This window comes from Mauremys mutica, chromosome 1, assembly GCF_020497125.1.
Source record: "Mauremys mutica isolate MM-2020 ecotype Southern chromosome 1, ASM2049712v1, whole genome shotgun sequence".
Classification (NCBI taxonomy): Eukaryota; Metazoa; Chordata; order Testudines; family Geoemydidae; genus Mauremys; species Mauremys mutica.
The window spans coordinates 56703781-57146129 of record NC_059072.1 but is presented as its reverse complement, the minus strand read 5'-3'; the positions used below and the strand labels follow the sequence as shown (position 1 = coordinate 57146129).

At 43.2% G+C, this 442349-nt stretch overlaps 2 protein-coding genes across 16 annotated transcripts; one reads left to right on the top strand and one right to left on the bottom strand.

Annotated features, from left to right (window-relative positions):
• Positions 1-25156: 25156 nt before the first annotated feature.
• TMEM117 (transmembrane protein 117) lies at positions 25157-386067 on the bottom strand. Of its 15 annotated transcripts, none has more exons than XM_045032405.1 (9): positions 323655-323698; positions 239649-239771; positions 238157-238226; positions 221145-221244; positions 181407-181469; positions 169255-169352; positions 102579-102738; positions 37926-38055; positions 25157-27274 (listed from the first exon to the last, which is right to left on the bottom strand). In XM_045032405.1, the coding sequence occupies exons 4-9, from the start codon at positions 221220-221222 to the stop codon at positions 26634-26636; spliced, it is 1170 nt and encodes a 389-aa protein (XP_044888340.1). In that variant the 5' UTR covers positions 221223-221244; positions 238157-238226; positions 239649-239771; positions 323655-323698; the 3' UTR covers positions 25157-26633. The 15 variants fall into 15 exon arrangements, with proteins under 15 accessions (XP_044888340.1, XP_044888322.1, XP_044888330.1 ...); XM_045032344.1 differs by lacking the exons at positions 238157-238226; positions 239649-239771; positions 323655-323698 and adding exons at positions 328716-328848; positions 348991-349112; positions 350074-350110 and having other exon boundaries at positions 25158-27274; XM_045032325.1 differs by lacking the exons at positions 238157-238226; positions 239649-239771; positions 323655-323698 and adding exons at positions 328716-328848; positions 382638-382942; positions 385834-386067 and having other exon boundaries at positions 25159-27274.
• Positions 386068-405356: 19289 nt separating this feature from the next.
• On the top strand, positions 405357-438528 carry TWF1 (twinfilin actin binding protein 1). Its single transcript, XM_044981413.1, has 9 exons — positions 405357-405675; positions 413056-413133; positions 419556-419734; positions 420973-421068; positions 428783-428887; positions 433366-433491; positions 433682-433832; positions 434282-434403; positions 436948-438528. The coding sequence occupies exons 1-9, from the start codon at positions 405651-405653 to the stop codon at positions 437116-437118; spliced, it is 1053 nt and encodes a 350-aa protein (XP_044837348.1). The 5' UTR covers positions 405357-405650; the 3' UTR covers positions 437119-438528.
• Positions 438529-442349: the final 3821 nt, after the last annotated feature.

Sequence of the window (442349 nt, the reverse complement as noted above, 5' to 3'; positions counted from 1 at the left end):
AAAGCCGTGAATACTCGCACACTCTAGCACACCCCATTTAAGAGATTTTTATTTCTTATAACCAGCTTTTAAATGGCTTTTTGCATGCTTCACACATTTGGATTGCCTCTTATAGGTAATGCGCACTTGCACATAAAGCTTCTCAGCTATTGCATTTCATTTTTCTGATCGAGTAGAATTTGGGATTCACATGGTAAATCTATCCCTCGTGTAGCTCCAATCAGCAGAGTCGCACCTCTTACATGTAGGCTGAATTTGGCCGATTGTGTATAATTTGAAAGCTGAACTTTTTTGTGTGATTTGGCATTTAAAACATTTTTGTGTGTTTTATAATAGCCTTCTGTAGTGCCCCAGGGTCTTCGCATTAATGCACTTTAGAAATACAAATGTGGATTGATCGAACAGTCAGTCAATATGGGGTAGAGTGAGGACATTTCCTCCCATCTGTGCAATTTGGTTTTTTTGAAACTGAGGCATTAAAATTTACAGTAATAAATACAGCCATACAATTCACCAAAGTCTGACAACTACATGGTTTTCCTTTAAAGGGAGAGCGAAGGAGATGTGCCAGATTAATGAAGCAACACATTAGCATCTAGTTTAGTGAAATAAAGATAAGAGGAAAAATGAGACAGTTACAGATATTGAATGGCTGTTCAGTATTGTACCTTTAACCACCTGCAAACCCCTGGGAAACAATAACCGACTAGCACAGATACTAGCCAGTTAATAACAAGATAAATTAGTCATGGTGAAGAATGTCATCTACCAAAACCTTCAACCACTGATTACTTTGAATATGTAGTATAGACAGGGTTTAAGCACCTTTAAACCAAGTTAGCTGATTGTCCATAAGGTCAGTCTTTGCCAGCTAACCCAGTTCTAAAATATGTTAAACCCTGTCTACAATGGGTGCTAACATAGTTTTTCCACATTCTGAGGGTGCAATCCAGATTAGTGCGGGGCTGTCATCACCTGCCCTGCAACCTGGGCTGCCTCACAATGCTTTGCTGCTGTAGCTCTCAACCTTGAACAAACAGCCTGCAGGTCACACCCTGAGTGTCTGTGTATAGCTGCAGCCTGCCAGCAACACTCCAGTCACACTCTGGCTTCCACCAGCCTTGGTTGCCATTTGCAGGGTGACCCCCTAACACATGCAATCCTGAATTTTCCCAGAAATGTGCGTTCTGCACTGTCCAGCCCTCTCCCAGCCAGTTCAGATATTAGAAATCTGTTGTGATTGGAAGGGAATCAATATTCAACGGTTTGCTTTTTAACTAAAGTTACCCAGCAGGTCAGTTAAAACACAGCACTGGATTAGTTTTGATTAAAGAATATTACAAATTTATTTAACTATGCAGAGGGAGCATTAAAGTCCAAAATGGCCACAAGAGAAATAAAGATAAAATGCGTCCTAATAATTAAAACTTAACAACCTAGACTTGATTCAAGGTAAAATCCTCACCACCAGTTCCCAGTAACAGGGCTGACCAAATGTTCAGGTCAGAACCCATCCCAAAGTCCAAAGGCTGGTTCCTTTATCTTAGGTAAAAGAGAGAGTGAGAGAGGGTGAGAAAGGAAGAGAGACTACCTGGGGTGTTTTTGCCCATCACTTTTCTAGTTCAGTCACCCTTTGAAATGCTTTTTCTTGAGGGTTACCCCTAGATACAGTTCCTTCCCACTGTGAGAATGGAGACCTAGAATCTTGTGGTGAAAGAGGTTCCATGTTGTTGTTAAAATGCAGGTTGATCTGTTCCAGCCCCACTATGTTGTCAAAGAACGGCCACTGGAGCAGTGATTGCCAATCCACTTGGATGACACCTGGCATCAGCTTGTCCTTTGTCTTTGACAAACAGGTTCTCCCCAGATTAGTCTGATAAATTATGACTGAAATGTGTTTATGTTCATAACTTGACATATAATGTTGCTACACACATTTCACCATGATATAATTGACCAGTGTGTTAATTTTCAAATGATACCTCACAAGACATATTTTGTACAAAGATTATTACAGTAGTGTGCAGGGTGTGAATACAGGGATGAGTTCCATCACAGTGTTTAAACAAGAGTTAATTAAACCATGTTAACTAACATGCTTAAGCCCCCCCCACGCGCACACACACCACACACACAAACAAGACCTATGTGCGTCTTTTGTCAGTTTCTCCCCAAACCACCAATATTACCAAAAAACCCCAACCAAACAAAAAACCCTCCAAAACCACAGAGAACCAGATACAGTCCCCGCACCCCTATATTACTCATGTTGAAAAGCGCCTGACTCCATGAGCAGTGTCACTAATTTCAATAAAGTTACTTGAAAATAAAACTCAATGTGAGTAAAGATGACTGAATCAGGCCAGCAAAGTTCTGTACTGTAAATCTGCTGAATTGTAATAGAAAATTATAACACCAATGGCCCACTATAGCTAGCCATCACAGCTGCCAATAGTTATTTGCTAGCAATTGTTTTAATAACTAAACTTATTCATTGTCATTGGAAAACATTGTGCCTGATCCTCAGCAAGTGTAAAGTGGCATAGATACGCTGAAGTCAATGGAACTACAGCAATGTACCCCAGCTGAGGCACAGGTGCATTTTAAAAAAATTTCTTCTAGTGAATCATTGTTTATAGTCTCTTTATACAGTTTAATTAATATAATAGATTGTATAGCTTATGTAAGCACATTTCACTCTAGGGGGTTGTTTGCAGGATTTTCAATACAGCTATTCCCAGCGTGTGATTAGTCACCTTGGAGCAGATCCTCCAGGCATCTCTGTGGAGCTATGACACTTGCCACTAGCTGGAGAATATGACCCCTAGTTTCTTCTTTGGGAGGGGATGACAAACCTTTTAAATAGGAATGTAGTGAAAAATAGTGCTGCACATGCAGGATGAATTTTTGGCTGTACTAAAATTCATGAAACTTGGATTCCTGATAATTTCATATATAAAAATTGTCTGCCCTTGTCTGTTTTCATAATGTACACTAGTGCTATAAAGAAGGGAAGTGAAGAAGAGAAACACAGCTTGTGCCCAGATTGTACCAACTCCTATGTTGTCATGGAAAATAGTGGTTCTTCACTATACCTGGAAGACAAGATAGGCTCTAAATAACAAGGTGCTGAGTTTGCCAGAAAACCTTACTTCAGATTTGTGTATTGTAATTATCCTTGTAGAGGCTCATTCATGACCTTGTTTCTCTGCTGCTGTGTATGCTCATAAAGCAGCAAGCACGTCAGCAAAAATTAAGTTACCTGCAAAATAACAGCCAAGATGTTCTGCCAGTCAGGCACCATTCTTCAGGCATGCACAACACTCAAATGCCGACTCCTTCAGATGTCTTCCAGCTTTACATTCACTGCTTCTTAATTTATAAGGAGGAGAAAAAGAAAGGAAAGCACAGAGGAAAAAAAAGCCCTGAAATTTCAATTTTTATGGTGAAACTGCTTAATAAAATCTAACCCTAATAGTTTGTCTCATCACTCCTGCATGAAACAAACAGTCATTAACCAATATTTCATATAGCATAACCAATATGTAAGTAGAATTTCTCAGTGTGTTTTCTTAATGTAACATTGCGCACTATTTAATAACTGATGAGCAAGTCTACTTTGTAACATGTCAAAACGTCCAGTTTTATGAAAGTGCAGTTTCACTTTCAACACACCAACAATACCCGATGAGCCAATGAGAAATAATCAAATATAACATGTTTAGGCCAATGTTAATGTTTTCAGAAGTGCCTATGTCACCTTTAAAAATTGAGCATTTGTACCGCAAACATTAGGGCATTGGGATAGTGCACAGACACTTGCCCATAGTTACCTGGTTACCACTTGTAGAATTGATTATGGCAATGAACTTTATTTGTCACTTGGAAGGCTTCTGCTTGTGCACAATAGGGTGACCAGATGTCCCAATTTTATATGGATAGTCCTGATTTTGGGGGTCTTTTTCTTATATAGGCTCCTATTTCCCCCCCCCCCATCCCGATTTGTCACATTTGCTGTCTGGTCACCCTAGTGCACAACAGGCTTCATCCGTAACCCTCTGAAGTTAAAGTTAAGTTCTTGTTGTTTTCTGTTGGCATTAGACTGGGCCCAGTGCACTTAGGTCCTGATCTTGCAAATATTTACACCAAGACGCTACTTTACTACTACGAGTATTCCCATTGACTTCCATTAAGTACATTTGTTTGCAGTGTCAGTGCCTTAATGAATGCATCATATCTGACTCAGCTCAAAATTTGTCAACTTTCATTTCACACTGCAAAGTCTGAGGGCTCTATGTGAGAAGGGGTCAGGGCTGGTGGGTGGGATTTCTGTGGGCTTTAAGGTTGGTACAGAAAAGTATTGTTTTTTGTTGTGAACTAAGATTGGCTAGATACATTTAATTAATAAATGATAAATGCATACAACTGAAAGTCAGGCTGGCTAGAAACAAAATCTTCAATTTTTCAGAGTCCAAAGTACTAGAAAAAACGCATTTTAAAGCTACTTCAGTGTTCGTTCTTTAAGATGGTGTTAACAACACAAGTAAGGAAATAGGTTATTGTACATGTATGGATTTTTAACCAGACCATGTCTCTTTAAGTGTTGAAAATGTAATGGCCCATATGCCAGAGGACAGGATTTTTCAAGTGTGCAATTAGGAGCAATGATGCAAAAAATCACACACACAAAAACCAGAATGACTTACACTAAATGTTTCAATCACACATCTGCATCTAAAAGAAGAATGTCCTGTCTAAGGCTCTGTTTTCACAGCGCAGCTATGCCACTGCAGCCTTGTCGTTGTAAGGGGTGCTGTCTGGCTGCTTTTTATTGCTGGGAGAAAGCTCTCCCGGGGACAAAATAAAACCACCCCCAATGAGGAGTGGTAGCTTCGGCTACAGGAGCATGGGTCCCACTGACAAAGCTCTGTCCACACCGGCGCTTTTTGTCGCAAAAACTTTTGTCGTTCAGGGGGGTATTTTTTCACACCCCTGAGCGACAAAAGTGTTCGTGACAAAAGTGCCAGCCTAATTGTGCACCTTAGCACTCTCGATTATGCATACAACTTATGTGCATATTTTCAATGGTTTCTTTGAGAAGCCTGGATTCACAGTGGCTCCCTGACAAATGCCTATATCCTTATTGAAAGTGATCCTTCCTAATTCTCTCTGATTTGCAGTATGGGCCAATCCAGATCCTATTAAACTCAATGGCAAAATTCCAAATTGACTTCATATAAGACTTCTTATAAGTCTTTTCATTCTTTTTGTTCAAATCATCAATAACGTCTATAGCCAAAAATACTACTGTAGCAAATGAAAGCTTACTTTTATTTATACTGGGACAAAACTGCTATTTAACTTTAGCTGGGATTTTTCCTCTTAATCACCTTTGATTCCTTACTGATGTAAAGATAAACTCTAGTTTATCAGTCCCATATGTCCACTCCTCCACTACAGATCTAAACCCAGCCTTTTGTCATACGGATAAAAACATTTTTCCAATGCATACAATGAAAACAAATGTAGAAGATCACTGGGATGTGCAGTGTACTGTCAGATTTGGCTCAGTTCTTCTATGGAAATAGAATAGAAATAAATCTTTCTTTTTAAGCATAAGTTATTTGTTATGACCTTGATTCAGCAAGGTGAGTTACAGAAGTGTCTGCCTATTTTTGTTATGACTTGTCCTATTGAAGTCAATGGGACTACTTGCACACTTAAACATAAGCACATATTTCATATTTGCTTTTTGTCCCTGTGGGTTGTGGAGTTTTGGAATTTGAGCTGCAGAATATAGAATACTTCCCTACAAAGTCAAATATGACTAAGGTAAATTCCAGGTGTGTTCACAGTGAAATACCTTCCAGTAATTTGAGCTTTAGGCAAAAGAAATCAGACTGCTACAAACTGGGGATCTAATCCTGAAAGGTGCTGAGCACTCACATCCCACATTAATTTAGTGTAAATCAAACTGTGGAGACACTTGATCATGCAGTTGCCACTTCATCTACAGAGGGATAAATCTTTTTGAAAATTCAACCTGGTAAGAAAGAGAATAATTTTTAATAAAATAGAAACCTCACAGGATATGAGCTCAAGGCCATTGCAATCTACTACATAACTTTTATTCACTAGACTGCACAGTCTTTTGTTATTATCCATGGGAATTTACAAATGTTAAATTAGTCACTGGAGAACTCCCATATTATTTCCTTAATGCATATTGAGAATTACAAAGGAAACACTAATACAAAATTGAATATAAGGGCTGCAAGATCTCATACAAAGTGCATTCCTATAGGGCATTAAGATCTGGCAATATATAAAATGTCATGCAATTCACACTTAATAAACTGTGTTTTGCTTCTTGTTTTGAGAACAACAAATTCTACATGAGAGCTTAAATTGTCTCTATAAATAATGCACCTTTTTGAAAGTATTAGGTCAATGCAGGAAAAACAAAAACAATGGTATCCAAATGGCTGGTATTCTTAGAGCAATGCTCAGACTCCCTCATTAAGTTGGATGCTGTAAAGGTAGGCTTGTCAGAAGATTATCTGTATTTTTGTACAACTTCAAAAGATAATATAGATGTTTGTTTTTAATTTTTTAATCTATTAAAATGTTCACATTGGTGCAAAATTATGGATTTTAAGCATTTTTTCTATTATGGATAGTATTGCATGAGTCAGATGCAATTTCAAAAAGCTAATATATTTCTCTACATAAAAACTGGTTTGTTTTCCATGTACTAGCACATTCGTGACCTTTTTTCTGGTCTCCCAATTAAATGCTGGGCAAGGGTAAAACCAGCAGGTCACAATCACTTTGTTTTTGCTCACTGTATAAATCAACCAAAACTACCACATTTTAGTGCATGTCAATTATTTATGACCAAGTCAAATTGAACAAATATGCTTCTGAGCCTGGATCGTAAAAAAAAAAAAAAAAAAAAAAGAGTCAGCGTCACAAATTGACAGAAGTGGGGAAGGTCCAAACTGAAACAAGCAATGAGTCAAAACATTGACCTCCTCAAATTAATAAGTGGAAACCCCAAATGATCAACTTAATTGGACCATGTGTCCTGGGTGTGGCCATTACATAAATCATTGAATCATAGAAGATTAGGGTTGGAAGGGACCTCAGGAGGTCATCTCGTCCAATCCCCTGCTCAAAGCAGGACCAACCCCAACTAAATCATCCCAGCCAGGGCTTTGTCAAGCCAGGCCTTAAAGACTTAAATTATTTAAAGTGTTCCTTTGCAATTGCACAATCCTGATTTGTTTTGCATATACAAAATGAATATTCACAAGAGCGCCCTTTAAAAACCTGCAGATCTAAGCAACCAGCCAGACCACTTTTAACTTGCGTAGGATTTCAGTGTGAAGCTACATCTTATCAAAAGTGAGGGCAATCATCCAGAAGATGTAAAATATAACTGGAACTGGATGAAAAATACACAGCACATAATGTTTGTCTTTAGTCAAATTCATGAAACTCTAGCAACACTGGTATAATGGGAGACCATGCAGAATTTGAGGACAGTGGCCTTCCCAAGACACTGGAAAGGAGGGACTCTTTCCACAAAATACCCTGGAAAGGTTCACAGGCCATTGGGTAACAACACAGAAGCCAGCACTAAGGCCTGGTCTACACTAGGAAATGAGGTCAATATAACTACATAGCTCAGAATTCTCCTGTTGTCCTAGCTATTGCCCCTCAGGAAGGTGGATTACCTATGCTGATGGGAGAACCCCTGTGCTGTAGTGGCACAGCAGCAGTGGTGCCACTGTGCCGCTGTAGTGGTTTATGTGTAGACAAGCCCTCAGTAGGGTTGGTGAAGGAGGGCTTGCTGCATAGTCTCCATAGGTTCAACAGCATTGTATCCTGGATAAATAGCCAACCTCGGAATCTTTAAAATCTGCTGCATTCACTAGATTTATATGTACTGTGGCTATGGAAAGGCTGGTTTCCTGGTGCTTTAATATGAAGTTTGGCTATGTCAGTTTCTGGGTTTGGATTTTATTTCCTTATTGTCATAGAGTTTAAACTCAGTCTGTGTTTCCATTGGCCTCTGTGGTGAAAATCAAGGCACATGACTCTTGAAGCGGAAGGTTCCTAGGCGGTTATAGTCTGGAAAAGTGTCAGGTTCACTCAGTGTTTTTTCAATTCCTTCAGTCCAGGTAATTGCTCCACTTAGGCAGACTTCTGTTTTCATGCGATTGAGTTTAAACATTAATACACACATAAACATAAGAGGGCCGGTCTTGGATTTACAATAGTCATTATCCTTTTCCATTAGAGGGGCCTTAATTCTCATTTTCAAATATTGGGGCAAAAACTCATCTCCTGTGGGACAAGTCAGATAGTTCCAACTTCTAAATAGTTGTGTGCATTTTGGTTTTCTTAAATAAGCCCCCTTTCATCTGTACTGATGACCAATGAATTCATTGCCTTTAGAATTTATAAGACCCAGAAACTCGCTCTGTAAGATGCTATGACCTCGAGGGGCACTCATTTGACAGGACTTCAGCTATTCATTGTGGCCATCGAGCTGGTACTGTTTTATCCATTTCACTGGTAATGAAATTTTAAAATCCAAATAGGTCTATTTATCTACATTCATGTTTAAATGCAGACAGAGTGACTATTATAATAATAGCTGTTAGCAAACAGATACTTATATTGAAAATGCTGTCCCATCATTAAAAGACCTCCTATAGACTGATATGGCCCTCTGGGACTGCTCAACCGATTAAGAAAGTTTTAAACTACTGTGTCTCTCTAACAGAAATATAATAAAGCCAACTTGCTAATGAGGCTAAATCCTGCATTCAGAAGCATCTCCCTCTCCTATTAGTGTCTCGGAAGCCTCAAACATCTCCATTTTGGCTGTTGCAGGTGAGTAACTTTGATTTTGAAAGATTACAAGATCTCATGACACTTTTATATTATGATTCTAAAGATAGGCACTTAGGCTGAGATTTTCAAAGGGGATTTAGATGCACATTAAAATGAATGTGTATATTGTGTCTAAATCTGTTGGATAACATTGAAAAAAATCTCAGCCATTGTATATAATTTTTAACAAAGCAATTCTTTCTAGTAAATGCATAATCTACAAACTGGCTAGCTGTTGTAAATGGGCCAGGTCCCAGCAACCTTAAAGTACGCCAGCTGAGACTATGGACCAATGGGTTTTATAATATCTTAAGATGCATTTGCTAAATAGAGATGTAGTTTAGCAAAAGTTTTCCAACAGCTCACTTAAAATGAAACAGACAGTGTTGTTTGTCAGTCTTGTGGCTCCTCTAGGCTTCTGACTGTACAGTTTGAGAAAAATCAGTCTCTTATTTCGCACTTCAGCCAGATGGATAGGCCACGCAAGGGCTTCAGCTGAGGACTTGTGTCATTCTGACAGGGAAAAAAAACATGTTTTCCCATTTCAAGCTCTACAGTTTACAAGCCGGTATTGACAGCTTTGCAGCACTTTTTTCCAGGAAAGATCCATCATGGTGGAGCTTCAAGGCACTATTGAGTCTGCTATAAGTGTATTTCTAAATACCCTCACTTGCCAAATACAATTATAAATTACCTAAGTGGTGCCTGTCTTTGAATGTGCTCAATAAATGTGAAGAGTGGCCAAGAAACCGTATAGAAGTCCTGAATCACCTACAAAGCCAGGGAACCCTAAGTGAACACTCATAGATCTGTACAGTAGCTCATACTTTTAGGTCCCCATTTTAACAACAAATTCTTCCAGAGTTAATCTAATTTACAGCCAGCCTGATTCTGCTGAGCCACACAGAAAGGTGTAAACAAGATTTGTTTAACAAAAAACCCTAGAAACTGCATTTTTGTGCATTATGAAGAAATTATTTTCCCTGCATATGGAACTGGCACAGCTCTTAAATGCTACTGCAGAGTATGCCGGTGGAAGATTACTTGGAAACAGTGACTATTCTTCAGCACCGTGGCTGTCATGGTACATGTCAAAACAAAAGATCATTTTTAATACCCACTTCTGAAGTGCCATTACTATTCACATCGACAATCTGTGTTAAATGTTGTATAGAAGAGCTATACCAAAATGTAAAGATTTCTAAAAGAATGTGTTACTTTCTGGACATATGTATATTAGTATAACTATACAAATTATTTCAGATACCATTGACCCCTTACATACAGAATATAACTACAGCCCAAAAATACCTGAAACAACTATTAAGGTAGCAAAGTCAAGCACTGAAAAGTCAGGCAATACCAGAATTAAGGTGGCCAGGCCACCTTAGGAATGGACTGTTGAAGGATCCAGATGTTGGGGAGTTGCAGGCTGGGGGAATTCTGGCAAATGAGTGGTTGGGCAGAGGAAGAGTGCCCATGTTCATTTGCATGGTTCACAACCATTTCTACAACATTCATGTGAACCTAGTCTAAAGTTTGTAAGAAAAACTGAATTAAGGATTCAGTGTAAATATTTCACACAGACAAGCTTTTACATGATTATGAACTAACAGTTATAGCCGTTACAGGGTCAAGCACATAACTGGGGTTTAACGAACCAACAAAAACATTATTTTTTGCAATAGTATATGTATATGGAGACATACCTATCTCATCGAACTGGAAGGGTCCCTGGAAGGTCATTGAGTCCAGCCTCCTGCCTTCACTAGCAGGACCAAGTACTGATTTTGCCCCAGATCCCTAAGTGGCCCCCTCAAAGACTGAGCTCACAACCCTGGGTTTAGCAAGCTAAGGCTGAAACCACTGAGCTATCCCTCCCCCTAGGTGTGCATACATGATTGGTGCCCCCGCCAAGAGGAGGACACATTACCTCCCTATGTGGCCTCCCCACATGACTCCTCCCTGCCCCACCCCTGCAATCTCCCCATCCCCTCCCCACCTCACCGCACATTAACTGTGGTGGGGCTCTGTCCTCCTGCTGCGCTGGCTCCCCCTGGCATGTTTGGCTGCTCTCCCTAGCAGCCAGGCCCCGGAGCCACTCCCAGATGCTGCCTGGTGCAGCACAGCAGCTGCCTGGGAGAGTGCCTGGCTCTGGTGGCAGTGGGCTGCCTCCTGCCTGGGCTTGGCTTCTGGGACAGCAGCTGAGCATGTTGGAGCCCCCACTGCTTGCCCTCCCCCCCTCCACTGGCATGATCAGAGTCAGCTCCTGTCCCCAGAAGCTGAGCCTGGGCAGGGAGCAGCAGCAGCCCTGCCCACTAGGCCGTGTATCATCTACATGCCTCAGAGGGCACCAGTATTGTCCATTTTTAACATTCTAGTATCTAACACATTGCTATCAAGAGTGCCTAATTATATATCAGTATGAAGCATTTAAAATTCAAATGCAGGTACTTTTCTACAGTTCACCTTCCAGAGAGCTACAGGAGCAGCTCAATTTTCTCAAGTCATAAGGGGAATTTTTGTGCAAATATTGGCCATTTATACTCCAGTGCAAAGGAGTGGACTACAAACTAGAACTGTGTGATACTTTCATTATAATTTCCCCAAACAAGCAAAATATCCCATGTTCCATTGCAAATTCAAATCTCAATCCCAGTGCTTCTAAAGATTTTCTACAGTTTGCAAAACATTCAAAAGCACCACATGTTATTGGCTGGATGCAGAAATCATTGGGTGAAAAGCTATGGACTATGTTATGCAGCAGGTCAGACTAGATCATCATAATTGTCCCTTTGGCCCTTAAAAATCTATGATTTTGGGGTCCAGTTTCACAGGAACTACAATCAATCTATGGTTTCCGTACTATAACAATTTAAACTCAATGGTTTTGACTGAGTTTTGTTTTGAGTTTTTGGGCCCAGTCAAATTTAAAACAGCAGTGATCCAAAAGCAAAGAAAAGTTTCATGTGAAACCATGACAACTGAAACAACTGAGATTCACAACGTTACACACACATAATAGCCACAAATGTCTAGGCATACCTCTGAGACTGTCATGACATAGTGCATAAAGCTGCTTAAATAAGCAAGACATGGGCCAGGGAAGAGAATTTTGCAAAACCAAAATTTTTGGAGGCTTGGGCCTGTAGTCCATCTATCTGAAACCTCTAAAGTGCAGTGGGGTCAGATGAAAGGTTCCTGTTTTGGATTATTTCTATTGAAAATGTCTAAAAGTCAATGCTGCTGTACATAGATATAAGCAAAGGCAGAATACAAACTCTACTGTCCCTTTTGAAGCTTGCTTTTGCTAAAGTATATTGTACTGAGCTTTGGAAAGGAAGTTTAAAGATCAGCGTGTCACAGAGGTATGGGAGTGTAGGGAAAAGTATTTGCACCATTCACTTTTAGCCAATCTAACCTTCAAGACAAAAATCAGCAGTGTATTGACCATGACTTTTGCAGTGCTTCCTCCCTCCTCTTCTGGCAGCTTGTGGACTCAAATTGCATTTATAATTCTCAAATTCTCTACACAAGTAGAGATGAACTTTTATTTCAGTGTAATGGTAGCCTGGACCATAACTACACATTAATTTTGTAAATCATAAATGAGAATCCATCCACCAATCCATGGGATTTTTGTCATTCAGTGTAAATATTATTAGGGATTATATATATTTTTATATATCTATGCATGCTCATCACTCAGGTGAGTGTCTGTGAAGCATTTGTTCTTTTCAGCCAACCCTATGCAATCTGAGTACAAAGGGCTGGCTCCCAAAAGCTGCCAAGTACCTATAACTCCTATAATAAAGGTTGTTATTTTTTATTACAGGTGCCTAGGGGCCCCATATTGCTAGGCACTAGACAAACACAGAGTAGCTGACAGTCCCTACCCCAGAGAGTTTACAATCTGAATAGACAGAACAGACACGGGGCTGGGGAGGGGATGTAACAGCCAAAGTGAGTGGTGATGCTTTGCAAGCAGTACATCATCGCCATGATTCTTTCATTTTTTGGGTAGGGTTTAATTACTCTGTGATTGGCTAGCTGGAAAGACAAAGGGTGAGAACCATAGAAGAGAGGGGAGAAGAGGAGTATGGGAGGGCAGGTGGAGAGTGAGGGTGGGGACAGAAAGAGATTGGCTGCTTGCACCAATCAGCACAAGGGAGAGAATGTCTGGAGTCCAATCTGCCGAAAACAGGGCAATGACATCACTGATGCTCATGGTCCCTGCTGAGGCTGCCTCTGTACCTGCCACTGTACCTGTACCTACCTGGCTTAAGAGTTTCTCTGTCCCCTGAGGCTGTCTCCTCCATGGAATGTCTTTCTTCTCCCAGCCCACAGAGCTCAGGGAATGAGTACCACTCCTAGTGCCCCTACAGGGGAAGGAGGTTACCTCTGCACAGTGCTGGGCTTGGAGTCCTCTGGGAGCAGGGGTGCTCCCAGCTGGGCCACACTTGTTGTCCCCCAGTACTGCAGTATCTGCTGTGGCTTCAGTTTGCACCTGCCAGCTAGCGTTTTTCTGGTGCCACATACAGGTAAGAGCGTGACCTTTATTGCCTCTCCCTGGTCACATGACATGGGTCAGGGTTACAAAAGGGTATAAACTGCCATGCTTCAGGGGTCAGTATCCACACATTGCAGGGGCTAGTGGTGTAACTTTCACTGAGTCTTGCGGAAGTTACACATCTACAGCAATTCTGATTTGGCCTGAGAACAGCATCTTGGATGGTGTCATTAGCCACACAGATTGTGTTTGGAATCCAAACTGGTAGAGAAACTTTTTAATTAAAGGCCAGCCCACCCATTAATGAGTTATAAATATGATTGTATTTAGCAACTTGAATTTATGGCAGCAGTAGGTCCACTAGCAGTGAGTTCCCATCTGCTTTCAGGAGTAAATTGGCACCCAGGCTAAGTAGAGGGTGGTCAGGTTTTTTTATATGTCACAGACTGTGTTCCGTGATTTGTCATGCACACTTGGCTTGGCCAAGCATACTGGCAGAGCCCAACATTTCTTACACGTCACAGACCACGTTTCATGAGTCATGATTGATTTTGATTGATGGCGCACAACATCTTGGGTGTGAGTATTCTGAGAGATAGGAAGGATCTCATCGTTGGTCTGCTGCGTGCAATGAGCCTCACTGGGCTAACATTTCCCCCTCATCTTGTCACTAAAAATATTATTTCTCATGCTGATGCTGGTTGTGCTTTTTCATATCTCGGCTGAGACAGTGCATCAGGATTCTTAGTGTAGAATCCCATTACAAATGTATTGTTGTTTTACAGGTCTCCGTGTCTCATTGTTCAAACAAGAATTAATGCACTTGCAATGTACATGACAGGAACATCTTAAGTGAATATTTTTCACTGCATGGCTTTTGAACTTCCAGCTTTGATCCTTGGTGACATTCAATATAACCAAAGAAAAAAAAACACAAATGGGCACAAATTCTAAAAGTGCAACTCCACAAACAGCAGCAAACCCTGCACCTACTTTCAAGAGTAGGTTAAATATAAGAAAAAATAGTTCAAAGAAGTCCTTGGAATAAAAGAAAATACAGCTGTGAAGTACCTTATTTTCTCGGCCAGTGTGCTTTACTGTGTAATTTGCATACAGGTTTGCACCAGCCTATGCTATATTTAGAGCTATGCAATGTCTGACTACAAAATGAGACCAGCAAATTTCAGGTGTATTTTCATTTCTCTTGGATATAACCCTGGTGGCATTTTTCCAACACTGGATGCATGTCATCTCATGTTAGCAAAAATAATTTTTGTGGTCAAAACCTGTATTCCCCAAACTGAATACAGTATATAGTATGGTCAGGGCTGTCCTTAGTGGGGTGAGGGACCTGGGACAAATCAGCCTCCCAACTAGTCTCGCCATCCACCTGGCATGCCCGTCTGCCAGGCTGCCACTTTCCTCTTTGCCGTCCGCCCGCCCACTTGCCACTCGCCTCCTAACCTGCCTGCCCGTCGCTCGCCTCCCCACTAGCCTCCTCGCTGTCCATCTCGCATGCCACTCCCTGTCCACCCACACGCCGCTCTCCTCTTCACCGTCTATCTGCCCGCCACTCGCCTCCTCGCCCGCCGCTCGCCTCCCCACTAGTCTCCTCACTGTATGGCTGATGCCCCACCCCCCAGTCCACCCGACCACCACTCTCCTCCTCATCCCGCCCATCCACCCACCCACCACTCTCCACCTCACCCCCCGTGCCTGCCCACTGCTCACCTCCCAACTAGTCTCCTCGCTGTCCATCTCGCATGCTCCGCCCCCTCCACCCGCCTGCCGCTCTCCTCCTCGCCGTTTGCTCACTGCTTTCCTCCTCACCCAGTCCATCCACCCACCCGCCGCTCTCCCCCTCGCTATCCGCCCACCCGCTTGCCACTTGCCTGCTCACCACAGTTGCCAACTTTGATGTGGTAAATAAGCATCCCAACTTTCACAATAAGCCAAAAATCAAGCTAATCTCATTTCAAAACAAGCCAGTCCTTAAGAACCCCAACACTCTATGTGACTAGAACCCACAGCATGCAGTCTGGGAGTGTGGTGAGCCCACTGTGCACCTCTGACTCTCTCCCCTCCTTGCCCCTCTTGTCAGGGCCAGTGCAAGGATATTTCGCGCCCTAGGCGAAACTTCCACCTCGCGCCCCCACCCTCTGGCCCAGGGAGCCAGGGCCGTCCCTAGGTATTTTGGTGCCCTACGCAGCCCCACCAGGCCTCCCCGTGGTTGCACCGGCCCAGTGGTTGCACCGGCCTTGCCTCTTTTCCCTCCTTGTCCCTGCTTTCCCGCCCTTGCCCCTGCTTGTTGGGAGCTGATCAAAAAAAGAAGCAACAAGCTACAGCAAGCAACAGGCTACAACAAGCTATAAGCCAAAAACTAGCCAACAAGCAACTCACAAGCCAATTAAGCCAAAAACAAGCCCAATTTCTGCGTTTTTTTTTCACAGGTTTAGCATGTCTGCTCCTCACCCAGCTGCCTGCCACTTGCCTCCCCACTAGTCTCCTCACTGTCCATATCGTGCCCCCCCATCCACCCATCCACCACTCTCATCCTCACCACTCCCCACCCACCGCTTTCCTCCTCGCCACCTGCCCGCCTGCCACTCGCCTCCTCACCCGTCTGCCCACTGCTTGCCTCGCCACTTGTGTCCTTGCTGTACGTCTGGTGTGCCCTGCCCCGTCCACCCACCTGCTGCTCTCCTCCTTGCCATCCACCCATCCGCCTGCCACTCACCTCCTCACCCCCCCTTCCGCCTGCCCACCTGCCACTCAGCTCTCTGTTCGCTTCCTCACCCTGCTCGCCTGCCCACTGCCCACCTCACCTCCCCATCTGCCTCCTCACCTGAATATTGTGACAAATGGTGTCCCAATCATATATTGGTTGGGACGCGAGACAAAGGGCTAAATATTGGGGCAGTTCTGATTTTATTGAAACATAGGGCCCCCCAAAGCACGAGCCTCAAGTCTGTCACCTATCAGAGGGGTAGCCGTGTTAGTCTGGTTCTGTAGAAGCAGCAAAGAATCCTGTGGCACCTTATAGACTAACAGATGTTTTGCAGCATGAGCTTTCGTGGGTGAATACCCACTTCTTCGGATGCAAGTCTGTCACCCTGATTCACCCTACCCAAGGGACGGCTCTATGTATGGTAAGAATACTCCCCAACCCCCTTGCTGTGCAAATTCAGAGCAATACCTGCTGTGCTAACCTACAGGCACAAAGAAAACACTCGCCTTTACATTGGGGAAATGCAGGATAAGTCCATCTCAAGCATGATGGGAGAATGTAGGGGCACTAGCTTACCACTCGGGACACCCGGCTTCAATTTCTAGCTCTGCCACTGTCCAGATCTGTGATCTGGGAAAGTGACGTCATCTCACTCTGCTGCGGTTTTCCCTCGCCCCACCCCATTGTATGTCTTCTGTATGGTAAGTTCTTTGGGACAGGGTCTGGCTCTTTCTAGCTGTGTACAGCACCTCACACGGTGGGCTCCTGCCAAGGCTGGGGGTTCTAGGTGCTATTATAATATAAATGATAACAACAATAATAAGATGGGAACTTGGCCCAGCTAAAGTACAATTTTCCACCACAGCACTTGGCAGATGGAAAAGAGGCCTTCGTGAAGCCTTACTTGTCCGGTTAAATTCTGAGATGAGATTATGTTTTGTCCAGCCAAAATGGAGCTATGAGAAACCAACAGGGTTGTCTGATTTCTTGATTTTTATTTTTTCCTCACACCTTTTTGCCAGAATATAATGGGTACCCCCGTGAGAACTGGTCATTTGTTATGGTGCAAGAATGTTGGCATCATTTCTCAGACATAAGCTAGGTTTTGGCATTGCTCACTGGCAGAGGGTGCTGCTACTAATAATTAATAAATAACACCAGGTCTATGCATAAAGGAAAAGTTAAAAATCCAGACCTCTTTTTGGTAGAACTTTGTACATGTCACTGGTGGATTTATCTGGATAACTCCGTCCTGGGAAGTCTATCTGTTAGAAAGACAGAACACCTAAGTAACCTTACTGAGGACTCAATGTGTACATTGAGAAGGACCATAGGGGGGTTAGCATCTGATCCAATTTGTCAATTCTTATGTCAATAATGTACTCACTAGCCCTAGGAATCAATGTATTGACTTTGCACCAATGAGCCCAGGAGTCCCTAAAGGACCTCCATTCTGATCTCAGTTTAGAAGAGGATTCCCAAGGATTTCTTTAAAAAATTTATTTTCTTTGGAGCTGGTGGGGCATATGTGGGTGATGGTGGAAGGAGGCAGGGGACAGATGGGGGAAGGTGGGTATTTTATGGGTTCAAAATTTCATTTTTACCTTACAAATATTGTGGAAAACATTATATTTTCATATCATTTCACAATGCAAAACTAGAACATTTTGCCCTTACAGTCACCATGGAAACAATGATTATTGGAAATGATCTGTACTTCTGAGAACAGGTTTGCGTTATCTCCAGATGACACAGAAGATAAAATGCACTTGCTTGTTAAGCAGTGCTAACTGGCAAAGCTTTCACAGTCAACAAGTAAGGAAACCCACAAAGGGCCTCTGGAATAGCTTTAACCCACATGTGTTCTGGAACACATTGGCCCTCCAGCTGTCATTTTCTCAGATGTGTCCGCTTTGAAGCAGTGATTTTACAAGTGACTAAATGGTAAAACGGTGCCCATGTTTGAATATTTGTTTTATCCAACTAGAAAAATTAGTAACATCCATTAATATGATTCATTTTAATTTTTTTGAAACCGTCTACAGAGGAGCCTGTACAGCCACCAATACTGTAGCATGACTAGATGATTGCCACAAGAAATCATTAATTCTGTATCTAATCTATCATTTCTATCAAATAAAAAAATATTGATATTAAATTTTTGAAAAATCTTGTTTTAATCTAACATTATCTCATTATCTGATCTGGTTTGTTTTGTCGTTCTGTCCTTCACGTTAGTCCCTGGACCTTTATGTAAGCAAGTTCTTAAAGAGACAAATGCTTAATAAATTGTTCTGAGCAAAGGCATGTGAGTTTAGTTCCTAAATAGATCTGCTTCCACCACTCCCCACCTGTCCCTAGTGCATCTGAACCATTTCTCTGGTATTTAATTCTTTTGAAATTTTGCAGAGTCACTGGCACACTCTGTTTAAGCTATCTGCAGCCTTCAAAACAAGACCCTGAGCAGATCTTTCTTCCTTCCAGTTACCCTGCACTAGACAGGTTATTTTTATTCTTAAAGGAACATTGTCGGGCAATTTAGGCCCAACATCTAGGTTTTAATTAAAAGCAAACAACGAAAGGCCAGCAACTCCAGCTTGTCCATTTTGCACATATGGAGTATTTGCTGTTCTGTTTTTCCTTTGTAAATGTAAACTCTAATACAGCATTTAGTATTGGTTTGTGCCATTTGAATGATAGGATGTGCAACATGAGTCAGAATGCTGGACCGAATTTCGTTTTTCATTTTATTTTAATACTTTTTTCATTTAATAGAGATTATAGATTAATGACTTCTGAGATCATGGCCTAGTCAAACTGTAAAATACTGAGTCCCTACTGTCTCCTCTAGCTGGTTTTTCCAAAAACTTTAAAAATTAATCAAACTATTGTCTCTTACTAGTTCTTCTACTTGAACAACAATAAAGTGTAACTCTTTCATGAATAATTCCAAACACTGACTCAAGATAATTGATTACATGAACCAAGGGTTGCAAATTGCAGAGCTAATTGACTTCATCAATATGCAAATACAATGCTAGGCAATAAACAGATACTACTGTAGTTATATCAGTACAAAGTATCATTGCAATTAATTTCAGCATCACAAAGAATTTTCACTGAATTTGTTTCAACTCTTAAAAGCCATTTCCGCTTGTCAATTATTCATGTGCAATTTCCAGTAGTAGCACTAGGAGTTAGTGTAGCATTTGTCCCTGTAGTGCAGTCCAAAGGGTATCTGAACACTGAGAACATGTTTCATGGGCCGTAGTCTGGGCTTGAGGTCTTTGCATTGATGGTGTGTGATAGTTTGCACGCTGCTGTTTTTTGCTACTCTTAATTCCTTCTTTCTATCAACATTAACCTTTATCCAAAACTGTTTAAATCAACTGCAAGCATCTGGATGAGATGGTTGTAAAAGAGCAACCCCTCTGCTCTCAGCAGCAACCCCTCCTTTCCAAAGGGTAAAGCGCTCAAACAGCAAAAAATGGCTCTTTTGCCCTCCCCTGTCCACCTGGCATTCCCAAATGGGATGGAGGAAGGAGAGTGAAATTAGGAGCCGGGAACAGGACTGAGACGAACATAAGCAGGGGGCGATGGAAGGGGACTGAGGGCTTGGAGAGGATGCAAAGAATGGAAAAGGGAATGATTTAAATAGAAGAAAAGGAAAAAGTCATATGGGAAAACTGAACAATTAAGAAAATGACAACTAGCCCGACTGAGGAAAGGAATCTGTGATTCTTCCCCCAAATGCCATTTTTGGAAAAAAGTAAGAAAATGGCCAGTCTTGATTTTTTAACAATGTAAGCTTGCATTTTAATTTTTGACTGATTGATTCCCTTGTCTTCATTGTCCTTCCTGATAGCCCTATGTATTTCATGAAACCTCCTGGTTATAAAGACCAGTCTTTGTTTGTGCAGTATTGTAATGAACTGCCCTTGAATCCACTGTGTCTTCAGATTGTTAACTCTTTGGGGAAGGAACCTGTTGCTTCTTAAGCATAGTTTCGTCAATTGTGCACAGCTTTGTGCACAGATGGCACTATATAAATAATTATAAACCACTATGGCCCTTCAATGGGTGCTTTGTATTCAAGGCTGTCAAATGGAAAAAGTGCATGGAAGGGAAAGCAGGAGCCAAACAGACCTAACCTCCCCTCCCCCCGCACCCCCACTCAAAACACTCTGATGAGAAAAGCAGTGGAGGGTGAATTCTATCTGCAGCGAAGCTATTCAGATGTTAAGTGCAGAGCCTACAACAACGAGCTAAAGTACTTTAAGTTCTGCAGCCCCCTCCTAGCCCCCTGTCTGATATCAAAGAAGGTGTTCTTCGCAGTGTCTAATAGCAAGGCCATAAGAGTATTGTATTTGCCAAGTAACTGGCCAAGACTATAACATGGTCAAAAAAAACTCAAAAACCCTAGATAATTTCATGGAGGATAGGTCCATCAATGGCTTTTAGCCAGGATGGACAGGGATGGTGTCCCTAGTCTCTGTTTGCCATAAGCTGGGAATGGGCGACATGGAATAGAGCACTTGATGATTACCTGTTTTGTTCATTCTCTCTGAAGCACCGGGCATTGGCCACTGTCAGAAGACAGGATACTGGGCTAGATGGACCTTTGGGTTGACCCAGTGTGGCCGTTCCTTTGTTCTTATGTTCTGTTCTTAGGTCTATGGCCTGCTACTGTAACTTATCATTTATGAAAGTGTTTGACATAAAGTAATTCTTTTGGCAAATAAGCCAATCACACAACGACGTTGTGACGGACGTGGGTTTTTCTAAGGATGGCCGGTATAGTTCAGATGCGATGCACACAAACCTAAACCGGACATTGATTTGAAAGGTTAGCCCAGGACATGTGCCTGCCACTGTCCCCCATCACTAGTCATTTGGGCTCCATCAGCTCTGTGCAACCACAACGCCATCTCACCACAAGTGAAGCCCATTGCAGAGGCCAGCTCATCCATGCAATGTCATCTCTTGCTGAATCCATCAGCCACCCGGTGGAGTGCTTTTAACTCTGGGACATATTGGTATAACTTGCCTCAGCTTCCCCAGCTGTAAAATGGGGCTAACAATGCCTATCCAGTGCTTTGAGCGCTGCAGATGAAAAGCACACTATAAATGCTATGTGTTTTATTATTAGCATTATGACTACTGCTGAGCTAATTTGAAGTGGGGGCCTAGCGGAGAGATTAGGCCCTGTTGGAACTTGGAAATAGGAGGAGGGCTTTGCTGAGGCCTGGTCTCCTTAATGTGGAGCAAGTAGGGTTGGTGAAGAGGAGGAAGAAGGATCTCTGTTGTCCTATGGAGAAGCTGGCAGAGAGAAGGGTCTTTGGTGGTTCCCCTACTGGGGGCATTAGCCTTATGCTTTTCCCCTCTCCAGTAAATGGTTTCCATGGGGTGAAAGGTAGAAGGTTAGACTCAAACTCTTCCTCCCAAAAGAAGGATCAATTTTCTTCTTCTGCACACCTCTCCCAAGAAAACAAGCAAAGAGGAGTTGCTCATCTCAAACTTCCTCTGCATAGAGGAACTATTAGTGGGTATCAGAAAGAATCCATAATTATGAATCCACTATAGGTAAGGCCTCAAACAATGCAGATTTTCATTTTTTATTGTTCCAAGGATATGCATGGCCTTTCAACACTAAATAAAGACAGCTTCCCTGCCCCAAACCACAGCAAACACCAGGTCATCAGGATGAGCTGACATCACATAAAGGAAAAGAACATAAAAATGTCTGATGCTTTACCTGATAGGCCCCCTCCAGAAATGCCCTACCTAGTTTTGGGTAAGAAAAAGAAAGTTTGGTTGTTTTCTGTACCTCACCCCTGAACTTTTTCAGTTGTGCTGGACAAACTTTCAGAGGTTTAAAGTTCAAGACAAGCATCCAAAAGTTCATATGGGTGTCTTACTTAGCCAGTGCTTTTCAGTCTCAATCCTTTCCAAGCCATGACAAGCTCTCTTTCACCTCACCTCGATCCCCTACCTCAACATACCCTAGCTCCCTCCTACTGTGATGGAAGATCTTCCTAAAGGCTGGAAAAAGAGGCTTCCTAATGCCTCTATTCAGGGTAGTGGAAATGCCCTACTGGGTACAGTTTCTTCTATGTTTATCTTTAACAGCTTGGGGGCTGGCACTTCAGAGTGTAGGGTTAATGTGTTCCACCTCTCCCTTTGAGAATTCAAATGAAACAGGACTGTCCCCCACGCCTATGCCCCCAACTCCATCGCAAGTTTGGGGTACAAATTCAAGGAGTTATTAATTTGGCCATCCTTACTTTTCTTCATTTTCCCATTTCTAATAGTTTGAAACCCATGTGTTACATTCTGAAAGCCCCAGCTCCCCAATGTGGATAGTTTAAGAGCCTAGTGAAATGATGATGGGTAGGATGAACAGCCCCTTAGTCAGTTTAGCCAAAGAGTGGCTGTACAGTAACTGTGCCAGAATTGTTTGTGTGTTTGTTGTGTTTTGCTGTAACTTGGGAAATCTCTATAGTGATAAAAGGTTTGCAATTGTTTGTTCATAACTGTAACTTGAATCAAAGCATCTGCAGTATGTCATTCTGAGTATTTCTGCCACTCAACTCCAAGAATAGTATCAGTTTAACATCTGATATAGTACATTCCTCATCTGTATACTATACCCATCAATTGCTAGAGGATCAGCTTTATGTGCTTATACAAGCTTGGAGCTGTCTCTGACTTTTATTATTCTTATAGTCTGTTCAAAACTTCAGACCTTTCCTTGTAAGTGCTACCGGTCAAAACCACATGCATCTTGACTACCTACAAGACTATGTCCTGAGATACAAAATTCTCTTGTACCTCTGTTAAATATTGTTGCGCAATAGCTCATTGGATTCATTAGTTAAAATCTAGACGTGTGTGTTGAGTGTCTGATCCATCATTTAGTAGTGGCCTATCCTCTGTACTTGACAATCTAGTGGGGTTTTAGATCTCCAACTTCTGTGGTCCTATTTCTGTCTCTCATGTGGCTAGTGCTATGGAGGCTATTCAAGGAAGGAAAGGTGAAAGCTAAACACATTAGGGGTGTGAGGTGCAAATGTAGTCAAGAAGTTATCTCACAATTACTGTGCCTAGACCGAGAGTAGAAAGTATATTTAAAACAGAACAAGTTAACTTTTCATGCAAATTAATTCAAAAGCATTCAGCGAGGCAGATAATAGAGCTAAAATTTAATTTAATTTAACATTTAATACAGCTAAATGTTAAAAAAATAGTAGCGGGGAAGAGAAATGTACTAGGGAGAAAAGAGACAGGTTTGGCTGGGATTTTATAGATGGGGAGCTGACAGGTGGGAAATTCGAGAAAAATTGTTCCAGGTAATGGCAACTGCAGAGGAGAATGTTCTAAAACTAATAATACCAAATTTTAGGAAGGACCAGAGGTGAAGGCCTGAAGGAATGGGGGAAGAAGTGAGGTAGAGTGAAGCAATTTCCTGGAGCATTATAAAATAAGGAGGGCAGTACTGAAGTGTCTCCTTGAGGATATGGGCCATTTCTTCCGAATAAATAATTAAAAAACCAAAAACCTAAAGCCAAATAAGCAGAGTCTGTTTTTAGGGCTGTTTCAAAAATCTACTTACCCTCCATTTGTTCCACATCATTTCTGTGAGACCAAATGTAATCACTACAGATACTCATAGAGAAGTTTGTAAGCACTTGTATACTCGTAAATCCTGTATGCTTATCCCTGGGATGATCTTTGCTATTATTTTTAGGGTACCTGTTATCATGGTATCTTGCAATATATGTGACTGAAAAAAGATTCTGTACCAAATACATTCTCTCACAAAGCAGATATAGTTCAGCCATAAAGGGACAGCAACTCCTGCATGGCTCAGGCTTGAGAACCACAAGTTTTCTCCCCCCCCACCCCGCCCTCCCAGCCTCTCCAACTCACTCATGAGGACGAGGGTTTGGAGTCCTTGGAGGTTATTTTCATTTTCTGTGGTAGATAGACCATTCATATCAAGGTCATGGGTATTGGTGCTCGATAAGGCCCTTAGATTAGAAAAGGTTTCCATTTTGATGTAACAAAGCATATTGTGAATGTTAAATAAGGACTGCCATGGAAAGAATGGACATATCTACCTCTGTGTTTACAATATATATGGCAACAGTTACTGTAAAACTAGTGCCTTTTCAAGTGCTTCCTTTAATTAAAGTGCAGAGTTGACCGCAAGAGTCATGCTGAATCCTGTGACTCCTTTTGAATCCATTTTGGGTACAGTTTCTCTGCTTGGCTATTAATTTGAGCACTCTTGGAAAAATCTCAGGATTACTTGATTTTCTCTCTCTTGTGGCGACCTTAAAAGCATTAACTTGTAAGGTCACCGAATTATTTTAGCTGTGGATCAGTTGCTTAATAATGGTTACTTCAGAGTCATGTAACCATGCAAGCAGCAAGACTCAAGTCAGTCTTTCATTTTCTGCTTATATATTAATGGACTTAGCCACCCTATGCACAGAAAAAACAAAGCAATCCACAGAAGAGTTTGACATTTTGGAGTAAGTCTTCCAAATCACATGGAGGAGCATGTGTTTGTACAAATAATTAGCCATTTTGTCTATCTCTTTGTCCATATCAAATCCTACTTGGACAAAAAGCATAAATATAATCACCTCCTACACAGTAAAGGCAAAATCTGACAGTATTTTACCATAAGTAGTTAATAGCTTGGCTTTGAATATATAAATTCTATCTTAAATAGACTGAACAAGTTTACAGGCTGCACTAACCAAATGCTAATAATAGATTTTTTTTATAGCTATAATTTCTGGTGGATAAAAATTCAGCCTCATTAAAAAGGAAACTTTCTCTTGATAAAATATTAACTGTTCCATAGGCAAAATGGTTCGTTTTGATATTATAATGATTTTGATGTCTGTATTTTTTAATGCCAGAAATATTTATGATTCTAAATAGGACAAAGTATGGGTGAAATGTTAAAACAAAACAAAACAAAACAAAACAAAAAAAACCTAACAGAGGATAGGTTCCTGCCACATGATAAACAATTGTTGAATGATGTTTATTAAACTGGCTCTCTAGTGATAGATAATAAATGCATAGTTCTATTATGCATGCTAAATTCACCATGCTGAAAACTTAAAAGCAGATAGATCAAAACAACTGAGATTAAAAAAAATCATGAAAACAAAATACAGCAACATCAGTAACTGACAGGGAAATAATTTAGACTTTAAAATGACTTCTTATTTAGTAACTTGTAACAACAATTTATGAAACTAAATTAGAGGCAAGTCAGAGTTTTTCTGGTATTTTAGATTTGCTATGTTTTTAGTGTATATTGTTTGAACAGACAGCTGAGGAATTCATATTCCAAGTAGCCTTTAAAAAGGCTGCAAAAACAATTCCTCCATGTTTTTGCTGCTGGGTTCTATTATTTATTAATGGACAGTGTTTAATTCTTGAAAGGGGCAAAAAAGATTCAGGACAAATCACATGCTAATCTATTCCATGCAGTCACTCCCCAGCCCCCACACCATTGCTTCAGTCTTTGAAGAAGTTAAAGATGTCAGTTGTGTTGTACATTTCCCAGCATAATGTATCCCAAACCATAGTTACACAAAGTTGTACAAACACGGAAGGCTCTGGGCTCTGGGTTCTTTCGTGTAATCACTACACTGGTTCTTTGGCATTGCACAGGTTTGTGTTCATGATGGGATATGTCACTGTTGCTCTAACTATGCATTTTAACCTTTGTTTCTGAAAGGTGAAGGGCAGGAGTTTTAATGAAGCAGCAGTTTATCTTTAATTATGAAAAACATAATTGGCATTATAATGTAATTGCAATTACTGATAGAGAAAGTCCTATTTTCACAAGTAGTGACCCATGCTCTACTGTTACTCTGTTATGAAGCTGTATTTGTATTTGGCAGCCAGCCAGCAAAAATTAAAAGGTAATCAAAATGCTTCTCTGCAGTCCAGTTATCAAAGTCACTGACTCTACAGCTGAGTAAATAACAAAGTCAACCGTTAGTGTGACATCTTATCAGGAATCATTCTTCAGAAATCTCTACATCTATTGGTAAGAAATCAAATGGCATTCTAAATAATTGCATGTAAAAAAACCCTTGCAAAATAAGTTAGAAGAATTGGTCTTTATATCTTTCTGTGTTGAGTTAAAAATCAGTTTAATGTTTCAAGGCACCACCACGGTTAGAATTTTCATCTAATTCACTATTATACAGTAACATCAATGAATTAATAAATAGTTTGTGCGATTCTGAGACGCAATCTATAAAGGAATGTTAGCTATAGAGTAGGCACATATATTATAATACAAATAGAAAACAAAATTCCTAAAAAAAGCATGTTGAGCACCTTTGTGGTACAGGTTATATTTCTTGTGCTAAACATGATGTAAACCTTAACTTACAAAAACGGAACTCTCACAATAATTGGTTATTTAAATCTTTCTTTTCTGGGTCATTTGCTCTAGGTCATGGGATCACTCTTAGGGGCAGAATCCGCTGTCATTGGTTGTAATGGGCTGTCTTTTTCATTCAACTGTAAGCTCAAGTTTTCAGAAGTTAGAAGGGAAGAATTAAAGACAATTTCACTTAAGTCTGATTTTATGGATACTAAATGTGGATCTTGAAAACTTAAAGTTTTCTCCACTAAAACCTGTGTATTTTCTCGTGTCATTCCCATGTCTGATGGCGACTTCCTTTTCATTCTTGTGTATGATTTGTCCAGATTCTCCGTGCCTTGCTCAGTTTTCTGAAATCGCCCAAAGAACCAGATGAAGAACCCAAACAAAGCAAAAGCCAGCAAACATGGAATAAAGGCCAGGCATTTGACATCAAGGCTAATCCCTGTATATCTGCTATGCAAGAACATGTCTCCCTCAGCGTAAGTCCTGTTAGTCAGAGGGTTTGTGTTATTTGATCTCCAGTCCCAGGATAACTTGGTTCTGTTAAGGTCCTTTAAGCTTTCTGAGTCCTCCACTGTGTAGATCTTCTGTCCAGGACCAATATACTGACCATATTCATGAGGTTTGTAAAATATTTGATTCTTCCACATATTCAGATCCAGGATTAAAACCAGAAAGATAATTCCATAGTTAAACCATTTACCTGTTTGAAAAAAGAAAACAGTGTCATCCGATGTCCTTTTTATAAGTATCACAACCATGCTGATAGAGTAAATGCCCCTCAGATAAATTTTTTCTTTCAATTAACCTGTAAAACTAAGTTATAATGAAATTCTCAGCAGACCCAGATTTATTCTTGAATCTCTCTTAGTATTGCATAATTATGTCTAGGCACATAATAAATCATTTTGTAAAGCAGTACAACAGTATATCAATTGAATTCACACTGCAGTTTGTAGATGACCTGTTGATTAAACCATTAGGTGATGTAGTTTACATCAATCAACCTAAAAAGAACTCATTTCAGGATTTTAAAAATAGTTGCATGAATATTCTCCTTGAAAAAGCTACATTTGATAGAACTCTTTGTATGCTAGTGGTGAGATGCTTTGAAAGGATGACAATTACATTGCTTTAATAGTATGTACTGTGATTGATTAGTACTCATGCAGTGAAGCCCAGACATATGTACGTGGGAGGTATGGCGGTTCTGAGACATGGTATCCAAAGTACATACAAGATACTACTTTACTAACTCTATTCTTTGTATAGATGCCATTGCAGTATTGTCAGAGTCTACTTATTAACTGGCACCATCTAAAGATCTTACCTTGACATTGTATTAACAGTGTCCAAGAACTCATCACATACACACACAGTTAAAGACATTTTAGGACCGTGGATGCACAAGTATATCTAACTGCTGCATTATGTGATTTTGCACATAAGACACTAAGGAGTAGTTTTGCTAGTCATCACCAATGTTGATATTAATTTTTAGTAAATAAATATATACACAGGAAAGAGAATCTCAAAGATGAGTTACTTTATTGGTTTGCTAATCAGTGGTATGGTTGAAATTACTGTCAGGCTGTGCACTCATGTTCTGCCATTAATTTGAATGTCTCAGTAAAGTAACCCCTTATAGTTTGGTATTTGTATTTATGTTTTTAAAGGGCTTTTTTAACCCAGATGGCCATTCTGGATGAGAATAAACATGAGCATTAATTTTCCTGTGGTATTGCCCTATCCAGAAACTAAATTACTGAAAGACGAGGGAGGAAATTCTGCCGTCAGTTTCAACATTATAAGTCCTCACAAACACCACTGAAGCTATTGGTATTATTCTGGATTTTCACCAGCATAGCTGAGAGCAGACGTTAGCCTCATATTTCCTATTACTTTAGTCCCTTAAATGGTCCCTGAGACAATAATACTCATAAAAATTTAAAATAAACACAACATACCAAGAAACACAAATACAAATTCTAAACCACTATGCCCCTAGATGCAAAACTAAGATTTTATTGCACCCAAAACATCTTTTGTGCCTGTCAGTAACCTTTGCAGTCCTGACTGCAACAGTAAACTGGTTTGTAATATTTTATGGCACCACACTCATTATCAAACCTCTGCTATATTTTTCACTCTGAATGTAAAGGTTCCTGCTGGGTTGCACATACAATTCAGTTTGCGTGCCAAGCTCAGAGTTGGAAATAGGTCACTAGTGGTTTTCACACCTCCTCCCACACAGGCTATGAGGCCATCGCCTGCATTCAGGAGGGTCCTCTAATGCCTCTTCAGCCTGCCTGGAGGAGCTACCTCCTCACATGCTTTCTTCTCTGATTGGCACCACTAGAAACAGGCTATGTAGCTGTGCTTTTTGTTTCTATGGAAACAAGGCAGGTGGCTCTGCAGAGAGCCTTGCTAGGTGTAGGGGATAGTAGGAAATGGGTGGACTGGTAAGGGCATTTGTAGGAAGAGTATAATACTTTGCTTTAGGCTGACACACCTGCAAGTGCAGAGGGATAGGAGGAGTAATGGAAGAGATTGAAGTTAGGAAAAAAATTAAGAATAATGCAACGTACGGTATACTGAGACTGCCACTCCTGTATAGAGCTGTAGATGTCCAGTCCAAAAGGGACCATTACGAGTCTAGACTCCTGCATAACACAGACCAAAGAACATCACCCAATAATTTCAGCATCAGGTCCATAACATCTAGTTGGGCTACAGCATATCTTTTAGAAAGACATCCAGTCTTGATTTAAAGACTTCAAGTGATGGAAAATCCACCACATCATTTGGTAAATTGTTATAATGGTTAATTACCCTCACTATTAAAAATATTTGCCTTTTATCTAGTTTGAATTTGTCTAGCTTCAGCTTCCAGTCATTGGGTTTTCTTATGCCTTTGTCTGCTAGATTAAAGAGTTCCTATCAGAAATATCCTTCCTGTGTAGGTGCTTATGCCCAGATCCTCAAATGTATTTAGGAGCCTAACACCTAACCCATGGGTGTTAGGCCCCAAAATACTTTAAGGATCTGTGCCTTCGGGACTGTGATCAAGTTACCTCTTAACCTTCTTTGTTATAAACTAAATAGATTGAGCTTCTTAAATCTCTCACTACAAAGCAAGTTTTACAGACTCTGAATCATTCTTCTGGCATATCTCTGAACCATATGCAGTCTTTCAACACATTTTTTAAAGTGTGGAGACCACAACTGAATACTGTATTCAGTAAGAGTACTACTAATGCCATATACTGAGTTCACACCACTTTTTTACTCACAATTCTTCTATTCATTGCATCCAAGGATTATATTAACTCTCTTAGACATAGAATTGCACTGTGAGCTTATGTTCATGTGCGTATCCACCTACATTCTTTTTAGAGTGGCTTCTTTCTAGTGTAGCCCCTCCCTTGAGGCATAGCCCAAGCCTCCTCCCTGATGCTGGCCACTTAGAGTGGCTTTTCCCCTCTCCTCATGTGAATAGGATCCTGTTATTTTTTTCTGATGCTGGGTGCCTTCATCCAAGGTGATACTTCACTGTGCCAGAGAAACATGGCCCTTGGGAAAAATGCATAATGCTACCAATGGGCAAGGAGTATAAAATCTAGTACATAAGAGATGGGGATAGGAGAATGGGGGGAAGTGAGAGCCTTCCCCTCCCCCCCCAAGCACTGGCAGCCCAACTCCAGTGCATGTCCCTGCTGCAGGTACCTCCTCCAGTGCCCTTCAAATGCCCCCTCCAATAATCCCTAAATATCCCTCCCAGTACACAGACACCCCCAGCATCCTCCCAAATACCCCCCAGTTCCTCCCCTCCACCCCCAGTAGTGTCCTCTATTTGGGTACTTGAAATATGGTAACCCTAGGGGTTGCTCCATTCTCACAGCCCTGGTTTCCAGAGCTGGCGGGAACAAGTCAGCTCTGAACAGCAGCCGCCTGCCCCCAGCACCAGGGCTGGGCACCAGGCTCGTGCAATGGCTGTGTGACCACAAGCCTGGAAGCCAAGGGGCTGGGGCAGGGCAGCCTAGGGGAGCAAGGGGAAGATCTGCTCTGCGCGCAGGGAGTGTGGGGAAAGTGACCTGGCAGCAATGGCAGGTCCCTGGGTGGGGACTGGGGTGTGACCGGGTTACTGAGGGGCAGGTACCCAAGGGGGATGAGAACTCCAGGGAGCTCCTCAGGGAGCATCTCATGGCAGCCAGGGTCCATGGGCAGAGGCTGGCTCCAGGGGGGATCACCGGCTGGCACCAGGCTCCTTCGGGACAGAGGCAAGAGTGTGTCAGGGGCGCAACTCAGAGCTGTGCTGCCCACCCTGCCTGGGGAGTGCCTGGCCATACAGAGGTGGCCCACCTCAGGAAGCAGGGCAGGGAGGGCTTCCAGGCAGCCAGCCAGCATCCCAACTCCCACAGCACAGAGAGCCTGGAGCCCGAGCAGGCCGGGCAGCTCCCACCAGCTTCTGATCTTCTGGCTCCTGGCAGGAGGTGATGGTTTTCAAACTGTGGGGTGCAACCACTAGCGAGGCATGCCCCACAGTTTGAAAATCTCTGGGATAAATGGGAGGCAGAAATCTGGGGGGAGCATGTGACCCTGTGTGCCCCCAACATGTCACCATCCCCTGTTGTCCAGTCCCAGGTTCTAGCACTCAGAGGTTTAGGGACACATAGGGGGTTGGACTAGATGACCTCCTGAGGTCCCTTCCAACCCTGAGATTCTATGATTCTATGGCTAATAGCCATTGATGGACCTATCCTCCATGGGCTTAGCTAATTTTTTAAACCCAGTTATATTTTGGCCCTTACAGCATCGCCTTCCACAAGTTGACTGTGCATTGTGTGAAGTATTTCATGTTAGTTTTAAACCTGATGCCTATTCATTTCATTGGGTGACCCCTGGTTTGTGCGTTAGGTGAATTCTTCCCTATTAACTTTTCCCATACCAGTCACAATTTTATAGACCTCTATCATCTCCCTCCCTCAGTCACTGCTTTTCCAAGCTGAACAGTCCCAGTCTTTTTACTCTGTCCTCATATGCAAGCTGTTTAATGTAGTAATTATACTGCGTGCTCACTCAAGGGTGAAAGCACATGCCATCAAGCAGTCAAAACAAAACGTTTAACATACATTTGGGAACTAGGCAAACATTTAGTTGCTGGTCCAGCAAAGGATGTAAACATACATCCTTGAAACATGCATGTCATTGAAATCTCTGGGCCTACCCATGTGTTTGAAGTTAAGCAAGTGAGTAAGGCCTTTGCTGGATGAGGACCTTATAAATGAAGAAATCTTTTAATTGAAAGGTGTTTTTTAAAGTAATCAGTCAATGAAAATGAGAAACTTTGTACTTTTACATTAGCTATTAGCTATATGCCCCTGTTATTTCACAGAGAAAGTGTAATGTATCTCTGCATGGAGCTGTGGTAGTAACCCATCTATTATTTCCATTAACCTTTCCAATAAAGTTATTTCACTATCTCTTCTAATGAAGTTGCATTCACTTCACAGTTTTTAGCGGATTAGTTCCTTTATATTTCAGTTGTGTAATGAAACATTGATTTTCAAACTGTTATTGTCAAGGTAATTTTGTTTTTGTAGCTGATGAAAAGTAATAAAACAACAGGCGAATTAATTTTAAAAGTTACGACATCAACCAACATGTCTTTAATCAGCTGAACAAATGACAGCGCAATTTAGATTAAGTTGATATTCCTTCCAGCTGGGACCAAAACACCACAAACACCTGTTTTGTGTTTCTTTTTCTTTCTTTTGCTTGTTTGTTTTAATGTCTTGATGTCATTAGGTATGGCTGTGTGGGTCAAACGATGAGCCAATTTGGTAAATTAAATGGAAACAATGTGTTGTCGACACAAGAACTGTGTGTGGCTCTAAACTACCTGGGGATTCCCACTAGAGTGACAAGGGGATTCCCACCTATCCAGATTTGCCAGGTATATGTCTCCTTTATACCAGAAAAGTAGCACAAAGGGACCCAAGTGGATCCAAAGGTTGAGTACTCAGTCTATCAGACATTCCTGGATATCTATGTTTAAAATGAGGGGACCTTTTATCTTAGAATTTGCTCTCACAGTTAAAGTAGGGCTTTTTCATTTTACCCTTTCCAGCATTGCATCTACTTTTGTCCATTAAATATTGAAATATGCCCACTTTTAAAAGGTCTCCAAAGGCATACGTGTACGTACACACAAGTGTCAGACACCTGAGTTGCAATCCCCATGACACTAACTTGCTATGTGATCTGGGCAAGGCCCTCAGCCCCAAATTTTCAAAACTGGCCTCTGATTTCAGGTGCCTTTGTTTTGGTGGGTCCAGCTTGCGAGAGTGCTCCTGAAAGCCTGTCCCAGGTGTAGCTGGGGACCCACTGTTCCCACTGAGGCCAATGGAATTGTGGCTGCACAGATTAAAATCAGGCTCAAGCAGCCTCAAGTTAGGCATCCAAAACCAGAGTCTACTTCAGAAAATATTGGCTGTAACCTCTTTTGTCTCAGTTTCCCCATGTGTAATGTGGATAAAAACACTCACACATCTCTGTAACGCACTTGGATAGCTGCGTGCTTTGCTGCTATGTTGATGTTATTCGATAGATGCATACACACATACTGTACACAGCTGAACCAAACAGGAAGCCCTTGGAGATTTCTCTCAGAACCTGTGTGCCTGGATTGCTTTGTTTTTGCCTCTAACTGTTCTATTTTTGCCTACAGGCTCCCTCAGGCATCTCTGTGCAGGCAGTGCTCATCCTGGACCTAGACATGCTACTTTTGGGTTACCTGCCCAAGCCATTCTTGCCATTCAGATGACAACCAGCACTGAGACCCTTTCACCTCTGGCTGGATTGCCTAGTCCTTTCTGAGATGGGCAGTAATGCCTCTCCAAAAACTGCCCAATAAGGAGTCTTAATGAATGGTGAGCCTAATCTCCTCCCACCCCTCTGTTTTGACACTTGACACACAGCATTTCCAACTTGAACCCTATCTAGAGTTTGGGTAGCTCAAGACTCTGGATCTCCTGTGTGGTACAGTAATATGTTGGTATTAAAAAATACCCGCCTGGCCTCTAGATGCATTTTTAACAACGAAAGAATATGAAGGTTCGGTAACAACATTTACTTTTAAGTAGTACAGATTTCCCTAGGTACTGCAGAAACTAGGCTACACTGTGTATTTTCGTAAACTGCAGCCCAGGAAGGAAAGCACATACACTGCAGTGAACCATCTGTCAAGGGAAATCCAGATGACTTAAGCAGATGCAAAAATTCATGCTCTTTCTGATATTCAGAGATAAAAGCAAGGCTGAAAACAGGATAAAAATATTTAACATGGACTAAACACACTAGGAATTCCTAGGTACAAAAGAATTAAAGCAGAAAGCAATACTGTCTTTCCAGGAAAAATGAGATTTTTTAAAAATAATAAATGACAATTACACTAAAGCATGAGAACTAGGAGCGGAAGATGTTAGTTCTGCCGTATTGCCAACTCCAAAAGGTTAAAAAATCATGAGATTGGCTTAAAAACAATACATTTAGGCTTCTTTTTGTCTTCTGGGCTTGTTTGGTGTTTTTGAGCCTTTGGGGTGCACTCAAGTAGTACTTTAAAGCTTTTCTTTGCAATCATGAGAATTGTAACCACAAAATCTTCAAGCCGCATTGAATGCAGCAAAAAATACACTGAGCATAGCAGAGAAAAAGTGGCTAAGCAACCCTTTGCACTTACCTGATCTTCGTGCTGCTCTAATTTAGGCTGACTTGCAACAGTCTCAAGTGGCAAAAAGAGCAGCCCAGTATCCGGGTAGCAAAGGAGCAGCCCAGCTATGCCCCCTTTTCTCCAGTCATGCTCCCTTTTCCCTGGTCTGCTAGTGCCAGCACAGAACTACCGCTACATGGGTATGCTTTTTCACTAGGCTGGTTTTACTAACCGATTACACTGGGGATGCTATGTAAACCAGCTGCACCCACATTAGACTTGACCAGGGATCAAAATATGAACCCAGCTCAAGACCTCAGGGGTGGACAATATTCAGAGACTGGATCCAGATCGCAATTTTGCAGCTTGAGCTCATCCCTATACTAAACTAAACATTGTTTCCATCCCCAGACTCCCCTACTTCACCAATATTATTATCAAGAAAGGGAATTTCTTTTCCAAAAAAGATCTGTTCGAATTAGGCATTCTTATTAGGCTACTGTCTTAAATATTTTAATTGGTTATTCCTGATTTTTTCATTAGCTCCTTGATTTTAATTGAGAATTGCTGTATCTGCGCACAGTAACTAGAGCTTGTAAATGCTGTAAATGGAGAGCTGACAGCAAGAACAGATGGTCCAGGTAAAACACCCACCCAAGGGAAGGGTCTCATGCCATCTATGGTAACAGCTGTTTTTAGATATCCTGAAGGGTGGTGTAGCACTGAGGCACTCAGTATCCAGGGTATGTGACATGCACTCAAATGGATTGATTTGTCTAGTAATCTAATAAATGGGTCTTATTAATTCTTAGCCAGGAGAGAAAATATTCCTCAGTCCCTATTCACAAGCTCATTCTCATTCAAGAATGCCTCCTCTCCAAAACATCAAAGAGGCCTCCATTTCTTTCTGCAGAGAACTCTATAATGCACAGGTATCCATTTCCCTTAGCTGGTCTGTTTTCAAACAGCAGCACAGACAGTAGTTAAAGGAAAGATTTCAGTTGTTGTTTTGTCACTACCTTATTTTCTTTAATGTTACTAATTCTCCCTTCTATTGAACAACCTTCAACCATCAATACCCCTGACTTCTCTGTATCCCTGAGTCACTCTTCTTTGCCCTTTATTCCCTCTTCTTCCATTCATTGTTTTGTCATCTACACTCTGTTCCACCCTTAATTCCTTTATCTCCTTCAGCCACTGCAGAGTGTCCCCCACCAACAATCACCATGGTTCACACTCCCATCCAGTTCCTTGTCTTCTGCTCAAACAATAGTTAACAGCTCTGGATGAAATCTAGGGACCTTGTGCGCTTGCTTCACAGCAAATTCATGTTCTCCATCTTCAGTATTGAATCCTCACAAAACACCACGACTTCTCCACTGTTCTTGAATCCCATACCCACAACCCATGTCATGTATCTGCTACTTTTGACACCTTCCTTGAGCTCTCGTTTCCTCTCCTCTCTCTCTCTCTCTACTGACTTCAAAGAGAAGATTTATGTACTCCCTTCTTGTATACATTTGCCCCTCCCATACTTTCTCCGCCTTTAGCCTGTATAGTGGCCATGAGGTCACACACATGCTCCTAATTTCCAATCCCTCCTGCAATCCCTTTGTCTCTATCCCTTCACTGTTACTGGCCTCTCTTGCCGTACTCTTACCTACTACCTCTTTTGTCTCTTTTCTCTCCATTTTAAGGCATACCCCATATAACACAACCTCCTAAAACACTCCTTTCCTCCATCTGTCTTTCCTACTACCAGCCCATCTCCCTTCTCCTTTTCAATGAGCAATTTACAATTCCTGCATTGATTTCCTTTCCTCTACATCAGGGGTTCTGAGGACAAATTATTTGGTGGTCTCAGAGTGTGGCCACCAACTCTTGCTGGTGGACATTCTCACACTTTTCCCTAAAATACTTAATTAGCTTTAGGGAAAACAACTAAATATGCACATAGATACGTCCAAATCATTGTAACATATTTATTGCTAGCTAGTAAGTCTGCTGTGAAAAGTGATATTAAACATACACGTATCCCTTTTCACAGCAAACTTAGCCCCAGCAAATCTGGGGATAAATTAAGCCCTAGATGGGGGATCAGGGGCCAGGGCTGATGGGGATGAGTGGGTGAGTGGGTAGCCAAGGGAGGCAGCGGGGGTCAGAGCTTGATGCCCCATGGCTAGGGACAGAGCCTGAAGCCCTGTGGCCAGAGCCTGCTGCCCCGCTACCCAAGGGGTGAAGCCCAAAGCCTGAACTCACCGGCAGCCTGCTCCTCCAGCATTATTCCCCAGCTGTCTCCAGAGGGGGGCAGGGCCCAATACCTTCTGGTGGCCCCCGCAAACAACACCAAGGCTGTGCCCCCAGGAGCACCAAGGAGGGAGAGGGGCTGCTGCTCCCACCCCATCAGAGATCAGGAGGCTGTGGCTGCAAGAAAAGCCCCTGGTGGCCACATGCGGCCATGGTGGTCGCATTTGAGAAACACTGCTCTAGCTCATGTCTACATCCACTCCAGTCAGATTTCTGTTTCACTGAAAATGCCATCTCCAAAGTCTCACAAAATGTCCTCCTGCCTTAGCCACAGGTGCTCAGTTCCATCTTCCTTGATCTTCAGTACTGTTCATCAATCCCTCCTTCTTGGCAACTTCTTTTCCCTTGCCTTTTGTGACCCTGTCCTCTCATGGTTCATCTACTTTCTCTCTGACCTCATCTTAGGCCTATTCTTTGATGTCTCTTTCTCCTTCCATATGGGAATCCAACATGGCTCTATCATTGGCCCCTTCACTTATACTTTACTTCTGGATAATATTGTCTGCTACCATGGTTTCTACTACTTGCCCATGGTACCAAGTTTACACTACCCATCCTCAGCTTCAAGGCCCTATTCAACTCCACCCTGGCCACCACATCACTGTTTCACTAATTTCTTCTTCCTTTGCTCTGTCAACACTGCCATTCTCAACAGTCTCCAACTCCTGTATTTGCTGTACTTGTCCCATGCTGCCCCCATGTATGGAATGGCTTCCCTTTCTTATGACACAGAAAGAAACCCCTTTCACATTACAATCTCCCTGAAACACACATACACTTATTCCATGAGTCATACTACTAACCTTCAGCCCACATCTTACAGCCCTCATGGCTCTAGCACTGAGCATGACTCAGCCGTACTTTAGGATTGGGTCCTTCATTTCTAAATTCGCCATGCTTTAGAACATCTACAACCCCTTTCGATTTGTGATCACTCTGCTGTCTGCTTCTGGTTAAAGGACTGATAAAGGTGTCGCTCTTTCCTGGATGAGAATGACTGGCGTTAAGAAAGAATATAATCAAATATATTGAAGCGATCTGAAAGCGGAACAGATCTGAAAATGTAATAAGCTGTTAATTGCCCCAGGAGAATCGTTTCAAATAAATATGATTTCTTCAGCAACAATAGGTAGTATTTAATGGCACGAGAAGTTGCAAACACCTTGGAAAATTGTAGGTCTGTTTGGTTCATGGAATATATATTCTTGTTCTCTTCACTAATGGGTTATTTTGAAGAAAAAACATAATCTGGGTAAAAATCATATGGTCAACAGACTCACCCCAGCAGAAAAGAGTACCATGTGAGATAGCTATCACCATGTATAAGATTACATACCTGTTATATGTATGTGATATTCTTCCTTGAAGATATTTTGGAAGTAAGGTAGTTTGAACTGCAGATGTGCATATGGCAAGCCAGGAAGATTTACGTCAACATCACCCATGAAATGTGGAAACTCCCAATCCTGTTAAAGAAACAACAGAAAAAATAACTTCGCACAATATATTACCCCCCTATAAAATGGTATAAATAAATAGTAGGAAAAGGATTCTGACAAGTAATATGGCAAAACATAAAAATATGGAAAGTTCTTGAATGTATTGGGGACAACATTTTGTTTCGGGGGACAGCCATTTTAGAGTTGGTTCTGACTAACTGGGAGGAATTGGTTGAGAATTTGACGGCAAGTTGGGTAAAAGTGATCATGAAATTATAGATTTCATGATTCGACGGAAAGGAGGGAGTGAGATCAGCTGAATAAGGAAAATGGACTTCAAAAAAGCAGACTTTAACAAACTTGGAGAACTGGGAGGTAAGGTCCCATAGGAAGAAAATTTAAGGGAAAAAGGAGTTGAACAAACTGCTAAGGAGGAGTACCAAAGAATAGCACAAGCATGTAGGGACAAAATCAGAAAAGTTAAGGCACAAAATGCATTATACCTAACAAAGGACATAAAAAGCAATTAAGAAGTAGTTCTATAAATATATTTGGAGCAAGAGAAAGATAAGGAAAGTGTAGGTTCTCTATTTATTGGGGAAGGAGAGCTAATAATGGATGACATAAACAAGGCCAATGCCTATTTTTGCTTCAGTCTTCACTAAAAAGGTAAATTGTGACCTGATACTTAACACAATTAATATTAACAACAAGGAGGAAGATGCAGAAAAGCAAAATAGTGAAAGAACAGATCAAATAGTATTTAGCTAAATTAGATGTATTCAAATCAACAGGGCCTGATGAAATTCATCATATGGTACTTAAGGAACTAGCTGAAACAATCTCAGAACCATCAGCAATTATCTCTGAGGACTCCTGGAGGATGAATGAGGTCCCAGAGGTATGGAGGGGGCAAACATAGTACCTATCTTTAAAAAGATGAACAAAGATGACCTGGGGGATTACAGAACAGTCAGCCTATCTTAGATACCTTGAAAGATACTGGAATTAATTATTAAACAATCACTTTGCTAGCACCTAAAGGACAAAATGGTTATGAGTACTAAGCAACATGGATTTGACAAGAACAAATCATGCCAAATGAAATTAATTTCCTTCTTTGATAGGGTTATTGGCCTAGTGGATGGGAGGAAGCTGTAGATGTAATATTTCTTAATTTTAGTAAGGCTTTTGACACAGTCCGACATGATGGTCTCATAAACAAACTATGGAAATGTGGTCTAGATTAAATTATTATAATGTGGGTGCAAAACGAGTTGACAGACTGTACTTAAAGAGTAGTTATCAATGGTTTGCTGTCCAGCTAGGGGGACATATCTAGGGGGGGTTACTTGGATAATGGTGTGGAGAATATGCTTATAAAATTTGTGGATGGGGTTGTAAGGGGTTGCTAGCACTTTGGAGAAGGAGGATAAGAATTAAAAATGATCTTGACAAATTGATGGATTGGTCTGAAATCAACAAAATGAAATTCACTATAGACAAGTGCAAAGTAGTAAACTTAGGAAGGAAAACAACAAAATGGGGAATAAGTGGCTAGGCAATAGTACAGACAGCAGTAGTACTTCTGATAATGATCTGGGGGTTATAATCATTAAAAATCTGAATGAGAGTCAACAGTGTGATGCACTTGCAAAAAAACACCAATATTCTGTGTCCAGTTCCGAGTGCCACACTTTAAGAAAGATGTAGACAAATTGGAGAAAGTCCAGAGAACAAGAAAAATTATGAAAGGCTTCAAAAATCTGACCCACGAGGAAAAGTTTAAAAAATTGGACACGTTTAGTCTTGAGAAAAGAAGATTATGGGCGGGGGACTGGATAACCATCTTCAAATACATTAAGAGAATAGTGATCGATTGTTGTCCATGCCCTCTGAAGGTAGGACAAGAGGTAATTGGTTTAATCTGCAGGAAGGGAGGTTTACATTAGATATTAGGAAAAACTTTCTAACTACACGGATAATTAAGCACTGGAATATGTTTCCAAGGGGGGTTGTGGAATCCCCATCATTGGAGGTTTTTAAGAACAGCTTAGATAAACAGGATGGTCTAGGTATACTTGGTCCTGTCTCAGCACAGAGGACAGGACTGGATGACCTCTCAAAGTCCCTTCCAGCCCTACATTTCTATGATTCTGTGCTTTTCTTTTATAGCCACCTGCTAGTGAATATGTCTATCTTAATCTTGAGTGAGCCACCTGAATTGGAATATTGTTTACATTAGAATATGTGATTTGATTATGACTTTAAATGCATATAATTAGGCACTTAAATATTCACTTCAAAATGGTAATGATGGACCTATAGTATCTACTAATAGTACAAAATTAATCTAAGCATATGTATGCCTATTCCTGTATTTTAAAAAAGGAAATTAAGTTCATGATACACTTAATTATAAAAACTTAATCAGAAATTGATTCTTTTCACCTACAGTAATAGTCTTAGCTCCTGTGATTAACTTGGCAAACAATTTATATATAACAAATCTGGCAAGAAGGGGCCTGATCCTGGAAGTGCTATGCATGCAAAACTCCAACAGAAGACAATTACTCCCAATTTTTGTGTTACTTCTCACAGACATAGCGCTGTGGAACACACTATAATAATGTCTATCCCATTTTTTTTCAAGTGCATCCATGACCTAAAGTGAGCCCCAGTATCAGGATAAAAAAAAATCCACCAGTTTTTAACATGCATATTGACCCACTAACCTTAAAGGTAAAAGTCACTCACATTATTCAAATTAGCAATAACATGCACAAGGCAAAAGAAGCCTTAAATGACCTGAGCAATAATGGGGATCTTAAAATACTAATTTCCCAAACTAGGATAGAAGTTGCATTTAAAGCTTTGTTTGTATTATAAGAAAATTAGTTTTAGTTGTGTTAATCATGTATTGCTGCTTAGGCAGTTTATTAAAGCATTATAAATCATATATAAATGTCCTCACCACTGTTTCATGCATTAATTTGGCAAAGATGTTGCCCTGATAATACAAGCGACAAATGTTGGACCTGTTGACCAATGTATGCTGGGCTAATTATATATCAATCACATTATTAATATATATCATTGACATCACATATATTAATATGCATGAAGCACATAATATCAATATAACATTATGTTGTATACATTTCCAGCAGTTACATGTACTAAATTGGCCTGTCGTTTTATAATCCTGTTTACTTATGCTAAGTATCTCTTTACAAAACTGACATCAGCTTTGGCATTAGAAACTTGTTAAAGACAAAATACATTAATGTTCTGCTCTGGTACAAGCTGGGGAGGTACCTTCACGGACCAGTTATGTTACCTGGAATGTTAGTACCCAAAACAAAAACAAGGAAAGGTCCAGAACAACACGTTAAAGAACTGGGACAAACTGGTGTTTTGGATTTTAATAACGTGTAAAGGGTTTTGTAACTTGTAAAATCATCCAATAAATACTAACAGCTGAAATGTATACATTTGGGAGCTCACCTTCTCAGTGAGATTAATTTAAATACGCTGCATGAGAAGCTTCCCAGAAACTGGTATTGTATTAAGCCTTTCTTCCTGTACTATAGTATCATTGACTTTTAGCAATAAACCTGATTGATATTGGTTATTTTGTCTCTTGAATACATTTCATAACAAACTAAAATGTGCTCAAGCAATTGATGTGCAATTTATCAACAGTCCTCAACAAAATCTGTCCTAGTGAGTTCAAATACTTCCTCCTATTTACTTGTTTGCAGTGTTGTTATAGTCATGTTGGTCCCAGGATATGAAAGAGACAAGATGGGTGAGGTAATATCTTTTACTGGACCAACCTCTGTTGATGGAAGGCACAAGCTTTCGAGCTACACAGAGCTCTTCTTCAGGTCTGGGGAAGGAAGCAGAGTGTCTGAGATAAATACAAATTGGGAGAGACTGTCAAGAGAAGGGGTAACACATATTCGAGGTAGCCATTTGAAATGAAGTGGGCAATTGGGTGTTAGATTATCATACATAAAGGTTTTGAAGTGGGCAATTAATAGATGGCAGGCACTATGTTGTGTGACAAATTGTTGAAATGAGCCAGTTTCCCTGAAGTCCATGGTTTTTGGTGGCTAGTAGAGTGAAGAATTTAAGTATCTAGGCTCAGCTTTTGAAGATGTGCAGGTTTCCCTTGAGGATAAGTATTGAAAGATCAGATTTGGAGTGATTGCTTTGTGAAAAGTGCTTACCCACAGGTGATATGGTGTTTTTTACTTTAACCATTTTTCTGTGCGAGTTCATTTGAGAGCACGGTGATTGTCTCATTTCACCTATATAGTTGTTATTGGGGCATTTGATGCACCAGATGAGGTATACCACGTGTTGTGATAAGCATGTGTAGGACCTATGAATCTTGGTATAAATATAAAGGTATATTGTGTCTAGCAGTGGAGATATGTCTGTAGATTTTGCATCTTTTGTTCTAGCGGGGTCTGGTATCACTCTCAGTTTAGGGTGTCCTGGTATATGATGAGCTTGCTTCTGATGATGAGCTTGGCAAGGCAGAGGGGTTGTTTGGCCAGAAGAGGAGGTTCAGAAAAGGTTTCTTTCTTTCAGGTTTTGGTTCCCATCAAATATGGGTTGTAATTGTTTGATGGACCTATTTACTTATTTCATGTGGCAGACAAAATAGTGTATGCAATGTGGAGGTTCTTATTAATTATTTGTATATTATGGTCGTGACTGCACGTCCCAATCCAACTGGTGTGAGATCCTCTGTGAGATACTGCTTAGTTTGGAGGAATTTTCCTGCTTAGTTACATATATCCATCTCTGGCAATTTGAACTAGGGTATAATGGCTTGGCCCTTTAAGGTTAGAACCTGAAAACTCTAGGACTGCTGGTAGACACAGTATAATTGCTGCCTGAGTGATTACATTGTGAGATGCAGACTGCTGAAGCTCTGCTGATAAAATAGGATTGGATCTGTTCCCATGTATGCACCTGGACATATGTCACACAAGATGGTAAAACAGGTATCTGAACAACTAAAAATAAAATAAAGGACTCTGAAATCTAATAGTGTACAGGATGTTTGCTTCACATAGACATTCTCCCTATGTATTCATCCAACTTGAATAATCATTTCAATTTTCTCCAGTCTTCTAAGACAGGAAATTTAATAACCAGATGAGGCAATGAAAAAGAAAAACATTATCAACAGCAAGTCATCTTTGAAAAATAAACCAGCTTTACTTCACTAATTTAATCATTAAGAATTATTGTGGGGTACTGTGTAGAATCATAGGGTTAGAAGGGACCACAATGGTCATGTACTCTAACCTCCTCCAAGATGCAGGATTTGTTGCATCTAAATCATCCAAGACAGATGGCTATCCAGCCTCCTTTTGAAAACCTCCAGTGAAGAAGCTTCCACAACCTCCCGTGGCAGTCTGTTCCATTGTCCTACAGTTCTCACAGTTAGGAAGTTTTTCCTGAGATTTAATCTAAACCTGCTATGCTGTAGTTTGAACTCATTGCCTCTTCTCCTGCTCTCTGTGGTAAAGGCGAACAACTTTTCACCATGTTCTTTATGGCAGCCTTTCAAGTATCTGAAGACTGCTGTCATATCCCCCCTTAATCTTCTCTTTTCCAAACTAAATATACCCAGTTCCTTCAGCCTTTCCTCGTATGGCTTGCATTCTATCCCTTTGATCATCTTTGCTGCTCATCTCTGGAACCTTTCCAGTTTCTCTACATGCTTTCTATACACTGGTGACCAAAATTGGACACAGTACTTCAGCTGAGGCCTAACCAACACTGAGTAGAGCAGTACTATCACCTCCTGGGACTTGTATGCTATGCCCCTGTTAATGCAACCTAAAACTGCATTTGCTTTTTTTGCAATTGTTGACTCATGTTGAGGCTGTGATCCACCACAACTCCCAGATCCTTTTCAGCAATGCTGCTACCAAGCCAGATTTCCCCCCAGTCTGTATTTGTGCACTTGTTTTTTCTTCCCTAAGCGTAGCACCTAACCTTTGTCTTTGTTGAATTTCATTTTGTTGTCTATAGCCCAGTTCTCTAACTTATCAAGATCCCTCTGAATTTTAGCGCTATTATCCAAAGTATTGGCAACCTCCCCTGCCTCCCCCAGCTTTGTGTCATCTGCAAACTTGAGCAGTATGTGCTCAGTACCTACACCCAGGTAATTAATAAAGATGTTAAACAACACCAGACCCAGAACAGATCCCTGTGGAACCCCACTTGAGACCTCCCTCCAATCTGGCATCATTCCATTAATAGTTACTCTTTGTTTGCAGTTGTTTAACCAATTATGTATTCTGTTGAGGCCACATTTCTCCAACTTACTTATCAGAATGTCATGTTGGACTGTGTCAAAAGCCTTGCTGAAGTCCAAGTATGTTATGTCCAATGCATTCCCCTTATCTACTAAATCAGTTACCCTGTCAAAGAAGGAAATCAAGCTGGTTTGGCATGATTTGTTCTTGGTAAATCCATACTGTCTATTGGTGATTACCCCTTCATCCATCAAATATTCACAAATTGAATGTTTTATATATTTCTCTAGTAGCTTCCCAGGTATCAAAGTCAGGCAGACTGGTCTATAGTTCTCCAGTTCTCCTTTTCCCCATTTTAAAGACGGGCATTGCGTTAGGCCTTCTCCTGTCTTCTAGGACCTCTCCTGTCATCCATGAGTTTGTAAATATTATTGCCAGTGGCTCCAAGATTTCTTCAGCTAATTCCTTCAGTATCCTCGAGTGAATAGCATCCCCGGCCCCCTGATTTGAATTCATTCAAATTGGTCAGAAGATCTCTTATGTGTTCTTTACTTATCCTGATCTGCAGGGAAAGGAGTCGAGGAAAGCTGGCTGTATTTTAAAGAATCCTTATTGAGGTTGCAGGAACAAACTATCCTGATGTGTAGGAAGAAAAGTAAATATGGCAGGCGACCAGCTTGACTTAACAGTGAAATCCTTGCTCGTCTTAAACACAAAAAAACAGCTTACAAGAAGTGGAAGATTGGACAAATAACCAGGGAGGAGTATAAAAGTATTGCTCAGGCATGTAGGAGTGAAATTAGGAAGGCCAAATCACACTTGGAGTTGCAGCTAGCCGGAGATGTTAGGAGTAACAAGAAGGGTTTCTTCAGGTATGTTAGCAACAAGAAGAAAGTCAAGGAAAGTGTGGGCCCCTTGCTGAATGAGGGAGGGAACCTAGTGACAGAGGATGTGGAGAAAGCTAGTGTACTCAATGCTTTTTTTGCCTCTGTCTTCACAGACAAGGTCAGCTCCCAGACAGCTGCACTCTGCAGCACGGTATGGGGAGGAGGTGACCAGCTCTCTGTGGAGAAAGAAGTAGTTCGGGACTATTTAGAAAAGCTGGACGAGCACAAGTCCATGGGGCCGGATGCGCTGCATCTGAGGGTGCTAAAGGAGTTGGCCGATGAGATTGCAGAGCCATTGGCCATTATCTTTGAAAAATCATGGCGATCGGGGGAGGTCCCGGATGACTGGAAAAAAGCTAATGTAGTGCCCATCTTTAAAAAAGGGAAGAAGGAAGATCCAGGGAACTACAGGCCAGTCAGTCTCACCTCAGTCCCTGGAAAAATCATGGAACAGGTACTCAAGGAATCAATTCTGAACCACTTAAAGGAGGGGAAAGTGATCAGGAACAGTCAGCATGGATTCACCAAGGGCAAGTCATGCCTGACTAACCTAATTGCCTTCTATGATGAGATAACTGGCTCTGTGGATGAGGGGAAAGCAGTGGATGTGCTATTTCTGGACTTTAGCAAAGCTTTTGGTACAGTCTCCCACAGTATTCTTGCCAGCAAGTTAAAGAAGTATGGGCTGGATGAATGGACGGTAAGGTGGATAGAAAACTGGCTAGATGGTCAGGCTCAATGGGTAGTGATCAATGGTTCCATGTCTAGTTGGCAGCCGGTATCAAGTGGAGTGCCCCAGGGGTCGGTGCTGGGCCAGGTTTTGTTCAATATCTTCATTAACGATCTGGAGGATGGTGTGGACTGCACCCTTAGCAAGTTTGCAGATGACACTAAACTGGGAGGAGTGGTTGATATGCTGGAGGGTAGGGATAGGATACAGAGGGACCTAGACAAATTAGAGGATTGGGCCAAAAGAAATATGATGAGTTTCAACAAGGACAAGTGCAGAGTCCTGCACTTAGAATGGAAGAATCCCATGCACTGCTACAGACTAGGGACCTGCAGTTTTGCAGAAAAGGACCTAGGGGTTACGGTGGACGAAAAGCTGAATATGAGTCAACAGTGTGCCCTTGTTGCCAAGAAGGCTAATGGCATTTTGGGTTGTATAAGTAGGGGCATTTCCAGCAGATCAAGGGATGTGATTATTCCCCTCTATTCAGCACTGGGGAGGCCTCATTTGGAGTATTGTGTCCAGTTTTGGGCCCCACACTACAAGAAGGATGTGGATAAATTGGAGAGAGTCCAGCGGAGGGCAACAAAAATGATTAGGGGGCTGGAGCACATGACTTATGAGGAGAGGCTGAGAGAACTGAGATTGTTTAGCCTGCAGAAGAGAAGAATGAGGGGGGATTTGATAGCTGCTTTCAATTACCTGAAAGGGGGTTCCAAAGAGGATGGTTCTAGACTGTTCTCAGTGGTAGAAGATAACAGAACAAGGAGTAATGGTCTCAAGTTGCAGAGGGGGAGGTTTAGGTTGGACATTAGGAAAAACTTTTTCACTAGTAGGGTGGTGAAGAACTGAAACGGGTTACCTAGGGAGGTGGTGGAATCTCCTTCCTTAGAGGTTTTTAAGGTCAGGCTTGACAAAGCCCTGGCTGGGATGATTTAGTTGGGTTTGGTCCTGCTTTGAGCAGGGGGTTGGACTAGATGACCTCCTGAGGTCCCTTCCAACCCTGAGATTCTATGATTCTATGATTCTATCCCTTCTCCTTTATTGTCTATGGTAACTTCACTAGTAGTCCTGTCACATTATTTTTTTGTGAGAAGACTGAAGCAAAATAGGCATTGAGCAGCTCTGCCTTTCTATCATCTTTTGTTATCAGCTCACCTTTTCCAATAAGCAGTGGATCCACACTGTCCTTGATCTTTCTTTTTTGTCTGACATATTTGAAGAACCCCTTCCTGTTGCTCTAATGTTTCCTGCTAGCTGTAACTCATGCTTTGCCTTGGCTTTCCTGATTTTATCCCTTAAGGCTCACAGGGTACGTCTACACTACGGGATTATTCCGAATTTACATAAACCGGTTTAGCAAAACAGATTGTATAAAATCGATTGCACGCGGCCACACTAAACACATTAAATCGGTGGTGTGCGTCCACGGTTCGAGGCTAGCGTCGATTTCTGGAGCGTTGCACTGTGGGTAGCTATCCCGTAGCTATCCCATAGTTCCTGCAGCCTTCCCCCCTCGTTGGAATTTCCGGGTTGAGATCCCAGTGCCTGATGGGGCAAAAATCATTGTCGCGTGTGGTTCTGGGTACAGCCTCACCCCTCCCTCCCTGAAAGCAGCAGACAACTGTTTCGCGCCTTTTTTGCTTGGTGAACTGTGCAGACGCCATAACACAGCAAGCATGGACCCTGCTCAGCTCAATACCGCAATCGTGGATGTTTTAAACACCTCACGCACTCTCGTGCAGTATATGGTGAACCAGGACCTTCAAACCGAGGCGAGGAGGAGGCGGATACGGCAGCGCGGCGATGACAGTGATGAGGACGTAGACACAGAATTCTCTCAAACCGCGGGCCCCTGCACTTTGGAGATCCTGATGGTAATGGGGCAGATTCTATCCATTGAACGCCGATTTTGGGCCCGGGAAACAAGCACTGACTGGTGGGACCGCATTGTGTTGCAGGTGTGGGACGATTCCCAGTGGCTGCGAAACTTTCGCATGCGTAAGGGCACTTTCATGGAACTTTGTGACTTGCTTGCCCCTGCCCTGAAACGCCAGAATACCAAGATGAGAGCAGCCCTCACAGTAGAGAAGCGAGTGGCGATAGCCCTGTGGAAACTTGCAACGCCAGACAGCTACCGGTCAGTCGGGAATCAATTTGGAGTTGGAAAATCTACTGTGGGGGCTGCTGTGATGCAAGTAGCCAAAGCAATCACTAAGCTGCTGCTACGAAAGGTTGTGACTCTGGGAAACGTGCAGGCCATAGTGGATGGCTTTGCTGCACTGGGATTCCCTAACTGTGGGGGGGCGATAGATGGAACCCATATCCCTATCTTGGCACCGGAGCGCCAGGGCACCCAGTACGTAAACCGGAAGGGGTACTTTTCAATGGTGCTGCAAGCACTGGTGGATCACAAGGGACGTCTCTCAAACATCCACGTGGGATGGCCAGGGAGGGTTCATGACACTCGCGTATTCAGAAGCACTACTCTGTTTAAACGGCTGCAGCAAGGGAATTACTTCCCAGACCAGAAAATAACAGTTGGGGATGTTGAAATGCCTGTCGTTATCCTGGGGGACCCAGCCTACCCCTTGATGCCATGGCTCATGAAGCCATACACAGGCAGCCTGGACAGTGGTCAGGATCTGTTCAATTACAGGCTGAGCAAGTGCAGAATGGTGGTGGAATGTGCATTTGGCCATTTAAAGGCGCGCTGGCGCACATTACTGACTCGCTCAGACCTCAGCCAAACCAATGTCCCCTATGTTATTGCTGCTTGCTGTATTCTCCACAATCTCTGTGAGAGTAAGGGGGAGACCTTTATGGTGGGGTGGGAGGCTGAGGCAAATCACCTGGCCGCTGATTACGTGCAGCCAGACACCAGGGAGATTAGAAGAGCACACCAGGAAGCGGTGCGCATCAGAGAAGCTTTGAAAACGAGCTTCATCAATGGCCAGGGTACAGTGTGACTGCTGTGTTTGTTGATGAACACCCACCCCCCCTTGACTGACTCATTCCCTGTTAGCAACTCACCCTCCCCCTTCGAGTACAGCTTACTTATGCAAATAAAGTCACTCTTGTTTAAAAATCATGAATTCTTTATTAATTCATTATAAAAAGAGGGAGAGAAGTAAGGGTGTGGTTTGGGAGGAGGATAGGAGGGATGGAGAAGGCCATTAAAAAAATTTCACAGTAATGACAGCCTTCTGGTTGGGCTGTCCACGGGGGTGTAGTGGGCGGGTGCATGGAGCCTCCCCCCACGCGTTCTTACACGTCTGGGTGAGGAGGATGTGGAACATGGTGAGGGTTGAGGGTGGTTATACAGGGGCTGCAGCGGCACTCTGTGATCCTGCTGCCGTTCCTGAAGCTCCACCAGACGCCGGAGCATGTCAGTTTGATCATGCAGCAGCCCCAGAGTTGCATCCCGCCACCGCTGATCTTCCTGCCGCCACCGCTGATTTTCCTGCCGGTCTTCCTGCCACCACCTCTCATCTCGGGTGTCCCTCCTGTCCTCACGTTCACTGGCATCTTTCCTGTAATTTGATACCACGTCCTTCCACTCATTCAGATGAGCTTTTCATTGCGTGTAACTTCCATAATATCCGAGAACATTTCATCTCGCGTCTTCTTTTTCCTCCGCCTTATCTGTGCTAGCCTTTGGGATGGAGGAGGGACGCTTGAAAAATTTCCAGCTGCATGAGGGAGAGAAATATTTAAAAAGATACATTTTACAGAACAATGGTTATACTCTTTCACAGTGAACAGCACTATTCACCTTACATAGCACATGTGATTTCCCTACAAGGTCGCATTTTTCATCTTAATACTGAGTGCCTGCAGCTCTGGAGTTACAGATCTCACAGACACAGGTCCGGGCATCAGAATTCAGCTTGCATGCGGCCATGGTAAGCCACTGTCTTTCGGCTTCTGCAGTGATTTACCCCTCCCCCCAATGCATGGCTAATACCACGCTAGCTCCCTGCTAATCAACACTCTTCCCACCCCCACCCCCCCACCCACTGCGTGGCTGATAGCTTGGGGAAGATCCCCGGTGACCAAACACAAAAAAGATCATTGGCATTTCACTCCTCCCCTCCCCCCGCTTCGCTACGTGCAGGAAAGGATTTTTTTTTAAGCTGCTGCAGTCCACGAACCCAGTAGGAAAATGGCCATTCCCCTTACGTAAATTCCTGATTTTTAACCAGGTTATCCTGAACGATATCACTTTGCTGAGGATAACACAGCGAGATAAAGAACGGATGCTTCTTGAATGCAAGCAATCACCGGGACCATACGCTGCTATGCTTTGCCATGCAATGATACCTGATTACTTGCTACATGCATGGCGTGGTAAAGTGTCCTACCATGGTGGGTGGAACAAGGCTGCCTTGCCCAGAAACCTTCTGCAAAGGCTTCTGGAGTACCTACAGGAGCGCTTCATCGAGATGTCCCTGGAGGATTTCCTCTCAATCCCCGGACATGTTAACAAACTTTTCTAAGTAACTATACTGTCTGCGAATGCATCCCAAGTCCTCAGGGCAAATCAATCATTAAAAAACGCTTGCTTAAAAATCAATGTTTGCTATTTGCAAAGGTACACTCACCAGAGGTCCCTTCCATGGCGTCATTGTCTGGGATAGTTGCTTGGGAGGGCTGGGAGGAGGGTAATTCCGTCAGGGTAAGAAAAAGCTCCTCTCTGCTGGGGCTCACGGAGTGCTGTGTGCTCTCTGCTAGGTCGTCCTCCTCTTCTTCATCTTCATCTTCCCCGTCCGCATAATCCTCAGACATGGCAGAGATTACAACCCCCACCTCAGAATCCACGTTCAGGGGTGGGGTACTTGTGGCGCAGCCCCCTAAAATTGCATGCAGCTCAGCATAGAAGCGGCATGTTTTTCGACCTGCCCCGGACCTTCCGTTTGCTTCTTTGGTTTTCTGGTAGGCTTGTCTGAGCTCCTTAACTTTCACTCTGCACTGCACTGAGTCCCTGCTGTGGCCTTTATCCGTCATAGCCTTAGAAATTCTTTCAAATACTTTTTCATTTTGTCTTTTGGAATGCAGTTCTGTTAGCACTGAATCTTCTCCCCATATAGCGATCAGATCCAGTACCTCCCGTGCAGTCCATGCTGGGGCTCTTTTTCGATTCTCAGGAGACTGCATTGTTACCTGTGCAGATGAGCTGTGCGTGGTCACCTGTGCTGATGAGCTCTCCACGCTGGGGAAGCAGGAAATGAATTTCAAAAGTTCGCGGGGCTTTTCCTGTCTACCTGGCCAGTGCATCAGAGTTCAGAATGCTGTCCAGAGCAGTCACAGTGGTGCACTGTGGGATACCGCCCAGAGGCCAATACCGTCGATTTGCGGCCACACTAACCCTATTCCGATATGTTAATCCCGATATTAGCGCTGCTCCTCTCGTCGGGGAGGAGTAGAGAAACCGATTTAAAGAGCCATTAAAATCGATATAAGGTGCATCCTAGTGTGGATGGGTGTGGCGTTAAATCGGTTTTACGCTCCTAAAACCGGTTTAATCGCCTAGTGTAGACCAGGCTACACTCTTCCCACGTATACTTCCTTGGTGTCATGTCCCTCCTTCCATTTCCTGTATGTATTCTTTCTGGTTTTTAGATAGGTACAAAGCTCCTTGTGCAGCCACAGTGGCCTCCTGTGGCTCTTCTTATCTTTCCTCTGCATCGAATAGCTTGATGTTGAGCATCTAGTATTATATCTTTTAAGAACTGAAGGCCCTCACTGATTCCTTTTCTTTCTAATTGGTCTTTCCGTCGGACCTTGCCTACTATTTCTGAGTTGGTTGAAATCCACCTTTCTGAAGTCCAGTGTCCTTCTTTTTCTGTTCTCATGTCCTCCTTTCCATAGGATCTTGAATTCTATCAGATCATGAACACTTCCTGCCAAGTTCCTGACCAGCTTCATGTTCTCAACTAATTGATCGCTGTTGGTCAACACCAGATCCAAAATGCATGACCCCCCCTAGTTGTTTCCTCAACTTTCTGAATCAGAAAGCTGTCCCCTACACATGCTAAGAATTTGCAGGACATATTATGTTTTGCTGCAACAGTCTTCTAACAGATTCCCACAGCTCCCATTGGCCGGGAGTGGCGAACCACGGTCACTGGGAACTGCAGGAGGCTGTGCCTGCAGACGGTCAATGTAAACAAAATGTCTCGTGGCCCGCCAGCAGATTACCCTGATGGGCCACATGCTGAAGGTTGCCGACCCCTGAAGTAGACTAATAGACTTGGGATTGTCTCTTGATAAACGGATGCTGGGAAGTGGCTAGAATTAGCAGAGTTGTGATGCAGGGTTTTTGAAAAAGGGCTCTTCTGGAAATAGTAACTTTGCCTTAATAAAAAGTTTTTTTTTAAATCCAATATTTTTAGCATGAATAATCATTGGGTTACTTTGCAATTATGGAAAGTACCAGAACGCTGTTCCAGCTCGCCAAACATGTGCCAGAGCAGCATTGTGGCATGACTTGAGCACTGCTGCTGTACCATGTTCAAAGCCACTCTGCACTTGTAATACAAAGCAAGGAGGCCCTAATGCAGAGAAACATCTGGGCCTTTGGATTTTAATAATACCTAGCTCTTACATGGCATTTTTCATCCACACATCACAAAGGCTTTGCAAAGGAGGTCAGTACCATTAGCATCATTTTACAGATAAGGAATCTGAGGTACAGGGAGGGAAAGCAACTTGCCTAAGGTCACCCAGCAGGCCAGCAGCAGAGCTGGGAATAGAATCCAGATCTCCCAAGTCATGGCCCAGTGGTCTATCCACTAACAGGCCAGTGAGAGAGCTGGGAGTAGTCCCCAAGCTCTCCTGAGTCATAGCCCACAGCTCTATCCACTAGCCCATTTTAAGCACATCTAATTAGCTGAGGCATGTGTTGTGATATTGACTTAAATGGGTTCAGTTGGATATGGCACTCAGTGCTTACTGTGATGCTAGATACCATATTGTGTATAAGTGTAAAACAAAATATAACTGTTTTGTTTGTGTGTAGGTGTTCTCAGCTCACAGTATCTCTTGCCTAGTTTATCTCTCTGGGCTAGTATTTCACATGACAAAGAAATATGTTACATACATTTGAATCCACATGAAGAAACACACATGGAACCTTCAAGACCTCACACATATTAAAACTGAGAAACCATGTGATCTCATTTCCATAATCCTTGTCCTTCCTCACCTCTTCCTCACCCCATTTCTCCTACTCCCTTTAACTCTCACTCACTGAGACAAATCTAAATTTACTTTGTCAAGCCGTCTGGTGAGGGATCACATCTTTTGATGTTGTTTTGTAAAGTGCCTGACACATTTTCTGCACTGTATAAATAACAATAGAGAAAAAATAAAAAACCAGCTCTGTGATGATGGGAACTAAAGTTATGTCTACACAGCACTTTGTCGGGGGGGGGGGGATGCTTTCCCACCGACAAAGCTGACACCCCACGTCATAGAATCATAGAATCATAGAATCTCAGGGTTGGAAGGGACCTCAGGAGGTCATCTAGTCCAACCCCCTGCTCAAAGCAGGACCAAACCCAACTAAATCATCCCAGCCAGGGCTTTGTCAAGCCTGACCTTAAAAACCTCTAAGGAAGGAGATTCCACTACCTCCCTAGGTAACCCATTCCAGTTCTTCACCACCCTACTAGTGAAAAAGTTTTTCCTAATATCCAACCTAAACCTCCCCCTCTGCAACTTGAGACCATTACTCCTTGTTCTGTCATCTTCTACCACTGAGAACAGTCTAGATCCATCCTCTTTGGAACCCCCTTTCAGGTAGTTGAAAGCAGCTATCAAATCCCCCCTCATTCTTCTCTTCTGCACACTAAACAATCCCAGTTCCCTCAGCCTCTCCTCATAAGTCATGTGCTCCAGCCCCCTAATCATTTTTGTTGCCCTCCGCTGGACTCTCTCCAATTTATCCACATCCTTCTTGTAGTGTGGGGCCCAAAACTGGACACAGTACTCCAAATGAGGCCTCACCAGTGCTGAGTAGAGGGGGATGATCACATCCCTTGATCTGCTGGAAATGCCCCTACTTATACAACCCAAAATGCCATTAGCCTTCTTGGCAACAAGGGCACACTGTTGACTCATATTCAGCTTTTCGTCCACCGTAACCCCTAGGTCCTTTTCTGCAGAACTGCTACCCAGCCATTCGGTCCCTAGTCTGTAGCAGTGCATGGGATTCTTCCGTCCTAAGTGCAGGACTCTGCACTTGTCCTTGTTGAACCTCATCATATTTCTTTTGGCCCAATCCTCTAATTTGTCTAGGTCCCTCTGTATCCTATCCCTACCCTCCAGCGTATCAACAACTCCTCCCAGTTTAGTGTCATCTGCAAACTTGCTAAGGGTGCAGTCCACACCATCCTCCAGATCGTTAATGAAGATATTGAACAAAACCGGCCCCAGCACCGACCCTTGGGGCACTCCACTTGATACCGGCTGCCAACTAGACATGGAACCATTGATCACTACCCGTTGAGCCCGACCATCTAGCCAGTTTTCTATCCACCTTACCGTCCATTCATCCAGCCCAGACTTCTTTAACTTGCTGGCAAGAATACTGTGGGAGACTGTATCAAAAGCTTTGCTAAAATCCAGAAATAGTACATCCACTGCTTTCCCCTCATCCACAGAGCCGGTTATCTCGTCATAGAAGGCAATTAGGTTAGTCAGGCATGACTTGCCCTTGGTGAATCCATGCTGACTGTTCCTGATCACTTTCCCCTCCTTTAAGTGGTTCAGGATTGATTCCTTGAGGACCTGTTCCATGATTTTTCCAGGGACTGAGGTGAGACTGACTGGCCTGTAGTTCCCTGGATCTTCCTTCTTCACAAAGGAAGATCCAGGGATCTTCACAAAAGACAAAAGACGTCATTGGAGGTAGTTTTATTTTGTTGGCAGGAGAGTTCTCTCCTGCTGCTTCTCCTGCTGACAAAGTTAAAAAAAACAGGAATAAATCTCCCTCTTAGCATAGGAAAAATTCACAAGCTAAAACAAAAGATACTCTAATGCATTTCCTTGCCTTTACTTACAATTTTTGTAATTTTAAATGTATCATTTCAGGTATCTTTTTAGGAGATGGTTTACCTGCTTGGTCTCTCTTTCTCTCCAAAGAGGGAACAAACAAAGAGAGCACAAACAAAACCTTCCCTGACCCAGATTTCAAAGTATCTTCTTTCCTTATTGGTCCTTTTGGTCAGGTGCCAACCAGGTTATTTGAGCTTCTTAACCCCTTACAGGTAAAGTGATTCTGTACCTCTGGCCAGGAGGGATTTTATGTTACTGCATACATAAAGGTTGTTACCCTTCCCTTTATATTTATGACAGGCTGCAACTGTTTACTATACACATCCCACATCCCATATTTTATTAAATATGTCTGAACTCTCCAATGACCTCTATGAGTCTGATCCTACAATGCTTACTTAAGAAACGCTTTCAGTGAAGCACACTAAGACTTTCACCTAACATTGTCATTTTTTTCTTCAAAAGCATGCATAGATCCCACTCATTTTTTCTCTTATACGGTTACTCGTTCCATGTATTTGAGCCTAGGCATTATATACATTTGGTCTACCAAAGGAGCACTTCTTAGAAGTTAGTTTGGCACCTATCAATACCCACCTTTGATAAATAATGATATCCCCATTTGGCAATCCTTGGACTGTTGCGAGCTGGTGTCAATTATGGCTGCACCCATGCAATACCAACCTTCTCCACTGCCAGGAGAGATATATACACTTGGATTATAAAGATTTGTAATTCTAAAATGTCCTGATGTAAAAGTTGTCAGGATTTTCTAATCCCGCATTTTACAAGATGGACTAGCACTAATGTAGAAACTCCCAACCAGCTTGGAGCTGATGCTACATATAGGAATTTTGTGATTCCTCCTGTAACTGATTTCCCCCAGAACAACCACAATATATTAATGCAGACTGTCCACACTAGAAAACTATTTCTAAATATCAACTACCCGATCATTGAGAAAAAAGAGAGAAAGTGATAGTGAGAGAGAGAGAGGCTACATTGGCATCCTTTTGTCTGTGAGAGACGATGGGAATTGCAGCCTATGATGTAGATGGTTTGCAATGTCTCATGTGACTGAATAGTTCAATCTGAGATTTGCATGATCTTTGGCCGTTATTGCAAATGTATGTATCTTGGTTGGGAGCTGCTTGCTTCCTATGGGCTCTTTTCTCCTCAAGCTATAGAAGCCAGCTTCTGTCATGGGTTTTGATCATTTGTCTTTATAGTGAAGCTTGGGATGTCTTGTTGTTCTTGTTCCCTCTGAAAGCTCCCTGTATAGCATGTCCTCAGGTACATCTCCATCTTCCAATCTACTCAGATGGCCCAGGCAACGCAGTCATCTTTGCTTGAGCAGGGCTGTCACCTTTGGTAAATTTGCCCTTTGAAGAACCTCTATGTTGGTGACTTTATCTTGCCATTTGGTGATAAGTATGTGGCGTAAACATTTCTCCTGAGGAGCATAAATTGTCCAGGTTTCCCCACCATACGTGAGAGTGCTAAGGATGCAAGCTTAGTACACTAGCATTTAGGTCTTGATGGTAAACTTTGAGTTGTTCCATGCTCTTTTAGTTAGTCTGCTAAAGGTGGTGGCAGCCTTTCCAATGTGAACATTTAGTTCTTCATCCAGTGAGAGGTTGGTGGTCACTGTAGAACCTAAATAGCGGAACTGTTGGACTACTTCTAGATGGTTTGCATTTAAAGTAATTGAAGGATCTTGTGGAACCCCCAGTCCTAATACAACCATTTTCTTGATACTGATGGTGAGAGCAAATGCCTGACAGGCACTTGAAAGGTGGGACATGAGTTCTTGTAATAGATCTTCATTGTGGGCTATGAGGGCAGCATCATCAGTGAATAGAAGTTCCCTGATTAGCACCTTTTTGACTTTGGTCTTTGACTTAAGTCAGGACAGGTTGAAGAGTTTCCCATCTGATCCTGTGTGGAGATAAACTTCATCTTTCATGTCCTAAAATGCACAGTTCAAGAGTACCGAGAATAGGATTCCAAAGAGTGTAGGGGCAAGAACGCATCCTTGCTTCACTCTGCTTTTCATCTCAAAGCTGTCTGAAGTAGACCTGCCAAACTGGACAGTTGATCTCATGTTGTTGTGGAATGAACTGTCCAGTTTTAACAGGGTTGGTAGGCACCCTATCTTTTCTAGCATTGCAAATAGACCTGCTCTGCTGACTGTGTCGAATGGTTTGGTTAGGTCCACAAAGGTGATGTACAATGGTCAGTTTTGCTCTCTGCACTCTTCTTAGAGTTGACGCATAGAAAATATCATGTCAATCTTCCAGTCCTGAACCGCACTGTGATTCAGGGTAGACACGATTCGCCAGCTGTTGTAGGCACACTAAGATGACTTTTGCAAAAGCTTTTCCTGCTAGACTTAGTAACGAGATGCCCCTGTAGTTCTTGTAGTCGCCCTTTTCATCTTTATTTTTATACAAAGTGAAGATATTTGCGTCGTGCATCTCTTGTGATACCTTACCCTCTTTCCAACATTTAAGTAGCAGCTGATGAAGATATGGTAAAAGGCTGTCTTTCCCGTACTTGATGATTTCTGCTGGGATGCCATCTTTTCCAGGAGCCTTGCCACTTGATAGCAAATCAATAGCCTTGCTTAGCACTTTTACAGTGGGCTCCACATCTGGCTCTGGCATGAAGTGTAGAGTTGGTATTTGGTCCAGTGATTCGCTGGTGATGTTTCTTTCTTGTGCGTATAGCTCCGAACAGTGTTCAGCCTACAAGACAACTGCTTGCTTTTATCTGTAATGATTTCACTGCTGTGTGATCTGAGAGGGGAAACTTTGTTGAGAGTGGGACCTAGAGCTTTCTTCAGGCCGTCATACATGACTTTGAGGTTTCCTGTGTCTGAGGCTGTCTGTATCTCTTCACAGAGCTTGATCCAGTAATGATTTGCACAATGTCTACTTCCTTGCTGTACCTTGGATTTTGCATGTTGAAGTCTCACTTTGGCGCTCCCTTGTTGTGTTCCTGATAGGCTGTGTCTTAATGTTGATGAGAGGTAATAGTTCCGCTTCATTTTCTTCAAACCAGTCCTTTTCTGATGGTCTCTTTCCCCCAAATGGGGACTGGGACCGATACTGCAACCATATGTGGTTTCTTTGGGGACTACTGCATTAATGTATCATTGTGGGCTAGGGATTATATTCTGCTTCATGGGGAAAGATTATTGCAGCCCCTCCAGGAATGAAAATAGTCCCTGTAAACAGCTCCAGAGAAGTGTCCCGCCCCGGGGTGGCTTGCATATAATGGTTCAGGGTTTCAGCAAATGCAGACAAAAAAAGAAAGAACTTGGGGTATAAAAGGCCATCTTGAAGTGACACAGGGGCCTTCCTTTTGATTCAGCAAATGGACATGTCCAACAAGGGACCCAGTCCTGCTGAAAGGTTGGGAAAGACTTTGATCTGCCAGACTCCCCCACGGGGAAGATGGGTGACTGTTGGTATGTTCAGTATGCATTTATACGTTTTTATTATTTTATGTGTTCTCTGTCTGCTTTTGTCCCTAAAAAAATGTGCTGCGCTTTAAGAGAACTCTTTGGTTACTGGTAACTGACACTGATCATAGCCCTTGGGGAGGAAAGTAAAGTGCAGGGGCTGGACTTTAGTCAGACCTGCTGTGATAAACACAGTGAAGTGAAAGGGAGTTGCAAGTCTAAATCCCTGGTGAAGAGGGAGAGCAATGTGGGTCCCTGCCCAGAGAGAGGTGAAGAGACCTAAGAGAGGATTCCTTGAGTAAGTAAGGAGAGGGTCAAAGGTGCAGGTACCCTGAAACCAGCAGGAACTATCCAGAGACAAGGTAGATGAGATAATATTAGACCAACCCACCTTGTTTCTCTAATATCCTGGGACCTAGGCAGATACAACAACACTGCATAAGAAACATCCTAAACAGTCACCAGTGCAGTCCCAGCCTGGGTATAATTGTTCTTCATTGGTAATCTAAACTCAGTTCAGCTTCTGTAATATTCAGACAACATTTTTTGCAGAAAGACCATGATATCCAACAGAAACTATCCCCACTAATGAGGGGAGGTGATTAGCAGCTCCAACTTACAATCTGCACAAATATAAATTCTTTACTGTTGTGTTAGAAATAGATTTCATATCTGACATCAAGCCTTCATGTACCTTGTATTTCCTCTCCACAGCTTCCAGTCTTCACTCTAGGATATCTGCTCCCACATCAAAGATGACATATGCTGCGTGCTTTAACTTCTCAACTGATAATAATGTAGATTTTACTTGATCAGTCTTAGTGTTTGCTATAGTGGTGCCCACGCTTTGAAATGTCTATGGTCTCATTCACAACTGGCCCCTGAATGCCATAACTAGATTGCAATCATATACATTTGTGTAATGTTAAAAATAAATGCACACAGCCATACTCATATTAGTGTCTCTCATAATGCATGACTAAAAATAGTTTCTTCTTTGAATTCAACAGCAACCAAGTCCTGCTGTTGATCCATTTTGGTTTCACCCTGCAGTTACAGGGAGAGGACAGCCACGGGTGCACTTAAGACCCTAGGGATTCACACTGGGCCCTCAGCCACCAAAGTGGGCACCTCTGATTTCCAGTTTCCAAAGGCTGCCTCATTAAACTGACATGCTTCAGTGCTGAGAGCACCAGGAAAGGAGTGCATGCTGCAAAAAGGAGATCAAGCTTGAGGACAAAACTATTTTGATTTCCTCTGACTGGCATCTAATTTCCCAAGCTAAATAAAGGTACATCCCCCGGTCCTCAGATCTTCAAAGGAAGATCTAGAATGGAATGGAACAATGGAAATACTGTAGTTAAGACTGATAAGGCATTTCTATCTTAAATTCCTATTTCAGTCAAAAAATTAATTTGTATTGTTTAGTTTCAGCCTAGAACAATTGTTACTTAATTTCAGGAAAATCTGTTTGGTGTAATGCAGTGTGCGGGGGGAAAGTATTGTTCAGATACTGAGAATTTTTCAGATTTTTCGTACTTGGATACCTCTTAAATAGCTTATTTTTTCAATCTCAGCATATGATGTAGACACACACACACACACACACACACACATATTACAATCCTGTTTATCTGAATGGCCTAGGGGACATCCAAAACTTAACTGGGCATTTGGGTAAACTGAAATGCTATTAACTAACATAGGACTACATGAGGGGGACACCATGGATTTGGATAAGTAGGATTTTTGGATAAAGGGAATTCAGATAACCGGAATTATACTGTATGTATATTCTTAATAAGAAGTAATGGCTTTGCCTTGCTTGAAGAAATCTGGTTCTGAAATAAGAAACTGAAAGTTGGAAGATAGTCAGCTGGGCATGCATGCTATGTTATTTATTTCTCCTAACCTCAGTGAGATGTTGCAGGATTCAATGCTCCTAATGGTGGCAGCTGTGAACAGCTGAAATACAAAAAAAGTGTTTTATTCTCAAACTCAAACATAAAGAGAAGTTACAGATGATGTTATACACTTTTCAGTGCACCATTAGGCATGGAGAACTGAGGCACAACTTAATCTCTTCCAGTTTGTTGCATCCTATCCTTTGCCAACAAGATATCTATTTAGATAATGAGCTCTTTGAGGAAGGGGCCTGGTTTTCTTAGGCCTTGACCCTGTGAACAATTATATACATGCTTTACTTTATGCATGTGAGGTACTTCCACTGGCTGCGGTGGAATTACATGCATGCTTAAAGTTAACTATACACATAAGTGTTTGTAGGATGGAACCTTCCTGTTTGTAAAGCACCTAGCATCATTTTGGCACTATTAAATACAAAACAGTGGATGCTGGTTCTCAGCAACCCCAATATAACAACTTTCAGTTAATAGCAACATTTTGCTGGGAACCAATCCTGTCCCATTGACTATGATGTTTATGGCATTCGGCTATATGCCACTTATTCAGAACTTTTTTTGAAAGAAAGACCCCACTGCAGGCAGGAAGAGCTGGGACATGCCTTCTCCGATTGCTGCCCCACAAACTGACCTACAGACAGGGACCCACTGCCAGCAAGGCAGTAATGGAGTGGGGCGCTCACATACCCTCCAATGGGAGAGGCTTTGCTGGAGTGGAGTGTGACCCAAGTACCTCTTGAGGCCAAATGCTAAGTGCAGTATGTTAAGCAGAGTGGGTCCGGAGGTGAATTTTGCAAGCTGGTGGGCACTGTTACTTTGGGAATAGCAGATTGAAGAGTTCTGTGGGCAGTCAGTGGCACAGGGGCTGAGCACTCCTGAGGGACACTCGGAGGACTCAGGGGTTGGTATGTGTCTATTGCTACCTACACAGAGAGACTGAGGCCCGGGAAGGCCGGGAAGGCAGTGCTTTTGTTGCCAGAGGATTCAGGGAGCTGACACAGCAGTCAGAGACAAAACTTCCTCATGCTAAGGGTAAGTGGTAGCAAGGTGCCTCACAACCCTGGGTATCCCTGGGGAGCGTCAGAGGGAGGTTGAGGGGGGAGGCTGTGGGCTGGGCAGCAGCAGGGAGTGGGGCTGCGGCCCAGATGCTGGGGCTTTCCATGGAGAGCAGGAGCATGCAGGCTGCACAGTACCTTTCCCTGCACTTTATGGCTGTGCCCTGCCCTGGCATGAGGGGCCCGGGCTAGACATACTCCAGCGCTTCCATCCCTGGCTGCAGCTCCACCAACCTGCCTTTACCTTATTGGCAACCTTTGGATAATAGGGAACCCAGACATTGCTAATAAATGAAATGTGATGATGGGATCTGCCTCCTTAAGGGTAGGGGTGTGTAGGGTTCAGCCCAACCATGTCACATGGCATGACCCTTTAAGACATGGAAAGGTCTGCCCTTCAGAAAGACCCCAAGGAGATTTGGTGGAGAAGATATGGGTAGAGAACGATAAATGGTGTTTGGGAGAAACTCTTGGCACTCATTCTGAAGGGCCCGGGATCAGGAGCCTTGCAGAGTGGGCAAGGTAAGGCTCCCCTCTCACCCAAGAAATTGAGGTTGAGCTCTGGGGGAGAGGGACCAGCATATATGCTGCCTCCTTCTCAAAGCAGGGCAGACAGCAGGAAGTGGAAGGACTGAATGGGAAAAGGGCTAGCTGGAGGAGAAGCTGCCTGAGGCTCTGCAACTGACCTAAAGTACAACTCCAGCTCCCAGGAGGAGAGGCAGGGGGCTCCTGTCTTAAGGAGAGAGACAGAACAATGTCTGCAATACACCCCAACTCTGAGAGGAGGACTGGGACCTCCTGACCAGAGGGAGGAAATCAACTGGGACTCTTACATGGACCCACAGAGGGCACAAACTTGAGCAGCTAAATAAGTGAGTTACCTTCTGTAGAATGGGTGAATAAACCAGGTCCTGCAGAGGAGGTATATGTTTGAACTGTGAACACACCAAACCCTGCAAAAGTGCAGTTGAACTAATCTAGTCTGGGTAATTGACCAAAAGGACCAAAGCAGTGTTGAGCACAATGAGCTGAGTTCCCAATAATGTGGAATCTGTGGTAATAACATTAATAGATTTTAAGGCCAAGAAGAGACTATTATGATAATCTAGTCTGACTTCCTGGATAACTCAGGCCATAGAACTTTCCTCAATAATTTCCGCATCTATCCTATAACTGCGGTGTGAGCTATAACATACCTCTTTTAAAAGACCCCCAGTCTTGATTTAAAGACTTCAAGAGACAGAGAATCCACCATGGCCCCAGCTAAATTGTTTCAGTGATTAATTAACCTCTTAAAATTGTGCTTTATTTCAAGTCTGAATTTGTCCAACTTCAGCTTCCAACCATTGGATCTCCTGCCTTCTACTGTCAGAAATCTCTTTCCTATTACTTGTAACCTGTGATTAAGTCACCTTTCTTCAATAGGCACAGCACCCAGGGTCCTTGCCTTCTCCCTAGCCCTTTCCATAAGGCTTTTCCCACAAGCCTGTTCAGATACCTTCCCGGGCTTGCTTTGACATCTATGGTGGAAGTCCAGCTGCTGATCTTGCCCAGTTACCTCCATACTTTAGTTGAAATTATGACAATGACCTCATAGCAACTCCTCTTTTGAAGGTAGCAGTGCTTATATGTCTTCCCCTTTCCCAGCATTCCTTGCTGGACGTGTGCTTGTCCTTAAAGGCACAGCACACCCCATTACAAAGCCCATAAAGACTCACTCTTAGAATCATAGAAGTTTAGGGTTGGAAGAGACCTCAGGAGGTCATCTAGTCCAACCCCCTGCTCAAAGCAGGACTAATCCCCAACTAAATCATCCCAGCCAGGGCTTTGTCAAGCCTGACCTTAAAAACCTCTAAGGAAGAAGATTCCACCACCTCCATAGGTAACCCATTCCAATGCTTCACCACCCTCCTAGTGAAATAGTTTTTCCAAATATCCAACCTAGACCTCCCCCACTGCAACTTGAGACCATTGCTCCTTGTTCTGTCATCTGTCACCACTGAGAAACAGCCTAGCTTCACCCTCTTTGGAACCCCGCCCTTAGGTAGTTGAAGGCTGCTATCAAATCCCCCCTCACTCTTCTCTTCTGCAGACTAAATAAACCCAGTTCCCTCAGCCTCTACTCGTAAGTCATGTGCCCCAGCCCCCTAATCATTTTCATTGCCCTCCGCTGGACTCTCTCCAATTTGTCCACATCCTTTCTGTAGTGGGAGGCCCAAAACTGGGCACAATACTCCAGATGTGGCCTCACCAGTGCCGAATAGAGGGGAATAATCACTTCCCTTGATCTGCAGGCAATGCTCCTACTACTGCAGCCCACTATACCGTTAGCCCTCTTGGCAACAAGGGCACACTGTTGACTCATATCCAGCTTCTCATCCACTGTAACCCCTAGGTCCTTTTCTGCAGAACTGCTGCCTAGCCACTCGGTTCCAAGTCTGTAGGAGTGCATGGGATTCTTCCGTCCTAAGTGCAGGACTCGGCATTTGTCCTTGTTGAACCTCACCGGATTTCTTTTTTTAGCCCAATCTGCCAATTTGTCTACGTCACTCTGGATCCTATCCCTACCCTCCAGTGTATCTACCTCTCCCCCCAGCTTAATGTCATCCGCGAACTTGCTGAGGGTGCAATCTATCCCATCATCCAGATCATTAATGAAGATGTTTAACAAAACCTGGCCCCAGGACAGAGCCCTGGAGCACGCTGCTTGATACCGACTGCCAAGTAGACATCAAACCACTGCTCACTACCCATTGAACTCGACGATGTAGCCAGCTTTCTATCCACCTTATAGTCCATTCAACCAACTCATACTTTTTTAACTTGCTGGCAACAATACTGCGGGAGACTGTATCAAAAGCTTTGCTAAAGTCAAGATATATCATCTCCACTGCTTTCCCCATATCCACAGAGCCAGTTATCTCATCATAAAAGGCAATCAAGTTGGTCAGGCATTACTTGCCCTTGGTGAATCCATGTTTACTGTTCCTGATCAACTTCCTCTACTCCAAGTGCTTCAAAATGGATTCCTTGAGGACCTGCTCCATGATTTTTCCAGGGACTGAGGTGAGATTGACCGGTCTGTAGTTCCCCGGATTCTTCTTCTTCCATTTTTAAAAGATGGGCACTATATTTGCCTTTTCCCAATCATCCAGGACCTCCCCCGATCACCACGAGTTTTCAAAAATAATGGCCAATGGCTCTGCAGTCATATCAGCCAACTCCCTCAGCACCCTCAGATGCATTAGATCTGGACCCATGGACTTGTGCATGTCCAGCTTTTCTAAATAGTCATTAAGTAGTTCTTTCACTACTGAGGACTGTTCACCTCCTCCCCATACTGTGCTGTCCAGTGCAGCAGTCTGGGAGATGACCCTGTCTGTGAAGACCGAGGCAAAAAAAGCACTAAGTACTTCAGCTTCCTCCATATAATCTGTCACTAGGTTGCCTCCCCGATTCAGGAAAGGGTCCAACACTTTCCCTGATCTTCTTGTTGCTAACATACCTGTAGAAACCCTTCTTGTTACCTTTCACATCCCTGGCTAGCTGCAACTCCAATTGTACTTTGGCCTTCCTGATTACACTCCTGCATGCTCGAGCAATATTTTTATACTCTTCCCTCATCATCTGTCTAAATTTCCACTTTTTTAAGCTTCCTTTTTGTATTTAAGCTCACCGAAGATTTCTCGGTTAAGACAAGCTGGTCACCTGCCATATTTGCTATGCTTTTTGCACCTCGGAATGGTTTGTTCCTGAGCCCTCAATAAGGCTTCTTTAAAATACAAACAGCTCTCCTGGATTCCTTTCCCCCTCATATTAGCCTCCCTGGGGACCAGGCCCATCAGTTCGCTGAGGGAATCAAAGTCTGCTTCTCTGAAGTCCAGGGTCTGTATTCTGCTGCTCTCCTTTCTTCCTTGTGTGAGGATCCTGAACTCATGGTCACTGCCTCATAGAATATCAGGGTTGGAAGGGACCTTAGGAGATCATCTAGTCCAACCCCCTGCTCAAAGCAGGACCAATCCCCAGACAGATTTTTGCCCCAGATCCCTAAATAGCCCCTCAGGAATTGAACTCACAACTCTGGGTTTAGCAGGCCAATGCTCAAACCACTGAGCTATCCCTCCTATCTCACTGAGCTATGCCTCCCAGGTTCCCATCCACTTTTGCTTCCCCTACTAATTCTTCCTGGTTTGTAAGCAGCAGGTCAAGAAGAGCTCTGCCCCTAGTTGGTTCTTCCAGCACTTGCACCAGGAAATTGTCCCCTACACTTTCCAAAAACTTCCTGGATTGTCTGTGCACTGCTGTATTGCTCTCCCAGCAGATATCAGGGTGATTGTAGCCTCCCATGAGAATCAGGGCCTGTGATCTAGTAACTTCTGTTAGTTGCCAGAACTTAAAGCTTTAAGGCTTATGAGTTTAATTTAAATGAGCTAGTGTCTGAAATAGATAACACTTTCATTTTGAAAAATTAATGGTGTGGCAAAAAAACTCTAAAAGATGCTTCTACCTATAAAAAAAATGATGCTCTCTAGAATTCTAATACGTCACCATATAATTACATTACTTAATCTGATTTATTTTACTGCATGAAACATAGTAAAAATGTTTCCTCGACACATTAACATAAATATAATTTTAGATTTTATACAAATGTTAGTGCAAAAAACTCAAGTAACTCTGGAATCATATTTATTTATTGGACATTTTGGATAATGACTACCATCATATTCATACAGGCCCAAACCAAACCATGGAACCCAATACCACTGAACTTTCCAGCCACATTTGAATTTTTGGCTGAGATCCGTGTATGCATGTATGCACAAATCCGTAAAACAGTGTTTGTGTGTCATGTTTAGGAGTGCAGAACTTTCACTGATGACATGCAATATGTGTATTTACAGGTTTCCTGAGATGGCAGCCTGTGAGGGGATGTAATGTATATGAACGTATTTTTAGAACTAACAGAAACATATCTTGTACCATTATGAATAACATGAAATCAATAAGTAACACTAGAAATAAAGAAAAAAAAAAGAGATAGAGCTTAATGGCGTTGGGAATTTTGTAACACCAAAAAAGACCCAAATATCTGACTCTAGTTACTAATGTGAAGGATAAAATAATTAATTAAATACATTGTTATGAACTAGTATGCCCCCTGTACAATGATAATATAAAAACTGGAGTGTTTCAGGGCTTTCAAAAAGTATTCATGCTCTCTGTCCCCATTTTAGAAGATTAGTCTCTATTATGAGCTGTATAGTTGTCATTTTGCCTCTTCTCCCTCTTAAAACCTTTCTGTGTCCAGTTTATTTCAAATGAGTTGAAAGATGTACCACCACCTCTCTCTTCCCAAATGTCCACATTTATAGATTTCCATTGTTGGCTAGTAGGAAAGAGTTATTGGTGTATTTTAGTGTTGCTCACAATAATATATTTTTGCAGTAAAATACATGAGTGGCTATTCTAATAATAACCATAGGCTTTTGCTGTGTCATCAGAATGGTAGTGTACGTTGAGAAGAGATGAGAACTATCTGAGGCAAGGAGAATGTATATCCTCATTGCTGGTGGAAGGCAAGGAATCAGCTTCAAATTTAGAGATGGGTGAATGAAGGAGTATTCAGTTCTGGACTGGGCATAGGCTAGGATTCAAATCAGAGACCAAATCTGGGCTAGAGGCCAGTTCTGATTTGACAGAGCTGAAATCTCCCATGCTTGTTTCACAAGACTTTAGCCCCATGAAGTAGAAATCCCACAAGATACTCTAAGTCAGTGGTTCTCAAAGCTGGTCTGCCACTTGTTCAGGGACAGCCCCTGGCGGGTTGGGCCGGTTTGTTTACCTGCCTCGGCCGCAGGTTCGGGCGATAGCGGCTCCCACTGGCCGTCGTTCGCCACTCCAGGCCAATGAGGGCTGTGGGAAGGGCGGCCAGCACATCCCTCCGCCCGCGCCACTTCCCGCAACCCCTATTGGCCTGGAGCTGGGAACCACAGCCAGTGGGAGACACGATCAGACGAACCTGCGGACGCGGCAGGTAAACAAACCACCCCGGCCTGCCAGGGGCTTTCCTTGAACAAGCGGTGGACCAGCTTTGAGAACAATTGCTCTAAGTGATCATAGGCTGGGGGAGGCTGTGCCTCCCCAAACAGCCAGGCGTGATCCCGCCCACGCTCTGCCCCCAGGTCCCCTCCTGCTTCCTGTTCTGTGGTTCCCCCTGAGCAGTGGCCTGGGCTCAGGCTGGGGGCCCGCTGTCCACTCTCCCAGCGCTCTGGGGCTGGGGAGGCTGGGACTGTGCTGCTCACCCTGCTGGGGCTGCGCCACCTGCCCTCCCGGTGCTGGGGATACTAGCCTCGGTTGGGGGCTGGCACCCACGGTGGTGGTAGGGCTTTGGGCTCCAGTGGGGGTGGTTACGGAAGGGGGGGGGTTCTCAGGCAGAAAGGGCGGTGTTGGGGGCTAGCCTCCCCCAGCCGGCGGTTCACGCGCTGCCCATGATATATAGGAACGTGCCTACTATTTCCAGCCAATCTGAAGTTTAGTAGATGATGTAAGGCAGCGGAGCTGACCACCTCTTCTCCTGAAGATGTTAGTGGGGGCTCCCTCAAAAGATATGAAAGGCAAACAGCAGAATGCCTGTTGTCCAGAGGGAGGGAAGATCACATTCTTCTCAGTGGCTTCTGACTTTTGGTCCAGAAACTGTTTAAAAAAAATCAATAATACCTTCTGTATCAACACAAGGAGAGGTACAGCTCCTGTGCCAAAGAATTTACAGCCTATGGCTTCACAGAGATCTGGCTGGGCACCCAGAGTTCCATTAACTTCAGTGAGGGTTTTACCTGCATGGAGCTCATTATAGGATCAGGGCCTAAAACAGAGGTGGTATATAAATTCAAAATCCTTTCACATACGACAAGACATTCTTTAGTTATAAAATAATCAACAAACCAGACATCAGCATGCTAAAATAAAATAAAAGTACAGCTTCTGACTAAGAACCCCTGCAAGGTCTGTGTCGTAAGACACACTTTTCATTTTACTGTGCTTCATTTACTCCAGGGTTTGCCATGAGATTTCGAGAATAAGAAGAAAACAATAGTCTCCCTACATCGGGGCGGGCAAACTTTTTGGCCTGAGGGCTGAATTCGGTTTCCAAAATTGTATGGAGGGACAGTTAGGGGAGGCTGTGCCTCCCCAAACAGCCAGGCGTGGCCCGGCCCCTGCCCCCTATCCGACCCCCTCACACTTTTTGCCCCCTGACGAGCCCCATCCCTCGGGACTCCTGTCCCATTCCCCGTCCCACTCCCTGTCCCATCCAACCCCCCTGTCCCCTGACAGCCCTCGGACCTCCTGCTGCCTCATCCAAACCCCCCTCCTTCCTAACTGCCCTCCCAGGACCCCTGCCCCATCCAACCACCCCTTCTCCCTGTTCCCTGACCGCCCCCAGAACCTCTGCCCCTGACTGCCCCCGCCACCCCATCCAACCCCCTCTCTCCTTCCTGACTGCCCCTCTGTGACCCCTTCTCCCATTCAACCCCCATTCCCCACCCTCTGACTGCCCTGACCCCCATCGACACCCGTGCCCAAACCACCACCTCGAACTCCCCTGCCCTCTATCCAACCCCTCTATCCCGCCCCTTACCGTGCTGCCTGGAGCACCAGTGGCTGGCAGCGCTACAGTCGCGCCGCCTAGAGCACCAGGACAGGCAGCTGCGCCGCCTAGCTGGAGCCAGCCACACCACTGCGCAGCACAGAGCACTGGGTCAGGCCAGGCTCTGCAGCTGTGCTGCCCAAGGAGCTCGCAGCCCTGGTGCCCAGAGCATTGCGCTGGCAGCAGGGCAAGCTGAGGTTGTGGGAGAGGGGGAACAGTAGAGGAGGGGCTAAGGGCTAGCCTCCTGGGCCAGGAGCTCAGGGGCTAGGCAGTAGGGTCCTGCGGGCCGGATGTGGCCCATGGGCCATAGTTTGCCCACCTCTGCCCTACATTAATGCAGGGTCTACTAGTTTTATTATTTTCAATATTACTAATAAGAGGAGATGTAAAACTAGCATGCTGCTTGGATTATTATACTGTGCCTTCCACCCAGACCATAGTATTCCATTGCTCACTCACAGCAATCCAATGACATGAAATAACCTCCTATTACTAAGAGTGTACGTGACTTAATAGTTGCAGAAATTATTTACAAAATAAAAACAAACAGATCACTCTCCCTTCTCTTTGGGGAAATGCTTCTAGCACAGTCTGTATGCAATGCATCCATAAATTACATACCTTAAAGTATGAACAAAATCATAAAACTAAAAATATGGCCTCAAATGTGAATAAAAACCCAGAGAAGATAAATCTCCTCTCCAGCCCTCTCTCTGACCCCAGTGCAAAAGCTCCCTTACCGCATGTGAGAGCAGAGAAATGCAATTTCAGCTTTTTATTCCAGAGCAATATATCTACCACTGCCAGCTCCATGCAGAAAACATGAACTTCATCCTAAAAGGCTTTCAGTGTTTAAAATCACTTGGGAAGAATTGTCAAAAACACAGTGAACCAAATTCTAATTGCACTGACTCACCCTGGCTTTGACAAACAAAACAATTTGGTTTGAATTTCATAACCATTCTCATCAAAATCCTTGGGAAAAGAGAGTGCATGTATTTAATGCTTCTTTTTGAATCTCAAAGACAGAGTCAGAGTTTGGTGGTGAGCCTGGAATGAATTAAAGAATTATTTCAGTCAGATGTGAATCTATATATAGCAACCATCTCTTTTCAAAAGCAAAAGCTGAATTATAATTTTAGGAAATGGCATACGAGGCGTGATGGGCAAACCTCAAAAGGTTCAGAAATTCAGTCTAGATAAAGATCCACATTTCAAATGCTTGGCTGTAGCTTATCCAAACTAACAGGGGTGCCCTCCTGCAACCTTCCTTCTCAGCCCTTACCTTTGATCTGGGAAGGAATCCCTTTCCCATCTGACTGCAATAGCACTTCAGGAAGGCAGCTTGCCAGCTATCCTAAGCAGAGAATTTATTTAGGGGGTAGGCTCTGCAACCTTTGCTGATAGCCTTATTCCTTTTGACACAGGGCAGGTTCTCTTACCCTCGCTGTCCTCTTAGAGGAGTGGTTCTGTACTTCATCTTCCCATATGACCTCTTCTCAGAAAAGAAGGAAAAGTTGGCACTCCCTCCATACTAGTGAGAGCATTTGTGTACATCTTTCCCACCAGCAGCATTTTTTCCTTAGGTGGGAGGCTCCACAGCCTTCCCCTTAGTTTCAGCAAGTGGAAGGACTGGATTTGATTCTGCTCATTTTTAATTTTGTATTTCTGCATAGAAATGCCCCAAAATGTACAATGTGCCATTTGGTGCATTGCTGTAAGGGCCAGATCCTCAACTACCAGAGCTCAATTTGAGTCAATGGAGCCACATTACACCAGCTGAGGATCTAGCCCAGAGCAATTAATAGAACAGGTAATGGTTTAAAGTTATACTGTGTGTCTGTCTGGTGGTGGTGGTGCTGGGGGAACAGTGTTTGATGAGGAGTCTTGTCTTAACCAGGCCAAGCCATCTGAAGTAGATAGCTAACTTTGGTCTTTCTGGGCAGGGAAGAGATAAGAATCAAGGTTTATTTTCAATTGTTTAAAGAAATGCTAAATCAATTTTCTCATCAGAGGAATCACTTTAGAGCAATTCACCAAGTCAAGATAATGAATGAGCCTTTCTTTCATGGCATTCCTAGAGGAGGCATTATCCCAAATGATGTGGTTACTGAATATGAACATTTATAAAGGGACAATCATTATGTGAATTATGCATTTTACATAATTTATTTTGACTTACAGTATATAGCACCACGTTTATCTTTTCACATTCAGTGATCAAAAAAGCATCAATTATAACCCTCCTATCACAGAACAAATGTCTGTTCCTGAAATTGCCATGCTCATTCAAATATATACTGTAATTATACATTGAAGGATATAGGGCAATCTTAACTTGGTATAATAAAGAAACACTCAAAAATACTTGCTTAAATGAAGCTTCTAAAGCATCAAAGGTGCAACACAAAACATAGCATGTAAGCAGATCTCCTCTGCCTTCTAGGGCTCGATGGCTGTTGTCTGAAACACCACTATTGCTAAGTATGTAAATCCACTCAGAACTGTGGGGATCAATACACTTGCTGCAATGTTTTAAAATGAATAAGTGAAAAATTGCTTTCACATTCCTGCAGACACAATTCATTTTTTGTAGAGGCTAATCCAGTTTTCATAGCTGAATACCTGTACATTAGCTGTGAAGCATAGAATGCATCAAAGGAATAAGAACCATACAAATTGTAACAAACAGAACTGCAGTTTTAAAGAATTAATACCGTGTAATAGGAGTCCAGAAGTATAATAGGTAAAGCAATTTAGAGCCATTTCTACAGGTTATTACTAGAGCAATGTGTTATTTAGGAATTAAAACATACAAGGCCAGGGGTCTGTGTCAGCATGACTGATGTGACAGACATTGGCCAATTGCTGTGACTTGGTCTGAAAATTATTGCACAAGTTTCTGCAAATTAAAGTTCAAACTCTGAGTTATTACAAATATAATTTGTCTGCATTGTGTGAAGGGAACTAATGTATTAGTTTGTTACTCGCATTCAAGTTCTGGATCCTGGTTCAGGATCTTTCTTTCTTTCTTTTCCATTTTTAGTATTGCCCTTTTAGTTTGTTTTGAGTATCCCTTAAATGACTCTGAATTAGAGGAAACAAAACAAAATTTAATAATAATTCATAGATAATGGGTCTGATCATCCCTTTGTGATTTGCACACGGGAATCATTCCACTGACTTCAATGGGCTTGGATCAGGCCCGGGACGGGAACATTCCGGGTATGTCTATGCTGCAGCCAAGGGTGTAATTTCCAGCTCTGGCAGATGTACCCACACTAGCATGCTAAAAAGAGCAGAGTAGCTGTGGCTACACAGACTAGCCACTCAAATACAATCTCACCCATCCCTCTGGTTATGTATTTGGGTGACTAGCCTGAGCCACTGCCCATGCTGCCATGGCCCTACTGCTATTTTTAGCTTGGGAAACACTGACACACCTATGTAAATCACACCTCCCAGCTGGAGTGTAGACACACCCTCAGAGTGTGGGCTTGGGGGGGGAGTGAGAGGTGTCAGTTGTCTCAAGCACACTTTCCACACTAGAGCATAGCCACAGCAGATGCCCATCGTCCCCAAAGGGAAGCCACTCAGAAGTTTATGCACCCTGAAGCTGTATTAGCTGTTGAGTGGCACCCCTTCAGTGCAATGCACCTCCCTTTAAATTGGGGCTGTTTCCCACAGCAGAAGCCTTTTCACTATGGCTCTACAGTGAACTGGGGGAGAGGTGCAAGAGGCCAGGCACACAGTGTGGATCCCTGGAGCTTGGTGGCTGACCCCCTTGCTTCTTCCAGGGTACAAATTTAGAAGAAATTCACCGAATTTTCCTTTCCCATTTGGCAATCTGGGCCAACAAACACAATTTAATTAGAAATATGACTTAAAAATAGCTTATTTATATGGACTTCAAATGGTCAGACAGAGAGACACACAGAACAAAGTTCTGTGCAGCAGGCAGAATCTTATTGTCTCCTCTTAAAATGTTCATTTTTTTTCTGCCAGTTTTTTCTCTGCATCTCCTCTCTAACTTCTCAAATTAGTTTTCTTGCAGTTAGTATCTGCTGCCAATAAGATTCACCTTGTGTGCTTAACCTCCTTGATTCACATGGTGAATCAAATTACGAAGATAATCTCACTCAGGTCTCTTTTTTATACGTTTTTTAGCTAACTATTTAGGAGGCCTGCAGGAATATTTCCTGTTCTGGGAACTTATACAATTTGAAGCTACACTGTCTTGCACCCATGTCAAAAGGCTTCACTGTTTATCATGAATTCTCACTCCAGCTAAACTTTTGGACAATTTGGATCCTCCTTCTGAGTTGAATTACCTGGATAGTAAAAATAGGTAGTGCTAGTTTTGCATGGGTGTAATTTTTCACAAGCAATTAATTGCACTTTTTTTTACCTTATTGGGACTTGATATACTAAAAGGACCACGTTCTAATCTTAAATTTAATTTTATATAGTATTTAACCAATTGCTTCTTCCCTAATGATTTTACAATCTGAATACATTTTTCTATCTCCCAAATTCAGAATCAGATTCTCAGTACTTTCCTGTGCTAGCGATAACAATCTTATTGAGAATACTAGAAATTTATCCAGTAAATAATTAGATTTGACAGATGCTAGTGTGCCACCAGCTAATCCCCCATGAAGACTCCCATACAGAATAAACACAATATATGCATATATTTGCTTTGGGACACTTTGTGCAAATTTACTGACCAGAAAAAGCTGAAAAACGTAAACTTATATTTAAGTTCAATGTTAATTACAACTGACCCATTTTATTTCAAAATGTGTTTGCAACTCCATCTCCTCCAATTTAAAGAAAATTGAAAACACCATTGAAATAATTATCAATTTTCTTCATTTAATTAAGGCCAGATTTTTGGTAAACAAACAAAAAAATCCAATAACCATGTTGATGATGTTTTCAATTATGTTTCTGATTAATAAATCGGGAAAAAAACAGAAAAAGTCTGAATTTTTTCCCCACACACCACCAACAAATTCCAACAAAGTTGATAACTTTTCACAAAGTAAAATTTTATTTTTAAAAAGGTTATTTTTGACCCCCCAAAACCCCAATAACAACAACAAAAAATGTCACTTGAAAAATTTCAGTCTGTCCTAATATGGATATGCTCTGTTATTCCTGCATTAAAGGTGGGTCTTAGCGGAATTAAGGAAACTAAAAAAGGAGGGTGTAAAGAAAAGCATTAAGCTATTGCTACAGGAATGACTATGCAAATGAAATTATGGAACATTTGTATGGATGTGACTATCCTAGTGCTTGGGTTAAGCCTCTGAGCATGTCCAGTGTTAAACACTTCAAAAGAATTGAACATACTCAACATTGTCAGCATGGCTCTATTAGGAGCCATTCTATCAGGGAGTGGGAGTGGAAAATGAAGCCAGAGGCTGTCCCAGAATAGCTCACAGTGAGGGGAGCCTCATACCTGAAGATCCCCTAAATTCAGCAAGTGATGAGGGCATATAGCTTTCAAAATGCACAGTCTCCCCACCCTAATGGCTCCCAACCAGATTTGGAAATGCCAGGAAAATTCTGTAAGGAGAACCACAGCGATTTCCTCCTTTCTTGCCCCCTGGGTAATATGGATTCAAGTACAATAAAAGAGAGATGCAACAGACTATTTACATGATATCAAAAATAGAATTTTGACATTATAATTTCTAATAGCTGTGGAGTGGCAAGAGGGGAGTAATTTATGTAACCTACGTCAGAAAGATACTGAGATACCATTGTGACAGGTGCCACATAAAATAGATAGATCTTCTAGTACACAGAGTTTCATTATAGTTATGTAAGTAGGGCTGGTACTGCTGCCTATTATTAAGGTTGCCTGACACATCCTTTATAAGACCCTGCTTTCAGTTGTTTATAACTTTGCCAGACTTTAACCATTTGGACTGAAATTTTCCATGTCAGCTGTCTGCCTCAGGTTGAATGTTGTTGGAAAATTTTAGCCTAAACAATTCAGCCATTTCTGAAAATGAGTCTAGGAATAAATACATTGTTTTGTCCATGTAAAAAAAATGAGAAGCTTTATTGCCCCCCTTGCTTTGGAGCAGGGATTTGAAATTTGGCAAGGGGGTGGCCTTTGCGTCAGGAATGTGCCTTTTGCCAGCCCTGCGAAAATCCACCCAAATGCAGCCAAGTTATAAGCCTTTGAAAAATTGCACTTCACACATGCTCGCTAGAGACTTGATAGAGTTAGTCAGCTACAAATCTTCAAAGATGTTCTCCTCACTGAGCATGCTTGAGCCTCTCGCAGCTCCTAATGTGGATAAGACAGTGCATGCCCCATCCCTAGAGAATGACTGAAAAAGCTCCAGCCAAGGACTACAGGGGTATAGAAGGAATTTTCCTGTAATTGCTGCTCATGGTGGGGTTGGGACCAGGCACCAGGAGTAAGAGCAAGGAGACTGTCTCTCCTGTGCTCGCAATGACAACACCCCCCACCCCCACCCCCAAATCCCTTACTGGTACCCAGGCAGCATGGAGGAGGAAGCCATTTGATTCAAATGAAGAGCAGACAAAAGCTGGAAGCTGGAGCAGGGAAAGGAGGAGAATGGGACAAGGAGACTGGTGAGATGGAGCCTGGAGGGGAGAAAAGAAGTGTGACTGGAGAACTGGAGGTGGGGGAAGGTAGGCAGGGACAGGCAGGCAGGGAGACTGAAACTTGATGGAAAAGGAGACTGGAATTATGAACCAATGGGGCGGATATGGGGGATGGAGGGAAGGAGAGCGATATCTGACAAGGAGCTGACATTTGGGGAGAAAACTGGAACAGGCTGAGCAAAGACAAGGAGCCAGAGCGGGAATGGGCAGGGAGGAAGCGACTTAGATTGGATGAGAAGACTGGGAACCAGTAGAAGGGGAGAGAGAGATCAGACAGAGCCAGGAGTGAGGAACTGCAACTGGCTGAGCAAGAACACTGGGTGTGCGGAACAGACTGGACAGCAACCTCAGAAGGGGTTACTAGGCCTGATTAGGCAAAAAGAATGGGACTGGGATGAGAAGTCTGAGGGAGTGGAGACCGGGACTGGGTAGGCAAGGAGAATGGGATGTGAAAGAGGGAGGCATGGGGAAGAGACAGGATTGGGACAGGGAGAGATTTGGGCATAAAGCTCAAGCTTGGGGGAAAAGGGCAGATGAGTCTGTGCCCACTAGAGCACACACCTCTCCAAAACTTGGAATGGAACCCAAGATTCCTGAGTCTCAGCATTCCTCTGCTGTCAGGAAATATCTGAATGTGTCTCATTCCCCTCTAGTGCTCATCCACCCAGAGGAGGACAACAAACTACTGCTATCAGTTACTCCATTAGCTCAAGTGTCAGAGATCTGTACAAGGATCTATAGGTTTCAACCCAGCTCATGACCCATGTGGGTGTCAATATAATGCCAAGTGATGAAATTTCTGTATTTTCAGTTTGCATTTTAAAAAGCCAGTGTAATTACATACACTGTTAGGAGAATATAATTAAGGTTAAAAGTCAAGCACTGAAAATAAAGGAAATGCCAGCATTAATGTTGCCTGTGACACCTTCATTTGGCCCCCTTGTGCATATGCATTATGATACAGTTTTTAATTACATAGTCACATACTATTTTTTCCACAGGACTCCTTCCTCATTCAGAGCACTTGGTGGACCAACTCTGGGAGTGAATCAAGTAAAGGAGACTGCTATCTATACGACCAATGCTTCCTACAGAAATTGGAAGGTATGTGGTGAATGAGTGAGGGAATTGCAGGAAAAGAAAAGAGGTTCTCATGGTTAAACAGTTGAATGCTACCTTGGAGAACTGGATTCTATCCTGGCCTCTACCACAGAGTTCCTATGCAATGCTGGGCAAGTCACTTAAACCAAAATATTCACAGGTGGTCAATAGCTCTGTGTTCCTCATTTTGTGGGTGCCCAACTTTAGATCCCGGGGACTGATTTGTAGAAGTGCTGAACACTCTCAGAAGTCAAAGGGAGTTGTGCTTGAATGTATTGTCATGCTACGGTGATAGGGAGGTTCAGTGAAACTCACTGAAGCTGGTGGGCATAACCACCACCCTTCATTTAGGATAAATGTAAGAAACATCAAGTTCCTTTATGGGACCAGGTAGCTGTAGCAATAGGAGCTACCATCCAAAACACAGGCTGCACATGGCAAGGCTTGAATAGAAGCTAAATCATGTGGCCCAAGGGATTTCCCTGGGGACTGATATAGCAAACACAGGGGTTAGGGCTTTGATTGGTGGAGCTCTGTGTGTTTGTGCATGAGAGAGAACCAGCAAAAACACACAGAAGGACACAGAACAGAAGCAAAGAAGCCCAGACACACCTAGAGAAACACCAGCATAACCCCTGAAGTGCTGGCTGAAAGAGATTTGGAACTGTGAGCAAGGAAATGGTCTCCTAGTGTTTGATTTCTGTTGCGTTCAGGGAAACAAGACTTAACATTCTTTGTAAACAAACAGGGTTGCATCAAAAAATACCTGACTCCATCACCAATTTCTCCCCCTAACAAAAGCAGCCCACTTGGCCCTGAAAACTGGCTAAAATTGGGTTAAAAAAAGATAACAATACAAAGTACTGTGTCCTCGGAAAAAATCATGTCCTACGTGTCTCAAATGGGGCATCCAAAATTAGTGGATACTTTTGACCTTAATTTCTCTGTGCCTCAGCTCCCTCTATGTAAAATAGGGGTAATGATAGCCCCTCCCATCACAGGGGTTCTGTGAAGATAAATTCAGGAATGTTTATGATGCTCTCAAATACTACAGTGATGGGGGCTATAGAAAATCCCATGAGGAAATTAATAATTCTGTATTCAGAGCAGGATTTGAATGGTGTGCAGTAAATAAGGCATGGGGCTGCACACTGAACAGTGACAATACTACAAAATCTTGAATAGCTGCTCATTAATTAAGCACTGTCCATCTGGTGCACTGAAAAAATATGTGATCCTGTAATTAAAGATTGTATCGTAATTAAGGCCCTATTTGAATCGCAGGATGATTGTCCAAAAATTGAGGCTGAGTTGTGGACAAGCCATGTAAAATTGTGGAAAAGTAATAACGGACCTTTTTACTTGCAGTAATAAGGTCCTTATTACTTGTTGGTGATTTTCCGCTGCCAGCCGCCCAGGGCTCCCATAGTTCACACTGTGCACAGCATGGCTCCTGCTGTCAAAATTGCAGTGGACGCCTAATATTGTGGGATCCACAATATAGTGAATTAAGTAGGGCCTTGATCATAATGTATATGCACAAGGGGGCTTTATTACGGTTGCATGGGTAATCTTATTTCTGTCTTTTCATAACTTCTGAGTGCTTGAGTTTGCAACCCCAATCCTGTTCTGTTAAAATAATTACACACAAAAAACCCTATGTTAAGTTTGCTTAAATGATCAAGTGTTCATTTCTGAGGTTAGTCTTGTTTGTGCAATGCTTTTCATTAGCTTATCCTCTGTATTTGGAACTCTTTGTCTAGCTATGCAAATCTTTGCAAACTGACCTTGATGAATAGTAGGAGTTTGTATAATTTAGATTAGTTCAGTAATTGTTTGGACCAGATACCAGAAACATCCCCAGGAGTATTTAACATTCACACAGAAGACATAGTTGTTTGTTCACAATTTAAGGTCAGGACAAAGTAACTTCTTGGAGCCAAGAGAACATTCTGCTGATCTTGCCTTGGAAGTAGCTAGCTAGAAATCAACAACAACTAACTGATACAGAAGGGAATGTGCTGATTCCAGAATTCCATTGGATGCTGAGTTTGGCACCTTAGAGAAACATGTATATATATATTAGAACCAAAGCCAAGTGGTAATAAAAATGTTTCTATGATTTCAGACATGACAAACAATCTTCCCTTTTACTTCCCTTAATATTGGCTGCGTGAGAAGATTGCTGTTGTTGTTGCTGCTGCTATCTTTTGTTTTGCAACCTATTCTAAAGTAAGTTGCATTCTGTGAATTGCATCATTTGCTGCTGTTCAGGATTGTTTGCTTTGGGTGCCTCAGTTCTGAAAATGGAAGTAAATTTAATTTCTAACCTTGATGTGTACTGCATATTGTAGCCAAGCAGGAGAGAATACCGGAGAGAATCTAAAAAAGAACCATCCAAGAAGGATTATAAGATTATATTCTTAAATCTATAACAAGATAGATGTAAGAAGAAATTTGCATTATTTTTTCATTTACATCTATAGTCACTAGAATAAATCATCTGGATACACATTTAATTCCTCAGACCACACCTGATGTAGGAAATAGTGTAATAAAAGAACTCTTTAAGAATTTGCATATGTGTGGTTGAACATATGCTCGGTGAACCTATAAATGTGTGAGTGCTAGGGAAACAAATATAGTTTTCTACCACCTTCCCTCCCCACCCTTCCCACAAGTCCTATGGCCATCCAGGAGCTGTCCTATGGCCATCCCTGACATTACTTAGAGCTGGCCTCCTAGCTTACCTAAGTTGCACTGGTATGTAATGGCCTTTTGAGGCTGTTGTACTGAGAAACTGCTGGATCATAGAATGTACCAGCCACTCTGCATCCTGCCTCTGTCATGCTCTCTCTGCTGGTGGAGTGAGCCAGCTATGCTACTTTTACACCAGCTAAGGATTCCCTACACTGGCTCCAATGGGAACAGAGTAAGGTCAGCATTGAGCCCTTTTGAAAATCTTACCCTAGAAATCCACATCTCTCTTGGTCAGCTGAAACCAGTTCTGCTGCTGCTGCTGCCAGCTATTGGAGATTCTCGTTTAGCAGGTGTCATAGAATTGCTGCTTTCGAATCCAAGAGTTCACCAGCTCTGCCAAGGATGGAATTCTCACAGACTAAATAGGCACTTACAGGATAAAATAAATTCATTGCTTCTACCTAATGGACTACAAGAAGACTTATACAGTACTTCCAGTGGCTGCTGGAGTTACGCTGAGGAAATGCCAATGAGATACTGCATAGAAACGACACAGTGCAACACCAGTAGAATCGGCGTTTTGGAGAGGGCTTTGAGATATGCCACTTCCTCAATATAAACTGTAGTCTGAATTTACTTAGCACTCTTCATATTATTTCAAAGACAGTACAGTGTGCTATTGCTCCCATAGCACACCACTCAATGTTGAACTCCTTCAGAGCTCTAAGGACACTAAAAACAATGTTGTAATTGTACTGACAGGGTAATCTATTTAGCTGAGAGAAGGTGGAGAATGGGTTAATTATTTGAGACCGGATGAGACATAAGAAGGTTCCAGACTGACTGCAGTCAGCAACAGAGGCTGTTTGGAAGATTGTGTACTTGTTATAGGCATCTTGTCTTAGCTACTTCACTGCTCCAGTGGGAAAAACAGATTCACACTGTGTCATGCAGTGCTCGTCCCCCGTCTAGCTGCTAAGTGTTATGCTGGGGAATCCATTCTCTGTAATAAGTATTACAAGACAGCCTGGCAAACACAGTTAGATACTAGGAAATACAGAAACTTTAAAATCTTTTTAGTTTCTGACCTGTGGGAGACTGGAAGTCTTGCTGAATGAAGACTCCAGCTGTCTTGTCCTTGTCCACAGAGACCTGACTCCAAATGCAACATAGTTGAGTAATTAAATACTAGTTTGAAGCAAGCAAATACTACAACTATCACTTCAAATTGCTTTGTAACACTGGGAAAAAATAATTTCCCTATCTCTGTACAGTGCGAGAATTATCTATTAATGGCCACAGTAAAGTCTAACTATAACAGATGCTAAAATACCTAATGCACTCATTATCCCAAGATATTCAGTGATTAACTATGCACATCCCTTTTGTTATGCAAAAGAATGCAGCAGCTTTATTGTAAATTACAGGAACTCAAAGGCAATAAAAATAAGCAAGTCTTTCAGTTAATGTACTATATCAAACTTTCTAAGGAAATATAAACTGCCATTTAATAAGCTTTGCAGAAATTATGCACTCAGACTGAGACCATAATGCATATGTTATTCTGCTGTTACTAGTCTACACAATCAGCCTAATAGGGAACAAGTTGTTTCGGACCCTCTTATTTACTGTGTTCAATATTGTTGCTAAGTGTATCTGCGTGCCCAAATATTATCCCTTCAGCCAGTGAGTCCTGTAAAACCCAGCACTCTATAAAGCTCTATTACAAATATGAATAGAAACAGAATAACCTTAAGGTAATATTAAGGGTCTGACTTCATCTGACAAAGGCAAATAGAACTTTCCTTCTGTTTTTCATCCACACAGTTGTTCTTAGCTATTTCAAGATTCTACAACTTAAAAATAGTTGAATCAATTAAAAACCCATGACACTAAGATGAGAAATTGTGTAACAAGTTTCAGTCTGGACTAGATTTTCTTGATCAAAAGATATATTTCTGAATGTTGCTACAGATAGTCAAAATGCTCATAGCCTCTTAACTACTGTCATGTTAACATGTGCCACAGCAATAAAAAACAAAACAACAAAGCAATCATCATACATACATCACATAACAATGAAGTCTATCAGACAGTGACTACAGCAGATGGATAATCACTACAAGGGCTTTGCTTTGTATTAGAGCTGCAATTAGAGCTGTGAGAAAACAACAACAAAAAATTGCAAAGAATTTAGGCCTTTTCTTGTTCCTGGAATTTTGCTTCTCTGTGAATTTTAGCAATAATGGTGGTTTGAACAGTGCATGAATAATGCTATGTCCACTTTTGCAGAGCCGCTCAATAATGTGATGCAAACACTAGGCCTGTAATAATGGCATCAGCACAACAGATACAAGGTAAAAGGGTAAGACTGTGGCCAATGGTAAGTCAACTGTGATTATTATTTCGTTGTTGTTGTTATTAGTTATTATTTTATTATTATTATTATTATTATTTATTATTTACTTGAATTGTGGAATGATTGTCAAATAATTGCAGCTGAGTTGTGGACAAGACATGGAAAATTGCAGAAAAGTAATAATGGACCTCTATTTATTGTGGTAATTTGGGAAAGCCAGGGAAGACCTGTTTAAGAAAAATTTGCTGGAACAATATACACATTCAAGTATTATGTTGTGCCTCCTAATTTTTTTAAACCATTTTGCTGCAACTATATTACAGTCATTAATGCATGGGGCTGACAGCACAAGCCCCAGACACTATCAGCTCAGATAAATGGAGTTCTTCTGTACTAATGGGGAAAAACGTGTGTGTTGCAAACCTCAAAATGTATGCAAAATAATGGACTGTACAAAGTAAGCTAATTAAAATCAAAACTGTGGTGGAAGCCTAATATTGCGGGATCCGCAATTTCCTCAATATCACACATTAAATGGGGCCTTACTTATATATACTTTTATATTACAGTATTACATAGAGGCCCCTAATAAGATTGGGACCCTATTATACTAGATGCTGTACCTAGTAAGAGACAGTCCCTTGTTGAAGAGCTTACAGGCTAAATAGACAAGACACAAAAAGAGTGGGAGAAAGAAAGTATTATTCACCTTTAACAGATGGGGAACTGTGACATGTAGATTAAGAGCTAAATCCTCAGCTGGTGTAAATTGAAGCTCAGTGGACATATACCTCTTTATCAAACTGAGGATATGGCCTTACATACTTTCCTCAAGGTTACAGAGGCAGTCTGGTGGTGCCATGAATTGAATCTGTGTCACCTGAGACTCAATTCAGTGTTTTAACCACAAGCCCAACCATCCTCTATTAATGCAGAAGGAGAACCAGACTTCAAATTCTGCAGCTCCTGTTTTACAAAGCACCAGGCATAAAATGAGAGTTTGCTCAACAAACTAGACAATCACAAAATGAAAATGTTGCACCCCCGCCCAGTGCCGCAACGAGGGCGAGGCGAGTGAGGCACCTGCCTCGGGTGCGCAAAGCTGAGAGGCACAGAAAAAGATGACATCAGTACGTTTGTTTGTTATCGAGTTCTAGTATTCACTGTGAGCACACGCTTATTATATATTAGGACTTCTCAGATCCGCTTAAGACCCACCAAACGGTGAGTGCCTTTGTTTATCATTCTTTATTTCTTATGGAGATCACAGATTGGGAATCCGTGATCTCTATAATATTTTGTTTAATGTTTAGATTAATTTAATACATTTATTTATGTATTTTTAATTTTTATTCCAGTCCCTGCATTATCAATAGTATGAATTCTAAACGTCTGAGTGGGGCAGAGTACCGTAAACGACGAAAACATGCTACAGTAGAAAATGAAAAAATGTCAATGACAATGGGGAAATGGCTAGTGAAAAATGCATCAAACGATGGGAATATGCCAATAGCTGACGTCTCTGATGTCATAAGTTTGGCACCGCTATCTAATAGTAACAATGAGAATTATACAACTTCAGAAATTATTGTTGCTATCGACCAGCAATTGGATCATGAGGTTACAACTTCACCTTCAGTATCAATTACTGACAATGATGAGTTTCAATGATGAGACACTCAACACCTTCAATATCATGACTAAAGCTAATGTGAACGGCCGTGATCCGCAACATAAATCCTCTGCAAAGCAAATAATTGAAATCAATTTTAACGATGCACCATCTTGGCCCTGTATAAATGATAAAATAAGATGCCACCTTATTGAACATGGACCTGACCAGGGAAAATCTGCAGATTTCCATGAATCAACATTGGAAGATGGAAGAAAATTTTCAGGAGACTGTTTTTTTAAAAAGTTTTTAATGGTGAAACCATAGAGTGTAATTGGATTATTTACTCGGAAACCAGTACGTCCATTTTTTGTTTTCCATGCATGTTATTCGATCAGCGCTTTACCAAACCTAATATTTCAAATCAGAAAGTAGGATTTAATGATTGGAAAAATTTAAATCGTATTGTGGAACATGAAAATTCAACTAATCATTGTGAAAATTTCTGTAAATGGAAATCCTTACAAAAGAGATTACTAAGCAGAGAATGTGTCGATGATGCACTACGAAAAGCTATTGAAATTGATAAACAAAAATGGAGACAAATTCTAAAAATAATTCTTGATGCCGTGATGTTTTGCACCAAAAACAATTTACCACATAAAGGATCATGTAGCAGTATAGAAAACCCTAATTTGGGAATATTTCTTAATCTATTGGAATTTATAGATCATTATGATGTTCAACTAAAACAGAACATCATAACTCACAAAAAAGGCTCAGTGAGTTATTTTTCACCGGTTATACAAAATGAATTTATTGGCTTACTAGCAAACCAAGCTCATAATGAAATTATATCCAAAATAAAAAAAGGTAAATATTATTCTATCCTTCTGGACTGCACATCAGACATATCTCATCGAGAGCAAATGTCCCAGATTGTGAGGTACGTGAGAGTCAATAATGGAAATGTATCTATAGAAGAAAGTTTCATAAACTTCATTGAAACCAAAGAAAAAATGGGAAGTGGATTAGCCGAAGAAATAATAAAGAAGCTCAAAAATGATGGGCTTGATCTTCAAAATGTGAGAGGCCAACGCTATGATAATGGCGCAAATATGTCAGGTGTGTACAAAGGCATCAAAGCTGTCATTTTGCAAAAAAATAGATTAGCAAATTTTGTACCATGTTCAGCCCACTGTCTAAATTTAGTTGGAGTACTTGCGGCTTCCATAAATTCTACTATGGTTTCATTCTTTGCCACTGTACAAAAGTTATACACATTTTTTTCTCATTCAACCAGTTGCTGGGATATTTTAATGAGTATGTTAAAAGTATCACTAAAAGGTCATGCTGATACTAGATGGTCATCAAGAGCTAATGCAATTGAAGCCTTAAATTTGCAGATTACAGAAGTGAGCAAGGCTCTAAAAAATGTCGCTGTTGCATTGAAATGTCCAGAAGCCATATCAATAGCTAATAGCCTTCTTAAAAAAATTATGATTTTTTGCACGTTATCCATATGGCGCAATATACTATTGACAAAGTGAATAAAGCCCTACAAGCAAAAGGCGTCACTGTTTCTCAGGCTTGTAAAATGAGCAACGGATTACGAAATATTTTACAAGAGATGCATGAAAGCGATAACGATATGGTCAATATTTTTACAGATTGTAAAAAAAAAGGCTGAAAATATAGAAATACCAGCAGAATTTATTGAATCCAGAAAGCGAAAAGTAAAAAGGCAGCAACTTAATGAGTGTGCAGACGTATCTTCTAATTTATCATCTGAACAATCTTTCAAAGTACAAATAAAAACCATATTTGACACCACAATAGTTGAGTTAAATTGGAGATATGAAATTTTAAATGAGATATCTTCTGATTTCAACTTTCTTTCGGGTGATTCACTTGCTAAAATGGACATTACTACTCTTCAAAAAGCAGCAGTGGATTTAAGTCTCAAATATGACGGCGATTTGAATGCCTCAGAAATTTCGTCAGAGATTCAGAGTTTTAAACATCAGGCGTTAGTGTTGTTTCCAAACGTTTCATGCGCAACTAGTTTGGACCTTCTCTAGTTAATTCATGAATATAATTTGGCCGAATCTTATCCAAATTTAGAAATTGCATTAAGAATATTTCTCTGCTTGACAGTAACCGTGGCTTCTTGCGAAAGAAGCTTCAGTAAGCTCAAATTAATTAAAAACTACCTTCAAGCAACCATGGGTCAGGAGAGATTAACAAATATGTCCATCTTGTCAATAGAACACGAAGTAGCGAATAATATTAATTTTGATGCAATTATTGATTAATTTGCCTCATTAAAAGCGCAAAAAGTACAATTTTGAAAAATAATCGTTAATCGTATCTGATATGGTTCTACAGCTAAAGTTTATTTGCAATTATTTAAATAGTATGTTACATGCACTATGATGCACACCTTATATGTATTAATTGATTTTGTATGCAGAACTTATGATTAAAATAAATAAATGTTCTATTATCATTATTATTCTTGTTATTTACATATTTTTCTTTTTTTTACAAAGTAACTACTATGAAATGATATGGAGGGGAGGAGGGCGCAATTTTATATTCTTGCCTCGGGTGCAAAAATAGCTAGTTACGGCTCTGCCCCCACCCAAATCACAGAGTAGTCATTAAAAAGGCAGAAGAAATAAAGTGTGATGTGGGAGAAAATATACACCCTTTTATCCCAGAGAATGATTGGTTTCTTATCACTCTTTTATCCCAAAAAACTGCAAGCATTGAGAAAACAAAGAGTAGTTTAGGTGGTAAAATCTGCTTTATTGGGCGACAAACAAGGTCCTACAGTCATATTCAAAAGGTGCCCTGGAATTTTCTACAGGCATCTAAGTGATGGCAAATATTCCACACTCAACTTTGATAAAATATTTCCTGGTATGGAAAATTCCACACAAAAATGCTAGGGTTTCTCCCCACCCTCATAGAGAGACCAAGAGTCCACCAGGGTCATTTTTTGTGTTTTGGATTTTGCTATGAATAGGGCTCTATCAAATTCACGATCCATTTTGATCAATTTCATGAACATCGGATTTTAAAAATCATAAATTTCATGGTTTCAGATATTTCAATCTGAAATTTCATGGTATTGTAGCCATGGGAGTCCCGATCCAAAACAGGGTCATGGGCGGGGGGTCTTATTTCTGTGCTGCTGCCTTCAGAGCTGGGCAGCTGGAGGGCAGCTGCTGGCTGGATGCCCAGCTCTGAGAGAACTGTCACCACCAGCAGTAGCATAGAAGTAAGGGTGGCAATACCATGCCACCCTCACTTCTGCGCTGATGCTGGTGGCAACACTGCCTTCAGAGCTGGACTCTCAACCAGAAGCTGTGGAGCTTTTTGCAGCCAAGGAAGGTTCCCGGAGATGGGTCTGACCCAGCCTCGGGAGCAGCTCATGCAGAGGAAGAGGAAGTCCTGTTCCTGTCCAGTCCATCTGGGACTAGTAGCAGGAGCCCAGTGCACAGTAGGAGCCCCCGGCTGGGGTGCCCTCAGCTCCGCCCCTCTTCAGCTTCAGATCCAGTGCTTGGTAGTTAAAGGGGCTTTGGGCTGGCTGTGTGTGGAGGAGTTGACCACAGCACCCCCTGACCATGGGGCCCTGGGCGGTTGCCGACCTGTAAGGCCAGCCCTGCTCCCGCACCAAAAAAAACTGATGACCCCCCACATACCATGCCACCCTCACTTCTGCGCTGCTACTGGAGACGATGCTGCTTTTGGAGCTGGGCTCCCAGCCAGCAGCCACTTCTCTCTGGCCCCCCAACTCTGTGAAATCTGGTCTCCCCTACAATATAGATTTCACAGGGGAGCTCAGATTTCACGGTCAGTGGCACATTTTTCACAGCGGTGAATTTGGTAGGTACCAATGACTATTTCACACCATTCCAGTTGCAATATTAAATTCATCCCCAAACAGGAGTTTCCATTCAGATTCCATGCATAATAAAAGTAATGGATTTTATTTTAATTCATTTCCAAATACAAAACTAATTCTTAATATGAAAAAGGAAACCCAGAAGACTAGGACTCTACTATACTATAGCTATACTATACTATACTATAGCTATACTATAGCTCTACTATATTTCCTGGCAAAACCTACAGAGCAAGGATTATGGATGGGAAGCTGGAGATAAAAGACAAAGTCGTGAGCTATATGCAGAAACAAGGGCATGGAAATCTCTTACTCTCATGCTTGCTGGCAAGGAACTGACCTGCCCTATTCTGACAATCAGACTAGGCACCAATGGGATTCAGAGGGGCTGCTCAAGGAGAAAAGCTAAAGAATCAGCCACTTCTTAGAGCAACCCTCTACAGATACATCACTTCTCTTTTCCCATTGCTCTGGTCACAGAATATGTCAGTGTTGGGGAGGTGGTGGCATGAGGACTATGCACTGGTTGTTCTGAGATCTCACACTTCTCTCTCCACTAGGCAAATGGTATATTCACTCTATGGGAACTTGAAATCCATTCCTGAACTGTCAGCTAGGGAATCATTGTTGGGGGCCACACTGGCCCATTTAGTCCATCTGGATGAGTGACAGACAGGAAAGAATCTGTTAATAAGAACATACGAATGGCCATACTGGATCAGACCAAAGGTCCATCTAGCCCAGCATCCTGTCTTCTGACAGTGGCCAATGCCAGGTGCCCCAGAGGGCATGAACAGAACAGGTAATCATCAAGTGATCCATTCCCTGTTACACTGACTTCAGCTGTAGGCAGATGTGACGTTATTGATATAAATTGGGACCATATAGAACATGGGTTGCAACCAAGGTCCTGTAGTGGCACCAAATCTTAAGTAAAGGGGGTCATATAAGGTGTCTAAGACCAGGTTCTGGGTTGCTGGTTATGATTATGCTGTCTGTATGTCTGTGTATCATTTTGTAGTTGAAGTTATAAGTATTGGCTCTGTACTGTCTGTATTTTGTATTATGCTCTGCTTCTGGGAAATATCCCAGACAAGCTGGTGTTAGCCCTGCCTAGCTGGCTTGATGGCCCATTAAGGGCCATCAGCTACACAATTGACCCATGGAGAGAAGGCAGACACGCCTTGTGACTCAGCAAAGTATGCAGAGACTTGTCCATGTGACTGCAGACTCCATTTTGCTGTAATTTTCCACAGTGAGGACAAAGAGATTCTTACACCTGGAAAAGTCTATATAAAGCTGATGCATCATCTCCATCTTGTCTTCAATCCTGCTTCTGACCTCTGGAGGGACTTTGCTACAAACTGAAGCTCTACACAAGGGACTGAATGACCCATCCCAGCGGGGAATGTATTCCAGAGACTTAATTTGAACCTGCAGTTTACTCCATCACTGCTGCAAGCCTGAACTAAGAACTTTGCCATTACTGTATGTAATTGATTCCATTTAACCAATTCTACCTCTCATCTCTACCTTTTTCCCTTTGTAAATAAACCTTTAGATTTTAGATTCTAAAGGATTGGCAACAGCGTGATTTGTGGGTAAGATCTGATGTGTATATTGACCTGGGTCTGGGGCTTGGTCCTTTGGGATCGAGAGAACCTTTTTCTTTTATTGGGGTGTTGATTTTCATAACCATTCATCCCCAGGACGAGGGCACTGGTGGTGATGCTGGGAGACTGGAGTGTCTAAGGAAATTGCTTGTGTGACTTGTGGTTAGCCAGTGGGGTGAGACCAAAGTCCTTTTTGTCTGGCTGGTTTGGTTTGCCTTAGAGGTGGAAAAACCCCAGCCTAGGGCTGTGACTGCCCAGTTTAAGCAATTGGTCCTGATTTGGCACTCTCAGTTGGGTCCCGCCAGAATCACTCCGTCACAGCAGATTTACAGGAAGGCTCACAGAAAACATCCATGGAAGCCTTATGGAAGTGCCTCTGAGGAGACATGAGAGAGGAGCTCAAGGAGCACTTCAGTCTACACAGCTCTCCCACTCCATAGAGTTCCATACCATGAAACCAGACAGGGCCAGGACTTGGCCCAGAGGGAGAGAAAACTGTAAGGGGAAAATGAACAAAATGCTTTAGCACTGAGAAATGTAATACAGATGCAAATGTAAATAAAAGCAGCAGAGATGGCAGATACAGAAAAGACAGCAATTGCAGGATAGGCCAGAAAGATCAGTGCCTGAGCCAACGGCAGGAACTGTAGTGATATCACTAAAGGCATGGGGAGCATTACTAATATGTTTCTGAAATTGTGTTTATGAATGAGCTTGAGTTGACCATTGTGACCAAGTTGTGTTATAAGGCAAGAGGATTTGATGCTTCCTAGGCATTTCAGTATTCAGAGATCCCATATGCCATGGAGAGAGAGACAGTGCTGTGGAATCATCCTTTATTATAAGGGATTACAGGCAAAAACTGTGACCCGTTAGCTGAATACAACCCATCTTCAAAAGACATGATAAAACTTTAAACAATGTTATGTTGCAGATGCTTTTAAAAACTGCCAGTGAAAGGCGATATACTTTGAGCTAGAGAGAGTCCTTCATTTAACCAGTGAAAGAAATAGCTTAGTGTTTACTGCTCCTAACCATAAAATATTGCCACATGACCGTGCCCAGGTACACAAGTGAGCAGGGGCGGCTCTAGCTTTTTTGCTGCCCCAAGCATGGCAGGCAGGCTGCCTTCGGGGGTGGGCCTGTGGGAGGTCTGCCGGTCCTGCAGCTTCCGTGTACCTGCCACCAAATTGCTGCCGAATCCATGGGACCGGTGGACCTCCCGCAGGCAAGCCGCCAAAGGCTGCCTGACTGCCTCCCTCGCAAGGACCGGCAGGGCGCCCCCACGGCTTGCCGCCCCAGGCACGCACTTGGAGCGCTGGTGCCTGGAGCCGCCACTGCAAGTGAGAGACTTGGACCTGCTGTCATATTTTTGTTAAACGTACAGTCCCATTTATCTTGACTCCTCTAGAATAGCACCCACTGAACACCTGCCCTTCTATCTAATCTCCCTCCTGAGAAACAGTAGCAAATAAAAAAAACTAAGTAACAGTGTCTCACATACAGAATGCCTGAATGTCAGAAAGGTTCCAAAATGGCTGCCAACTTCATTAGTATAGCTGCCTCTCCATGGGTTCGGCTAGTGTTTGCTCATTTTCCTGTGCTTTCAAATGTTACAAAACCCAATAAAAGCATGATGGAAACTACTGTGACATTCATACACTCACTTCTTTAGAAGTTTTCACAGTGAATCGGAGGTTTTTAAAAGCACATTTGCTGAAACCAAATCCAAACAAACAACATGCAAATTGGGAAAGGAACATATTAAAAACTAGACAACAAAAGGGACAGCTTTTTCTTGAGTTCTTCATTCAAACTTTGGAAACTGCCTCAGGAACAAACTGTGCATGGACATTTTCTTCTGTTGCTTGTCAGGAAATGGGGAAACATGTACACCGTTCCTGAACTAAATGTACAACTGTGAGGATACTGTTCTCAAAGGAATGCATAAATGAAGTTATTTTGTTCTGTACTTCCAGCTTTGTCTATTAACCACAAAATCATATCTTCAATATTTTTCAAAAAACTATACTTATGGGGCCTGATTCTCCTCTCCCGTACACAAATGTAAATCTGGATTCTCCTCTCATTTACATCAATTGTAAATTAATTTCACCAGTCGACACTGTTACAGCAGTGTAAAACAGAGTAAGTGAAGGGGAAAATCAGACTGGTAAGGATATGTAGATTTTTCTAAAGTATTGGGAAGAATGTAAATCTTGTACAGATAGAAGGGTTTTGTTTTTTTACTCTTTAAGATATCTAAGCAATTCAACAGCTTATTGCTAACAACTGAAATTTTTTTCATGTACTATACAAATGAACCATTCATTGGAGCAGATTCTAATCTAAGTAGCCAGTACATTGGTGTAAACCCATATTGACTCAAAGTAAATAGAGTTGCTTCTGCTTTATACAGATGTAAATGAGATCAGAATCTTGTTAATTTGTCTATATAATACATGGCTTACCAATGACATAATTAAAACATTCATAATGCCAGAGTTGGGAAATGTCTAAATTAACTGTTTTCTTTGGTAGGGAAACAGATGAAGAGGCTGGGGAAAATACTTATAGGAAAATGATAAGTATTAAAATCTTTTCTATCTACCAAAATTCTACTCTCCATATTAATATTTAAGTATGAGTTAGCATGAGAATTATTCCTCCTAAAATTTTATGTACAATGAAAGGGGTACAGTATAAGTGCTTTGAATAATAGAACAGATTGTTGAAAGGAAGAAATGTGATTATTATTCTCTGTAAAATGCATGCAAATGCATTACCTCATCTGTGGGGCACATGTATATTCATTAATAATATTGGGTTTACAGGTAATTGAGAAATGCCTACATTAACTACTTTCTTCAGCAGAGAGACAGATTAAGAGACTTGGGAAAGGATATACAGGAGAATGGAAAATATTAAAATCTTTGCTATTTACCTTTTAATCTCCATATTAACAGAGAGCCAGCACCTGTGATGAAGAAGACTGCAAACTATCTGAACCTATTTGATCATATTTCCTCTCAAGTGATACAGTGGGCCAAACTCTGCTTGATTTATTAATAAAAAGAGTCCCATTTGACTTCAGTGGGATTACTTGAGTAAGTGACCATAGATACATAGATTCCAAAACCAGAAAGAACCAGTCTGATCATCTAGTCTGACCTCCCATCTAACACAGACCACAGAACTTCCTAAAAAAGTGTCTAGAGCAGATCTTTCATAAAAACACTGAATCTTGATTTAAAAAATTGCCAGTGACGGAGAATCTACCAGGAGCTGTTGGTAAATTGTTTCAATGGTTAATCCCTCTTTGTCAAAAATTCATGCTTTATTTCCAGTCTGAATTTGTCTAGCTTCAACATCCAGCCATTGGATTATGCTATATCTTTCTCTGCTAGATTGAAGAGCCCATTATTAAATATTTGTTCCCCAGGCAGTTACTTATAGACTGTGATCAAGTAACCCCTTAGCCTTTTCTTTGTTAGACTAAAGAGATTGATCTCTTTGAGTCTACCGCCATAAGGCATATTTTATAATCCTTTTTCATTTTTGTGGCTTTTCTCTGAACCCTCTCCAATTTATCAACATCCTTCTTGACTTGTGGACACCAGAACTGGGGGACAAAGTATTCCAGCAGCAGTTGCACCAGTGCCAAACACAGAGGTCAAATAATTTCTCTATTCATACTTGAGATTTTTCTGTTTATGCATCCCAGGGTCTCATCAGCTCTTTTGGCCACAGTGTCACACCAGAAATTCATGTTCAGCTGATTATCCACCATGACCCCCAAATCTTTTTTCAGAATCACTGCTTCCCAGAACTGTGTCCTCCATCCTGTAAGTATGGCCCACATTCTTTGTTCTCAGATGTATATGTTTACATTTAGCCACCTTAAAATCCATATTATTTGCTTGAGCCCAGTTTACCAAGTATTCTAGATCGTTCTGAATCAGTGACCTGTCCTCTTCATAATTTACAATTCCCCCAATTTTTGTGACATCTGCAAACTTTATCGGTGATAATTGTAAGTTTTTTTCAAGAACATTGATAAAAATGTTAAATAGTATAGGGCTGATAACCGCTCCTGGAGAGATCCCACTAGAAATACATCTACTCAATGACAATTCTCTGTTTACAATTACGTTTTGAGACTTATCAGTTAGCCAGCTTTTAAACCATTTAATATGTGCCATGTTTTTTTATAATGCCATGTGGTACCATGTAAAAACCTTACAGAGCTCTAAGCATAGTATCTTTATCTACCAAACTTGTAATCTCATCAATTTGGGACAGTACCTCAGATTCGCAAAAAGAACAGGATTACTTGTGGCACCTTAGAGACTAACAAATTTATTTCAGCATAAGCTTTCGTGGGCTTTCGTGTAGGAGAGGGATTGTTGTAGGGTTTTCGTGTAGGCTGTGGGATTGTTTCCCTCTAATGCTCTCCTGACCCCAAACTTTCATCCTCCTTGTAGACGGGCAGACTCACCCCTGTGGCGCCTCCTGCTGTTGACTCCTGGGAATTAGCTCGTTCCAGCTCCAGAGCACCCTCTGCAGGCCAATGATCCGCCTGTCCTCTGGCCCGCATGTCCCTCCCTGGGCCCGGTGCCCTTTTACATGGGGCCACCCCCTGGCAGTACCCGCTCAGTCTTAGGGTCTCCCCTCCCTGGGGAACCCCCAGCCACTATCCCCACCTTGCCTCAGTGTATGGCTACTGCCAGTCATTGTCTAGCCCCACGCCCTGGGGCAGACTGCAGTATCAGCCTACTCATCACTGGCAAGGCTGGGTTTGGACCTGCTGCCTTGGCCTACCCCTGGGCTGCCCTCTGCAACCCCCAGTACCTTTTAGCCCAATTCTAGGCTGCAGCCTGGGGCTTTTCAGGCTGGAGCTCCCCAGCTCCTCAGACTGTCCCCAGCCCTGCTCCGCTCAAGTACTTTGTCTCTAGCTCCCTACAGCTCCCTTCTCACTCTACAGCTAGAGAGATACTCTCTGCTCCTGGCTTCCCTGGCCTTCTCATAAGGCCCTGTTGCTCAGTTTGGGGTGTGGCCCCAGCTGCAGCCACTTCCCCCAATCAGCCCAACCTAAAAGCTGCTTTCTCCAGCCACAGCCCCCTCCCAGGGCTGTTTTTACCCCTTCAGGGCAGGAGCGGGGGTCCACCCCGCTACACTCCTCAACAACACAAGGGCTGTTGAACAGGAGGTCTGACCTTTCCACTATGTCTCTAAATGTCTCCTCCATGTACCTTCTGTCTCCCTTTGCTCCTCCAACCTCTGTCTCTGAGATATGTGAGTTGCTTGCACTTCACACACACATATACCACCTGTCCACGAAGCAGATAATACATGTTGCACTCTGTGCAATAAACATGGTAGCCCCCATCTTGCTGCTGGTCTTCTGCCTGCATTTTTTTACTCTTGTGACTTTTTTACGAAGCCTAAATTATGGGTGTGTTGGGTAAATGTATTTTTTTCCTGTCGGTTATTTGTCTTGGGGACTTGGTGCCTTTCTAATTGTTATGATCCCTCAGCCTCCCCTGCTGCAGCTGAACTTGCTCTGGGCTTGGCTACACTTACAAGTTGCAGCGCTGGGAGTTACAGCGCTGGTCATGCAGCTGTGTAGGGCCAGCGCTGGAGTGTGGCCACACTGACAGCTACCAGCGCTGCAGTGTGGCCACACTTGCAGCACTTTCCAGCGCTGTATTGAGAGGTGCATTGTGGGCAGCTATCCCACAGAGCACCTCGTCCCGTTTTGGCGCCGTTTTGGCGCTGAGTATTGTGGGAAGGGGAAGGAAGTGTGTGGGTCATTCCGCTTCCTGTTCCAACGCCCCGTGGTGCATCGCTTCACATCCCAGCATTCTGTCTTTCTGGCAACGTTTGGCGCCATTGTGAGTGTATTTCTGCTCTGTGTGTGAATCGCGATTTCTGTGGGAAATGGAGCCCGAGCTGCTGAGGACTGTGCTGATGAGTGTCGCTAGCACAACACGTTTGGCAGTCGAGCTATTCCTTCAGCTCCAAAGTGACAGTGAGGAGTCTGACGATGATATCGATATCGATTCTCCTGCCGCGTGTGACACCAAAGTGCTTGTGGCATTCACAGAAATGCTCAGCACCGTTGAACGCCGCTTTTGGGCTCGGGAAACAAGCACTGAGTGGTGGGATCACATCGTCATGGAAGTCTGGGATGACGAGCAGTGGCTGCAGAACTTTCGTATGAGAAAAGCCACTTTCATGGGACTGTGTGCTGAGCTCGCCCCCACTCTGCGGCGCAAGGACACAAGATTGAGAGCTGCCCTGGAAAAGCGGGTGGCTATTGCAATCTGGAAGCTGGCAACTCCAGACAGCTACCGGTCGGTCGGGAACCAGTTTAGTGTGGGAAAGTCGACCGTGGGAATCGTTTTGATGCAAGTTTGCAAGGCAATTAATCGCATCCTGCTAAGAAAGACCGTGACTCTGGGGAGCGTGCAGGACATTGTGGATGGCTTTGCACAAATGGGTTTCCCTAACTGTGGAGGGGCGATAGATGGGACGCATATTCCTATTCTGCCCCCCCCCCCCACCTGGCATCAGAGTACGTTAATCGTAAGGGGTATTTCTCTATGGTTCTCCAGGCGCTTGTGGATCACCGCGGGCGTTTCATTGACATTTACACAGGCTGGCCTGGAAAGGTGCATGATGCACGCATCTTTCGGAACAGTGGCCTGTTCAGGAAGATGCAGGCAGGGACTTTTTTCCCAGACAGGAAGATCACAGTAGGGGATGTCGAAATGCCCACTGTGATCCTTGGAGACCCCGCGTACCCGTTACTGCCTTGGCTCATGAAACCCTATACAGGGAAGCTTGACAGGAGCAAGGACCGGTTCAACTACAGGCTGAGCCGGTGCAGAATGACTGTGGAGTGTGCTTTTGGGCGTTTAAAAGCCCGCTGGAGATGTCTGTATGGGAAGCTAGACTTGGGGGAAAGCAGCATCCCCGCGGTTATATGCGCTTGCTGTACCCTCCATAATATTTGTGAAGGGAAGGGTGAAATATTCAGTCAGGCATGGACCACCGAGGTTCAAGTCCTGGAGGCTGAATATGCACAGCCAGAGAGCAGGGCTAATAGAGAGGCCCAGCACAGGGCTACAAGGATTAGGGATGCCTTGAGGGAAGAATTTGAGGCTGAAAGCCAACAGTAATGTTTGCTGCCTTGCATGGGAGTGAATTGCACTGTTTACACTGTTATTCTATTATCCCTAATAATAATATGATTTGCAGTGCCTCTTTCTTTACTGGGCTAAGGTATCTTTAACTATCTGCTATAATAAAGACTGTTTTCAAAGCCAAGAATTGTTTTATTGAAAAGAAAAAAACTTCCTTGACAGACAGACAGACAGACAGACAGACAACATTTCATGAAAACAAGAGGGCAGGGGTGTGGGTTGGTGAACTGTACAGTCACAAGTTTGCATATGTCCTGTCTGGAGTGCTGTTTAACGAATCCTGCGCTTCAGGGTGCATATACTGCATGGTGATGGGGGTTGAGTGCAGAGGGTAAGGGTGGTGGTAGGTATCAGGGCTGGTTGGTGAACGTACAGGTGTTGGAGGCAGCTGGTGGTGGTAAGAACCTGAATGCTGGGGAAAGGCGGTTTGAGCTGACATTGGGGCACAAGGCAAAAAGCTTTGGGACGGGGGGGGGGCTGTGGGGCAGCACGGGACTGCTCTGCCTGCATGGCTACGATAGCCTGGAGAGAGTCCGCTTGGCGCGACAGGATGTCTAGCAGCTGGTTTGTGCTTTTCCTCTTTGCCACAGCGTTTCTACGCCAATGTCTCTGGCGGATCATGCTTTCCTTCTCTCTCCACTCCTTCAATTCCTTTCTCTCTGCAGCAGAGTGATGAAGAACAGTTTTCAGCATGTCCTCTTTGCTCTTTCGGGGATTTTTTCTCAAATTTTGAAGCCTCTGTGCAGTGGAACATCTGCTCAGTCCAGTAGTCAAGGTCACTGTAGAAACCCAGAAATGACAACATTTAACAGGGGCAGCATTGTATCCACTATCTCCAGACATGAATTGTTACACTGAGGGAGTTCTCACTTTAGCATTCTTTTACCACACGCATAACACGACAGAAGCCACGAAATGGTGAGTGAGGGGTGCTTATAGAGGGAGAAGTGGGGCTTGATTGATAGAGGGGAGCTGGTTGCTTCGGGTAATCTGGAGTGATAGAGGGGTTGAGTGAAGATGCAGCTGCAGGGGTGATCTTCACTATCTCCCTATCTCTTCACTAAAGAGTCTCCCAACATTTTTCACAGGAGTTAATCCTGCAAGATGTCTCCCTGCTGCGAGTCACTAGGGAACAGCGGGAGGCTCTTTTACAGCAATGTGGATTCCGCCCGGGACCCTACGCGGCTTGCCTGTGTTCAGAAATGGTCCCCCCCCACTCGCAGCACAGTGGCGTGGACGCGTCAGCGTGACTGGGACAAGGAACACAGTGGCTCTGCCTATAAACCTGCGCAGGCATATTGCCCACGCTCTGGCTGAAACTTTTGCTGAGATAACTGAAGCAGATTACCGCGACGTGATAGATCACATCAACGGGCTATTCTAGTCTGGCATGCATGCAGCCATAACCCCCCTTCCTCTCCAGAAACATTTCCACCCAGAAAATAAAAGCCGCTTACCGTTAACCCGCTCCTCTGCTTGTCCTTCTGCAACTGCTGGCTGCTGCGATTGGGTACTTTCCTCCTGGCTTGAGAAGAGCTCCTGGCTGCATGCCCACTCTGGGGTGTCTTCCCCCATCCCAGTAGCTTCACTCGCGGTTTCCTCCCCCCCCGCCGCCTCCACCTCCGCCTCCTCCTCCTGTCCCCCAGCCTGCTCAGAAGTGTCCATCGTTGTCCTGGGATTGGCAGTGGGGTCACCCCCAAGTATCTCGTCCATCTCCCTGTAAAAACGGCAGGTCGTGGGGGCAGCTCCGGATCGGCGATTCCCCTCGCGGGCTTTGTAATAGGCACTCCGCAGCTCTTTAACTTTCACCCTGCATTGTAGTGCGTCCCGATCATGGCCCCTATCCAGCATGGCCCTTGATATCTGCTCAAAGATATCGTAATTCCTACGGCCGGAGCGCAGCTGTGCCTGCACAGATTCCTCCCCCCAAACACTGATGAGGTCCATCAGCTCGCCATTGCTCCATGCTGGGGCTCGTTTGCCACGTGGAGGCATGGTCACCTGGAAAGATTAACTGATTGCACTCCACACCTGGCTGCAGCAAACAGGAAGGAGATTTTTAAAATTCCCGGGGCATTTAAAGGGCGGGTCACCTGAGGCAAGAGCAGTAGAGTGCAAACTGATGAGCAGAGTGGCTGAACAGGAATTCTGGGATACCTCCTTATTCCCTGGAGGACAATTAAAGCGCTGGTGAGTGTCCACACCTGCTGAGCAGCGCTGGATCACCAGCGCTGCTCTCCTTATACCCCTGCCGGGATGGGTTTTCAGCCAGCGCTGCAACCAGGGAGTTGCAGCGCTGGTTGTGCCCTGCAAGTGTGGACGGGGTGTAATTGCAGCGCTGGAAAGCCTCCACCAGCGCTGCAACTTGTAAGTGTAGCCAAGCCCTCTGTAGCCAAACTCTCCTTAACCTGGCAACTCACTCAGCCACCATGCTCTCTCCCTCTGTTGTGCGCTCTCTCTGCTCGAGAAGAGTGTTATCATATGATATGACTACATCATCCCCCCCGCCATAAAGAACAGAACTATTTATTGAACACTCTGCCTTTTCTGCATTATTGTTGATAATTCTACTATTTCTATTGAGAAATGGACCAATACCATTGTTAGTATTTTCCCCCTTAACATACTAAGCTCTCTTTATTGTTTTTTTATAACAAAAATGCAGATATAAAGCTGATATCCACGGACTTGCAGGGCTCTACACATGTTGATGGTGGCATCGCATGTAGCAGGAAAGATACAACCAAACAAATCACAAACATGGACAGCTTGATTAACTTCAGTGTCGGGAAAGGATGGCAAAATTGGGGCCAAATTCTGAGTTGGTTTAAGCAGACACATTAAAGTCAGTGGACTTGCACCTGCTTCCACCATGTCTGAAATTGGACTTTAGTTTTACCATGAAAAAATGTGCATGTGTAATACTGACAGACCCTGGTCATCATCAAGCAGGATTAAATCTGGAACCTCTGGAGCTAAATGCATGAGCCTCTACTGCATGAGCTGAAAGCCCCAGGGCTCTTAGCTAAGGCTGTAGCAGACTCATTCATCTGTAAGTAGTCTCGGTGCCATTAGAGGGGACAGAACACCACTCCCAGGAGGTGTGTGGGTTACACATTCTCTTTCTTTTAAAAAAATACAGCTACCAATCATCTCCCTCCTGCCTTCAACCTCCACATTCTCATGGCCTCAACTTCCCCTCCTTTCTCTTCTGGGTGCTGTGTAATCTCACATCTGCCTGCTCCACTCTACCAAGATTGCTTTCATTAAGCACACTCATGAGTTGCCTATTGCCAGATTCAAGGAGTTCTTCTCCAACCTTAACATTATTGATCTATCTGCTGCTTTCGACAATCAGCACCCCCTCCCAATCTTCCTTGGCTTTCTCCTCTCTGTGGGTTTAAAGTCTAACTCAGGATCTGCTTTCATGGCTTCATTTACTGTGTCTACATTCATGATTCTCAAATCTACATTTCAACAAATGGCATCTGAAATCTCTAGCTTCTTCTGGATGCCCAGCCACCAACTCAAACGGAAAGGGCCTTATTCTCAATGTACAGTAGAGAGAGTGGTGGTGGGATTGGCGGGGAGGGAAGACATGGCTATAGGTTTCTGACACTGCCTGGCCCCGAAAAGGAAGTAAAAAGAAGTGCACAAAACAATCAGCATAACTCAGTATCTTTCCCTGTGTAACACTTGGCCTCCAATATTCCCACCACCCCCTTTGTTTATGGCATCACTTGCTATATTATGTCTAATTTATAATGTTAGCCCTCCAGGGCAGGGTCCTGTCACTTCTTCATTTGTTTCTACAGTGCTTTGCTCTATGGGGGGCTTGTATAAATATTAAATTCTAATAATACTGAGCAGGCAAACTTGTCCTTTACATTAATGTAATTATTTTTCACAGCATCAAGAATGGCTTTCCAAACTCAGTTACTTTTCTCCTGTTGCTAAACTTTGTCACATTGATAGGAGTAATGCTACCATTCAAATGAAGAAAAAACATATTTCTATACACTACTCAGTTAGAACATTAAATGAGATTTCATCTGTGCCCTTAATTAATATCATCCTCACATGGAAATTAGAGGATTTAACCCAATACTGTTTTTTGTTTAGTCTGCTATTCTGCTGGAAAAGCTTGTTGAGATCTATAAAAACCAGCACTACCCTTAAAGAGAATGTGTGCATACATTTAATTCCAAAATATGCTTGCTTCCCTCTAGTATAATCACAGGGTCCTGATTCTAATATTGATTTTTGCTTGTAATTTAATACTGCGCTGAGTCAGCTTGCTTTTATTCCCATGCAAAGCACTGATACTACAACCACAATGTAAATAAAATGTTTCATCTTAGTTGTGCATTCTGAATAAATATCTTTAAATAAGTAAATAACTCCACTATACAAACACCATTCTTTCACATGGCTTGGGTAGGTAGCAATGACCACAAATTTATATCTAGATTTGATAGCCAGCATATTGCTGCAGCAGTGAGCTGGTGAATGTCTTTCAGACCCCCAACAAAACAACAAAGGGGACACTAAGATCTGATGTGCTCCATCTTTTGTGCATGGTGACCACAGCCACAGATAGAAGTTTGGAGCAAGATGACAACCTTCATGTGATGCTCCTGTTAAGTGTTGGTATTTTTTGTGCTTTGTGCAAATTCACTAACATACCAATGTCTTCAAGTGGCCTCTGGACATTGCATTACTAACCTCCAAGTGAAAGTAGAAATTATATATATATGTGCAATTAGAGCAAGTCTTACTTTATGTCATAAAAATATGGAATAGGGCATCCAACAGGTCTTTTCAAATAAAAATTCTCTAAACTCAAAACCCCTTCAAAATATGGTGACTTCATTTTTCAAACTCAAAAGGATGGTTTAATAATGATTTTGGGATTAAGACAGCCCCGTTTCTATATGTGGCATACAATAGTCAGTGGAGGATAGGAAGCTATCTGGTGCATTTCTATTCATTCTTTCATTACAGTTATACAAAGTAGATCCATTTATTATACACCCTCTTGCATCTTTTTAAAAGACCAAATTAAATGTAAAATGCAGAATGGGAGAAAAGAAAGCATCATAAAGGACTCACTCACCAACAGAAGTTGGTCCAATAAACGATATTACCTCACCCACCTTGTCTCTCTAATGGGCTCATTAGACATTTAATCTGAACTTCTTTTCTTAACCTTCTATTCAAACAACAAACAGCACATTGGTTTACTCCTGGACACTTAAAATGAAGCAAAACTGTAGAAGTTTATACCCCTCTGATGTCCCATTACAGTGCTGATAAAATCTAGCTGCCACGTCATTGTCACTTCTGTGGTAATTACTCTGGTGATGGATACTCGTCACTATTTACAGGAAAGTTGGTACCTCATCAAAGAGAACTGGACACCTCTCTGATTTGGTTACCTTTGTTAATAGATTTCAGTAATTGTGAACAAAGATGCGATAGCATGTCCAAAAAGGAGGAAACCCAACCAGTTATTATGGACCTCTTCATTAAACTTCAGCCGAACGATGCAATTCTGGGACAGAGATAACGTTGATCATTTTGAACACTAAATGGCCTCTTCCAAGTCAGCCAAAGTGACCTTTCTTGCTAGAGTATCAGAGTTGTCTTTAGACACCACTATGACAAAACTCAAGCAATAGACAGAGGTGATGGGTAAGGCATAATGGCACATGAAACAAGTTGTTTGGACTTATATCTACTGCATATACTCCTTTCTTAATTTCCAGATACCAAAGAGCAGCCATTGGAAGGAGTTACACTGACTGGTGAAAGACATTGCAATGCAGCAAACTGTCACTGAACAGAGTAAAAATATTGTTTACATGAAAGTGGAAATATTGAATATTGAGAGCAAGTGTTCATTTTCATCACAAAAATGCATTCCTATATCGTGTACATTTCAAATATTGTAAGCCTTTGAAATGATTGGCAGTTTTTCTTCCCTTGCTTTGCTGAGTTTCTCTCATCCTCATAATAGAGGCTTTACATTTACAAAATGACTAGCTTCCCATTTTTTCCCCCCAGTGTAGTTTTGGCAGAAAATACCTTCCCATTTGGAAAGTCACCAAGTTCTTACCTGGCACTCTTAGCAAAACAAATCAGCAATGTTTTCACAATACAAGGCCAACTGGCTTTTACAAAGTCCCTGAGAATGTTGATGTAAAATCTCTCAATAGCAATTGCAAATGAAACATTTATTTAACTTTATGAAGTCTCAGTTGAACAGTGTTTGCTCTAGTGGAAATACGGTGACTAGGCAGCTTCAGCAGCCTGAATGAAACATTAAGACAGTGTACCTGCATGATAATAAGAAGGTCAAACACTAAGATGAAAGAAGCCAGGAAGGCTCTTGAGACCTCATCACTTGGCAGAAATCCACGATTCAACTTGTCCCAGCTGATCCAGTCAGTAGTGATGACAAGCACAACCACAGAGGTCAAAGTAAATAGAACAGTCCTGCAAGGGAAAAAATACTTCAGGAACAATACTGTATAATACAATTCTACATTATTTTTTCTCTCCTCTAACAGTTAACTAATACTTTATCGTACTGTACTGCAGACCAAGTGAGCTTGAAGAAAATTATGTGTAAAAGTAGGTAATTTTACTCAAGATATAAAAGGTGCTGGACAGATCTTTAGTGCAAAGAAATGTGCTAGCCGTTTCCAAACAAGCTACATCATTGTATTTCAGTTTCATACTTTTCATATATATTGTAAAGACTAATAAAGACAAATGTAATATAATAAACCAATAATTATTTGTAAAAGTACCAAGACTACCATGGCGCCTTTGAAAAATGGAATGCAGACTCACTACCCCTGCATCGTGTTTACGATTACACTCATCAGCCTTCAGTCTGGAGCCAAGGTTCCTTTCGGGCGTATATTCTATGTCCAAACCAGAGCTAGCATCATTAAGGGAGTACCTCCAGAAAAACCTAGCTACAGTTACGAACACCAGAGTTACAAACACACCAGTCGACCACACATCTCATTTAGAACCAGAAATACACAATCAGTCAGCAGCAGAGACCAAAATCACACACACAAAAACAGCAAAAACAGTACAATACTTTGTTACATGTAAACTACTAAAAAAATAAAGGGAAAGTTTAAAAAAAAATTTGACAAGGTTAGGAAACTGTTTCTGTGCTTGTTTCATTTAAATTAATATGTTTAAAAGCAACATTTTTCTTCTGCATAGTAAAGTCTCAAAGCTGTATTAAGTCAATGTTCAGTTGTAAACCTTGGAAAGAACAACCATAACCTTTTGTTCAGAGTTACGAACAAGCATGATTCCCGAGGTGTTCGTAACTCTGAGGTTCCATTCTAATGCTTTATCCGCTGCTCTGCCTCCCCTGAAGGTATCCTGGTACCTTTACCAAAGAAGAAAGACAGCTCCCTGAGATTTTGTAGACTACAAGGCTCTGAACCAAATAACTATATGCAATGGTTACCCTTTACCATTAATCCCAAACTCTTGGATCAAGTATGGTCACTGCGGGTGTTTATTAAAGTGGACCTCAGAAGAACATATAATCTAGTTCAAATTGAGGCAGGGGACAAGTGGAAGATAGACTTTAGAACAAGGTATAGACACTTCAAGTATTTGGTAATGCCCTTTGGACTCACCAATGCTCCCATCACTTTTGAGCACCTGATCAACAAGATATTTTGAGATATCCTAGACCAGTTTGCTGGCATATCTAGATGATATTTTACTCTATTTCAGTAGTCAAGCAAGCCACAACTATCATGCCCGTGAAGTTCTCACATGATTGACCCAGCATGGGTTATATGAAAAACTGGAGAAGTGTGTATTTGAGCAATCATCCATCAAATTTGGGGGTTCATCGTGTCAGCAAACAGACTATGCATGGATTGCAGGTATCTGCAATGTAGGACTTGTTTGAACCCTGGAGCATCTGAGACATCGAGAGATTCATTGGGATTGCCAAAGGTCGCTGCCCCTATAACTGCAATCCTCCAAAAACCTGCAAGGTTTCACTGGCCCCTGGAGGCCTTTGAACTCCTGAAGACAGCTTTCATATCTTCCCCAGATCTGGTCCACCCTGATCCTCACCTACCCTTTGTCCTTGAGTATGACACTTCTGATGTAGCCATCAGGGCAGTATTGTCCCAAGAAACAGGGTCCCAGCATGGAATGCATCCATTTGCATATTTTTCATGACAACTCACCTCAACCGAACACATTTATGAAATAGCAGACAAGGAGTTACTCGCCATCAAGCCTGGATTGGAGATTTGGCGACAATACCATGGGGGAATCAAATACCTCATCCTAATCTTAACTAACCATAAGAATCTAGAATAGCTACAATCTGCCAAGGCTCTGAATCAGCAGCAGTTGATCTAGGAGTTTCACTTCCTAGATCTCTGGCTGCAGGCATCCACCACTGGCCAATTGGTATGGGTCAACCAGGTGCTCAAACACCTGTTTCCTGAACCACTCCCAAAACAACTGGGTTGTGGTACTCCTGATCACTGAATTTGCATATAATGTGGAATACTCCTCTACCCAATCCAGCCCCCTTTTCCTCCAGCCATGGTTTTCATTCTTGTTTCCACCCTTCTGTCCTCTTGTCCACAATGGTTTCTGCTGCCTCTGATCTGGTGCAGACCATTAATTGAACCCAAGACAACCTAAATGAGCATCTGGAAGTGGCCGAAACAGCCTACAAATGCCATGATAACAAACATAACCGGAAGCCACAACTATAAAGGCAGGCCAGAAAATATGGCTGTCCACAAAACACCTACAGACCATCTGACCTGCACACAAATTAGGTCATCAATAAAAAGGCCCTTTCACTATTACTCAGGAGATCATTTGAATTACAACTCCCTTGAAGCCTTTCCTTGACAATCCGTTCTCCAGGCAGCATATACCATCTCCATCCCTGGTTCAAGTTCAAGACCATGAGGAGTACCTTGTTCATCACATCCTGGACTTCCAAAGTCACAGAGGGACCCCATACTATGTGATTGATTGGGAGGGCTATGGGCCCAAAAATGCTCTTAGGAGCTAACTCATCATGTGCACACCCCTGAAAAAGTATGGACCTTCCACAGGAATCATCCTGAGAAGCATGGCCCCAAGGCATCCAGGGATCACCCTTGAAATGGGTGTTTGTGGGAATCAAATTTCAAATCCAGGCTTGTGGGGCTGCCAAGCCTTATCCTCTGTCCCATCAAGCTGCAAGGGCTGACATGGGAACTGCTGCTAATACCGCACCCAGATGCTATACCTGCTGACTCAGAAGGGTCAGATGACTTACAGCAGACCAGTGATTGGACATCATTGGATGTAAAGCTTCCTGTTCCTGTCCCATCCCTTGTCCGAGCAACTAGTTGCTAGGCCTGTTGTTGCCCAGACCTTAAAATCAAGTCCCTGTTTCCTTGCCTGGTTCTTGTTCCTCATCCCTGCTACCACACCTCATCCCTGTTCCTCATCCAGTTGCCAGCTCTGGCTTTGACCTTTGGCATTATTTCTGAGTCTGACTCTGGCTTGACCCCGATCCCGATGCTACTCCTGGCTCCAGTCACCAGACAATCCACATTACAGGCCCTGACACATACAAAAATAAATATTTGGTTTTGGCTTCAGTGGTGCTCTGGAATTTATTCCAAGGCATTTAAACTCTACGCATTTTCTTCAGCTAAGGCAAAGCAAACTTGAGAATACTTCCAGACATGACCAATACTCAGTAGAGTAAAAATAAAAGATAAAAAACCGGCAAACAGATAGGCACTGATAGATACATAAATTTACAGAGATAAATCTTGCCGATGTCTGTGCAGGAGGGAAAAGCCACAGACCTTCACACAAGCAGTAGTGTATTCATGTGGGCATCTAGATAGCATCCTGGCATGCAGGTGGGTCTGGGGCAAAATCTGAAAGTGAAGCCCCCCCAGAATGCCAACAGTACAAAAACACGGATGGAATGGGGCACTGAAGAGCTGGCATGCCCCATAGTAACCCCGCAGCAGTGGCTCCAGTCCCCGCAGGGGCTGAGTCAGGCTCTCTGCTGTGCCAGGGCCGCAGTGCCACTCAGGTTCAGCCAGGCTGCCTGATCGAGGGGAAACTGGGCCAAACCTGAGTAGCATTGTGGCCCATGCACCAGGTCACAATGCCACTAGTTTGGGGGATCTCTCAAATCGGGGGCCTGGGGTATAAGGCTCATTCCCTGCCTCCCAGGTGGCCCTGCTGCCACAGCACACACGAGTGGACTATCCGATACATCTTGATAATACGTTAGAACACATGTCATCACCACACAGAACATGGTTGGTCTGGCCTGTATGCTGCTATTTACAGCAAGCCATAAACTAGTGCTGCAGCAGCAGACTACCTCTGTAGGAACCCTCCAAGAGTGGTGAACCAGAAGTAAAACATCACACATTTATTTTTATTTGTATTGTATTCGCCTCACTACATATTTAGTTACATGCACTACCATGGGCAGTGCCATGTTGTCATTTGGGTGTATCATCAGGATGTGGGCCTTAACATGTATGCATGACAAAGCATTTAGAACCAGATTCCAGGGTTTGCACATGCAAAAGCTCGCACACACTTTTATGCCTGCCTCACCTGCAGGCACACAAATTCCAATGTGTGTGCCCAGTTCCTGATTTGCATATACTCATATCTTGATGCATGCACAAAACAGAGGTTGAACATGAGAACTAGAGTTTTCATGCATGAAATCTGGGTACATGTACTTTTGAAAATCTGGCTCTTTATATGTTTAAACCAGGGTAAACCAGAAGAACTTCAGCTAAGTTAAGCTCTGATAACAATAAAACAGTCATGCTAGAAAGGGAAAGCTATTTGAAATGATTAAATTCAACAGAACACAAGTAAGGTTCACTCGCCTCTTTTTAACATATGAAACTGGAGCAAAGCCAAATATTTAATACAAGTCTTTTTGTAGCTATTTTAAAAACAAAATTGTTATGGTTTTGAGTTCACTGAATTTTTGCAAAATTGGAGCCTTGTCCCGACACTGCAGAAGGAAAGAGAAGACACCAGGAATATCATTTAATTGGACCACAGCTTTATTAAGTAACATGAGCTATCCAGCAATAAATCATCCAGTGCAGGCCACTCTTCCTTTGTAACCCATACTACCTGGGGAAGGCTGCCCTTAGCTACTACACACCCAACATTAATCTGGTCTGAACAGCATAACTGGTACCCCACTGTCCTCCTCTTAGGCCTGGTCTACACTAGGACTTTAAATCGAATTTAGCAGCGTTAATTCGAATTAACCGCTCAACCGTCCACACCAGGAAGCCGTTTAATTCGACATAGAGGGCTCTTTAGTTCGAATTCGGTACTCCACCCCGACGAGGGGAGTAGCGCTAAATTCGACATGGCTATCTCGAATTACGCTATGTGTGGATGCAAATCGAACTTAGTAGCTCCAGGAGCTATCCCACAGTGCACCACTCTGTTGACGCTCTGGACAGCATTCCAAGCTTGGATTTTCTGACCAGCCACACAGGAAACGACCCGGGAAAATTTGAATTCCTTTTCCTGTCTGGGCACTTTGAATCTGATGTCCTGGTTGGACATCAGGGCGAGCTCAGCAGCACCTGCAACGATGCAGAGCTCTCCAGCAGAGGAGTCCATGCAATCCCAGAATAGAAAGAGGTCCCCAGCATGGACAGACCGGGAAGTCCTGGATCTGATTGCTGTGTGGGGCGATGAGTCTGTGCTTTCGGAGCTGCGCTCCAAAAAACGGAATGCAAAGACCTACGAGAAGGTCTCCAAAGCCATGGCACTCAGAGGATACAGCCGGGATACAATGCAGTGCCGCGTGAAAATCAAGGACCTGAGACAAGGCTACCAAAAAGTCAGAGCGGCAAACGGACGCTCCGGAGCCCAGCCCCAGACATGCCGCTTCTACGAGGCACTGCATGCCATTCTAGGTGGGTCTGCCACCACTGCCCCACCAGTGACCGTGGACTCTGAGGATAGGATAGTGTCGACGGGCAGTTCCTCGGCGATGTTCGCCGATGGGGAAGATGAGGAAGGGTTTGTGGAGGACGACGCAGGCGACAGCGCTTACAATACCGCTTTCCCCGACAGCCAGGATCTCTTCATCACCCTCACAGAGATCCCCTACCAACCCTCCCCGGCCGTTAACCCGGACTCAGAATCAGGGGAAGGATCAGTTGGTAAGTGCTATAAACATGGAAACATTTATTTTTAAAAAAACAGGAATAAAAATGATATAAAAACTATATAAAAACTTTTCCATATAAAACTATATAAAAAGAAGGTCCACACATATAGGGATGGAACAGAAATCCTCCTGGGACACTTCCACGAAGCTCTCGTACAGGAGCTCGAAAAGCCTCCGCAGGAGGTTCCTGGGGAGAGGTGCCTTATTTGGTGCTCCGTGGAAGCACACTTTTCCGCGCCAGGCCATCCTAACGTACAGCGGAATCATTGCCTCCACCAGCATGGCAGCATACGGTCCTGGTCTGTGCAGGGATTCTAGCAGCATCCTCTCTCTCTCTCTCCGAGTGACCCGCCTCAGGGTAATCTCGTTCGGCGACTGCTGCATCTAATTAGGGCAATTAGTGTACTGTTACTATTGTGAATGCTTGACTTTTACTTTGCATAGCAATGACCTTCGTTTAACAGCCACGTGTTGGAGGCCGCAGAGGAAAAGCATACAGTGATCTTTCCCGGGCACAGCCGCGAGGGGCTGGAACAGGGTCAGACTTTATGCTTTCCAGATTGCCTTCAGCGGGAGGGCACAGCTATCCATTAACTGTTAAGCAGCCTATAGTGTAGTGCTTACCAGGCCTGGCTGCTACACGGATTCAGCTGTACCGCCCCGCTTGTCCGATCTCCTGTGCAAGACCGCAGCCAATGAAAGCGTATTCCGAAATCTCGAATTTGTCCTGAGAGCTCGTGAGACTAGGTGCCCTGTATGGTCTTGTTCACAGAAACTGAGTAGACTGTGTTCAGTGTTTGCAAACATGTATCTTTTCAAGGAAATCACTTCCTTTTTCCCATCACACAGCTGCGGCTCTTTCACGAACTGCCCCGGCATCCCCCTCACAGAGGCTGGCACAGATTAGGCGGCGAAAGAAAAAGACTAGGGACGACATGTTCTCGGAACTGATGGCCTGCTCCAGAGCTGAGGCGGCCGAGCAGAGCCAGTGGAGGGAGACCCTATGTCAGCACCAGCGCTCACACAGCGAACGGGAGGACAGGTGGCGGCAGGAAGACCAGCAGGCGACTCAAACGCTGCTTGGGCTAATGAGGGAGCAAACGGACATGCTCCGGCGCCTTGTAGATGTTCTGCAGGACCGCAGGCAGGAGCAGAGAGCCCCCCTGAACTGTATCTGCAACCGCCTTCCCCCGCCACAAAGTCCTGTCCCCCCCTCACCCAAAATCACAAGAAGGAGGGGCGCTAGGGGCCGTGAAAACTGTCACTCCACCCCAGCAGAGCGCTCATGTACCAAACAGCTCTCATGCCATAAATTTTGAGAAGTGCTTCCCTTCCTGGATCACCCAGTCCCAAATCCAAGTTTCATCCCCCCACTGTGTAGTGGAGTATTAAGAGTAGTTTGTTGTTATTCACTGTTTCCGTCACGTTTTCCTTGTCAGAAGACTTTGTGTGAAGGAGGGGGGGAGGGGTTTTTTAATTGCATAGGACAGCCTCCATTACCAGGGTACAGACTTGGGGGCAGGATCAACAGCAGGACACACACAGACTGCAGTCACTAGGCACCAGGGTCAGTCTGGGAGGTGAATGCTGCCCCGGGTCAGTCTGTGAGGTGTATGCTGCCCCAGGGTCCTAGCGCCTGCCATCCACAAATGGCAAGGCAGGCTGCCCTTACCATGCCCTTCCACCCTAGCCACGAGCCTCTCCGATGCCCTGAGCCCCAGCAAGAGCCCTCATCCACGGACACATGCTCACCCTTCCCACACACCCCTCACCCCTTCCTACGCCCCAACCCCCAGCCCAGAGCCTGCATCCAAACTCCGTCCCAAAGACGGCACCCCTCACCCCTTCCTGCAAACCCACCCCTTCCTGCACACCCACCTGCAACCGTCCTCCTCCCAGAGACCACTGTAGGAGCAGGAGCCTGTCATTCCTCTAGTGTAGAAGCGGTCTGTACATCAGTGCACACCGTACCCACCACAGTCTGCGTCCATGTTTCAACCCTTGAACAGGAATTCATAATTAAAGAAAACTTTATTAATAATCAGTGTTCCATTAAATTTATTTTAAAACGTGTGTTGGAAGGGGGGAAACCTGGAGAACGGGGTATGTAACCACAGATCGAAGTCAACAGTCACTGAAACAGGCTCTGGTTCAGCTTCTCTGTAAATCAACTGGAGAGTCATAGGTTACCCTGCTCTCCGAGGAACCTAGCTTTCAAAGCCTCCCGGATGCACAGCGATTCCCACTGGGATCTTCTATCGGCATGGCTGTCTGGCTGAGCGTAATCAGCAGCCAGGCGATTTGCCTCAACCTCCCATCCCGCCACAAAGGTCTCCCCCTTGCTCTCACAGAGATTGTGGAGCACACAGCAAGCAGCAATAACAACGGGGATATTTTTTTCGCTGAGGTCCGAGCGAGTCAGTAAGCTCCGCCATCTCCCCTTGAGACGTCCGAAAGCACACTCCACCACCATTCTGCACTTGCTCAGCCGGTAGTTGAAGAGTTCCTTCTCACTGTCCAAGGCGCCTGTATAGGGCTTCATGAGCCAGGGCATTAGTGGGTAGGCTGGGTCCCCGAGGATCACTGTAGGCATCTGCACATCCCCAACCGTTATTTTGTGGTCCGGGAAGAAACTACCTGCCTGGAGGCGTTTAAACAGACCAGAGTTCCTGAACACACGCGCGTCATGAACCTTGCCCGGCCACCCGACGTAGATGTTGGTAAAACGTCCCCTATGGTCCACCAGTGCTTGCAGCACCATAGAAAAGTAGCCCTTTCGGTTAATGTACTCGCTGGCCTAGTGGGCCGGTCCCAGGATAGGGATGTGAGTCCCATCTATAGCCCCACCGCAGTTTGGGAATCCCATCGCGCCGAAGCCATCTATGACGACCTGGACGTTTCCCAGGGTCACTACCTTTGAAAGCAGTTGCTCAACGATTGCGTGGGCTACTTGAATCACAGCAAGCCCTACGGTAGATTTGCCCACACCAAAGTGGTTCGCTACTGACCGGTAGCTGTCTGGCGTTGCAAGTTTCCAGAGGGCTATGGCCACTCGCTTCTGCACAGTCAGGGCTGCTCGCATCCGGGTGTCCTGGCGATTCAGGGCAGGGGACAGCAAGTCACAGAGTTCAAGGAAAGTGCCCTTACGCATCCTGAAGTTTCGCAGCCACTGTGATTCATCCCAGACCTGCAGCACTATGCGGTCCCATGAGTCCGTGCTTGTTTCCCGGGCCCAGAATCGCCATTCCACACCATGAACTTGACCCATTGCCACCATGATCTCCACTGCGCGGCGTACCCTGCTTTGTGAGAGGTCTGCGCCATTCTGTGACTTCCTGTCCTCACCGCGCTGACGGAGCCTCCTCGCCCGATTTCTCAGCAGCTGACTGTGGAAGAGGTGGACGATAAGGTGCAAGGAGTTGACAACGGCCATAAGTGCAGCGATGATCGCAGCGGGCTCCATGCTCGCAGTGCTGTGGCGTCCGCGCTGTAACCGACCAGAGAAGGGCGCGAACAGATTTCCCGCCGGCGCTTTCAGGGAGGGAGGGCGTGATTGACGGTTCAATGATGACAGTTACCCAAAACCACCCTCGACACATTTTTTTCCCCCAGCAGGCATTGGGGGCTCTACCCAGCATTCCAATGGGCAGCGGGGACTGCGGGAACTGTGGGATAGCTTCCCACAGTGCACCACTTCCAAAGTCGACACTGGCCCCGTTACTGTGGACTCAGACAGTCAAATTAGTGTACTTAGTGTGGATGCACAAATTCGACTTCATAAGGTCGATTCCACAAATTCGAGTTAAGTAGATTCGAAATAGTCTTGTAGTGTAGACGTACCCTTAGACAAGATTAAGGGGATGGGGAAGAGAATGTTGTCTCTTTGCTGCACCAGACATTAGGAGCCCTAGTCCCATTCCCCAGTTTCTTTAGGAGATTCTTTTCCAAATTAGCTTCCAATTCCAGCTTATCAGGGAACTGGGCTCCCTATTGAATGATTACCTGCACTGGATACCTGCCAAGTAGTGACAACAGACAGTTTACAACCTATCCTTCCCACCAGGTCTCTTGGCTTCTGGGACGAAGATATATAAACTCTATATCGCCCAGGCCTCTCTAGCTTGCAGTAAGGGGGAAAAAATTCTTCCCAGCCCCTAAAAGACAGCTAACATCATGCCCACAGGAAAACCTAAAAATCTGTCCCTACTCTAATCACAAATCTTTTGCTGCCAGGTGCAGAATGCAGCCTGGGCAGGGGAACGGTTTATAAGCTCTCCCCTAAGGTGCATACGAGCCAACTGGCTTACATTGTGCCCTGCTGTCCAACCAGTCAGCCAAGCAGTATCTCCCTCCTCAAGCCCATGAGCAGGCTGAGTGCCCACAAGTAAGGGAGTTAATAAAAGAGGGGGTGGGGGGAAATCCTTAAAGGGGCTTGGAGTTTTCCTTCCCCTGATGGCTGAGACAAAGGCTCCCCATGTCTGAGGTTGGGAGTGAATGTTACAAAATATTGAAAAAAATCTAGTATTTGTCATTATGTAGATGTTTGCAAAAGCCTGAAAAAACCATTTCCACTCACAATTTATACTAGAAAATTAATAATTCTCCCTCACCCGAAAGGACTAGTAGAGGGAGGAAGTGGGGGGATCTTGGAAATCCTGAATTATATTCCCTCCTCTGCCTCTGACTGACTGACAATAATTTCCACTCACTGTACACAGAACTTTACAGACACAATTAAATAATCACTTTACATCCATCATTTAAGCAATGCCTCATATCACCCTGTGAAGTAACTAAATATTATTACCCCCAATTCACTGTTTGGGGACCAGATTCTCTCCCTGTAGGCCAGGTCTTACACACAAGTTGAAACTGGCTGTGTTTAGTCTGCTAAGTGTTCCCTCAATGGAACAGATGTCTCAGCTAGTGGAAAAATCAATTTACACCTAGGTCGTCCACCAACCGCCCTCTCCTCTCCATAGACAACATGTCAGAAGGAGTGGGATCAGAACGCAGCTGTGCCTGGCCAACTCTCAGATGGCACGTGATCCCTTGGGGAATCAGCCAGGAGGCACAAGTTAGAGTAACCTGTGGCTGTTTTAATTTATGCTGGGGACAGACCTGGTAAAGATCCGTTCACAGAAACAGGGAACCATAACAAGCTCACTGATGACCCCCTCTCCTCCATTTGCCTGTGCTGAGTAGATCCCTGAACAGCACAGAATTTGTCCCTGGAAAGCTAAGGATAAGTTAAGTAACCTGCCCAAGTCCACAAAAATCAGTGCCAGAATCCAGACTCTCAGGCCCATGACAATTCCACTAAGTCACAGTACACCCAAAGCAAGTCACAACCTGTAACTTAGTTTCCCAGTCAGTAACATGGCAAAAATGAAGTTTTCCACAGGCGAAATTTGAAAATGCAGAAGGTTTGCATACAAGATATGCCCAGCCACATGTAGGTGGTAGATATTATTACCTACAATTACCAGCAACTTTGAGCTACTTATTGCAATTCTTATTTAGAATTTTCTTCTAAACCTTTCATGACCCTCCCACCTCTGCAAAAGCCTTTATGATGTTTTAGCTTTGATGATCAGGAAGTAAGAGTTCTGCTAAGATCAAGTGATGAGATGAAAGTCATACTTTGACTATTTTCCTGCTCAGTTCTTGCCTTTTGTGACAGGCCAAAAAGTGCATTATTTTTCCCTTTTACAAATCTTCCTATGTTAAAAAAAATTCAGTGTACTTGGTGAAAAGTAAGTTTTGAAACATATGTGGCACACCATTTTAAGAGCCTTATATTGCAAGTATATCCAGGAATAATTCCCATTGAACTCAGTTGACTGAAAATTGGCAAAGACACTGAATGCACGTTGAAGAGCCTATAGCTCAATACTTGTTCTTATTTTGGGTAGGAAGTTACATTAGTTACCCAGAATTAATTTTCGGAATGAAATGTCCATAGAAGTCAGTGGGAGGTCTGTTTGAGCAAGGAGTGAAGAATCAGATGTTAACCTACCGATCATTATCATGGCATGAAGCATGTGCACTTAATAATTTATTTAATGTGTACTTATGTAATAGAACAAATAAACTGGCATCCTCTCCAGGCATATGGAAACTGAAAATAATATTAATAATTAATTAGCATTTGTCAAACACTTTCAGCTTCTTGGATGGACGTGTTACAGGGATATAAAATACTGTGCTATTCATTATTTTCAAAATCATTAGGTATGCATTGAATAGCAATGAGTTATAGTCGGATGCATTTCATAAACATGCCAGGATAGTTAAAAGTACACTGAAAATAGAGATAGAGCAGGCAAAAACCAATTTGATTTTGCAACTCTTGGCATTTAGAAATGCTTTACAAACCTCCAAAAAGAAAGATTGTCGGGCAAGTTAAATATTTTCCATCAATTTTAATTTCAGAACTGGCTCAAACGCTGTCCCACAGTGTACAGTAACTATAAAGCACAACAGAGCTGCAGCTGTTCGTTTGCAAATGCCAACATTTTTTATTTTTCTTGTTTTAATTACCAAGGTTTCCAGTACTAAATCTGTTTCAAAAATGAATTTCCTAAAACCATTTAAAAATGAAATGTAAGATTTTTAGTCAGCCCAATGACTTGATGTCAGCACCACTTGATGCTGTTTCCGACACCCGTTTCGGACAGATCCTCAGCTAGTGCAAAATGTCCCAGCTCCACTGAATTCAATGTAGTGATGATAATTTACACCAGCTGAGGATCTGCTTCCTGGTTTCCTGAATGGCCTGAGATCACAGTTGCCAACTTTCATGCAGTAAATAAGCACCCTGCCTTTCACAATAAGCCAAAAATCAAGCTAATCCCATTTCAAAACAAGGCCAAAACAAGCCAATCGCTAAGAACCCCAACACTCTGTGTGACTAGATTCCCCTGTCCTGCAGTCTGGGACTGTGGTGGGCCTGCTGTGCACCCCTGACTCTCTCCCCCTCTTGCCCCTGCTTGCTGGGAGCCGATCAAAAAAAAGAAGCAACACGATACAACAAGCAACAAGCTACAAGCCAAACAAGCAACAAACTACAAGCCAAAAACTAACCAACAAGCAATTCACAAGCCAGTTAAGACAAAACCAAGCCCAATTTCTGCATTTTTTTCACGGGTTTGGCACGTCTGCCTGAGATCTCTTGCTCTCACAATAGCAGAGCCTGGGAATGCCAAAAGGGATGCATTGGGAGACTTATCTGCACTGGGTTTCTTTGGTTTAACTATGATCACAGAGAATAATGCCAGTGTTTGTTCTTACAGTGGGGATGGATTATGGAGAAGGCAGGTAGTGATAATGCTGCCAAAAATATAATATTTCAATTAGTGTCTTAAATTCCAACATTGATTTATTTGATATGATCTCACTTTAGTTCTTGACATCACCTACTGCATGTAATGCTGTCACTGCAGAGCACAGTGGGCCTGATTCTGACTTCACTTGCCTGTTTTTACAGTCATGTAATTCCAATTACTTCAATGGAGGTATTCTTGATTTAACCTGATGTAAGTGAGCTCAGAATCAGATCCACAGGGGCTAATTCACCATTCACTCACTCACAGTTGGTTTGCTGTATGGTAAGAGTGTATAGTAGCGGCACCAGGTAATAAAACGTGGCCTATAGGTGTAGGTTAATAGGGATTAACCCCTAATGCTATCTTGCTCGAACAGCAGTGTTACACAATACACGTACCAGATAACACTTAGAAATGCACTAATGTTTATTGAACATTATTGGAAAAACATGACTTCTTGTCCTGTGGAATTGTGATAGAGTAAAATATGGATGGTCCCGTTAGTGGAAAATCTTTCACACCAAGTACTTACAGAAGAGAAGCGCCACTGCATTAGGTATTTAGAAATTTGGTCACCCTTTTTAGTGAACTCAGAGGAGGAGGGCTCCTCAGCCAGCAAGCCAGAATCTTTAGCCAGGTTTCTTGAATATTAACCTGATCCTGAATAAGTAATAAGTAATCTACGATGGAGTATGTTAACATTATTGTAACTTTGCCTTAATGAAAAGTTTTGAAAAATAAAACAAAAAAAGAAATGCACCAATGAATATTTTAGAGCTACTATACACTTACTATATTAAGTATCAGAGGGGTAGCCGTGTTAGTCTGGTTCTGTAGAAGCAGCAAAGAATCCTGTGGCACCTTATAGACTAACAGACGTTTTGCAGCATGAGCTTTCGTGGGTGAACTTGCATCCGAAGAAGTGGGTATTCACCCACGAAAGCTCATGCTGCAAAACGTCTGTTAGTCTATAAGGTGCCACAGGATTCTTTACTGCTTTTACTATATTAAAATACTTTACTTACAAAGATCACAATTTTAATTACCAAAGTTATATATCACTTAGCTGAAAATATAATTTTGTTTTAAACTTTCTATACCGTGATCCTTTTAGACAGAAACATTACCATTGCAAGATTTCACCCCAATCTCTCTCCGCTGGTTGAAATTAATTGGTAAATGATCTGCATTAAGAAATTGGTATTTGCCTATATAATTCTGAAATGCCACAGTTCCCTTGACTTAGAATAGGAAATAACAGGGGGACGTGTGTAGCGGGACCTGTTCACAAATGTTGATTTTTTAATAGTAACCATGGTACAAGACTTGGGCTCTAAAAAACAGAGATATTAAATATTTTGGGGGCTCGCATTCCCCAGGAGACATCCCTGGTCTGTGCATGCAGCTTTTCTGTTAGGTGAGATGAAGGGACCAGGCAAGAGTGAACAGACCAAAAGTTCTGAAGGTGGAGAAAACAGTTCTAAGTCAATTTACTCTGTGTAATGCATCAAATATATATGTCTTAAACCATGGTTTAACACGGTGTGTCTGTACAGTCGCTATATGTGGTAGAAATTGTCCTTTGGCCAGCCTCATGTATGCCAAAACATTTCATACTACTCATGCCCAGAACATCTGTACTACTGGTGCAGAGGGGTTGCAGCTGTTGCTCCAACCTCAAGTGTCTGACAGCCTTGTGCAGCTCACTGGCTCATAATTTGTGTGGTAGATGTCATCTCCTCCACCTCTTCATACTCGTCCACATAAACCCTGATTATTATTAAATATTATTATTATTTGTCTTACTCTGGTGCCTAGGAGCCCTAGTCATGGACCAGGACCCCATTATAGCTGGTGCTGTGAGAAAAGACAGTCCCTGCCCCAAAAAGCTTACAATCCAAGCTCTGGTCTACACTACGAGTTTAGGTTGAATTTAGCAGCATTAGGTCGATTCAACCCTACACCTGTCCACACGACCAAGCCTGTTTTGTCGACTTAAAGGGCTCTTAAAATCGATTTCTGTACTCCTTCCTGGCAAGGGGTTTAGCGCTGAAATTAACCTCATTGGGTCGAATTTGGGATAATGTGTACGCAATTCGATGGTATTGGCCTCTGGGAGCTATCCCAGAGTGCTCCATTGTAACCGTTCTCGACAGCATGCTCAACTCAGATGCACTGGCCATGTAGACAGGAAAAGCCCCGGGAACTTTTGAATTTCATTTCCTGTTTGCCAGCATGGCAAGCTGATCAGCACAGGTGACCATGCAGAGCTCATCAGCACAGGTGACCATGGAGTCCCAGAATCGCAAAAGAGCTCCAGCATGGACCGAATGGGAGGTACTGGATCGGATCACTGTTTGGGGAGAAGAATCCGTGCAGGCAGAACTCTGTTCCAAAAGACAAAATGCTAATATATATGCCAAAATCTCCAAGGGCATTATGGACAGAGGTTACAACAGGGACACACAGCAGTACCACATGAATATTAAGGAGCTCAGGCAAGTGTATCAAAAAACTAAGGAGGCAAACAGTCACTCTGGGTCAGAGCCTCATACATGCCGCTTCTATGATGAGCTGCATGCAAGGGGGGAGTCTCACGCAACAGGGATGAGGATTTTGTGGAGGAGGAGGAGGAGGAGGAGGTTGAGGATAGTGCACAGCAGGCAAGCGGAGAATCCCTTCTCCCCGGCAGCCAGGAACTGTTCAGCACCCTGGAGCCAATACCCTTCCAACCCTCCCAAGGCGGGCTCCTGGACTATGAAGCCAGAGAAGGCACCTCTGGTGAATGTACATTTGTAAATATAATACAGGGTTTAAAAGCAAGTGCGTTTAATGATTAATTTGCTCTGAAGACTTGAGATGCATTCGCAGCCAGTATAGCTACTGGAAAAGTCTGTTAACATGTCTGGGGATGGAGTGGAAATCCTCCAGGGACATCTCCATGAAGATCTTCTGGAGCTACTCTAAAAGCCTTTGCAGAAGGTTTCTGGGGAGGGCAGCCTTATTCCATCCTCCATGGTAGGACAAAGTAGTCTGGAATCATTGCAGAACAGAGCATTGCAATGAATGGGCCCGGGCTTTGGTGGTATTCAAGCTACATCCGTTCTTTATCTCTCTGTGTTAGCCTCAGGAGAGTGATATCATTCATGGTCACCTGGTTGAAATACAGGAAATTTGTTTAACAGGACATTCAGAGGTGCCCATTCCTGCTGGGCTGTTTGCCTATGGCTGAAAAGAAATCATCCCTGCTGTTAGCCATGCGGTGGAGAGAGGCCCGTTCATGCTGAGCTGTTTGCGTTTGGCTGACAGGGATCTTCCCTGATACTAGCCACCCAGTGCGCAGGGCACCCAGCTGTGCTCTTCTATTCGCCCTGGTGTCTGGTTGTGCGTAATCGGCTGCTAGGCAATTTGCCTCAACCTCCCAATCCACCATAAATGTCTCCCCCTTACTCTCACAGATATTGTGGAGCACACAGCAAGCAGCAATAACAATGGGAATAAGTTAACTGTGATGGCGAGTTTTTAAATGTCCAAATGCACATTCTACCACCATTCTCCGCTTGCTCAGCCTATAGTTGAACTGCTCCTTACTACTATCCAGGGTGCCTGTGTATGGATTCATGAGCCATGGCATTAAGGGGTAGGCTGGGGTCCCCAAGGATAACTGTAGGCATTTAAACATCCCCAACGGTAATTTTCTGGTCTGGGAAGTAAGTTCCTTCCTGCAGCTGTTCAAACAGACCAGAATTCTTGAAGATGCGAGCGTCATGCACCTTTCCCGGCCATCCCACTTTGATGTCAGTGAAATGTCCCTTGTGATCCACCAGTGCTTGCAGCATCATTGAAAAGTACCCCTTGTGGTTTACGTATTGGCTGCCAAGGTGGTCTGGTCCCAAGATTGGGATATGTGTTCCATCTATCGTCCCACCACAGTTAGGGAACCCCATTGCAGCAAAGCCATCCACTATGACCTGTACATTTCCCAGAATCACTACCTTTTGTAGCAGCAGCCACCATGATGTCCAAATTGCCAGGGCCTGCGCTTTGAGAGAAGTCTATGTCCATTCCTCATCACTATCATGATCGCGCTGTCGTCGCCTCCTCGCCTGCTTTTGCAAGTTCTGTGCATACTGCAGGATAATGTGTGAGGTGTTTACAATGCTCACAGCAGTAACAGTGAGCTGAGCGGGCTCCATGCTCCAGTGGTGGATGACGATGGATGCCATGAGAATAGATATTTATACAGAACAACGAAAGGACCTGCAAGGTGGATTCATGGCACCAGGAGAGCAGAGTTGCAGCTCACCAGCTCTAATCAAATCCTGTGTCCACATGTGGCTGCAGATGGATGTTCTGTGCAACCAAAGTAATGTAATCTGATATTTCATGCTATCAGCTAAGCTAACAAAATAAATCATAATACACTCTTCTCTGATACTAGTCATTATCCAAACTGTCCAGTAAATAAATATGATTCCAGAGTTACTTGAGTTTTTTGCACTAACATTTGTATAAAATCTAAAATTATATTTATGTTAATGTGTCGAGGAAACATTTTTACTATGTTTCATGCAGTAAAATAAATCAGATAAGGTAATGTAATTAAAGGTTAAGTATTAGAATTCTAGAGAGCATCATATTTTTTTATAGGTAGAAGCATCTTTTAGGGGTATTTTGCCACACCATTAATTTATCAAAATGAAAGTGTTATCTATTTCAAACACTAGCTCATTTAAATTAAACTCATTAGCCTTAAAGCTTTAAGTTCTGGCAACTAACAGAAGTTACTAGATCACAGGCCCTGGTTCTCATGGGAAGCTTCAATCACCCTGATATCTGCTGGGAGAGCAATACAGCAGTGCACAGACAATCCAGGAAGTTTTTGGAAAGTGTAGGGGACAATTTCCTGGTGCAAGTGCTGGAAGAACCAACTAGGGGCAGAGCTCTTCTTGACCTGCTGCTTACAAACCAGGAAGAATTAGTAGGGGAAGCAAAAGTGGATGGAAAACTGGGAGGCAAGAACCCTGAGATAGTCAAGTTCAGGATCCTGACACAAGGAAGAAAGGAGAGCAGCAAAATACGGACCCTGGACTTCAGAAAACCAAACTTTGAGTCCCTCAGGGAACTGATGGGCAGGATCCCCTGGGAAAATAACATGAGGGGGAAAGGAGTCCAGGAGAGCTGGCTGTATTTTAAAGAATCCTTATTGAGGTTGCAGGAACAAACCATCCCGATGTGTAGAAAGAATAGTAAATATGGCAGGCGACCATCTTGGCTTAACAGTGAAATCTTTGCTGATCTTAAACACAAAAAAGAAGCTCACAAGAAGTGGAAGATTGGACAAATGACCAGGGAGGAGTATAAAAATATTGCTCAGGCATGCAGGAGCAAAATCAAGAAGGCCAAATCACACTTGGAGTTGCAGCTAGCAAGGAATGTTAAGAGTAACAAGAAGGGTTTCTTCAGGTATGTTAGCAACAAGAAGAAAGTCAAGGAAAGTGTGGACCCCTTACTGAATGAGGGAGGCAACCTAGTGACAGAGGATGTGGAAAAAGCTAATGACCTCAATGATTTTTTTGCCTCTGTCTTCATGAACAAGGTCAGCTCCCAGACTGCTGCACTGGGCAGCACAGCATGGGGAGGAGGTGACCAGCCCTCTGTGGAGAAAGAATTAGTTCAGGACTATTTAGAAAAGCTGGACAGGCACAAGTCCATGAGGCTGGATGCGCTGCATCCAAGAGTGCTAAAGGAGTTGGCGGATGTGATTGCAGAGCCTTAGCCGTTATCTTTGAAAACTCATGTCTGATCCGGGGAGGTCCTGGCTGACTGGAAAAAGGATAATGTAGTGCCCATCTTTAAAAAAGGGAAGAAGGAGGATCCGGGCAGTTACAGGCCAGTCAGCCTCACCTCAATCCCTGGAAAAATCATGGAGCAGGTCCTCAAGGAATCAATTCTGAAGCACTTAGAGGAGAGGAAAGTGATAAGGAACAGTAAGCATGGATTCACCAAGGGCAAGTCATGCCTGACTAACCTAACTGCCTTCTATGTGAGATAACTGGCTCTGTGGATGAGGGGAAAGCAGAGGATGTGTTATTCCTTGTCTTTAGCAAAGCTTTTGATACGGTCTCCCACAGTATTCTTACCAGCAAGTTAAAGTATAGACTGGATGAATGGACTCTAAGGTGGATAGAAAGCTGGCTAGATCATCGGGCTCAATGGGTAGTGATCAATGGCTCCATGTCTAGTTGGCAGCCGGTATCAAGCGGAGTGCCCAAAGGGTCGGTCCTGGGGCTGGTTTTGTTCAATATCTTCATTAATGATCTGGAGGATGGCATGGACTGCACCTCAGCAAGTTTGCGGATGACACTAAACTGGGAGGAGTGGTAGATATGCTGGAGGTTAGGGATAGCATACAGAAGGACCTAGACAAATTAGAGGATTGGGCCAAAATAAATCTGATGAGGTTCAACAAGGACAAGTGCAGAGTCCTGCACACAGGATGGAAGAATCCCATACACTGCTACAGACTAGGGACCGAATGGCTAGGCAGCAGTTCTGCAGAAAAGGACCTAGGGGTTACAGTGGACAAAAAGCTGGATATGAGTCAACAGTGTGCCCTTGTTGCCAAGAAAGCTAAGGGCATTTTGGGCAGTATAGGATCAAGGGACGTGATCATTCCCCTCTATTTGACATTGGTGAGCCCTCATCTGGAGTACTGTGTCCAGTTTTGGGCCCCACACTACAAGAAGGATGTGGAAAATTTGGAAAGAGTCCAGCAGAGGGCAACAAAAATGATTAGGAGGCTGGAGCACATGACTTATGAGGAGAGGCTAAGGCCTGGTCTACACTACATGTTTAAACCGGTTTAAGGAGCGTAAAACCAATTTAACGCCACACCTGTCCACACTAAGAGGCCCTTTATATCGATATAAAGGGCTCTTTAAACCGGTTTCTGTACTCCTCCCTAACGAGAGGAGTAGCGCTAGTATCGGTATTACCATATCGGATTAGGGTTAGTGTGGCCGCAGATCGACGGTATTGGCCTCCGGGTGGTATCCCACAGTGCACCACTGACCGCTCTGGACAGCAATCTGAACTCGGATGCAGTGGCCAGGTAGACAGGAAAAGCCCCACGAACTTTTGAATATTTCCTGTTTGCCCAGCGTGGAGCTCCGATCAGCACGTGTGGCGAGGCAGTTAAAAATCAAAATAAAGAAAGAGCTCCAGCATGGACCATGCGGATGTGATTGCTGTAAGGGCAGACAAATCTGTTCTATCAGCGCTCCGTTACAGAAGACGAAATTCAAAATCATTTTTAAAAAATCTCCAGACAGACGCCATAGCAGGGACTCAGCGCACTGCTGCGTGACAAGCGTAACGGAAAGGCAAAGAATCAAATGGACGCTCATGGCCTGGAGGACTCAAGCTATCCCACAGTTCTTGCAGTCTCCGAAAAGTATTTGCATTCTTGGCTGAGCTCCAAATGCTTCTAGGGTCAAACACAGTGTCCGCAGTGGGTCAGGGCATAGCTCGGCAATTTACGCACCCCCCCACCCACCCCCAGAAGTGAAAGGGAAAACAATCCTCTCTTGACTCTTTTACATGTCACCCTATCTTTACTGAATGCTGCAGATAGACACGATGCTGCAGCACTCAACACAAACATCCTTGCTCCCCCCCTGCCATGGGTGGCTGATGGTGCAATAAGACTGATATCCATTGTCATCATCAGCCTATTGGCACATGGGGCAGTGCAAAAGGACTGGTAACCATGCCGACTAGCATCAGTTAGGTCAATCAAGGGTGCCTGCCCCTAATTTTTCCTGGTAGATGGTGCAATATGGCTGGTAACTGTCTTCATCATAGCAACAGGGGGCTGAGCTCCATCAGCCCCCACCCTTCATGTGTAAAGAAAAGATTCAGTTGTCCCTGGACTAGCAGTGGGATGCTGGGCTCCTCTCCTACACACTGCTTAATGTCCTGTCTGGACTATCATAGCAGCTGGAGGCTGCCTTCCACTCATTTCTCACTAACAAGTCACTGTGTCATCGTACAAGTGGGGGGACAATGCTATGGTAGCCCAGGAAGGCTGGGGGAAGAACAGAATGAACAGGTGGGGTTGTTGCAGGAGCATCCCCTGTGAATAGCATACAGCTCATAATTTCTGCAGGATCTGACACAGAGCAGCTGTGCTCTCTGGTTATGATATACAGTGGTTCTCTAGTACACTTGCCCATATTCTAGGCAGGACTGATTCTATTTTTAGATACCAAAAAGGAGGGATTGACTCAGGGAGTCATTCCCAATTTTGGCTTTTGCGCCCCTGGCTGATCTCAACCAGGGGCACTTATGACAGCAGCAAATGGTGCAGTGCAAAAGGACTGGTAGCCACGATCATCTTATTACCAATTTATGGTATGGTAGATGGTGCAATATGGCTGGTAACCATCTCTGCTGCCATGCAAAAGCAAAAGCATGCTGCTGTGTAGCGCTGCTGAATCGCCTCTGTGAGCAGCATCTAGTACACATATGGTGACAGTCACAAAAGGCAAAACAGGCTCCATGATTGCCATGCTATGGCATCTGCCAGGGCAATCCAGGGAAAAAAGGCACGAAATTCTTGTCTGCCATTGCTTTCCCAGCGGAAGGAGTGACTGACGACATTTACCCAGAACCACCCGCAACAATGATTTTTGCCCCATCAGGCACTGGGATCTCAACCCGGAAATTCCAAGGGGCGGGGGAGGCTGCGGGAACTATGGGATAGCTACGGAATAGCTACCCACAGTGCAATGCTCCAGAAATCGACGCTAGCCTCGGACCGTGGACGCACACCACCGATTTAATGTGTTTAGTGTGGCCGCGCACACTCGATTTTATACAATCTGTTTTGCTAAACCGGTTTATGTAAATTCGGAATAATCCCGTAGTGTAGACGTACCCTAAGGGAACTGGGATTATTTAGTCTGCAGAACAGAAGAATGAGGGGGGATTTGATAGCTGCTTTCAACTACCTGAAAGGGGGTTCCAAAGAGGATGGCTCTAGACTGTTCTCAGTGGTACCAGAGGACAGAACAAGGAGTAATGGTCTCAAGTTGCAGTGGGGGAGGTTTAGGTTGGATATTAGGAAAAACTTTTTCATTAGGAGGGTGGTGAAGCACTGGAATGCGTTACCTAGGGAGGTGGTGGAATCTCCTTCCTTAGAGGTTTTTAAGATCAGGCTTGACAAAGCCCTGGCTGGGATGATTTAGTTGGGGATTGATCCTGCTTTGAGCAGGGGGTTGGACTAGATGACCTCCTGAGGTCCCTTCTAACTCTGATATTCTATGATTCTAAGTTTCAAATGCCATTTCTTATCTGTAACATAGAAGAAGGAAAGCAGTCTAAGAAAGTTCATGGTCTTGCTTGTAAAAAGTTTCTTCAATCAGCACTTATCATACGCAAGGTAGTGCAGGATTCACATGACTTCTAGTCATAGAATTCCACCTCTTGGTCAACTTTCACAGTCAAAAGTTAATTGCCTAACTCTAGTAGAAAGCAATTTGAAAAACAACCCTTATATAAATGTATCCCACAAGCTGGGGGTTACATAAAGAAAAGGGAAATGATATTTCAGGCTTACTTTATATGGGATAGGTAACCTTCTTCCCCAGCCAAACTGGAGGGGGAATGGAGCGGGGAGGGTACAGCTGGTCCAGGAAATAGCAGAATCAAGATTTTCAAAATTAAGGGAAAATTTTCAAAGCACCTTAGTGATTCAGGAAACTGTCACATTTTGAAAACTGACTTGGGCATGTCCTGAAAATGTTACCCTAGGAGGCTAAAGATAGGCTTTTAATATATATTTCCTGATTCCTGATTTTCAAAAGTGTGAGCACCCAACTTCCATTGAACTTAATGGTAACTGTTGAAAATGTAGCCCTTTTGAAAACCAAGGTGGTGTCTATATATGGACTTAACACTGAGATTTTCAAAAGTTATTTAGGGTACTTCAGTTTTGCGGTTTCCAAACTCAGGCACATAAAAAGAGCCTGATATTCAAAATCTCTGAGCAACCACCCTCTGAAAACCAGGCCCCTGTAAACTGTCTCAAGCTGGCCACTCAAAAATTGAAGTATCCCCAATCTCTAGTTACTTTTGGAAATCTTGGCCTAGGATTCTAACTTTTGGCTCATAATTTTAAAAATCTTGACCCATCAGGTTGACCTAGTGGAAATTCCAAGCTATCTTACATGTACCAGTAGGAGAGAAGATTTGGGACATCACAGGGTGTGTAGATAGCTTGGTCTCTCAGCCTCCATCAGACACCAGGATCTGCAGGAAATGGAAGCCCTAGAGATGAAGGAGGTAGAAGACATTCTCATGGATTCCTCTGTGTGCTGTATTTCCTCATTCCCCTATAATAACACAGCTCCTTCAGGAGGTACTATACTCCCATTGTAATAGCAGCTGTCAGGAGGACCCAGAAGGAATTAGTAATGCTTCAGACGTGCCCACATGTTCTCCAGCCACTCTCAAGTGGCTCTACACCATTCAGTAACTCCTCTACACCAGGGGAATCCTCCCTGTGAACAAATACATTGGCTTTAAAGCAGCTTTGTGGTGGCAATGGGATAAAGATTTCACTGCATGGCCTAGTACCTGTTCAGGCTTCCTACTCCAGGCTCCCTCATCCTACCTTTGATATCTACAGGGAAGGCATGCCGGCACCACCTTGGGCACAATGCCCAGTCCTCTTGGTAGACTGATTTCCAAACAGGAAATGTGAGGGCCCAGCAATTAAAGATCACCTAACCCTAAAAAGATTTTGAGTAAGTGTGGAGGCAGGACCTACCCAGTAAGGCAGGAGTCAGAAAGGAAACATGCTTGCTCTCATTGCCGCTTCTGGCTATGAACTGGCTGTAGATGATGCAACACAATCCAAGGTTCAAATCTGAATTAGTTTAGGAACCACACGAGGTACTATGGGGCACCTGTGCTGTTGGCTCATTGGAGACAGCCAGTGGTTGTGGGAGATGAATTTTGTGAGTATCTTTGCTATGTGAGCACCCTGAATGAACTCTTGTGTTGCTTAAACTGAGAATGCAAAAACACTATAATAAGAGAATATGTTGGCTGCAGATGATAATATATTATGAAACAGCCTCAAATTAAGGAAGTGTTTTAATTAATTATATTTTATTAATTGTTTCAGTAATATAGGAATAAACACAATAATTGAGAAGTAGGCCTTGGGTTGCAAAGAGAGAAGGCTTAACAAATTGGAGTAGATGTGATACAAAGAGGAGTACTGTTCATCAACTCTAGAAGTTCCTGGAAAAGTTTTCAAAAGTTTTACAGCAGGTCCTAATGCAGTGCTTTTTGCAGTGAAATCGGAGGAATGGCAGCCTAAGTCAGATATCTGTCTGTGGTAGGAGGTGTACTGTTGGTACTCTATGTTCAGCAGCAGTCAAGCTTTTAAACAACCTTCTCACCAATGAGAAGCTAATAGTCTGTGAGACATTTCTAGACATAAGCTGTCCTGTTACTGCCTCTCTAGAAAAAGAGGTGTGAGTATGTTCAGCCAGTCGGTAAATCCAGCTGGTGGATGATCCTTCTGAGATACTTTATAATATTATAAATCCAAACACTGCATATTGAAAGGTTGTGGGTTTTATTTTAAGGTTCTGGTAACATATAAAAACTCTTTGAGTTTTGCTTTGTCTTCTGAAACCTTGACAAAAATGTACCTCAATAATGCATAGTTGGCTCTGTTTCATTTTATAGAGGAACAGAAGAAGGGAACTTCCATCCATTATGGACACGAATCATCTGTCACTTAAACCAACTGTAACTCCAGCAACAGCAGCAGAGTTATATCAGATTTGCCCAGCGATCAATGAAATGAGAATTGGGTCCTATGTATGCTGTTGGAGATTCAGATATGCAAAGGTATAAATTGGTTTATAGAGGAAGGGGTTATGGAAACATGTAGTTGAACCATTGTTTGAATTTACTCTACTATGGCTAAATTCCCTCAGGGTACAGAGGCTGCAGAAGGCCTCCAGCTGAACGCAGCTATGGAGGTTCGACTGTGAGTGAGGCAGGGTGCAAAGTGGACACTAGGGTGCTAGGTGCTTCCTGGACTTGGCAGAGTTGGACTCCATCCCAGTACTATATAAGCCATCCCTGAGGCAAGCTTTAGAGCCATTCTGAATAAGATGTGAGGATATGACCACTTAGTCGGCAATCGCATGAATCCAGCAGTATGGGCAGGGGCATTGGCAATAGCCAAGCAGGGACAGTAGCCATGAAAGTATTAAAGAATTGCCCAACATCATGCTCTGGTTTTGGAGTGGGGATTCCATTCCCCCTCAAGTTCCACACAATTTCCCACGCAAAGCAACTTCACTCAGACTGTGCGTGGAGGACAGAGAACTTTGCCCCAATGCATAAAGGCATCTCACTGTACTAATTCATGTTAAGTGCACATTGATATAAGATACTGGTGCTGTTTGCCCTCAACTATCACTGAAGTCAACTGAATTTGAGGATGGCTCTGCAATTCACAGGATTGGGTCTTTAATTAGTCTTTTAACACAAAGTATGCAATCTCTGACGTTCAGAATATGTTCTGGCAAATCTCCTCATTGGCTTCTTTCTGTTCAGTTCTCTGTCAAAACTAGTTTTATTTTTGAAAAGTCTAATTTAATATAAATTTTCAGATAAATGGAAAGCATGACATTCTGGACAATTTATGCGTATTCATAGTCTAAGATCAATAATATCTTCGGAGGTAGTAGTGGGCTGTGCTCAATTTTTAAAAAAAGACAAATGTTCATTTGTTACCTGTGACATTTATTGTATGGGGTGGGGGGGAGGTAGAGTGCCAACTATGGTTGAACCGAATAGTAAAAATAGTACTTACTACAGTGATGACAAATTTCAGATGACGTTCTGAGCATGTAAAATACTTTGGTAAAATATTAATGGGTGCAGATGTGACAACTGAAGCTCATAGGTCTTATGTACTAATTCAAACAGAAATGAATCCTTATTGCTGCATTTATTCTGTAACAATAATAGAAATTTCTATATTTTTTGGTTTGAAGCTACTCAGTTCAATTACTACCTTTTTTAACAAGTAAATAGGATTGTTCTCTGTTGAATGATTTGTTATATTTCTTTCATAAGTGTAATCGATTTATAACTTATGTGCCTGGTTATTAGGTGTCTTTCATTTGTGAAAAAAAAAATCTCCTTTGCTTAGGGTACGTCTACACTACGGGATTATTCCGAATTTATATAAACCGGTTTAGCAAAACAGATTGTATTAAATCGATTGCGCGCGGCCACACTAAACACATTAAATCGGTGGGTTGCGTCCACGGTCCAAGGCTAGCGTCGATTTCTGGAGCGTTGCACTGTGGGTAGCTATCCCGTAGCTATCCCATAGTTCCCGCAGCCTCCCCCGCCCCTTGGAATTTCCGGGTTGTGATCCCAGTGCCTGATGGGGCAAAAATCATTGTCGCGGGTGGTTCTGGGTACAGCCTCACCCCTCCCTCCCTGAAAGCAGCAGACAAGCGTTTCGCGCCTTTTTTGCTTGGTGAACTGTGCGGACGCCATAACACAGCAAGCATGGACCCTGCTCAGCTCAATACCGCAATCGTGAATGTTTTAAACAACTCGCGCACTCTCGTGCAGTCTATGGTGAACCAGGACCTTCAAACCGAGGCGAGGAGGAGGCGGATACGGCAGCGCGGCGATGACAGTGATGAGGAGGTAGACACAGAATTCTCTCAAACCGCGGGCCCCTGCGCTTTGGAGATCCTGATGGTAATGGGGCAGATTCTATCCATTGAACGCCGATTTTGGGCCCGGGAAACAAGCACTGACTGGTGGGACCGCATTGTGTTGCAGGTGTGGGACGATTCCCAGTGGCTGCGAAACTTTCGCATGCGTAAGGGCACTTTCATGGAACTTTGTGACTTGCTTGCCCCTGCCCTGAAACGCCAGAATACCAAGATGAGAGCAGCCCTCACAGTAGAGAAGCGAGTGGCGATAGCCCTGTGGAAGCTTGCAATGCCAGACAGCTACCGGTCAGTCGGGAATCAATTTGGAGTTGGAAAATCTACTGTGGGGGCTGCTGTGATGCAAGTAGCCAAAGCAATCACTAAGCTGCTGCTACGAAAGGTTGTGACTCTGGGAAACGTGCAGGCCATAGTGGATGGCTTAGCTGCACTGGGATTCCCTAACTGTGGGGGGGCGATAGATGGAACCCATATCCCTATCTTGGCACCGCAGCGCCAGGGCACCCAGTACGTAAACCGCAAGGGGTACTTTTCAATGGTGCTGCAAGCACTGGTAGATCACAAGGGACGTTTCACAAACATCCATGTGGGATGGCCAGGGAGGGTTTATGACGCTCGCGTCTTCAGAAGCACTACTCTGTTTAAACGGCTGCAGCAAGGGAATTACTTCCCAGACCAGAAAATAACAGTGGGGATGTTGAAATGCCTGTCGTTTCCTGGGGGACCCAGCCTACCCCTTGATGCCATGGCTCATGAAGCCATACACAGGCAGCCTGGACAGTGCTCAGGATCTGTTCAATTACAGGCTGAGCAAGTGCAGAATGGTGGTGGAATGTGCATTTGGCCGTTTAAAGGCGCGCTGGCAGACATTACTGACTCGCTCAGACCTCAGCCAAACCAATGTCCCCTATGTTATTGCTGCTTGCTGTATTCTCCACAATCTCTGTGAGAGTAAGGGGGAGACCTTTATGGTGGGGTGGGAGGCTGAGGCAAATCACCTGGCCGCTGATTACGCGCAGCCAGACACCAGGGAGATTAGAAGAGCACAACCGGAAGCGGTGCGCATCAGAGAAGCTTTGAAAATGAGCTTCATCAATGGCCAGGGTACAGTGTGACTGCTGTGTTTGTTGATGAACACCCAACCCCCTTGATTGACTCAGTCCCTGTAAGCAACTCCCCCTCCCCCTTCGAGTACAGCTTACTTATGCAAATAAAGTCACTCTCATTTAAAAAGCAAGAATTCTTTATTAATTTATTATAAAAAGAGGGAGAGAAGTAAGGGTGTGGTTTGGGAGGAGGATAGGAGGGATGGAGAAGGCCATTAAAAAAAATTCACAGTAACGACAGCCTTCTGGTTGGGCTGTCCACGGGGGTGGAGTGGGCGGGTGCATGGAGCCTCCCCCCACGCGTTCTTACACGTCTGGGTGAGGAGGATGTGGAACATGGTGAGGGTTGAGGGTGGTTATACAGGGGCTGCAGCGGCACTCTGTGATCCTGCTGCCGTTCCTGAAGCTCCACCAGACGCCGGAGCATGTCAGTTTGATCATGCAGCAGCCCCAGAGTTGCATCCCGCCACCGCTGATCTTCCTGCCGCCACCGCTGATTTTCCTGCCGGTCTTCCTGCCGCCACCTCTCATCTCGGTTGTCCCTCCTGTCCTCATGTTCATCCCTCCTGTCCTCACGTTCACTGGCCTCTTTCCTGTAATTTGATACCACGTCCTTCCACTCATTCAGATGAGCTCTTTCATTGCGTGTAACTTCCATAATATCCGAGAACATCTCATCTCGCGTCTTCTTTTTCCTCCGCCTTATCTGTGCTAGCCTTTGGGATGGAGGAGGGATGGTTGAAAAATTTGCAGCTGCATGAGGGAGATAAATATTTAGAAAGATACATTTTACAGAACAATGGTTATACTCTTTCACAGTGAACAGCACTATTCACCTAGCACATGTGATTTCCCTACAAGGTCGCATTTTTCATCTTAATAGTGAGTGCTTGCAGCTCTGGAGTTACAGATCTCACAGACACAGGTCCGGGCATCAGAATTCAGCTTGCATGCGGCCATGGTAAGCCACTGTCTTTCGGTTTCTGTAGTGATTTACCCCTCCCCGCCAACGCATGGCTAATACCACGCTAGCTCCCTGCTAATCAACAACCTTCCCACCCCCCCACCCACTGCGTGGCTGGTAGCTTGGGGAAGATCGCCGGTGACCAAACACAAAAAAGATCATCGGCATTTCACTCCTCCCCTCCCCCCGCTTCGCTACGTGCAGGAAAGGTTTTTTTTAAGCTGATGCAGTCCATGAACCCAGTAGAAAAATGGCCACCCCCCTTACTTAATTTCCTGATTTTTAACCAGGTTATCCTGAACGATATCACTTTGCTGAGGATAACACAACAAGATAAAGAGCGGATGCTTCTTGAATGCCAGCAGTCACCGGGACCATACGCTGCTATGCTTTGCCATGCAATGATACCTGATTACTTGCTACATGCATGGCGTGGTAAAGTGTCCTACCATGGTGGGTGGAACAAGGCTGCCTTGCCCAGAAACCTTCTGCAAAGGCTTCTGGAGTACCTACAGGAGCGCTTCATCGAGATGTCCCCAATCCCCGGACATGTTAACAAACTTTTCTAAGTAACTATACTGTCTGCGAATGCATCCCAAGTCCTCAGGGCAAATCAATCATTAAAAAAGGCTTGCTTAAAAAACAATGTTTGTTTGCTATTTCCAAAGGTACACTCACCAGAGCTCCCTTCCATGGCGTCATTGTCTGGGATAGTTGCTTGTGAGGGCTGGGAGGAGGGTAATTCCGTCAGGGTGATAAAAAGCTCCTGGCTGCTGGGGCTCACGGAGTGCTGTGTGCTCTCTGCTAGGTCTTCCTCCTCTTCTTCATCTTCATCTTCCCCGTCTGCATAATCCTCAGCCATGGCAGAGATTACAACCCTCACCTCGGAATCCACGATCAGGGGTGGGGTACTTGTGGCGCAGCCCCCTAAAATTGCATGCAGCTCAGCATAGAAGCGGCATGTTTTTCGACCTGCCCCGGACCTTCCGTTTGCTTCTTTGGTTTTCTGGTAGGCTTGTCTGAGCTCCTTAACTTTCACTCTGCACTGCACTGAGTCCCTGCTGTGGCCTTTATCCGTCATAGCCTTAGAAATTCTTTCAAATACTTTTTCATTTCGTCTTTTGGAACGCAGTTCTGTTAGCACTGAATCCTCTCCCCATATAGCGATCAGATCCAGTACCTCCCGTGCAGTCCATGCTGGGGCTCTTTTTCGATTCTCAGGAGACTGCATTGTTACCTGTGCTGATGAGCTGTGCGTGGTCACCTGTGCTGATGAGCTCTCCACGCTGGGGAAGCAGGAAATGAATTTCAAAAGTTCGCGGGGCTTTTCCTGTCTACCTGGCCAGTGCATCCGAGTTCAGAATGCTGTCCAGAGTGGTCACTGGTGCACTGTGGGATACCGCCCGGAGGCCAATACCATCGATTTGCGGCCACACTAACCCTATTCCGATATGTTAATCCCGATATTAGCGCTACTCCTCTCGTCGGGGAGGAGTACAGAAACTGATTTAAAGAGCCATTAAAATCGATATAAGGTGCCTCCATTGTGGACGGTTATGGCGTTAAATCGGTTTTACGCTCCTAAAACCGATTTAAATGCCTAGTGTAGACCAGGCTTTAGTGACATATGGGCTGTACTCTCTGGAAACATTTTAACATAAAAAATTTGCCAGAGAAAATAGTTATACCTTTTTGGATTTTTTTTTTGCTCGTAAATATATCTAGCACTAGAGTAATCATCCTTAGATGAAAGAGACATATTTATTCAAACAGTTTGAAAAAACATTAAAGAGTTGTTCAAAACACTTGTAATTATATTTTATCTTGGTAAGCTTTTTACAACTTTAATTGTAAAAAGTACTTACAAGATGTCTTGATGAATGAGAAATTACATCTTGCAAGATATCACAGTGTGTGAAGTCTAAAGTAACAGAAAATTTGCTATTGCATCAGTCTAACACAAAGCGAAAAATACAAAGCTAACATAATGGGGAACATACAAAACTATTAGCCTATTATAGTTGTTTCACTCTAAACTTGAAAGCTGCTAACACAGAAAAAAGTATCCTTATATTTTTCAATTCTGCCAGGTTTTGTGGAATTATAGATATAGATATATAGATGTATTTGTGGAACTATAATATATTGTACTAATGCAATTAAAATATAAGTGTAATATATTACACAGAGTTCCCGTCTGTACCACCACTGTGCTAGGGCATCCAGCTGAATCGTGATAGTGCAATGATATGCTCAAAATTGAGCTCTGCTCTACATAGATATGAGCAAATCATATTTTAACCATACTGTTTGGTAATTCAGTGCCCCACACAGTAGGTTTTGTAATGGAGTTGGAATCTAATTAAATGTGTTGTCATACTGTAAAGGAAGTACTTCTTCACACAATGCACAGTCAACCTGTGGAACTCTTTGCCAGGGGATGTTGTGAAGGCCAAAACTATAATGGGGTTCAAAAAATAATTAGACAAGATCATGGAGGATAGGTCCATCAATGGCTATTAGCCAAGATGGTTAGGGATGCAACCCCATGCTCTGTGTGTCCCTAAAACTCTGACTGCCAAAAGCTGGGACTAGACTATAGGGGATGGATCACTCAGTTAAATTGCCCTGCTCTGCTCACTCCCTCTGAAGCATCTGGCACTGGCCACTGTCAGAAGACAGGATACTGGGTTAGGTGGACCATTGGTCTAACCCAATATGGCTATTTTTATATTCTTATTTTCTGTCAGAGCACATTAATATTACAGTTCATAATCTCATATCATAAAGTGTAAGAATGTGACATCCTACAATTCATAAAGCTATATTATGTACTCCTATGCCATAAAAATAACAGCAGAGCAGGCTTCTGATACATCATAAATCATGAGAATGTTATTACTGTTCAAAACTGGAACATAAACCTTTAAGAAAAATAACTAGCCAAAAGGAAAACTCACTAAACGGAGGACGAGAAGGGATGAGGTAGAGGAAGCAATATGCACAAATACAAACACATACTCCAAGCAATGGTTGTATCATAGGAAAGATTTTTAATACAGACTCACACTGGTTTTAGTGGGAGTTTTGCATGTGGAATAATGACAAGATATGACTCAGCAGTGTGAAGGAACTATCATTGCGGTAACATCAGGAAGATGCTCTTGAAGCTGAAGAAGAAAGTGTTTGAGACTTAACTCATCAAACTAATCACCTGTCAGTAAAAGGCTCCAAAATCTAGTTGTATATACTGCATGGAGTTTGTTTACAACTGTGGAAGCTAACTGTTGAAGTTAAATATCTGTCAGAATTAGGGCCTGATCCTGCCCCATTGAAGTCAACTGGAATTTCAGCATCGATTTCAATAGGAAGAGGATCAGACCCTTATTCCCCTGAAATATATGTCTGGGATAATCAGTCACCTTAAGTGCTAATATAGACCTAAAAAGCCAATAACCACAGCTTCTCCTTAAACCTGGAGCACCTCTAAGATCATTGACCTCAAATTCAAACTGTAGATCCTGATGCAAACACAAACATGAGTCATATAAAAACCTGCCTCCATGCTGATATTTGGGCCCTTCCATATCCTATGAATATTCTCCTTTGTTCCTGACATCTCCAGCAAGAAAAGATGTCCTAAGGTTCATATTTTTGAGTCCAATATGCTCAAGGTAGAATTTTAAATGAAATAATCTGGGTTTCAAGTTCCTTCTAAATGACCTAATGTTTTGGACCATCAAAGTGTTCAGCATGTTAAAGTGCTAATAGAAAGGAAGGATGATCCTGTGTCTGCGACACTAGTCTGGGACTTTGGACATGTAAGTTTAATACCCTGCCCTGCTATAGGCTTCCTGTGTAAACTTGGGCACATCATTTAAGGTCACATTTTTAAAGGTATTTGGTGCCTACAGATGCAGAAAGGCACCCATGGGTTAGGCACCCAGACACTTTTGAAAATCCCATTGGGTGCCTACGTGCATCTTTAGATGCCTAAATACCTTTAAAAATCTGGTCCTTAGGGCTGAATCCTCAAAAAGAGAATTAGGCTCCTAACTTCTATTTAGGCTCCTAACCTCCAGCTTTTGAGCATTCAGCCCTTAGGCCTGGTCTACACTGGGTTGGGGGGGATCGATATAAGATACCCAACTTCAGCTACGAGAATAGCGTAGCTGAAGTTGATGTATCTTAGATTGACTTACTTCACGTCCTCGCGGCACGGGATCGACGGCTGCCGCTCCCCCATTGACTCCGCTTCGGCCTCTCGCCCTGGTGGAGTTCCAGAGTTGACGGGGAGCGCACTTGGCGATCGATGTATCACGTCTAGATGAGATGCAATACATCAATTCCCGATAGATCAATCACTACCCACTGATCCGGCGGGTAGTGTAGACGTACCCTTAGTCTCTCTGTACTTCAGTTCCCCATCTGTAAAATGGGAGAATTAGCACTTCCCTACCTCATCATGGTGGTGTGATGATAAATCCATTAAATACTCTGAAGCACTAAGGCCTGGTCTACACTAGGGTGGGGGGGTCGAACTAAGGTACGCGACTTCAGCTACGCGAATAGCGTAGCTGAAGTCGAATTACCTTAGTTCGAAGTACTCACCCGTCCAGACGCCGCGGGATCGAAGTCCGCGGCTCCCCCGTCGACTCCGCCACCGCCGTTCGCGGTGGTGGAGTTCCAGAGTCGACGGGAGCGCGTTCAGAGTTCAAACTATCGCGTCTAGATTAGACGCGATAGTTCGAACTCCGAGAAGTCGATCGCTACGCGTCGACCCGGCAGGTAAGTATAGACCTGTCCTTAGATACTACAGTAATGGGCCATATAAGTACTACAAATGTACTATAAACATTATTATTATTAACCACAAGAGATTCAAATATGGCCATGATTTGGTATTTTGTCCAGCAGTGGAAATAACCCACTGAGAGTTTTAGAAGGATCACAACCTGTTGCATTTAGTACAGTAGTTACAATGTCACTAGAATGCAGGTTTGTTCTAATAACAGCCTGAAAACTCATTCAAAAAACAAATGTTTCTGACTCTGCCTCAGTGCTGAGTGTACACAAATGCCTTTCCTTCACCGTGCCACTCTCTGTCACAAGCATATCTCATTACTGGAGTGCAAGCTCTCATTCTACTAATGTTCAGAGGTGGCCCATCCATATAGGCGAACTAGGCGGTCGCCTAGGGTGCCAAGTTAAATGGGGTGCCACATTCGAGGAAAAAATCAAATTAAAAAATCAAATAAAATGGGGAAAAAAATGAAAAAGATGAAAAAAAATACAAATACAATAACGAAAATATCATTATTTCACTTCCCAGGCACATACGGAGGGAATATGAATTATAATTCATTTCTCTACATTGCTGAGAATTTATTAATATGTCAAATCTTTTATTTACTGCAAAAATAAATAATATTTTAGCGAAAAAAAAATTCAATTTGTGACAGGGTCAAGATGACCCACCCTGCAATTTTGATAAGCAATAACTCAGCCACAATGAAACACATCTACCAGTGGCAAGAACTGCCATACTAGTGACATGTAACTCGAATATACATCAAGGTCACATAGCCGGACATTCATGTAGAGTGGACATATCGTGAGTTGATACATGTCAAACGGTCATTTTAACACACATCGCAAGTAGATGGTTAAGAATTGAGTGAATACTGTGGAAAATTGTGTTTCCTTTCAGCATTATAAATCCAAAATTTGAGTATCTTTAAGCGTTATTAAACTTTATCATTATTATCGGGCTGTATAATTATGCACTTTTCTTTGTTATAACTGGTTCACATGTAATAAATAAGGTCTATAAAAGAAAAGTAACAGCGTTAATGCTTAATAGACTATGAAAGTGATGACGTCACACTCCAAGTGGATAACTGTGAGGAAGGGGATTACTTTCCAAACAACCGGTGTCGGGTTATAACGTCAAAAAAGGTCATTTTGTTTCCATGTAAACGCTGTAACTAACTGTTTTAATAGGTAAGTGAGTGTATATTACTAATCACTGAACCCTAACCTCAACCTCATTTCTACCTTCAACCGCAGCAGAAATGAAAAATTATACACTCCAGGTAATGGAAACTTTTTAAAACTTCTTTCACCCTTTTAACTGGTTTCCCAAAATGCTTAGCAATTTGTATAATTTTATTTTTAATGCCTTTTAAGTGGCAGGTTTATTTTTGGCCTAGAGCCCCAATTTATCCCTTCACCAATCATTTTTTCCTTCTGTAAGTTCCCATAACTGGGCCACGGTCCACGGGAGCTGGGACAAGTGGTGCTGTGCCACGTTTGTTGGCCGGATTTGCTCCAGAACCGCTGCAATCAAACTCTGTTGATAAAAATAATTTAACCCGGTTTGCCCTGGGGCCTGATCTAGGTTAGATAGATACTTTTGGGTTTTTTTAGCGGAAAGAAGCATGTCCACCACGGCTCAAACAATGAGCAACCCTTCTTCTTGCAATTCGGCCACCGCAGTTTTTATGGTGGAGGCCAGCTCTGGGCTGGCAGAGGTGAGCACCTGCTCAATTTCTTGCTGAGACAAACTATTTACATGTATGATGTTTCAGAGGGAAAGGAGCCGGGTGGTGGCCTTTTCTGTTTTGAAGGGGCCAAGCTCGCAAGCCAGGACAGAGATTTCCTCCGGGCCCAACGGACTCTGAATTCTGGCTGTAACATGCTGAGTCTGGACCCAGGTCCCCTCCTGAAGTTGTTCAGTGGACCTCTCTTTGGTCTTAATGAGGGCCGCTATGGGGGTGCAACAAGAATCCACCCACCCTTAGGGATCCTTGCAAAGAGAGAAATCAAAGCCCTCACATGGGTCACCCGAATCATCCCCCATGAGGCTTGCTACTTGGACTGAACGCACGGTCAACTGACGTTTTAACTGCTCAATTTCCCTTTCATGGAGAGCACACTGCCATTGTGGCGTATGCTGAGCATGGATGGTTAAGTCTTTAGCGAGTCCCTGAAGGACTGGTACGTGGTTAGCCAGTGCGTTCCACCTTTTCCACCTGGAAGTCCTGTCTTAAGGCTTGCAACTTGTCCTGGGCATAGTCCTGGGTTGCTGCCTGGTTAGTGATTTGCGCTTTTAGTTGCTCAATTTCCACCAGCTGTTGGGTACACACTTCTTTCCTTCTCCCCAACTCATTTTTCTGTCCCGACACCATTTGAAACCACATGGCTGCTGCAGTCCAGATAAATTCCACAGCTGCCCCTAGGTTTTACCCTTCTGCTTTTTATACTTGGCATACAGGTCTAAGAAATCCTGCCAAATCTGCCCTTTTCTTTGCAGCTCCGCTACAGAACCCCAGGGATTATATCCCACCTTCGTGAGAGCCCTCTCCAACTGGGAGAGGTCCTCACCCCACTTTGAAAGAGGCAACAGGGTTCCATCCCTCTTTGCTGCCTCCCCTGTGGCTTGGGCATTAGGCCCACCAGCCTCCCATGACACCAGCGGGCTGGGCAGCCAGACTTCCATGTCCGCATTCCCTAATGCCCATGCATTTAGCCTTGAACCCATCGTTGATGCCATTGCCCACAACTGTGGGACTCCTGAGTCCGCAGCTGTACCCTGTTTCCTGAACATGTTGTCACAATTTGCTAGTACAACTCTGAAGATTTTTAATTGAGATTTCACATAGCCCATGCCGGCACCGGTGCTTACAATGTTCACCCCCCATTTGGGCTGGGGGGAGAGATGCTAAGCCTCCTTCCATATTATTTGGTCCAATATCACCTGAGGGTCCATATACCAAAACCCTTCCCGGGCAGAGCGAGACACCCTATGTCCTCCTCTTCAACTCAGGATACCCCCCTTAACCTTATCCTAAACCTAACTAATTAACTATGAAAAACTATCTACACTAAGTACTAAACGAACTATATACACGAGAAAGTAGCGAGAGCTAGGGTTGTGGAGGACAGATAGCACTCCACAGTTCCAACTGGCCGTCACGGGCGGTAAGAAGGAACTGAGGAGCGGACGGGCCGGCTGGGGTATATAACAGGCGCCATAGCGGTGCCACTCCAGGGGGCGCCAGCCGGCCCGCCGGAGTTGCTAGGGTAAAAAAGTTCCGAGATGCTGTGCATGCGCGGCGCGCACTCCTGACTGGAATGCATAGGAGCAATCACTCGAAGAAGAACCGGGAGTATACCCACCTGCACCCTACCCCCGCCAACCGAGGTGGAGAGAGGAATGCTAAACATCTCTCCAGTTCTCAGACCTTCTACGGCTGAGAGTGGGCACACCTTTAATTATAAAATCCTCAACATGTAAAACCAACAGTGCCAGACAGAGTCCCAACATGAAATACCAAGGGCAAAACAGTTGGTGCGCTCCGCAGGGCTCCCCACTCCGCAATTCTCCATCAAATCTGTGAAAGATTTCTGTTACCAATCTGCCTGAGGCATCAGGTGATCAGGCTGAGGCCACAGGATCATTTGGGGAGGAGATGATGAAACACACCAAGTGTCTACGTTTTAAAGCTTTATTAATAAAATAATAGCAGAGTGCTGGGTGGGGGAGGGTTCCCCATGTCACTCAGAGGAAGGAAGAAAGCATTAGTGCCCCAAGCCCTAACCCACTTTGATACTCACACCCACACTACCTGAGGCTGGCCAAGCTTGGATGTAACATAAGAAGAAGCGGGGGTGGGGTGGACAGGAGTTCTTGTCCTGGGCCCAGGTTGTCCGGGGTCCGCTGTGATCTCTGAGGTGCTCCGGCTCTCAGGAGGGTTTTAAGTCCTGGGTTCCTTTGGGGGTGTTCCGTTCAGGGACCTCTGCTCCTGATGCTCTTTGTACTAGTCAAAACCGACGTTCTGTGGTCTACTCAACTTTCCCAAAACACACCGGCTAGACTTTGTTGTCCTTTTTGTTTTCCTCCGTGCTGGCCTTCGCTTGTCTCGCTCATTATGGGCTGCCTCTGCAGGTCTGTTCATCTGCACCTTCCTTTCTCATGGCTGGTCGGTGGATTCCAGGCCCCCGTCTTTCTTGGCAGGCAGCCAAGCATCGGCTGTGAGCTGTGGCCTTGGACCTTATTTTCTGACTGTGTGAGCTGGTGTGTCAAGTTAACCCATTCTTTGCTTTCTTTCTCCTTCCCCCTCTGGCCTCTACAGCCTCCAAAGGAATCTTCCATTCCACACTCACACCTTTAACCCTTCCCCAAAATGCCTTGTGATGCTTGCAACAGTGTTAGAGATATACAATGCTGATCTGCCTTCCCATGGGATCCACGGGAGGAAGGGGGCTGTTGAGGTGTGACAGGGGCGACGATTGAATGGTTCACCTAGGGCGCCAGTTGCTGGCAGCTAGTCTAGGGCCGCCCCTGCTAATGTTACTGCTTAAATAACACATTAGGATGATACTGTTTTGTTATGGGGGATATCCATACATCTCCCACAAGTAATTACATTATTAGCAATCCTCTTAAAATATTGGTTTTGCTTAGATGCCTTGCCAGTAGCACGAAGCCTGGTTATTTGAAAATCCCACTTACTTGAAGCCCCTGAATTGATAACAAATGAACCAAGTGAAGTGGTGGTGCCATCTGATCAGTAACACACCACAATGCTAAGAGCAAGTCCAAAGAAAATCTAGCTCTGAAACAAAATCTCTTTGCAGTAGGCTGAGTTTCTTTATCATTTGAAATGGTAGAGAGCAAAGAATTACTGACCCTCAAAATAACAGGTGTTCTTTTATATGTTTGGCAAAGAAGTGTAATTATCTGGAAATATTATCACCAGCATTCTAAAGAGCTCCATTATTCACTGAGGGTATAAAGAGCTGCTTCTAGCTATAACACAAGCTTCTCTTTTGTGAAGGATAAAAGTAATGATCTGAAGATACAGGATTCAGGCCATATCATAGGGGATTCTTATCTGAAATCCTAATAATGCTGCAGCAACCGGAAAAGGAAGTTTAGTTAAACACCCATATCCTAAGATAAATGGTATGAATTAAAGCGGAAGATTGCTTCACACAGCTAGAATGATGCTGAATGGATTAAAGAATAGAACTCTGCTAACCTGAATACTAACATTGTATTCTCTTACTATAGAGTCTACTTCTGCTTCCTGAGATGGTGATCAAAAGTAGAAACTGTCACTGTATCTGTCAGTCAATGGCTACATACACGATGCAATAGGCACCGTGCTCAGAAATGTTTTTGGACCATCAAGCAGCAGCACACAGAAAGGCTGTGAATAAATTAAAGTAAAAATATAAGCCTTAGGCTGATGTGTTTGAACTTCACTGCAAACATTCTTCATACATATTTAATTGCTCCGTTGAGACAGTGACTGTTTTGGAGAAGTTCCAGGCATTATTTCCATTCCATTAGTAAGCTTGCAGTATATGTACTCCTTAACCCAAAATGATTGATTCCATAAATGTCTTTCCACTACTGACCTGAACACTAATTGAAGTTGCGTATAGATTAAAAGAAAGCGTATGTTTTCAGAAACCGGCCAAAATATACTGTTGTCATTGAAATATCTCATGATTTAAGAAGAAAGTGGCCCTTTTAACAGAAGACACCAAAATTCCCTTCTCAATAAGCCTTTCAAGAAATAGCTGGTGGAAACTGTACATGATGGGTTGCACAAATTCTGATAAACAAAAATTGAAATTGATTTTTAAGTACAACAACAGACTGCTTTTCTGAAACATAGAACAAACTTTCTTTGAAATATTAATATTGCATGCCAGCTGCTTTCATCTGTACTTGGGTCTTGTACTTTAATTTGCTTTGGGAGACAGTATAAATGTTTTACATTGCATAAAAATAAAACTAAAGAAACACCAATAATTTCATCAATTCAGCTACGCTTAGGGGGGAAAGCTAAATGTTTTGTAAGGTCTTGTTCAAACAGAAATAATGTTATGAAGTTTAAATTATTATATTACAAAACAAACTTTCTTCTTCATATAAAAGTTGTTAAATATAAGTACCTTACTTATGATGTGACTCAGCCTGACAAACTGATTTTTCAGGTCTCGCATTAGCTCACATTATGGTTAATCTGAAAGCAGTGGCTAGTTTAAAATTCACTGCTCACTAAACTAATTGAAAATAAAATTAATAACACAGTTTTAATGAAAAGGACTGCACATTCATTGATACAATTCCATAAGATACAGCTATGTTCATGCAACTTAGATGTGTCTACATCAGATATTTGGAGATTCCCTAGGAAAAGAAACCCTCTTACAATATTTTATTTATAAAGCAGAATAACATCAGTATGTTTGACGTTATATGGTTGGCTACTGCTAAGTAGTTTAGATATAAAACTTGGCCAGCTTATAGTGAGGATCTACTTTGAAAAGTAACTGTAGAAATGTGCATTCTATATTCAGCATTTCTCAAGGTTTTCCGTATCAAATTTACTCAGTTAAAAGAAGAGTGTTTTTTCCCCTTAATTTCCAGCTCTGTAACCTCAATTTATAACCTGAGTCAAACTATGTTTTCTTTTTGCTTATCATCACAAGAAATAAAGGGTCTAAAGACCAAATGCTGTCCTTAACCGCACCTGTGCAGTTCTGTTGTTTTCAATAGGACTGCACGGGTGAAACCAAGGGCAGAATTTTGTCCAGCAACTGGAATTTGAATGACAATTGTTGTGATGATGTGTGAACCAGAATACAGCCTAGCTCACTCCCCCATAGCTGTGTTGGCTCTGCACTATCAAGAGGAGTGAAAAGTAGTAAAATCATATTTCTATCAGTTAAAATAAATAGATATGATTCAGACACAGAAAGAATAAGAGCAAGTAGGTGCCATTTTACAAAAATCACTTTTCAGCGCAGAGCTGCGCTTTAATTTGATCACAGTAACATCCTCCAATTCATAGGCTATTACAGCTATGTTACTGAGAAATTAAAATCAAACACGATTTCGGAAACCTACAATGTTTTGTGCTCTGCTGCTGTAGATAGAACCAGCCAGCAGAAGAAGCATAACTTAACACTTCCCTTCCCATAGTTGTGATATGATCTTTGGTGAAGTCGATAGACAATCACATAAATAAAAACAATAACAACAATAATAAAAATATGAAAAGGCAGTTCCATGGAAAAACAGTCCAGAGGCTGAGAAGGAATCCATGTGTACCTAACAGAAAAGGGCAACTGAGGCAGAGAAAGTTATTTCAATGTTCATGATTTTACCAAAGTATTACAAATAAAAGAGATGAAAGAAATGTTGATGGTGTTATTCTTGAGATTTGCTTACTTTTTCATAAATTAACAAATTAATTTAATTAACTCTACTTACATGTCATCCTATCTATGTTCTGATACAAGGATCCTGTATATTATTTCTAGGTATATGGGGTTCTTCAAAAAATTTTGAATCACATGTTAAGTACAAACAATAACATAACACATTGGCTGTTTGCAACTTTACTGCATAAAATCCAATAAGCATCCTTTCTAAAAAGTCAAACCTATGCAAAAGCTGCAGCTGGGCCAGCTCACAGGTCAGGTTAAACAGCAGCCAATTAAGGCAGCGAAGAATTCAGTGAGGCATATTCAGCCCGGCATGGATAGGCATCACTAGGAACTTGGACATCCGTTCAAGAAGCTTGTTGGGAGACAAGGCAGTATTGTCTGTAACCTCCCTTCTTCTGTGGAATCCAAGAGACCAGTGGTGTGGATATGGCTAGGATTGATTCTGCTTCCTATAGAGCAGGGGCAGGCAAACGTTTTGGCCTGAGGACCACATCGGGTTTCCGAAATTGTATGGCGGGCTGGTGAAGGGAGGCTGTGCCTCCCCAAACAGCCAGACGTGGCCCAGCCCCTACCCTCTATCTGACCCCCTCTGCTTCTTGGCCCCTGACAGCCCCCCGCCGGAACCCCTGCCCCATCCAACCCACCCTGTTCCCTGTCAGCCCCCCCAGAACCCCTGACCCATCCACCCCTCCCTGTCCCTGACTGCCCCCGGACTCTCCTGACTGCCCCCCACCACCCCGTCCAACCTCTCCTCTCATTCCTGACTGTGCCCCCAGGACTCCTGCCCCCATTCAACACCCCTGTTCCCTGCCCTCTGACCGCCCCGACCCCTATCCACACCCCTGTGCCCTGACCACCATCCCGAGCTCGCCTGCCCTCTATCCAACCCCCCCTGCTCCATGCCCCCTTACCGTGCTGCCTAGAGCACTGGTGACTGGCGGTGCTACAGCCGCGCCGCTCAGAGCACCAGGACAGGCAACAGTGCCACCTGATTGGAGCCAGCCACGCCACGGCGCAGCACAGAGCACCGGGTCAGGCTTGGCTCTGCAGCTGCCCGTTAAGAGGTTGCAGCCCCGCCGCCCAGAGCATTGCGCTGGCGGTGCCATGAGCTGAGGCTGCGGGGGAGGGCGGAAGAGCGGGGGAGGGGCCAGTGCTAGCTTCCTGGGCCAGGAGCTATGGGGCCGGGCAGGAGGATCCCACGGGCCACCGTAGTTTGCCCGCCTCCGCTATAGAGCTACAGCAACAACTTCAAGCTGTTTCTGAGCCCTCACAAATATATTAGAAAGGCCCAAGGGATGGTGGCAGCAGTAATGCTATCTGCCCTCCTGTAGAATAAGTACCCTTTGGGACAAAGAGGCCATATTGGTGCAGGGAGAAGTAATTTAGTCCTACCTTTGCCAGCACTAGTGAGTCTGGCCCAGTGCTGTTTGTTTGCAGTGTGATTTCATTATGAGTCTTGTGATATTTGGTGTTTTTCTACAAGCCCCAGCTGCTGGCACCAGTAATTTCCTGAGTGTCTCAACTTTCATTAAAAAAAAAAGTTTCTAGCCCCTGTAGTTATGGAATAAAGCTTGAAAATGTGAACCTTAACAGCTCCAACACCAAAAGGCAAATAAATCCTAGTCACATTTATTATCTTAAAAATCTCGTTATTTTTAAGTGAATTCCATGATTTTTCGGGCCTGACTCCTGACTTTTGAATACTTGGGGTTGGCCTAATGTGTCTGTGAGGGTGACTCCAAACAGACAGGTGGCTTGCCTAGAAAAGTAGAGTCTTGAGAGCAGAGCTGGGCTGATTTTTTCCTTGAGTAGCAAATTCACTGGACAGGGTATTGAAACTATTTTTAAATTCAGGTCAAATTCAGTGAATAGATTCAGCTGGGGGAAAAAACTGATTTTTTTTTTCAAAATGTCAAAACATTTTGTTTGGAAAATGTCATTCAAATAAAATGTCTATTTCAAAATGTTATTTCAAAACAATGTGCAAAACATTTTGTTTGACCTGAACAAAAAAGTTTCAGCCTTTCATTTTAGGTAAGAGATAAAATGGAAAAAAAATCAGATTCAGTTTGAAAATATCTGAATATTTTTTTGATTATTCAGTTCAGCCACTAACCTGAAAAAATCAGTGATTTGCTTTGCTCTACCCCAGAGGTCGGCCTATGTGGCAATTTCCTTTTATGGGAAAGCCCTAGAGCTCAAAGGCTTAGGGGATTAGAACTTCTCTGCTCCCTCTGTAGCAGACAAGAGGAAAAGCCAGCTTTAACCAATGTGGCTTGCCCATAGTTCCACTTACTGTGATTTGTTGCTGTATTTGGAATTTGTCTGTGTGCTGATAGTATAAGTGCTAATAAATTGTTACTGTAACTGTACTCATCAAAGGGCACAGGAATTCTGCAAGAAGTGCCCTGGAGCACATGGGTCACTCTGACTTCACTAGTACTTGGCTCTGGTTTCAGAATTAAGGATTCAAATTCAACAAGGAGGAGGATAGGGTTGTGTCCTAGAGATGAGGGGCTCTCCCCAAGGGTCCTGTTTTGCTCTGGGTTCCTCACCTGGACATTCTGAACCCGATGTGGAAAGATTGTGGGGTTGTGCTGGGTTGTACTGCACTGCACTGGCCCACATCAACTCAGGCTGAACCAGCAGCAATGCAGACCTGGTTTAACAATAGGCAAGGCCAGACTGGCAGCACAAGACAGAGCTGACTTTGCAGAAAGGCCCAACCAGACCAGCAGCTGTAGCACAGAATTCACATCAAAGTGCCCCAGACAGGTGATGGTGCAGAGATGACTTAACTGCTCTGCCACAGGTGGTGCAGCTCACAGCTAACTGCACAGTGCCCTGAAAAGGGGTGTGTGTACACAAAGATAATTTCACAGTGATGCCCAAGTGGACCAAGAATGACAGAGCTGATGCCAGACCTGGACTATGTAGCTGCACATGAGACAGGGACCTGGTGGTATCTTCCAGCAGGAATCTTCCAGTGCAGGCATCTTCCAGCAGCTCTCATTGGCCCGGAGCAGCGATCCGCAGCCAGTGGGAGCTGCGATCGGCTGGACCTGAGGACGGGGCAGGTAAACACACCGGCCCGGCCCGCCAGGGGCTTTCCCTACACAAGCGGCAACCTCTGTTTGAGAAACCCTGGTCTAACTGGACCCAAGAGTGGGTTTTAGATGGTTGGGAACTGTGGTGAGACCAAAAGTCTTGGACCTGAGCAAGCAAGACAATTAATTCTTGGTATGTTGAGGCTGCCCATATTCCTGACACAGTGACTGGGGTTTGCTCATTTTATTGTATTTCTCTGGGCCAGCCCCAGGTGGGCTCAGGGGGTGATAACAATAGTGATACCTAGCACCTTTCATCAATGTGTCCCTGAGAAGCCTGGGCAGCCCCAGCCCTGCATCCAGGGGAGACGCTGCCTATTGAAATACTGTGCCAACAGCTGGTACTTACTAGTAACCTCACACTGCACTCTAAGCCGAGTGTGTATTTGCCCTCAACTGACAAAGCCTGAATAGGTTCATGTTCTGGTCATGCTGCAAGACCTATTTGTTCATTCAGCCAGGCTTTGTCTCAGGTGGGTAGAGATCAACCATTTGCACATAGTGGGATCCAGGGAGCCAAGGGATCAATGGATCCCTGATTGTTATTAAGCAAGAGACAAGGTGGGTGAGGCAATATTTTTATTGAATCAACTTCTGTTGGTGGAAGGGACAAGCGTTCAAGCTACATTGAGCTCTTCTTCAGGTCTGGGGAAGGCAGAGTGTCACAGTTAAGTACAAGGTGGGACAGATTGTTAAACATAAGAAAATAACACCAGGAGACTAGTTAAGATGAAGTGGGCAATTAACACCTCTGCAGCCATAGGACAAAGGAGGGTTAGTAGGTTACAAATTGTTGCAATGAGCCATAGAACCAGTGTCTCTGTTGAGACCATAGAATCATAGAATATCAGGGTTGGAAGGGACCTCAGAGGTCATCTAGTCCAACCCCCTGCTCAAAGAAGGACCAATTCCCAACTAAATCATCCCAGACAGGGCTTTGTCAAGCTTGACCTTAAAAACGTCTAAGGAAGGAGATTCCACCACCTCCCTAGGTAACCCATTCCAGTGCTTCACCACCCTAGGTCTGTAAGTCTATAAGGTGCCACAGGACTCTTTGCTGCTCCTAACGAAATGATTTTTAGTGTCTAGCAGAGTTATGAATTTAAGTTCCCAGGTTTGCCTTTTGAAGTGTTGTTTTCAGGTTTCCGTTAAGGATGAGAACTGAAAGATAAGATATGGAGTGATCGCTTTGCGAAACGTGTCTGCCCATGGGTGAAAGGATGTCTTTGTCTATCATCATTTTTCTGTGTGAGCTCATTCAAGAGCATAGTGATTGTCTGGTTTCATCCACATAGTTGTTGCTGGTGCATTTAATGCACTGGATGAGGTATAGCACATGTTGTGAGAGGCATGTTTAGAACCCATGACTCATGAAAGGTGTTCTGGGGGGATATTGATCATCCTAGCGATTGAAATATGTCTGCAGGTTTTGTTATGGCAGGGTCTGGTGCCACTTTGAGTTAGTATGTCCTGGTCTGTGGGGAGTTTGCTTCTGATAATGAACTTGTTATGGTGGGGGTTGTTTGAAGGCCAGAAGAGCAGGTTTCGGAAAGATTTCTTTCAAGTATCGACCCTATCTAGAATGGGTTGTAACTGTGTGATGATATCGTGTATAGGTTCCAGTATGGTGTGTGTGTGATCCTAGGCACCCCATGTTCACACCCTCCACACTACGCAATCATATTTGTACAAAATATGCCTTGTGAGATGCTATGAAAGCTAACACCACATTGGTTATTAGTATCATTGTAAAATATTATTTCAGCATCCATGTTATTGAGCACATACACAACTTCACATATGAAAATATGAAAAAAAACCTGACACTGAATGTAGCTGTTAGGCTCTCACACTGTCTTTGGTTCAACATCGTAATGCACCTCACAAAGACATTTGGCCTCCAGCCTGTGATTTCTCCTTTATGGTATTTTCTCAATCGTACTGACTTCTGTAAGATTACAGTAAACTGCATTGAGATCCAATTCACAGATCCAGTCCAGGTTACCCTGCATTGCTCTACATTCTCTCTGCAGGGCTGGGCTGGACCTGAGTAGTGCTCAGAATGGCTGCCAGTTTTGTACCCCTGACAGATCTCACTACTGATTGGCCAGCAGCTTCCAGTTTATAGCTAAGGGGGCATGTGTGTACATGCAGAAATGCCTGCCCTTAATGACAGCTTCCAAACAGCCACTGTGCATGGTGAACAACTTCCTGAACTCCTTGCCTGGGAATGTTTCCATATCAACTCAGAGCAAGTGGAAACAACAGCTGGAATTACAGCAATAAGGTGTGGGGTTTTCTTTCTTTCTTTCTTTCTTTCTTTCTTTCTTTCTGAACACCATGCAATAAGAAAAAGAAAAGGAGGTTACAAATGTATCTCAGGTATACCACTGGTATGATGAAATAGATGTTTGGCATCTATCATACAGATAGATGTTTGGGCTGGACCTGAGTAGTGCTCAGAATGGCTGCCAGTTTTGTACCCCTGACAGATCTCACTACTGATTGGCAATTGTCTTTGGAGTGGATATATAAGTGTTATCCATTGTCGGATAGATATCTGAGGCAGGCAGTGATGCTGTCATGGTGAGGAATGTTGGTGTCTAGGGATGTGATATTCATGGTGGCAAGGATGGTGTTCTGAAGGAGGTTGTTAATGCTGCAGAGTTTCTGGAAGAAGTTAGTTGTGTCCTGGAGGAAACTAGCCCTGTGTGTGTGTTGAGTGACTGGAGGATAGTTTCTGTGAGTCCTGATATTCTTTCAGTAAGAGTGCGGTACTCAGCTATGAGGGGTCTGGCTTGGTTTCCTTGTTTGTGTATCTTGGGAAGCATGCTGAAGGTCCTTGGGATGTGTTCGTGGGGGATGAGGTCATAGAATTTCTCTTGAAGTTGTTTGGGGAAGGATTTGATGATATCCTTAAATTCCTGTGTGAATTATGGTGTAAGGTCTTTGAGTTCTTTATAGCAGGTGACGTTAGAGAGTTGTCAGTTGGTCTTGTTGACATAATCATCACAGTTGATTACTACAATAGCTCCCCCCATTGTCTGCTAGCTTGTTCTCTAAATTAGATGTCTGGATTGTAAACTCTTTAGGGCTGGGACCATCGTTTTATTCTATTTGTACAGAGTTTAGCAAAATGAGGTGCTGGTACATGACTGGGGCTGCTGGGTATAACTGTAATACAAATACATAATACCTGTGCCAGAGTGCATGGACAAGCACATTTTAAAAATCATGTATTTAAATAGACTGTAGCTGACAGTTAAGAAATCTATTTCTGTAGTTCCCATTTACTAAACATTTGTTTAGTATCTTTCAGTTTTTAAACAAAAGTGCCCATTCAAAACCCCCAAAGTGCTTACATAATAATAAAAAAGATTTATAAACCCATAAAAAATTCCTACAAAAATTAAAATAAGAAACTCAATCAAACCCACCTTAATAAAAAAAAAGCAAGCAACCAAACAGAACCACCACAACAACAGAAGAAACATCGCCCAGATTCTGTAGACCCCACCATTCCGAAAAGCATTGCTGGCCTTGGAGTTTGCACTGATGGTCAACCGATTGAGACTATTACAAAGAGAAAAATGTATTCAGCAGTAGGAAAAAGCCACATATAATATACTTGACCTTGGCAACATTTTGTTCTTTTTTTTTTTTCAAGCATGTCTTTGAAGAGGCTAGTACTGCTGGAGCAACAAATGGAATGTAAATGTACGCCAACTCCATTTTAATGTAGACTTCTCTCTCAAATTGTATGATACTTGCTGCCTAATGAAATTAAGTTCAAGTTACTTTGTGGCAGAGCAAGTGGATACTGGTGGGCAATGGGTTAGCTGGAATATAAGACACAATGCTTCCAAAAAAATTAGCCCCTCTCAATTTTTTTTTCAAATAATCCCTGGTGCTGCCATCCCCCCTTCAGTGCTCACACACAAGATCTTGATCCTACTCCCATTGAAATCCATGGGGCTTTTCCCACTGTCTTAATTAGAAACAGGATGGGGCCCACAAACACACCATGGTAACCATTACATACAAAGCAAAGCACTCCAAATGAGAGCCAAGGTCTTTCTCAAGGAAAGATCACTCATTTCAGTAGGTAACATCTGAATAAATGGAAGATGAAGAATAATTACTGACTACTGTACTGACAGTGTCTTTGTTTTACAGGCTGTTTACCTATGCCTTTTACTGCAGTTAGCCCTGTAGATATTTTATGTTAATCAGAATAACCTCCTGCTTGAACAGAGTAACTAGAACATATACATTCTGAAAGTTAAATAATTGTTTTATTGTAAGAACTTGGAACATTAATTGCTAACATGATTTTTCTTAGGGATTTAAAAAAAAAGCAGAGATCCATAAAAAAGAAAGAAAGAAAGAAAGGATCAGCATGTGCATTAGAAACCAAATTGCCTGCAGGGCACCTTTTGTTAACACAATGTGATTTATTGACATTTTAGTCCATCCTTTGTTTTAGCTTCTGCTTTTCCTGCTGTCACAATTGTGAGTAGATAACATACAATTACATGAAATAAAAATATTGACACAATGTTCTCATTATTACATCTATGTTATAAGGGAGATTTTTAAAGTTGTATGCCTCAATATAGATAGCCATCAGTAGATTCTTTTAGTTTAAAAGCTTTATTAATATTTGCAAAGTACAAATGCAAGTAAAAAAAATGTAAGAAAGGATCCCTAACTCATAATTATGTTTTATATACAAGTTAACTGAGCACAACTGAACTCATATTTACAGTTGTGTTAAAGTACATATAGACAACATTTATTTTAATTGAAAGTGGTTCTACTCCAGTGATAGTTATGGAATAAGAACCTGAACAGAACAGAATGGAAAAGGCTCTCTAAAAAATTGCCATTATTCAATTCATTGTTTCCTGTTCTCAATGTTCTCTTCCACTTAAAGGCACTGATCCTGCTATAGAATCCAGGCAGGCAGACCCTCATGCACAGGTGAATATGATTGCAAATTCGGGGCCCAAATGTGCTCAGTTTACAAGTAAAAACCAGAAATGACAAAAAAAAATCCAACCTTAAATCCAACTGGGATCTGGCAGTCAAGCTGGGCTTTTTCTTTCTCGCATGTCACCACCGAATATAAAGGTTTATTGGGCCAAGGGGTGACTACAGTTATACATATACTGTTGCACTGTCTTCAGATTACACTCTGTAGCCTGGATTAATTTGGGCTGCTGTCATGAACATACAGCTAAGGGTAGCATAAAATCCCTCCTTTACCTGTAAAGGGCAAGAAGCTCAAATAACCAGTTTGCACCTGACCAAAAGGACCAATAAGGGGAGAAAATACTTTCACATCTGTGGGGGGAAGGTTTTTGCTTTGTGTCTATGTTGTTCTTCTCTCTGAGACAAAGAGAGAGACCAAGCAAGTAATCCAGCTCCTACTGAAATGATACATCTAATATAACAGAAATAGTAAGTAATAGCAAGGAAATGTGTTAGATCATCTTTTGTTTTAGCTTGTGAATTTTCCCTATGCTAAGAGGGAGGTTCATTCCTGTTTTTTTGTAACTTTAAAGTTTTGCCTAGAGGGGAATCCGCTGTGTTTTAAATCTTATTACCCTGTAAAATTACCTTCCATCCTGATTTTACAAAGGTGCTTCTTTTACTTTTTTCTTTATAATGAAGTTCTGTTTTTAAGAATCTGATTGGGTTTTTAGTGTCCTATTTGGTTGGTATATCATTCTCAAGCCTCCCCAAGAAAGAGGGTGAAGGGTCTTGGGGGATATTTTGAGGTAACAGGAACTCCAAGTGGTCCTTTTCCTGAATCTTTGTCTAACTCACTTGGTGGTGGCAGCGATACCATCCCAGGGCAAGGAATTTTTGCCTTGGGGAAGTTTTTAACCTAAGCTGGAGGAATATAAGCTTAGGGGGTCTTTCATGTGGATCCCCACATCTGTACCCCAGAGTTCAGAGTGGGGAGGGAACCCTGAGAGGTGCAATTTGCATTTATCACAAACAACAGGTCCTTTCCTCAGCAGCTAAATAAAAATCTCTTTAATAGAGGATACGGATGAGTAACATCCATAAGCACATGAAGATTTTACCACCGAAATTAGTGCAAAAATAAATAAAGTTGCACATATGATACACACAATTTAAAAGTCCCTAGGCTTGTCATACTCACACACTTCAAGATCATATTAAATACAGAGATTAGATGATAGCCAGTGGGGTATAGCGTAAGTGGGATGTGATGCTTCAGCTTACACCATCCTGTCAAGCCCAATATGCTCAATGAGGGTTGGATAAACACCTTCATCCCATTCTATCCACACATATCCAGGGCCATATTTGATGAGATTTCAGACCTGCTGCTCATGTGTGCTATTCCAGAGAACCTTGTTTGGTATTCTGGCTAATTAAACTTCTCAGGCTGGCATAAGTAGGGTTGCCAGGTGTCCAACTTTCGACCAGAACACCCAGTCGAAAAGGGACCCTGGTGGGTCTGGTCAACAGCACTGACTGGGCCATTAAAAGTCTGGTTGGTGGCACAGCGGGGCTAAGGCAGGCTCCCTGCCTGCCATGGCTCCACGCGGCTCCTAGAAGCAAAGGCATGTCTCCGCTCCATCTCCTAGGCATAGGGACAGCCAGGGGGCTGCATACACCAAGCGCCAAGCTCCGTAGCTCCAATTGGTCAGGAACTGCAGCAAATGGGACCTGTGGGGGCGGCACCTGTGGACAGGGCAGTGTGCAGAGCTGCCTGGCCACGCCTCCATGTAGGATCCGGAGTGGGGGACATGCTGCTGCTTCTAGGAGCTGCTTGAGGTAAGTGGCACCTGGAGCCTGCACCCCCTCCCCTGCCCCAGCCCTGATCCCCCTCCTACCCTCTGAACCCCTTAGTCCCAGCCAGGAGTACCCTCCTGCACCCCAAACTCCTCATCCCCAGCCTCACCCCAGAGCCCACACCCCCAGCCCACGTCCCAACCCCTTGCACCAGCCCTGATCCCCCTGTTACCCTAAGAACCCCTTGGTCACAACCTAGAGCCCCCTCCTGCACCCCAAACCTCTCATCCCCAGCCCTACCCGAGAGCCTGCACCTCCAGCTAGAGCCCTCACCCCCTCCCACATCCCAACACACTGCCTCAGCCCAGAGTCCCCTCCCGCACCCTGAACTCCTAATTTCTGGCCCCACCCAGGAGCCTGCACCCCCAGATGGAGCCCTCACCCCTCCAGCACCCCAACTCGCTGAGCCAGCCCATGAAAATGGGTAGGTGAGGGTGGGGAGAGTAAGCAACAGAGAGAGGGATAGCTCAGTGGTTTGAGCATTGGCCTACTAAACCCAGGGTTGTGAGTTCAATCCTTGAGGGGGCCACTTTGGGATCTGGGGCAAAAATTGGTCCTGCTAGTGAAGGCAGGGGGCTGGACTCAATGACCTTCCAAGGTCCTTTCCAGTTCTAGGAGATTGGTATATCTCCTTTTTAAAAAAAAAAAGGGGGGGGGGGGATGGAGTGAGCAGTGGGCAGTGCCTTGGAGAATGGGTGGGGCCTCGGAGGAGGGTCAGTTTTGTGTGAGTAGAAAGTTGGCAACCATAGGCATAAGTAATTTGTGTCAACCCCATTCCAAATGATTTTGATATGTCAATGCAGTTTACTTCATGAATACGTATACCCCAATATCCAAAAAAGATGCTATTTTAAGATTTTTTCTTCTTTGGGGTTTAATTGTTTGTCACAAGCTATATATTGCTAAATCTCCTGACCTCAGTCAAGCACTCTACTTATACTATCAGGCCTCATTAGGCCTCAGCCTTTTTCCAAGCCTACCTTAATAATACTCCTCACTTTACAGGTTTCTCTACTTGCATTTCAGTTGTATTAATATCATGTAAAAATAATAAAGTAATTTAGCAAGCAATATATGAATTAAGCTTGCCTCATAATTTCCATAGGATCTGGTCCTGGGACACTGGTCACCATCTCTTAGTGGCACCAGCGTAGCCCTGCTGTCTTTACAAAATTTGCCCAGGAATTGTAATTTAGCAAACAATTCTGTTGATGATGCCAAAGAAGGAATCAAATTCAGCTCACCAGAATGAACAAGAGCCAAAAGAGGTAAAATATTTTTAGCTGGTTTAAATGGTATAGCACCACTGAAGTAAATGGAGTTACACAGATTAACACCAGCTAAGAACCTGGCCCAGTATGTCAACAGGGACCCTATTCTGCAACCCTAACATTGTATTACACATACTGACATGAATAATCTCATTAACATCAATTGAACAACTTTTATGAGTTAGTGTTTCTTAGTACAAGTAAAATATGCAGAATCAGGCCCCAAAGTATGCCAACAGGAGTTAACAATTTTTCCATTGGCCTTATGTATGTTTTGGAATTACTTCCTTCTATTCAACTAGGAGCCATATAACCTTTCAAATGTTTATGCTGTTAAGAAAGAATATCTTCGGTGACCAATATGGCTTGCGATTATCTTTTGCCTTTTATATAATTTAGAGTTGCTTACGTGCTAATGTGCTTTCTAAAACAAAATGAGTAAACACACAATGGTGAAGAATAGGGGAACAGATACTCTGAGAATGAGTCAAGGTTTCAGTTAGATGCATGAAAGCTTGGCTGACTGGCCGTCAGAAAATTCTAACACACATCTTTAAATATACCATTACGGAACTGTACAGTTAAAAAAAAATGACTCCAACATGCCATAATTGCTTTAATCGTTACATTTATTTTACAGAATTGAATTGATTTTTGGAACGTAGCCATGACAAAGGCTGTGAACACTGGCTATAACCACTAGGAAGGTGAAATGCTTGTTTTTGACCTACATTGAAATGTGAAGCCCAACATGGGCTTTGAGAGTGCATATTTTGCATAGGTCATTGGCTGAGGCTGTGTTTTTCACATAGAGTTTTCTGTCATTGTTTGACAGATTTTTGAAAGCATGCTGAATAAAGCTTGAACTTGAAGCATCCATGTGAAGTTTTGGGGGCATGAGTTTACAAGGCCTCTGCACAATGAAGTCAGGGAGAAAGGAAAAAAATATTCTGCACCTGAAGGTCTTACAGCAGAGGTGGGCAAACTATGGCCTGTGGGCCACATCTGGTCTGTGAGACCCTCCTGCCCGGCCCCTGAGCTCCTGCCCCAGGAGGCTAGCCCAGGGCTTCTCCTCTGCAGTTCCCCCTCCTCTGCAGCCTCAGCTCGCTCCGCCGACAGCGCAATGTCTGGGGGGTGGGGCTGCGAGCTCCTGGGGAAGCGCAGCTGCAGAGCCCGGCCTGACCCAGTGCTCTGTGCTGCGCGGTGGCATGGCTGGCTCCAGCCAGGTGGCATGGCTGCCTGTCCTGGCGCTCTGGGTGGCGCGGCTGTAGTGCTGCCAGCCACTGGTGCTCCAGGCAGCGCGGTAAGGGGAGGATTTGGATAGAGGGCAGGGGAGTTTGGATGGTGATCAGAGGCGGGCTATGGATAGGAGTTGGGGTGGTCAGAGGGCAGGGAACAGGGGGAGTTGAATGGGGGCAGAGGTTCCAGGGGGGCAGTCGGGAATGAGAAGAGGGGTTGGAAGGAGCAGCAGGGGGCAGTCAGGGGCAGGGGTTCTGGAGGTGGTCACGGGACAGGGAACGGGGGGTTGGATGGGGCAGGAGTCCCGGGGGTGCCATCAGGGGTCGAGAAGCAGGAGGGGTCGGATATGGGGTGGGGCCGGACCACGCCTAGCTGTTTGGGGAGGCACAGCCTCCGCTAACTGGCCCTCCATACAGTTTTGGAAACCTGATGCAGCCCTCAGGCCAAAAAGTTTGCTTGCCTCTGTCTTACAGGATCAAACTCTTTCTCAGCTTTACAGTCTGAAATTTATTTTGCTTCAGTATGTACAATGGTATACTTATATTATGAAGCTTTGTACTGGGGACAGTGTCAGATATTTATTAGATATTGCATGCAGCCACACTTTATTTTTTTTCAGTCTGTGTGATCATGTTACTGCCTGCATTGATAAAATACTGTCACTTATGGAGTTGTGTTAATCTCTGTTTGCTGGCAGTCCTGAAACAAAAACATTGTTCTGGTCAAACTGAAAGTTATTTTTTTTCTGAATTTCTGAAGTTTTAAAAGTAAAAAAAAAAAAGATCCATTTTGGGTCAAATGAAGTGTTCCGTTTCCCTTCTGGGAAATTTTAACCATTGTTACTAAGAACAGAAATGATAAGCTGGAGAAGGTGGTGGTGCCCGCCTTGTACCCAAGAGCTAGAACATTCAGCTGGGCAGTGGGAGAGCCAGCTTCAAATCCCCACTCTGGAGCAGACTCAAACCCAGGTCTCCCCCTTCTCAGGTTTGAGTGCCCTAGTCCCCTGGCTATTGGCAGGTGAGGTGCTTTCAGTCTCTTCTATAGAAACTGTTCCATTTTGTATAAAATACTTGAATAGTCATTGGGGCAGATCGAGAGAGAGAGCGAGAGAGAGACTGACCCTGTAGCCCGGTAGTGAGGATACTCGGGACAGGTGGAACCTAGAGTCCAGTCCCTGCTCTAATGACTATTTTATTTAAATATCACAGTCTCTAGTATTGCATAGATGGACATTACCTTATGTTATGGAATTAACAGATCATAAATCCTACCCAGAAATAAATAACCAATGTTGTTGTGGAAGGACAGCTTGGACCAATCAAATTTAAACCTTTACCAAATATCTTCTCACCCCCACCTTAGCTCCTCTCTCCCCAGAGAGCTTCCACCACCTCCCTTACTTACATGCGGAGTAATCAGTCACCCACCTGTCTCAGTGAATTGGCAGACCCCATTTAACACGTTCTGAGCAAGACCAACAGATGCTAGCAAGATGGAGCGCTAGAGATGCTTAATGCTAGTCTGTTCAGGGAATTACTGCTGACTGACACATGGACTGCAGTGAGGAAGATAAGTGATTTAGAACAGTGGCTCTCAACCTTTCCAGACAACTGTACAGACACCCCCTGGGTTACGCAAACCCGATTTACGCAAATTTCTAGCTTACAGAAAAGATTCCGTAAGCAAGAAATAGGAGGGTTCTTTTGGGGGGGGAAGGGGGAAATGGTCGTGTATGTTTCCGACTTATGCAAAATTTGAGTTGGGGAGTGTCTGTACCCCTTTCAGGAGCCTGATTTGTCTTGTGTACCCCTAAGTTACACCTCACATAAAAACTACTTGCTTACAAAGTCAGACATAAAAAACACAAAAAAGTGTTACAGAACACTTTTACTGAAAATTTGCTTACTTTCTCATTTTTACTATATACAGTCGAACCCATTTATCTCGACCTCGGTTAACTTGCCAACCCTATTAAGTCGACGTTTTACAAGTGGAACCGCCAAACTCCCTCTTTGTCTTATGGGTTTCTCATCCCTTATGTCGATTCCCCGAACCCTAATATCTCGAGCCCGGCTCCCCGCGTCCCCGACCCACCGTGTCCCCAGCCGCCCGCTCCCCGGCTCTCCAGCCGCACGGTTCCCCAGCCGCCCGCTCCCTGCGTCCCCAGCCGCCCAGCTCCCCGCGTCCCCGACCCACCGTGTCCCCAGCCGCCCGGCCCCGCATACCCGGTCCCTGCCCGTCCCCGCAGACCTGGTCCCCGCTTCGCCTGCCGCCCGCCCGCCCGGCTCCGCTTCGCCGGTCCCCGCTTCGCCGCCCGCCCGTCCGCCCGGCTCCGCTTCGCCGCCCGCCCGGCCCCGCATACCCGGTCCCTGCCCGTCCCCGCCTGCCCGCCCGGCCCCGCATACCTGGTCCCCGCTTCGCCTGCCGCCCCCCCGCCCGGCTCCGCTTCGCCGGTCCCCGCTTCGCCGCCCGCCCGTCCGCCCGGCCCCGCTTCGCCGCCCGCCCGCCCGGCCCCGCATACCCGGTCCCTGCCCATCCCCGCCCCCCCGGCCCCGCATACCCGGTCCCTGCCCGTCCCCGCCCGCCCGCCCGGCCCCGCATACCTGGTCCCCGCTTCGCCTGCCGCCCGCCCGCCCGGCTCCGCTTCGCCGGTCCCCGCTTCGCCGCCCGCCCGTCCGCCCGGCTCCGCTTCGCCGCCCGCCCGTCCCCGCATACCCGGTCCCTGCCCGTCCCCGCCCGCCCGCCCGGCCCCGCATACCTGGTCCCCGCTTCGCCTGCCGCCCGCCGCCCCGCCCGCCGGCTCTGCTTCGCCGGTCACTGCTTCGCCGCCCGCCCGTCCGCCCGGCCCCGCTTCGCCGCCCGCCCGCCCGCCCGGCCCCGCATACCCGGTCCCTGCCCGTCCCCGCGCCCGGCCCCGCATACCCGGTCCCTGCCCGTCCCCGCCCGCCCGCCCGGCCCCGCATACCTGGTCCCCACTTCGCCTGCCGCCCGCCCGCCCGGCTCCGCTTCGCCGGTCCCGCTTCACCGCCCCGCCCATCCGCCCGGCTCCGCTTCGCCGCCCGCCCGGCCCCGCACCCGCATACCCGGTCCCTGCCCGGCCCCGCCCGCCCGCCCGGCCCCGCATACCTGGTCCCCGCTTCGCCTGCCGCCCGCCCGGCTCCGCTTCGCCGGTCCCCGCTTCGCCGCCCGCCCGGCCCCCCGGCCCCGCGTCGCCGCCTGCCCCCCCCGCCCCGCGGCCCCGGTCCCCGCGGCGCCCGCCGCCCGCCCCCCCGCCCCGCTCCCCCGGTCCCCGCTTCGCCCGCCGCCTGGCCCCGCTTACCCGGTCCCGCTTCGCCTGCCGCCCGGCCCGCTTACCGGGTCCCGCTTCTTTGGATGCCCGGCTCCGGGTCCCCATCCACGGCCGCCCGGCCCCGCTTCCCCGTCCCGCTTCGCCGGATCCAGCCACGTGCAGGCACCGCGGTAAGGGGGCAGGGAGGGGGTGTTGGAGAGAGGGCAGGGGAGTTCAGGGGTGGGGGGGTGGATAGGGGTTTATCTCGATCATCGGTTATCTGGACTATTTTTGGCAAACCCCTAGGCTGGCAACATAACAGGGTTCAACTGTAGTTATAAAATCAGTCGATTGGAATATAAATATTGTAATTACATTTCAGTGCATAGTATATAGAGCAGTATAAACAAGTCATTGTCTGTATGAAATTTTGGGTTCTACTGACTTCGCTAGTGCTTTTTATGTAGCCTGTTGTAAAACTAGACAAATATCTAGATGAGTTGTGGTACCTTCTACTGATTGAAAACAACTGATTTGGAATGAAAAAAAGAGTTAATGATTGAAGTAAATGTGGGGGAGGGGAGGTGAATAACATAGGGTTCCTTGCTTTGCATTGGTTTACACTTGTGTGATATGCAATCTAGAAATCTTAACTTTAATAAAAGGGTTGTTTTGTCTGGGGCAGCATTTAATTTAGGCTGACAAAGGTATGAAATCTACTTAGTTCTTTTAAATGCGGTTCACAATGAAAATAACTAATTTTAATAAGCTATTTTTTGAAACAAATACAAGAACTGCTTTCAAATCTGTAAAAGCAACGTAATGCTCCAGTAACGCATTTATTATTGTGACTACTGCAAAGCAAGAAATATTGAAATACAGCTGATCAGGTCAAAGCCTCAATTAGGTGCATCACAGAAAAACCATTTAAAAAGCCCATGTTTAATTTCCATTCTGGAGACAGGGCTATTAATCTCAGATAGTAACTCCTACATTTACATGAGGAACTTTGTCACACTCTCTACCTTGGTGGGCCCTTGTTGTGTATTTGGTTGTCATGGGTTTTGTTACTATGGCAACTGAGTTAGACTATTAAGGGATAGCTCAGCCGGTTTCAACCGGCTGAGTGAGCTCTCTGTTTCTGTAAATAAAATGGAGGTTTTGGTTAGCTGTCTGCTCTCTGGCCTCAAGTGATTCCTTACTACACCGGCTGCCCCTAGGACATAACACTGGCGACGAGGGTGGGATCCTGGTGCTGCTCCAGTAACAGAAGGAAGTAGAAGTCAAGGTAAAGACCAAACAAAGAAAAAAAGCTGCTTGTTTGCACTGACTGTGAAAGTGAAACTAAAAATCATGGCTACTCTGACCAGGCCCCTGGAGCCTTTTGATGAGAATACAGAGCAGTGGCATGTGTATACTGAGCGTTTTGAGCTTTTTGGTATTGCAAATGACATTACAGAAGCGAAGAAGGTGCCAATATTCTTAACTGTTGTAGGGGCTAAAACCTACTCTCTGCTACGCAGCTTACTACACCCTGTTAAGCCTGAGACTAAATCTTACAGTGACATTGTGGAAATCCTGGGGTCTCATTTCTCCCCAAAACCACTGGTAATTGTTGAAAGATATAGGTTCCACAAAAGAGACCAAAAGGAAGATGAAACAGTTGTACAATTTGTAGCCATTTAAAAAAAGCTAGCAGAACACTGTGAATTTAAAGAGATGTTAAATGATGCCCTGCGTGACAGGTTAGTGTGTGGCCTCTGCAGTGAAGCTATACGGAAGCGCCTACTGACAGAGGCTCAGCTTACATTACAGAAGGCTGTTGATATTGATGTCTCCATGGAACTGGCTACAAGGGAGGCACAATACATCGGTGCATCCCCTAGGGTGCAAAAAGTGTCACAAGAACTGACCCACAAAACGGTGCAGAGTCAAGAATGTTACCGCTGTGGTAAGCTGGGTCACCAGGCATCAGAATGCTGGTGTAAGGACCTGGTGTGTCGACACTGTGGCAAAAAGGGACACATTGAGTATGCCTGTAAACAAAAGAAAAAGAGGCCTGTGGTCTGGCCGACAAAAAGAGGAACCTTGCATACCCTAGAGCAGACCCAGGATGATCAAGGTGACACCTCCTCACAAGAGGAAGTGCCACTGCATGTTTTGTCTTTGGCAGCGGGCTCACATGAATACTGGGTAACCCCCTTATTGGAGGGCAAACCTATACGCATGGAACTAGACACCGGTGCAGCTGTCTCGCTGGTTCCTGAGACTGTGTATAAGGAAAAGCTACAGCATCTTCCGCTTAAGGCAACAAAAACTGTTCTGAAGACGTATACAGGTGAAGCTGTGCCCATGTTGGGCACTATTGATGTTAAGGTGGAGCTCAATGGACGGGCGGCTAAATTGCCACTGTTTGTGGTGAGAGGTGACTACCCAGCCTTAATGGGTAGGTCTTGGCTTGGGAAGATTCAGCTGAACTGGGCAGAAGTGCACCGGATGACTAAAGAAGAAACCAGTCTAACCCCTATACTAAGGAAACATGCTGCTGTTTTTGGAGATGATTTGGGAAGTATGAAGGGAATCACTGTGACATTGAACATTAAACCTGGCAGTCCACCAAAATATCTGAAAGCCCGAACTGTGCCATATGCCATCAGGCCAAAAGTTGAAGCAGACCTGGAGCGCCTGGTCACCAATGGAGTCCTAATACCAGTTACCCATAGCTCATGGGCCACTCCTATCGTTCCAATCGTGAAGAAAGATGGCTCTCTCCGGATTTGCGGTGATTTTAAAGTCACTGTCAACCCAGTGTTGTGTGCAGAGCAATACCCGCTTCCCCGCATCGATGACCTCTTCGCAGGCCTGGCTGGGGGACAAAAGTTCAGTAAGATTGATCTGAGTCAAGCATATTTACAGATGCACGTCGATGAAAAGTCCCAAGAGCTGTTGACTATTGTGACTCATAAGGGCCTTTATCGATACTGTCGCCTACCCTTTGGAATCACATCGGCTCCCGCCCTGTTCCAGAGGGCTATGGACCAGATCTTGTGTGGCTTGTCAGGAGTTCAGTGCTATCTGGATGATATCCTGGTCACTGGAAGAAATGAAGAGGATCACTTAAAGAATTTAGAGGCTACCCTACAAAGACTGGAAGAGTATGGCCTACGAGTTCGCAAAGACAAGTGTGAATTCTTCAAGCCCTCTGTTGAATATTTGGGACACATCATCGATTCTGCAGGTCTTCATAAGGCCCCTGCAAAAGTTAAAGCTATTGTGGAGGCTCCCCCACCTCGAAATGTAAGCCAGCTACGCTCATTTCTAGGACTACTGAACTATTATGGAAAGTTCATCTCACAGTTAGCCACACTGCTAAAACCACTTCATGAGCTCCTTGGGCAGAACAAGGCCTGGAAGTGGACTGAAGCCTGTGATGTTGCATTTAACAAAGCTAAGGATGCATTGTTAAATTCTGAAGTTCTAACGCACTTTGATCCATCCTTACCCCTGCAATTGGCCTGCGATGCTTCCCCTTATGGAGTGGGAGCGGACGTGTCACACATTATGCCTTCGGGAGAAGAAAGACCTATTGCTTTTGCTTCACGCACTCTAAGCAAAGCAGAAACTAACTACGCCCAAATCGAACGTGAGGCATTAGGAATTGTTTTTGGAATTAGGAAGTTTCATCAGTACCTGTTTGGGCGAAAGTTTACTCTTCTTACAGACCATCGACCTCTGACATCAATTTTTGGACCCTACACAGGCATTCCCCCATTAGTTGCTAGTCGTATGCAACGTTGGGCATTGATATTTTCTGCACACACATATGAAATCAAATATCGGAAATCCACTCTGCACGGCAATGCAGATGGCCTCTCAAGGTTGCCTTTACCGGTCAAACATCAAGATAGTGCCCAAAAGGAAATCTTCTACTTTGAACAGGTAGAGAATACACCCATCACTGCTACTCAGATAAAGAAGGCAACCCGCGTTGACCCAGTATTATCCCAAGTTATGGACCTGGTGATGCATGGAAAATCTCGACAAACCTCTCCGGTCTCACCCGACCTTGTTCCCTACATGTCCAGGCGGACGGAGTTATCGGTCCAATCTGGTTGTTTGTTGTGGGGGAGGCGTGTCATTATTCCACCACCTCTGAGATCACAGATGTTAGAACAGCTACATTCCGGTCACTGTGGAATAGTGCGCATGAAGGAAATTGCACGAAGCTATTTTTGGTGGCTTAGATTGGACAGTGCTATTGAAGAGAAGGCAAAAGCTTGTATGTCATGTCAGAGTGTAAGAAATGCACCCCAGTGGGCACCCCTACACCCATGGGACTGGCCTGAAAACCCGTGGCAACGTATTCACGTTGACTTTGCTGGCCCCCTTGAAGGAAGCATGTTCTTGGTGGCAGTAGATGCCCATTCTAAATGGCCAGAAGTCTCTATAATGCAGTCCACTACTGCAGAGAGTACTATCCAAAAACTATGAGGACTCTTTAGTCGTTTTGGTCTGCCAGAACAACTTGTGAGCGACAACGGACCGCAGTTCGTCTCTCAGGAGTTTCAAAATTTTATGAAGGCAAATGGGATACACCACATCATGTCAGCACCATATCATCCGTCCACCAACGGATTAGCTGAAAGATTTGTGCAGACAATGAAAAACGCTTTGAAATCAGCAAAGGGACAACACTCCATTCAAAAGCGTCTGGATACCTTCTTACTTTCCTATAGAAACACACCTCATGCTACGACCCAGGCTTCCCCAGCCTTTCTAATGATGGGACGACAGCTGCGCACTTGCTTTGATCTGCTGAAACCTTCTGAACCCAGACAAACTGTGCAACATCAGCAGCAATATCAAGTAATCAGACGGGCACCCAGAGCAAAAGACCGAACCTTTAGCCCAGGGCAGCCAGTTTTGGCTCGGAATTATACTTCCAGAGCTAAATGGGTCCCGGCCACAGTCATCACTCAAACAGGACCTGTTTCCTATACAGTCCGGACTGCAGAGAATCTTACCTGGCGGCGACATGTAGATCAGCTGCTGCCAGGTCATGCCAGTCTTCAGGACCCATCTGCAGTTGAGGGGTCTGACTTCACCCCTCCTGGTGAGACACCGAATCACGAGTCACCTGTTCCTGACTGTTCTCCTCCATTACTGCCGGCAGCTGAGATACCCCTTTGCCCAGCACGAGCTGATACCACCTCCTCACCTATTCGTGCTGCGGACCCTGAGCCCCTAGTACTTTCGGGTGCAACAACACCAGAAGTTCGCCGTAATCCACCTAGAGACAGAAGGCCTCCTCATCGGCTGGATCTTTAGTTAGGGCGAACCCACGGTTATGGGGCAAAATAATCCCCAGGGTTTAGCCGGGAATGGAGGCAGTCTACCCTCCTTCTCTAGTTTAGTGTGTGTTTTATTTAGGGGATGTTCTTATTAGGGGGGGAGGAATATGTTGTGTATTTGGTTGTCATGGGTTTTGTTACTATGGCAACTGAGTTAGACTATTAAGGGATAGCTCAGCCGGTTTCAACCGGCTGAGTGAGCTCTCTGTTTCTGTAAATAAAATGGAGGTTTTGGTTAGCTGTCTGCTCTCTGGCCTCAAGTGATTGCTTCCTACACCGGCTGCCCCTAGGACATAACAGCCCTGCGCTTATTGGCGAATTTGCTCACCTCAGTGATCTTCCCCTCTGGTGGAACCCACAGTCTGGGTCAACTCCTCCTGTGTCTGATCAGGAGTTGGGAGGTTTTGGGGGAACCCGGGCCTGCCCTCTACTCTGGGTTCCAGCCCAGGGCCCTGTGGATTGCAGCTGTCTATAGTGCCTCCTGTAACAGCTGCATGACAGCTACAACTCCCTGGGCTACTTCCCCATGGCCTCCTCCAAACACCTTCTTTATCCTCACCACAGGACCTTCCTCCTGGTGTCTGATAACGCTCGTACTCCTCAGTCCTCCAGCAGCACACCCTCTCACTCTCAGCTCCTTACATCTCTTGCTCCCAGCTCCTCACACACACAAACTGAAGTGAGCTCCTTTTTAAACCCAGGTGCCCTGATTAGCCTGCCTTGATTGGCTGCAGGTGTTCTAATCAGCCTGTCTGCCTTAACTGGTTCTAGCAGGTTCCTGCTTACTCTAGTGCAGCCCCTGCTCTGGTCACTCAGGGAACAGAAAACTACTCATCCAGTGATCAGTATATTTGCCCTCTACCAGACTCCTGTACCCCACTGGCCTGGGTCTGTCACAATAGTAGGAAATCCCACAATGAACCATGTTTAACATAGTCTTTTTTAAACATAAAATAGATAGTCTCCTGTAGTAACTGAGTAATTTTTGATCAATTCCTTTGAATAAGCCATATAATTTTTGACTCTTTTTGAACTATATTCCTAACTTGTTGAATCAAATAAAGATGACATCTAGTTTAAAAAAACAAAATGCTGAAATGTAAAGAAAATTAGATAGATATGACATGAAAAAAATATAAGGAAGGTAAATAGCTTCCAAAGTCAGGCACATGAATGTTAGGAAATGCCAGATTTACAATTGCCTGTGAGACCTTAATTTTTTTCCCCTTGTGCATCCATTCTATGCACTGAATAAGACAAGGGACCTGTGGAAAAAACAGTATGTGATTATGTTGCTATGGACTATATCATAGTGAATATGCACAAAGGATGCCCATGAAGGGGCACCTTCAAGGATTTGACCCTTATCAGCTATTTGCCTGTTCAAATATCCAGTTTGTTTGCACTATTTTTGTAATTGCACATGTACATCAGGTATTGAATAGCACACCTATTTTGTGTTCAGTCCTAGGTTTCTAACATATTTAAAATGTTGCCATCTTTGTGATTTATCCCTTATTTTGAGTAACTAAACTATAGCACACTGAACTGAAACTTATCCCAGTTACGCAGATGTGCCATTTAGAAGATACTAGTTAAGCAGATTCTAATACATCTATATTTCTGTGGCATTTTCTACTTAGGATGTTCCTTTCGGACAGCTTACCAAAATGAACCCATTTATGTCACAAGTCGCTAAACAGAGCAAAGAAAGAAAGACTAATACTTTATATTACCACCCATAATTTTAGTTAGCCTTCCCTTTCCCTTTCTCCTCCTCATAAGAAAAAACACATGTCTACTGTTACTGTATGTCTGACACACACTATATAAATAATGTCTCTATTTAATATGGAGTCTTGCCTAAGGTGATTTTATTTCATTGCCAATAGCTACAAATAAAAGAGTTTATGTCGCCCTTTGTGCTTCTGAGTCCTCATTAACAACACTCTTTATTTTAAACGTATTCATGAAAATAAACTTTTTACTTAATCCATTTCTATTTTCAGCTTTTTGTGGCAATTTTAGTGTGACTGTTATGCGAAAGCAAATATAGCTTTATACAATTTTGGCCTGTAAAAAATTCAGAACATCTTTTGTAAGAACAATAATTATTTTTTATAGTGTTTGATTGCTCTCTGTGTCTTGCAGTGTTCTCTCTCGAAAATAAAATATCTTTACCATGGCACTTCTTACTTGTCCCCTAACTAGTCTCGGTATTTTCAATCTTTTCTCAAATGAAAGTCTCTTCATGACTAACTAGTCACTTCACCAGAAGCTCTCTATTTTATGAGACAGATTGACCAGAATTTAATACCGTATTCTAGATGAAGGCATACCATTGATTTATGTCATGACTTGATCTTTTCTATCCTGCTAGAAGTGTATTTTAGCATTGTGTTTGCCTTTTTGACCACTCCCACCTCTGAAACAGAGGTTTTCATTATGCTGCCCACAATGATGCTCAGGGTTTACTGTTTTCCCCTGAACATAGTTGATTTCAGGCTCAGTGATAGATAGATAGATAGATAGATAGATAGATAGATAGATAGATAGATCATTATTGCTTCCAATATATATTACCTTGCATTTGTGAACAATCAATTTCATCTGCAATTCTGCTGCCCATTCACCTAGCATTCTTACACCCCACATAGTCTGCTCTAGTCTTGACAAGCCTAAATGATTTTATGTCATCTGCAATTTTTGCCACATTACTGTGCAATCCTTCCTCCAGGTCATGGTTAAATACTAATCCTAGTTCAGAATTTTGGGGCACTGCATTTTTAGTTTGCAACATGACAAAAAAAAGACTATTTTATTCTTTCTGTTATCTCTTTCTTAGCCAGTTTCTAATCTGCTTTATCTCTCCCTCCATGACTTATTAGTTTTCTTAATTGTCTCGTGTGAGGAACTTTGTCAAAGGCCTTTTGAAAATCCGAATACATTAGATCCACCAGTTCTCCTTCATTTACTATTTTCCTGACATGCTCAAAAGAGTTCTTATAGATCAGAGAGGGATTATTTTCCTTTAGAAAAGCTATGCTGGTTTCTTTTATCATATGTTAGTCTAAGGATTTTTTTATATATTTTATTCATAATTATCATTTCAATCAGATTACCAGTGGTTGGTCATTGCCAGAATCATTCCATCACTTAAAAAAAACAAACCAAAAAACAAAAAACAGGCACAACATTTATTAACCCTCAGTCCTCCAGTATACTTGATTTTAATGAGAGTTGCATATTTTTGTTAGCTTGGCCCCTTCATTCTTAAGTTACTCCAGAACTCCTGGGCGTCTCCTCTTTTTGACACCCCCATTTCTTACGGTATCACATCTTTATTACCTGAAAAAAAGTAAGTATCCCGGTATCCTCTCTGGTGAGGACTGATGCAAAGAAATCATATAGCATCTCTACAACATAACCTCCTGAATTTCTCCCTTTATCCTTCGCTAGAATAACACTCACTGATATTCTCACAGGCTTCCTATATCTGAAGAATGTCTTATCCTTTTTATGTCTTTGACAATATGCTCTTCAAATTCCTTCTTAGACCATCGAGTTTCCATTTTTCATTCTACCTGCCATAGTTTATATTCCTTGTTATTAGTGTGATTTGGGCTGGGATGGAATTACATTTTGTGAAGCATACCTTTTGGTTCATGTAACTCTTGTACCCTGTTATTTAGCCATACTGGTTTACTTCTTGTCTACTTTTTATATTCTTTCTCAAAAAAAAATCTATGGGCCCAATCTATTTTTGCATTCACATTCAATTGTGAATGCAAAATGTTACCACATTTCATTTAGATGTCTAGTTAACTTATATACAGGGACAAACAGGTAATTAGACATCTTAATGTTATCACATATGCCAGCAATTTTGATCCTACACTTTTGTGCCCACAACTGCCTGGACAAAAAATGGAAGCCAGGTTGAGGCAATTTTAAAATTTGGCTCATATGTCATATATTCTTATTAGAGGATGTGTATGCATATGCAGCATTGATTTAAATTGCCGTAAAGCTTTTTTATTCATATAAAAATTGTTTTAACAGGCTGACAAATATTGTATGACATTTTGTTAGAAAATATAGCTTAAATCCTTTGCCAGTTTTATTCTTATCATGTATTCACTTCAAAGTTCTTCACTGACATAGAGTGTTAGAGGGTACTTTGGCAGAGGTTTGGATGTCTATTCAAGGCTCACTTACAATAATTGGATTTTACTGTTTTCCTACCAGAATAAAATGATCCTAACATTTCCTTTCTTCCAGAAAGCTCTGGCAGACTTCCCCCAGTCAGGGTAGGTCTTGTCCTGAAGCATCATATCAGTGACCTATGGAGGAAGAAGGAAAACATTTAGCTTTAAATCAGTGTCACAAAGTTTTAAACACAAATTTTTAGATTACAAAAGATTTTTCATTTCAGATCATTCTAATCAACATTTGTAACAACAGCTACGCTGAAAATCTGAACAAAGATATTATCTGCAGCTCTCTTATTCAAAACCTACATGAACTCTGGTTTGCCTTCTAGAACTGGTATGTACACCTTCCTGAGAGATGTAAGAAGGCTCTGGCATTGCCAAAGATGCAGAGAGGATAGAAGCTAATCTAAATGAGCCAGTTACTTATGAAGATCTAGGAAAAAATGGATGTAAGTTACTTTCTTCATAGCCATATGAAGAAGGCAAACAGTATGGTTCCAGTCCAGCCGGGGAGGTAAGTCCAAGTTCTATGAGCATAGTGTCGGGAGAATTTTGGCTATGAAATCTGAATTGCAGTCCAAGGTGTTGAAGCCAGGGAAGCTTGTGCAGTAAGGGCCATATGCTACCCTCGATCTGCTCTCAATCCCAGATGCCAAAGAGAAATGTGCACACAGAGTAAAGGCCATATATGACCCTAAAACCTGTGCTGTTCTCTTACATGGTATTTAAAAATTGAAATGCTTATTCTAATTTTCAGTACTCATATTTAAATGGACCATCTGTCCAACTCTGCCCAGAGACCCATACACACGTACTACTTTTGGATGATTTACAAAAAAAACTAAACTGAACTAAAGCAATGGATTTGGATATCCATGATCTTTGGGCGTGTTAAAAAGCCATATCCTTTTCTTCAGATTAACACTCTTATAAAGTATTGAAAAATACAGTATAGTCATTTCATACACCATGCTATTTAGAAAACCCAGTGGTGGGGAAAACATACACAAGTTTTTTTTAAAAAAAGGTCAGTACACAGTACTTGCTGTGAAATGCAGTAAAACAAATGTTTGTCTGCCACTAGCATCACTACACTGTTTAAACTATTAGTTACTTTAATAAATATAAAAGTAACTCCTAAAGAGATTTCAACAGAAATCCCTCCTAGTTTTCTTCACTTCCAAATAGAACCCAGTTTTATGGAGAATTTTCTATTTTTATTTTCTTCCTGGTTTATTTTTGAAGCATGGAGTTGGTTTGGTTTGGGTTTTTTAATTTAATCAGCTAGCATGTGAATTAGTACTTTCATTCAAAGACATTTTATAGTATTTATCAAAGGGAACACAAACCCTATGTTTAAATCAGGGATCGGCAACCTTTGGCATGCATCACTTCCCGCAGCCCCCATTGGCCTGGACCGGCAAACCGCGGCCAGTGGGAGGTGCGATTGGCCGAACCTGCAGATGCTGCAGGTAAACAAACCATCCCAGCCCGCCAGCGGATTTCCCTGACGGGCCGCATGCCAAAGGTTGCCAATCCCTGGTTTAAATCAAAGCCACATATGAATCAAATTCATCTCCCAACTTTAGGATTCTCAGACCTCAGGGGGTGAAGGTGTTCAACACATTGCAGAACTGGGTCCTAAATGATGATGAAAACTTTAAGCGTATATGGTATATAAACAAATATGTACTCCAATGATTCTATTATTCTTAGCTTGAAGAATTGATTGTATCCTGAAATACTATTTCCTTTGGTAATTCCTTTCTCCGATCACCCATGTTAAAACCACCAAAGTTAACTAAATGAATATTTGGATATGTATTTAATGCTTAAAAGGCCCCTCTAAAGACTTAATTAATTTCATTCAGCAATACTTTTCCAGTTCCAGGAAGATCCTATACAGTAATAAATATTTGCAGGGAAACAGATGATTACCGGGTGGGTTTTATTCAATTTTCAAAATGTTTTCTCCAGAGTACTTTCTGGGAAGTACTTATTATATTTGCTAGAAGGAAGCAATCTGCAGCTGTGTGACCAGTTATTACAGCAGCGTGTTTTATAAGAATGGCATTCAAGTAAGTGACATTTGCTGAGGAAAATGGCATGAAGAGGCAGGAAATGTTCATTCTGATATCAGACAGCTGGTCTTTTTCATCTCTTAGCTCCAGCATTTATTTTAAGTCTTATCATCAGATCAATGTCAGGTCACTTGCAGCTAAATTGGCAGAAGCAAAGACAGTCATTAAAGGGATGCATTCAATAAAGAAAAATCCAATTACCTTTTGCATTAGAGAAATCAAATTCATTTTCTGGTGGTGGTCAAGGACAGTCATTGTGGAAAATGGTGCATGTACTCAGCTTTGTCACAATATAAATAATTTTGTTTGGATAGGATCAATATAATAGCAACGAGTTGTTTTAACTTCCACCAGCATTGGCAGAAAACAAAAATTCAACCTTTTTGTTTTCCACAAGTTAAAGAATTTATTTCTCTCTTCACATCTCAAAATCCAATGCACTGCCTGGCAAACATTCATCTCTATTAGCTCAGACTATCTGGAAAAATGCTGCATATACTGTGGAATAGATGTTCCACGATGTGCAATTCTTGCATTCTTCAAACATTCTATCTATGTATCTTGTATAATCAAGATAAAATGGGAAAAGCCACCTGAAAAATATCCATTACTTACTTAATTAATTTTGTATCTATTACTATGAAAGAACTAGGAATGTGATACTGTATTAAAATTGTTTGCTTATACTGACTCAATTTAAAAATGTATGGCTTTTTATGCATAACTGTGTTCCTATGTTCCTGTGTTTCCTAGACACCAGGGTGCAAATAAGTGATGGTCACATTAACACCACCCTATACCGAAAACCTACCGACCGCTATGCCTACCTTCATGCCTACAGCTTCCATCCCGGGCACACCACAAGATCCATTGTCTACAGCCAAGCACTGAGGTACAACCGCATCTGCTCCAACCCCTCAGACAGAGACCAACACCTACAAAATCTCCACCAAGCATTCTCAAAACTACAGTACCCGCACGAGGAAATAAGGAAAGAGATCAACAGAGCCAGACGTGTACCCAGAAGCCTCCTACTGCAAGACAAACCCAAGAAAGAAACCAACAGGACTCCACTGGCCATCACATACAGTCCCCAGCTAAAACCCCTCCAACGCATCATCAGGGATCTACAAGCCATCCTGGACAATGATCCCACACTTTCACAGGCCTTGGGTGGCAGGCCAGTCCTCGCCCATAGACAACCTGCCAACCTGAAGCATATTCTCACCAGTAACTGCACACCACACCATAGTAACTCTAGCTCAGGAACCAATCCATGCAACAAACCTCGATGCCAACTGTGCCCACATATCTACACCAGCGACACCATCATAGGACCTAACCAGATCAGCCACACCATCACCGGTTCATTCACCTGCACATCCACCAATGTAATATATGCCATCATATGCCAGCAATGCCCCTCTGCTATGTACATTGGCCAATCTGGACAGTCTCTACGGAAAAGGATAAATGGACACAAATCAGATATTAGGAATGGCAATATACAAAAACCTGTAGGAGAACACTTCAACCTCCCTGGCCACACAATAGCAGATCTTAAGGTGGCCATCCTGCAGCAAAAAAACTTCATGACCAGACTTCAAAGAGAAACTGCTGAGCTTCAGTTCATCTGCAAATTTGACACCATCAGCTCAGGATTAAACAAAGACTGTGAATGGCTTGCCAACTACAGAACCAGTTTCTCCTCCCTTGGTTTTCACACCTCAACTGCTAGAACAGGGCCTCATCCTCCCTGATTGAACTAACCTCGTTATCTCTAGCTTGCTTCTTGCTTGCATATATATACCTGCCCCTGGAAATTTCCACTACTTGCATCCGACGAAGTGGGTATTCACCCACGAAAGCTCATGCTCCAAAACGTCTGTTAGTCTATAAGGTGCCACAGGATTCTTTGCTGCTTTTACAGATCCAGACTAACACGGCTACCCCTCTGATACTTGTGTTCCTATGTTTCACTTAATGTTCCATTAGAAAAATGAGTATTGTCTATAAAGACTTACAAACTACAATTACGTGGTATGCACAGTCAGATGCTTGTTCAGTGAAAAATAAAATTGGCATTTCTTGTACTGCCTTATCGAACCACAAACTTCATTTTACAAGACACAAATATCAATATGACTGCACATTATCTAGGAGGGTAACCCAGCAATACTTTAGTGGCACATTTCTCTTTATCATTAGGTCAAATATGCAGAAATGCTTATGAGTCACAATGTTAGCTAAAGATTTAAAAAAATTGATGGTGCATTGTGACATGGTACACTGCAACCATGTAAAAGCAAAAAAATGTTGATTTTGAGATGAACAGTTATTATGAAATACCACTACCAGAGAATACAATTACCAGTATAGAACATGTATAAAATGGGTATAATGATACTTTGTAAAGTGCTTTGAGATGCTCATATGAAAAGTGTTATAGGAAAGCTAATTATTTATTTATTCTTATCATTGCATCAATTTTTCATAAAACTACCTTCGCCACTGGTCAAACCACTTCTTTCTTATTACATCACCTACAGCAGACAGAGAAAATTATTGTGCAATTCTGCTTCTTAGAAGATATCTTGCAGGATTCTCACTTCTGGCTTAGTGTGAGATTGGCAGAACTTCCCTAGTTCTTAAGGTTTTTTGACCTTTGAGGGCTATGATAGCAAGGCAGTATTGCAAACCACACCCCCTGCTGAGTATAAATGCTGCTTTCTGAATATTCCAGTCTGTCCCTTTGACTGAGAGGAAGGTGAAGCTCCCAGGAGGAAAAGTCTCAATTCAGAATGATCAACGTAAGATCAAAACATGTGCCTCAGAGAAAAAATGAAAAACTAAGGTGTGAACACAACTCAAAAGCTAACCTCCCAACTCTAACATAAGAACATAAGAACATAAGAAAGGCCGTACCGGGTCAGACCAAAGGTCCATCTAGCCCAGTATCTGTCTACCGACAGTGGCCAATGCCAGGTGCCCCTGAGGGAGTGAACCTAACAGGCAATGATCAAGTGATCTCTCTCCTGCCATCCATCTCCATCCTCTGACGAACAGAGGCTAGGGACACCATTCTTACCCATCCTGGCTAATAGCCATTTATGGACTTAGCCACCATGAATTTATCCAGTCCCCTTTTAAACATTGTTATAGTCCTAGCCTTCACAACCTCCTCAGGTAAGGAGTTCCACAAGTTGACTGTGCGCTGCGTGAAGAAGAACTTCCTTTTATTTGTTTTAAATCTGCTGCCTATTAATTTCATTTGGTGACCCCTAGTTCTTGTATTATGGGAATAAGTAAATAACTTTTCCTTATCCACTTTCTCAACATCACTCACGATTTTATATACCTCTATCATGTCCCCCCTTAGTCTTCTCTTTTCCAAACTGAAGAGTCCTAGCCTCTTTAATCTTTCCTCATATGGGACCCTCTCTAAACCCCTAATCATTTTAGTTGCTCTTTTCTGAACCTTTTCTAGTGCTAGAATATCTTTTTTGAGGTGAGGAGACCACATCTGTACACAGTATTCGAGATGTGGGCGTACCATGGATTTATATAATGGCAATAATATATTCTCAGTCTTATTCTCTATACCCTTTTTAATGATTCCTAACATCCTGTTTGCTTTTTTGACCGCCTCTGCACACTGCGTGGACATCTTCAGAGAAGAGGACATCTTCACGATAACTCCAAGATCTTTTTCCTGACTCGTTGTAGCTAAATTAGCCCCCATCATGAGGGGACAAAGGCAGGGGCAGAGAGAATCCTACAAGATGCTTTCAAAGAAACAGCATAACAAATAACTGCAAACAGGAACCTTTCCAAATCTATGCTATAAGCTCAGCTTACATTGTAAAGTACAAATTCATTCTTCTTCTGATGTTTGACTTTATTAACAAAGAAAGCAACAATAAGTTTAGCTTGCTCCTTCTATCAGGTTTAACTGCTCTTACAGTTCTTCCCCCAGGGCTGCTCTGACCACACCCTCCCAAGAAAGTCACTTCAAAGGTACAGTAATGAGATCCCTACCTCAGTGAGTCACCAGGCCCACATAATCCTTTCACAGTAAAATCATCTGCTGACAGGTGTTTCAGACTAACACTGACAGCCTGTTACAAACCAGATAGCTGCAAATAAAACTCTAAACAAGGAAAACCGGGGGACACTTTTGACCATTCCTTCAAAAATCTTCAAATCCCTTCCTGGATAGAAACTAAAGCAGACATTCCCACATTGTAGCCCTTGGAGCAATTGCTGGTAGTCTGTGGTGCTGGCTCATCATCTTTGTTTCCAGCTGCTAAACTGCATTTTAAAATAATTAAAATCTATTTAATGCTTTCATAACAGCCCTTTTTCCAAGCAAAGAATTGGAGTAGGTGTAAATTGGAAGGAAAATGGACTATGAGACAATCTCTCTTATTAGGAAGTGAACTACCCTATGAAAATGTTTGGAAATGCCTGAACTAGCGAACAATGAGCTAACTGGAGTTTCCTTCAGTATTTCATTCGTAGTAGTCATCACCGGGTCATCAAACTGGGTGAGGCGCACACCTCAGGAATTAAACAGTAAACAGAGGATGGAATAATTAGAAGCCATGGTCCATCGGAACACTCTAGAATTACAAGCATCTGATGGACTCTGAAATCTTTTCTACCTCCAATTAAGCACCAAGTAGCTTACATTCTAAAAGACAACACCACAGCAACATTTTATATCAACAAGTAAGGAGTGCTCATTCCCAACTATTTTGTCTGAAGGCTCTGGCTCTGCAGTAATAATGTCTGGGACACTGTGTGTATCCAGTGGCTCTCTACCTGAAAGGACAGATAACATATTAATGAACACATTAAATCACAGACTATAAGGTCAGCATGAGTGATCTCTGACACAGTAAGTAGTGGACTTACTGCTCAGAAAGAGGGTTCAATCAATACACCTCTTCATAACTAACAGCAATGAAAAATGCCCTCTATTCGCCTTCAGAGCAAGGAAGGACAAAGATTTTTGTTACAGATCCATTCCTATTAGATTGGAGCAGCAGATTTTGATGTTTTCCTTCTAATCCCATGGAAATCAGGGAGCTAGAACATTCTCCACCTTGGGACTCTGAGGGTTTCCTTTTGTCCTAATGGCACTTTTCCCTTTATCAGGCTTATGTACTCATATGCCCCCCAAAATGTAGTATCTGAACACCTCACAATCTTTAATGTAACACCCCTCTAATGAAGGCAAGTGGTATAATCCCCACTTTACAGATAGGAAACTGAGGCACAGAGAGGCTAAGTGACTTGCTCAAAGTCACACAGGACATCTCTGGTTGAAAAGAGAATTGAACCTAGGTCTTCTATAGCCCAGGACTACATAATACATATGGGCCTATCCACCCTTTTTTCCTCCCAGGAACCTATTCAGGCTTGCCAAGAAGAAGCCAAATTCTGCTTGGTTTCAGCAGACTAGGCTTATCGTTTCTTTGAGTCACTTGTTACTCATTCTGGGCTTTTTTGACTTTTTAAGTAGCTTGTTGCTTGTTTTGGCTTTCCTTTGGGGCTTTTCCGGGAGGTATGGCTGCTGCTTTTTTTTTTTTAATTGCCCGCCAGAGAGTGTGGTTGTCCCCTGGTTGCACAATCCCTCCCCCAACACCAAAAGAAAGGGGATGGGAAGAAATCAGGATCTGGAGACTGACAGCCCCAGAGCCAATGCTCCAGGTCAGCCCGATTGACAGGGCAATAGCAGGGCAAGGAGGGAACCAGGAGCTTGGGGCGGGTTCCTCTCCCTGTGAGTGTTGTTGTGAGATTGCTGCATGTGCTTGCTTCTTGTGTGACCTTCAGTGGCTACTCTCTCTCCATGGGCTACCTCCTGCGTGCACAGGGGAATTGATTGGTTGGTTTAGTATGGGGGGGGGGCTGTGGTTTGGGAGGGGGGACTGATAACAATAGGCTGGAAGGCTGCAGCAGCAGCAGCCTGCCATTTGCCTGCCCTTGCTGGCTGCTGGTTCTGCAATGCTTGTGCTTTTTGTTTTTTGTTTGTTTGTTCTGTTTTTTTTTAATTATTATTAAAAGCTCAGCTGTGCTCGGTGGTCTTTCTGTTGGTGCATCTCTGGTGGTGGTGTTGCACCTGCACTAGCAGGGGGAGGTGTATCAGGGGAGCTGCGAGGGGCAGGGGGGAGGCAAGCTGTGGGGGTGGGGGTGGGGGTGGGGGGGGAGGGGGCAGGGGGTGGCAAAGCTGAGTGGGGGAGCTCTATGATTGGAGAGGTGTTAACTGGCCACTTGACCTTGAATGGTTTCTTGAAATATGTGCTAACTACTTATGCTAAACTATCTGTTCTACCTTGTATTTAGCTGTGCCACTCTGAATACATTTCCCAAACCTGAGGAAGAATCCCGTGTAAACTCTGAAGCTTCTCTCTCTCACCAACAGAAGTTGATCCAATACAAGATATTACCTCACCCGCCCTGCCTCTCTAATATCCTGGGACCAGTTACCACAACACTGTATACAAGAGCTTAACAGAAATTTAGATAATATGCTGTGAATATTCTGCAAATAACTAGCTTCTAGCTAAAAAGAGTAACCAGCAAATGGAAGCTGTCAACAAAAAATAAACTGCAGCTACTTATGTAATAAAGTTTGCAACCTTTCCCAAGACTCTCTTCAGCATTGCCTTTATCACACAAGAGGGAATTAGACAACTAAATGAATTTCTGTTCAGATCAGAAGCCTTTGCCAAATATCCTTTAAATTACGTATGTGCAACATTAATATTGTTTTTAATTACCCATGTGTATAGAAACTACAACCACAGTCAAAAAACAAAAGCCTTAACAGTTTAGAAATCCCTATATTAAGCAATATCTTATTACACTTCCGAAGAAATACTGCCCTTGGAGCAAAGGCAAACCCTCCGCATAAATCAGTCAATCCCACTTTTTAAAAGCTACTCTAATGTCTGACTTCTGGGAACAAAGGTGCTGCATGGAAACCAAGCTTCCGCTGGTACTGTTCTTCATTCTTACTGAACATACACAATAATCTTGAGACTATTCCACTGCCACATGTACCCTAGTTGGTAAACTGACTCAGAATACTGGCATGTGAAAATGACAAACCACTTTCAATGTAAGACCCTTTATTTAAAAATAGTCCAGGCAAACAATTAAGGCCTGTAAAACTGGCACCAAAGAAAGACAATGATTTGAGGCTCATACTATAGATAGGGACCCTTGTGAGATAGCAAGAAACAGCAGCTCCTCTGAGACTGCACCTGGAAGATTGCGCTTAGTTACCGGCATCCTTAAGAAAAAGACACACAAATTGGAGGAATTCATTCTTTCTGTTACTTTTCTCTGATTAGGGAGCTGAGGAGATTGTTAAGCAAAGAGTGATTCCTCCATTAATGTCAACTTTTACCAATGGTTACCACACTACAGTGCCAAAATATTGGATGCATTTCCTGTTCTAAACATAGCAATAATTGCCAACCCACAAAATATCATAAGACTTCCTTAAAAATCATGATGTTTTACAAAACAATTTTTTTGAGGTTTTGTTTTATTTGCATTCTCTTTTTTGAGCCTTTAAGGTTCAGGTTTTCTAGCTTTTCTCTGCAACCATGAAGTCCAGAAAATTATTTTTTTCTTTTAAATGGAAGCTCAGATTTTCACATATACACGTGAGATCAGGACCTGGGGCTTCAAGAAAAATACTGAAGACTCATAATAAAACCACAAGAGTTGGTGCTTTAGTGTAGACACTAGCTATGCTGATGAGGGGTTCTCCCACTAGCATAGGTAATCCACCTCCCTTTGAGCCAGTAGCTAGGTAGATGGAAAAATTCTTCCCCGACTGACACAGTTAAACTAACCTAATTTTCTAATGTAGACCAGGCCTTACTCTTATATGTGTAGAGGAAATATTGCAAGACTCAGGGGATTGTGGTTTGATAAAAAAAAAATTAAATGTTAATAAAAAAATGTAAATGTTTCCGAACTATCAAGTTAGCATATTGCTAGCCCATGTAACTATATGGCATATGACAATTACTCTGATCTGCCCTGTCCTCTTCCTTCGGATTCTTTTGTGTGTGTGTGTGGGTGGGTGTCTGCACGCGTGCCCCCCTTTCTTAAATTTTATTGTAAGCTCTTCAAGGAAGGCAGCATGTATATATGTGTTTGGTAACACCTAGCACACAGCATCTCCAATCGTGCGTACAACCGCAATACCAATAATAGTAATATATTAAAAAAACTTTCTCATGAAGTATCTAATGTTGCTGCACAAACAACGCACTTGACATTAACCTTACAAAAATCAAGGAAATGAAAAGTTAAGCCACTTATCAGTCTGAATCCTGTGTTCTTCCAGCCGTAGGACTACAGTTTACCATTACAACTACCGTACACCACAAACCACACACTGCCATAGGCGCTAATTTCCCCTTTGCCCAGTGGGTGCTTGACCCCTGCCCGCCCCTGGTCCCGCCCCTGCACCGCCTCTTCCCGCCCCTGCACTGCCCTCGCCCCACCCCATTCCATGCCTTCCCCAATGTCCCTGCCCCACCCCTGCCTTTTCTCACTCCAGCCCCATCCCCTTCCTGCCCCCATTCCACCCTTCCCCCAAGTCCCTGCCCCTGCCCTGCCTCTTATCTGCCTCCTCCCCTGAGAGTGCCACATCCCTGCTCCTCCCCCTCCCTCATGGAAAGTCCTAAGCACTGCCAAACAGCTGTTAGGTAGCGGGGGGAGGAGGCGGGAAGCGCTGGGAGGGAGGAAGAGGAGCGGGGATGTGGCGCACTCGGGGTAGGGAGAAGAAGCGAGGAGTGGGGAGCTTGGCTGCCGGTGGATGCAGAGCACCCATTAATTTTTCCCCGGGTGTGCTCCAGCCCTGGAGCACCCACACAGTTGGCGCCTATGCACACTGCACTCTTAGGTCCCACCCCTCAGCTCACCCTGCTCCAAACATCCCTTTACCAAAGTATCCCCTCCAATACTATTAGTTGTGGATGTTTGCTCTACTAGTTCAGAAAAGAGGGTGAAGGAACGGTGGTAGCAGGGCCACAAAAAATTCAAAGAGAATCAAAATTACCCTGGTGTGAAATTTCACATTGAGAAGCCACCTGCGTGCCCCCTTTCTTAAATTTTATTGTAAGCTCTTCAAGGAAGGCAGCATGTATACATGTGTTTGGTAACACCTAGCACACAGCATCTCCAATCGTGCGTACAACCACAATACCAATAATAGTAATATATTAAAAAAACTTCCTCATGAAGTATCTAATGTCCATTTCCAGTTTGCAAACATTCATCCCATAGGGAATGGGAATAGTTGATACTCACTGATGACATTTGGAAAAGAGCAAGCAACACTAGCTCACTGCTACACAGCTACTGACAATTTGTTTGACATGTTCTTCTTCTATTGTCCATACACAAAGTCATATCAGCTCAACTAATGGTCACTCATTAAAATGCATCTTTGCCTTATGTAGATTCATAGAATATGCTGTAATGCCAAACAACGCGTGCTTTCAGAAAAGAAACAAAAAAGAGAATATCCCAGCATGAAGAGAGACCACCTTCCCACAAACAGAAAATGTGCCTCTCAAGACTTCAGATGCCACAATTTTTAAAATGTTGCACTACCAACATGGTGAAATGTCAATTTTTATCAGATTCTGTTTTGAACAATAATTTTCAACATTATGACTTCTCCAGTGTGAACAATTCCCAGGTCTAAGCCATCCTGTGTGCACAGCTGATATGGTACAATCTTTGCTCTACAGCTGGTCTTGTTTGTCATCTCAGCTTACTTGATTAAGCATTTTAATCAGTGTTTTGCATAGGATTGTGCACCTTCTGTTGAAAATCATGTTTGGCTGGTATTTAGTTGAAAACTTGTTGACGCCAACATTTTATCCAGGCATTCCCTTTTTCTCATTTCATCATTTTTAAGGGTTTAGGATCAATATTTTAAATGCTGCCTTTCCTTATATATAAAACAATAACAACATATTCCCCAATCATTTTAAAATCCTGTACTAATGATGTTGCTGAGCAGCTTCCGACGCTGCTGGTAAGCTGTTTACATTTAGTATAATACCTTGGAGAATAGCAAGACTTGACTGTCTTCCTTTGCCTGTCTAAAGTTTTGACCTTCTTGCCTCTGAAAGATACAAAAAAATATTTTTTTAGTACTGAATTCACTTATTCTCATCTGACTCAACTGTTATGTTATAACTTCTTGGAAATTCCATTTTTCAAAAAAACCCAAATGATTGCTAACCTTTTGTAACTGTTTTTCCAAATATGTTGCACATGTCCATTGCACTCTTAGTGTGCGTGCACCCCATGCACAGTTGCTGGAAGTTTTTCCCTCGGTACCCTTGGCATAGGCGCCAACTTCTGCTGGCACCAATGGGTGCTTGACCCCCCTCTAGCCCTGGCCCCACCCTGACTCCATCCTTGCCCTGCCCCTCCCACCCCCATTCCAACCCCTTCCCCAAAGTCCCAGCCCCACCTCTTCCCCGCCTCCTCCTCTGAGCACACTGTGCTCCTGCTCCTCCCCACTCCTTCCCAGAGCTTGTTACACCGCAAAACAGCTGTTTTGCATGGAGAACAGCAATGTTTTGTGGCATAACACTGTTTTGCGGTGGCAAGCGCTGGGAGGTAGGCGAAGAAGCGGGGATGCGGCGCGCTCAGGGGAGGAGGTGGAGGTGAGATGGGGCAGGGGGTGGGGAGGGGAGCCGGTGGGTGCAGAGAACCCACTAATTTTTCTCTATGGGTGCTCCAGGGCTGGAGCACCCACAGAGTTGGCGCCTATGCCCATTGGGGCAGCTTGAGAACCCTCTGCTGCTTTGTGTCACTGACGTCGGTACAAAGGGCCCAGCAGACTCCAAACTCTCTCAGTTCCTTCTTTCTGGAAGTGCCAATGTAGAGGGGTCAGAGGGTGGATCGTGCAATGGACACGTGCAACGCATCTCAAGGAACAACATTCATAAAATATTAGTAACCGTTTTTAATTCTTCAAGTGATTTCACCTGTTCATACCACTCTTGGTGATGCCCAGGCAATAATATAGGCAGAAGGATTGGAGTGCACGTATACACAGACAGTAGCATAGTTCAAGGAAATCATCATCATCTCTGGAGTATTGGGTGATGGCATAATGGGAGGATAATGTGTGCACCAATGACCAGGTTGCTGATTAAGGATCTGCACTAGGAATTCGGTTGAGGATGCTTGCAACCTTGTGGAGTGAGTAATCAGCTTGTCTGGTGGAGAAATGCCTGCCGCATCATAACAAGCATGGATACGGGAAGTTATTCAAGATGAAATTCTCTGTGAGGAAAGTGTAGGACCTTTCATTCTATCTGCTATAGCCACAAACAGTTGGATGTCTGGCAAAATGGTCCTGTCTAAGTAGAACACAAGTGCTCGTCTAACACCCAATATTTGTAGCCACTGCTCATCCCTATTTGCATGTGGTTTGGGGTAAAAACAGGTAAGTAAACTGATAAAAATTTGAAACTACTTTAGAAAGAAAATTTAAATAAGGCATAAGTACACCTTATCTTTAAAGAAGACTGTGTATGGTAGTTTGGATGCAATGGCATGCAATTCAGAGACCCTTCTGGCCAGAGATGACCTATGCCAGGTTCAGGTGGAGCAGCTGACCATGGTCTTGGGAAGTCAGCGATGCAATGGGAGTGAGATTGGAGTTGCAACTGGGATGTCCAATAGAATGGAGAACCAGTATTGGCAGGGTGAGGCTTATACCTGAGTATAGTCCTGCTTGATCTTTGGTAGCGCTCTGCATAGGAGGAGTGGGATTGTGGGAAAAGCTTTTCTGTCCAGAATAGCAGGGAGGTATCTGTGATTGAGCCTGGATTGTGGTCTTGTTGAGGGGAGAATTGGTGACATTTTCTGTTGGACTTGTTTGCAAATAGGTCTATCTGGGGAGTCCCCTTCTGCTGGAAAATGCGCCTGGCTACATCCGGATGAAGTGACCAACCATGATGACTTGAAAATGACCTGCTTAGGTGGTCTGCTAACTCGTTCTGCTCCCCTGAAGGTAAGAGTCCTTGAGGTTGATTGAATGAGCTATGCAAAATTCCCACAGGTGAATTGCTTCCTGATAAAGGAGGGATGAACAAGTTCCTCCCTGCAACCAGGAGCTCCTATCCTTGGCCATTGCTGAAGCCACGGACCTGGCAACTGAGTCAGTCCCATCCAGAGCAGCCTGCAGCCAGGCCCTTGCTACAGCTGTCTCCTCCTCCACTAGGGAGGACAACTCCTGCCTAGCAACTTCTGGGAGCATGTCTTTAAATTTAGTGTGGCATCCCAAAGGTTAAAGTCATACCTGCACAAAAGTGCACGCTGGTTTCCAATCCTGAGCTGCAACCCCTCCATAGAATAAACTTTCCTATCAAACAGGTCTAGACTCTTTGAGTCTTTTGATTTTGGGGTTGCGCCCGGATACCTCTGCCTGTCCCTCTCACTGGCAGCAGATATTACCAGTGACCCCGGGGAGGAGGGGGAATGGATGAGAGTAAGGGAACTCATTACCTTGGGCAGGTACATAATACTTGTGCTCATCCCTTTTTGAAGTTGGGCAGGGGAGAGGATGTAGGGGTCTGTCTCAGCCCCATAACTGGGTCCATAATGGCCTCACTAACTGGCAGAGCCACTCTGGAAGGACCTACAGTGGCTAAAATATCGACCAGGCAGTGAGAAGATTATTTTTCTTCCACCACCCGTACACCCAGACTTACAGCACCCTCTTTAAAAATTCTTGGTGTGCTTTACTGAACTCTGGGAGAGGCGACATGCCCCCTCCTGAGACTTTCTCATCCGGGGAGGAGGAGGAAGAGGAGGCCAGCTCTGGGTGTGAATGCTCTTCCTACATTTTTTGATCCGCAGGGTCCTGGTGAGCTGGCTCTTGATGTCCAGTACTGGGCTCGGTACCAGAGTCATGATTGGGTGCTGCCCAGTGGGTAGGTGCCACATGCCTTTCCAAAGTTAACAAATAGAAGTGCCCGGAATACACTTCAGAAACTGGGGAAAATCCCCATGGATTCCAAAAAGGTCACTGGACAGGCATAGGCCCCCAGTGACCTGCAGGCCAACCACCCAATGGTACTCTTGTGACAGGATCTATAGAAGGGTAGAAACATCAGGAGGAGGGGTAGCGAGAGTGGCTCCAAGGATGAGAAATGTAGAACCTGACCTCTGATTTGGAAGAAGATGACTTTCCTTCTGCTGACCATGGAGATGCAGTTCCAGATGGTTTCAGCAATCGGTGCCAAGGTGGAGAGGCCCACAGACAAGTGAGCATCGTGGGTTTTCTTTTTGATGCTACCAAAGGGCAAGTTGTCAGGGGTACATGGTATCAAGCACTCTAGCAATTCTGTTGATTGCCCTATGTCTGATAGTGTCAAGTCTTGTTGACAGTGATACCAGCACTGACAGGATTAGGAGGTCCTTGGTAGCCACAAACTCCTCCAGAGTGGTCAGTACCGAGACAGCGTTGGTACGGTGTGGTGTTGCAGATGTGTAAGGAGCTCCTTCTGACTCTGGACTCGATGAAACCTACCTAGGTGCTGGAGTCAATGGTGCCATCTTCTGTGGTACCAAAGCAGAGGAGTGTTTAGACTTAGACCACACTCTACTCTTAACCCCGTGCCAACCAGACATCAGTGCTAGGGATCTCTCCCTTTCATCAGTCTGCTTCTTAGGCACTGGGCATGGTGAATGGTGCTGGGACTCAGGCCTGGTAGGAGGTGCACTCCTTACTGAGGCAGAGGCTCTTGGTGCCAAGTCTGACTGACCTGTCTCAGATGGAGTTCTCAAGGTCACCTCCACGAGTAGAAATTTTGGCATTGCTTCATGATCTTTCTCCATGCGAGGCTTAAAGTTCCTGCAAATTTGGCAACACTCCCCAATATGAGCTTCCCTGAGGCACTTCAAGAAACTTGAGCGTGGGTTGCTCACAGGGGCGGCTCTAGCAATTTCGCCGCCCCAAGCACGGCGGCACGCCACGGGGGGCACTCTGCCGGTCGCCGGTCCCGCGGCTCCGGTGGAACTTCTGCAGACGTGCCTGCGGAGGGTCCGCTGGTCCCGCGGCTCCGGTGGACCTCCCGCAGGCACGCCTGTGGATGCTCCACCGAAGCCGCGGGACCAGCGGACCCTCTGCAGGCACGCCCTCCCGGCGACCGGCAGAGCGCCCCCCCGCGGCATGCCGCCCTAAGCACGTGCTGGGGGCCTGGAACCGCCCCTGGTTGCTCAAGGCAATAGCCTTATTGCCAGAAAACAGGGCTTGTAGCTTGGTGATTGAGACATCCCTTGGGATTGGAATCAACCAAAATCCTCAGACTGGTAAAAACCTGCTAACTAAACAAACACTAAATTATTTACAATAAAAGACAAGAGAACACAGTCCACTGATAGTACTTGCAAAAGCAAGAAGAGTAGTTCCAGAGACCACCTGTAAAAATAAACTGAGGGGGCTCAGGGGCAGTGGTGTCCTTTATACTGATGCTAGTGGTGCACAGCAGCCGAAGGTGCTCAAGCCACTGGGGGAAAAATTTCCAGTGACTGTGCATGGGGCGCACACACAGCAAGAGTGGAATGCACATGTGCAATCACTCAAAGAAGTATATACCATTTGACTGGATTCCAGCTCTTCAACCTTGTATTTCTAGCACAAGACAGCACTGAACTACCATAACTCTGGAAGATTTGAGGCACTAGGAAATGTCATCTACACCGGTCAACTGCCAGTGCTTTAGAGCCTTCTGGAATAGTCTCATTTTGTTCCTTGATAAATGGGAAGTAAAGACCTCCCCAGCCTAAATATAACCTGTCCTAGATAAAAAGCTATAGGTCAGATAACTAAAATGGAAATCTTCAGAAATCCACTCCTTCCCAATCTGAGCAGAAGGCAGACAAGTAGGAAGCCTGTCAAATTATTGCTGTGGTTTTCAAAGATGCTGAGCACCCATACCTCCCAAGGATGTCAATGGATTTGTAGGCACTCAGTACCTTTGAAAAATCAGGCCAAATGCCCACAGAGGCTGGGTTACAGGGATGTGATTTTGCTTTGCTATAAGTGTAATATTTACTGGATTTCTATTGGTGTAATAATAGTAAGGGAATGGCTGGCAAAATCAAATATATTAAGCCTGCCTGCCTGGAGTCCTCTCTCACACACACTGCAGGCTCAAGTTCAATAGCCATTGCAAGTCCCTGATGTTCAGTCAGCTCTAAGGACTTGCTCAGTAAAATATTGCAATGCTCTGCCCAGTCATTCTCTTCTCCCTGCACTCAGGATGGATACTTTGCGGAACCACTGAGCTGGTATCGATATTCTAGTATAGTAACAAGCAATCTATGAAGAGATACATTCTGTCTCTGAATTCTCAATATGTCCAAGGAGTCTCAGGCATGATGAGTATTCAGTCAGTTAACGTGTACGTCTGTTCAGACACCTCCCTAGACTACTGAAATGCAGTCTAAGCACTGGGAAGACATATGTAGTCAATCAAGGATACTCAGCAGGGGATACCCCTCCAGGACCCCCAAATCCGGAACTGTGTGGGAGCAACACCCATAAATCTAGGGTACCAAGACCCTTGCAACCTCCCTGCTGTCCCATGCATGTGAGCTTGAGAAAGAAAACCTCTGGGAGAGCCACCCAGAGCCTCGGCCAGCAAGAGTCTAGACAAGCAGCTGCAGCAGTTGGACACCACTGCTTTTCAGAAAATTTCAGTCCTTCTCTTTGAAAAGCCTTCCCTCTGTGCTGATTGGTTGACTGCTTGCTCCACTCCTCTTTCAATCCTTCCCACATAGTCTCTCCACTTTAACTTCTCACCACTTGCCCTTCATCTCCCTTCAATGTTGCTTCTCCCTTCCTTTGTCTCTGTTTAATCCCCTCCCAACAAAACAAGAGCCATGGAACTAACATAGATTTGCAGACCACCCTCCCAGCCTTTTGTCTGTCCTGTTTATTTAAATTGCAATGGGCTCTTTAGAAAGGGACAGTCTCTTATTACATGTCTGTACTGTGCCTAACCCAATGAGGCACCCATATGCATTTCAGCTGAGAACCCTAGAGGCTACAGTAACATAATTAATAGTAATAATAAATATGCAATGTGTATTTTATCTTTCAGGAGACCTGTTGTATAAAAATCCAATGTGAGGTCCATGGTGATCTTTTAATGCATAGATTCATAGGAAACCTACATTTGTTGCATTTACATTTGTTCAGAAACTATGATGCAAACTCAAGAATTCTTTGTATAGGAGGTGGAAGAGGTGGAACTCATAACAATTTTGTGACACTTACAAAATATCAAAATGTTTGAGTCAATTCATTGTATGGAATAGTTTGTAGGTGCAGACACTAAAGCTGACAATAACCCAGGAACTATATTATTTATTTTATATGCTCAGGGCCAGTGCTACCATTTAGGCCAACTAGGCGGTTGCCTAGGGCGCCAAGATTTGGGGGCGCCAAAAAGCGGCGCCCCCCAATTTTTTTTTAAAGCATTTCAGTGGCCGCTGCGCTGGGAGGGAGAGGGAGTCTGAGCCGCCGCCGGCAGCCCAGGAGTTCCCCTGGGTCAGCGCGCCGCCAGCAGCCCGGGGGTTCCAGCGCACAGTCGCTGCTCTGCTTCTCCTGCCTCCCAGGCTTGTGGCGCCAATCAGCTGTTTGGTGCAGCAAGCCTGGGAGGAGCATTAGGGCAGGGGCGGCGTGCTCGGGGAGGACGTGGAGCAGAGGTGAGCTGGGGTGGGGAGGTGCTGCACAGCTTCTGGGGGGCAGGGCGCCTCATGGGGGGGCAGGGAGTTGCTGCAGGGTGGGGGGGGCGCAAGATGGAAGTTTCGCCTAGGGCACGAAACTTCCTTGCACCGGCCCTGTATATGCTATCTACCAGAATTAAACTGAATAGGGAAATGAATGTGTAATTATAAATGACAAAATATAGCTTATATTAATATTTATTTTTTATTTTGATTTAAATAATAATAAAAGACACCTATAAGAAGTTCTAGGTTCCATAACATACAATTAGCATTGCATCAAAACCCTAGACACATTAAAATAATAATTCAAACAGAAATACATACTGTAATACATACATTAAACCATTCTAATCAACAGCCCTATTGAGTCTTCCTAAAGGGATCTCCAACTCAACACCCACCCCTCATCACCAACACTGCAGGGATTGAACCAAGAACCTCCAGAATTTACAGCATGAGCTGGTACAGTTTAATCTGAAAAGGCAACTAATATAGCTGGGGTTATAGCACCTCACAGACAGGGACTATAGTAACTCATAACCTCTGTGGATTGGCACAGCAAATGACCTGTAATACATATTCACCAGTAGGTTACATGTGAAGCTACAATACCTAGCTACACTGCCTCATCTTGTCACATCAATCTCAAGAAAACAACAAGTACTAGTAGGGCTGGTTGAAAAATGGAAATAACTTTTGCAAAATCTTTGTCCTTTGTTTTGTTAAAACAAATTCCATTGTACATTTTTGGCCAGCTCTATAGCTGGTTGAAAAACGGTATGAATGTTTTGGTGAAAATAACCACAAAAATGTGTCTGTTCATATAAAAAAATGAATTTTGATTTTTTTCAAACAGCTGTAATTACTGGTTAACTGAAGATAGATTGGTGTTATAGGCACATAAGCATAATACTGGTGAATGTAATAGAACTGGTGAAATGAAAGTTAAATCTGATTATATCTTATGATTATTGGCTGAAATTTGTGTGCCCCAGGGTTTTATGAAGCAGTTTTAATAAAGACAGACAATCTCATTTTTCAGAAAGATACAAGCTGTACACAGACCAGAATGTTCCTAGATTAAAACAAGGCCATTTTCACTTTTCCCACAAAACCAGAAAAGTCTTGTTAAAAGACCCTTATGGGCTCTGAATAACAATGTTTGTGGGAAAAATGAAAAAAAGAAAGGAGCCAGTATAGAGGGGACTGAGGAAGAAGGTTTCTGGAAAGAGACTGACTCCTACAAGGAGGGCATAGAGAGAGAAACAGAAGCAGGATATACTGAATGAGAATGTGAGGCAGAAATAAGTCCAGCAAATGGACTAGCCAGTATGAATCTGCAAAAGAATATTCAGAGTGAAGGCATAGGCTAGAAGTTAAAAATACTTCTCACACCTTGTTCAGTATAAACTAAGGGCTGACAACTCAGTACTTTAGGAGATGCAGAATTATCCATAGGTCAAAGAAAGTCATCTCTGTACCTTAAGAGTATTGGTTAGGACATCTAAGTGTGTCCACAAGTTTCTACAGAGTCCAGGACCAAATCCAGAGGAGGAAAATTGTGCACTTCATATCAGAGACCAGACTGTAGGCCAAGAACTAAGGCCTGGTCTACACTAGGGTGGGGGGTCGAACTAAGGTACGTGACTTCAGCTACGCGAATAGCGTAGCTGAAGTCGAACTACCTTAGTTCGAACTTCTTACCTGTCCAGACACCACGGGATCGAAGTCCACGGCTCCCCCGTCGACTCCGCCACCGCCATTCGCGGTGGTGGAGTTCCGGAGTCGACGGGAGCGCATTCGGAGTTCGAACTATCGCGTCTAGATTAGACGCGATAGTTCGAACTCCGAAAAGTCTAACGCTACCCGTCGACCCGGCGGTAAGTATGGATGTACCCTAAGTCAAGCCAGTCTTAAGAAGCAGAGAGGACCCTGTCTTTTGTCTCCATCCACCTGCCTCACCTTGTACCTGGACAGAGACTGGGTATTACCCCGTAGTATTTAAAAGCCTAGTTGGAGTTACATCTAAGACTTTCTACCTTAAGCTCTAGCTAAGAATTATTTAAAATACACAACATTTGAGAGTTTTCATCTGAAAGCCCCTGCTGTCTGCTGGAGGAGAGATAGCATATCTGCTAAGTAACTTTTAAGTTTTAATACCTTATTTGAGAAATGCTATAAGAAACTTTTGCCTAGGTTAAGCTTTTGTTTCCATAACTGACAAATGTATGCTTCTAATTGAATTATATGTGAAGTGCTTTAGAATCTGAATTTTGGTTGGTTTTGCAGAACAATGTATGGGCTACAGAGTTGCACTGTGTTGTGATATGGTCCTCCTTTTTTGCTTGTAACAAGTAGCAATAAAAGTAGAATTTAGTTTAGCACATGAATGGAGGCTTGAGTCCTCTGGCTTTGGCTATATCAAATGCTAATATACACGTCTTCTGTAGGAAAAGTCAGTCTTCTGATAAAACGTCTGAGTTATTGACTGTTTAACTTGAGTTTCAAGTTACTAATGCCCGCCCTCCTCCCCCTCCCCCCACCCGATATATAACATACAAGTAGAAATGGACACAAACTGGGCCATTCATATAACTCTCAAATGTTTGGATTCAAATAACATGACACACAGATTCAAACAACCCTTGTGTGCAAATCCACCCCTGGTTTTGCTTATGTCTATATGTAACAACAGAACACAAACTGGACCATTTGGGACCAATGCTGTAGTCTGTCTGTGCCCTGGGAATGCATGTAGTGACTTGCAGAATCAGGTTCCTCTTTCTCATGTTTGTGTCCACAGCAGGAAGCTCATAAAGTCACTATTTTAAAGTGACACTTTGGCCAGGCTCAGTAAAACTAGTCTCCCATCTCTGAATACACGTCAAACACACACATGTTGGGCATGGCAATGAGTCGTTCTTCGACTGGGGAGACAGACCAGAAGCTATAGCAACATAGTAAAATAGGTCCCAAAGCTTCCAATACTTATAACCATGCTTAACTTTGCACATTATGAATAGTCTCATTGAAGTCAATGTGCTAAAGACTTTATAGAATTAGTGCCCTTAGATATGTCTTCACTAGAAACACGGTTGCTGTAGAGCTTCAGTGTAAATGAGAGACCCTTCCTGTTGCTGTAGTTTATCCACCTCCCCATGAGGTAGTAGCTATGTCCATCAATCTAGCTCTGTCTACACCAAGGCTAGGTCAGCTTAATACGTCACTCAGGGATGTAGGATTTTTACACCTCTCAGTGATGTAGCAAGGGTGCTGTAACGTTTTAGTATAGCCTGGCCTTACATTGGACTAAAAATATGAGTGACCCTGGACAAAGGTCCCACAAAACAAACCTGTAGAATAATGAGTGGAACTGGAGAAAGAAGATTGGGTTTCAGAAGGGACATGATATGTCAGTGTGAGACTGTTGGCATGGCAAACTTGGTCCTTCCTATATTTAACAAAGCTCCTATATACACTCCCTCCTGGTTTCGCTGGTTGGCAGTTACACTAGTAGTGTTCATAAATGAAAGCAGGGATGATAATTCATGAAAAGTGAAACCATGAATCAATTATAATGTTCCTGAACTTGCCATCCAATTTAGAGTCAACAGGGCCTAGTATCCCAGTGCCCACTGTTACTTATTTAAGAATGTTCTATTCACATTTAGATCATCTATGAACAGAGGCAGCTCCAGGCACCAGCACGCGCCTGGGGCGGCAAGCCACAGGGGGCACTCTGCCGGTCGCCGCGAGGGCGGCAGGCAGGCTGCCTTTGGCGGCATGCCTGCGGAGGGTCCGCTGGTCCCACGGCTTTGGCAGACCTCCGGCAGGCTGCCGCCGAATTTGCAGGACCAGGGACCTCCTGCAGGCAAGCTGCCAAAGGCAACCTGCTTGCCGTGCTTGGGGCAGCAAAGTGCCTAGAGCCGCCCCTGTCTATGAATCCAGCACCTTTCTAGGTATTTACACCAGATGAATGAGAGTCAAAAATGAATATGAACAGTGAATAATTATAACTGGCCATGAGGCAGAAGTCTTCCTGAGTTATGCCACAACTTTTGCCCATCCAGGTCCCCTGTGCAGGGAAGCCACCATACTTGACCCTTGGTACATCCTACCACAGTGCTGGGTTGCCATCCATTTTGTGTTTGTCAGCTTCGTCCCATCCCTGACCACAAGACAGTATTGCCGTTCCTGTCCCATTCCTAACTGAGAATAATGTTGTCTAGTATGTGGGGGAGTTCTTAGCTTTGAAGGGGGTTTTATATACATTTAAGGCCCAATCCTGTGACCATTGACTTCATTGGGAGTCTCTCCATTGACATCCATGGTCACTGGATAGGGCCTAAAATGATTTATTTTTGGAGTAAATAAGAAAACAGAGTGCACGTCAGTTTGCATTGCTGTGTGTAAAGAGCTGCCCAGATGCTGAGCTTTTGTAAATTGGCCTAATGCCTCTGCAGGCAATACTAAAAATAAAAGACTTCAAAAAGTGTGGGAATTGTAAAAGCAGGCAGCGAGCAAGAGCTTCTAGAAGGAAAGGAAGCAGAAACTGAAGACATTACATTGCAAAGGAAGTGCTACAAATTCCACCACCTGAAATAGCTTATCTCCTGGTCTTGTATCTGGACTTGCAGTGAAGCAATTTATACATGCTCTTAGTTGCAATGATCTAAAAATTATCATTTTAATACTGAAGACAGCACTTATGATGGGAATTTACATGCAACTCTTAATATAACTATGCTAAGTTATGTAGTATACAAACCCGTAGACAGTAATGCACAATAAGCAGTGATATTGTATACGTAACTTCTGACGGAAACTTAAAGAAATATTCACTTTGATTGTGGGCAAGCACAAAAGTTCTGCTAACATACCATCTGCCATTTCTCATTCTATATTCTTTTGGCTACTGTTTTACCCTCTGATCATTTTATAAGTTTTAATCTCTATTTCTGCGATGAAAACCTTGTGTTCAGATGAATGTTTGTCTACACGGTCCATGTTTGTTTGTCTTCACTCATTTAAGTCTCTGTATTTTTCTCAGCAGTAACCTTCTAACTTTTTCAATTTTGCAGAACTTTCTTCTATACAATACTGTATCAAATGAGCCCATACAGATTTATGTTTTAACGACAAAGAGCAAAGCCATTACAAATATTAAAATAATATTAAAAGATGTAAAAAAATAATTTGCAAAACAGTCTTCGTTGTCAACTACATAACATCAACTAGGTTTCAGACTGAAACTAAATCTTGTGTCTTTGGCTGCATCATATTCCCACGAACAACAACTACCCAACAAATAAATATTGTGGCACAATGGCTAAAAATAAAAGCAAAAATGTCAATTGGGAAGTGAGCAGTAATGGATTCCTGCAGTTTCTCTAGCTTTATGACCTTATCTTTAAGGAGTAAAAGCAAGAGCATCAGTAAACCTGCAGATTAGCTTTGTTAAATTAAAAAGGCATAGTTGGAAATTGACAAGGCAACAAGTAGTACTGAGACCTGCTGCTGTGCCGATCCTACAGGATGTAAGAAGATCACTAGGCAAAGGCCATCAGTCCTGCAGAAAATGTTATAGAAAGTAAAGAACAAAAGGCAGCACAGCATCAGTCCTTTTTAAATATATTGAACACTTAGGGTGGCTTGAGTGAACTTGCCCATGCTGCAGTGACTGTGTCAGGGACAGTGCACTATAACGGAAATATCAACATCTTTTGTCACAGTAGATTTTGAAGAATGGGCACCATCTTGGATGTGCTTTTTCTGTGGACTGAGTCTTTGCAGCTGGTTTTAAAACATACAAAGCTCCTTTTTGCATAAGAAAACAGTTTAACGTGGTTTGAGTTCAACATATTTTTCTAAGAGGATAATAGTATTTGACTAGATCCCCAGTCTGGATGAGCTGTGCTAAATTGGAGATCAGGGCATGAGAGGAAAATGGTGGCATTAAACCACATGTAAGCTGCGCTGATCCTAAGGCTGTCCAGGATCTAGTCCAGTCCTCAGTGTTCAGGCTGCTTTAACTTGGGAATGTGGGCACACAAGCCTAAGGGGCGATTCGGACAGCTGGTGATCAGCCAGGCCCACAAGTGCCCTGCCACACACCCTTTTGCTCTGTCCAGCCCTCTCCACCCCCAATGCTGTTGTAGATGCTAGTATCACTAATTTTGGGAGCCAGTAAGGTAGCCCTATATCACCTGATTCACACCATGGTGAGATTTGATAAGGGCTTGCCAGACTCTTTGTTCTCCCTCTATTCTATTCATAGTTACTTTAATGGCGAGAGTGATGCAGCCATGGCTGTGACACTCTCAAAATCCCCTGGATATTGAACGCAGTCTCGATGGTGACTAACTCTGCAGGAGACTGAATCTCAAACCAAGAGCTTCTGCAGGCATGGCAGGCTCACCTTCCTATCATCCACAGCTGCCCTTTGCAACAGCAACTATGTGATCTTCCTCTGCTGTGCAAAAGAAACTTTAACTGCTTTGCAAGTGGCCAGACAAACTTGTTCGTCAGAAAGAGCAAAACAAAGATGCATGAGAAATATCCTCTGCTCAGTTCTGAGGGGCCACAGCAGTTCTGAAGTGGGAGCTTTTTCTTGTAAAGAATGACAAACAGAATACTATGAAAAAAGCGTAAGGGGCTAAATTCTGATCTCCTTTACATGGCTGCAAAGCAGGGGTGCTGGAACAATTTTTATAGCGGGGTTGCTGAGAGCCATTGAAACAAACTGTAAATCCTGGATATAATGGAAACAAGAGGGTGCAGTAGCCAGGGTGTGTGGCAGCACCCCCCAGAACCTCTAGTTCCAGCACCTATGCTGCAAACCCAGAGTTAAGCCCATTGATGTCAACTAATGCCAACGAGGAAGTTCAGATTTACACCCTGTAACAGAGAAGTGAATTTGGCCCCAAAGCTTTAACTCTATTTTGGAATTTTGGTGCATCACATATCAGTCACACTTTACTGTTGCAGTTTATTATACTCTCATCAGAACTCTTGGTTGTCTATCATTTATTTCTTATGAATAATATATAACTCATATAGCACAATTAGCTTTGATATGGCTTGCATGGACAAAATAAGCATAGGCTTTTGAAAATACTATTTCATAATCAATGGGAGGTACAGTTAAACCAGAAATCTCTTAAATAAAGTCCCATTCCTGCATGCATTCAACACTCAAAACTCATGTTCTTGACCCAATTAATTAACTTTGGCAAAAAGTCACACTATCTGAAATAAGTCCAATATTTAAGAACTGTTCACTCCAAATGTCAGAATGTGGTGAGCCATTTTAAACACCTTATTTAAGTAATTACTGATGGAAATAAAAGAAAACAAATAGTTCATTTCTCATTACAAATTTAGACTAACTGAAATAGTTTCCAAATATTAATTAACTTTTTATTGTAAAATATTTGTCATCTGATATCTTTACCATGTGCATTTATGAAGCTATGAAAGACGAAAAACCTAACAACACATGGTTACAATTCTTTGAAGGTACCAAGGCAGCACAGATTAAAATTTCAGTTCAAATAACAGACTGCAGCCACTCTTAAAAACATATATTCCCTTCATAGCTGAAAAGAATACTAATATATTCTTTGTGTAGACTTGTCAAATGCACACAAGAACTGTCAAACTATATTTTTAGCCATGGAGTCTGCTTAATCCCACAAGACTTTATTTTGCCTTTATGCTGACAAATGAACAAGGCTGAAATATCAGGGATCTGAGCTCCTGTCAAGATCTACTGTGCTTCAAAAGTCATTGTTCTTGCACAGCTGTTTCCTCTAAACTATTGACTTAAAAGCAGTCTTGTTATTCTATTGGATTTGCTACTGAACTCTTTAGTAGTTGTACCTTAATTGTTTCTGAGCTTCACTTCTATAGACAGGCCAATAAAATGTTGTGGAAACATAATATACCAGCAAGATGAGGTGCTTCTGATAAACTTCATTCACTATGGAGCTGTATTATACCGAGATTGTATTATTAACATTTTCACATTTCTTAAAATGTATTAAAAATACATCTTAACATTTTAAAAAAATGTTACTTATATTATCGATAATGCCTTAGATTACCAATATGTACAATAATTAGTAGCAATAATAATTCTATAAATCTAATTTGCTTTTATTGATGCTTTTAGGTTGAGGTTTGTTTATGTTTGTTTTATTTTTGGTTTCTTGTTTGTTTGGAGTTTTTTTTGCATTCCTCAAGGTTTTTTAAAGGTTACTTTCATTGTTTTTTATTCAATGGACTGTGACCATTTCATTTTAGATTTTATAAAAGCTTGTTTTGCAAACACCTATATTTTGGGTTAAATTAGCTCGGGGAGCCTTGAAGCCTCTCTCTCAAAATATGAATAGTTTCCCATACTTTAATACAAACAAAAATACTACCGATCTGTTTATTTTAGTGCTAGTGAGGTTGGCCACACATTTGCATTACATTATTTTCATGTTCCTGGGTGACCTTCTGCAGATGAGCTGCTAGCACCATGCTAGAAATAATTTTTTGATTATGATAATTTTTCATATCTTCATATGTAGTAAAAATTAATGTACTGTTACTGAACTCAATTGGGATTAGCCTGAGTAAGGACTAAAAATGAATAAGGGCCTGGATTGTCCTGTACCATGGTAAAGCCAGCAGGAGGGGACTTTTTATGTGGGAGGATCGCCTAGTGATCTGTCCCCTCTGAGTTCTCGATTGCCTGGCAGGGGGGTGGGCTTCCCTCCACCTCATGGAATAGGTGACAGAGCCTACCCCCAAACCTAACAGAGACCCGTGGGCCTGCAGGGAGCCAGGGCCATCTCCTCTGGCACTGGATTGCCTGTCCTGTTCCTGACTCCCTGGCAGCATGACTCCAGTGAAGCTATACTACCATGGACTCCCCTGATTGTGGCTGCCCCGGGAGCACAAATGGGGGCTTTCATGGAAAGCATAATCCATCGGCTGCTTTATATTGGTTTTATTGTACAACCCTTGGATGACCATCACTGATTATCTGGCATGAGTTTTACATCATAGAAATATATCAGTTCCATTCTGGGCTCTTCTTGGAAGGCTCATAGCCAGGGTATTAACCAGGCACAACCCTGCTGAGCATTAGGGTCAAGATCATTCAAGATAATTGCTTTAGGAGGGAGACAGCTTTGTTTCTACTCAACAGTAAACAGGAAAGAACCAATTACAGTAATAATTTACGGTTGTGCGTCCAAAATCACTACTGCTGGTTAACAGGGTATCTGTATGTGTGTGTGAACTAAGCTTTACTTGATTCTTCTACCGATTCATGATTGTAGTCTGTTCAATGACGATATTTGTACAGTCCCTAGAGGAATCAGGATTCTCAAACAAAGTGATTTCAAAACAAACAGTGTAAACTGAGGAAAGATATAAAGTGGGAAAGAAAAATGTTTCTGTTCAGTGTGAACTATAATCCTAATGTATTCTATCTTGTTTTGCTTTTCATAAAGCAAAGATTTTTCTGGAGACTAATTAAAAAGCAATTATTTTGATTAGTCTGTTCTTTAGTGTAAGAGATCACAAATGATACTGCCTATTCACTTTTTCCTATAATGTTCAACCTTAATCTCTAGTATATAATACACACCTCTAGGTATCTTAAAGAACTAGTTACTTGGCATACTTTATCATGTGCAGAAACAGATTGTCACCCCTTTGGGCCTGAGCAAACAGTTGGCTAATATTCAGGGTCTTGGGGTTGTTTCTATAGGAAGAGAAACTGATGATGGAGTTTCTGGCATTTCGTGGGTGTGATCCTGCTTATTCACAAAGAACATACACAAAGTCCTGTTTTCCAGAACACAGCAGGAACAAGCAACAGGAAGCAGTTTCCTTACTCACATTTCCCGGCCTTCTTCCAGCAAACACTATGACCAAAGGAAGCTCTCTCTTGTCTTCCTGGTAGAGCCCTGCTAAATGTGCTTTAGACCTTTATCCTGAATGAAGAGTGACTAGCACACTCACAAGCCTCAAAGAGGTCTGGGATTGCCTAAAGTTCAAAGCCCCCAGTATCCTCCAGCATAACATATTTTCAAAAAATAGTAGTGAATAATCCATAAAAATCTTCCTGGCTGATGCATGAATATATTTAAAAACATGGCATGAAAACTGAAAAGGACACAATAGTCAGCCCAGCTTAGGGTGACCAGATGTTCCAATTTTATAGGGACAGTCCCGATACTTGGGGCTTAATCTTATTTAGGCACCTATTACACCCCACCTCCTGTACCGATTTTTCACACTTGCTGCCTGGACACTCTAGCCTAACTGTCAGTCATGCTAATGAGCACTTAATCCTTTTTGCCATATGAGAGAGAGAGAGAGAGAGAGAGAGAGAGAGATGCAATTTTAAAAAAATTATAGCAATGGTTATTACACTATATTGAGCAAATGTCCAGTGGAGATAATTTTTTTCCCAAGTTAATTTAAATGTCAGATTAGAAGAAAGGACTCATCTGTTGTCTCCGCAGTAATACAGCCATTATCTAGAAAACATGTACAGCAACCACATTATATCATTATATCATTATTCTGTATGCTACAAATGTATAATAATAAGAGCTACATTGTGGCTTTAAGTCACCATCCTTAGTAGTAAATTCTTAATCTCTTATTCAAAGTGTCTTCCTTAGTAGGGGGTTTATAGGGAATCAATGGACCCACATAAACAGCTACACTAACCCTGGAGACTGGAGCCTTGGGCTGGATGTGGACATCAGAACTGCAAGAACTACTCCCTATCCTGTCAGACTATTTCCATCTGCAAGTGAAAATGACAACTTCCGTTATTTGCAAGGCAAGAAGAAACCATGACTATGGTCTGCCTCTGAAAACACTGGACCCTGCCACATTTCAAAGCTTTCTTATAAAAAGTCCTAGCTAACTGAGAAACCCACATCTATTGGCTTCCTATCAGACACAGACCTGGCCATGCCAATCCATGCATTTTTTACCTCCAGGCTTGATTTACTGCATCTCATTATATCTAGGAATGAAACCACACATTGTGAAAAAGCTCTCACTGATACAAAAAGAAATTGCCAGTCTGCTTAGCAACAGAAGTCACTGCGAACACATTCCTCTGCTCCCTTGTTCTCTGCACTGGTTTATCACTGAATACAGAGTCCATAATCTTTGCCATGAAATTTAAAGATCTCCATTGAACTGGCCCTAGCTACCTGATTGATTGCTTCACTCTCTGCAACTATGACCTCCTATGACAGCTACGGTCCTCTAGGACAATGAAACAGTCAACCAAGGGAAGACTCATGAGTGCAGGAGACCTAGCTTTCACAGAAGCTCATCCTAGATTATGGAACTACTGCTCACAAGAGAGGAGGATGACTGCAGACCTCACTTTCTGCAAAATACATACAAAACTCAGTTCTTGGACTTCCCTCCATTAATTTATTTTTCACACAAACACACTCCTCATAAACAAGGAAACAAAAGAAAAAGCAAAAAAAAATGTTTTCCCCTAAAGACTGGAAAAGAAGAGCGAGAGAAACAGAGAGAGGCCCTAATTCAGCAAAGCACCTGTGCACATGCTTAACTTGAAGTACTTTCTAACTTGAAGAACATTCTAAATCAATGGGACTTAAACATGTGCTTAAATTTTTGATGACTTGGAGCCAGACAGTAAAGAGTTTAAAACAGGTACCAAGCATAAATCCAAAATATAAATAAGTAAATTTGTGAGCTAAATTCCCAATACTGTTCCTATTCTCCTTTTGATAATCATAGAATATAGGGTTGGAAGAGACCTCAGGAGATCATCTAGTCCAACCCCCTGCTCAAAGCAGGACCAATCCCCACACAGATTTTTGCCCCAAATGGACCCTGCAAGGATTGAATTCACAACCTTGGCTTTAATATGTCAATGCTCAAACCACTGAGCTATCCCTCCCCCCCAAGTCCTTAGCTGGTGCTGGATTCAGAGGGTTTGGAGAGTGCCGATTAGAAACACCTCAAATTTACCTCTTACTTAACCCAGCAAATACTGAAAATCAAGTCATTCTTATCAGCTCTATGCTGGTGTTCTTAAAAGAATTGATAGTAACAACTTAAAGTCTTTCCCTGGGAAGTCAAGGATCCAAAAACTTACATATGATGAAGTAAGAAATCTGAGAAACGTGAGCATTCCAAAAAAGACACAGAGAAATATTTGCTTAATAATATTTCTAGTGATAGAGGCTGGGAAGGCCTGGTCTGGATAAACTAAATTAGGAGATAAGTCAAGAAAATAGAAAATGAAATGTTTTAAGTATCAGAACTCACATAAGTCACACTGATTGCATACAAAGCACTTCCCACATTGAACGCAGAGCCCGACAGCAATAAGACTAGATTACAAAGGTCCTATTAGACTTTTGAAAAGGAGCAGCACACACTGTCCCATTATTGAGCCAACACTGCTGACCACTGTGGAATCAGGGAGCAGGGCTGTTTCCCAGTCAAAGCCTAATGGTACAGCTACACTAGAATAAAATATCCATGGCACAGCTGTGTCTGGCCTGGGTCAGCCAAGTTGGGCTTTGGCTGCAGGGCCATCCAACTGCGGTGTAGATGTTTGAACTCGGGCTGAAGCTCTGGCTCTGAGACCCTGTGTTGGAGGGCCATGTAGTTTAGTACTAGGAATTTCAGAGGAAGGTGTAAGAAACCCTCTAATGACCAAGAGTAGAATAACCTACCCTACAACACAACAAATTTCATCAGAAACCCAATTAGTAGATGGCTCATGCCCTAAAACATGAGTTTACATAGCCCTTCAAAAAATATCCTATTTAAAAATCAAAAGACAACCACTGGAATGCCTCACTCTTCAGTTTTCAGTTATGTCCAATTCATTGCTGTTTGCCTACAAGTGCCATGCATTAAGCAGCATTATACTTGTTGCTTAAGAGCAAGGTCAATCTATGCTATTGGAGGTTTCAATTTAAGTGAAAATGGTTCAGTCTCAGACAATTATATCTGCATAAACAAGTACATTGGAAAAATCATAGTACAAAAGAGAAAAAGGATGTGGCCCACCATAAACATTTATTAGGATGCAATGGATTGAAACCTAAATGCTTCCCTCATCACGCTATCAAGCCATCAAAATTAAAAGCCTGGGCCACTCTCTTTTGCTATGATATAGAATCTACATCAGATAAGAGCTGCCCAGATGTTCCAAAACCAGAAACAATACAACTAACTATAAAATACAGGGTAACAGATGACCTAGAGCAGTGGCTCTCAAACTATTGTACCGGTGACCTCTTTCACACAGCAAACCTCCGAGTGTGACCCCCCCTTATAAATTAAAAAAACACTTTTTAATATATTTAACACCATTATAAATGCTGGAGGCAAAGTGGGGTTTGGGGTGGAGGCTTTCAGCTCACGACCCCCCATGTAATAACCTCGCAACCCCAAGGGGGTCCTGACCCCCAGTTTGAGAACCCCTGACCTAGAGTGAATACTAAATACATAATTTACTTGAAGGACTATACTACTGACATCAAACTATATGAACATTGTGGAATGGTTTATGAACAGAGACAGAACCCTGAGAGCCAAATGCCCCCCGCATTTTCTGTGAAGTCAGGCAGTGTTTTATATAGAATAGATTATAAACAAAGTTTTGGAAACATTTTAACACACAATGAATAATTTACATTCCCCACCAAGTAACCTCAGTGAAACGGTTGGGGCAGGGGAGGTTGTTCAGTGTTTAAAGTGGATTGAACCAGGACTGGGAGCTCTCACTGTACAAGCCAAGGAGCAGGAGGAGCTCTCCTTCTCTCTTTAGCTGAGTCCTTCCACATTCCCTCTTACTTTGGCCTTGTCTACATGTAAGGAAGTAAAACAGTGGTCACACTACACCAGTGTTTCTCAAACAGGGTCGCCACTTGTGCAGGGAAAGCCCCTGGCGGGCTGGGCCAGTTTGTTTACCTGCCCCGTCCGCAGGTCCGGGCCGATCGCGGCTCCCACTGGCCGCGGTTTGCTGCTGCAGGCCAATGGGGGCTGCTGGAAGCGGCGGCCAGTAAGTCCGTCGGCCTGCGCCACTTCCAGCAGCCCCCATTGGCCTGCAGTGGCAAATCGCAGCCAGTGGGAGCTGCAATCAGCTGGACCTGCGGACCGGGCAGGTAAACAAACCTGCCCGGCCCGCCAGGGGCGACCCCAGTTTGAGAAACACTGATCCAACCTGATTTTCTTTACAAAAAATACATCATACATTTGCTGCAACCAATATATTTCTGAACTGCATCATATTTTTAGCAATGATAGCATTTTCAGGAGCCTCTACACTTTTGAAACCAATCTGAATTTTCTCTGACGGTTATTTATGAATACTACAGGCAATGGATTTCAGCCAGCATCTGTACATTTCCATTCAAACATACAGGATGTGCTCTCCCACAACCTGCTACCTTTTTACCAAATGTAGGGGTGGGAATGTAGTTAGCATGCATATCGTGGACAAATTTCTCTCTGGTGTAACTCCATTAAAGTCAGTGGAGTTACACCTGGGATGAATTTGGCCCATTGTGTTTTTTGTAAATTGCTCTAAGAGCCTTGTGAAATTATAGCCCTCGGAACTGGTTAGTGCATGAGTGTGGTCATGCTCCCGCTGTCTTCCTGTCAATCTCCCAATCTCTATTAGGCTCCTGTACAGTCTTTTGGGATACTCTGATGAAAATCTCAATAAAATGTATTCAACTGTTTAAATGTTATTGACACTTTTGACACACTGTTCCCCACTGAGCTGCACAGAAGCCCAGTAGACAGCACAGGATCTGCATCAGCGCTGGGCTCTTGTACTCGGTGACTGAGAAAGCTGTAATTTCATGTGCTGCCTGCCCTAGAACATCTGAACGAAGTGCATAATTGCAGCAGAGATGGTACGGCATATTCACGTGCACTGTCTGCCCTGTGACTCTGGACAAAAATACTGAAGGCAGCCAACATAAGTGAGCTAAAGTGCAAAGAAATCAGCTAGAGCCAGTATTTACTATTATTACTTCAGCATTTACATAGTCTTGTACAGCATATGGTAAAGTAAACTATGCTGTAAACTAGGAAGTCCGTGCCAAAGAAACAATAGGTCTTTGTCCTCAAGTGTTTACAGACTATGGCTTATTTTCACTGGTGCCTATACAAGACAGAAAGAACAAATGCAAAGTGAGGTGCCAGCATCATGCCATGAATGTTTCAGGGATTAGATCAATGAGTTTTTCATTCCTTAAAGGGGTGGTTAGATAGAGCTTGGTGCAATTTATTCTAAACACACAAGGCGACACGGAAGAAACCTGAGTTGAACTAGGCAAATGTGCCAAAAGCAGCAGTGAAAAGGCAACTTTGGCGGAGTATGACTTGCAGGAGAGAGGGCACTGCACATGGCAATAATAACACGGATGTATGCAAAGATGGAGATGGAAAGAGCTTGAAAGACAAGGAGTTTGAATAATATATGGAAAAAGTGGGGGAGCCAATTGTGAGCACCAAGGACAGGGATAGTGAGAGTGAGGCATAGCAGTGGGAAAAGATAATGATCTTGGCAGCTGCATTTTGGACTGAATGAGAGGGGAAGGGATGAGAGTGGGACAAACCAAAGAGGAGAAGGACAAACCAAAGAGGGTTGCAGTAACTGAAGCAATAGACTATGAGAGCATGGACTAATGTTTTGTATAATATAGCTCAGTGTAGTCATCACTCAGGGCACTTCTGCATCAGGGCAGGCCTTAAGGAAAATGGCACCAGGGGCGAACTTGTATTTTGGTGCCCCTGGCCCCCGTGAACTCCCCCCTCCCATTGCCCCGGCCCCTGCGGGCTCCCCAACCCCCCCAGGGTCCCACTGCCTCCCCGCTCAGTGCTTAATTTGTATTGAAAGAAGTGCCAGGGCTCAGCCCCAGCACAAATTAAGCACTGGCCAGGTGGCCAGGGAGTGGTGGCTTCTGGCTAGGCACCCAGCTCTGCCAGCAGCAGTGGAGAAGTAAGGGTGGCATGGTATAGTGTATTGCCTACCTCACTTTGTGCTGCTGCTGGTGATGGCACTGCCTTCAGAGCTGGGCGCCCAGCCAGCAGCCACAGCTCTCTGGCCACCCAGCTCTGAAGGCGAAAACCCAGAAAACCGCTAAATGTCCAGAAATCTGTCACACTATATCACATGACATGATTTAGGCCAAAAAAATGTCAGCTTCAAAATGCTATACAGAACAACAGATCTTTCTGTACATCGTAAAAGACGCCACTTCCTAGAGCTTGTCTGTCTCTTATATCTGCTCTATCCGACTGGTTTAATACAATGCCATGAGAAAGGATCATTTATAGATCGGATTTCCTTCTTGCTGGTCTGCGATTGCAGAGTTAATATTTTAAAACAAACAGGATAAAGACTTATTTTACCCATTTTGTATTTGTATTTTAAAAAAAAAAAAGAGTAGGAGATAAGCAATCTAAAACAGAAGTACCCTCTTTCCCACATTCCAGTAAACAAGGATGGATACTGCATCATCTACCTCAGGAATTTCCACTATCCATAGCTGTGAAATTGGCATCTCAAGAGATTAAAGCTTAAAAAACATATTCATAATAACCAGTCAAACAGAATACAGAACACACAGAGTTTGCTTCTCCCGGGTTTTGCTGGTATAACTGCTAAGTTATACAACCACTTAACAACTATGCTAGCTAACCAAAAAAAAAAGCAATAATATATAAACAAGTGCCAAAAAAAACACATGGCATAATGGATATACATTTTGGGCTTGGACATACACTGCTATTAATCAGTCTTCACAAAAATAATAATTTGATTTGGCTAGTCAGCATTGCAAAATTTGATTCCAGTGCTTATTCTGAAGAAATTATCTTTATTAGGAATGTATTTGTAGGGAAGTTCCTCCTCTGCAAACCCATACATTCTAGCTTTAACAATATTACACATCTGTGATGTGTGTCTCAGAATCAGCAAGAAAACATGCTTTCTCTCTCACAATACGTGCTATATATATATATCGAACAAGAGTCTGCCGCATGTGATTTTATTTCGGGATACAAAGACTATATGGTAGAACAGGGGTCCCCAACGCGGTGCCCGCGGGCACCATGGCACCCGCGGAGGCATCTAAATGCGCCCGCGTCCTGGCCGGCGGTGGAGCACCCGCCGAAATGCCGCCGACAAGTGATGTCATCGAGAGGTGTAGCTGCCAAAACGCTGCAGAAATTCAGCGGCGACGCCTCTTGATGACGCCACTTGCCGCCGACAAGCGACATCATCAAGAGGCGTCGCCGCCAAAATGCCGCAGAAATTTGGTGGCATTTCGGCGGGTGCTCCACCGCCGCCACCGTCCTTCGTCTGGCACCCACCAGACGAAAAAGTTGGGGACCACTGTGGTAGAACATAGAATCATCCTTTATTCTTCATGGAAGCAGCAAAACATTAAAATGTTTGCAGACAAATCAACACAAAGTGCTGCTCCAAAACTCTGAACTGCTGAGCAACAGTAGGAGCTGGGGACAGATCTTGCAACCTTCATGAGTTCAGTTGGATGAAGTGTACAAGTAAGGACTCCTTGCAGAGTTAAGGTTTCCAGATCAAGTATTTGGCTTCTGCTGATAGGTTTCAGCATGCTCTCAAGAATAAAGTAAGGGACGGAGAGAGCCCAGGCAGACAAAGGTAGAGATGGACCCATCTTGTGCTAGTGCAGAGAGCTGAAAGATGGTAGTCACTGATAAAATTGAGAATGATTTCAGGCATCTAATCTGAGACGTATGTCTGAAATTATTTGTAAAATACGCAATAACAACAGTAATAATGGATAACCCCTTCTCCCCTAACGCCATGCTGTGCCCCATTCTCCCCAACCCCATCCTGCGACCCCACCTGCCCCTAACCGCTGCACTGTGTCCCCTTCTCCCCTACCTCCTGCACCTCCTTCTGTGCACCTAACCTCTGTACCCCCCTCCTGCACCCACCTTGGGAAGCTGACCTGGATGACAGAGCAGCTGGCATTGCTGCTTGCTCCCCCACTCGAATGCTACTCCTCTGTGTCCCCTTAGGGGGGCTGTGGGGGAGGGAGCGAGATCAACACCAGGGCTCCCTGCATCCAGGTCACTTTCCCCAGCTGGGCTGCAGAAGGGGAGGGCAGGAGAGAAGTTCTTGATGCTGGCCTCAGGGAACAGCCCATGTGGTGAAAGTGACTTGGATGCAGGTGGCCCTGGCATTGCTCCTTCCCCCCCCGCAAAGCCCCTTAGTAGGGCACAGAGCAACATTGGGGGGGCGGGGAGGAAGCAGTATCTGTGCGTCACTGCTCTCCACCCCATCCCTCAGGAGGAAGCAGGGAGAAATCTGCCTCTCCCCGCCCCCCACACATTGGCTCTGCAAGTTTGTGGCGCTCCCCGGCCAGGCACCTGTGCACTGCCGCACAGTGTCTCCTTGACCATGGCACCCTGGGCGGTTACCCATGTGGCCCACCCCTAAGGCTGGCCTTGTCTACACTGCACTTAGACACCTGCAGCTGAACTGTGCCAGCTCACTTGGGCTCATGGGGCTTGGGCTAAGGGGCTGTTTACCTGCGTGTAGACAAGTCTGAGCTCTGGCCCATCCCACCTCACAGGGTCCTAGAGACCATGCTCCATTCCGAGCTCGAATGTCTACACTGCAATTAAACAGCCTCTTAGCTTGAGCCCCACAAGCCCAAATAAGCTGGCATGGGCCAGCCGTAGGTTTTTAATTGCAGTGTAGACATACCCTCAGTGCAGGTAGCAGAGAGTCAGCTGTGATGGCTTTACTCCACCCAAGAATTCCTCCGTGCCAGGGCAATCCCCAGCTGCCCTGTTACATCAATTTTCCATCTTTGCAGATACTACAGTGAGCAGCCATCAGGGGCGGCTCTAGGCATTCTGCCGCCCCAAGCACGGCAGGCAGGCTGCCTTCGGCGGCTTGCCTGCAGAGGGGCCACTGGTCCCGCGGCTTCATGCCTGTGGGAGGTCCCCTGAAGTCACGGGACCAGCGGCCCCTCCGCAGGCAAGCTGCCCTCGTGGCGCCGGCAGAGCGCCCCCCGCGGCTTGCCGCCCCAAGCATGCGCTTGGCGTGCTGGGGCCTGGAGCCACCCCTGGCAGCAATGCAGAAAATCCACAAAAGAGATGACACAACAATGTGTTTCAGTTCATCCTATGTTAAGAAAATGGAGTTTTGTGACACTGGTTATTAATTCATATTATAGTTCAGCAAGGCCCTGAGGCCCTAATCTGGATCAGGCTCTGCCGTGCTAGATCCTGCACAAACTGATCTTTCCTATCCACTTAGAGTGGTGGTATCCAACCTGCAGCTTTAGCGGTGCATGCAACTCTCATTAGGCCAGATCTTCAGTTCCTGTTCTGTCCCATTCTTTGTGCCTCTTCCATGATGCAAACTGCAAAGATGGAAAACTGATGTAACAGGGCAGCTGGGGATTGCCCTGGCACAGAGGAATTCTTGGGTGGAGTAAAGCCATCACAGTTGACTCTCTGCTACCCGCTCCTGGCCCCCACTAGCACAGTGGACATTCTGCAGCATGCCAGAGACAAGAGGAAGTAAGTCCACAATGTGCTGCACGCTGGTGATCCTGGACCAGTGAGCAGGCCTAGAATCACAGCCCCATTTTGCAGCAGGGCAGTATCTCTGCATTAAGGATTTGTGCCAGCATAGCTACACTGATTTGTACTTACACTCATACAATTTCCCCTCATCTAGATAAGCCTATTGACCCAGTGATCAGGGGACCATACAGTTCCAAGCGCATATGGTCACTGGGCTGTTGGCTGTGTGTGGAGCAGCCCCAGTGCAGCAAATCCTGGGTGTCTGACAACCATATCCATGTGAGTTTTGTACTGTAGAACTTGTTTCTATGGTTATGAAATTGCTTTTTGTGAAATCCTAGGTGGGCTACAGGATGCTCATTAAGCAGACATTCTTTTGATTTGTAGGTGCACAGGACCTGAGTCTCCATTCTCTTAGCATAAATCCATTGATGATGGTGGGATTACTCAGGACAGGGGTAAACTCAGCCCAAGTCAGTGGAGAGTCAGGCCAAGAGTGATCTTCAGAGCCCTGAGCCTGGCATGGGTGGAGGCAGCTCAAGGTTGGGCCAGTGGAAAAGTGGGTGAGATCCCAGGAGACCTATCAGGGGACAGTTCCCATTCACCTCCACAGAGGAACCCTATAAGTTGATCCAGGCACTAGGCTGGAGTAGCCTCCATCGAGCAGCTTCAATTGCTTCCCTTACATCTCCTCAATTCTCTGCCCAGCTGAACTGGCATTTGGGTTTGGTTTTCCCTCAAAGAAGGTATTTGGCAACACATTTTAGATACACCAGGGTGCTGCCATCAATGGAGACAAAGAAAAATAATAGTAATTACAATTGGGAACAGGGATATCATTGTGGTTCAAACACAGGACTGGAGTCAAGAGATTTAGGTTCTATTCTCAATTCCACCAAAGACTTCCTGTGTGATCAAGGACAAGCCCCTTAACCGCCACATACCTCAGTTTGCAAAATGGGGACACCTAATGCATTCATCTCACAGGGTTGCTGTGAAGCTAAATTCCTTAGCTGTGAAATGCCAAAAAAATAATAATAATAAAAAAAATCTACCAAGTACAGGAGCAGCAATTACTTTTGTGGCATGCAGAGGTGTGCTGCTGTAAGAAATTGTAAAAATAGCTTTTTAATGGAGGTTTCAAAAGGTACTTTAAAAAGTTGAGTGAAACTCAGCAACCTTTCTATCCATTTAATTAAGTGCTTGAAGTTCCCATTTCAAGGCATGTAAAGCAATAATACAAAAAGAGCAAAGACAAGATGAGATTGATCTGTACCAAGCCCATTTTATTAAATACAATATTATAATGAGATTCAGTGCAAATCACTGAACTTTTTCATTTGAATGTCTTTATTTTCAGAAAAAAACAGTTGTGTATTTAAGGTCCTGGGACCAAATTCACATTTGCTGTTACTTACTATAGTCAGTAGAATTACACCAGGGTTCAGTTTAACTTTGAATTACAGTCAAACCTTGCAATAACGCGCCCCGCCATAACGCGAAATCACATATAACGCGATCATAAGTTGGCTCCCCTTTAAGGCCTAATACCAGTGGTCCCCAACGCCATGGCGATGCAGGGACATTGATGTGTCCCCGCCTAGTGCCCAGCAGGGGAGAGAAGCTGCGGCCCCGCGCCTGCCGGGGACAGGGAACTCCGAGGCTGTGGGCGCTGGAGCTCTCTGTCCCCGGCAGGTGCAGGGCCTTGGCTTCTCTCCGGCTTCAAGAGGAGCTGCGGCTCCCCGCCTGCCAGGGACAGAGAGCACCAGTGCCCGCAGCCCTGGAGTTCTCTGTCCCTGGCAGGTGCGGGGCCGCAGCTTCTCTCCAAGCCGGAGAGAAGCCGCGGCCCTGCACCTGCTGGGGAAACAGAGCACCGGCGCCCGCAGCCTCGGAGTTCTCTGTCCCTGGGAGGCGCGGGGCCGCAGTTTCTCTCCCCTGCTGGGCACTAGGCACTAAGCGGCGCACTTCAATGCACCACGTTGGGGACCACTAACTTAAACTGACCGGCTGGAAACCCCGCTATACCACGACCCCGCATTTATCGCGATGGAATTTTTTGGGCCCCAAACATCATGTTATAGTGGGGTGTCACTGTACCACAAGCCATCTGTCACAGTTTAAGGGCAACTGTCTCCCCCACACCATGGTCCATTCTAGGAGTGCCCAGTCAGATCTCAAGTCTCCAGCCAGCATCTGTCTCTGGGCAGCGACCCAGGCCCTCACTCCCTTCTGACTGGGAGATTTTAAGGCTGTACAGCCCCTTCTTACACTGTGATACCCCCAGCAAGCCAATGTGCCTACAGGCCAGCACCTGTGCATGGCTTTCTCTCTCCAAGGGCTATGAACAGTGTGTTGCCAGAAGTTACTAGCTACTACACAGCGCTTTCTAAGGGCAGGTCTACACTATGGGGCTAAGTCAACCTAATTATGCAACTCCAGCTACGTCAATAACATAGCTGGAGTCTACATACCTTAGGTCGACTTAGTGCGGTGCCTACACTGCACTGGGTCAATGGGAAAAACTCTCCATCGACTTACCTTATGCTTCTCGTTCCAGTGAAGTACCGGAGTTGACGGGAGAGCGATCGGTGATTGATTTATCGGGTCTTCACTAGACCCACTAAATCAACCCCCAGTGGATCAATAGCTGTGTGTCAATCCCCTGGTAAGTGGAGACAAGCCCTAAGCAAGCACATTCATTCTTCAGGCAAAAGTATTAGAGAGAACATAATAAAGACAAAAGACACATTTAAACACACACTAAATCTATCAGGAGTCACCCATTAGTTTTATGTGACCTGAGTAGGCCAAAGTGTTTCCAACCCTTCCTCAAAATTTGGGTCCTTCCTTGGACAGAAGCTCCTGTCTGGTCGCTGGATCAGAAAGATTGCCCTGAGTCAGTTTAAACCCAGCCTTTTTACATCAAAAACCCATTCTTTGCCTATTGGTCTCTGGAATACCCAGTTTGTACCAGTATATGCAAACCTCCCGAGAAATGGTACCTGTCTGGAGGTGTTTACTGCCTGACTCACCTTAATCACTCTCCATTATTTTTAATTCCTGGAGGAGCTGAGTAACACCACCACCACTTCTGCCCCCAGAGTTGCATGCAATCTCTGGTCCACAGTAATACATAAACCATTCATAAAACTTAATACACTGTTTCCCCAAAGCTACTGCATGGAGTTGCAGTATCTGTCATACTATCTAAAGTTTTTCTACATCAGCCATATGAACATAATGAATCTCTAGACTTTCTTCAGCAGAACACACAGACTTTGAGCTTGTGTCCAAAAATCTTACACTCTTCCTATGGTTTGACTTTAATGATGACTCAGACAACGAACATCAGCCTAAGCTTGGCTGTTCTTAAAACTTCTTTGCTGAGACCTCTCCATCCTAGCCCTGGGCTCTCTCATTCACCTCCCCTATAGTCTAGGGGGAGTTAATGAGTTGCACCTGCCACAGCAGAATGTCATCAGCTTGCTTCAGGTTTCCAACAGCTGCTAATTGGATGGGTTAACAGAAGAACTCTGCCACCCTATTACAGCCCAACCCTGTAGTATCTAAATACTGCACAGGAAAATTAGGTCTGCACTGGGATGGATGTAAGCATGTCCTTAAATGCTTTTCTGAATCAGGGCCTATGTCTGTACTGAATAGATTTATGGTAATGCCAGATACTTTGTTCTTAGGTCTTGGAGCTGGGAGTTGTTAACCACAGTTTCTGAGTCTGATTTTATTTTACAGTTTAAGCTAATTCTAGTGTAAATACTGTTGGGTAACAGGACAGCATGGTTTACAGTGTTACTCTGTAATATCCTGGGTACTTAAAAAGAGTTTCCTTCTCACCTCAGATACAGTCTAAACACATTGTCCCCACAATCACAGCACTGGGGTGAAATCCTGCCCCACTGAAATCAATGGGATTTTTGCCATTGATTTCCATGGGAGCAGGATTTCATGCTGATATGTAAGCTGAAGAGGTTAATGAGTGAAGACGTAAGCCTTCATACAAGTGGGAGGAGGTAAGGACAGCCTGGATCCAAAAGGTACTAAGGTGTTGCGATACTGAGCGCACCTAGAAAATCACTGGAACAATGTGGGATCCACAAAGCCTGAGTTAGGTGCCCAGGTTCCCTATACAATGCATGGAGAGAGACAGGCACCTTACAATGTGATCTACAGAAACTAGCATACTAGGGGTATGGCTACACTTCCAGCTGTACAGCGCTGGGAGTTAAACCTGTCTTCGTACAGCTGTGTAGGGGAAGCGCTGCAGTCTGTCCACACTGACAGCTACCCGCGCACTGTCGTGGCCACATTTGCAGCATCTGCAGCGGCATTGGGAGCAATGCATTATGGGCAGCTATCCCAGTGTTCAAGTGGCTGCAACGTGCTTTTCAAAAGAGGGGGGTGGGGTGGAGTGTGACAGGGAGCGTGGGGCAGAGAGAGAGTTGATTTTTGGAGCCGACACTGTGTCAGCAGCTGCCTTGCAAGTTCCAACCCCGTCCCCCACCCCTCTCTCACTCACTGAAAGCAAACAGCAGCTGTTTTTTTCTTTACAGACCAGATAAGCAGCCTTGCCGAAATGGACCAGCCCCCTCCCTCCCGCCTGCCGCGCTGCTTGTCTCCTCAAGCCTCCTCCCTCCCCCTCTCTTCAAGCAAACACTAGCTGTGGGCCTTCCAAAGGGAACCCCCTGCCTGCCTCTGCTCATTCACAGCAAACAGTAGCTGTGTTTGTTTTTTTGATAAGCAGCTCTGGAGCCCGGAGTTCACAACAAAACAAAGAGAGGCATCACAAAAAAACAAAGAGCGGGACCTTCACTTAAAAGGATTATGGGAAGCTTCCGGAGGTTAGTTACAACGTACTAAGATTATTCCCTGTTTACACTGGCACCCCAGCGCTGCAGCAGCAGCGCTATGCTCTTTATTCCTCTTGGGGAGGTGGAGTACAAGCAGCACTGTAGCCACTGAGATACAGTGCTGTATGTGCCTTGCCAGTGTGGACGGGGAGTGAGTTACAGCGCTATAAAGCCACCAACAGCGCTGTAACTCTCAAGTGTAGCCAAGGCCTAGATGGGAAGCCACCTAAGCTAGCCAATGGGAGATGCTAACCAGAAGGTTGTGCCCTCAGCCCCACCCTTCTCGCAGAGCTTGGCACTTAAATCCAGGCTGCAGGAAGGCACCTGTTTCTGCTTGTGATCCTCAGCCAGGAACCCCTATCCTGGAGTCAGGTGACTGAGGTGTCTAAGTTGAGAGTGAGTTAGGCACCTCCACACCTGGAGGATGACCTGGTGGGGGCAGCAGCAGCAGCACCCTTATCAGTTTTTTTTAGCCCAGTGGTTAGATCACTCACTGGGAAGGAATGAGACCTAGGTTGAATTCCGAGTCTGACAGATGGGGAGCAAGGATTTGAACAGGGGTTTTCTAACTCTCAGGAGAGTGCCCCAGCACTGGGCTATGGGCTAGTCTACTATGGTGCGCTCTCTCTCTCTTCCGGTGAAGTCATTCCACGGTGTGTGAATACATCAAGAGTGTTTGGGCCAGTGAAAGAGACAGCTTGAGGCTTGCTCTATAGCTTAGTGGTTAGGGAATGAACCTGGGGAGTGAGAAACTCAGCATCCAGCCCCCTCTACTCCAACAGCTATTTAATTATTTATAGAAAGCTTAATGGTTTCATTAGTAGCGATTGAGAGACTCCCTCCCCCCCCCCGACACACACACACGTGCTAGGAGCCCCCTATTTAAATCCCTTCTCTACCTCAGGCAAAGGAAGGATTGACCCTGGCTCTCCCACATCCCAGGGGAGGGCTCTAAGCACTGGGCTAAGGGTTATAAGGTGGACAGCAGCAGCACCACCTCTATCTGGATTTTGAATGGAGTCTGATCCCTTAAGTGTGCTCTGAGCTCACCTACTGGATCAGGGGCCACAGGTGAGAGAGATGCTCTTCTGCCAATCTTCTCCTGTTTCGTGGATCGCACTGGGGCTTAGGAGGGAGATAGGGGCCCAGACTCCTAGAGTGAGGCAGCAGTGTGCGTGCCCAGAGGCAGAAACATAGGTGCCTAGGGAAATTTTATCCTGAAAACTTAGGTGCCAAGTAAGGTTCAGCACCTACAGGGTTAGGGGGCAGAGGATCAGTTCTGTGGATTGCAGTAGAGCCTAAAGCTGGGATTTAGGCACCCAGGTACCTTTGTAGATTTGGGCTGAGGCACTTGCATCGACAAAGATGCTTCCAGCTGTTTCTTCGGACTTTACAATGAAGTCCCGGTTGTACATAGCCAGCCAGCTTCATTATAACACATTTAAAGACCAGATATGTTCTCTCTCTTTCTCTATCAGTTTCAAATGTGTAGTTTCCACTGTGCAAGAGCATCATCTTCTGAGTCAAGAGTGATGTGATGGTACATTATCAGTACACATAGCATCCTGATTTCCTCTTTCCCCTGCTCGGAGTTTCAGATATCTCATTTTACAAACCCTGAAGGAATTTAGGATTAAAGAAAAACTTTGCTGTGTGCCGCTGCCATCTGCTGTTAATCTCTCCCTTTGGAAGATGCAGGGGGTCTTATTTGATCATATATTTAGTCCATTGCAGTTCTTCAGCTCAATTTGCATGGTCGATTGAATCCTTCTCTTATGATAATATCAGCCTTGCTGCTCCAAGTTTGGTACAAGTCTGCTCATTATGCATCTTGGCAGGTTTTTTGAGGCTGTTGGCGAGGGCTTCAGTTCCAGCACTAGCAAGAAAATTATCTTTTATTTTTCTGTCAATGTAAAAGGTTTGTGCCTGCTTCAAGTCATGTAAAAGGTTACAGAGTCAGACAACTGTTCTCGATAGGATGTGTTCCATGTTAGAGAACAGAAGCTCGAACTTGTTCTGAAGAGATCTAAGTACAGATGGCTAATGGGCTATTTCCAGAGCCACCTCTGTATCCCCTCAGTTGCCCACGCCTTCACAGTGTACATGAAGAACACATCACATCTGAGTGTAGTATTGCTGGAAACAGCCATGCAAGGAATTCTGCGTGTAGAATTGCTGGATGGTTATTGTATTTTTGTTATTATATTTATTTTTGATGGTACATATTTTTAATTTCCAACATATTTAATTAAAATAAACCACCACAATGTATGTCAAAAGAGAACATTTAGTGCTATAGAGACAAATATTTGTTTAAATGAAGACCAGAAAGAACTTTATAATATATTTATGGACACATCCTTTTTAGTTTAAAGAAGCACACAGTGGTTTTCTTCTTTAATCATCAAAAGTGGGAGGAAGAAAGGGCTCAAAAGCACCAATGCAAAATCCATCGGGGAAGAAAAGGAATTCTGCTATAATGGAAAATTTACGATCTCAGGACACATCTTTTTTGTCATGTTTTCCCTTTTCTGTCTAGGCATTATTTCACAAAGAAAAGGCTGAAAGAGATTGTCCTCCTCATTAAGATATAGAAAAACAGCAGACCTGATCCTATAGCTACTGAAGATAGTAGGAAGCTTGACATTGACCTCAGTGGGTTCAGAATCTGGGCAAACATGCCTAAATATCTTATAGTCTAAGGGTAATCCTAGACTATAACGATTCTTAAAGTAACCTTATCTTAGACCTATCTACTTTAAGATTCTTAAAGTAGATAGGTCTAAGATAAGGGTAATCCAAATATTTGGCTTTAGGGTCATGACTGCAGGGTCCAGAAGGAAATCACCATAACCTCCAGGCACAGCATTGTACAACTGTCTAGGTACGCACCATGGGGAGGGAGGTGAGCCTTGTTCAGAAGCATCTAGTATGGACCATGGTAGGGTGGCAGGATACTAGACATAATGGACCAGTGGTCTGCTCCAGTATAGAGATTCCTGTGTTATTTTCAAACGTGTGCACGATTTTCTTACAGAGAAGCTTGCTGTGCTGAATAAATTCCATGGCAAATAACTACCTCCAGGAATCAGGGACAGCAACATACATGAGGACAACATGTCTAGGTAGTCTTTGATCACAAAGATAATTAGAAAACTAATGCTGAAAAAATATGTCTTAACAGCCTTTGATCCAACAATCAAGAAAAGTTGTTTTCATCTGCATCTGTCCTAGGTAAGTTTTATAACTATAGGGCCCCTCTCAACCCATTAGCATCTTCTGGCCCTGTACTTTTGGATGATTAAAGGGAGGTTAAGTCCCCTTCTGGCCCAAGAAAACTTTGCTGGATTAGGGTTTTGATCTTTTACTACATAAATGCTGCAGGGGAATGTATGAGTTAGCTGCAGGACGGCCTATTAACCTGTTCTTTAATCAGAAATCCCTCAGGAACTGGACTGAGCCCTGGAAAAGGGGAAGGAAGAAGTGAGAGAGAGAGAGAGAGCACTTGACACCATGTGTGCTTCTATGAATGGGCAGAATCTCGTTGCCTCTACTGAGGTCATTAGATACATCTGTGTGCAGTGTGGTTAAGTGAGTTTAGCAACATCTATCATCCATTCCGCTCCTTCCATTTCATGCTTCACAGTTTAATTTCATTTCCACCTCTGAAGTACAGCAGAGTTGTTAGCTATCCTGTTTTTCAGATGCCACTTCAAATTCAATTACAGCTTTATTCTGTCATTTGATATGTCAGTGAAAGGGAAACAATCAAAAAGATTGACACTGATCATAATCTGAATTGTCATGCCCAACCCTTGACAGAATAATGAGTTAGAGGTGATGTCAGTCACTCCAGGGTTCACGACACACCAAACTGCCATGGAAGGTGCAGCAAAAATGGTAGTTCTTTCACTGTTTGTGAATGAGACAATATGCAGTACTCTGCAGAACAAATTTATCTGCTTTTCTCACCATATGTGTGGACAGATGGATTACTCTTTCACTCACACACAATTTTAGAGTGAATATTTGTGGCTGTCCAAAACCTACTGCTAGAGAACAAAGACAGTATCTCAGGGATTTTACTATTTCTATAGAATATGTTGCACTTTATTTTTGCATACAAAAATGCATTCTGTTTAAATTCAGCCCTGCAGTAAAGGAGATTTCTCTTTCAACCATTTTATGATTTTATTTTTGTCCATTTGGGCTGTAGTATATTTTAGCACGGGCTATTTTCAGCAACTGAAAAGTTTTTGCAGCATCAAGTGGAATTCCTCCTCTGCTAATTTGTTTTAATAAACCATAACAAAACATATACATTAACAGATAAAAGAAAAACAAGGATGTGGCGCAAACTAATAAGTGCGTGGTAGCCGTACGTCCTTCTTTCCTCTAGCATGTCAAGATAGGCAAGCTTGTGTGAGAACAAATGAGGATGAAAATAATCTTCTGTTCTAATAGACACAAGAGCTGCTTTGTGAAAAAATATCATTTTAACAGTTTGTTCTCCCACTTTCTTCGGCGAAATGCAGTCTTTCGGAATCACAATGATAACAAAATGGACACAAGTAAGTGTGTTCCAACACTGTAAATAAAACACATTCTTGCCAATGAGATATGCAGAACTATTTAAAAATTGAATTCGGGGCAATAAGTAATAAGCTACTCTTACTACAAAGAAGAGCAACCGATAAAACAATCTGAACAAAGCTTACACCTACTATTGATATATCAGAAGGTTAAATTAAGCAACTGGTTTATTAAAATATAATATACATGCTGTATTACTTGAACCTACACCACATCATACATTCAAGTAGTGTGTGGGTGTGGGTGTGGGTGAGGAATATATTGCTAACAAGGTTGAAACACAGAGCTAAGCAACCTACTCAGCAGTTATTGATAGACAAATTCTTCCATCCAAAAATACAGAGGTTATATAGTGGCCTGAGTCTATATTGTAGGGAAGGGATGCAGAGAGTCTGCACTGCAACAGGATTATCTGGAGGTATTCTGACCTATTGAGCTTCTGTCTCTGGAGAGTTATGGGTTGGGCACATCAGAGCAGAAGCTCTGCCACCATTTCAAAAGTGAAGCATACATTCCGCTCATCTCACACCTGGACAAGTGCAGAAGGGTGGGGTAGTCAGTGTCTTGTCTGCAACCCTCCCTTCCCAGACCCAATTGGAGAATCTAACACTGCGGGCAGACCTCAGGAAATACAACTATAGCCAGCCACTACGCCAGGGCAGAAAGGGAGAGCAGCTCTTTGCCATGCTCCCTGCTTGCATGCCTAGGGCTCAGCCAGCTCTTTTAAACTTAATGAGAGATTCTCATTGACTTCAATTGGAGCTGAATCAGACCCTGACACAGAGTGATCCAATGTCCACAAGGAGTGGGTTTAGGAGGTAAATTCTGATTTCCATACATGAATCACGCAATGTTTCCAAAGTACACTCCTCCCTTTCAAATATTTTTCTGATATTAGGATCCTAAGACAACTTCTAAGAAATGTCTTGCCCCGTGCTAGAATAGCATTTTTTCTTATTCATTTTGCAAATGAAAGTCCACAACTCATTCTGACATTATCAGTGCTGACGTCTGCCGCCACCAGTTCAACGGAGCATGGGGATCTGAACTCCAACAGGATTCCAGTACAAAAAAATGAGAATACCATCTGCATTTTCTCATCTTATACTTAATAGTATAGACATGGCTGACTTTTAGTTATTGAAGAAGCCTCTTAAGCACATTAGAATATAATGGTTACAGTAAATTAGAACCTGCTACAAAACTGGATGTTTCTGTCCTTCTTTTCCTCTTTATTGCTCTGCCAGTATTGGAGGACTTCTCAGAACACAAAGTACCTACAAATCACTTGTGCCACGTCAATATATCTCAGTACTGTGATTAGCATTCACAAAGTTGTTAAGCAAGTCCAAATAGCTGGAAGAGCATGATACCACACCTGTTCATAGCTAAAATGATTTGCCATGGCTTCAAGAGGAGTGGACAGGAATGGTCACTGAGATTAATGGTAGAATAGGAGAGGTTCCTGAATTCTGCGATGGATTTTTCCATATAAATATTCAAGTTCTAGGGGAGACTTTCATGCAGCAGCATGTTCATGGCTTTTTCCTGCCACCATACCTCAGTCTGCCTCCTGCTGACACTGCTACTGGTGCTTTCTTGATGCTGTTAGGCCTAGTTGCTCTGAAGTGCTGCCATTGCTGTAGTCTGCTCTTTCCACATTGTGTGCAGCAAAGTGGAGTGATAGACTGACCCAGCAGCAGTGGTCTCACTATTCATTTTTGCTTTAAGGCTTTGCCCATGTGAATTCAGATTTTTGCAAGTGAGAATTTGCACATTTCAGAAGGTTGGAAAAACTATCATTTCCCCCAGGGAATGCTGTTATTTGTGAATAAAAAATAAGTTGAAATTCTATAGAGAAGTAAGTGTTCCCATATTAGCTCTGTGCAAGAGCACACCTCTTTTGGAATGAAACACTTTGTTGCCTCTAAAATCAAATAGCCCTTTTAGTGGAAATCAGTGAAAAACTGAAGGGAAGCCACAAACCATTTTGCTTTTCATGGTGATCCACCTTCAAATTCAACATATCACAGTGGAAGAAAGCAGAGAATGAGCTGACATGCATAACATTCCCAAGTGTTTTTAATATGCTTGGCAATGAGGGCTACAGGGAGAAAGACAGATTCCCATATGAAAAGAGAGTCAGGATGCTAGTGGCCTCTGAACTCAGACATTTGCATAGCAGCCTAACTTGTCAACTGTTTTATACAATGACTAAAGTGATAATACACAGTGCTGCATGTTTCTTTGTGACACATACTTTGGAGGAGGTGGGCAAAGAGCTGACAAATTGGAACACTGCCTAATGTACTGTGACCAACACATAATCCACCATTTGAACCATGAGCAACATATCTATAATAGACATGACCCCACTCCTTTGGTTTAGATCATGCCTCATCTTTCCTTGCATAGCTCCATAACTCTGTGGAAGTCCATAAAAGAAGGACCATGCTAATGAGGTTCAGACTCAGCCATGAGTTTTATTACTGGTTTGATAGAAAGACACATTAAATGTCAACATCAAGTCCACAGATCAGCTGTGCAATGTTCTTATTCTAAACCTGTTCAGATGGATGATTTGATGTGTACTTGGTTTTCATGGCCACCATTTCGTAGAGGGTAATTTGTCTTGGACAAGCCACTGACTCTTACTGTACAATATGCTGAAAAAAATCCTTGATGCTGCTCCAAATATGTGGAAGTTAGAAGATAAATGGGGAGAAACTCAGATGATTCCCCAAGGACTAAGAAATAGTACCAGCAGTGCTTGCTCCTAATTCTTACAGATACCCTAAGATTCTTTCTATTCTGGTACTTTGTTTTCAATGCTTTATGTCACAGGTAGCAGTGATTAATAACAAGACATGTCAAATGCTGACACCTTCTCCCCATGTGTCTGTACTCTCCTGAAATATGTTCAGAGCTGTATTTCCTGCATTAATGGAAAAGCAACTTGAACGCTGCTGACCCTTTTGGGGTCACAAACTGAGGCACCATTGACTGGTTAGAGAAAGTAACACTGCCTGAAAAAGAAAATGGCAATTGAATTTCAATGGATTCTGTAAAGTTAAAATCGTTGCTGCTACTTCTCTCTGCAGAGACACCATTGACATCAGTGGTGGCAGAATCAGATCTCTCTAAAAATAAATCTTGCCTATGTTCAAATTAAAACCTTCAATTATTTAAATCAACAGAATTTAAAAAAATCTTATTTACTTTAAACTATTCGTGCTGTTTTTAAAAAGTGTATTTCTTGCATCTCAGACAAAGAAATATATGAGTAAACTCACTTTGTGTAGTTAGTTGTCACTTTCCCGTCCTCATGCATTGCTAACACATTTGGTTTGCAAACATGGCAAAGGAACATGCTTTTTAAAAATGGTTCACTGGAATTTAAAGTAGCTTCATGAAAACATTTAGTCTTAGGTTTGTAAAAGCTTATTTTTACAAAAACCTAAATGTGGGGCAAATTTAAACTGGTAATATCCTTTTAGATGGCTTTTTCCAGACAACATCTGAGTGTATCTTAGACATATTATTGGTTCTCTTCCTTTTCCTGCTTCATTCTTAGAATCAGTTTGCTTAGTCAATTCTTCCTCTTCAGCTTTCTCCTTATCACTAGAGATGGAGACTGTGCTGTTACTTGCTTTTTCACTTTGCCACTATGTTATCTTGGTGCTATTTCAAAGCAAAGAAGGGGCCCAATTCTGCTTCCATAGAATTCAATGACAAAACTCCCACTGACATCAGAAGAATAAAATTAGGCCCCAATTCATTTTAACGGGCTCTCCTTTGGATTCCCAATTCATTACCAAACCCTGCTATTGTTACCTTTGTACTTGTCTGAGTTGAAACATTGTTCAGATTTCAAGGGGTTCAGGATTTTTTTGCTTTAATCAACAGTTATACAGTTTTTGTGTTTTGCATTTAAAGTGTGGTATTAATTTTCTTACCATCCAAGCTGTGACAAAGTCTCCCATCCAAGTCCCCACTGCAGCAACCTTCATAAAACTTTCATTCCTGATGCCCATAAAGTCTGTTATGATGTATGCCCTGTGGAAATAAGCACACAGACTGTAAGTTAGGCCTGGTCTACACTATGAGTTTATTTAGAATTTAGCAGCGTTAAACCGAATTAACGCTGCACCCGTCCACACAACGAAGCCCTTTATTTCGATATAAAGGGCTCTTAATATCGATATCTGTACTCCTCCCCGACGAGGGGAGTAGTGCTGAAATCAGTTTTGCCATTTCGGATTAGGGTTAGTGTGGCCGCAATTCGATGGTATTGGCCTCCGCAAGCTATCCCACAGTGCACCATAGTGACCACTCTGGACAGCAATCTGAACTCGGCTGCACTGGCCAGGTAGACAGGAAAAGCCCTGCGAACTTTTGAATTTCATTTCCTGTTTGCCCAGCGTGGAGTGCTGATCAGCACAGGTGACTATGCAGTCCCAGAATCAAAAAAGAGCTCCAGCATGAACCGCATGGGAGATACTGAATCTGATCTCTGTATGGGGAGATGAATCTGTTCTATCAGAACTCCGTTCCAATAGATGAAATGCCAAAACATTTGAAAAAATCTCCAAGGCTATGATCGACAGAGGCCATAACAGGGACTCAACACAGTGCTGCGTGAAACTTAAGGAGCTGAGACAAGTGCACCAGAAAGCCAAAAAATGAAATGGACGCTCACGAAGTGGGAGGCTACTGACAACTGTAGCTATCCCACAGTTCCCGCACTCTCTGAAAACCATTTGAATTCTTGGCTGAGCTCCCAAAGCCTGAAGGGTCCAAAACATTGTCACGTGTGGTTCAGGGTATATGTCACCGCCCCCCCTCCCCCGTGAAACCAAAGGGAAAAAAATCGTTTCTCGCCGTTTTTCAATGTCACCGTATGTCTACTGGATGCTGCTGGCAGACGCAGTGCTGCAGCGCTACACAGCAGCATCCCCTTCCCTTCCCTTGCGGATGGCAGATGGTGCAGTATGACTGATATCCATCATCGTCATCCCATGAGTGCTCCTGGCTGGCCTCGGTGAGGCTGGCCGGGGGCGCCTGGGCAAAAATGGGAATGACTCCTGGTCATTCTCTTTTTTAAGTTTTTTCTCCTGGAGATTCACTCTTGCCTGGAATATCATAGCAGCTGGAGGCTGCCCTCCCTTCCCCTCTTTGATCTCTGCTTGCAGACGCAATAAAGTCAGTGTTGTTTCTTATTTATGCATTCTTTATTACTTCATCACACAAATGGGGAGATAACTGCCACGGTAGCCCAGGAGGGGTGGGGGAGGAGGGAAGCAACGGGTGGCATTGTTGCAGGGGCACCCCCTAGAATGGCATGCAGCTCATCATTTCTGCGGGATGTCTGGGGCTCTGACCCAGAGCGGCCGTTTGCCTCTCTGGTTCTTTAGTAGGCTTCCCTGATATTCTAGGCAGGACTGACTCTCCCTTTAGACAAAACTTAAAGAAAAGAATGACCTGGGGAGTCATTCCCATTTTTGTCCATGCGTCCCCGGCCGACCTCACCGAGGCTGGCCAGGGGCACCCATAACAGCAGCAGATGGTACAGTATGACTGGTAATTGTCATTGTCAACTTGCAAAACAGCAGACGGTACAATAGAGCGGGTAACCATCTTTGCTAACTTGCAAAAGGCAAGGGGATGCTGCTGTGTAGCGCTGTAGTACCGCGTCTGTTAGCAATATCTAGTAGACATATGGTGATAGTGAAAAAAGGCTGAATGGGCTCCATGGTTGCCATGCTATGGCATCTGCCCAGGCAATCCAGGGAAAGGAGGGAGGATTGTCTGACGACATTTACCCAGAATCACCCACGACACTGTTTTTGCCCCATCATGCATTGGTATCTCAACCCAGCATTCCAATGGGCGGGGGAGACTGCGGGAACTATAGGATAGCTATGGGATAGCTACCCACAGTGCAACGCTCCAGAAATCGACGCTAGCCTTGGTACATGGACACACACCACCGAATTAATGTGCTTAGTGTGGCCGCGTGCACTCAACTTTATACAATCTGTTTCCAAAAATTGATTTCTGTAAAATCGGAATAATCCCGTAGTGTAGACATACCCTGACACACATTCATTTGTTTTACTGAGGGAAAATATTTTTAACATGAAAGATTTTCCAGCTTTTGTTTGACCACATATTCGGCCAGATCTCACATCTATCTACAGGGGTCAGTTCCAATTAGAGATAGAGAAGTGAATATGGTTGTACAACCGTGTCATTTTTTTAAGCCAAAAGATTGACAAAAGCTTCTGAAGACTGTAAGCAGAGTTCTAGACTTTTCACCTCTCCCTGAGCACAAACAGAACTGTAGCATTCTGTCAATTGGAGATCTCCCATAAAAAAAAAAGTCTTTTCATCACTCTTTCAAAATAATTGAGCCACCTGACCTTAAATTCTGTGAGTTGTAAAACCATGTGTCTTTTAACTCAAGAGTACAAATACCCTTCATTTAATTCTAGTGAGAAGCAATTGTCTCATGTTCTTGTTAAAGTATGTCCATGGAGATTTTGAAATTTATCTAAAAATGAACAGAAATATATTTTCACACACATTAAGCTACGTTCAGGGAAGGACTGTGAGTTAACAAAAAACAAAACAAAAAACCCCAAACATTCTACTCAAGCAATGGAGCAAATGGAATATGTAACATCACACAATGGTCTTCTATCCACTTCAAGCTCAGTACAAAGGGACAAGTTGGGAACAACCTATACCCATGCTAAATTTGAAGTATCTTTCTTACTCATAGCTTAGGGCATATTTATTTCCTTTGTTAGCAATCCTGGCTTATTTTTTAAAGAAAAGCTTGTTCTCACTCACTCATTTATGTAAGAGCTAATACGTTGAACAAAGATACTTGTATCTTTTCAAGTAAACATGTATTTACAGGCTTCTTAAAATAAAGGACTATATAAATGTTATGCATGTTCAAGGATGTGGATGATGAAGCCAACTGACTAACAACTTCTTGGAAATTAGTGTTATCTACTGTGCAAATCTATCTGCTTATTATGCGTCCATCACCATAGTATCTAGAAACTTGTGGGCCAGATCCGGCAATTGTATCTGTGCAGGTGGACCCCTGTACCTATGTGGAGCCCCATTAAAGTCAAATTTTGCCTGCATGGATCCAGTAGAAGGATCGGGCCTTGTATCTGTATTGGTACCTTGTATCTGTAACAGGAAGTTATAGTGTGTGGTAATAACCTACTTTTAGTGCACAGATGTATGGCCTGGCACACCATAATGGCTCTTGGATTAAACGCTAATTTAGAGATATCTTAGCTAGCGTGTCATTAACAAAGCAAACCATGATGATGTCTATTATGTTAATCAGCTGAACAGGATGTAAATGTAAGCTTAGATTTCCTGTTGGACTGCTCAGAAAAGAGAGATGTTATAAGCAATTTTTAAATATGTCCCATAAAGTTAAATTAAACATATGTTTAATTTTTTCCCTTCTCTGCTGTCTATTCTCAACATCTAAGACACTGTCACTTCTGAAAACCCCAAAATACTCAAGCCGGGGTGCCTAAAGTGAGGGTATTAACAAAATGGACAGTAATGATGCTAGGGTTGCCAATTTTGTTTGGATGTATTCCTGGAGATTTCATCACATAACAATCTTTAATTCAAGATTAATATTTTAATTCCTGGAGACTCCAAGCCAATCTTGGAGGGCTGGCAACCCTAGATGATGCCTGGTGTATAGATGACTGGACAAAAAAAGTTAATGGGCCTGATTCTCCACATCCTGTGTCATCTTGTGTAAAGCAATGTAATTCTGACTGGTAGCCTTTCAGAACCATTTTCAATAGGTGTAGCAAATGACTACACAAGGTACCGAGAAGCATAGGCTCTCACCCTCTCTGAAAATCAGGCCACTTATTTAGTTTCTGTAGCTTAAGGGCCTGGAATGGCCTTCTGGGGAATTTGCTTATGTGGTTCGGTCTCTTCATCTTGCAGCCCCCAGAGTAGGAGTGTGCAAGGGTTGAGAAGGCGAGCCACCCATAGGCAGTTGTGCAAGCCTGCTGTAAATTAGTGTAGCCCTGGGGCTGTGCCAGCCACTGAAAGAGGCAGAATTAGGAAGCCATTAAAGCTACTTTTACATCCCCATCTCCACAGCTGGGAATTCTGTGCTGCCCTTCCTAACAAGCACAGCACAGAGGCTGACCCAGTCTGAGCAAGGGTCACACTGGCCCAGATAAAATCCACACATCCTGTGAAAGGTCAAACTTGTTTTTTTCTGGGGTTTGGCTTTATTGAGAACTCAAATAATAATAAAAAACATAAACCTCATAAACCCAACCTTTCTTATAAACTGTTCCTATTAATAAGCCATACCTTCCACAATGAATTAGCAGAACTTGCTCAACCACTTTCAGTTGGTTCTAACGTCTACAGACAGAGTGGTACCCATATATAGACTCATTAACTCACAAATGCTGAAAGGTTCCTCTCTGTGAAGGGCTTTATTTAAAAAAAATCTGCATAAACATATTTATAATTAATGCAGAATTGACTGCTATGCTGTGCAATTGTGCCAGGACTGGAGCACACTGTGAAAACTCCAAGTACTCAAATAAATCCTGGTACCAAATGCAGACTGTTAATCAAATGACAAACCAAATACTACAAGACAAGCATTGTAATAATTAAGCAGCACAAAAAAGCAGGCATCAGAATCTTTGTCAGAAGGATGAAAGAAAATTCTGGCACCGTTTCTTAAGTGTCAAGAAGCAGATTTCACGACTGCAGTGACATGGACTTTGAAAGATCATCTGAATGAACCAACTTTAAGGGCATTCACTATAGCTGATGCAGTACATCAGACAGCTTCTCCTGAGGAAATGAAGTATACAATGATCATCACCTTGATACTGAGATCAGGGGAATTTACCACAATAATGTAAAGTAATTCAAGAAAGTATGTCCCACCACACCATCTCCCTGAGGTTTGAGTAGGGGAGTGAGAATTCTCTGAGAAGGTGAGAAATGCATCCTGAAACCTTGCACCAAGGTTGCAAACCCTTCTGATGCAGAAAAAGATGAATACAACCACAAGGAAGAGGAACAATGTTGAGTTTAAAGTAGGATCTTGGGGATTTAGTAAAGAGAAAGGACTTCATAATGGCTGGTTCTTGGTGTTCCAGTCAGCTCCCTCTGAGACCCAGGAGAATAAGGCATGCTGGGAAATAAGTTTATAAACAATACCCCTTTCTCAGTATTGCCAACCCCAAGCATTCAAAAATTATGTCACACTCTAAATCATCAGATTGGCTTAAAAATAATATTTTTTAAAATAATACATTTGGGGTTCTTCTTTTTCTCTTCTGTTTTTTGAGCCTTTAAACTTCATATTTTCAAACTTTCTTCCACAACCCTGATGGCTAGAAATTAACTTACTTTTTTTAACAAAAGCAGAAATTCTCAAGTAATCACCTGACACCATGAATCATAGAATCAGCAAAATGTGGGGCTGGAATGGACCTTCAGAAATCATAAGGTCCAGCCCCTTGCACTGAAGCAGAACCTAGCAAACCTAGATCATCCCTCTCAGATGTTTGGAAGCCTATTCCATTGTTTAACTACCTTGTTAGAGTTTTTCCTAATATCGGACCTAAATCTCCCTTGCTGCAGACCCCATTAGTTCTTGTCCTATCTTCACTGAGAACAATTAACCACAGTCTTCCTTATAACAGCCCTTAATATATTTGAAGAATGTTATCAGGTCCCCCTCAGTCTTCTTTTCCCAGGACTAAATATGCCCATTTTTTGAACCTTTCCCCATAGGTCAGGTTTTCTACACCCTTTATCATTTTTGTTGCTCTCCTCTGGACTCTCTCCAATTTGTCCACATCTTTTTTCAAGTGTGGTGCCAAGAATAGCACCCAGTACTGAAGCTGAGACCTCACCAGTGCCACGTGGAGTGGGACACTTACCTCCCATGTCTTACATATGACACTCCTGTTAATACACCCCAGAATATTAACCTTTTTTGCAGCTGCATCACGTTGTTGACTCATTCAGTTTGTGATCCACTGTAACCCCTCAATCCCTTTCAGCAGTACTATTAATGAGCCAATTATTCCCCATTTTGTAATTGTGCATTTGATTTTTCCTTTCTATGTGCAGTACTTTGCACTTGTCTTTATTGAATTTCATCTTGCTCATTTCAACCCAATTCTATAATTTGTTAAAGTTGTTTTGAATTCTAATCCTGTCCTCCAGAGTGCTGGCAATCCCTCACAACTTGGTGTCATCTCCAAATTTTACAGCATACTCTCCACTTCAGTACCCCAGTCATTAATGCAAATATTGCATAGTAGTGGACCTAGGACTGACCTCTTTGGGATGCCATTATATATGCCCTCCCAGTTTGACAGCAAAACACTGATAACTACTCTTTGAGTATGGTCTTTCAATAAGTTATGCAGCCACCTTATTGTAAATTTAATCTAGATCACATTTCCCTAGTTTGCTATTCAGAATGTCATGGGGGTCTGTGTCAAAAGTCTTACTAAAATCAAAATATATCACATCTACTGCTTCTCCCTTATCCATTGGGCCAGTAACCCTGTCAAAGAAGGAAATTAGGTTGCTTTTGCATGATTTGTTCTTCACAAATGCATGCTGGCTATTACTAATCCTATTATCCTCTAGGATAATTGATTTTTAATTATTTGTTCCAGTATCTTTCCAGTTATTGAAGTTAGGCTGAATGGTCTATAATTCTTGGGTCTTTTTTGTTCCCCTCTTTAAAGATGGGTACCACATTTGCCCTTCTCCAGTCCTCTGATACCTGACCTGTCCGCCAGGAGTTCTCCCGTATAATTGCGAGCAGTTCCAAGATGGCTTCAGCTAGTTCCTAAGTACCCTAGGGTGAATTTCATCAAGCTGTGCCAACTTGAATACATGTAATTTATCTAAATATTCTTTAACTTGTTCTTTCCCTATTTTGGCTAGCATTCCTTCCTCCTTATTGTTAATATTAACTGTGTTGAGTATTTGGTCATCATTTTTAGTGAAGACTGAAGCGCAACAGGCATTAAACATCTCAACCTTCTTGATGTCATCAGTTATTAGCTCTCCTTCCCTGCTAAGTAGAGGACCTACACTTTTACTTCATCTTTCTCTTGATCCTAACATAGTTCAAGAACCTCTTCTTATTTTCCTTTTATGTCCCTTGCCAGGTATAACCCATTTTGTGCCTTACCCTTTCTGGTTTTGTCCGTATATGCTTGTGTTATTTTTTTGTACTCCTCCTTAGCAATTCTTCCATGTTTCCACTTTATGTAGGATTCCTTTTGGATTTTCAGGTCATTAAAGAGCTTTTGATGGAGCCATATTGGCCTCTTACTACTCTTTCTAGCTTTCTTTCACAGAAAGATAATTTGCTGTTGTGCCTTTAATATTGTCTCCTTGAGAAACTGCCAGCTCTCCTGAACTCCTTTTTCACTTGGATTTTCTTCCCATGGGACCTTACCTACCATTTCTCTGAGTTTGTTAAAGTATGCTTTAGCTGGGGCTTTAAAAAGAACATAAACTATCTTGAGATTCATGGTGAAATTGTGAATGGTGACAATAATGCCCAAATATGGAGAAAGACCTGGAAGGCGTCAGGGTGTACTGATGGCCCCTTGGAAGCTGAAGTCAAGCAAACCCATTTGCTTTATTTTTGGTTTTGTCCTCATCCTTTGCCTTTGTATCAATTTTGGGCCAGGCACCTCAAAAACAGAGCTTTAGTCAGAATATTTTTTGTTGTTTCAGAGTAGGGGAAATATAAAGTCTTCAGTCACCTGGTTGCATAAAATAAAGTGTGGAGCACCCAGGAAGGAGAACTTTTCAGCTCACCAGTTTCAAAGTGCCATTTTCTATCCGACCTGCAACAGTAGCCCAAAGTATTTCCATTTTGTCACACAAACACACACACACACCCCTACATGCTGTTAATATATATAATAACCTGGTGTAAATGATGCACTTGATTTTAAAAATAATTAAGGCCTAATTTAGATATAATGTAGAGGAGTATCAAATTGTGAATTATAATTAAAGTAATAAATTATTATAAAGATGCTATTAAGCAATATAACCTGTGTATATTTTTAGCTCTATTCATTAACTACAAATGAAATAAAGAACAACTTCATCTGAAACATCAGGAAACAATATCTGGCTTTGCTATTGCTTCATTAGCAATGACAACAGAAATGCACTACTTTCTATTCCTTTTTTATGCTAGTGGCATAAAATTATTCTGTTTCTTTTATGTTCTACTTGAACACTTTTCATTTGAGAACACAACAAAATAGGGGACCGCAGAAATTTGGCCACTATTAGGAATACAAATGTTTATTTGGTTTCAATTACTGCGGTTGAGAGATATTCTCAATTTTCAAGTTTTAATTAAAATGCACATTTTCTTTAAAGAACACTGCACCATTATTTGACCTTGAAGGATACATTTGCACAGTGCTGCACAAGCGATTAACTTTAACATAGCAAAATCCTCATGTGGATGGAAAGAAGCAAGTTTGAGACAAAATTCTCCTTTGCAGGATTCAGACTGATCTCCACTGATGCTCACCACTAGTAATAGCAATGGTGGAAAGTATGTAATGTAGATGGGGATTTTTACCAACATGCCATCCAACTCTGCTTACAGCTCAGAGCAGGGTGAGATGAGACAGTGGTAAAAAAAACCTTACCCTATGTACATTACAGCTTCCATCAGCTGCCATTGATGGAGCTGCACCAGTGGTGAATCATGGGCCCCGCTTTTGGCAGTGCAGATAAGGCAGTAAAGGACAGAGGTACCTCTTCACCTATGACCAAATACTTAGACTGGACACTCAGATATCAATTTTTTGGGCAAATAAGAACCTGAAAATTCTAGATGGTGGGGAAAAATATCAAGAGAAAGTTTTTATAGTATGAGCAGTGGTCTTTTATAGTATCATCAGTGCTTTATGATTCCACATCCACAGAATTTGACACAGAAGCTACTCTCTGCTTCCGAATTGTACTTCACAATCCAAGCTTTTCTTTAAAAAAAGCTCCTAGCACTCCAAGTTGTGAAGAAACTCTTCCAAATGTGAAACAAATACAAAATGATGCAATCGTGTCTGGCAGCCTCAAGCAATAGTTCTGAGAGCCATGAATTTATCTCAATTGGGAGTTATATTTTCAACATTTGGTTTCAAAGTTAAGTGCCAATATTTTTAACTATTTAGGAGAAATTTCCCATTAATGTGTTTATCTTGCAGTTTCAAACTGCCTTCTGCTCCTTCCCAGGTGCCAGAAAATCAATTGTCTCCTCCTTAGTTGCCTGAACTTCCTGCTTCTCTGACCCCTCACAATGCTGTTCTGTATTTTCATGCAAAATATGAAGCACAATGAAAATCAAAAAAAGGGGGGACAATGTAATACCGATATTAAATCCAGTTTATGACACATGGGGGAATGCTGCATTGACCGTATTATTCATTTTCATATTTAATTCACTACAACCCTCATGTTTTAAATTTATCGGATGCTGCCATAGAATCTGCAGTTTGAACTGGAGCTTTGCAGGATGAAGACTCCATGCTACAGAATTTACATCTAGTTTGCTGCAGCGTACCGGGGCTTTCATTGTAAGCAGTCTGTGGAGGACAGAACTACATTGCCACAATAGGGTTGAAGTGAGGAACCCACAACTAAACCAGGTGATCTGAATATTCCATAAGATACCAGAGTGTTCTGATATTCACCCTCTAGTATGCACCCCAGCTGGAGCCAGGCCAGCCAAGCTAACAAAGATAATGTTACCACTGCCTCATATTCATGTTTCAGGGCAGTATTCATTGACATAGAATCCTCTTCAAAGCCCTCCAACATACATATTTCAAAAAACAATAGGAATTTCTCTCTAGTTCCCCAACTCTTGGAAGGTGGTGTAAGAACCAGAACAGAAGCTTAAGAGAAAGGTGTGATATAATTTCAGTGTAGATATAATATCTTGACATCACAAAACAGAGATAAAAAGAGCTACTTATCTCCCCTTCTCCAAAAACAAAAAACACCAGAAAAAAAGCAAAGTGAACTGGTCAAGAAAAAGTCTGACAGCAAGAGAACATGGAGTTGCTGCCCTATTGGCATAATAGGCAGTGAAATACATCCCACCATGGAAAGCCTGCAAAAGTCTATGCATCATTTCACCCCAATGTACTATTATTAATTTGTACTGCAGTAGCACCTAGAACCAATCAGTCTGGGACCAGGATACCATTGTGATAGCAACTGCACAAATGTCATCAATGACCAGGGGCTGCAGAGCACCACTTAAAGTGTGTGGGTGGGCATCGATTTCCTCCTCCACCTCTTACCCTCCTCTTCCCGTCTCAGGCCCACCACCACCACTAGCACATGGTGATCCATGACACCCCTGATCCATGAGCCTCTACTCCCACCTCTCCAAATTTGAGCAAGTGGCATTGTGGCTCATGGGGTTGCAGAGCCATTCAGCCTGACCACTTTTTGGTTGGGCCAAACCTATGACCTGCGTGGCCCTCCCGGCTCCATGACCTACAAAAATGACAGTCCCTGCTCCAGAGACCTTACAATCTACTGTATGATGAAAAACATTGTCTCAATAAAACCATCAATGGAGAAAGAGAAGATAACAGTAATACAATGAGGATTAGCAGCGATCAGCCATTATTAATTCTTTTGTATGTTTCATGGTAGAGCTGAGTTTTAAAAAGGAATTTGGAAGTTTTATTAATCCTAGATACTTACATGGCCTCTGCTGCTATAGTACCTGAGCACCTCACAACCTTTAATATGTTTGTCCTCACAACACACCTTCAAGGTAGGGAAGTGCTATTAAGCCCATTTTAGAGGCAGGAAACTGAGGCACATAGCAACTAAATGACATGACCAACATCACACAGAGAGTCAGTGGCAGACCAGGAAATTGAACCCAGGTCCATGTTTTCAAGGCTAATGGCCTAACTTCTGGGCTATCCTTTTTCTCTCCAAAATAGCCTACTGCTGTAATGGATATCAGTGGGAAGAAGAGGTGAGGGAATAACTGATTTTTCAGTATGGTGCCATTTCAAACCAAAGCTGATTTTTTGTTGTTATTTTTCTTGCCAAAACAAAAAAACTGAAAATATTTGGTTTCAATCAATCTGACTTTTCATTCTATTTTTTAAAAACTTACAGCTGACATTTCCAACATTCAGTTTTCCCACTGAAACTCTTCCCCAAATTCGACCTGGTTTGTGCATAGTTTCAGTGCGCCCCAAAAATGCATTTTTCAGAGAATTTACTATGTGCCAAAAAAGTTTTACCCAGCTCTAATAGGAAGCTCTTCCTATTCATAAGAGCCAGCATGGGAGAAAGTGAGAAGGTGTTTGACAGTATGACAAAGTTCCTCCTCTACCTTGGTGGGTCCTACGCTTATTGGCGGATTTGCTCCCCTCAGAGATCTTCCCCTCTGGTGGAACCCACAGTCCGGCTCAACTCCTCCTGTGTCTGATCAGGAGTTGGGAGATTTGGGGGGAACCTGGGCCCACCCTCTACTCTAGGTTCCAGCCCAGGGCCCCGTGGATTGCAGCTGTCTATAGTGCCTCCTGTAACAGCTGCATGACAGCTACAACTCCCTGGGCTACTTCCCCATGGCCTCCTCCCAACACCTTCTTTATCCTCACCACAGGATCTTACTCCTGGTGTCTGATAACGCTTGTACTCCTCAGTCCTCCAGCAGCACACCCTCTCACTCTCAGCTCCTTGGGCCTCTTGCTCCCAGCTCCTCACACGCGCACCACAACCTGAAGTGAGCTCCCTTTTTAAACCCAGGTGCCCTGATTAACCTGCCTTGGTTCCAGAAAGCTCCTGATTGTTCTGGAACCTTCCCTGTTACCTTACCTAGGGAAAGGGGACCTACTTAACCTGGGGCTAATATATCTGCCTTCTATCACTCTCCTATAGCCCTCTGGCCTGACCCTGTCACAACAGGAAACTTGATTAATGTCAGATGTAGGCTTGCAGTGGGTATGACTTGGGACATTTGACCCTTTGAATTCCAAAAGCAGAAGAACATCTACTACTTTCAAAATTCCTATCCTCCCCATTCATGCCAGTAACATTTTGAATGGCATCAACTGCTCTTGGTTTATTCTTGCAGTTTGGTACCACCTAATTTATACATTATTCAACATTTTTTGGTATTTTTACTACATTTGTATAATATACTTCATTTCATTTATGTTTTGTTTAGTCAGACAATAAAAATGTAGCTGCAGATTTCACTTGGTTGGTTACTGATGAGAACAAGGGATTCCACTGCCAGGTCAAGGACAGACTGCCAAATGCCCTCCGAATACTGCTGTGCTAATAGGTGAACTCTTCACATAAATATCCAAAGCCCATTCCTTTTTCAAATGAGTAAGTTCTTTCAACCCCAGCTGTTTTGAGCAGAAAGGACTCTTCAGCTAAAGTACAAGTTCTTCCAATGAAAAGATAAAATAAAGGGGTCAGAGGCTGGCCATTATTTACAAAGCCACTTAGCAGCGTGGGAGGGTGTTAAGAGGTTTTCTCACTGCTAAATACTGTAAATTGCTTAGTAAGTCATAAAACAATTGAAAAGAACTGTTTCTCTTTCTAATACCTCTTTTAATGGGCTAGTAAGCTTCTCTAGCTTATTTCATGCAACTCAGTCACTGGCAGGTCCATTGAAGTCACACATCTTGTTTAATTTGTTGCTTTTGGCATTCACTATATACAGTGATATCAAAAATGGACCAGAATCCTGTCAGAGCTGCCATATTAATCTAGTTTTTGGGAATAAAGAATTACATTTTGTTGTCACAGTAGGAATTACCGCCTGCTTGAATATAACCCTGGGCAAGGGTATGTGGAGCTTTGCACATGCTATTGGGTGTGCTGGGCTGTTTATTACTAGATGTATATAAGTTAAAACAAAAGGGGTTGCTTTATTGTACACCATCCTTCTTGGCACCTTTTGTCTATTTGTATATTCTGAGCTACAAACCTACATGAGCTCCCCCCGGTGGATACTTTCTAGGATGATGCACTGAACCCAAACCTTGAGTCCTATATAGGGTGACCAGATGTCCCGATTTTATAGGAACAGTCCCGATATTTGGGGCTTTTCTCTTTTATAGGCTCCTATTATCCCCCACACCCTGTCCTAATTTTTCACACTTCCTGTTTGGTCACCCTAGTCCCATGTGCTCTTGGCTTCCTGGGGCTGTGCAGAGTTTAGGCACTGTCTCTTTGGACTGTGTCCAGGCACTCACTCCAGGTACTGACCCCACATCTGACAGTCCAATTGGCTCGGCCCTGAAACAAGTGCCAGCTCTCCCAAGCCTTGCCAGTAGCTGTTGCATGTTCTCAGAGTTCCATGAAGGCTGTGGACCCTCAAGTATATTGTTTCCCTCTTTGAGGGCTATGTGACAGTGAAAACAAGTAATGCATTGTTCCTGCAAAGGAATTTCTAAACACACACTTTACTCTTAGACAGCACAAGACCTATATAGAACTAAACCTGCACCCAACAACAAAAAACAAAACAAAACCTGCACCCAAATCCTGCTTTAGTTTCCTCACTACTCCAAGAGCCCTTTCAATTTGGTCAGTGTCTGTCAGGGATCCACAATTCCTGCTTCTCCTGCTGCTCAGCCTTCTCTGCTTCCAGTCCTGGTTCGCTCCCCTGTCTCTCTCAGGACGACACATGACAGAACCTCCCTTTTATAAAGTTGCAGTCTGCTTTGTCAGGTGCAGGGGCGGCTCCAGGCACCAGCACGCCAAGTGTGTGCTTGGGGCAGCAAGCCGCGGGGGGCGCTCTGCCAGTTGCCATGAGGGCGGAAGGCAGATTGCCTTCGGCGGCACACCTGCGGAGGGTCCACTGGTCCCGCGACTTCGGCGGACCTCCCACAGGCTGCCGCCGAATTCGCGGGACCGGGGACCTCCCGCAGGCAAGCCGCCAAAGGCAGCCTGCCTGCCGTGCTTGGGGCAGCAAAATACCTAGAGCCGCCCCTGGTCAGGTGACCACTCTCAGTGACTTCAAACCCTCTTCAGATGATCCATTGGTTGGCTACTGGGTCACTTGGAAGAGTGGGTTTCCCTAGGGGTTAGTCAGCTCACTGTCCTGCTAGTGCAAGGTTATTCAATTGTTGACAGTCCTTATTGATGTACCACTCAGAGGCAGACACCCAGGTGCCAGACCCCCTCCTCTGAGCACAAGTGGTATGATGCAAGAATACAGCAAAAGACAATCCTAAGGGTATAAACACAGCGTTCATAAAATCAAACTGGAATTATTAAATACAGCTAGACCGATCCAAAACTGTCACTGACCCACCCTATTTGCAGGTATTTTCCTCTGCTACCCCTGAGTAAATAAGTAGAGTTAGACTCGTATGCACTTCAAACTGGTGCAATTTGCCCAGGGGTGCCCATTTTCTAATTAACTTAGACTCAACATGCAACTTGCATCATGTTTACACCATAATTGCACGTGCATGTATATGACAGAAAGAGAGAGTATTGCTTCCAAGTGCAACCAAAAGGCTTAGGGACAGATTGTTAAAGGTATTTAGATGCCTAGCAGAATTTTCAAAAGCATCTAGGCACCTAACTCGCACAGAAATCAGTGAGTGTTAAGCACCTAGGTACTTCTGAAAATCCCACTAAGTGCCTAAACACCTTTAAAAATCTGGCCTTGCTCATTGAGTTTGGTTATAGTGATATTCTTGAATATCTAAAAGTAGAAAAGAAGAAAGTCCTTTAGGTTTCTGCAGCACAAGGACCAAAAATCCATAGTTAACACGGCTTCAGGTCCATGCATGCTGTCTTTTACAAGTGGACTATAAAGGTGCCTTGTTGCTAAATGTACTTGTATTACCCATATTACAGTACATGAATATATGAAATACAGGGGTTTATAAGAGAGCAGGATGGGAATTTTTTGGCTAAACATTCCTTTTTCTCAAAGTGTTGAACTACCAAAACTATTTGTGGGAAAGCACCAGTTTCCCCAGTTTTCCCCAGTTTTGAAAAAATGCTGGGGAAAAAGTTTAAAACTATCAAAATGTCTTATTTTTTTTAAGTTGAAACAACTTTTCATTTCAAAATATAAGTTAGTGTATAGTAAAAAAAATTAAAAATCAAAACTAAAACAAAATATTTTGAAATCAAGCAACATGTTGCAATTGACCTGACCTTAATTTTTCAGGTTGTGAAAATATAAAGATTTCAACTTTTCAGCCCGATTTGAGACAAGAATATTTTTCAGAAAACCATTTCCCATTCAGCTCTAGTTAAATCCGTACAGTGTTAGATACATTTCTCTTTTGAAGTACGGTATACAATACAGTACAGCAATATTTCTGCATGAGGACTAATTCAGAGAGAAATTAACAATACAAAATTTCAAAGTCTACTTAAGGATATCATTTTTTAACCTCTAGAGGCAGGAGAGGTACATTGCTGTTCAGTTTGGTTTTGATACTTGACTGTAATTATTGTTAAAAATATATTTTACTTGCCAATAGATTCTTTAGCAACATACTTGCACTTCTGGTATGTATGTGTGGACAGAGGCCCCACAGAGAATGAGCAAGGCACTGAGAAAGTGAGCACAGGAGCATAGGGACTGTGTAGGACCGGGGTAGGCAACCTATGGCACGGGTGCCGAAAGCGGCACACGAGCTGATTTCCAGTGGCACTCACAGTGCCCGGGTCCTGGCCACCGGTCCGGGGGGCTCTGCATTTTAATTTAATTTTAAATGAAGCTTCTTAAACATTTTAAAAACCTTATTTACTTTACATACAACAATAGTTTAGACTTATGGAAAGAAACCTTCTAAAAACATTAAAATATATTACTGGCACGCGAAACCTTAAATTAGAGTGAATAAATCAAGACTCGGCACACCACTTCTGAAAGGTTGCCGACTCCTGGTGTAGGAGCTTCAGGGAGTATCTTGAGTTTGGCCAATATATAGTTTAAAACAACTTTTATGTCTAATTTGGGGAGTTAATTTGGGAATTTATACCATCATCTTTTATATTTACAAAGATATTATCTAATTTTTCAGGTTGTAACTGCTGTAAGAACAGACACCAAAGCTAAACTCCTGAAAATAACACTCTTTGAATAGAATAAAACATCTCTTCGAATAGTCTCAGTGGCAAAGTGGCATAAGTAAACACTCAATGCATGCTGCTGCTGACTCTCAGAGCTCAAGAACTGTGATCAGAATTACTGAAAGAGCAGAAAGAGATGCAGAATTATACAGAACGACAACAAAGAGGCATTATGGAGTAGGCACAGCTCAGAATTGACTACCCCAGTCCTCCACTTAAGGAGGCCAGTATCATGACAGAAAGAACTCTTCCTCCGCTGTTCCAGACATAGCACCAGTGCAGCTGAGGATCTGTCACAAAATCCACAAATTCAAATATTGGTCCTGGTCCACAGCTACGGCTCCTAGGCACTATGGTAATCATCATAACAATTGAACCTACCCTGGCTTTAGGATGGTCAAATACAATCAAGTATATTCTGCTAGACTTTGCACTGAAGTGTTTGGAGAAAGACTAAGTAGCCACAATTTAGGATTTTTTTCCTTGCTTCCCAAAATAAAATGAGACATGCATATATTTTATATTAAGGTGCATATAAATATACACACATGCAAATATAAATAGGTTTATACAGAACATGAATTTTATTCTTACATGATGAGATGGCATAATTCAAAGCTACAGTACAAAGTCAAATTAAAGTATTAACTCTGTCCTGCAGGGTTTGTGTGTTGTGTATAGGGGAATTGGAGATATAACACTTGGTAAAGCTTAATAGGAATGAATGGTTGTTGACTCTCGCATGAACACCACTGGCTTTCACATTTGTCACCTGGTTGCCTCATGGATTCCAGTAGCAGGTGTCAGGATCCATCCGCATGCCCAGTTCTCAAACACTGATGCTGGTAGATACCAGAGAGAGGCAATCAACATAAATAAGGAGAAAAGCAATTTGACAAAACCAGAGAAAATTAAAAAGTAAAAGGGGAAGAAGAAGAAACAATGTTTAAAAGAGAATGAATAGGGAAGGAGAACAGGAAAAACAGAATGACAAGCAAGCAGAGTGAGGTAGTGCTAAATCAGAGGGAAGGGAAATGACATAAGAGTGACATGTTATAAAGTGCAAACAACTTATAACATAAAGGGAAAATAAAACACCAGTGCAATAGCTCACAGGATGGGAAAGCACACTTGTGAACAACCCAGGATCTTCACAAAGTTTTAAGGAAAAGTGTGTATTCAGTTCTACTTTAAGCCCTTTTGCAAAATTGCTGCTCAACCAGCGAATGTCTCATCGAGAGAGATGCCATGAAGCAAATACTGCTATGAAAAGAACAAAAAGATTAGGGCCCCAATTCAGCAGAGCACTCAGTCATGGACTTGATTTTAATTACATGGGCAGTTCCATTGACTTCTATTGGACTACTGTGATGCTGTCTCACGGGTTGGCAGCAGGCTAATTCACTCACATGTTAATAGAAATCAAAGGAATGTTAAAAGGTCATGGTATGTTCAAACCAATTCACTTGTAAGATCTAACTGTATTGTTAAGCTTGACTATATCCTGTTATTTATTTGCCACTATGCATGCCCTATAGTAAATAACCCTAGATCAAAAGTTGTTAGTATAAAGATGAGCAGTTACTTAGTGTGCAGAACTTCCTGAATATTGTTCCCACATAGCCATCCCTATTGTAACAAATGGTCGGTAATTACATTATGTATATCACTGTGACTGGATTACTTGTGTATCCATAGGAAGTAGAATGTTAACTTCAAAGCAAGGTTCGTTTCATGTTCAACAATGGACGTTCACAGCTCCATCAGCAGCTGCTACTCATCAAAACCCACATGGGTGGAGACACCTGTCAGCTTGTTTGCTGTGAGCAAGATATATAAATACTAGTTTACATGAATAATCTTTCATCTCTGGACTGATGACTTCTGACAGGATGGAATTCTGAGCAATTGGACCGAGATCATTTGTAGTGTATTTACCTGCTTTAATCTCCCAATAATACATTTATTTTGCTTAGCTAATAAATCTTTAGTTTACTAAAAAATGTGGCTTCAGCATTGTCTTTATTGAGATCTGAAGTACACCTTGACCTGGGGTAAGTGACTGGCCCTTTGGAACTGGGAGTAATTGAATGTGTGATGATTTTTGCTTTTAATAACTTTTCATCATTAAGTCTAGTTTGTCTGGGTGGTAATATAGGCTGAAGTGTCTAAGGGGATTAGCTGTGGGTCTATTATAAGCTAGTATAGTGATCAAGGAGCAGACATTTGTTGCTGGTTTGGTTAAATCTAACTATAGAGTATACCACTGGTTTGTGTGTGTCCGTCCTGTTTTCTGACAGTCTGGCCTGAGATTGGCCCTCTCAGCTGTGACCTATTCCAGGCACTGCGACAACTACTCGTGCTTAAGTCCTTTGCTAGAGCAGGGCCTATATAGGTAAGAAGAGAGAATGAAGAGGTGAGTATAAGCAATTAGAAAATTGTATCTGACTGGGTTAGCACTGTGCAATGCCGAAGCATTTTTTTTGTGGGGGGGGGGAAGTTGTTGACATCCTTTCCTTATGAGAATCTTCAAAGAACTATTCCTGAAAAAAATGATAATTCAGTCCAAAACACCAGCTGTGCCCCCCTGAGATAAAAGATTCAGAACACAATACAATGGAGCTGACACTGAACCCCAAAGAACAGCAGCTTTCCAAGAAAAACATTTCAAAACTGTTCTGTGATAAAATGACATCCCAGTTCTGTAAAGCCTAAAAACGATGAACAACAAATATTCTGTGGCCAAACATCACAATGGGAATGCAACTAATTCCATAAAATATGGTTTATGGTAGCAAAAGCAGAGGAAATATCTAACTGTTTTTAAGTATGCACAGTCGGATGTCTATTGGAGACAATTAGTCACCTGTCCCAGTGCTTGTTCCATCCCACTGCAGCTCACAAAAATCAGACCGAGATATAAAAACTGTTGCTTTGAGGAGAAATAATTATCTTTGGCCTCCTCTAATACTTTTGAGATGAAAAAGAAGGAAGAAGTGGGATGACAATTGACAAGCTGATCTGAGGGTCAGGTTGGCTTCCTTTATAATATAACAACATAATATAATCTACAGATTGTAGAGCAGATGGAACAGAACCAGACACCAAGTATTGTAGAAATTAATGAATTATGGAGATTGCTTCGTCACTAATCAGTTTAAATCAGTCTATAAAAACCAACTGGGACCAGTACCAGCCATTCTGCAAGACCTGGGATATAATCAAGATAAGAATGTCATTTGGATTCTGCAATGAGGAAGAGAAAAGCCCACTCTTCAACCTATTATCTAACCAACCAAAACAGAATACCTTGGTGGCTATTCCTTGGTCACCTGCTGGTTGATATTACTTGAAGACACATTAAAATACTAGATCTGCCATCCACCCTACTCCTTGTTACTTTACTTACTGTTATATACCTTACTGTCCTTAATCTAACTGTCACCTAAATAATAATGGGCCAGATTCTCAGCTGGTGTAAATTAGTGAAGTTCCGTTTTATAGCTTCTACCCTAAAATCAACCCAAAGTCTTTTATAATGGCCTTTACAATAATGAATATCATATGTAGCAATGTCAGGGCCCCAGTCTGCAAGATAATCTGTTAAACCATCATTGTCTTCTTGAGACCAAGAAGGAGAAGGCATAGATGGACACAGACATTGTGATGTAAGTTTGCCCCCCAATGGAACATTCTCCCAATCTGTCCCACGTGAAGGACTAGCAGGTCTCCGGAAACAAATAACAACAACAACAAGCAGCATGAGTGACATGTATACAGATGTCCATATCTGTTACACAAGTGTTTGAACTTTCTAGTTGGGCTGTTTTTTAAAGCACTGGGTGTGAAGGAGTTTTCCTAAATGTTTACATTCAAATGGATTTATTATATATCTATTGGCGCCAATTATCCTCATCCATAACAAACACTCTGCTTGGGTAAGAGACACCACTTTCCCTTTCTGCTCTAAGTCCAACAATTATCATTCTTCAGCACAGCTGGGGACCTTGTCCACATTAGGCCTTGATTCAGCAAAGAATTTAAGCATCTGCTTAAATCCATGTCAATTCAGTAAAGCATGTAAACATGTACTTAACTTTAAGCACATGCTTAAGTCCTAATGACATCACTTAAGTTTAAAACTTAAGCACCTACGTAAATGCTTTTCTTTATTAGAGCCTTAGGCAGTTAAGACATAAGATGTGGATTATGGTTTAAGAATGGCACTGGTTTTTATTATTAGATTGAAGGTCGAGTAACACTGCTGCCCAAACATGTCCTTATATGCAGACCCTAAGGTGCAATTTATATGTGTTAATTGCTAAAGAAAAATATGCATCATGAGAACAAATAATTTTAAACGGAAAAAATAAAGTTTTAATTACATGTTAGGTTAAAAACTATAGTGCCTAGTAATTGTACATTTTCAAAGATAAAACTTTAAGGAAAAAATTTAGATGATTACTAAAATGAAATGACAAAAATCATAAACATAGATGAATTAATTTTTAAAGTTGAACTCAAAATTATCATGAAAGATACATCTTGAAGTCAAAAATCTAGTCTCTTTGCCTTAATTCATTATTAAGAATGCCCTTAGAGCTTTTATTTGGATGCACATATAAAGTAGGGGGACAATGGTAAAGGTTGAACTTATGATAAATATGTTCTTAAATTATTTATTGATTTTTACATGAAGAGGCTATCTAATTAAGCTGATATTCTTCCATCATGAAAGCTAGTAAGCAGTAAAAGTTCACGTGGATAGCCCTGCAGAGGAATTTTAAATCCTTCTCTGTTTAGAAAAAGCAGCTGTCAACATTCCCTTGGCAGTTTAAAACTAATTGAAGCTGAGAGGGTGGTTAGAAAGGTCTACACTGAAGCAAATGAGATAGAATGTTCTTCTCTGATTAGAGTCAAGTCTTTTAAACTTGAATCTCACAGGAAAATGCTTCTCCTATTTTTTTAATACTTTTATATCAGTTTCAGGCACTTCCAAGCAGTAATGGACACACAATACTCCATTCAAGCAGAGCTAGGGTGGAAGGAGATAAGATGTTAGGTGACCTGTCATTAATGACTGCTCAACAGAAAGACAGGATATGGTTTAATCAATTATATTCCAGGACTTTTTAAATCCCACTTTATAACAGAAATTTAAAACTCGTTATTTTTTATTTTTGCTCACTGACAAAACTGAGGTCTTTAAATAGCTATAGCATCAGATATAAACCCTAATTCCTGGCACTCGTTTAATTTAACAAAAGTTATTAAACTTGCACTGAAACAGATTTTTAAAGTTTTGTGGCAAGTCACACCTCCCAGTGCAGTTTTATAATTTCCTTTGACTTATATGCTATCATACTGTAGCAAACAGAGCTCATCACTGCTAAAAAGGCATTTCTAAGGCATCTTACTCTGATTTAAAGGTAATATTATTTAAATATTATGGCAACAATACTTCATATATGAATTCTAATTTGCCATGTAGTATAAAGCTGATGGCCTGCTCAGCACATATGAAAATTAGGCCACTTATTCTTCTGAATGTTACCTTTCACTCCACCTTTTTAAACCTTTACCATACATCCTTCAAATAGCATACTATTAGTTGTTTCAAATATGTAAGTGAGCTTCTTTGACTTAAGTCATTTATTTACAGGAACACCACCAAAGGTTCACACACTGTAAAATTCCATTTAACTTTTCCCCTAATTCGAGCCTGGTCTTTTTAAAAGTACTCTATTTTCTTTTATAAATTAATCTTTTCACAATTAATCTTTCCGCTTTCCATTAAACTATCCACTTTTATTCACTATCTACCGTTAGCCTTTTATTTAAACCTTTATGGAACAGTAACCTTCAAAATACCTTACTTACCTAACCAATGATAAAATTCAACATTAATAGGAAAGGCACTGAAGATCTGTGGAAATCGTAGAAAATAAATATTTCTAGTTAATAGTGCTTGAGGAGTTTAACTCTTTTATAACAAAAATTCTATAAAGATTTAAGAACCCTGTCATCCCTTGATGTTCAGTGCAGGAACCTGCAAATGTTGTAAGACAGAGTTTTCATTTCTTGTTACATACTGGGTATGAAAACAAAATAGTCTGCTACATGAGAGGAAAAATAATGCTCTGTGACCCTGTCCTTTTTGATTCACTGGTCATACAAGAACAGTGTGCATCACACTGAGTAATCACTTTGATTTCCTGAAAGGTTAGAAAGCTTAAAACTGGCAGAAGGTCTGCCCCTTGTAGGAATCTAGTTTCACTAGAAGATTGCCTTACTTTTTATTGTAGGGTGGCCATTTGTCATCACTTTTTTTTTTAAAGGAAAAGCTATGGTATTTCAGTCTGCTTGGTATTAAAACTTGACCTACGAAGTGACTTTTTGATCCAATTTTTAAAAAAGACAAGTTATGCAAGTGCAAAAGAAAAAAGTCCATGATTAAATTTGTTTTTTTCCCATACTTCACATAGTCTCATATTTCAAAAGTATCTGATTTTTGTATCGAGGACTTCAGTTCCCATGGATGCTCTTTTAAGTAATAAATTGCTGGTTTAAAAAGAAAGTTTTTAACAAAACAAATACCAAGATTTTCCAGCATTAAATTTAACAAGGAGTTTCTACATAGTACTATTTAATCATTTAATATGGTATTTTGGGGGAAACAGTTTTAAATGTCTTTAAAAATATTTAAACACTAAACTTGGAAAAGTAGTTGTTGTGAAAGATTCACAACATTTCCCTTACCGTTTATTGTTTTTTTTATTAGAGGCCTGATCCATCTCTCATTGAAGTCAATTTAAAGATTCAAGTTGACTTCAATGAGAGATGCATCAGACCTGGGTGCCTTAATATACATTCACACTATGAGACAGTCTGAAGCACAGCCATCATACTGGATTATTTAACATTCCTTTTGTGTAAGCTACTTTGATTGTGAATTGTATCCTTTCCAGCTATCTCTAGTTCTACCATCTCTGCCCTCAGAGGATAGCTTTTGGTATTTTTGGTGGTTTGTACAAACCAGGTTTGTTCAGATGCCATTCACTAGCAGAATTGCAGAGATTTGTTTTGAAGGTTTTGGAAATTGGGTTCCATTGGCCTTTGATGATGTTTTGAGTTCCAATATATGCTTAGGTTAGTCCCAGGAAAAGCCATTTACTTGACAGAAAGGGCTCCTCATTGAGGCATCCTAAACTGACATGTTGGTTTCTGACATTGTGGATGTTGCGAGGTTTGACTATTTTTTAAGAAGATTTCCTGATATTGCCTTTTTTTATTGACAGCCCCTACTTCAGACTCAGGAGTAAAGCACATTCCAGGGGGTGTTGCGAAAAGTTCCAAATCTCCAGGACTCCTGTAGAATTCTGAGGTGAGAAAATGTCCACTGTACAATCTCATAAGAGATCATATCTCCCAGAAGCTGAAGGCACTGCCATGGCTTGACTTTTGAGGATCACCAAAGGTGAGCAAGATACAATAATTTCTGTAATGTGCCCATGGACAAGATTGTAATGAACGTGAGAGACCTTGTCCCAAGATAGACAAAAAAATCCTTGAAGGAATCATTGAGCTGTTTTTAAGATTAATAATTAAACCATGATGCTGCAGAAGTGAACTTAGTGATTCTTGTATGGTTTCTGGAAATTGAGGAGTCTATTATTAATATATCGTGGCAAATATGCATGTCTTCTTTTGAAGCTGGTATACTGCATGCAACATCAGCTTTAAAAAAATGGGAAGTAAAAGAAAGTCCAAAGGGTAAGATCACAATTTTGATCTAATTTCAGTCTGAGGTTCAGTGTGTGGTTGCTGGGTGGTGTTGGTGGCCTATGGTTTACAGGAACTCAGACTAGAGGATCTGGTGGTCCCTTCTAGCCTTAAACTCCATGACTCACAATGTTGTGTTCAAACCTATATGTCATATAACTTTACATTTTAAAAAGATAAGATAAGATTGGTGAAAGGTGAAAAAGGCCATCTTTGAGCTGGTCAGAAACAGAAGTAAACTATGCAAAAAACTTTTTTTTGCCCAAATTTTTCTTATGTTTGTTTTGGTTTGGTTTTTGATCAACATTCCAAATCGATTAAAAGTTTCACTGAAATTTTGATGACCTTGACAATAAACATATTATTATCTAAAGGTGTTACTGAAAAGCCCAGAATAGAGTAAGAAAAGTTGTGCTAATTGACTTTGGACTGAAAATGATCATGAAGAATCATTGAGATCTCTGGCTATGTCAGTCATTACCCATCATAATGATAAAAAAATTATTGAAACAGAATGAGATACCTCCATTTAGATATACCCAGAACCATCTGTGCTTGGACATCTGATTTGGGTAATAATAGTTGACCATTCATTCCCCTTCTGAACACAAATAGGTTCCATAAGGCAACACAAATAGGTTAAGGCATTCATTCATCACACCACCATCTCTGGCCTTTGATTGTCAGCAGGCATTTATCTGCTGAGCACTTTTCTAGGTCACAAACAGACCACTAAAGAATGACAGAAACCAGACCACAGATCAGAGAGGTTTTCGGGTCTTCTCTACAAGACTGCTGGGTCCTAAGTAACTTCTAGGATACAATGTTTAAGATTCATACTACTCCTTTTCTTGTACATAGTTTTTTTAACCGATTCAGTTTAACCATCCTTATTGTCTTCTGTCTAATCATCTCCAACCTTAACCAGTTTTAGAACTGACTCAAATCCATTATGCCACCATAAATAATAAGCCCAGCTACAGCAACATGAACAGACCTCTCTTGTTGTGAAAAAGAACCTGTGAGAAGAGAGCACCAGCCACATGTTGTTTCCAGCTGGAGAAGTAAGCCAGGATACAGAGTATGAGTGAGTGAGCTGTCCTGATATCCTGCCTGCAGCATATCAATGAAGGAACCCCAGAAATAGGAGGACAGAAAAGATCAGAATGCTTTCTCTTAACTTCCTATGTTTGCTGTTATAGGCTTAATATTAACACAAATGACTGATGAGCCAAGATTCAGTGTTTAGCTGATGCTTCCATTCCCCCTAAAATGTACATGACTATCAGGGGACTAGGTAAAAACCCTGATTGAGATACTTTATTTGAACACAAAGAAAAAGGATTTCTTCCCAAAATGAATGTTCATTTAATTTTTGATTTTCAGCTATTTTAATTTTAGCTTTTTTATTGGATTTAATCAATTCTAACTTTACCTTTTTCCCCTTTTTAACATGTATATATTTTAAAGCATTCTTTTGTCTAGTTGCTTATCATTAGGCCCGGTCTCTTTTCAGAAACCAATTGTGGGTTGTTCCCACAGAGTCTTGGGATGTCCTCCAATGGAGGTGAGAAAAGAACAAATGGATTATAGTACTAGGGAAGTAAGAAACTGGCATGAATATTTGAAAGGCTGACTCCTAGAATCCTTGCTATCATATGCTAGAAAGCTTATCCAGCTACTAAGGATTCTTTAATACTTTATCCAGGGAGTTTCCAAATAATTCTGCACATCATAGGAAGCTTGAGTTCCACATAATGTAAGACGTCTACATCCAACATGCTGAATTACAAAATTTCTCCTGGACAGAGAAAGAGAAAAAACTTGTCATGTCACAGCAAGCATCATAAATGAGAGTGAAGTTGTAATGAAGGTGCCTGAAATATTTTTATCTTCGCTTGGAGAGTAGACAGGTTTGTACTGAGCCTTCTTATTGGAAAGGGATTTTAGCCACAACAGAGAGGCCCTGGAAATTATTATATAGGTCATCTCATGGTTACAGAAGAAAATTCTCTTATATGAATGTTTATTGAGGCGTTTAGGAAACCCAGTATCATCCATTGGAATAAGTGTCCTGTAGTGGCCAAGGTGGAGGAAATCAATCTTGGGAGAAGAGGAAATATTTGTACATTTGTCATTTCAGACCTTGCGGGCTTGTGAAAAACCTTGCAATCTTTTCTTATAGAGTAAAAACACTAGGAGTTCACAAGTTTACTATTGTGGAATAGTGAATACTGCTTAATTGTTGGGTTTGCTCAGCTGCAACAAGATTTTCAGATTTCAGCCTTCACTTTCATGAAGGTTTGTGCACACATAATTTAGCACTGGTCTGCATGCTGACTACAGCTGGTTGAAATTTTCCCAATTCCAACTTTTCAATGAGATTTTTTGTTAAAATTGATTTTCAATTGAAAAAAATCCCCAAAATCTTGATTAAAAAGGAGGGTTTATAACATTATTCATATTTTAACAAGGTCAGGAGAGACCTTTATGATTATATAGTATAGTATAACCTACATAACACAAGTCATAACATTTCTTCAGGTCCATAACTTGTGGAGGAGTTGGAGCGGATCCTTTAGAAAGCTATCCAAACCTTCATTTAAATACTTCAGGTGATGGAGAATCCAAAGTAAATTGTGCCAGTGGTTAATTATCTTCATTGTAAAACATTTGCACCTTTCTTGTCCAATTTTTCAAAATTCGTTTTAAAGCATGGATGACAGAACTGGATACAATATTCAAGTAATAATCTCAGTAATGCAATATACAGTGGCATTAACACCTCCCTACTTCAACCCCATATTCCCCTATTTATACATCCAAGGACCAAGTTAGCCCACCAAACCAGAGAATTGCACTGGGAGCTCATGTTAATGTAAGTTTTTAAAAAAAAAAACCCTGTGAAATTGCTTTTTCTACCATTTCTACTGCTAAAATTTGCCGGTGCCCTTTATCAAGTCTAACACCTGTGCACTTGCAGTTGTACATTCAGGACAATGGGTTTTGCGGGTACACGTTCTAATATTTGAATGCACCGAGTAGTTGAGACTATCTAGCAAGTGCACACAAGTGTTAGTATAGCCCACATGCTTTATATTGCAGTATTTGACTTTGTTTCTCCCAAAGACAGGGAGAAAGCAGTGGGGAGGGGACATGGATTTTAGTTGGAATATTCTATCTCTGCACATATTCAGAGGGCAGGACAGGGCAATTCAGTTAGAAAGGACCAAAACCACCCAGAACCAGGGAAGTTACTTGACATGCTCAGCAGCTGTTTGAGGGTGCACAGGAAGTTTTCATTTTGGGCAACCCAGGTGGTAGGTTATGCTCAGTCTCCCTCAGAGACGTGGGTGATCACAAATGCAAGTTAAAGACAGCCCTGAGGACTCAGTGGCTGACCTAGTCAGGACAAAGAGAGATGTCTGATGTGACTGCTGGGTCCCAATCCCTGTACTACTTGAGATACAGGCTGTAGATTTGTTCCACCAGCAACTGAAGACCAGTAAACTATTAACTGAAGGGCTGTCATGCTGCTAACTGTGGAGTTTCCCAGACTGTTTGCTGGCTGAGATGCTGCCATTCTTCGAGCTCTGATGAGTTCAGGTGACACACATTACATATTGTGACCAAGCTACAAAAGGCTGACAAATAATCTGAGGGAAGATCAGAGGGGAATGTGTTTGATGTGTGTGCTATAATGTAGAAAATGTTATGATGAAACCTTATATTTAAATATACTTAGTAGAAACAAAATGGGGAAGTCGGTATGAGGAACACCTGTAGATTAGTCTAATAGTTTTTGTTTAAAAGTTATTCAAAGTATTCAATACTATTTATGATGTTTTATACTATTTACAATGTTTTCTGTGTGCATTAAATGTTACTAAGAAAGTGTGTGGTACTCTCTATTTTAAATTGATTGGGAACTATTAACATCTATTTAGCAGGGGTTTATGACAATAGTTCTGGGGTTTAATTCTGTGTAATGCTTTCTGAAAAGTCCTGAAAAGACAGAATTCTGGCCAGCCTGTGCTTCAGCAAAGAGTTAATGTGCAGGAAGAAAAGAGTTATAATATATGGAGATATACCTATCTCATAGAGCTGGAAGGGACCCTGAAAGGTCATTGAGTCCAGCCCCCTGCTTTCACTAGCAGGATCAAGTATTGATTTTGCTGTAGATGGCCCCCTTAAGGATTGGGCTCACAACCCTAGGTTTAGCAGGCCAATGCTCAAACCACTGAACTATCCCTCCCGCCTCTAGTATTGCTTTAGCATTCTCTATGGTGCTACATTAGCATACATATAAGCATTTACAACTGCAAAGTGCAGGCTTACATTTGTTCATGCACACAAGTTGAGGTTGGGTAGAGTTGTAATTTAATGTATTTCCCTTTGGGCAGACCTGAGAGATTAGGATGTTTGGTACTTCTCATTGTCCACTGTCAGAACAATTAATCCTTAGTTAAACCATTTTTCTCATCTTTGTCTGTCCATATCTCAGACTGAGAAGGATCAGAGGGGAGTTCACCTTCCTCAGAAGGCGGCAACTTCACATGCTTTCTGGATTTGTTCTCAGACCTGGACATTCTTTTCTTGTATGATGGAGAGAAAGAAGAAGTTGCTTACTCCTTTAATGAAGCAGTGAAGAAAGGGAAAAGAGAAGATCTCTCTTCTTTTCATTTTGCTAGTCTTCTTTAATCTTTATGGATATTATGGACACGTACTCTGTTTCTGTTTGTTTCTTGAAGCTGAGAAAAGCCCTCCCTAATTATTTCAAGAGAGAGAATAGCAGTGAGCTAATTGCTAATATCTGGATGAAGAGTAGTAAAAAGCCCACATACTTGAAGGAAAGGCTCCTGAGTTTAGTGGTGCCATGGTCCTTGCAAACATGGTAGTAAAGTTGGGTCCCAAAGGAAAAAACACTAGAGCACTAAGGACACATTAGAGACATGGGGTAGAGAGTCATCTAGGCCTAACTTATCTAGCTGACTTGCTGACAAGATCACTATATACTGCAGTAGTGTGCTTAACAGACACTTTTCAAGCTGAACATTTTAGTTTGGTACTGATTTTTATTTATTTATTTTTTTAATTCATGGACCTACCACTCCTTCCAACAAGTTAAAGTGGGAGTGTTTTGATTTTCCTCTAGTAAGGCCTGCTCCAATCTTGACCTATAAGTTGAGGAATCTACCAATAACTGGTATGTCCATGCAAAAGAGATGCAAAGGTGGAAAAGCTTTCCTGAAGTAAAGGAGAGGAGAGGAAGCAGCTTAGGAATCAATGTTGGGGCAGCAGATAAAAAGCTAAGAAATTGCTGTAGAACTGCAGCAGGGCTGGCTCAGTGGGGAGCGTCACTGAAGCAGCACTTCTGAGACACAACTGTCATTTCAGTCAAGAGGAATACAGACTGCCAAGGAGAGAAAAAGGCTTTGGAGATTGGAGATTAGGCTTCCCAGCAGTGGGACTTTATCTGTCTACCTTATTGTTATCTATAACACTCATCACTGTATCTTTGAAGAGTAAAGATGCTAAAACCAGAAGTGTCTCACTGGGAAAAGGTGGAGCACAGCTGCCTGTGAGGATGGAGGCAGCTCAACCTAGGTCCCCTGTAGTGGTTCAGCTAGTTAGCAGAGATTCCTCTTGCCACAAGAGCCAGCTGATTCCATGGATGATTGGGTGGGACCTTCCCAGAACTGAGTCCTCTACATTGGTGGAGAAACTTACAGTTAAGGAAAAGAATTGAAATAAAGTTATATTTCAATAGTGTTACATGGATGGACCAAAGCCAAAACAGGCAAAACAAAGTCAGGCAGCACATAGCATTGTCTCTCGTTTTAGATCCTTAATTTTTCACTTTTTGACTGTTCGCCTGTGTCACACATACTGGTTACATACATGCTAAGGCTCTGCTGTTCATTATCTCTTCCCCTTACATCTAATTCTCTGTGCCTCTGATGTATTTTGTTAAAGTCTGAGCACTGCTCTTGGGGTACCAGGGACGCTGGAACAAGGGATACTGGGGGTGTGGCAGCACCCCCCGGCTTGAAGCAGTTTCCATCATATACAAGGTTGACAGGTTTGTTCATTGGCTCTCATCATCCCCACTATAAAAACTGTTCCAACACCACCGTGGGGTACATCTAAATATGTCATGGCATGTTGCTCACTTGTGCTCAACCCTTTGTGGTGAGGCCTCAGAGACTCCCAGTCCAGCTTCATTTCAATTCTGTGCAATAATGCTTTTGGAAACAAGACTTTAAGTCCCTCATGTTTAAAATATCAGAGGGATAGCCATGTTAGTCTGGATCTGTAAAAGCAGCAAAGAATCCTGTGGCACCTTATAGACTAACAGACGTTTTGCAGCATGAGCTTTCGTGGGTGAATACCCACTTCTTCAGATGCAAGACCCACTTGCATCTGAAGAAGTGGGTATTCACCCACGAAAGCTCATGCTGCAAAACGTCTGTTAGTCTATAAGGTGCCACAGGATTCTTTGCTGCTTTTACATGTTTAAAATGACTGGACTCAATTGCTCTTCCTGCTGCTGCAGCATGCGTCTTCTCCAACCAGGTTTGTTATATTCTTGTATTGCTTTTTCAATTTTAAAATGTAAAATTTGCATCAGTAGGTGGAGAAGGCATTTTGTTTAAAAGGATCCATTATGTCTCCTCTGCATGGAGGCAGTTAGATTCATTCATTCCTGCTACAATTTCAGGCAGGCTTTTATTATGATGTTCTTGGAATTCAAAATGAACATCTTTCGAAACCAGAAGTCTTGTTTTTGCAAGCCATCCATATGCAGAAACCAAGGGGAGGGCTCGTAGGACTGTTCCCTAAGTCATCTGCAATATATTATATCTGGAAATAATTACATGTTACTTTTTCCCTTTCAACAAATGAGTTACATGTCCATTAAAATGAAAGGTGGTATAACAAGATAATCAAATGTACTGTCATTTTAACATCGACAATTTTGAAAATGACTATGTTACTTGTGAATTGAGCTCAAAAATCATAAAAAGTCAGCATGTGATTCATTAATTTATTCTGACAGGACTTCATTAATGGCATCATGTTACTAATCTACTAGGCTTCCGTAAAATAACTTGCTTGATGAGATTAGGGATTTATGTGTACACGAACTCAGTCAGAGGGCTCATCTCTTGGACTCGCTCTATCCTCCAAAAAGGTCCCTGTGGGTGTCATTTGCTTTCAAAGTAATTATAATCAATAATTCTAGAAGCTCAGTTGTACAGCTTCAGAACAACTTAACCAAACAGATGAGTCTAAAGTTTAAGAAAAAGATTTTAATTAAAAAAACACTGTTACAGGATTCAGATAAATTTGTATTTTAAGAAGTTCTAGTTCCAAATTCCCTTCATAATAAAACTTTAAGCATAAATTACTAACAATTACGGTTTTACATAGTCCTAAACTAGTAAGAATAACCATGGAATTCTGTATACTCTATGATTGAGATGTTAAAAATCCCAACCATACTATATGCTTCTTTGAAAATCTCTGCCAGTCACCTTTATTTCTTTGATTTGTATTCTAATCTTTACATTTTTCAAATCTACAGTCATTGGCTTTACAAAGTCACCATGTATCGACAGATACCTCAAAATCAGATGTCAAAATAAATGACTTAATAAGTTCTTAGGGATAATTGCAATTCCCTTTGGAGATGTCACTTAAAGTAAAACTTGATTTCATTCAGCGTTAGGCACACGCACTTTGCATTTACTAATTACAACATATAGCTACAAGATAACGTAAAGAGTTTGATGTAAACCAAATAAAGCAAAGAATTGCTAAACTCTGGGCCAAATCCTTGAATGGTATAAATGGGCACAGGTTCATGGGAGTCAATAAGCTAAGATTATTGAAACCAGCTGTGGATCTGGCCCTATATTTTAAATTCATCCTGTTGTGACTAATATACCTTGTGGGAGCATTAACAATACTGATAATGATTGTCGAAGTGGGGAAAATAAATTTCTAAATTATTGAACTATCATGTATTTTGGAGTGCTAGAATTTATCAATGGTTTTCAACTTGGGCTTCTTATTTAAATTTATTCCACCACGTACTAGCATTACTACATAAATAATGCAAAGAATCCTGTGGCACCTTATAGACTAACCGACGTTTTGCAGCATGAGCTTTCGTGGGTGAATGCTCACTTCGTCGGATGCAAGAGTGGAAATTTCCAAGGGCAGGTTAATATAAGCAAGCAAGAAGCAAGCTAGAGATAACGAGGTTAGATCAATCAGGGAGGATGAGGCCCTGTAACCTCGTTATCTCTAGCTTGCTTCTTGCTTGCTCATATTTATCTGCCCCTGGAAATTTCCACTCTTGCATCCGACGAAGTGGGCATTCACCCACGAAAGCTCATGCTGCAAAATGTCTGTTAGTCTATAAGGTGCCACAGGATTCTTTGCTGCTTTTACAGAACCAGACTAACACGGCTACCTCTCTGATACATAAATAATAATGCTTACCTCAGATATAAAGAAAATATAATTGTTGTAGAGTATGTTAAATAGTGTCAAAGAGTCTCACACATCTCGATACTAAAGGCATCTTGTTTTGGAAAACTATTGACAAAATACTGTCCACATTATAACCTGGGTTTGCTGTACAATGAACAATCAATTCAATTAAGCACTTAAGTGTGTGCTTAACTTTTAGCATGAGAGTTGTCCCATGGAGAAATCAATGAGATTACTCACATGATTAAAGTTAAACACATGTTTTAGAGCTTTTCTGATTCAGGGCCTAAAAGAAGAAGAAGAAACATATTGTTGGCATTATTTTATTTTCTCTGTTTTACTGCATTTTGCATTATTTGGCATTGTATAGATGTTTGGTATTCTCCTTTTGATGGCTTCTTTTTTGGCTCTCTGTTTTTTCTCTCCTCTTTATGTTCACTTTTTTCTGTTTAGATTAGGGATTACAGTACCAGACAGTGAAGTACTAGCTCCTGACCTGACAAATCTGCCTAGTTGAGGAGGCAATTGTTTTCTTAAAAATGAGTATTCTGAATATAGACCAAGGAAACTACCTGGAACAGGCAGCAGAATAAATACAATTATACTGCTGAAATTGTCTGCCTCAGTTGAAAGTGTGTGCCAAAATCTGAAGAGCTGACATTCCTGCATACATCTCAAGGTCATAATCATAAGTACAACTAGCTTAAATTTTAGCTACTAGTAGACAGAAAAACCCCCATCACAAAAAACACTGCACATAATTTAGCCATTTAACAGATGGTATTTCAAATGAGCCCTAGGGCTACAAAAAAGTATGGGTCCCTTCAGATCAACATAAAGGTGCAGTGTACTAATGAAAATCGATACTGAAATGTGACACATTGGTTTCCTATCTAGTCACAATTAGAGAATGTTACACTGGTTGTTTACATTTCCATCTAAATTTACCTCTGATGACAAACAAAGGAATTTGTGTTTTTTGAATGCTAGTTTCATTTTGACTATTAAACAAAGAGTAATAGTCTCTCCTTTGCTTTCTCCTGCCCAAAGAAAAAAATCCAAAAACGAAGTGCAATAGGGCTTTTGGGAATGTTTCAGAGAAAGAACTCCAGAGGCCTTTGCAGCATTTTATGTGCATAAACATCTTGCTTCAACACTGCAGACAATAAAGAGACTCAATACAAGAAAACAATACAGATGTGGCTCATTGAAACAACTGTTTTCATGAACTGTTTGTACTGCTTTCAGCAGGTTAAGAATATTAAGTCTTTCTTTCTGCTGAGCATAGCTAGATATTTTCTATTTGTTATCTCCCTAGGAACTTGTCAGAATGTCTCTTGGTGAGGATAAGATGCTACTATGTTTTGCAGTTGCCAGCAGGTAGGAGGAAAACACCTGGGTGAGGTCCCTGATAGTTTACATATTTCATTTACACTGCAGACTTGACAGCCTTATAGAAGTCTGATTTGAGAACTGGCCTATATTTCAATAAAGTATAGTGCTTCAGATGAACAGTCTGAGGGGTTGAACATGACCCTCGCTATTCCAGTAGTGTGTGTAACTAATGTAGCTTCCCTCAAATAAACGAATGTATTCATTGCTCCATCTTACCACTGCTGCCTTGACTTTATTTCTCTCTCCATTGCTGTTTTCAAGTGGCTTTCACTTACTATACCACAAATGCAACTGTTAAGCAAAATCCTTATTTTCATGCTAATATAATCGATAATTAACATAGGGGAATGAACACTGATTATTCAGTAGGAGAAACTCAATGAATAATTGGTGTTATTAGCTAGTGTTGTACCTGTATTTAAATTCGTAGTATAAATATGAGCTCAGCATCAACAACCTCAGCATCACTTCATATTATTTACATCATGGAATGGACTTATTTGATGTAAAGATTGTGAAAAACTTTTCATTCCCCCTATCCCTGTTGTTGTTACTTCCATGTGATCTCATTATAAACTAGGTATTTCCTCACAAATCACTGTTTTAGCAAAGGGAAACAAAGAAAAGAAACAGTTCAGGACTATTGCTCCATGGCTTGACTTGGAACTATTCTAGACCATCAAAAAGGGACATGACAGAATATAGGCCAAATATATAAAGTTATCTGTTCAGTAATTCATTCAAAATGCCACACTGATAACAATGTTTGTCTTGTGTTTTAAAATGAAGAATGGCTAGGTGATTTTAAAAAGCCTGTACTAGTTGCGACTCATGAATAAGACACTGTTTTTACATATGTGCACTAAACCAGATTGAAAAATGAAATTTCCATCCCACAGGAAATTCCAATAGTTTCACATTTGTTTTCAACCTGAATTGGGATGAAAAGTTGATTTATAAAAACTTCGCCAAAAGAAAAGTCCTGAACATTCTCACTTTGGAAATGCTGTTTTGCTGGACTACATCTCCTATGCTGTTCTGCAATCACTCTTCCTGGCTGAGAAACTGCACAAGAGATGTAGTCTGGCTGGGGAGCTTGACCCAGGGGAGAATGGGGCATAAGGCACCCAAACTACAACTCCCATGAGGCACTGCTTTGGCTCAGGCTGGCAGAGAGGTTAGTCAAATTAACCTGAAATGAAATGTTTTGTTTCAATTTGCCTCAACAGAAAATTGAGAAACTTCAGAAAAAATGAACATTTTCCCATGAAAAATTCAAATTTTGTGGAAACCATATTTTCTGTCAAAAAACATTTGTACTTAAAATTCCTGACCAGCTCTAATGTGCACTCATATAATTAGAAGCTTTTCCTTCTGGACCAGTATGTAGTGCCAAACAGCACCTTATATGACCTAAAATTTGTTGCCTGTGCATAGATCCAATATAAGGAAAGACATAAAAGAAAGGCATGGTATAGTGGAGAAAAGCTTTTAGTGAATACATTGGTCCTCAAAGAGCTGGGAACCAAGAACTCCGGAGTATTCCCCAAGCAATGACTCTGACTACTTCTGTGAACATATGAGAGTCATTTAACTTATCTGTCTAATCTTCCCCGCTAACAAGATGGTGATAATAATACTTAGTTACCTACATCAAAGGGGGTGATCTGAGGTGGAATTAAATAAAAGTCTGAGTACACCTCTATCCCAATATAACGCTGTCCTCGGGAGCTAAAAAATCTTACCGTGTTATAGATGAAACCGCGTTATATCAAACTTGCTTTGATCTGCTGGAGCGCACAGCCCCTCCCGCCCCCGTAGCGCTGCTTTACCATGTTATATCCGAATTCGTGTTATATCAGGTCATGTTATATCGGGGTAGAGGTGCATTGCCTTGAAGATTAAAGGAACTGTACAGGTGCTAAGTAGCATTGCTATTTTATTATTACAACAAATGGTATTTTTTAATTATTTTAGGGCACTAAAAGGTTTCACTGGCAAAGAGTTGGCAAGTAGCCATAGGCATAAACTGGCATCATCCTTTATCTGGTGCAATAGTAAAGTCAAATGACATGGAAGCAATGTTATCCCATCATCTCTCAACCACGATAATTTCTCTAAACTCCTTCCCCATGATTTCTCTCTCTCTCCAGTCTTTTTTCTGCAGGCAAACAGGATAGTCTCTAAACCCAGACTATCCCATCTATATTTAGATTAGGTAATAGTAACCCTGTCTCTTCCCCCTCCCATACAAGGTCTCTTTCGCCTTCTCCCAGCCTCTGTTCATTTCTCTATGAAACACTTCCATAAGTTCACAGAGTTTAAGGCAAGAAGGTACCATTAGATCTAGTCTGACCTCATACATGTTACTGGTCAATAAATTTCATCCTGTTCCCCCCATATTGAGCCCAATTACTTGTTTGACTAAAGTATATCTCCCAGAAAGGAAACCAGCCTTGACTTGAAGACATCAAGAGATGGAGAATCCACCACTTTTCTTGGTAGTTTGTTCCAGTGGTCAATCACCCTCACTGTTAAAAATGTATACATTATTTCTAATTTGAATGTGTCTGGCATCAGCTCTCAGACACTGGTTCTACCTGTCTCTGCTTAATTTAACAGTCCTGTAGTACTTGGTATTTTTCCCATGAAGGTACTTACAGTAGTCAAGTCACCCCTCAGTCTTCTTTTTGATAAACTAAACAGATTAAGCTCTTTCAGTCTCTCACTATAAGGCACTTTCTCCAGCCCTCGAATCATTTTTCTGCACCCTCTCCAATTTTTCAAGTATTTTAAAAATGTGGATATTAGAACTGTATCCAGTATTCAAGTATCAGTCTAACCAATGCCATATACAGAGGTAAAACCACCTTCCTACTCCTACTCACTACACCCTATTTATACATCCAAGGATCACATTAGTACTTCCTGCCACAGCATTCCTTTTTCTGCTCCTCAAAGGTTCAACCATCTAATGCGCCTTCATACTACATTCAGGGGTACTCTTAAGCTCACAACCTACTGGAGAAGAGGAAACACTGCTTCTTGACTCAAAATCTTTTAACTACTTTAGTGCCATGCAAGGTTATAAAACCAGGAGCAGCACAATGACGGACATGGAAACACTGCTGAGTTTTCAGTGCCTTGTGTTGCTGCACAGGTCATTCACTCATCAAGGCAAACTCTGTCCCTCTCTAGCTGACTCTGCCTGCAGGTAGTAAGATAAAATTTTATAAGACAGCTCTCTGTGAATAGACAAGCAGAGTGAGAAAAAGCTTTTAGTACATGCATCCACAATGAAAAACACAAATAGGTCACATTTTGGCCTGCCAGACTTGATAGCATCCCATAATCTGACAGATGCAGATCGACAAAGGTTATTTTGTTTAGAAAAGCAAAGCAACGTAATATTTTTAGCTTGTTATCTATTTGGAATTATACATGCTATTAAAATAAATAAAAGGCAGTCAGCAATTCTTAAAAGGATGGTATTTTCAATCATACTGTCTCTTCCTGAGCCTGCAGAGAAGCATCATTGTGTAGCAGACAGAATGTCTTTTTAGTTACAATGTGCCAACTGCTGAATAGAGGAGATACTATGCAAAAAATAATTCACTCTATAATAAATAAATAATCCACTTTTATTTCACTACTTTGGGTGTTATAATGTGCTTCTTTCCTATCCTAGTAAATGGAAGTCACTTTTCCTCCCAAAGAGCCACTGGGCCTGATTCTGGCCTGTCCCTGGGCCATGTACACTGCTCCAATGGTGTGCACTGTTAGTAACAGCCCCAAAGGGAACAGTCCTGGTGCAAGACCAGCATAGGGCTGGCATATGCAGCCCTACACAAGACCTCTATGTAGGAGTATGCTATGGTAGAGCCAGGGACACAAGGGGGATCGACTGCAGGACAATCACTGGCTGTCCTGAGCTGAAGAACAGCCATAGGCAGCAGAGCAGAGGCTGCCATAAATTAAAGCAGACCCTAGGACTGTTATAGCTTATACTGTAGACCACTCCAACCTCTGGAGGACCCCAGTATCTCAGGACCCTAGAGCGATCTTTGATGCCCCTCTCCTGGGCTGAGCCTTTTGAGAGGTGCTGAAGAGTGATTTCAGATATATTGTAAGTGCCCAGATGTGGCTTGCCAAGTCCTAGAACACACAACGCTGTTCCAGTTTGCTATCTATTAAATATGGTGGTGCAGTCTATGCAGACAATTGATTCTAACACTTCAAGGTTCAAATCTGCTACTCCTCAATCATCTTTGCACTAAACTCCTCCTGTTCCCCTTTATCTTTCATCACTGTCAACAAATCTATCATCCTCTCTGTCCTACAGGCTCAATCATCTTTCCTCCTTTCTCTCCTACACATACTCCCTCAGCCCTATCATTTCATCTCCAAAACCCACCAGTTCCTGGCCTCTGACATCATGAAAATCCTGGTCCAGGGCTTGAACAGGCCTTGACTATTGCAAATTCCTCTCCAAGACTCAACTAACTTAAGCTATGCATAAGAACACCATAAAAGTAATGCACATTGCCCTATGCTACAACAATATTCAGGTCCTCTACAACATAGGCCCCACTTTCTACTTCTCCATTTGTCTAGTTTTGCTTCACCCTCATGTTTTCCTCACTCAGCTCAAGCTGCTCACCTTCAGGCCCTTTCACATCCTGTTCCCATGCCTACATCCATGCTTCCCTGCAGTTCTCTCTGTCTGGAACTCACTTCCTGATCCTGTTCACAACACCTACACCCTCTTCTTTTTCATATACCTTCTCAAAACTCAAATCTGCAAGGAAGCTTATAAACTATACCCATTTATATTAAGGCCAAACTGTGTAACCCTTAAGATAGGCACAAGCTACCATTAGAAAACTGTAGGTAAAGGGCTTACTGTAAAAAGGTATTTCATATTGGTTTTACACTGGATCAAAGACCAAGAGAGTCTTCTCATTTATAAACGGTGAGGGTCTCTGTTATTGCTAGTTGCCCTCTAAACCAAAACAAGAGCAAAATATTTGACCTATCAGGTATTTGGCACCAGCACAAAAGACTGAATAATAATTTTACTACCTATTCTTTATGTAGCCCTTCTGCCAGGTGGAGTCAGCAGCAACAAGGGCTGGGTTCCATATCTAGGGCAGTGTTTCTCAAAGGTGACCACCGTGGCTGCATGTGGACACCAAGGGCTTTTCTTGCAGCCACAGCAAAGTAGCGCCCCCTCTTCCACCTCCCCACTCTTGCTCCTGGATGCACCACCCTGGTGTTGGTTGCTGGCTCCAGCTCTGGGCTCTGGCTGACAGGCAGCAGGCTTCAGGCCCTGGCCACAGAGCTTCTGGCTCCAGCCCCCTACTGCCTCCCCCAAGCCATCTCCCCGACCCCCCACTGCCTCCCTTGACCCTCCATCCAGAGTTTAATTTGTCCCTAGACTTGCCAGGGCTGAGTAAGTCTGCTGTGAAAAGTGATACTTGTATGTTTGTTAATATCACTTTTTACAACAGACTTACTAGCTAGCAATAAATAAATTACAATGATTTGGGCATGTCTATGTGCATATTTATTTGGTTTTCCTAAAGCTAATTAGCAATTTTAGGAAAAAATGTGAGAGCAGCCACCAGCAAGAGTTGGTGGCTGCACTCTGAGGCCACCAAAAATTTGTCCTGAGACCCCCTAATCTAGGGGTTCCTCTTAACACCACAAAACAGAACTGGCTCAAGCCCCCACCCAGTAATCTGGTTAAATTTACCACCTCGGGTACCCCTAAGAGGCAATACTTCCTTTCTTGCAAGCATTGAGACTGTGTAACAAAATAAAACTTTTATTAAAAGGGAAAAGGAGGCCCAACATTAATTTGCGAAAACACCACAACTACAATTCAAAAGCATGTGACCATAGGCAAACACCCACCCCAGTGTGTTGAGCAGTATCCTGTGCCGCAGTTTGTATTGTGAAAGTCTGACAAACAACTGTCAGACTTTCACTCCCACTCCCACCGCTGCACCACACTCACAGTTGCTGATCCTGGTTTGGAAAGACCCAGAGTTCAGAGGTGAGTTCATCTCCCAACCCGGGAAGGGTGTTGAGCAATGCTGCCTGTGCAACTGGAATACATCTACCACTACCTCTCTACCACCACTGTCTGCTGCTGCTACTGCTGCTACTTCTCTGCTGCCGCTGGCCACCACTGCTTGTTGCTCCCACACTATCACCTTCTGAGGTTCTGCCACTTCACTAAGAGCTGGGTTAATTCAGCTTTCAGTGATTTCAGCTGATAGAAACTGCACTAGCAGGAGATTCCCCACTATGTTGTCTTTCACTGCAACGCTGTCCCCACACAAGGTCTAAGGCTTAGCCCCTAGACCTGCTCGGCAGTGATGTCAGCTATAAGAATCACCAACCGAAAACAAGGACTCTCCATTGAATCTAGTCAGCTCTATCTTTAAACACTGGAGAGTGGTAGGTCAAATGGTGTCCAGAATGCCACACCACCAGCTAGAACCTGTCCCTACCCATTTTCCCTCTTCAGTGAGAGGTGGGGAGGGATAGCTCAGTGGCTTGAGCATTAGCCTGCTAAATCCAGCATTGTGAGTTCAGCCCTTAGGGGGGGAAACCCAACCCCAACCTGTTAGGGACAGTATTTGGTCCTGCTAATGAAAGTAGAAGACCAGACTCAATGACCTTTAAGGTCCCTTCCAGTTCTATGAGATAGATTATATCACCATATATATACCCACCTCTAAGCAAGCAAGGTTCACTTTAGGGTGACTCCCTCAATCATAGCATGCTAAGCACAGTTCCACTGCCCTTTACTTGTACAAAAAGGATAACATTTCATTACTCCTGCATTCAATTACCAGAGTGATTTGCAAGCCAAAATTGATCATTTTGGCAAAGCACCTCCATCTGCTGTGCACCTAGGCAGAGTAGGTGTGTCTATGTCAGAGGTTCTTAACCTGTTTACCACTGTGGGCCACATCCAATACTACCTGTATGAGAATGTCACGTGGACTGCAGCTGTTTGCTGGCTGGGCTGTAAGCAGAGTACAGGCTGCAGGTTGAGAAGCACTGGTCTATGCAAACTGTGTGCTCCTGAAGTCTTTTACTGCAGTTTATCTCCAAATGGCTAGGGAGAGCTCATTCTGACCCTGCTTATACTTATGTCTCCTTCCAGTGCCGGGTGAAGTTCATTCAAAGGCACTACAGGAAACACTGAGTGACTAACTACAGCTTGCTTTGCCTGCAGACAAAACCAAAGCTTCATTAACAATTCTGTGTTGCCACTCTGCTAATTTAAACTGCCACCATCTCTTCCCAAAGCAGAAGAATAAAATGTCTATACCACCATACAGTGATGCAATACAATACCTCCAAAGCTACAATGTCCCATGACACAAAATATACATATTACTGAACCTGATGTATCTAAATCTAGTTAACATTTATATAACTTTAATCAAAATAACTAAGTGTAGAGGGATTTAAGCTCACATTAGATCAGTTAGTATGTACTTGCAATCTACAAGAAGTTTTACTCAGGGAGTCATTGTTTTCTTGACATCTCATTTAATTGATAACCAGAATCTCAGAGAAATCTCTTGGAAAGGAAATCATGTAGTCAGCCTAGTGGCCTGGCAGTAATTGCTTCCCTGTTTCCTTGGGCAGCCCGTAGAGGAACAGAAATGGAACTCTTTCCACCTGGTCAAACTCTACACTACATCCCTTTATTGAAAAAGCCTCTCCAAGACACAGGTGTCATTCTCCACCCTGCATTCTCTCACCCCTTGAGGGTGATTTACAGAACTGTTGACTGTGATCCTGGAGAAGAGCTGCCTTCTCCTCCCAGTGGAGATAGGTATATTCTAGTGATAAGAAAGGGACAAAAAATTGAAAAGAGAAGACAGCAGGGAAAAGGGACAGAGTGAAGAGACAAGAATTAAGATGACACAAGAAAGAACAGCAAGCCCAATTAAAACTCATTAATAATACCATTAGCTGTGGGAAGGTGAGAACTCTTGTGGCACACACTTCTGTGACCAGAAAGATGGAGAAGGATGTCCTTACTCTGATTCATGGAACTCTTCACCCCAGGATATCCAAAAGTTGCTGTTTTTATTAAAACAGTTATTTCACTGAGTCATATTTTAATGTGATTTTGAAACTCTTTACAATGAACAGTACCTGTGACAACTGGTGGTTCAGACCTGGAGTTTTTATTAGCCATCACCTGTTTCATAGGCATTTTGTCACATAAAAATAATATGTATAGGGCCAGAATTGGCATGAGAGTGGTGAGGAGAAATACGGGCTGAAAGCCAGAATTCCTGGAGCTGGTGCTGTGCTAAACCTACAAAGAGTACAGAATATACTTCTCTCTGTATTGGCTCAGTGTGGCTGGCTGCTGCACGCAAAGGGAAAATGACTCTGCCCTCACCTCATCCTCTTGGAGGCTAGCAGTGACATTAGCCTAACACAATGCCTATGCTTGTCATTTAGATTGTGTCTGGACCTCAGTAAGGGCTGTAAGAAGAATTCCCCTTGTGTCTACTCTGTGTAGACAAGACATCCCCTAACAAAATACACACATACATATACACTCAGAGACACTTTATTAGAGCAGATGCAGACTCCCAATACAAAGGCTAAGCTCCAGGTCCTCCCGCCGCACACAAATGTGCACCAAAATTCAAGGGTAAATGTTCAAAGCAATTGTCTGCCTTACCTGTGCTAAGTTTAGCCAACCTCCTAGCCAGAGTGTATGGTACAAGGGTCATGTAACAGGGCATAAGACTAACAGACATGCTGGGACATATAAAGTAGCCTAGATGCAGTCAGGAGAAAGACTCCAGGAAACAGACCTGGAAGTGAATACTCCATTGAAGAGTGAGAGGTAAGAACATACATAAGAATAGCCATACTGGATCAGACCAAAGGTCCATCTAGCCCAGTATCCGGTCTTCCAACAGTGGCCAATGCCAGATGTGAAGAAATACTTCCTTTTGTTTGTTTTAAATCTGCTGCCTATTAATTTTATGTGGTGACCCCTAGTTCTTGTGTTATGAGAAAGAGTAACTAGCACTTCCTTATTTACTTTATCCACACCAGTCATGATTTTATAGACCTCCATCATATCCCGCCTTAGTCGTCTCTTTTCCAAGCTGAAAAGTCCCAGTCTTCTTAATCTCTCCTCATATGGAGAGATGGCTGAATACATAGGAAGAAGCCCCAGGAAAGAGACAGCAAGGCAGTTTGTGATACAGAGGCTGATAGCCTAGTGATTTAGGGTACCAGAGCTGGAAACCCATAGTAGAAGGTGGGTCTGGGTTCCCTCTATGCTGCTACCCTACACGAGGAGTGCAGACGTCCAGTGTTTACTCAGGAAGTAAGATACTATTAGCTTTCAGGTTTAATAAGTATGAAGTGGTCTATTAGGTTTTGCCACTAGTGCATATAGCTTGTGTAACAACCTGACCCAGCCCCTGCTCTGGATGGTCATTAGATCCCATGTGCTCCTAAACCAATGGGAATTTAGGCAGGGATGGGTCACAGTTCTTTGCTCTGGGTCTCTTAGGCACGCACTCAGCTACAGCCCTTGTGTCTGCCACCCTTCTTTGGAATGTGGGGCTCTGCAGCCCAGTTGCCTTAAACCCCAAAACCAGTACCTCAGCCCTCTGGAGCTCCAAGTAGCTTAGACGTGTTCCCTCAGAGTTCCACTTCACTTTGGCACTCTGGGCTTCTTGATTAACCCCTACAGGGACCATGTAGCAGTCAAACAAGGAACACAGGATTTGCAAATAATGTCTTAACCACAGACATTTTTGCTCTTAAAGTACTAAAGAGTTATAGATTTTTGAAAATTAAAGCAGACCAGAGCTGCACCCACCACCAAACCCCACTTTAGTCTGATCTCACCCCTGCTGTGAGTCTGAGGTCAGGTCAGCAGTTCAGGCAAGGCATGTTCCCTGCTGCCTTCTCTCGCTCTTCAGCCCAGTCTTCTGGCATGTGGCACTGGAAGACCTCCCCTTCTCATAAAGTATCCCTCTTTAAATACAGTCTCTGTCCCTGGTTTACTATGTTCCAAACTAGAAATTCCAACCCCTTGCCATGTGAGTCCCAAATGAAAAACGAGTCTTCTGAGGTGGGCCAGTCATTGAGAGTCATTCAAAGCTGAGGGTCTCTAATGGCTTTTTCACTGATAGTTCTTTCTGAGCTGTCCCATAGACCTCCCTGGCAGGGCAGTGTCTGGAATACACTAGCCTTGTCATGGTCAGACTGGCTTTTCAACAGAGAACCTCAAAAGTCATTTAGCACACAAAATGGAAGTCAATACAAAATGGAGTTCAGAATTCAATATAGACATGTCACAGCTGGATCTCTAGAATAATGTTCAACACAAGTAACAGCTGAAAAAAATTCTGACCTCTAGAATTAAGCTATAATTGTTTCAGTCTCCCACAAACTTTGTTACTCTCCCTATCTATGTCCATCTGATTTACAATTCTGTCATTTTTACCTAATGAATTAATTGCGTTCAGTTAACTGACAGCAACACCAGAGTACATTACTAAAGGATAACAAATTAAATTCTAATTATGGTTCCTTGTGACGGGGAATTCGATATAAACATAATCAAACTCCATTATAAAATAAGTATGTTAGACATCTTCAGTAAAACATGTACACTGTTCAAATTATAGTCAACTATGATATGTTATGCACAAGGGTAATATTCATTTATAAAACTCAAAGAATAACACCTCCCACACAAATGGGGAGGATATTTATATTTTTATCACAAATGTTTCATCTTCAAACTACAAGTTTTCACAGATGGCACCAGGAAGAAAACATTGCCCTTATGGTGATATGAAAGCTATTTTGTCATAGACTTTAAGGTCAGAAGGGACCATTATGATCGTCTAATCCGACCTCCTGTACAATGAAGGCCACAGAATCTCACCCACCCACTCCTGTAATAAACCCCTAACCTATGTCTGAACTACTGAAGTCCTCAAATCATGGTTTAAAGACTTCAAGGTGCAGAGAATCCTCTAGCAAGTGACCCATGCCCTATGCTGCAGAGGAAAGTGAAAAACCCCCAGGGCCTCTACCAATCTGCCCTGGAGGAAAATTCCTTCCTGATCCCAAATATGGTGATCAGCTAAACCCTGAGCATGTGGGCAAGACAGTGTATCTGTCTTTATTATTTTATGTAAGAGAAAAGTGCACTTAGCTTCAGCAGCTCCTCTTAGAAGTTAATTGGCTTTCCCATGGCAAAATCTCAAATTTCTTGTTTGAGCTCAGAGGATGCAAGATTTTTTTTCCCCTTACTGATTGTAGCTCTGCCATTTCTGAATACTTCATTGGTCATTGTTGGCTTGCTCTCAGTGCTTCGTTTCAGGGGCAGAACATGAAAATCTTCATTGATTGATAAGGTTGAAATCTTTATTGACTACTTGCTGAAGCTAAATTATCCACCAAACATTTCTCAAACTCCTGGATGTCTGTGAAGGAGAAATACCCAGAACTTTAAGTAAAGCTTTGAGAGTACTTGTGCCTTTTGTCATGACTTAGCTCTGTGAATCAAGCATTTTTGCTTTGCCTTTTTTTTTTTTTTTTTTAAGAACTCATTGCTGTTAAAACACATCCTGCCCTCTCTCACCTCTCTGTTGAAGATGACCTCTGCTCTTGCCTGGCAAACACTGAGCCTCAGGTACAACATCTTTGCTTATTAAAGCAGGCACAGCACTTAATTAATTTTTTGAACTTTTTTGATCATTACACCTTATTAATCTAAACTTTATAAGTATCTTGTGTCAAACGTTTTTTACTAATTTTCAGATAGTTTTATTTGATTATTGGCTTTTATTAACTATTTGCTGATGGTTAAGTATTTAGAAGGCATACAGGAGATGTGAACTTGCAATCTGAATTTCACAATTTGTTGCATCTGCAAAGGATTGTGGGATATAGTAGGATGTGGTGAGTTGAGAGATGACTTTTTTTTTCTAATCATTTGGTGGGTTGCAGATAAAAAAATTGGAAACAAATGCTGTAAGTGAATTACATATCAATGATGTACATGTGTATATATACATGCATAGTCTCTCATCCCAAACAAGTAATGACACTTGAAGATTGTGAACAGAAGTCAAAGCTTCATGACAGCCCTTTCCTCCTTATATTGCTAAATGGCAGGTAGAGAGGTTCTGATATTGAAAAGGCTGATTAGAATAATGACTAAAACTGACCTTCCTTTTTTATCCTGCCGGTTTAGCTAGACAAAAGGTGGCTAGCTACATCTGAGGAATATATTGGTCTAGACTAGAGACTTTGGAAGGAAAAAGCCCTTTATGTCCAGGGCTAATAAACAATTATTGTCTTGCAAGAGAGCACCTCTAGTCAAGATCTGTTTCATACATGGAGTCAACTAATTCAACTTAATAGAAGCCAATATCCATCTCTTTTGAAATCATTTTAAGTCCATAAAAGATTGTGTTCTTCAGATGGTCAAAGGAATAGGTTTCTAGTGTGGCTTGCAGATCCTTAGAAATCTCATAGAAGAAGATTCTTGACATTATACTCTACATTCCCACCACCACCACACACACACACACCAAAATGTGCAAGTATACTACCAATCAAGATGTGAACAAGTTAATGCTACAATCCCTAGAATTGGCGTAAAATGAAAGAGACACAGATAATGAGTGACAGGAAGATTTTCATGATAACCCTGTACCCGAATCTATTTATTCCACACATTGGGTCAGGAGAATGGTGGTTGTCTAATTTTTATTTCCAGTAGGTTTATGCTGCAGTTTGTCACCTTGCAATTTCAGAACATAAGAATGACCATATGAGGTCAGACCAATGGTCCATCTAGCCCAGTATTCTGTCTTTTGACAGTGGCCATTGACAGATGCTTCAGAGGAAATGAACAGAACAGGGCAATTTTGGGTGATCGGGGGATAGCTCAGTGGTTTGAGCATCAGCCACCTAAACTCAGGGTTATGAGTTCAATTCTTGAGGGGGCCACTTAGGGGGATCTAAGACAAAATCAGTACTTGGTCCTGTTAGTGAAGGCAGGGGCTGGACTCAATGACCTTTCAGGGTCCCTTCCAGTTCTATGAGCTAGGTATAGCTCTGTATTATATTATAACTCAGATCCCCTCACAGGCCTTTGGGCATATTTACCGCTAATAGTCAAAGATCAATTAATTGCCAAAATTAGGCTATCCTATCATACCATCCCCTCCATAAATTTATCAAGCTTAGTCTTGAAGCCAGATATGTCTTTTGCCCCCACTGCTCCCCTTGGAAGACTGTTCCAGAACTTCACTCCTCTGATGGTTAGAAACTTTCATCTAATTTCAAGTCTAAACTTCCTGATGGCTAGTTTATATCCATTTGTTCTTGTGTCCACATTGGTATTGAGCTAAATAATTCCTCTCCCTCCCTGGTATTTATCCCTCTGATATATTTAGCTAGTGTTTATCCCTCTGACATATTTTAAAAGTGTTCTTAAACTGAACATGTGCTGAGTCATCATCCGAGACTACTATAACATGATATTTATGGCAGAATGTGGGGAAAATAGAGCTGGAGACATACAATTCTCCCCCAAGGAGGTCAGTCACAATTTAATGAACACATTATTTTTTTAATGAGCATCATCCACATGGAAGCATGTCCTCTGGAATGGTGGCTGAAGCATGAAGGGGCATACAATGTTTAGCATATCTATTTCATACCTGTAGTCTACAACAACCACCATCATTCCACAGAATGAAAGCGGGACTCCCAAAATAGTATTCTCCTACCATAATAGCAGCACATTCCCTTAACTGTCTGTTAGTCTGTCCTCATGTCCTGCAAAATTTGATCACTAACAAGGGATCATTGTGTGTCTACATCTCCAAGTAGTTGAAATACTTGTTTGAAAACAAGTGCAACAGCTGCTCATAATGGGAAATATTCTTTGTAGTGTGTTAGTGTCTCTGAATTTGAAAAGAAGAGAGAAAAGAAACAGATTCAGGGAGAAAGAGAAGTGCTACACAGAGGAGGATCTTAAACAAGCAGTGGATAGTGTTCAGATTCTGAAAAGAGGATATTTTAATTACTGCTGTCTAGAAAGACAGGACATTTTTTGTTTCATCTGCTGCCATGTAGTTTGGTAAAGTATCATCTTCATCAGAGAATACAGAGAATAGTATTGAAAAAATTAGCATATATTAGAAATGGATATCTCCAGCAGTCACAACTCTTTTCTCTAGATGATATATTCAAAACATCTGGTTGTCCAGCTGGTCAATGAACTCAAAACTACATAGATACGCTGGGGCAGATGTTCAGCTGGTGTAAATTAGTATAGCTCCATTGACTCCAATGGCCAGAAAGGACAGACTTCACATTTCTAAGGGTCTCAATCCAACATTTTTTATAACACTGGTCTCTCTTTATTTAGTCTGTGCCATTCTTAAGAGTATGCTGCACACAGGATTTATCTGCCTTAGAAAAAAGAAAACCAGCTCTTTAACGAGACAAGGGAGGAGTCCTGTTTGGAAATACTTAAGAAGAGCATGTGGATATAGAGTCCTTCACTGAGGGCTCAATACTTCAAAGTTCCAAGAAGTTTGGCCCCAATCCCTCAAGTCACTTGAACATATGCTTAACTTTAAATATGTGAGTAGTACCAACAGGAACTGGATTGAGATCTCCAACAATTGAAGTCCACCTTCCAAAAAGGTACCGCGAGGGTAGCAGCAGTGCAACACTATCCTTCAAAACAAAAAAGTGTGTAAATTAGGGCTATCATGATTTTAAAAACTAATCACGATTAATGATTAATTGCACTGTTAAACAATAATAGAATACCATTTGTTAAATATTTTTGGATGTTTTCCAGATTTTCAAATATATTGATTTCAATTACAACACAGAATATAAAGTGTACATTGCTCACTTTATATTTATTTTTTATTACAAATATTTGCACTATAAAAATGAGAAATAGTATTTTTCAATTCACCTCATACAAATACTGTTGTGCAAGTTCTTTACTATGAAAGTTGAACTTACAAATGTAGAATTATGTACAAAAAATAACTGCGTTCAAAAATAAAACAATGTAAAGCTTTAGAGCCTACAAGTCCATTCAGTCTTACTGCTTGGTCAGCCAATCGCTCAGACAAACAAGTTTACATTTGCAGGAAATAATGCTGCCCGCTTCTTGTTCACAATGTCACCTGAAAGTGAGAACAGGCATTCTCATGGCACTGTTGTAGCTAGCATTGCAAGATATTTACATGCCAGATGTGCTAAAGATTATATGTTCCTTCATGCTTCAACCACCATTCCAGAGGACATGTGTCCATGCTGATGACTGGTTCTGCTCGATGACAATCCAAAGCAGAGCAGCCTGACACATGTTCATGTTCATCATCTGAGTCAAATGCCACCAGCAGGTGGCTGATTTTCTTTTTTGGTGGTTCGGGTTCCGTAGTTTCCGCATTGGAGTGTTGCTCTTTTAAGACTTCTGAAAGCATGCGTCATACTTCATTCCTCTCAGATTTTGGAAAGCACTTCAGATTCTTAAACCTTGGGAAGAGTGATGTAGCTATCTTTAGAAATCTCATTGTTACTTTCATTGTGTTTTGTCAGATCTGCAGTGAAAGTGTTTTTAAACTGAACAACATGTGCTGAGTCATCATCCGAGACTACTATAACATGAAATATATCATAGAATCATAGAATATCAGGGTTGGAAGGGACCTCAGGAGGTCATCTAGTCCAACCTCCTGCTCAAAGCAGGACCAATTCCCAACTAAATCATCCCAACCAGGGCTTTGTCAAGCCTAACCTTAAAAACCTCTAAGGAAGGAGATTCCACCACCTCCATAGGTAACCCATTCCAGTGCTTCACCACTCTCCTAGTGAAAAAGTTTTTTCTAATATCCAACCTAATCCTCCCCCACTGCAACTTGAGACCATTACTCCTTGTTCTGTCATCAGGTACCACTGAGAACAGTCTAGATCCATCCTCTTTGGAACCCCCTTTCAGGTAGTTGAAAGCAGCTATCAAATCCCCCCTCATTCTTCTGTTCTGCAGACTAAATAATCCCAGTTCCCTCAGCCTCTCCTCATAAGTCATGTGCTCCAGACCCCTAATCATTTTTGTTGCCCTCTGCTGGACCCTTTCCAATTTTTCCACATCCTTCTTGTAGTGTGGGGCCCAAAACTGGACACAGAACTCCAGAGGAGGCCTCACCAATGTCAAATACAGGGGAATGATCACATCCCTCGATCTGCTGGCAATGCCCCTACTTATACAGCCCAAAATGCCATTAGCCTTCTTGGCAACAAGGGCACACTGTTGACTCATATCCAGCTTCTCGTCCACTGTAACCACTAGGTCCTTTTCTGCAGAACTGCTGCCTAGCCATTCGGTCCCTAGTCTGTAACAGTGAATGGGATTCTTCCATCCTAAGTGCAGGACTCTGCACTTTTCCTTGTTGAACCTCATCAGGTTTCTTTTGGCCCAATCCTCTAATTTGTCTAGGTCCCTCTGTATCCTATCCCTACCCTCCAGCGTATCTATCACTCCTCCCAGTTTAGTGTCATCTGCAAACTTGCTGAGAGTGCAGTCCATGCCATCCTCCAGATCATTAATGAAGATATTGAACAAAACCAGCCCCAGGATCGACCCTTGGGGCAATCCACTTGATACTGGCTGCCAACTAGACATGGAGCCATTGATCACTACCCGTTGAGCCCAATGATCTAGCCAGCTTTCTATCCACCTTAGAGTCCATTCATCCAGCCCATACTTCTTTAACTTGCTGGCAAGAAGACTGTGGGAGACCGTATCAAAAGCTTTGCTAAAGTCAAGGAATAAACATCCACTGCTTTCCCCTCATCCACAGAGCCAGTTATCTCCTCATAGAAGGCAATTAGGTTAGTCAGGCATGATTTGCCCTTGGTGAATACATGCTGACTGTTCCTGATCACTTTCCTCTCCTCTAAGTGCTTCAGAATTGATTCCTTGAGGACCTGCTCCATGATTTTTCCAGGGACTCCTGTAGTTCCCCGGATCCTCCTTCTTCCCTTTTTTAAAGATGGGCACTACATTATCCTTTCTTTCAGTCAGCCAGGACCTCCCCTGATCACCATGAGTTTTCAAAGATAATGGCCAATGGCTCTGCAATCACATCCGCCAACTTCTTTAGCACCCTCAGATGCAGCGCATCCGGCCTCATGGACTTGTGCTCATCCAGTTTTTCTAAATAGTCCTGAATCACTTCTTTCTCCATAGAGGGCTGGTCACCTTCTCCCCATACTGTGCTGCCCAGTGCAGCAGTCTGGGAGTTGACCTTGTTTGTGAACACAGAGGCAAAAAAAGCATTGAGTACATTAGCTTTTTCCACATCCTCTGTCACTAGGTTGCCTCCCTCATTCAGTAAGGGGCCCACACTTTCCTTGACTTTCTTCTTGTTGCTAACATACCTTAAGAAACCTTTCTTGCTACTCTTAACATCTCTTGCTAGCTGCAACTCCAAGTGTGATTTAGCCTTCCTGATTTCACTCCTGCATGCCTGAGCAATATTTTTATACTCCTCCCTGGTCATTTGTCCAATCTTCCACTTCTTGTAAGCTTCTTTTTTGCGTTTAAGATCAGCAAGGATTTCACTGTTAAGCCAAGCTGGTCGCCTGCCATATTTACTATTCTTTTTACACAGTGGGATTTTTTCCTGCAACCTCAATAATGATTCTTTTAAATGGCAGAAGGAGGGGAAAATAGAGCTGGAGACATACAATTCTCCCCCACGAAGGTCAGTCACAATTTAATTAACACATTATTTTTTTAATGAGCATCATCAGCATGGAAGCATGTCCTCTGGAATGATGGCTGAAGCATGAAGAGGCATACAATGTTTAGAATATCTGGCACATAGATACCTTGCAATGCCAGCTACGAAAGTCCCATGTGAATGCCTGTTCTCACTTTCTGGTGACATTGTAAATAAGAAGTGGACAGCATAATCTCCCATAAATGTAAACAAACTTGTTTGTCTTAGCGATTGGCTGAACGAGAAGTAGGACTAAACGGCTCTAAAATTTTGCCTTGTTTTGGTTTTGAGTGCAGTTATGTAACAAAACAAAAAAAAATCTACATTTGTAAGTTGCACTTTCACGATAAAGAGATTGCACTACAGTACTTGTATGAGCTGAATTGAAAAATACTGTTTCGTTTCTCATTTTTACAGCGCAAATATTTGTAATCAAAAGTAATAATATTAAGTGAGCAGTGTACAGTTAGTATTCTGTGTTGTAAATGAAATCAATATATTTGAAAAAATCCAAAAATATTTAATAAATTTCAATTGGTATTCTATTTTTAACAGTGTGATTAAAACCGTGATTAATTGTCATTAATTTTTTTAATTGCAATTATTTTTTTAGATTAATTGCAGTTAATTCATGTGATTTACAACAGCCCTAGTGTAAATCTGAGAGAATAACTACTTCAGCAACTAAGATTTAAATACTAATCAGTGAAAACTCCTTGTTATAAGATACAATCATAGTTAAATATTAAATGGATTAAGAACTGACTACCCGACAGATCTCAAAATAATTGTTAATGGGTAAATATCACTGAAGGGGGGTGTGTGGTTTGTAGTGGGGTCCTGAAGGGGTGTATTCTTGGTCCAGTGCTATTCAAATCTCTTAATCAATGATCTGGGGGAAAATATAAAATTATTGCTGGTAAAGTTTGCAGATGACACAGAAATAGATGGTGGTAGTGACAGATAGTTCAGCAACACAGAGTAATCTGGTAAATCAGACTCATTCAAACAACATTTGAATAGAGCCAAATACAAATTAATAATTTAGGAATAAAGAATGTAGGTCACACTTACAGGGTGGAGGACTTCTACCAGGAAAGCAGTGACTTGGGGATCCTTGTGGACATCCAGCTGAACATGAGCTCCCAGTGTGATGCTCTAGCTAAAAGGGCAACACAATCCCTGACTGTATAAACAGGGAAATATTAAGTAGGACTAGACAGTTGGTATTACCTCTGATGGTTGCTGGAATATTGTGCCCAGTTCTGGTGTTCAGACTTTATAAAAAAAAAAAGATGTTGAAAAATTGGAAAGTATTCAGAAAAGTGATACAAGAATGACAGGGGTCTGGAAAATTGCCTTACTCCAACAGAGTTAAGAATCTGCATCTATTTATCTTATGAAAGAGCAGGTTAAGAGATTACCGTCTTTAAGTACCTGCATAGGGAGATTTCTTATAGTGGAGGGCTCTTTAATCTAGCAGACAAAGGCATAACAAGATTCAGTGGCTGAAAGTTGAAGCTAGACAAATTCAAAGTGGAAATCAGCACAAATGTTTAACAGTGAAGATAATTAATCAGTGGAATGTGGTGAATTCTCCATGACCTAAAGGATATGCTATTGCTCCACCAGAAGTTATGCACCGGATGCAGAAATTACTAGGTAAAATTCTATGGCTGATGTGATGTAAGGGGTCAGACTAGATGACCCTAATGGTCCTTTCTGGCCTTAAAATTTATCATATAGAAGCATAAGACATTGGGAATTACCACAACAAATAGAAATCAGACCATAGCCCCAAAATTTCCAAACATTATACATTAAAAAAATATTAAACACAGATTTAAAATACCTACTTTCTGGAATAATTGAAACACAATCAGTAAAATATTCATTTTAACCTTGATCTGCATTGTTGTAATTATTTGTTTTTTAATTTAATACTTGTTTGAGTTGAATTTACATTTGCATTATTTGAGTATAATTAGAATGACACCCACTGCCCTATTTTTCCCCTTTGCATATCCCTGGAGACTCTCAGTACTGTAAGTGTCTCAAATTTGTCATATCACAGCCATATAACTACTCCTATGCTAGTCTCACTCGATCCCCTCTTATTTAGACTATGACCATGTAGCTAAGTAGGAAGCTGGACCACTAACGGAAGTCCATAATGATGTCACTGTGATCTTCATGGATAATTTACAGTGACATGTCTATTGACATGTCAAGAGAAAACACACATAAGTGCCATAGTCAAATGCTTGGTGGCAATTTATTCTGGCTATTCTGCTGCTGTAATTTTAATGAGTGCATTGCAAGTTCTCACATGGGACCTGCAGACCATAACAAGATGTTACTTTATACACATTGCAGGCACTTGGCTGTCATTTAGTTCTCTGCTGACAAAAATGAAAATTATACTATATATCTGCACAATGACATGCAATAAAAATGGTGTTATGTTTCATACATGATTTATAAAATAGAAACCACAGCATGTGTACATTTGGTCGCAAACAAGATGTAAATGAGATGTTTGGAGGCATATGTGTAACTAGTTAGGGTTTTTAAATGTTTATAGGATTTTGTTGTTTGTGTGTGTATATTTATATATTAGAGAGAAAACAAGATTTATGTTCTGTCAGGCTTTTGAGTGAACATTTAGTTTCTTTTTTATTTGTATGAATGACAGGTTACATCTTCAGGGGCAGGTTACTGATGGCTCATTGAGCCATTATTTTAGGACACTAGGAAAAAAATAATAAATATTTGATGGAAAACACCTAGTCAGAGCTGTCAAAAGTGCTATATAAGTCAACAAATGAATAATAAAAAAGTAGACTTTTGCTATAAATAGGTCTTTCCTCTTTTATACAAGCTTATTAAAAAAAGGAGGGATTTGGATAGGAGGGGTACCTCTGATATACAACAGTGAAAATACAAGAATTCCTTTGAATTCACAATGTTATCTAAATGCACTACAACAGACTTTTCAAAACCTCACTTTACATTCCCATCATCTCATGTCTGTACTGTACATTTGCTTTCTCTGATCCGCATTATCAGCTGAAGGAAACAAGGCAGGGGGAGAGAAGTGTTCATAACAACTTGGTGGTAAATGTTGTTGAGAGAGCCCAGATGAAAAGCTTGCTAGTACAAACTGTAAGAATATTTATGTGGCATTACCAGATCTTTCATTTATTCATTACTCATAATTCACTTTTCCAACTCAGTTACATATTTTATAATAATGTCACTCACTCCCATGTTCTTTGCTACATTCTGTTGTGTTTTGCATTACACACACCCTCATGTTTTAACAGCATCATGAGAACATAGAACATTCTCTATTCTAATGAATATTTTATTAGTAACTTTTGAAATGGAAGAAGTGAGCTTGATGGTGGCTCATTGGGGTGGTCTAGGCGCAGGGGAGCAGGGCTCATGGGGGGTTTCTGAGTGCAGCAGGGGGTGAGGCTTGGTGGGAGGGTCTGGGTATGAAGGAGTCTAGATGCATAGGGGTTGCAGATGGGGGAGCAGCTCCCTGTACAGGGATCCCTCCTCCTGCAGCTGAGGAGCGATGGGTGCAGGAATTGCAAGGGGAGAGTTTGCAGAGCTTCCTGCAGCTGGGGGAGACAGCTGGGGGTGGGTCTGACCCAGCTCTGGATGCCATGCAGGGGAAGAGGAAGTCCCGTTCTCCCCACCCCAGCCAGGACTAGCAGCTGAGCCGAGTGCAGGGTAGGAGCCACCAGCCAGGTCTTCCCCAGTCCTGCCCCCATCCTACAGTGATTTACCTCTCTACCGGCGGCCCTAAGCATCCAAAACATACTGCAGGGGAGGGTCACATGACCACTCTTGTGGCTTCCCTTCGCTTCTCTGTCAGAGAGTCATTTTTTGCAGGGAAGCAAATAAATCTGTGGGGAACACAAATTCTGTGCATGTCCAGTGGCGCATAATTCCCCCACAAGTAACTTGGCATTGGCCACTGTCAAAAAACAGCATACTGGGCTAGATGGACTACTGGGGTCTGACCCAGTATGGCCGTTCTTATGTTTGTTATGAATCCATAACCTAATATCTAGCAATACACATGGGGCCACATGCTACCATTTGCAGGCTTTTCCATGTTGGGATTTGGAAACTGTACAAACTTAAAGTCAGAGGGCCAGATCCTCAACTGCAGAGTTTCCAGCCAGTCTGCCCACTGAAGGATCTTGGTTTGCTTGTCTGAGGGGATGGTTGGTTGTGGTTGATGAGTCACTCTTTCCTGAAAATCCACAAGGATTCTCTCAAAAGCAGGAAGGGACTTGGCTAATGCAGGATGGGTTGGGGAGCATCATGCCCTTGATATGAGTTCACTGGCCTCCTGTGAATGCCCAAATGTACTAGATTTCTCTTCAGATATTAGGGTATTCTTAGATTTGGAAGGTCATCATGCTATCTGTAGTAGAAAGAGAGCCTGAAACATAAGCCCTTGTATCAGAGGCCTAAACTAAAGTAGTGGTCAAGCTTTGCTAATATAAAGCAAAGTTAGCAATACAGACTGTGAGCAGAAGTCAGGCTCTGCCTGCATGCAGGCTCACAGAACCTGGCAAGAACAGGGCTAGTATTGCATAAACACACTCATTCCTGAGAAAGGCTAGGCACAGGACACTCATGCAGACACATTCCAGAAGGATGAGACCAGAAAACCCCAATACCAAGTATGATAGAGACACTCCCCAAGAATGGTACAGGAATATAGTGACCCCCTCTTAGAGATAAGGTCAGGATGACAGTGTGATGGATAGAGATGTTTTGATCAAACCAACATGCACAAGGTAATGGGTGGTAACTAACCAAGTCAGAGGGTGGTGACTGACCATGTCAGCGGGGCAATAAGTAACTTGTTTGTATTGATGTATAAAATGAAGTCTGGCTGACCTAGGGGGCAGAAGAAAGTCCTTCCACGGACTGAGCTCATCCATTGTGACAGGCATACATGTGTTAGTGGTCTGTAGAGTCTACGGGATAATAGGACTGTGCCTCGTTAACAATGAACCTGGTCAAGTGCCTTTGCTACTGAACGGGTCTGTGGTTATTGTGCAGTTCGATCGGAACCTGCTGTACAGGTTATCTGGCCAGAGCCAGTGCAGCACATAGAGAGAACACACACACAGCCAACATCTGACTACACCATCTGCCCACTACATATGGAAGGAAACTTTTGATGGGATGATTTGCCAGAAACGTTGTGACCTCAAAGCTTTTTCTGCCCAACTTTTCCCTTTTGTTTGAGAGGTAGCAGAGGGAGAATGATTTAAAGTACATTCTGATATGTGTTCCATATGACTTTAAACATATGTGATGTTAATGTCAACTCTTAGATAGCAGCTTCCTTTATTATGTCATTATATTTGACAAGCCAACGCATGTCTAATACTCTGACCTGAAAGAACCCAAAAACAGTGTTCAGATTTTTAATGGACCTTTTGTTTATATTGATTTATAGACTGGGCACCAACGTAAGAGTTATCCTAGCCCAGCTCCATACTAAATCCTCAAACTAAAGCAATGCAGTCCATTCAAAACATCCTACACAAGCCAAAAATCAGACAGACACTGTTAATCACCAGAAGACTCTTTGAAAGGTTTTGAAACTTGTTAACATAATGTAGTGGTCTTTTAAAGTACACTCCATCCACAAACCTGCAGACCCACCTGCTGCTGACTTTGCTGGCAACAATGTTTCTTTTAAAGAAAAAACTTCTTCCAAAGTTGAATCTTTTATGTTATCCCTCATCTACAAAACAGTGACAGTTTTTTATTAAAACTATTATTTGCCAGTGTCTGCATACCTGATATTAGAGAGACAAGGTAGGTGAGGTAATATCTTTTATTGGACCAAATCCTGTTGGTGAAAGAGACAAGCTTTTGAGCTTAAAGAGCTTTTCTGGTCTAAAGAAGCTCACATCTCAGCAAGCAATGTTTTGAAAACCAATGAATGGTTCTTCAGCAATATGTTTGAATGCTCTCTGGAAAGTGAAAAATGCTGAACTCTCAACTTGTTTGGTAAATGCCACTTTTATTTATTGACTAAAGAACAAACAGGAGAGATCTATTGTGCACTAGCAAGCAAGAAAAAAAATCAAATATTGAACAATGAATGCCCTCAGCAAGAGCAGAACAAGGTAATTTCACTTATGACTGAACAGTTTCAAAGAACCTTAGGAAAAAAGTCCACAAGAGATGGAGGGAAATCCTGGGCACCAAATAAGTGCAGTTGTATGTGAACTCAAAGTATCATAACGACATTCTTTTAAAAAGTAACTAAGATCACATTCCATGCCAGCAGCTGTGCCCATTTACTAGTACAGAACTTCTGTGCATGCTCTCTGAGCTTCCCCTTTCTGCCATCAGGCTGGCTTGTGCTCCAGCCCACCCCCTGCACATGTAAACACATCCTACTGGATCTGCTCTGAAAGACATTTTGAATCGACAGATCACCACAACGCTGTCACTCTTAGGATTTAGACTGCAACTCATTTGTGTTATATGCTTGCTTGTTTTATCATGTAAATAAATCTCTTATTTCTTTTTCCTAGTTAATAAACCTTTAGATAGTTTATTACAGAATTGGCTATAGGCATTGGGTTTATTGCCAGATCTAAGATACTAACTGATCTGGAGCAAGTGACTGGTTTCTTGGAACTGGAATCAACCTGAATATTTTGTGATTTCTGGTGTAAGTGACCATTTATCACTACACCCAGGTTACCTAGGTGGCAAGATAGACTGGAGAGTTTAAGGGGACTACGTTTGACTCCATGGCAAGACTGTTATAAGTAAGTGTAATGGGGTGGCTCTCACCACCGTGGCGCCTCCTGCTGGTCTTTCTGGGAATTAGCTCAATCTTTTCACATGGTGCCCTCCTCCAGTGGTGTCTCACCGCCATCACTTCTGCTCCAAACCCACATCATCTCAAGGATCACGGTGTCCTCTTCAGGACACAGCCCTTCAGCTATACCCCATTCCATTCTCCCACCCCTTTCTGGGGGAACAGCAGTTCTCTGTCCAGCCACTCGCCTCCATGGCCAACTGCAGTCCAAGGTTCTAGCCACTTGCCTCGGTGGCAAACTGCAGTCCTTCACTGGCCACTCCCCTCCATGGCAAGTGGGGAGGAGAGACCTGAGTCCACCCATTATCCCAACCCAGGGACCCTCTATGCGGCAGCCACGCGCTATATCTCCTTCAACCCCCACCATCCATTTCCCTGGGCCACTTCCCCATAGCTCTAGCAGCTTCTCTGCCCCTGTATCAGGGCTTCAGTCTGTCAGCCAGTCAGGCTGGAGCTTTTGCTCACTCCCTTGACCCAGCCCAGCCCAGCCCTGCTCTGCTCTGTCCTGTCCTGTCCTGTCCTGTCCTGTCCTGTCCAGGGTGCTGGCATTTCCCTCAGCCCATCAGGGACCCAATCCCTTCTCCCAGGGATCCCAAGAGGGAACTACCCCCTCTGCCCTGCTGCTCTCTTTATATATGGGCCTGTTCTGCCCTGATTGGCTGCTCATTGCAGTCCCTCTCTGACTGGCTGTCTGCTGCGCAGCCTCCCTAGGGCTGCTTTTAACCTTTTCTTCACCAGTGTGGGGCAGATGGCCCATCACAGTAAATCAGAAGTTCACATTTGTTACTGGATTGGTGAAATTTAATTATAGAACATTACCACCCCCATTTAGGGTGTCTACCCCTGGTTTTGACAGTTTGTCCTGAAGTAGGCACTCACGGTCATGAGCCATTCCAGACACATGGCAACTGACCTAGTCTTGGCAGGATTCACATGCCACAGGTCAATTGAGTTTATAGATCATAACTCCAGCACTGTTAAAAGTTTAAATGTGAGAATTTCTAAGGGTTAAAGATTACAATGAGTGAACTGCAGTGATATGAAAGTCTTGATACTAAAAGAGGGGAATATCCCATAAAAAGAAATCCTCAGTTCAGGAACCGAGAGCTTTGCACATAGACTTTGACCAAAGAGCAGGGTCTGAATACCCCACTATCCCAGATACCGCAGAGACCGCTGGCAAATTCCCTCAGATAGTGATACCGAAGAAAAAATCCCCTTTTATAGTTGAATCTGTCTTATATGAATGTAAGGTTATGCCTTTTAGATTAATCAGTACAGGAGCTACCTTTCAGAGGCTTGTCAGTGAAATGTTGCAGGGATTATAGAGCTTTGCCAGGGCCTATTTAGATGACTTGATTATTTTCAGTAGCTCCTGGCAAGACCACTTGAATCATGTGGGAATCGTGTTACAAAGTCTTAAGTAAGCCAACCTCACTGTCAAGGTCTCCAAATGCAAAATGGGGCCTGCAGAAGTATCTTACCAAGGACACAGGGTGGGCAGTGGTTTTGTTCACCCTGGCCTTTTAAAAGTAGAATGTATTAAGAGTTGGCCTGCCCCTCAAACCAAGAAGCAGGTCCAATCCTTTATTGGGGTCTGACCAACTATTACCAGAGGTTTGTAACGGGGTTTAGTGACAATGTAGCCCCCATAATAGACCTTACAAAAAGGGGAAGTAAGAAAAGTATGGCCAGAGGCCTGTGAAAAAGGCTTTCAGAACATAAAAGAGGCTTTGTCTAAAAAGCCTGTTTTGGTCAGCCCTGATTTTAGCAAATTATTTGTGCTCTGTACTGATGCTTCTAACTTTGGGTTGGGTGCAGTGCTAATGCAGGATAGGGTGGGAAAGAAGAGGCATTCCATTGCCTTCTTGAGTAAAAAACTAACCACCCCTGAACAGAACTGCACTGACATTGAGCAGGAATACTATGCCATCCTTTGGGCTGTTAAGCAACTTAAACCTTATTTGTGTAATATAATATTTCAGGTTTTGACAGCTCATTCCTCTCTCATATAGCTACACCAAGCTAAGGGGACCAATTCTAGATCATTGCATTGGAGTCTGGCTCTACAGGAGTCATGGAAATAGTCCATATCAAGGGGAAAGAAAATGCAGTGGCTGATGCCTTATCCAGAATAGGGGAACCCTGCGGTGTATTCAGGAGCATCGGTGACACCCCTTCCTACACCAGTTTTGTGTTGGGGGGGTGATGCTGCTAAACCAAGTGCCAGCTCTGGTCAAGGCCATAGGCATTTAGCTAAAAACTGACAAACTCACAGCTGGAAACCAAACCAGCTTCCCTGTGTGTTAGTTTTGTTCAAAATAGGTATTAATCTATAAAATTGTATTTAGTGTTTAGAGTCTATGAAAAACTTGTAAATTAATCTCACTTGCAATGTCTGTATTCCATGTGATAGGGTAGTATGTAAATTTTGCTTTATAGCTTTGAAAATGTTTGCTCTAAACTTGTGAACCCAGGCACAGAAATCATCCCCCCACCCCTGAAAAAAGAGCACTATGAAAAATTAAACGGGCCATCATAAGACAAAAGCTTTGTTAATTGCCCCATCCACCCATGGAGAAATATGTGCAGAAGGCCTGGTCCTATCAATTTGAATGCTGAAGAGGGAAATCAAAATAGCAGACATGAAGATTTTTCATCTCTTTGCTGTCTGAGCTCTCACAGGGCCAGAGACACTAAACTAAAGCAGAGATCCCCAGGGTCAATCTGACTCTGCCCTGTAAACATTTTGAATTGACAGGATCACTACAACTCTGTCACTCTTAGGATGTAAACTGCAGTGCATTTGTGTTATATGCTTGCTTACTTTAACCTGTAAATATCTCTCGTTTCTTTTTCCTAGCTAATAAACGTTTTGATAGTTTATTACCGAATTGGCTACAGACATTGTCTTTGGTGTCAGATCTAAGATACCAATTGATCTGAAGCAAGTTACTAGTCTCTGGAGACTGGAAACAACTTGAATACTTTGTGATTTTTGGCGTAAGTGGTCATTGATTGCTAGGTCCAGGTTGCCTGGGTGGCAAGATAGACTGTTATAGTGATGTGGGAGTTCACATTTGTTACTGGGTTGGTGAAATCTAATCATAGCATACCACCAGTTTGGGTGTCTGCCCTGAGGTAGGCACTCATAATTATAAGCCATTCCAGACAGTATGACACCATACACAATTCCATGCACACATGTAATGAAACAAAGGTGGGAGAGGAGACTGCACCCTTTTGGATGGTTTGTTTGCTCTTTGCAATTTTGGCTGCATTCAGCTGCTATGGTACAAGCTGCATTTTAAGTGTCTAATCAAGCTATTTGGTATGTATATTTTCTGCATATATGTGCATAGTGTGTCTGTGTGTGTATGTGAGAGAGAGAGCGCATGCTGGCAGATCTGCTTAAATTTATTGTCCTAGAAAACAGAGCATTTGAGAGATTTTGGAAAACCTAAACTTAAATTTTCAAAAGCCAAAGGGGCATATCTTTAGTTGGTGTAAATTTCCAGAGCTCCATCCACTTCAATGGAGCTATGGCAACTTGCAAATGCTGAAGACCTGCCCTGAAATTTGCAAAGTAGTCTTAATTCTCAAAAAAGAATTGTTCAATATTAATGCAAGAACATCAGAAATATACTTAATTATACCTCATTATAATTAATTGATAGAGTCCCTAGATTGTATAATAATCCAAGTGTCTGATATAAAAATTCAGACAAGATTTAAGGATGGAAATGAAGATGCAATTGAAGCAGCATATGTATGTTTCTGTATCTGATTATATCTTTTACTAGAGATGAGACAATTTCCCTAGAATAACTCCTAAATCTATAAACATGTGACTCAGCATTCCCAACCATGGTCAATGAATCAACAGATTTCCACAAATTCATTTAAAAATGAAATTAAGATAAGATTTTAATACAGATGTCTGAAGACCAAACCTAGTTATACAGTATTTCTGCTGTAAATATGTTTTTAGGGAACAATACAATTTTGTAATGAAAGGAATTTATTTTATTTTAATTTATTTAAAGTCTCTATTGCTTCATATCTATTTCTGACCGGTTATGTAGGGTTACCATTAACCAAATGCCACATTCTGCCTTCGCACATGGCTGTGTTCAGCAGCTGGTAAAATTATTATTTTATAATCATTGTTTGAGGCTCCTCAGGATTTGTAGTGATAAATAGGAAAATCTCAATATTAACCAGTTGAACTCAAAGGCCAAACTCCCATTGATTCATTAGGAGTATGACTGGAACTAAGAAAAGGAGAGTATTGTCCCCTAGTCAGAGCATGCTGTTTATCCAAACTAAATCACATAAATGGAGGCCATACACTCACTATTAGGAGCATTATATAAACATGTACTACAGAAATAAGCTATTAGTCTCTGCAGTTATCTGAATTTCTAAGAACATTAGAAAATGGATTGCCAAAAATAAAAGAAGACTTAATATGTGCGAAGCAGTAGCAATCTGAATATTGCTGACAGTATCAACACTCTCACATCTAGCCTTCTCAGGTAACTTACTGTAGGAAACAGAAGCATTCTGAATATCCCTGATAATTTTAAAGAAGATTACATTGTTACTGTCTAGTGATATGCAATCCCTCTCCAACTGAATCTGAGACCTTTTTTTGAAAGTGGACTGACTAATATGCTTAGTAAAGCATTGTTCAGATCTAGTTTTACTAACAGATCTCTGATGTAAGAAATTGCCTTTAATACCATGAAATGTTGTCAACTTAGAAACACATTTATCAGCAGAAATCTTCTAGGGAGGCAGACTTCTATAATTCTATATGCCATAGCTCAGATCCTCAGTGAGTGTAAATTAGTATAGCTCCAATTTTAAAAGCAGACCCACTGTGATCTCACACTTTCATTGGCTCACTATTAATTATTATTTATTATTTATTTCTATTATTGTGTATTACCTAGGAGCCCCAGGCATGGATCAGAACCCTATTGTGCTAGGTGCTGTACAAAGACAGAATAAAAAGATGGCCCCTGACCCAAAGAACTCACTATCTAAGTGTAAGAGAAGAGTCAACAGATGAATACAGACAGAGGAGTACTGGGAGGAGACATCCCCCCTTCCCACTAGTAGAAAGGCAGCACCAATTAGGCACACCTGTGAACATGTTCCTCTTACAGACGTGGAGCTTAATCAGGTGAGACTGACCACAGGCCAGGGGGAGGAGTTTTCCCAGGAGCAAAGAGGTTGCCAGCAAGTGCTTGTGAGCTCCATTAGTAGAGGGTGCCCAGCCTGAGGTTGGCCTTTCCTTCCCCATCTCCCCCCATTTGGAGCAGACTGACAGTATAAGCTTCATACAGATGAGGGGCTGTGGTGGGATGCTTCCTGCCAGTGACCTGTGGCAGGACCCAGGGAGTGCCTCCAGGGACTAGAGACAAGTGAACTGTAGCTGGACAATGAATAGACCTCAGGAGTGAAGTGATCTCATGCTGAGAACTGTGAGATTGCCCAGGAGTGGGGGCTCCTGTAGGGGGGCCAGGGGCAAGAGACTCAAAGAGACTACAGCCGAATCCAGACTGAGGGCTGGCAAGCTACAAGTACATATATATGACCCAATGAGTTTTGCCTCTCAGTATGTTTTGAAATACTTTTGCTGAAGACAAAATCCTTCTGGAGTCATCATCTAATGGCCTCATCACCACCCTTGAACTTTTTAAAGGTTTTAATTCACAGTTTAAAATTAGACCCTAATGTTTTTGTAACAAAAGCTTTCCAGTATGTTATAGTCATGTAAATACTTAAGGCTGAGATAGACATTAAAAATAATGGAAAATTCAATAAAATCCCCTGGGGGAAAAAACAAATAAATATCATTGGGCTGGGTTTTTCCCAGCTGTGTCCGGCAACCTTATTTATTAGTGCTCAACTTTCTGGCTAAGCATTTCTTACATAGTTAGGAGCTGAAAAAAATTAAAGGAAGTGTATTTAGTGTCCAATCAAATGCTATCCAGCCCATTCTCACCAGGTGGGATGGTTGATTTAGCTGGCAGTGGAATATGCCAGCTCAATATAATATAGAAAGAAGGGATATGCCTGGGAAGGCTGGGCTAGGCTCCTCCTCCTCCTCCAGGGGCTCTCTGCTTCCCACTGGATAGCCAGAGAGAAGCAGGGAGCTGATTGGCCCCCCACTTTACCCCCATTAATTTAAGCCTCTGCCCAGGCTTTTGGGGGTCTCTTGTCCCCTTTAGGAGCTAAAGTATAGTTAAGCTGCTTTTGAAATTATTGATCCTAGACCTGAGGAAATCCCCTTTTGATATTGTGCCTAAAAAAAGCTAAAGAAAAGTACAGAATTATCCACCATCTATTTTATCCTTAAGGCTCCTGTGTAAATGACAATACTGACCCTCAGTTATGTTAAGTATTCCTTATTTGGTACAGTGGTAGCCACATTCTTTGAACATGGCTATCTCTATGGTCTCTTTGAAATAGGATTTGGGTCAGGTGAATGCACCCACCTATTGAGGGCTCTTCAGGAGATGGCAGAGCTACTGGTGGTCCCACTGGCCCTCTGGACTGAGTTCCATTTAAGACCCAACCCAAAAGTTAACATGTATGGGAATCAAACTGGCTACAATGCAGGGTGTATCATGGCTACCCATGGACAGGTTAGATAAACTATTGATGAAGGCAACCCAAAGTGTTAAGAAAATTACACTAAAACAGGTGCAAGTAGTTACTAGGTACTTAAACTTTGTGTGTAGGATAGAGGCACCAGGGAGAGCATTTTGTATTCATCTGTCAGCTGCCACCTTTGGAGTCCAGAAGCCTCATCAGTTGTCAAAGTGAAATGAAGAAAGGAAGACTTGAGGTCTCAGTATAATTTTTGGAACAATTTAATGGGATATCAATCTGGTGATCTGATTGCGTACTAGGAATGAAGCTTCAGATCAGTTGGATGCTTCTGGGGGAACAGGTGTTGGAATGTATTATAAAGGACAGTGGTGTGCTCAGAAGAGGCCATACAAGTGGGCAGCATAGGGTATAATAAAGAACATTATTTTTCTTGAGGTTTTGCCAGTATAGGTGATGGTCACTATCTGGGGATGAGGAATTCAGAAACAAATGGTTTCATTTTTGGTATGTCAGCCAATCAACAGGCCACTAAATCAGCTTGGGTAATGTAACAGGTGAGGACATTTGTATTGCATTACCTTCTGTTTAACATTCTTTTCTGTGCAGTATATGTTCCTGGTATAGATAACAGAATTGTCAATGCTCTGTCTCAGTTTTAGGAGGCCAGATTCCAGGAGCTCACAACATTTGCCAGCTGAGACTCACTGACTGTGGAACCATGGCTCCAGGATTAGCAGAAAATGCCATTGGGACATTCAGGATTTAGAAGGTCAGTTTTTTGGGGGTCAGAGAATTTAGAGGTAGGAAAGGACATTAGCACATTTGGCCCATTCCTGAACTTCAGGCAGTGAGATATGTGGTTTCTGGTGCACTGAGGACTGGCTACATCCACTATATCAGGTCATCTGGATGGCCAGTCATTTTGTTGCAGACTGGCAGAATATGTTGACCTATCTAAAGGATTCTTATTAAAGAAGCTCTTGGAAGGATGATCCAGAGGGAAGACAACAGACACTCCATAATCATACAGATTTTGTTAGGGTTATTGTATGCTCTGCCTAGGATATGCAATGGTGGAATCAGGGCGCCAACCTCTTCCTGGGGCAGGGGCTGAGGTGGGCTAGATCTCAAAAAATAATTGTCAATGGAGAATCATCATATGGGGGGCGTGTTTCTAGTAGGGTTCTGCAGGGGTCATTACTAGGCCTGACACTATTCAATATGATCATCAATTATCTGGAAGTAAGTATAAAACCACTACCGATAAAAATTGCAGATGACACACAGATTGACGGAGTGGTAAATAGTGATGGGGACAGGACAGTGATGTAAACAAGAAAAATGCATTTGTAATACAGGCTAATGCAAAGTTATACATTAAGGAACAAGGAATGTAGGCCATCCCTACAGAATGGGGAACTGTATCCTGGAAAGCAGTGACGCTGTAAAGAATTTAGAAATCTTAGTGGACAAGCAACTGAACATGAGCTTTCTGTGCAATGCTGGGGCCCCAAAGGCTAAGTGGCCCTTGGCTGTACAAACAGGGGAATAGTGAGTAGGAGATGATTTTACCTCTGTATAAAACATTGGTGAAACTCACACTGGAATGTGGCATACAGTGTTGGTGTCCACACTTTTGAAAGGATGTTGAAAAATTGGAGAGGGTGCAGAAAAGAACCACAAAACTGATCTATGGGCTGGAGAAAATACTTTAGAGGGAAAGACTTAAAAGGGCTCAATCGTTTTAGCTTATCAAAAAAGACTGAGAGGTGACTTGATTATAGAGTATAAGTACCATCATGGGGAGAAAATATTGGGTACTAAAGGGTTTTTTAATCTGGAAGTGAAAAGCATAACAAGAACTAATGGTTGGATGTTAAAGCCAGACAAATTCAAATTACAAGTAAAGCAAGAAAATTTAACAGTGAGGGTGATTAACCACTGGAACAAACCACTAAGGGAAGTGATGGATTCTCCACCTCTTGATCTCTTCAAATCAAGATTGGATGCCTTTGTGAAAGGTATGCTTTAGCCAAATACAAATTACTGGGTTTAAGATGGGGATAACTGTGTGAAATGTAATGGCCTGTAATATACAGGAGATTAGATAATCTGATGGCCTTTTCTGACCTTAAGATCTGTGGATCTATTAATAAGTGCTGGTGTTTCCAGTGGCCAGTGAAGATAAAAGCCAAAGGCCAGCTTCCATGGATAAAAGAGACCTTGAGATTCACTGGTGGACCTTGCACTTATGGGAGAAGGCGAGACCTGAAGTCTTCACAGAATGGGGTCCCCCTTTAGTACCCTTCTACTCCTATCTGAGAGGCAGAGAGGATTCAGAAATGAGCTGAGTCCTAGGGGCAGGCTGAGGAAGATCTGCCCCAAGTAACAGGTTATGATGTGGTAGGAACCCTATAACCCCTTGGGGGGATAGAGGGAGGGAGTGGAGTTTATAGCACCTACCCCAAGTATTAAGTTAATAAAATTGCAGCGAGACACTTAAATCCATCTCTGTGTATCTTTATTCTGTGTGTCCTGCTCAATCTCCAGTGAAGCCAATAGAAAGGCTCGTATTAACTTCGACAGGAGTTGGATCAGCCCCAGCCTGTCTACATCTGATCAGAATATAATGTATGAAGGAAGGGTGAACAGGTGCAAGCAGAGGTAATTCTGCTTGTTCAGTATAACAAATATCCAGATCTACAATTTAGTGTCAACAACAACAAAATCATTATGGGGACCAAGTTTGTACCTAAAGGATTATCAAATGATCAAATAAAAGTAGTTTTCAGGCTTCATTAGTCATGTACATGAGGTCTTAGTTTAAGCACTCACAAAAAAATTGGTGCAGAGCAAAACTGCCACCATTTACATTAGTTTTACTTGAATAAATAAAGGAAAAGCTATTCTCCATAGACTTCTGAGATTATACAAAATTGGATTTCCTTATTAAATACAGTGTTTCTATTTAAAATGTGTAATGTACTGTATACTGTGTTGAGTCCCTGATGTACTGCAAGTTTGACGTTTAACACCACAAAGGAGAAGGGACTCAAGCAAGTCTCCTTTGAGATGGAGGGAAGGAAAAGAGAGATAATAATCAGTTGCATGTCACACTGCTTCAAACATACCCTAGAACTGGTAGGGCATTAATGTGAAGGAGTTTACTCTCATATTGAGGCTCAGAGTCATTATGAGTGGAATCAATTATCCTGAGTGGTTTCTCTGTAAATTGAGGACTAAGCTAGGTCAGCATGGTTCTTTTCATGCCTTGCCCACTAAAATTTTATTTCCTTCCTGAGGTTTATTATAGTAGTATGTCTGTTTGAAAGCATCGGACAACTTAACTGATAAAATCAGTTGTCTTAATTAAAAGTCTTGAAGGTCGAGCTGGTAACAAATCTTAAAAAGTATTAACACATTTACAAACAATCATTTCTCTTAAACCGTCATGGCAGTTTCCAATTAACATTCTTTAAGGTACACTTTGCATAATATTCACAGAAAGAGGATAGCTAGGTGTTAGGCAACAAGAATTCATTATCTGTATTTATTGTTTGCTTTTCTATTGCAAATCCTGCAAATTCAGTTGTTCTGGAGGATACACTTAGAATTTCTGCAAAGGCGTGCACACACATTTCTCAGCGAGACTGGAAAATAACAAGACAATGTTGGAACAATTGGCTAGATTATGAGCAGCCTGTGAAGAAAAAATCTCACTCCCTAAAGACAAAGGATTTTATCTTTGCTTTGGGCATGAGCTCTAATCCACCACTAAACTCAAGACTGATAACCAGGGTCAGCAGTTACCAACACTGTTACCTTCCTGTCTAAAATACAGACAAAGGCAGAGAACAATTGAGTCATGGTGCAGCTGCAACACACAGCATGAAACTAATCCCAGCTGAGCTGCACAATCTCCACCAACAGCCGGCAGCACCAAAGTGGGTGTGATTAATGAATGATTCACCAAATAGATGGTCTAATTAAATAAATGGTTAATTACTAATTAGCATGCAATCTATGCAGCTAACAGCTTTTAGACATGTCAGATATAAACCTTGCATTAAAGACATATATAGCTATAGATATATATACACTTGCAAAACCATGATCAGTATGCAAATTTTTCTTTTATGGTACATCAAGCCAAAACATCTCTGGTATTGTAAAAAATAATGTAATCCTGTACTTAATGGGCATCGTTTCTATACAGGAGATGCAGAACATTGTTGTGCATTACATGCTTTGAAATGCTGCAAACCTCAGTCTTTCATTGTAGTATCCTGTATGCTTTGCTCAGATGGATTTTGAGCAGAACCAAACTATTATTTTATCAATCAGCTATGCACACATAGCATATCCACTGTAGATTAGCAGATGGATTTAGAGTGAGTTATATGCAACCTGTCCCTCTTAATTCATAACAATTTACTTAGGGCCAGTTTCAGCTTGCCTAACTCTCTCACTGAGTAATGGCTTACTTTGGAAGTAATCCCATTGATTTCAATGGCGTTACTCAAGGAGTAAGATACTACTCAGAGGAAATAAAGGTGGCAGAATCTGACCTTTAATCTTTTCTTGCATGTTCAAAAGCTGTCATTCTCAGTAAGTCAAATCATGAAGTCCTTCCTTAAGCAAAATTCATTCCATGGATACAAATATTACTTGTTATTGTGTGAAGGGACTGATCAGGTTATACAGAAGGAATTTCTATTTAACTCAGTTTTGCAATCACCCAGGTCAGACATCAAACACAAAATACATTTTATGGACTGCATGCGTTAGATAACTCCTTTAGGTTTGCTTCCCTAGCTGTTCTGAGAGCCAGAGATAGTTGACTTCAAATTTTGGCATATATAGAAATATCCCATCTGTCACCTACTTACACTCTGAAAGGTCCCGATATAACATATGGATACCATCCTTCCTTATCAATTATGTAATACATATATGGAAAAATAATTAGACACATAGATTAATGGATAGATGCTCTCAACATCTGAACAAGTGCAGATAGTGGTAAATATCCATGTGCTTTGTAATGACTGTATTCTTCTGTGGGGAATCATTACTCTACTATATGTGGTTTTCAATTCTTCATTCAGAAACAGGCAAACTAAATACCCTTCAGCTGCTTATTTTTTCCTGGTAATTTCGAGCCATCCGCTGCATTGTAACAAATGACAGAAGACATGAGGGGTTAGTTTAAAACTATTGTTGATTCTGAATTACAACTACATTCTGGTAAGTAAATTATGTCTTGTTAAATAATGGATTACAAATGTTTAACCACAGTGCCCTCTAGCTGGCTTAATTCTGATTTCATAATTTCAGTATAATTTGCAACATGCATAAGCGGTGAATTCTTGAATGAGCCACTAGCTTTATAACAGTGTGAAAAGAATTTGCACTAGAGAGAATATGAGAGATTGGTGTACAGACTGTATAAAAATAGGTCAGAATCCATCAACCTGTTTTACCTTATCATGACTTGAAAAGTAGAATGTCTTGTTAGCCAATACATATATGCTAGAAATATATTCACCACATTAATACGTATTATAAGCATGGTACTAATATACTTTATAGATAGATATAAATATAAAATTAGATATAGATATAGATATGTTGTTGGGAATTTATGTTAACTGACTATATTATGCACTTCCCACAATTCTGTTCACCCATGTCAGGTATCCAACAGCACTTTGCAAAGCTGAAGTCAGCTTTGGCATTAGAAAATAGGAAACCTGTCAAAGCAAAGATTAATGAAATCCCACCCACCTGTTGGAGCTGGTGGTGGAATGGAGACATTCCTGCGGAAAAGGAAGGAGACACTTGCCAAGGGACAATAGGTAGCTTCTCCCCTGGGAGTCTCTAGCACCCATTGGCCAGCTGGGGGACAGCGGTACTGATTGGCCAGCATTCCCCAGCTTTTAGGATTTAGCCCAGCGCAAGGGCCATATGGAGCCTCTTTTGGCAGCTTCCAGCATCACCAGTCATTGTCCTCCTCCTTAGTGTTGCCAACTTTTTAATGGCACAAAACTGTACACCCCTGCCCCGCAGCCTCGCCCCTTCTCCACCCCTTATCACTCCATCCCCCATCCTTCCATTACTTGCTCTCCCCCACCATCATTTACTTTCACCAAGCTGGGGCATGGGGTTGGAGTGCGGGGTGGGGGGGAGAGGACTCCGGCTGGGGGTGCAAGCTCTGGGGTGGGGCTGGGGATGAGAGGTTTGGGGGGGCAGGAGTAGGAGGGGACTCCAGGTTGGGGTTGGGGCATTGTGCAGGGTGTGGGCTCTGGGATGGAGTTTGAGTGCAGGTGGGGACTCCATGCTGGGGCAGGGGCTTGGGGTGTGGGAGCAGGTTCGGGGTGCGGGGTCACAGCGGCGCTTACCGTGGCTCCCAGGAAGCAGCCGCCAGGTCCCTGGAGCCCCCAGGCACATGGACAGCCAGGGAGGTTCCGCACGCTGCCCTCACGCCCGCAGACACCAACCCTAAAGCTCCCATTGGTCACGGTTCCCAGCCAATGGGAGCTGTGAAGCCGGCACTAGGAGCAGGGGCAGCGTGCGGAGCCTCCCTTGCTGCCCATGCACCTAGGGGCCACAAGGACCTGGTGGCCACTTCCAGGAGCCATGCACAGCTAGGGCAGGCAGGGAGCCTGCCTTAGCCCCGGACCCCCGCTGTACCGCTGACCGGACTTTTAACATTGCCGCCAGGGTCCCTTTTCGACTGGGCATTCCAGTCAAAAACTGGACGCCTGGAACCCTTCTCCTCCACCTCAGGATGAAGAGGAAGGCAGGTTAAGGATTCTGGGTCCCCTCTCCCCAGGGCATAGGGTCTGCCCCAGCCAGGGGTCCCTCCCCCACATCCATCTTGCATCAGGGCAGGAGCCCCCTTGGAGATGGATACCATGTGGGCTGCCTGGTGGCCCTCCCTGCTCAAGATGGGGAGAGCTGGGGCCGCATGGGGAAACCACTGGGATCCTGGTGCAGCCCAGGTTGGGCCTACAGCCCAGGGCCGCCTCCTCATGGAGGGGAAAGCCAGGGGCCACATGGTGCAGCTGCAAGTGGCCTGGCCAGAGTAGAATTTCTTGCCATGGCCCTCCCCACTCCCTTTGCTGAAGGGGGTCAGGGGTCACAGGGTACCACTATGGTGGTGGGAAGGCCTTGGCTCTGTGTGATCAGGTGGCCCTACCAGAGCCAGACCTATGACACCAGCTTCTACCACCACCCCACCACCCACCAAGGGTGCACCTCCAATGGGAGGAAGGATCCTAGCCCAAGCTGGGGCTGTTGCTTTGGCCCCTTCCTCTCCCACTACTCGCTGGGGAAGGCCAGTACTGTGGCTGGGTGGGGCCTTGGGTAGGGTGACCAGATGTCCTGATTTATAGGGACAGTCCCGATTTTGGGGTCTTTTTCTTATATAAGCTCCTATTACTCCACATACCGTCCCGATTTTTCACACTTGCTGTCTGGTCACCCTAGCCTTGGGTGACCCTGACGGAGTGGGGTCCACTGGTTCAGCCCCCACCCCTACCCCTGCATGTGGGAGGAGGAGGAGCCATGGGCACACACTGCTCCTTGTGTCCTGCTGTATGCCCCCCACATCTAGTTTCTGGATGGGGGAGAGGCTTGTGGGTTTGACCAAGGGTATGGCTTGCAGCTGCCCACTCCAGGAGCCCCCTGTGGGGAAGGACATGCTCAATCTTTTCAAGAATGGAGCTCAGGTGAGGACCAATGGCCTGCAACAGGCGCAGGAGAAGAATTAAAAGTTGAAGGGAGGAGCTGGGATCTCAGCATGGACGGTTCATTTTTCAGATGGTGGAGAGTCAAAAGTGTGTCCTTCCCAGTTTGGACCCAGAACCCCTCATACAGGAGGTCCACGTGATGGATTCGGGGTCTAAGTTTGAGGATAGTGATGAGCAGATGAGTATACCTGGGACTGCACCTCACTCCCATAACTTGACAAGAGTCCAGCAATCATCCTCAGGATGCGGCAGCGGGGTTCTCAGATACTGAGCCTCTGCGCTCAGGGGCTAGGGTAACAGCCCAAGTCCCTCCTCCTTCAGACACCCCTCCTTAAGGGAATGGGCTGATTTGGCAAAATCATTGGCATTGGTGTCCCATAGGTTTGGCAGCCTGCCTAGTAAGAGTAGGCCGCTCTCAGATGAGAGGGTAGCGCTGTCAAAGATTTGGAATGGGACTGATATCCCACAAAGGAATACAGAGCAATTAGGGAGGTCCCCCTGTCACCATGTGACATCATTCCTAACGAAACACAAGCTGGAGACACGACTGCTGATGTCCCAGAGCTTATGCGGGATTGGATCACACACTCAGGAATCATCTGTCTAAAGCAGTTAAAGAAAAGATTTGTAAAGGGGATTTGTGGATTCATTCACCTTACTCTTTAGGGAAGAGAAGACACAGGAAGGGTGCAAAAAGCACAAAAATGAGGCACCTAAGGTGCCTCTAACTTTTGAGAACTGGTCCACAGCCTTTCACATTTATGAGTATAATTTGTGCGAGGAGCCCTCAAAAGTGTATTTCCTTGTTTAAATATTAGCACTTAATAGCGGGGGTCTCATGCTACATATGGGGGTGGGAAGCATGGTTAAGATATGACAGAGAATTTAGGCAGAGGGAGGCAGCAGAGCTTGATTTACCTTGGGATAAAATAGACCAGGACCTTTGGCTGGAGTGTATGACTCCTTATTATCCTGCCCAGCTGGCATTGCCAGTGCTAAAACCTCAGCTTCAAAATGCAGATATAAAAGCCAATGTGTGCTTTGCATTTAACAATGGGAAATGTTTTCACTCACAAGGCAGGTACAAGGCTGTAAGAGGTGTGGGGGTCTGCAGAGCGCACTCTCCTGTTATGGGGGAAAAAGGCAGTTCCAGCAAGGAAGTAGGAAAGGGGGGGTCTGCAAACTCCCAGTGCTTCAGAAGATGCTACAGGAGAAGGCAATAACCATGGAAAAGGCTCCTTCTCCAGTTAAGAAATGGGTGTTACAGAACTTATTAATGGATATCCTGCTTATTTATTTAGCTGGTTTCCAGTGAAGTTAAGAGAATAAAATGAATGGTTCCCGGAGGTAAAAGATTAGGAATTTTGGTGATGGGCCTTGGGCTCATGTGATAGGGTGAGGCCTTGCAGCCTTTGCAGGCCGAAGTCAGACCTTGTTGTCCTCACGGGCCGAGGTCCCCACCCTGCTGCACCATCTGGCCTGCTCGTGAGAGCTAAGTCCTTAGGTGTAGGCTGAGTCCCTACCCCACATTATGGGTTATATGGTAAGAAGCCCTGTAACCCCCACACTGGAACCAAGTAAATGTCTGATATTGGAGAGTTTGGGTGATGGGCAGGTAGCGTCTTTCCCTTGTATTAAAGTTCAATAAAAGTTGCTGCCTGCATGTGTACGTCCCCATTTTGCTGCTGTGTCCACATCAATACTTTGCATCAAGTACAGTTAGGGAATACTTTCATGGCTCATCAACACTTGAAATGTAGTATATTCAAAACGAGATAAGAAAGTACAAAGGACAAAACTGGCACAAACTAGTGGGTTAAACTTTAAGTGTCATATAGGGGACTTCTAGCTTGTAAACAACCACAGTATAAATAGAAGAGTATTTGAGGGCGTATCTTGGAAGCACACCTTCTGTATAAGGTCAACACGCTGCAAGATAAGACTTGCTTCCAGGAAGGAGGGTTTGTATGTCTCCTTGTCATATTGTACTGTTTTGTCTACAGACAATAAATTGACTGAGATTGGTTATTTGGTCTCTTGAACATTTTTAATATTGCAGTACAAGTGTAGTCAAAATCCATTGGCTATACATTTTAATCAACAGTCTTCAAGATAAAATGCTCAAAAGATATTTTTTCAGACTGAACTTCCTGGTCTAGTAAGTAGAGATCAGTGAACTGGTTTTGACAAAATAGGTTTAGACTCAATACTTTGTCCTTCACTTGAACTCAGCCTTTATAGAGATTTGACAGAGTTACATTAACTTTTTATTTCATGACTTTTCATCTTTATGTGACAATTATGCTTCCTGTTTCGGGCCAGAACCAGAATTACCAAAACATCGCAAGAAAAACTTTTCTTGTGATAGTTCCAGCCTAACAGATATGGGATATGTCACAACCTGGCCCAGTCACCACTCTGGATAGACGACTGTTCATTGAGAGCAGACCGTGCTCCTGGATCCCACAGCTCTGCATTCTAAGACACAGTCCCAGGGGAAGACCTTTTGTCTGCCTGACTTGCTTGGGATGTAGGACTTCCAATCCAGCTGAAACCAGTGCCTAGTCCTCCCACACCCCCAGTGACATAGATACGTTCCCTCAGAGTTCCACCTCGCTGTGTGTGCTTTGAGCATTTTGATTAACCCCTTCAGGGACAATGTGGCAGGCAAGCAAGGAACACAGGCTTAGCAAAGGAATATCTTACCCAGTCACTGTACTCTTAAGAAGGCACTAGAATTACAGATCTTTACAAAATAACAAACCATCTTAAGATGCCGTCACCCCTTTAGCCTGATCTCAGCCCTTCTTGTGAGTCCAAGGTCTGGTCAACTTTTTGGGCATGACAAAGTCCCTCCTTCCTTCTCTATCTCTCCAGCCCAGTTGTCTGGCATGTGATGGTATAGCCTCCCCTTTGCAGAAAATATATCTGCTTCTATTCAGTCTCTCTGACAATCTTTTCCCTGTGTCCAGGCTAAGAAAACTCCAGCCCTTTCCCCAGACATGCTTCCACGCAGAGAGTCCATTGTCCACTGGGCTGGGCTGGCCAATGAGAGATAATCAGAGCTGATGTCACTATGCCACTCTGTGCCAACTTCTCAGAGGTTGTCATTCAAAAAGATATCAAGACCCTAATACAAAACGGATGCTCTATTCCATAACAGAGGTTGCAACACAACATGAAGGTCACACTCCAACATGAAGGCTACAATCCAGAATTGAGCCCTTGAAACCAAAATGGCATTCACAAGACAAGATGACATTCACAATTTGATGCAGACGTTCTCACTCTGTCACAGAAAGTACTGGAAATCCATTAGAATGCCCATTTGCATGAGTTTTCTAGGCCTGTTTTGCAGACCAAAGGGGCTCGGGTACTATAGAAAATGTTTGCAGAAATATCTGAATACTGAGTTGTTATCCAAATACAACCAGCACAGGTATGTGGTTCTTCCAACACTATTAAAATCTTAACCCCAAGAGTATAATTACTCATTATCGGTAATTATATTTTGTGCTTTTCTCCAGAATGCTTGTCACACATGTATAATTTACCTTAATATTAATTAAATATGAGCCCAATCCTGTATGGTGCAAAGTACTTGAAACTTTTCAGGATTAAGTCCCAGCAATACGTAATATTGCATTATTAATTATAGCATGTCATAAATATGTGTGGTACTTTAGACATATACAAGAGCACAAATTCTATGCTATAGGAGCTTCCAGTCTAATCTGTTCTCATTATGGTATTTGAATATTCACCGAGTGCAGTGATCATGTGATGGTGTGTGTGGTTTAGAAAGGAAATACTTTTAGAAAAAAGTAAAAAAGAAATTCATTCTGAACTGAAAATGAAGAGAAATGAAGGTTAAAATTAAATTTGACTTATTTGGGAAAATGTAATTTTATATGTCTGATTGTACACATATGTATTACATTAAAAATACAAAAGCCTACATAATGGTGACTTTCACCTTTGAGCATTCAAATTTGTGATGTTAATATTCACTGTGCTTAAGCATTACATGAGTCTTTAACTGCAAGACCACTAACTTAATCCTGCAAATCCTTGTAAGTGTGCAGGATGGAATGCAAGGTTCTTGCACTTCTGTGCAAGTGAGAAGAGAAACTATATGTCAGCTTGAGTAAGGTTAAGCAATAAGCAGAGCCCTACATACTAAGCAGAATTCTAAAGCAGGGCCGCCTGGGGGGGCAAGTGGGGCAATTTGCCCCAGGCCCCGGACCCCGCAGAGGCCCCCATGAGAATTCTCCGGCCCCATCCCCGCCTTCCCCCATCCCCCAGCACCTCAGTGTGCTGCATCCAGGAGTGGCCCTGGACAGAGCTAAAGCATTGTGGCTCCAGTGGGGCCTGAGCTCCTCCCCGCTCAGAGCCTCATGGTAAGGGGCGCCGGAGCCAGGCCGCTGCAGCGCTGTCCAGGGCTGCTCCTGGATGCAGTGCGCTGAGGCTCCGGGACAGGGGGGAGGCGGGGGTAAGCAGCATGGCAGGGGGCTGGGGATGGGGGGGTTGGATAAGGGGCAAGGAGTCCCGGGGACAGTCAGGGGACAGGGAGGGGCAGAGGTTCTGGGGAAGCGGTCAGGGAATGTGGAAGGGGGTGTTGGATCATGGGCATTCCGGGGGGTCTGTCAGCACTCGCTGGGGGGGGTGGATTGGGGTCAGGGCAGTCAGGGGACAGGGGGTTGGTGGGGGGTGGGGTCCTGGGGTGGTGGTTGGAGAGGGGGTCTCAGGGGGGCGGTGAGGGGACAAGAGCAGGATGGGTCGGGGATTCTGAGGAGGGCAGTCGGGGGGTCGGATAGGGGGCAGGGCCAGGCTGTTTGGGGAGGCACAGCCTTCCCTACCCTAAAGCTCATTCAGCAGTTTGAGGCTTGCAGACAGCTATTTAACAAAAAGAGCCAAGCTGTTAGCTTTTCCATGGGGGAGGGATCACATGAGAAGAGCAATATCCTACACCACCTACCTCCTTCCCAACCCTACCAAGGGAGACCCCCCTCCCCTGCATTCCCCGAGGTTCCAGAGAGGTTAATTCAGTGATTCTCACACTTTTGTACTCGTCACCCTTTCACATAGCAAACCTCTGAGTGCAACCTCCCCCCCTTATAAATTAAAAACACTTTTTAAATATATTTAACACTATTGTAAATGCTGGAGGCAAAGCGGGGTTTGAGGTGGAGGCTTACAGCTCGTGACCCCCAGTAATAACGTCATGACCCCCTGAGGGGTCCCGACCCCCAGTTTGAGAACCCCTGGATTAATTTAATTTTAGCACCCTGTATCCATTCACGTGCATGTGCTATTTGGAGCATTTCAGTTTTCACAGCATAGGCTCATCCCAGATTCTGGAACAAGCTCAAATGCTCAGTTCATGGAGTATGTACATAAGCTACACTAAAGACAAACTCACAGTAACCGCCTCTAGTTTGTGAGGGATACCATGGAGCCAGTCTCTAGGAAACAGATACATTCGTGGAGGTTAAGTTCACTAATGGCTATTAGCCAGGATGGGTAAGGACTGGTATCCCTAGCCTCTGTTTGTCAGAGGGTGAAGGTGATTGGCAGGAGAGAGATTACTTGATCATTACCTATTACATTCACTCCCTCTGGGGCACTTGGCATTGGTCATTGTTGCTGGACAGGATACTGGGCTGGATGGACCTTTGGTCTGACCCAGTATGGCCATTCTTATGTTCTTATGTTCTAAGCTAAATGAACTCAAAGTTATGGAGACAGATATGAGTCAAGGAAGCCAGCAGAGTATCAGAAACCTGGAAAAATCTCTGACTGGATGGGCTCAGGCATTTGGTCACAAGCTGAGGTGGTTCAAATATTTTGGATTTTTTTTAAGCAGAATTTTTTTATTGTTTCTTTAAACAAACACAGCAAGCAGCAAATATTTGGCCAAATACTTCTGAAACCCCAAACCATGTTCAGGTTTTGGCAGACTAATTTCAGCTTTTCAATTAAAAAAACCACAACAAATTTTGAAGGAAAGCTGACATTGTCCCTATTTTTTTCTGCTTTTTAAAAACCCCTAGTTTTCAATCCAAAAAAAGTTTTGACAGAAAATATTTGTCCAACCCTTTAAATGAGCTTTAGTGCCTTTTAGCACTAGCTGATGCTGAGAACCAGTGATACCTTTTAAAGGTGACTTGAAAAGAAGATTTCTCAAAACTGGGTTTGTGCCAAGATGTGGAAGGTTTTAAAATGTTTATTTTTCCCAGGGCTGCCCGGAAAGGGCCCCTGAAATTGCTTTGCCTCAGGCCCCCTGAATCCTCTGGGCGGCCCTGTTCTAAAGCGCCTTTTGTGTCCATTCCCTTACTCCTAAATGCACAGAGTAAAAAAGAGGTGTGGCGTGGATTAAGAATATGCATATCTAAAGAAGCATGGCCTTAAAAATGAGGTGTTTGGCTGTGCAGTCTCCTTTTGGCCTGACTGGACAGGAATAACCTGGTAATTGTAAAACAATTCTTGCCTTAAACCAGGCTGATAATTCTGGATCCAGAGACGCAATGGGGAAACCTTGGTTCCTTTGAAGTCAATGACCTCAATAGGGGCAGGGTTTCATCTCAAGATACCAGGAGAACAAGATATGGTGAGGATGCAAGTAATACCCAAAGTCTGAACAGTACTTTCTTATAAAGATGGCAGTGTGTTATTCTTACAATTTTGCACTCAAAGAATTTCCTTGTCAAGTAGTTGCAGGAGATATGATTTAAACATGTAAGCCATGTGGCCTGAAATTCCAGGGGGTCAGGAGCTCTCTGCCACCCTCTGTTAGAGAACAGAGGAAAGTACGGCTAGAGTGAGAGCTTCATCTGAATAAGTTTTCTATCTAGATTTTCTTCTATGACACTTTTGGAGCCATTATAACTAGGGCCGTAGCAAATTCACAGTCCACTTTGGTCAATTTCATGGTCATGGGATTTTTAAAATTGTAAATTTCACGATTTCAGCTTTTTAAATCTGAAATTTCACGGTGTTGTAATCGTAGGGATCCTGACCAAAAATGAGTTGTGGGGGGGTTTGCATGGTTATTGTAGGCGGGGGGTTTGATACTGCTACCCTTACTTCTGCGCTGCTGCTGGTGGCAATGCTGCCTTCAGAGCTGAACAGCTGGAGAGCAGCGGCTGCTCGCAGGGAGCCCAGCTCTGAAGGCAGAGCCACTGCCAGCAGCAGCGCAGAAGTAAGGATGGCATGGTATGGTATTGCCACTGTTACTCCTGTGCTGCTGCCTGCAGAGCTGGACCCTCAGTCAGCAGCCGCCACTCTCCAGCTGCCCAGCTCTGAAGGCAGCAGCACAGAAGTAAGGGTGGCATGGTATGGTACTGCCACTCTTACTTCTGTGCTACTGCTGGTGGGGCGCTGCCTTCAGAGTTGGGCATCTTGCCAACAGCTGCTGCTCTCTGGCTGCCCAGCTCTGAAGGCAGCGCAGAAGTAAGGGTGATAATACTGCAACTCCCCTTAAAATAACCTTGCAATCCCCCTGCAACTCCCGTTTGGGTCAGGACCCCCAATTTGAGAAACGCTGGTCTCCCCCGTGAAATCTATAGTACAGTATTAGGATGACATGTTTTTCATGGCCGTGAATTTGGTAGGGCCCTAATTATAACTATATAGATCAGCATTGATTAGGCAGTGGAACTGAACTGAGAAAGGGGTAAAGGGCTCCTAATTTATTGCAAGGACTCTGCTGAGGAGTCCTATAACCTACTGGTTTCCTTTCCCTGAGGAGCCTAAGCTGTCGAGAGAACTTTGCAGCAAGAGATAACTCCTCAACAGGGTACAATGCAGGAAGAGCCCTTCACTGAAGCCACAGAGGACAGCAGCAAAACTGAATGAACTCTCCTGAGGTCCCTTCTATTCAGCCACTAAATAAAGCTGAAATCACTATAGGTGATTAGGTGGTAGAGTTAGGCAGGAACTGGAAACAAGCGTATCTCAGGACCCTGGGACTACTCTACCCACTGACACCAGACTGAGAGAGCAGTTTAGTGGATGAGGAGGTAAGTAGGGTGCCAGGTGTCCAGTTTTTGAGCTGGTGCTGACTGGGCTGTTAAAAATCCAGTTGGCAGCACCGGGATGAGGAGGGGGGCTGCAGCAGCTCTTTCTGTGGAACTTGGGGGTAGTGCGAGTGCTGGCGGGCAGGGGATGGATCCCAGTGGAGGGGCTGGGAAAGGCAGCCAGCTGCAGGCTGGGGCCAGCATGGTTAATCCTGGGCAGCAGCCTCCACGGTGGCCAGGGGCTCCCTGTGGAGTGGGCATTGTGGCCTTTAGGAAGTGCCTTCAGCCCCCTCCCTACCCAGCCCACTGCTCCCCAGATGACAGGACTGGAGAGAGGAGCTGGACTGGCTCCCCAGAGGCTGCATGCAGCCAGCATCAGGGGAGGGGGCCAGGGCGAGCCGCCGCCACCTGCCTCGGGCCCCGTAGCCTGCTCCCGGGGGGCTGCTGTGCCAGACTCATCTCGGGACCATGCAGCCAGCAGTTAACAGGTTGTGGGCTGGTCAGTCTCCTCTGGGGGATGAATGGGCTGTGCAGAAGCATGGGCCTAAAGTTGGGCTGCTCCCCCCGGGAACAAGTCCGAGCAGAGTCAGGCAGCAGCTGGGCGCAGAGGCTCCAGCCAGCGGCCGGGCTGGTGGGGGATGAAGGAGAGGGGCTGGGGGTCACTACAAACAATGGGGGGATGAGGAGAGGGCCTGCAGCAGCTCTCTCCCTGGAGCTGCTGTGATTTGGGCTACGCTGTAGGCACAGCGAGCCAGGGGAAGCAGAGGGGTGTGTGTATGTCACATGCAGGGAATTCTTTCCCCCTCTCCCCCCCAGCCCTGCATTCCAGAGAACAGGAAAAACTTTTGTCCTCAGTGCGCTGCCCAAGCCACGTGTCCAGGATTCACGGCAGGTAGAGCAGCCTCTGAGGCCTGGGAAATATCAGGGCAGCGCTGGTGCGGCTTCTATTTAAGGGGCTGCCTAAGCCGCCCCAAATGAATTCAGCCAGAGCCTTCTGGAGTCCACACCCCAAACCCCCTCCCACGTCCCAACCCCCTGCACCAGGTCAGAACCCCCTCCTGGAATCCGCACTCTCTCCCACACTCCAACACCCTGCCCCAGCCTGGAGCCCTCTCCCCACACTCCGAACCCCTTGGCCCCAGCATGGAGCCCCCTCCTGCACCCCAAACCCCTTGTTCCCAGCCCCACCCCAGAGCCCGCACCCCCAGCCAGAGGCCTCACCCCCTCCTGCACTCCAACCCTCTGCCCCAGCCCGGTGAAAATGAGCAAGTGAGCGACAGTGGGGGAGAGCAAGCAACAGAGGGATGGGGGAATGGAGTGAGCTCGGGCGGGGCATTGGAGAAGGGGTGGGGCAAGGGTGTTCGGTTTTCTGCAATTAGAAAGTTGGCAATCCTAGGAGTAAGTGATATGGTAAAAGGATATTTGCCTATTGAACATTCACAGTGGCAGGTGGGCAACAGAAGTGACTATGGCCAAAGGTACTGTGGGGAAGTGTTTTCTTTATCATTCATGTAGATATACATGGTTATTGTGTTCTCTTTTCCCCTAAAAATGTTTTCCCTTTTTATTACTGTAATGGGATCAGCACCCGCTCTCACAAATGCTTCCTTTGACCAATTCCATGTCTGCAATCTCTTAATTTGGAATGGGATGGCACACACCTACTGTAAGACACCTCTACACACACACTGTAACAGTCAGAAAAACCAACAAAGAACAAACAGAAAGAAATAGAACCTTACATTTAAAGTCATGGAATATTCTAGAATCAGAAATAAAAGGGGAAATTATGTTTGTAATAAAGTGAGACTAGAGACAGTAATTTAAGGCTCAGGCCTATTGTGAAGTGGAATACAATTTGTGATATATTATCATGACTGCACAAGCCAGACCAAGAATTTTATGAAGTGTGTGATGTCAGCAGGCTACATTGTGTAGCTAGCAGTTCTGAGAGTCACATCCACAGACATCTAAGACTATAAGCAGAAAAGATGAAGCTTCCTCTATTACTGTTGAGCCCATCTCTTCCTGGGGTTTGCTGCAACACTATCCCCCAGAGATGAAATTAGGGGATTGGTATCATTTTAAAAAAATCTTTCCCCTATTTTGCCCTAACCCTTTTTCCATGTAAGCCCTGAAAGCTGAATTTTTTGCACAAGTTCATGATTTTTTACAAATGTATTTATTTACAGGCATTTCTATTTTGCTGTAATTCTCAGATACAAACACAGTTGGTAGCTTGTAATGTAATGAATAAAGCTCAAACATAGTCCTGTGATGCTCATCACCATAAAATCCAACCACTGTTTCTGATACTCCATGCACTATGCTTATTATTTGTGTACGCAGGGTCTGAATGAATGCTTCCCTGACAGCTAGCTGGGAGGAGGACAGACTTGGGTGTGTTTATGTAAATACAGTTTGCTCCTATTCTGCTTACATATTCAGCAGATACAGAGGTGTCAAAGTAATCAACATGGTCTGGTGTTGGGTACAAATCACCTTAGTACTGAATGCAGGGGTAGTGAAATATGGTTACCAATGTTGTAATTATTGTAGGAATACAAAGAAAACCAGGACTGTGCTTAATCTGTCCCAAATGTGGAGTTTACCTCAGTTGAAAGACCCTCATTAAGCCAGGGGCTCGAATGTTAGAGCCCTGTGAAAGTAAGAGGCATGGGGACAGATATCCCCATCCAAGAATGTCCTCCCTAGACTGGTTTAACCTGTTCCTCCCCACTGTTCAAAGACCAGAGCTAAATAGGCTTCATTAGGAACCTTCTTTGTTATGTTAAATGCCCAATGAGAGCTGAAATCAGTTGTGGTGGGACTGTGTTTCTGACCAGTCTGCAAAGAGCTAAAAATCACTGAGAGCTGAAATCACTTGAGATGGGGCAGTGTTTCTGCCCAGGCTGCAAAGAGCTCAAAATTACTACAGGCTTGGCTACACTTGAGAGTTACAGCACTGGTGGTGGCTTTACAGCACTGTAACTTACTCCTCGTCCACGCTGGCAAGGCACATACAGCGCTGTATCTCCCTGGCTACAGCGCTGGCTGTACCTCGGCCTGGGGAATAACGGCTATAGCACTGCTCTTGCAGCGCTGGGGTGCCAGTTTAAACAGTGATTAATCATACTATGCTGTAACTCCGGAACCTTCCCATAATGCTTTTTAAGTAAAGATAACACTCTTCATTTTGTTGTGATGCCTCTCTTTGTTTTGTTGTGAATTCGGGGCTCCCGGAGCTGCTTATCTAAAAGACAAACACAGCTACTGTTTGCTCCAGCAGAGGCAGGTAAGGGGATGAATGTCCACAGCTCGTGTTTGCTTGAGGAGAGAAGCAGCCTGGAGTGGGGGAGGGGTGTCCGTTTTGGAGCAGCTGCTTATGTGGTCTGAAGGCTTTTGCATTTAGTGAATGAGAGAGGAGTGGGGGAAGGGGTCGAAACTTTTTAAATGATTGAAGGTTGGTGCAGTGTATCTTCAAGTCCTTAGAACTTGCAAGGCAGGGAGCTGACACAGTGTCAGCTCCAAAAATCCACTCTCTCTGTCTCCCCCACGCTCCCTGTCACACTCCACCCCACCCCCCTCTTTTGAAAAGCACGTTGCAGCCACTTGAACACTGGGATAGCTGCCCATAATGCACCACTCCCAACACCGCTGCAAATGCTGCAAATGTGGTCACACTGCAGCGCTGGTAGCTGTCAGTGTGGCCACACTGCAGCGCTTTCCCTACACCGCTGTACGAAGACAGCTTTAACTACCAGCGCTGTACAGCTGCAAGTGTACCCAACCCTAAGAGACTGATGTGCAGAGGTCACAGCAGAGAGGCAGGTGGCAGCGGAAGGCGACTGACAGTCAGCTGGTGAACGAGTGGCTGGTGCGGCAGAGAGGTGTGATGAGCAGCCAGCAGAGTGGGTCATGGAGAGGCATGGCGAGAGTAGTGAGCAGGTGGCCAGCAGGAGCAGCTGGTGAACAGCCAGCAGGGTGGCCAGCAGTGAGAGGTGGCGAGTGTGTGCCCAAGCAACGGAGCAAGTAAGGTTTACCTCTTTACCCCACCCGCGGGAGGGGGGGGCATGAACTCTGCACCTCTGAACTCTGGGTCTGCACTGACCAAGGACAGCAACTGTGAGTTGGGTGCAGAGAAGGGATGGGCACGTAAAAGGGACTTTTAGGTTGCTGGACATCAGAACCTGAGGGGAAATGGACACGGCCCAACCTACTTGGGGGTGGGTCTTCTACTCATGATTAATGTTTATAAACCCTAGTTGCGATGTTTTCCCAAATTAACGCTGAGTTACTTCCCCTTTAATTAAAAGGTTTTTTCCTACACTCAGACTCTGCTTGCGAGTGGGAAAGTATTACCTCTTAGAGGCGACCAGGTGGTGTGTAAATTTCCCAGGTTACTGGGTGGGGGCTCGAGCTGGTTCTGTGTTGTATCAATGAAAAGGAACCCCTAAATATTGAACCCAGCCCTGGTTGCTACTGGCTCCACCTGGCAGAAGGATTACGTTTGTGAATCACTTTATCTGTGGAAGCACATTTTAAGGCAGGGTAGAATAGGGAGAGTCTGGATTTTAATGGCCATGCAGTTGAAATATTCCAGACTACTGCCTCTTGGACATTGGAATCTTTCTGCAGTCAACTCTGGGAGGTGAAAACGAGACTTTTCCTGTCTGATCCTGCTTAAACTGAGAATTGAGCATTTATTCTCCATTTCCTGGGAGAAACACAGACAATTATAACTAGAAAAAATCTGATATCCCTAAGAAGGTGGATATTTCTGAGTCAGAGGAATTGAACATAAACTGAATTTAGATTTATACTCTCACTTGATTGATTTTAGTTTAAATTTACTGAGAAGGGATTTTTTTTCTATGATAATTCCTTTATCCTAATTTATGCTTATCTTTTTTTGTATGTGCATGTAAATCCCATTCCTATAACTGCAGGGCACTGAATACTTTCAGAAGGTAACATTTGGATTATATCTGGACAAAGGATTTTTCATTATCACAGATTAGGCTTTTTCAAATCCTAAAGCCTTTTCTTTTTGGCTCACCATATTGACAGTGGGACAATAGAACCCAGGGAAGAAGAAAAGGATGAGTTCAGCCCCAGCAACACACTGGCTTCTGTGCCACAAGTTCGTTTAACCTTCATGAGAAGTTTTTTCAGTTACATCCATGTGTGGCACAGAAACCAGGATGTTGCTGGGTGTTTCAGACTCTTTCCAGTTATAAATGTCTGTGTTTCTACCAGGAAATGGTGACTAAAGGTTCAAGGCTCAAACAGGAAAAAGCTTGTTTTCACCTCCCACCGTTGATTGCAGAAAGCTTCCATTGTCCAAGAGGTGATAGGATGGAATATTCCAACTCCATGGCAAAATCCAGAAGCCCTGTGCAATCTCCTTAAATCTTGCTCTATCCATTGCACAGTGGCCCTCCTTCGGCAGCTACAGAGGCTTACGCACTGCAGAAATTGCTTCTCCCTGCTGTACAAGCATTTTTATTGCTAAAATGGTCTTTTGATTTTATTATTAATTAATAGCACTAATCCCAGGCGTCAAATTTTACTGTTAACCACTATCAATTATGTTCTCGGTTTTCATTATTTATTAAGTACAATGGAGATATTTCAATGGGTCATGTGAAATAAGGAGAACCTTTTGTGTATCTTTGCTCTTCACTTCAGAACGTGTTCCCAATTTAAAATAATTTTATCACAATTTTTTTCACAAGGTTCCTTTCATTTAAATAGGTTCTAAGCTTGTAATTGTCAATGTTTCATTTTAACTTTTACTAGAAGCTATGCTCTCCATCCCAGTCCTGCTGCTTCTCTTGCAGTAAAAAGGGCTTTAAAAATAACTTTCCAACCCACATTTTGCTAGGTGAGCATAGAAGATGACAGCTCAAAAATCTCTAATCAAGCCACAGAGCACTCAAGAATTTCAAGCAACTGTTAGAAATCTTTGCATGCAGAGATTTGTAGGAGTATGTGGGAATTTTCCCCTAAGTCATTTACCACCACATGAATTCCTAGATTAATAATATGCAATGAGTTTTACTTATTTTGAACAGATCTGGAGAAAAAATGTCAAAAAAGAGACTTCTAATAATGCCTTCATTCAATGATGTGTTTCAGATTAACAAAGATCCTTTCCAATCCTTTAGAAACAACAATGTATTAATATGACTCAGGGCAGGTCTACACTAAGGGCGGGGGTCGAATTAGGGTACGCAAATTCAGCTACGTGAATAGCGTAGCTGAATTCGAAGTACCCTAATTCGAACAACTCACCCGTCCAGACGCGGCGGGGTCGAACTCCGTGGCTCCCCCGTCGACTCCGCCAACTCCTTTTGCCGAGGTGGAGTACCGGAGTCGACCGCGGCGCTTCCGGAGTTCGAACTATCGCGTCTAGATCAGACGCGATAGTTCGAACTCCGAAAAGTCGAACTCTCCGCGTCGAACCGGCAGGTAAGTGTAGACGTACCCTCAGTGTCTTCATGCACCTCCCCACATCCACAGGCCACTTTTTCTTTCTCTTCCCTCCTCCTCCTCCTCCTCCTGTTCCTCCCTTTTATGGAATATTTCTATTTAGCAGAAGGGGGAAAGAATCCTCAATACATGTACATGTATTTAATCTGAATCACACTGAAAACTCCATGTTAATTTAAAAATGTTAACACTAGATGTAACAAAACAATAGTATATAGGTCATTTGATTAATTTTTCTATCACCCATAAGAAAATTAGTTACCACAGATATACACATTATTCATATTAGTCTATGAATTCTTGAGTAATTCTAAAATTCCAGCTGTGATGGTTGGTTATAACTAGTGTTTTAACTATCCGGAGATCTGAGCACATTCATCAAAGAGTTTTTTAAATTTAGGACCCAGAAATAAGAAAATCCAATTAGAGAAGAAGCTACTCCTCAGCAACAGACAATAGCTAATTAAGAACATAAGAATAAGAGAAAAACCTGGGTACTAATGATCACAAGATCATTGAATTCACCCTAGTTCAGAATACATACAGAACCAAGATTTCAGGAAAGTCAGTTTATTTAATTGTGAATTCTTTGGGACAGAGACCACGTCTACCTTTGTGTTGGCCAGGGCCGGTTCCAGGGTTTTTGCCGCCCCAAGCAGAGAAAAACAAACAAAAAAACAACTGTGATCGCGATCAGCTCTACCGCTGCCGCTTCAGTCTTTGGCAGTAATTTGGCGGCTGGTCCTTCGCTCCAAGAGAGAGTGAGGGACCCGCCGCTGAATTGCCTCCGAAGAGCCAGACATGCCCCCGCTCTCCGTTGGCCACCCCAAGCACCTGCTTGCTGGGCTGCTGCCTGGAGCCAGCCCTGATGTTGGCCCAAGTGCCAAGTAAAATGGGCCATCAATCCTGGAGGTTTTGGATGCTACTGCAGAACAACAAATAAAAATAATAATTTAAGAAGTCTAGAGACTAAGGAGCAGTGGTAGGAAATGTTACAATTTATGACCGCGGAAGAAGGATGAAGAAATCCTAAAAGATACAACAGACTACAGTTCCTCTGAAAAGAGGAACTTGCTCAGGCAAAGTTCCCACAGCAGTCAGGGCATTTGATTAGGAAATAGAGGATTTGACTTGAAGGCTCTCAGGAAGAATAAAGGATGCCATGGCTTCACAGGGAACTGGAAAAAGAATTGAGGTTAAAATAATAATAAAATAGTAACACAAAAAATTAAAAAGCAGCCTTAAGTTTCTTCAGCGAGTATCACCTGCAGGCTGTAATTTGCTGTTCCAAAGGCTGAGATTTTGTTTGTCTGTGGTGAGGTGGTGGTTTTTCACTCCCCATTTTAGGAATTGCTGAAGGAAGATTAAGGGCCTATCCAAAGTCCATAGCAAAACTCCCATTGACTTCACAGATGAAAGACTGACCCCAATAGGCATGATATAAAGTAATGTGTGTAGGAAGAGTGGCATGTACTATTATGTGGCCATCTTCATTTGTGCCCTCTACTACCCTGTAAAGTGAACTCTGAGCTCAAAGGAGGCACTTCCATCTCTGCATTACAGTGTCTACTGAAAATGGCTGGTTCAAGATTTTCTGTCAACAATGTTTTTGATGCAAAATTGGGTTTTTGACTAAATTAAATTTTTACTGGAAATTTTTGTGGAAATGTTTGAATTTTAACTGAATAGTTTTCAGCCAAAACCTAAAATCTTTCTGGTTTTGGCTGAAAAGCTTTGGGCTTTTTTGAGAAAAATAGAATTTTTTTGTAGTCATTTTTCAGTTTTCAACTCCTTCAATTTTTAACATTAGCAAGAACTGGGAGAGGATTTTTGAGAATTTAATTATTCAGTTAATACTAACTACAATAATCTCAAAACCCATGTTCAAACTCTGATGTGCAAGCACAACCCCTGATTTGCATATGTATACAGATATGTGTGCCTATAAATGATTGGCTGTGCACTTAGCAATCAGACATTCAGTGTTTAAAATCTAGACCTTGGAAAATAGGGTTAGTGTTGCAGGTTTATCACTTCAACCTTGAATAGTTAATATGCCTCTATTCTATGTTTCCACATTTTTCCCTTTTCAACAGGCCTGAAAGTTATACAGTTGTTGTATTTGTTTTTTTTTTCTCAACTAGAAAGGCTATTGAAATTTTTCTAATTAGATTTCTGTGGTTTCATTTTGACTGACGGGTATAAAAATGGATAAAGCAACAAGAGAGGCTGACACCATATATTAGCTTCTGCTAAACTCTGAGGGCATGGCTACACTTGCAGATGTAGAGCATTGTGAATTAAACTAGCCCTCAGAGAGTGCAGTAGAGCAAGCGCTGCAGTGTGCTATGCCACTGCGGAGGAGGATAGATGGGATGCATACTCCAGTTCTGGCACCAACCCACCTAGCCTCCGAGTACATAAATCAGAAGGGATATTTATTCTATGGTTCTCCAGGCAGTTGTGGATCACCGTGTGCGTTTCACTGACATTAATGCAGTCTGCTCCAGAAAGGTGCATGATGCATGCATCTTTCAGAACACAAGCCTGTTCAGGAAGCTGCAAGCTGGGACTTTCTTCCCAGACCAGAAGCTCACCGTAAGTGAAGTCAAAATGCTCATTGTGATCCTTGGAGACCCCGCTTGCCCTTTAATGCCGTAGCTCATGAAACCTTACACATGGAGCCTTGAAAGCAGCAAGGAGCAGTTCAACAGGCTGAGTCAATGCAGAATGACTGTGGAGTGTGCTTTTGGCCATTTAAAGGGCTGCTGGCACTGTCTGTTTGGGAAGCTGGACCTGGCCGATGACAACATCCCTGCGGTTATATCCGTGTGCTGTACCCTCCATAACATTTGTGAAGGGAAGGGTGAAAGATTCCCTCAGGCATGGACTTCGGAGGTTCAACACCTGGAGGCTGAATTTGAACAACCAGAGAGTAGGGCTATTAGAGGGCCCCAGCACAGGGCTGCAAGGATTAGGGATGCCTTGAGGGAGCAATTTGAGGCTGAAAGCCATGAGTAATGTTTGGTGCCCTGCATGGGAGTGAAGTGCAGTGGTTCCAATGTTAGTAGGAATCTGTGTTTGCTACATATGATACACTGACTTGCTGTTCCTGTTGCTTTCCTGAGCTAAGGTATCTTTTATTTAATGCAATAATAAAGAATGTTTTCAAAGCCAAAAAAATTGTTTATTGAAAAGAAAATTCATTTATTGAAAAGAAACACAACTGCTTGGGAAACAGAAAGGACAACGGGGTGAGGAATGGTACCACGTATGTCCTGTTCTCATACTCAGCCTTCCTGTCAGGAGTGCTGTGCAATGAGTGCTGCACTTCAGGCTGGCTAAAATGCATGGTGAGAGGGGACTGAATGCAGTGGGTAAGGATCATAGTTTGCAGGGCTGGGTGGTGAAGTTACAGATGTTGGAGGCAGCTGGTGGCGATAGGAACCCAGATGTTAGGGAAAGTGGGTTGGAGGTGACATGAGGGCACAAGAGAAAGAGTTTTGGGACAAGAGTTGCAGGGGGAGGTGGGTGTGGAAGTGCTCCACCTGCATTGCTACGAGTGCCTGTATCAAGTCTGCTTGGCGCTCCATGCTTAGCAGCCGCTCCATGCTTTGGTGCCAGCAATCCGCATTCTGTTGGCAGACCCTCCTTTCACTCTCCCGCCACTCCTGAACTTTTTGATTTTCATTAAGGGACTGCTGCATTACTTCATGCAGGATGTCCTCTTTGCTTCTACGTGACCTTTTTGATTCTTTGGAGTCTTTCAGCCGTTGATAACAAGGACTGCTGGGATCTCAAGGCTGTATCTGTAAAGCCAAAATGCAATACTTAACAGAGGCAGCATTGTTCACATCAGACAAAGCAATGATTTGGCTGTACTTAAAGACAAGCACAGTCTACACAATCACAGAAATTGCCTGTCACAAAGTGAGCGCACATAACCTACAGGAGCCCCAAAATGGTGAGTAAGCACAGGGGCAAGGGGGACTGATTGTTTCATGGCTGTACTGTCCTCTGGGGTTGTGTGCCTTGGGGAGAGCCAACAGCTGCAGTGGGGGCCCTATACTGAACACTGTCTCCACATTTTCCACAGGATGAGTTCATCCTGCAAGATATCTCTCTGCTGAGGGTGACCTGAGAAGCAAGGGTGGGTGTAGTGAGGTGGTCACCCACTCTGGCCATGAAGGGCTTAAAACAGCCCAGGAGGGGGCTGTGGCTGGAGGAAAGCAGCCCAGGCTGACTGGGGAATCAGCCTCAGCTGTGGCCACGCCCCAGTCAGGGCTCAGCTGGCTCTTATAAGAGGGCAGTGGGCTAGGAGCAGACAGTCTCTCTCTGCCTTCAGAGAGAAAGGGGCCTGGCTGCTGGGAAACTCAGGGTGCCTAGAGTGAGGCAGGGCTGAGGAAAGGCCAGAGGGGCTGGGGTGCTCCAGGCTAGCAACTCCCCAGGCTGCAGGGCCTTGTCCAAGACCTCATAGAGGCACTGGGTTCCAGAGAGAGGCAACAGGTCCAGACCCAACCTTGCCTATGATGAGTGGCTGACACTGCAGTCTGTCCCAGGGTGAGTTGGTGACTGGCAGTAGCCTATGACTGAGGCGAGGTGGGGATAGCGGGTGGGGGTTCTTTGGGGAGGGGAGACCCTGAGAGGCAGCACCCCAGATAAAGGGGTACCGGAGATCAGGGAAGCCAATTCCCGGAAGGACGCCAGCAGGAGGCGCCGCAGGGGTGAGTCCACTCGCTTACAGTGGGTTTTCAACTACAATGCAGCTTCTGCCCTGGCCCATATGCAGCTTGCCTGTGTGCAGCAATGTTCCCACCCGTCACGGCACAGCAACACGGATATGTTAGCCTTACTGGGACAAGAAGCACAGTAGCACTGCCAAGGAACCTGCGCAAGTGGATTGCCCAGCTTCTGCATGAGACCTTTGAAGAGATCACTGAGGCCAATTACCGCGATGTGAGAGAGAATATCAATGCCCTATTCCACATCTAGGCATGCATGCAGCCCTAACCCTCCTTGCCCCAAAAGCCTGCACTGAACAACTTCATCCCCAAAATAAAAGCCGCTTACCGGGCACCTCCTCTGGTGTTTGTTCTTCCCTAAGCACCATCCACTGCGACTTGCTACCTTCCACCTGGCTTGAAAAACGTTCCTGGCTGCATGTATCTAGGGATGCCGGGCTCTCTCTCTGCTCCTCAGCACCCTCGCTCCCGCTTTCCTCCTCCTCCTGCCTTGTTGAACTGGGCTCTAAAGTGTCCATGGTGGTCTTTGGAGTGGTGGTGGGGTTGCCCCCAAGTATTGCGTCCAGCTCTTTGTAGAAATGGCAGGTCGCAGGGGCAGCACTGGAGAGGCGGTTTGCCTCGCAAGCTTTGTGGTAGACATTCCGCAGCTACTTCACTTTAACCCTGCACTGCAGTATGTACTGGTCATGGCCCCTTTCCATCATGTCCCTTGATATCTGCCCGAAGGTATCGTAATTCCTACGGCTGGAGTGCACCTGGGACTGGCCACTTCCTCCCCCCAAACACTGATGAGGTCCAGCACCTCGCCATTGCTCCATACTGGGGATCGCCTGGCATGTGGAGGCATGGTCACCTGGAAAGATTTACAGAGAGCACACCACACCTTGCTAAGAAAATAGGAAGGGGCTTTTCAAAATTCCTAAAGAATCTAAAGGGCGGGTCTGACCAGGGCCGGCTTTAGGACGTGCAGAGCCCGATTCGAAAGAGCTGCCACTGAAATGCCACCGAAGACAGCGGCAGTGATTGAGTTGCTGCCGAAAATAGCAGCGGCAATTTGGCGGCACCTCAATCAGTTGTCGCTGTTTCCAGCGGCACTTTGGTGGAGGGTGTGGGGCCCCTCTTCCAGACGCTGCGGGGCCCTCTTAGCCGCAGGCCCCGATTCCCAGGAATCAGGGGAATTGTCCTAAGCCAGCCCTGGGTCTGATGGTTGGTCACCTGAGGGCAGGGCAATAGAGTTCAAAGTGATGACCAGAGTGGCTAGAGCAGGCATTGTGGGACACTTCTGGAGGCCAGTCAGAGCGCATTAATAGACCAGGGCGTCAACACTGGCGCTGTGGTGCTCCAGCTGGGGCACAGCAGGCATTATGCTTCTCGTCGAGGTTGATTACCAGGAGCGCTCTGTGACATTGCACTCTATATGATTTTATGAAAATATGCTAATGTAACTGGAATATGCTTCATGCAAAAGGTCTCTTGTAAGGTATCATTACAAAGCTTATAATCTACCGAGTGTGATCATCCTATTTGTATAAATGTACCACTCTTGTATCTGAAATATAACTTTGAGGGCTTATTGTAATTATGCAAAGTGTGGGTCATTAATGGTGGTTTAGAACCTTGATGCTCCCATTAACCAGGACAACTGACTGCAGATGGGTGTTTTACCTGTAAGTCTTCCTGTATATGTGTGTGCTGGCAAGTGGGCAATGAAGTCTTGCAGTGACATGTGATCATGTCACCTGAACTGGAATCCATCTTTAACCTGGTGCTTTTCCATTGAGAAGGGGTGGGGGGAACCTAGAGGGACAAAGGATTCCCGCCTAATGCAAAAGATACATAAGTGGGTGGAACAGAGAAAAGAGGAGCCATCATGAGAAATCCCCTAGCTACCACCTGAGCTGGAACAAGGGTTGTATCAGGGGAAAGGATTGTGCCCAGACTAGGAAGGTGTCCAGTCTGTGAAAGAGACTTATCGAAACATCTTTCAGGGTGAGATTTTATCTGTACTCAATTGTATTACTGTATTAGGTGTAGATTTGCGTGTTTTATTTTGATTGGTAATTCACTTTGTTCTGTCTGTCACTACTTGGAACCACTTAAATCCTACTTTCTGTATTTAATAAAATCACTTTTTATTTATTAATTAACCCAGAGTATGTGCAAACAGCTGTGCACATCTCTCAATCAGTGTTACAGAAGGTGAACAATTCATGAGTTTACCCTGTATACGTTTTATACAGGGAAAACAGATTTATTTGGGTTTAGACCCCATTGGGAGTTGAGCATCTGAGTGTTAAATACAAGAAAACTTCTGTGAGCTGCTTTCAGTTAAGCCTGCAGCTTCAGAGCAAGTAATTCAAACCCTGGGTCTTTGTTGGAGCAGATGGGCATGTCTGGCTCAGCAAGACAGGGTGCTGGGGTCCCAGGCTGGCAGGGAAAGCAGGGGTAGAAGTAGTCTGGGCACATCAGGTGGCAGCTCCCAAGGGGTATCTGTGATTTAACCCATCACACGCTCCTGCTGCGGAGTCCGGGCGCTGTACGTGCCTTGCCAGTGTGGACATGTCATGAGTTAGGGTACCTGGGGTTGCTTTAATGGGCTCTAACTCACAAGTGTAGCCAAGCCCTGATATTACTAGTATCAATTTCTATGGCCCGATTTTGTATGTTGACAACAAAGTAGCATTTCTTACAAGTGTGATCACATTCTTGGGGGTGATAACATATCACAAGTATTCCTCCAAGCTCATACAATATTAAAACGTTCTCTCAAAAACTAAACACCGTGAATCCTGAATCTTATGAAGAAAAGATACAAAATTGTTTTTAGATAATTTCAAAGAATTAGGTTACCCTCTCTAGCTAGTCTCTCATCTGTAAACATTAAGGCCCCAATCCTGCACAGACTTATTTATGTTCTTACCTTAATTCATGTAAGTAGTTACACAGAAGTCAATGGGGCTATTAAGATGTGAAGTTAAGTACATGTGCAAGTCTCTGCAGGATTGATGACTAATTTTGCAGATACAGTCCCCTTTTAAAATAATATATTTTTTGACAACCTAAATTATTTCATCTTGAAAAACTACTTTTCATGAAGTTTTTTGTGTCATATTAATTCTCCATCTATCAAAATTGCATTTGGATTTATCTGAATACCTGCATGACAGAGCCAAAGCAAGTTCAATTGGTTATCACCAAACAGTGGAAAGAAAGTGAAAATAATGTCCAGATCCTCAGCTGGTAAAAATTGGGATAGCTCCAGTAGTTGTAATATTGCTATGCTGATTACAACAGCAGAAGCTCTGGCTGAGTGCAAAAAGGACAAAGCTACTGCAGTCCAAGATTATAGCTGCAACATAACAGCGTGAGTAAATTAAAAACATTATCAGTGTCTATTACTGCAACGTTCTGAAATGTGAAAGATGAAACCAAGCAGTGTCACAGTCACAACACTGGTCTTCGCAAAGGCCACGTCTATACTTACCCGCCGGGTCGACGCGGCAAGTTCGACTTCTCGGAGTTCGAACTATCGCGTCTGATCTAGACGCGATAGTTCGAACTCTGGAAGCGCCGCGGTCGACTCCGGTACTCCACCGCGGCAGGAGGAGTTGCCGGAGTCGACCTTGGAGCCGCGGAGTTCGCTTCCGCGGCGTCTGGACGGTAAGTCATTCGAACTAGGGTAGTTCGAATTCAGCTACGTTATTCACGTAGCTGAATTCGCGTACCCTAGTTCGAACCAGGGGCTGTGTGTAGACCAGGGCAAAGTGTCAGTAGTGTCAGTGAATGCCCCTGGTGTGAGCAAAGGAAAAGTCAGTCTTTTGGCCAGTACACTAATGATGTGAACAAAAAATTTCAAAAATGACAAATTTATAATGTCAGCAAAAAGAAAATGGAAATATTTCCCTTGTGATAGCTAAATTTTTATATTTACTACAAATTAATAGATACATTAGTTGAAATTTTGAACATTTTAAATAGCTTGGTTTTGTTGAACAAATACACTATTTCAAAAGAAGAAGATGATATATCAAACACTTAACAGGGTTGTATGTGAACTTATGCCTGAAGTGTAAATATATATAGCTTTATGATCAATTTATTTGGCCTTGTGTTGTTGCTCACATTTAAAAGGACATTAATGTTAACAGGGAGGGGGGTGTGGAATCCTAGGGCTGTAAAGACCAACTACATCACAAACACATTCCAGTTGTCACCATGGCAACTCCACAGGACCCCATGTCATAGTTGCAAGGTCAGCTGCACCTCTATCCCCTTTGTGGTCTCTCTGAGTGTATCGCCTCAGATATCAGACATGCCTTCTCCTCTTAGCCTGGTCTACAGCACCCTCTGTATCAACCGTGTTTACCCAGCAGGTCCAGCGAGGTTCTGACAACTGTAGTTCTTCCCTTTAGGAGTGTGACCAGTGGTGTACAGTGATCAGATAGCCTTGTTAAACCTAAGTACTGTTTATTTTAAACAGTAGAAACAAAGCATTGTAGAATTTAAAAACAACAAAAGGTCTAATTAGACGTAACCATCCTTGGTTAGTAACCTAGGCAGGCCTAACTTCATACACCCCAGCAGGTGGCTGAGTCTCAGCCTAATTCCTCTGAAAAATATCCCTGTCTCTCAAAAGAGAGTCTGTTGTTTTTTTAATTGCGATAGTATTTTGATCTTGTATGTTCCCAGGCCTTTTCCTGCCTTGGCATTGTCTTAACACCCTTACGTGTTTGCAGAAAAGTGGCTTATCTTGATTCATTTTACCATCCTGTTTGTTTTTCCTTACAGACTCTACAACACTAAACCAATATGTTCGCACAGTAAACATCCCAATAACCAGGTCAACATACGGTATTCATAAACTGAGACAGCACAGTTCCAATTCTGTCACTGCTTTTTCAGCAACTGACCAAGAGATGTTATTGACATAGCTCTGTGCCCCAAGAGGAGTGGATTATAGCATTTCTCAAACTTCTTTGCACCATGACCCCCTTCTGATAATAAAAATGACTACACAACCCCGGGAAAGAGGACCGAAGCCTGAGCCCCGCTGCCCTGGGGGCGGGGTGAAGCCGAAGCTTGAGGGCTTCAGCCCTGGGCGGGGGAGCTGTAACCTGAGAGCCCTGCTGTCCAGGGCTGAAGCCCTCAGGTTTTTGCTTCAGCCCTGAGCAGTGGAGGTTCAGACTTTGGCTTCAGCCCTAGGCCCCAGCAAGTCTAACAGCAGCCCTGGCGACCCCATTAAAATGGGGTCATGACCCACTTTTAGGTCCTACCCCACAGTTTGAGAACCGCTGGTGAGCATTCTTCACTCTTTTCTAAGAGATCTCAGGGCACTGGTATTCTGTAGATGCTCCTCTATCCTAGTCTCTTTGTGACAGGATGGAGTAGGCCCTGAGGCTCCACTGCAGGAGGCTTTGTGGCCCTGCCACATCCTGTCCCAGAAAAGGATAGTGGAGAGAGTCCTCCAAGCTGCCTAGAGCGGCGGTGTGGGATGCAGTCAATCAGAGAGGGGCTGCAATGGAACAGCCAATCCGTGCCCAGCAGGCCCATATAAAAGGAGCTGCAGTGCAGTGCAGAATTCAGTTCCTTGCTGGAGATGAAGAAGTGTGAAGGGTGTGCCTGCCTGAGGAAGCTACAGGATCTTGGATAGAGCAGTGCTAGCAGAGAGCTGGGGGAATGAGGAGCTCTGGGCTGGTGGCTGGGACTCAACCAAGATGAGGCATTGAGGTAAGGGTGAAAAACATTCTGGGGCCATGGGGAAGTGACCCAGAGCATCATAGCAGCAACATAGCTTAGTTAAAAGGACATGGCAGATGGCAGCTATCTTTAGGGTCCCTGGGTTGGGACCTGGAGTAGAGGGTGGGCCTGGGACATACCTCCACCCTCAGCCATTGGGAAAATGGCCTGGACTTTGATGCACCTCAGAAGGGGAGCTGAACTCTTTTAGTGGCCCAGCAGGAGAGCTGGGGACTAAAAGGCCCAGAGAAGGTGAGAACACTACTCCCATGGAGGGAGACCTGGATTATGGCTCAATATCAGGGCCAACACAATTTTAAAGACTGCTGAATTAATTAAGGGCCAGAGCCAGGGAGGGCTATAGGGAAAGAAAGGCCACCTGAGAGGTACTGGGATAGGCCCCCCTGTTGAACTGTTTCCCCAGAAGGGGTTTTTATTTCACCTATGGACTTCATGTTACTTGACCGAAGGGCTGAGTCACCGAAGATCCTACAAGATTCTAGGTTTCAGAGTAGCAGCCGTGTTAGTCTGTATCCGCTAGTATGTCTCATCTTCGGGGGAGGGAGAAGGAAAAGCATGGGATTTTTAGAATGTAAAAGGTTTTGGACTTCAGAGCCACTAACATGTGTATGACACTCACCTCTAAATCTTACTTTTATGCCATCCAGATTGTGCATTTTTCTTGCCTGACCCTGGAGGAAGATAAACTTGCTGAAGTCTAATCCAGGAAAGATGGAGGTGATGTTTACAGAGTTAACATAAGGAACTCATTAGGGTTGTGACTGATCTATCAACTGATGGAGAATGTGTACCCCTAGCCAAAAAGGTTAAGATGCTTAGAGTATGTGACTCTCGTGTATCGAGGACTGTGTTGGAATTGCAAGTTATTACATAAAAGAAAAGGGAGAATTTCCTGGTCCTGCTTGCAGGCAAGGAAGTGTGCAATCAGAGTCATTCAGGAAAAAGTCAGCCTAGAATAAGATGGCTTGAATCCTGTCTCTCTGCTTATAGAGCAGCCTGCTTTGTTTCTCTCTGGTTTTAGTTCTTGAGTATTAGGTTTCTGGCTAAAACTACGTTTTTTCTTGGTATCACACAATTCCAGAAAGACTCTTATATTTGTATTTAACTTCTTTATGTCCTGTGAACATAACAGACTGAAGTTCCTTCCGCCCACCCCCCAGTATCCATGGTGGATCATGACATTTTTCTCTTCTGTGGTAAGCTAAGAGGATGTGGCCTCTCCTTGCTGATGTGATCTCATCAAAGGCCTCCCAGCTTTTGTCACCTCATGGTAGGATTATTATAGTATGCTGTAGTTTGGGCTACAATTGAGGACCGCTTAGCCTCAGACTTCTACATTTTTGGAGTGGGTTAGTGTGAGCATTTTACACCTGTGATCTATCAGGTGCATTGCCTTCTAGGTGAACTTCCAGGTGCTACTTTTAACTAAAGTCAGCATTATTAGGCACTTCCTTAGATATGCTGGTTCCAGTCTCCCTTTGCATCATCGCAACCACTGAGATCAGCTGAGGCTCTTTCGATTACAGTCACCAGAAGACCAGTATCTAAGGGTGGGATAGAGGGCTCATGGCTGTGGAATTCATTCCCTCTGGCAGGCCACAAGAGAATGAACTTATTGAACCTCAGAACAGCACAAACCCTCTTTTCCCCTTCCTACATCTGCTTGTGTAGGGGTTATCATAAAGTCCTTTTTTGTGTCTAGTTGGGGTGCTACAAGGACGGGGAAACTATTTATGCTGTCTATTATGGGATGTCAACTTGATAATAAGAGACCACAATAATGGCATATTATTTTTTTTTAATGATACATATGTTTTGGTGGGAAACTTTAGAATGGAGAGGTGGACTCCTCAGCTGGTGTAAATTGGCATAGCTCCATTGTGGTCTTTAGAGTTCAGATGGAGGTTAATTATAGCCAGGAAAAGAATTTTGCCTTTTCCTCAGAAACTTGCTTGAAAAAAACAATACTGATGACATGTCCATCATATACTTCATATAACTGAGTAACTGCTAGAAAGTACCTGTTTCTAGAGGCACAAGGGTCTACATTTGTCTGCACTGGAAAAGGTTCAGTAATTATTTAGCTAGGATTAGGATAAAGTTAATGTATTTTAAGGGATATTTACTATTGTAGTTCTTAAATATGTAACTTGTTTCCTGTTTTTGTTTTGGTGATAAATAAGAATGTCAGTATTTGTTTTCATCAACTGGAGATTTGTTTTAATTAGGCCCGAAGGCCCAGATCTACAAAAGGGACTTGGATGTTGTGGCACTGTGCTTCACAGTGCCTAAAATTTAGAAAAATTTAGAAAAATCACAGGAACGCATTGAGATCACACAGCCTGAGTTAGGAGTTGAGGCTTGTATACGATGTATGCAGGGGAGAGAGGTGCCTTGGAAAGAGATCCACAAACCCAGCATACTAGGTGGGGAGTCGCCTATGGTAGCTAATGGGAGATGCCAACAAGAGCGATGCATCCTAAGCCCTGGTCATCTGAGTTCAGTCCCTAAATCCTTGCTGCAAGAAGGTGTCTAGCTCTGCTTGTGATTCATGAACCAGGAAGACCGGCACTCAGCCACCTAAATCACCTGCAGGGCCTGATCAGAGGTGGTTGAACACCACACAACAGCTTGGGGAAGGGAAGCAGGAGTAAGAGCAGCACTATTGCCCTTATAATCTTTAGCCTAGTGGTTAGAATTCTCATCTGGGATATAGGAAACCCCTGGTTCAAGTCTCCCTCACTGACTGATGATAGAGGAGTTGAACAGGGTTCTACCACTTCTCAGGTGAATGCCCTAACCACTAGCCTATAGTGTAATTCCTACTCTTTTTGGCCAATTAATATTTAATTAAAGAGGGAAACCTTCCAGAGCCTAGTGGTTAGAGCATTCTCTTGTGAGATAGGAGACTGTTCAACTCCCTCTCCTTTTTAGGCAAATGGAGGACTTAATCTAGGATCCTGGGGGAGTGCCCTTAACCACTGGGCTAAAGGACACACACACACACACACACACACACACACACACACACACACACACACACACACACACACACACACACACACACACACACACACACACACACACACACACACACACACACACACACACACACACACACACACACGTTAGGTGGCCCCTAAGCACATACCAAACTGGCCCTCCACAGGTGACTTAGGCAGAGAAACACCTATCTTCCTCTGGTTCATGGATTGTTCTGGGGTTTAGGCAGGAGACAGACACCTACGTGTCTGAAGTGAGGCAGCAGCACACATACTTAGAGGCAGAAACGAAGGCACCTAGGCAACTTTTATGGCAAAAACTTAGGGGCCAATCAACTTTAGGCACTTGCAGGGTTAGACAGCAGCTGAGCAGGAGTTTGGTGGAATGCAGTGGTGCCTAAAAACAGGACTTAAAGGCTTCAGGGCCTTTGTGGATTTAGCACAGTCATTGGGTGAAATCTTGGCTCTGTTAAAGTCAATGGGAGTTTTGACATTGACTTCAGTGGGCCCAAGTTTCACCTCTTGACTTCAATAGGACTAAGCACATGCTTGAAACATGCTACATTAAAACAAAGACACAGGAGTACCAAGAAATGTTAATCTCAAACTATATAAAAACAACTGAATCACGGTGAAAGACTATATATAGAAAGCGCTTCAAAAACTGTTGAGAGATCCAGCACTCACATGAGACAATAGTGACAACCATATTATTCACTGCAGAAGGTCATAATCAACAACCAGAGAGAGTGTGTTGTGGCTACAGCTTTAAATTACTTTTTACTATTGAATAATGATATAGCTGACCACATCCATAGATTTTTTTTTTCTTTAAACAGGAGGCCAATGTTCCATTTTAAAGTGTCCCATTTGAAACAAACTTCAATTAATCTTATGAATTTATAGTATCTTTCCATACAATAGTATAATTGGGTGGTCTATAGTCCAGTGAGAGCAAGTAATATGAAAGATAGTTCAAGAATAAAAATGTCTTTGTTGAAATGAATCTAAACAGATTGAAAAGGAAAGAAATTCAGTTTGAGATTTTGACACCAAAAAATCCAGAATAAAAAATAGTTTTCAGTCAAAAAAAAATCCTGCTGCTCTTAACTCACACCCATCATATTTATTTTTAAAACATGACTTTTGCTGCCATCATGTGGCTCTTCCCAGAACACATTTACAAACATCAAATGCTGTGTGATTACAATACAGTGGTTTTATACCATTTTCTCTCACCCTCACAATTTGTTCTTTTCCACTTGGCTAAGAAGGACTTCCCCCCTCTTTCATATGTTTCAAATTAAGTTTTAAATTAACACAGCCTTTTTCTCATTTATCAGTTCCTTTCTTGCATCAGAATCAGTGATGAGGTTTGTAAAAATGTGAATAGTCTCAGCTAACCAATACTGCATAAGAGCAAAAGACCAACTATTGCTTTAAAAATAATAGCATCTTTACCTTTGTCCTGTCAGAGACATGCTGTCCACCCACCCTGGCAGCTGCTGGAAGTCCTGTCTGCATTATGACATCGTGGAGCCAATAATCTTCTAGAGATGCCTGAGTGACATCAAGAGCTAGGCAGGACTTTTGACAGAGGGCCAGCACTAGTAGACTTGAGTACAAGATAATAGAATTTAGACCACGGAAGGCCACAGTAGATTAAAACAGTATGAAGGTGGCTAAATATTTGGGCCTAAAACACAGGGCAGTGGCTTGGTAGTCAGGAGAGGTTCTACCTACCATGTGACCTTGAGCAAGTCACTCATCTCTGTGACTCAGCACCCCCACCTGTGAAATGAGGATACTGATATACACTGTGTTTTGGAAAGTGCTCTGAGACCTAAGGATGAAAAGTGCTATGTAAAAACTGAGAATTACTGCTCAAAAGCACCCTTTTCACTATTGCCTCACTCCTGGCAATACGGCAGAAGGAGCAGGGCAGACTCTCAAGCAGGCAGATCCTAGGCAAAGCTCTCTGGCCAAGATTTTCAAAGGGGCTTTATGCATACAAATCCCATTGAATTCTAGGGAAGTTTGGTGAAATAACTGCCTTAGGATCCTTTGAAAATCTCAGCCTTTATTACCACTCAGGCTAGCGCTCTTCAGTTTTTCTTTAATCAGTTTTAGACTCTAGTGTTAAAAAGGAAGAACTTCCTGAAATAAAACCTCTAGCATCATCTGTGCATAAGCCACTCTCAGCTGCCTTAACTTACATGCCAACTCAGTGTTATGAAGGTCACTGTCACAACCTGCCCCCGTCCCTCTCTCTGGACGGACACCAGTCTGTTGTGAGTGAACCCACCTGCTAGGAACCACATCTCATCAGGGTCTGAAGAGTGACAAGGGCTGGGTGGGAAATAGTTTTCTTGTCCTGTGAACATTTTCACAACTTCAAACATTTTTTCAGTTCCACGTTAGAACGGAAGTGTGACCTTTAGAAATGCTTCATAAAAAGCAGAGAGACCCACCCCAGGAGTTAGGGAATTCTCTTGGGATGTGGGTAGTCACAGGGACTTGACTATCCTACGTGAGTTCCTTAACCACGAGGCTAGTCAGTGTCTCTTACTGAAAGCATATTTATACAATGAGGAACAGCTCCAACAGAAAAGAGATGAAGAGCACTTATCTAGAACATGGCAGACCAAGGTTCACGTTCCTGTCCTTACTTTGAATCAGGCAGAGTAGGATCTTAAAGAGGGGTTTCCCACATTCCAGGCAAGTGCCCTAGCCACCTAGCTATTCCAGGGCCGCTCTATCTTACCCCTCTCCCTGCCTCTAGTTCTGAGAAGCCTTCCATCAAAAGTGAATAATTTCCACAACGTTTTTGTTTCAACTAATTGGCATTTTAAAAACATTGTTTTGTAGAAAATTCTCGACCTGCTCCAGTGGTGACTGGTCACAGTTTGTAGCTCTGGGTCTCTCAGGCATATTCCCAGATACCATGTGTCTAGCACCCTTCTTGGGCAGTAAGATCCTTCAGTCCAGCTGCCTTAGACCACCCAGAGGAGCATTCCAGCCCTTCAGAGACAAGATGGCAGGCAGGCAAGGAACTCAGGTTTAGAAAAGGAATTTCTTAACCACAGGCATTTTACTCTTCAACAGCATTAGAGAGTTACAGATATTTGGAAAATAACAAACAATCTTGAAATCACCCCCCTTTGTGTCCTGTTTTTGGTGAGCCTCTATAGGATAAGCAGCAAAGAGTCCTGTGGCACCTTGTAGACTAACAGACGTTTTGGAGCATGAGCTTTCGTGGGTGAATACCCACTTCGTCGGATGCATCTGACGAAGTGGGTATTCACCCACGAAAGCTCATGCTCCAAAACGTCTGTTAGTCTACAAGGTGCCACAGGACTCTTTGCTGCTTTTACAGATCCAGACTAACATGGCTACCCCTCTGATACTCTATAGGATAAGCAGCTCTTCTGATTTTCTACCTCCTTAGCCCAGACTTCCTGCATGGTAGCTATGATCTGCTACACACACTCCCTTCAGAGAGAGAATTCCCCTCTTAAATGTAGTCTCTGACCTCATTGGACCATATACCCAGGCTGAGAGAGTTCATTGTTCATGCAGTTGGGCTGATAACTGAGAGACAATCAGACCTGATAGCATTACATTGCTCTGTGCCAAGTCTCAGACAGACAGTCATTCAACTAGGTGTCAAGCCCCTACTGCCAAAAAATGGATGCCCTAATCTACAATGGAGGTTGCAATACAAAGTGGAGCCCCTAACAAGAAATTACATTCATGGGCAAGATGGTGTTCCCAATACAGTAGAGATCTAGCCCCACTCTGTCACAGTCCACATGGCTAATCACAAAGATTTTGATCTAGCTGCTCATACTCTCCAAGCAACCTTTGGCTGCACAATGTGTATTCAGCCACCAACAAACTGGCTACCTATTTTCAGTGCCCAGTAAAGCACAATTCCTAAACTTTTACTTTTAAAGGGACACTAATGAAACATTCTTGGGTTTGACAAACATAAAACACTCATTGAAAGAGCACTTAAAAAAACATGTGTCATCAATAAACACAAACCTATCACATACTCCAAGATGAGTCTTGAAATAATGTTAAAGCTCTATCTACTGTCTTGGGACTCACTCACTCACTCCAAACCTACCCACTCCAACCCCCAACAGGACATTGTTTTTGTTGTGTTCACCAGCGCAGACATGCATCTGGCAACATTCATCACTCTCCCAATATCTCCATTCTGTGAGCCACTAGGGACTTTTCATTGACAAGATCCAGTATTCAGAGATGAAGAAACTTGTCAGCTTCAGTCCCCTGCCATCACACAAAGCTAGCTGGTAGAGGGACAAAGTGATGTGCACACATGCACAAGAAGAGTTGATCTTTTCCCACTCAGTCTTGGGGGGTTGGAGTTTTAAGGCTCTCTCAGCCAGCTTTTGCCAGTAGGGTGGCAAACGTTCCAAGAAGTTGACACTCAAGGTGACCACACTGCTTGCCCACCCCTAAAAAAAGCCCTGTTCTCAGCCCTTGTTTTGGAAGGATGATTTTATTATTGTAAATGCTTTTATTTTGAAGTATTTAATGTTCAGGAATCCACATCACAATAAGTATGCATGTCAGCAATCTGTGCAGAGACTACAGACTGCGTGACCATGGATACTGACTTACCCCTTTATCGTCAATGCCAGTTCCTCCAGTGTAGGATTGGGCTGCACTAGTAAGGCAGTGTAGCAAAGTGTGTTGTCCATGCTTTAACTCCTTTGTATACAGCAAGCAGCTTTCATAAACATTACATTCACTAAAATTAGAGGAAATCCACTCTCTAAAATGTCACTGTAAGACAGAGTTAAACAGTAGGCTCTGGCATTCTCTCTTTTGTTGATGAGTCTCCCAAACCCAACTGGTGGTTTTTTTCTGAGAATCAATGCATACTGCACTCATTACCTGTACTCTGAGAGAACCAATTCAAGCTCTATTTTGTCTGAATACACTATCTACAGTTGAAACGTTTGCTTCTGAATGGAAGAATTTTGCAGGATAAGTATAGCAGACACATATATGATGTGGGAGGAAGTGATATTATTTTACATCAAAGTCACAGAGTTGAAGAGTGAGATTTTGACTGTTTGTTTACATTCTTGCCTACTGTCCCAATGCTAGAAATGCATCAAGCACATTCCAATAAACCTTCAGAGCACTTGTTGAGTCCAAATGATTCACCAGGCATAGCATAGTCAATTTCTCATAATAATTTTTTTCAGATATCAGACTGGCATAAATACCAAGGATGAAGAGACTTTATTTCATATTCCATAAGAAGATTTTATAAAATAGCATGTATCAATCAATCATAGATCGTGTCTGTCTGTGTGCACATGGGCTTTGACTATCACACGGACGTTTCAGCACAGATGGCAGTATGCAAACAAAACAAGGGAGAGTGTAATAAAGGCAAGGCACAGAAGTACTGGCAAGAGTGAATTAACTTCATTTCCGAATATGAGTCAAGGTTACAAAATCTTAATGCTGTCACCTGGCAGGGCCCAGTATTCACTGACTCCAAGAGCTAGTTATATCTTCTATTTTTTGGAAAATCAAATGCAAATAAAGCATAATAATAACAAAATGACAGTCAATAACAGACACAAATGCAGGATCGACATGTAAGACCTAAACCTCATGAGCTGGGAGGATTATCCTACCTTGCTTATATTGGGCATCTATCAGTAACTAGCATCTCAGAGCCTTGATGGTTTTCTGACCACATGGACACTTGCTCTCCTAGGATAGTAATTGCATTTGATGCCCTTATTCGTATCTATTGGAACAATACAACTTCATAATGTTTGGTGTTATTATAGTAACCACATTATTAGCCCAGTTGTTTTATCATCTAGTCAAGTACAGCTTTTATTTTATCTTATGTTGGTAATGGGACTTCACATGCTGCAAATATTTTTGGCAGCACATTGGGACCTATAATATATCACATTTATATTTCCTTAATGCATTTCAGTCCATTAAACAACACATCATCACATTCTTTAATAGTATCTTTTTCGGCTTGCTAAGTAGACAAGATATTCACCCATTTGATCATCTGAATTTCCTGGGTTGTAATGCTTTGTACTGGGATAATTACAATGTCCCTGTAATGTTTCTACCCTTAAATTACTGATACATGCTCACCTTAACTTCAGTTTAATGTAGTTTTTCCTGTGAACAAACTATAAGCAGTAGATACAAGAATCATTAGTAAGTTGGCTTAATTAATAGCTGAGGTCACATTTTTATAATTGTGAACTAATTAGCTTAATACTACTCATCACTGATCATCAAACCTCTTAGTCAGTCAAGCTGCTAAATTACCATCATGCCTAAATTCAGAAAAACAGAGGTGTGAAAAAGGTAGATTTCAAATGCTAATGAGTTTTCATTATAGTAAACTGGTAATTATACAGGAGCACGCTATAAAATAAATTCTAGAGAGAATATATACACCAATAGAAGACAGAGAAAATAAAACCCATGGCCTACCTCATATTCCCTGCCATAAGGAGGCACAGGTTGTAAATGTGAGAAAAAATGAAAAGGAAGAGAATGGTGCTGAAGAACATTGTCATCCAAGATCCATGATCCTCTCGAAACATCTTTAGCCGGAGTAACTGACCTGTGGTGTGAATATTATGAGAAATCAGTTCTATTTTATCCAGAATACAAATGTACCTCTACTTTATAGCAAGAGCAAAACAGTTTGCTAAACTGTACTTATGAAATACAATAACTTGATTTTCTATAATTTTCTGTAGGATCTCAGCCCCATGGGATCCTATGGGGTTCTATAATTTTTTTCAGGAATTTACAGTTTCTATACCATTTTCAGCCTTTTCTTGCACTCAGCATAGCTGGAGAATATTCCTGCAATATTATAAGGTATTTGGGTATGCGCTCCATAAACTGATGTCCACCCAACTTACAATCTGATACACTAGTGTGGACCCCTGTATCTATAAGGAACCCCATGGGCTGAGCAAGGGTCTGTACTAGTGGTTCAAACTGTAGGATCTCAGCCCTAGTTTGTTCAAGGAGAATACCACATTAATTCAATTAAGACTAATTACTATACAAGGGGGAAAATGTCTCTGGAATTAATCTAAAAGCCAACTTAAAACTCAGGGCAAGAGTCACTTTTTTTGTACTGTGCTATGCTGCAGGTTAACTGTTTTATAGGATATACTTTTGCAAAAGATGTGCCTTAGAGTTCTGTGTTCACACTTCTCAAATTCCCCATGAAAGGGCTTGCAGACGATATCCACACTCTGTGGCACTGATAGAACTCCTTAGTCTTATTATTTGATCTCACAGAGGTGCTAAAATTCATAAGAAACAATAACAAACCATTTTGCAAGCAGAGAGGAGAAATGGCAAACTGTGCTCAGGAAAAGCCAAAATGCAAAACAGAAAACATTAAAAAAAAATGAAAAAAATGATGTAAATACCATACTGAAGCAAAAGAAGGTTGGTTTGCTCTATAACAGGAATATAACCAAGCTTAAAATCTGTTTAGCGTATCTGGTTCATAAATGCAATGAAAACACACAAGTTTTCTTTTTGCAAGAAGTAAAATAAACAATAATCAAACACACACTACCAGTTAATATTTGATCCACATCTTTCTCAGCATCTATCACCTTTTTCTCCACTAAAATGTTTTAAATTGTCTAAGCATCTTTTACTTTAACTGTTCCCCAAAAATGTCTTACAAATAATATGTACACTGAAAAGCAGTGATTGGAAGTGGAAACACTGCTGTCCTTCTGAGTCAGGGGCAGCAGGACTCCAGTTCAAGGAGTATGAGGGTGTTTGTTTAGAAGGGGAATTATACAACTGAACGGGTATTTCCAAAGTTAGGGCTTGATCCTGCAAAGTCCTGAGTACTCTGGTCCTTATCTAGCAAAGGACTTAAGCACATGCTTAACTTTAAGCAGATGAGCAATCCCATTGATTTAAACCTAAGCATATGCTTAAGTGCTATACTGAATCAGGCCTACAATGCTCAGCACCTTAGACTGAACCCTTAGATTGGGAACTCCTAAATTAGAATGTGGCCTAGCCTACAGCTGGCCAAAAACAACAAATAACCAAAAATATTCACATAATCCTCCCCCCCACTCCCCAACTTCTTTTTGAAATTTCATTTAGATGTTGATTTTCTGACCAGTTGCAGCGAGGCCACACCTAGTCTTCAAAATGTACCATGGGATCCTTTATTACCACAGGTGTTTACCAAACATTACTGCCTGGGTCAGAGGGTTTGGTTTACTGCAGTTGTTCTGTAACCTTTTCTCAGAAAGATCCAAGACAATTGTGCTGGGCAATTTCCCCTTTCTTGTAGAGTTCGGCAGGTTGCCATGCATCCTGTTCAATATCCATGGAATGCCAATGTAGGAGATTTTCAGATGGTTTGAGCTACTCAAAACCACTACTGTGGCAAGACACTGGAGGGCTCACATTCCAGTACTGACCGGGCTCAACCCTGCTTAATGGCTGAGATGGGACAACCTCGCAGAAAGATCTGGTGGTTAAGGCTGTGCACTCGGTCTCAGGGCAGCTGGGTTCAGTTTCTTATTGTTCCACTGACTTCCTGTTTGACCTTGGTCAAACTGTTTACTTTCTCTGTGCCTCAGTTCCCCACCTGTAAAATGGGAATAACAATACTTCCTCTACACCTAGGAGCGAGCCTACCAGTCCAGATCCACAGACTTGTTTTATCAAGGCTCACGCTAGCCCTCTGAAGATAGCATCATAGATATTGCAGCTTGGGCTCTGAAGCCTGTGGGCGTGGGAAAACTTGAGAGTCTGAGCTCCAGCCACAGCTGCAATGTCAGAGTTACATCCACACAGCTAGTGTTAGAGCCCTGCTAACACGAGTCTATGGACCCCAGCTGAGAAGCTAGCTCCCAGATGCAGTGTAGACATGCCCGAAGTGCTAATGTAGTAGAAATAGTAAATAATCACATTGCAAAGCAGAGCATGCAGTGCTACTAACAAAATAATCATTTTTCATTTCCTAGCCAGAAGTTGTCACTGCATCTCAGAGGACTAAATGTTCTCTGGAGTATCTGAGCTGCGATTATTTTCATGTTAATGTTCTTATCATTTCATGAATATAATATTACAAGTTTATTTGGAGTAGGATTGGCTTTACTGTCATATGCACAACAGTCTTTCTGCAATATAATGACATACCCCAGTTCTATAGTTTACACTTAGCTGTAATGACTCCTAGCTTCTGCTAAATTTTTGTGATACCAAAGGCCATAACACACATCCTGTGCAATCCAATATTGATTTCACTGGGATAGCAAGGGTATAAGACTAGGCAGAATTTGGCACGAAGCATTTTATTCATCCACCTAATAGGTGATTTGCTGCCTTTTTAGTTCGCACAGAATCATCATCTTGTCTCAAAGCACATCAGTATATCCCCGGATTACCAGGGTCCCTTCAAATTTGCAGCGATTAAAGATCAAAGAAAGAGTGGGTGGGTGAAAGTGGGAAGGTTTAGAATTATTTTGCATTCAGGGTCTGAGGCCCAGCAAAAACAGAAAGAAAATATCACAGATTTGATTTTTAAGGGCTTAGATCAGCATATTACATTTAACATCCCACTAATAATCTGACTACCTGGAAGGAATTTTTACTGATGAAGCAACATATGAGAAACATAAGAGATTTGTTGCTAAATACCAGGCAAGGTGATTGTCTGATTAAATATGACAGGTGGTGATATACAGCCCATTGCTGTAGGCAGCAATGCTAAAGGGTCATCAGCTAAAATCTTAAACATTTTCTCACCATTTATTCACTGAAAATGCTTAGTACTTTACCCACACATTTCCAATATTGTATCTTCAAACTTGACAGGCTAAATATGAAACTCAGTGCAATAGATTACCGGTATTTTTGCGGGGGAGCTGGGAAGGTTTAGTGACCATTATGATTCATTTCAACCATTGGAGAAAGCCCATTGATTCATTCATCCTATTCTCTCTCATCTGTCTAATGGGAGCCTTTTCCCTTATCAAATATTTGAAGTCGAAAGAGTCAATTTTTGCTAAATTTTTGTGATACCAAAGGCCATAACACACATCCTGTGCAATCCAATATTGATTTCACTGGGATAGCAAGGGTATAAGACTAGGCAGAATTTGGCACGAAGCATTTTATTCATCCACCTAACAGGTGATTTGCTGCCTTTTTAGTTCGCACAGAATCATCATCTTGTCTCAAAGCACATCAGTATATCCCCGGATTACCAGGGTCCCTTCTGCAGAGGCAGCCCTCTGGAGGGTTCAGTATGTGAAATGTTTGCCATGATTTTTCACAACATATACAAATAGTCTCACAAGCAGTTTGTAATAAGGGTAAAGCCCAGAAGCAGAACTTGAGGATCGCTGGGAAATGATAAATGCAAGTAATCAATGTGAAACTCTGGCTCAATTTCACTTCTGCACAGCAATTTGATGGACCACAGCAGGATGAAGTTTAACAAAGACAAATGCAAAGTGCTCCATTTAGGAAGGAAAAATCAGTTTCACACATACAAAATGGGAAGAGACTGTCTAGGAAGGAGTACGGCAGAAAGGGATCTAAGGGTTATAGTGGACCACAAGCTAAATATGAGTCAACAGTGTGATGCTGTTGCAAAAAAAGCAAATGTGATTCTGGGATGCATTAACAGGTGTGTTGTGAGCAAGACACGAGAAGTCATTCTTCCGCTCTACTCTATGCTGGTTAGGCCTCAACTGGAGTATTGTGTCCAGTTCTGGGCACCGCATTTCAAGAAAGATGTGGAGAAATTGGAGAGGGTCCAGAGACGAGCAACAAGAATGATTAAAGGTCTAGAGAACATGACCTATGAAGGAAGGCTGAAAGAATTGGGTTTGTTTAGTTTGGAAAAGAGAAGACTGAGAGGGGACATGACAGCAGTTTTCAGGTATCTAAAAGGGTGTCATAAGGAGGAGGGAGAAAACTTGTTCATCTTAGCCTCTAAGGATAGAACAAGAAGCAATGGGCTTAAACTGCAGCAAGGGAGGTTTCGGTTGGACATTAGGAAAAGTTCCTAACTGTCAGGGTGGTTAAACACTGGAATAAATTGCCTAGGGAGGTTGTGGAAGCTCCATCTCTGGAGATATTTAAGAGTAGGTAGATAAATGTCTATCAGGGATGGTCTAGACAGTATTTGGTCCTGCCATGAGGGCAGGGGACTGGACTCGATGACCTCTCGAGGTCCCTTCCAGTCCTAGAATCTATGAATTTTGAAAAAGCAGTGAAATATGAAATTGACCAGTTAGGTTAGATTTGAACAGCTCATTTCTAATTAGTGTATATTTTCTGTAGACACTGTCCACATTTACCAGACCCTGCACCTAAATGTAAACTGGTGAATGTGAATGAAGCTAAACTTTCAAAAGTTAAGGAAGGGTATTGGTCCTTATAGATCAGCACCACTGCTCTTTATAAAAGGCATAAGGGGCCTTTATGTGATTACCTCTTTAAGATTTTGTGTACAAGACACTACTCTTAGTTTCTAAAAAAATATTTTTGTTATCAGCGTGTTGCAAGGAAAACCTGATCCTGTGGTCTGGGCTTGGGAAGGTGAAGTAAATCCAGGACTAAGAATATATAGTTTATCTATGGGGAGCAGTAGTATTAGTTCAGTTTCCCTAGTTGTAAAAATCGAGATAACAATACTTCCTGTATAAAAAGAGTTCCATGGATGAAAACAAATATTCTTGATAATATTTTATATATCAATGACATTAACTGACAGACAAATGTCCAGGGTAATAACATTTGAGCATTCCACGTTTCTAAAACTAAACTGGCTCTTTATTAACAGAGATGCTGCAACTGCAGCTAGAATTCAAGCACTGTGCAAACAGACTGACTTCTTGCTGCCTCTACCAAACTATTCGTTCCTGCAGTCTGTGTACCTCTTTCATCTTCCAGGCAGGTTGTGACATCTTTCCTTTTAACTGTTGTTGTTGTTTCTTTTGTGCCAGCATTTGCTGACTTGCTGGGGCCAGAGATTACTAGATAGACCAGGGGTAGGCAACCTATGGCACGCGTTTCAAAGGCAGCACACAAGCTGATTTTCAGGGGCACTCACACTACCCGGGTCCTGGCCACTGGTCCGGAGGGCTCTGCATTTTAATTTAATTTTAAATGAAGCTTCTTAAACATTTTAAAAACCTTATTTTCTTTACATACAACAATCGTTTAGTTATACATTATAGACTTATAGAAAGAGACCTTCTAAAAATGTTAAAATGTATTACTGGCACACGAATCCTTAAATTACAGTGAATAAATGAAGACTCGGCACACCCCTTCTGAAAGGTTGCCGACCCCTGCGATACACCAACTCAGGGACATGGTCTTTACCACCAGCACATAGCAGTCTGTTAGACCTCAGTCTTTAAAGTGGGCTGGTCTTTGAACCAGTCTCCCACTTCTTGTACATTGCAGCTGTTGGTGGGGGACTTGCTTCCACCCTATTGCTGTCTTCAGTTTGTTGGCTGGCTTATTCATATACCTCGTTTCTTCAGACTCTGCTACATCAGGGTAGCTGATGGCTGAAGGCCTTTCTAAGACCACCCAGTCCTAGCCTTAGCCCAGTATGTCTGGGTGTTCTGGCTGTCTGCTGCTACTCAACAGTTCTCCTCAATGTAGTCTCTACCACTGTTCTGATTCTGTAGCTATCTCATAGGACCCGTATCCACTGTGTTGCCTTTTGCTATTGTTTTGTCTGTCTGGCTGGCTGGACCCAGACCTGCTCATCTGTGTGTAGCGGGTGTGACGGGTTCAGTCACAGAGACCCCCCCCTTGGGACAGTCACCTGACGTGCTGGAATTACCTCTGAGCCTGTTTTCCCTGCCAGCTTAGCACTGCTGCAACGCTAGTCTGCTGCAACACAGACCCAAGTCTGGTCCATGCCCCCAAAGCTGCAGACTTTAACCAAAAACTGCTCAGCAGGTCACATATCTCCAGCACCCAGACACCCAGTTCCCATCCGACGAAGTGGGTATTCACCCACGAAAGCTCATGCTCCAAAACGTCTGTTAGTCTATAAGGTGCCACAGGATTCTTTGCTGCTTTTCCAGTTCCCAATGGGATCCAAACCCCAAATAAATCCATTTTACTCTGCATAAAGCACATACAGGGTAAAATCATAAATTGTCCATAAATACAGTGTAAACTCAAACTCTATTACTCTGATAGAGAGATATGCACAGCTGTTTGCTCCCCCCAGGTATTAATCACTTACTCTGGGTTCATTAATAAACAAAAGTGATTTTATTAAGCATAAAAAGTAGGATTTAAGTGGTTTCAAGTAATAACGGACAGAACAAAGTAAGTCACCAAACAAAATAAAGTAAAAACACGCAAGTCTAAGCCTAATACATTAAGAAACTGATTACAGGTAAAATCTCACCCTCTGAGATGTTCCAATAAGCTTCTTTCATGGACTAGACTCCTTCTCAGTCTGGGCCAAATCTTTCCCCTGGTACAGTCCTTGTTAGTCCCAGCAGACATCTTACGTGGAAACTAGGGGTGTTTTCATGACTGGAAGCCCCTTTTGTTCCGTTCCACCCCCTTTTATAGCTTTGACTCAAGGTGGGAATCTTTTTGTCTCTCTGGGCCCCCACCCCTCCTTCTAAATAGAAAAGTACCAGATTTAAGATGGATTCAAGTATCCTGTGACATGATCATGTGTCCTGTGAGACCCTAGCCTCCATTCTTCCTGGGCTGGCTCACACAGACACAGGAAGGCTTGCAGGTAAATAAACCATTTATAACCAATTGTCCTAGTGAATGGGAGCCATCAAGATTCTAAACCGCCATTAATGGCCCACACTTTGCATAATTACAATAGGCCCTCAGAGTTTACTTCATATTTGTAGCTTCAGATACAAGAATGATACATGCATAAGAAAAGGATGAACACACTCAGTAGATTATAAGCTTTGTAATGATACCTTACAAGAGACCTTTTGCCTAAAGCATATTCCAGTTACTACATCATTCATACTCATAAGCATATTTCCATAAAACATTATGGAGTGCAACGTCACAGTGGGATCAGGTTCTTGGCTTTACTGTAGTGAGCTGCCCACCTAGGTTGACATTCTCTTAACTACTTATGTGTACAGCCCATTGTTCTTCTGCTGGACCATGGTGACTTCTCACAGGAAGCAGAATCTTGGTTCTCCAGCCCATCAGCCCCTGTGCCGGCCTACTACAGTAAAAGCTTTGCTATCCATCATACTGGGGGAATGCAGGCTGCTGGTAAGTGAAAAATTCTAGTTAACTAAGAGGGAGGGAGTTTGGGTGCAGGAGGGGGTGCTACTGATCGTAGCACCCCATCCTGTTCGGTGCTTTAATTGGATTACCTGGAACTTCTCACTAGCGAGGAGAAGTTTCTGCAGCCTGGTGATAGACAATCTGTTCTGGAGAGCCATCCATGTTGTAATCTGGAAGGTATGCCCTGCTCAGTGTATATGCAACCAGTATTGATTTTCTTGTCAGTAACTTATCCTCACCTCATAACACTGGAGACTGAATAATATGTGTTGTAGTGACTTGGGTGCAATCAGCAGTGGCTTCTTCATGATACCTTCTAAAGGCTTGTGATCAGACTGCATGTCCACTGCCCAAAGGCAAACTGATGGAATCATTCCATTCCAAAAAGCACAGCAAGGAGCAACTCTTCTATCCTAACACATCACATACAACAACTGAAGCATATTTTCAAGGTTTTATCTGTTTCTGAGATTTAAAATGAGACCTGTCTTTTTTTCATGGTAAAACTGGGTGGATGCAGAAAAAAATATGGTAATAGAAATGTATCCTCCCTTACTGAAAGGAGGAGCCTAATGGTAAAAGACATCTCTCTTATGCAGTTTGACAACTGCTCTCTGAAGAGTAATCACAGTATATGGAATATTACTAAATCCACAGATTATTAACAATATTTGCAAAATAGTATTGTACTTTGAAAAGGCTCCAGGTTAATGGAAAGACAAAACATGGTTTGGAACACAGAATCCTGTATCACAGATAATTTCAGCATTTTCAGACAAGGTAAGGGAAAGATTTGCTAAATACTCCTTCCATTTCTATTATTTTAAAGTGCCTTCCTTTTTCCTATTTTATAGAAATACATCTATCACACTCACACTGATCACACTGATTAATACACGCATACACAAATGCATGCAACTTTAATGAAGTAATGTTTGCTTCATCTTGGCAAATTCTTAAATATCCAACTACTGTCGCTTATATCTGCCATATAGGATTTGATTTACTCTAACTCTCAGATAGGTGCATAACTTCATTGCCTGATGAAAAAGTTTATATAGTGGATTATCTGCTAAAATGTTACAAAAACTTAACAACATATACTCACTTAATATCCTAGAAATACTTTTATATTATATATTGTTCTATGCATACTAACAGACATAAATCCTGAAAATATAATATGCTGAATGCAGTTGAACTTGAAATGTTCAACTTTAACAGTTCATTACATTTTATTACAGTAACTCAATTCTGCAAACAACATATTGTGCCGAATGATTCATAACCAAAAAGATAAGATGTTAGAATGAACAAACATTGCAAACTATGTTTGATAATATATTTATAACAAAACTCTTCTTAATATCTTTTCATTAGTTTTATAAGGTTGTGTAGAACTTGAACTAACAAGAATAGTATTGAGAGCACATGCAACTAATGAGAATATATTACATGGTGCTCAGTCAGTAATACAGAAAAGACACCGATGGAATATCACAACACAATGACAAAAACTAGTAATCCAACCTAAATAGCACAGGCAGGTTCAAATACAGTCATGAATGGCCAGGCAGCAGTGCAGAGGTCAATAAAGAGAAAGAAAGCAATTCACTTAAAATCATGGCATTAATTTTAAGGAACAGCAGAGAAGAGGGGAAAATAAACTAAGAGATTGGGTCTTAAGGAACTAAATTACATAAATAGCATGTGATGTAATGTCTTTCTAGATTGTAGTTGGATTTAATCTTTCAATAATATAGAGCCAAATTAATCCCTGGTGTAACTCCACTGAAATCAATAATGTTATACCAGGGAATAATAATAATATATGGAGATATACCTATCTCATAGAACTGGAAGGGATCCTAACAGGTCATTGAGTCCAGTCCCCTGCCTTCACTAGCAGGACCAAGTACTGATTTTGCCCCAGATCCCTAAGTGGCCCCCTCAAGGATTGAACTCACAATGCTGGGTTTAGTAGGCTAATAGCTCAAACCACTGAGCTATCCCTCCCCCCTTTGTATAAAATTACTTATACAATAGAATATTTTTGGAAAAATATTAGCCCAAGTCTAATGGAAGACAATCTTTGCCCAATATTTTATGTTAGATGCCATATGAATGGTTGTTTGAATAAGCTGTAACCACAAATTAACTGTGGGTAGGTCAGATTCATTTCAGTGTTGTAATAATACAGTCTTCCCAGCTCAAAACACAAGTTCAATAAATCATTTTTGTACAAACTCTGAACTCTACTGAGCCCAACAATTTAGAGGCTGAGGCAGGTATAGTAGCCAAAGGAGATTCAGTTATCTCACTATTCATTGCTTGCCAGGATCTGTAGATCCTAAGAGATAGTGGCTGAATTGAAAGCAGAGCCCGGGGATTTTAGAGCACTGAGGCAAGCCAAGAGGTGAATTAACATACCTGTTACAAGCAATATACCTCAAGCCACAATGCAGCTAAGGCAATTTACACCAGGTGAAGATCTGGCCCTATTCTATATAATTAAAAGGATTGAGCAACCTAATTTCTTCTAGAAACAGAAGCCAACTTGGCTCCTAAAACAGCTTGTAGCTATTCAAAGAGAGGGGAGCTGCCAGAGTTCTAACCCATATTTCTTTCTGATCCTAAAGAAAAAAAACACCCCAATGAAAAGATGTGGAAATTAATCCAATAAAATGGATCAAATTTTTTAAACCTACAATGCTTCTATGTTGTTTAGAGTGTAGCACACTACCAACAAAGCATGAGTAAGATTCTGCTCTGTACCTCTTAGACATAGTACAAAACTTGCAGCCCATGCGGATGGGAGGTTAAAGTGGCTTTTATATTCCTTTCCATCATCCCAGTTCAGGACTGCTGAAAGGGTCAGTGTGGCCCCCGGAGTGACTCAGACTTCTGCTAAGTGCTTACAGGGTATTCTGATATCCATCCAATTTTCAAATAATAGATATTTGCTTTATTTTGGATTTGATTTGTCATTTGCATCTACTCATTCTTCCAGGCCATCTCCATCGAAGGCTGAATCTGGTCAACTGAAAAAAAAATACTTGCAGTGACTCCAAAATATTTCTTAGCCCCCAGAGTTCAATCCTGTTCCTGTTGAAGTCAAGGGCAAAACACAAGTTGATTTCAGTGAGAGAAGGAGCAGGCAGTAACAGCATATGTGACTGCTCACTAGCAACAGAAGGATATTTTCATGCTTCTGTCGCTCATCGTTTTAGTCACTGAACTAACAATTTCCTTTCCTTGTGTCACCGTTAAGAGTTATTTATGGATTAATAATACATGGACTCAGTCTTGAATGCTGCAATCTGTGGGAACAAAATTCTCATAACTCACAATTGCAATATCATAGTCCTAAATTCTGATATTGACCTAATCAAATCCACTGGATTGTGTTACTCTGGTGGTACTGGCTAGCAGAGCAGTAAAGAAGAACCATTTCAGTGGCTAAGGACAGGATGCTAGGGTGGGAAGAAAGAACTCTATTGTGGTGTGGGGCAGACAGCCAGGCAAATGCAGAGGGAAGCTGGGGAAAAGTTTGTGGGTCAAGGGGATAAAATTGAAGGGCAAGAGCATCCTGTGCAATTAATGGATCTCAGACTGCAACCAATGTTTTAGGTAACATTACAGGAAATATTTTAAATGATGTGACTGTAAATTCCATGTAACATCTCTCTCTCAGATGGTTTCTGTTATCACCAGAAATCTTTGATAAATTTATGGTATGGTACAATAAGCACCATCACTACCTATAAGGCTTTTGGGGTAGTAACCATCTAGTAAGTGTTTGTACAATAGATAATATCATGTGGCCCTAATCCAGATTGATGCTCTGACCAATATTGTAATATAAATAATAATTACAGATAATAATTGCACAGGCATCATAGCTATTTTAATATTTCAAATATGGGTATCTTGATTTAGCCATCATGAGCAAGCCTATTACAAATGTATGTTTACTAAGTAAGATTTTATATCCAGATATCAGAGAGCCATAATCAAAATGGTCTTGTTCAAACAAAAGCCGGAAGTCAAGAAATCCAGGTTTTTTCTGAACTTTACCACAAGTTGCTCAGCAATTTTGGTCCCAGTCCCCAAGCTGTTGAGTTCCTCAACTGCCAGTTTTGAGCCCCTTCAATTCCCATCTACACCAATTAGAGATAAATATCCCCAGAAGGGGCTAAGTGCCCTTACCACCTTGCTGCATCAAGCTCTTAATTTGAGCCCCAGTTTCTCCATCTAATAAAGTGCAGATATTAGTACTTGCTTACCTTGCAGGTCTGTGACCCATGATGGAAATGCCACCACATCTACAACTTCATGCTTGATGTTTTTCAGGAAATCAGTAGCACATTGGAAGGCAGTATATTCTTTCACACAAGGTATTACTGTATGTGTGTTTTATTCTCAGTAAAAGCTTCTGAATATTCCCTAAGCAGCAGAAATAGAGTCTGACCACTGGAGTGTGGATGGTGAATAGATTGCCCTGCTCTGCACCTCTGTTTGGGTAGACTTTCCACCCTTGGGAGCTGCTGAAGTAAATTGGACAGAGCTGTGACAAACATAACCAGCTAGACATAATTGTGCCCCAGCCAGCAAAATGTTCAAATGTCAATTAATTATTTGTTGGGAATGCAAAATTCTTAGAAAAAATAAAATTTAAATGTAAAAGGCAAGCTAAGCTAAGGCAGAGTATGATTTCACTCTAGCACTATTACTAGAACCTCAGATCAAAGGAATATTTGAAACCAAATCATACAGTATAGTAAAGGAAACCCTTTCATTCATATGACCACAAAAGAGACTTCTTAACTTGTCAGGGTTAACTTGACTTGGAAAATATTTAATAACAACTACCACTCTTATTTTCTCCAATTTACAACAAGCTTTATCAGCATAAAACACTTGTGAAATATACACAATGCTATGCACTATGCTACTCTGTTAGGGTCAAAATCACCATTTTCCCGCCCATTCTTCGCCACCTCCACCTATCAGACAAAGTCAAAGTAGCTGGGCTTTGTGCAGACAGTTCCATGGAGAGTGAGACAAAATTCATTCTCCCTAGTCCCAGCAAGTTCAGTGTTGATGGGCTAAATTATTATTAGAATTATACAGAAAATAAAAAGGGACCGATCAAATGCTCTAGGGATAAGACTGCCATTGACTTCAGTGGGGTCAGGATTTCATCCCAGGTTGTCAGGATTCAGAGTTTCAGGTCTCAGACTGCCAGCTACTGAGCAGCTGTCCACATTACAAATGCCACTATCAATAAAGGTATTTACTGACATTCAAGGCAAAAAGGCCAAAGAATACAATGAGCATTGAGCATTAACTACACTACTACCCTTAGGGGTTTTTCCTCCAGAGCTGGGTAAAGGCACATTTGGTGGGCAGAGGGAAGATGTTGCTATTGCATGGTCTCTCTCTTATGAAAAAATAAGTTGTCACTCTCCCATGCTATAAACCTAGATTTTCTCCTCAGGGCTAAATTTAATTACAATTATTAGGTGGAAAAGAAAGAATGTTTTGCTATAGGTTCATAACGATGGCCTGAGCTGCTGCTGTCATAAAGCAATGGTTTATCCTTTTTAAATATATATATTTTTCAGGTACTGAAGATGAGCTATTACAGAATAGCCTCTGGTTTCTGAATTGTTTTTACTGATTAAAACAAGCTGAATTTTACTCAGAGTTCTGAATTGTAAATTCAGTAGATTTAATTCATGCTTTCATTTTATTTTAAAAGCTTTTGGTCTCACTTTCCCCTTTAGGCAGAGACCATGGAAAGATGCTGAATGCTACATGCATTACTTTCTTCTGCAACACCCATAGTAAACTGGAGTGGTACTGTTATTTTCTGATTATGGTTTGCCTTTTTGCTTTATTATTGGGATTTCTGGGAAATATCTTTGCAATACTACATTATACATACAGCATAAAGTCATGGACTAGTAGCACTATATTTCTGTTCAATCTGGCACTGTGTGACTTTACTTGGATTCTCATGGTTCCTTTTTCAGTTTACTATAATCTACAGAAGTTAGCCGTATACTCCAGTCAGATATTCTGCCAGTTCAAAAGAATATTCTTCAATATTAATATCTACGGAAGTATCTATTTCCTGACACTCATCAGCTTTGACCGCTACATAGGTGCTGTCCATCCTATCAGTTCATTAAAGTGGTGGGACAAAAACAAGGCTACATTTTGTACCGTTGCAATATGGATCTTCATTTTCATTGAATCAATTCCTGATTTTTACTATACGTTTGCAGTTGAAAGACGAAATGACACTGTAGCTTGCCTGGAATACATTGGAGAACCTTTACACTTCGTAGTGCCATTCACAGTCTCCAGAGTTGTATTTGGATTCCTAATTCCAGCCACAGTCATATTCACCTGCTATATGTTGACTCTTAAGGCCTTGCAACAACTGAAGAAGCGTCAACAGAGAAGAAACAGAATTGCTAAACCTCTGATGTTGATTTTTGTGGCAATGATTGTTTTTGCTATTGCATTCATTCCATATCATGTTATGATGATAGCAGTATTACTTTACAGATTGAATTACCAACTAAACTCTGACAATATAAGCATGATATTTACCGTTTATGAACTCTCTGAAATCATCTGCAGTATTAGCAGTTGCTTGGACCCAATCATTTTTATACTGGTACATAAGAATTTCCATCAAAGATTTCAAATGATAAAATGCCCTGCTAAGCCTGGGTGTCACTGCTGCCGTTCACGGAAGGTCAGGGATATCACTGTGGCCCAGCAGAGAATGCTGAATTAAACTGCAATCCACAAAACATCCCCACGTGTCTCTCACGAGCCAGTTAGTTTCAGTTTCATGCACTTTTTAATTTTTTTTTTCAGCATGGTTACAACAATCTCTCGGGAAAAGCAAAAATATTGAGAAGCCATCTGAGAAATAAGAATTGCCAGATGGATCCACTGAAAAAGCAGAACAGAGATTTTGGGGGTTTTTTTGGCCATGCCATTGACAGTTTAAGTATCCTAATCCATGTGTGTATGTAACACCGACAGATCCCGGGTCCTCAGCAGCTGGGATTGAACCAGGGACCTCTAGAACTTAGTGCATGAGCCTCTACAGCATGAGCTAAAAGCCAACTGACTGTTAGGGCGGTAGAGTAAACTCAATTTCTCTCTCTAAGTGGTCTTGGTGCCACTAGATAGGACAGAACACCACACCCAGGAGGTGTGTGGGTTACACGTACATGTACATGTACACACACAAACTCTCTCTCTCTCTCTACAGAGTGCATAACATTCTGTGTAGCACTAACAAACCAAAAAGGGTTCTAAACAGCAGCTTATTCATTGTGGGTTAAATTCACTCCTGCACAGACACCCAGCAGAAAGCTCACATCCTTCAGGGACTGAAGTCCTGCAATGGTACAAACACACATGCCTTATCTGCACTAGAGTTCCATTGACACTGCTAGTGGAAAGTAAATCTACCTGCAAAGAGAGCATGCTGGGCCCCAAATGAGCAAGATACTTAAATACGTGCTTAAGTCCATCCCTATACAGCAAAGCATTTGAGTATGAATTGTTGCTAAACTAGGACTTTAAAGTTCGATTTTCAAAAACCTAATGGCTCTTTGAAAATCCCAGATCTAATGCAACAGGGGCTTAAAAAAGCAAGTTCAAAACTTAATCTCCAAACTAAAAATACACATGAACCATCACAATTATAACAGAGAAACATGTAATCAATCACTGAGCAATTAGCTTCAAATGTTCTCCAACATGTTTTCTGAACACCTTACACTAGCATAATCCATTCATGTTTTTGATTCATCTACTTGGTGAGATGGTGTTTTGACAGCTTTTACACAATAATTTGTTAATTATTAAAGCAGCTGTGTCAGTAAGAATATTAAATTATTTTCCAAGAGCCTTGTGGATAATCTATTCTTGTATTTGTACAGTTCAGTCATTGTTTCGTTTCCATAGTTTGAAAATGACTTGATATAAAATTAATTCCATGTTGTATCAGGGCCAAACTCAGTTCACAGTACACGTTTCAACTCTGTCAAGCAAAAACAATACTTGTCTTTGTCTAGTCTAATGGATTTTTTGATGTTGTCACTAGCTATTTTAGACAGTGAAATAAAGGACTATGACTTAAGCATCTGAAGTACTTGTTAAGCTGATGCAAACTGAAATACCAGATTTCACATGGAAATGGTACATCTTTGGATCTATTCTTTCCTAAGGAGTTATATACCCAACTGGGGAGACGAGCCCTCCTTTTCCTCCAAATGCTTCTTAATCCTAAATGTGCTTTTGTTCTAAGGAAAAAAATAAAACTATATTTTTTAGTTTGTTTTATCCATTGATTGTCCAATACAAACTGGACAAGTTTGTTAACAATGCAGTGTGTTCCATAATATAAGCCATCACTAATGCATCACTGGACAAATACTGACAATATTAAATATACACACACACATCCCAAACGTGTAGAAGTAATATTCATGGACCAGATTCCGACACCATTTACGGAGTAAGGTGCATCTCATCATGAGAATGGACCCAAGAATCTGATCCCATGTGAAGAACTACACAGCCATGGGGTGAATGAATATGTGTAACTTTGATTGCTTTCCCTGCCCTTTGCAAACTGGGCCATCTCCCCCAATATCACCCCACTGAACAACTTCAAACAGCTGCCATTTTTTTTTCTTTAAATTGACCTGCCACCGGCACATCTCCACTCCCCAATGTAATACTGCACTCAAAAAAGTTAACCTCAGTGAACGCTGGATGGGCAAGATTCAGTATGGGACCAGCAACAGCTTTCCTAAGCATAATGTCACACATGTAAAGTCTCATATCTTCTGGCCCTGCAGGGCTAGAAATGGTAGCTTCATGCAACTGGGAAGAGAGAAATTTCTAGCTCACATCCAGCAGGAAGATGCCTTACATTTGAGAGCTTTTTATAGAAAATATTAGCTATATTTTACGTTAGTTTATATACCCTCCATCTGAGGCCTGTGCAGATGAATGCAAGGAGGGCAGCTGGCTTTCTATTTAGATACACTTTGTGCAATAAGATAACAAATTAGATGCTTGAAGTGTTAATAATAGTATTGCACATTAAGTAGAAAGCTCTTTTTTTGTCATGAAAGAAGCACTCCACTCAAAGAAGGAATCACGTCACCTTGCACTTGAAGGCACTTTTTGGATTTAGAAAGAAGGTTACAATTGTTTCTTCTTACAATGCCAATCTTTACAATATCTGAGAATTCAGTCTCTGGTCACAAGCGAACCAGTAGTTGAAGACTGTATTATTATTATAAGTTTCAAGTGAGGTTGGATTGAAAATGCATAGCAAGCTTGAGTTTGACAGGTACACCCCATCCTCCTGAAATAACTGTGGTGCCCCACAGAATATGCCAGGATGTGAAACTACTGTCCCCCCAAAGGGCAACAAGAATTTGGTCACTTCCCTGTTCACATACTTCCTGGTTTTGTCCACCCTGGCAGGGTTCATGGCTCCCCGCCAGACCCTGCGCTGAAGCATATCTGACCAGACAATTATCAGAGGGGTAGCCGTGTTAGTCTGGATCTGTAAAAGCAACAAAGAATCCTGTGGCACCTTATAGACTAACAGACGTTTTGCAGCATGAGCTTTCGTGGGTGAATACCCACTTCTTCAGATGCAAGTGGTGGAAATTTCCAGGGGCAGGTTTATATATGCAAGCAAGAAGCAAGCTAGAGATAACGAGGTTAGATCAATCAGGGAGGATGGGGCCCTGTTCTAGCAGGGAGGTGTGAAAACCAAGGGAGGAGAAACTGACGTGCAGGTGAATGAACCAGTGATGGTGTGGCTGATCTGGTTAGGTCATCGAGGTTTGTTGCAGAGAATATGCTTCAGGTTGGCAGGCCACCCAAGGCCTGTGAAAGTGTGGGATCATTCTCCAGGATGGGTTGTAGATCCCTGATGATGCGCTGGAGGGGTTTTAGCTGGGGACTGTATGTGATGGCCAGTGGAGTCCTGTTGGTTTCTTTCTTGGGTTTGTCTTGCAGTAGGAGGCTTCTGGGTACACGTCTGGCTCTGTTGATCTGTCTCCTTATTTCCTCGTGCGGGTACTGTAGTTTTGAGAATGCTTTTGTAGGTGTTGGTCTCTGTCTGTGGGGTTAGAGCAGATGCGGTTGTACCTCAGTGCTTGGCTGTAGACAATGGCTCTTGTGGTATGCCCGGGATGGAAGCTGGAGGCATGAAGGTAGGCATAGCGGTCGGTAGGTTTTCGGTATAGGGTGGTGTTAATGTGACCATCAATTATTTGCACCGTAGTGTCTAGGAAGTGGACCTCCCGTGTAGATTGGTCCAGGCTAAGGTTGATGGTGGGGTGGAAGCTGTTGAAATCGTGCTAGAACAGGGCCCCATCCTCCCTGATTGATCTAACCTCGTTATCTCTAGCTTGCTTCTTGCTTGCATATATAAACCTGCCCCTGGAAATTTCCACCACTTGCATCTGAAGAAGTGGGTATTCACCCACGAAAGCTCATGCTGCAAAACGTCTGTTAGTCTATAAGGTGCCACAGGATTCTTTGTTGCTTGACCAGACAATGTTAACACTCGGAAAAGTTGCCAGGATCTGCTTCAGGTTCCTCTTATTTTGAAACATTAACTCCACCCCTTTAAGTGTTCCCAGATCATTTTCTCCCAGGTGTATCACCAATATATCCGGTGGCTGCTGACGTACTTGCACACCATACAACAGCGGTATCAGTTGATCTCATAACATGGCCCTCCATGCATGCCAACTGAGTAATGCTTCGCCACTGAATCCCAGCTGGGAGCCCTCAGGCAACCTGGATGTGTGCCTATGCACCCAAAACACAATGCTGTGCCCACAGATCCACATCCTCATGTGTATAGCCGGCTGTCCCATATCTGAAATGAGAACCCAACTGATTAATGTTGATTTTCCACTTGCGATCTTACATATGTTTGGTATGCAGTAGATTGCCAGCGCCTGATTACCAGAATAGCCTCTGCTTCCATACCTATCTGCGCAGCTGCCATAGCCGCCCCTATTCTGAATGAGTAGGAACCAAATTCATGGGCTGGCATCCCCAACCTCGTTATCCCCCATCTCAACATGGTAATCAATTGATATGCCATGAGGGGATTCCTGTCTCTGTGTAAAAAAAGGAGGCCTTCTCCCTTCTACCGTATTGCCATGTAAGCCCCCAACACCCGAACAGGACCCAGGCTTGCCACCCTCCCCGGCTGACTTGATCAGTTTGTCTCTCAGGTGCCACAAGGACTCCTAATTGTTTTTGATAATTACTATGAAAATTCCTTCCCTCTTCTATAACCACCACCTAGCCATGCTCCATCTCTGTATCATCCAACAGTGTATAGTCCTCTATGGCTGACAACACTTCTAGAAGTTCTCTCTCCTCTTGATAAATGAGGTTATAATCAGTTAATAGCACTTTTTTAAAAACGTATTTACTCAACCATGCAGAGCTAATGCTAATGTTGTCCTGATTAAAATTAATGTTTCCCTACAAAACGAAAGTTAAAAGGCACTGTGACATCTGCTTATATTTACCTAGTCATATTTTCATTTGGAAACACATGGTCCTAAAATGGTTTATTATAATATTCCCCATTTCAGTTTGACACATACAAATACAGTAAAATAAAACTATTCCATTTTGCTGCAATAAGAGAACAATAAACTGAATAATTAAGAGGCAAAGTCAACATTTTCACTGATTACAATATATGTTGCAATACTGTGTTCTCTTAGGTCACTGTTTGCATTAATTCTGAGGATATGGTGCCTAATAAAATGCCCAGATGTTCTTAATAGTTAATTAAACACTGTAATAATTCATAAGCCCACAAAACAACCTACATGGTATGGATCACAATGTGCTGTGCAGCACATCCAGACTCTCAGATAGGCACCCTTCTAGAAACCTGGATTGATACAGATAGATAAGATCCAAATTTTGCAGAGTCCTTCAAGATTTGAACATTTCTGGATGTGATGGACTGTGTTCAGAAGTAGAGGACCAGCTTCATCAGCTATTACAGTTGAGTTGGGGCATGTTTCATCAGAGAAGCAAGAATTGACGTGCTACAATAGAAATCTATCAGCCGAAGGGGTAAATCATGCTATGTGTCTTTAAACTTCTATATGAAAAGCAGGGCCGGCTCTAGGTTTTTTGCCGCCCCAAGCAAAAAAAATTTTGGCTGCCCCCAATCCCAGCTCTAGGCTCCTCGCCGCAACCCCCTGCTGCCCCAGCCCTGGGCTCTCCCCCTCCACTCACACCCCCTGCCGCCCCAGCTCTGGGTTCCTCCCTTACCCCCCACCATTGCCCCCCCACACACCTCCTGCTGCCCCAGCCCTGGGCTCTCCCCCCTCACCTGCACCCTCTTTCTGCCGCAGCCCTGGGTCACTGGTAAATCGCTCCCAGGCCAGGTCATTCAACAGGAATTTTAGATGTGCACAGAACACAGACAGGATTGGTTCCCATATGGTTACAGAACTGCAGTAAAGTGGAACAGTTTTCAGCTTGTGTGATTGGAGGATATCTGGATGCATATTATAAGACTGTCCTCCATAAATGAGGACAAGTTGAGGTGCCTTTATTATTCTTTTGTTCCACTCTTTCTTTCTATGGGGAATTTGCCAATGCAGTATCACTGTCTTCCTTTTAAACAAACAAACAAAAAAAAGGCAATGGCTGTTGAAAATAGCAATCCCAGTCCTAATAACCACTGGGAAGCATTTCTTGCTCAATTTTATCCTACTTTTTCTACAGCAAGTTACAATGGATCAGTATATTTGATTTGGGAGAAATGAAGTAACAACTGCCCAAACTGAGCTTGAGTACTCCTGAATTTTGAGGTGTTCAAATCTGGAAGGCAGGTGCTTGGGGGGGTGGCTGTGGCTCCATGGGGGAGCATGGCAACATGTATGCAGCAGTGTGTCAGGCGCTGCATGGAGCCAGACACGCTGGTCTGAGTGGCACGGTAAGGGGGTTGGAGAACGGGTAGGAGGTTTCGGGGGGGGCAGTCAAGGGACAGGGAGCAGGGGGGGTTGGATGGGGTGGAGGTTTGGCGGGGCAGGGAGAAGGGGGGGTTAGATGGGTCAGGGGTTCCGGTGGGCAGTCAGGGGACAGGCAGTGGTTGGATAGGCATGGGAGTCCCAGGGATTTGTCAGGGGACAGGTGGGGGTGGGCTCCTAGGGGGCAAGTTGGGGGGGGTCTCAGGAGGGGGCAGTTGGGGACAAGGAGAAGGGAGGCTTAGATAGGGGGTGGGGTCCCAAGGGGCAGTTAGGGGCAGGGGTCCCAGGAGGGGGCAATCATGGGACAGGGAGCTGGGGCGGATGGATGGGTTGGGGTTTCTGTGGGGGGCAGTCGGAGGGAGTGGATGGTGACAGGGTGGGGCTACCCTCCCTCCCCGTGGAGTGTCCTGTTTTTTGAATGTTAAAATATGGTTCCCTACCCTTCACAATGCAACTCTCCACTCACAGCACACTGCAGCATGAGGTCCCCCTCTTTCCTTTCCAGTTGGTAGTGGCCAAGGGAATGCTGGGAAATGTAGTTCTTTCCCTGCTCCAGGGCTGGCTCTATAGGCAGGGAGCTAACCAAGGAACTACAGCTCCCAGGGCCCCTGTTGGTTCTCAGCTCCCATGCTGGATCCCTGCAGCCCCTGCAAATGGGCTGCCCCAAGCACGTGCTTGCTTTGCTGGTTCCTAGAGCCGCCCCTGATGAAAAGCCATCTTTACGCCTCTTCTAACAATCATTTTGCTTTGCAATGCTATGATCTCACTGATGAGCTGTCTTGAACTGAAACTTTAAGAAATAAGGTAAAAGTTACACTTCTTTAATAGCAATAACCAGGTTTTCCTAGAAATTGTGGTTTTCATTTTGATTTACATAAATACCGTCAGAAAAAATTGTCTTTCCTTTTCAAAGCCCCCCAGATACATTTCAACTTGGAAAGAAGCCATAACAGATAATATCTACAAAGGTGACCAATTAAAAAATAAGTAAAGTTGTTATACCAATATAATAAAAAACAGCAGGATCTTATTAAGAGGGATAAGGCAAAGATGCCACATTTATTGCAAATATAATAAGGCAAAAGATAAAAATAAACAACGTTGTTTAACTGCTTATTCCTATCACTACTTATTCCTTATACACGCACACACACACACACACACACACACATATATATTATATATATTCATTCACACAATCATTCATTCAGGTTCTGTATAGGTGCTATAGTTACCAGCCTAGAAGTTGCTCATGCCAAGTTACTGGCCAGGTATCTTGGTCATGAGGATGGAGCCGAGTCTGTGTCAGATGCACCTGATGCTCCTGGAGGTTGGCTGCAGAACCAGAGACTCAAAATCCTCAGTTTTTAGAGTCCATTTTTAAAGGAATTAATTCCTATGTTAGTCTATGGGAACCATTTCATCCTGCTGTTGTTGGCTCAATTAGCAGATGGCACATTCCTGGTGGCTCCACACTGTCTAAAGTGGCACATTCCTTCCAGGTGTTTGGGGTGGATCCCAGTTTACCCTCTGGTAAACTGGGGTTGTCTGGTAGTCCACTTGACACATTCTTCGGCTGATGGATCCTTTCCAGGCTGGCACCCCCCTAACCATCAGGAGCGGCTCTAGCCATTTCGCCGCCTCAAGGACGGCGGCACGCTGCGGGGGCGCTCTGCCAGTCGCCGGTCCTGCGGCTCCAGTGGACCTCCCGAAGGCGTGCCTGCGGATGCTCCACCGAAGCCGCGGGACCAGCGGACCCTCCGCAGGGACGCCTGCAGGAGGTCCACCAGAGCCGCCTGCCGCCCTCCTGGCGACCGGCAGAGCGCCCCCCGCGGCATGCCACCCCAAGCACGCGCTTGGCATGCTGGGGTCTGGAGCTGCCCCTGCTAACCATTCACGTACATCAAACATTCATCAACATACATTCCATATCTTAACCATATTTTAATTTACTGTCTTCACCACTTTTGGGGTGTGTGTTAATTCCTATGAGATTCCCGGCCCTGTACTCACAGAGGGTGGGAGTCTGTTTGTTTACATTGTATCAATTACAGCTTAAGGCTAGCATAGTGTTTACTTCAAGGACAAAGTCAATTAACTTGTTTGTAAGTTTTACATAGTAATAGAGTATTTTTAACAGAACAGATTCAATCAGTGTTTTCTGCAGACAGGAGCCCACAAGCCCCAACAGAAGAACTAAAAGACCTCTGCACTTGGTGAAACTGGGGGGTCACTGTCACTTGGGGGAATCACTGTTAGTTCCTTCTTTAATATCCCTACAAAGTACCAAATGGAATGACATTCCCAAACAACTGCTCTTCAGGGAATTTTTGATATATTAGTAAAAACAAAAATTTCAGGGACAGATCCTCAGCTGTAAATTGGCATAGCTTCATTGAAGTCATATAGCAATGCTGATCTACACTAGCTGGAGATCTAGCCCTCAATCTTTACAATCTACAGATGAAATCCATTCCATTGCATAACGTGTGAGTATTCAGACTCTATGCAAGTGTTCTAATGGAGAGGAGATATCTATCCCCAGCCCAGGGCGATGGTGTGGCATCACCATGAGTCCCCTCTCCTATCAACAGGGATAACAGTTACAGCCCAACCACACCAGTTGCACACTGTTTTGGGGGCCACTGAATCCTCATAAATGTGGATCTGTGACCTCTCCAGTGGCCATCCACCAGCCCATCCTATGCAAGGCAGGCACAGAGACACTTTCTGCAACTGGCAGACAGGGGCGGCTCTACCTTTTTGGCCGCCCCAAGCAGTCATGCGCGGGAGGCGCCCCGGAGCCGCGGGAGCAGTGGACCTCCCGTGGGCATGACTGCGGAGGGTCCGCTGGTCGCTCGGCTGGACCTCCCGCAGCTGCGGACGGTTCGCAGGTCCGGCAGCTCCGCTTGAGATGCCGCAGGCATGCCTGCAGGAGGTCCAGCCGAGCCGCGGGACCAGCGAACCGTCCGCAGTCATGCCTGCGGGAGGTCCACTGGAGCCGCAGGACGAGCACCCCCTCCACAGTCATGCCTGCGGCAGGTCCGGTCGTCCCGGGGCTCCGGTGGACCTCCCGCAGGCATGACTGCGGCAGGTCCGCCGGCCCAGCCTGCCGCCCCCCCGGGAAAGGGCCGCCCCAAGCGCGTGCTTGCTGCGCTGGGGTCTGGAGCCGGCCCTGCTGGCAGAGGTGAACAGACATTCCTATGTGGCTGCTCCACCACTGGGTTTCCTGTGCAGCCTATACGTGAGGTTTTAGTGGCGTGGAAGGCCTAGTGCTGACTCTCTATATCATGGGGGAAATTCATCCTATAACTTTCTGTTTAAGCCAATTATATATCCAAGAATAAAATTCAGGAACTTGTGTAGTAAAGATACAAACTGTAGTAACAATAAACTGTGGGACAAACCATGCAGACATATCAGTAAGTCCACCTGTAACTGAAGGCTGACATTTATTCAGAAGAGCTATTTTTAGGATACATCAGACACCCATTGGAATGTAAAAGGCAGGGGAAAAGAAAATAGTAAATTCTTAAACTGTACATAAAAGAATAGAACTCCAATATGTTATGAGAATACCATAATTCATATTTCTGGTAGGGAACAAAATAAAATGTAGTTTTGAATGAAAATATTCCAAAGTGACATGAAAATCTTTACATTAGGGGACAAAGAATATCCTTACATGAAAAACATATTAGTATGATACAGAAGGGAAAAAATCCCATAGCTTTAGGACTGGTAAATTCCCTTTCATTCTTACATACCCACAGAATAGGTGATATGGTCAGCTGTGCTGAGGGCACCTCTAAGTCTCTTGAGTCTTTAGCAAACAGTTACTATATTTTAAAAGAAATAAATAGAAAGCATAGAAAATGTTAACATGTATCCTCAACTCTGCAGGGCAAGCATCAGAGCAAGAAGTTTTATTTTCTTCAAAGGTAAGTGCTTCATAAAGGAACATGAGAATTTTCATTCTAGATCAGATCAATGGTTCCTCTACCCCAGTATATCCTGACCACGGCCAGTAGGAAGGTGCAAGTAGCCTCAGACTGGCCAATTAAGAAATGATCTGCCCATAAGGAAAATTAGACACCCCTCCCCCGTTGTGTTATGTGTGAGCTGAGAGCATTTTAGGATTGAACTCAAGAAGCGTGAAGGGCTATGTCAAAGGGCGGGACTCACCCCTGCAGCGCCTCCTGCTGGTCATCCATGGAATTAGTGTTTCCAGCTCCAGAGCGCCCTCTGCAGGCCGGTGTCCTGCCTGCCGCTGGGCCCAAGTCCCTCCTGGACCCCAGTGCCCCCTTTCAGTGCCAGAGTGCTGCCCCCTCGCAGTACCCCCACACACACATCTGGGTCTCCCCTCCCCGGGGAACCTCCAACCCCCTATTCCCACCTCAGTGACTACTGCCAGTCACCATCTAGCCCCCATTCACTGGGGCAGACTGCAGTCTGTAAAGGCCACTCATGGCCGGCAAGGGGGGTTTGGACCTGCTGCCTCTGCCTACCTTTGGACTGCCCCTCTGCAACCCCAGTACCCTTTCCGGCCTTTACCAAGGCCTGCAGCCTGGGGGGTTTCTAGGCCAGAGCTCCCCAGCTCCTCTAGCCTTCCCCCAGCCCTGCTCCAGTCTCAGTACCCTGCTTAGCTCCTAGCAGCCAGGCCTGTCTCTCTCCACGGCGAGCAAGCGAGAGAGAAACACTTTCTGTGTGCTCCTGGCCCACTGCCCTCTTATAAGGGCCAGCTGGGCCCTGATTGGGGTGTGGCCGCATCTGTGGCTGGTTCCCCAATCAGCCAAGGCTTTCTTCATAGCCACAGCCCTCTCTAGGGCTGTTTTAAGCCTTTTAAAGCAGGAGCGGGTGACCACCCCACTACAGGCTATAAGTGCGAGGCCCGCCAGAGATATCAGTTGGCGGCTCCTTCATGGGGCCGTGAGCACGGGCGTGCTTTTGGCGCGGTTTACCCCTGTCCCAGACACCTGCCCCTTCTGCGGCGTGAGGGAGACCCTGGCGCACGTTTACTTAGAGTGCGCCAGGTTGCAGCCCCTATACCGGCTCCTCACGAACATACTGTTGCGTTTCTGGCTGCACTTTTCCCCTCACCTCCTTCTTTATGCACTACCTATCCATGGCCCCACGAAGTCATGGGACCTCCTGGTCAACCTCCTCCTTGCCCTGGCTAAAACGGCCATCTACACAACCAGGGAGAAAAGGTTGGCCAATGGAGACTCCTGTGACTGTGAGGCTTGGTTCCGATCTTCTGTCCGTTCACATATCCGGGCAGAGTTCTTCTGGGCAGCGTCCACTGGCTCCCTTGACGCCTTCGAGGAGCAGTGGGCACTGTCCGGGGTTCTCTGCTCAGTGTCCCAGTCAGGCTCCCTTCTTTTGACCCTTTGACCGCACTCCTGACCCTGTTCTTTTATTGGTTGTCCCCCGAACTCAGTTGGGTTTTGAGGTCCTGTAGATCCTCCCCTTAGGGTGGGGGGGGATCCTTTAGCAGTGGGCGGGCTTCCGCTATAAGGCTATAAGTGTTATATCTGACTCTCTGCTTTCAGTATATCCCACTCTAACATAAATGCCATTATACCTAGACATACCATTACTGAGAAACTGCAATATCTAGGCACTGTGGGAAGGCAGAGGCCTTGTCTACACAGCAAGTTAGTGTGCAGCAAGCCAGGGTATGAATCTACAGCTGTCAGAGTCGCCAGGTGGGCTGGCTAAGGCAGGAGCAGATGCTGGCTAGCATGGACACAGGCACGGGCTAGAGTAGCAGCAGGCTGCAGCAGGAGTAAGGGCTGGCTGGAGCAGAAGCAGGAGCTGGAGTGAGAGCAGACAGCTGAAACTACTGGCAATGAGAATGCTTCTGGATGGATCACAGGAAGTGGCATTGAGCAGACTGGAGGGACTGCTTCCCTTAAGAGCCTATACACCAGCCTTGGGATCACCCAGATGTGTCCTCACCTATGAATTGGCTGAACCCTGGCTGAATGGCACAGGGCAATCACAAGACCTGCAGGTAATTGCCTCTATGACTCATCACACTCTGGATCAAGGATGGCTTATCAGGCTTAAGCAGGCTAGGGCTCAAAGTTAAATCAGGATTAGGCAAGCTCAGAGATATCATAACAGCGCATCAACTTGCCACGTGGACCCTGCTATGGGGCACTGAAAGTTCCATAGTACACTTTGGGAGCATGTCAAAGTGCTCTACAGAACTTCTAGGATACATCTACACGGGGATAAAAGACCAGTGACACAGCCATGCTTGGCCCAGGTCAGCTGACTCCCATTCATGGGGCTCGGACTCTGGGGCTAAAAACTGCTATGTAGGCTCCAGCCCAAGGTTCCAAACTGAGCCAATATGTCTACACAGCAATTTTTCAGCTCCACAGCCTAAGCCTGAGTCAGCTGACCCAGGCCAGCCGCATCCATTGTGTAGATGTACCGCACTAGTAAACAGTAACAGTGTCCACTTAATGAGTTAGTGCATGGCAAGCTAGTGTGCTGTAGATTCAAACAATGGATTGCCATGTACTAACTCAACGTCTAGAAAAGCCGTTAATGTCACCATCTGAGTTATCATAGAATCATAGAATCACAGAATATCAGGGTTGGCAGGGACCTCAGGAGGTCATCTCGTCCAACCCCCTGCTCAAAGCAGGACCAATCCCCAACTAAATCATCCCAACCAGGGCTTTGTCAAGCCTGACCTTAAAAACCTCTAAGGAAGGAGATTCCACCACCTCCATAGGTAACCCATTCCAGTGCTTCACCACTCTCCTAGTGAAAAAGTTTTTCCTAATATCCAATCTAAACCTCCCCCACTGCAACTTGAGACCATTACTCCTTGTTCTGTCATCGGGTACCACTGAGAACAGTCTAGATCCATCCTCTTTGGAACCCCCTTTCAGGTAGTTGAAAGCAGCTATCAAATTCCACCCCCATTCTTCTCTTCTGCAGACTAAACAATCCCAGTTCCCTCAGCCTCTCCTCATAAGTCATGTGTTCCAGCCCCCTAATCATTTTTGTTGCCCTCCGCTGGACTCTTTCCAATTTTTCCACATCCTTCTTGTAGTGTGGGGCCCAAAACTGGACACAGTACTCCAGATGAGGCCTCACCAATGTCGAATAGAGGGGAATGATCACGTCCCTCGATCTGCTGGCAGTGCCCCTGCTTATACAGCCCAAAATGCCGTTAGCCTTCTTGGCAACAAGGGCACACTGTTGACTCATATCCAGCTTCTCGTCCACTGTAACCCCTAGGTCCTTTTCTGCAGAACTGCTGCCTAGCCATTCGGTCCCTAGTCTGTAGCAGTGCATGGAATTCTTCTGTCCTAAGTGCAGGACTCTGCACTTGTCCTTGTTGAACCTCATCAGATTTCTTTTGGCCCAATCCTCTAATTTGTCTAGGTCCCTCTGTATCCTATCCCTACCCTCCAGTGTATCTACCACTCCTCCCAGATTAGTGTCATCTGCAAACTTGCTGAGGTTGCAGTCCACACCATCCTCTAGATCATTAATGAAGATATTCAACAAAACCAGCCCCAGGACTGACCCTTGGGGCACTCCGCTTGATACCGGCTGCCAACTAGACATGGAACATTGATCACTACCCGTTGAGCCCGATGATCTAGCCAGCTTTCTATCCACCTCATAGTCCATTTATCCAGCCCATACTTTAACTTGCCAGCAAGAATACTGTGGGAGACCGTGTCAAAAGCTTTGCTAAAGTCAAGGAATAACAAGTCCACTGCTTTCCCCTCATCCACAGAGCCAGTTATCTCGTCATAGAAGGCAATTAGGTTAGTCAGGCATGACTTGCCCTTGGTAAATCCAAGGTGACTGTTCCTGATCACTTTCCTCTCCTCTAAGTGCTTCAGAATTATGGTGAGCAGACAAGTTTAACTCTGAATTTCTTTGCTTTGGTCAATTTAAGGTAGACTTGTAATGTCCTTTTAAACATAAGGTTTGTATTTACTGTTGTTAGTATTACATCAGGCTGACACAACTGTGCTGAATCAATTCAAAAGAAAACAGTGAAAATAGATATTGATTTCTTGTAATGCTTTAGAACAATTTTCAGTAAGGAAACAAACAGCTGAAAAATCTGCTTTAGCAGCTGAAAAAGCAACTATGTTTCTTGCTGAAATGCAGATTGTTGAGCTCAGCAGATGTGATTACATTCCAGATTATAAAATGTTCAATGAAAGTTACTTGGGTGAATACATTTCTCCTCTCTCTAGATAACTGCAATGTATAGACAATTATGTTCGTTAGAAGGCACCTAGGGAATGTGTGGTGATATGCTTTTATTGTCTTTTTTTTTTTTTAATGTTTCGAAATTTCAAAGAAACTACATATGTTGGAACTACAACATATTTAAAATTATCCTGTGGCCTTCTGTACTCCCAAACTAATGCAAGATCCTTCTTCATTCTACTTCTTGGCATAAATTGTTTCAGAACTCCATTCAAGGCAGTAATTAGTGAGTTTTTTTCCAGTACCTCACAGAATCTATGAGTCTATGAGAAAAAGAGTTTAACTGGAATCCAGATTCTTCACAGGTGACATTTCTGCCTTGAAAAAAATAGCTCCAGTATAGTATTCAGTGTTGTTGTGACCATCTTGGTCACAGGATATTAGACAGACAAGGTGGGCGGATAAGGTAATATCTGAAGAAGTGCTCTGTGTAACCTCAAAAGCTTTTATCATCCATAATAAACACTACAAAGTCTTTTGTGCTTTGCCATCCAAAAGGAAACATGCTGCGGCTGAACACTACAGGATTATGTTCCTTTGGTTGGTTGCCTGTTTATCATGTTTTGGACACTAGAACACAATACCTCAATTATTTTGTGGAAGTTCTGTGGCCTGTGTTATACAGGAAGTCATACTAGATGATCACGATGGACTCTTCTGCCCCTGGAATCTATGAATTTATGAATTTCTTTATGTCTTAGTTGGTCATATATTCACTTAGTGCCTTTGGGTTGTCGTGATATTCTAAAAATTCTTAACTGATTTCCCAAGTGCCCCACAGCAATAACATCCGAGCAGCCCCAAATATAGTACTATCCTTACTGTAGCTTTCAAGAAAAAAGTGATTATACTCAGAGAACCCTGCTGTACCAAGGTTAATACTATCGGATAGGAGGGACTTCATGCAGCAACAGAATGGCACTTTCAATATGTTCAAGGCTGATCATTTAAACCAGTTTTTCCCACACCCATGTACTACTGAAACTAGCATAACACTTTCTAAATGGGCATAGTCATGTCTGCTTGTTGATGGCAGGCACTAAAGTGGATGCAACTAGTTAACCAAGTCCTCCACCCAGTGGCTGGACTTACTATGTGCAATCTGAATATTACCACAGCTCAAACCAGGACCTTGTGGTTAGTCGGCAATACTTCTAACAAAGGAACATGAACTAGGAGCTGTGCTAAGTTTGTCTCAGGTTGTTGATTACCTTACAGACACCATGCCATCCCTATTCTTAGGCCGGGAGGTACTGCAGACAGCAAAAATATCAGCTATTTCAATAAATGTGTTTAATGATTCCACCCCAGAAAACACTGGGCTATTTGTATGGGCTTCCCCTGGTTTTGGGTATATGCCAGACTTGAACTGAAGCCCCTTAAAGATTATTTTAAAAGTTTCCTTAGCCATGCTGCAGAGCTTAGGGGAGTGAAAGCAGGGCTGGGCAGGGGCTGGAGCAACGTGGCTGCGCAGAGCACCAGGAAATTTCCTGGTGCCCTACGCAGTTGCGTACTTTGCATATGGGTAAGGATGGCCCTGTGCACAGGGATCAGTGGACTCCACTATAAAGAGCAACAGAAGACTGCCGAGAAGGGTGGGGGAATTGCTTTATTTCCCAGTTCACCAATTCCTTCGACTTTGTGACTGTGGAGACTGATTGCTCATGCCCAGACCCGACAGTCACAAAGCCGAAGGCCTCAGTGAAATTGGGAAATAATCTCTGTAGCTTCCTGCTGCTCTTTATAGGAGAATGAGCTGATTCCTGCTCAGGTGTGCCTACTTAGGCCTCATCTACACTAGGAATTTATGTCAGCATCCACACCCCTGAGAGAGGTAGTTATACTGACCTAACCCCCAGTGTAGACAGCACTAGGTCAACGGAAGAATTCTTTACTCTGGGGGAGGTGAATCCCCCTCTCCCCCCACCCCCCCATCGGCATAGGCAGTGTCTTCACTGAAGTGCTACAACAACACAACTGTACCACTGTAGCGTTTTAAGTGTAGACAAGCCCTTAGTATCTAGCGTTGGTTGGCCCCAGGCCTATAGCCCTTAGAGGGGCAAGCCAGCCTGTTAAAAGGATTAATGTTCACAGAAGTAGAAAGAGGAACTACAGTTAAGTCTCTTTGACTCTCTGCAAAAATGGCCCTGTAGATAATGTTTTTTGAGAAAGTTCATATTTATACTGAACAAATTCATAGGAGCCGAGGTCTCCAAGTGACTCTCAAAAACTCATGCAAGTAGTTCCCATTAAAGCACATAAGCTCCCCTCAGAAAAGGAGGCTTCAGAGACATCAATCAATCATACTAGAGATCCCCTGCATCTTATTTACATATGCATCTTCACCAAGGTTGTCAACCTTCAGACTGCTGTCAAAGATGTATTTTGTATGTACAAACGGAGAGTATAAATTCCTGTTAAGAAGTAAACAATCAAAACCTTTTTATTTAAAGGCCTCTCTAGGCAAATGGATTTCTAAGCAGGTTTATTTTGCAGTATGTTGCCTATAAAATAAACTAGCTCAAGAAAAATACTATATTCAGAAAGTTAATTTATCTGCAAAGTAGGCTAGAGGGGAATTCATCCCCAGGAGAGGGAGCAATTTGTGTTAGTTAACACTGACACACTGGACCAAATAAGAAACAATTTTATCGGCTCTAAAGGAAATTTTTGGAGCCACAACTCACCATAACCAGAGAGCTGCAAGACGTGGGGCCAGGTCCTCAATGGAGCTAAGATGATACACACTAGCTGAAGATCTGGCCCTCAATAGTCTAACACAAGAGAAACAGGAGGTTAATCAAGGTTTTGACAAGGAAATACTGGAGTCCTTTTAGGAGAAGGGGAGAAATGACAAACAAATTCAGTTTTGGGTAAGATTTTCATAGAGCAAGACCCAAGTTTTGCATGTGTTCTTGTGCCTACTTTTGTGAAGCTGTGTGATCATATAAGGTATTTGTATATGCAAAATGGGAACGTGAATGCCTAAATATCTATTTGCATCTGGAGAGCCCTGTTTTGCATGCACAACTGTGGAAAACACAGACATAGATGAAGATGTACAAATGTGTATTCAAAAATATACCCAAATCTCAGGGCTAAGGTAATGAATACATTCCCCTTAAAATTTACTTTGTATTAAAGTTAGACATAATTTAGTGATGTGTTCACAGCATAGGATTATTTTTGCAGCATTTAACAATATTCATTAAAATAAGCAGAAGACATTATGTTTTAGCATACATTTGATTCTATGCTTTATAAAGAATGATGATGGATAAGCATTCCATGCAAAAGAACAAAATTAGAGCTGGCTGAGAAACAGAATTTCCCTCCCATGACAAATTTCAAGTTTATGGAATATTTTTTTCATACACAATCAGGAAAAAGACAAAAACTCAAAATGCTTTGTGGAATTGAAATTCCACAGTATTTTGTTTTGGAAACACCAAAATGTTCCAACAGCAGGAAAGTTTTGGTGTTTCCAAAACAAAATATTCCTCCCAGGACTCACAGCAGCCCATTCAGTGGGTTACTTCATTTCACAGACTCCCAGTCTCCCCTCTCCATGACCTGCTAAGCTGGCCAACCCCCAGGCTCCCCACTCAGCAAGCTGGGGAGGTGGCCCATCTGCTAAGTATTTCACTCGGGGAGCCCGGAGAGTCTGGTAGCCAGGCAGCTCACTTGCCCATCAGGCTGGCAGCCAGCTGGGTAGCCTGGGAACTTTACACTCCTTTTAGAAGGGATGCTGCAGCTTCTCTGAATCCAACTGTCATGTATTAGACACTGGTACTTTTTTTAACTGATGTGAAAAGGGAAGTTACTTTGTAGAGACACACTAGAATGGCAGCCTCCATTTCCTGCACTAAAAACAGGTTATTTTAGCATGTTTGCAATCCATTGGTATCTTCTCTGGAAAGATAATTCATGCAACACACTAGAAACCTAGTGACATCGCTCACCTCCATCTGTCCAGCTGCACCCAGATTATTATTTTTTTGCAGGGAACCACTGAATGTTTCCATATCAAAAGCTAAGAAGTATGTCAGGTTTTTGTTTGTTTGTTTAATTTTAAGAGGTCTTCAGAAATAAATTGGTGCAAATCAGGTAAATATAACATAAGAACATAAGAACGGCCGTACTGGGTCAGACCAAAGGTCCATTTAGCCCAGTATCTGTCTACCGACAGTGGCCAATACCAGGTGCCCCAGAGGGAGTGAACCTAACAGACAATGATCAAGTGATCTCTCTCCTGCCATCCATCTCCATCCTCTGACGAACAGAGGCTAGGGAGACCATTCTTTACCCATTCTGGCTAATAGCCATTTATGGACTTAACCACCATGAATTTATCCAGTTCTCTTTTAAACACTGTTATAGTCCTAGCCTTCACAACCTCCTCAGGTAAGGAGTTCCACAAGTTGATTGTGCGCTGCGTGAAGAAGAACTTCCTTTTATTTGTTTTAAACCTGCTGCCTATTAAATATGATCAACAGACAAGATAGGTGAGGTAATATATTTTATTGGACCAACTTCTGTTTGTAAGAGAGGCAAGCTTTTGAATTCCTCCTCAGGTCTGTATTTCTCTCATCAACAGAAGTTGGTACAGTAAAAGATATTACCTCACCCTGCGACCTTATCTCTCATAGATACAACACTGCATGCAAATGTGATCGATTACATTCTCTCCACTAGTCAGGCTCTGGTTTTCTTTCCCTATGATTTTAAGGAATTATCCATTTACCAACACAAATATTGAGAGGAAATGAAATCATTACTACTCTAGTTTTTCTCCATCATATGTAAGTGTAGCACTTACACTTCAGCTTAGCTATTTTAAAGACCAGAAATTCATTATTTAACTAACTGTAATTTTCAGCGAGTCTCACTAGAAGATGCTCCTCTATTGGAAGACAACTAATTCTGTTCTCCCAACTTAATATAAACCTTATATCTCTTTATGTAATATGATGTATCAATTATAATAACCATACTGATCACAGACTTTGTTAAACCATAGGCATAAAACCCTGAACTTGCAAATGTTCAATATTAGGAACTCCAGTGCAGTACCATGTGTGGTGAGAGCAGTTAGACACCCAATGCCAGTGACAGATCCTTAGCTGATGTAAGTATGCTGAAGTCAATGGAGCTATGGCAATTTCTACCAGTTGAGGATCTGCCCCCTATTGCTTTAGCAGAGGGCTAGAGCATAATCTCCTATCGTAAAAGTCCCTCCCTTTATTAAGTTCCCCCTACAACATATGCTGGTCTTTACTGGTGACTGGAGGACCAAGAACTCTACAAGTTCAACCCAACTCCACATTTCCTTTTCTGTACAGTAATTATCAGTACAGTAACTCCTCGCTTAACATTGTAGTTATGTTCCTGAAAAATGCAACTTTAAGCAAAACAATGTTAAGCGAATCCAATTTCCCCATAAGAATTAATGTAAATAGGGGGGTTAGGTTCCAGGAAAAACAATTTCACCAGACAAAAACTATATTTTATAGTTCACACAGTATAAGTTTCAAACAAACAATTTACCGTATTGTCCCGAGTATAGGCCGCACTTTTTTCCCCTAATTTAAGTCTTTAAATTAGGGGTGCGGCCTATAATCAGGAACTTAAAAAAAAAAACAATAAAAATACTTAAAATCCCAGCCGCGGCCGGGAATCAGAGCGCTCTGGGCTGCCCGCCGCGGCGGGGATTTAAAGAGCTCTGGGCTCCCCGCCGCAGCGGGCAGCCTAGAGCCCTCTGTTTCCCCGCCGCGGCTGGGATTGAAAGCGCTCTGGGCTCCCCACCGCGGCAGACAGCCCAGAGCCCTCTGAGTCCCGGCCGCGGCTGGGATTTAAAGGGCTCTGGGCTCCCCGCCGCGGCGGGCAGCCCAGAGCGCTCTGATTCCCCGCCGCGGCTGGGATTTAAAGAGCTCTGGGCTCCCCACCGCAGCGGGCAGCCTAGAGCCCTCTGAGTCCCGGCCGCGGCTGAGATTTTCTTTAAGTTAAAAAAAGTTAAAAATTTAATTTTTTTAAAATAGCACCAAACTTTAAGGGTGCGGCTTATAATCAGGAGCGGCCTATACTCGGAACAATACGGTAATACTGTACACAGCAATGATGATTGTGAAGCTTGGTTGGTGATGAAGTCAGAGGGTGGAAGAGGGTGGGATATTTCCCGGGGAATGCCTTACTGCTAAATGATGAACTAGCATCCGGCTGAGCCCTCAAGGGTTAACACATTGTTGTTAATATAGCCTCACACTCTACAAGGCAGCACGAATGGAGGGATGGGAGACAGTATGGCAGATAGAGACAGAGACATACACCCTGTGTATGGGAGAGAGAGAGAGAGATGCGCATTGACCCTTTAAATATGCTGGCACCACTCTAAGTACACTGCCTTTAAAAAGATCAGGAAGTTGAGACAGCAGCTGCAGCCAACAAGCTCTCTCCATCCTGAGCCCTGTCCTGTGCCCACCCTGCTCTATATGGAGAAGGGGTAAGTGGGGGGCAGGAGAACGGGGGAGGGGGACACCCTGACATTAGCCTTCCTCATCCCCCCTCCCCTGCACAACAAGCAGGAGGCTCCCGGGAGCAGCTCCAAGGCAGAGGGCAGGAGCAGCACATGGCAGTGGGGAGAGAGACAGCTGAACTGCTGGCAATTGGTAGCCTGCTGGGTGGCTGCTACACAGGGAACTTAGGAGAGCGGGGAGCTGATGGGGGGCTGCTGGTCCACCCCGGTTCCAAACCCCCACCAGCTAGCTGCAACAGGCTGCTCTTCCTGCAAGCAGTGGACAAAGCAGGCGGCTGCCAAACAACGTTATAAGGGAGCATTGCACAACTTTAAACGAGCATGTTCCCTAATTGATCAGCGGAGTAATGACAAAACAATGTTAACCAGGCTGCCTTCGGCGGCTTGCCTGCGGGAGGTCCCTGGTCCTGTGGATTTGGCAGCTTGCCTGTGGGAGGTCTGCTGATCCCGCAGCTTCGGCATGCCCGCCGCTGAATTGCTGCCGAACCCACGGGACCAGCGGACCTCCCGCAGGCAAGCCATCGAAGGCTGCCTGACTGCAGCCCTCACAGGGAGCGGCAGGCTGCCCCCGCGCGGCTTGCCACCCCAGGCACATGCTTGGAGCGCTGATGCCTGGAGCCACCGCTGCACTGAACTGCTCCTCAGGGGAAGAATGTGGCAGCAAAGGAGTCAGAACTTCATTCTGATCAGTATCACACTCCAACATCTGCATTTCTATAGTCATGTCTGTCGGACACTTCTCTTTCTCTGGCTCTTTTTCACTCTCTCATTACTGCCATGAAGCTCTGTTGCCAGGTCTGCTGTAGAAATTTTCTCTTTGTGGGATATTTTTCCACCATTCTCAGCACAGCTGCAATGAGATCGAGAGCTCTGTAGCCTTCCCTGGTTTGATCTCCTCTTTCCTTTCTTTCGGGTTTTCCTCTATTAAATTCTTCTCTCCCAAAGTCTTTATGAAAACTCTATTTGTAGGTCAAAGATTTTGCTATAACCTTTGTGTCCCCAACTGTTATTGCTATTCTATGTAGTTCCCACCTGCGATGCAAGCATCTCCCCATGTTCTTCCTTTTTCTTTGCATCTACCATTTATTTTTTGTTAATATTTTGGGACAGCTCTGGATTCTTAGTGAAATAAACAAGCGTTTTCTTTACGTTTTCATATTAATTCTATTGATTTTCAGTGAGGCCTGATATTTGCAGAATATCATCTTCCTTTTCTCCCCCATGATGAATATGGGTAAATTGGTATTCCTCACTCTTCACAAGTCCTGATTCCACCGGAAATTGTTCAGCATGGTGTATCCGTTTTAGCCAGGGTGATTCAACAACAAAATTAAAGCACGGGTGGAGCGGCGGGGTGGAAAATCAGAGGAGCCATTAGCTCCATTATCCTGGTACTTCTCCAGGCTCTTTCTTTATTTTGCTTTTGTCCCTTTTAGGGCAATTTGCACTCTGACTCTCTCTGTGTCCCTGTGGAGATGGCCCCTCTCTTTCTTCTAATAGGGCTCCCTGCTATAGCTCCAATGGAGTTTTTTTTTTTGTATTCTGACTGCCATTTTCCTAGTCTCCACTTTCATCTTCTCCAGACTTGAACTTTTCCTGCCCTCTCATCCCTTCTTAAAGCCTTATCTGCTCATTCCTTTTTCTTTGTCTTTTCAGCCCCAAGCCTGCTCTGAACCTGCTCCACTGTTTGTGGCTGAGGGACGCAAACTCTCCCCAAGAGTTTTTACTGACTCTTGCCTTTTCTTTTACTCCTCTCTCTCTCTCTCTCTGGAGGTAGCTTTTGACCTCTTGACACTGTGTACAGTGAGCAGGGAGGCTACAGTGTGAGTAGAGACATACGAAAATCCAACTGCTGAAGTACAGAATGACCTCCTGCCTGGAATGGAAGTCCCTCACTTTATGAAGTTCAATATCTCCTGTTCATCTCTGGTAATGGAGGATCAAGAACTCTGGCAAGTTGAATTCCATGCCATGAGCTGTGCCCTGCAGACGAGATCCTCCTCAGCTGGCATAAGTCAAAGCTGCTCCAGAATTTGATCCTGCATATTTTACTATTGTAATAAGATATATATGTGTATATATTAATCCCATTTAAGTGGCTAAATCCATGGAAGAAGCAAGGGCCACTATGCATTTAATATTATCCAAGTATAAGACTCTGTACTTAATACTTCTTTGATGAGATTAGTGTAAGAACCTAACTAGCACAGAATAGAATAAATGAATTGAAGCACATGCTTAAGTGCTATTCCTGAATAGGGATGTTTTCCTAAACTGGAGCCTAATACAGATAAAATAGATACTTTAAGTAAAGATGCATAGTCAAGAATAGTCAAATACAGTTTGGTAGGTTAAAGAGACATTTTCAGGTACTTTAGTCCCCAAATGTGGCCTATTTTAAAAAATTATATATAATTAAATCTAATATACACAGAATTTATTTCAGAACTCACAAATGGTCCTTAACATTCTATCTCAAACACTGAGGAACATTAATATTTACTAGTGTCAGGATTTGCTTTCTGTTCCTCAAAAAAGTCCAATAAGTTACACGTTCAAGACTGTCAACATTGCAAATTATGGCCCATATTCTCTTCTCACTTCTATGCAACCACATTGACTTGGAGAGATGTGTGAGGCAGCAGGCTGGGAAAGTGTTTTTTCTGATCACTTGTCCACAGACAAGTAGAATTTCTTGTCAAATAACCAAGAGGGTTGTCCCAAATTTCAGGCCTTGATCTTAGTGCCTCATATAAATTAAAATGAAATGTTGTTGCTGCTGTGATTGTCTGGAGGGATTTCTCTGCATTCTGCTTTTTCTGTCTAAGACGGTTGTGTCAAGATTTGTCACTTTTAGTCTCTGTGAAGTGTATATGACTTTCCCTTGGCTTTATAGGGTTAATTTTCTCTTTCTTGTAATATAAATAAAAATGTGTTTTTATTTATATTAAAGCACATTAAATCAGTGCTCCAGAATGTGCACTGGCTATCTCTTGGTTACTAAGTGAGCTGCGACCTAAAAAACTTTAAAATGGCTGCCGATTTGAGAGATCATGCTATACCATTGCAGCTGTGATCAGTAGAAGCTCCCTACCTGGATCCCACTCAATTTAAAAGAGAGGAAGCCCTCAGTGGAGGAGCCTGCAGCTTTTCAACTAAGAGCCACTTTGCTCTGAAACACTTCTGGTCTTTTAAGCCCATCGCAAAGCATATCTATTTTCTAAGTCTGTTGGGGACGGAAGGAGTCAGTGGGTGTTGAGGCTTGTGAGAGTATAAGGATGCTTATAGGAACCTTTTATTGGAGATTGATTTTTGTTGGGAATGGAGGAGGGATGTAAAAAAGATTGGTGCTAGCAGCTAGCTTTATTGTTTGTCTTCATAATCTTTGTTAAAGATAGCTAGAGATTTTTGTCAATATTTTTATAAATCAGAATAACAACTAACTAAAAATCTGTGCCACACAAACTAGCTATGTACTTCAACACAAATCAGTTCAATACTTAATCTGAACCTTTAGAAGACATCCATTTCTGATCATTCCGTTTGACTGGAAATCAAGATTGTACAAGTATGGAAGTGAAGGCAGAAGGTATGTGTATTGCGAGTGATACCTGTAGGTGGGATAATGGGAAAAGTGAAATTGTGGTTGTAGGTTGCAGTGGTCAGGTGAGGACTAAGCTAGGTATTTCCTGGATTTTGTTCAGTTTATGCAGTTCAGTGACCTTATTTGGTTTTCAAATAAGTTTTTGTCTGGTGGATTTAAATAAAGTTGTGTCAGCTACTTCCCTTTAAATCTGCTTTCAGGCATTTGATAATGAGCCATAAAAAAAGCAAAATAACATTACATTGCACTTCTATAATTTTCATCCGAGGAGTTCAAGCACTTTACAAATGTCAAGTCTGATTTTTGCTTGCACAGGTCTAAATGACTCTGCAAGATGAAATTCTGTTCTAGGTAGGTCATTATACCACCCCCATCAACTGTGGTATCCAAGCACCTAGACAGTGGAGCACTGGTTAAACCCCTCAGCCCGCCTGTAAGGTAGGTAAGGGACACATACAGGAATTCAGACCTGGTCTACACTACGTGTTTAAACCGAATTTAGCAGCGTTACACCGAATTAACCCTGCACCTGTCCACACAACAAAGCCCTTTATATCGATATTATACTCCGATGAGGGGAGTAGCGCTGAAATCGGTATTGCCATGTCAGATTAGGGTTAGTGTGGCCGCAATTCGACGGTATTGGCCTCCAGGCGGTATCCCACAGTGCAGCATTGTGACCGCTCTGGAAAGCAATCTGAACTCAGATGCACTGGCCAGGTTGACAGGAAAAGCCCTGCGAACTTTTGAATTTCATTTCCTGTTTGCCCAGCGTGGAGCTCTGATCAGCACGGGTGGCGATGCAGTCCCAAATCCAAAAAGAGCTCCAGCATGGACCATACGGGAGATACTGGATCTGATCGCTGTATGGGGAGACAAATCTGTTCTATCAGAGCTCCGTTACAGAAGACGAAATGACAAAGCATTTGAAAAAATCTCCAGGCTATGATAGACAGAGGCCACACCAGGGACTCAGCACAGTGCTGCGTGACAAGTGTAACGGAAAGCCAAAGAATCAAATGGACGCTCATGTAGGGAGGGAAGGGGGACTGAGGACTCCAGCTATCCCACAGTCCCCGCAGTCTCCGAAAAGCATTTGCATTCTTGGCTGAGCTCCCAATGCCTGAAGGGTCAAAAACATTGTCCGGGGTGGTTCAGGGTATATCTCGTCAATTTACCCCCCTCCCATCCCCCGTGAAAGAAAAGGGAAAAAAATCGTTTCTCGCCTTTTTTCAACGTCACCGTATGTCTACTGCATGCTGCTGGTAGACGCGGTGCTGCGGCGCTGAACAGCAGCATCCCCTTCCCTTCCTTTCCTGATGGCAGACGGTGCAAAATGGTGGAAAACCGTCCTCATCATCCCGTGAGTGCTCCTGGCTGGCCTCGGTGAGGTCGGCCAGGGGCGCCTGGGTAAAAATGGGAATGACTCCTGGTCATTCCCGGCAGATGGTACAAAAGGCTTGGTAACCGTCCTCATCATAGCAGCTGGAGGCTGAGCTCCATCAGCCCCCCCCCATCATGTCTAAAGAAAAGATTCTGTACTCCCTGGACTATCATAGCAGCGGGAGGCTGCGCTCCTCTCCCCCCCCACCCTTTAATGTCCTGCCTGGACTATCATAGCAGCTGGAGGCTGCCTCCCCCTCATTTTATCTCGCTAAAAAGTCAGTGTTTCTTATTCCTGCATTCTTTATTACTTCATCACACAAATGGGGGGACACTGCCACGGTAGCCCAGGAGGGTTGGGGGAGGAGGGAAGCAACAGGTGGGGTTGTTGCAGGGGCACCCCCTAGAATGGCATGCAGCTCATCATTTCTGCGGGATCTCTGGGGCTCTGACACGGAGCGGCTGTGCTCTCTGGTTCTCTAGTAGACTTGCCCCATATTCTAGGCAGGACTGACTCTATTTTTAGACAAAACATAAAGAAGGGAATGACCTGGGGAGTCATTCCCATTTTTGTTCATGCGCCCCCAGCCGACCTCAGCGAGGCCAGCCAGGAGCACCCATGACAGCAGCAGACGGTACAAAAGGATTGATAACCGTCATCGCCAATTTCCAATTGCAAACAGTGCAAAATGACTGATAACCATCATCTCATCGCCAATTTACAATGGCAGACGGTGCAATACGGATGGTAACCATCTCTGCTACCTTGCAAAGGCAAATGAATGCTGCTGTGTAGCACTGCAGTACCGCCTCTGTCAGCAGCATCCAGTACACATACGGTGACAGTGACAAAAGGCAAAACAGGCTCCATGGTTGCCATGCTATGGCATTTGCCAGGGCAATCCAGGGGAAAAAGGGCGCGAAATGATTGTCTACCGTTGCTTTCATGGAGGAAGGATTGAGTGATTACATTTACCCAGAATCACCTGCAACACTGTTTTTGCACCATCATGCATTGGGGATCTCAACCCAGAATTCCAATGGGCGGGGGAGACTGCGGGAACTATGGGATAGCTACGGGATAGCTACCCACAGTGCAACGCTCCGGGAATCGACGCTAGCCTCGGTACATGGACGCACACCACCGAATTAATGTGCTTAGTGTGGCCGCGTGCACTCGACTTAATACAATGTTTTAAAAAAACGGTTTCTGTAAAATCGGAATAATCCTGTAGTGTAGACATACTCTCATTCTACTGAGCACTAGAATGCAGCCATCTCTTGAGCAGAGCACAGCAGAGTGTAATAGGGCACAACAGTACTACACAGCACCTTAGGAAACCACATGATGAAGGACAGTATAGCCAAGTGAGGCTACAGTGGGAATTTAGGTTAACAAAATATCAGTGTGTTTACAAAAAGAGCCATGGGTTCATCATCTGTTGTCATGGATTACAAGTAGCTGATGCAATATTTATTAAAACACTCAGGCCCTGCTTTGCTGTTGCCCTGGGGCCCCTTTGGGCCAGTGATGCTGACACAAAGGGTCTGCAAATCAGCTACCTTGCCCCTGGCACTGAAAATGCTGGGATTCTTGTGCAAGCTCCTGATTCCAGCAGCTGGGGCTTTAAGAAAAACAATGACATTCACAAGAGTTGGCAGTGCTGAGACGAACCCCCCTTTTCTTGGGCTAGACCCATGGCCGGCGGGTATAATAGGCCAGGGAAGGCTATGCTGCTGCGGGAAGCTGGGTTGCCATTTTTTGCTTATTATTATGCGCTATGCAGGTTCCAGGGCAGATGAGGCAGCAATATCTGCTATTCAGCTTCCCAGTTCATCGTAATCTCCCTGAACTGCAGAGAGATTACTGGTGAACCCTGGGAAGCTGAGTAGCAGATATTGCCTTCTCAGCAGCCCCAGAACCTGCAAAGCACATATAAAAAACGCAGCTTCTTCTGCTGGGCGGCTGGGGGTTTCAGGGGATGAGGTGCGTAGCGTTTCCCATTCTCCAGCTAGGGGCTGGGGCCGGCTGGGTCTCAGGTCGGCCAGCCGGCCTGGCTGAGCCTGGGGTGGTTGGGGTAGGGCCCAGGGCCGGGGTTAGCCAGCTGGGGCTGCTTGGGCCGGTCCGGGGCTGGGGTCAGCTAACCGGCACAGCTGGGGTCAGTTGGCCAGCTGGAACCGGGCCAGGGCTCGTGTTGGTCAGCCAGCTTGAGCCGACCCAGGGCTGAAGCTGCTCAGGCCGGTCCGGGGCTGGGGTTGGCTGGCCAGCACGGCTGGGCCTTCTCGGGTCAGCCTGGGGCTGGGATTGGCCAGCTGGTGGAGCTGGGGCTGTTCAGGCCGGCCCGGGGCTGGGGTCGGTTGGCCAGCTGGGGTCAGTCAGCCAATTTTGGTTGGACTTATTCCTGGAGGTTTCTTTGCATGACATAATCTTTAATGAAAGATTAATCTTTAATTCCTGGAGATTCCAGGCCAATCCTGGATGACTGGCAACCCTAGTCAGCCGGCTGGAGCCAGGACAGGGCTCGGGTTGGTCAGCTGGCCTGCCAGCACAGTTGAGGATACTCGTGCTGGCCTGGGGCTCAGGCTTAGGGATGCCAGGCATCCGGTTTTCGACCAGAACGCCCGGTCGAAAAGGGACCCTGACAGCTCCAGTCAGAATTACAAGTTTTCCAAATGCCATTTCATAGAATGAATTTTCAAAGTTATCTTTAAAAGTTGATAGGCCCCAACCTGAAATCACCTTCTGTCTGTGAAATCTGAAAATAATTCTGTAAGTTATTCGTTATTGCTTCCAATCTAGTAACTAAAGCTGAAGATATAATAAAAGGATACCCAAGTTAAAAATCATGATAATAAATTAAGTTCTGTGTAGTGTTCATGCTGTTTGCTTACTTTTTGCATTTCTCTCATCTTGGATAACAAACGTCTGATGAAGTCAGTTTCACTTTTGTGAAAAGTCATTTTTACTTTCAGGTAGTTAGTTCTGCAGTGTTTGAACTGAAAGCTATAAAAATATTTATTTAAAAACAACCATTAGTATGGTATTTTTTAAATTGTGGTTCATTATTTCTATTACAGTAATGCCTAAGGAGCATAATCAGAGGCCAGGGCCCTGCTATAATAATCACCAAACAAATACACACACAATGCCTGTTCACTGTATTAACATTTCTATCCAGCTTGTTTTTTCTCTTTATTTCCTCAAATTTTACACAAGCTTTTATTAGAGGGCCACATTTAAATTGGCAGCTTATGGCTTCAATCCTACCAAATCTCATCCACGTGCTTCACTTTACCCACTGACTTTAAGGGAACTATTTGCATGAGTCAAGTTATGCAAGTGCATACATGTCTGCAACATCAGGGCCTAAATCTTTAAATTGATTTTTCTAATCAATAAGCTTTTGCTGTATCTTTTGTGCTGTAGTCTAGAGGTAAGACCTTCATTAGATAAGAAAAGGTCATTGGAAGGTCTAATTTGGCCTAAAATTTAAGTTTTACAAAATGAGTCCAATAGTAATATTTCCCATTGGAAATTTTAAAAAATGGGAACAGCTTAAAAACAATCTCTGATACTATTTACAAGCCCAGTATTGCTCCAGTGTATGAAAACCAGAAAGTGAAATTGAGGATCTATTTTCTTTATCCAAGCTGAGGGAAAGACATGATGTAAAAATAACCAGGAAAGAGTCAATTTGATTTTTAATACTCATTCAGTTCTAAGAATCTAAGATGTTATTAATATTGAAAAGGAAAATTGTGGGTTTTTTAGAATATTTTCAGCAGACAGTGTCTCTATAAACTGGGTTATAGCAGGTTTAATAGTCCATAATATTTATTGATGATTTCCATGTTAAATATCACTGGTGGGAACAATCCCAAAATGTTGTCTTGTATAAATCAATAAACAGCTGTAATAGCTCCTACGTGAGTACACTTGCAGGTTGTTATAGTGCTGTGTAGAAATACCCATACACACATATAATCTTATATTTAATGTTTGCTATAACGTTCTCTAAACTGAAATTTAGGAATTTTGATCCAAGCTTTCAAAAGCCCAGAGCAAATTTAGCAAAATTGGGATAAAGAATGGAAGACCTATGACAAGGACACCATTTCAGATCTGGGGGTGGGGCAACTTTAACCGTGATTCCAGAGGCTACTTAGGCACCTGAAAACTCCAGGGTTTTTTTTGCGAATAATAACTTAGAAATTAGCTTACAGGAGTACTGTATCTAATTCCTATATAAAGAAAAAAATAAAAATCAGACTCAGCTCTAATACTAACATGTTCTGATATCTTGTGTCAAGTCACTTAAGGGACACTGATTAGGTTTAAAATTTTAATATATATTCTTACTTTGTTACTAAGTCTTCAATGCAATTGAAATAATTGTTGAAAAATCTATATTTCTTTCTATCACTTTTTTGCAGTTCACCGAGCTTGGAATAGATCATTTAACTTTTGGAAACATCCTACTAAGGCAAGGCCCCATGAGTTTATACTGCACCTACCTAGGGCTCCAGGGGTGTTTCCCCACTACAAGTAATAGACTAGAAACTGACTTTAAACAGAAGTGATGCTTTCAAGTCACTTTCACAGTATTGCCAGCCTGGAAAGTTCAAAAATCATGAGTCAGGCTCACCAAAAATCATGAGACTGGTTTAAAATCATGAGATTATGTACAACAGATTTGGTGATCTTTTTATTTGCCTTCTGCTTTTTGAGCCTTTAGGGTGCACTTGGGTCACATTTTGAAGCTTTCTCCACAGCCACGAGGGCTAGAAACTTATTTTTTCTTTAAGAATAAAGGGTGAAATCATCTCATATCCACTTGACTCCAGAAGCTGGGGCTTTAAGGAAAACAATAATTATCATGAGACTTATGACAAAATCATGAGAGTTGGCAACTCTGCTTTCACTTCTGTTTAAAGGCTAGACTGAGATGCAGTTCTCACAGGAGAATATTTAAAACTAAATACCAAGAAAATTCCACATTTTAAAGTTGAGGAAAAAATTGACACTTCTGAGGTATTTCAGGGCCACTGCAGGCAGGAAAGGAAAATAAACAGGCACCGGAGCTCTAGGCAGCTCTTCCTCTTGAAAGAAAGTTGGAGAGTCAAATCTTCTAACCCTTAATCCAGTAAAACTTCTATTGGCATCAGTGCCTCCACTTCTAGATATTAACGTGCTTAATAAATTATACACTTCATACTTAAATATCTGAGCCATCTTATCCAGGGCTACACATATTATACACACTGCCTCAGGGACTACATTTTCTGGCATATTCTGAACTGTGCTGAGCATGCAGATGGTACCTAGTGAATAATACAAATCATGACAATAATCGTCGACTTTATGGCCTCTGTGAATGCAATTTCTGTTCTTTGTTCTGGAATTGGCCTGGATTCAGATGAAACCCTAAAAATTTGAGGCATAAAAACATCTGACACTCATTCCTTCCTTTTCTCGAATTCAGAAAGAAAAAAAAAAGGGACAAAACAAAATGGTTTTCAGGTAAAATTACACAGCAGCCATTGCTCTACAGCCCAGCATGGGGCAGAACCTGACAACCATTGCAGGTTAAGTGATCTCCTCTCATCCGATTCTCATTCTCTCTCTTTCTGCATTCTTCCTGACTTCTTGCTGCTTTTTATGCTGTCAACCATGACATCCTTCCCAATCACCTCGGATTGATTGCTGGAGTCTCAGAGAACTGGCCTCCTTGGTTTTGTTCCCATCTACCAGAATCCTCTCTTTTGCAGCATGCAACAGAAAAATAGGCTGGTCCAATGGATAGGGAGCTAGCCCTGAGAGACAGGGGTTCTACTTCCCTCCCCATGGACTTTCTGTATGACCTCAGGCTGTGCTTTAGGGACAGCATTTCAAAGGTTTTTAGGCTAGTGAAGGCAGGGGGTTGGACTCACTGACCTTTTAGGGTCCCTTGCAGTTCTATGAGATCGGTATATCTCTATATTCTTTTTAAATATTTTTATGTGCTAGTTAAATAGTTACGTATGAAGAACAGGAGTACTTGTGGCACCTTAGAGACTAACACGTTTATTTGAGCATAAGCTTTCATAGGCTACAGCCCACTTCATCAGATGCATAGAATGGAACATATAGTAAGAAGATATACACCTCTACCTCGATATAACGTGACCCAATATAATACGAATTCGGATATAACACAGTAAAGCAGTGCTCGGGGGGGGGGGGGGCAGGGCTGCGGACTCCAGTGGATCAAAGCAAGTTCGATATAACGCGGTTTCACCTATAACGCGGCAAGATTTTTTGGCTCCCGAGGACAACGTTATACAGAGGTAGAGGTGTATATACGTACAGAGAACATGAAAAGGTGGAAGTTGGTATGGCAACTCTAAGAGGCTAATTAAGATTAAGATTAGCTACTATCAGCAGGAGAAAAAATACTTTTGTAGTGATAATCAAGATAGCCCATTTCTGACAGTAGACAAAAAGGTATGAGGATACTTCCCATGGGGAAACAGATTCAATTTGTGTAATGACCCAGCCACTCTCAGTCTCTATTCAAGCCCAAATTAATGGTATGTAGTTTGCATATTAATTCAAGTTCAGCAGTTTCTCGTTGGAGTCTGTTTTTGAAGCTTTTCTGTTGCAAAATTTCCACCTTTAAGTCTGTTACTGAGTGACCATAGAGGCTGAAGTGTTCTCCCACTGGTTTTTGAATGTTATGATTCCTGATGTCAGATTTGTGTCCATTTATCCTTTTGCGTAGAGACTGTCTGGTTTGGCCAATGTACATGGCAGAGGGGCATTGCTGGCACATTATGGCATATATCACATTGGTAGATGTGCAGGTGAACGAGTCCCTGATGGCATGACTGATGTGATTAGGTCTTATGATGGTGACATTTGAATAGATACGTGGACAGAGTTGGCATCAGGCTTTGCTGCAAGGATAGGTTCCTGGGTTAGTGTTTTTGTTGTGTGGTGCGTGGTTGCTGGTGAGTATTTGCTTCAGGTTAGGGGGCTGTCTGTAAGCGAGGATTGGTCTGTCTCCCAAGATCTGTGAGAGTAAGGGATCATCTTTCAGGATAGGTTGTAGATCTTTGATGATGCGCCGGAGAAGTTTTAGTTGGAGGCTGAAGGTGATGGATAGTGGCGTTCTGTTATTTTCTTTGTTGGGCCTGTCCTGTAGTAGGTGACTTCTGAGTACTCTTCTGGCTCTGTCAATCTGTTTTTTTCACTTCGGCAGGTGGGTATTGTAGTTTTAAGAATGCTTGATAGAGATCTTGTAGGTGTCTGAGGGATTGGAGCAAATGCAGTTCATAGTACCTAATCACATCAGCCACATCAGTCAGTATCTATTTCCCCATGTTAAGTATCCTCACAACTTTTTGTCAACTGTCTGAAGTGGGCCATCTTGATTATCACTACAAAAGTCTTTTTTCTCCTGCTGATAATAGCTCATCTTAATTAATTAGCCTCTTAGAGTTGATATGGCAACTTCCACCTTTTCATGTTCTCTGTATGTATATCTATCTTCCATTCTATGCATCTGATGAAGTGGGCTGTAGCCCATGAAAGCTTATGCTCAAATAAATGTGTTAGTCTCTAAGGTGCCACAAGTACTCCTGTTCTTTTTGAGGATACAGACTAAAATGGCTGCTACTCTGAAACCTGTTATGTATATGTTGTCACTAGATACTGATCTGTATTTAAGGGCAAAGCATCTTTCTTTAATGAATACTTTGACACTGGTAGCTTTTCTAGGAGACTCTCACTATTGCTTTAGAAAGTGAGTGATGTGGCTCCTATGGAATTAGATACTTAAGAGAATTTTAAAAGAAAGAGGAAGATTTCGGAGGAATTTAGAGATGCTGGCGCAACCCTCCTACTTAAACCTCTATAATTAACTGCAGATATAACATAGCATTGAGTTGACTTAATGACTAATCTAAAGCCCACTGAAGGCTGTGGATGAAGCCCTAAGAAAGGAAGAGGTAAAAATGTCACTTTGCCATTCTAAATGGAAAAGAAGAAGAAAGAGTTAGGAAACCTGCTTCCTTTTTATTTATATTTAGAAGGGCATTTATGTCCTCAGAGGAGAATGGTGCTCAGATTAGTTTCAAGCCAACATCTGATATTGGCTATCAGTCAATGCTGGAAACTGATAAATCTGCATTCATGATCAGTGGCTGGTTGTCAGTTTTTCAAGTATTTTGATGATGCTGGCTTTTGAAAAAACTCACCCACCTTCACTTGTGCGATGATAGGGAGGGAGAATTATTAGTAGTTAATTTTTAGATTGTTCCTATTGGCAAGTAAGGACCAAACTAATGTTGTTTCATCTAATGCTAAGTGACACACTGAAAGGGGAAAGTTGGTAGTGAAGTAGTTGAGATAGTGAATGTCATTAAAAACTTTCAACTCAAGGTCTAAGTCACTAAGATCGGCACTGACATTTATACTGAATGGGCTACTGAGGACAGTATTTCTCACCTGCTCATTACCAAATGTGTCAGTTCCTATTTGACAGGAGTCATCAAGTAGAAAATCTGCAATGAAGTTGCTGGCTATTTACAGCTACAAATCTCCTTGTAATATCTGATATACTGCGGACAGCAACTGAAGAACATACTTTGCCTTTCAACTTTTATGTTAACACTCACCTTGACATTTCAAAATACTCACTCATCAGGGGTGGAATATTTCATGAGCTTATCCCAGGTGATAAGTTTTCTTTATGTTGACCTGCTAAAGATCTACATTTCTTCCAAGAATACAGTTGTTAGCACTCGGGCCTTGCTGCCTTGGCTAAATTCAGTTCTGCCTAGCTAACTTCCCTCTGCAATCTGTATATAATAGTCATGTCATTTCCTAAATTGTTGCATACTCTATCTCTACACTGTTAAAAAAGATGCCATGTTTTACGCACAGGTGACTACATTTCAGTGGCAGACTGCTAGATATGTTTATATAGTTTGTAAAGCACTTTGGATCCTCCAAGATAAAGAGGAGCTATATAAATGCAAGATACTTAACAAAAAAGTCAGATATTTTCAGAGAATAGGTCTTGCTACTGGAAAGCCTTGACTTCAATGGGAGTTTTGTCTGTATAAGTAACCATGGGATTGGTCTCTAATTGGCACTCTTGAATACACATTTGTCTTTGAAGGTGCAACTGTCATCATAGGACCATAGAAAGATACAATTCCTAAAATAAAGTTTGTCTTGATCCAATTTTATTTGGAACTCATTCCAATGTTCAGACTCAAATGTATCATTTTAATTCTAAACAACTGTGAATTTCAGGACTCCATATTGTAGAGTAAGAGCTATTAAAAACTCAACGTTTGCTTGCCTGAGGAAATGATTGTACATAGTATGATGGTGCTTCCTGTTTTAGATAGGGTGCAAACAGCTTGGGCCAGCTATCTTGTGGTTTTGATAGTTTCTAACTAAAATACGCAGCATTGACTCTCTCTCCACCCCATTTAGAAAGGAGCTAAAAAAAAAGTGGAAAGCTCTAGGCACACTGGCTAGCCAGTAGCAGAACTCAGTCTCTGTAATAACCAATTTTAATCAGTGTTTTAATCTGTCTATTATGGTTCCAGCTAAGCAACTATAAATATGCATGTGGGTAAATTTGTTAGAGTGTGAATATTTCTTTAAAAGTTAGTGAGCATACATGAGATGAGAATTATGACAAAGGACACCACAACATACATATGAGAGACTGAAAACATTTCTCCTGTTTTGACAGATATTGCCCATTTCAGGTGTATTCCTCATTTTATGTGCAGGGACTCTTTCTCAAACAGGTAGGCCACGTCTATACTTACCCGCCGGGTCGATGCGGCGAGTTCGACTTCTCGGAGTTCGAACTATCGCGTCTGATCTAGACACGATAGTTCGAACTCCGGAAGCGCCGCGGTCGACTCCGGTACTCCACTGCGGCAGGAGGAGTTGCCGGAGTCGACCTTGGAGCCGCGGAGTTCGCTTCCGCGGCGTCTGGACGGTAAGTCATTCGAACTAGGGTAGTTCGAATTCAGCTACGTTATTCACGTAGCTGAATTCGCGTACCCTAGTTCGAACCAGGGGCTGTGTGTAGACCAGGGCGTAGAATCTACTAAAATGGAAGAAGCTTTAAGTTCATATGTTGGGCCATGTTTACTTAGTTGTTCTGTAACATATTACACTAGAGACCACACTTTGGGCCAAATCTCTCCCACTAATTCAAAAGGATTTTAGCTCAAGTTAAGGCTCCAAGATTTGTCTTCACAAGATACAAGAATTCCAGCATGTGAGCTGATAAAGTTGAGCCCAGCTTGAATAATATATAAATTTTCCACTTTTCTGGGTGTTGTGCTGTTTTTTGGACAATGGCCCAAAGTAATTTGATGTGCATGTACAAGAGCTTGTTCAGGTTTATTATTTTTGTAGGTAGTGTTTGGGGCTTTTTAGATACAGAATGCCATTTAGTTGAATCAGTTTGTAAATTGTTTCTGCTTTTTTATCAAGGCAGATGACAAATCAGCAAGCTTGAGGAAATCCCTAAGTGAGTGCACAGCAGGCACCGTCTTCTCTCCACCCTTGAGTAACTGTCATTCTTTGTTCCATTCTGAGAGACGGGTACATATTTTTAAATGTTCTTCTCCTGGTTTTTCCTTATTAATTTATGAACTTTCAATTTAAAATACAAAATTAAATGCATGGAAAAATACCATAGTTCACCAAATACCAAGATACTTAGGCATAAATCAAGGAGAATATAAGGGTGTTAACAGCCAAAGGGCACACACTTAGAATTCAATTTACTCCTAATCCAATGCAATAAGGACACGCAGAACAATTCTAGATAAAGATTGTTTTCTTTGGAGATGTTCATCAAATGTAATAGGGACTTGCTTGACTGAGAAAATTGAACAGGAGAAAATTAGTCATTATTTATTTTATTCTTTATGCAGGTTATCGCATGTTACTTTTAAGTCATCAGAACAAAGTGGGGACTTCCTGTTCAAAGGCTGCACTGCATGTTACTATGTAGTAAAGCTTTTCACAGATGTCCTTTACAGTCAAGATATCCACTTGTTAACATTATTTCACACACTTTAATAAGAACACATCAAGAGGAGAATACACCCCTTTATCTCTCCATGAATTCAGGAAAATTTGATGTCTAAACTTTGCTCCCATCTCTCCCACTGTGTAAAAGCCTAGCATGCTTCAACCAAATTGCACTACATTTATAATCTACAGCAACAGTCTTTGTTGAACTGCTACAAAATTTGGATATATGGTATGATATTCAGACAGACACTTTATTCTAGCTCCCTCACTGCCCGACTCCACCTGTAAATTGAGTAGCAAAGTCAAATTAACCAGATATGGACTTGACCAGCAGGAGAGAGCAGGGGGAGGGAAAAGAAAAACCTTTTCACTTCCCTCCATCTGAAGTGAGCTGAGCTGCACAGAGAAACTATTTATTCTCAGGTTTCAGAGTGGTTATTCTCAGCTGCACTTTGCAGCCTCTCCCTCAGCCAAGATCTTACACACAGGGAAACTCACTAAGGTTATTCAGCTTCCCTTCTGCAGGAAGCTCTGAACAGGCTGCAAGGAGTAACAGACCATAGTTCTCTTTTGCAAACAGAATACCAAAAAATAGAAAATGGTACAAAAATCTGGAGGGGGGGCAGGGGGGGGAAGAGAAGAGCTAAGAGAAAATGGAAATGAGGACAAAGAAACAGAAGAGATGAAAAAAAGGCAGATGAAGTAAAAGATGGGATGGAGAAAGACTGGCTAAAATACAGCCCCTCTTGTAGAGTTGAAATGAAAATTTAAGTGCTTAATGGGGGCTTTGATTAGCACTGGATTAATGTCCAGGAGGGAGGGTTGTGATACTCCCCAGGGGCACCCAGTGTTGTGAGGCACTTCACCAGCACCTTTCCCCTCTCTGAGTGAAGTAGTCTTGTCTGTGCCTGCTGCAGCTCAGCTCTCTGAAATCAACAGCCTCTGGCAACACTAGCCCCTGCCTTCCAGGCCTCCAGAGACCTCACTCTCTCAGTTCAGCCTAGGAACAGGTTCACACCAACCCTCGAGTTCTTGCAGTGGTCCCTCTGCAACACTCAGCCCCTATCACTGCACGCGCATAGAAATTACCAGAGAGCTGTCCCCAAAAGAACAGTGTACACACAGCTTGATAGGTACAATTCAGGATTAGGTCCTTCATAACATCACAGCACTAAGATATATATTTATAGTGAAAATCATAAGTTTATGATCAAAGATTAAGATTCAAGAAATACTGAGTAAGGATAACAGAATCAGAAATGGTGACATATAAAACAAAAAGGTATAACATCCATCTCAAACTAAACTTAACGTTAACAGGCTAAAATCCTTGTCTAAAGTAGTTTTATCTCACCCCAAAGCCTTTTTTGCAGAATTTTCAACCAACCTTGGTTGAGATCCTGTTCTCATGCATCAGAGGGGTAGCCGTGTTAGTCTGGATCTGTTCTCATGCAATCACACTGCCTGATTACTTCCTGAAGTGCTGGATAACAAAATGCTTTATTTGTCCCCTTGTTACAGTCCAGTAAACCTTTGACGTGCACCCACTGATAAAACTCTTCTCCTCCATTGCTCGTTTTTCCTGTTGACTTCCCATGTCTCTTTTTTTATTGGCATTCAGTTCAAACCAGTGATGGGAGGCCCATTGTGAAAAAATATATACAATGCTTAATGTGCGTCTCAATTTGCTAGATGGACAAGCACTCCTGGTCTGAAACCTGTCTGTGCTAGTGGCTCATACCTTGATACAGACTCTCAGAATATATTTTCAGTATATATACACATAACTTCTTAAATATCATCCATACATACATATCTCACAACGATTATGAAGATCAGTATGACATATGCTTGTGTTAGATATCTTACATGACAGTCTTTATGGATAAATACTACGAAAGTGGTGTTTTAGTTGTAGTGAGTTGTGAGGCCTATTAGGAGTTGCTGACAGAGAAGTGAACCCTTTGCCAGCTGGCACCAATGGGCCTCTGTGTCAGAAGAATGTAGTCTTTGTTGTACCACATTCTATAGGGCTTCTGCATCATTGTTGTTTTAGAGTGTTTTTATTGAAAAGTTTTAAACATTATAATGTACAAAATTTAAAAAGAGAGAGAATTACACAGCGATAACATTGGTGAGAAGTCACTGAATGCGTTACAGAACTTACCAAACAAACGCTGATGGAACAGGAATTTCCCAGCTATCAGTCCCGTGAGAATGGCAAGTAGCCATAGAAGCACCTTCAGAAACCTCCAGCCTCCTCCTCCAGGGTATTTATTTGTTACAAACGAAAAGCAGTTGCCAACAACAATAACATTGGCTTCTGTCCGACTGTGAGATACTGGATCCTCAGCAAATATTAAGAAGTTAAAGAAGATCACCAGGTAAGCCACAGCGAGGCGAGACCAGGGGTGCTGGAAGTAGTAGCGGAAGCCTTTACCCATTCTCAAATACTTCAGGACAGTTGTCTGCCTGTATATACAAGATATATCAGTACATTGTTATACCCACCAATCAGCATGGAATTCAGAAGCTGTCTAGACATTTCAATAGTCAAACCACTTTACATTTTCAGTGATTTACTTTTGATATTCTAGACCAGGGGTCGGCAACCTGCGGCTCCCGGCTCGCGAGGGTAAGCACCCTGGCGGGCCGGCCCGGTTTGTTTATCCACCGCGTCGGCAACTTCGGCCGATCGCGGCTCCCACTGGCCGCGGTTCGCGGTCCCAGGCCAATGCGGGAGGCAGGAAGCCGCGGCCAGAACATCCCTCGGCTCGCGCCGCTTCCTGCCTCCCGCATTGGTCTGGGACCACGAACCGCGGCCAGTGGGAGCCGCGATCGGCCGAAGTTGCCGACGCGGTGGATAAACAAACCGGGCCGGCCCGCCAGGGTGCTTACCCTGGCGAGCCGGGAGCCGCAGGCTGCCGACCCCTGTTCTAGACTAACCTAGTGATAAACAGTTCCAACAAAATAGGGTGACCAGACAGCAAGTATGAAAAAATCAGGACAGGGGTGGGGGGTAATAGGAGCCTATATAAGAAAAAGACCCAAAAAATCAGGACTGTCCCTATAAAATCAGGACATCTGGTCACCCTAAAACAAAAGCTGTGTTAGAACCCAGGAAAAGAAAAATTAAGACTTCCTGTTAGTTTCAGTAAAGGCATGCTATACATCTTAGCACGCCATTTTTATTTTTAAAGTGTCTACATTCTTATTAAAGTACAACTACATCACAATTAACATGGCACGTGAATATGGGTCAGCACAAAACACGTTATATGGCACTTGAAATTCATAGTGCCTGTCTCATGCATTCAAAAAGATACAGCAAAGCCTCCACAAATTTTGCTTCTAAGAACCTTTCATCCCTCCTATCTCTTCTTTGACATAGGTGCTGGAACTAGTGCTGGCACACCTCCTGGCTTGAAGTGGTTTCCATTATATACAGGGTTTACAGTTTGGTTAAATGGGTCTCAGCACTCCCACTATACAAATTGTTCCAATACCCCTGCACACATACACATAGATCCCAGGCCTACTACTAAATCTACTCCATCACCCTTTGGAAAGTACCTGGACTGAGTCTGCATGAAAACCACATAGTCAATTCTCTCATCACCTGCGAGATTTATAAGCCTCCCGATAACACCACTGGAGATTACTACACATGGAGGAATGAACAAATCCCAGAGTTAATCTTTGAAGGGCCTGACCCAAAGCTCATTGAGATCAGTGGAAGTCTTTCTATTTACTTCAGCTGGTTTGGGATAAAGGCCACAATAAAATGCAACCTTTTAAGCAGGGCACTCCCATTTCCTGCACTTCAAAACAACTTTGCATGAATACAAGAACGATTCTAATTTTGAAATGTGTTCACTTATAAGAGCACAGATTTATATTTTTTTTCCAATGTGGTCTGTTTCAGTGCTTTTCCATCTACATATTTGTCTCTCTGTAAATATTTCAGTGTGTAGGTTCATTGTGTATTCATTAAGACACTAAGCCAGGAGTGCTATAGAGTACTACAGTTGTTCAAAGCAACCAGACTGGGGTGGGCAGGCTGGTGGAGGGGGAAGTAATCCAACAGCTCTTTTTACAGGATGAGCATTTAAAAATATAGTCTACATAACTGAATGAAAAACAGTTTTTTGTCAGTGTTGTACAATGTGGAAAAAATAAATAAATAAGATGCTTCTTGAAAATGTTTACGGAATAATACTTGTTTCAATGACAAAGGTCTCTCTGATAAGTATAGCTCTTTATGTAGGCACTTTTTAAAAAAAATTCAATATCTGATTTTTCTTATTGTCAGATTCCTATTACATTCAGTAAATATTAAAAACAATAGATTACATTTACTAGTCAGGGCAACAATGTCAAACTTCATATAAAACAAAAAATATATCAGAGAAAGCACAAAATAGATTAGTATGTTTAAAAGTTGATTAGCTAGTACAAGGAAATATGTCATCTTTGGAAGAACTTTATGAGTTGAAGAAAGTGACTTGAAGTGTGAAGTTATTACTCAAACAAGCTAAAGACTATTTAACAAGGTCACAGACAACAAGAAACCAAAGATACATTTTAGACTACAAAGTCAGTACATTACTGTCTTCTTTTTGTACTACTGTTAGCATGAAGAAAAGTCCTAATTATTCTATTCAATTAGACATCTTACATTTAAGAGGCAGGTGGGCAAAGACAAGACAATCATGTATCCACCAAATATTTTAATCACTAGGTTAACCTAGAGTTACCAGGTCGTGAGCAAAAGACATAGCCTATTAGCCATTATTTGGGTAACAACAGGAACCAATGCTTTAACTAGTTGCACTAGGTTAGAAAATAAACAGAAGAGTGCTCTTTGCATCTAGCAAAGGTTCCGAAATTTAGGGACTATTTTAAAACACGTGTGGACTGCAACATGCTCATTTAACCTATTTTATAGGTTACAAGGATTTGGCTTTTTTTTTTAAAAATCTTTTTAGAATTAATAAGTGGAGCTCGTTAAAACCGATTGTCTCCAACTAAAACTGAATGTGGTTTGTTTATTAGGGAAATCAGGACCTGATACGGTGATACGCCCCCGCCTCGCCATGCGGGCACACACGCTTCAGTGCCTGCTGGGGAAGAATCATGCCAACAACACAGTGGCAGAAGAGGGGCTGTAATCTCCCCCGCTGGGGGTGTCACGATACTAACTGCAGCAGCCCCCGGTCCCCGCGCAAAGTCCTGCCCATCGTCAAGGGAAACCCCGCTGCAGTGTGGGCACAGCCGCTGCGGGGCCAGGCTGCAGCCCCCTTTCGCACACCGGGGGGGCTAGGCGGGGCTGTTACACGCCGAGACAAATGCAATGTACTCACCGAGCTCGGCAGCCACCTTTGGCTCTAACGGGAAACTCCTACGTGAGCCCGGCCCCGGCTCTGGCTCTGGCAGGGCGCCGCTGTCACGGTGCTATAAATACCCGCCGATGGCTGGCCCGCGTCCTTCTCCTGCTGCTGCTGCTGCGCCGACCGCACAGGGCCTCCCTCCTGGCCAACAGCCTGCGCAGCGCTCGCCTCGGCCGCGGGCGGCCCGCGGGGGGACCCGCTGCCTGCGTGCCTTGGGGGGGTTCGCAGCTGGGCTCCTCCCGCGCGCCCACAGCCCGCGGCAGCTGCCGCCCCTCCGCGGGGCCGCGGGAAGGACGAGAACCGAACCCACAAGCGGGGGCGCGTGGCGGGACTCCCGTCTCCGCCGCTCGGGGAGCGACGCGGAATATTACCCGCCCCCGGCCTGCAGGAATGTGGCGGCCAGAGCCGCTGTGCGTGGAGCGGAAAACACGCGTGGATGCTGCCGCGTTTTTACCGGGCCTTGTTCAGTGGCTAAGCGCCACCTGTGCAATTGTCCGGCCCCCTTCTGAGCCTCTTGCGCTGTAGTGCGGGGACTGCCTGGGGGCTTCTCTCTTTGCTACCCCGTGCGAGACCCTCCGTTCCTGTTCCCCCAGGAAGGTGTTTGGAACTGGGAGCCGGTGGCTCAACAGCAATTATGGGTGGGGAGGCAATGGCTCATCAGGCCCCATGGAGGTGGGTTCCCAACACCCAGCTCTGGCCGCTGAACTCCAACGTTGCACTGGATAGCCTTGTATGAATGGGTGAATTATTAACCCTTTTAGGGGCACATCCGGGGGTAGGGTACCCCTGGAAGGACCAAAGGAAGTTTAAAAAGTGGGAATAACAACAGTGGAGTCCCCTCTCTCAAGAGGACTCAGCAAGCCCTGAGGGTGCAAAGAGGACCTCTAGGGTAGTCCCATGGAAGGGAGATTGTCAGCAAGACAGGGACATGGTCAGCATGGCCACGAATCAAAATGCATTTAGTTGGGAGTAGTGGTGCACCTCCATTACTGCTGTATTATTGGCTGAAACCTAGCTGCACAGCAGTATGGCTGGCTGAGGTTGCCCAGACTCGCAGATATCTTCCCCAGAATTTGATCCTTAGAGCTAGCACCCACAGATAAGCTTCTGGAATGCTATCAATTCATTTGCATTGTAACACAGGACTGCATAAAGCAGGGCCAGTTCTAGGGTCCCATTATTTTCTGCAGGGGGGTGGTGGTGAAAGTGGGTATTTTGGGGACCATAGATATCACTATTTAAAAAGACCAAACCATCTTCCTGGAGTCCAGGGGCTAGTGAGTTAGATCCCCCCAAAATATTGTATTTTAAGAGTTTAGGAGAGTAAAATTTGGCTACTGTGTCAGTATTTTGCTGTGATTTATAACTTTGGCCTCTCTGACAATAATTTGGGGGCCCTTTAAGATAGTTTGGGGGGTAAATGTCTCCCCGTGGTAGTGCTGGGCCTGGCATTAAGCATTTAAGGCAAGATTTAAGCTGCCTGGGCATTCCTGGATTTTTTAGTACTTCACTTTGCAACCTTAAGATTCTTGTACTGTAAAGGGAAAGTTCTGTTACTGATTTTTAAAGGAAAGATAAAAACAAAGAAATTCCATCATATAGGACTATTTACTAGCCAGCACTAGAACACTGCATACAGCACAATATATTCACAGTGGGATTCCTTGTGTGCAACCACATAGTGTATGAAGTCCTGCTCCTTCCATTCAAAACAAGAAAGTGTGTATTGGAGGGGAAGTGGTTCCCAAAAAGGCCAGATCATGTTCTTCTTGCACCTACACATTAAAACTAAATTCCATTCAGCTTACAGATGCACATATGAACATTCATAGATTGTTATATTAAAAACTAACCGGTGGGCTTGGACAAACTAAGTTTAAACTGTTGTAACTCAGCCAAATGAAAAACTAGTTTTCCACCGGAATAGCCAAATGCACATCTTTGCATATATATATATATATATACACACACACACACGCATACACACACTATCTCCTTACCAAATTGCATATGTCCATACCTTTTGGGTTGCTATTCTTCAAAAAGAAATTGCAAAACAAAACAAAAAAAATCCTCATAGGAATTGTTTTGGGTTTTTTTAATTATTATTATTCTCTTTCTTTAAAAAACAACCTGAACCATTTTTGCTTATATTTTCATAACTATGAACAAATGGGACAATTTTCAGCTCAAAAGGGTAATTTGACATGTTTAGAATGTAAATACTTATGCAGGCTGAAGTGTAGGTCTACAATTTTCTTCAAAGTAACCCAGATTTGGTGGTGCTGAGAAACACAGCCCTGAAGCAAATAATTTCAGTAAACGGGAATACTCTGGTTCATTGAAAAATGAGGTTGTCTACAGTACAAAAATATAAAATACAAAATTCAATTACAAAACTGTAAACCGCTAACTAAGTTACTCTTTTTGGCCACCAGTCAAAATCAGTTAGTCGAAGCTATAAAGCAGGTTGAATCAAGATGATGAGTCATCTTGACAGCCAGTAAGGCTAATTTTAAAATGGTTTCTCTCACAAGTATTACCAGCACACGCACCTAACTAAAGACTAGTAGTAGTAGGAATGTGGGAATAATCTTTTCACATTCAGTTGCCAGCAGTTTGAGGACATTTATTTTATTGCAGTATCAACCACTGCATAACCAATTTTTTACCTAAGTCGAGAAAAACAGTTTTCCTGTGCATTGGTCTGTAATTTTCCCTCTGAAAGCTCTTGTGAAAGAATCTGCTGTCTCATTCAAATATAAATCAATTCAAAACAGTGCATCATTGCAAGTGGACAGGTTTAAAAACACACACACACACACACAAAATGTATAGTAGTGATAAGGCTGCAGATCGGTACTTATAGGATTTATATATCACTTGTACTATTTTAAAACAATGCATAAAGGAAAGTGCATACCAAACACAAACTTATGTACTTCCTATGGCTTCCCGTATTAAGGATGAAGCCTGTTCACCTCTAGAAGGACCAATAGGCAGCAGGACCATTGCAGTTCCACTAGACAGTGTCGGAGGCCAGGAATCTGAGAGGTTGCTCTGAAGGAGGAGGAGAATTCCATAGCTCCCCATGGGATGGAGCCAAGTGCCACGGCAGCCTATTCAGTGGGAGCACATGGGGTTTTATATAGGCTGGGTGTCCAGCTAGTTGATCTATGAACTGTGCATATATGCTGTCCACAAACAACATGAAGATACAAGAGTGGTTGCCAGCAGCTGCTACTTACAACCTATGGACTCCAAGGAGTGGCTGCACAGGTGATTGGAAAAAACACTGCATCATCCCAACCCTCCAATAATCCATTTATTTAGGATTTGTGCTACAAATATGATTTTTATTCAGTCCCTCAAAAAGTGCATCCCTACGTCAAGAAATTCAGATGTATGGCTTCAGTAGACAGGCCTCATTTATATCCTTATACTATATTCAAGGACATCAAAGTTATTACCAACTTGATAACAGAAGGGACACAAAAGCAGTTATCCCTTTTTATATATAATATAAAACAAATGGAACTAAGGGAAACGTAATAGATTCTAATTTATATTTATTGCTATGAATTGTAGACAATAGATAATGGAAGCAAAAGGTCACAAGGAAAACTATGACCGGCAGAATTAAGGACAATATTGAGGGTTTTTGTAATTACACAGGAACACAGGAATCCTATTAGTCCATTACATGAGGGAAATGGTGTCATGTTCTGGGGTGCAATCCAGGCCAGTAGTGGGTTGTGTCCCTGCCTGCCTTGCAACCTTGAGTGCCTCAAAATGCTCTGTTGCTGTGCTTCTTTTGTCTGGACACTTCCAGCTAGCAGACAAGCATGCGCTGAATGTCTTTAAGCAGATCTGATTCCAGCAGCCTGCTTGTTACACCCTTGTGACACTCTGACCTCCTCCAGCCGTGGTTACACCTGGCAAGATGACCTCAACAGCTCACAGTACTGAATTTTCCCAGAACTATGTGCTCTGCAAGGTCCAGCCCTCCCTTGGACCATACAGAGAGAAATTAAGGTTCTTTTGTTCCTTTAAAGATACAATACTCAGAAGTTTGCCATATTAATTGAAGTTAACATTTGCTTTAAATCAAACACAGCAATGGGTTGGTTTAGATTAAAAGTAAAACAAATTTATTAACAAAAGGAGATAGGATTTTAAGTGAGTTCAAGTATAAAAGATAGTTAGAAATGGTTACAAGCAAAGAAAAGTGAATAACACTTTCTAGAGGCTAAGACTTAACAAAACAAGCTACAGCCTTTGTTGAAGGTAGTTTCCTTAGTAATCTTCCTCGAGCAAGATGGCTGACCAACCCCTCTGGTCAGGATTTCCCACAAAAGCCCAAAGTACTCAGTTCCTTTTTCTTCTTAGGTAAAACATAACTTGGGTTTCTCTGCCTCTCTTTTTATAGCCCAGTGAACCTTTAAATGGATTCTTCTGAAGGTTATCTCCCCCCAAAGAAAATCCATTCAAGCTGTGAGGAAGGCAACATGGAGTCTCCTGCTGAAGGAAGTTTCAGCATGAAACCAGCATGCTGGCTTCCTCCACTGGTGTTTGCTAACACGCAAATTGATCTATTTATTGCAATCTGCTCCCTCTGTTGCCTTGATGGTTCTCTTTACATTCTAGTGCATTCCCAATGCCTCTTAATGTACCATGGAAATACCTTCCAGGTGGCTGAACCCCATTCCTATGTCTAGCATGGGGTAACTTTAGCCCTGCCTGGCAGACACACTTTGCTAACACTTTCCAATGTTGTAATTTTGAATTTGTCCTCCATACATACACCACACATTAATATGCATGATCAGTATTATATTAGCTTTCTATGGATATCTTACATGTCACCTTTCAGATACAGGTTATGACATTAGTGAGTTGGAGTACACTGAAATGGTCAAGCCACCTGAAATACACTACCAGATATCAGTGAGCCTCTTTCATTGCAATGTTGTTAGGGTCACACATGGTAGAAATGCTTATAGTAATTCCCAAAACACAGAAGTGTTCAATAAATATTTCTGTTCTGTATCTGGGAAAAAGCCAGATGATGTAGTCATATTGTATGATTTTGATTATATAGTTTCTATTCCAACAATAACTCAGGAGATGTTATACAGCAGCTACTAAAGTTAGACATCTTTAAGTCAACTAACTTGGATAATATGCACCTAAGAGTTTTAAAAGAGGTGAGTGAGGAGCTTGCTGAGCTGTTAATGCTTATTTTCAAGAAGTCTTGGAACACTAGGATGTTCCAGAGAATTTGGAAGAAAGCTAATGTTACAGAATATCAGGGTTAGAAGGGATCTCAGGTAGTCATCTAGTCCAACCTACTGCTCAAAGCAGGACCAATCCCCAGACAGATTTTTACCCCAGTTCCCTAAATGGCCCCCTCAAGAATTGAGCTTATAACCCTGGGTTTAGCAGGCTAATGCTCAAACCACTGAGCTATCCCTCTCCCCTGTATACAGGATAGCCCAGGTAATCATAGGCCTGACATCTCGCCCAGGCAAAATAAGGAAGCAGCTGATACAGGACTCATTTAATAAAGAATCAAGGGAGGGTAACATAATTAATGGCAATCAACATGGGTTTACGGAATATAGATCTTATCAAACAAACTTGTTTTGTTATTACAAGTTTGGTTAATAAAGGTAATAGATACTAGAACTTCCCTAAGGCATCTGACTTAGTTCTGCACGGCATTTTGATTAAGAAACTAGAATGATATAAAATCAACATGGCACATGTTAAATGGATTAAAAACTGGCTAACTGATAGGTCTCATACATAGGAAATCACCATTAAGCGGACATGTTTCTTTCTGTTGGGGTCCTGTATGGACTGGTACTTGGCCCTATGCTGTTTAACATTTTTATCAATGTCCTGGAAAATAACATAAAATCATTGCTGATGAAGTGTGCAGGTGACATAAAGATGGGGGGAGTGGTAAATAACTAAGAGACAGGTCACCACCACAGAGCAATCTGGATTGCTTGGTAAACTAAACACAAGCAAGTAATGTGCGTCTCAATATGACCAAATATATGACTTTAGGGACAAAGATTGTAGGCCATCTGGAGTGGCTCACAACCAAGTGTGCCAATCTCAGGGCAGACTGGTAAGAAGCAGAGCACAAATCCCAAACTGGTTGCGTGTTCTATACTTAGATTTCACCAATGAAGTATCAAGTGTGAACTCCTCAAGCACTATAACATCTTTAACATGGAGTCACAGACAGTCCCCTTGGGTAATATCACTATCTTGCCACCTGGGCAAGCTTGCCTTTGTGATAGACGGTCCCATACACAAAAATGAAATCACAGCAATATGAAGGTTACTCCCAGTCCCAAAGAACCAGTCACTTATCCCAGATCAATTGTACCTCAGATCTCACACCAAAGACAACACTTGTAGCTAATCCTGTAATAAACTAACTAAAGGTTTATTAATGAGGAAAAAGAAAAGAGTTATTTACAAGTTAAAGCGGGGAAACACACACACAAAAATGAGTTACAGTTTTAGGTTTCAAAAAGTAATAAAAGCTGCTGTAATGTGCAAGCTCTGCATGTCCTTTAAGTCTAACCCACGCTAAACAGCTGGGGAACCCTTTATTATGCTTGGAAGTCTTGCCCTCTTCCTGACATCCAAGCAACATAGGAATAACAATTCTTGACAGGCATTTATATTCCCTTCCTCCAGACTCAAGTTCATGGGATGAATGTTTGTGCATGTCTCCTCTTCATGGGTGTGGGGGAAGCAATCAATCAAGTCTTTTGTCTACTGAGTTCCACAATGGCTTGTCTGATGTCCATGGGCTTTCTTTTACTGGAGAGGAGATGACACCTTTCATGGGCCTTGTCTACACTACCAAGCTTTGTCGACAAAGGTGATGTTGGCATAATGAAAATCAGAATGTCATGTTCACAGTCGCTCCCTCTGTTGGCAGAACACATCCACACATGGGAAACTATCATCGACTGTGCGAGCAATACTCTGTGGGTACCTATCCCACAGTCCAGCTCAACACCTTCTGTCGCTAGGTGTTGTGAGAAGGCGGAGGGGATCACGGCGCATCTTGGAACTGGGCTCAATATCCTGTGATGCATTGTTTTCTATCCCAGCACTCCATAGGCTTCCAGCTTTCTTTGGTAGCATTTTTCAATGGCCCTTCTTTGCTGTGCACCCCAGCATCTTTGTGAGAAGGGATGGATCCTGTGCTGCTCTCCTATGCTCTGTTAACTGTCATGAAAACATTGCAGATGGCAGATGGCAGTTCCAAACTGAAGAAGATTCCCAGGCACCTGACATGCTGTGTGATATGGTTAGGAGCAACTTTAGATTGCTTTTGGCATTCACAGAACAGGTGCATAGGATAGAGAAACTGTGTGCGGAGCTCGCCCCTGCACTGCAGCGCAAGAACACCAGAATGAGAGCTGCCCTATCGGTAGAAAAGTGTGTGGTGCTACTGCTGTGTGCTACTGGTTGGTCATGAATCAATTTGGAGTTGGGAAGTCGACCATTGGGGCTGTGTTAACACAAGTGTGCAGGGCAATAAATCACATTCTGCTATGAAGGTCAGTGACTCTGGGAAATGTGCGTGAAATGGTGAATGGATTTGCAGAAGTGGATTTTCCTAACTGTGGAGGGGCGATAGATGGCACACATATTCCAATTTTGGCACCAGACCAGCTGCTTAGGGGGGAAAAGGAGGTATCAGTGTTCCAAATGTCATTCATACTGTGGAAAGGCCATTTCAAATGGCAAGTTTTGCATCATTTCTTATAGACAGATTCCAAATTTGCCCAGTTTCCTCTGACATTTGTTCCAGAAGCCAGATCCCTTCAACTGAGAATGCTTTGTTCCCAGCTCTCATGTTTCATCCTTGGCTATGTTGTCTCAGAGGAGCACAGGTGTTTTGGTGGTTCATAACTCACTTATTAGGTTTTAACAATATTACACATGTAACCCCTTTGGGGTTTAGAGAGCATGGCCCCTTTAAATCTTTTTCCCAGGGCGGAGGGGGAGAGTAAGAAAAAGGAGGGAAACTCCAGGGGGCAGCGCTGGAGCTCCAGGGAGAGGGAGAGAGGCAGCACGGCTGGCCCTGGAGAAGGCAGCAGAGAGAGAACCTGCCTGAGGAGGACAGGCCCGATCGGGGACAGCCCAGGACAGGAGCCAGGAGGAGCACTGTGCCGGGGGGAATCGCCCGAGAAGGACAGGCCAGAGCTGGATCCAGTATCAGGGCTGCCCAGAGCTGCGTGGGGCTGTGAGTATTGGGGCTTGTGACTCTGCATTGGGAACAAGGAGGGAGGCTGTAGCTAGTTAAGTGGGGAGGTGGTCGCTCTGTGTGGCTTTGCAGAGAGCGGCAGAAGAGGGCACCGGAGGGGTTTGCTGGGGAGAGTTTACTGGCGCCGAAGACGACCAGGAGCACCCAAGACTCACCACTGGACTGGAACTTTGCTCAGGCCTCCTGAACTGTGTGTGCAGACGCATTGCTCAGTGTCTGCCCTTCCAGACTGTGCTACCACTGGGCCCGTGGGGTTTTGGTTTGAATGCAGCCCTGTTTTACTGCTCCCCCTATATTTCCCCTTGTTGTTTTTCTCCTCTCAGCCTTCTGTAAATAAATATCTCCCTTTGTTATATCCATTGTACTTTTCCTGTGGGTGTGTGTGTTCACTCTGGGGGGTTTGGAACAGGTACCCCTGGGGTGGAAGGGATTTCTCCTGCTGCATTCCTGCGGGCGCTGTCTCTTGGCCAGAGCTGCCTGCAGAGCAGACTCCATCTTGGCCATGAGGGCGCTAAAGTTACACACACAATTTTGAAATTGTGTTCTCCAACAGATGACATTACTGCAGAGTCAAACTGTGTGATGCCACCATCAATTATGTTTATTCCATTTATATGCAGTAGACAATTTACACAAAACATGAACAATTAACGCTGATTATACTAGGTGCTTTGTTCATAACACAATAAATACACTTCAGTTCAATATCTGCATATACTTTATTCATTAAGGATTTTTAACATCACACCCAGGCTAATGGTATAGATATTGTTATTAGAGCTGGTTGGAAAAAAAATTTGAACAAAAAAATTCAATGAAAAATTACCTTTTTTCCAAAATAGGAAACTTTTGTGAAAAGGGCTTGCTAAATTTTCTTGTTTTTTTTGGTCAAAACCAGATATTTTGTAAGTCTCTTCTCATGTGTTCCCTTTTATTTCCTTTGTCCTTTTGTATTCAATTGCCAAAAAAAAATGAATAATTGCCTGGGCGGGGTTCGTCCACTTTTACGTTTTTGGGGGTTTTTGCAACTCGAACTTTTCAGTAGTTGAAGTTCTGAAAACTTACTGTGACAAAAGGAAAATTAAGAAAAATGAAAAAGTGAAGAAAACAAGCAACCCTGATCATAACTTCTATTGGATTCATTGGCAAAAAAACAAACTCTTTACTTTTTTTCAAAAAAGTGTTTTGCAAAAATCTCATTCCAAAACAAGTTACTTTGAAATATTTCAGGAAACCGTTTTTGCTTTCTTCAACCAGCTCAAATTATTATATACTGTAGATACTTAACTGCTGTTAGACACTGATAATTCCTAAAAATCATCTTGCATGCTGTACTCCAGAGGAACAAAGGAAAGAATGAACAGTTCTCAATTATTTGGGGGTTTAGTGGGCTATAAATACAAAATATAGAATTTTCTTGTATCATTGATGTGACCACTATATTCCCTAAATATGTACACAGGTTTGCACAATTCCTGAATTATATAAACTGTACAAATTAAACATTACATAAATAAACCATGCTGCAAACAGTTTTGAACAACTTCAGTACTAGTTCAGGATGGTTTGTCTTTCTTCAAAATAGAAATGACAAGCATGGGTTACATACTACATGGACTATGGCTGCAGGCTGTCCTTCTAAAGATCCCCTCACAAGCCCGCACTGAGGGTCATGCTAGGGGTGGAATGGGGTCTCAGCACTTAGCACTCTGGAGATTCTGTGTAGTGCTGCTGCATGTAGGGCAGCCTGAAAAGGCTGTCTAAATAATCCTAGGGGCTACTCTGGCTCTTGGAGAAGCCTAGAATTTGGGGCCACAAAGGTGGCTTAAAGCTTCTAACGTACAGAGCAAAGAATTACAACATAAGAACGTAAGAACGGCCATACTGGGTCACACCAAAGGCCCATCTAGCCCAGTATCCTGTCTACCGACAGTGGCCAATGCCAGGTGCCCCAGAGGGAGTCAACCTAACAGGTAATGATCAAGTGATCTCTCTCCTGCCATCCATCTCCACCCTCTGACAAACAGAGGCTAGGGACACCATTCCTTACCCATCCTGGCTAATAGCCATTATCGGATGAATTTATCCAGTTTTCTTTTAAACGCTGTTATAGTCCTAGCCTTCACAACCTCCTCAGGCAAGGAGTTCCACAAGTTGACTGTGCACTGTGTGAAAAAGAACTTCCTTTTATGTGTTTTAAATCTGCTGCCAATTAATTTCATTTGGTGGCCCCTAGTTCTTGTATTATGGGAACAAGTAATTAACTTTTCCTTATTTACTTTCTCCACATCACTTATGATTTTATATACTTCTATCATATCCCCCCTTAGTCTCCTTTTTTCCAAACTGAAAAGTCCTAGCCTCTTTAATCTCTCCTCATATGGGACCTGTTACAAACCCCTAATCATTTTAGTTGCTCTTCCTCTGAACCTTTTCTAATGCCAGTATATCTTTTTTGAGATGAGGAGACCACATCTATATGCAGTATTCAAGATGTGGGTGTACCATGGATTTATATAAGGGCAATAAGATACTCTCCGTCTTATTCTCTATCCCCTTTTTAATGATTCCTAACATCCTGTTTGCTTTTTTGACCACCGCTGCACACTGCGTGGACGTCTTCAGAGAACTATCCACGATGACTCCGAGATCTTTTTCCTGATTAGTTGTAGCTAAATTATCCCCCATCATATTGTATGTGTAGTTGGGGTTATTTTTTCCAATGTGCATTACTTTACATTTATCCACATTAAATTTCATTTGCCATTTTGTTGCCTAATCACTTAGTTTTGTGAGATAACCCATGTCTTTTGACATGGTCACCTGTTCAGACTCCTGAAAGCCATGTAAAGTAGCAATGCTGTGAGCAGACCTCTTCAGAGCACAAGTCAGCTTGTTTCCTGAAAACAAACAAACAAACAAAAAAACACACACGCAAGCTTATGTTTGGCAAGAGCGCCTGATTAGAAAGTTCTATTTCCATACTCCTTCCCCATTTCCACACACATTCCAGCTGGAATCAGGCAGTCAGTGAAGGTTACTTACTCCTGAGGTAATTCTGTGCCAAATAATAATAATAATAATAAAAAAAATCTACACAATATTTTAAAATTCTGCAAATTTTATTTGTCAATAAATAAATGTGGAGGCTCCAGAATGGCAGTGGAAGTGGCGAGCACAGGCCACTGGCTGCACAGAGGTGGGAGATCACCCTGTAGCTTGGACTTGGTGGTGAGGCTGCACCTGACCCTGACATGGCACAAGGGCTAGGCCTGCCCCACCACACCTGGCACACTAGGTGTGGGCAGGCAGGATACACTTGTGTCATGGAGTCCCCGGGCGATGCTCTGGAACTGCTCCCCACCAAGCCAGTCAGGACTTTGGGGAGCCTCCTTTCCCTTGGAGCAGACTGTCTCCAGGGCAAGAAGCTCACACGGCTTCACCTCCTGGGTCTCTCCTTGGAGCATTCAGCATCCTCTGCCCCTCCGTGCGCTTCCCACAGCGAGTCCACCCAGGCGGGGTCCTGGGGAAGCCACCGGGTCCTGCACCCCCACTTCGCAGTCAGATGTGATTCTTAGCCAGCCAGTAAAACAGAGGTTTATTTGATGACAGGAACACGGTCTAAAACAGAGCTTGTAGGTACAGAGAACCAGACCCCTCAGCCGGGTCCATTTTGGGGGGCAGTGAGCCAGACACCCACGTCTGCACTTCACTCCTCGTCCCCAGCCAGCTCCAGACTGAAAACCCCCTCCAGCCCCTCCTCCTCTGCTCAGTTCCTTTCCTGGGCCAGGAGGTCACCTGACCTCTTTGTCTCCAACACCTTCAGTTGGCACCTTTCAGTAGGGGCCCAGGCCATCACTTGCTAGGAGACAAGAGTGTCAGGCATTTATGTACACTGGCCCTTTGCTCTGCAGCAACCATACACCCTTATCCCCCCACCTGGATACTCAAGAACTGCATAGGGGACACTGAGGCACCAACACCGTATTCAGAGAAAACATTAAGAACATTCCCAGTTCATCACAACTTGGATCCTGCTGGTCTGAGAGGGGCTTAGTGTGGGGGGACCAGGTATGGAGTGAGAGGGTTATGGTTAGGGCAAGCTAAGTGTGCATGGCTCAGTGTGGGGTCTGGATGGGAGGGGGATCTGGATGCACAGGGGCTCATTGGGGGGTTCTGGGTGCAAGGGCATTGGGACATGGTGAAGGTGGTTAGGACTCAGCAGGAAGGCATGGGGGGCCCAGTGGGGTGGTCCATGTGCCAGGGGTTGGGGCTTGTCAGGGTGGGGGTTTGACTGCAGGGGCTCAGCTTGGGGTGGTTTGGGTCCAGGTGCAGCTGGTTGGGGCTCAGTGGGGTGGAACTCCAGGTGTGGGGCTCATTGGGGTGGTCCAGATGCTGGGAGGTGGGGATCATCAGAGTGGGGGTTCAGGTGCAGGAATTGGGGGGGTTAGGTGTAGGGGACTGGGTGGGTAGGGTGCTGGGGGATGCATCTGAAGAAGTGAGGGTTTTTTACCCACGAAAGCTTATGCCCAAATAAATCTGTTAGTCTTTAAGGTGCCACCAGACTCCTTGTTGTTTTTGTGGCTACAGACTAACACGGCTACCCCGATACTTGCCTTTTTCAGTAGATCAGCAAGCTGAGACTGCACCTGCTGCCAGCAAGCTCCCTCCATCCTAAGTCTGCTCTATGGAGATGGGGTACAGGAGCAGGTGGCAGGAGCAGCAGGAGGGCGACACCCTGACAGTAGCGCCCATCTTCCCCCGCCATCTCTGCACAGCAAGCAGGAGGCTCCCGGGAGCAGCTCCAAGGCAGAGGGGAGGAGCACCACAAGGCAGTGAGGGGAAGGATACCTGAACTGCCCAGCAATTGATAGCCTGCTAGGAGGCTGCCACACAGGGAATTTAGGGATCCTGATGGGGGGCTGACGGTCCACCCTGGTTCCAAGCCCCCACCAGCTACCTCCAATGAGCTGTTCTTCCTGCAAGCAATGGACAAAGTAGGTGGTTGCCAAACAAAGTTACAAGGGAACATTGCGAAACTTTAAATGAGCATATTCTCTAATTGATCTGCAACGTAACAACGTTAAGTGGGATAAGTAAGGAGTTACTGTATTTGAAAATGTGGAAAAAAATACAAAAATCTTTAATAAATTTCAATTGGGATTCTATTGTTTAACAGTGCAGTTAAAACTGAGATGAATTGCAAGTGGTTATTTTAATAGCGATTCATTTTTTTGAGTTAATCACGAGTTAACTGTGATTAATTGACAGCCCTAATTATTACTCAGAGTTCTGTAATAATATGCCTAGTGAGGAATCTATTTGTCAAAAAACATTTCCTGAATCTTTTTTTGTTCTCTGTATTGTTACAGACATATTTGCTGACAGGTATTTTGAAACAAATTACCAAAATAACTGAAACGGGCATGATTATATTGTGTTATTTTGACAAATAAGCAGAATTTTGCAGAATTTTAAAATACTGTGTGCAGAATTTTTAATTTTTCTGCCACAGAATTCCCCCAGGAGTATAGACAAAATGAGTTGCAGTAATTAAAACTGAAGGCCACAAATATGTGACTAACCATGGCCAGGTTTATGTGTTACAGGCAATCACTGAGGGGCAGGCAACTTAATCTACTAACTCTTCACAGCAACACTATAATAAAAGGAAATGTTTATGCAGTATTACAAAAGCAGCAGAATCACAGCCTATGTTCATTTCTATGTGGAGACATGAGACTAACATTGATCTCTCAGTGTGTGTCACAGATTTCTTGGTGTGCACCAAATAGAAGATGGAGATGAATATGATATGAGTTAAAGAAGGTGTGAACAGAGAAAAGAAAAGGGCTAACTGGTAAATAAAAGTGACATGAGGATGTTCCACTAACTGACAGCAGGGTGCCTGAGGTACATACTCAGTCACTTTCTGTGCTGTAGCTGCTGAGAGAATAAAATGCTTCAGTCACCAGCGCTGTTAAAAATCAAGACTTTTCCATGAGCATAAAGTTTACTTAGACATAAAACTCCCATCTCTGTTCTGTACTATTTCTACAAGCACCTAAATACACTACGAGTATATTTATTTATTTCTCATCCATTTAAACAGAGGGAAGACTGATTTTCTACCTACATAGAAACTGAATGGCTTTCTGCCTCCCAGGGGCGGCTCCAGGCCCCAGCATGCCAGGCGTGTACACAAAAACTTAAGAAGCACATCTATAACAAATTTCTAGAGAGAAAATAACAGGACTAATATTCATTCCCACACTATAAGACTGACTCTAGTTCCACTTGGTCATGCTTAAAACAAAGTTCTCCCAATCTAAGGCTTAAAATTACTTGGATATCAAATAGAACAAACAAGGGAAACAACAAAGATATCTGTTCAAAAAGTGTCAGAGGCCTGATATGCCATTAATCATAAACAAATTACCAAAAATCAACAAAATAGTGCAAACTAAGATATACCTACCTCCAATGTTTCTAGGTTGGTTCTAGGTTGGTTCTATGAGTCCTCCTACAAGAAGCCAGCATATGTAAACCCCTAGGTTGATCACCAAGCAGGGGCGGCACTATGTTTTTTGCCGCCCCAAGCACGGTAGTCAGGAGCCTTCGGTGGCTTTTCTGCGGGAGGTCCGCCAGTCATGCGGATTTGGCGGCGGTTCTGCGGATGATCTGCCGGTCCCACGCCTATGGCGTACCAGCCGCTGAATTGCCGCTGAAATCACGGGACCGGTGGACCTCCCGCAGAAACGCATCGAAGGCTCCCTGATTGCTGCCCTCACGGCGACTGGCACGCCACTCCCCCCGCCCCCAGCTTGCCGCCTCAGGCACAGGCTTGCTGCGCTGGTGTCTGGAGCCACCCCTGTCACCAAGGCAATGAGGGACACCTGTCAGGAAGCCAACTTTTTTAAAAAAGTGCTCCTGCAACCCTCACCTTCAGTATTTTTGGAACAGAAAGTAAGAGTGGGTTAGTTATAGCCCCAAATGCATTTGGGTGTGGGGGGGTGTAGTTTAAACACCTGCTGCTCAGAGGAGGTACTGTCTCCCTCCCCTTATAATCTTTATCCCAGTGGTTAGGATGTGGCAGATAAAACAATATCCTGGACAAACTTTATTGAATTGAGTTAAACATTATTGAATTGAGATTAATGCCTTTGAGGTCCATTATATTAAAAATGCAATTGGTTATGTGTTATTGTATGTAATATTGGGTATGCTAATGTAATTCCTCCAATTATCAGCCCTTTGAAGCCATCCCAAGGCGATGCTTGCACATGCTAGTTCAAACTGGATTCCCAGGAATCAACATTTCCAATATTTTTGGAAATATAGCTGGGTTTTAAACGGGCTCAGGGCCTTCATTCTGATCCAGCAAATAGACATGACCTCTGGTCTATGGAGAACCTTCCTTGGGGAAAGGTTGGAAGGAGTTGGACCACTGGGGCCCCGTGACACTGGGTGCCATTTCTGAGCTGAGGCTGTTTTATGACGTTGTGTCGACAAAAGAGACCCCTTTGGGAGGTTTGAAGGACTAACCAGCCAAAGCCCATGGTGGAGACAGTTGGGGTAATCTCTGGTAAACTTACTAGCAGGATGTAGGTTCATTTATTGTTTTTAATATGTTTTTGTTTAAATGTTTTTACCTTAAACATAAAATAAGCTTGTGTAGTAACTTAAAACTGTGGCAAGTGCCATGTTATCAGTCTCTGAAGAAAAAGCAAGCAGGTCAGTTTAGGCAGGCTGTCTGTTGCTGGAAATAACACAGCAGAGGCAGGGAACTGTTCAGCCTGGACATACCTCAGTCAGAAGGAAGAGAGATACAGGTTTCCTCCCAAGAAAGGCTGTTACCAGGGAGCTGGAAGGCTGAGAATAGGTTGCCCTTACTGAGGGGAAATACAGATGCAGTAGCCCTGAACTGTGACACAGGGTACTCAACCAGGTTTATATCCAACTCTACCAAGGTTGCAGCCTGGACTTAAACTTACATCTCCTACCTTCTAGGTAGGGGCCTGAACTACTGGGTTATTCTGGGTCAGGGCTCTCTTTAGCTGAAGGAGTTCCACTGGGTAAATAACTACTTATTTACTGGCACAGGGGACTGGGACTGGAACTTGGGCCTCCCGCCAGGGGCGGCTCTAGGCACCAGCAAAACAAGCTGGTGCCTAGGGCGGCAAAATCTAGGGGGCGTCCCCTGCGGCCGGGGGGGGCGGCAGGCTGGGCCGGCGGACCTGCCGCAGTCATGCCTGCGGGAGGTCTACCGGAGCCCCGGGACGACTGGACCTGCCGCAGGCATGACTGCGGAGGGGGCGCTCGTCCCGCGGCTCGGCTGGACCTCCCGCAGCATGACTGCGGCAGCTCAAGTGGAGCCGCCGGACCCGCGAACCGTCCGCAGCCGCGGGAGGTCCAGCCGAGCCACGCGGGACCAGCGGTCCCTCTGCAGTCATGCCCGCGGGAGGTCCGCTGCTCCCGCGGCTCCGGGGCGCCTCCCGCGCATGACTGCTTGGGGCGGCCAAAAACGTAGAGCCGCCCCTGCCTCCCGCGTGCGTGCCCTAGCCTCTAGGCTACAGTCATTCTCTCCCATTCTTTCTCTCACTGGCCCAATGAATATTTAATACAAAGCAAAAGTTTTAACAGGAGAGCTCGAGAGCCTCACCCAAGAATATCATACAGCCCAAGGGTTAGGCCATCACCTCCTTCCCGTTTTGTGTGTGTGCGCGTGTGCACAAAAAACAAACTAACCTACCTGTCTTAAACACCTAACTCCAGGGAAGGGTTTACAAATGTGAATTGCAAGTGAAAATAGGTACCTAAAACCAGGCTGGAAAGAGGTGCCTACGTTCTTTTGAAAGACACAATTTAGGCCCCACCACATCCTTGGCATTTCCTACTGACTAGTTTACATGCTTCCCCCTACCCCCAGTTTATTGTTTTTTGTGAACCGTATAGTTAGGCAACTAACCTTCCTCACACATTATATAAGGAGCCCGGGCAGGTAACTCAAGGTTGTAAATTCCGCTGGGTAGCAGGGCACTTAGGGGTTAGGCATTGCAATGCCTCAGGCCAGGTCTACATTACAAATTTACATTGGTATAACTGTATCGCACAGGGGTGTGAAATTTTTTTTCCAGTCAAGATTTTTCACACCCCTGAGTGTTGTAGTTATACTGACCTAACCCCTGGGGTAGACAGCACTATGTCAACAGGAGAGCTTCTCTCATCTACATTGTTACCACCTCTCAGAGGTGGATTAACTATGCTGACGGGAAAAGCTTTCCTGTTGGTGTAGTAGCATCTTCACTATAGTGCTACAGCTGCACCAATACAACTGTGCCACTGCAGCTTTTTAAGTGTAGCTCTGCCCTAAATCCCTTTTGAATTCTACCTGATGTGTAGTAACACAAACTAGTGTGTGGAAAGAGAACTCTTGGCTTCTATTGGAACCATAATTTTTAATTTCTGCGGCCAAAACCTATGATCCTTACTCAGAAAAATCTCACTCAATGCCTGAGTCAGATCTGAGCATAAACTCACACCCCTATCCTGGAAAGATTTATACATGTGCTTAATTATGCACTGCAAGCAGTCCCACTGCATAACGTCCAGCACATAAGTCTTTGCAGGGTCAGGGCCTAAGATCCTAAGGCTGCGAGTTGTTCCACACAGACAGAAGTCAGGGTCTTTGCACAGGTGCAGGATGGGGGTCAACTCACACAGCAGCTTTCACGATCAGGGTTAAATAAGCAAGGACCTCAAGAAATGGACCTGTATAATTAATTCAACATTAAATTTAAGATTTTAATGTAGTTTTATATGAGTTAAATCAGTCAGCTGCAAACCGGCAAATGGGAGCTGGGGGTGTGTGTGCCTGTGGGTGAGAGTCACGCACCTCCGCCAAGGAGCCAGACCTGTTGCTGGCTGCTTCTGGGGCGCAGTGCAGTCCACAGTGCCAGGACAGGCGGGAAGCCTGCGTTAGCACCCCTTCTGCGCCACTGACCAGGAGCCTTTGGAGGTAAGCCCATGCTTCAATCCTGTGCCCCAGCCCTGGGCCCCCCCAAACCTGGAACCCCTTCCTGCACCTCAAGCTCCCAATGCCCTTCCCCCTGCTGCAGGCCTGAGGCCCCTCAAACCCAGAACCCCTTCCTGTACCCCAAACCCCCATCTCTGGCCCCATCCCAGAGCCTGCACCCCCATCCGGAGCCCTGACCCCCTCCTGCACCCCAACCCCTGCCCTAGCCCTGAGCCCCCTCCCTCACCCTGAACCCCTCATTCCCAGCTCCACCCCACAGCTCTCATCCTGAGCCCCTCCCACACCCCAAACCTCTCATCCCCAGTTCCCTGGGGCATCACAGGCATCAACAATTTTCTTCAACTGGGTCCCCAGAAAAAAAAGTTTGAAAATCTACTGGGCTAGAGAAACCTTTGCCCTGTAACTGATACTGCTGCTAAAAACAGCCCAAACATGAGATTATCTAATGTTTTCATCAATTACTTTGGCAACTAATTAACTTTGTAGCACGTTTGAGGCCACTCCATCCAAGCATTTTCTACCGACCTATTACTCCAGTTAGTAAGAATTGCAGAGTTTTAAGTACTCTCTTTATTAGAAAGTTGTGAAGTGTTTTCCATTTTAAGACTTTTGATTCCCTTCTCTAAATCGCTAATTAAAGGTCTACACTTCACCTTACATTTCATGTGTGGTCTGCTGCCATTGAAGAACAGCAGACACAATTTAAAGCTCATCAGCCAAGCTATTTCAGAGATGAAGTTTTTAACAGCTAAGTGTGGCTTATTTAATGGCACGTCCTCCAACTGGTTTGTGTGCGCGCGTGACATCACCTTAAAAACAGCTTGGCAGTCACATTTTTTCCATGTAAGCGCCCTTGACCGGGTTATTGTTCAGAGGTTGAAGCACTTCGCATGCACTGAGGTCATCATAGCAGCCGCCAGCAAACTTCCCAAAGATCTGATGGCCTCTTTATAGTTGCACCTATGGAGCTGGGGCTGTGTGACACTGAAGCTCCTACCTGTGCATGGATTGTTTAGCTGCCCCCCGCCCCCAATCCCGGGCAAGCCGCTGCTTCCCCCCCGCCCAGCACCGCTCTCTAGCGCCCGCCCTCTCGGGCCTCTCCCCCGCCGGGTCTGCGAACGAGCCCCGCGCAGCACAGGGCGGGCGGGGACAGTCGGGAGCCGTCTGGCCGCGCGGGGAAGCGGCTGGAAAGAGACAAACCCGCCGCAGCGCAGCGCGACAGGCCCGGGCGGGAACCGGGAGCCCCCGGCCGGCCCGCGCGCCGCTCACGCCCGGAGCCGGCTCCCATCGCAGGGCCCGCCCGGAAGGAGCCGGGCTCCGGGCCGCTGAGTGGCGAGGACGCGTCACGTGCGTGTCCCGGGCCAGCCTGACCCTCCGCCCCCCCAGCCGGCCGGTTCCTGACCGAGGCGCACACAGAGCCCCAGCGTCGCGTCCCGGCTCCTGCGCAGCATGTCCCACCAGACCGGCATCCAAGGTACCGGCCGGGGCTCCGCAGTGTCCCTCTCCCCGCAGCCTCTCGCCTCTGCACCGCCCTAGTGCCGCCTTCCCCTCCTCTCCCCCCAGCCTCTGCACCCCCCCGGGGCTCCCCAGTGCCCCTTTCCCCATCCCAGCCTCTGCACCCCCCCGGGGCTCCCCAGTGCCCCTTTCCCCTCCCCTCTGCACCCCCATGGGGCTCCCCAGTGCCCCTTTCCCCATCCCAGCCTCTGCACTCCCTGGGCTCGCCAGTGCCCCTTTCCCCATCCCAGCCTCTGCACCCCCATGGGGCTCCCCAGTGCCCCTTTCCCCTCCCCTCAGCCTCTGCACCCCCATGGGGCTCCCCAGTGCCCCTTTCCCCATCCCAGCCTCTGCACCCCCCCGGGGCTCCCCAGTGCCCCTTTCCCCTCCCCTCAGCCTCTGCACCCCCCCGGGGCTCCCCAGTGCCCCTTTCCCCTCCCCTCAGCCTCTGCACCCACCTGGGCTCCCCAGTGCCCCTTTCCCCATCCCAGCCTCTGCACCCCCCGGGGCTCCCCAGTGCCCCTTTCCCCATCCCAGCCTCTGCACCCACCTGGGCTCCCCAGTGCCCCTTTCCCCTCCCCTCAGCCTCTGCACCCCCATGGGGCTCCCCAGTGCCCCTTTCCCCATCCCAGCCTCTGCACCCCCCTGGGCTCCCCAGTGCCCCTTTCCCCTCCCCTCAGCCTCTGCACCCCCCTGGGGCTCCCCAGTGCCCCTTTCCCCATCCCAGCCTCTGCACTCCCTGGGCTCCCCAGTGCCCCTTTCCCCATCCCAGCCTCTGCACCCCCGGGGCTCCCCAGTGCCCCTTTCTGCTTCCCCCAGCCTCTGCACCCCGGGGGGCTCCCCAGTGCCCCTTTCCCCATCTCAGCCTCTGCACCCCCCATGGGGCTCCCCAGTGCCCCTTTCCTCTCCCGCGTGCCTCTGCACCCCCCCGGGGCTCCCCAGTGCCCCTTTCCTCTCCCCCCCGCCTCTGCACCCCCCCGGGGCTCCCCAGTGCCCCTTTCCTCTCCCCCCAGCCTCTGCACCCCCACGGGGCTCCCCAGTGCCCCTTTCCCCATCCCAGCCTCTGCACCCCCCGGGGCTCCCCAGTGCCCCTTTCCCCATCCCAGCCTCTGCACCCCCCGGGGCTCCCCAGTGCCCCTTTCCCCATCCCAGCCTCTGCACCCCCCGGGGCTCCCCAGTGCCCCTTTCCCCATCCCAGCCTCTGCAACCCCCGGGGCTCCCCAGTGCCTCGTTCCCCCTCCCAGCCTCTGCACCCCCCATGGAGCTCCCCAGTGCCCCTTTCCTCTCCCCCAGCCTCTGCACCCCCATGGGGCTCCCCAGTGCCCCTTTCCTCTCCCCCCAGCCTCTGCACCCCCCTGGGGCTCCCCAGTGCCCCTTTCCTCTCCCCCCAGCCTCTGCACCCCCCCGGGGCTCCCCAGTGCCCCTTTCCCCTCCCCCCAGCCTCTGCACCCCCCCGGGGCTCCCCAGTGCCCCTTTCCCCTCCCCCCCGCCTCTGCACCCCCATGGGGTTCCCCAGTGCCCCTTTCCCCATCCCAGCCTCTGCACCCCCCATGGGGCTCCCCAGTGCCCCTTTCCCCATCCCAGCCTCTGCACCCCCTGGGGCTCCCCAGTGCCCCTTTCCCCATCCCAGCCTCTGCACCCCCCCCGGGGCTCCCCAGCCTCTGCACCCCCCGGGGCTCCCCAGTGCCCCTTTCCCCATCCCAGCCTCTGCACCCCCATGGGACTCCCCAGTGCCCCTTTCCCCATCCCAGCCTCTGCACCCCCATGGGGCTCCCCAGTGCCCCTTTCCCCATCCCAGCCTCTGCACCCCCACGGGGCTCCCCAGTGCCCCTTTCCCCATCCCAGCCTCTGCACCCCCATGGGGCTCCCCAGTGCCCCTTTCCCCATCCCAGCCTCTGCACCCCCCCGGGGCTCCCCAGTGCCCCTTTCCTCTCCCCCAGCCTCTGCACCCCCCATGGGGCTCCCCAGTGCCCCTTTCCGCATCCCAGCCTCTGCACCCCTTGGGGCTCCCCAGTGCCCCTTTCTTCTCCCCCCGGACTCTACAACTCCTGGGGCTCCTGGTGCCCCTTCCCCAGCCTCTACTCCCCCCTCCCCCCCACTGGGGCTCCCCAGTGCTGCTTTCCCCTCCTCTCCCGGCAGCCTCTGCAACTCATGGGGCTCCTGGTGCCCCTCCCCAGCCTCTGCACCCCCCTGGGGCTCCCCAGTGCTGCTTTTCCCTCCTCTTCCCCCAGCCTCTACACCAGTCCTGGGGCTCCCAGTTGCCCCTCTCCCCCCAGCCTCTGCACCCTCCCTGGGGCTTCCCAGTGCCCTTTCCCACTAGCTTCTACACTGCCCCCTTGCTGCTTTCCCCAGCATCTGCACTACCCCTTCCCTTTTCCGCCCCTTTTTTCCTCCAAGCTGCCTTCTCCCTCTCCCTTTCCCCATCTCAGCCCTCATCCCACTCTAGGGCTTTTAAACTGCCCCTGCTCTCTTGGGGGGCTGAACTGCCTGGTCTTTCCTCCCTCCCCCAAGCCTTGAAATTGCCTCTTTCTTCTGCTCTTATCTTTCTGGGTTAGCAATCAAGACAAGGTCCCCATTCCATGTCTTTGTTAGTAACAAGCCATCTGGGCCCTGACTGTGATGCTTGGGTTCTTTCTTATCCTTTGCCTAGACTGCATGCAGCTATGATTTATTAGCAGTCTGTTTGTGGGGCACCCAGTGGCCCCAAAACTGTGGGGCAAGGTGAAGTACAGATGGGCACAATATGTTTTGTGAATAATTGTACAAACCATATAGCTGGAAGGAGGAGCATAGAAATGCAGGGCTGGAAGCATCCAGAGAAGTCATCAAGTCTAGCCCCTGGTGCTTGAGTAGGACCAAAAAAACCTAGACTATCCCTGACAGGTGTTTGAGATGGCTGGGAAGTGATCAAATGTTTTAGATGTAATCTGATGATTTAGAATAGCTGGGGAGTTATGGCTTCTCTACTTCTTCCTTGTGCCCCAGTATAAATCGATGACTTGTTCCCTGTTGGAGTAAATCTGAGTATTTGGCTTGTGGCTGTTACTGTGTTAATTGGATTCTTTATGTTAAAACCTCTTTTGCAGTCACTTACCATGTCCATATGGGAGTTAATGAGATGTTCAGTGTATTTCAATGTCTCTGCTTTTGAGGAATTCATTTTCTGCTTAAAAAATCCAACTTATCCTTGATGTTGCTTTTATTTAGTTCCTTTGTCTTGTTGGAACATTGGCAGGCAAGTTTAATAAGATAAAATTCACATCTTTGATTCAGACATCAATTTTAACCTGGCTGCCATCTTTTGGATTTTGGTCTGCATCGGACAAAGTCTCCTAGCATTATGACATCATAACTTTTGAGGTTGTTGCATTGCAGCTTCGTCTGGCCAATACAAAATCTTACTTTTTATATTGCTAACCATGCTTCTCAACCTTTGGATGACCAAGACCAGAAGTGATGGACAAAGGAGAAAACATTCATGCAGAAAACTTAATTTCTTTGGATTCAAATACCTTTCTATACTTTATTTTACATATTTTGGATGTGAATAATTTTTAACAATAAAAATGAGGGTAATTGAGTAGGTAACTGGGACTAGAATGAGTGACTTCCTTCAAAATGAGGGACACTTGAGCGGTATGATGTTGCTTGGGAACTGTTCCTGACAACTGTACAGAGGGGAGTCATTAATTTCTGCTTGCTTCATTTTAAATGAAAGTTTTCCTTTATGGGTGCAGTGGTAACTTTTAGAATGGGAGCAGATATAGAACAAACTTCTTGACTGCATTGCTTTTGCTGCTTCTAGTAGCTCTCCTGAGCAGCTGCTGCATTGTAGTTAACATCTGTTAATTTTTCACCACTGCTATTCAGAATCATTTGGGCAGCCCTGAAAATGCCAAGAATTATGTCAGGTTTTTCTCTACTGCTTCTTTGAAGGCTTTGAGAAATAGCTGAGATAGAACTTGGAGTGAACACATAGAGGAAGAGTTAAAATTGTGGAGAAACACACATCCCATAGCAGAAGGCTGTGGTAGGAGTATAGTAGCAGAACACCCTTCCTCCCTACTCCCCCCAACACACACCTCCCACACTCCCCTAGTACTTGGCAGCTATGAGGTGAAGGTAAAAGAGAATATCTTTTCTGTTTCTGCAGCCAGAGAAGAGCAGATAAGGACAGAAGAAGTGCTTCAAAATTCAGACACCAAATTTTGGACTCTAATCAGGATAGCAAATATCCATGATTCCTGATTATACCTATGTTGGCTTGCAGTACCCTATGGGGAAAATCCATCTAAAGTGTTTTAAATGTATTACATGATTCACATGAAAATAAGCACAATTGCATTTATGTTAGTATATAGCACTATAGGTATAATTACTATGCCAGATTTTCAAAGTGAACTCTCACAAGTCAAGGCATTTGCACATCTACAGTAGGTTGTGCATGTGCACTTTTGAAGATTTTGAAGTGTTTAACACACATACACACGCTTCTTCCCCCAGTATCTTAAATTTCCATATTCTATATTTTTAAAAATTCCTATCTGGGATAATTTTGTGAAGGCTGATTATTTACATTCTAAACTCCTGCTGTGGCATGGCATGGGGAATTTCTGTGAATAAAGAGGTTCTCTCTTCACCAAGCTATTGCATTGCCACTGATGCAATTCCACTTGTGGGAGCTCTAAGTGTGAACAAGACAATGGTGTTTTTACCACTGTCATATTTATAAAAGATATACTCCAGTTAAACCATAAGTTGCTAGACTAGCTGCAGGAAACACTGGCTGAAATTCTATGGGCCTGTATTACACAGGAGATCAGACTAGATGATCATATAATAATCTATTAACCTAATTAGAAAAAGTATAAATGACCTGGTGGCAAAAATGCTGCTGGACATTGGGGCCTTGTCTCCTGTTGTTACTTCAATTGGTACAGGTGTACTGATGATGGTAGTGCGGTGGTGGGAAACTTTAAGAAAATGGTCTGTATAGATGCCAGAACAAAACTGGTTACATGTTTTGCTCTCATTTTGGTGCATAGGTTTAATCCTGGAAAAGAAGGAGCAGAAAACATCTTTGAGGGAAGGGGACAAACAATTCTCAGGAAGATGGGGGAATGTATCATTCTAGGGGGGAGAGAGAGAGAGAGAGAGAGTGGGGGTGGGGGGAGTGAGAGAGAATTTCTGGAAAGGACAAGGAAAACTTGGTAGCATATTACCTACATATAGGTAGGGGTGTGTGTGTAGGTGAATTAGTCTAATTAGTTGTGTGTTGGATTGGTATCTGGCCAGACAAAGATACTCCTCTGAGATGCATCTTTATACCCCGATACAAACAAATTAGTACGTCCCTCTAACATAGTTAGTTACTGCCCCCTGGCGTAGCTACTTATCACCCATCACCTTGTACATATTGGTTCGATCAAAACATCTCTATTACGTACTGTCATCCTGACCATATTTTTTATGAGGAGTCAGTGTGTTCCTGTTATCCTTGGGGAATGTTTTTGCACCATCCTTGATATCGAGATGTTCTGGTACCACTTGATATTGGGATGTGTTTGCATGAGTACTCTGTGATTAGCACTTCTTAGGAATGTGTATCTGCAATATCAGTTCTATTCTTGCTAGATTCTGTGAGCAGGTCCTGCCTCATACCAGGTCTCTGATTCAAGGGCTTATGTCTCAGGCTCTCTTCCTAGTATGAGAATAATCCTCTCAGGGTTCAAACACAATTCTTCAACATGTTTATATAAATGAATTTGCTATCTTTCCTTCATATAGATGTTAACGATTTTAAAACATGTTTAACTACTTTTCTAGTATAGTTTAGTAGTGTGGCTAAGGCTATAGAAAAATAATAGCACTAGAAGTGGTGAAATCCCACTGTTTATCTTGATGGGTAGATTCGACTATTTAACGCCTGCATATTAATCACTTCCATTGTGAAAATGAAACCACAAGCATCCAGTTAGTGCGCCTTCTACTGTTGCAGACCTCGTTACGGTAGTTTTTTGATACTACAGGTATAAACAAAGATAATTTGAATTTCTCTGTGGGAGAAGTGACGTAACAGACCTTCTCCTATTTCCTTCCCAGTGGCCTGCAGGCTGTGCCTGGCAAGGAAGGATGAAAGAAACCAAAAAGCTGCTTCTCACTTTCAGTAGTTAGGAGGGGGCAATGCTTCATTGATTTACGTGCAATTTGCATTTTGAAAGTTATTTTCACAACCGTTAGGGCTCGAGACTTTGAGAGAGATTTTCAGACATCTAACTTGCAGTGACTTTCAATGTGAGTTGAAAGGCTAACTGCAATTAGTAACTCAAAAAATCTCCCCAGTACCCCCTCAACTTTTTTTCAAAATGCAGACTTAGATGGTAGAGCACAAGGGAAAAACCCTCCAGGGGAATGAAGCGGCCCCAGTTCAACCTCATATCCTTATAATACATAGAGATACACCAAACATCCTGGATGATCTAATCAATCATCTATAAATTAATTCATTTACAAAAATGATTAAAATGTGACTTTGCAAAGTATATTCAGTCTGTAAAAAGATGCAACAAACAAGCGCTACAAAGGAAATTAGAGGATAAGGCAGATGCTTCATTCTAAACTTGTCCTATTATGACAAGCGAGGGACTGAAAATTGTTATCAGACACATACTAGTGTGAGGTAGCTATGAAAGATGGAAGGGAAGCTTCATCAGTGGTACTAAGGGGCCCCTAGGAAAGGCCAGCATCCAAATGCTAAAAATATCCACCTGTATGTTTTTTGGGGTTCTCTTTTACACATCACTCTTGCATTGTATCTAGCTAGTAGGCAGTTCATAAATTTGAAAATTATATACCTGAGTCCGCAGGAATCCTGAAGCTATTGCTTTAAGAGATGTAACACAATCGATCTCCATGGAGTATTAACTGAAACCTAAGAATGATGGCATAAATGTCAGCATTGTTAACTGTTTTATTGCTGAGTAAAGTATACAAGAAAGCGATGATTGTTCAGATAGGGTTGCCAAACCTCCAGAATTGGATTAAAGATTAAAAAATTAAAAATTAATCTTTAATTAAAGTTTGTCATGTGATGAAACCTACAGGAATACGTCCAACCAAAACTGGCAACCTGATGTTCAGACCTTCATAAGACAATGTGAGTGGAGCAGGAGTTGTGAGTGGAACTTGAGGAAAAATAACCAACTATTTGTTTTCAGTCTGACTTCTGTTAAAGGTGCAGCTGAATGGTTTAGTACTAGCTTCTTTTTACGATCACATGAACAAGTGTACTTTAAACATACACATCTTAAATAGGTGAAATGCATTAATTCAATTACTAATATTTTTTTTTCTTTTCCAGCTTGCGGAGATGTTAAAGATACCTTTGCCAGAGCAAGATATGGACAATACAGGATTTTAAAAATAGTTATTGAAAATGGTTAGTTATATTTTAATATATATTTTATTTCTGTTATGTCTCATTCCTTTTTAGTATTTTACTAGTTATGTTTTAGTGACTTGCAAGTAAAGAACACACAAATGTGATCATTGCTAGGGTCTTCCATATATGAAGATGAGATTGAATTTCAGTGATGCTTCAGTGCTTTCCAGTATTTTCATCTTTTGCTTCATATTGGAAAAAAATTGTCATTTCATGTCAGAGTAAGTAGTGTTGCGTGCTGGTCAGAAATCTCAAAGGACTGAAACAACTTATGAAAATAGTTGAAAAAGGAGAGATGGGTAGAGAGTGGTAGGAACACTTGTGTAGATTCTTTTGGCTTTTTTCTACTCAGATTTTTAACACTGCAGCAAACCCCTTGGATGAATTTTAAATGTTCCTACAACTACAGTAATGTAGTCTGCATCCCCAGTCTTGCAAGGAATATAACTATTCTTTAGTTCTCATGCACAAATACCGTATTTATCGGCGTATAACACGCACAGGCGTATAACACGCACCTTCATTTTAAGGGGGAAATTTCAGGAAAAAAACTTAAATTTCAAATAAAGGACTTTGAAGCAAAATAAGGGTAGCTCAGAACTTGTTTTATTAATATTATTACCACTTATAAGGTAAATAATGTAAAAGGACAGTAAAAACAACTGTTTTAACAAAGAAACTTGGATATTCTATATTTTTACAAAAGTTTACTCAGAAATCGCTACTATCTGGGAAACCAAGAAACTCTTCATCTTCACTGCTATCTTCAAAATCACAATGAACACTGCTGCTTTCACTGCTACTATCTTCATAAATCAGATCATCTTCTTCCCCATCCAAAGCATTACTTATGCCACATTTTTTAAAAGATTTGATAATAATATCTTCTTTAACTGCGTCCCACGAAGTCTTTATCCACTGACACACTTTTGAAATGCCAGGTCTTTTCATTCGCCCGATGGCGGCTACTGATCCACTCGCCGCTACTAATCCACTCGCCGCCGCCGCCATACGGTATGCACATGTATTTTGCTATACTTGATAATATATTGAAAATTACATGGCTTCTTAAGGTTCAGGGCCGGCTCCAGGCACCAGCCTACCAAGCAGGTGCTTGGGGCGGCGCCTTGGGAGGGGGCGGCGGGCGGGCCGCGCCGTTCGCGGGGAGGGGGGCTCGGGCCGGGCCGCTCGGGAGGGGGACGGGGGCTCGGGCCGGGTCGGGCCGGGCCGCTCGGGAGGGGGACGGGGGCTCGGGCCGGGTCGGGCCACGCCGCTCGGGAGGGGGGCAGGGGCTAGGGCCGCTCGGGGGGGAGGGGGGACGGGATCTCGGGCCGCTCGGGAGGGGGTCGGGGACTAAGGCCGCTCGGGGGCTAGGGCCGGGCCGCGCCGCTCGGGAGGTGGGGGCTCACGCAGGCCGGGGCTCGGGGCTCAGGCCCCGCCGCTGGGGGGGGGGAGAGGGCGGGGGCTCGGGCCGCTGGGGGGGGGGGCTAGGGCCGCGCTGCTCGGGAGTGGGGCAGGGGCTAGGGCGCCGCTCCGCGCCGCTGGGGGGGGGGCGGCGCTTTTCTTTTCTGCCTGGGGCAGAAATCCTAGAGCCGGCCCTGTTAAGGTTATATCGGCGTATAACACGCACACATCATTTGCCCCCTATTTTCAGGGGAAAAAAGTGCGTGTTATACGCCGATAAATACGGTAACTAGATTTTTTTTTATTGAAAATAATTTGGTGCAATACATGAAATTTATCTTTGAATTTTTGTGGCAAATGTGCAAAACTGAAAACATATGGTCAAAATATGGCATTCACCGGCTTTTTTTTTTAAAATTAACTTATAGCCATTAGCTTTTTAAATAAAGCTTGTTCTCTTTAAATCAACAGTTGAATCAAACTGTTTGAAACATTGTATAACTTGGTGTGTAGCTAAGCACAACCAGACCTTTTGGTTTGTTTTCGGAGCCCAGGCATCAGCACTGCTCTGAAACAGCTGTAAGTTGGAGAAGCATTTTTGGTATTGTAATGTAAATAAGTCCACTTCGACCTTCCCTGCACTTGTCTTTTTTTGGAAATCTCCTGCCATTGCAATACCCCTGCTCCAGCAGCACACCATTGGAATAAGCAACAGTAGATATTCTAGTGTAGGCGGGGCAATGTGATAAGGTTTTTCCAGATTAGGTTAGCAAATATTGACACCGTATGCCTGTTGAATTTCATTGACATCAGCAAGGTACAACACCTGGCTTTGTGTGTGTAAATTTTACATTCCATTTCATCTCACTTTTAAATAAAGCATGGAGGCAATAAGTAGGGAGTGTCTTCCATTGTGAGTTTAATACTCAGCGTGTAGACACAGAAAATGGAAACAAAAACCAGTGTGGTACTGTAACATGCTGTTCAGGACACCCAGAACTGAGAGAGACTGTAGTATAGGTACATAGTTCCTCACCACTCTTCCTTTTCCAGCAATGGATATGGGGATCCTGACTAACAGCTAGTCCAAGGTGCTCTTTTCCCTGTTTCTTAAAGTGAAGGATACCTTGAGGGTTCTCAGCCTCTCTCAGTCCAGTAAACCTTTGAAAAGTATATTTCTCAAAGTTCATTGACTCTGTTTCAAGAGGTAGAAAGGCTTCCTGGTGGTGCAGTCTCCGTCCTCCACTGAGAATAAGTGATCACTTTTTCCCTACTTGCTCTCCAAATGGTTTGTGTGCTTTTCTTTGTCCTTGGTCACACCTTGCTCAATTTACATGGGAGACATATTCAGTCAGACAGAACCACATTCCTTTGTCTGAAGAAATCCTGTTTATTAATTCCCCCTGATATGCCTGGTTTAAACACATTTTCATCATAATTCCAGCACATCTGCATAGTCCTTTGTTGTTTGACGGTACATACATAACGCAAGAATGTTAATGATCAGTGAGCTGTTAGTTTTCCAGTAACGTATTACATGACACCTTGTACAGATACAGACTATAACTAGGGCTGTCAATCGCAGTTAACTCGTGATTAACTCAAAAAATTAATTGTGTTTAAAAAAATTAATCGTGATTAATTGCCTACTGTTAAACAATAGAATACCAACTGAACTTTATTAAATATTTTTGGATATTTTCTACATTTTCAAATATATTGATTTCAATTACAACACAGAATATAGTGTACAGTGCTCACTTTATATTATTATTTTTCATTACAAATATTTGCACTGTAAAAATGATAAACAAAAAATAGTATTTTTCAATTCACCTCATAGAAGTATTGTAGTGCAATCTTTTTATCATGAAAGTGCAACATACAAATGTAGATTTTTTTTTTGTTACATAACTGCACTCAAAAACAAAACAATGTAAAACTTTAGTGCCTACAAGTCCATTCACTCCTATTTCTTGTTCAGCCAATCGCTAAGACAAACAAGTTTGCTTACATTTATGGGAGATAATGCTGACACTTCTTATTTACAATGTTATTTGAAAGTGAGAACAAGCGTTTGCATGGCACTTTTGTAGCCGGCATTGCAAAGTATTTACATGCCAGATATGCTAAACGTTCGTATTCCCCTTCATGCTTTGGCCACCATTCCAGAGGACATGCTTCCATGCTGGTCATGTTCGTTGTTTGTTTGTTTTTTAAAAAGGCATTAATTAAATTTGTGACTGAACTCCTTGGGGGAGAATTGCATGTCTCCTGCTCTGTTTTACCTGCATTCTGCCATATATTTCATGTTATAGCAGTCTCATATGATGACCCAGCACATGTTCATTTTAAGAACACTTTCACTGCAGATTTGACAAAATTCAAAGAAGGTACTGGTGTGAGATTTCTGAAGATAGCTACAGCACTCAACCGAAGGTTTAAGAATCTGAAGTGCCTTCCAAAATGTGAGAGAGAGAACATGTGGAACATGCTTTCATAAGAGTAAAAAAGAGCAACACTCCGATGTGGAAACTACACAACCTAAACCACCAAAAGAGAAAATCAGTCTTCTGCTGATGACATCTGACTCAGATAACGAAAATGAATGTGTCGGTCCGCACCACTTTGGATCATCGTTGACCAGAACCAGTCATCGGCTTGAATGTATGTACTCTGGAATGGTGGTTGAAGCATGGAGGAAAATATGACTCTTTAGTGCATCTGGCACGTAAATATCTTGTGACACTGGCTACAACAATGCTATGCAAATGCCTGTTCTTACTTTCAGGTGACGTAAACAAGAAGAGGGCAGCATTATCTCCTGCAAATGTATACAAACTTGTTTTAGCAATTGGCTGAACAAGAAATAGGACTGAGTGGACTTGCAGGCTCTAAAGTTTTACATTTTTTTATTTTTGAGTGCAGTTATTTTTTTGTACATAATTCTACATTTGCAAGTTCAACTTTCATGATAGAGATTGCACTGCAGTACTTGTATTAGGTTAATTGAAAAATACTATTTTTGTTTTTTATAGTGCAAATATTTTTATTAAAAATAATATAAAGTGAGCACTGTACACTTTGTATTCTATGTTGTGATTGAAATCAATATATTTGAAAATGTAGAAAATATCCAAAAATATTTAAATAAATGGTATTCTATTATTGTTTAGCAGTGCAATTAATCATAATTAATTTTTTTAATCACTTGACAGCCCTTATAACAGTAGCGAGTTGGTGTGCACTGAGCTGATCAGGCCACTGCTAGAGGCCAGGGAGCCCCTTGTCTTCTGACACGGATGCCTTAAGGGTCACGGACACCTCTTTTCTTGGCTTGATGGAGTGATATCAACATGCTCCAGAATGAGCCCTATATTAGTCATGATGACTAAGAGGTGCAGAAAGTTCCAACAGGGATATGGGATAAGCTCTTCCATCTAGCACACACACAGGCAGGTCCACACTCTTCTGCAGATCAGCTCTGGGAAGACTCAGCTTAAGAGACTTGCTCCAGCACTCAGATGTCCACGTCCCTTGGAGTGCAGACCCAAAGAGATGATATAAAATTCGCCCCTTCCCTCAATGTGGAGAGAGGTGTGCACACTTCTTGCCCCTACAGTTAGAAATTACACAAACTGGGTTTAATAATAAACAAAACATAAGAACATAAAACAAATTTTATTAACTATAAAAGGCAGATTTTAAGTGGTAAAAGGGGTAACAAACAACAAAGCAGATTACTAAGCAAAGGAAATCAAACACGCAAACTAAGCTAGTTTTACTAAAGAAATTGGTTACAAATAGTATTTCTCACCCTAGATATTGTTGCAGGCAGTTTGTAAAGTTTCTGTGTTTCAGAGTTCCAGTTATATTCCTTTTCAGACTGGACCCCCCTGCCTGCCTGCCTTTTTGCAGTCTTTCTTCTTGGGCAGACAGGCCATGGAAAGGAGGAGTCTTGTTTGCCTTCCTCCCCACCCATAATTAGGGCTCTAGTTAAAACAAAATCTGCATATGATCGTGGAGCAATTAGATCTGTCGAGAGAGGACGGGGGAGTGAAAGTTCCAGTCTTTGCAAGGTGGTCTAGTGGTTACGGTGCTGAACTTGGGAGTCAGGAGACATAGATTGTTATCCCAGTTCTGCTACTGACCTGCCTTGGGCAAGTCACTTCTATGCTTGTTTCGTCTTTCATCCTTCACCTATCTTGTCTATTTAGATTATAAGCTCTTTGGGTGCAGCGACTGTCTCTCACGGCAATTAAACACCCATTGCTTGCCTGGGTCAGCTGACTTGGGCTCGTGGGGTTCAGGCTGTGGGACTAAAAATTGCAATGTGGAGGCTTGGGCTGGAGCCCAAGCTCTGGGACTCTGAGGGGGAAGGAGCCCAGACTCCAGCCCGAAGCCTGAATGTCTACACTGCAATTTTTAGCCTTGCAGTCTGTGCCCTGTGAGCCAAATCAGTTGACCCAGGCCAGTCACAACTATGCGCTGGGTCTTTTATTCCAGTGTAGGCATACTCTGTGCATGTATGTACAGGTCTATTGCAACTCTGATGTCAGATGGGGCCTCTAGGTACAATAAATAATAATTAATATTGTCATGGCTTTCCATGAACTTGAGTCTTACATAGTGCTCTTTTTCTTTCTATCTGTTATTACTACTTACATAGCATTACATACATACATTACTCTCTCTCTCCAAACTGGATTTATTTTAAGTGAAAATCCCTTCCACATCTACTTGCAAGTCCTTGATCTGAACACCTTGTGGGCCAACAATGAAATCAGACCAACCAGTGGATATTTTCTTATGTTTTAGTATTTAAGAGTTGAAATAATTTAGGGCTTGATCATGTAAACAGTTATACGTATGTGTACCTATTGCTGCATGAAGTGCCATTGTTTTCCGTTCTCATGGGCAGAACTTTTCAGGATTAAGCCATAAGTATCTTTAATTGCAAAAGCTTAATGTTTCAAACCACTTCACTGACCTGCAGTCTTTGTTTTTGTTTATAGAACAGCTTGTAGTGGGATCCTCTAGGCAGCCTGATGAATCATGGGAAAAGGATTATGATTCCTTTGTTCTTCCCCTTCTTGAAGACAAGCAACCATGTTATTTATTGTACAGATTAGATTCTCAGAATGCTCAAGGATATGAATGGATCTTCATTGCATGGTCACCAGATCACTCTCATGTAAGTAATATTAATGTCTTCGTGTTGTTAAAACCACATTGTCCAAAAGTCTGAAGGAGCTACAGATTTCCAGACTATCTGCAGTATCTTGGCCATCTGGTCTAAATCCCAGGTGAGCAGGAGCTGGCAGTGTTTTGGAGGTGGCCTGCTTAGCTCTGGAAGGAAGTGGGCAAGCATCTTGAAATTTATTTCATGCTGATTTAGGAATTGTATTTGTTGGCTCCATATTAAGTCCAGCTGTTTTTAGCAAGAAAATATTTCCTGGGGACTTCTGCTCTACAATTACAGTGAATAAATAGGTAGGCTTGTTGGCCTGTCTCAGGATTGGGTTGCGGAAGAGAAAAGGGGACAAGAGAAAATTGAGGAACTCCAGAATGGTAAAGATTACAGCCTACCTAATGCTAATTATGTATTGAAATAAAAGGTTTTATCAAATATTAGATTTATTTAACTGAAGAGTGTAAGTTTTTTATTTCATTAATTAAATTCATGAAAGGAAACACAAGAACTTGAATATTTTCTGTGATACAGATGTGTCTTCCTCAAAAAGTCATTATCCTTTAAATCTACTTAAACTCCATCCTAATCAAGAAGGAAAATTGGATTAACAGGGATGATTTATGGAGCTATTTCTGTTTGTGAGGCAGGTGACTGTGCTTAGTGCTGCTTTTATAGGCTCCAGTAAATTTTTTTAATTAATTTTTTCTTAAGTACATCTTAACTTGGATATTCCACTTCAGTATTTATTTTTCATTCCTTCTGTGGTTGCGATAGTTATTCAGATCCATTATTGAACCAAACAGGGTAATGTTTGTAGGCTATTGTGTCTGTCTGTCTCTCTCTCTCTCTCCCTCCCGTTTTTTTAATCCAGTTGCTTGTATCAATATTCAGACCAGCAACAACAGAATCTAGAACAGATTTTTTTTTTAAGATGTTACTATGTTATTTGTAACTTTTTGCAAATGTCCCCCATACTCTGAAAATTACCGTAACAGTTGCAATTTAGAATTACTTTGATGGGGTTGTTGTAAAACATCTCTCATCGTACCCTTCAAATGCTTAATAGCATGTCAAATTATCACACTCCAAAGCTCATTGTACTGAGTATATTCCTATTATTAATCTTCTTGTAACTTTTATTTTGCTTAATGAAATATTTCAGAAGTTCAATAATAATTGAATTGCACTAGCTTCCATGTACATTAAAAAATCAAAAGAACTCTTTTGCAACATAACAGGTTCGTCAAAAAATGTTGTATGCAGCAACACGGGCAACTCTGAAGAAAGAATTTGGAGGTGGTCACATTAAAGATGAAGTATTTGGAACAACAAAGGTATATTTTTAATGTCAGCATATATGCTCTTTTTCAGGAATAATAAAATTCTTCTATGGGCTAAGTTGCATAGTAAAACATTTTAAATAATAATTGTGGTCAGATGTTCAGCTGCGTGTGTTTGTTCTCTGTGTGTGTTGTCCCAGCTCTGCGCAGATAGCTGGCACAGCAGATCTCGAGTGAACTGTTCAATAAGACCACAAGACTTGGTTTAGTAGCGAAGGCTCCCGACCAGGTATATTGTCGACGAAGCACGGTAATAGCACCTGGCAGACTCTACGAGGATAATAAGACATGTATGCTCATGACAATGGATGCAGCTCAATCAGTGGCGGGACTTTCCACTGCCCCCTCGGCTGGACAAAAACACTGTCTGAGATACATCTTTATACAAGTTATGCATCACCCTCTGACGTATCAGGGCGCCACCCATTGCCTTGTACCTGTAGGTTCAATCAAAACATCTCTATTCATCATGCTGTCAACCTGACCTTATCCTTAATAGCGGTCAGTGTGTTCCTGTTATCTTTGGGGAATGTACCGGTATCGAGGTGTTTTGGTACCACCCTTCTGGAATGTGCTTGCTTGAGTGCTTTGTGCCTCGCATCTCTTAGGAATGTGTGTTTTTGCAATATCAGCCCTATGTTTGCCAAATGCTCTGAGCAGGGCCTGCCTCTTGCTCACAATCTGACTTTGCTTTATATCAGCAAAGTTTTTTGACCACTACTTTAGCCCAGGCTTCTAATACAAGGCTTTATATTTCAGGCTCTCTTCTTACTACAGTAATTTAAATATAAATCTTTTTTCCTTTTATTTAGAAAGAGAACAGCAGTATAAAATGTGTACAGAATAGCATTTCTGTTTTAAGTGTCACTTTATTTTAAATTCCTTTTCCAAACAGTTTGTTTAGAGGCTGTGTATTTCTTGTGCTTAATTACTGTAAAGGGTAAACAGTCACCTCTAGGAACAGTTAGAGGATCTTCCCATTTTAAATTATTTCTTGCCCAAGGATTGTGCTCCAGAGTCTCAGCTTTCATTTTGGTAGCAAGAAAGGAAAAGAGAGAGTTGTTTTGTTTTGTTCTTTTAAATTCACATGAAGCACTCAGATACAACAGTGATGAGAATCATGTACCTGGATATATAAATAGGAGCTCCCTGATATGCCTTTGTGAAAGCTTTCGATTCCAGGCCTCTCCATATCAAGGTCTCCAGATTTTCCACCCCTGCATTTATGTACTAGAGTGGAGAGCAGTGTCCAAGTATCAGTAAATCTTCTACAATTGGGCCCAGTGAATTCTGATCCTCTGTCAGGCTGCCACAAAGCCCTAAGCCTTTCAAGGCTTTTTTTTGCCCTGTGTCGACAGATGTAGGAGCTCGTATTGCAGAAAGGAAAATCATTTTGCCTTGTAATTCTACTTCTCTGAAGAGATCTTCTTGCAGGATTCTCACTCACAAATCCACTTACCCCTTAGAGTTTGGAGGTTACTATTTAGAGGTGTCCCCCTTTGTGCACCTTTAATTTTTCTGAGACATCTTTTATTATTTTTCCCCTATTGATCCTCTTGAACTGGCTTTTTCTTTCTGGGTGCTTCACCTCCCATGCAATAAATGGAACTGACTGGGGTGTAATCATAGTTAATACTCGGTAGGAGATGGTGCATGACAGCCAGTTGAGGGGGCCCTCACTTACACCCTACCTTGTTATCCCTTGCCTTTTAAGGGTAAAAAACCAAAACCTTGAGAGCTAGGAGAGTTCTGCTGGGCTCTCTACTGAGCTACGCCTAGGACTAAGAATCCTGCAAGATATCTTCGGAGATGAAATGTTACAAAGTAAATAACTTTCCTTCATAGAAGGTTTGGCGGATGCTCCAACAGAACCCTTTTTTTATACCTTCTTGTATGGGGGAATTTGATTCATTTCAGAGGCAAAACAAGAACAAAACAACAACTAGCCCACTTTTCATAAGGGTTTCTTTGAACCCAGGCAAAAATGTGATCTCCGGAAGAAATAGTTTAGAGCAGAATCCAGGAGCGAATGAATTCATTGGTGGCATAGAAATCTCTCTGCTCTCTTTCAGGTAGAACGGGGGTGGGGAGAGGGTAAAAGAGCGAGAGAGATGATCATATTTATTTTATTGTTATATATTAGCATTACATTTCCTTCTCTATTTGCATATGCTTTATAGCTTGCTATGTTCTGCAATCTTACTTTCATTCTCCTCTCTCTAGATGTATCTATTTTTTTAAATCTATTGTCTTTGTCACACTCTTTCCTTCTCTCCCATCGTCCCCATTGATTTTTCTCTCTACTTCCCCGTGTGTTTTCATTTTTTACCATCCATTTATCCTTCCCTCTTTCATTTGCATCCCTTACAATCTCATCCTCACTTCTCTAGTTTTTAATCCCGACACACATTTATTCTGTAAGGTTCTAATGTGTGTATAAAGTTCTTAGTTGTGTTCATGTCTGATTTACATTTGTGTAAAAATCCCAACTTCCTCGAGTATTTGCTGGTGTGGATCTCACTCTGGCTGTGCATACACCTCATATGCATGACACTTGAAGCTTTGAACAGCAGTGTTTGTTGTGTAGGCTGTGCATGTCTTGCTGTCCTCCCCAACGTAAGGACACAAAGGGCATATCAGTTGTAACTATCTCTTACTTTCCTCTTACCATCAGTGGCATAGACACAAAACCAGGCTGTGTCCATCCATGTGCTGCTCCTTAGTATATTCTCCCCCTTTTCCTGTTTAGATTCCAAGGAAAGGTAGAGCAGGATACTGGACCAAACTTGGTTCCCATCACCAGTCTGCCTCCCCTAGCTGAGAGCATAAGAACTACTATTTGCCTTCGATCTACCTACAGAAATTGAGTGCAGAGTCTTCTTGTAATACAGGGGCAAGTGGCACAGGATCAACTTCCTACTTTGTACCTAGTAACACCAAAACAACCCCTGTACTTACATCTGGTACCAATGTGTCTGCACCAAATCTCTGAGTACCAATGCTGACAATCAAAGCCCTAATATTTCCGGCAGACTTGTTGTCAGAAGTCACTAGTTCTCCAGCACCATCAGTTCATCCTCTGTACCGAGTACACAGCAGTCTAAGAGAGTCCGACAGCCTGGCCCATTGAAGGCTGCTTCCAAATACAAAGATCTTAAGAAGCTAGAGCTCTCTGGGAGAAAGGGGTTGTTCCTCTGCCTTTCTCTAATCACAAATAACAAATGACAAGCACTGTTTGCTAAATAGGATTTTTTTATTTTTAACCTGGGACAAAGCATCTTCCTCAAGATACCAGGGAGGAATAAAAATCTGTAATTGAGGGTCTGCTAGTAGCAAAAACATCTCTGCAAGCAGCCATGATGCTTTGGATATGGACACTCAATCCATGGCCATTGCAGTCACAATGAGGAGAACATCCTGGCTATAAGCATCAGATATCCAAAAGGAGGTGTAGAATACCATTGAGGACCTTCCCTTTGAGAGCATAGACATATTAATCACCCATATGGATGATGATTTTTATTTGCTGAAGGATTCCATGGCCACTTTATGATCACTAGCTATACCCCTGCCTCATTGCGGAAGCCCTTCAGATACCAAAGCCAGACTAGGTAGAGAACACCCAGTTATTCTCAACAACAACCTGCCTGAGGGGTCTGGAGAACATGGTTTATGAGGAGAGGCTGAGGGAAAAATATTGCAGGGATGGCCAAACTAACTGACCCTCTGAGCTGCATATGACAATCGTCAGAAATTCAAGAGCCGAAGTGTGCCTGCCAGGACTCAAGGCTTCGGCCCATTGGCCCATGGGGGCCCCTCCCCACTGGGCAGAAGCCAGAGACGACATGCTGGCCCTGCTTGGTCACATGGTACCATCTCACCCCAACCCACAGCAAGCTGGGAGCTGCTCCCGTGGGGTGAGAGAGCGACAAATAGCTGGGAGCTTTAGACAGAGTTGCTGCTCTTGCTGCTGCCTCTCCTCACAGAGCTAAAGCAGCAGCTCCCAGCGGTTTGCCACTGTCAAGGACAAAATTTAGGGCTATGGAGACTTCCTAATGGGATCTGCCTTTGATCAGCTAATCATCTAGATATGGGTAGATGTGGACACTCTGTCTCCTCAGATGTGCCACTACCACTGCAAGATACTTTTTGAATTCTCTCAATGCTGTGGAGAGACAGGATCTTGCATCGATAGCACCTGGACTCTACTGTCAATCACAGTATCTGGCTTCTGCCCAGTGGGGAGGGACCCCAATGGGCCGAAGCCTTGAGTCCTGGCAGGCACACTTCGGCTCTTGAATTTCTGACGATTGTCATGTGCAACTCAGAGGGTCAGTTAGTTTGGCCATCCCTGCAATATTTTTCACTGTGTTAGGCAGTAGTCTCAGCACACCAGCAGGAATCAGGGTCTCCTGTATGCATTTCCTCCAATTCCTCTCATACCCAGAGTGATAAGAAAAATCAGACAGGTCTAATAGCTTTTTAGTCATCCAGCCAGTTCTGGCTGACTGATCTGATTCAGCAACTCAGCCTAAAATACATTTGCAGACTTGACATATCACAGAAATCAGCCAAATTCTACATTCAGACCTGAAACCATTACTTCTAACAGCCTGGAAGTTGGCTGGCTAAATGCCACTGAGAGATTGTTTGTTGTAGGTATGAGAAATCTTACTACAAAGCAGGAAGCCCTCCATAAGGGGAACCCAATCCTCAGAATGGAAATGATTCTCAATCTTTGCAGAGCTGTGACCCTTCGGAGAGCTGTATCCCCAAGATTTTGACTATATTCTGTACCTGAAACTCTCTGGACTCTCCATCACTTTCATGAGGATCCACCTTGCAGCAATTTCAATATGCCAGCCTCTGGTTCAAAAGTTTACTGCACCAACACAAGCTGGTCCAATAAAAAATAACACCTCACCCACCTTGAGCCTCAGGTTCAGTCATACTCAGTATTCTTCCACCATACTATTTCTAGATTTTTTTTTAAGGGTTAACTTTACATTTTCTCTCTGAGGAGAGAAATAAATAGTGTAAAATTAACTTTCGCTCCACTCAGGGAGTGCCCTTGTTTTTGAGATCTCATATTGTGCTTGTGAGTCTCATGGAGCCCCTCAACCCATTTGGACCTCTCGGTGATTGCTCTCTTCACCACTTTACTCTCTAGATGGCTTTTTGGTGGCCTTTATATGATCTTGAAGAGTCGGTGAACTCCAAGCCCTCATGGCCAACCCTCCTCATAGCATATTCAATCAAGATAAGGCTGGTGTTGAGACTTCATCCTAAATGTATTCCCAAAGTAGTTCCCATGTTTCCATTTAACCCAGTTGATAGAAAACTGGGGGAATCATTCTTAAACCCCATTCCACTCCAGGGGAGAAGAAACTCCCCACCATCGATGTTGCTATGGCCCTGCTATGTTACCTAAATAGTACAAAGAAAGCCCTTTAGATAAGCTTCCTATCTTTTTTTATTGCACTAAATAATATTGTTTTGGGACAATCCTTATCTTCTCAGAGATTATTTAAATGGATTATGCAGTAGGGATGTAAAATATTAACTGGTAAGCGTTAGGCTTACCATTAACTGACCTTAACCCTCTGCGTGCTGGCAGGAGTGGCCCCGCCCCCTCCCTGGCCAGCTGGAGCAGCCCTGGCCCCTCTCCCTTTAATCAGTTAAATTATATAATTTTAAGGTTACGTCCCTATTATGCAGCGTATTTCAGTCTGTTCCCTCGTGGCAGGTGTACTTCATCCCCCAAATATCAAAATTCAGTCAACCAGAGCTCAGGCTGCCTCCTTTGCACATTTATGGGAATATTCCCATATCTGACATCTGGAAGGTAGTGTAGTTGTAGCCATGTAGGTTGCAGGATATTAGAGAGACATAGTGGGTGAGGTAATATCTTCATTGGACTAACGTCTGTTGGCAAAAGAGACAAACTTTCAAGCCACACAGAGCTCTTCCTCAGGAAGCCGCGTGGGGCAAGATAGAGAAGTACAAGGCATTGGTAAGACCTCATTTGGAATACTATGTACAGTTCTGATCATCCATGTTCAAGAAAGATGCATTTAAACTGGAACAATTGCCGTGAAGAGCTATAAGGATGATCCGGGGGCTGGAGGGCCTATTTTCTGAGAGAAAAGTGGAAGAGTTTGCTTGTGTAGTCTTGCAGAAAGAAGGCGGAGAGAGAATACAATCGCCCTGTATAAACACATTAGGGGGTTAAATACCAGGGAGGGTTGAAAAGCGATTTAAGTTAAAGGATAATGTTGGTACAAGAAAAAAGGGATGTAAACTGGCCATGAACAAATCAGCCTGGAATTAAAAGAAGGTTTCTAACTATCAGAGGGGTCAGGTTCTGGAACAGCCTCCCAATAGGAGTTGTGGGGCAAACAACTTAATTAGTTTTAAGAGCGAGTTGGACAAATTTATGAGTGCAGTTTGTATGATGGGATTGGTTTGATAAAGGCCAGAATGGATTTTTCCCCATGTGTATTTTTGAAGGTTTTTTTTTTTTTTTAAATCTCCTTTTTCTGAAGCATCAGGGATGTCCACAACTGGAGATGGGACACTGGGCGGGGTGGGCCAAGGCTCTTGGGTGGCACCGAGCATTCTCTCTCTCAGGTGATTTGCTGGCTCATTCTTCCTCACATATCCAGGGTCTAGCTAATCATCATATATGGGGTGAGGAAGGAATTTTCACCCAGGTCAGATTGAGAGCAACCTTGGTTGTTTTTTGTTTTTGTTTTTTTTAATTTCTCTGCACCATGTGGGAGCCAGGTCACTTGTCAGGATAATCATTTCCTTGCCAGTGCAAGGGCCTTGAGCACTAGTATATCTGAGTCCCTCTTATTCTCTGCCTGTAGCACATAAAAGTCTAGTCTCCAGTGGGCTGTAATTCTTTGGCTAATTTCAGTTGTTGGATTTAGTGTATGGGTGCTGTGCGGTGATGGTGGCATGTGATATATGGGAGGTCAGACCACAGTGGTTCTCAACCTATTTACCATTTTGGGCCACATCCAATACTGTCTGTATGGCCCTGAGAATGTCACATGGGTTGCAGCTGTGTGCTGATTGGGCTGCAGGTTGAAAACCACTGGACTGCATGATCTAGTAGTCCCTTCTGGCCTTAAATTCTGACTCTGATCATGCCTTTGACCTGGACTTGAGATCAGATGCCAAATTTGAGAAGGCAGTGTTACAATTGTAGTGACAGCTAGGACCTCTTGATTCCATTTTCTACACAGGGTACTGTTAGCTGTTAACCTAGAGAGGGATCCATGTGGACAAATACTCAAAGAAAGAATTGTTACTTCCCAGCAATAACTGTGGTTCTTCAAGATGTTCTGTCTATGTGGATCCCACAACTACTCCTATATTTGCTTCTTCAGTCTTCTCGAGTTGTGATTCAGGATTAGTGAGGAACTGAGAGATGGCTCTGGCCACTCTGCCCTTTATGCCCTTGTGTGGGGAGGTCATGAGGATATGCAGGGCCCAAAAAGACTCAAAGATTTTGATCTCTCACTCATGAGGTGAATGCACACTTAGAGTGGGATCCACACAGACTAAACATCAAGGAACCACAGATACTGTAAAGTAAATTAACTGTTCTTTCCCTTTCTTCCTTCCGAGTATTAAGTATCTTCAAAGAAAACTTTAACTGAAGAATCATTGATGCCAAATACTGATTCTGTGTTTTCAGGATGATGTTTCGTTGAATGGATACCAAAAATACTTGATATCACAGTCCTCCCCTGCCCCTCTGACTGCAGCAGAAGAGGAACTTCGGCAAATTAAGATTAATGAGGTACTACATTGTCTGGGAAGACAGGCAGGGGGATGAGTGGAGAATTCCTGAAGTATTGCAGGAGGAGAGAAGCAAACCAGTCGAAAGTTTCAGAAAGCCTGCAGGGTGGGACAGGGACACACAAACTAGGGTTGAGCATTTGTCCAGTCCAAACAATAATTGGCCAATTGACTTGTCAAATAATGTAAAAAATGATCCAGTATTTTCAAGTACTAACTTATTAGCACAGTAACAAAAAAGAATAAGATTTAGCCTTAGATAGATACTTGTGCCCAATTACAAAAAAAATAAAGTAACCTAATTGAATTGTTAGCTCAGAAAAACATGAAACACAATGAAAAGAAAATTACAACAAATGAAAGAATAATCATATCACCTCTTTTGGTAATGTTAGGTTAGCATTTAAATGTGAACGTTATTCAAGACTGAATGGTTACAAAAGAAAAGAATAAATAAATAAAACACATAGCAAATATAAAAAGAGAAGTCATTTTTAAATGCACTTATGCTTAGTAGGCAGCAGTCCAACTCTTTAAGCAGTTTAGTGGTTGTCCATCTTTTTTCTTTGTATTGGGGGAGGAGGTTTGATGGCCGTTAAGCCTCCATTCCCTTTCCTGCTCCCTTCTGAGTTGATTTCTGTATGTTTGTCTAGTCAGTTTAGACTGTAAGCTCTTCAAGGCAGGGAACTGTGTCTTTTAACTTGTTTAATGTGGTCTGTAAACCACTATGTACATTGATTGCCTGATATACAAATAAAGCTACATGTACATACTTGACCAATCACTTGACCATACCAACCAATCATGAGGCTCAGCTTTCAGTTAGTTCTCCTTCCCCCCCCCCCCCATAGGTGAAATTAGCAGGTAGTGAGTGATCAAGACTTTTAAGTAGGTTTGCTAACAGAGGCTGCTGCCTACATCAGGACATTCTTGCTGGAATATTTGACAGTTTGGCTGCAGTCAACTGACATTACTTGACTGGTCAATTGACTGGCTTGCCGAGCCGAAGCACAAAGAATGTCATTTTCAGTTACTAACTGGGATTTAAATTTATACTTTAAAACAGGCCTGCACAACTTGTAAAGCGGCAAGGGCCACATTACTCCAAAGAAAACAGCTGAGGGCCGAAACCTCCCGGCCCTGCAGAAACACCCCGCCCCAGGGCCGCCCAGCCCTGCGGAAACAAACCCTCCTTCCCCAGCGCCACCCCACCAAAACAGCTGTGGGCCAAAAAGGAAGGTTGGGGGTGGGGAGGTGATGATACTTTATTTTAAATCAACCGGGAGCTCCCAGCTGAAGAGGTGGCTGGGAGCCCTCAGGGTCAAATTAAAGGGCTCAGGGCTCCGGTGGCTGGGGGAACCTGGCAGGGCCGGCTCTAGGTTTTTTGCTGCTCCAAGCAAAAAAAAAATTTGGCTGCCCCCCGTCCCAGCCCTGGGTTCCCCCCTGTACCCTCCTGCTGCCCCAGTCCTGGGCTCTCCCCCCACCGACCCACACCCCCTGCTGCCCCAGCGCTGGGCTTCCCCCTTTCCTCCCCACCAGTGCCCTCCCTCCACCCTGCTGCTGCCCCAGCCCTGGGCTCCCCCCACCAGTGCCCCCCCCTCCCCCCCCCCCGACACCTACTGCCGCCCCAGCCCTGGGTCACTGGTAACTCGCTCCCAGGGCGGGTCATTCAGCTGGAATTTTGGATGTGCACAAAACACAGACAGGATTGGTTCCCATATGGTTACAGAGCTGCAGTAAAGTGGAACAGTTTTCAGCTTGTGTGATTGGAGGATATCTGGATGCATATTATAAGACTGTCCTACATAAATGAGGAAAAGTTGAGGTGCCTTTATTATTCTTTTGTTCCACTCTTTCTTTCTATGGGGAATTTGCCAATGCAATATCACTGTCTTCCTTTTAAACAAACCAAAAGGCAATGGCTGTTGAAAATAGCAATTCCAGTCCTAATAAGCATTTCTTGCTCAATTTTATCCTACTTTTTCTACAACAAGTTACAATGGATCAGTATATTTGATTTGGGAGAAATGAAGTAACAGCTGCCCAAACTGAGCTTGAGCACTCCTGAATTCTGAGGTGTTCAAATCTGGAAGGCAGGTGCGGGGGGCCTGTGGGCTCCGCGGAGGAGCATGGCAGCAACGTGTCTGGAGCTGCATGGAGCCAGACACGCTGGTCTGAGTGGCACGGTAAGGGGGCTGGGAGGTTGGAGAAGGGGTAGGGAGTTCCGGGGGGCAGTCAAGGGACAGGGAGCAGGGAGGGTTGGATGGGGCGGAGGATCAGGGAGGCAGTCAGGGGACAGGCAGCTGTTGGATAGGCATGGGAGTCCCAGGGGTTTATCAGGGGACAGGTAGGGGGTGGGTTCCTGGGGGAAAGTTGGGGGGTTCTCAGGAGGGGGCAGTTGGGGACAAGGAGAAGGGAGGCTTAGATAGGGGCTGGGGTCCCAAGGGGCAGTTAGGGGCGGGGGTCTCGGGAGGGGGCAATCGGGGGACAAGGAGCAGCGGCATTTAGATAGGGGGTGGGGTCCTGGGGGGCAGTCGGGGCAGGGGTCCCGGGAGGGGGCAGTCAGCGGCCGCGGGCCGGGATTCAAAGGGCTCTGGGCTGCCTGCAGCCGCAGGGAGCCCTGAGCCCTTTAAATCCCAACCGCGGCTGGCAATCTCTGCGGGCAGCCCAGAGCCCTTTGACTCCCGGCCGCGGCTGGGATTTAAGGGGCTCAGGGCTCCCCGCCGCTGCGGGCAGCCCGGAGCCCTTTGATTCCCGGCCACGTCTGGGATTTAAGGGGCTCTGCGCTCCCCGTCGCTGCGGGCAGCCCAGAGCCCTCTCACTCCCGGCCGTGGCTGAGATTTAAAGAGCTCTGCGCTCCCCGCGGCTGCCGGCAGCCTAGAGCCCTCTGACTCCCGGCCGCGGCTGGGATTTAAAGGGCTCACGGCTCCCCGCGGCTGCGGGCAACCCAGAGCCTTTTGATTCCCGGCCGCGGCTGGGATTTAAGGGGCTCAGGGCTCCCCGCGGCTGCCGGCAGCCCAGAGCCCTCTGACTCCTGGCTGCAGCTGGGATTTAAAGGGCTCAGGGCTCCCCGCCGCTGTGGGCAGCCCAGAGCCCTCTGACTCCCGGCCGCGGCTGGGATTTAAAGGGCTCAGGGCTCCCCGCGGCTGCGGGCAACCCAGAGCCTTTTGATTCCCGGCCGCGGCTGGGATTTAAGGGGCTCAGGGCTCCCCGCGGCTGCCGGCAGCCTAGAGCCCTCTGACTCCCGGCCGCGGCTGGGATTTAAAGGGCTCAGGGCTCCCCGCGGCTGCGGGCAACCCAGAGCCTTTTGATTCCCGGCCGCGGCTGGGATTTAACGGGCTCAGGGCTCCCCGCGGCTGCGGGCAACCCAGAGCCTTTTGATTCCCGGCTGCGGCTGGGATTTAAAGGGCTCAGGGCTCCCCGCGGCTGCTGGCAGCGCAGAGCCCTCTGACTCCCGGCCGCGGCTGTGATTTAAAGGGCTCTGGGCTCCCCGCCGCTGTGGGCAGCACAGAGCCCTTTGGTTCCCTGCCGCGGCCGAGATTCAAAGGGCTCTGGGCTGCCTGCAGAGCGCCGTGTGCGGGGGATTTCCCGCGGGCCGTATGTTGTGCAGGCCTGCTTTAACACATATAATATGTGCAGTGTGATTTAGCATTGCTCCAAATACCTTAATCTTTTCATTTCCAGTTTTGTATGATTTTAGATTTTTAAACTTTAATGTTGCATTAACTTCACTTTTTGATTTTAATATTAACATCTTGGGTTTATTTTGATTCAAGTCTAGCCCTTTTAATGTTGTACTTCAGTGATGACGATGAACATAAATCAGCTACAGGAAAATGCTTGTGTGGCTTTGGAAGATACAGTCTATATATAAATAAGCTGCTGAGATAAATTCTGATCAGTTAGATTTGGAAAATAAAATACAGAGCACAAAGTTCATTTTATGGAACATTGTACATGTGGACAATAGTTCTTCTCTGAAAAGTGACTCTAAGTGATATAATTGGTTTCCATATTTGTAGGCTTTTGATGAGTTCCATATCAAATTTGCTAAGTTTACAAGCAAATATATGTTTTTTCTAACTGTCAGCCAACACTAGGATTCCACCTGGAATATGAAAGTCAAGCTGTTTTCTTTCTGGTTTATACATAATCATCAGTATTAAAGATTCTGAAATTGCAACTTAACTAATTATTCTCTTGATACTTTAGCACTGCCAAGAATTTAGAGTTATGGGAGAATGATATAAAAAACAGATTTTTTTTGTTTTTGTTTTTAAGAAAAGTAAGCAGATGTGATTCTATAAACATAAAAAAAGGAACAGATCTGTTGAGTAAGGCAAAGCCATTTTAATCATTTTTTAAAATCTCTGTTATTCACCGAATGCAGAATGAAATAGTACTTACTGTGAGACTAAAAACTTTGTGAATACTTTGAAGATTTTAGATTATAATTAAACTGATTTATATTAATTCCAGGTACAAGTGGAAGTTGGTGTAGATACCAAGCATCAGACACTGCAAGGAGTAGCATTCCCTTTGGCTAAGGAAGCTATTCAGGCTTTGGAAAAACTGAAAAATAAACAGCTCAACTATGTGCAACTGGCAAGTAAAAATATTGCATTTAATTATTTTACAGAATACAATTATGCAGTAGTTGTTTAAATTGTGCTTGTATGAACATGTACTGCAAATGTTTAATTCAGAATAGGATTCTAAATTATCTGTTTTCTCATATCACATTCTCTGGTTATGCTGCTCTCTGTATCTGCTCTAACTTGTGTTTGTTTAACAGCAAATTGATATAAAAAATGAAACTATTGTTTTGGCCAACACACTCCATACTGAACTTAAGGATTTGCCAAACAGGATTCCAAAGGATTCTGCACGCTATCATTTTTTCCTTTACAAGCATTCCCATGAAGGAGATTACTTGGAATCCATAGGTATGAGAATTCCTATATATGAAATTTCATTTGTTCATTTCATATAACTTAGAAGTAATCTTGAGATGGGGAAGATGGTATGTAAATGATAAAATTTGCTGCATAGTTTCAGTGATCAAGGCTTTCAAAAGTGGCCACTGATTTTCAATGTCCTTTGGGCATTAGACTTTGAAACCGCTTTAAGAAGGCCTGATTTTGGAAAGTGCTGAGCACACTCTGAAAATCAAGCACTTTTTAGAGTGTCTTCAATTGGACACCCAAAACCATTGTTCACTTGAAAATATTGGTCAATATCTTCATTCAATGGTCACTTATAAGTTTATATTGTAACTAAAGAAGTGTAGTGCTGTTATTTCTTCCCCTTCAGACTTTGTAGAATATTTTGTTTAAATGTCTGTCACAAGTCATGATTTTAAGGTAATAGTTCTTACACTGTTTTCATTCTGCAGTATTTATCTACTCTATGCCTGGGTATACGTGCAGTATTCGAGAACGGATGCTATATTCTAGCTGCAAGAGCCCACTGTTAGAAATTGTAGAAAGACAACTGTGGATGCAGATAATTAGAAAGGTAAGCATATTAGAGGTCCCATATCTGTTCAGTGAGGGAAGAACATAAATTTCCTTTATCTTGAGTTTTATCTTCTGTATAGCTGAATTTTGTTGGTTAATGTATAGCCAATTAATTTTGACTACACTTGCATGTCAATATTAAAAATGTTTGAGACCAAATAACCAAGCTGAGCCAATTTATTGTCTATAAAGAAAACAATATGGTACGAGAAAGGAAGTTTAATACATCACCAGTCCTTCTGGGAAGCAGGTTCTCACTGTGTGTTCAGTTAACATTACACAGAATGTGTGATCCCATAATACACCCCCAAAACTACCTCTGTTTATATTGGACCTGTTTACAAGTAAGAAGCACTATATATGTCACCCTTAGGACTAAATTTTTCCCAATTACCTTGTTTTACTGGTACCTTGGTATACTCCTCTTATCTCTTGTTTTCGAACACTGCATTGCAAACTAGTTGGGCCATGAAGGCACTCCCCTACCTCTACCAGGGTAGAATATTTACATATCTTAACTTTGACAGTTTTCCCATTTGCCTATGCAAAATGTTGACTTGTACTTTTACGTGGTATTGTGGAATACTTAAGCGATCAAGAGAAGGCATAATACAATTTATGATTACCCAACACTTAATATAAATACCATGTGTATAATACCTATTACTATGTGAGTGTAGCCTGTATGCATTGGCTAACAATGGTTTATGAGGTCAGGCAAAATTTTTAGGGCTGTCAATTAATCGCAGTTAATGCATGCAATTAACACAAAACAAATTAACTAGATTTAAAAAAAATAGTTGCGATTAATCGTAGTTTTAATTGCCCTGTTAAACCATAATAGAATACCAATTTAAATTTATTATACATTTTTTGCAATGTTTTTCTACATTTTCAAATATATTGATTTCAATTACAACACAGAATACAAAGTGTACAGTGCTCACTTTATATTATTTTTTATTACAAATATTTGCACTGTAAAAAAGATAAACAAAAGAAAATGTATTTTTCAATTCACCTCATACTAGTCCACTCAGTCCTACTACTTGTTCAACCAGTCACTAAGACAAACAGGTTTGTTTACATTTACATCAGATAATGCTGCCCAATTTTTATTTACAGTGTCACCTGAAAGTGAAACAGGTGTTTGCATGGCAGTGTTATAGCTGGTGTTGCAAGATATTTGTGCCAGATATGCTAAACATTCACATGCTCCTTCATGCTTCCATTTGTAGGCTCTAAAGTATTGTTTTGTGTTTGAGTGCAATTATGTTTAAAAAAAAATCTACATTCGTAGGTTGTACTTTCATGATAAAAAAAAATTACACTTTCAAAACCAATTAATTTTAGGCAGTGACCCTGTAACTTTAATTGCTATCTTTAAGCACCTCAATTAGTGCAAACTAGGATTTGTAAATAAGTGCATGTCTTTTCTTGTAAAGAATTCCAGTCCTGTATTACCATAAAGAAAAAATTGCTTCTAAACTCAAGAACTGATAATATTTGATGGGGCTCTTCAAGGACTGCAGTACATCAGGTCATGTTCTTAAACTGCAGATGCTACAAATAGGGGAGAGCTTTTAAATTTTGTTTCTGTGGATCACATTTTAGTATTAAAATCATGGCAGGATTAATGGCAACTAGAGATTCTCTTTCATTGCAATGTTCATCTATTGAAGCTATGTCAAAAATAACTTTGTATATACATATTTCTTAGATATAGGTCAATATGCTCCCATTTCTTTAAAATTAAATAACGTCATGAAATGACCTTTTGAAATGACTAGGAAAAGTATTCCTGAGGATTTGTTTGACCTCTTGCTGCAAAGTAGTTGCTGATGGATCTATTACTGGCCCTGGTAGGGATGCCAGAAAATTCTAAATGCTCAGTGGTACAGGGTCAAAGAATTTTTCAGAGATCTAAATTCATACAATAAAACCAGTGGATTTTGGCTTGAGAACAATAGTTTTCTTCCAGGCAGGGCTGTGTTTTGACACTTTTATAGATAAAGATTTTAATTTATTATAGTTTCTTCCTTGTCTGAATAGTTACACTGGGCTGGGCTGCATTAGGCTGCAGATTCAGGTCCATTTTATTCTCTCTGCAGGGAAAGCAACATGTATATTGGTTTCCTTTACAAATATTATTTTTAAAACACTTTTAATAGGCAAAATGATTAAGTTTTTCTACTAAAAGTTGAAAGGTTGTGATAGAACATGAGGTTTGAAGGAGTTTCTTCCAACATGAGATACATATTGTACATTTGTGTTATACTCCTGAAAAACAAATTGGGAAGCTAAACCACAAAAACTGCATACCAGTAAGGGTCTGACAAACTCAAAAAGAAATGTAGGTATATTCAGTTTTGTAGAGGGTGCTGTACACAAATGAATTAAGGGTCACCATTTCACCTTGAACTCTGAACTTCCTTGCTTATGTTTGAATATAATTGTAGTGCTTCAGTAAAAATAAACTCTTTCACAAGTTGTTAGTCAAAATCATGAAATACATTTAACTGTCTCTTATCCTCCTTGGCAGATTGAAATAGATAATGGTGATGAGTTAACTCCTGACTTCCTTTACGAAGAGGTTCATCCAAAACATCATGCACACAAACAAAATTTTGCTAAGCCAAAAGGTCCTGCGGGAAAAAGGGGAATCCGAAGACTAATTAGGGGTCCTGCAGACGCTGAAACACCTACTGATTAAAATCTATTACTTGCACTGGTAATAATACATTACAATAAGAGATGAAAAATTCCAATTTTTAGTAATGAACTGAAATCATTCCACACTGATATATGCTAGAAATAAGCCTTGTTTTTTCCATAGCACTTATCTGGCTCTGCCATTTTTTTAGAGTTTATATTGTCCATATAGTGTGGAAGAGTTGTTAATCAGTTCAGAACTAGAAAAGGATTACAAAACTAGTAGTGCTTTATTTTTAATTATTTAATAGCTATACACTTTATAATGAACTCCTGATCTCTGTACTGAATATTGATTCTGTGTAATCTGCAGTCAGTTCTTACTATTGGGTTAACTGTCACTGTGGGGCTAGATTTGCAAACATTTACTCACACGAGTAGCCCACTGAAGCTAATGAGAATACTCATTTGAGTAAAGATTTGCAGGAGCGGATTCTGTAGCAGTGTTCCAAATAAAGACATACTTTTTTTCCTTGCAGCCATCATGAAGGAAAACATTTTATTGTATGTAATGTCTGTCTCAGAATAGAGAAGCTGAATGAAACTAGTCTACCTGATGCAAATATTCAGGAATAGCTAGATTATCTTTCACACAGAGATTTTGCTGCTTGAAATTAACTTCTAGTTTTGTGGAACTGTCATTTAAAGAAATCTGACATTGAAAGCACTAGAATTATTCATACTTTTATACCATCCTTAAACTGTTATGTACTGTATGATCAAGTAAAACACTACAAATTTGCATAAGTCAGTGCATTCAGTCAATTATGGAGCTGCTCTAAAATCACTATACTAAAATGTTTCTAAATCATTCTGTTAAACTATATTACCTGTACACTCTGATGCAAAATTGTTTATGCTTAGTAAAAGGCTTCATGATACTGAATCAGTTCTTGAGAGAAAACAAATTGATTACAAATGGTTTTCCAATGCATTTGCCGTTTCTACTGCAATATAATAAATACATTATGAAGGCAGCTTTTTTCCTTGGATTTGTAAATGTTCAGGCTATTTAATTTCAGAACATTCAACTTGTTTAAAAAAAAACTGCTGGCAGAACCTTAATAGCTTTCACTTTAGTCCTTTTATTGTTTTTCTAAATCAGCTACTAAAATACGCCAAGGAGAGTCTCAATTTGCTTTAACTAGATCTAATCTGTTCAATAGGAATAGCAAAAATACACATTTCATAATAAATGGGTAAGAAAATCAAGTATTAGACACGTCAGTTAAGTTCTGGATGAGCTTAAATAATTAAAATGTGCTTTAACGTGACAAATGGTCCAGTAGTCAAAGTATATTCCTAATAATGCAGTGGTTCTCAAACTTGCATTGCTGACCCCTTTCACACAGCATGCCTGATTGTGACCCTCCTTATAAATTAAAAACACATTTTTTATGTTTAACACTATTCTATTATAAATGCTGGAGGAGAAGCAGTATTATGGGTGGAGGCTGACAGCTGGTGACGCCCCCCACCCCATGTAATAACCTCACAATCCCCTGAGGAGTCACGACCCCCAGTTTGAGGATCCCAGTACTAATGGGACTTAGGTTTTTTTAAAGATCTAAATATAAAGTGTTTGCATGTCTTCGGTCATTTCATAATACATCCTAGGTGTTGGGCATGTACATTAACAGATGGCAACATCACAATTGTGCTTGCTTCGTGGGGGGATGTATTTTAATCTCATTTTCTGGGGAGATAATGCAGTAGCAGTAATACTTCCTGGTGTGATTTACTTTAGCTCTTCCGATTATTTCCATTATTAAAAATGGCTTGTTACCCAATCTGTTGAGACCGCACTGAACAATCTGAAAACAACGATAGAGACTTTTAAGTCTATTTTATACTGCAATGAAATTTTACATTTCAGCTATTTTTAAAAATTGCATATATATATGTTCAATATATTTCTCTGATCCTCAGTTAATCCTCTTCCATCCCCTCACTGCTCTGATCTTCCTCCTTTGTCTCTTTTGTCCCCTTGTAGGGCAAAGAGGTGTGTTCTTCCACAGGTTTTTTCCCCCTCTCTTCCCTGCACCTATCAAGTATGTCTCATGTTTTAGCTTAACATCATAATGTCTGTGTAGTACATTGAACAAATCACTATAAAATTGCTACGTGTTTATTTAAAATAACTGAATCAGGAGCTACTTAGTGCTCCCAACTCCATTTTAAAAAAATGTGAAGTTAGACCCTCATGATTAAAAAGCACTGCCACAGAAGAAACTTTAGAAACATACTTCAGCAGTTTTTCCTCACTGTTTCTCTGTCAGGAATTTTATCAGCCCTGTACTTTTGGCCCAGTTGACTTGTGCATTTAAACTTTTACTTTGAAGTGGGAATATTGAAGGCTTTCATATTTTAGGTCTTATGGTTTTTAGTAATGAAATGGTCAAGTCTAGTTGGATATATGTAGGTAGTATTACTACACTGCACTACTGATTGGGTGAGGGTTAGAAATCTTGCTTGGGATGAAATTTAAGTTTTTATTTTAAAAGTAATTTTAAAAGAAAAATAATAAGACTAGCTCTCGTAATCTTGGGACTCAGTCAAATAGAACATATGTGATCTGCTGATCCATACAACTTCCTGAAATCTGGAGCTATAGCACCATTACTGCAGCCTATCCAGGGGAGCTGCTACAAAAGGGCAGAAAAACCCAACTCCTCTCCAGTTTTGTCAAGGTATTATAGACCTGGAGGAGAACTAGCAAAATGAATGCTCTCTTGTACCACAAAATATCCTATGTAGGCCCGTTCTGTGCCCTCTAGTCCTGTGGTGTAGGTCTGCAGAAAATTTTGTATAGCCCTTGTGACAGATATTACAACTGCATGCAATATCTGTGGGGACCATTTTGTCCGAAATGTATGAGTGGTCTGTGTAACACTTGCTGGGCCAGGAATTGTATGCAACTCCAAGGGAGGAGGGTTGCCACAGTTCCGCTAGGAATTAAAAACAGTAGGAGGTGATTTAAGGTGAATCACTCAGGTTGTAAACACCTCCAGAGAGGTACCATCCCTCACGAGGTTTGGTTCAAACTGGTTTGGACCCTGGTTCATACTGGGTCTTCCCAGAAACCAACAGCCAAAGAAAGTGCTTTTGAAATAAAAAGCCCGAGTTTAAACTGACTTGGAGACTTCTTTCTGTTCCAGCAACTAGATAGGACCATCTGTCCAAGGGCTCCAACCTTTGCAGGAGGGTTGAAAAGACTTTGGCCTACTAGGGCCTGATAAGACTGATGGATGACCTCTGCTAAGCTTTTAGCACCTGTATAGGAACTTGGGTTTTCATGTTTTACTGTAATGCTTTTACCTTAAGAATATATGTGCTTGCTTAGAAAGATTATGAGTAACTGGTAATAGTTGGCAATATGCTGTTCATAGCCTTTGGAGAGAAAATATAGCAGAGCCATGGGCCTTTAGGCAGACTGGCTTGCTAGGGATATCACAGTGTAAGGCAGGCAGCTGTGCAGGCTTAACCCCCCTGGGCAGTAGGGAGAGAAGTTGGTGCTCTCAAGGGACCATGGAGGGGGTGGGATATGGGTTACCGTGAAACTATCAGCCCTATGTCAGGAGTAGGTCTTCAATGGTGCCTCGGAGTGTGGGAGAGAATTGGCTTCTCCACTTACTCTACAGGGTGGGTAGGAGAGACTGTTGTCCCCATTGCTTAATCATCAGACTGCTGATGTGGGGGCTTATGAGCTCCCTGTCACAATCACCTAATGGGCTGTTCTGGAACCCATCCAAAGCCAGAACATGTCAGACTGCAGCCTGTTAAAAAAAATTTCATGTCAACTGCTGGCTAGCAGGCGCTGTGTAATCTTTGCCAATATACAACCAACGTGCAACGTGGAGTGTTACTGCACTTTCCCTCCACACCCAACCCAGAAAGACAAAGCCTGTGCTTATGGTGAAATATTCTCTTGGAGTAGGAAGCAGCCCCAGTCACTAATGGAGTTGAATAGGGCCTTATGCTATGCGTGCTGACGTATTCACCCCACCACATTATCTATTCTGTCATATATGTTCAAGAGACAAAAGCACTAAGTAGTATCTGCTTAATATTTTCTTGTCAGTGAACACTTAAAAGCAGCACACAATAAGGGCATTAATAAAAGCCGGGACTGTTGTTTCTTGAAATATTACTGGTCATTTGATGGTTAAATGACTCCTTTCTAAAATGCTTTTTGCCTTCATAAAGCACATGGGGAAGGATGTAGCTGCTAGAACAAATGAATGTTAGGAATGTAATGAATAACTCAAATCCCCTAGTTTATTTAGTAGATTTGTTAATAGAAAAAATATAGATGATGAGCAAGTGATAAATTACTTTTGAAACACCCATATGGCAAAAGGTAAGTATGGGGGAAATGAGGTTTTTAAATTAAGAAGTTAATTTGTATTAGAGGTTTGTATAACAAATCAAGCTGTTAATATCATTTGCTTTATGTAGGCATTGGATAAATCTAAAAGTGATTACAATACTGATTATGGAATCTTTCCCCCAGTACATATGTATTGAATGTAAAACACCTTCAAACATTTCAGTTAACTAAACCTCTTCTTACTGTCTATTTTGTAATTTCAGTTTATCAATAAAAACCTGAAGTTTTGATTCAGTGTTATCTGGGGTTTTCTGTAATATCTTTCAACAAGAACTCACATTATAAAGCCATCATGCATAAGTATGTAATTGTCAACATATGTTTAGACACCGCAGAATAAAAACATTGGTAGGGGAGAGATGTGCTCATGGGAAACAAAATCCTCCAGTTGCTGCTAGTGATGAGTATCAGCCTGTTAGAGGGTTGAGGAAGCAGTGGGAAGCTGCTTCTATAAAGCAGCAGAGAGGCCTTCAGTGTGGGGGAAAGCTCAGTGCCTTTCACACCTGAAGCTTGTGAATTTTAATTAAAACTATAAAGCAGTGTACTGTACTCTGACTTTGAAAGAAAAATCTGAATTTATAACTACCACCTTGGCACCCATGCAAGATACATTGCGGTATACTTCAACAATCGCAGTTCAGTTACAATGTTCATTATACACCACATGTTATAAAACAGTATAAAGAGATTAGATAAGGCTGAGCTGAATTTTAGCCTAAAATGAGAATAATTTAGAACTTCAGGAGAGGAGTATTCAAATTGAGGGGAGAACAACTTTGGTATATTAGCACTTCATCAGCATGTCCTGGCCTGCTATCACACTGCCTTTCTGACCAACTGGG

What these genes read in the sequence shown, in the direction of transcription:
- TMEM117 (XM_045032325.1), bottom strand. Translation starts at nt 382,914, where the DNA reads ATGGGTAAAGGCTTCCGCTACTACTTCCAGCACCCCTGGTCTCGCCTC. An exon ending in GTTCCATCAGCGTTTGTTTG is followed by an intron (nt 328,849 to 382,637) that starts GTAAGTTCTGTA and finishes TTCACACCACAG; the next exon opens with GTCAGTTACTCCGGCTAAAG. An exon ending in ACTTTGTCACAGCTTGGATG is followed by an intron (nt 181,470 to 221,144) that starts GTAAGAAAATTA and finishes TGTATCTTTCAG; the next exon opens with AGGCAAGAAGGTCAAAACTT.
- TWF1 (XM_044981413.1), top strand. Translation starts at nt 405,651, where the DNA reads ATGTCCCACCAGACCGGCATCCAAG. An exon ending in AAAAATAGTTATTGAAAATG is followed by an intron (nt 413,134 to 419,555) that starts GTTAGTTATATT and finishes TTTTGTTTATAG; the next exon opens with AACAGCTTGTAGTGGGATCC. An exon ending in AAGTATTTGGAACAACAAAG is followed by an intron (nt 421,069 to 428,782) that starts GTATATTTTTAA and finishes CTGTGTTTTCAG; the next exon opens with GATGATGTTTCGTTGAATGG.